Source organism: Thunnus thynnus, chromosome 5 (assembly GCF_963924715.1).
Source record: "Thunnus thynnus chromosome 5, fThuThy2.1, whole genome shotgun sequence".
Lineage (NCBI taxonomy): Eukaryota > Metazoa > Chordata > Actinopteri > Scombriformes > Scombridae > Thunnus > Thunnus thynnus.
The window spans coordinates 26933611-27510326 of NC_089521.1; the positions used below are offsets into that span (position 1 = coordinate 26933611).

At 39.6% G+C, this 576716-nt stretch overlaps 18 protein-coding genes and 2 long non-coding RNA genes across 48 annotated transcripts in view; 9 read left to right on the forward strand and 11 right to left on the reverse strand.

The window, feature by feature from the left end:
* Nucleotides 1-2143, forward strand: part of LOC137183847 (uncharacterized) — a 2802-nt gene extending 659 nt beyond the window's left edge. Inside the window, exons 2-3 of the long non-coding RNA XR_010928553.1 lie at nt 1-85; nt 1296-2143. The exon at nt 1-85 is cut by the window's left edge and continues 43 nt beyond it. This is a non-coding gene — a long non-coding RNA (uncharacterized lncRNA). The remainder of the gene's footprint in view (nt 86-1295) is intronic.
* A 14547-nt stretch (nt 2144-16690) lies between these two features.
* Nucleotides 16691-32408, forward strand: oaz2a (ornithine decarboxylase antizyme 2a). The gene is given in 6 exon segments (XM_067590433.1): nt 16691-16915; nt 26202-26268; nt 26270-26350; nt 28787-28959; nt 29503-29588; nt 29698-32408. Coding segments are annotated over 6 exon segments (651 nt in total). The 5' UTR covers nt 16691-16802; the 3' UTR covers nt 29829-32408.
* Nucleotides 19241-24135, reverse strand: LOC137183404 (uncharacterized). Its single transcript, XR_010928463.1, has 2 exons — nt 23406-24135; nt 19241-22615 (listed from the first exon to the last, which is right to left on the reverse strand). It is a non-coding gene; the product is annotated as an uncharacterized lncRNA (long non-coding RNA).
* Nucleotides 32409-34677: 2269 nt separating the features above from the next.
* psma4 (proteasome 20S subunit alpha 4) lies at nt 34678-41581 on the reverse strand. The gene is made up of 9 exons (XM_067590434.1): nt 41492-41581; nt 40139-40163; nt 39220-39262; nt 38855-39017; nt 38607-38684; nt 38386-38474; nt 38060-38190; nt 36786-36909; nt 34678-34972 (listed from the first exon to the last, which is right to left on the reverse strand). The coding sequence occupies exons 2-9, from the start codon at nt 40139-40141 to the stop codon at nt 34818-34820; spliced, it is 786 nt and encodes a 261-aa protein (XP_067446535.1). The 5' UTR covers nt 40142-40163; nt 41492-41581; the 3' UTR covers nt 34678-34817.
* A 10392-nt stretch (nt 41582-51973) lies between these two features.
* On the forward strand, nt 51974-212164 carry LOC137183406 (unconventional myosin-IXAb-like). Of its 4 annotated transcripts, XM_067590435.1 has the most exons (44): nt 51974-52426; nt 89133-90102; nt 131264-131358; nt 133739-133801; nt 139138-139237; nt 142060-142113; nt 147802-147902; nt 148487-148613; nt 154976-155065; nt 163879-163995; nt 166589-166723; nt 176577-176698; nt 179405-179546; nt 182290-182485; nt 183961-184080; nt 186177-186252; nt 186522-186662; nt 187162-187201; nt 187304-187426; nt 187739-187819; nt 187936-188046; nt 188494-188616; nt 188708-188857; nt 190516-190817; nt 191539-192714; nt 193220-193304; nt 194068-194268; nt 195826-195923; nt 196357-196460; nt 196820-197040; nt 197587-197703; nt 198082-198270; nt 198578-198625; nt 198732-198843; nt 200103-200164; nt 200812-201004; nt 202053-202181; nt 202272-202377; nt 202641-202772; nt 203956-204079; nt 205311-205364; nt 207224-207501; nt 207752-207894; nt 209189-212164. In XM_067590435.1, exons 2-44 carry the CDS (start codon nt 89200-89202, stop codon nt 209578-209580), a joined length of 7476 nt encoding a protein of 2491 aa, XP_067446536.1. In that variant the 5' UTR covers nt 51974-52426; nt 89133-89199; the 3' UTR covers nt 209581-212164. The 4 variants fall into 4 exon arrangements, with proteins under 4 accessions (XP_067446536.1, XP_067446538.1, XP_067446539.1 ...); XM_067590437.1 differs by lacking the exon at nt 142060-142113 and having other exon boundaries at nt 194065-194268; XM_067590438.1 differs by lacking the exon at nt 142060-142113 and having other exon boundaries at nt 147805-147902; nt 194065-194268.
* A 2215-nt stretch (nt 212165-214379) lies between these two features.
* LOC137183408 (DNA polymerase III subunit epsilon-like) lies at nt 214380-219682 on the forward strand. The gene is made up of 3 exons (XM_067590440.1): nt 214380-214748; nt 214993-215044; nt 218801-219682. Exons 2-3 carry the CDS (start codon nt 214993-214995, stop codon nt 219334-219336), a joined length of 588 nt encoding a protein of 195 aa, XP_067446541.1. The 5' UTR covers nt 214380-214748; the 3' UTR covers nt 219337-219682.
* Nucleotides 219683-221959: 2277 nt separating this feature from the next.
* LOC137183407 (protein PML-like) lies at nt 221960-224991 on the forward strand. The gene is made up of 2 exons (XM_067590439.1): nt 221960-222236; nt 223182-224991. The coding sequence occupies exons 1-2, from the start codon at nt 222167-222169 to the stop codon at nt 223841-223843; spliced, it is 732 nt and encodes a 243-aa protein (XP_067446540.1). The 5' UTR covers nt 221960-222166; the 3' UTR covers nt 223844-224991.
* Nucleotides 224992-225436: 445 nt separating this feature from the next.
* On the reverse strand, nt 225437-238666 carry mpi (mannose phosphate isomerase). The gene is made up of 8 exons (XM_067590442.1): nt 238516-238666; nt 236878-237005; nt 233792-233992; nt 232590-232731; nt 232213-232392; nt 230894-231067; nt 229521-229729; nt 225437-228673 (listed from the first exon to the last, which is right to left on the reverse strand). Exons 1-8 carry the CDS (start codon nt 238529-238531, stop codon nt 228455-228457), a joined length of 1269 nt encoding a protein of 422 aa, XP_067446543.1. The 5' UTR covers nt 238532-238666; the 3' UTR covers nt 225437-228454.
* scamp2 (secretory carrier membrane protein 2) lies at nt 235493-260547 on the forward strand. 2 transcript variants are annotated; one of them, XM_067590445.1, is made up of 9 exons: nt 235493-235939; nt 250307-250384; nt 250793-250879; nt 252060-252171; nt 253747-253875; nt 254417-254576; nt 255518-255619; nt 257652-257769; nt 258306-260547. In XM_067590445.1, the coding sequence occupies exons 1-9, from the start codon at nt 235934-235936 to the stop codon at nt 258453-258455; spliced, it is 942 nt and encodes a 313-aa protein (XP_067446546.1). In that variant the 5' UTR covers nt 235493-235933; the 3' UTR covers nt 258456-260547. The 2 variants fall into 2 exon arrangements, with proteins under 2 accessions (XP_067446546.1, XP_067446544.1); XM_067590443.1 differs by lacking the exon at nt 235493-235939 and adding an exon at nt 245014-245178.
* Nucleotides 260548-266093: 5546 nt separating this feature from the next.
* Nucleotides 266094-348729, forward strand: map1ab (microtubule-associated protein 1Ab). Its single transcript, XM_067590441.1, has 8 exons — nt 266094-266304; nt 267724-268101; nt 275311-275412; nt 326335-326417; nt 327021-327158; nt 327543-341550; nt 342597-342829; nt 344110-348729. Exons 2-8 carry the CDS (start codon nt 267834-267836, stop codon nt 344263-344265), a joined length of 14988 nt encoding a protein of 4995 aa, XP_067446542.1. The 5' UTR covers nt 266094-266304; nt 267724-267833; the 3' UTR covers nt 344266-348729.
* Nucleotides 348730-357196: 8467 nt separating this feature from the next.
* LOC137183413 (inositol hexakisphosphate and diphosphoinositol-pentakisphosphate kinase 2-like) lies at nt 357197-415932 on the reverse strand. Of its 20 annotated transcripts, XM_067590446.1 has the most exons (32): nt 415717-415930; nt 404097-404722; nt 402001-402196; nt 399898-399988; nt 399383-399468; nt 398713-398867; nt 397925-398026; nt 397602-397763; nt 396184-396305; nt 394819-394920; nt 394113-394199; nt 393642-393717; nt 393181-393290; nt 392842-392865; nt 391652-391737; nt 390073-390198; nt 386345-386466; nt 385705-385887; nt 385268-385409; nt 383689-383912; nt 382909-383036; nt 382631-382745; nt 382159-382266; nt 381921-382037; nt 381056-381196; nt 380392-380500; nt 379934-380072; nt 377343-377458; nt 374543-374605; nt 366361-366498; nt 364856-364969; nt 357197-360530 (listed from the first exon to the last, which is right to left on the reverse strand). In XM_067590446.1, exons 2-32 carry the CDS (start codon nt 404289-404291, stop codon nt 360439-360441), a joined length of 3771 nt encoding a protein of 1256 aa, XP_067446547.1. In that variant the 5' UTR covers nt 404292-404722; nt 415717-415930; the 3' UTR covers nt 357197-360438. The 20 variants fall into 20 exon arrangements, 18 of the variants coding, with proteins under 18 accessions (XP_067446547.1, XP_067446548.1, XP_067446549.1 ...); XM_067590447.1 differs by lacking the exon at nt 392842-392865; XM_067590448.1 differs by lacking the exon at nt 374543-374605.
* Nucleotides 415933-431335: 15403 nt separating this feature from the next.
* On the forward strand, nt 431336-453271 carry acanb (aggrecan b). The gene is made up of 19 exons (XM_067590465.1): nt 431336-431421; nt 439097-439172; nt 440053-440436; nt 440976-441150; nt 441686-441813; nt 443716-444009; nt 444251-444484; nt 445140-445314; nt 445557-445684; nt 445830-446123; nt 446387-446497; nt 446722-446829; nt 447022-448170; nt 448379-448483; nt 448643-448801; nt 449663-449745; nt 449966-450110; nt 450348-450530; nt 451066-453271. Exons 2-19 carry the CDS (start codon nt 439103-439105, stop codon nt 451155-451157), a joined length of 4017 nt encoding a protein of 1338 aa, XP_067446566.1. The 5' UTR covers nt 431336-431421; nt 439097-439102; the 3' UTR covers nt 451158-453271.
* A 1854-nt stretch (nt 453272-455125) lies between these two features.
* Nucleotides 455126-464635, reverse strand: hapln3 (hyaluronan and proteoglycan link protein 3). Of its 3 annotated transcripts, none has more exons than XM_067590468.1 (5): nt 462628-464635; nt 461721-461852; nt 459925-460323; nt 456841-457143; nt 455126-456753 (listed from the first exon to the last, which is right to left on the reverse strand). In XM_067590468.1, exons 2-5 carry the CDS (start codon nt 461839-461841, stop codon nt 456476-456478), a joined length of 1101 nt encoding a protein of 366 aa, XP_067446569.1. In that variant the 5' UTR covers nt 461842-461852; nt 462628-464635; the 3' UTR covers nt 455126-456475. The 3 variants fall into 3 exon arrangements, with proteins under 3 accessions (XP_067446569.1, XP_067446568.1, XP_067446567.1); XM_067590467.1 differs by having other exon boundaries at nt 461709-461855; nt 462628-464634; XM_067590466.1 differs by having other exon boundaries at nt 461709-461852; nt 462628-464633.
* Nucleotides 464636-471830: 7195 nt separating this feature from the next.
* Nucleotides 471831-496782, reverse strand: LOC137183418 (lactadherin-like). 4 transcript variants are annotated; one of them, XM_067590469.1, is made up of 11 exons: nt 496579-496782; nt 487735-487857; nt 487464-487595; nt 486610-486642; nt 480764-480877; nt 479679-479860; nt 479073-479228; nt 478439-478583; nt 476668-476870; nt 476427-476582; nt 471831-475153 (listed from the first exon to the last, which is right to left on the reverse strand). In XM_067590469.1, exons 1-11 carry the CDS (start codon nt 496646-496648, stop codon nt 475010-475012), a joined length of 1458 nt encoding a protein of 485 aa, XP_067446570.1. In that variant the 5' UTR covers nt 496649-496782; the 3' UTR covers nt 471831-475009. The 4 variants fall into 4 exon arrangements, with proteins under 4 accessions (XP_067446570.1, XP_067446571.1, XP_067446572.1 ...); XM_067590470.1 differs by having other exon boundaries at nt 476668-476852; nt 496579-496780; XM_067590471.1 differs by lacking the exon at nt 486610-486642 and having other exon boundaries at nt 496579-496781.
* A 6770-nt stretch (nt 496783-503552) lies between these two features.
* On the forward strand, nt 503553-518240 carry LOC137183419 (monoacylglycerol lipase ABHD2-like). Its single transcript, XM_067590474.1, has 11 exons — nt 503553-503673; nt 503990-504076; nt 505457-505687; nt 507324-507499; nt 507920-508087; nt 508543-508726; nt 509150-509242; nt 509712-509813; nt 509908-509977; nt 511681-511765; nt 515256-518240. The coding sequence occupies exons 3-11, from the start codon at nt 505476-505478 to the stop codon at nt 515480-515482; spliced, it is 1317 nt and encodes a 438-aa protein (XP_067446575.1). The 5' UTR covers nt 503553-503673; nt 503990-504076; nt 505457-505475; the 3' UTR covers nt 515483-518240.
* Nucleotides 518241-518298: 58 nt separating this feature from the next.
* Nucleotides 518299-526165, reverse strand: rlbp1b (retinaldehyde binding protein 1b). The gene is made up of 8 exons (XM_067590475.1): nt 526103-526165; nt 524728-524771; nt 522923-523051; nt 521856-522060; nt 521183-521361; nt 520904-521062; nt 520624-520734; nt 518299-519751 (listed from the first exon to the last, which is right to left on the reverse strand). The coding sequence occupies exons 2-8, from the start codon at nt 524737-524739 to the stop codon at nt 519623-519625; spliced, it is 924 nt and encodes a 307-aa protein (XP_067446576.1). The 5' UTR covers nt 524740-524771; nt 526103-526165; the 3' UTR covers nt 518299-519622.
* Nucleotides 526166-532992: 6827 nt separating this feature from the next.
* Nucleotides 532993-538047, reverse strand: isg20 (interferon stimulated exonuclease gene). Its single transcript, XM_067590477.1, has 4 exons — nt 537941-538047; nt 535430-536107; nt 535101-535301; nt 532993-534007 (listed from the first exon to the last, which is right to left on the reverse strand). Exons 2-4 carry the CDS (start codon nt 536072-536074, stop codon nt 533807-533809), a joined length of 1047 nt encoding a protein of 348 aa, XP_067446578.1. The 5' UTR covers nt 536075-536107; nt 537941-538047; the 3' UTR covers nt 532993-533806.
* Nucleotides 538048-539074: 1027 nt separating this feature from the next.
* pdia3 (protein disulfide isomerase family A, member 3) lies at nt 539075-547116 on the reverse strand. The gene is made up of 13 exons (XM_067590476.1): nt 546802-547116; nt 545345-545423; nt 545115-545232; nt 544859-544966; nt 544490-544619; nt 544228-544344; nt 542877-543002; nt 542366-542548; nt 541930-542038; nt 541218-541346; nt 540890-540969; nt 539808-539865; nt 539075-539713 (listed from the first exon to the last, which is right to left on the reverse strand). Exons 1-13 carry the CDS (start codon nt 546933-546935, stop codon nt 539594-539596), a joined length of 1491 nt encoding a protein of 496 aa, XP_067446577.1. The 5' UTR covers nt 546936-547116; the 3' UTR covers nt 539075-539593.
* A 7067-nt stretch (nt 547117-554183) lies between these two features.
* ckmt1 (creatine kinase, mitochondrial 1) lies at nt 554184-568745 on the reverse strand. The gene is made up of 9 exons (XM_067590478.1): nt 568493-568745; nt 564110-564308; nt 562828-562923; nt 562512-562733; nt 561003-561088; nt 558241-558364; nt 557248-557382; nt 556830-556955; nt 554184-555074 (listed from the first exon to the last, which is right to left on the reverse strand). The coding sequence occupies exons 1-9, from the start codon at nt 568636-568638 to the stop codon at nt 554961-554963; spliced, it is 1248 nt and encodes a 415-aa protein (XP_067446579.1). The 5' UTR covers nt 568639-568745; the 3' UTR covers nt 554184-554960.
* Nucleotides 568746-572457: 3712 nt separating this feature from the next.
* Nucleotides 572458-576716, reverse strand: part of ticrr (TopBP1-interacting, checkpoint, and replication regulator) — a 16711-nt gene continuing 12452 nt past the window's right edge. Inside the window, exons 19-21 of the mRNA XM_067590479.1 lie at nt 575920-576716; nt 575329-575457; nt 572458-573371 (exon numbers count right to left, since the gene is read on the reverse strand). The exon at nt 575920-576716 is cut by the window's right edge and continues 1469 nt beyond it. Coding sequence (XP_067446580.1) covers nt 573256-573371; nt 575329-575457; nt 575920-576716 — 1042 coding nt within the window. The 3' untranslated portion in view covers nt 572458-573255. The remainder of the gene's footprint in view (nt 573372-575328; nt 575458-575919) is intronic.

Below are 576716 nucleotides of genomic sequence, written 5' to 3' on the forward strand. Positions count from 1 at the left end.
ACTAAATGCCCTGAATGGAAAAACAGACGACGTGAGGAATGAACCGCCTGCTGTATAAATCGTTGCATATCTGATGTCGAACTAGGTGTGTCAAACTCCTCAGTCACATTTCACAACTAGTGTGTAAGCAAACCTCAATTTCCTGTACAAGGGCCCACTCCCATTCAGCCCAGTTCAACAAACGGGGGAAAAAAGTCTGAAGGCATCCGGTGGACTGATGGAAGGACGTAGAGCCAAACTGGAACAGAACCATGACTCAGTCTTTGAGATTTTCTTTTCAAGACACCCGTTGATATGTAATTTTTGGTGACTTCTTGTGCAACATAAATGTAAATCAATGAAATTATCCAAGTCTAGTCAGATGTTTTGATGTCTAATGGAGCTTATCACAAAATTAAGCACCTTAATTTGATGAAGCGTGAATTAATACAGATGGTTGGATGCTCGTCTTTGGTATAAATGAGAAAGAAAAAAATACTTAGGATCTGAAAATGCATCATTCCCTTTCAAATGTTCCAAAAAAACTGCATCAATTTGCCTTTCAGATCGAGAAACTGCACAGGCTGTTACTCATCTCGTCTTGAGGTCATTTAAAGTCAAACCTTCAAAACCCGTTTTGTGTAAATCTAATCAACTTTACCTGTCGTGTTAATGGATATACCATCATTACAGAGTTGGTTTGGACAGAGAAAGCTACCACCCTCCCCTCCAGACACAATGAATATCCAATGCTTGAGTCATTCAGTCAAGTTCTTGTGCTCCAAGTGAACTCAGTGAAACTGGAGTTTTGCCATGGCCAGCTTGAATTTCAGAATATATATCTAATGGTGTAATGAAGTTTGGCCTCTATTTTCTACCTCTCTCTGGAGTTTAAGTAGTACCAGGAGTAGAGTAGAGCTACAATGATTAGTTGATTAATCTACCAGTCAATTAACAGAAAATTAAGGTTTTAGTCATTTCTCAAGCAAAAACACCCCAAATCCTCTGATTCCAGCTTCTAAATTGTTCTAAATCTTCTAAATTTCCAGCTTTTTCTTTGTCATATATGAGTTATCATTCAGTGAACTGAATGTATTTGTGCTTTTGAAACAAGATGTGAATACATCTCATGAGCTGTGGGACAATTCATAGACTAAACAATTCATTAAAAGATTATTGAATAATAGGTCATGTTACATATATTTTATCCCTCTGTGTCTCCAATCTGTGATAAATAAAATGATGGCACATTGTTGCATTTATTTTGTCCACTAACTCACTCAATCTGTTCAAGTATTTCTTCTGGTTCACCACAGGACTGACGGAGACTTGGCTCTCTTTGGGTGCTTTAACTCTTCCCTCACACATACAAACAGCTCTGCTGATGGGCTGAAAAACTTATTCTCAAAGACTGGAAGACACCAAAACCTACGTGCTTCAGAAACTGGCTGCATGAATGATGTTTTGGTTATCCACTTAAAATCTCATCATAAATGGAAAGAATCTTGGACTCCTTTTCTTGAATATTTGGTCTCAATTTGACCGTATTTGTATTCATATATAGATTGAGGCTTTTGTAACAATCACATGTAGATGATATGTACTGTTATCATGTTTTGTGTCCTTGATACATGGTTAAGAAGAACTGCTCTCAGTTACTTCTAATGTGTGTGTGTGTGTGTGTTTCAGTTGTGGACATTGACGTTTGTGTGGTTTATATGAAAAATCTGTCAATGAAAATAATGCTAAAAAAAAAAGACAATTCATGGATAATGAAAATAATGGAGAGTGGAGAGTAACACACAGTATTTACAAGGATCATCCCCTGAAACAACACAACACAGTAACGGTTTTATAACAGGATCCAGCGTGCGACCTACAAAAGTACAAGTAAACATTCTCCAAACATCTCAAGAACAAAAGCGGACAACATCTCCTTCCTGCGGACACCTACATGCTTATTGTTGACGACGACCTCACCCACAACAATCACTATCATCATAACTTCCACTGAAGAGCGGTGAACTGTTTTCTTCCAAACTCACAGTCGTCGCTTTGGTATACGCACATCAGAAGAAACCAGTTTGAGTCAAGACCACAGTTTATGCCAGTAAGCACAAAAATAAAACAAAAATTAAAGCGAAAATGGGAAGTTTTGACATGAGCTGCAGTGTGTCCTTGTGTTTGTTGTGATTACCTGCATGAGTAAATCGACATTCCTACACACAGAATGTGGGACGCTGCCAGAGACGAACAATGGGAACTTTAATTAGATCAAGACTTTGTCCAGGGATTGTGACTGTTGCGTGTCCAAATACACACACACACACACAAACACACACACACACATGTACAGAAGCAGATGCATTAACACTTTTCTTTCTTCTTTTCTTTGTAATAGAGACATTTTAGCTACAAGCCTGAAACCTGACGACAGGAGTATATTCAAACCGCAGCTGTTAGTGTCCCAGTTCTGATGTTTTCCCACCTATGTAACGCATATATGTTTTTCTCCTGTAGTGAGCAGAAAACACACACATAACATACACATGGAAATATGATCTTTGTATTTTTCAGTAGGGTTAAGATGTTTTTCTAAATATGATCTGTTCTGGGATGAACACCTGCAGGCTGCACTGTGAGATCATGTATCTATAAGTAGGTTAAAGGACAGGTTCACGATTTTTCAAGTCTGTCATAAAACGATCATCATGAGCCCGTAGGAACACTGAAACAGGTTTTGCTTGCTATAATAATTCCTTCTGTCCATACTGGTCATTGGACAGGCGTCCTGGCGTCGCCAGAGCTGTGTTGATTTCAGTTCATTTGGGTTAAACGCACAATATGTAATTTCTGCTGCTAGGGGTCTCTCCATCAAAACAATAACAAAAGACAGAGTTTGATGACAATGTGAAGTAGCGTTGGATCATAGGAGTTGTTGTCTTCATTGTTTAACAACCAGCTTCTCAAGGTTAGGATTACTTCAGTGTTCATCAATCAGGAAGGTCTCCTCCTCTCCAAAACAAACAGATCTGGTGATTAAAACAGGTAAAAATGCTGAATAAAGCAGTTTTGCATAAAAAAACCAGTGTTTCTCTGATGCTGTTTGGCAGACAGAGGACATCCGGGTGGGGCTGCTAGCCGAGCTGCTGCTAACGTTTGCTCAGCTTGTTTCTCTGATAACTTAAGATTCAGACGTCCGATGACTAAAACCCGTCATCCGTTTAAAAGATACAGTTAAAAATGACCAAGTTTATTGTAAAAATGTGTCTTAAAACTGAATAAAAGTCCATTTATGACCATTTCTGGAGGACAACCACAACGTCGATGTATTATCTTGTATGTGTATATTCTTTGGTAGACGCCATTGTGACAGACAACCACAACACTGACTTATACATCTTGTGCATGTATACTCCTTTCATTTAGAGGGGTATGACGCCATTGACAGGCAGCCAAATGAAACAGACCATTACCTTGATTAAAGTTACAGATTTCTCTGGGTTTGAAAATTGTTGGAAACATTTGGGATATATACACAAGTACACAACTATATAACATAGGTCTAGTCGTTTTTAGACATTTAAATGCAGTATAGTTACATATTATAGCTTTAAGAAATAGACACAGATAGAAACTAAACCATAATACTTCAGAGATTAAGCTTATCATTCAGTGTGTTCATTCATTCTTTGCCTTCATCTGCAGCACGTTACTCTCATGCGTCCAAACCTCTACACTCTCTCCTGGCTTCTTCCCTCTGAAAGCTCATATTAGATAAGATGATGCCAAGCTCTTGAACATTTGTTTGAAATGTCCCTGAGCTCTGTCTACTTCAAACCAGGGAGAAGAACACAGAGAAAAAAAAACAAAAGAGACATTTGTCATATAAAATAACTGAAACGGTTCTTACTTTGATAGAAAATAGTGTGATCAAATCACAAAACTGATTGAGAAAATAAGTTGTCTGGTTTTAACACTTAAGCCACCTAATTATTGTAGTTTTTACATTTTATATATTTGATATAAAATAGTCAAATATCCACCAACACAAAGTCCAAAAGTATCTTTAAAGGGGAACACCTGTTCTTCAGATTCAGAAAAAAATACTTACCTCATGACCTCAATGTTCTCAGTGGCGGCAACAGCCATGGTCAAGAGCCTCTACGTCAAGTTCAAGGAGTCAAAAGACATCCTTGAACTTGAAAATAAGTGAAGTGGGAGATACAGTTTATTTGGATATTTTCCCTGGCAGGCTACAGTATGTTGATCAGGAGGTTTGAGGATTTCATTTTAGCACAAAAGTCATTCCTGGTGAGAGAAATCTATTTAAACAAATAACTAAATTTATCAAATAATCCAAATAACTTGAAATATTAAGGCCAAATTAATGCAATCTTACAGTGTGAATGTAGCTGGAGTCACTGTTCAGTCTGTATATCGATCTTTACCGAGTTTTAAAGTACATTTCTATACATATCACACAGAATTTACTATAGAGTTTGTTCTTGAGGGGAAGAGAGCAAGACACAAAGCATAATGGAACACAAATCTGATTGTTCTAATAATAAATAAGGAGGACACAGGGATGAATGTCCTCCTGATCAAACCTCTGATTTGTTTCCACTATAAATCTTCAATATCTGTCAGGATGCTCATCTTCGTTCTCGTTCCCCACTGAGCCCCTGCTGAATATTTCATCTTCAAAGCAGAGATAAAGTGTCTCGTGCTGTTCACACGATCTGCCTTTTGTCTTCAGTGTGTGGAGCTCGGCGGACAAAGCGAGATACCAGGTCAGCGGTGTCGGTCTCAAACAGCATCGAGACGACGGTTGAAACACAAGAGATGATTTGTTTTTCAGCCAGCATCTCGTGTGCGACTCTGTGACGCTGCGCCCGAGTTCATGAAGGGCAGCCGAGGGACAGTTTGTCCTGGAAACTAAGATGCTCAGAGGTCACCTGAGATTCAGCTCCGGCTCGGATTCCTTCTCTCTGCTGCTGCTGTGCATCTGCTGCAAATGATCGAATAAAGAATAAGTTCTGTGATTTTGTTTTTTTAAGAATTGATGAATTTATGTAGCCAGATAACATCTGTACTGCTGAATTTGCTTGTGAGATGAGTGTAAAAAATCATGTGTGTGCCATATTTATTTCAGAAAAGCTTCAGTCAGACTTCAGTTGACTCTGATGTCGCCCGAGTTTTCATATATTTTGCAATATGATTCATTTTTAGCAATGAGATATCTATGTCAGTCTGTCTGTCCATCTCTTTGATCCATAAATATCTAAACAACCTCTGGATGGATTATCATTTTTGCAGAGACATTCATGATGCCCAGCAGATGAATCCTAGTGAACTATTGGATGGATTGCTATGACAATTTGTACAAATTACAAAGCATTAATTATTTATCAATTTGGTGATCTGCTGACTTTTTGGTTTATGACCAAATACGTGCAAAACTCATGACATTCCCATCAGCCTCAGTTATACTTTATTTCTAGTGCAAATTGGCAAATAGTAGCATGCTAACACGCTAAACTAAGATGGAGAACAAGGTAAAAACGATACCTATTTAACTGCGTGTCAGTATTGTCGTTAGCCGTGTTTTCATCAATATATTTTTATGCATATTTTGAAGTATCGCATCAGAAAAAGTTGATGGAAACGGCAAAATTAGAAAAAACTTCCTTCATTTCGCAAAAAAATGTTTTTTGTCACTTGAGGTGATTTTTGCCTTTTTCGAAAAAAGTTAATGCGCTTAATGGGAGATGGAAACACCTTTGCTAAATAAGTTTTGACGCAGCAAATATTTAACTCACATGACTGATCAGCGGTCTTCGTCTTCAGAAAGCATGAAACATGGCCGATACTGGCTGACAATTTAACAATTTAAACACATTTCTGAAGACGCCTCTACATTCTTCTTCTTTGTTTACCAGTTTGCAACCTCTACTTCTTCTACTCTGTATATTACATCAATGTGTAACGTAGCCTAATGTTACACCGCCAACTTCTGACGAAACTATGCGTGGCCTTATTTGTTCGTTCCAAACTAGTTGATGGAAGTACGCCTAATTTGCTTTTTTTTTTTTTTTCCGCTTTTTTGTGATTTTACAAAAGTTTGCTTAAAATTTGCTTGACAGTAGATGTAAACATGGCTATTGTGAGCATGTTAGCATGCAGATGTTAGCATTTAGCTCAAAGCACCACTGTTCCTGAGTATTGCCTCGTTGAGCCTCTGGTATGGCTGTAGACTCTTACGAGCGTCGGGTTATTTCTGAAAGGAAGGCTGGGAAAAGTGTTTATAGCTGTTCCGAACCGCCACCCTCAACCGTCAAAGGGAGAAAACGTGATACCTTTTCAATATGGGAATAACAGAGCACATTTTCAGACAGTCTCTCTCCTCAAAGGTATTCATAGTGTTTCATACATAAAAAGTGCCAGAAATAGTTGTGTAACAAATGAAAAAACTGAGTTTGAACCCTGTTTACTTTCTCACCTCTGCACAGCTGGTCAATCACTGCATGAAGTAGGTGTGAATGATGGATTGTCGGTTTTGGAAAGTTACAGAAATTATTGGACACATAATTCACCAATACTGACGTCAGAAAGGTGGAGGAAGACTTTGAAGCTGGGCAAAAGTATAGTCCATCAGAATCTTTTGCCTTTAATCTTGTTATTGTTGTTATTGCCTTGATATTCTGGATGATGACTTGCTCAAATTGAAGGAAAAATACATTTTTACCAGAGGCAAGTCTTTTTTAATGATTGGAGCTGGAAAAAACTATTATAATGTCAATCAAAACATGCAGGTTATGAACTGCTCAACCTTTGTCTGCATTCTGCTGTTGAGCTCTAAAATGCAAATTGTTAATCCAATAATCCCTCTAATCTCTTTTTATGGGTTACTGTATGTTTCATCTTGCTTGTAATGTTTGTTTTTATCTTTTCCACTGGATAAATACAGTTAAGTAACTAATCTAAACTATATTAATACTTCTCTTTTTATGCAACAAGTGTAAATGAAATCTTTTTTCCTACATCTTTACTGTTCTGCCACATTCCCAACAATGTCTCACTGTGCTTAAACTCGTCACGTGGAAACAGCATCATACACTCGTTTGTGACAGAAAACAACACAAATGGGGCAGTAGGGAAACAGCTTCTCAGCACATTTCTTTGCATTACAAATAATGAGGCCAAGAATTTGACCTTGACCTCGTTATTTGTTTGCAGTCTCAGTGTGACTGAAATGAAAACATCTGATAGATTCTCTCCTGAAGCAGAAACAGGCCGACAGTCCGAACTTGTTAATGAGCTTGATTAATACTGTCATCCCTCACATCAGTCTGTATTTATAATAATTTAATAAGAAAAGGATTGACAGATCATGTCAAATATGCTTCGTAATATGTTTTTCTTTGTTTGTGTTCTGTGTTGTCTATGTCTATGGTTCTCAAAGTGGGGTCTGGGGACCAAAAGGGGGCATTGAGGAGGTTCAAGGGGGGTCCCCAGCAAATAGGGGAATCATTTATTTTCATTATAATTCCATCCATTAGTAACACAATAACGATTTTGGTCATGTCTTTCATACACTTTCTGTAATAAAACTTCTAAAAGCAAAAATCTTATCAGATGGGGGTCCGTGGTCTAATTTGTGTCAGTTTACGGGTCCTTGATGTGAAAAAGTTTGAGAACCACTGGTCTATGTTATTGGGTTTATATTTTTTACCATTATACGACGAGGTAAATGTGAATGATATAGATGTACAGTATGCGGTTTATCTGTTGAACAACATTAACATCCAGTAGTGTTAAAAAACTGAATTAGGATCAGAAATGTACTCAAATTTGATATTTTCAACTTTGTCGAACTGTAAACTGTAAACAAAAGGTGAAAAGTTTCTCTGCGTGTTTAGAGGCCTTGGCTTAACATGTAGCTTTTAATTCTTTGCTCCAGATCTTACAGTATAAAAGTTAATTTTTACTTATCAGAGACTGAGAGAGTACAACTAAGACAGACATTGATGAACCAATTAATGTCAATAGCTGACAAATAAGATCTGGTGGAAAATGTACGAGAAGGTAAAACGGCAAGTTTGAAACTAAAACTTGTTTTCAAAATATCTTAAGTTCAACATATCAATTAAATTTCAATTGATCAGTCAATTGTCTGCCAAAAATGTCATGTCGTCATGAACAAGAACAGTCAAGTCATGTTTTGTGGTGATACACACTGATTTGAGTTCAACCAGTCTTCTACCGCTGGTTACTGAGAAACTTGAGTAGTTAGACTTTAAGTGTCGTTCTCAAGGCGTTTGTCGAGGGAGGGAAAGTTTTGCCTTGTTGGGTTTCTGTCTGGTTCTTCACAATGAGTCTGAAGATTTAACCTTAAGTGTCAAGATTCTCATTTTCTCTATAAATACATCACATTATGTGTCTTCTCCCAAATCCAATCCCCTTGCATCAGACTTCTTCATGTGGGACACGGCCTCTAAACAGTAACTGAAAGAACGATTGTGTTGTCCAGCCACATGGGCAAAAGGCAAAAGTGTTTAAAGCCATTCTGAACAGCCACACTCAAAGGCAGTGACAAATCAGCCATCATAGAGAGGGGGAGACGCAATATTGTTTCAATACAGGAATAACAAGAGCACATTCATAGTGCTTGACTTGGTTGCACACATGAGAAGTGCCAGGAATAGTTATATAACGAATGAAAAAGAGAGTTCAAACCCTGCTTACTTTGAATAAAGTGCTCTTCAGTTGATGAATTTTAGAAATAAACATTATCTCTTACTGATTTCTGTTAGTTCATCTATAAACAGAGGAGATGATGATACCTTTTCGAGTGAAAACACGTTTCTAAATATTGAGATGATTGAGATGTTGCTTCTGCAGATGAAATCTATGATATTAAGCTTCAGGGTACTACAAATGAAGCTTGAACTATGATTGAACTTGCTTTCGGTCACTCAGGACACTGCTGCCGTCATTTCCACGACACAGACTCCTTCGCACTCTGTTACATCATGAGGGTGCTGTTCCATGATGGCTGGCAGGTGGCAATGACCCCCCGTGTCCCCTGCTTACCCGGGCAAGCTGGACCGCCAACATTAATGCTGTGATGTGCCAGGATCAAGTAGCTGGCCTGCTATCTTGTTACTAATCTGATAATCTGTTTGGCAAAAGGACTCTTTTCCGTTCCTCTTTACATAACCGGGTCTATGTTCGGATTCAGACTGAGAGTTTGGGCCTCTGAGGGCCAGCGGGAGAACAGGACTTTGTTGTCGCTTCGGAGGGGCAAATTAGACTTGTTTTTTTTAAATGTATAAATGTATGTCCCATATTATATATCAGTCCCTTCACCCCTTGATGAGGGATCATAAGTCAAAGTCATCCATAGTGCAGGGGACTGATAGGTGTCAACGTCTTAAAAACAGACCCTCAAAATAGCTTCGGGGCTTCACTTAAACCCCAAACCCTTTGGTTAGTTTTCAACCACTCTGCCACTTCCTTTTATCTAACAACACTAAATAGCTCTGCTCACTATTTGAAGAATATAGGGGACTATTTGTTGCCACAATCATTGCTTCAGCTTCGACATTACTTTCAGATCACATTTAGGCTGCAAGTGTTTCCTTTACTGTACTTATCTTGCAAAACAAGTTTCTCTTCCTCAGTCTGATTTGTGTTTTCACCAGACGTTTTAAGTAATACCACCATAAAAACACCAGCAACAGTGTTTTCATGGCTTTTTTTTTTACCTTATTCACGCTGAACTGTGAAAAACTACACAGTATTTTGATTATACTATGAATCATTTTGAGATGTTTATGTGGGGAAAAATTAGCATACGAGATTATCCAAAGAGGCATTAGTTCAGTTTTGAAATTAACGACTTGATGAGAGGTAACACATGTCATTTTCAAATAATAATAACATTTTGGAGACTGAGAGAAAATTAGTTCCATCCTAAAAGGTCAAAATGTTCCCTTACAGCTGAAAAAAAGCTTTATTTTGGGGGCTCAGGGAATGAAGACCAAAGATTGTTACATGCAACATTTGGTCTGACAATTGTTAGGCTCTACTTATACTGTATGCAGTCTGGTGGCAAAATCAATGACTTGCTAAACAAAAATAGAGGTTCTGCACACAGAACACCTCAGTGAGGCCAAAGTAAGCTAATCCTGGAGAGCACTGATTTAGAGGGAAAAAGTAGGTCAATCCCTCAGGGAGAAGAACTATAGAAATACTAAATCTACAGCATGTTATGAAAGAATACTTTACAATACGATCACAGCAAGGACTATATGATAAACTACATGAACTACATGTAATGTAAAAAAGCATTTAGGTCATTTACTTGAGTGAAGTAGTTATACAACAACAGTAATAACATCCATTAGGGACTAAAATTCCTGCATTCAAACTTTTAATTGTGTAAATGAAAACAAGTATTAGCAGGAGCAAGTACACACATGTTGAAAGTAAAAGTACTCAAAATGGTTCCTTTCAGTGTTTTCACAAATGTATAATAAGTATTTTAATGTTACAACTGGTCCAGGTGCTGCTAAAGTCACACCACTGTATCTATAGCGGTCTATTTATGAGCTCATATGTTTTCATGAAACACCTTCATCTGCAAGTCATAAAAAGAATCACATGATCAGAAATATGCAAGTAATGTGCCCAAATAAGGAGGGGTTGGTACTCAGATCCTTAACGTGTACTAAAAGTAATAGTACAACAGTGTAAAAATGTTCTTCTACAATAAACTTGACCGTGCATTGACAATGTACAACGACCCCTTTAGGGTTGTATTTGGATTATTCTACACTACAGCTGGAGCTAATCTAACTACTGTACTGTACAGTAATGTGTTGCAACACCTCATGTTTTATTTGTTGATTGTATGAAAATGTTCATCTACAAAGTAACTTTAGCTGTCAAGTAAATGTTTTGCTGTACAATATTTCATTCTGAAATAAAGTGTAGTAAAAGTAAAAAAGTAGCACAAAGTGGAAATACTCAAGTAAAGTACAAGTACCTCAAAAGTGTACTTATAGTATATGCAACACTTATGTTTTTTACTTTCTGCCACTGCAAGTAACTCAAACCATTACTGAAGTTCAGTATTTGTGTAAATGTGCTTTGTTACATTGCACATCTGCATCTATCATTTAATGTAGGTCAGTGGTTCCCAAACATTTTAACTCAATGTGATCCCTTAAACAGAAGTGTGAGCCACGTTATGGCCTTGTTGTAGACGTGAGGTGTGAGCATTTAAACCAAGGTGTGATTTTTCCTTCTCAGATTATTTCGTTTGAAGGATTTTTAGGGGCCCGAGGAGGTGAAAACATCCAGTATTTCTTAAGGAGTAAAGCAAAAGATCAGAGAATATGATGCTCATTACGGAATATTTTCCACATTTTGAGACTAACCTACCACCCGTCCTTTTGATCAACATCTCCTGCTTCCTCCAGACTCCAGTAATTTATGAACTGCTTCACTATCTCTGTTTTTGCAGATTTCATAAAGGAAGCCTCGGCCAGCGACTTGAATTCAAGGGTATCAGAGCTCTGGGAAGAGGCAACGTCTCAGGTTCATTGTTGTTCCGTTAATATGTGTTAAAGATTGATTCAGTGCAAGGTGATGACTGTATTACTCAAAATCAAAATTGAACTGCTTCTTCCCATCAGTGTCCTCTGAGTATAATGAGTGTTGCTCTGCAGAAGGGTCACTGGCACATGTGTTTAGATATTTCCCTTCATTATACAACTTTTGGACTGCAACGTTTAAATTGCTCTCAAAAGCCTTTCAGCCCAACCACAACCTGGCTATCTCCCGATGCTCTGCACAGACTTCTCAACTTTTGTATGACGTGCAGATCGCTCTGCAGGTAGGAATGAATGGTGGCTGCTAAGAAACTTCCTCTTCTGACCTGGAAGTCTAACACTCCACCCTGCTTAGCAATCAGGCTCGAGGAGATGTTATCTACCATACAAATGGAAAGACTGTGTCTGCACAAACCCACCACGCAAAATAGATTTGAGAGAATATGGGGGCTTTTTTTGGCACAGCGTCACATCACCCCACGGAGGCCCTTCTGACCTGATGGCAATATGAGAGGGTGTGGTATTTAACATGACCCATTTATTTGAGTCCCTTCCTCTTGCTTGTAACGTTGCGATAACATCTTGAAAGACGGCTTATTTATGTAATATTTTTAACTGTTGGCAACCTTTTTGTTCTGGTTGTATTATGCTGATTTTTTTATTTTCCCGGTATTGTTTTGTAAGTCCTTTCAATATATTTTGTCCCTCAGTAAACCAAACTTTATTTGTATAGCACCTTCTTTACAGGGTAGTGCCTGACAACCTGATTAAAGGACAGAACAGATGTAAAACATAATAAAAACAATACAATAGATTAAAACAAAATAACACAGAATAAGATCTAGATAAAAAATATAAAAGACAATGACAAATAATACAGATACGAGGGAATAAAACTTTTAAAAACATGAAAACAGTAAATGCTTAGACAGAATAAATAATGACCATAAGATACTCTAATCAAAAGCCAAGCTAAAGAGGAAAATTTTACATTAAGTTTACATTTAAAAATACCAACACTTTCAGCTGCTCTCAGTTTCTCAGGGAGACTGTTGCAGCGGCTCTGAGGATAAAAACTAAAGGTTGCCTCACCAAGTTTTTGTCCTGCACTCAGGAACAACTAAAAGACTCGTGCCAGAGGACCTCAGGGGTTCATACATTGCAAGCATGTCAGACAAGTAGGTGCAAGACTGTGAAATGCTTTAAAAAACAAGTTAAAGAATTTAAAAATCAATATGGAAACTGACAGGCAACCAATGTATGGACTTTAAAACAGGTGTAATGAGTTCTGTGCTTCTGGTGCCAGTCAGCAGATCAGAGTTCTGAATCAATTTCAACTGGTTAATAACTTGGAACAGATAGGAGAGCGTTACAATAGTCCAGTCTGCTGGATATGAATCATTAGTCTCTCTTTGTCACTCTGAAAGAGAAATGGTCACACTTTAGCGATATCAATATTTTTGAGGTGAATAAAATATATATAGAAAAAAACCCCATTATGCTAATGTTAATTTTCCACTGTTGATGTACAGGTTGCGTTAGATCTGACCACATCTTAACTGGATATTGTTGATAATATTAACAAGAGCTGCAACTAAAGATTATTTTCATTATCAATTAATCTGTCGATTATGTTCATGATTAATTCATTAGTTGTTTGGTCCATAAAATGTCAAAAAATGAAAAAATCTCTATGATTGTTTCCCAAAGCCCAAGGGGATGTCCTCGATTTTTAAAAAATGCTTTAGTCCACAACCCAAGGATATTCAGTTTACTGTCATAGAAGACTCAAACCAGAAAATATTCACATTTGAGAGGCTGGAATCAGATCATTTTGACAATCATTTCAGATCAATATTTTATACATACATACAAACATATGATCTGTTTGTTATATATGCTTTGTTCTAGATTAGACTATTCGGGTCAAACTAGCTCCACCTCCAGCAGCTACAACAACAACATGCTGCTTACACACTGATGCTTCAGTATTAATAATCTAATGATGTCATATATAACTACAAAAGGCAATTTCTGAAGGAATTGCGTTGTGAATGCTGGCTGCTGAAAGGCTGGCGCTAACCTGGATTGCTGAATTCAATGAAGAAGCTGAATCCATATGAATAGTTGAAAGGCTTGCGCTAAACTGGATTGCTAGCTTAACTTTGGAAGAAGATGCTGAAGGAGTATGAATGATATGGAAAAGTGGAAAATAGGTTGTCAAATCATGAAATCTTGATTAAATGTGTTGAATAGTTTCAAAAAAGTATGAATGGGATTAAAAACTTGAATAAAACTACTAATGTATGAAAATATGTGGAACATTTTAAGGTTTGAACGGAGTATGAATCAGTAGAGGAGAGCTGAAAATGGCAGCTGTGTTGAATAGCTTCAAAAAGTATGAATGGAGGAGATGAGGAAGAGGAGCAGAAGAAAAGGAGCACAAAGAGGAGGAGGACAGAAGATGTAGAGGAGGAGGAGGACAGAGGAGGTGGAGGGAGGAGGAGGAGGAGAGAAGTTGAAAGACAGTTAAAAAAGGACCAACTGCCAAAAACACCTGAGCATCAATCCACCAATCAGAACAGAGACTGAGTCACAGGTTGCTATGGTGACACTGCAGCCCTGTGGCAAGGGGAGACGATCACCCAAAGAAGCAACAAACAAGTCTTGAACAACTTCCTATAACTCAAAAACAAAGAGTCACATCGAAAAAATTTCTTGAGTATGAGTGCCCCAAGACTTCATTGGCGATACTCATATAGGATGTGTGTTTGTACGATTTAAAATGAAGGAGATATGTCAATTCAAATGTAACCATCATCTCTCTTTTTAACAAGAAGTTTAAAAGTTCAGATTACATTGGAGTCTATGAGACTGTTTGACAGCACTCTCTGCACTTTTGTTCCATTTATTCAAAAACCGTGAGTCGTATTTTAATGGAAGTAACACTGGATGAGAGAGGACAAGTTTGTCTACGTTTTTTTGTATACGTTGTGTTTGTAGAGTGGAAGGTGTGGGAGTAAAGTGATAATGTCTTTTCTGATAAAATCTCCAGGCCTATACTTAGAGTGCGTGATGTCACTCCTGACATCACATACTCTGGGTCTGAACATTCCATGCAATACACACTAATGTAAAAACCTGAGAAGGGCTGAAAATCTCATGAAACTTGAACTGTGATTGTGTGAAAACCGTGAAAGATATCAAAAAGATTAATACTACTTTAGTAGTTGAAAGTCTTGTGACCCGTTTAAAGTTGAAATGAAGCCTCTAGCTGAAAGCATGTGGAAGTAGTTGAAGTTGAAAGTGGACTGGGTTGAAGAGGATTTGAACATTCCATCCATTCATTTGAATGGAGCAAAATCGCAGAAAAACGTTGAATATTTCGGAAAGTATGAAGGGTATGAATGAGAAAAGTGATGGCAATAATGTCCTAATTGAGCTGAACGTAATGATGTTTGAATGAAGTTTTTAAATGTTGAAAAAGTTGAAAAATGTGGAAGGAGATAGGTGCCAAAAAAGTGGGCGGAATAATAATAAAGGTTGTCGAACAACATAGGTTGTGAATGCTTTCCAGCATTCAGAACAATAATATATCAGTCAGAGGGGCCAAACCACTACTTGTACTGCAATACTTTAACTACGTTTTACATTTTCCTCTAATATTAATAGTACTTTTACTTAAGTAGGATCTTTCATGCAGGACTTTTACCTGTAATGGAGTAGTTTTTTTTATTGCTGTATTGGTACTTTTACTTAAGTAAAGGATCTGAGTACTTCTTCCACCACTGTTATAGTTACACCTTGAGAATGTTCCTGAGATGTTAATACAGTAATTTAAATGTTTACCTCAAAGTGTGATAAAGTTAAAGTAGGGTAAGATGGGGGAAGATGCCCCTTTAAGAACATTGTTAATTTCCTGAAAAGACACAATGTGTTTGAATTGGATTTAGTGTGTACAGTATCATGAGCCAAAACAGTTTGTTGGGTAATATTTTGTTAGAGTATTAAATGTCAATAATGTAAAATCATTTTGATTTTTAGTATCTACTTTTTAATTGACATAATGCATACTATTTCATCAAGAGCACTTTTTTTATTGATTTCTCTCTTACATTGAGTAAAATAAGATCTTTTTAAAGGCCAATAGTTTTTCAATTTAGTCAACATTTCTACGTTTTGGAGACAGGTCAATGACTAAATTATTGTAGATTGTAGTTATATTCTTCACTAATCATATTTTTGCTGGTAGCATTATCAGGGGATGAGTTGATTTTATGCCCCTGAGGGCATTTTGCCCCAAACCACTAGGGGGCATCTTGCCCAAGAAGTGAATTTTTTTCCATTTTTATAATTATCATAAAAATCTATTTTATGTCTTTGCTCCAAACTAATGAATGGTTCCTCACATTAATCTCCTAACTGGACTACCAAAATGTTTTTCTGTGTTTGCCTTTGTTAAAACACACAGATCATTAAAAACCAACGAGAACAAATTAGATAAAGTTACCTCAAAATCTGTTAATGTGCAGAATTCATCTTGCATCTTGCCCCATTTTACCCTACTAATGTACTTTTAATTAAGTAGGATTTTTCATGCAGCTCTTTTACTTATAATGGAGTTTCGTTTTGTTTTTTACATTGCTGTATTGGTACTTTTACTTAAGTAAAGGATCTGAGTACTTCTTCCACCACTGTTATAGTTATTGATAATGTGTAACTTTGATAATGTGATCGTGGCTCTAAATGAGTTAATGAGTGACCAAAATGAGTATGATGAGTTAAGGGCTGCAACTAACGATTATTTTCATTGTCGATTAATTTGTTCGTATAGTTACTGAGATGCAGTGATTTAAACGTTTACCACAAAGTGTAATAAAGTTACAGTACACTTCAATGTTTGTAGCATAAGAGATTATAACATTATTATCAAATAAATACCGATTATTTAAATTAACTGTCAGTCCTTAACCGTTTTATGTCAGTTTGTTTACTGTTATTTCTTTGTTTATTTAGCAAAAAAAACTACAACATAAAACGTCCCACTTCCTGAGGCGGATTACCCATGATGCCTCGCTGCTCTTATAAATACGGCGTCCTGCCTCAGTGATCTGCAGACTTGCTGCTGCAGAGAGATGAGTTGTATTCCTGTCTAAACAGTCAAGACTTTTACAGCAACAAAGGTTTCGTCTTAAGTTACGGATGGTGAAGTTTTCTGTGGAGTTTCTTTCGTTGAATAGTAATTGTTTGGGCTTTCATAAAGGACGTAAAGATCCGTGTTTCCTCGAAGCTATCATGCTGAACACCGAGGAAAGGTAAGTTAGGATATTTTTTCTAGAATCATCCAAAACAGACGTTAACGGTTTTTGTTGACGTCAGTTGCCTTAACGTTAACAGTTCAGTCTGTTTGTCTCTTTTTTATGGAGGAAAACTTAAAAAGTGTTTCGGCTCGTTTAAAAATAGTCTTAACTGTTCTTGTTGCTAGCTTGAAAAGCAGCGAAAAACCCGAGAAATTAGCACACTGACAGATACTGAAGCGGTAAACACACATGACATGAACACTTGCTGCGTTTTATGTTTGCAGACTGACATCAAACGGTGCAAAACAGGGGTTTTTTGGTTGTTGTTTTTTTTACTGTCTGCGCAGTGAGGAGGAGTTCAGGCAACCATTGTTTTAACACCAAGTGTAATGCAGGACTCTTGGTGCTTGATAATGTTTGTGCACAAACCTGAATTGAAATTAACCCATTATGGTGGTGGATATAAGGCTGCAAGGCCATTATATACGTTTTTAAGTGTAAATCTTCATTAAAACGCATTTTCTAGTGTAAATCCCAAGTAAGGCACGTTTTTCTGAAGGATCAGAGTTTCCTCCAGGAACCTGCAGGTTGTTTGTTGTTTGTTTGCAAGAAAATAATTGATTTAGTCTTTCAATTATTAAATAAAATAATCGATTACTGTATAAAAAATGTATGAAAAATGGTGAATCACAAGTTCCCAAAGCTTGGGCCTGAAAAAGATTTCTTCATATTGCAACAGTCACTGCACTAACCAACAAAAACCCAAATATATTACATTTTTATGTCATTTATGAAGATATAAAACAGTATAAATCAGTACATTTTTTACATTTGAGAAGCTGGATATGTTATTTGCTTGTCAAATTACTTAAATTAACAAATTATCAAAGTTCTTGATGATTAGTTTATGATTAGACAATCAGTGGACAACTATTTTAATGATTGATAAGTCATATAAGTAATTTAACAAGCTAATATGTCAAATAATCATTGGTTCCAGCTTCTTAAGTGTGCTCCTTTATACTTACTTAAGATTAATTGTCTTTCAGTTTTGGACTGTAGCATGCCAGAAATTGGTCATTAAAGAAATTTAAAGTTGAAAAACAAACTTGTCTAAGTTACCTCAAAGATATCAGCCAACATACATGCTGATATTAATGTATCTAAGATGACCTAACATTGGCCCGGCCGATTTATCGGTCACCCGGGCTCTGTGACCTTCTCACTTATTTGTTGACCAAACAATAGACTGAAGAAATAATCAACAGACTGTTGAAAAATGAAAACAGTGCAGTTGCAGCCCTGCATAAAACATAAAAGACAGGCTTTTCTTACACTGTGCTAGCTTCACTTTCCCTATTTTTAACCTATTTACTGTGTGCCTGTGCTTCCCAGTAGTGAGTTTTATAATGAGTGCAGTACCTTTTTGTCCTCAATCTCTCTCATTGCATCACCACAGTAGTCCTATGAGGATTTGGTGTAATATATTACCTGCCTCTATTATAAAATAGTTATTTTTGTATGTGAGAATTGTCCGGTAAGGTAGTCCTAAGATAAATGTTTTTATGAGTGATTGCATGGATAGTTTGTAGCCTGTGTGTTTTCTCAAGAGACATAAGCCTTGTTTTTGTCCTCTGTGGGTTTATCATCTGACACGCAGGGGAGGATAAAGGGAGGTCCATTGATGCTGCAAGCCAGAGCAGTGACTCTATTAGCTCTGTGACTATTATGGCCCTGTCAGCTGAAGGCATCAACTGGCCTACATCAGCCAGGTTACATAACGCCCTCCCCTCTTCTGGTTCATTTCTCAAGCATCAATGATGTGTGTGTGTGTGTGTGTGTGTGTGTGCGTGCGTGTGCGTGTGTAGTATGAGAACCTGAACTACGTGACTGTAACTAAGTGCTCCTTGTTACTGACTGACAAGGTGACCTCCCTGGGATTGCTGGAAGATTCTCCGTGTCAGAGTGGTGTTAAAGTTTCCATAGCGAAACCGAATTTAAGCTTACGTGCAATACTCAACCTCAACCTATCATTTATAATTAACGGCAGACGAGGCTGAGATACAAACAACAGTAAACACCAACAGGTTATCCCAGTGTGGTGCCAACAGGCTTGAAATGAACACATTGTATTGGAGAAAAGCCATGGTGGCAGTTCTGAGAGGCTGTACTTTGGCAAAGTGGTGTTTTGAGCTAAATGCTAGCATTAGCATGCTAACATGCTCACAACATTAACATTCTGATGTGAAGCAGGTGTTTACCATGTTGTGTTTGCTTCTTCTAAACACAAAGTACATGGAATTTTGTATGTTTTTGGTAATAAACCAAAGTATCCAAGCAATCAATCAGTTACTTTATTTGTCCCCAAGGGGCATCAGTGTAACAGGATAAAAATACAAAGCACATGAACACGACATATAATATGAAAACATCAAATAAGTACAAAACAAAAGCAGAGTACACTAATTATCACAATTTAAAACAAACCGTCTCAATATAAATGTATAAAAACTATATTGGACATAGTGAAATTTTGACCTGATGGTGGCGCTAGATGGAACGTTAACGAGTGACCAAACTGAGTACAGTTTCACAATTAATAAATTAATCATTTAGTCTATAAAATATCAGAAAATGGTGAAAAATGTCCATCGCTGTTTCTCAAAGCCCAAGATGCAAAAAGTCTAGTTTTGTCCAACAGTACACAACCTAAAGATTTTCAGTTTACTATCATAGAAGACTAAAGAAACCAAAAAAATACTCACATTTAAGAGAACCTGGACATTTTCTTTCTTAAAAAATGACTCAAAACGATTAGTCGATTATCAAAATAGTTCTGCTGATCCTTTAACTGTAGCTCATCCTGTGGGGATCATAATAATGTCTGAACCAATTTTCATGGTAATCTGTCTAGTAGGTAGTGAGACGTTTGATTTAAAACCACAAATGTCAACCTTATGGTGGCCCTAGAAGAACAGCCGGTAGATCACCAAAGTCATTAGGATTCATCATCTAAGGAACATGAGTTTCTGTAAATGATCTGTTTTGTAGACATTGAGATATTTTACTTGATGAAAATTCAGGTGGTCACCAAAGTCATTAATATTCATCCTCTGGGAACCATGAATGTCTGTAACAAAATATCAGACAATTCATCTGGTAACTGTTGAGATATTTCAGTCTGGACCAGAGCGGTGGACAGACTGACATCAACATCTCTGGAGCCAACTTGAAGATGCCTACGATGATCCATTGATTACACATACAAAATGATATTCTGTATGTAATAAAAAGTAATGTTCTTGGTCATAAACTGTTGTCAACCCATCTTAAGCTCAAATACAAGGAAGCAAAGTTTATGAAATGAACACATATTAGATCCAAGTATTTTATCGTTTCAATCTGTGACCAAGCAGCCGTGTAGACAACTGCGGACTGGTTTCATCCTCTGAAATATGGCAGACATTTAATGTGGTGCACCACCCAATGTACGAGAGCCACCACAGATAGCTTTGTTCCGGACACACCCTCTGCTGTCTGAGTTTGTTTACTGCCAAAACTAATGTTTTCACAACAGGCGATAGACGTGTACGCTCAGATAGTGCGTCATTAACATCATCAATCATGATGCTGCTCTTCTGTTAGGGCTCATCCCTCAGTTCTGTGTCATGTATTTATTGCCACAGGCTTACTAAACTGAGCTTGTACTGACAAATCCTGAGCTGAATTACATCAATGCCCGACAAACTCCAGTCAACCAGAAGACCTGTATTTTAGGTGGGGCTAACGTCTGTGTAAGCTTTTTAAAATTGCCGTGTACTATTAGAGTATTAGGCTTTTATCTTCTGTTCTGTTTTTTTTTTTTTTACTCTGTTTTATGATAGTTGTTTTTCTCAATGTGGTTATCCTTCCTTCCTGCAGTTTTGGTGCTAATCCATCATTGCTGTGGTGTTTTCACATTGCACTACCCAGTCATACTTGTTTATTTGGATTTTCTGTTCATAACGATTGAGTTTTTTTTGCACTTTTCTATTGTCTGTTTAGCTGCGGTAGCTATCGCTGTTCATGCTAACAACCCAGCTCTTTTGTTCAGTCCAAACAGCTGTTGTTGTTGTTGTTGTTGTTGTTGTTGCTGCTTCTGGAAATGTAAAATGTATCCCATGTTTCCTATTAAATGCGTAGTAGACACTGGGTGTTAAGACCTGCGATAAATCATTTTAGTTTGTAAACCACATTAAACCGTTTAGATTTACAACCATATAAAACAGAGAAAATCAGCAAATCCTCACATCTGATAACCTGTAAACGTAAAATATTTGGCGTTTTTACTTAATAAATGACTTTAAAAATGTTGATGATTTAAATTTCTGTCAACTGGCAAATCAGTTAATCAACTTACCATTTCAGCACTAATTACATCTCTTAAAATTGGTTGAATAAAGAACTGTGACCAAGATGTATATCATCTGGGACATTATACAGTTTAAAAATAAACCTTTCAGTGCTTCTCTGTGGACAAACTGTAAAAATAACAGTTTCTAAATGGCCTCAAACATATCTTTAGCATTTCTCAACTGCAGTTTTTTTGTCTGTGATAAGCTAGTTTTCATGAACTCTGAGTCTTTATTGATTCAGTGCACAGAATTCCCGAGTAACAAAAGACTTTTTATTTGGTTTAACAGTTTAGTCCTATGAATTGTCCTGCAGTTTTTTAATGCTCTAGTTATTTGGACTACTTTTGGGATTTTTTTTTTTGTCTGACCAGCCTCGTGCAGCCATAGTTTGGGTCGGGTCAGGGTGGGGGGTCAGAGCGATGTGTTTTGACAGGGATACGTCCGTCCTAACTCGGGTTTCAGAGCACGTGTGCTTTTCCTGTTTCTGTCTCGACATCTTTTCCGACACACAGCTCTGCCAAACTTCCAGGGGTCGGAGGAGGCCTGAGGATTCTCCTGTTTACATGCCTGCAGACAGGGACTTGTTGTTTATGCTTCCAATATAAATCATTTTTTTTGGAAGGGGGGGGGCTAGTAAGCCCATTTATGTTGACAGTCTGGGCTCAAGTTGAGTCTTCTTCTATTCCTAAGCTGGTAATTACAGTGTTAGTTGGTTTGGTGTGTTTCGGTCTTGGAGGACCTGCCTGCCACTTCCTGTTTTGGTTGAGCTGTGTGTTTCTTGGCTTTCTTCCAAACTCTGCCTCAGCAGTCAGCCAACTCAGGCCGCTCATCCCCCTCAAACAATTCACCTGAATCAGTTCTCAAAACAAACTCACAGCTCAGGAAGACCAAATTGGCAGTGGAAGTGTTCATCCTTTAAAAATAAGAAAATGTTTCTCTTGCATATACACACATGCCCTCACCCCTCCTGGCAGAATCGGACTATGACGCACTTGGCATCTCTGAGTCTCACTCTAGCACACAGATGTTTAAATCGTCACCGGCATATTCACACAACCCAAGCCTGTGAGCGTTTCACCCATCGAGTCGACCTTTTTTTTTTTAAAAACGTAACCTATATTCTGTTTTTAGGTTGACCTCGTGACCTATTGGGGGGGGCTTAAAGCTGTAACTCTCCAGCTGGAGTGGCATCTTGCGATGGGGGGGGTGGGGGTTAGGGAGGTGTTGGTGCTTGGAGTGTGGCTGAAATGTCAGAGGACGAGAGGGTTGCCTTTCAAAACAAGCTGGCATTTCCATCAAGGACAGGCTCTTCTGTCTGTCTCTGAAAGAGAAGATGGAAAAAGAGAAGCAGGTTTTGACATCTCGGTGGGCGTGACTGTCTCTTCCTCCGCCTGCACCGTACCTGTTGTTTAGTTTTGTTTCTGCAGAATTAATGAACAGAAACTCTTGGCTGTCTAGACTGTTTTTAAATAGTGCACTGCCAAGCTTCACCTGTTTACACACTTCACTGCTCTATGTGAATGGTCTGTTAGATTTTTTTCTTTTCAAATTTTCAAGCAACACCTGCTTTCTGTGCTGTGGATGCATCTATTTATTTAGACTTTAACAAGCAGATTTCTCTCCTACAGTGTTTTATAATAAGTGCAGATGTAGAATAATAATAATACAAGCAACCAGGTAGCATCCTACCCTACTGTAGAGCTGAAACAATTTAGTTTTCTAGACTATAAAGCTGCAACTATTTTGATAATCGACTAATTGTTTGAGTCACTTTTCAAGAAATAATGCATGCCAAACATTTGCTTGCAAGATGTCACCTTTACAATTTTCTGACAATTGCTATTTAATGAAGGAGAACGGGTCAGAATATTTTCCAATTTCATGTGACTGAAAATGTAAGTGCATATATTTGCACATGCACAAATACATGCACCTAAACATGAATCAGGGAATAAAATAAAGTAAAAGCATATAATCAAATGTTCATAGCTGCCCAGTCTACAAATGCTTTTTAGAGGTAGTAAAAATGAGCTGTGGCAGGGAAAGGGTGCTGCTGCTGCTGCTGCTGCTGAACAGGCCGGGCATAACAAGCTTTGTTTTCCATTGCTCACTCTCTTGGCGCGTAGCTATGCAGATCAGGTCTTCCGGGTTACCTGTCTGGTCGGCAGGGAAACTGGGACACGGCTCCTCCTTGTCACATAAGAACAAACATAGATGCAACTGATGTCCCTCTGCGGCACATGACTCAGATAAATGAATGTTCGCTAACAAACAGGACGGTCTGCCTGAATCTGTGAACATGTCAGGTTTCGATAAAGATGGAGGAATCTCTCTGGGACAGAACTCAGGCCAGACAGGAGGAGGGAATTTGTTCACCTGATAGGCCTAAGTTTGATAAAATGAGATCCCCCAGCCCTCATGTCCAGGCCCGTCTCATCATCATCAGTCTGTCTGGCAGAGTCGGCCGGCTGCCATCATGTCTGTGACACGACAGTAACTCAAAACTCTTAAAGGGGACGTATCGTGCACATTTCCAAGTCTATTTATATTCTGGGGCTCTACTGGAATATCTCTGCATGATTTACAGTTCAAAAACCTCCTTATTTATCTCACACTGGCCCTTTATGCAGCCCCTCAGTTCAGCCTCCGTCTGAAACAGGTCGTTTCAGCTCCTGTCTCTTTAAGGCCACCCTCGTGATGAGCCCACTCTATTCTGATTGGGTTGCTTGCAGAAAATCTTAGCAACAACCTTCGCAAGCAAAGCTACGGAACAGACGGACGTTTATGGGAACGCGTGATGAGCAAACATCAGCTCGTCTGCAAAGTAGACGCAACCAAAGCATTCAGAGGAAGTAGAAGCCTGGACACAGGGGAGCATTTTTACAGACATTATCCTCAAGTTTTGGAACTTCGACCATGTTTAGCATAGATATCCGACATTATAACAGTATATAAATAACCGAAAATCACACAAATCTTAATATGAGATGTGTGTCTGTTCCCGACCGTAGCTATTTGTAGAAGTGTTTACAGGTCATGTGCTTGTTTATGATACGTGCCTTCCACCACATGCACAACCTGTCAGGACCTCTCTGAATGCAGCTATAAATCAGAGGCTGTCATCTCATCTGTGTGTCGAACCTCCGAAGGCTTCTAAGGAAAGTCAGTGGACCGAAACTTGCGAGGAGTAATTTAATAATTTTCAGAGCTTGTCCGCATCACATGTTTTGTTGTTGGCTTTGTTCTTTGTTTACGCATAATGGTTTGAATTTGTTTGAATTGTGGTCACAGGGTTGGAGAAATCTATATATAGCCAACCAAAGCTGCCTAACTAGACCACAGAGTGTCAGGTTTAAGGCCACTGGGCTACAGTGTGCTACTTCTCCTGATTAGAAACCTCTTCAGTCTGAGGCAAACGTTACAGTAATCTTTGTAGGAATAAATTCAAAGAAGAGTTTGTACATTTTGTCCCAAGCTGTGTCTGACTTGATGTTTGGATAATCTGCTGTAAACAAATGAACAAATCCTTCAGGTTGTTCTGTGTACTGCAGAGGTGTGGCATGTCGCCACAGGTGCTTTATATTTGCTCATTACTGTGACATGCGTAATGAAGTTAAATTGGGAGTGCGTGTGAGGCAACAAGCTCAGAGGTTTACATCAGTAGCAAACTGGGATTAGTCATCATGTGTTTTACTTTCAGTTCAGTATAATTAAAGCAGCTATAATTGATCATTATTATAATAACAAGGTATCAACACATGTGAGGCGCGTCGCTCGTAGTGATAAACCTGCAGAAAATCATCACCTGACTCTGCGGCTCCCTTCAGAGTTATGCAGACTTACAGCATGTTTCAGCTCATTGTTTAGCTGTCCCACTGTTTTGGTTCACTCTCAGCTCTCTCATAGTATCATTTTCTGCAAAGAAATGCTGCTAAAAACCACAGTTTAGCAACTAGCTTGTGAACAGATTAGCGTTAAGCAGCTAAAGATATTTTTCCTCAGGAGTTGGAAGAGACCCAAACCAGAGCTAAAGGAGAGTAAATATTGGACTAAATGGCCAGAAACATGACTCCAAATAATTGCTAATGTTCCTCCATAATTGCTGGATGTGTAAAAAAGAAACTGTTTCCATCGGCATACAAACATAAAAGGTGATGATATGTCGATGTGTTCAGAACCGGTTTCTGCTGCACGCAAGAGGCCAAAAAAACAGTTATTGCACGTTTAAGTGTAACAGAGGTTTAAACGTCCCAGTACAGTTGCAACAGAGGCTTTTAAAGTGTCGGCTGTTTTTTTTATTTATTTTTTTTATTAGCGTTTCTAGTGAAGATGTCGGCTTGGCCAGGTCACCTCACTGACTAATCTCCAACACTGGATGGACTCATAAATGGTTTTAGAAGCAGCCAACACCAACACTGTCTGTGCAGTTTAGTTTGGCAAGAGTACAGCTGTTAGTTGTGCGCCACAATGAGTTCAGCTCTTCATTCAGTCCATTCAAGCCTCTTAGCAAGTGTACAGCCACTGCAGACCACGCCCTCAATTGGCCTATTTTCCTACATAAAGCAGCAGTAACAAAAGTCCAAATATTTTTTTGTTTTAATCAATATTTGCGTATTGATAGCAGTTAACTGGTCTTCATTCACCTCCTATTGTAGTCCAAGAGCAAATCATTTTTTTTTGGGGGGGGGGGGGGGGGTTGGCATGTTATCCATAGCTGAGTCTGATAGATACAAGGACCTTTTGTTTTCATTTCAACACAGTTACATTTATACTTTTTCAGTTCAAATACTACATATGATGACATGAAATAGTTTCCCAGGGCTTTAGTTGATATGAAGTTGATATGAACCACAAACTGACCCACTCATAATGTCTCTCTCTCTCTCTCTCTCTCTCTTTCCCTTCAGTTCTTGGTTAGCGGGGTCCCGGCTTCCCAGCTCAATCCCTCAGGCTCCAGGGCCTCTGTGGTGCTCCTGATGCCCCTCACCCACAGCTGAAGATCCCGGGTGGGCGAGGGACTGTCAGGGATCACTCTCTCGGCGTGCTACTACACAAGGTGAGAGTCAACCTTATATATATACACACACACAGAGTTGTAGTGCAAGATTTTTAAAGCTTTCTGCTGACATCTGCATATATAAAAAACACTTTGTTGTTCCTGTAAATATATCAAACACACAAGGTCACACTTTTCATTCATAACCTGGGATTTAAACCATCCCAACAGAGTTGAATGAGATTTTTTTTTGTCCCAGATATTTTACAGGCTTTTTTATGTGAGATAAAAGACCACATTATAAGAGGTTAATGTTTTTAAATTGTAATGAATGGGGGGAAAAAAGTCAACATGTGTTCTTATTCGCTGTAAGCACTTTAGGTAATAATTGTGTTAAGTGCTTCATCCCTCAGGGACTATTCAGACTAAATACAGGAACACCTTGCTAATGAGTTGCACCCTCATTTTGCAAAGTCGCGTTTTTCGAAAGCATAAAAATCCTTTAATTTGTCTTCCACTTGTCATCTGAACCTGAGGTGGATTTAATTCATAAATTTTTTTTCATGCACCTGTTCTCCTCTTGGCAAGTTGTCTCAAATGTTATAATATGAAGTAATAATTTATATATGTAGCTCTTTAAAAACTGGCAGAACATCAAGAAATTAAATAACAAAGTTGAGCTTTTTTTTCCTCTTTTAAATTAATAGATTTTGCACACAGTGACACACAAACTTCTGTGTCCTCTCTGCTGTGTGTGCGTGTCAAGTTGTACCCCAGACATGTGACGGACTGTCCCTGCGGATTAGAGATTTAGGATCAGACAGATCAGTCACAACTGTCATATTAATGTCCTCATCTATCCTCAACGAGCAAAAAAACCCTTTAGAGCGTCAACGCTTTATCAGATTTGGTCACAGCTCAGAGCACAAAATCTTGTTTACGTTTATACTTGTATAAAAGTTTGACTTTATATTTATTTTGATGTAACATGGTGTAACTTTATTTACAGGTCTGCTCCAGTGTTTACACACATTTACGTGACTGTTCTATCTTTGACATTTGGCAGACACTTGATCCAGAATGACAACGCCATGTGCCGTAATACCTTTTTTATTATTCACCCCGGTGAAACATTGATTATGAAGCATGATCACTGTTTTCAAAGACACCATGAACACAACACAGCTCTCCAAACTGTGTCCACAGTCCATCGCTATTATGTTCAAACACTTATTTAAAGTTCCTGCAGTCCAGAAAGTCTAACAGACAAAAGAACCAAAAAATGAAATTCATGAATTTGATCTGATGAAAGTCTTTTCGGTTCTTTGACAACTAGGGCTGTAACGGTATGTGTATTTGTCCCAAACCGTCACGGTAGAGACGTTACGGTTCGGTGCATGCAACAGTACGAAGAATACGCTCTGTGACCCAAACAATATCTGTCAAAACAGTTTGATAATCCACTCACTCCGACGTGGGGAACAATAAATCTAGAGGACGAGTTCCACCCGGAACGTTTTGGCAGCGCACCACTAGCATGCTCATGGGTATGTTAGCTTAGCCAAGTAGCCTGGGTTACCCTACAGTGTCGCTGCTGTCAGAATGACAAACAAGACGACCCGTAACACTGACCGAGTGCAACACTGTTATTACTCTCCGTCCCCCTCCCCTCTCTGTCACCGTCGGCTGTTCACTCCGCCGTTGAGTGAAGCCGTTCAGAACAACTATTTTGATTTCTGACGTGAACTCAGTGTACCGTAACACCCCTATTGACAACTATTAACACATCAAAACACGCCTGGAAAAAGAGACACTGAACAGCATTTAATGTAATTGTCAGATCAACTGTTTAAACTTTAAACAACCGACCTGCTTTTGTTTGTGGTGTTTTTTGATGTTATTCGGCTCATTTGCAGAGCACAGAAACATACAGTTCACTGTTCAGTTTGATATTGTAGGCCACAATAATCATAGCATGATAATTTAATACCAGCACATCACGAGTACAGACCATTTCTGCTTTTTACACAGATCTTGTGCTTCGCTGTCAAATGCTGTCTGTGCAAAACCATATATATGCCAAAATAACTGAAAACCAAAATGCTCAGTAGGTTAAAAAACAAACAAACAAAAAAAAAAAACAACCACACATCAGTAACGGTACACAAGTTGTCTGCTGCAGACATGACAGTCAGTGCTGCTTCTTGAAGATACCCACCCAACCACAACCACTTCCTCTTTCAGTCCTCTCGCCTGGAAAAACCCTTAAATGCTGCACGCTTTCTTCAGCATGTTATTTTTCATGATCTGGTTTTTAAAGTTTAAAGTGATGTTGTGGGTAAAAAGATGTAAACACATCGTAATATACCAGACAATAACTTAGTTACTGTTTTCTGAGGATGTTAAAGATTAAAACATGTCTGTATTTGCCCCCCAATAGATCTTACATTTATTTAATCAAACCCTCCATGTCCTCTTTTCTCTGTGTGAATCCAGGATGAGAAGTTAACAGTGACGCAGATCGCTCCAGTGAGTGGGAACCCCTCTCTTCTCCGCTTCCACTACCAGCTCAGTGAGCGCCGCTCGGCCTTCTGGGATACGGCTCTATCTGAAGACAGCCTCTTCCTGGAGATTCCTGCCGGTCCGCTGGTGGAGGGGAGTAAAGAGGGGTAAGCACATATGAAAGAACTTTTCCTCGAAGCACGTGAAACTGCCCTCTGCATGGGCGTTAATACATTTCGCTGCTGCTCCGTCCACTGCAGCACATTGTTTAGCTTCTGCTTCCAGACTGGGAGCCTCCGACCCAAATCTACTGCAGGCAGTACACTGATTATGCATAAAAAAATACAAATATACCACAGTATCCGAAATTTGTCAGGTCTCCTCTTACCCCACACATCGTATGGGTCTAAATTGTACATGAGAGGTTGTTTTTTTAAAATGAGGTTTCAAGGCTTCCAGTGTACCACAAATTAAAATTGATGCTAATAAGTTGGTTTGGTGTTTGGCTGTAATCGATGCCAGGACAATGTAACCTTGCCTGCTGCGGGCACAGAGCCAGTCCTGTTAGCAGCCAGCTCTGCAGCTGCCCCTGCATTATTATGTAAAGTTGCAGCGCTTATGTAAAGTGGGGGGGAACGTGTGCGTCATCGCCACCCTCATCTACCTCGTTCACCGTCTGACTCTCCCTCTCTCTCTCTCCCTGTGTTCAGGCTAACTGCTCTGCTCGAGTTTGCGGAAGAGAAACTCAAAGTTAACTACGTGTTCCTGTGGTTCCATAAAAGCAGAGAGGATCGATGTAAGACTTTATTTTTTATATACACGTGGAAAATAATCAAACAGGTTTTTATCACTCATGTGTTCCCAGTCAGAACCTCTGAAAGCTCTTCTTCTTCTTCCCTCACCAGTGTCCATCATCAAGACGTTCCACTACATGGGCTTTGAGATTGTGAAGCCGGGAAACCCCATGGTACCGGCCCGGCCAGACCTGGCCTTCATGGTTTACTCTCTGGAAAACAGCAGCTCAGACGAGGAGTGACTGCCACCGTCTCCTGACACCTCCCTCACCCACCCTCACCTCCCTCCCCTCCCTTCCCTCCGCCACCCCCCATAGAAACACACCTTCTACCCGTTTTCATTCAAAACCACCTCCTCACCCTCAGAAATTATTCAGCGCTGACTGGGAGGTGTCACCCTTTTTTTTTTTTTTCCGACTTGTAATTGAAGGGGGTGTTTGGGAATAGTAGGATTTCCAATGTGACGTAGACACCCCCGCCTCCCCCCCTTTACTTCCCCCCCGAGGACAACTGCAGATTGGAGAAACTGGGAGCGGCATAGCTTGAACTAAATCGTCACATGCATCTTGGGATTTTGGCTTTTTTTTTTTTTTTTTTTTCCTCCTGCTTGGTGGTTCCTCTTTCAGCCACATAATTTGTTTGCGCTGCCATCAACAAGACAAACAACTGTTTGACATTCAGGAGAAAGAGGTGTTTTTACATTAAAATTCAGCATATCTCTCCTCTGACAGCTTCTACCTTTTTTTTTTTTTTATATAAGAAAAGAGACATTGGTTTGTGTGCAGAGCTGTATACCATGCAAGCTGTGTTGGTAGGGGTAAAAAAAAAAAAAAAAAAAGAGGGGATCATGGGTTTGGTATGTTCAATAAAATGTTGTTTTGCTTTATAATATAGATGGGTGAAAGCCTGATCTGTTGCATTTTAACACTGAAGCGCATGTAAACATTTCTTTTCCTATAATATGTCAAGGCACCAGTCCAGCACACATCAGTCACTCAGCTCTCATCTGCCCAAAACAATCAAGCCACAAATGTGGAAAATCCCCCCGTTTTTTAAGTCTCTCCGGATGAGTCAAAGCTAAGAAGAAGTCTGTGTGTTAAATGACGCCTTCTGTCCTCCTCTGCACAATAATCAGCCTGTCAAGCTGACAGTGTGAGGTATCGACGAGCTGGATAGGACGACGGTTGTTTCACTTTGCATGTCACACATTTATTTTTTTTTTTTAAATGCTCATAAGCTAAATAACAGTTAAAACTGCAAGATTGTCAAAGAGGAGCTCCACGTTTTTTCTATTACTTCCCATTTTAAAAATTCACAGATAATGTTTCACTTCGGTCAAACTTCAGCCCTAGTTTGTGCCTCTCATGTATTGCTGATACATTCAAGTTAAGAGTAAAGCATCTGGTTTTGTTCTGTTTTTTTAAGGCACAAAAAAAAAACGCATTGATTATTTGAAAAACCCGTAAGATTGTTTAAGAAATCAAATTAAAAAAGTGCACAAAAGTAGTGGTAGATATCACATCATATATCACAAAAACAACACGTAAAGACATTTAAATACACTATATTAGATGCAACTTTGTAAAAGGAAAAAAAGCAAGGAATAAATTACACTTAGTGCTGCTTTGAGGATATTTCCAGAATCCTAAAAGACGGTTCAAACCACCTGGGTGAACAAATCTTGCGTCTGTTGCACGATTAAAAAAACATTTTTAAATTGTTTCCCAAGTCAGTAGCCAGAAATGTCACATCTCCTCGTTGGGTTTTGTACAACGACACAAGAAAAATATCCAATGTAACATCAACATTGACGAATATAACTGTAGATTTTGTTTCGCGTTGTACAAATTGAGCAGGACGTAATGTTTCAGGCTACTGTCTTTGTTTGATTAGGATAATTTATCATACTGCAGAAAATTAGGAGCAAGTGGTGTTTATTGACCTTTCGGGTTTTTCAAACATTGCAGTGTATTTATTTTTTGGGGGGGAAAAACTGATGTTTAGCCTTTGAATGTAATCGTGTTACACAAGAGGCACAAACCGCAGCTAGTTAAGCTTCATTTAACCCCGTTTAGAGTCAGTCAGGGACTCTGCTATCTATCTGGTTGAAAGCACGGGGCTTCATGTGCCTAAAGAGGAGAGTGCAATGTTAATATTTTTTACTCTTGAGTCTTACTGAGGAATGTGTCCATTTTTTTTCCATACATCACCCCATGCAGACCCCGTACTACGTGAGGAAATGAGCTCATCAGTACAGTCGGGGCACAACAAGAGCACTTCAGGTGATTACTGTATATGCAATTAGATTAAAAAACGCAGGAAGGGTCCTGTACAGGTTGTTCCTTTTTAGGTTTGTGGGTTGTTTTTTTCTTTTTTTTTTAGTACTTTGAACAAAAAAAAACGCCAAAGAATCCATTCTGTGTCTGCTGTCGATTCAAGTCATCCTGAGATTCAGCTAGTATGGTATGTGAAGCAATATTAATCTACATTCCCCATGCCAGCCATACTTCACACCTCGGAGAAACATGATGGTAGTCGTTCCATGTTGGGGTTGGGGAGGCCGCCTTCTTCTGCATGTGTTCAGATCATACTGATTGCTACTGATCAAGCCCTGACTACAAGCTGTTAGGTGTCAATATATGAATTTTTCTCAGAGGTATATTTTTATGTATGTATATTTCTCTATTGTTTATTGTGATAATGTTAGGGGGTTTATTTTTTGTTCTCAGTGATGTAGTCAGCAAACATTCAATGACAATCCACACTTGTATACTTTGGAAATGTTTGTCTTGGGGAAAAAAACAATAAAAGTTGTTATCTAATCTGGTGTTTTATGTTTGGTTTTTCCTCATGAAAGGCTAACAAATTTAGCTTCAGGCTGTGTGTAAGTTATAGCCACAAAAGTCACATGCTTTCTTGCTCCGGGGCTTAAACTGCTAGCTTTGGTGTGTTTTTTTGCCTCTGAAACAAGAAGTGTTGCACTACAGTAAACACATGCAGAGGGAACAACACAGGAAGAACGCCAAGCTTATAAAACTGAGAAAGAAGGTATTAAAATAACACCTCGATAGCAGCCAAAACTTGTAAAATAACTGTTAGAAGAGAAGAAACGAAACTGTTTTTTCCCCTCCGATGAAACAGTAGTTGTGAAAAGCTTTTTTGTTTGAGCTGATCGCTGACTCAGGCGCTAATCTCCACCCAGCTCAGCTCCCAGCACATTACAGCTCACCGCTGGCCTCTCGCCAAAGACCGCAACCTCCCAAGTCAGTTGATCTAGAGATCTATTTTCAGCGTCCGGGCCAGGACGGACTCAGCTGAGCTATATCAGCCTCTCTAATACAGCAACCTGTTTTTAAACCTTTGTTGTGTCCTCCTGCGGGGAAAGAAAACCTTTCAGAGAATTAATCAGAGACGGATGTTGCACAAGTTGCTCAACATAATGGACAACAGTGCACACACCATACACAAGCTTGCGGTCAAACAGGATGCTCCTTCAGCTCTGCTGCAATAAGGACTGTTACAGGAGGTCACTATCTATCTAATCTCCAATTCTGAGAAATGGAAACACTCTGACTTTGGTGTCACATCATTAACAAAATACAGAAGACGACACCCGAAAATAGCAAAATTCCCAACGTTAGTCTTCATATTTGACCATTTGACCTCCAAGGCTGCAGCTAGAAATTCTCACTTGTCTTAAAATTGTCTTTTGGCCCCTGCTTGCATGTCAACTGTCAACAAAGTTGTGTCACTAATCCCTCAGACTAAAACACAAGAGGCAGATAGTCCCCTCCTGGCCTTAATCTCATGTTGACTTTATATAAACTCACCTCAGATTGAGGTTTGTAAGTGGTTTCCGCATCAGCAGCAGCGTACACAGCGAGCATTTCTCAGAAACCGCCTATGTATATGTGCCCTTCCCTCTCGGTTTCCAGCGTCCAGTTAGCAGAGTTAAAACCAGCCGGTCGATAGCTAATCCCCCACTAAAGGGACTTAAAAACCTCATTTATACATCTGCTGCTGCAGATCAAACTGAAGCCAGAAGATCAGATCAACTGTGATGAAAAATCTGCTTTTTTTGTGTGTGTTTTCTACCATACAGACGACTCTGCTGATAATAGTCTCAACACAAGTTCTGTTTTGTGGTGGTTGTTCTGGAGCTTTCAATCATATCAAAGGATCTTTATCAATGTTTAAGTCGACATGGACCAGAAGTAAAAAAAAATTGAACATCTGCAAACTGTGCAAACTCCATCTGCTTAAGAAGATCTTGTGATATGATTGAAAGCTCCAAGAACTCAAAGGTCAAACCGCATGATCTTTATCAGCAGCTCTCACTGAGGTTTTGTTAAATATTGTTTTCAAGGTCATCAAAATGAACTTAAAACTCAGCTAAACCAAGACGGACTGAAACAAGCAAACATCCGACTCACTCTAAGATGAACATACATATCATTGTGTAATCATGGCCTCCTATTTCATAACAATTTCAAGTATATATTACACAACTCACGCAGAATACATCAAGACCATCTGATATATCCTAGAATGGACGCACATTAACCTTTAATCCTTTATTGATTTCAACTATAAAACATTATCAGTCGTAAAAGCCTCTAAAGTGGACCGAGCTGTTCATTTACAGGGAGATAATCAGTGTTATGACCCCGTTTAGTTACATCATCTCACTGAGATATTTCTTAATCCAGAAGAAATAGATGTCATTTTGACAATAAATACATTAGCTTACAATTTTGTTGATATTTTCCTAATATTAATATCCTCTAAACCTTCATATGTTGCTCATTTGTTATTACACAAACACTTTCTTTGTTGCTCCTCTCGGCTTTAAGTTAACATGTTTCATGATTTCTGGCCGCAGTGAGGAAGTGGTTTAGACTGATAATAAGAATGAATTGCAATTTCGTGTTAACGTCATTATTTATTATCAGTTCAGGAAACAGGACAGAGGCAGATGTCTTTCAAAAATGTTGCTGTTTTACATGCTGGAGGTTTGTAGATTTGTCCAAAATACTGACAAACACAACTGCAACATATGAAAAAAAAACTAAATAAGAAACAATTCAACAGTCAGTTCATCATTTGGATTTTATTTTAAGAAACATTAAATGCAAACAACCCTGACGACACAAATTTTTCCATTCGTAAAGCTCACATTCATTCTTCTCTCACGCACACAAAACACAGAACTAAAGCGTGCACAGGCGACACTACTTGTCTTTCTCTTTCTGCTCCTTCTCTTTCTTGTCTTTCTCGGCTTTGGCCTCTTCCGCTTCGTGCTTCTTGATCAGCTCCTCGACTTCTTTCAGCTTCAGCACCTTGATGCAGGTCTTGCCGTTCTCGCGGGTCAGGGTGGCGATCTCGACTGAAACAAACAAAGACACGCGGTGAGTCTTTGTTGACATGTTTCATTTTGCAGAGGAAGATAATGATACTAAGTGTGTTACCATCTAACCTGAGATGTTTACAGTCAATTCCACATCATCAGCTGTCAGTAAACGTTTTGAATGTTGCAAATACAGATAATATCACATGTTTGAGGACAGACTCGTCCCTCACACGGGTGATATTTGTCTTAGACCCATTAAATTGTTTTTTAAGAACATGTTCAAACAACTTTCCTGCGTGCTGATCACCTGAAAGGCCATAAAAACAGGTTGACCAGGTCGTACAAACATCAGCTGATGTCTATCTCGCTCTCTGCTGAGAGTCGTATATTAAAAAGGAAACAAATGAAGGCCTGTATCTAGATCCGCCAGTGGTTTTTTGATGTCTGTGTCACTTTGTCATAAATCCTCAGTCAGACATGGTGACACATGATGTAAAAAAAAACAAAAAAAAAAACAAAACTAAAGCCAACAGATAATGACAGCTTCTATTTGTGGTCCTGTTTGTTTACAGTAGTTATACAAACTTTCTGCAGGGTTCACTGGTTTACAGTTAAGACCCTTTTAATACCACACAGAAAACAATTTAATACTTCATACTCATAATAATAACAACCAAAGTATGACAGTTTGATGGAAAACCAGCAGGGACGATATGCCCTTGACTTATTTATTATTATATCACATTTTTCCTCTGACAGATAATGGATAGATGGAATAACTTTGAAGATTTTGCCAAGTTCGTTGAGTTCGTTGAAGTCAGTTCAGTGAAGTTTTTGCTAAAGACTTCTGTGAAAGACTTTTTAATACCCTCTAAGGCCTTTTTTGAGGAAACTGAGATCAATACTTTTTAAGACTTTCCAAGACTCGTAAGTACTCTTATTCATGTGTTTCAGTTGCCGAAATAGTAAACGAGGCTCCTTAAAAAGGAGCAACGCAACAAACTGTAAAGAAATAATTGATGTACTGGTGAACTCGTTAGCAAACAGGTTTCTATCTACATATCAAGGAGACGTGTTGAATCATGACAATACTTTTGGCTGCATTTTGCTGTCTGTCTGCTGTTTAATGCTAGACTGGTATCATACAGTGGATTTATTATAACTGTTTCATTAAAAAACAGCTGCCTGCGTCTGGAAACAACATTATAAAAGCAGTGAGACTGAACCAAAACAGTAAAATTGTGAGCCAGAAAACCAAAACAATGAACTGATATATACTAAAAAGGTCCAAAGAAATGCAGCGACATCTTTCACATTACAGTAATTTGACCAATTGTTAGTGTAAAATACTGATTAGTGCATCTTTAAAGATGTAAATGAGAGTTAACTTGTAAAATGAAATGAAGTCATTTTGCAGAAAAACTAAATCTTTGCTAGAAGGTTTAATATTCAGTAGCTGTAAAACTAAACTAGAGCTGGTTAATTAGTCAATCAACTATTTTGATAATTGAATAATTGTTTTAGTCATTGTTTTATGTAAAAATGCAAAAAAAAATGCTGGTTGCAGCTTGTGAAATGTGAGGATTTGAAGCCTTTCTGTGTCATACATGATAATAAATTATATATCTTCAGATTTTGGACTGTTGATCGGACAAAACGAGATATTTGAGGATGACACTATGAGCTATTTTATACATTTACAGCATTTTATACACAAAAAATTAACAGCTTAATTGAGAAAATAATCTGCAATCTACAGCCCTAAAGAAAACTATTTCTCATGTCTAATTTTAGAAAAGACCCATACGTGTACATCTCTCTACATCTCACTCACTACTTAAACCCACACCTTTCTCTGCAGACAGCTTGCTGACGTCCATGGTCTTATTAAGAACTTTAACTGCGAGGGCGAGGGCCGAGGACAGCGTCATCTCTCCCTCCTTGTAGTCCTGCTTCAGCATGGACACAGCGGCCTGTCAGTGAGAGACAGAAAATAAACATCACTCTAAAATCCAAAAACAACAATACTTCCATGAATTAACGAAGGGACGAAAAATAAAAACAGGATTAAGATGCATCTACGCCTCAGGTGATCCTCTTCACTGGCCGCCATATCTCATCTCTGCATCTGTAAGGCTCAGTGTGTGGAGCAACAACACCGACATTGTCAGGATCAGATGTGTGTTTGCTCACACTAAACGTACTTGCACTCATGTTACAGTGAGGGCCCCGAGTGTTCACACAATGTTCTGTGTGCAGCCCTGTGGAGACCCCCTGAGATTAGCAAAGCCTCCATGAATTGGGATTTACAGAAGTAGCTGCCCCCAAGGGTCAGCAGTAAGTAGGCCAAAGCATGTCTGTCTGTTGTGAACGTCCAGTCTTTTTCACAACCACCATGATTAGTAACTGTGCAGCTGCGCCCTCCGGTGTCACTGTCTGGAATAGCAGGTTTATGATCCCTTAAAGGTGCAATATGTAAGAATTTTAGTTTAAAACATTCAAAAATTAACTAAAATTATCAAAAGAATGTGAAGAAATAATAAAATGGGACCTTCCCCGACTTTCTCGGTTGGTTCCTGGTTTCTTGGTAACAGCCTGTGAACTGATTTCTATGTAAAGAACTCGGGACGGTTTTGCCGGGAAAATCCAAAGGATGTGATGTTTATGCATGCTCGTCCCCCTACAGCACCAGCAGGGTGCAACACTAGCTAACGTTAGCTTAGAAATGGAGTCCAATAACGTCCGACCCCGAGCTGGCTTTCTTCCTTTTGGACAGGTAAGCTAACATTACTGACAGGTAAGCTAAATTACTGTGAAATATACTGTGATATTGTGGTTTTAGCTGGCTAATGTCAGTGCCGCTGCTCGCTTGTGCTGACGGGGTGCGAGCAACAGGATGCTGACTGCAGCTCACTTAACAGCCAACGGTGTCATTCTTACATATTGTCATAATGTCTTAGCTACTGCACCTTTAAATGATCGTACTTTTGCAGTATTTCTGTATTTGTCTGGTAATTTTCTACAAAGTGAAAATCCAAATAATCAAATGACACACCTACTGTTTTCCCTCTACAATTCAACCTGTTTTAAATAATCTAGTTTTTGGAGTTTCGAAGCACTTACAGCACTGTTGTTTCCGATGCACGTGGCCTTCCAGCCTCCGTAGTTTCCGCTGGGGTCGCTCTGGTACAGCTGGAAGCCGTAGTGTTTATCCCAGCCCATGTAGAGCAGCGAGACTCCAAACGGACGCTTTCCTGTGCGCACAAACACACGTACAGTGACTTTGAAATACAGCTTTAATGCCATTTGATAAATATTTGAAAAAATTATCCAACCGAGAAGAATTGAAAAGCCTTATTTGGCAACTATACATGATCTCACAGCTGGTCACCTCTGGATTTAAACTCTGCATGTAAATGACTGATGTGTCTCGTGCTGCTTCACTGTACCTCCAAACTGTGTGTAGGCCTGTTTGATGTCACACAGGGCTGTGACCACCTGCTCGCAGGGGATCGGCTCCTGGTACTGCAGCAGGTACCTGCAGCGGCGACAACAACACAGAACATCACGACTATATTTGGATTCTGTCCCACTACGAGTCTGTTTGTCTTCCACTAAAAGTTCAGAAGACTGTTGTTGCTGACTGGTAGGCTTCAGTGTGGGATCTCACCTCTGTGCTATGAGCCTCAGCTCATTGGTCAGTACGTTGGCATCTGATGTGATTCCCGCCACGCTGCAGGCCATGTCTCTGTGAGGCGATAGAAGATGTAGGATGAGTGCAAAAACAAGGAGCAGTTTTTATCTTTAAATGTGATAAAAGCCATTCACTGATACTTGCTTAGAAAAATTAGGGTTCATTAGTTACAAATAATAATACAAAAAAGTTTGGAATTAAGTCAAAAAAAGGTAAAAACTCACTCGTTAAGCTTGTAGATTTTCTCTGAGAAAAACACCTCATCCAGCAGCTTGTGGATGTTCCTCCTCTCAGCAGCCAGCAGCACGCCATCGTTGGCTAAAATTCCCAAGCAGGTGCCGGCATGACCAATGGCCTCCATGGCGTACTCAACCTGGTACAGACGACCTGCGGATGACACACAGCGCCGTCAGGATGAAGACTTACTGAAGAACAAACAACAAACCTGCCTGCTGCTGACTTAAAGAAGGAATCACATGCACCTCCCAAAAATATCTTTAAAAACTGAGAGTGAACTCAAATAAAAAACAGATGGAAGAATGTAAGTGCTTTCACACAGTTCACAACCTGCTTATTCAACAACTCTTACCTTCTGGTGAGAAGATGGTTGTTCGTGAATCATATCGGCGAGACTGAAAGGAAACAGACCAGAGAGTTACGAGTAAATAAGACGCTGTTGCTGGATCTACTCTAGAGCATTAAGTAAGTTTTCTCTTATAGATGTCAACATTCAACTGAAAAATGTGTCTTTAACCCTATAGAGCTCTTTTGGGGTTGCACTATTTATCAACTTTTGGACACTTTTCTGAAGTCTTTTTCTTGCTGCTGAAAAAGAAGCAAGTGTATGCTGTGAAGCTGACCAGTATAAAGAAATCTGCTTTGTTTGATTACACGTTTCATTGGAAACAGACGTGTGAAATGTCTGATTACTGGTACATTAGTTGCCATAGAGTTTATTGTACAATGGATCAGATTGTGATCTACAGCTACAATATATCATGATTTAGTTGACGAAGTATGTTTTGCAGACCTCACCCTTTTCCCAAGCAGCAACTGTGTTTCCTTTCCAGGAAGTCACCAGCTACCATTTTTGTTTGGATTAGGAAACAGAGTCACAATTTAGAAAAAAGATTATAAATCTTTTTAATTGTGCAGTAGATGGAATATTTTTCCTCCAGGTGGCTGGAAAAGTCTCGAAGGTTCTGGAAATACTTTTAGAGCAATGAGTGTTGTTATACACCCCTCTGGATTTGTCTTATGTTTATTTATCTTTACAAGAAATTAATGCTTAGTAACAGTAATATATACTGTAAGAGGCACAAACTGGTGCTGGGTGAAGCCTGGGTGACTGTATCACCTGTCATGGAAGGTTTATTTTTATCTCACAACAGCAGAGAGAGTAAACAGGATGCCACTAATAAATTAGCATCAAACCCTTATTTCTGCTCCAAAAAGCCAAGCTGCACATCATTACTACGGATAAACATTAAAAAAATTAGTTAACTCACCATGTTTGGAGACTTCGGTCAAAACCTGGAAAAAAAAATATGAAGCAATAAGTTGTGGTGGAAGAAGCATTCAAATCCTTTATTAGAGTAAAAGTACCAACACAGCAATGTAAATATTCTCCTTTACAAGTAACAATCCTGCATGAAAACTCCTACTTAAGTAAAAGTACATAAGTATTAGCAGCAAAATGTAGTTAAAAGTAAAAGTAGTGGTTTGGTCCCTCTGACTGAAATATTATTATATATGACATAATTAGATTATTAATACTGAAGCATCAGTGTTAGAGCAGCATGTTACTGTTGTAGCTGCTGGAGGTGGAGCTAGTTTCAACTACTTTATATACAGTTAGCTAGTTTAGTCCAGTGGTTCCCAACCTAGGGGTCGGGCTCCTCCAAAGGGTCACCAGATAAATCTGAGGGGTCGTGAGATGATTAACGGGAGAGGAAAGAAGAAAAAACAAAGTTCTGATACACAAATCTGTTTTCAGTCTTTGGACGTTTTCTCTAATCTTTGATTTTTGGTGAAATATTGGATCATTTGAACATTTATTGAAATGAAACCATGTGAGAAGTTTAGAGGGAAAAATCACTATTTGGTGGAGCTGTTAACAACTCATAGACATCTGAAATGTAACCCCGACTACACACTGCTTTTTGTAAGACGTCAAAAAGGTTGGAAACCACTGGTTTCATCTTTAACAATGTGTTGTATTTTAAAAGCTTGTTATATTATCCATTGTGTCAAATCTTCATCTGAAAAGTAACGTTAACTAAAGTTGTCAAATAAATGTAGTGGAGTAGAAAGTACAATACTTTCTGAAATGAAGAATAAATTAGCATCAAATGGAAATACTCGGGTACAAGTACCTCAAAATAAATTGTACTTAAGTACAGTTACTTGAGTAAATGTACTTAGTTACTTTCCACCACTGGAAATAAGAAGTTTATCTGACAAGTATTCACGTACAAAGTGTAAATTATTGCAGCAAACAGCGAGCAAAGCTGCTTTCTGTTAGTGAAAGTGAAAGAGAAACAACTGAACAAGGATAAACTCTGCCGTGTCCAACCAGCTGGTAACCCAACGTGCTTTGAGGTTAGTAATCTTCTGTATTATTGTTAGTTTATGTTGATAGATGTTTAAGTCGTATCGTTTTAGCAGCTAAACTGCTGCCTAACGTTACATGAAGCTAACGTCCGATGAATCAACAAAACTGAAGCCGCCGTTGAGCTTCATGTCTTCACACTGAACCAGAAACTAGTTCTGTGTGTAAATCTTTCACACACAGACACATAAATCAGAGTATAATGTCAAATAAAACAGTACTTGTTTATTTGTAAGAATAAAACGCTTACCACCGATGCTGTGAAGGCTTTCTGTAGGGCGCGTTTGATGACGTCACAGTATGGCTCGTCGTGACGACATTTGGCCGCGCGACTCTTTATTTATTTATTTACTGAAAAAACAAGCATCAGCATCTAAACAATGATGTGTTAGCTGAAGAAAAGGGGAATATGATATTAATTACGTTCAAAATTAATTAAACTAAGCGTTTCCTGTTATTTTATACTCCACACTGCTTTCAACAAACGCTTTTTTCACCACCAAGCACAATTTAATCTCTCTTTATATTTTACTGTATTTATGCTTTTATCTTTTTACATTTATTTTTTACTTGCTCACCTTAATTGTTTTTTTTTTCTTTTTATTGTATATTTCCCTTTTTAAAGAATTGATTGTACCTTCCATTCACACTTTGGTTATGATAAATGGAAAATGGAAAGTTATTTTGTTGAATTGAAGTTTTGGCAAAAATATATTAAGGCTTTAAATACATTTTAAAATTACAATATTTTATATTTAAAAATGTTGTGTAACACAACCAAATCATATCTATATATAATATTTTCTAACATTCATGTAAATTGTACTTTTTGTAAGAATAAAACAAAATTAGGGCTGCAACAGTTATTTTCATTACTGATTAATCTGCCTATTATTTTAATCTTTTAACTAAAATATGTCAGGAAATTGGGAAAAATGCCCAATATTATTTCTTAGAGCTCATGGCAATGTCTTCAAATGTTTTGTTTTATCTGATCAACAGTCCAAAATACAAGATATTCAGTTTTCTATCATGTTTGACACAGAAAAGCTTCAAATCTTCATATGTAAGTTAGTATTTTTACTTAAAAAGTGAATAAAAAGATTATTCGATTATTCAAAAAAAGTTACCAATTTATATTATTTTCTGTCAATCGCCTCATCGATTAATCAACTGATCATTGCAGCTCTTAACAGAATCACTCTAATATGGTTAATAATTGTAATTTTATTGCAGAAATTTCAACATTATAAGCCACTCAAGTCATTGTGGTTCCAGTAAATGTAGGAAGTTCTGTCTCTGTCGATTTTCAAGTGCACTTTGTTGCCCAACAACTTCCTTCAGTTATTTTTTAATATTATGAAACTGTGAAAAAAAAAATTTTTTTTTACTTATTGTCTTCATTCTGTGGTCACTCAGGTCGAAGTTACTTGAAACTCATAATAGTATATAAATCACAAGCTCAAGCAAACAGTCATTAATCAAAATGTTGGACAAACAACATGATAGAAAAATAATGATATTTTAACATCAGCAGCAGCATCAAATAGCAAAGATTACTCAAACATAATTTAAACAGAGTTCTCTTAAAATTTACTTTATTACTTACTATTTTTACTGGTCTCTACTGTCATATAGGTTAAAGGACAGGTTCACCAGTTTAAAACTCTGTCATAAAACAACAGGTGCCCAAATGAATATTGAAATTGCCATAATCATTCCTCCTGTTCATACTGACCATTAGAAGATCCCTTCATAATGATCTTACAGTGTAAGTCATGGGGGACAAAATCCAAAATTCTTCTTCTGTGCAAAAATGTATTTAAATTTAATTTATCTGAAGCTAATATGAAGCTTCAGTCATCCTAATTAGTCAAATCAAGTAGATATCTTTCAATGTTAAAGTCTTTTTAGTGCCTAAGTTCCTCTCTATACCTCCACTGCAGCTAAACACGGAAACACACTTTCTGAGGAAACATAAAGAGGGAATTTGATGCTAAAAAGACTGTAAATGTGGCAGATACCCACTTGATATGACTAACTCAGACTGCTGAAGCCTCATATAAGCTTCACATCAACTTTTAAATATATTTGTGCACAAAATGACTGTGTGGACACACTGTGGATTTTGGCCTCCATCACTTACATTGAAAGCACATTTGAAGGGGACCTTTTAGTGGCCAGGATGAACAGGAGGAATGATTACAGCGAGGAAAACCTCTTTCAGTGTTCAAATGAACACCTGACTGTTGTTTTAAGACAGACTTTAAAAATTGTGAACCTGTCCTGTAAATCAGACCTCAGTCCCTTTGAGAGCAGGCTGTATCTGTGTGTAATTAATTATTTTGTCCACCAGGGGGCCTCCTTGTCTCAACTGTGCTGTAAAGATGAGTCACAGTTACTGTAAAGTCTACTGTGGGAAAAAATGGACTCTATGTGGTAATAATTTTTTTAAAGAGGTGACTCATCACTACAGCTGAGCCTAGAAATGTTTCAAGCTTCTGAACCACAATGATTTGTGGTCAGTGCAGTAAATCAGCTCTCTAATGGTGCTGCATCGTAGCTGACCTCTGACCTCTGTGGTCAGGTGGAGGTTGTGTGTGTGGGGGTTATGTTTCTGTCAGACAGTGTGGTCAGTCTCTATCTTTGTATTTTGTACTAACGGCTTTTGAGTCATTCCTCTATTTATTTACTCTGTTATCATCGCTGTGAGGTTTTAGCAGAGCAATATCATCAGAGTTTTTTAAAACAAAAAATGTAAAAACCTTTTTGAACTGAATATAAATTAAGTGTAAGTTGAGTTGCCACAGAAACTAAAGTGGGATTTTCTGAATTTTACTCACCTACTTACGCACTTTACCCTGTTATTTGAAATCAAAGCAAGCACACATCCTGATTCTAACGAAGAATGACTCATGAATAGTCATTTAAAGAAATGTCTCAGGCCATGTCACACTGTCCATGCCTCATGTCACACACACACTTTTAAAATCTCAAATCAAAATTTTTAATCCTTGAAGTGCTCAGAAAAAAAAAGGAAATTTGAACATCTACTATTTCATGACAACTGGAAACCTCTATCTGCAGATGAAGCTCATGTGACAGGAAATTAGATCCTTAACATTTTAGAGAAATCAGGTTTTGATTAATATGGCAGCAGAACTCTGTTTCTTGTTTGAGGTTTTCCTCTCGGTTAATACGAGTCAGGGTTGCCAAAGCCGTGCAGCTTACCTTGAGATTATCAAAAATAATCACATCCTCACATTGTTCTCCTGGGATTGGCGCAGGAAAGTCGAGAGCTGCAGCTGAAACACCTCAATAAACAACCCAGAACACCGCAGTGTTTGTTCAGAGACGATACACTGTGTTTTGATTTGTTTTGTTGGCCTCAGTGGCCGCTGTGAAGCTGCCTCACAGATCCTCCTGGAGAAAAAAAAAGAGTTTACAGCTCAATCAGCATGTTTATCTTTTTAAGGCCTCTCACATTGTTCTCTGGACACAGTAATGTTTAACATTTACATGATTACGTTTCAGGAGTGATCTCTGTCATCAACAGTGGTGGAAAGTACATTTAATAAAGTACTGTTACCGTTTGAGGTACTTGTACTACACTTGAGTATTTCTGTTTGTTGCTACTTTATACTTCCTCACTTCCCTACTACTTACTTTGTCTGAAGGCTTCAGTTGCTTACAGATGAAGATTTGACACAATGGATAATATAACAAGTGTTTAAAATACAACACATTGTTGAAGATGAAATCAGTGGTTTCCAACCTTTTTGGCTTTTGACATCTTACAAAAAGCAGCGTGTTGTCGGGGTCACATTTCAGATGTCTATGAGTTGTTAACAGCTCCACCAAATAGTGATTTTTCCCTCTAAACTTCTCACATGGTTTCATTTCAATAAATATTCAAATGATCCAATATTTCACCAAAAATCAAAGATTAGAGAAAAAGTCCAAAAGACTGAAAACAGATTTGTGTATCAGAACTTTGTTTTTTCTTCTTTCCTCTCCCATTAACCATCTCACGACCCCTCAGATTTATCTGGTGACCCTTTGGAGGAGCCCAACCCCTAGGTTGGGAACCACTGGACTAAACTAGCTAATTGTATATAAAGTAGTTGAAACTAGCTCCACCTCCAGCAGCTACAACAGTAACATGCTGCTCTAACACTGATGCTTCAGTATTAATAATCTAATGATGTCATATATAATAATATATCAGTCAGAGGCACCAAACCACTACTTTTACTGCAGTACTTTAACTACATTTTACTGCTAATACTTATGTATTTGTACTTAAGTAGGACTCTTCATGCAGGACTTTACTTGTAATGGAGTATTTTTACATTGTTGTGTCGGTACTTTTACTTAAATAAAGCATCTGAGTACCTCTCCCATCACTGGTCAACAAAAAGCCACATTGTTTTGACACACAGGTTTACATCTGTGTGATGAATGTGAACAATCCACCCTCCTCTGGCCTCTGATTGTTTGGTATCACTAAAAGAAAGAGGCTTATGTTGTTGTAATCATTATTTAGCTGCCAGAGCTAGAGGCCAGCTCCGCAGGGATTTTTATTTTATTAGCCCCTATAAAACTCAGTGCAGTGGCAAAGGGTGCCTCACCCAGGTGAAATATATGAGGCCGGGGGGTGGCAGGCTACCCATCACCCTGAGGAGGATGGCATGGTTCCACAAACATGCCAAGCTTTTATATTTTTTTTATATATATACACACACACACACTCAGGCTGTCAGACCCTCCCTGTTTGTAACATCTGTCACATGTATTTATTTCATCACTTATCCAATGTGAAGTAATGAGTGTACAAGAGAAATCAGCCTCAGGAAGGTCAAAGTACCCAAACAGTTATGCAACAAGTACTTTTGTATAATACAGTGGTCTACTAACTGATGAGTGAACCCGCCCGAGGAGGTGCAGAGCTGTTGCAGAGAGCGAGGAATGAGTGAAACTAAAGTTAAAAGCTGTGTGTGAAATCACTCGTCTTCTCGTCTTTATTCACTACTTAAACAATAATAGACACTCCAGTTTAGCTCGGCTGATCAGTAAATTGATATTTAAGACACTTATGAATCAATGTGTGGGTGTAGAGTCGCACAATGAGACCAGATATAGCAGAAAGTAGTCTGTACATGCCACGGATACTACTTTTTTTTAAAGTTGTAGGCCTTTTTCACAGCACATATTTTGTCTTTTCATCGCAGGAAAAGCACAAGTGTTACTAATAACAAACATTAATGATGGCGCCTTCTTTTATTTAAGTGTCCCAGTCAGCCATGACAGTGTGACAGCGAGCCAGCACGCACAATATGAAACCCAAGCAGCCAAATGGAAATCAGCCATCGTTCATTTAATTATTTACACCTGTGCTTTTCCAACTGTGTCATGTCAAGATGTCGTCAGTGGAGAAGCTCTATTGTGGGAATCTTCAAGTTACTGCACAGTGTGTATCTCACCGTTTGGATGCTCAAATAAAATGGCAGACAGTAAATATCGTGCATTATAGTAAATAGGGAGAGACTTTGGACACAGCCAGACAGATTGTTTCATATGTAGGTGTAACTAACAACATTATTCATTTCTGAATTGTGTTGCGGTAATTTCTGGAACATAGAAATTGTTTTTGTTCCACCTGCTGTATGACAAGACAAAATGTCTGAATCTCTTTGAAAATGTGTTTAATCTGTAAAATATAATTTTTTTCATTTGTGAAATAGTAACTGAGATGAAAATAAACAGTGAGTTCATCTTTAAAAAGTATTTTATTTTCACGTTTGTACTGGAGTAAAAGGTTTGTGTTGGAGACTGGTGAACAGCAAGATGAAATGTTCTGAATTATGACTTTAAAGCAGGTTAGGGTGCTGCTGTTGTCATAATATTCATAATAGTTTCAGTTTTATATTTGAGTTTATACAATCAAACCTTAATTGCATTTGTTTCTTTTGCCTTTTTTTGCCTCTTTCTTTATTTGTATTTTGATGTGATTTATGTCGGGTGGCTGCTGTGGCATTTTAATTTCCCTTTAGGATAAATAAAGTCTCTACCTACCTACATGTGTTTTATGGGTCACTATCAGTTTGTCCATGTGTGTTCTTTCCCACATTAACAATAAAATATCAGACAAAGACTGTGCTTTGTTTTTGCTCTTGGTTTCGTTCTTTGTCTCCCTGTTTTAGGAAACCGTGACACAGAGAAAGATTAGCAGGGGATTTTGAAATGGTGGGATATCCAAGGCAGCACGGCCGGGAACTGAGACAACTAAGTATATGAGACATCATGTCATCTCAGGTGGGAACGAGCTTCTGGGATTCTATTTTATAGATGAGTGTAGACAATTAACCCTTAATTGCATTTGTTTCCTTTTTTCCCTTTTTGCCTCTTTGTTTTTGTATTTTGAGGTGATTTATGTCGGGTGGCTTCTGTGGCATTTTAATTTTCCTTTTTTGATAAATAAAGTATCTAACTATTTACATAAGGGTTAGTAATGTGGGCTACAGTTTCATGGGTCACTGATGTCATCCATTTGTTGTTTTGGATCCAGCAAAGTTTCAGTTTGTCTGTATGTGTTATTTCCCACATTACCAATAAAGTATTAGACAAAGGCTGTTGCCAGTCAATCTACCTGTTCAGGTTTGTTCTATATTTGTTCTTGGTTTCATGAGTCACAAAGTCTTTGTGTAACCGTTTTAGGAAATGCTGACACAGAGCAAAATTAGCCGTGGATATTGAAACGGTGGGATGTCCGAGGCAGCATGGCCGGGAACTGAGACAACTAAGTATATGAGACATCATGTCATCTCAGGTGGGCGTGAGATTCTGGGATTCTGGGCAGACTTTGTGAAATAATGCGGTTATTAGCAGAGCCGTAGCCAGAGGAAAAAAACTCTCTTTAAGTTAGCTGTTCAATTATATTTTCTTCACATTTTACATTTCAACAACTACCTATAAACTCAGCTAACTAAACTCTGACCTAGATAACCTCAGAACTTATTCTCTCTTTTAGCACCAGATTACAAACAACTATTTCCAGGAAATGATGTGGAAATTACTGAATAAAAAACTCCTTTATTAATTGATTTTGTTGGTATAAAATAAATTATATTTAAATATAATGACTCTAAACATACAGGAAGTTTTTAACAGTAGAATTTGAACCCCTCCCAATATGGCAAACCCCCCCAGTTTCCCAGGAAAAACACTGAGGATGTGACCTCATCATCCTCAGTGGTAACTACGGCCCTTTCATTGTGAAAATGGTGTTGTAACATGAAAGCAGACTTTGGAAAAGATACATTTTTAAATAAAAACTGCCTGAAAGAGATTTAAAAAAAAAAAGACCTCAAATAAACTCTGTCATATATAATATTTAGCTGTCTTTCAGAAGTGTATTGTTTTATTTTGCAATTTTATGGTTATATAACATATTATGCCTGTATTTATTCATATATGATACCATTAGCAGCCAATTAGCTTAACATAAAGCCACATATAAGATAAGATATAATGTGTTTATCAGTGAGGTTCAGAGTTGCAGGTAGGTGGATTTTGTTCACCAGGCTAGCTGCTTAAACAAAAATAAAGTTCCCTGTTTCCAGTTTTTATGCTAAGCTAAGCTAACATCATATTGGACATACAGTGGTATCAATTTGCTCATTTCTCTCTAATAAGCGTATTTCCCAAAATGTCAGACTATTTCTTTATCTTAATTCTACATCAAATCGCAAACAAATCCAGGGGTTTTTTATGGTTATACTATTCCTATTCATATTCAGTGATGTAACCTGGTTGCTACGCTACCAGTCGTGACCTCACACCCTGCCCACTGTTATCAGCTGGGAGCTACACACCCACTGCCCAAAGGTTGATGCCCATAAACATTCCACAGTAAAATAATAAAAAAAAATACTGGCAGAGTGTCTGTAGATAAATACACCAACACACTTCCAGTGAGTCATAAGTGATGATTGCGAGGGATTACTTTTGTATGACTGTATGTATTGGGGGGTTTTTTGGAAAATCCTGCAAAGTAAACCTTTAATATTGAACGTTTTGGTTCAGTACAATGAGGCCAAAAAGACTCTTCAGAAGAATAGTTTGAAATTTTGGGAAATGCTTTTATTCACTTTCTTGCTGAGAGTTAGATGAGAAGCTTGATACCACTTTCACACATTAGAGCGATATCAATCTTCTCGTCTCTTTCTCAGCAAGAAAGCAAATACTGCTTCCAAAAATGTCAAACTATTTCTTTAATATTATCTTTTTTCTGCATTGGATTGATTCACCAACAAATCAGCAATTTTTGCACACATCCTTTTATTTTACAGTTTTAAAAAAAGTCCAAATGTGACACTCGGTAAAATACCAAGAGGCCTCTTTTGTTGCCTTTGTCTCTGTTTTTGAGAATACTGTCCTTTTTTTTTTTTATCCCATCTCATTTTTCTGGCTGACAGAAGAGTCCTGTTGGCCTCCTGGCTATGCTCCCCCTGTTTCAACCTTTCCAGTCTATTGTTTCCATCAGCCCACCCTCTGCCCTTAGCTACTGTCTCTGTTATTTTATGTGAAGCTCCTGTCATTTTGGACACTGATGCTGGCCCTGAATGTGCACGCCGAGAGGGCCCCTCGTCGCGGAGTTGGATTCCAACTTTTCAGGGCCGAAGGGAGGATTTCCTTTTCAAAATGTCTGGCTGGTAAATATGTCACCGGGTTGGAAATTGATCCTGTGAAAAACAGGTGGGATGTTTTCAAACCCGCCACAGCGGTGTGTGTGTGCGATCTGTTTCTTCCCTCACACACACACTCGAAGGTAAAGAGTGTCAATCCCCTGCCAGTAGAGGTATTGTCTGTCATGGGCTCTGGTGAGAGTAAAGCAGCCCTGGAGCAGTTTTTTTTCGTTTTTTTAAAACCTGCTGTAAAATCTTCTCTAATTAGATTCACCAAAGATTCCCTGTGTGTGTGTGTGTGTGTGTTATATCTATTTAGGTTAAGAAGAGTTGAATTTCACTGAACACCCCCACGGTGTTAACAAAACTGAAACGACACTGACCTTTCAACTGAAAAATCCATTTTGACAAGGAGGTGTGTTGTGTGAGGGGAATATTGACTCACTTGGAGCTTTTTGTCAACATATGCCTCAAAGAGGAAAGAACCTGTTACTCATTCTTATGATGAGGTCATAATAATATGCTATAATTTCCACAACAAAAATAAACAACTCAACCTTAAATACTCACGTCTTGGATCAGGTTTTTAATCATGAGTTAGTTTTAACACACAAATAGAAAATGACCTGTGACTGAATGAGATGAGCATCATTATCTAGTTTTTTTCATGTTTATGTTATGGTTGCACTGAAAAGATGTTGTTTTTTTTTTCTCAGCAGTATTCTGTTCAGAAATGAGCCTTGATCACAAAAAATTCACTCCTTGACTTCAGTATAGAGATAAAGATGGATAAGTGAGAAACTTGACTTGATTTTTAAATTTAAAATCTGGCTTCAAAGCAGAAAAACTTGCAACAAATAAAACAAGTGAGTAGAATAAAGAAGCGACTGCAGCTGCAGTTAGCAATTATTTTCATTGTTGATTAATCTGTCATTGTTTTTAGATTCATCAATTCATCATTTAATCTCTAAAATATTAGAATATAAGGAGAAAAATTTACGTTGACATCTTCAATTTGTTTGCTTTGTTCAACCAACAGTCCAAAACTCAAAGAAATTAAATTCACTATGATATAAAACAGAAAAAAAGCAGCAAATATTCACAATAGAGAAGCTGGAAAATTGCAAATAAAGGTTTTTGTATAGCAGCTTTAAAAAATAAGGCAATTCAAAGTGCTTTACACAAAACATAAAAGGCATTAAGGCAGTAACACAAGATGTTCAATAGGATTTACTGAAAAAGAGTAAAGACAGACTATAGATTTAAGGCATTGATCATAATATTATATGTACAAACTTACAAGTTACAAGTATTTATCTGCAAAATTTCAAATAAATTATGCACCAAATAGCATAAAACATAAAAAGAAAGTTCATCCAGATACGATACACTTTCCTCTCATCTCATAGGTCTTAGTGCATCATCTATGGGTCTTTTCTATATCATTTAGGTGGCACACTGAGCAATAATCAATCAACGAACCAATAACATGCAATATAAGTTAAAATAGAGATAGATTTTTAATTTCTGTGGTATTTCAAGCATCAGCGTTTTAAATGAGATGCTGCTATTATTCCTATAAAAACAAGGATTTTCATGCAGTATTGCAAATATTTCTGACATACACATCTCAGCACGACAAACACAATACTATACAGAGGAGATGAAATGCTATGGTCTGTAATAAGGTCACTAAATTCACCAGTAAACCTCACAAATACACTTAAAATCCTTTAATATCAGCAGAATATTAAAGTGATTTTATTTGCTGGTTCATCCATGCATCTGTGTGTGTGTGTGTGTGTGTGTGTGTGTGTGTGTGTTGGGAGTGGGGTGGCTGGAGGGGGGGTGTCCACAGTTTTGGCCACACCCCGCCCTCATGTCAGTCATGTGCTGAGTGACACTGCCTGTTATTAAAACCTGCATGTTAATCACACTCACAAACCAAATGAAATACAAACCGAGCAACCAGATCACTCTCTTGAAAAACAATTACTTGTTGTTTCTCTCTCTAGTAGAGTCATTCCCAAAATCCCACCCATCCATAAACACATATAGCTCCCACCCAACGGGCTTACGTGGACGCGCAGCGCGAGTGCACGCCCGGCACGGCTTGCAGCGATTGTAAAGGAGAAGAAAAAGGGAGAGAGAGAGAGCCGAGCAGATCAGAGAGGAGCGGAGAGCTGCGGGAGGAGGGCGACGTGACGGGAGGACTGAAAACAGAAGCTCTCAGGACTACGACAAAGAGAAGGGAAACAAACAAACAAACAAAAAAAAAACGGGATCATATTTACAGAAGATTTTTTTGGGGGGGGAAGGTTTGAGCGGCGGGATACGTGGTGTTGGTGCTGTTACGCACGACAGCGTTTCCCTGCGGTGAAATCAGCCTGAGTTTTTGGACAAGGAGACGCACGGCTTGCCTGCTCTTCCTCGTCAGAAACAGGGTTTATAGCGGGGAGGTTTTACGGAGCAGCCGGGCTGAAGGCACACTGGAGGAGGTAAGTACCCCCCCTTTTTTTTTTCCTCCTTCAAGTTCACACACTATATACGTGGTTTGCTGTCAGTAAAACGCACCAGTGCAGCGCGGAGTGGGGAATGTCAAACCTCTCCTGTCTCCACTGTCCAACATCAGCTGCTGGCTGCTGTTACCCATTCATATCCAACATCAGAGCATATAACATGTATAATCCTGAAAGACATGGTCCATATACCCTCCAGCAGCCCTGTACGCACCCAGGGCTCCAGTCTCCCAGGCCGTCCTCCCCTCCTCCTCCTCCTCCTCTCCTCCTCCTCCTCCTCTCCTCTCCTCCTCTCCTCACCCCCTCTATCGCCGCTGCAGCCGCCTCGGATAAATGTCACGCTGTTTTCTTACATAATGCGTATATGTGCAGCTGCAGATGTTAACCTGGTGTATGCTGGACGCCACATCTGGGCTGCAGTTTTGGCACGAACGGTGTCTGTGGTGAGTCTGACACAGTGCAGCAGCGATAAACGTGACGCACTGGTATGAATAAATGGACGGGATACTGTAGAGGCGATCCCTCCAGAGCGGTGATGGGTTCATTGTCGCAGAGGAGGCTGGAGCTCTGAACGGATTTGTGTTTTGTGTCATTTACTCCCTGTTACATTTGAGCTGTGTCGGACAGTTGTGATATTTTTCGTCATGTGTGGGGCGTTTAAGACTGCTTACATCATACTGCTGCCTGATGGGCCATGACTGAGGCTTTATACAGCTGGACACAAGGCTGTTCGGCTGCTGTGCACTCCTAGTTCAGCTCTGGTGTTTTGTGTATTGGTATACAAAAGGTACTTTGACATCCTGTTGATCACAACAAACAGCCACTGACTAACTATCCAGTCATAGAAGAGAATTAACCCACTAAATGCCTTTAAACATGTGATTAAGTGTGCAAATACCAAGTCTTTACATTCAAGATTCAGATTAACTGCAGTCTGTAGACGAGGATGTTGACCATGTCAGCTTTAAGTTTACAAGGTACTGAATGTACAGTCATGTCAGCTTTATGAATGTAGGCTTTTGAACAGAAAACTGTTGTGTCCTGAACCATTTTGATAAACAATTTTAATTAATAATGCCAAAGATCTGCTGGTTTCAGCATCTCAGATGTGAATATTTGGTGGTTTTATTAGTTTTCTATGATACTGATTTGACTCACTTTACTATTAACTGATATTAAACTAAATATATTTGGGTTTTGGACAGTTAGTTGGTCAAAGCAAGCAATTTGAAGATGTCAGCTTGGGCATTTCTACAGTTTTATGACATTTTAAGGTCTAAATCCATGAAAAAAGAAGAGAGGAAATATCTAGATCTAGTCAGGATTTAGACAAAATGCAGTCTGGAGATGGAGACGTAGATAATTTAAGTTGAATCTTGCCAGTTTAAAGCATACAATATGTTCTATATATACAGTCAAGTCAACTGTCAAACTGTTGTAAGCTAAACTGCTTTACAAATTTGAATGTTTTGTGGAGAAAGAGCAGCTACAAAATAAAACGGTAGAAGAAGAGATGGTGAGGTTAAAAGCACAGAATAAGAGCATTAGAGCATACATGACTGAGATTCACTGCTAGAGCTGAAAAGATTAGTCAATTAGTTGATTAGTTGATGGATCAAAAATCAATCGGCAACAACTTTGATAATCCATTTTAAGAGAAAAAGCCAAAGATTTACTAGTGTCAGCTTCTCAAATGTGAATATTTGCTGGTGTTATTAGTCTTCTATATTTTTGGACTGTTGGTCGGACAAAACCAGCAATTTGAAGTTGTTTATTTGGGCATTTCTACTATTTTATGACCTTTTTAAGGACTAAACAATTAATCGAGAAAATCATTAACATGTCAGTTGCAGCCCTAGTCAAGATTTATATCAACTGTGGTCTGCAAATGAAGGGGTGTTAATCTGCATCAACTTTAAAGGTGCAATATACAACATTCAGCCCCACTAGATGTCAGTAAACAACTATTTGCTATGTAAAGATATAATGAAGTAATGGCGACCTGAGCAGAGAATGAAGTCACACTAACTCTGTGTGTCGTTATCCGAGCCTCTCTGTTCTTTGTTTTGATAGCCGGTCCGGCCGCGTGTGCATGTTAGCGCATGTGAGTCCCTCGCTGTCCTTCCTGTGGCCATTTTCAACATGGTGGCCAGGTCACAAAATTTCTCAAATTATAGCTAAACAGTACACTAAAATGTCATCAGCACTGCGTAGTTTGAGCTAAGTTTTGTGAGCAGTGTGTTCAGATGTTACTTTCTTTTTTTTCCATTTTTATTGAGTAAACGAGGCACATTTTGTTTTGGTCTGAGATGCTGGTGCTCTAGTGCGACATCTAGTGGGGCTGAATGTTGTATATTGCACCTTTAAGTATTCAAATGCTAAGTATGTGTTACATTTTGTTTTAGGACACTGAATGTCAAAATAGAGCTGAGAACAGAGAGAAATGGTGCCCTCGTTAAAGACACAGAACAAGTATTTGAGCATAAATGGTCAGTTCAGGTGGATTTACCCAAGTCTTTTATCTGATTTAGACACCATCACTCAGTTAAGTGCTTATATGCAGCAACAAAGTGGGTTTGTTGTCAGTCAGCCTTCAGTTAGAGCTGAAATGAAGTTCTCTCAGGCCAGTTGACATGTTAAAACAGGTCTGCATGGCCCTAGACCAGACCATAGTCCCTAAGGTCTAAGTCCACCAGCCCAAATAGGAGAAGTTACCGGGGGGGGGGGGGGGGGGTGTGACCCGCCCTCCTCCTCCTCCTCCTCCTCCTCCAGCTCTGTGGAAGTGCCTGTGTTGAGCAACAGCTTTGAGGAGCCGCGGCTGCATGTGACGAGCCTCTGACGGCCTTTGGCACTTTTCATGAAATACCACAGTGATGCGACTCTCAGGATAAAATCATTACAGGTACATTATTTTTTTAAAAACAGGAAGCATCAGACGAGTGTTTCTCAGCTTTCTGTAGGTGATCTGCAGCCGGAGCTCAGTTGATTTTTTTTCAGGCAGCGCTGACTCCCCCCCCCCCCCCCCCCCCCATACTGCTGTTTCAGTCGGAGAAGTCCCTCATTGCGTTGTCAACTTTGCTGACATTAACATTTCATTCAGGTTATTATGTAAGTGGCAAAGCCTGTGAGAGCAGGACTGAAAACATTGCTTTGACAGCTCCAGCTGCCCAGCGAATGCACCCGTGAACACAGCGGAGCAGCTCAGAAATGCCTCGTTTTTTAACAAGTGACAGATGAAGACGTCATGGCAGAATAACGGTATCCATAGTGATTTTTCTTTTCTGCCCAGTCACAGCCGATTTAAACATCACAACAATAATCACATACTGGGTTAAGGGTGCTGAAACAGCAATAATGTTCATTTGAATAATTCATGTAGAGCGAAAACCTTTAATCCCCTTTTTTTTTTTTCCAAAGCTGGTCAGAGACACTACAATGCTTACAGAGTCGGCGTTTTCTTTAGCGTTAACACCAACCATCTCTTCTGTTGTTAACCACTGGACCAAACAGTTTGTGACAAGTCTGCCATCAGCTGCTCATTCACAATTTATGAACACAGCTACTCAACGCTACCTCATATCTAAAAATAAGAGAAACCACTCAGTTCATGTCCCGGATGAATGGAGCCTCCATCGAGGTTTAAAGAGAGGCATTTAAAGGCTTAACAGGGTGTGCAAATGATTTGTGTGTGTTCATATTCAAGGAGTGCTATCAATTCAAAAAACAGAAACGTGTGTTATATTACTTTTCAAGAATCTTCACATAAATTTTATGTGGTGCATTGATGACTCAGCAGATCAGAGTTTGATTCTCATGTTGTTTTCACATCTGCAGTTTGGTTTATTTGGACCAAAATGATGCTTTGTAGGCTTTTAGGGCGTTTTGAATCCAGTGTTTTTTAGTGCTGTTGAACTGGGAGTCTGGTTTGTTTTCCCCCTTGGTACGATTCGTAAACACAGTAATCATACTCTGGTGCGAAAACAACCATACAGAGACCTTTTTATAGGAAGGAGTCTTGGTCTGGTCACAAACTAATTCTGGAGCGGTTCGTTTGTGGTGATCTGACCTCCATCTGACCGACTATATCTTTGAGCTAAACAGCTCCTGTAGCCAGGTGTGCTGAGCATGCTGGCATGCAGATGAGTGAAATAAACAGTTGCTAGCGGCTAGTCGGAGAACGAACAACAAGTTTACTAATTCGGACCAGAGTGAATGAATTATAGGTTTGAAAACACCATTTTATGATGAAAAGGTAGAAACAAAATGGAGAAGAGGCGTTTTGTACAGTAGTTTTATTTAGGAATAGTTAAGGATTGCTAAGTTTCAAACATTTTCTGAACAAATTCCCTTTAAGATAGTTTCCATCGCAGTTGATGATCAGTAGGTCAGAAAAGGACATATTTACTATCACAAAATCCTGCTTTGCTTGAACCGCACCAGACATAGACGGTGTCGGTCCAGTTGTTTAGTCCGCACCAGAGTTTGATTGACAGCTTTCACACCTGAACAAATGCTTTAGTTTGAACTGATCGAGACATTTTTGATGTGAAAGCACCTTTAGTTCAAATAGCACGCCTTGGACAGAAAGATTTGGACATAATGACATGATGACTTACACCTAAAGATCACTGATTTATCTCTGTAAAATAAAGATGTTTCTTAAGTCAAACTGTACACTTACAGTTAATATGGCGTAACTCCTCTTTATTTCTTTGAGGGAAAAACATCTGGCCTGTTTGATCTCACAGCTGACCTTTTTTTTTTCATATTAACTGACATCCAATCAGCTCTGATGATGATGATGATGATGATGTCTGTATTGGATCATGGAGATAAGCTCATCAGCAGATTTAAGGAGGGGCTGAAGAGCTCATCTACTGTCAATCCACAAGCCCACTGACCTGCATTTTTCTGTTTTGTCAACCACTTGAACTGACGGTGGTTTTATTGTAGGAAGCCGGGTTGCCACTGGATCCCGGTGTCGTTGTCTGAGCGGTCAAATCAAGCGCTCAAGGCTTCCTGTAAGACAATACCAGGGTGAGGTAAATGTTTCACATACCGTGCTGCTATATGCATCTCTAACCAGGTGTATTTATAGAGCCGTACACAATGGTGGTAGTGGTGTGTGGGGTATCTTAAATAGCATCTGTCATTGTCCCGGCGCAGGCAAGAGGACTTGAGGAGATACTACAGAGAGGTAGTCAGGTTTCTATTGTTGTCGTTGGTGTTTGTCAGAGAAAACCTGCAAAAAATCAAAGTTGCCTGAATCCCTGTAATGTTTTTTTTAATGGATTAATTCAGATTTTTTGAGGCATTATTCTGTTTTGTTAACATTTAAGGAAGATTGGTTGAGCAATGAGGTCTTTTAGAAAAGCAACATTCATCTCCCTCACACTTTTTTTTTAACATGTTTGAGTTTTATTTCATTTTTTTATTAATTTAAAGGAAACTTTAAACACTGTTATATTACTAATCACTGATATTTAATGCAAACTAGGAGTATAACTATTTACTCTTCGTCTGTACCCATTTTACCTCAGCCTGTGTCATTGTTAGTAATTTCCCAGCATGCCTTTCAAACATCTCCCAGAGACCGTGCACAGTATGATCTGGTTGCATCGGGCTGCGGGTTTTATGTGTCGTTGGGGTGAGCCGTAATGATTGTGGAGTGAGAATTTTTTCCAGCTTAGAAAAAAATAAAAAAGACTCAGCCCTCATTCAAAAACAACCAGTCATGTGGCTGCATTGCATTCTGGACTATTGAGGCCCCAGTCGGCGGAGAGAAACTGGCTCCTGTTCTCTGATGTATTTGTCACTGTGCTGTTTAGCGTTTGCTCTTTGATTCTACATTTTTCTTATTGTCAACAAATCCCATGAAAAGAGCCTGAAACCACCAATTATTTGGCATTTTTGCTAAAAAAAAACTTAAGAGATTAATCAATTATCAAATAGTTAATATTCTGTCGATCGATTAATCAACTAATTGTTTCAGCTCCAGTCACTTTACTTTGTCCACAGCTGGTCATATTATCCTAGCTTGTCTGGGATTTGACGTGTCCTTTAGTTTGCTCCCGACAAATACACACACACACACACACACACAAACACAGCTGCACTGAAATAAAATCAGGCATTTTAACATCTGAAAAGGATCCTGCATACCTCTTGAATATACTGCTGATACACTGCTGCTGTTTATGCTGCCAGTTGAGGCCGTGGAGTATAAAGAGAGCTGGATACAGCGTTGGAGTTGCTCAGTGGCGCATGAAGCCAAAAAAGCCACTTCCTGCTGTAAAGAAATTAACTGGATGTTGCTCACGCTTCCTGATTGAGCATGTGCACCAGAGACTTCCGGCTAACTTCCGGTTTAGTCCTCGGCTAACTTGAATGGGGATAAAATAATTCGATCATGCGGCTCTTCTAGACTTTGCAAATGTAATCAGACTGAATGAATCTAATTCTGATAGTGAAACGAGTCATTTCACAGGGGTTGTGACGCTGACAGCTGCTCCTTTTCCTATGATCGCGTGTGGGGGAAAAATGCTTTTTGGGCCTAAGGTGGACCCGGAAGTTGTATTTCCACGGTTTGGCCGCTATGTCAAATTAGTTTCAAAGCTCGGTGCACTTCCTGGGGGCTTTCCTGAGGTGGCCTGGTGACCTCCTGACCTTTGTGACACTCATGTGACATGAAGACTGAAAGTGTTTTGTCACAGTGTTGTTGTTCTGATAGACAGTGAAGTCCGTCTTATCGACCAAAATCTGAATAACACACAACTTCACCCACACACGTTTACTCCTTTTTTAAAGCTTTCATCCACAGTCGAGGTTAATTGATAAACACATTTCCCTTGTAAGGTTTTACATATTCTTTAGAGAATAACACTCAAAAACTGAAAAAGACAGCCTGCTTGCTCTTGTGCGGCTGTCCGATGATATTAAAATCACTTTCACTTTTTCCACAGTCTCCTTCAAAGGCGTCTCTGCAGCACAATATGTGTCACTGGCGCAGATTGTTAGCACGATAGCAGACGTCTTTTTAATTCCAACATGGCTTGATTCTTAACAGGGTGCAGCTGTTTGTTATTCCTTCAGCTGTTCAAAGCAGGGCCTTCGGTGAATTTCTGCATCCATTATCGCTTCTCACATCCTTGTATTATTCATTTAACCTCGTGCTATGGCTGTCACTGCTTTAGGCATAAACACCTTTTAAAAGAATCTTCTCCTCATGCAAATAAACGTGTGTTAGTGTTGTTGCTGAAGTTACTTTGACAGAGTATTGGAGCACTTGGTCAGATTGTGTTTCTTGCAACAGGCAGCAGCTGGTGAGGGCATGGATCAGTCCTCTGGCACCGCCGGGGGGCAAAGAGCAGCCAGCAGAATCGACTCGCTCCCCTCCGTCCTGCTTGGCTGGTTACAGATGGAGAGATAGAGACTGGGATGTTTAAGAGAAGGAGTGAAGGCATTTAAACATGTTGAGGGATTCCTTTTAAATCAACCAGCAAACAGTAGGGCCCTGCCTGAAGATTAGGACTTTGCATCTAGCAGGGCAACGTTGCTAAAAAGAAGTCAGGGCAAGAAAGACAATCAGTTAGATGTTTAGATTGATTATCTAAGATTATCCACTATATTTAGATGTATATAGAGAGTGAGCACACACAACATGTTGAACTAATCCCTCATTGCACAAGAAAACTGTGCACGTGCAACTACGGCAAGTCATTTTGAACCAGGAAGTCAGTCTGTGACAACGAATAGTTTGGGTAATGATTTTAGAATTAAATGTGACTAATTGGTTTGATTAAAACCTGTTTGCTCGGATTTCTTGGCAAGTCTAACTTCTTTTCAGCAATGTTGACGCATTCGCAGATATCAGCAATGAATCTTGTGAGGATAACGGTGCAATGATTGAAAGTAACGTCGGCCAAAATGGCAAAAGTAAGACCCAGGTCATATGAAAATGGAATTTCCCTACGGGTCTTGCTACTTTATCTCCCTCTTCTTGTCCACTTCTGGGGGGTTTAGTGTTCAGAGAGCCCATCCACATGACCCCCAGTCCGAGCGTTAAGCCAGCAGTCATCTGCCCTGCTGACGTGTCTTTGATCAGTTCTCTGAATCCCTGAAAGCCACAGCTGACCCCATGCTCAGAAGTCCGTGGACTGTGGCAAGCAAAGGGAATTTCCCTGCAGTCATCAATAAAAATATAACATTAATCGTTTTGTTTACTAACTCAGGAGACTATTTTTTATTGTTTGGAAGATGAGTTGAGCAGCTGAGCGCAACCAGAAGCCAAACCACAACTGACATGGCTGGACGTTGTCTGAGGAACCCGCAGAAAACAATAGCAGGAGGTTTAGAGGATGTGATGCTAACATGTACTGAGAACACTAAAATTCCTATTTCGTCCATTGGCTCTGATCTTAATTGGCAAAAAAGTGCAAGAAATTTGAGGGAAAACCGTAAGAGACTATCTCGAAAGCTTTCTTGTGCCTCTCTCGGTTGAACGTGCAACTTAAAGTGCTTCAGTGAATTCAGGTGGTCAGTATTAGCTCTCCGTCTGCGGCTAATGCTGACGTTTGCATTGTTTCTCTCACTGTGTTTCCAGCAGATTGATGGAGCTGTTTCTCAGATTGACAGATCTAGCGCAGGCAGCCACTCTCCCCTAAAGCCTGCCAGAGTCTGCCTGTAAAAATGCTTCAGAGGGTAAATCAGTAGTAAGAAAAACTCTCGCCCCTCTGCAATTAGCACCGTGTCATTTTGGGGTTCAGAGGCAGCCCAAATTGTCACATCTCACTTGTGTCTGTGGTTCAGTTCTTAAACATTTCTGACAGGGTGCCTGCAGACTCGGGGAGGCTGCGTTACTCAGTGCTCATGTCACTTCCCTGAAAGCTGAATTACTGTCTTTAATAAGTGCTTGTCTCATATTTGTGCCGTCTGGATGAGGTTGAACCGGCCCGTGCTGTCAGTTAGCCTGCGAGCAGCGTCTGGTTTCAGTCACCGTGGACTGGCTGCGGGTTGGGAGTCGAAGCCAAATGACGCCCTGCCGAAGAGCGCTGGCAGATGACACACACGCGAGAGGAATTTGAATACATGCACAACACGGCAGACAGGCAAGACAAGCGTGTGACCTACTGTCTGCCACTGCTTTGTTGCAATATGCTGTTGGCAGTGTGTGTGTGTGTGTGCGTGTGTGTGTGTGTGTGACAGAGAGAGTGGCCAGAGCTAGAACAAAGCAGTCTGCGACCAGAGGACTTGGGTGTGGCACTCTCAGTTTGATGGAGCACCAATGAAGTCTGCTCTCTCTCTCTTTTTCTCTCTCTTCTTACCCCCATTTGTTCATGTGTTGTGCTCGGTATCAAACCTCAATACTTTTTCACCAAAATGTGTTTGAATTGTTGCACAGAGGATCAAAACTGTCAAGTATCAAAGCGTCTGGTGGTTTATCAGGTTTTGTTTACAGATCAGATATCAGCTATTTCCTGAATCCAGTCATTTTTGCAATTTTCTGTATTGATCTATTTCAGCGAAGTTCATTTGGGCTGTTAGATGAACAAAAAAAGGGTTTATATTCTAATGTTATATTTGAGTAAGTTATTGAAAAAACTATGATTTTAGTATTGGCACTGGTATTGACACAAGTATCAAAACTAGAGCTGCAACAATAAGTCGATCACTAGAAATTGAATCGTCAACTATTTTCATAATCGATTAATTGTTTTGAGTCACTTTTTCAGGAAAAATGCTACAATTCTCTTGTTGCAGCTTCTAAAATGTGAATATTTTCTGGTGTATTTAGTTCTCTATGAGCGTAAACTGAGTACCTTTGGGTTGTGAGATGTATTTTAGGTTGCATCTTGAGCTTTAGGAAACATTTTACACCATTTTCTGGCATTTTAAAGATCAAATGACAAATTGAAATAATCAACGGATTAAGAGATAATGAAAATAATCTTTAGTTGCAGACCTAATCAAAACATGTCAAATGATACCCGGCCTCATTCATTTGTATTTCTTTGTTCGTTTTCCTGCACGTCTCTCTCTCTCTTCTCATCTCTTTCTCTGTGTCTCTCTTTCTCTCTCTCTCTCTGTGTCTCTCTTTCTCTCTCTCTGTGCTAAAAGCTTAGTCATTCTGCCAAGGTTGTCTGAAAGTTGCTCTGTCCTGCCGTCTGTCCTACTTTGACGTGCGACTCTAAAATGGGACGCCACAAAACGAATATAGCAGGTAGAAACTGTTGGTTCAGTGGCTCAAAGTCACACAGCAGTTTCGGACGTTGCAGATATTTTCTCCTCTGTCTCACTTTCTTCTGAATGTTTCTTGTCACTGTCCTGTCCTGCGATGTAAAAGGTTTTTCTACTCAGGATGAGATGAGAGTGGCAGCTAATTTGCCTGAAATGTAAATAAGCCACTCTTATCTTATCTCAGTTAAATGTTGCCTGTTCGGTTTAAACGGGCCTTTTGAGTCATATGGCACATAAAACAGTCAGCGTCCTTCTTAAGTCTTCATCAGGATCCTCATTAAATGATGATTTCTTTATTAAAAACAAAAGCTAGGAAATAAATGATTAATCGATCAGCAGAAAATCAATCGCCAGCCATTTTGATTATGATTGGATTATTTTTTAAAACATTAATCACGCAAAAATGCAGAACCTTTGCTGTTTCCAGCCTCTCAAATGTGAAGATTTTCTGTTTTCAAATGTTTTATATCACTGAAAACCGAATTATTTTGGATTTAGGACAGTTGGTCTGTCAAAATAAGATGTTGAACGCGTCGCCTTTCTGACATTTTTAGACTAAATGAATCATTTAATTTAAAAATAATCAGCAGATTATTTGATAGTTGCAGCCCTGAAGCAGGTTAACAGCAGTCCGCATTGTCTTTTTCAGGATCCTCTAACTGAATTTCTTGTTGACTTGTTGGACTCCATGAACACTCGCCATAAGAATAAAGACGTACAGCAACCGTGCTTTCAACTCCGTCTGTGTTATTCTGGCTACTTCTTCTTGTTTTTAGCATCATTGTGCTAATAAAGCAATCAGTAGGTGATGTATCTGGATGTGCAGGGGTTCAATGATCGTTCTCTCTCCTTTCTCTACTACAGTTCATTCATCCATTCATCCATTCATCCATTCATCCATCCATTCATCCATTCATCCATTCATCCATTCTCGTAGTGCTGTAAATGCCTCTTCATCCTTCCCTGACAGGCAGCAGTTGCTAGGAGCTCAGACTCTCTCTGATAGAAGCAGCAAACAATAAGGGTCACTGCTGAAGAGCTTCTCAAAGGTGTTTTGCTGTATTTATTAGCAGCAGCTTCAGGTAAGAATCGTTCTTGTTCTTATTTAGACCAGACTCTGTTAAACCTGATCAACAGAGACATAGTTTTCTGTTCAGTGTTTGCTGCTTTACAGTTTTCTTTACATTTTACATTTACTTTGAAACATTTATAACATCTCCAGACATGTGAATATGTCAACTTTGGGGAAATGACAAAATGGCAGTTTTTAACTAATTAGTTTATAATTAATTAGAGCTGCAATGATTAATCAATCAATTAATCAGGAATTTTGATAATTGCACAAATCATTTTAGTCATTTTTTTAAAGTGAAAATACCAAATATCAGCTGGTTGCAGCTTCTCAAATGTGAAGATTTGAAGCTTCTCTTTGTCAAACATGAATATCTTTGGATTTTTGGACTGTTGATCGGACAAAACAAAACAAGATACGAGCTCTAAGAAATTATAACAGGCCTTTTCCCCAATTTTCTCACATTTTATAGATCAAACAATTCATCGATGAATCTAGGAATAATCAGTGATGTAATCAGTAATGAAAACAATCTTTAACAAATAGGCACTTGTATGTATTATATTACCTGCCTGCTTCAAGAATCTAATAAAATAACAAAGACACAAAGGCAACAAAGAGGTGCAAGATATGTAAACAAACACAACATGGCTCAAGGTAAACAGATGACTAACAGCTTAAAGGGACAGTGCAGGATGTACGTTGCACGTGTAGATGATGAATGAGAAGCTACAGTTAATAGTTTTTGGGGGAAATGTACAGTCTGTAACCATCAAAGATACAGCAATGTTAATGAATCGCTCTGTTCCCTCGGAGGCAGCACAAGCTCTCTGGAATAATAAGCAGAGCTGAGCAGCAGCAAGACAGTCTCATCTGGAACAATGATGAAAGCTGCTCATGTAAAACGAGCTGCGGTCGGAGAGCCCTAATTGGCTGGTGACAACGAAGGGAGGCGGGTGATTGGCTCGTTGTTTCCGAGTAGCCGCAATGTGGTTGGCTGTTGTCATGGTGCTGAAAAGTCTCAGCAGAGAGAGAGTGTGTGTGTGTGTGTGTGTGTGTGTGTGTGTATGTGTGTGTATAAACAGCACTGAGAGTGCATTTGTGACAGTGAGATGACAGTTTGTGTGTGTGTGTGTGTGTGTGTGTGTGTGTGTGTGTGTGTGTGTTTTAAAAAGTGTAGGTCAAGGTGAGCACAGTGGGATTTAATTTAGTCAGAGCAGGGTGTGAAAGCCAGCCTGCTGTGGCTACATGGGTGTGAATGAAGGGTCTTTGAGTCATGACACACTCTACCAAACACACACACACACACAACTAATAACTTGTGTCCACATTCACGTTTCCTCAGAGATCGAACGTCGTCTCCCTGTCTGTATTAAATTCACTGATATTTTATGATATTTTTCTACTATTTATCAAGTATTTCTGTTCTTTCCCTGCCATGAAAGTAAGACAGCAATGACATGCAACGATAAAGTACTTGGTTTAAAATATCAGAATCACCTGTACAGTTTAGCAGTAAGTGCTGCATCTGTGAAGTTTATAATCTGAAATTTTTGCTCACATTATATCAGAGAAATGTTTATTTTAATTTACCAGATTTTTTAGCCATGCTAGCAGCGTGGATTTCTAGCGATGACACTGTCAGTCGGTCTGTTAATCCACTTCCATCTCTACAACTATTGGATGGATTTCCATGAAATTTTGTACAGACATTCATGGTCCTCAGAGGATGAATCCCACTGACTTTGGTGATCCCCTGACTTTGTCTAGTGCCACGATGAGGTTCACATTTGTGATTCAGAGGGAAATATCTTGACAACTGTTGGACAGATTGCCATGAAATTTGCTGCAGATATTCAGGGTCTTTACAGGAAACATTTGAATGACTTTGGTGTAGGGCCTTCATCAGGTCAAAATTACAGTTTTTTCAATACTTAAGTTTGTGACCAAATACTGACAATGCTAATGACCTTCCCATCAGTTGTTTTATTGCTAATTGGTAAATGTTAGCACACTAACAGGCTAAAGGAACCTGATAAATATTAACTACAAAACATCAACATCACAGCATTTGGATGTTAAGCAACGCCAGACTCTGAGCTAATTGCTACAGTTCAGCCTCACAGAGCCACAACCTTTAGTTTCTTATGTTGTTGTTGTTGTTGTATTGTTTGTTGTACCAGTCCCTTACATTTATATGAGGAGAAAAAAAACTTCATGAACACATAACAGCTTTGAAAAAATGACCATATATATGAATCAACACCTCTCTGTCACAGTCTCAACAGAAGTATTACTTCAAAGGTGAGTATTTATTGTAGGTAGGGTTGCAACAAGCGATTAAGCTCATGACCAGTTAATCGCTCTATTATTTTTTCGATTAATTGATTAATTATTTAGTCCATAAAATGTCCTGATTGTAAAACAAAACAAAACAGGCAGAGAAGCAGAGAAAAGCAGCGAATGATATCATTTAAGAAGCTGAAAACAGAGAATCTTTGGTGTTTTTTCTCAATAAATGTCTTAAATAATTAGTCGATTATAAAAATTGTTGATGTTTAAATTTTTGTTGATTGACTATTGATTGTTTCCGTGCAGGGTTGTTGTGTTTGATAATATACCGTGATGCCCCCACCCACTGACAATCACTGGAGATTGATTTGTGTCATCACAACGTGTGGTTGTGTGTGTGTGTGTGTGTGTGTGTGTGTGTGTGTGTGTGTGTGTGTGTGTGTGTGTGTGTGTGTGTGTGTGTGTGTGTGTGTGTGTGTGTGTCTTTTTTTTAAAACAAAACATGGTGTGAATGGGGACTCTTCTTCTTGTCTTTTATGTATCATAGTGAAACCAACAGGGGATCTTTGCCAAACAAAACTTGTTACTTCCTGTGTGAAGACAAGGGTTCCCACCGTTGCTCTTTAGAAAAAATGTGTTAAGAATCAGTGATGGTTTTTCCAAAACACACTGGTGCTTTGAAAATATGGGAGATCATTTTCACAATTCTGTCTATTTTGTTTTAATTATCCCCTTTAAATTGTTTTATTATTGTCTTCATTGCTTAATGTTAAATGCTGTGGGGGGGTTTTGTACCACATTTGGACAAATAGCAAGAGACATATACTTATATGAAAATCTAAAGCATCATTTCTTCAGATTCTTTATTCATTACACTTGTCTACATACTTAAAATCAAAGCTCCAGGGAGCCGAGTGTTCATTATTGTAGGAAATTTAAATCTCCCACCTCTTCAGTCCATCTCCGCCTGACTGACAGTTGATTAGGTGGTCGAGACAGAGGAGGGAGGCAGAGCAGCTGCCGCCAGAGAGAAAACAATCAGCGAGTCACACACTGGCCTCTTAAGTGGATTTGGTGGCTGGAAGATGGAGGGAGGGAGGGAGGGAGGGAAGGAGGGAGGGGGAGGGGAGACGGCGTCTGCGCTACATGTCTAGATCGCCTTGTGGACTCTGTGTGTATGTGTGTGATTGGATGTGCCTCTTGTTTTTCAAGATGCGCGTGTGTGTTGCCAGTTCTGTGCAGTGATTTTGGTTTTGCCAGCAAAAATGTTGGACGTTTGTGTGTGGACGATGAAATTTTAATGATCCATGTTGGGAAAATGGGTCATTTCACCAGCAAATTTAATAAGATGCAGTCGAGACATCGATGATTTTAACAAAAAAATTAAACCTATTGTACAATTAATCACAGCAAAGGGAGGTTATAGGATGAAGTATGAAAGATCAATCCAAATATATATTAAAAACAAACAAAAAAGTTTATAAAAAATTGAAAATGTATAGGATAAGATGAACCTTATTGATCCCACATGGGGAAATTAAAGCATCAGAGCAGCTAAGAAGGAAATGCAAAACAAATGCACCAAAATTAGGAGTATATGAGTGTCATTTATAAAATATATTACATGATTCAAGAAATTATTACTAATATTTCTACCAAGCGGACATTTCCAGTATTTTGACTATTACAGTGTGTGTGTGATACTTTTTATTTATCTTAATCTGAACCCTTACTGATGAAATAGGAGAATCATTGCAGTGTTTACAGAGAGAAAGTTTAGATTTATTGGTGCATTTCAAACATTTTGTGCGTTTAGTAGCAGTGTGATTGGTGCACAAGATCCATGGTTCAGTACAGTAGGAACATCTTCGATACAGCAGTGAAAACAGATAAAAAAAAGAAAGGAAACGATCACATTTGCAAATTAAGACAGTTGAGACAGACTGGCTGAAGATGAATTCAGGTGCAGCAAATGGTTCAGCGTGTTTTATTGTTTCTGTTTCCAGAGAGATGATGTCGCTGCAGCCTTTTTTTCCCTCCTATTACCTCCTTTTCAGGGCTGTAATATACAGCAGAAAACATTAAAAGTCGGACCTGTTGGCTGTGTCTGTCACTTGCATGTGTGTGTTGTTGATCTGAACTTTCATCACGTTCTCATCAGGAGTTGTTGCCGCAGCACATTATGACGCTGCCTGTGGCTGCTTTGTTTTTACGTGTGTGTGTGTGTGTGTGTGTGTGTGTGTGTGTGTGTGTGTGTGTGTGTGTGTGTGTGTGAAGCTGGTGAGGGTTTGTGGTCATTTTTTAAAGGAAGTGAAGAGTGCTCTGCCTCTATGTCACTCAACTCTCAGCAGCTACAGCAAGTAAATCCACTCAGGTAGTGTTAACAGGCAACTAGAAATTAATAATTATTAAATATGTTTAAGTTCTTTCATCTCTTTTCTTTCTTCACTCTGTCTTTCAGTTAGATGCAGCCAAATATGAATATCATGCTTAAGCAGAAAGGGACTGAGAACTTGAAAAACAACATCATAATATGTTTTTCTCACATTTCTTTTCACATAAACTCCCAGCAGATTTTCTCCTTCACCTTCCTGTCTTCATATTGTCTGTATCTGACTCTTTACGCAGTACGTTCCACACGAGCAAAGTGTGCCAGTTCACCGTGAGGGCCCTCGTGGTGAAGCAGACTTCCTCTCTATTACCATCCATCCGTACATGATTTATTGATGAGGATCTAATCGACTTTTTTGTTCCTAGAGCGGATTCACGCACACGTCTTTTGTATTATTCATCTCTGCGTGGTCATGTGTGTGTGAAAATTTACACTGTAGAGCCGCTTGTGTGTGTGTGCGTGTGTGTATGATTCCATGTTTATGACTTGAGATGACATGGTTATGGTTGCACGCAGCTTGTGCATAATCATGTTTGTGTGTATTTGTGTGTGTGTGTGTGTGTGTGTTGGAGCACCTTTGGTCCCAACCTGCTTTTTGAAACGTGCCCTTAGGCTCATCCTTGATAGAGATGCGTTTGGCCTAACGGCTGCATTCTTGGGACTAAATGGAGTGTACCTAATCCACGTCATTGATACCCGCACACACACAGACACACACACACACACACGCAGAGCTCATATCTTCCCTCAAGGCCTTCGGCGCAGAAAGCAGACTGGTGGCCGATGCTGCGGACCGACCCTCAGTCGTCTCTGCGAAGCTTCGCTCGCTCTTTAAAATGTCATCATGGATGTGATGCGTCCAAATGTTAACGTCCCAATCAGCAATAGCCGTCGGCTGCGTAGCCTCATTACGGCATTAAAAGCATATTTCTCTGACATCATCTGTTGGGATTTGGCACAAGAACAGCTGTGAAATTTGACGCCACTTTTTGTCCTTTTCCCTTCTCTCTTACTTGCCGTTTTTTCTTTTTTTTTTTTCTAGCTGACAGAAAACAGGCATTTGGTCTGCAGGCAGCTCAAGGGTTTTAAAAACATCCTTTCAGTTGTTTGGGGGGTCAGCTTCAGTCTGTAGCTGTGAGTTTGTCTGTTTCTCTGATATATAATCCCAGCGGATTCAGTTCCTCTGTATGATGGTCATATCTAATCTGTACAGGATTGGACTGGGAGGGCAGAGAGCGTGACTGAGCCAGAGCTGTTGCTATGGTAACCTCAGCACCAGGGATAATCATTGGGCAAGGCATCTGGTTTCAGGGAGAGAGGATGGTGAGATGTTTTTGAAGAGTTTCTGCAGCTCAGTACATGAAAATCTCACCTTGTGTCGTGCTGCTTGAACAGCTGATCCCATCTCATAGGCTGGGCATGATTTGACACTTGATGTAATGTTTTTTGATTAGTTTGCAGAATATAAAGATATTTTTCTAAACATTTAATCAGTTAACAAAGGAGCCAAATTTCTCAAATATTGAAGCAATAATAAGACATTTTTTGAAGATATAATCATTCACTTTCTTGCTGAGAGTCAGATGAAAACATCTCATCTCTGCATGGTTAGCTTAGCTTAGCACAAAGACTGGAAACAGGGGGAAACTGCTAGCCTGGCTCTGTCTGAAGAAGGTAACAAAAATCTGCCTGCCAGCACCTCTAAAGCTTTCTGATTAAGATGTTAGTTTGTTTAAATCGTACAAAAACCAATAAATAAAAACGCCATGTTGTGGTTATATGGAGGTTATTTGCCGGACTAGTTCTTGGATGAGAGCAGTCGTTTGTCGTCACTGGGAGGTTGACAGGCAACCAGTTGAGACTTTGTATTTCTCAAAATGTTGAACTATTTCTTTAAATTTTAAACCAAGAACTTGGAAAATTTGGGATTTCAGTCATTGAGCGTGTCATCAAAGATTAAGTACAGAAGAGTATGAATCTGAACAAGCATTCAATAGCAGTATTTGACACTTTGAGCTACATCATTTTTGCGATAACAAAGGAGTATTGAGGTTCGTTACCCAGCTACACTGATCTCACAGCTCAGTAGACGATATGATTTATCTTATTCGAGAATTAAAATGCTTCAAACTAAAGCACCAGAATGCACAATCATAGTGATGCTCAATTCTTCTCATTCATTGACTCCAGCTGAACAGTTCAGAGTTCATCCCTGTGCATGAGGTTGCTTGAGGTTTGAGTGAATAACTGTAACCAGCGCCGCTGATATTGTTGAGGTAAGTCCCTCATTTATGACCCTATTTGGAGTCTTCTTCGCCAAAAAGCCTTTTGTATTCCTCTCTTAGCCTCCAGGGTCTGAAGAGAACACCATCCCTACCGCCGTCTCTTTAACCGCGTCACCCATTTTTCAATGATAGGACTCAGTGGAGCGTTAAGCGCCAGAGGTGTTCACTTCATAATATAATCACGTGGTTTCAAAGGGAAGATGGGAATAGCTATCAGCTCCAGATTCAGCCACCAGGTCCAGTCCTGTAGCCCTGAAACTGTTGTTCTTCAAGACATATTGGTTATAGAATTAACTTAAAGTATTTCTAGTGTTTCTCTCCACTCTCTTTGTGTATTTCGCCTTAGAAAGAGACATCAGCTTGCATACTAGACTAGACATTTTGGAACACAACACCACTGGCCCCAGTTTTAGAAACAAGCAGAAGCCAAATGGAACAAAGGGGAATAATAAGGAAGATTTTAAGAAAATGTGCAGTGTTTGCCAGTCCGGCTCAGCTGTGGTCTGAAGTGAACAAGGAGGGAATTCATGCTCTGTTACGCTTAGTGGTGCTTTGTCACAATAGAAAGTAAAAACACAGAACCAGCGCTGCACATATACAGACCGATATCTTCATTATTTAAGACCTTATTGACTAAATTTAGGCATCTGCAACTAGAGCTGAAACAATTAGATGATTAATCAATTACTCAGTCGACATAAGTTGAATCAGTAACATTTTAGATAACTGGATAATCGTTTTAGTTGATCTTTAAGCGGAAATGCCAAACATTCACTGCTTCCAGCATGTCAAATATAAATATTTCCCTGGTCCTCTATGATAAGAAACTGAGAACATTTGGGTTTTGGACTCAAGCCATTTGAATATGTCATCTTGGGCTCTGGGAACTTGTGATGGACGTTTTTTTTTCACTATTTTCTGACCTTTTATGGACCAAACAGTTAAATTCAATCAATTAATGAATATTACATTTTATTTGGGGGAATTTTTATACCCTTAGCACAGAGCTGGCCATAGAGAGATGTCATGAAACAAGGGGGAGAGAGAGATGGGGAGTGAAGTGCCAGAAAGGTCCTCAGTCCAGATCTGAATCTGGGATGTTGCAGCTCATGTTTGACACCTCAACCCTTAGGTGGCATGAATTGATCTTGGCCATCATGTTGTTTCAAGGACTTCCTCAGTGTTGTGTTGGAGAATTAAGTCCAGATTTGAGCAAACATGTATATTAATGACACAGGATGGGTGGAGTATATTTTGTTTGGTGAGTTTCGGCTTCTCAGTATGATGATTATTTCCTCTTTCTGTCCTTGTTCTCATCAACAGCACCTCGACAGACCATTTTGTGGCCATGTTCTTCTCTGACATCTTAAATAAAACCACAGTTTATCTTTCTCCTCAAAGGTAGTCTCATTTGTAACATGGCTGTGTGCCATAATGAAAGGTTGCACCAGCCCTGGAGCCTACAGAGCCCCGTCATTACCACCGCCTCAGTACTCAGATCTGCACTTGACAGTTGTCTTTCCTGCTTGTTTCTGTCCCTTCCCCTGCCCGTCTGACTTGCTCTGAGCACCGCAGCAGCAGAGACAACAATGCAGCTTGTCTTGGAGGCTTGTAGGTAATTTAGGCCTCCCTGCACAGACTCTCAGGTTTCTTATAATTCAATATGCAGCGCTCAGAAAGCCTTGAGTACACTCCGCAGAGAGAGAGAGAGGCAGGCCAGAAACGAGTGAATTATAAGAAGAGGATGTGCTGATCTTTTTCTTGTCTGTGTATTTAAACTCACCATCACAGGAAATGATTCATGTGGAGAAGGCAAAGGCAACGTAGGGTGGTGAGGTGGAAGTGAAAGTGACCACAGTGCCGTGTTTTCCCCCTTCCCTCTTACCGAGTCATGTTTCAACAGAACGAAAAGAGGACCTTGAAACATCTTCCTCTTTAACTAATTGGAGAGTCATTTCCTTTTGGATATCGGAGTAGGAGTTGAGGCACGCTGATGTGGCTGAATGAAAAGTGAACCGAGATAAACTTCTACTATCAAGAGTGAGTAGGGGAAAAAAACAGGATGATGTGAGCGGCTGCCAATGAATGTACAGCAGCAGCAAAGCCCTTGCATTGTTATTGTGTCCAGCCTGGCTGAATTTGCTCAGGTCTGGTTCACACAATAGGTGTGGTTGAGGGCGAACAATACTGGCTTTTCCTAAGAACACAAATCAAAAAGTCTAATGGTCATTTCTTGTGAATTGCAGTAACACACAAACACGTACAGTAACCTTTTTCCCTTAATGAAACACCTCATTTTCTTACAATGGTAATTGGAAAGTGGCCGCAGGACCAGGTCGTACATGTTGTTTCCTTGTGAACGGAGCTGCTGTCAAGTGTCAAGAGGTCAAGGCTGAGATGTCTTTTCACCTTAGAAGTGTTTACAAGCTTGTAAACATCTGGTCGGGGTACATTCTTCTTATTTTAGGTCAATGATCTCAGATTTTTGGATAACCACCCCTCCACCTCCCTTTTTACAAACATGCCTCAGGTTGGATTAAGGCCCAGACAACAATAATACTAAACATGGGGCTCGCAAATTCCAACAGTCTGTCAGTGAATGTATTAGACGTGGGTGTCTCACCAAGCATATTTCACCTGTAAACGTTAAATAATATGTGGTTCACTTCAGCAAATATTACACTTGACCCTCATTGTGCGACTATTGATTAGGGCAACCGTGTTGTGTAACATTTTATATCCAACTTGCTTAGTAAAATGGTGGGAGACATATCATGCTTTTTGTGATTTATGATGTCTACTCGCATATTTTGGATCGGATTTGTGCGCGAACATGTATGGAAGTATTTGAGAAGTTTATATTTTGAGTGAAGAACGAGTTTGTTTGTTTATGTAGCGTCCGGAAGTTGGCCAATCAGAACAGAGTGGGCTCATTGGAAGGGGGGTGGCCTTAAAGAGACAGGAGCTATAACAGCCTGTTTCAGACAGAGGCTGAACTGAGGGGGCTGCATAAAGGGCCAGTATAAGATAAAGAAAGTTTTTTATAAAGAGTTTTTTGAACTGTAAATCATGCAAAGATATTCCATCAAAGCCCCAGAATATAAATATAGGAATATATGGAAATGTGCATGATGATGATGATGATGATGACAATGTGTCACCTTTAAATGAATTAAACTCAATGAACGCTGTACCGGGTGTTTCACTGATGTCAGTGGTTTGCTAAGTGGGTCGACCTCGAAGATCTCCAGCAGACCTTCGTCTTTTCCTCCATCCGACCTTGCTGACTGTAGAGAACATAATGGTTCCTTTTCCCGTCAGACGAATGACGCCCCCCCCCACAACACCCATACACAGTAAAGATGGTCGGTCTCATGACTCATTATGACAGGAGTAGACCCCGGAGCGTCTTGTCTTCTTCATCTGTTGTTTCCTATCAAGGCCGTCATAAGCTTTCATATCTAAACCCTCCACGTGTTTCATGTACTGTAGGTCTTCTCTTTCCTATATACCACATCCTGCCTTTTGTTTTAATATCAATTTAGCGTACTGTAACCTTAGTTACTGTACACATTACATTTTTGGGTTACTTCAATTAGTTCACCATACTCATTTATGTTGCTAATTAAACTTTACAATAGTGGGTAAGTTATATATCTCTGTAGGAATACTCCCACAATATTATAATGGATTTTTGCAGAATTAAGTTTATTATTTTATACAATTGTTTCATCATTATTGACACACACATACATACAGTATTGACCTTATGAGGGGACCAGTGTAGGGTGTGTGCACATGTTTGTTGTCTGCATATAAAGACATAGATAAGACAAATACAACCATTATTTTATTTATATATTTATATCTGTAACATTTAAGTTGCTTTTCTCATGCTCTTCTTTTTAAGATATGGAGCATGTTTCAAATAAAAATGACAAGAAAAGCTTACATACTGTAACTTTAAGATTAGACAACTAAAACACGTGGTTATGATTATGGTCAACCCTTAGTTGTCGGTTTGTAAACGAGACCCAAACTCTGGTCTTTTGTATGAAGATTGGATGCACTACTTGCCTGACCACCTCCCCAATTTCCACATCCTTACTTTAAATTTCACTTTTTATAAAGGACACACCACTTCCTGCATTGGACGCTGGCCCTGGACATAAACCGTACTCTGCAGAGTCATTTTTAATAATGGCGGTCTATGAGGACAATATGGATTGTTTTGTTGCAGTACTGCAGTTAGCCTCTGGCTGACTCACTGTACTGTCTCCAGCTCTCCTAATACATCAGTGGTTTTATTGTTTATACAACGTTTGAGCTCTATAGCACGGAGACATAACCTGCATCAGGCTGTGGCTATTGAGGAAATACTCGTTAACAGGATAAATACAGTGTTAGTTGTGCCTCTTCAGGGGAATTGTTAATATTAAAAAAGAGTAATGCCAGTTTATATCATTTTATGGCTTAAAAAAAAGGCTGAAGAGAATAAAAGACAGTGAGGAAAAGGAGACTTGTGCTCCAGCAGACGGCATGTCATTTTAGATTCCAGTTATTCTGCAGAAAGTCGAAGAGTCATTGTTAAAGGCAGTGCCCATAATGTGGGCTCAAACATGCAATTTGACATCGTCTATGCTGATTGTCAAATACCATCCCTTGTTTAAAAGACATGCCGCTGGTAATTCTTGTGGCACCCTTGTTTTGCTTGTCTTTGTCTTTTTCTAGCTGTGCGGCGACCAGTGTTGTACTTCAGGCCGCTTTTATTGAAGTGCTGCAGACCTCTTTGTCTCAAAGTCATTTGGCTCCGTCCACAATGACTGCAGCTGCTTTTATGTGTTTTTACACGCATGCACTCAAAATCAAACATACACACAAACGCACGCATTAGCTGCTGACCCGTTTTGTCCGTCCGCAGTCGAGGCGTGCCAGGCTGTTGACGTGAAGCTGCAGCGACAGGCCTGCAGAGAGGAAGTGGCCACGTATTCGGAGCGAACACTTTACCTGTCACACTGCTTTGTATGCAGTCAAGTCAGATTTCACAAAGCTTCTGCAAAACTGTTCAGCACACATCACCAAAGCCTGTTGCATGGGGGGGAGCCAGGTTTTGCATCTGCATCGAACAGCGTAAAACCCCCGTGCTCTTCCATGCAAACACATGCACGCATCCTGCCGGTCGTGACATGTTTGGTTCTTCCTGGTCCAGCGCTGTGAGGGCCATTATTAGGGCCAGACTTGCTTCGCTTTCATCTTCCCAAAACACCACAGCCCCACCATTCATTACAGCACAGAAATTATGCATGAGGAACTGTCAGTCCACAAGCATTACTCAGCCTGAGCCCCTTTTGGTATGATTGGAAAGTAGCGGAAGGAAAAAAAAAGCAGTTTAAATTAAGGGTTAAAAGAGGATTTTGCGGGCATTTAATTGGTTTTGGAGTTGGAAATTTTGCATCTCAAAGCCTTTAAGGTCATCCAGGGCAGTTTAGAGTGAGTAATCCAGTATAGAATAAGCTTTGTTATGCTGTAAACATTGTCTGGACTTGATTTGATGGAAATTCCACATATTGATGTCAACTTATTTAGCCCAACATACCATGTTCTCTTGACATCAGGAGCTCCGCTGCGAAATCAGAGTTTATCTCAGCATTGATTATTTGAAAATGAAAAATGTGGATGTTCAGTGCACTAAACAGAGAGGCTGATATTGATCGTTGTCCTGCAGACACAAATCCCAGCATAGAACTGCACGGCCAATGGGAAACAGAGGTGGAAACTGGAGGATCAATAAGGATGATGGAGCCATTAGTGGCACTGTGACCCTGGCGAGGTTTGATGGGTTTTTTCTTTTTTTTTATAGCATCGTTTGGAAAGTTGATGTTAAGTAAATGTGCAGCGGTTACGTGGAGAGCTCTCTGGTCGGTCTGTTGACATTTCAGACGCAGGTTTCCTTTCTCGTTTTGGAGTGGGTCTGAGCGTCTTTAAGCGTGTCTGTTGTCCCTGCTCGCCCTATTAAGTTCCACTCTTTCATTTTCCACAGTTCTGCGGTGTCCAGTAGTTCCTCAGCAATAGCTCTTCTGGATCGGGTTCAGCTGACCGCACCTTGAGAGCCAAAGCTGCGGGCAGATCATCTCTTGTTCTGGTGTGGAAGTGCGAGGCCGAGCCGCTTTAATTCAAACACACTCAGGGGTGTTTCTGTTGGCCTCGATCAGGTTGTGGGAGAGAAACGCAGGCCGAGCTTGTCCTTGGCTCTGCCTCACATCCACTTTTATTCAGCACAGTAACAGAAACAGAAGAGGTGGTGTAATTCATACGATGGACTTTTAAGTCTTCTGTTACCTCTGTTTCAATTGTATGAATCCCACCGTTGAAACAGAGTTTGTTGTGGAAAAAACAACAAAACTTTTTGCAAAAGTAAGGATGTTACCCACGTTTGTGACCAAATTATTCCTGATTTATGGGGTTGCGACTAACATTTATTTTCATTATCAGTGTATTTGTTGATATATTTATTCATCTATTAGTCTGTAAAATGTTTGACCAAAATTCCAATACAAAAATTTAGCTTACAATGATATTTAACTGAGAAAATAAGCACATTTTCACATCGGAGAAGCTAAAATGTGCTGTTTTTGCTTGATAAATTATTCACTTTAGCTAGAATTGTTAAACATTTCCAATGTGGTTGCATTTTTGTTTACAGCTGACACGACATGATGGATTGTAGCAACATTGCTCCACTTTTGTGTAAACATCTCAGACAGGAAACCGATTCAGAATGAAAATAACCATCCTGCTAGCAAAAACTCGGATTCAAACTGTATTACGGTGATCTATTGCTGATACAGTACGATGCAACTAATCAGCAAGTTCACATTGAGTCCTTGATTGATTGTGTGTCATTTAGTTTAATGCCAAAAACTAAGAAAAAGACTGTGGTGTCTAAAGAATCATGTTGTAGTTTAAAAATTTGACCTTTAATAGTAGCAGTTTTGTGTTGTTAGAACACAAGATGCTTCATCCGTCAACTTTTTGTCAGAAACAGACAAGCGATGTTTGACTGGTCACATGACTTATTGTAGCGCTTGATGGGAACAGACTGTCCGCCTGTCTCAGGTTCAGTTCCTATTGGTCACGTTCAGGCTAAACCTCAGGCAGGGGAGGTCGACATTTTCTCTCAGGCTCGGATCAATAACGACTCGCTGCTCATCACTTATAGAGTCATCTGTATCTCCCAGGGGCCGCTCAGATGCAGCTTGAAAAAAAAAAAAGGGGGGGATAAAGAAGCAGATAAATCCTCTCTTGTGCACGTGCAGTTTACTCACGTTTTAAAGGTAATATGGTAAATAATTTAGATTTTAACCAGACATGTGAAATTTAATGCTATTCTAAAAATGGAAAAGGTAAAAGGCGGAGGGGGGGGGGTGTCTGTGACATTTCAGTGGAATATGACTGTTATATATCATTTAAAAGGTCTTGTTGACGTCTGTCTGCTCAAAATAACATATAAGTCTTCATAAATGATAATATGTTAAAGGGCAAAAAACAAAATAAAGCAATTAATTCAGTAAATACAAATAAAGTGCACCACTTTTGCTCTCTCTGGGTTCGAGTTTTCTGAATCACCGCTGCGTTAGTCTGCCTCCGCTTTTGCACGATATAGAAATTCATTGTGATTATCAGGGTAATTTGGGCTCCAAATTCTTTATAGAAAAGTCTTATTATACAGTAATTAACTATACAGTATATTAAAATGATGGAAAAGCGGTTGCTGGTTTGCTTTTGTGCAGCTGTATCTTCCCACAAACAAAAAAAGCTGTTTTTCCAAAAGTCATTGTGTATATTAAACAATATTAAACAACATAATGGTTATAGGTCATCTGTCTACTAATATGTAGAGGTCAAGTGGTCTCAGTATCACATATCCACAATATCTCTGCTTCAAAGCTGGCTCAGGACCTTTGCTGCATGTGTCCTTCCTGTCTTGTCTATTCTAACAGGTACATTTGCAATTTCTGAGGTGCGAATCGTGCTAATAGTATATATGCATAAGGAACTGTGACCTGCTCAGAGGGTCTTGCAGAGCTGTATTCATTCCCGTGACATGATAATTTCTCCAGGACTTCCTACAGCTGGATCTGAATCTGCAGCTCGTTACGCAGCTTAAAAAGAAGGATTTAAGAGGGAAAGAGAGACGGAAGAAGATTTGAATTGATTTAGGAAACAGAAAAACACCATGACTAACATTAATTAATAACAGCTCCAGCATCCATTTAACCCCAAAACAAGAGAAACAAACACTGATTTCCATCATGATCGAAGCCAAACAGAAAACACAATAATATCACATTTAAAGGATCATAAGATACACATGGCACTAATTGATGCGAATCAGCCTGTAACCATGGCAACAGAGATGCTCAGTTGATGTCTGATTTTATTGAGGAAGGGATCTTTAATCAATACAGGCCCCTGCGCCTTTTTTCTGATGCTGATGCTCCATTAGTGTGTGTGTGTGAGAGTGTGTGTGTGTGTGTGTGTGTGAGTGTGCTGTGCCAGGAGGAGAGCGGTGCGGGTTGAGGTGATGTCATCTCCCAGTGGGGAATGTAATCGTGCAGAGGATGGGGAAGTGGCTCTGCAACATGTCTTTAACACACCAACACAGCAGCAGCCGCGCACACACACACACACACACAAAAACACAGTATTGACCTCAGGAGGGAACCAGTGTAGGGTGTGCCCACATGTGTGTTGTCAGTATATAAATACATATAAGCCACACAGATTGATGTGTGTTAATTTTATGATGATGTAAAGTATATTTTCCAGACAAGTTCTTCTCTGTGCGTCCGATTTGAAAATGTTGATTTTCAATGAATAACGTGTCTGGAAGTTCTAGAGCATGATGGGAAAAAATCTGAAAAACCTGACTGTCCTGAGTGTTTTTTTAGCATCTGTGTCAGGGTAGAAAATGCATCTTGCACATGCGCTTTTTTCCCCCTTTGCGCGCACACACACACACACACACACTGAGTGCTGCACCGAATGACTCGGCACTCTGTCTCTGTGTGCATGTTTGTGTCTGTGTGGGCTCAGTTCCTGTGAGCTCTGCTGGCCGGCTGGAATTCAGGAATTCACACACACACACACACACACACACACAAACACACAAACACATAGCATTTATTATTTTGCTTTTTTTTTCATATTTTAACCGTTAACCATCCATGGAAAGTTGCCTGAACACGTTTTCTGTTTTCCAGCAACGCTCCGATTCACATTTGTACGTACAGTAAAAGTTACAGTAGGAGTACAGTCTTGTTTTATACCTGGCTGTACCTGTGTTCGAGCCTGTTGTAGCTGGTAGAGAGCAGTAAATCATACAAATAGAGATAACTGTATTTTGGCGATGGGAATAACACATTTTATGGACAGCCTCTCCTGTAGTCGTGTCAAAATTTTTTTTAAAAAGTCAGCATGAGAGAAGCTCAAACCTGGCGCACTATCTCACCTCAGCACTGTGCTCGGTGTGCTGCTCCGAAGTGCTTGTATTTGTCGAATTGTCAGTTTTGGAAAGTCTCCAAAAATTGTCACAGCTTCCCTTTTATGGCGTTGGAAAGGTGTTCGGGGTTTCTGATGCTACTAGACGATCTGATAAACACTTAATTTTCAGCACACTGAACCCTTCAGGCAACTCTTCTGTTCCAGTTTCGGAGGGATTGTGTACATTGCTGAAGCGACTTCAATGGGAGATACCGAAAGAGGGAAAACTTTACAGATTGACTTTTATATACAAATCTCTCCTTGGGTTGTTTCCTCCTTACCTGTTTACATACATATGTAGAAATCAAAACCGTAGTTTGCCAAAAAAGCTTTTAAATATGCTGTCCATGGGTTGTTTGCATTGTCCACTTGCATATTTCAGACCAGATTGGGGTTCGAACATGTACAGATGTGTTTGAGAAGTTTCCATTTCGAGTAAACAACCAGAAAAATAAGTGAAAACCTACTACTGTTGTTTGTTTACGTAGCCTCCAAGGCTGACAGAAGTTGGCCGAGAGCTTTCTGAAACCAACCAATCAGAAGAGAGTGGGCTCATTGGACTGTAAATCATGCAAAGTAGAGCCCCAGAATATAAATATAGACCTGGAAATGTGTAAGACCTGTCCCCTTTAAATTTATCTCTCTAACTTTATTTGAGATAGTTTTGGAAAATCATAGCTGTTATACATCTTAACTAGATTTTGTCTTTACTCTTTTATTGCATCTTAACCGACTATCGTGTTTACTCGTTTGCAGCGTGAGGCAGTCGTCTAAATCCAGTAATTTACGAGTGTGTTTTCCGAGTATTCAGAAAAGTCAAAACGGATAAGAGCATAAGACAAAAAAAAATCCAGGTTTAAATTGGATTGTAAATTACCAAACCACAGCTGGATTAATGATACCAGCTGTGCACACACTGCACATGAATTCAGGGGGATGATGGTGAGATGTCTGAACACGAGGTGCGGTGTTTCTCTGAGCTGATGCTTTGGGAGTATGTGGGTACCTACTGAAGATGATCAGCAGCCAGAAGTGAGGAGGAGTTAAAAACATCCTGCAGTGATCTTCTCTGATGAGCGATCGGGCGTGGGAGCAAGCGTGTGTGTGTGTGTGTGTGTGTGTGTGTGTGGAGGTGGAGAAGAATTACTGTGCGTTAGTCACAGTTCAAGCCAAAAAATTTGGCAGTGTGGTCGCTGTTTAACTAATCCTATCATTCTGAGTTTAATAACTATAAGCCTCTGTTTTAGGACAGAGAAGAAAACACACTCCTTTTTTTACTGAAAGATTTAAAGTTAAGTGAACTCGTGTGTGTTTATGTGTGTGTGAGCAGTGTTGAGGAATGCTGAGGTTCGGTGTTTATTGCTGTTATACTGGTGAGAACCGACTGTGGGAGAGGAGGGGGTGTTACTGTTTACCAGCCAGACTCAGAGCGGCTGAAGACCTGCAGGACGGGTTGAGCTTCTCATCTGAATTTAATATCTTGGATTTATGCCTGTTGTTGGCAGCTTTCTTTAGTTTTATATGATTTTAAAGACTCCCTGTCTCCTCCGATGCATTTGTCATAGAGGCTCGGTAATTTACTTCACGTTTGCTGCACTGCTGCTGTGTTTTGATTCCCGCTCTGTGCCAAAGCATGACGGAGGTGTAGTAGTCCAAAGACGAGAATCATACAGTACCAAAAAATGTCTTTGATGTATTGTGGAGCTGGTTATGAAAATGACTTCCCAGTGAGGTTCAGTTGGCGTTGACCTTCAAGAGATAAAATCGTACAGTGAGCGATGTTGAATGATTCTTATCGTTTGGCCTTTAATCCAGTGATTTCCTGTCGATCTCGCTCTGATTGTTTTAAATGTTTGATATCTATGAAGTGAATCAAAACCGTCTTGTGTAGAGCTGCAGCAATTAGTTGATTAATCAATTATTAAATTGCCAGAAAAATTACTGGCAACCAAAACTTTTGTCATTCCAACTTCTCCGATGTGAGGATTTTCTTTTGTTTTATATATTTATGAACTGAAGATCTTTGGGTTTTGGACTGTTGGTTGGACAAAACAAGACATTTGATGACATCTCTTAGGACATGGGGAAAACATGATGGACGTTTTTTCAATATTTCTTGACTTCTTAGACAAAACAATGAACTGATTTATCGAAAAAATAATCTGTGCATGAATCAATAATGAAAGTAAGCGTTATTTGCAGCCCTTCATGTGTGCAAATAAAAATAAAACAACCAAAATAGCAAACTAGGGCAATGTGTAGAAAGTAGCTATTAATTTACAATTCCCTTCATGAGGTTTGAGCACAGAGCTGCAGCAGGAAACAAACTATCGCCCATTGTGTTGTATTTACTCGCTCATTCAGTATGTGCTCCTTTCTGGCTGTTAGTCCTCATAACAGTTGTTATGTGTAACTTGTCGAGTCTTCAGTAATCATAAAGTCTGTTCTGAGCTTTAGCCTTAAAACAACAATAACGGCTATTAGCTCAAGGCTAGAGCTAACAGCTAAAATAACAGACCAGTCACCTGTCTGGATGTTTTTTAAGGAGCATATCAAGTTGAATCTAGACTGCGGTTTTGTTCTTATTCTGTACACAACATGTTGTTCATTTACACCATGTACCCGAATCCAAAGAGACACATGTTTTGGCATGTTAGAGGAGTGTGGAAGATTTTACTGAAGCTAATCTGAACTTTACTTCAGCTTAGAAAAGTTCACATGCCTCACTAATATCTGAAAGACTCATAAGTCAGCATTAATGAGTCTGAAGTCAATAAAGACTGATGAGGTCAGCTGATGATGGTCGTTTCATGCTTTTATCTGGAGACAAAAACAAATAAAATGCAATATTACTATTCTAACGCAGCAACTAATGGACATATGCAACCACAGTGGACACTTGTAGGCTTCATAGCAGAGACGACACTATTGATTTCTGGGAAGTTGTAATGGACAATTACTTTATATACTGTATTTATGAGACACTTTCAAACTGACGCACAATGAAATTCATCAAGCTCGTCATGCCAACCCAGTACATGCCAATACATATGCATGTATTTATGTCTTAAAACATGTATTTGGTTGTACACAGCAGCTTCCTGTCTCCTTCTGTCCTTGCTGAATCTCTTCCCATCACTTTCTCTTTAAATATTAATGTGTATTTGGAAGGAGCTCTGTTTTCTAACATTAGCAGTTCCGCTCCTCCTCCTGAGTAGATGTTAGATGACTGGCACGCTCCCACTAAACGTCCTCTACTCAATCAATCTCTCTCTGTTTTAAAGCCCTCACCAGTCCTCCACCACGTCAGCTCGGCGTCTTATCTCGACACGATGTCAGCACTTCACGTTCAACCGTGTCAAAACAAGACGAAATACGTACGTTTAGCCTCCTCTACTACACTGCCTCTTTGTGTTTCTCTTCTTTCCACAACTTTCTCTCCCTATCATCCCATCTCCTCCTCCCTTCCCTGCTGTACCTGACTTATAATCACTTTCCAGCTTCATCCATCATCATCAAAACTCTGTCAGAAGTAGTTTTTGTGTTGAACATACAGTATGAAGTCATGTCCGTCTGTTGTGTTTGGGGATTCGTATGTAATAGCCGTCCAATTCCTGCGTGAATGACTTCACCGCATGCAGCTGTTCAAGTAAATGCCAGAAAAGTTTCCAAAAATTTGGCACCCAGCTTCACAGCTCTACAACATGTGATTTGTCAGACCCTTAGCTGGTATGTAACCTTGGCTCCTCACTCTGACCCCTCACCCCTATGGACCATCCATCAGTCCCCACCTCTGATTGCCCCAAAGGATTGAACATAGCCTTCCAGCTACTCCTGCCGTCTCCCGCTGTCCAGCTTACTGGTTCATAAAGTCTCAGCAGACAGGCTACTGAAAGCCGGCAAGAGGTTAATTTTCTCTAAACTGCTCTGGAGATTTGCTGTCCAGTAATTTTCTGGGACTCCAGCAGAGGTTGGGGAGGGGTCCCACGGTTATAGCTTTCGAGGCAACAATGCACGCAGGGGAAGAATTAAACTTGCTCTCTATCCGTTTTGTGGAAAAAAACGTCATTACTCGAAGTAGGGATTTAGATTGCCCTCCTGTCCTTTTAAACTGGTAATCTTCAGTATCCTTTTATTTAGGCGACGTCTGTGGTGTTTGTGAAGGGTACTTCCCAGAGATTACTTGTCTATCAGAGTGTCTGGTACTTGAAAAAGTTTGAATCCCTGTATGTAACAATCTTTTCTACTCTGATTTTCTTATGTTTATTCCAAACAAACCACATTTTCTTCTGCTGGAAAAAGATAAATCATATTACTTTCCGTCGACAAGAGGTTTTTCCAAGGGAAACCCTACCAGACGCCAGATGTTAAGAAAAGTTGCTGCTCTGTATCAATCAATGAAAACAGCTAAATAGACATATACAGTATATTTATATCCACCTCAATGTGATGCATGTCATCACTGATTCCTTCATTTGGTTTGTATGAAGTTTTAATAGTTTCCCTTTAGCTACAAAATTCAAAGTACGTCTGCACAACAGGGAAGATTTGCTCAAGACATTTGTGAATTATAATCTTGTTACAGTAAGTTTCTGTTTGTTAAACTCCACCTTTATCTTGAAATTTTATTCTGTTGCTTGTATAGTTTGATTTGAAAAATGTACATGCCGTATATATAATTTTTGTGGCATTTAAGATAGTATCAGTTCTGGTGAAGAGAAATATACTTACTCACTGAAACACATACACTCTCTCTCTCTCATGCTGTCATATCTTTCTGCCATCTACTCTCATTGTGAAGCCAGCCTGTATTTCGCCCCCAGCGGCTAACATTTGAGCAGTGACAAGAGGACATGTAGTTGACAGTCATAAGTCACTCTTTTCCAGCTTAATGACTGGCTGAGTTGGACAGACAGCTGGGCTCAGAAAGCTACAGAGAACTGATGAAGGCAAACCAACTGGAGGGCTGAATGAAGGCTAGAGCAGCTGGTTTCAGTAACCGAATATTTATATCAAACTGAAAAAGCCAGCAGGTGGAATTTGGAGATGACGTGAGATGATGTAAGCCTGCTCAGACACCAGTGGTGGAAAGTAACTAAGTACATTTACTCAGGTACTGTACTTAAGTACAAATTTGAGGTACTTGTACTTTACTGGATTATTTCCATTTTATGCTACTTTATACTTCTACTCCACTAGATTTCAGAGGGAATATTGTACTTTCTGCTCCGCTACATTTATTTGACAGCTTTAGTTACTTTTCTCATGAAGATTTGACACAGTGGATAATATAACATCTTTGGTATGTCTATGAGTTGTTAACAGCTCCACTAAATAGTGATTTGTCCCTCTAAACTTCTCGCATGCTTTCATTTCAATAAATGTTCAAATGATCCAATATTTCACCAAAAATCAAAGATTTGAGAAAAAGTCCCAAAAACTGAAAACAGATTTGTGTATCAGAACTTTGTTTTTTCTGCTTTCCTCTCCTGTTAATCATCTCACGACCCCTCAGATTTATCTGGTGACCCTTTTGAGGGGCCCAACCCCTAGGTTGGGAACCACTGGACTAAAGTAGCTAACTGTATATAAAGTAGTTCAAACTAGCTCCACCTCCAGCAGCTACAACAGTAACATGCTGCTCTAACACTGATGCTTCACTATTAATAATCTAATGATGTCATTTATAATAATATATCAGTCAGAGGGACCAAACCACTACTTTTACTGGTAAACTGACCCACTCAACCTCTCTCTGGTCCTCATAAAATTAGACAAATGACCAGCTGTCAAGTTAACATGCCTGAATCCTTGAGGTCAGTGATTGAAATCTGTAATCCACACCCACCGCCAGACACACACACACACACATACACACACACACACACACACACACACACACACACACACACACACACACACACACACACACACACACACACACACATATTTAACAGGTCTTTGGCCAGAGATAAGAAGCTGTTCAGTGATGAAGGTGCTCGCCCGCTGAATATTGAACCATCGCTGACTAATGTTAGCATAGCTGTAACACAGACGTAATGAGCTGCACGTTGCCAACACTGCAGTCTCTCCAGCATTGCTCCACTCATGCTCAGCTGTTAGTTGCTCGACCACAAAATCATTGTGATTGGCTGCTCCACTGGAACGTGAATGGCAATGATTTGATTTGATGTCGGTGCATGCTTTCAGTTCAAACAGAATCTGTGAAAATTGCTGCATTAACCTTGGTACCTTCTGCACCTCAGCCTGTCTGAACTTGGAAAAGAAAAAACAAAACTGCTGCTCTTTTGCTTAAAAATCACAAATTTCACATCAGAGGAAGCAAAGAGGAAATGATAGTGTGAGAAAACGCACGTGTGATGTGTGAGATTGTGACTGAATCAGTGGTGGTAGACGGAGTGTTTACTGTCGTCTTGTTTGTTTCCTTTTTTCCCGACATAAACTCTGAGTTGTTGAAGCTTGTATTTCTCACTCTCTTCCTTTCTGTCTGTTTTTTAGCCTCTGCTCCGTCTTTCATCCTGCACAGTCCACCTCTTTGTTTCTTACAGACACCCAGCTGTCTATTCCCTCGCTTTCTGTCTACTGTATGTCTCGTGGTGCTGGGGCTGGCCGACTGCCTCGCTCATCCTCTCTTTTCTCACTTTTTCCTGTCTATACAGTAGCACATGTGCTTGAAGCCATTGAAGAAAAAAGCTATTAAAAAAACTGGGGGGAGAGATTATTAAAATGAGAGCAGCACTCAATTTTGAGTCTTCAAGGACTAAAAGTCTGCATGTAAATAATAACCTCAATTTAGTCTGAAATTCTGTAAATTTATATTTGTACGAGGACATTGTTTCCAATAAACTGCCAGGCAAAAAAGACGGATATTACAGTGATTATATGTGTTTATGTTCATAGCGAATATCTAGAGCAGCAGCTTGAGAGACACAGAGGAAGATAGAAAAACAGGAAAAGTGAAAAGAGGAAGAAATTATGAGGTGCACTGACCCAGAAAAGAGAATGTATGTATGAAAGGAGAAGTACAACGTAGAGCGAGAGGGAGACTGGCAGGGATCAGGTAATCCCTCACAGCGGTGGTCTTGGCGTTGGCCTACATTTAAATTTAGTTCTTGTTTTTACATTTTGTGGTACTTAATACATTCTTACACTTTGATATTGATTTATTTGTGTGCTAATGTGGTACTGGCATCTGTATTTCCATGGCGACAGGCAAAACAGCACTTGTACATTTTCTGTATCTATAGCTGTAGATACATTTAGTAGTGTAGAGGAAGCATCTCTAACAAGACAAACATCTGGCAATGTAAAGGTCGGCATCACAGTTCCCTAATTATATTCCTGTCACCAGAGAATACTTATTAAATATAAAACACTGACAGTGATGCCAGAAACAAACATGGCAGTGTGGAACCTTTACTCTCGTCCTTTCATATATTTTATTTGATAATCAGCTTTAGGTAAAGAATTTAACGACGCTTCATCGTACAATGGGCTTAGTATACTTACGTGTTTTTTTTACAGAATTCCCAGAAATAAATGTTTTACGATCTGAAAGACTTAATTAACTTTGATATGTGAAGAATTTCCTCCCAAAATGAGAATATATCTACTTTAAATAAGGAAATCATAAATATACTAAATTAAACAAGCACTTGATTCTGCAAAATTTATGACTCATCTGAATTACTTTGCTTTTAAAATAATTACTTATATTGACTTTCAGTCTGATTTTGGGAGTATTTTAATATTTTCATTTCATGCTTTTCAAGTAAAAGCCTCTGAAAATGAGTTTTTCTCTTAGTTAACATAAAGTTCAGTGAGATAAAAAAAGGTTTTTAGCTTCAATTGCATAAAATTAAACATCAATTTAAACATATGTTACGTTATTATCGTTTAGTTATTATAGTAATTTGGCAAGAGTGTTTCTGCAGCATCTCTGTCCCATAATCATCAGCATATTTAACAATTTTTTTTAAGTCACATTTGATGTGTCTTAGTCTGTGTGTGTGAGAGAGAGAGAGAGAGAGAGAGAGAGAGAGAGAGAGAGAGAGAGAGAGAGAGAGAGAGAGAGAGAGAGAGAGAGAGAGAGAGAGAGAGAGAGAGAGAGAGAGAGAGAGAGAGAGAGAGAGAGAGAGAGAGAGAGAGAGAGAGAGAGAGAGAGAGAGAGAGAGAGAGAGAGAGAGAGAGAGAGAGAGAGAGAGAGAGAGAGAGAATGGAGTGCTCTGTCCACTATCAACAGGGAAGTGGTGAATTACACCATTGTGCTCTCATTACAGCCACTTTTGTGTGGAAGGTGGCAGCTGTTAATCTTGGCACACGGCTAGAGCCCTTGGATTATCACATGAGTCACACACACACACACACGCGCACACATACACACACACACACACACACACACACACACACACACACACACATACATACACAGGGTATGCGGCTCTGATAAGCTGCGGCCAGTAGCCTTTAAATTCATGAAGCGGCTACTGTTCCTCATTGTTTTGAATAGCTATCAGTTCTTGTCTCTGTCTTTGACTCGGTCTCATGCTCCTCTTTTGTGGCGTTTGTGATAGAAGTTCCCTTTACAATCCAAAACAGAAAGCCTATTGAGTCGGCCCTCTCTGTCATGGGACAGATGAAATCGCCGTGACTCTACTGACCCTGTTGTGACTCAATGTACTGGAAATGCCTGAGGCTGCTGTGAGGATATGAAATGATGTCTGAACATCTAATTTCTCCTTTGAACTCTCATTGTTCTGTTGTTTTGCTGCCATTTTTAACCTTCTCCGTCTCTTTCCTCTCTCTCCTCTCCCCATCTCTCTCTTCATCTCTGTCCTCCTCCAGTTGGGATGTCCTGAGTCAGTCCTGTGGGCCCAGAGAGCGGTGTGCTGATGGGACCTGCTGCGCCACCATGAGCTTACAAGATGGCGGCTGCAGCTACGCCAGCAGCGCCAACATGGCCACCGCTAGTGGCAGCATGCGGCGGCGCCTGGAGGACCAGGAGTTCACTCTGCGCGTCTACCCGGGCGCCCTGGCTGAGGGCACGATCTACTGCCCCGTCAGCGCCCGCAAGAACACCACAGCTGCTGAAGCCATCGAGTGCCTCATTGAACGGCTGCGCCTGGAGCGTACCAAATGCTACGTGTTGGCAGAGGTGAAGGAGTTTGGCGGGGAGGAATGGATCCTCAACCCTGGCGACTGCCCTGTTCAGCGGATGATGCTGTGGCCGCGAAGCGCCCTGGAGAACCGCAGCGGCCTGGGCAGCGGTGACGACTACCGCTTCCTCCTACGGGAGAAGAACCTAGACGGATCTATTCATTATGGTGGCAGCCTGCAGATGTGGTTGCGGGTGACTGAGGAGCGCCGGCGCTTGGTGGAACGGGGTTTCCTCCCCCAGCCTGCAGGGAACGAACCTCCGTCCGACCTCTGCGCTCTCCCGGAGCTAACAGAGCGCGCCCTTTTGGAAAGCCTTCGTGCACGTTTCCGCCAAGAGAAGATCCACACTTACATTGGGAGTATTCTTATTGTGATAAACCCGTTCCAGTTCCTGCCAATCTACAATCCTAAATATGTCAAATTGTACGACAACCACACACTGGGGAAGCTGGAGCCTCACATTTATGCTGTGGCTGATGTAGCATATCATGCTATGCTACAGCGACGGAAGAATCAGTGCATAGTAATTTCTGGAGAAAGCGGGTCTGGGAAGACCCAGAGCACCAACTTCCTCATTCATCACCTGACTGCCCTCAGCCAGAAGGGATTTGCCAGTGGGGTGGAGCAGATCATCTTGGGGGCAGGACCTGTGTTGGAGGTAAGACACTAACTTACCTGCAGTATTAAGCAAATGTTACAGAGGATGTATTTCCATTCATGTTTGTCTCTCAGTTTGTCAGCAAGGTATCTCAAAATCTCAAACTAGATATTTGCCAGCAAAGGAGCAAATTTGATTTTGGTGGTGGTCCAGATCTGGATTTCCACCATTAGATACCATTAACCATGTAGATACTTGCCTCCAAATCTTTGGTGAATGTTTGCAGTGTGAAGAAATTGGTTGTGATGGTGTGTTGGACAAACTTTCAGTGTTATTTTTTTGTGTTTGTTCTTTGAGTATCTTGTAGCTCACTGACTGGAAAACCAACACAGCTGAGTTTAATAGCCCTTATCCATTGCAAGACATTTTCCAGGAACCTTTTCAGGAACTCTGGAAATTTACCTGGGTTTAGATCCAGAGGAATCTGGGCCTCAATTTAGTTGCTGGGCCATAGTTCCTGCTGCACAAAAACGCGAGGAGGAATGTGCAAAGGGGACATGAAGTTCCTGATTTGATTCCTGCATTTAGTCAGTGTCTCTTGGAGCTTGCATGTTCAGATAACCTTTAGGTTCTTTGAATATTTTAAATGCAGCGTTTCCCCTACCGTTGCCTTGGAGGGGCGGCCCGCCCCTCCTGAAAGAAACAAAATGTTTATTTATGTTATTTACCTAATTTATATGCGAGCATTAGTGCAATTGCAATAAAAGGTTTGCGAGTAAAAAGCCAAAAAGAGTTATTTATTAATGTAATCTGCATGAGAGATGGAGAGACGACGACCCCGAACATCTGAAATTCAGGCCAAAATAGCGAGTGTGAAGTATTAAGGTGGAAAGTAGCGAGTGAAAGAGAGAGTGTGTTTGTGATGGTGAGGCTGGCGACTGGAGCAGACAGTACCAGTATAGCTGTGAACGTAGCAGTGAAATGTTTGTACAGTTTAGGCTATTTGTCGGTGAATAAATGCTTCAACTCCTCAAGACTCAAGCCAAGTTCCTGTGTCTTGCTTGCCACCTGCTGATAAAAGTGAAGGGGGTTAGCCCCGACGTTAGCGACAATGGGTTGGCCTTACCTGACCAGGCTCACTTAAGGTGGACTGACCTTTTAGGTGGACCAGCTATTCTCATTTTAGAGACAATCTCAGCCGCTCCTAAACAGAGAGAGGAGAAACGTCTGGCTGCTGAGTCTCTCCACCCACCCCCACCCTCCTAAGCAGTCAGCCTAGGGGAAACACTGCAGACCTATAGCTTTAACAATGTAAGACCAAGACAGAGACTAATAAGGCTCAGGAAAACATAAAGAAATGTGTGACCTTGACTAGCCTTACAGACTATCACAGAATACATGGCATACAGAAATGTGATTATAAAGCACATGTTTCTAAAAATATCATCCAGGTTTAGTTATGTTAAGTGAAAAAATCCTACCAATCTAACATGGTATAGTTCCTTTACCATAGCTGTGAGCTCAAGCCAAGCTGAATACAATTCATACGTTGTGAGTTAGATGCCCTAGTTGTAGAAGGAAAGTGACAAAAACCTGATCTGAAGACGAGGCATGAAATGGATTATAGAAATGTCCTTCTGAAACAGGAATGCCTCGACATGCAGGATAACCTATATTTAGCCCAGCTTTACCACATATGACTTTTATATATATTATTTGACCTAGAAACTGGTTTTCTGCTGTGTCCAATCTCTTCATCGATGGGGAAAAAAAACCTAATGGAATGCTGCCTAATCCGCCCCGGATTATAAATCAATAATGAATTATGGATTATGGAATTTCACTGGGAATTTCGTGTTTTGGGAAGGTCCATTCAAGGGCAACATTACACTTAAACTGCTTAAACTGCTTAAACTCAGATTTGTGACATGCTCTCTTTAGCTTGATAAATATGACTTGTTGAGCTCTGTGCCTCCCAACATTGTTGTTTTCTGGCAGCCATTTTGTTCTGCAGCACACAGCTTCCTGTCAGGACGTATGGGGACGTCACGTCAACACGCAGCTGTGCATGTTGACACCATGTGCGTCCCATGTGGAGGTCTGTACGGCAAAACGGGGCTGTTGTATGGTCAGTTGGATATACAGTGTGTCATCTGGAAATCATGAATCACCTTTTAGACTTCCTAGCTGCTTCCGGGAAAGAAACATGTAACTGCAGCTGTTTATGTGTTTTTAAAAGGGTTTCTGGAATCTGTTTTCATTTTATTTTAAAGCTCTTGAATAAAAAGATGCTTTGGAGGCATACATTTTCAAGTGACTGCCTTATACAATGCCGCACATGCTAACAATCTGTTACAAACAAGGGATGTATGTGTTGAAAATGACTGGTATTTTGGCTCAGTAGCTTTACCGCATAGCTGTGGTTGAACCTGTCCTTCACGCGGGCACAGTTGCACTTCTCTACAGGTGATGATTCGACTCTGGTGACTGAATACCTGTCTGAGCTCAGATGCCAGAGGCGACAGCGCTGCGAGGTCTGAAAGGCCTGTTTTGATAATAACACAGATAGAGGAACATTACTCTCTGAGGAAATAGATACTGTTCAGTGGCTTGTGTGGTGCGTTCGGGAGCATGATTGTGTCCCATGTAATCACTTCTCCATCAATCACCTGTCTAACCGAGGTGTTAAAAAACAAGGTGCACAGTTTAAATGTTACAGAGACAAGCAAGCAAAGTGAGTTACAAAGCTAGGAGAATTCCTTATTTCATTTCTGGCTCCAGTTTGTTGTGTGTTATTGTAGATTGTGCTCCTGATACATGAAGAAGAATTGATTTTTGATAACTATATATTACAACATGATTAAAGTCTCAAACATAACATAATCTATCTTTCTTAGCTAGCTTAAATCTTAAAGGAATAGTTTTACATTTTAGGAATCATGCTTATTTGCTTTCTGGCAGACAGTTAGGTGAGAAGATTGATACAACTGACGTATCTTTCCAGTTAAATGTAGCTCCCAAATTGTCAAACTATTGCTTTAATTCTGTCAGTGAAACTAAATCCTAGTGCATTAATGTAATAAGAGAGGATCAAATGACTATGTGTATTTGGAAATGGTTCCCTAAAGAAGCCACAGGCCACATCACCTGATTTTCAGTTCTGCAAAGCTCTATAAAGCATCTTTGAGCTCATTTGGTTTTCCAGACCGCAACTTTACTGTTTTGGTTCCCTCTCACTGCTCTCATAAGCTTAATTTGAAGACGTACCTGCCCAGCACCAAATAGAAAACAGACGAAGTTAGCAACTAGCTGGTGAACACTGTGGAGAATTTAGCTGCTAAAGAGCCAGATAGTATTTCCCTCAAGAGTTGGTGGAGACCAAAAACAGAGCTAAAAAGAGAGTGAATACTTGACTTCCTTTCACCAGGTGGCCTGAAACATGACTCCAAATGAATGCTTGTGTTACTGCAGGGTGAGTAATGTTCAATGCACATTCTAGTGGCATTTATTGAAGGCTTGTGAGTCTAAAGCACCGTAAACGTCAGGTTTACGGTTTCAAACGTCCTCTACTTTTGTTGCAATGTAAATGGCAGTTTGAGAGAAAGTGACAGTAATATTAGTGGTAATTATTGTGAGGTATATGCTGTTTTTTTTTTTCTATGGCATGAACAATAAGATATGCAGTTGTACAGTAAGTAAAGGTAATTAGATTTTCACATATGAAAATCAGAAAATACTTTTTTTTTTTTCGTTTTCTGGGAATGTGTTTTTAAAAAGCTGCTTTTATGAGGGAGATAATCTGATGATAAGAGAACAATTTAGCCACTCATTCCAAGCCAACCACGTCACCCTCTATGAACTTACGACTCCTGTTCTCACCATCTAACTGTTCACACTCTATAAAAAGCATCCAACATTAACCAGCCCTCAGCTTGGACTGTACGGTCCTTCCTGCGTGCTGCAGTTATTCCACCTCTCTCCGACAGCTGAACATGACGTCCACATTAATGCACTGTTTGCATCCTATGAATAACAGCTGGATGCAGGGACATTATAGGCTGACTTGTTCCTTTGAGAAGAAGCCCTCTGGGGTAAAAAGTTTACTGCCAGCCAAGACACAAGGCTGCTGTGTTGAACCAGCCCGAATTCTTCGGTTTCCACAAGTTGTAATGCCAATTACAGAACCTATTCGCCTCAGTCAGATGCTGTTGCTGCTGCAGTGACGCTTTGTGAAAGTTTGAATTTTTGCCAGAGGCAGAGTCAGGCTGAAAATATGAGGTCAGAAAGGCATATTAGATGGATTAAAAATGCATGCCAGCCTAAAAGAAGAATTGAGATTTTGACTAGTTTGTTGTCCCAGTAGCTTCAGTTCCCTTGTTTCTCTGTGTAAAACTGTATTTGAACCCTTCGTCTGCTCCCATCTTCATGTTTATTTATATCTAACTTCATGTACAGTCTTGGGCAAGTTACTTAAAAATGTAATCAATTACTCATTAAATATTACTTATTAATTACTCAACAGCAAAACTAATTAGTGGCATAACTCGTTACTGTACTTGTCTCATTCAGCCCAGCTCAGTGGAACTACTTACATCTGCTCTGCAGATTTTAAAGCCCTTTGAGGCAAATGTGTGATTTTGGGTTTTATATAAATGAAATTCACTAGACTTAACTCCAAAGCCACCTCACCCACAGGTCATATATTCTGTGTTTAACACTTGCAGAAATAGAAAGTGATTTCACAAGCTGTCAGCCTACTTTTTGGAGGTATTTACTGACCATCAACAGCTAGCTTAAAGGACTTGGCTGGCGATTTTCTACATTATTCTTATTGTCAAGAAAGCTCAGAGATTTGGCAGAGACAAACCAACAATGAACTCATCATACTTACAAGTATTATACATGTATCCAAAGACTGATTCATATTCCTCTGTTCTGTAGAGCTCAGCTGTTGTCCCAAAACTATTAAAAACATTTCAATGAGCCACACCTCTACACTGGGTGACACGTTCCTTTGTCCCTGAAGACAGTAGCTACCGTAGCTTGTTTAGAAACTGCTCCAAAGCAGCAGACGTCAAGGCTTTGATATTACAGCTGTGCCAGCATCAATGAAGGAGATCTGGTATAAAAAGGAAAACATTTCTCAGCATGAACTATTTCACACTGGCAAGAGACGTCGTGGTTGGGCCTAGATTTGAGAACATTTGTATAAGTGCCTGTAGACTCAGATAAGTCATTCTCTTGGATTCGTTTAAGAAGCTTACTGCCAACTGCATGAATGGAGAGAGGGAGGGGAACCTGCAAGTGAGTGAAATATTACTTTTTAAACCTTGTTCTTAATAAATATTATAAATCAATTATTATAAATCTTTTGCCTTCCACGTGTGATTGACAAAATTTTAAAATATGATCCTGAACAGCACCGCGGGGTGTACTTCAAGGAAAAATCCAAAGTGGGATTATTTTCCACAGTTTCTGTTTTAACTCCTAAAAAGTGAAAGCTTCTTTCGGCTTTGGAGACATAAAAACAAAAGAAAATAAGCTTTTAAGGTTTGAATTTAATGCTTCTCTTGGATCCTAAAATGTGCTTCAAAGCTCCTTTTTTTTTTTTTTTCCTGCCATCTCTTCACCTCTCTGCCTCTTTTCGATCTCTCCTCTCCTCCGGTCGTCCCTGCATGTAGGATGCAGCTGAGCAGGGTGGCCATCAGCTCTGTGCTTCACATCGTGTTATCGTTAAGTGCAAGGTCAGCAGCATCACAGTCGAAGGCTATTTTAGTCCTTTGTTGAACTAGTGTGGAGGACTCTCTCCTATACGGCAAGAGATATGAGCACATACAATATGTTCATAAACTCCAACAAAACACAGAAAACAAGCTCAAAGCAAAAAAAATATAATTGACAGACACCTTAAGAGGATGTGCCAATGAGCACATACCAGGAAAAGGAGTTCACTTGCTTTAGAGTTCATTTTCATGTCCTCATGATCTGATTTATAGTCTGATATGGCCTTTTTTTGGCAACAGTTTTATTATTAAACTATAAAACAACAGTTTTTAAATCCATATTGCTAAATCCACCCTTAATTAAGGCCACTAATATTGGGTTTCAGATATGTTACACTGAGCTCTGTCCAAAACAAATCATGTAACCGGTGATTGCTGACTGTTTATATTTATTAGATTTGTATGTGGTCCAGTTTTTCTCTTACTCCTGTCTGTTATGGTACCAACATTGTCTGCTGGTCTGAGCTGTATGATCATTTTATACTTGTTTTATTTATTTTATTAACAGATTATTTTGGGGGCATTTTTGCCCTTTACTTAATAGCTGACAGTAGAGATGGACAGGGGACGTCGTGATTGGCCGACCGAGCCTCGAGGTCATCCTACGATCAGTTCATTTCTAATTAAGTTAAATAACCATTTTTCTGCACAAGTACAGATTGGGAAACAAATCCTGGAATTTTTGGAACAAACATTTTGTGAACTCAATGAAAACAATATGTACAAGCTTAAAAAAAAATGTTTTTCTTTCTTTTTTTCTTTTTTTTAGAGGCATTTTATTCAATTTCTCCATGAAACACACACACACACACACATTTTGGCTCCATTTACACCTGGTATTAACATGCGATCTGTATCAGGATACATCATCTGGATAATGACATGCGATCAATGTGTCTTTGAGTTTGCACCTGGTATTAAAATGCATTCTTGTTTTCCCAGTTATGCCCACACTGTGATCTGATCTCAACATGCAAAAGAGCTAGGCGGAGCCGACAGACTCATCAACAGACACCCAGGTCAAAGAAACGGCTGCCGCGAACAGAAGTCATTCATTTATAAATCACTTTTTGCGAGGGAAGACTTCTAGCTAACTGCTACTATTTGCAGCTTTTGTGTGGCTTACTTTAGCTGGCAGGAAGTGACAGAGCTAGATGACCTTTCAACTTACTGGGACAATTTTTTTTGCTTGAATGAATATGTGTTTTTTCTCATCCAGATGCAGATTGCATTTTAATGGCAGGTGTGTTCATTTCCACTCAAGGTAAACTGTAGCAGTGGAGACAGTAAGTGGGCGACTGCAACTGACTTTGTTCAACTTTCAAGGACAGGTGTGTGTGTGTGTGTGTGCCTGTGCCTGTGTGGGTGTGTGTGTGTGTGTGTGCGTGTGTGTGTGTGTGTGTGTGTGTGTGTGTGTGTGTGTGTGTGTGTGTGTGTGTTTTCCACGTTCCATTTAACAATTTTGGCAGTTAGCTGACTCACTGTGACTAAGCACATAAAGCCTTTTTGTCTTGATTGATGATCCTCAGCTCTTGATGGACGTGTCAGTAACTGCAGGGATCAGTCTTGTGCCCTTTTGGCTACAGTGCAGCCTTTGTAGCCACTCGGCCACTGTGTGACACTCCCCAGACGCACAGCGGTGCAGCCACATGGCAAACATTGACCGTCAGCATTACATCACGTCAGCGGTATCATCTAACATTTCACTATATGCTCTGATCACCCTCTGGAATCATGAAAAAGCCTTTAATAATGGACCGCAGATGGTCCGTAACTGCAGTGGTGTGTAATTTGAGCCGCGTTCAGAGCCAGGCGACAGTAGAGATATGACTGTACAGCAGGATAGCGCTGACGGGAAGACAGCTGGCAGCCTGATGGGGAAGGACTTGGATTCTGTGGCCGTTTGTGTCTGTTAGTCTGGTCATTGTGGCCTATTGAGTTTCACACAGCTAAATATATACACAAGATGAAATTTGACTATTATTTGACTAAATTTGATTATTCAGTATCAGGCTTACAATCAGTGTTTGTCTTTGATTGTGTTGCAAGTTTCATATGAACTCAAAACTTAACTGTAGTAAGGCTGCAATTAATGATTATTTTGATTGTGGGTTAATCTGCAGATTATTTTTTCTATTAATTGATTTGTCATTATGTCTATAAAATGTCAAAATAATAAATAGAAGCTGAAACCAGCATTTTTTTTGCACTTTAGCTTAAAATATGAGTGAAATGATTATTTTATTATTGAAATAGTTGCAGATTAATTGTCAATTAACTGATTCATCGTTGCAGCTCTAAACATTAGCATAGCTGACTTTACTCACTGCTTATAGTTTTTTAGCTTCACTTGCTCAAATCTACTATGTATGATTGACACCTCAGTTGCACGGCAACGCTTGCATTTTACTTGTCATGCAGAGTGTTTGCAGATGAGGTGACTGAAGTAGGTTGTTAAACAGGGAAAATTCAGTCTTGGGTGTTGTGAGTACTACATTTAGCTGATAATAATTATGCCTCTGACAGTTAAAGCTAATCCAGACCAGGCTACAGGTTTGTGTCACATCAAGCGATTTGTTTATTTCCTAACAGATAACTTAACTAAGAAAAGCATAGAAATGGGAATAACATGTTCTGATATAAAGTTAACATCAGGTTTTTATGGAGCTAAATTCCCTTAAAAGGTCTCTGTAGCTCAAACAGCTCAGACATCACCAGGCTGTACGTGCTAGTATAAATAAAGATGTTCGAAGTTGTGTTGGATCATCAGCAACGTAGAGCCAGACTCCAAAATTGTTTACCTCATCCTTGTCTGTCATGTAAGCTGGACAGACTTCCACACAGACTCATAAATCTGAACTAAAAACGGGAAGTTTTTCCAGAAACCTCCTGGTCTGCGTGAGAAACAGACATTATTTACCTCCAGATTTTTGCTACGCATACATTCAGAAAATGATTTAAGGTCTTGTCTTATTCAAGGATATTTTTATAGGCTGCGCTCCATGATGTCATGCCAGAATACCAATTGTTAAGTAGCGGCGAGGGCGGAGAAACGTGCTTACAGTGAATGGAGTGAAGCCAACATATTGTATGAGGCGGCAGGTGTGACATGAATACCTGTTGGCTGATAATCAAAACAGCAGTAGGTAGTAGAGATGCTGTAATAGAAATAATTTATCTTTTCACAGCTTCAGAGTTTTGGTAGATCTTACAGTACAGAACATTTTCCGTTTGGAACGAGCCACTACAAGCCATGTTACTGTTTCGTATGCCAAACCGATAGAGGGTGTAAATCAAATTTTGGTGCGTTCCCACAGGTCACGCAGCTGCTGATGGATGGGCTCTGTTCTTTCAAGGACGAGATTGACAAGGATCACTTTTTACTTTCGTGAACTGGCAGTTGGTCCGCAGTGTTTTCCTGGTTCACGTCCAGTTAATGCTGGAATATTCTCAAAACCCAAAATAACCCCAGAAAGAATCAAGCAGGTTGTGACAATGAATAAATGAATCATCGTTTTACACCTTTTGTCATAGAGTTAAGAAGTAGAAGGAGCTATTTCAGGCATCCTAAAAATCCCATTCATTTTTCCCATAGACAATATGATATGACTCACAGTTGGAGCACTTCTACGGCTTGGATCGGCATGAAATGCTCCCGGTTAAATCATCAGTATAAAAGATTAGCAACTGCATTAGAAAATATCTGGTTCTTTGATTAAAAAGTCAAAGGTACAAGCCTGTGTACGTAAAAAGTTGAAGGTATCACTCAACTACAACCCCAAAGGTGCATTTCGGCACGAAACATCCAATCACCAAGCTTAAAATTCGGTGACGTGTGCCGCTATCACCCAGCGGAAGCTAAAGATTACAGTGTTTAGACAACTGAAAACACAATCTGCAGATTAAATCAATTCACTTTTACATTTTGGTTCAATTGTGGATTAATATGGCGCTGTGTTTTGTTGTCAACTGCAATAATGAAGCCTTTTGAATTTGCTATTGCTCTGATTCACACCTCTGACCGGCCTCTTCGCCATAGCAATGGTGGCTGAGGCTCATGGGTATTGTAGTATTTTGAGCCGTCTGCGATGCCAAAATGACGAACAAAACATGATTTCTCAGAAACAAAGTTGAAATAATAAAAACTGATGGCCTTAAATGTATAGAATCGCTTCATTATCCAGGATAGTCCCATGTTTCTGTTCTATAACACCAAGGATATCAATTAAAAAAAAAATTGAAATACACTTCCTGAACCAGTTTTAGTCTCAGTCCTCGTTCTCCTCCCTGCTCTGTTAGAGTTCTGTGTTTGAGTTATTGCCATGTGAGCAGTACAGGCGGCTCATCTTTGTCTCAGACATGACTATAGGTGGACCGGGCTCTTTCATGACTAGCATATATCCGTGCCTCAAATTCTCCTAAAGGCCGACTGAGACTTTGAGACTGACCCCAGCTGTGTGGTGCTGTGTCTGGGGGCAGACAGACTGAGGGCTCCTGCAGGGCCGCGGGGCCCAGATTACAGCCTGCCTTTGTTCTGGTGGTGTGGCCAGCAGACCTGCCTGCTTGCCTGCTGCAGTAGTAGTAGCCGAGTAGACCCCCCGCCCCCTCTTTCACCAGATGGTTCCCATCCAGATGTCCCCCCTGCTCTTAACCAGGCCCTCAGGGACAAGACCTGTCTCCTGTGGCTGATAGATGGCTCCAGGTAGTGCCTCGGCCCTCTGGTTTTGAAAGTGTGTGTGTTCAAAGGCCTGTGTATCGTTAAGTGTGTGAGTGTGGAGGGGCGCGCGAAGCTACCCAGTACCCTTATCCTGCACCACAGACCCCGGGATTGGAGACAGCTACTCACTTCAAATCTTTAAATCCCATGTAGCCTGGGCATATGGACACACTTACTGTACAGTAACAGTACCATGGCATTTGTGGGTGAACCCACTGAACCTGACAGACCAAATGAAAACCTTAATGCCTGTGACGAGGCCCGCAGTTTGGGAGAAGAAGCATGCATTATGGCACCTTTGCTCCAGGCATCTGTGTCTTGTAGGGGAGCTGCATTTATTCCCCTCCTCTTGAATGAGGGCAACACTGCTCTGCACTGTTTCCACTGCTCTGTGTGTGTGTGTGTGTGTGTGTGTGCAGTGCTAACTTCTGTGCAGAAGAGAGGTGCCTGTCAGAACGTGTTAGCAGTCAGCTCTCCCAGCAGCAGGGGAATAGGAGACGTGCCCCCACGACTGAGTGTGTCCTTGGTCTTTAAATCACAATGAGACATCCAAAAGCTCTCTACTATCAAGAAAGGTCTCTACAGAGGACAGGCTGGTTTTATTGCACAGCACTTTACTGTGTAGCACTGTGCCTCCCTTAGTGAATGGTCACATTATCTCTCATTCATCTTTTGCAGATGCTGGAGATTTAACATCGCTGTTGGACTGAAGCTTCTGCTCCCTCTTGATTTAGTAATAACTAAATACGGGTAGCACATTCAGAGAAGCACTATTTCTGGGTGAAATGTCCTACTTTTGTATTCTTATACCACTTCCTCTGCAGACTACTTTTGTGCATTGCATTTCCAGAGCTCGATTAAATCCGAGCTTTTCTCCAGCAGCAGCAGCAGAGTGAGCCTTGCTTTCATTACATGTGGCTTAACAATAGCCTCTGCCTTTACCTCACAGGGTCGTGTGTTGGCTAGCTATGGTCGGTGTGTGCTGGCTAATCACGTAGCCCACCTCAGGCCCTCCATGTTCCTGTTAGCACTTCCATCCCTATAATCCCTATCCTCTGGGCAGCGAGCACTCCTCGATGTGCTCCCAAACATCTGTTCGCTGGATTATCCCCATCTCCTTCTCATTCTGTCTTTCTCTGGAGCATTCCCGCTTTCCTTTCTCAGGAAGCTCACTACACTGTGCATTTATCCCTGCAGACAGCTGTACACAGTGTACTCGAACTCTCTTTGGTCGTACAGTTGACCTGGACAAGGTTCAACGCGATATCAGTGGCCAAGATTTCTCCTCTTGCTGCTCCTCTCTGCTCTGCAGCGGCAGCAGCTCAGGAAATTATTTCCCGCCAATTTTGTCAGTTTTAGCTTCTTCATTTGTCTGTTGGCCATTGTTTTGTCTAATGCACTCACTGCTTCTTTGAGCAAAGTTTTAATGGCTCTCTCATGTATAAAGTTCATGCACAGTATTTCAACATTCACCCAATATTAAGTTATTACCACAATGCACATGTGCCTTTGTGCAAGTAACATGATTTAAAACCAACTGAAGAGTTGATGTGTATTTATTTATGTGAGAAATGTTGGAGGAATCTCAGCATTTTGTGATGAAATGATGCAGCAGCAGTGTCTCATCTCTAGTCTAACAACTCAAGAGCTGTTTTATTTACACAATTTAATCTTGCTTTTTTGAAACATACTCAAACAGAAAATGGCAAATTGTAGTTATAGCAGGAGTTAATGTGCAGGAACAATGTCATCATGGTGTCTTCTCTACACTGCGAGGTGTCCGTCTCGCCTGTACAGACATCAAAACTTGTGCTTACTGACCAGATCTGTTACAGCACTGTAGAGGTGCTGGATGAATGGAATAGATTCATTACATTACTGCCTCTAATATCACTAATTCATGTTTTTGCATTTCTGTTTGTGCTCAGATAAAACAAACAAGATATGACATGTTAATTAGTGAACTTAGGAAGTGTTAGTAGGTGTATTTTTTCACTTTGGAGAGCTAAGGCCCCTGATTCCAGTCTATATGCTAAGCTAGGCTAAACACATCTTGTCTCCATCTTTGAATTTGAAGCGTGACTACGTATGTAACAAGGGCTGTAAGTGGTAATTACAGGACAACGGCAGATTGAATTTGTCTTCATTTCCCGAGATTCTCATGAGTCATTTGCTTTAAAGGCTTCATCGTGTTTATCTGTGTCATGCTAAAACGTAGTGTAACATGAGGAACATGAGTAGAGAGGAGCCATTTAGTCAGATAATTCACTCATTGATGTAATTAAGTTTGCTAACATTAGCCACCGTCAGCTACTGCACATACCAGATCAACTCAGGCTGTAGCAGCAAAACCCCTGAGTGTACTGAACTAAACTATTTATTTCTTCTTAAGTTGAACTATTCCTTTAATTGAGTTAAAAAGTATGTTTCTATGCTCATGTAGGAGTTCATTTGGGTCACAACTGTCCAAATTATTGAAAACTGATACCAATTCTGTGTGTGATCTGTCTGAAATCAAAGCAAAGTATCTTGACATTTTGCTTTATCATAGAAAAAAGATGATATATTAAACACTCCAGGTATTGCATCTGTAATGGAGAGAAATAAAGAACTTTTCTGTTTTGCAGTGAGCCTAATTTAAAGTCATACAATTAAGAAATAATGGATAATGTCAATATTTAGTATCAGGCAATATTGAAAGCGGTGTGTGCTAATTCATCTACTCTGATAGTGGAAGCAGTATCCATGTTTCACCACTTCCCTTGAGTCACTCTTTTTTTTTTCTTGATGACTCAACACGACTCCACCCACCAGATTTAGTGAAAGGCTCGCGACAGGAAATTGATAGTACAAATGGGCCTGATTCAATCTGAGCCTGCTTACGTGGTGTCACAGCAATCAGAGACAGATGAGATTAGAGACATTAGGAGTCACACGAGGCCATCTGGGCCGATGGATGCAATTGAGCAAACTAGATCTGCATTAGTGATCTTGTCTATCCGAACCCGTTAACTACAGTGTCATCAGTCAAATGTCAAATTTAATCTAATTGAGCATCATCTATCAAAAAAAGATGGGGTCTTCTGTGTGGTCTAGTTGTGTAACCAGCTTTTATTTTTGAATGTTTTTTAGAAGATTTTTAGATTTCATTTCAATCCCTAGAAAGTTTTCAGTATTGTCTAAATTCATCTGTTCTGCCCTCCTCGTTTGGTCTGAAATCCACACCAACCAGCATGTTACTCATTACCTTTTCTCTCTGTATTCTGCGGTTGTGATCCACCCTTTGAAGAGTTATTTTAAGTCTCTAAAGTAAACAAATTCAGCTTTAGTTTGTGAGGTTCTGGAGAAGGTTTGCCTCAGACTAATTGGTAGCCTCGGTGCATGACAGTACCAAACATCAGAGGGGAGAGATTCCAGAAATGACATGAAATAACACTTTCCAAAATCGGTGCATCACATGTGGGAGTTTAAATCCATGTCTACAGTTTAGTGTACTTTTTCAAAGCACAAAACACAGTTACCAAGAACTTTTTTTTTTTTAAGCAACAAAAGGAAACTGGACACAAACAGGAAACACTGTTTGACTTTCACTCTTTCTTCTTCAAAATGCTTGTCCATGTATTTTATTAAAAATAAACCATAATAAATTCATTATTTATTACATCAATCTGCTGCATTGAACTGATTCTATTAAATGTTGCGTTAAAACTGTACATGTAATAGCGTCTTTTTGTGCCAGGCCTTGAGTATGAAGCTGTATATCAGAGTTAAATTTGCTAGCGTCACCACAAACACCAGCGACAAATAGATAAAGTGAAACTGTACAGAAATATATTATTATTATCATTTGAACTGGCATTGTAATGCTGTAAATGAAGGATTAACCTGTAAAACGGTGGATAATTGTTTTGAGCATCACACGACCCCCACAAAATGACTCGTTTTACCATCAGAATTTGATCCATTCGGTCCGATAACATTTGGAACGTCTTGAAGAGCAGCACGATTTAATTATTTTATCCTCATTCCAGTTAGCAGAGAGCTAACTAGAAGTTAGCTTGAGCATGCGCAGTATGGATTCATCCGGCCAGCAGGGGAATGTCAAACCCGGTCGGGAAGGGCTTGAATGTAAGAAACCTCCATTTATATGTAAAAGTTCTGCACTGCAGGTTTAACAGTAAGCCATGTGAGACTGAAACTGTTGGTGGCGGATGTTTGTGTAAAGGACTAATGTCTGAATTCTGTGATGTTTGTGTAGAAAGTCCCTTAAAAGTGCTTACATTTCTTGAGTGTTGTGAGACATGTTGCTGCTGTTTGTGGATGACTGACTGTGACTGCTGGACCTTTTCAGATCCATTCGGTCAGTCGGGTACATTATAAAACAAATACAAATACAATTAAAAAAGAAAACATGATTCAAACAAACATATTTTCTCTGTTACATCTAGCTGAATGTTGTTGTGCATACATCATTCTGCACACTGAAGCTCAAACATCCAACTGAAGGAAGAAGAAGAAGAACATATTTTTGAGTGGAATCGGACCTTAAACAGTAGTGCTGTTTGAGCTAAATGCTAATGTCAGAATGCTAACATGGTCACAATTAAACTAAAAATCAGCAGGTATCATGCATGCTAACATTGGCTAACTAGCGCTAAAAACAAAGTAGAGCTGAGACTGATGGGAATGTCTGTAGGTTTGCAGGTATTTGGTCATAAAGCATAAAGTATTGGACAAATCACCAAAACCATTTGGATTCATCTTCTGGGAATCATGAAAATCTGTGCCAAATTCCTCAGAGATCCATCCAATAGCTGTTGAGATATTTCAGTCTGGACCAAAGTGGTGACCCACTGAACCAGTCAACTAGCGAGGCTGATAATAGCAACAGAAACAATGTTCCTGTAACTATTGACAACAAAGGTTTTCAAGGACTATTTCTTCAGTAGAAAGTAGTTTCAATGAAAACTGTTTACAACGAGGTCTGTGGATATCTTCACTCTGCCTTTAGCTATAATACACACTCAGTTCAGTAGGATTTGGTTCAGCTGCCGTGCAAGTTGAGCAATCGTCGTCTTATCAGATTGGCATGAAGTCATCTTCAGCGGTCTGTGCACAAGCCTTGCTGCTTTGCTATTATCTTTGTTTGTGAGCGTCTTTGTGTGTCTCTGTGTATCTGGATCACTGCTAAACAGTCTCAGACAATAGAAGTCCTAATCACTTGTCTTTGTCTGCTTTCACAAAACATAACTTTACACACGAAGCACTTGAGCGTGATGCCTCATCCGTCAGGTTTCAACAAGTCTCTGTTGAATTGCACTTGAAGAAAAGCGGATCCCTGCTCAATGACCAAATGAAGTACAGTCACGTTCAGTCCGACCATTGAAAGCATTGAAAGTAGATAAATAAATGAATGAATGGTGGGATGAATGGTGCAGATGTGCCATAGAGAGAGTGGCCTGCTGAGTGGGTGGGTGAATGAAAAGGCGAGGAGTGGCCGATGGACGTTTGAACATGTTCCCAGTAGAGCTGCTGTTTACAGGTGTCCAACAGGTGAAGCTATGGTTTAGTTTTTCATTTTATTGAGCACACACCTGTATGTATGTGTGTTGGACTGTGTCATCACTGTTTTCTGCATTATTAGAGCTGTTTTTAAATACTTGATTTAGCATCCCCTGCTACTTAATGTACTTTATATAGAGATTTTTTTCAGTCTAGTTTGTCTAGTTTCATCTTATATAACAGTCAACTGAATATCTTAAGAGTCTGGACTGTTAGTTGGGAAAAACAAGCAAATCAAAGGCATCACTGTATGTTCTAAGAAATGGTAAATGGCATTTCTTCACAATGTTTTAACATTTCACAGATCAAACAACTAACTGAGAAAATAACTGGCAAATGTCAGCCCTATTAGTGTTTATATCTGCACTTTCCCTTCACATTCCTGCAGCAGGTTTATTTACATCTCCCTCTCTGCTTTCATGTCTCTACACTTGCACTTACTAAAACCCTTCATTGTTCCTTTTCTTTACATTCATCACTTGCTCAGTGATCCCACATGTCTTTCTTACTCAACCCGAGGAAAGCAAGCCATTATGTCTCCAGCAAAATGAGATATAGTTCAATTTAATCATTTTTTAATCACCTTACCTGGTAACAGATTGAGAGATTCAAAGTATAACAACCATAACTTTCAGTCCCAGTTACACAGCGCTGAACTAAATCATTTCAAATTGCAGTTATATTATTCACACGCAAGATAAATTGTACCCTAACGGTGGAGTCTTGGAATTAATTTGTGCATATTTTGTGCTCCTAACCCTGTGAAAATGGGCAGATCTTTTGGTTTCTTTAATTTTTTTTTGTTTTAATAATTTGTCGCATTGTCTGTGATATATATCTTGTTCTCTTCTGGTGCAATGACCCGATTTCCCCCATGGGGATCATTAAAGTTTCATTTAATCTAATAGACCATAACACCATAGTCGACTGATGCGACCACTGCTGTAAATTCTGGTAATATGGCAGGTTACTTACGGTGCAGCCATCCAGAAGCAGAAGTTGTGTTTCTTTGCATACTTGCTGCAAGAAAAGTCTTGAAAGCTGTAGTTCTGTAAAGAAATCAGAGTTCTGGACCTCTATCTACAATCTTTCAGAGATGAAAAGCTGTAAAATACGGTGCAGTAATCTGGGGAAACCTCCACAGACACAGAGGCTGCTGCAGTGCTACTTAGAGATTTTTTGTTGGCTAGCATTAGCTGTGTTCTTTTTATTCTGCCAGTAATCAGAAGAGCCCAGTCTAAACATGTGCCAAGAAATCAATCAGGATAAACTTCCCGAATCGGAGAGAGTGTTTAAACCCTTTAAAACACAGTCTAAACATTCATTTTTTCCATGTAACACACCTTCGGATCACTTTGTACTGCAAAAATATACTCCCTCTGTGGACACTCATCCACCTGACTTAGAGGAAAATCCTTATTCACAACCTGACTTATTTCATTATCATACCATATTGTTTATGTTAACATTGTTTGTCCATTTTATGGTTGAGATCCAGGAATCATGTGACTCTGCTATATGCGGTTTCACAGAAGAGTCCATTTAGGGCCCTAAAAGTCAAAGATTCTAATAACCAGTCAAGGAGCCTCTGTTTCAAACCTCTTGTCATAGTCTAATAATCTGCCTTTTCTTTCTTTCTTTAGCTGTGTCTTTGTACATCCACAGAAAAATACAGGATGACAGCATTACAGCCTGTACACGTTTACAAACCAACTCTTTAGAGAGGGGTGATGGAAAAGGAGTGAACCTTTTATTTCTTTGTTTATTTCTGTTGTATTCAAATTACAGATGAATATCAAAGTCACTAAAACATCGAATCCCAACCCCTGAAAAGTTGAATATTTGGGCCAAACTGGTGACTCAGAGACGTCGACTAGGAAAAGTGGAAACAAAGATGAACGTGCCCCCAAAAAATCTTTTATATTTGCTTTGCAGAGCTGCATGGATAGACAATGTTATAATAATAATATGGTAGTTCTTAGTTTAAGCACAAAGTAGACTAACAGAATCATAAAAAACTACAATGATGGATGTCTGTAATAATTTTAACATTCATTCTCTGACCGCTTATGTAGCTCAACCTAACTGTTGTAAGGCTGGGTCTGTTGCACCCTACTAAATAAAATGTTTTAATTGATGGAAGTGATGGATAAAACTCTATTAAATACATCTTTGTCGTGTAGCACCAGTGTCCTTGTTCTGCTGTATCACTGCAACCACTCGCTGTGTCTTCTCCTTGATGCTACAACCCTGCAGAGAGAAGATGAAAGCGCTCTGTTGCAGTACCGTGCCTCCCTGCCTTCATCTTCCCTCCACCACCCCGCTACAGCACCAGGGGCACATAGGGGAAGGGGGGGGGGGTGGAGGGGATAAAAAGAAAAGGGGGAGGATAACAGAGAAAGAGGTGAGTGAAGGAAGAGAGGAGGGCAAGGGGGGAGGGAGGGAGATGAGAGAGGGAGGATGAAATCCTCATTTTAAATAATTGGGAGCGAGCAAGTCATTTTCAAGCAAACCGGCTCCCAAGTGCCCCAGTTTCGTGGGTTTAGTGAAATCGAGATGAGGCTGGTAATGCCGTCAGATTTTACTCTTCCTGAAGGCCGTCTCCGCAGTCCTCAGAAGTAAAGCCCCGCTACAGAAACGCTTCCTCCAGGGGCAAAGCAATTCTCCTTCCACATCCACTCGCCCCTCACCCAATTTAGCAGCTTGTTCACCTTGTAAACAGACGACATGAAGAAGTGCGTCTGCGTGGAGCTCTGACTTCCGTAAAGACTCTTTTTAAGGTGTTTAATAAGCCAGGTCTGCTGCTGTCTGCGCTCTTTACTGCTTCCTCCAGTAAACACCAAACAAATCCTGCTTCATCCTAATGACCGTGGCTCTCGCATCACTTGTCGGATTGAAGTGTCCCTTTAGAGTCACTGGACCTGCAAAATCTGTGTAGTGGTCATTCTTAGTAATATAAAACATGACTGACCTTTTCGGTCTTGGAAATGCATTTCAACCGTTTGATGTTGTGTTCCTGCAATTCTGCAAATGCGGAAATATTTAATAGGGTGAGATGGTCCTTTCCTCACGATAAGTTTGTTGAAATGTTTACATGCACCAATAATTTGATCTCAACCACAACTCAAACACACAACTCTTAACACCCTGATATTTAGAGAGTTTCAGTATTGTTTGTTTGTAGGATTTAGTGGCATCTAGCGGTGAGGTTGCAGATTGCAACCAACTGATAACCCCTCCCCTTCCAAGTGTGTAGGGGAACCTACGTGGCCGCAAAACTCGCAAAAAAAAGGCGAAAGTCCCTCTCTAGAGCCAGTGTTTGGTTTGTCCGCTCTGGGCTACTGTAGAAACATGGCGGTGCAACATGGCGGGCTCCATGGAAGAGGACCCGCTCTCTATGTAGATTTAAAGAGCTCATTCTAAGGTTAAAAAAAAGACAATGATTCTCATTTTCAGGTGATTCATTATTACTAATGAAAACATACTTATGAATATTATATTCCATTTCTGCCAATATTTCTGCCAATAGATCCCCCTAAATCTTACACACTGGTCCTTTAATATGCGCTCCTTTCTAACTGTCAAGTAGGAATGGGCAATATCTCAAGTTAATTTGGTTAATTCAAATTTTTGTTTTTGTTTGATGTGTATAATGTCTAAATCGTGAAAATAGAGTTATTACAATATGCACAAAAAGATTATTTTCCATCAAAAACTGACGTAGCTGGCTACATTAGCTGTTTTGAACTCGACAGTCCTGTAAACTATGAAGTGATTAGTTACGCTAGAGGCACACCTTCCACAGTTTATGAGTCTGTCTGACTCCCGGTGGCTATCTGTCTCTGGCTATCTCATCAGGAATTTAACGGTCACATTTATGAGAAGCACAGACTTAAAATGACTCCGCACACTGATCTGTACTTTCGGTTTGTGTTTGTTGATGATCTGTTATCTCTTGTTACGAGAGTTGAAGCGCCTGGAGTTGACTGAACAGTTTCCAGACTCTACAATGTGCAGTTGTCCCTGCCTGTTGGGTAACTGATGCTAGATAGCAGCAGTCCACAGATGTCAGGCTGTAAAGAAACACAAACAGCAGCAGATCAATTAGTGAGCGGACATTTCTGCTCTGTCTGTGCTGAAACTGATTATTAAACCGGAGGCCCATTCTCTACAAAGTTGAGGAACCTTGTACTAACAGTCAATAGCTGTGTTGGATAACCTGTACTTCATGTGTAATGATGATAGGTAGGTGCAGGTGATGCAGGTCTTTTATTATTCTTGCTCAACTGTCTTAATATGATGTTTCAAGCCTACATTTTGCAGGCAAACAAAAAGAGCTTAAGAGTTGTCTAGTCCTCTCATTGTTTCCATTATAAGTTGATAATAAGAACAGCCCCACCATAGGTATCTGCTCAGTCATATGAATTAATGGGATATTGCTGTGGTCGGTTAGCATCATTTGATGCAGACAACAAAGGAAGGAGAGAAGATGCAGGGAAATCTAATTATCACAGTGATGCAGACCTAGAAAATTGATTATTAATGAATTCATGTAAAACTGATTATAAGAGATATTCTGCTACTTTCTTTATTGCTTCAGGCTGTTTACTCACACTAGTCAGAGCATTTGTGAGCATGTGTCTCAGTATGTTTGTTGCTCTGATACACAGATTTTTTAAAAAAGTTTGGGTATAATCACAAACTGTATTACGTGTCTGCATCCATGAAAAGACAACACATGCTCATTGTCTCCGCGTCCGCAAAATGTTGTCTGCGTTTTGTGTCATGGACCGTGCTTTTTGACATCCATCTTATCACGTTCATGCTCGTTTGCCATGCGAAGATAACCATAGATGTGGCGCTGCTATCACTGTGCCATCATGACACGGTTGTTTGTTAACAGCAGCGGGGATGAATCCTGTGGCATAGCGAGGATCATTGTTGTTGTTTTTCATGGCAAACGTGGATTTACTCTAAATGAACACTGTGAGGTTGTTGTTAAGATTCGCTCTGTTAAAAATGTGTGTGCTTGTTTATTTGAGTGTATTGTATATGCGTGTTGGTTTTGGGATTACATGTGGTGACTGCTCCAATGGCCTGTCGTAATGTTCACTTTGGCGCTGTGCATTTTTGCGGCATCAGTGGCTGCCGCCTTATGTAAAAATACTTCGCTGCTTGTATAGTGATGCAAGAGGCATCGGCCTGAAGGCTGAAACACGTTGGCTCTGAAAAGGAGACATGGAGAGATAAGAGAGAGAGGAGAAGTGAATAACGAAGGAGATAAGGCAATTTGGAAGTGAAAGGAGCCAAAAGAAGCAAAGGAGAGAATGATAAAAAAAGAGAGAGAGGCCTAATATTAGAAAAGCTTAAGAGGGAGAGGTAGAAGAAGAAAGTATGAATGGCTACTCAGTGTCCAGAGAAAAGCTCCGGCTCATTTTCAGAGACAAAGAGGAAACAGTGGAGGCTCACAGGAATACAAGAGTGTCTTGCTTTAGGTTGCTTCACCTCCTTCCGATGTTTCCTTCCCCCGACAGACAGCGAGATAAGACAGGAGGAAATGCCATACTCCTTTATTGAATTAGTTTGCCAGTCCCCACTGTTAGTACAGAGCAGTAATTCAGCTTCCCCACTCTTCTTCCCCTGGCACTTTGGTAACACAATACCCCATCCATGAGCACAGAGATCGGACGATAATTCCACAAGACCTGCCATTTTGGCTCTTAACCTGGCTTTCACTGAGTTATGAACAGTAAGGTGAGTCTCAGTTAAAGCCGGAGTTATTTATTTGTATTTTTGGACACTGTGAAATAGGGTTTGGACATGGAGATGGCTAAACTGGAAACTGGACCTTTTTGCCAAAATAGCTATAAATCCAGCATGTTTATCTCATAAATTTTAAAGTTGTATTTTTGAGAAGAGGGATTTTGAGCTCACCTCCAGACAGATTTGACCTGAATATGAGAGCTGCGCTGTTTCAAGTTTCCATCTTGAATGTTGAAAGTCTTGAAAATTATGTTTTTACTCCACACAGCAGCACTGTGATAAGAGATGCACCAGCTTTTTCTCTGCAGATACCTATTCCGATACCTAAACACAGGGTATGTGCTGATACTGAGCACTGACCCGCTATCATTGCTTTCTCTTTTTCCAAATTAAAAATCCATATGACAGATACCTTAATGCATGGGACTCATTTGCATATTTAAAAAAATAATAAGCACCAGGGTTTGCTGTGGTGCTAAATGCTGCTAAGTGCTGTGAATGTCTGACCTGCCTTTTTTGTCTACTACAGCAACATATCTGCTCAGTAAATCACTTGTCCTGTGTTCTCCTTTGAGGAAAAATCAGAAACCGAAAGGGAGACATTCATATTTTAAATTCTTTGATTTTATGATTGTGCCCCTAGTTTTACATAATTTCAAATAAATACCGTTCCATCATCTGCTCATGTAGCTGGAGACTTTATTTCAGTACAGCAAATCTGATCTTGATTAAAGCAATAACGTGGCATTTGATTATACAGTAGGCAGAGCATACGGTCACACTGAGCCTGATAGCATCCTGCTACACAACACAAGAGCCGCAGACTGTGAACAACAACCCACGTTATCTTTCCCGCTAAAGTCCTCTTCTTATCTAATGTACAAACATGAACACACATCTTATCCTGCACCTTAGCTTGTTGAACAGGCTACTAAACAAACATTCACCAGGGGAAAATGCACCGCTGGCATCAGTTAGCAGGCTAGGTAGCTAATTAGCCGCTCAGTTGCAGCATATTAAACAGCATGTAAACATACCTGAAAATGTCACTTCGGTCCAGTTAGATGCTGGTTTGGTTGTTGCTCTTCAAAATCTCCGTTAGTGACACATCATCTGTCCATAACTTGTAGCTACAGCAGTTTGTTTACTTTGTCTCAGTTCTGCACTGTGTAACACCGCCAGCCTGCCAGCTAACGTTAATCAAACAACACATCGACACGCAGGCTGAGACAAAAAAAGCATTTCGGATATTATTTCTTCATTGTAATAACAAAAAAAACTATTAATAATACATTAAAAACATACTGACATTATTTTGGACTGCAAGGAGATAATTACATGTGATTTCAGTTGGGCTTAAATACATGTACATAAGGTCAATGTTGGACTGATACTGATCTGGCGGATTATATTAGTCACTAACTTGCTTGTTGAGGTGAGAAGTGAGAGTTCCTGCTTTTAGCTATCAACAACTTACATTCTTCCCTATTTTTGATCTCAGTCCAGTCAACCAGTAACACGACATTTCAATTTTAACCACGCTGAAGCTTATTTTAACCAAAAGGTCACCGGTTTGAAACTAGAAAGAAATGTTGTATCCACCATCAACTGTTAGTTCTAGCAATAAATTGCAGCCACACCTGCTCAGATGTTACATGTCCGTCCCTGAAGAGAAAATTTACTCCGTTATCTCCTTATCAGTCCTGTCTTACTCTTAAACAGATTCCCATCCAACTGCTTTATTTTAAGGTTGATCTTAAACATCTACTTTGTGTTTTTTCTGGCAAAGACATGAGGTTGGCTTGGCTGACTCCAACATACTTGTTCATGTGCGATGTCAGCAGACCGAAGGGTGAGAAACAATAACCTTAGAACAGTAACATAAAGTATAACTGGAGGCCTCGCCGGCTGCCAGTGAGATGCACCCAACAAGCAGCCGCACTGGAAAATGTGTATCATCTCACTGTCAGCGTGTGAATCCCTGAGTGGAGAACATTTTGTCTCAGTCAGTTCACCGAGACGATGATAATGGTGTTGCTGCTGTTGAAAGGGAAAGGGCATTTCAAGACACACATGAATTATTGTGAGCAGATATGACAGTGATGTGATGCAGTGGTGAGAGTGTAATGTGAGGTGTTTGTCGGACAAATGAGCACAACCGAAGATAGAAAGTGACTCTGCTGTTCTGACTGAAGTGGCAATCTGTCTTTCTGATGATTTTTGACCTTTCAGACACAACAGGCCCGACGTGATTGATGAGGTTCGTTGTACTTCTTCTATCTTTGTCTTTGAGAAATATTTAAATGACCAGAATACCGCAAATATTGACGTTGTGGCTTTTATTCCTTCCTATCTTTACCAAACCGCTTTGTCATTTCTTGCATGATTAGTCAGTATTTTTTTCTTCAATACGACACTATCACTTCTCTCTAATGATTGCTTATTAAAGCGGTATTTTTCGCCAAGGAGAGCAAGTAAGGCAAAATTTAATGCTTTAAGAGCCATAATAAGATGTTGGTGAGTCAAACATTGAAGTCCATTTTATACAGAGAGTGAAAACAATCATATTTTACTAATTTATCTACTATATATCTCCAAATGTGTGTAGTGCATGTTATTGTTTAGATTAGTTGGATGTTTATTCATGACAAAGCTGTTGCATAAGAGCCTAAATTCACTTCTATATATTTTATAAACTGTAGCACTTGGAGACCACACAGCTGATGAGGAAATAAAAAGCAAAAATGAGCTCGCTGAGGCCCGTTGAACTGAACTAATGAAGTGAATTTAAGAGTGGAGTGTAGGAGGAAGAGAAGATGAGGGAGAGGAAACGCCTGAGGTCGTAACCAGTGTTGCCTTCCCTGCAAAACCCCCAGTAAACAAAGCATTTATGTACAACACACACGCACACACACACACACACACACACATACACACATAATACACCACAAGTTCTCCTCACTGAATGCAAACCTTCTAACTTTCAGTTTTTAACTAAAAAAAATAGCTTTGTTTATATTATAAGTTTCAGTGTATTTTTACAATTGTTCATTTACCAGAAGGCCACCGTAGCCTCTCAATCTATAAAGTACTAAACAATCTTTAAATTGAACTTCAAACATAAAAGAAATCATAAAAGTTAAAGAGCAAATGACAATACCTCTGTAATAAAGAGATGTGAACGATATCCTACTCACATTAGTTTATTATTAATTAGAGCTGCAGTGATTAGTAGATCAATTAATCAGCAGCTATTTTGATAATCTCATAACTATATTAGTAATATTTTAAGCAAAAATGCCAAATATGTGTCGGCTGCAGCTTCTCAAATATGAGGATTTGAAGATTTTCTATGTTATACATGATAGTAAACTGAATATCTTTGGATGTTTGGGCTGTTGATCAGACAAAACAAGATATTTGAAGACATCACCATGAGCTCTTTTCACGATTATCTGACATTTTATTGTCAAAATGACTAAATAAATTGTCAGGTAATGAAAATAACAAATAGTTGTAGCCCTATTATTTCTGTCTGGCATAGTAATAAAGTGATAAACACGCACATATATAGTGAAAGTCTATTTGGAGGGGTGAAACTGTTTCCACGCAGCCAACCATTCGTCTCACACTAAACGCACTACATACATCACAACATCCAAGCATAAATGCACTGTATGCACACACTACACACACACACACACCACCCTCCCATCCAGATCTCTAAATTAATCATCACTCCCCGCAGCGGACACACTGCAGCATGTAGAAGTCCAGCTCTTGAGGGATTAGCACTTCAACATACTCAGTCGTGGGATTTTCCCACACCACCTCGCGCTCTGAGTTACATTTTCTGTCAGTCACAGTGCGCGGTGTTGCACACTCACCACCAGCTACGAGCACACTCCCAGAAACACTCAGAATTTGCCAGACACGGCGAAGCTGTGGTGTGTTAGCGTGCTGGATCGAAGCGAAGATGGTTTGGGGTCAATTAGGCGTTTTAATGTTTGTTGAAAGGTTTACATTTTTCTTTGCAGGCTGTTTTTTATTGAAGGGCTTGTAGCCGAGGTTGAAATTAACACACAGACACGCACACTCAGAATCACAGCCTGCTAACAGCTACTCAGGCAGAGGAAGCACGAGGCAGGCGACATGAAATGAGGACATTTATGAGGTTTGGCTGAGCTTGACATAGACAATAGTTACATACACGGAAAAACGCACACACACACACAAACACACGCACTGCTCTGCAGCCGGTTGTTCAGAGCTGGTCGAGTAATAAACATTTCATCAGGTGGAGTTAAATACAGACCTGTCTCTCCCTCTGTCTGTGTCTCTGTGGCTGTCCATCCGGCTGGTTTTATGCACATTTTTAATTTGCAAAAAACACCAGATATTCATGGCATACAGAAAAAACTGCAATAAATAAACAGATTCTTCAACCTTCATAACCTTCATAACAAAACATTAAAGTCATGCTGCTACCCACTAACTAGAATATTGAGCATGTACGTTACTGCGACATCTCATCTCCTTGTTGCATGTCACCCGCTTCTCTTTTACTGCAGCATTTGATAAAAACACCACAGCGTACATGTTAATCATAAGATTTGGGAAAATACGCTTATCTACATTCTTGCAGGAAGTTAAAGGGGGAGGATAGATACCACTCTCATGTGTGGATGGTAAATATGAAGCTGGAGCCAGAAGTCGGTTAGCTTAGCTTAGCATAAAGATTGGAAACAGCTAGCCTGGCTCTGTACATTCACAGTGACTTCCTGAAGTCTCTGCTTACTGCGAAGACTCCAGGAAATTACTTTGCCCGGCTAAGAAAGAGTCTGACACGAAACCCTGTAAAATCACAACTTTCCTTTTTTACACTGTGGGTTTTTTATGGTTTAAACAAACCAGATATAACGTGTTAATTAGTGACCTTTAAAGGTGCTAGTAGGTGGATTTTTTTAACCTTTGGACGAAGCCAAGCTAGCTGTTTCCCCCTGTTTCCAGTCTTTATGTTTAGCTAAGCTTACCAACTGTTAGCTCCAGCTAAGTGGTATCAATCATCTCATTTAACTCTTCAGCATTAAAGCAAAAATGTCAAACCTTTCCTTTTAAAAAAGCGAGGAAAAAAGACAAATGCCATTTTGTGTTGGAAGCAGAAATAAAATACCACCATGTAGGAGGTAGTGGTGCTTGATTAATTATGCAATCTCATCTCCTCCTCCTGAATATATGTATGAAATGTGTATACTGCACACATTAACTTTTTATTGTAATAACATTTTAGAGAATCTCATGAAACTTGCGCACTATTTTAACAGAAACATAACTTGTATCTCTGCCTTTCACTGTTGTTTTCTTCCTCATCCTCCTCCTCTGGCTTGTGTACCTCTCTTTCTCCCTCCTCAATCTTTCCTCTTTCCCTTTCCCTCCACTCCATCTTACACTCCTTTCCCTCTTCTCTACTCTATTTTCTTCCTTCTTCCTCTCTCATTATACCTTTCCCACTTCTTATGCTTCCTCTCTTCCTCCCTTTATTTCTGAAAGCCTGTCCTCCTCCTCTCTTTCTCCTTCTCTCTACCTCTTTACTCTCTCTCTCTTAATCTCCCTCCTTGTCTCCACCCCCTCGCTGACAGTGGTGGAGGGCCTGTTGACAGTCCTGTGCAGTGGAAGGAGGCTTTTATTGGGCCTGTGTGTTCAGCCCTTCCTGACGCCAATGGGATCCAGATGTGGCCCAGCACTCCAGTGACAGAAACCATTTATGGAGAGAGAGAGGATGTGTGTGTATGTGTGTGTGTGTTATTGTGTGTGTGTGCGTGATGGTATGTGAGAGAGTGTGAGAAAGATGTGAGTTGTCTTCTTCTCAACGTGCTCTCTAACTCTTCTCAACACGTGTAGAGATCTGCACGAGCCTAAAACTGAGACCCGAACCTTCCTGACCCAACTGAACTTGCCTGATATTGCAGAATTTGAGAACCCTAAACCCGACCCAAGACCTTAGGCTGGATTTCTTCAAAGACAATATGCTTGCTTTGGAGAGGCTGAAAAATAACTCATCTGACAACGACAGTAGACAAACACAAATGGCTCAGCGGTCCATTAGCACAAAACATACAGACGTCTACCAGCCAATAAACCATCGGCTTAATGGCAACACACACACTACAAAAAACGAAAACAGTAGTAACGCCTGCACACTTACTCACGTCACAGAATTTAATCAGATAAGACAATGTTTTGATCCTACTCAGATCTTTGTCAGGTTTAACAACTATCATCATGTTACACTAAAGCATCTTAAAATAATAAATTATTGTCCTCACCGGTTAGTAGATTAACCTTTTCTGAATATCGGCCAGATGATCATCAATGATCATCTTCCCCAGATGAACTTGACAACAGTCCAAACAGTTATAATCCAGAACAGAAGTATGATCACAATTCTCTTGACAAGTTTTTGTCTATTGTCACAACAAGGTCATAATGTTTCCACAATGCAGTGACCTTCCCTGAATCATTGTGGATTTTAAGAAGCTCCTCTTTGGCAAGTTTTTGTTTTATTTCATCGATTACTGACACATTGGCTACACACTCTCTCTCTCTCTTTTCCCACTTCCCAGTCACCATTGCATATGTACCTGCAACATGACTCGCAGATTGATCGGCAGAGTCAGAGAGAGTGCTAGAAATAATCAAACCCGAGCCCGAAGCATTGCGTAAAAAAAAAAAACAGCCCGAACCCGACCCGACGCACGACTCATCGGGCTGCTGAACTCTCTACAGATGTTTGCGGCTGCGTGGAACTTATATTTAAATGTTTGTCTGAAAGTATCAAATGCATTGAAGCACCACAAGGTCACAGGTTTGAGTCATGATGTGGCCTCGTCCCCGTAGTGCCCTTGAGCATGAAGGTGTTGGCTAACAGTTTAAAAAGAGATTGTTATGTTGCCTTTCCTCAGGTTACACCAGGTACTTTGTGTTTGTGGAAACCAATAAGAGCTTAGACTTTCAGAGCGAGGACATTTCAGACATTCCTCATATCTTCAAAAGGCTATTTTAAGGTTAGGATTAGGTTCAGGGGAGCGTCCTAATAGCTTGAAGACAGATACCACATGACCAGAATGTCCTCAGATTGAATTCAACTGGCTGTTCCACATCTGTGTCTACTGTTTAGTATCAAATAAAGGCAAAAAAAAATCTTTAAAGGTGTCAGGTTTGGGACTAAGCATGCACCTGGTTGTGATGCTTAGGGGATAGTAAATGCATTACGTCAATACTGGTCCTCTCAACTAGAGAAGCACAGGTGTGTGTGTATTAGTCATGGATTATTCTGTGTCTCTGCCTTCCTGGACCATAAAGGAACTCACGTGACTTTCTGTCCTTCCTTTTTCATGCTGTGTATGTGAGATGTATTATAATAAAGGTGCACAGCAGATGTGAGTGTTTTTGTGCATGTGCAGTATGCGTGCACGTGTGTGAATGGAGTAATGGGCCCCTGGTGAAAAGGATGACCCTGACACATCCACAACAGACAAGAATGAAGAGCTGCAAATGACTAAAACTGTTCATTCATGCTGGCACATCCTGGGAATGTACAGAAACACGGCGCTTTAGACACAAAGGGAGCCAACTTTAGCTTCTCTCTGGATGATTGAGAATATATATATATGTGCAGGGGACTATTCTGTCCTTGTACAGTATGATCTGAATCTCTGGAAACTGCCAATATTCCTTCTGCAGCCAAGACAAATGACTACTTCTTTATTTTTTCATGCAGTCATGTGAGCTTCAGGTTATTGAATATTGGCTCACATTTGTTCTTTAACTGATTTTATTTATATCTCTTCCACGATACACTTGCAGTCCTCTTTCAGCGCTGTATTTCTCTCCGCTGTAAAGTATATTAAATACTTTGTTGTACTGGAACACTTTCAAGTACAACCGCATATATTCCTGAAAAAGCCTTTCATTTTTTTACAGCTGTGTCTGTTATACCCTTCTGCAGATCCACAGGCCAACATCAGCTCGTTTCCCAGTTTGAAACCTTTTTGTGGTCAAATTCAGCAATAAATACTGGACATTTATGCAATTGGATGATTGTCTATGAGCAAGGTTTTTCATGTCAAGTGCCAGTTATTAGACTGTGACGTTAACTGCTCGTGCCTACCACATGAAACGAAACTCTGTGTCAGAGTGTGTCACCTAATAGCAGAGTACTAATAGCCCATAACTACACCCACATGGAGAGCTGGTTTTTCAGAGAGGTGAAACCAAAAAACTAGTCGATTCTGAGGGTGTCAAAATGATGTAACTGATACGATACTTAACATTGATGCCTTTATCTTGGATCAAGTTTAATGTCCGTTATGGAGAAACGTTGCAGATAGGCTTATGGCGTGTTCAGATGCGTCACAATATTATGGCGACGTTCGTGTGAGTTTGACCCCCAGACCGTTTGAGTTTATTCACTCCAATCACCTAACGTACCGACTGTACATTAGCTGTAAGCTAGCTAGCAACAGACTGTGTCTGTGGGAGTGTGCCTGTACGTTTGTATTCAGTTCAGCTTCTATCTGAGCTCAGAACTCACCAGAACACCTGATTCTTATTGTTATTTTGGTCTTATTTCTACCCTATGGCCAAAGACGCAACATTGTGCAGGCAACGTGTGGCTTCAGATGTCAATTTTGGGAATTTTTGGCTTTCCATATATCTCCAGTCTGTCCTTTTTCCTCGTCTCTGTACTTTTATGAAGCAGTTTCATAAAAACCCCAAGATACATGCAACTTTTTCACACCAATTCACACCAACCCTGGCAAATTCGCATATATTGCATCTTTGCATTGACTTTGTATGTAATGGCATCACATCTGAGATTCGCTTTGTGTTCTGTCTGAACACACACTAATAACAGAGATGCACAAGAAAAGTACATTAAAATGCACAATAAACACACATAAACTCCCACATCTAACATTTAATCAAGGCACACAGCTACTCAATACTATGAAATAATATTTGCTCATCAGGGGAAAAAAAGTTCCTGTCAAGGCATAAGATATTCCATCATTTCAAGTGAAGGAAATATAACAGTAATGCACTTTTAAAATCTGGAGTTTAGTACTGAGAAAATACTGATGTTTGTTCAGAATGTGAGTAAGATTATTTGTCCAGTTTAGTGAAGTATCAGTGTCGCTAATTAACAGTAGGAGACAATGATTGGAAATTATTTTGTGTCCACTAAACTGACTGTAATGAGTGTTCGTCCAGTAAATGAGGTAAATGGTAACATTTAAACAGGACATGAGGTAATGGTCTTTTATAAGTCTGAAGGAAGTGAGGAGGTGTTTGATGGCCATATTGTACTGTAGATATTAGTGAATGTTTGCTTGAATATGTGCATATTTTCAAGGCTTGTCCAAATACTGTATTGAATTTCTTATTTTCTCCGTCGCCCGAACTATCTCACCTCCGTTCTGCACATGTTGGCTGTTATGAAGAGGCCCTTCGGTGTCAGGATTACGTAACCGTACGCCTCCTCCTTCGTCTACACTTCCTTTTCCCTCCCATCCTTCCTTTTTTCCTAGAAAGGAGGGCTCATCCCGTGTGTCTGAAAAGAGAGAAACAGGAGAAAGAGGAGCTGAAAGATAGAGAGAAGAATGAGAGTCTAGGGAGCGACAGACCCAAAGCAGAAAGAAAGTTTAAAGAAGATCTGACCGACCCGACTTCATGAGCTTTTCTCACATTATTTATGATCTTTGTACACTCACGGTAACTTACACACATGCATTTTGTCAAAGTTGTCGCGCTCAAATGAAGCACTACTCTTGGAGTATTTTGGTGCAGCGACAGGATGACGTGATGTTTTTAAGCGGCTGCTTCTCTTCATGTTATTAAGTAGTTTTATAAATAGTTTTATAAAGAGACAGTGAGGCTTTTACTGATTCAACATGTGTTCACATTACAAAGAAAGAGCAAAAATCACAATAATAGCAGAATTTTGACAGTAAAGACATTAATACTCTGCCACCAGTTTAGCTTTTTAAAAGCTCACGTTAGTTGTATTTGAATGTAGTGCTGAAATGATTTAAATACTTTTAATTCTGAACTGATAATTGTTGGCACTTCATCCTCTGGTAGGCTCTCCTATTTGCAGGTCCATACTCAGTTCTCTGACTAGAGCCATATGATTGCTACTTTGTCATAAATCTGCACATTCTTCTCTGCCCAGTATTACAGGGGAGGTTATAAAGCCAGTGGAAGTGGCAATGGAAGAATTGTCCCTTAATCTTTGCGGCCTTAGTTTAGTGCCTTGTGAGGAGGCATTTTGGCAGTGATACCAGCGTCCTTCCTCTCTCTTCCTGCAGAGGATCGAGCACAGAAACTTCCAGTTATGAGTCAGCCTCCCACCTGCTTGTGACAAACACCAGCCAGTCCAGTTAATGAGGGCTTGTGAACATCCAGACGTACATGATAGTAGTTTAGAAACTCGGTGTTTAGCAAGTCTTAAACAGATTGAGGAGGTAGTGCACCTGAGTGCAAACACACACACACTCACACAATGTTGCTATGTGTCACATCATATGAATGTTACGGCCCGCTGCTACGTAGTGCAGAGCTCCTCGCGGGCACCTGCTCTCCCGTGTGAGTGTGTATTTTAAGGCTGACCGCACACCTAGAGGAACGGCTGGCAACGAAGCTACTTCAAACCGCAAATTCACACACACGCTCTGTTTTCTCAGCCTGTCATGTGAAGCCGAGCTGCACCTGCTAGCGGAGGAATGCGATGTGATGTCATCTCTCTGAGTGCCTCTGTGAATGTGGAGGTAGTAAAGCCAAAAAAAAAAAACCTCCTTTGGGTCTAAAAGCAGACTCAGATGGCCCTCTTGGGGAATCCACACAGCATGAAATCATTCTGAAAGATTGTTTTCAAGGCATTTCTGCCGTTCCAGATGCCGTTTGACAACAAGACACGGGGGAAGGAGGATACAAAACGACAGACGTGATGAGATACAGTAGACCTGAACTTACAGCATGTATAGGACTATATTTGTCTCTTTTTACTCTTTCTCTGCCTTTTTTCAGTTCCCTTAAACTCAGTTTTCCCCCTAGTGATTACAGAAATTAAAATAGAAACCATTTTGTTTACTCCACTCACGACTCACAGACCTTTTTGGCTCGTGACCTTTCATAGCCGAGCGATGCTTACTCACAACCTTGTGTCAAATGTTTCATATGTCAACCAAAGAGTGAAAGATGGTTTCACTGTTTCAGAGGCTTGAATCAGTAAAACTTCAAAGAAGGGAGATTTGAGCAAAGTAAAAAAAAAAAAAAGCATAATTTTGTGTTTCGGAAATATCTATTTTAATGCTTTGTTCATTATCTTCATTATCTCAATGCCACTGTTTTATCTTGTGAGTTCTCCTAACCATCAACTTGGGAGTAACTTCATTAAAGTCACACTGTGCTCTACACTGTGTGATTGTGGGCTGTCTAAGACGGAAGCTGACAATAGTGAGAGAGAGAGATAAGGTAAAATCTTTGGTTGTCAATCCGAAACCGTGCCCTAGATCGCATCGTGAGACACGTGCACCCGACGACACATTTCGATTTTTGGTAACCAAAGACAGCCTGAGGGAAGATTTTGACAGTGTCGGAAATGTAGGACCGATTTCTAACAATGTGACTGCTGCTACGGCCCACATCAAACTACAAATCAATCAGAGTACAACATGAAACGGCACAGAATGCACTGACCGGCATAACGCTTTCTTATATAATATCGTTATACAACAAAGTTTATCAGGAAAACACACTCTTTCTCTTTAATATGTTCTTTCCAAAACCAAAAACAATGACAGATGGATGATGCAAGCTGATGATATGCCACTACTTTCATATACTTCCTTCTATTTACAGTATATCACAATACAGTGCTATGATTCACCGTGCATTCAGTGCAAAGTCTGACATGCCTTAAATTGATATCGTACAGTCTGATGAGATTTTATTGTAGGCGTCTAATACAATGTGCAATAAACTTACACAATCACTGTCGCCCCACAGTCTAAAGGTGCCTTTAGTCATACTTTTTTCCACGCTTGACCTTTCCTAAAACTGTCCTCATATACTGTAACTATGGCTTACTATTGCATCAAACCTCAATACATTTTTGGCTCCAACTACAATGTGCCAGCAACATAAAGTAATGAAAAATGTAAAGAACCCAAAACATCAAAGGCATCAAATCTCTCTTCTTTACTTAGTTTTTGATCAGATAACTGATTTAAATGATAATTGTTGGCTTTGTTATTTAAGAAAAGTTTTTGTGTGGCTGCTTTTGTTTAGCCAACACGTAACATTTGAGAAAAACGTGCTATATTTATTTATTATAGTAAGGTATTGAAAAAAGTATAATTATGGTATAGGTACTGAAACTCATGTATTGTATCTGCAAGAAGGCTGATTCCTTACTACTGTATTATGTGTACTTACTGAAAATATTCATACAGTATCAGCCTATAAGGTAGATTCATTTAGCCAGATGTCCTCTCCTCAACCCTCTGTGTCTGTCACTTCCTGTATTTTCATCACACTGTAACATGCTCGCAGGGCAGAGAAACACTGAGGAGCAGACGTCTGCTTTAATAACAGCCCAGTGGGCTGAAATTAGCTTCTCTGGCGTAAACACTCGCTATAAGTCCAACAACTGAACACGTCTTTGAAAGAGGAAGCCTTTGATTAGAGGGCAGGGCAGTAACACGCTTGCAGTAAATCCCTTGAATGTTTTCATACATTCATGAATATTTTTTTTCTTTCTTTAATTTGAATGAGTAGAAGTGTCCTAGTCTCTCTCTCTCTCTCTCTGTCTGGTTCTCCATTGTTGTAATGAAACTAGCCCTAATTGTCTGACACTACCAGAGAGCTATCGGCTATTTTACCAGTGATGAAGCTGTCAAAAGTGCAATTTAGTGTGTGTGTGTGTGTATATTTGTGCATGTGTGCATTTAACTGTTCATGCGTATCAGCAGTGTAACTTGGCAGTCTACTCTTGTCATGTTATAGATGTTTAATGAAGCAGCAAATGGGGTTAGTGTCTCCCACAAAGCCTGTGATCAGTAGAGTGTGTATGTGTAAGTGATGGCATTTACTGTATCTGCTACTGAAATATTTCAGTGTGTTCCCTAGAAAATGCCAGTGTGCTGTATGTGTGTGTGTGTGTATAAGTCTGGTTGACACTCCGCATACAGACCGTGTAGCTGTTTACCCACAGGCTGAATGCAGAGCGTTGGTTTCTGGTTTGGTTTTTGTGAGCGCGAACTGGCGGAAGAAGACTGAGCCTACAGTACCTGCTGGTTTAAAGACAAAATTTACATGAGACAAAAATAACCTTCTGTGTCCAAACAGGAAACTGTCTCTGCAGCAAGTGAGTTTTGTGTGGGATTGTAAAATGTGCTGCTAAAATTGGCTGTGTGACAGATTCATAGTTTCAGTCATTTTATAAGCAAAAATGCCAAATGTTTGATGGTTCCAGCTTCTCAAATGTGAAGATTTGCTGTTTTTCTTTGTCTTATATGACAGTTAATTGAATACCTAAACATTTTAGACTGTTAGTCAGGCAACAAAAGCAAATTAAAGACATTACTGTGGCCTCTTAAAAATTGTGAATGCCATTTTTTCACTACTTTTTTTAATCTTTCGTAGACTAAATGATAAATCAACTAATTGATAAATTAATCTGCAGTTTAATTGATAATGAAAATAACTGTTAGTTGCAGCCCTACCTCACACGCAGAAGGTATGAATCACAGCTGTCACTCAAGATAGTGTATTGTTCTCCTTGAAAAACATTTGTGGTTGTATAATAGTCATTCTTTTAATAATCAGTTTATGGCTGCATTTAACAATTACTGGGATTTTCATTATTGATTAAACAGTTTCTCAGAGCCACATTGATTCTTCAGTTTGCTTCTTTTGTCTGACTAACAGTCTAAAACCTTAAGATATTCAGTTTACTGTCAAATATGACAAAGAAAAACAGCAAATATTTGCAATTTAAAATAATAAAAGAGTGTTAAAAGAGTAATATTCATAAGTATGTTTTAATTAGTGTATAATCACCTGAAAATAAGAAATGTTGTGTTTTCATTACCTTAGAATGAGCCCTTCATATCTACATTGGGAGCAGGTTCGCTTCCACGGGGCCCGCCATGTTGCACCACCATGTTTCTACAGTAGCCCAGGATGGACAAACCAAACACTGGCTCTAGAGAGCTTTGAGGCCACCATAGTTTCTCCTACACACTTGGAAGGGGAAGGAGAGGGGGAGGGGTATTTAGTTGGTTACAATCTGCAGCCTCACTGCTAGATGCCACTAAATCCTACACACTGGTCCTTTAAACAAAGCCATCGTTAATGTTATTAGTGACACTGGTGCTTTTCATACTATGACAAGTTAAAATATCAGCCGCGAAAAAGGCCTATTTGATTGATTATTGGCCCTGAAGTAGATAAAAACCTAGAACATATCTATGGCTAAAACAAAGAAGAGAGGTCAAAAATTAAATTGCTGGCCATGTTTTCATTCACCATTCACCCCCCCAACTCCCTCGCACCCTCCACCCAAATTATATCAGCTCCTTCTGATATTCAAATAAACCGACAAAAAAAAAAAAAAAAAGCCGAAACAAGCAGCCACCTTCGCCTCAGTTGCTGCCGCCAGCATCAATAATTTTAACCACTCAGCCCTCCATGAAACACAGCTAATGGAAGCGAGCCCAGCAGTGGTTTTAGCACGTCTCCACTTGTTTTTCATAATCTAGGTCACCTAATGGTTTTTGAGAGTGTACAGTATGTGAAAACAGTGCCGCCGTATGAGGAGGAAAAGACAAAGAAAGAAAAAGGAAAGCGAGAGCACCGGGTTGTTAGCGTTAGTATTCGAGCTGATTTTAGCCCCTGCTTTGAGGAAAGTCTTGACATGCTAATTAACAGACTAGCTCCAATTTTGTCCCTCTCCCTTCAACACTTAACAAGATAAATCCTGTTCAGAAATAGCAGCACCCACTGCTTGCTTCCTCCGAGGCTGAGGGAGGACGGAGCTTTTCTGCAGCAGTGGAGGAAACAACTGGCTAACGTAATGTGACAGCGTGGAACAGCCCACGGGGGCTAACGGCGCATAAGCATACATTAGCATACTGTTAATATGAAGCCAATGCTGCCATTTGGATTTAAACACAGACAGACAGACAAACACACACACACACATATACACACACACATATACACACACATATATACACACAGTCACAGCAGGATTAAGCCTTAGGGTCAGCACATTCGCTTCAACATAAAATGTAACATATGGCCGGCAAAGCGCTGGATCTTTGATTTGTGTAAAAGGACGCTGTGGTGAGCTGTTTTTAATACACTGTAGTTGGTTATTTCTGGACTCCATATTGCACCACAGGCTATGCAAACAAGGTTGGGGTTAATTCAGTTTGTATTGAGTCATGTTAAATTTTAAATTCAAATGACAATTCAGTCTTTTAAGTCTAGTATGGGAACAGAAAAATGTACCCAGTCAGTATTTCTTGTTTTTGGATGGCTACATTTTCTTTTTAAAGATAACAAACAACAGCTGTGTTGTAATGAATGCCTGTCATAAATACTGTAGACCATGATACAAACAAATACAATAATTATGATTAAAAAATGTTAGCTTTGGAAGTCGAAAATAAAGGTTTACTTCAAGGACGGGTTCACATTTTTCTCATTTCTGTCTTGAAACAACAGTCAGGTGCTTAAATGCACATTCAAACATGTTTTTCTTGCTGTAATGATTCCTCCTGTTCATACTGACCATTACAAGATCCCTTCATTATGCACTTACAATGTAAATGATGGGAGCCAAAACCCACAAGCCTCCCTCTGTGAAAAAATATATGTAAACGTTTATCTGAAGCTAATATGAAGCTTCCAAAGTAGTCAAATCAAGCAGATATCTTTCAGCATTACAGTCCTTTTAGTGCCAAAGTCCCTCTTTGTTACTATACTTCCACCGCAGCTCAACAAGGAAACACAAGGAGGGAATTTGAGGCTAAGAAGACAGTAAATATGGCAGATATCCACTTGATATGACTAACTCAGACTGCTGACGCCTCATATAAGCTTCAGATAAACTTTTAAATGCATTTGTGCACAACATGACTGTGTGGACACTCTGTGGATTTTGGCCCCACATCACTTACACTGAAAGCATATTTGAAGGGGATCTTTTAATAGCCAGTATGAACAGGAGGAATGATTACAGCGAGGAAAACCTCTTTCAGTGTTTATATGGACACCTGACTGTTTGTTTTAAGACAGACTGAAAAATGATGAACGTATCCTTTAACTTACTGTGTATGTGAAGAAAATACCGTCGTAAATAATTTTTGAGATTATTGTTTTGTGTTAAAAGTTGGACGGTATTATATTCACATGCATGTTACCTTTATGTGTCAAATAAGTACATTTTGATTATTTAGATTTGTACCTATTTGACACATAAAGATAACATGCATGCATATATATATATATATAAGTAAAGTTGAGTAAAAAAAAAAAGAGAAATAGAAGTGAAATCTTGCTATTATTGTTTGTTTATGTTGCCTCCTGAGCTGCTCTAAGCTGCAATTAGAAAACAATGGGCTTGTCAGGAGGGGGGCCTTAAAGAGACAGCAGCTAAAACAGCCTGTGTCAGGCGGAGGCTGAGCTGAGGGGCTGCATAAAGGACCAGTATAGGATAAATAAGCAGTTTTTAACTGTAAATCATGCAAAGATATTCCAGTAGAGCCCCAGAATATAAATATAGACCTTGAAATGAAATGAAATTTATGTTTAGTTTTGTTTCTTAATCTCAGCCACCATCTCTCTTGTGTGCTGTTTTCTCTGTCTCTCACTCACCTCTGGTCTGTCCACACACTCAAACATGCTACACACACACACACACATACACACACACACACAGACAGTAATCACCAATTCACAGTGTGTGTTTTCCTGTGCTGTGGTCACAGCAGGCGTTGACCATGAAGCAGAGTTCACCACTAAATCACACTGACACTGCTGCCCTGCTCATTAATCTCTTTCACACACACTTAACACAAAGCGCACACAAACTGCACGCAGCATGCCATGCATCCGCACATGCAGCACACGCACACCCTTAACTGCACCGCATCTTTTTTTATAAACTTAATCTTATTAAACACACGCAAACATGCAGAAACCCAGTGCACTGCATGTCTTCCCTGTCTCTCTCTCTCTCTCTCTCTCTCTCTCTGTTTGCCGCCCGCGCCGGTTTGATTGTCATTGACAGTTTCCATCCGAGCCGGGCTCATTTGACTCTCCGTTCAATCATCTCAGGAAGTAGATTTTCCTCTAAAACTCAAAACTGGAAATATTTTGCCACAGAAGAGGCTCATATATCCAGAAATTATTGAGGATGAAAGCTCTGTCATTATCGTGTGAATTACAGTTTCGATTTACATTTTGGATTGAGGGAATTGAAGGAGATCTCCCCGCCAGTCCTCCGCTCTCTCTCTCTCTCTCTCTCTCCGTGGTTCACTATGTGTCTCTGTCCATGCAGGACTCATAAAGCTCCAACAGGGATCTGGTGAAGAGAAAAGAAAGATGGATGGTTTGGAAGTGAAGAAGAACAGGAGAATCGAAGGGTGGACGAGCAGCGGAAAATGAGAAAAAAACAAGCGATAAATACTTTTTAAAAAAAAAAAAAGGAGCGAGAGACACAGAATGAAAGTTGGTTTGTCCTGATTTGGCTGTTAAATGTGTGTCAGGTCGGTGGTGTTGGGGGGAGGGTGTTTCTGAATGAATCATCTCAGAGATCAAAGCCCAATTCAAAAGCAGGATTTTACTTTTATTAACCGTGTTATTCCGGAGCTGTAGTATTCACCCAGCAGCCACAATCAATTATCTAACGCCCACTTCTCTCTCTCCCTCTCTCTCTCTCTCCCCTCCCTCCTCCTCTCCCTCCTCTCTCTCTCTCTGCTGGTTCTTATTTAGTCATTTGTCATAACTCCAAAATACTGATTGCATCAGCCTGAAATTTCGCCGCTGCTTCTGTGAACTGTGGTGCTGAAAAATAAAAATATGTTTTTCTCCCTCGCTAATGTCTCCTTTTACCAACTTCCGTGTTCTCTCTTCCTCCTTTTTCCTTCTTATTTTGTCCTTGTTTACTTCCTTTTTCTTCTTGCTCTCCTTTACTATCATCTCCACCTCTTAATCTCATCTCTTGATTGTTTCCATGTTTGTTTTTTTATCTTCTTTCGTCTCATCTGTTGTATTTTCTTCTTGTCTTTTGTTCATTTCTCTTTCTTTCCTGCTTTTCCTCTCGTCATCTCGGCCTCCACTTCTCCTCCTCCCTCTTTTTCTTTCTTCTTCAGCATCTTTGCTGTCTCCTCAAAAGTCTCTCTTTCTCCATCCTTGTCTCTCTACTTCTCCTCTCCTCTCCTCTCCTCTCCTCTCCTCCTCCTCTAACCAGCTCCATTGGGGCCCATCAGACCCCTAATGAGAACCTGAATGAGTCCTCCAGGGGCTTCTAATGATGGACTCCTGTGTGTGTGTGTGTGTGTGTGTGTGTGTGTGTGTGTGTTGGCAGAAACACAGACTCCCATGAGTCGTGACTGTCTGTTTTCAGCTCTGCAGCATGTTTGCCTTTATAGGAATTTGGCAGTTTAGTGCATGGTTGACGTGTCTGAGTGTGTGTGTGTGTCTGAATGTGTGTGTGTGTGTGTGTGTGTGTGTGTGTTTGTGCCTCTTGCGGGCCCCTTCCTGAGCCTCATGACCTATGTTGCAGCGTTATGATTGGTAGCTGTTGCCTCTGCTCCTAACACATTTTTTCACTTTGGTTCAGAGTTCAGTTCCCATCATAACAATCATGTGCAGATGTATTTTTAAGAGCCTGTAGATGTGACATCAAAAGGATGAAATATGGGTGAAAAACAGACACATCTAGGTATTAAAGACTTATTCTTTCATGCAATAGTGCTGCAGACATTTTCATCTTGAGTGTTATCAAGTGTCAGCACTGCTGCAGTCTGGCAAATCTCCCCGCCTACTGATCGTCTGGGGAAACGATGCTGTCCCCTGTTCTCCTCCGTAGTGAAATGCACGTCACTGCCCTAATGAGTTTGTATTGGTTGTGCAATGGAGGGTTGTTTTTTTTTAAACTCTCTAATTGTTTCCACCCAGTTTTAACAACGAAAGCTGGGAAATTGTCCTCAGTCTCTATTCAAGCGAAGACGTGTGAGTCTAGCGCTGCTGTACCTGCCAATCATCTCCTGTCTATGCTGATATGTTGACCTGAAGGTGACTCTTTCCATTTTCTCCTCAGGCCTTTGGGAACGCCAAGACGGCCCACAACAACAACTCCAGCCGTTTCGGCAAGTTCATCCAGGTCAACTACCAGGAGAGTGGCACTGTCAGGGGGTGAGACACACACACACACACACACACATACACACATACACACACGCAATATAAAATATAGTGTAGTATATGAAACACATAATTAGAAATTGCAAGTATGCAACTCACAAATCCACAGTCGTAGACCAACCAGCATCTGTTGATGGAGGGGAAACATTTAATCTCTCATAAATGCTGATTGAATCATTACTTAATAATTATTAATCATCAGGGTATGGTTTGTTAAAAATAAGTTTTATTTATTATCCTTCATTGATCAGATAAAATCATTACAATATAACTTTTATGTTGAGTTGTGACTTAAATCATTTCAAATCTTATTATTATTACTTATTATTGGTACATTAAGAGGTTGGTTTACAAGGTTTATTTTTCAATATGTAGTAACTGTTTTTTATTAACAAATGTAATAAATGAATATTAAAGCTGCAAGCAGCGATGATCGGGCCCTCGCACCCCAGCGCATGTCGAAGTGACGCTCAGTCGAAGGGCTTTTGTCAGTGACTTGTTGTGTAAAGTTTGAGGCAGATCCAACCATGTACACTCAAGTTATATCAATTTCCTCTGTCATGGCGAAACATCAAAACTCAACGCCACGCCACGGCCAAACCATCATGATCATACACTACTCTAGATGACACACACTGATTTTGAAGTCCTTACGATGACATCTGTAGGAGGAGTGCGTTAAAATACAAGGTATGCGAAATGGCCAAAAATTTGAAATTTTAAAGGGGGCGCTGTTGAGCCATTTTGCCACGCCCATTCAAAGCGACCACATAGGATTTTAGCTGACATCACTCTAGACATGTGTGTCAAGTTTCATGACTGTAGAGCAATCCCTTCTCCCTGAAAAACAGTATCATATTTCATGGCGAAGGATGTGTTGCCATGGTAACAGCATTCAGTTTTGGGTCATGAGCTGCCAAATGTAGCATCACCAAGGTCTTGTTTATTAGCTGACTTAATTTCAGGTGCATCAGCCAAATTTCCTAGGAGTAATTAGACAAAGTACGACGCATGATACTTCCTGTTGCCAGTAGGTGGCGCTATGACTTTCGCTAAATATGAGACTGAACATGTGTTCAGATTGGGACTCTTAACAAGCATATGAAATTTGGAAAAGATCAGACCACGTGGAGTCAAGTTATAAGGCATTGAAATTTCATGGCGTCACATCGAAATTCGCCGCGTCGCCATGGCAACACCTTTCAACGAAGGGTCACCAACTTCATAATATAAGATCTCCAAGGTCTTGAGGCTATTCTCAGTAAATTTCAGCTGGATTCCATCACCGTGCTGCCCACAGGGCGTCAGAGCGTAAAACATGTAACTTCCTGTTGCCAGGAGGTGGCGCTATGACTCATATCCTGTATTGTCACATGGACCCGTTCAGGGCGGGACTCTTATGAAGCACAAAAGGTTTGGCTCTCTTAGGATCATGTATGCCGGAGTTATAGCCGTTTCATTTTTCATGGCGAAGGATCGAAATTCGCCGCCCAGCCACGCCCCCTAGGAAAGACTAATGAGAATTGTTTTAATAACTTTTAATCTCCTATGCCTGTAGATAATACGGACCGAATTTGAAAGTCCTGGGGTCAAATCTCTAGGAGGAGTTCGTTAAAGTATGCGGGCTGGAAATGACAAAATCGGTGCAAAATTTCAACTTTGATACAAAATGGCCGACTTCCTGTTGGAGTTAGGCTATGTGTCCTTGGGACTTTTTGGTGCGTCTGGTCATGATACATATGCATACCGAATTTCGTTCTCCTACGACAATCTGTATCGAGGGGATCAATTCTAGGTGGCGCTGTCGAGCCATTTTGTCCCGCTTTATTTCGAGACCCATAAAATATCGAAATTTTCGCCAGTCCTGACATCTGTGCAAATTTTCATGAGTTTTCGTGCATGTTTAGGCCCTCAAAAATGCGTTTGTTTCGGAGGAATAATAATAATAACTCCTTCAGTTTCAATAGGGCTTCGCACCGGTCGGTGCTCGGGCCCTAATAAAACATTTGGTATTGATTGAATCCACATTGTAAATGTATAACTGTGGTTTACAATACTTTGATTCCTTGTTGAGAAACATTATTAATCAGCCATGAAGTTTTCTTGAGTTTCATTTCATGACTTGTTAAAATCACATTAAATTTAACTGTCTCTCTTGTTTGTTTGTATGTTTTCATATTTGCAGCTTTCTTCAGTTTCTTTATGTCTTAACAATCACTTGAGTCTGCAGCTCTGCTCTCTTCTCTGTTGTTGTCTTAACATCAACAGACTTGTTATGAGAGATGCAGCAGTGGAGTTTTCTCTTCAATGTCTCTTTTAACTTTGTCTGTCTGTATGTGTGTGTTTGTTTGTTTGTTTGTGGTGTTGTCAGAGCCTATGTGGAGAAATACCTGCTGGAGAAATCACGTCTTGTCTACCAGGAGCACAACGAGAGGTGAGAGGAGACGACAGAGATCCACACTCACCAACTCAGTGATGAATATCTGGATGAAAGCTGGATTTGTAGATGATATATGTGCTTTTTTTTTATCAGGCTGATGAAGAGTTTCTGAGAAAAGTTTTACCGGGTACTGATAATTTCATCAGTGGTACATTTGACAGATTGTGTGTTGACATATTTTCCCCTAGTTGGCCCGCTAACGTGGTGTTTGGTTTCTTGTGTTTTGGTTTTTAACATGCTCACTTGGTAAGATTTTGTCCCAGGCTCCACATATCTTAGATTTTAGTTTGACGATACAGAATGGCACATCATTTCTTTTGAATATGGAAACATGTGAAAAGCAAAACAGAAATTAATCAATACATTCATTTTAAGGATCCTATTTGCAATGCTAGCACAGTAGTTATTTTTTTTTTTTTTACTTTCTTAGGAGTAATCAGTAGTGCATTTGCAACTTCTACACATTTTCTGACCCAAATGTTGGATGTGTATGGAGATAAAATCTGGGTGAAAAAGAATTTAATCTGCTTTTTCAAAGAATTTTCAGGTATGTTTCAGTAAAAAAAAAACTAAATGATTAAACAGAAGTAACAGTGGGTGATGTGGTGCAGCCATAAATAATCTAAGAAATCAAAAATGAGAATCAGTAGGAACCGTATTTCCACTTGTCTGAGAGATAAGATGTCAAATCCATATCTTTCGTGTGCTCTCGTGTTCTTCGTCGAAGAAAATCAATACTGAAATAGCCTCCATTTCCTCTGCAACTGAGTATATATCTGGTGTCCATCTGAAATAGGCCTCTGCCCTTTGCTCATTTGACTCTGCAAACTATCAGGTTTCCTTCTGAGTTTGATCATTTTTGCCAGTTAATAATTTGACTAATTACACATCTGGACAGTTCCTAGAGAACGTGAAAATATGCAGTTCTTTGATATATATTTATACAATAGAGATTAGTTATGTTTCAAGTTTAATGTAATAACAACACTGTCTGTTCTCACTTCTTGTTTCTATTCATGCACTAGACAGCATGCACACCCACACACACACACACTCATACCTGCAATTACATGCAGGAGTCTCCACCTATACCCACATCCCTCAAAATCGTTTTTCTTCTCTAAGTCAACACACGCTTTCTGTATTTGACCGTTTCTGTCCCCATATCACTCATCTCTCCCTGGCGACAGCCAAAAGCTGAATCTACCAGCATAACCGCTTTGCCAGGGGAGGAAAATAAAACAATGTAAAACCCTCCAACGGTCATTTAATCCCTCTAACCCTGATTGGCCTGGAGTTTGTATTTCACCTGATGACAGGCGCTGGCGGCTATACAGATAGGGTAGAAATTAAAGACAGGACCTCCCAGAGAGACCAGACCTGAAGCAGAGAGGTGGGGGAGCAGGCAGGCTGATGATAAACAGCAAACTATCTTAAATTTTAAAGCCTGTTCCTTGACAGGTTGCCTCTGTACGACCTCAGTGTAGTAAAAAAAAAAAAAACACTGAGGTGGAACTGGCTGAGCTTACCAGCGATGCTGTCGAGCTTTATGACTCTGCAGTTTGACAGAATGGGAGTGAAGTCAGAAAATGGTCCGAGTGAGGATATGTCATTCAGCCAGTCAGGTCTGTCTGAAATTATGGGTACAAGTAGAGACTGTGCTAGCTAACAGTTAGTTAGTTATTCATATCATGTGTTAATAGTTTTAACTAAATGAAGATCATTATTAGTTGTAGCTGTAATAACTATAAAAGGACTGAGTAGCGTATACTGACAATGTACTGATAACATCAAGAGTCACCAGGCCTAACTTTTTCAACTGGCTTTCAGAATTGTTCAGATGTCCAGTAATGACGAATGAAAACTGAAAACTATTATAGAATAGTTTGACATTTTGGGAAATACACATATTTACTTTCTTGCTGGGAGTTGGATGAGAAGATTGATACCACTCAAGCTACCACCAGCAGCTGGTTAGCTTAGCTTAGCACAAAGCCTAGAAATAGCGGGAAACACCTAGCCTGGTTCTGTCCAATGGTAGGGAGTCCTGGCATCACTTAGGTTACCAGGCAACCAGTGGAGACTCTAGGAAAATACTTGTTTAAACTTTAGGTTAGCTTTAGAGGTGCTGGTAGGTGTATTTTGTTACCTTTCAGCAAAGGCTAGTTGTTTCCCCCTTTCTCCAGCTAAGCTAACCGGCTGCTCAGGTGACATGTTAAGGTTTACTGTTTAATGTAGGTTACAGATATCACTGTTGTCAGAGATATTACTTAAGATAAAAGGACTGCTTAATTGAAGTTACTGAGATTTTCAGGGTGTGACTGAACATGTCAGTTTAGAAGCTGTGAAGCCTGTAAATCACTCCAACTAGCTTTGACAGTGATTTGTGTGACTGTCAAAGAGTCAGAGGGAATGTTTGTTTTTCTTCCTGCTAGTACAGAGAGTGAGATATTCAGGAGGCTAAGCAAGACGCTTGTTCAGAGAATTTAAGGCACAGCTTGTTTTGGCTTCAGTTACAGCTCACAGTAGCTTGTGTGTTATTGTTCACTAATAATTTGCCAGCAAAATTGGGTAACATCTCATTGTTGTCCTCTTACTGAGGGACGATACAATACTAAGCTAACAGACATGAGAATGTTATCAATCTTCTTATCTAAATCACAGCAAGAATGGCAATAAAAATGTCAAATGATTATCTTATATATAAAGTGTAAAAAAACAAGCACTCTTGCAATAGTATTTTGTCACTTGATGTCACAAACTAACACATTCTACTTTTTGCAAAGTCTGAGTTTCTGGCTCAGTGCAGCAAAACAATTTTAAGCCATATGTCAGACATGTGCAGTTACATTATTGTACCTATTTGAACTTTTTCAAGACTGACTCATAAAAAGCAAAAACAGAGAACGACTGAGAGCAGTTGACGGTGAACTCAGCTTGTGGTCATTTCCAGTCAGGAGACCAGATAAATGTTCATCACCACAAACTCAGAGTTCACGCTGAAGTGATACTGTATTTTTAGTGAAGGCCACATGAACACAGTTGTGTGATAGTAACATTTTAGTAACGGGATAGAGGTTTGAACATGTAAATCATTGCAGACAAATGGGTGCCTTAAGCCTTGTAGCAGGTCAGCAAAGGGTGATTTGGGGTCAAGGGGACTGGTTTTTGTTTCGTTTTCATGACTGTGTGACAATTGCCGCACTGAAAAAAAACAGGAGAGATATGAGGCAAATATACTGCCTAGGGTGAAAGAGACAGATGTCCTAAAAACACCAGGAAGTTAGTCATTGTGGTTCAGATTTTATCAACACCTCATCAGTTGGAGCAGCAGCAGTAGCGGAAGGTGACACACGGCTCATGGCGGCAGATGAGGTACTTAACAACCCGTAATTTAGCGCCTGATTGCCGCAATTTCCGTCAAAATTCATACTCCTTCTCAGAGTCATAACTCAGTCAAATGTGAACACACAGAAATGATACACATATTTTTAGATCATGTGTGACTTACTCTTTCCGAGAATATATTATCTCTGATGTCCATCGTGAATAAACATCCATAAATCCACTTAGAAATCGTACAAAAAAGACGCTCAGGGAATAATCACATCTTTCCGTTTTCTTCGGTATCAAAGTAATTCAGTGATAGTTGTCTGTATATCCATGGGTACGTTGCCAACAGGAACTGCTAATAGCTAGTTCAGCATACTTTTTATCGGGCTAATTTGCCAAAAATGTAAACAAATGTAGGCTGAATTAAAGGAGGCTCAAATTGTAGCCCACATGTGGGTGGCTCATTCACTGTCTGTTACTAGTAAATGTTTATTTAAGGTTTTTTTTTTTTTAATGTGGAGTCCATTAATTATTCACCTGAATGTTTGTAATACATGGAAATACAGTAAGAAAACAGTAACGATATTTTAGCATCTTCACAGTTTTTTTTTGGTGGGGTAGAGAGTTGTGAATGTATTGTCCAACCCAAAGTGGGACTATTACAAGCAGGAGCCATGACAGTTATGAAAATATTAAACGTTGTAGTAGAGGTATTATTAATAAGTTAAAGCAGCACTAATACCATATCTCCTGTGTTTGACTGCTTACTTTCAGGTCCCAGAACCACTTCTGTAACTGTACACAAGTTTTAGTTGAAAACATCCTTCCACCCATCCACCAATTACAGTTTGGGTTTCCTCTATATTCTCCCTGGGCTTTATAACTTTCCACCACTCCATCAGGCACTAAGTGTCCCTGTGCAGAGAACAAGCTCATTTCCAGCTGTAATAGAATTACATCTCAGCACGTTGGCCAGAGCTCCAGCCTTTGTCACGGCTAATCACAACTCCTTACCTCCAGCCCACACACCACCACACTGCTGCTTTGTTTGACTTGAAACTTGAGCCCCACCGGGTCGAGGTCGAAGGTGTGACTTATTTGTTACATGTTGCAGGTTTGGGTTGAGAAATAAGCTCCAGATAGAAGGTTTTTCACTGTACTCTACTCCGAAGCTTTGAATGGAGTCTCAGTGGAGCGATTGGTCCCCAAATAAAAATGAGTGTCAGGGTCCTTTCACACCTAACTCGTTTGGTCCGGACTTTTGGGCTTTTCAGTTTGATCCAAACCAAAATTACAGATGTGAAACCTCCCCCGGACCACAGTACGGACCAAACAGCCGAACCTGGTCCAATAAAAAAAGATGGTCTCGGTCTGGATCAAACTGAACCATGGTTCGGTTCAGTTCTAGTGTGAAAACATTTTTTGGATGGTTCGGACTTTGGGACCAATTACAGGATGTTCCAGCGGGCTATCGTCAGAACTGGAAAAAGGAAAAATGAGCCGCGGTAGCACATGAGGAGAGGAGGAGAACGAGTTATTAATTGAAATAAGGTCCGACGACATTATAAAAAGTAAACTGGGAAAAATGTCGACACTTTCTAGGTATCTTCGGAGAGGATGAGAGAGAGGATATGCCACCAGAGGATAAAGTAATACCATAAGAATATTATTATAGTGGCAACAAAATGAATCTGTTCATTCGTTTTTCACAAGTAATTTAAATGGCGATAGAAGGCTACCCACCGAATTGTGTAGGAAGACGCAGCCCACGTAGGTGATGACGACAGGATGTAGGAATGTCATGTTAAGTTCTTTAGTGTGCTTGCATTATTGCAACGTGAAACCAAAACTAACCAGATCAAATGTATACGATGCAACAAAAACATGAACCTTGGTTCGGACTTTCAAGTGTGAAAAGGTCCTTAGAAGTGAATACAGGAAATGTGTTTTTTTTGTGCTGTAAAATCATACCCTGTTGTGTTTGTGTGCGTCTGTAGGAACTACCATGTGTTCTACTACCTGTTGGCCGGAGCCAGTGAAGAGGAGAGGAAGTCCTTCCACCTGCTCAAACCTGAGGAATACCACTACCTCAACCAGGTCCGCACATACAAACACACACTCGCACATACATGAACGCAGGCAACTCAGTATTCAGTGCAAAATAAATGCATGTATATACACAAATTCCACGTAAAAGATATTTATGTCGTCCTGTTGTGTAATCTGTCAGATTATTAAGCTCCTGTTTCTGCCGACATGAAAGAAAGAAAATAGAGAAAACAGGATTAGTATAATAATGATTGATTTTAAGAGTTACAGGGATACAAACCCTCTTAGAGGCTCCTAACAATAACTCAACATCCATGATTATGTACAAATAAAACTTATGAAAGTGACACTTTGGGCTTTGTGCATCTTCTGGTGCCGTCACTGCTAATAAGTACTGGCCTCGGTATCGAACTTTGCGTCATTTTGAAGAATTTTCTTCCTAAATGAAGTATCACTCATTAATTAAAGTTATTAGTAAAGAATTATTATCTAATTTACTGAAGGTTTCTTGTTTTAAAATGATGACAGAGACAAAGATTTCTGTCTTTTCTTAAATAAATAATAAAGTTTAGGTGGCTTTTTTAATAAACCCCTTTTTAAATAGAGCTTGTATATTTCTGAATTCTTCTGAAACCAATAGAAACGACCGATTAACCGAATAAAATTCAAACACAAAAGAATCCCTTTAACCTAGTGTACCTCAAAGAAAGGTATCGTAAAAAATGTTGATTTGGTATCTGCACTGAGACTTTCAATGATACCCGGCCCTACTCATGAGTCTCATCATGTAAATGTGAAACAGCAGAGACAAGATCTTATTCCTGTTCAGATGTACAGTTGTGTAGAAACAGTCGGTGCCGCAGGATTGAAGGGATAGAAAGGTCAAACCGACTGAAAGATATTAACGTTATAATTGCTCGTCTTGTCAGTAATTATCCAGCGTGGCGGTGTTTCGTTTGTATCAGGAGCTTTTTATGTTAGGAAATTGTCGGGTAACATAATACTGTGTCTGTACAGTGATTTATAATGATAAAGAGACTGTGTGAGTACATTTTACGATGCTGCAAAGAATTCAGAGCAGATTTGAAGTGGGAATAACAGTTTTTCTCAGAACTGGATGAGTTATTATTGAATAATAAAGCAAAGCTGCCGTGGATGGAAACCTAAATATGATGATAAACAATTCTGCCGACTCCGTTCCTTCCTTCCCTTCCCTTTCTGTTGGATCTTATTTACTCATTTATCATAACTGGAGCACTTCTCAGTACTCTGGAGTGTTGATTGCATCAGCCTAAAAATTTCAACCCAAAGCATCTGTGTGTGTCTCACATATGTGCGTGCATGTGTGTGTGTGTGTGTGTCTGGGTGTGTTTACGTGCTTGTGCACATGCCAAAAGCCCCCATATGTGTGCATCTTCTGCAGTGCATCTGTGTGCGTTGGCAGCAGATATGTGAGGATTCACATTCCCTCTTCTTACGGCAGCTTACTGGAGAAGCAACAAAAAAAAAAAAAAAAATGTCTTTGTTCATCTCATTTGGCTTCCCCAAAAAAGTAACAGTTTTTTTTCTGCTCCCTTAATCCCCACGACAACAACCCCCCCCCCCCCCCCCCCCCCCCACCCCACCCTCCGCTGCCGGCTGCCTGTTACTATGCAGCTCTGTTTCCATGGCAACAGCAAGACTCAGGAGTTAATCTGGCGCTGACTCTCGTGCAGAGGGCGCCGGCGGTCGCGTGTTTTTGTGTGCACATGCGTTCGTTAGAGCCGGGTGTGTTTGTGTGTGTGTGTGTGTGTGTGTGTGTGTCCCTGACAAACAGCAGGCGTGCAGCCAACACACACACACACACACACACACACACACACACACACACACACACACACACACAGGCAATCCATACACACATGGTGTCACAAAGGAGCAAAATCATTATCCATATTTAGCTCTCTTCCCTCTCAGAGATGGATTTTGTTCTCTGTTTTCGTTTGTCTCAGTGTCTGTTTTAGTGGTAAATCATAAGTACGTTTACTCAAGTGCTCCCATTTTCTGCTACTTTATACATCTACTCCACTGCATTTCAGAAGGAGATTTTGTTCTTTTTACCTAAGAATGGATGAATTTTGCAGTTAATCGCAATTGGAATCGTCCAACATTGATTCTTAAAATCTCAAGATCAAAAACAATTGTTCATCTGCACTAGATGTGCAGTGGTTATTTGTTGTAAATGGTTCAGTTAGTGCTGCATAATGTGTAAAATGTCTATTTTGTGTATATATAAATATAATGTGCACTTAACACAATTTTATATTCAAGGAAACAACAGTGTTGCTCACTTGTTGAAAGTAGAAGAATCGAATCAAATCAAATACATTTATTTGGCAGCCATAGTTACTGAGTAATTAGCTGATCATGATTTTCATATAAAACATATGATCAACTGGAAAATATAAGTCATTGTTACGGTATTACGGTATGTAATGGAGTTAAAATTGTCTCCAGCTCAACCAGCTCCATTAGTAAACTTCAACTTTAATGCAACAGTAATAATTAATGTGATGTTTTTATTAACATCTGAGTTCTTCCAGCGCTGCTGTCTCTCTTTTCATAGAGTAAGAAAGGAGGTTATGTCACTCAGAGTATAAAGTTTTCACACACTGATGCGGTCTCTTAAATCTAAACCATTTATATCCACCACCATCTCCGATCAGGCCACATCATGGATTTAATTATTGCGACTCTGGAGATGCGTGTGTGTGTGTGTCCGTTCCTGTGTGTGTGTGTGAGGATTAGTAATTTTTTCCTCACATATTAACAGCATGTGTAATTTTGTGTGTGATTCATGCCTTCTTTAACCCGCTCTGCCTTGCTTCCAGATGACAAAGAAATCACACAAACTCCACTGGGACAATTACTATGAGAGCGAGCTGGTCAGTATTATGTGGATGACAAGTTGTTTGTGTGCGTCTGTGCTCATGGGTGTGTCGTGGTACTCTGGGGTTTTTTTGGTGCCGGTCTTGGTCTTGTTCTCTCGCCGCTGTCCACACATGCCTGCTTTCACTGAAACGGACTAAAGATGGAGGCGACCTGGAGTGACCTCAGCTGGTCGAGCTCTATGAAGAACCGCCTCTAAAATGTTTAAAGGGATACCTTGATGTGATGATTTTACTCTATTTGGTTATTTTTTTCTCTCAAGAAATGTGTCATTTTGAAAAATGTTCTTCCAAAATGAAGTCTCTTTCTAATTATGATTCTTGGTAAAGAATTATAAGCTAATTTAATGTATGTTTCTTGTTTTTCAAATCATTACAGACAAGGATTTGTGCTTCTTTAAAAGAAAGATAATGAATAATTAAGTTAAGTTGGCTTTTTTAATAAAGCTCTCTTTAAACAGAGCACTTACATTACATTGTGTGAACCAAGAGAAATGGCTACACTGACTAACCGAATGAAATTAAAACACAACAGAATCCCTTTAAACTCGACATCTTTGGCTTTGGATGCTCTGCTGTCAGGAGATGGGGGATGATGTCAAACCGCCATCTTTAAAGGGAAGGTTCAGGATTTTATCCTCACCGCTACATTTTAATATTTAATAGTTGACATACACTTAAACACTGTACTGTAAATATAGTGGTAGGTCTAAAGTATGAGAGAGTAAAAAATAACATTTCTGCATTTGCAGTAGAGCCGCAACAATTAGTCGATTAATCGATCAGTAGAAAATTAAGTGGAAACTATTTTGATAATCAAACTAATCGTGTCATGTCATTGCAGCTTCTCAAATGTGAAGATTTGAAGCTTACATGATAGTGAACTGAATATCCATAAATGTTGTTTTTGAGGCTGAGACACTTGTCACTAAATGACTGCAATGGAAATGGTCAGTGACATAATGACAAAATAGATACTGAAGACACTGACAGTTGTACAGAAATTGTCATAAATGAGCCCTTTTGGTTGGTTGAACATCCTCCCAAGTGTTCAACCATTCAAGCAATGATAGTGTAAGTCATTGGGGATGTTTAAGTCAATATTGTGGGTTGTTTTTGGTCATTAGCAATATCGATATTTTGGAATAATAAGCAAGTAGCATCTTTTCTTTAAGATTATTGTTTGGCATTTATTTCATAGTTGAAAGCGCTGAGAAAGAGGAATTATGGGTAAAGACATGCAAAAAAGGTCCACAGCTGGAGTTGAACCGTGGATGCTGATCTGTCTTAACCAACAGGCTACCAGGACGCCCCATAACCAAGTTTATCTTCAGTGTAAAATCACATTAGTTGTCTTAATACACTTTACAAAAAAAGGACAACAACCAGATGTCTCTGGAATATAAACTTGTATCAGCTTAAGTTGTTACTTCTTCACTCTGCACTGACATTAGCGAGACAGAAGGCAATAACCAAAATGGTCAGTGAGAAACTATCGTTCCCTACACGCTGCTTGTTCTTCTTCTTTAATGATCATTAGGGAACACTAGGTTCACATCCTGAAACTTCCCTCTAAGTGTGTGGTCCATTTTGTGTGTGTGTGTGTGTGTGTGTTTGCTGTTTCACTGGCCTCTGAGCCTACCACTGTCTTGCCGGCCTCCACCTGAAGTGAGTAATGTTTGGTCAGTGGGATTTGTTGTGTGTGGTTAAGGGATTCACTATTTCCTAATGGAAGATTATGTTACTTTGACTTTGCCGCCGAGCAAACACTTGACATGAGAGTCGGTCAGTATAAATACCGCTTGTATGTTAGTCTTGCTGTATTTCCCTCTTGACTTTGGCTCTTTGTCTCCTACTTTTTTTAAACTGTTCTTTAATCCAGCAAAGGCTTTTTGAGGACACTCACAGTTTTTGAGCTCTTAAGTTGCTTTGCGTTCATGCAGTTAAAGAAGGAATCCACCAAAAATCTTTTTCAGTATCAAAAAACTCACCTCCTGTGTGCTTGGAAAAGTGGCTCCGAAACACTGTTGTCAGTTAGGATTCCCTGAAGTTAGGCGACCCAGAGTCAAAAATGTATCCTGTATCAAACTGTCAACGGAAATTTCTCAAATCACTTGTGAAGAATATTTACTCCACCCATAGGTCCACTGGAAGCAGCATTTTTAACAATTTATGGATAAAGTGAGGATTGTTTGGAACATGCTGAACATGTGGATCAACAGTAGAGAACTGGATTATGTTGCAGCAGCGGTTTTAGAAATTTCCATGGAAGCTTTGATACTTCTGATGATGTTTTGATTGATGTGTTTGGTACTGTGACTCTGGGTTGCCATTTGAAAACACTAACTTTTGTGAATTCAAGCTGACTGGAGCAATCCTCAAAATATGAGTAAGCTATAGAGATTTCAGAGCCAGCCTACGGGGGGTGAATATTTGATAGTCAAAAGACAGATGTTCAGTTGAGTTTTCCCACTACAGCAATAGTTCATGGTTTTTACTAAATATGCTTATTCGCTTTCTGTCTGAGAGTGAGATGAGAAGATTGAGATCTATCATACGTGTTAAGTACGCAGCTGGAGTCAGGATGTGTTTAGCCTAGCTTAGCAGTGAAAAATTACACCCACCTACACCGCTAAAGCTCCCTTATTCACACACAGTATCTTGTTTGATTGCCCGTTTTTAAAAAATAAATAAATAAATAAATGCAACAGTGTTTGGTTTTGGTCAGAGTTACGTGCCAGAACAATTTCTTGCTTCTTGCTTTTCAACAGCTGGAGGCACTGACTGTACACAGCATCCCGAAGTCTTGTTGTCACACTGAGCTTGCCTGGTTTGGTACCATTGTGCCAAAACTGCTCCTCGAACGTATCTTGTAACCCACGCTAAAGCTGAAGCACAGTAGCACTGGGTGAATGGATAAACTGCTACAGCACATAACTCCTCTTAAAAACTGCAATTTCACATTCATGTTTATGTATTGGTGAGGCAAACAAGATACATATGTAGAGTAAAAAGTCAGCTTTAAAGGTGTTAGTAGCCACATTTTTTACAGTTACTATGCTAAGCTAGGCTAACCATACTCTGACTGCAGCTTCGTACTTAACACACAGACGAGATCTGTATCAATCTTCTCATCTTACTCTTAGAAATGAGCAAAAAAAAAACCCCAAACATATATCCAAAAATGTTGAACTATCCCTTTAACTTCACAGACCACTTGAAACTCTGTCTCGTTCCGTCTCTCGTCTCATTTTTCTTTCCTTACACAACCGTCCTCTCTTACTGTTTGCTGACCCGCTGTCTCTAGCAGGGGTCAGTCAATGACCTCATCAGTCTGTGACCCCCCACTGTCTAAGAACATGATGTCACCGTCTTCGCAAACACACGCACCCGCACACACACAGACACACAGAAAGTCCAACAGCCCTTGACAGCTGTCAGAGCATCTGACCAACCCTTTGGGCCTATTTAACCTTTAACCTCCACCATTGGTCAACGTGCGGGGGGCAGGCAGCTGTAAGTAGAGACACCCGGTGACAAGTGCATACAGATGCCTAATGCAATGTCTGGAGCAGAAATTACAAAATAAACCAATGTGACTAAAAAAAAATCAAGTATTTGACTAAAGATCCCAAAGACCAAACATTTTTTTGGATGTTTGCATTTGATGTGTGCAGTCGAGTGTTTGATTCGGGGCCTCGGTGGCTGTGGGTTTGCATTTTGTGCCTGTTTGGGGTGTCTATGGTTTATGGTCATGTGGAATGTCTGGGGACGGGGTGGCATGCTGTTTTTGGCGCAAAATCGACCGGGTGCTTTGACAGCATAAATCATGATTAAGTCATGGTAAGTAACAGAAAAGCCTCGACTGGAGAGACACAACTTTTAACAGGATCCGTGAGTGATCTGTTAGAAAGCTCCATGTGCTGTGTCAGCTGGGCTGTAAACCTGCACCAGAAGTGTTGCAACTGGTGTATTATTACAATTTCAGCGTTACAATCAATTTTGAAGTGAGAAAAGATTCTTTGTTTAAAATGAGGGAAAAAGAACAGATTGTTTCTTAATCATCCCTTTACCGCACTCAAGAATCTCTTGTCCTTTTTTTTTTTTTTTTTTTCTAAGCACCAATAGTTCAGGCTTTGGTTTTTGACCAAAGCATTCCCCCACAACTGGCCAAAATTGATCTCTTTATTTTCTCAACTTCCTTGAACGTATCACATTGTGCTGCTTGGCACAGAGGTCGAGCATACCCGGCAATTTGAAAACTGGCTTTTCCCGGGTCTCGCTGTAGCTCGAGAAGCCTCAAAACCCCTTTGTTGCAATTGGAGAAACTCACTGGAGAAATACGCAGATCGCTGGCTCTGCAGCTCCTGACAAGTTATAAGTCAAAGGAAAACAATGGAGAGGCAGAGGAGTGTTGAAGGTTCAAGTGTAGAAGAGGTAAATCCAGATCCAGCATGGATTATGGGCTCCTGTGTCTTCCCTCGCTGGCCGGTCGCTGTGGTATGTGCTAATTACAGCCTGAGAGAGGCTCGCTGCCTGAGCAGAGACATGCTGACCGACCGGAGGGCCTGTGGAGACACACACACACACACACACACACTCTCAGTCACAGTATATGTACACATCCTCATGGCAGCACCCATTCATTCATAAACTCACATACACTGTATATTAGTGTCTCCTAACTCCACAGGAATGCACCGTGTGCATTTTGCAGGGTTTCCCCAGGAAAGTGGTTTACAAAGGCGGCTTGCAGCTACTTCCCTCAGCTAAATTAAACTCATAAGACAATCTGTTTTTTTCTGACATTGTAACATCCTGCTGCAGTTAATAGATGTAAAACTTGCATCAGTTGAAGTTTTTTGCACCTTAGGGCTGTGTAAAAACACAATACTGACATACTGTTATCCTATTAAGCTGACATGAGTAGCATTTATTTGGAGTCGTGTCTCCTGCCATCTGACAAGTTTTAGCCCAATATTCAGGCTGCTTATAGCTCTGGTCTGTTCTTCACCACATCCTGAGGGAAATATATGGCTTTTTAACTGCTAAATGTTCCCATACTGTGCTGGGCAGCTAGTGCACAATGGGTTTACCAGTTTTTCTCTGAAAACAGCTGTAAACAACACTGTCGAGAGCAGTGAGACAGAATCAAAACAGTAAAGTTGCGGGCTGAAAAAAAACAAACCGACTGGCTGAAAGACACTTCAATAGAGTTTAGGAAGGTTGCAGAGTTTGATGGTAATTCTCTGTGGGTTCATCAGTGCAAGCGACCCCTTTCTGATTACATACAGCAATTCGATCCATTTTTAACATAAAAATATTGATTAAAGCAGTTTTAATCATTTAGATACAATGTGGTGGACTTAAATATGTGCCATTTCCTGTCTGCTCTAGTCTCTGTGACTGTGTAATAACGTCTACTGATGTCACTGCAGGTGAGAACACGCTGTCTCCTATAAATCGCTGTGGGAAACCTTGTTGAGTCACACACGCTCACCCTCATTCAGGCCTCCGCACGACATCGATGCAGTGTTTAGATCCATTACTTACACAAAGTACTGTTTGTAGGCCCTTTTGTTTTGTTAGATTGGTGTGTTGTATATTTATTAGAAACACTTTGTGATGCTAATGTCTCTCTCTCCGTCCTCCTCTCTCCTCTCCTCTGCTTCCACCTGACACCAGCAGGACTGCTTCACAGTGGAAGGAGAAGACCTGAAACACGACTTTGAGCGGCTGCAGCTGGCTATGGAGATGGTCGGCTTCCTACCCAGCACACGCAAACAGTAAGATGATATTTGTGATGTGTACAACTGTTCCGATCGTATATGATTATAGAACCACAGCCTCAGGATCAAAAACGTTAAGCAGAACGAAACTGCGGACATTTATCTCATGACATTTTTGTGGAAACATATAACCAGATGTGGTTACGGGGGAAGCAAACGTAAGGGGGCTGAAACAAACTTATCATTCTGTAATGGGGTTTTTTTTTTTAATTTCTTGCGTCGATGAGGTCATTTGCTGTCATTGCACTTCTGTTTTTTTTCTCAGGTATCAGTCAGGATGTGAAACTGGTTTTAGCATGTTGTGTAAAGTAAAACAAACATCCTGTTCATTTATATCTCCACCGCAAAAAAGCGTTTAATAAAAAAATTTCCATTAGATGAACTTGTCAGTAACAGCTCTGTGCAATAAAGAGAAAAACAGCAGAAATGTTAAACAGTGTAACCCTGCAAGGTGTCCTTGGAAGAATCTCTGAGCACAGAAACTCCTTTTATTCATTGTACATCATGCTTGATAGGACAGTGAGTTAGTTGCCCTGAACAATGTAAATGTATTAACAATAAGAGTCTTTCTTCTATGTCAGGATTTTCTCACTACTGTCAGCTATTCTCCACCTGGGGAACATCCGCTACAAGAAGAAGACCTACAGGGACGATTCCATTGACATCTGCAACCCAGAGGTCCTGCCCATCGTCTCAGAGCTGCTAGAGGTAAAGAATAAAAACACTCAAACAGCCTTTTTACCAACAAGTAACAGGCATTAGTACAAAGATCAAATCTACACATTTTATGGATCTGTGTGCAATGAAAAATATATTTATACAATCTAATCCTTTTATAATTATAATCCAGTTTTCAACACCATATATAACACGTCTGAGTCAAAAAAACGCAGAACTTTTTGTCTTGCTGACTTTATGCAGAAATGCAATACTCGAAATACTTTGAAGGATAATAAAAATGAAGAATTGGAGCAGGGCTTTACCACAAGGCTTGTTTATTCTCCCTAAATACTTTCTTTGCTATTTTGTCTCCCAAAGTTATTCCATCACATGCCCACTGGAGATACTTAAAACTCTATGGACTTAGTGAACTTTAAAAAAACAAGTGGCATCCATTTGAGCGAAGGAGTTTTCCCTCCCCTCTTTAAATACTGCGAGAAATCGCGATTCCCACTCCCACATTTTAACTCCCATATGTGGATTTTACAAAAAGCCTTTCAGTGAGCTGAGGGCTCTCTGTGTACAAGCACAGCTTGTGGTGACAGTGCAAGTTAAGAGGTGCTTCAGGTCCCAAAGAGCTGTCCAACCATCCAGCGCTTCCACAAAGTACTGTTTGTGTAGAGGCTATTTTCAGACCTCTTGTGCTGGTGTGCTGTTGCGTAGGCGTGCTTTCCCACCAGCAACAACGAGAACAAAGTCCTAAAGTCACCTGTGTGGTTAAATCATATTTAATTAATCACAGAAACATTTCAGACACTGATATCAACTATGTGTTTAAAGTTCCAACACAAGTTGCTTGTCAAATTTTTGTTCCTTTATTCTGAGCTAGAGAGTTTTTCCAAACTTCTTATTTTTTTTGCAAAGTGCATATTCCTATCTTGGCCTGTCAGCTGTAAATTTTCACTCATGCTTGGTGGATGGTCAGGGCTGCTTTCACATTACAATCTACTTGTTTAATTGCATATTTGGAAGCTGATTTGCTTGATTTGCAAGCGCTTTGTCTCTGTAAATAAAAGTTTAAATAAAGTTCAGCCAACCTGTGGTGTAGAAACATTTTTATAGTCAAACTGTAGAAGTAAAGCAGCCAAAAAAAGAATATTTATAGGTTATGGTGTCAGTGCATCGTGGACGTTGTTCCTCTTTTGCTTATTTAAATACAGTCTTGCCTTGTATTTTTATATATTCACTTCTGTTTTATCATCGCACAAACAAAAACAGGCTTGATCTATGCAAATATTTTCCTCACCACACTCTTGCCAACATTTTAAGTATCCAACATACACTAGTCGGTCTGGTCTGTAGGTTTAAACCGTCTTACACTCTTTATTGTCTACATGATGAGGAGAGACATGAAAAAACATTGTCCGACACGGGTTAACATGCCACACGGCGTTTACATGTTTATGATATTGTCCTGCTTTTAGGTTCATTCCTGATACAGTGTGCAGACCACACACACACACATACACACACACATACACACACTCATCAAATTGCACTGTGAGGACAGTTTAATCATCCACATGCTGTTCTGATTTACCGAGGGATTGAGGGATGGTGTCACTTCCCAGTCCCTGTTACAAACTGTAACGATTAGCCGGATGTGCTTGTTGAGTCACTGACAAAACAATGTCCGAAGTGTGCCGGAGACTCCTGTCAACAGCACCGCAGGGATGTTATGACTGTAGAGAGCCTGCCAGGGTTCCCCTTTGACATCCAGATCGGTGTCTTTGACTCTCCAGAGGTCCAGGGGAGTGGCAGTGACGTGAGCTGAGCCACATGTTGCCCACATGCTCTAAGTTAGTGTTTTAAGTTCAAGTTTATTTGGATGTCTGTTAGTTGGTGCAGAGGCAACGGCTGTTTGTCCCGAGGGACTTATAAAACATTCGAAAAGCGAAGAAGAAGAAAGAAAGAAAACCACAACACAGCTTAATAAAATCAAAGGAAGAAAGACTCACAATGAGGCCGCATTTTAGGGCGTCTTAAGTCTTAAATTTGACAACATCCCTGCTGAAACAGAATGTCGGGGAGGGGACGACACAAAGGTCAATTAACGGGAAATCAGTGTTATTTGAAAAATATGCAGTTTTATTAGTTTCATGAGGTTACTAGACTGACTGTTTCCAGGAAATAAATTTAAGGGTATTTTTGATATACAAAGATTAAGAATTTTCTTGTTTTTTAATTATCTTTTGACATTAAAATGAATTGAATTGAGTTTAACTGTAACTTGACAGCAAAGAATGCATTTACTGCGATTTACACTTGAAGTGGCTTTTGTATTACTTTAAATTTTAATTTAACTTTGAATTAATTTACTAGGATTACGGATGATTTACTGACAGATTTACAGACCACACAAGCACCATCAAAAGTACTGAGCACTAATGTTTTATTGATGATGCATATTCCTAGACCCTTTACATAAGAGACTCTGCTAAATGACTAAAATAGGTTGTTGAGGTTTGCTAAATTCAGTTGTGTGTGAGTCATTCGAGGCTGGAAACATTTGGAGGAAAAGCTCAGCCAAAGTGCACATACAGTACTGGTTCTGAGTGAGGACTTCATATGCATGGCTGATTTGAAATCAGTCTATACTTCACTTAGATAATGTCAAATGGGAAACATATTGGACAGGATGGGATGTGAACCACAGCTCTCAGTATTACTGTGGCACACTAATGTGAAGCACTTTTCAAGGAGAATGAGTGTGGATTGATGCATGAATGGGTAATGAGGTTGGCTCGGGCTTCCTGTTTCCTGCAGAGGTGGAACTGGAAGAGGAAACAGAGCCCGTAGAGGCTGATGGATGACTGATAGACTGGATCCTCTGAGCTGTGGAGTTGAGTGACTTGACTTAACCAGAAACATTCCTGTACAAACTCCAGAGGGAACAGATTTCTGTGAGAACCAATCTCACCTAAGCCTGAATTTGTTGATAGTATTTAAATGCTAAAAATCTCTACAGAAATTAAAATGAAAAATTCACTTTCTGGCAGACATTTGGATGAGGACATCGAATCCACTCTCATATCTGTCTGGTAAAAATGAAGCTGCTGGCAGCTGGTTAGGTTAGCTTAGCACAAAGACTGGAAATGGAGGAAACTGTTAGCATGGCTCTGTCATAAGGTAACCGGCCACCAGCACCTCAAAGGCTCACTAATTAACACATTTTAACACATATTTGATCAGTTTACTTGCTTTATTGTGGGGTAATATGCCAGACTATTTATTTGACTATTTATTTTATTGGCTTTGAGCAGTTGCCAGGCAACCAGCGCATACTTCAAGACATTACTGATCCCTGCAAACAAATGTTCTGGCACATAACCTTGTTTTTACAGGTTAGGTTAGGTTTGTCCTACATTAACAAGATATACTATATTAATTAGTGAGCTGTAAAGGGGCTGCTAGGTGGATTTTGTTACCCTCCAACAGAGCCACTCTTTATGGTAAGCTAAGCTAACTGGTTGCTGGCTAACTCTCAACCAGAAAGCGATTAACAGTATTTCCTAAATGCTGAATTATTCCTTGTAAACAATATTTTTGCACCTGAGGCCAGTACAGTCCCAAAGTTTTGTTCATCCATCACAACCTGATGGAAACAAATAAATTTTCATGAGGTCCTGTCAGGGTTTTTCAAGGTTCTTTTCTTATCAGTAACCATATTGTTTTTCTTCAAGCGTCACTTCAGCCTTTTTTTTTTTTACTGACAGGGTCAATTTCCTCATTTTGATAACACTGGCTTAAACAGAAAGCATGTGTTTTAATGTCACCGTTAAAGGTGTTCCTGAGTTAAAATGTCAATGTTGACTAATGTGCTGATAGTGGGGTCTTCCACCCAATTTAATCCCAATTTGACATTTAACTATTTGGGAAAACGGCATGAAAACAACACTGTGTGTGTACACTATCAGGATACCAAATGCAGTTGTTGCATACAGTATACCTAAGACACAAAGAGTCTGTGTTTTTATAGTATATTGTGTAAATGTAGGAACAAGGCAGCTGAAGCATTGCACCGGAAAGCACCTTTGATTGTCATATTTGGTGCGATGTTTGCTTTTACAATCAAAGAAACAGGATGAACTTTGCTAGAGCTGGAATCAGACATGAACACTTCATGTCTGAAAAAAATCTGGTTAATTTGAGAACAGGAAAAATTACCCCAAACCAGTGATTACAAACTTCTGCGTATTATCGTATTAGAGCTGTGATCATCGATGCAGCAGCGAGCCTCTGAGTTACCAAGCAACTAATACATGGAAATGTACCAGTTAAAGACCAATCACTGGGTTGCAGAATAGGCTTTGCTCTTAGTAGAGGGATTACCAGGCAGTGTGAAATGAAGTCTGATTATGCCAACCCCCCCCCCTTACACCAACTCTCTCACACACACACACACACACACACGTCTGTCCTCCCTCCTCTGTTTATGTCAAAGCCTTTACAAAGGAAGCAACTGACAAAAATACATCCATAATGGTATTAACTGCAATATTAACACTCATGCCTTTTATACATGAAGACATCATGCAATCACACAAAGACATGCTCTCACATGTATTCACACACACACACACACACACACACACACACAAACACGTGGTCTCTGCAGCAGCTGTTCGGCCCACTCCCATAATCCCTGTAGATGGAGGAGATGTGTGCGGTGACATCTGCTTCTCTCAGTGTGGCCCTGTCATCAATGGGTTTGTTTGGGGCCAAGTTTAGAGTCTGTGTTACTCGCATGCAAGGCCGCATAGTATTGTGCTGTATGTGTGCGCACAGAGAGCAGTGGTTATGTGAGAGCTGTTAATCTTGGCCGGCTACAGTATGTTAGTTAGAGGCAGCAGCAGGTTATTGTGAGCTCCAGTTCAGCAGAATGAAGGGTCAGATCAGGATGGGTGACAGGATTAAAATATCCTATCACGGCTGTATATGCAGTTTTAGTTTGTAATTGTGATATATGTCATGATACAGGTAATTTTTCAGGAAATTCAAATGGCAAACTGATTATAGATTTTAAAAAAAACAGATGGGAATGTCTGTTTTTGTCTCATTTAGTGAGTTAAATACTGGTATTATCAAAAATATTGTCAAAGTATTATCAAAAAGGCACGATTTACGATATGTAAAATTACCAACAATGGACTTAATTTGACCACAAATATTAAAGCTCCTGTCCAGACATGTTTTAAGACATTTAAAATGACCTTTATCTCAAATGTTTTTTGTTAAAATTCTTAAAATTACATCTCCTCTTCCTATGTTGTTGAAAAATCCATAATCTATGAATATTTAAATGTTTAGTTTCAAATGTTAACCTATTTTTACATATTTCCATATTGTTTATGTGCATCATTCTGCACAGTGAAGCTCAAACATCCAAGTAAAGTAACAATAAGCAAAACTATTTTTTAAACGGAGGGGGACTTTAAAGGGATAGCTACCTCTGTATAAACACTTTAGCAAAATCTCTACTGGTATCGCCTCATGGTGGAAATTGTCATATCGCCAAACCCAGGCTTGAGTCATCACCAAATGTTCGGAAGAAAGTATTTAACATGACCTTAATAGAGTTCAGAGTTTCAAATCTGATGCATACTTCTAGTAAAAATGTTATTTTCTTCTGATACAAGATCAAAATGTTATTTTTTTGGTTGGAAGTCAGCTGGCTGTGGAAAAACTTCCCTGGTAGTTTCAGCATCTTGCTCAAAGACACTTCAGCAGGGCAGATGTTTTTTGTTTTTCTTTCACAAGAGTTTGTACTCTTTTACTCATGATGGGGAGTACAACTGAGGCTGTGAAAACAGATGTGTAATGTCTTGTGTGGGTCTGGAGGAGCTTTGTCAAGTCTAAGAAAATAACCCCTGATGATCTCACTTGTTACCTCGACTTGAGCTTGGAAACGACAGATTTTTTTAAGGCCTGAAGTACAAACTGGGTTGCATGGAGCTTGAAAGACATGGTGGAGCATTTGACAGGAAAGGCCTAACGAAAAGATACCTTTGGTTGCATTATGGGTAATGTAGGGTCAAGCATTGAACTATATGAGGGACTAAGGTCAGGATATCTCTGCCTGTGCTGCTTGCAAGTCTTCCAACTTAATGGAAGTGCAGAACTAAAGTTGAAGTACTCCTTTAGTAAAATAATAATGACAGCCGAGGACTGGACCATCGCTGTGTGTTATCCCACTGTATCTCCTCATGGTAAAAATAAAAATGACACAAAAACTCACAATATAATCCCAACAGTATGTAAGCACTGTAAGGAAGTATTCTCTTTGTCCAGTGACCCTGGTCCTGATCTTGTCCTTGTCCGTGACTTTGTATGTTTTATTTCTCTTCAAGGTGAAAGAGGAGATGCTGCTTGAAGCGTTGACGACCAGGAAGACGGTGACTGTCGGAGAGAAGCTCATCGTGCCCTACAAACTTGCAGAGGTGACCTTTTTTCAGCTACCGCAACATCCACACACAACACGTACATCAAAATGTGACACTTACCCACCTGAGTCCCAAACACACAGACTTGATTTGACCTTCTAAATCTGATGACCCCCCTGTGAGCCTGTCTGGTCCCTTATTCAAAACCCAGAAAATGCCAAACAAAGGAACATTTTTTAGGGAATTTGACCTCTTTTTCATATCAATTTTAGTTTTTGTCTGTGCTACAAAAGGTCAAAAGGGCCTGTGTGACGTGGAGAGGCCAGGGACGTGACTTGAACACATTACAGTCTGTCTGAAGAAAGCGTATGGGAGCCAAATGTTTTGTTGCGAAGTACGTCAGCTGTAGGGGAGATTCTGTGTTTGTGTGTGCATTCTTTGGAGCTTGTCTGGGGAGTTTGTTGTGGCACTCCCCCAGCCCACATTGCTTCTTTCTAAGGCTCTTTTGATAGGGTTCTCTTCCTCTGCGACTTCCGGTTTCCTGTCGAGTCAAACAAAAGTGCAACTTAACCCCGTCTGTTCAAGTTTAGGCCTCCCGGACTTACAGTCTGCGAAATTTACCTCCTGGATGCTTTGGATGACCTCCTCTGATGTTTATCATCGTGCTTGTGAATATTAATATTCAGTGGTTTCTCGTTTATCTCTCCATCCCTAAAGCCTTTGATGGCTCTGTGTAGAATTGAATTCGCTCCAGCTCCCTGCTTGTGGCCGCAGGGCCTTTTGTCTGAGGAAGGAAATGCTACACATAGATAGTCTACTACCCTGCTCGACTCTAACCCCCCATCTGATCTACGGGTTAGTTTAGCCCAACAATAGTTACTCCCGCCACCACCACACCCCCCATCCCGCCAGTCATGTGGTCTTTTCTCAGGAATGTGCAACCTCCACTGGAATATACAGTACAGAGGCCAGAAACCAGATCCTGAGACTGTCTGTTTGTCTCGCTCTTTCTCTCAGTCTCCTTCAGTCACACATGTTTCAGACACATAAATTCCTCTTTTTCTAGACTAGCTTTGTAACAGAGGCTCAGACAATGTGATCAGACACCTAATCCTGGAAGAGGACTGCAGCTATGATGAACCCTGTCCTGCGGCTTCTAGTGTTACGACATGGATGCTCCCTCCTGTCCTCCACAAGAAAGCCTTATCTTAAAAGGAGCAAGAGGCATATGGAGATTTAAGGACCTGGAGAGAGTGAGGCAGAGACCTTTAGATCCTTGAAAGTCCTCAGATAAAACAAAAAAAAAAAAGTTTATAAGCCATCTCTGGAATCCATAACATCCTCACGTGTGTGCTGTAAGAGAGGAAACGACTCTCAAGTACTACATACAATAGTAGTATATACAGTTAATACTGTATAAAGTGTTGTATAATATATGTATCCCAACATTAAAGCGAGCTAGCAGGCGGGAAGTTAAATATTAGCGGGATTCAGACCAAAAACAGCCCTTCGTTAAAACAACATAGGCGGACTGAATTGGTGGGGATGTTTGTTTAAGGTGAGAGAAATACGATGCAGGAAGTCCAGTTGGAGTAACAGATTATGTATCTTATCAAACACCAAAACATCTGCACAACAGTTTAACAGTAATACTCACAGACAGGATTTTACAACTCTGGAACGTTATCATGGAGACGACTGTGTCTTTTGTCACAACAGTAGAAATACTGCGTCCACGTAAAAAAAAAAAAGTAATCTACCAGGAATGTGCGATAAGCCGACACAATGGCTTGCTGGATGACATCACATTGCGTTGCAGCAAAAGCTGACCTGGATTTAACTTTTTTTAACGGACAACCTTGTGTTGTTTTGTCAAAGCTCTCTGTGCTGGCACCCTCGACTGCATCAATGAACTGCCCCCATTTAAAATGAATGAAAGGGCTGTTTTTCAGTCTGAACGCAGCCTTATCTCCCACGCGAACACACGTTTGTATTGTTGTACTTGGCAGTACCTTCGTGTTTGTAATGGATTTCCTAACCTCAGCCTTATCCTTAACCATCACAATGAACCCTAACCAGCATCCCTAACCTCAACCTACACGTAAAACATAACCCTAAAACCAAGTCTCAACCCTCAAACAGCCCTTTGCAGAAGTTAGAACCTAAATGTCCTCACCTTTAAGGTCTAACACGCAAAGTGGTCCTTACAAAGATAAATATGTGAGAGAACAGACACTCACACAACACAAGAGAAACGAAAGTGAAGCCTTACCCTCGTCTGACCGAGGGTCGTGGGAGCGAGTTGAGGCCACCTGTGGAATCCATAACACGCCTGTTTTTATACAAAGGAAATGTGGAAAAAGAACCTGGCAAATGTTGCTGGTTCTTCTCAGAAATGATTTCTTCCTTCTTGGATGAGAGAGGTTGAGAAAGTGTGCTAGGCAGCTGTCCCATCCAGCCTCAGATTGAGATGGGGAGATCTGGGCGAGGCATTTGACCTGCTTCACCTCACCGTACTGCGGCGTAAAGGGTTGGTGTTTTTTGAACTTGAAGCCAAAAAGATTCAGTCAGTTGGAATATGTTATGAATTGTTTGGGTTTGGTTCCAGTGCAACAATGAGAGTAAAAATAATTCCCTGTTCAGACAGAGAAATTGTGCTTGGCAGCTTACAGAGAGTTCAGAATTTGGTTCTGAGTTTGTTACTGTCTTTTCTCAGACAGTAAAAGAGCTTTTCAGCAGCTTAGTTGAATGTATTATTAAAGTGCAAAGTTTTGGTTTTGAATCTGGTCTCTAATCCCTTCCACACTTCCCCAAATTTCATCTTTTTTCTTTCAAAGTCAACAGGCTTCATGCAGCCATATTTCTAATCAGTAAGTCACCCTGTTGCTTAATTTTGAAGACTTTTTTAAGGTAATGTTTAACACAGAAAAGGAAGAAAAACATCAAAAGTTATGTCATGTTCTTTGGGAAATTGCGGATAGTTTTCTTTCTTTCTCCATTCACTGATAAAATGACAAAAAAGACCTCAAATAACACTTTTAACACAGAAATATCTCTATGAAGCAGCACCTTTTATATGAATGCAAATCATATTAATGAGTGCCTGACTGCTCCCCCATCACTTCCCCCGTTACTTCCCTTTCCCCCTTGTCTGTCTTTCAAAACTGTCTATATTGTAGTCTTAGTACATATATTTGGGAAGGGGAACCTGCTCTTTCCATGTTAAAAGTCCATGTCCCAATGCCTGAGATGATGTTACTGACTTAGTGTGCTTGGGGAAAGAAGAAAATGGTAAATTTATTACAATAAAAGGTTTGTTTTTTAGCTAAGTAAACCTTATCTGTACTTTGTATTTAGTGCTACTTAGCTAATGCTGGCATGCTAACACGCTAAACCAAGATGAAGAATCTGGTGAACATTAAACCTGCTAAACATCAGCATGTTAACATTGCAATTGCAAGCTTGTTGGCAAGCTGACCTTAAAAAATGTGGAAAAGCTGCACACTCATAACTCTGATCCATTTATGTAATCTAATGAAGATTTGCCAAAACACCGATCTTCATTTGTTGAAATAAAAACATTGGAGTGAGCAACTTTCCACATTTTTTTATGCTTGAAAGCCAGCAGCTCACTAGAATATATGTGTGATTTCCCTCCGTTTTTTAGCATGATGACCTTAGCGAAGACGTTAACCCAAAGCATCACTGAGCAGCTAGCATGGCTGTAGACTCTTTGTCTTGTTGTAAAGTATTGTGTAAATCTGCTTTGTTTCAGTTTGTTTATGTGCCAAAAGTTTGATTTTCAGACCTTTTTCACTGTGCATTCAGAGTGAACGGAGAGAGAAATAAACAGTAGTCCTTGTTTCACACTGAAACTGAAAGAAGGGATTCAGATGATAACAATACATGGACTTGTATCAAGTCCAGGAATCTATACAATCCAAAGTTCTACCAGAGTTCAACCTCACCCACACTCAAACAACTATTACTATTGATAACATTTATTGTTAAATTATGGGGAATTCCATTATTCAGCAGGCCATGCTGTCATTTAATATCACCCTCTGTGGTGTAGCTTGGGTGTAGACACAGATTATTTCATGGTTTCGACTGGAGAAGCGAGAAAACATCAGAGTGTCTGCAAGACCCTGATTGCTTGCATGTGTGACATGCGTGTGTGCCCATGTCAAGATAAGGCGCGCTTCCTGTTTGAAAGACAGACAAGAGGGAAAAGGGAAGTAATGGGGGAAGTGATGGGGGAGCAGTCAGGCACTCATTTATATGATTTGCATTCATATAAAAGGTGCTGCTTCATATAGATACTGTTTTAAAGTGGTTGAAGCTTCATAGTGAGAGTATAGAAGGAGTTTCCCATTACTGGAGGATTGTAAAACGAATCACAAACACTTAACACATATAGACACGCAGTATGTACACTGATGCACAAAAACAACAACTACATAAACTGTAATTTAAAACATATGGAGATTGACAAGTTGTGGTGAGAAGCACACACACACACACAACATCCTGTAGTGAGGAAGCTAGCAAGCCACGTGCAACGTGAGCTCATGCTGGTGTTTCACACCTCCTGTAGTTTTCAGAAGAAAGACAGAGATGGAAAGTGAGAGAACAGCAGCTTCCCCTCGGTAGACCCATATAATTACAAACACCAGCTAAGACCTGGTTTAACAGGCTGCACTGTTACTGTTTACAAAAGTCTCTGATAAAGTCCTGCTAATTATTTTGTCAGTTTCTTGGGTGGGCCTCCAGTAAAATCTTTTTCAACCCAATTTGCTTCCACCCATGTTCCCTCCTAGTTCCCATTGTGGTGAATAATTCAATTACATAGCAACAACACCGAGACAATGCATGCTTAGTGAGCATGTCAAATGTTCACACATGATCACATCTGCCGATCCCCTGAGTTCCTCTTGAAACATTTCGGTCGAGATTCTTCTTTAAACGTTGTTTTATTCATAATAATCTTACATAACTTTGTGGGGGCGGGAGCGTCACAGGCCCGGTAGCTAAAAATATCATAAACAATCAATAATGCAAAAGTGAAGAGGCAGCTCTTAAAATGTACAATTTTGCTTCATCACAGCTGTTGGCTGCATGTGGCCTCAGCTGGCAGAGTCCTTCATTATAACTGCATCCAAATTAGGGCTTGATATGAATGACTGTCCTGCAAAAACCTCTTATAATAATAATAGTTTGTTGTTATATAACAGAATTTCTGACAATTAGGTTTATTCAGCTTTAATGTGCTGTGCAGTGTGAGTCTGTGTTCAGGAAGCTTCAGACCAACTTCTTTTGGCAGATATCTGAACTTGGGGGAATTTTCTTCTTTATTTTGCTTCTCTCTGAGCCAGCGTTGTAACATGTTAAGTTTAATAAAGCTTTGTTATTGAAGATTAGTTCAGGCAGACCAGTGATGTCAGCAGATCAGAATCTGTTGTCACATTCATGCCCGGTTTCGTTGGTTTATTGATGCATCATCTGTTGAGCTACCAGCTGGCAAGAAGCATCCAATCACAATCATACAAACGTACCAGGTGGACTTTATAAACTCCTCACTACGTATTCCTCTGCTGATTCCTAATGCCAATTAACACATTTTGCAGCCACAACTCCGTGTGCGATTTGAGCTCTGGTGTCGCTTTCTTGCTAATCTCTGATATTCATATGTTTATCATTGTGTGTGTGTGTGTGTGTGTGTGTGTGTTAGGAGATTAGTAGCCTCCTTCCAGACTTCTGAATCTTGTTCAACAATTCAGCTGACAGTTGTTTCCTTAGTTGGAGAAACAATCCACCAATTAGAGCTTTGCAGACAGGATCTGGTACTAGCTAGTTCCCTACTTACGTCAATGGAAAATAACATAGAAGTAGCAACAGGAATGTTGACAAGCATGACTGAAGAAATAATAATAATAATAATAATAATAATAATAATAATAATAATAATAACTCTTACTTTGCCATATTATGCGTGGCATTGTTTGTTGCTGTGATAAACATTTTCGTAGATGACAACAGTAGAAAAATCAGCATCGGTGGGGCGGATACGTCACTTTACACTGATTGATCAGGCCAAAATAAACAAAATGTTGATTATTTACCTTCCAGTGTAGCCCATAGCGTTCTAGTTAGCATTTCCTGTGAAATCAGGGTGAACTTTATTTTCTGACAACCAGCTTGACACGAGAGAAACCAACTAAGAAACCTTATAACTCTCACTACTGTCAAATACTGGTGTCTTGTCTGCTGTGTTTTATAAGAGGAAACACTTATACCAAATTTGCAACACTGTCTGTCTGTGTTTGACAATGTGGAGTAGTAAAATACAGGGACCCTTGTCAGAGTTTCATAGGTTTTTCAGCATTTACAGTATAATGAGCTCTATGATGTTTTTTTTCATTCTCAAGAGATTGACAAAATTACAGAAGTTTCACTGTCATCCGACTCACTTCCCATTCTCTGCTAAATTAAATCTTCTCTGATTAGATTGAGCAAAGTATTTTCAGACGGGGGTATATGTTGTAATGTGTTACCATTTTGGGGTTGCTAGCATGAAAATGCAGTTTGAAGCACATTTCTTTTGTCATGTTCCACTCCCCGTTCAATCATAACACTTCAAGCTGCCAAAGAACGTGCTCTGCTGTCCAAGTCTCCATTTAAGTCTGCTTATGTTAGCTTAGCATGCCTTTCATCATGTCTAAGGAGAGAGCATAGTTGCTCTTTGGCTTATCGAGGCGTAATAATGGCTCCTCTTGGCAGCGTTGTTTTTTATGGATCAAAAAGTGATCCATAAAAAAGTTGTCCAAATAGTGATCTGCAGGTCTGGAGGCACTTAAGGCTCTGGCTCCTGACTGAAAACACCTAAAGTATTACGGCTCTATGCACAGCGAGAGGACCAAACATAAGAACAGAAACTCAGAGTTGCAAACATTCTGGGAGCTTCAACATGCTCTGTGTTTGCCCTTTAAATACAAAGTGGCTGTTGTTATAATCCTTTAACAATTTAACAGCCTGTGGTATTACTGCAGCTCTCTGGCATTTACCATCTGTAAGCTACAGTAGCGCAGTTGCAAGCAGACTGATAGCATTGATGGTAGCTTAAGAGAACTAATAGGTGCTGTTGTCCTCACGAATCTTACTTGAGAGAGATGAATGTCAGGGGCGGATCTACCAGGGTGGCGTGAGGTGACAACTGCCACCCCTAAAGAATGCCTTGCCATCCCAGCTGGTCGGACATTTACAAGAGCGAAACTCTGATGTCTGAATGCAAGTGAATGCAGCAAGAGTTGACGCCAGCTGCCGTTAGCCGTCCCTGCAGCGGGCAGCAGCTCCGTTTTCTTCCGGCCTCAGCAGCTTTCTGTGCAGCCTCACCCGGTTCTGGCCGCACACAACAACTGCTGATGGCTTTTTTTTCTTGCTAAATGTGTGTGTAGGGTTGCCAACTTCCACTAGTAGAAATACAGAGTGGCCGCAGATGGACAGTGGATGTTTTTTTGAAGGGTGTTTTGTTCAGTAATAGTAACTTGTGTTTGATTGTGTGATGGACTGATTAAACCTGACTAAACCCAAATACTGACCCTTGTTTACGAGTGTCTCCAGACTGCCTTCTGCTACCAGCATCTCTGAAATTGCTCAGTCTGCAGACAAACGTCCAAATTTCAGATCAGTCATGCAAGTGCAACATACAAAGGCGCCCATTGTAAAAAGCACTAAAATCACTCACTTCTCCAAACAAAAAGCCACACTAGTTAGTAATGCAAGTTTGTAAAGCTTGTACCTCAGAGCTGAGAGTTTGCACTTTTATCATACAAATTAAACAACAGAATATGCTTATTAGTCATATTTGGAGACTTTAGAGTGTTGTTGATCTTCTCATCTGATTCTCTGTAAGAAAGCAAATAAGCTCATTTCCCCAAATGTCAAACTGTTTCAGTATTGCAGCAGAGTGGTTCAAAAGGAACTGTGAAATTAATTAATGATTTTTTCCTACTCAAGGAGATGCCCGCAAATGCTAAAAAATGACTTAAATGATTGTTGACAATTAATTTTCCATCACTTGACTAATTGATTAATCAACCAAATTGTTCAGTACAACTGTGAAATGAGATTTCCTTAGTGGCCAGATCCAAATTAGTCATGTTCCTAGTGTGTGAGGATGATTTATAACACAATCTCTTAATTAATGAATTGTTCCCAATGCTCCTCTGAGCGGCCCATCTCTATTTCCAGACCTTTTCTTTCTCTCAGTCGGTCCCATCAGATGACTCAGCAGCCGCAGCAGTTCATTAGACCTCTTCCCTGCCCACTTCACACATTTATTATAACACTGATCCAGTTCCAGAGGAGGAAGAACTAGCATTCATGTTGTGTTTGTCTTGTTGCCCTTTCCTAAGCTACTGCTGAGCAATTGGCAGTTTGGGCGTTTTATACACTGAAGTCTGCAGGTTTCTGTGCTACCTTACAGTAATTGTCAAAGGCGGTGATGAGCAGCAACAGTGGTTTTGCTGCAGAGCTGTTTTGTACCGCTGAAGAAGACAAGCAGTATGCAACGAAAAGACAAAAAAGAAAAATCTAATTCTAATAACAGCTGGGCCAGAATACACAGACAGAAAAAAGCACAAGTGTTCCCCACTGTGTTCGTTCATCACTCGAGGCCATAGTAGTAACACTTTCTCCCCTGTGACATAAAAATGGTTAACTTCATGGTTGTGTGTGCATGAGGAGAGAGAAACAGAGCGAGAGCGATAAACCACACACAGAGTAGGCTTAAACACTATTAACTCCCGTTCCAGATAAAGGAATCCATATGTTTTCAATCATGCAGAGACTGACATGTTCTGTGTTTGTAGGCGGGCACCGTGAGGGACTCAATGGCCAAATCACTGTACAGCGCGCTGTTTGACTGGATTGTGTTCAGGACCAACCATGCTCTGCTCAACAACAGGGACCTGGAGGACAATTCAAAGGTAAGAACACACGCACACGGAAAGATCTCATTACATACTGAAATGCACCTACAACGCTCCAATATTAGACCTGGGTCTTGTGCCCAGTACAAATACAAACTAACACTACCTATAAAAAAAACAGAAATATTTATGTACGTGTTTGAGGGTTTCTATTCCAGTATTATCTTCTCAATCTAAGATAACACCTTTAACCAAAGGTTGAATTCAGCGTAAGTGACACCATCCAGTGACATGAAGCAGCTGAACTGCGCCACTATCAGGTGGAAATATTCTGCAGGCTGAGCTCACAGAGAAGATGTTGTGCTTTCATACTGCACAATGTACCTGAATCTTCTTTTTCTGAGTAGTCTGACTTTGACTAATCAGATATCGACCTGTTTTCCAACTCCGTGTTAACTAGACAGAGCTACTGCGCTGTAATTAGAAGGCATACAAGATGTTGTCAAACTGTGTTGCCTAGCAACCAGAATAATGTAATGCTACTTACTACTTTTGAGCTCTTGCTCTCTCAGTTAGCAGCAACACTCACAGCTTCACTGTGAGTGAGGAAGAGAACAAGAAAAGTAGATCCTATTCGAGTACTGCTCATCACTGTCACTCACATGTTGCACGGCTTTATGGGTGACCTCGTTTTACACAGGTAGGGATGCAACTAATGATTATTTTCATTACCAGCCCGAAGATATTCTGTTTAATGTCATAGAGGACTAAAGAAACCAGAAAATATTCACATTTGAGAAGTCTGAATCAGAGGATTTGAACATTTATTGACTCAAAATGAGTAATCGATTATCATAGTTGTAGTAGTAGTAGTTGGTGATTAATTCAACAGTTGGCGACTAATCGAAGACATAACAGGAAAACCACAGGTCCGTTTGGCTCCATTTAGCATAACTAGTTTCTGGGCACTGCTACTTTGTCTGTTGGCTCCCTGATGAGGTTTACTGAGGCTACGTTCACATTATAGGCCTTAATGCTCAATTCTGATGTTTTAGTCAAATCTTTTTGTGTTGATAGTTCACATTCATGATTTTAAGTGACGTGTATCTGGCTCTGATGTGAACACTGTCGAGGTCCTAAACTGCCACACATACATATATTTAACTGAAATGTGAGCCACATGCACATGTACAAGAATAACAACAATAATGTCATTTTCGCGACAGTCAAATCATAAACACCGATGACATGGCTGTCGACGTGTGAGGGTGACGTGTTTATTTTTACCGGGCTGTGAGGTGCCGACATTGAACAACGACGACAGGCATCACGCGCAGAGAAGTGAGACATTTTTTTAAAAAAAAAACATGTGAATACCGATTTGACCGTTCTGACAGCGGTCGCATAGCCAGAGATCAGATATAAATCGCATCTACAGTAGGATGACAAGTGGTCCGGACAAAATCTGATCTGGTTTGTTAACACTTCCATGAAAAAATCTGATCTGAGCCACTTGGGGGCAAAAAAAAAAAGCATGTAATGTGAACGTAGCCTTATATACTTAAATGAAGCAGAGCCACGGTTAGCGATGTTAATTACTACTTTTCCTCCTATAACAAGTCAATATGTCTGCTGTAGAAAAAGGCTAATCACACCGATGGAGGAGAAGTACTGTATGTAGTCAGTCTGCCTTTATTCTCCCTTTGCCCTGCTTCATGTCTTCCCTTTGTTCTGTCTGTCTTCCCTCATCTTCATTTGTCTGTCTGTCTGTCAACCACATCTGTCCATCTGTCCGTCAGTTAAGACTGGATCCCCTTGCTCTCTGGCTCGTTCTACTCCCACAGGCGGGGAGTGGCGTGATATGACAATTCCACTATGTGCGGTTTTATGTATGTGTGTGTATATGTGTGTGTGTGTGTGTGTGTGTGTGTGTGTTGGAGTGGCAGCTGGCAAGTCATACCCAGTGGGGGCATCTAAAGGATTAGAAAACAGATCATTCGATGTGTGTGTGTGCCAGGAACATTTGGGCAGATGGCATCAAGTTCCCTTCAGCTCAGTTTACCCCCTCTGGTCCTCTGCTTTCCCAGTGCTCTCTGTGTGTGTGTGTGTGTGTGTGTGTGTGTGTGTGTGTTTCCCTTGGCACTGACATCATCTGTGTGTGTGCGTTTGTCCTCCCTCGGCTCAGCGCTGTCAGGAGGTCGATGAGGTTGCCCTTTGTGTCAAGGTTATTGTGTACAGATAACAGATTATATATGCAGTCTGCGTTCATGTATGTTTTTACGCCAGAGTAAAAAAAAAAAAAAAAAATCACCCTTAAGAGAGAAATAAAACACTCCAGAATGAAATAAAATTAAATTGGAAACAGCTTTTACAGTCCATCTCTTAATTAGAGGCCCTCTCTGAGTGCACGCCTCCTTCAGATGGTGCATATTAATGATATATGATGAGATGAATCTTACTGACATCCAAAGGGCAACCGGGTCACTGAAGCTGTAAAGAATAGGATGTAAAAAGAAACAAAACATCTGTAAATAAAGAGGAGAAAGCATCATAATTTTTTTTACTGATGTTCACAGTGTTTTTCTGATAACCGATTCCACAAATGTGTTAAATATAGAAAAGAACATGAGCTGTTTGTCTTTTCTACCAGATCCTGTCCATAGGAGTCCTGGACATCTTTGGTTTTGAGGATTATGAAAACAACAGCTTTGAACAGTTCTGCATCAACTTCGCCAACGAAAGACTCCAGCACTACTTCAACCAGCACATCTTCAAACTAGAGCAGGTACAGTAGAGTGTTATTATATCCTCCTTTTCTTTCATTTTCTTTCTTCTCTCCTTTTTACCATCCAGACAATGATTATTGTGCGGCTGCTGATAACATGCCTCTGCATCCTGTGTTTCTACTGCCGCTGTGACGATGGCAACAAACATTTATTCTCCGTCTGGGAGGGTTTGTGTTGGTACTGTGTGTCGTGACATCAGAGGTTCTGCATTAGCGTCATATTATTGTGGCTGATTTGATGGACGCAGTAAAGAACGGACCCTCCTGACCTCCACTTGTAAGGGAGGACATTGTAGTTTCACTTCAGACGTCATACTGCTGAAAACGTCCTCTGTGCCGTAGACCTCCTTTTGTTGTTCAAAAACTATTAAAAACACGTCGATTTTGAAACACACGCAATACTGAAAACACAGTACAACACAGTAATGTTTTTATTTCAGGAACATGTTCATCTCTGACAGCTAGTGTGGTTAGCTTGGTTAGCAGTTATCTGATCACACAGAAACTACAATAACAAATCACAGACGAACTTTCTCAATAAAACAGATAACGATCCAACAACAAGCGTAAGTTAGATAAAAAGGTGTCTCTGACAACAGGCCGGATGAACAACCAGTTAAACTGCTGTGTAACTGTAACTGTGGGGTTGCCGTAGCAACAGAGTATTTAACTGAAACCAGCTGCCGGTGGCAAAATACGTTTAATTAATCATAATATAATTTGACGTGTCAGTGCAGGGTGGAAGCTGACTAAGTTTGGCTCTGATTTCAGTATATTAGAACTTTGTATAAACTACATCAAATTACAAATGTTCCACATAAAAGATTAGAAAGTCCTGCTCTAGGTCATTATATCTTGAATTACTGTATGATGTCTTGATCTAAGTGCAATACAAAACTACTCAAGTTACCCTAGATTACCAGCGGTAATGAGAACAATGATACAAGAGAAATGCTGGGAAAGAAAATAGAATAAAAGGAGAATAGAGAAGAGCTCAAGGGGCTGGTTTGTTGCTTGTTTCTGTTGTATTCTCTTGTATTTAAACAAACCGAGATGGCTTAAACTGGCAAGAAGCTCTTCCTGCAAGTGTGTTTAACTCTGCTTTGCTAGGGTTTTATGTTTTATCATCAGTGTCTTTAGCTCAGTAGCAGCAGACTAACATTTGTCAGACCTTTCACTGCTACAAGCAACCGGTCATTTCAAGTTGAACTTCTGCAAGAGCTTTTGTGCCGGACAGCCACGTCCCCCCTGACATTACAGCACAGGCAGCTATAATTATGCAGCTAGGTTAAGTTAGCATGCACATCCATTAAAGTGAAGGGTCAGAGGAAAAGTGCTGAATGTCCAGAACAGGCTGACAGGCCGAGTTAGAGAGCAGGAGTCAAACAGGGCTGAATGTTTTCAGACAGCGCCGCTAACATTAACACTGTTTTTTAAGCTTTGCAACGAGCTTTTTTGCTTTTCCCCCCAGCTGGGTTTGTTTATGTTTTTGTTTACTATTTATGCCTCGAATAGTCCCCCTCTCTCTCTCTCTTTTTTTTCTTTTCTCATGTAATTTCATCACTGTCGCCACTGTGCTGATCACAGAGACGCCAGCATCATAACTACCCGCTCTCTCTCTCTCTCTATCTGCCTCTCTTTCACTCAAAAGGGCTATTACTGAACCGCTAATCCCTGACCAGCTACAGTATATTATGTATTCATTATGCTCATTTATTCAGATGCCAACTGCCAAACCACTTAATATTCTGTACATGTTTTTTTTTTTCCAATCATATCCATAGAGAAAGCCAGACGAGCTCTGAGAGGGATAGAAAATAGAGGGAGACATTTTGGGGGAGATAATGAGTCTAAATCAGTCGGACTGTGTCACAGTAGCTGCCAGTTCTCGTCTCCCTCTTGCTGAACCCTGATAGGTTGTGGCAACTTAGCGGGCGGGCCTATCGCTGAAGGCTAAACGAGAAGAGGAACAGAAATGGAAAAAAAAGAGCAGTGCGTTTCAGTAAACGAGTGCAATAACGTTCCTTCACCCTCAATGAAGATCACAGACTGCCGATCGACCTGCGCTAATGGTTCTGTTATCTGTTTTTGACAGTTAGCCCTCAGGCCCTACACACACACACACACATACAAACACACACACACACACACACACACACACACACACACACACGCGCACACACACTACAGGATGTAACATGTACTAACAAACTGGTTGTTATCTGTAAATGTAAAATTGACGGTTAATCACTCTGCTGCTTGAATTTTACTTTCTGCTGACGCTCATGCCAGGACAAAATGAATTCCTGAAAATAAGCAAACAGATTACAGCAGAAAATAAACAGATTTATTCCTGCTTTAGACCACAGGCATTGCCATCATAACAGACATGGTAAGAAGCTACAAATACTAGACAATAGAGCGTTCATGCTGAAAAACACTTTTAAATTAAGGCAGAAAAGTTGTTTTTTTGCCATGTATGTACTAATTTATTTTATTTGATTATTTGTCAGGGATAATGTTCATTAGAGGATATGTTCATATGTTTTTTTTCATAAAGCATCACTCATATGCCCATACATTATGCACACTGAAACAGTTTGCTCTCCATATGGGTCATTAAAAGATCTCTAACATGCTTCCAAGGTGAGCGATGGAGCAGAAAATCCTCATTCTATGCAAAAAAGCCAGATGTTATAAAGGTACCCTAACAGTAGAATTATTTATTTATACATATATGTAATGTATATACTGGATATAAAGCACCAGTCAAAAGTTTGGACACAAGGTTTTTCTGATGTAAGATTTGTTCAGTTCTCCGTCGTCGTCTGTAAAGATTCTCATCCGTCCAGGTCACTATTAAGTACTAATTCAAAGCATTTGTACGTTGTTAGATCTTGATCTTAATCGACAGAAGTCACCTCACATACACATGTTAATTAATTTTCAGACATAGTGGCGCTTATGGAAGTTTTCTGTGTTACTTTGTTGGCAGGAGGAAGACCACACACATTAAACTTCTTCTTTTATTCAGAAAGTAAAAAGCTGAATCAAAGCTTTCAGCTTATGCCTTCATCAGGGGCCAAACTCAAATTAGAAACTGCTTTATCTCTTTGACTAGAAATAAGTAGGTTGACTAGATTTTTTGGCCACTTTGGGGCTTCGAAAAACAAGCTGTAAACACAACGCTGACATATAAAACCAAAAAAATGAGCTGAAAGATGCTAAAAAAGCTCCGACACTGAGGGGGAACCGCAAAGATGGATGATAAATCTCTGTGGATTTGTCACAAAGAGCGACTCCTTTCACACAAGTAGTCATGAGATCTGTTGTTAATATAAAACATGTTGATAATAGCAGCTTTTAGTTTTAAAAAGTCATATATCTGTAAAAGGAAAAAGAAAACATCACCCCTATTAAATAAATATTTCATTATCTTTAGAGTATGCTGCCTATAAAAGTGTTTTTCTCAACAATAGCTGCCTCTTTAAAAGTAAAATAATATGTTTAAATTTGATGTCGTCCATCATTCTGTGACATCAGATGATGGATATCTCTGTTTGGAGTCAACCTTTCACTTGAACGCCTGTTCCTGTGTTATGTTCAATTAATAAGTGTCAAAGTGCTGCTGAGACGCTCGCCCTCACAGGACGGTGCCCAATATTGTTTCAGCAGAGTTCATGTTTATTATCCTTTAATCACTGGGGTCCTCCAAACCTTTGGCTCTCTGCCGTCCATGAGTTTATTTGACAGGACAACAGTTGAGGTGGAGTTGATCTCTGGGCCCCCCTGAGGCAGGTTAGTATAGCTTCTTAATCGAGGGTTGCCAGATCTCAACTCTGATTTGTGTTTGTTTGAATAAAGTTGTGCAGTTCACACCGCGGGCCCCTTACACCCTCAGTTTGACGTCAGAAAGAGAGGAAAGCACTCCGCACCTTTTTAACTGTTGACCTCTGATCAGCAGGCACTCTGTTACCTTTAGAGGATAATGAATGAAACTTACCCAGCTTACATAAATTAAACCAAATTAAATGATAATCATAACACTGTAGGAAACAGCAGTTTACAACAACTCAAGGTCTGCTTACTTGCTTGTTCTGGAGCTTTCAACCATATCGGCTTAATGTTGAACATTTAGCCAACATGGATGAAAAAATCCTAGAGGTGTTCAGATTCATGGGAATTTTGAACATCTACAAGTTCAATGACAACCCATGAAGACTGTGTCTTATGGTTGAAAGCTCCAGAACAAGTGAGTGAGTGGACCTTGAGTTGAGATGGTTTTGTTTATTAGGTTTTTTTGTTTGTTTTTGTAGAAATTATCAGTGCTTTTTAAAAAAAAACACATGGCCTTTTAATATCTGCATGTGAGAATTAAGTGTCTGGATTTCTTCCTCTGCTTGCCTAAAAATTTTAATTTGACTTAACTCTTCAGTTCCCCTCAGCTTTTTGTAGCTTTATAGTATCTTTTATCTCACTTTTTCAGTTTTCTTGCCCACAACATCACTGTTTTGGTTCACTCTCAGGGCTCTCATCAGTAGCAGAGTATCCAGACTCAGCAGGCAGCTGTTTTCAGAGTAAAAACTTTGACAAACCCTCCGTAAACTACCTGTCCAGAACCAAACGACAAGACAAAATTAGCAGCCAGCTGGTGAACATGTTGAGCATTTGGCAGCTAAAGACTATTTCCCTTAAGAGTTAGTGTAAACCAAACTCTAAAAGGAGAATAAATATTGGACTTACCTTCATGAGGCGGCCAGAAACACAACTCCATGAGTGCTTATGTTTCTCCATATCTGCTAGGTGTGTCAGTTGGCAACTGTTTGCTAAGTTATGTTTAGCTGCTATGTTTGCCATATCAAACTTAACAGGGATCATTTGTAAATGTTTTTACAGCTTGTATATCAGTTACTGCAGGTTTAAAGGAGATTAGGTGAGTTTCTAGGATGACAAGATCCAACGTATTCAGTTGACAAGTCGATTTAAATGCGGAACAACCATTTCAATCAACCAGTGAGTCATTGGCTGTAGAAAGAAGCTTTCTGAACCGCTGCTCTCTCTTTGTCCATCATCCTGACTGTGAAAGGTGGTTTTGACTTTCCACCGGGGGGACTTTCTCCTTCTCCTTCCTCCGGGCTTCCAACCAATCAGTTGGTCTTATCAGCAGTGTGTGTTTACCTTAGGAACAGCAGCCAAAGCTAATAGGAACACACCAACTGCAGGCCTCAGCTGGATGGAGGAGGGGTGTGTTTGTATATGTGTGTGTGTGTGTGTGTGTGTGTGTGTGTGAGAGAGGACTTAAGAGTGCAGTGTTTACACTCAACATGCCAATTGGCGCTCGATTTCTTCTCTGTGTGTGTTGACACCGGTATATCAAAGTTAGAAAAGACATGACAGCCACCGCCTTATAGGCAAACACAGCATTACGTTTAACTCCTGAGATGTCATACTGAGTATAGAAACCATAAACATGTGGCCAGGTTTATCTTCATCTGATAGACGGGAGAACCCTGCAGCCTACTGCTCTGCAGTTTACTGTAAAGTCCAGCAGTAGAGCAGTAGAAGTGCCAGGGGAATCTCTAAATCATGTTCCTCCCTTTGAGTGAGTTGCCAGATTCTGTCTAATTGCGCTCTTTATTATATAAGCCGTCATACCGATAAAAGCAGCTGTTAATTATTTATAGATTAGGAAGACGGAGTTGACATTTTGATGCACATTTTCCGCTCTACACACCCTTATTTTGATCATACGGCCCAGCTCACTCTCTGACATCATTTTTGTGAGTCATACTGGTTGACAGAGTCCCATTTGCTTCTCCTCTGGCTGGACCACAAAAAGCAAAAACCCACCTCCGGAGCATGTTGAACGACAACACAGCGAACATGTCTTCTTTTTTTTTTTTTTTAATCTCTGTCTTCATCAGTTTGTACATCTCTTTCTGTCTGTGCTTTTAAAACCACCAGAAACCTTCTCCAGCTCCCACGATTGCGTCGCGGTTCCTCCTGTCTGTTCAATAAAAACACTCCGCTGTCATAACAAGAGAGACGGGCGCTGAGGGAGAGAGAAATACAAAGAAAGGAGAGGAGAGAGATGGCAGGGGTAGATGTAGAATTGCACACAAACACAACCTCCCTCACCTCTGCACCGGGGCGTCGGGCCAAGCACAATTCAGGTCACTTGAATGCTGCGCTGCGTTACGCAGCAGAGAACAGACAGATTTGACTAATAGATGGAGGGATGACCACAGATCCTGACCGACCTCATCAACCACAACAGAACCTCTTGCTTTCTTCAGCACAGCAGGACATTATAGGGCTTTTAGTGCTTGCAGACTGGTTTTATGTCTCGGTATCTATTACTGTAAGTCTCTCTTTTCACTCAAATTACAAAGAGACAGATTTTGTCGCTTAATTCTAGTGGTATCTAACCATGCAGATAGTTTTCCTTTATCCTTAAGTTTTGAAATATTAATCTCTGTGATTACTTCCTTCACCCCAATTTCATATAGACTCCTTGTTTGGTAGAAAGTAGATTCACTGATATTCGCTCACAGGGTGTTCTGCAGATTATCCAGAGTATCAGGCTCCCTTATTCCAGAAAGAATGTTATTTTGCAACGTTTTGAGCACCACAAATTCATTTTGATTGACCTCCATTACGCTGGTGTGGAAGCATAAAATCTCAACATGCATATCTCAAAACTAAAATATGTGTGTTTTTGTGATTGGGGTGAACTAACCCTTGAAGTAAACAGCAAGTACCGGAGTCGTGGTCTCATTCTGACTGCCGACATCCACTTCCACCTCATTCCAGAGGTGGAATGAGGTGGAAGTGGAAAATGTTGGTTGTTTTTAACTGTATCTTTTAATCGAGTGAAGGGTTTTACTCATCGGGCGTCTGGATCTTAAGTTATCAGAGAAACAAGTTGAGCAAACGTTAGCGGCAGCTCGAACAGCGTCAGAGAAACACTGATTTTGAATGTGAAACTGCTTTATTCATTGTTTTTATTGGTTTTAATCACCGTGTCTGTTTGTTTTGGAGAGGGAACGACCTCTACAGATAATTCAGCTGCTAGTAAAAACTTCCTGAATGATGAACACTGAAAGAATCCTAACCGGGAATAGCTGGTTGTTTAACAATGAAGGCAACAACTCTCATGATCCCACGGTACTTCACGACGTCATCAAACTCCGTCTTTTGTTATCGTTTTGATTAAGAGACCCTTAGGAGCAGAAATTACATATTGTACGTTTAAGTAGCTGTTAAGTAGCTGTTGAAATCGATCTAGCAGGAGGCTAAACAAGTGATGCTCCTGCACTTGACAACCAGTAGCACTGCACTGACAGAGGTTAAAGTGATTGAAAAAGACAGTAGAGCAGCGTCCGGTGGCGTAATGATTAACATAACCGTAAGGTATGTTGCATGTCATACACTTCTCTCTCTCTCTCTCCATATATGTCCTGTCTATATCTACACTGTAAGTTGTCCACAATAAAGGCAAAATGCCAGGAAAACAAAGACAGGCGTTGAGAAACAACATGTAAAGACGTGTTGTTCACTGCACAGAAAGTCTCCTAAAGCAACTGTTTCTCAGATGCTGGAACTGGCATGCCTGGCACTCAGTGATGAAACCTCGTTCAAAATCACTCTCAGTTTTTTTAGTCAAACTGTAATTGAACCATCTTTTCTGCGTGCTTCACATACTGAGTCAGAGCTTTGTAGTCCTCTGCCGGGCTGAGCTGTTTACCTAAATGTGTGTATGCAATAAAACGGCTGATGAGAGCGAGTGTGTTTTATCTCTTTATCTCTGTGTGTCTACATCTAATTTTCTCTCTTAGTCAACACATGTTCACAAAACTCTTTCACAGACATAACAAAGTTAGTCAGATGAACTGAGTCACTCGTCGGTCAGTACTTGGCTCGATGAGATTAAAACAAAAGCAGCCGCATGCAACTATTTTACGGTTCTGTTTTCGTTTTGCTTGATCTGGTGCAACCTCTGAATGAAACCAAACATGCCACATGTTCAGAATGCCTCGTCTGTGATTCAGCAGCCTAAAAAAGGAGGCATGGGCAGACGTGTCGCGTTTATAAAAGTATGCTCCAGTGCTGTTTTGAATACTTTACTGCTGTCTCAGTTTAGTGAGTGTTTAACATGTGAGCCAATGTTGTTTTAACTATATTTGATTTTTTTTTCTTTCATTACCATAATGTTAAGTACACTCTGCTAGAAGTAGTTACACCTACACATTACACAAATAACCTTGTACATCATACACACATAAAACATACACTCACTGTGATATTTAGAGCTGGGTTCACTTTTTCAGTACCAAACATTATGCACATTCCTGTGCACGCTGGTTGTTTTGTGACGAGTTAAGGATGGTGATGTGGGTCCATCTGTTCGCCCAACACACTGGTCCACAGCTAAAATTCCAGCCACATTCCCATGACATTTGGTACAAATATTTGTGATTCCCAGAGGATTATAAAAACATTTGTTGTTGTTTTTTGTCCTTTTCTTTAACTTTATATTTTGTGGTTTACACTTCTCCACACTTACACTTTCTTGTTTTTATATTTTCTCTTCTCAGTCTCCACTATTGCATCTCTCTCTTTTCTTTTTCCTTTAAAGCACTTTGTGATTCCTTTTTTGCAAAGTGTTGTATGAAGTAATCTCATCAAAATTTCCATCGTACCCATTACCGTATTGGGAATCTGAATTTCTGGCTGGATTTCTGTGAAAATTTCTGTGGATGTTGATGATTCCCAGAGGGGTTAGTCTTTTATTATATTTATTGTTTTTTATGACCTCATTGACCTTTGTTCCAGTACCACCGACAGCACGAGCTTTTCCATGTGTACTGAAGAAATATCTGTGTAAAAGGCCATGAAATGTACTAAGCACATTTGTGCCCGTCAGAGGAGGATTTGTCAGAGTTACACACAAGATATGACACAAAATATAACATAGTCTTATAGACAGATTCAGACTTCTGAACCCACTCATGTTTCCACAGAGGATACCGTTTATGTAATGACCTGATTGCTTTTCATATAGCACCACCCTAAGGACAAACTTTATGTATTTATCCTCACCACTGGTAAGGCTCTAAGAATAAATTAGAAAAATTAACTCTGTCCAGTGCTTTTGTGTTGGGGGACGTAAAGATTATCACTTTAATCATTTTTTAAATTAATTTCTGATGGAAACCCCTTTATTTACTACCTTATATTTCTGCCTTTCTGGTGCTGACTCTTCGGTTTTAATGTCTAGAGACCCCCCACCCCCTCCAAGTTGTGTGTATTCAAGGGAGATTGCTGAGTATGCATGCTCTTTTCCAGCAGTTCAGCATTAAAACACACTTTTGACCTGTAAGCTACTGGACCAGGAACTGTTGACATGCCTTACTCAAGTGCACCTCAACAGTAGCTGTGAGGGGAGGAGAGAAATGAACCCATGTACACACTTCCTCTCTTCTTCCTCCTAGCTGGCAGAGGGATTCTAACTGGTGTCTCCCACTGGACTCCCTAAGGGGTATTAAAAGGACATGGGGCATATAGCTCAGCTATCATTGGCCCCTGGGGGCAAATAGACCTCACCAGCTGACTGTTGGTAATGACTGACCTACCAACAAGCAGCCAGGTGTTTCCATAGTGGGGGATGCAGAGATTTAGTCATGTGAAAGGAGAATGCCATTTAGAGTATTCACAAGTATCTGATAAAAGCAGCAGCTGTCTTTTTCTTTTTTTCATCGCTTTCTTCATGTAACATCTCCGACAAGAGTTAAAGCTCTTCAAGTATTTACTGACCTGAAGTTCTCCTTCCTGTGTGTTTCCCCCCTTGCAGGAGGAGTACAGGGCCGAGGGCATCACCTGGCACAACATCGAGTACATCGACAACAGCAGCTGCCTCAACCTCATCAGCAAGAAACCCACCGCTCTGTTCCACCTGCTGGACGAGGAGTGCAAGTACGCCACCTGCTGAAATACAGCTGATCTCTTAAAGTCAGCAGTTAGCCTCTGTTGGTGATATTTTGTAAATTAGACTTGACATTTAGGAGTTTGAGGTATTTTGTTGCCAAACCATCTATTTCTCCCTTTTTTGTAAATTACATTTTTCCAGCAGTGGCCTGTCGAACTCTGTGATGGATGATTTTGATATTATGTTGTGCTGTTATACTGGGCGTACTGGAGAGTAATGAAGAATAACTCAAAATGCACTTCCTGTACACCTGTGTACAGATGACGCAGGCTTTTTGCACGGCATGGTTATGGTTTCATTCCCTGTGTACGTGTCTGATAGTGAAGCATATTTTATCCTAGCATGCTTCATTGAAATGACCTTTTGATCACCCTGAATAAGCATGTTTTGCACCACAATGGTGAATCAAAGAGACAAACTGCTCCCTGTGCAAGCCTTTTCTTCATTAGCTTGATTGATACCAACACTGGGACTTCTACAGGGTTTAACTAAAGCATAAACATGCTAATTCCGCCAACATCTCTGGATCACATTTTAGTTTCTCTCTGCCTTCTCTCTTGTGAAACACTCTCATCCTGCAGGTCAGCACGCTGCCTCGGCATCTTTCTCCATCATAAATCAAATCCAGCGCTTTCCCGCCCCCCTCGCATAAAAACACATCAGGCGGTACACACACAGCCATATTTATCTATGTTAGCTGTCATCTTACTTGCCACTTAGCATAGCTGGTTCATCTGGATTTAATAATGCCTGGAATGGACCAAATGGCATGTGTACATTTGTGGATATATATATGTTTGTGTGTGTGTGTGTGTGTGTGGAGGGGGGACCACTTTTGGAGAATTAGGGTCAAAGGGGGGATCTCTAAAGAAAAAATGAGGGGGGACAGGGTCTCTATGGGGGTTTTTTATGCTAAATGATTACATAGAGAGAAAGAAAGACACTTAGAGATCTCATCATTCACAGTTAGTGGAGCTCGCAGGGCTTCGGGGCCTCTGGAGAAGTGGATTAGGTTACTGCAGGAGCGAGTGTGGGGGTTCAGTTCTACAGTAACAGCATCAAGCTGTAAGACCCCTGTGGATATTCTTCAGCCAGCAGTGTGTTTCAGAGGTGTAGGGAGGAGAGGTTTCGATGATATAAAACATCTCATAAGGAATGTCGATCCAGCCAGCTGAGGTTAGCGGTACATTTAACGGGTAAAATGAAAAAACTAACCTGAGGTGCAACGACTACAGAAGAACGTGCAGGTAGAGGTGACGTACCTGGTTACATCTGAGCCAGAGCTTTAAGTTTCTGACAGTTTTAACCCCTCAGGGTTATGGGAATGCCATCAAAGAGACTTTACTTCTCTTAAACTTTATCAAGTACCACTAAGCAGAGAATAATGCTGAACTCTGTGGCTGACAGGAAATGGAAATAGAAAATTAACTGATTTATATTTTAGGCTCTCTGGCAGCATCGGGGGCAATGATGGTAATGTCAGTTTATAGGTTGTTCCACCTCTTTGGACTGTTTAATGGATTGCCATGAAATCTGGTACAAGCATTCATGGACCCCAGAAGATTAATCTGAATGACTTTGTGTTCGTTTACTAGTGACTAGTGATCCTCTGACTTTCTCTCTTTAGATCATATGTCCATTTGTTGTTTTAAGGGAAGTGTCTCAACAGCTATTGGATGGATTGACATGAAATTTCTTAGAGACATTTGGATGAATCAGAATCACTATTCAGCTAGCGCCATCCTCGGGTTGAAATTTTAATTTGTCCAGTAATTTCTTTTATGACCAATTAACTTCAAAACTAATGACAATCCCATTAGCCTCAGCTGTACTTTGTGTTTAATGCCATTCAGGAAATGTTATCATGCTAACACGCTAAACTAAGATGATTAACATAGTAAACATCAGCATGTTAGCATTTGAGTGTAGACTCTTTTCTTTTTTCAACAATGTATTTGAGTTTTCTAATTTTGTAAATGAAAAAAAGAAAAACATTATGTATGCATAATTACAAGTACTGAATATATAGTATGTAAAATGATATACACATATATATGATATATACACATGATACATACATAAACAAGTAAACAAACTATGGTTTAGAATAATACATACTATTAATGGATCAAATTACATTACATAAATAATAATATAATAACAGGGGTACAGTAGAATAGAGGCATGCCTGCATTACCTAAATATTTATATTGCACTACATTCATCCAACACAGTTACTTAAATGCAAAGGCTATAATTATCCTTCCCCAGACTCATCCAACATATGAGATACTTTTCCCTAATATACTTCATAAATGGGCCCCAGATACTTTGAAACCTTTCTTCTTTGTCTTTGAGTGTATGTGTATATTTTCCCAAAGGTCAGCACAAAGACATTTCCTTAGATCAATTCCCAATACTATTACTCTTAGACTCTTAGTCTAGTTTGAATGGAATCAGTACAGAAGTCATATTAAAAATAAAATAATGCTGTTGTATGAGCTATGTGGCCTCTCTCACTTACCTTCTTCATAAGACAGAAAAAGAGTCAGACATAGTTTAATATATGAGTAGTAATTTGCATGAAGTGACCTGGTTGTTGACAAAGATGTGTTCAGTTGTAGATTTCAGTTTGTGATGTGCCATCGCTCAGTGTTTTGAACCTCAGACTGATGAAATCTCTGTATCTCCAGTTTCCCCCAGGCGTCCAATCAGACCTTGCTGGACAAGTTCAAGCGTCAGCATGAAGGAAACAGCTACATCGAGTTCCCTGCTGTTATGGAGCCCGCCTTCATCATCAGACACTACGCCGGTAAAGTCAAGTACGGAGTCAAGGTGAGACATGTGCTTGTGTGTGTGTGTGTGTGTGTGTGTGTATACATACAGTTTGGGCTTCGTATAAGCGAGAATGTGTATCAGTTAAGTGCGTTTGTTGTATTTGCGCATGAGCTGACTGATGCTGTAATCAGCCATTCAGTCAACACCTGTAAACACTTATAGAGTATTAGGAGACACATTTATTAAAGTGTGAACATAATGAAAACCTTCACTCTTTAGTTTAGTGCTGGTGAGATGCTATAAAAGTCAAAGCGCAAGTTTACGCCAAGCAGGTTTTAGCACAGTTTTCATCTGTGGAGCATTTACTCTCAACTTCTTTTTGGACACATGAGAACAATGCCAATCAAATAAAAGCTCTGACACACCTATGAAATGTAAGTCTCTATCATCTTCTAAGAGAGAAGATGTGAAAAAACAGGTTATTCACAAAGGATAAAATGGTCGGTGAAGGTTGGACCTGTCCCATCCATCAGTGGCAAACTAGCTGAAAATCTGGCTTCATACTGGGCCCAGTTAACAGTCATCTTAAAGACACAAAGAACAGAGATAAATGTCATATTTCTTTGGGAGATTCGAAAATACAAATATCAACAGTTGTCTGAGTTTCTCTTCCTTCAGGAGATTAAATAAAGGAACATTTCCTCACAACTAAAAACAGTTTTTCTTCGCATATTTGTATTTTCTTGACAAACTATCTTGTACCTTGTGGAGTATCATGTAGGTTTGTTAATTCGGTACATGATGATGTTGATGTCGAGGACTAATCACAAACAGAGCTTCAGTAGTTTGGGATTCAGGTCTTTGCCTTTTAGACTGTGCGACAACAATAATCATGTGCATTTACTGCATGTCACGTTGTGCGAGACGCCTATAATAAAATCTTGGTCACAGTCTGTGTCAGACTGTATGATATCAGTTTGAGGCTGTCAGATTGTGCGCTGAATGTCTGATGAATCGTAGCACTGAGATGTAAATAGAAAAAAGTTTATGAAAGCAGAGGCACGTCATCCATCTGCACCACTCTGATGTCTTGAAAATGCAGCAAAGTCACACAAATTTCTTTTTCATTTCATCTCCATCGTTTTCATTTTTTGGGAGAATGAGTGTGTTTTCCAACTAAACTTTATTCGTAAACTGCACTTACAAAGTGTCACATTGTTCATTTTGTGCTGTATTCTGATTGGTTTGTTTGTAGATGTAGGTCGCAGCAGCAGTCACATCTTAAGAATTCGCTCCTAAATTTCTAACACTGTCAAATTTTGCCTCAGGCTGTCTTTGGTTGCAAAACTCCAAATTGGTCGTCAGTGGACGTGTCAGATCGAGGGCCACCATTTTGGATTGACGACCAAAGATTTTACCACGTTTCTCCCACGATTGTCAACCCAAAAAAAACCCCCCCCAGAATCTCACAGTATAAAGGAGGCATTTGGACATTTTCTAACAATGTGTAACATGTACACTCAACTCCATTACAGTCTAGTAATGAGGGAAAAACCACAAAAATCCTCATATGGCAGCTTAAACTGTTATGAAGCTGGTGTGACTCATCTGAACTGCAATTTTGGGCAAAATCCCTAAAATGTAAAATAAACAAAACTCCTCTGTCTGTTAAAGAGTAAAACTGAAGCTCTAAACAGATGAAGGACGGTTCTTCTCACTTCACTTCAGCCTTTATGAAACTCTGCAGCAGACCTTCTTGTTGTTCTGTCGACCTATTTTTCCAACTAAATCTAATTCTCAGTTCGCTACCCAGCTGCGTTTTGATAAGAAGCACATGTGCTGGAATGGGGTCGAGCATATTGTAGTTTGACTGTATAATATAAATCCATAACAGTTGGTTATCGTGGATGTGGAAAGGTATCTCGTATCTGTTGAGAGCCAAGTGTGAACTGCGCGGCGAGAGCCAGAGTCGTGAAATGTGTCTGACGTTGGCTCGGTAGTGAACACCCAGCTGACTCGTATCATATGGAGAGAGAATATGTTGAAGGGTTTATAGTTCATGGCTCCGTTATCATAGCGTGGCTTCAATCGAGATATTTAATCGCTTACAGACAGATGAAGAGACGGCGGTCAACTTTGTGTGCTTAAGCGGGTGTTTCTGCGTGTATGAGGGGGATTTTCATCACCTCAGTGGTTTTGTTTTATAGAATATTTAATGTAAAAGAAAGAAATGTAGACCCGAAATGATATAAACCTTCACTGAGCTGATGATTCAGACTCTATTTTCCTCTGCTCTGAACTAGAGATTAACTCAGTGTGGAGTAACAGCACATTTGCCCATAAATAGCTGTAAACTGTGCTGCCAACTGGCTTTAAACAAACAACAATAAAAAAAACACCATTTAACTCAAGGCCATAATGTCTGCCTTTGTTTGTTATGATACTTGAGCTGTAGGTTTTTATTTGTTTAAATAACTAATAAGTGTTACACATTTTCCCTTGTGTTTGCCGATGATTTTTTTCCGTATTTGATTTCCCGAGACACGTAGAAACTGCTTGATTTGCACTTTTAATACAATATCAACAAGAGGTTAAAGAAACAGACCGACAGACTCAGACTGTCAGACTCTTACTGTGTAATTATGACGGTACAAACTTTCTCTCGGAGTGACCGACGCTTGATTGGATGCACATGTTGTGTGTTCTGTGTTATTAATACCGTAGCACTTTTGAGTTTCACCATGAATGAAAAGTGCGGTGCAAATCGATTAATTTATTTATGTGTCTTTCCTTCATTCAGGACTTCAGGGAGAAGAACACTGACCACATGCGTCCCGACATTGTGGCCTTGCTGAAAAGCAGCAAGAACGCCTTCATATGCGGCCTGATGGGAATTGACCCCGTGGCGACCTTCCGCTGGGCCGTGCTGCGCGCCTACTTCAGGGCCCTGGTGGCTTTCAGGGAAGCCGGCCGCAGACACACCCACAAAAAAACTGGTGAGGAAAGGCCGACAGTATAAGCCCTGTCTATAAATGTCTGTATGGTGGCCGCTGAGAGCTCAGTGCACTGCAACATAAGAAAAGACAAAAGCAAATGAAGAAAACAACAAGTTGATTGATTGTGAGAAAACACAACCAAGTACAGAAACACTGCAAGTTGCACGGAACATAACATGTTCTGAGATGTTTCCTTCATTTGTGTTTTCTTAAGCTGCAGTATATCGAGCTGTCGGGGCTACTGTATGTATCTTTAACATCTCACATCTTTAACTATACAATTGTTGTCTTTTATGATGTGATTTCTTTTTTTGGGGTATCTATAACAACTATGTCTTCTTCCGGAAAAAAAACATTGTTTGTTCATATGATTCAAATGTTTGTTTGGTTTTTTTAGTCCCTATTTTATAATATTTCATAATATCAGACATTTAATGCTGATCTCAATCTTGGTAAATGATGAATCTATCCCTGAAATTTAAAGAAAGTCTGATATATGTGATATTTTATAAATATATTAGAATTGTCATTAAACCAAACTATACCAAAAAAACAGGCAACTCATATTAGCAGGGGCTCTGGGAGCTTGTTTCTGGCATTTTTCTCTATTTCTGCCGTTTTTATAGACTAAACAATGAATCAGTTAATCAAAAAGTTTAACCCCGCAGATTAATCCACCGTAATTATAAAATGATAATCATTTTTACAGCCCTGATTAAATAAGGTTACATTAGACAAGCTTAATACAAGCTCAGAATAGTTTTTTTCACTCCAAAGGTTTCAACAAGCAAAAAATAATTGTGTTTCTCCTCCTGAATGTGCTTCAAATGAGCTCGACTTCACGGTTCAACACACGCACACACACGTATATTTATTAATGGAATTAATTAGCGTAGAGAACGCTGCACTGCAATACTGTGATGTTCAAGTTCATGTTTCACTGTAATTGGGCCAGGAAGAGGAGTTTTGCTGCTGCTGTTGATGATGAGGAGGAGAAGGAGGAGGAGGAGGAGGAAGAAGAGGGATTTTGATCTTCTTCTCCAGAGTTTATTTTCACTAACTGGGTGGAATGTTTTGGTGCAGAGTGTTTGAAAATGTCACCACTGATTATATCAGAGGCTTTTGTGTTGATTTATTTCTTCTTTTCACATGAAGAATTCCCTCTCTTCTTCTTCTTCTTCTTCTTCTTCTTCTTCTTCTTCTTCTTCTTCTTCTTCTTCTTATCTGACTCATCCTCCTTTTGTTTTGTTTCTGCTGCTTCTGTTGTTTCTTAATTCACCTTCTTCCCCGACTCTCTGCCATTTTATCTCCTCTTCATTTGATTCTGTTCTTTCTCTTTCTTGTCTGTTTTGTGCTTAAGGTATTGAAAACATGTTGGTCCTCATGATCTTGCATAGAGATGCTTCAGTGAGGAAAAAATAAAGTCTTTCCCCTCTTTCCCCCCCTCCCCACCCTCACCTCCCCTCTCTCTGCAGGTAATGATGCTGCAGTTCCCTGCGCTGTTGTCAAAACTGTTGACAGCTTCAGTTTCCTTCATCATCCGGTTCACCAAAGGAGCCTTGAGATCCTTCAAAGATGCAAAGATGAGAAATACAGTAAGAAACTACAAAAAAAACTCAAGCCTCTCTACCATATTGTACACGAAAGTATTGGTGTTTGTTGTTTATGAACTAAAAAATATCCTGATTTATCATAAAAGAGGTAGAGGCGTTGTTATTGGCTGGGGGCTACACACTTGTGCCCAAAGGTTGATGCCCAAAAACGTCTCGAAAACAGCAAAATAATAAGAAAATAAAGGCAGAGGGGATAGTCTCTGCAGATAAATACAACACCACAGACTTCTAGTCAGTCGTAAGTGATGATTTAGAGGGATTATTTTTGTATATATTGTTTTTTTTTTAGGATCCTGCAGTATGTAGTGTGCCTTTAAAAGTAATAGTGAAACTGGATACATTTCTTTCAGGATTAAAAGTCTTCATATCTGTCGTTTTTGGAAAGGTGCTCCATGTTAATGGGCTTTATAATGGGATGAATTTCCGTTGATAAAAGTCTGTTGAACTGAGGTGAACTGACGTGTTGCCATTATTAAAATCCCACTCGCTTACCTCAACCCAATCAAAGGAATCAATTCCAGGCTGCACTGAAAAAGTCATTTATGGTCAAGTTGAGAGTAATTGCTCTCTTATGATTTTCAGCCTCAGTGAGCCGGTTTTATTACAGCTGTTTATAAGACACTGGAAATCAGACATGTGGGTCATTCAGAGCGCCGGTCAGCTTATAACCAGACGATTTCTCCACGCATGAGTGATCAGACAAATGAACAGTCCCATGTGGACCTGGAGGGTTTAATGATTCTTGATCACATGTTTTTTCTCTAATGTCCATGTATTTGTGTGTATATAAGTGTGACTCAGTCTGTCCTCATGCACCTATGTTTCTATGTGTGAGTGTGCGTGTCACATGTCTTCATGTTGTTAAACAGCACTTTGCTTTCATTTCAGCAGCCAGCACTGAAATTAACGTCCAAGAACATTTCCAAGTGAAATCCCCAAAGAGTTTCCTCTATTAAAGGGAAACTCCACTGATTTTACGCATTAAGATGAGTTTACTAGTCAGAGGAAGTATTATTCAGCCTGTTAAAAGAGTTGAATAACATCTTCTGGTGGAACGGGTTCAAGTCTGAGAAAACAACCCTGATGATGTCACATGGGTTACAAACTGACGGCGTGAGGTTTGAAAGACGTGGGCATTAAGGATCTAATGGAAATACTGTTGGAGATTTGGGAGTTTGAACCATATTAGGGATTAAAAGTCAGGATATTTCATGGACACATGTACGTGGATGCTGGTCTACAAAACAAAATCGAAAATGACAGTTGTACACAGTTGTAATAATATAAAATATCTTCACAGAAGTTATAACTGACAATGATACTATACATTAATTAACACCTACAATGCCCTTATCTGCTGACAACAGTGTTATAGTGTGTTAAAAACAACTATACTGCTTATAAATGCTTAAATAGGGGGACTTAAAGTAAAGTGCAAATGCAATGTGGAAATGCAATACTTGAATGCTGTACTTCATTCTATTAAAATTTACAGTGGACAACACAGAAATGAAGTGAATCTAAGTCCAATATTCACTCTTCTTTTAGCTCTATTTTTGGTCTCCACCAGCCCCCAGAGAGATATATCGAAATACAGAGTTAACTTCTTTTTTTTTCGTTTTGTGAAATTGTGTCATCGCATAGTAAAAGCAGTGAGTTTAAACTAAAGAGAGAAAACCACAAACGTAAAGTGGAAACTCCCGGCTCATTAACTGTTTGTTTCACATATAATGTCACCATACTCATTAATGTTCCTCCGACAAAACCAGTGTAGAAAATATCTCTTTTACGCACAGTCAATCACACACAGATACAAAAGTAAAACCAGTCTAAGACAAGGATGAAAGTAGGAAAGAAAGCAGCAAGTAACGAGACATAAAGGAGGGATACTGTAGAGATACCCTGGTGAATACTTGATCTAAAATACAGTATGTCCGTGGAAAAAGCAAGGTGCTTCAGAGAAAGTAGTGGAAAGAGGCCCTAAAAAGCTGGATTCTTCACGCTGCGGTTGGAAGCAACTTATAGATAAATCCAGCAAGATGTGAATCTGATATGTCTCCTCTTGTCCTGCCATCCAGGTATCACTAGGAAGAATCCCCGAACACCTCTATCAGATCTTCAAGGCACCAACGCTCTGAATGAGAAGGCCAGCTGGTGAGTTCTCCAAGTCTCAGTCCGGGACATTTTAATATATTCTTCTATATCCGACTTCTTCCAGTTGAACTAAGCAAGATGGCTGTTTGTAATTACTGTAATAAAGTCAGAAGACTGTTAATTATTTGAAATTGGTGTCATCTTGAAATCCCTCACCACAGGAAATCTAAATTAAAATCTGTAATAATGATTAATAATACTATTTAAACTAAATAAAATAGTGTGTAATAGTGTGTAATGTATCCTTGTCTCTCCCTTCCCCTCCGTAGGGATGGCTATGGTGTTGGTTGTAACGGTCGTAGCTCAAGGTCGGGTCGTCTGTCCTCGGGCAGCCCCGCTCTGGAAGAAGACGGCATCTTCATCAACTCCTCCAACAGCAAGCTCCTGGAGAGAGCTCAGGGCATCCTACTGTGAGTGAGACAGAACTGTTCTGACTCATTTCTTTTACTTAAAAAACTATTAAATGTTTGGTTTAAACTCACAGACTTTAAAATCACAGTCTGTTTTTCCATTTTTCCTCCTTCCTCCTTGCCTTTTTTTTGTTCGTTTTAGCTCTTTGTGTAACTTGAGCTACATCTGTTAGGTGGCAGAAGAGCTGGAAATGAGCTTGAGTGACAGTTTTTGTAGCCAAAACAGGAAGGCCAAGGGATATAATGCTATCCATTTGCATTATCGGTAGTGTAGCTGCTGTGTAAGGCTTTCAGAGAAAGAAAATTATAGGGACTGAAAGGGAAGAAATCTCTGGTTTTTTGTGCTTCAGTTTTGAAAATACTCCTTTAAATTGTCCTTCAGAAGTCTCCACATTTAGGAATGTATAAAATTAAATCATGAAAGTATGCTTTTCATTCACTGTTCCTCGAAATCTGCATCTAATATCTGCTAATGAAAACACTCTTTCTCACCTTTTAGGAGAAACAAAAACTGCAAAACTAAGCTGACTCTTCCCAAGGTAAGACACACACACACACGTCAACATATTAAGAAACAGCATTTTAAAAACAGCATCTTCAGGAGATTCATGTATTCTCTGGTTTTGTGTGTGTGTGTGTAGCACTTGTTAGACGTGAAGTCTCTACGATACCTGGGCAGCGTGACGCTCCACGACCGCATCACCAAGTCTCTGCTTCACCTGCACAAGAAGAAGAAACCGCCCAGCATCAGTGCCCAGTTCCAGGTCAGTGCTGTCGTCACCCTCTGCTGGACGGGTCTGTGAATTACAAAAACATGGGTGACACATCAGCAGCAGCAGCAGCAGCAACAGCCTGTAATGATTATTAGCAAGCATGAAAGAGTACAAGACTCGAGAAAAGATACTGTTTTTTTTCTGAAGAGGACACACATTTAGCAATATATGAGCTGTTATCTGCATCGCTTTCTGTGTTTAAATATGCTAATTGATTTACGAGATAAGCGAAAAAAAGTGTTGTTTCCCTTTATTGCCACTGGATGTGGTCCAGGATGTGATGTCATTGATTTCTGTGTGCAGGCGTCCCTCAACAAGCTGATGGAGACTCTCGATCAATCGGAGCCGTACTTTGTGAAGTGTATTCGATCCAACGCTGAGAAGGTAATTTTTCCGCTGCAGACTCATCACTTAAATGCAGCTTCCTTTACGGCTGATTGATTGACTTTCTACTTTCGTTTTTTATTTACCTTTTTAATCTCTTGTCCTGTCTCGCTCAGCTGCCGTTGCGTTTCAATGACAGCCTGGTTCTCAGACAGCTGAGGTACACAGGTATGCTGGAAACCGTCCGGATCCGCCAATCAGGATACAGTATCAAGTACACGTTTCAGGTAATCCTCTCCCGCTACCATCTAACAGCAGATCCACAGTCAATGCCATGTTAGTGCTACAGTGTTTTTTTTATTTTTAGCATTGTGTTAGTTCATAGTGAGGTGATAGAGATGAGTAACAAAAATGTAGTTTGTTATTTCATCTTATTTTATTTACATGCTTATTTCAGCTTTTTCTATCTCATGCATCTTCCTTTTTATTGCTTTACAGGTAAAGCTAAATTTAAAGTTCATCTAAGTTGTCTGGCAGGATGTTGAGATTTACAAATATCATTAATCATCATTAATTTTCTATCCACTGACTAACTGTTGCAGCTCTATTCTAAATATAATGATATGTTTAGTAATATATTATTTTCTATGGAAGCTTAAATCAAACATTGCTTGTCAACTTACATTAGTATCTAATAAAATATATTAACCACACACACACACATCTTCTTCCAGGACTTTGTGCGTCACTTTCATGTGCTGCTTCCTCGAGGCACGAGTCCAACCAAATCAGGCATCAGGGAGTTTTTCCGGCGGATCCACCTGCCACCTGCTGGGTATCAAGTGGGCAACACGATGGTACGGATTCACATCTCTGTTTCACCATCTTATCTGTTGGGCTTCAACTAGTGTGTGACTTCATGTATGTAAATGTTCTTGTGTTGTTTAGGTGTTCCTGCGGGAGGCGGAGCGTCAGCGTCTTCAGACACTCCTCCACCAGGAAGTGCTGCGGCGAATCGTCACGCTGCAGCGCCGCTTCAGGGCCGTCCTGGAGAGGAAGCACTTTGTCGACATGAGACGAGCTGCTTCTGCAATCCAGGTGAGATGCTGTGAAGGGAAGGTGAAGGCTTCAGCCTGAGACGTGGTCATGTTCAGCACTGACACATCCGTGATCCTGTTGTCGTCTTCATGCAGTTAAACAATATTTAAAAATTTGATTTTCTATTAAATTACTGCTGTAAGTGCATCATGAATCAATTCAAGAATCCCACAAGTCAAAGTTTCTTCCATCCAACATCTCAGGAGGAGTTTCTTTAGTCCATTAAGGCTACTTAACCTTAGACTGTTAAGCATTAAGTGATTAACAGTTGTGCATTTACTCCAGACAGAAACTTTAAACCTTCATAAAGAACAATCTTCTCTAAATATAGAGAAGAGATTAGGGATGATGAAAGTTTATTCCTTCTATATAGTAGCTACAACAGTTTCCACTTACTCCTCCAGCTATTGCAGCTCTGTAATATAAAGCACTGTGTATATTTTGGCTTTCATTCCAAAAGGAGAAATATATCATTTAAAACGTGTTACAGAATAACAAGATTACATTTGAAAGGTGTTTGTACTTTTAAATAAAGCAGGAAGAAACTGGCTTTGCTGGTTGACTAAATGACTGATAGCACACCTTAAATAAATGTAAGTATTAATTTATTCTCGTAAGTAGATATATAGCTCTGTATATAACTTGTTCTGGTATAAACCTAAGAAAGGACCTTTATGTTGAAATCGGTGAGCTGAACAGGTATGTTGTCAGACTATAGAGCTGTACTCTTACCTCTCTCAGGAGAGAAAGAAAGAGACTCAAGAGCGAGAGACAGAATGAAAGAAAGCAAACGGTGAAACGGATTGACAGAGGAAGAAAACATTAAATTCGGGCCTCTGTTGGTATGTTTTCTCTGGAAGAACCCTCGGAGGGGAGCTGTCCAAATCTTTGTCAGGCTGAAAGAAAACAAACACAGTCAGTCCAGACACAGTGAAACCCTGAGCAGGAGCCAATGAAGCTGAAGAATAATTTAGTGAAAGTATTAATACATAAACCGTCACTTAATATATAAATGTCAAGGTTGACTGTGGAGCCTCCATCTCTTTGAGGTCTAATAATTCTTTATATAAACACTGTAATGACTTTCTAAAATTTCACAGGGACAGTGTACTTTTCATTTGTGAAGTTGGGCAGAAAAAGAGGTTAAGGTCGTTATTTTCAGTAGCTTGTTAATAAAGTTTCTGTCAGCACATGGCTAGAATACAATTCGACCATGACTACATGTTTGAATTGGAAGTAAATGAAGTTATTCCAAGTTCAAATCAAAATGATGCAAGGTTTTCTTAGCCTGCTTGAAGTTGTCAAAAATTCCAGTGATGTCTGCCAGATAAGTCGTATCACATTGTCCTGAGATACTGTAGGATGCCATGAATAACAAAAATATCAAATTCCATAAATTTACTCATTTGAGTCTTAGCCAGAGTTCACTCAGCAGGAAGGTGTTTTTAGATGGTTGATAGGGAGATTAACACCTTTTACCTTTTCAGAAATATCAATATTTGCTAGCCAAGTCTTGAAGTACATCAAACCTAAAAGGTAAAATCAGTAAAGAGGCGTGTTCTGGTCAAAATCTATCACTAAAGGATTTGTCTTACAACTGGAAATCTCTTCATTACTCAAATGAATGAACGAATCTTTCTCTGTTTCTGTTTCTGCAGCGATGGTGGCGATGCTGCCTCCTCAGACAGTCCACCATCGATGCGAGCGATGAGGAAGAGGCAGCGGTGTGTCTGCAGGCGGCCTGGAGGAGCTACAGGGAGCGTCGGAGGTTCCTGCAGTGGCGGGACTCTGCCATAGTCATACAGAGGAGCTGGAGAAACTGCTGCCATCGCAGGACTCTGGCAGCCGTCACGGTTCAAGCGGCCTGGAGAGGATTCAGGGAGAGGAGCCGCTACTGTGCGACGTGCAAGGCTGTGACGCAGCTACAGGCGATGGGCAGGGGGCACTTGGCTCGACTCAGGTACGTCAAGGAGTTAGTGTATGTATGGTCAAGCACTTAGTTCCAGTTGTTTGCTTTGCCAATGTACAACTCATTATTTTTGTTCCAGTAATCTGAGAATAAATCTGTTTCAAATTGGTGTAAAAAACTGACGATTTTATTTTCAGAAACAGCATTTGCAGTGCAAACAATCTATAATTAAAGTGTTTATTTTTGAAATGTATGAAGAGGCGCTTGTGCTGTCTCCTCTTCTGTAAATCTAAACTGACAACAATTGTTTTCTTGTAGCAGGAAACAACAAATCTTGGTTGCATTGGACTATAAAATCTGAAACCACTCCATACTTTTTTTTAAAAACATGTGACCTTCTCTGTTTTAAAAAAAAAAAAGAAAAAACGGGCACATTTCTGCACTTTGAGCCATGACTTTTTATGTGATTATAACATCTGTCAAATTGTTCCAACATCATTGTTCTCATCAATCTTGTTGAAATAAATTTAAAAAGCTGGTGCCATCTACATGTTGCTTTCAGCCCTTCTTTCTGTGTCCCCTGGTTCAATAGCTGGGGGAGGAAGCAGCTTGTATTGTTGCCACAGTATCTTTCTTGATACCATTGGGGGTCAGTAATGTTGGAAATTTTCAAATTCTACAGATAATGCCTTTAATGTAAAGTGACGTTGTTAGGTGTCAGTTTTCTTTCCTGCGTTTGACCAAATGTTAATAACTTTTATAATGTCTTTAGGTTCATAGAAGTGAAGGAGCAGCATGAAAGACAGCTACTCTGTAGTCCACCTGCAGAGATGGATGCAGGAACCGAGGAGGATCTCACCGCATCAGGACAGGAAAGTTGCGTCCAGGATACCTCCGCCAAACCTGCTGAAGACTCGAAGCCTGTTTCGTTTGATGAAGGAGAGACAGAAAAAGAAGAGGACTCTGAGCGAAATAGGAGCGTAGATGAGACAAGTCATAAGAATCGATCAAAAAGAGAGAGCAGACGAATGAGGGAGCTGGAGCAGGCTCAGTTCAGCTTGGAGCTACTCAAGGTTCGGACAACCAGTGTGGGAGGAACTGTGCAGGAAGACCTGGTCCCCGACGGCGGCACCTGTCAGCCAGAGGACCATCACAGACACTCACCCCGGGGATCTCCAGCTAGTCATGGAAGTTTTGAGCTGCTCAGTGTGGAAGACATGGAGACTGAAGGTTCTACACAACAAGAACATCCCCCGGCGCTGGATAGTCAACTTCATGAGGGACTGACAGACTCAAACCATAATGAAAAGCCCGGGATTGGGGCACCAAACAAGGCAGAGAGTCCACGGGCAACGTTTTATATCGCTTCTGACCAAAGTCCAGTTCATGAACCAAAATTTGAAAGCCCCAACAAATCTCACAAAGAGAGAAGGGAGTCCACCTCTCGAAGACCTGTAGTGGTGTTGATCAGTATGCAGAAAGAGAGCCCTGTGGAGGAGGGGGAGCTGCTGGCAGCCCAAACCCAAGAAGGAGCTTCTGAACCAGAAGCAACATCATCCGGTTCCCAAATTACCCACATTGCGGGCCTGGAGGTAGGATCGGCAGTCGAAGAGCCTAACGGGATTGCTCCCCAGTCCAGTAGAGATGTCTCTGAGGTGGACAAGTCTTCAAGCACTCAAGCAGCAAGTCCAGAAGTAGCGGGGATTAGCTCCTCAGAGGTGGACATCCAGATCGTCCTGGAGCCGAAGCCCGATGTTCCCGCTGTTCTCCCGAGTCAGCAGGAGAAGAATGTGGTCCGGCCTGTTCAGGAGGCTCCCAGCCCGGTCCTGGACACCAAACCACCAAAAGCCCAGAAGAAGAGCTCAGCCCAGACTGTGATTGTAAATATGATGGAGAAACCGTCCAACACTGTGTTCTCCCCACCCAGACGCAAGCTGCCCTTCTCCAAGTAAGTCAACCATTAAAAGATAAAATACGATAAAACTTACTGGATCCCAGGAGGGAAATTTAGCATACAAGCACAGAGAGGTAGACGATAACAAGAGCAGGATGTGACTATTGTTGGGCGGTGTCACTGTTTACATCAATCTGTGAAATTGTCTCTTATAAAGTCTCAAAACACGTTGTGGTCGACCAAAAATATGACTTTCTATGACGTTAAAACCCTTTCTCTAAATTCTGTAAAAAGTCAAGCCTTTACTTTTAATTTGAAGGAAGTTTTATGTAAATATTTATTCATGCAATTAAGGAAAAGAACCATATTTGATTATTTTAAAGCTGCGTTTTGAAAAAGTTATACATTTTCAATAGTTGTAATTTCAACAAACATCCTACAAAGCGCCTTGTGAGGTTTCAGTTAAAGTAAAAACACAAAGTTCTGCCACTATTAGAGTTTTTTTCTTCCAAAGCATCAGTTCAGTGTAAAAATAGATTTTCTTGGTTGTGTGTTGCAGGTCAGACAAGGATTTGGTAAACCAGGAAAGATCTTTGGCCATGTACAGAGAGGACTCCAAATCTGCAGGATCCAGAAACAGAGAGGTAGGACACACACACACACACTGATGCAAACGCACACACCTCACACATCAGAGGCACAAGTGTCTGATTCTTATGCAGTGGCCTGTTCATACTATATATGTACAGATTGATCTTGTTGTAGTTAATCTTCAGGAATGATAAGTAGAAAGTACATTTCTGATTGTAAAGCTGGAGACAGTTTTGCTTTTCTGTTTTTTTTACCATCTCTGTATCTACAGAAATATTCACTCTGTGTTCAAACCTCTTTATCGGTGAAGTCTGCTGATACCTCAAATAATTCGGATGAATTTGATTTCCAGTAGCTCAAATGTACAACAAATAACAAATATACAGAGAGGAAACCAACATAAACAAACAGCTAAACAAAGATAACAACTCTAGACAAGGACAAACAAGCTTTTATGTACAACAGATATGAAAATAAACATGCAGAAATACACACTAACATGAAAATACAAAAAAATGGTACATTTCTACCAACTCACTACTTATTGCAGACTTTAGACAGCCTCCCTGTTCACCCAGTTTTATTTTGAAGTGTTGCTTAGTTGAGTATCTGTAGCTACTTACTGTAATTTTTGTCATGAATTTACCTCATAAAAGATATTTCAAGGTTAACTAAGGCTTGTTGGATTTACCTTTTGCTACATCAAAAGTCATCAAGTCAATTCCAGGATCTCATGTAAAGACACACACACACACACACACACACACACACACATAAGGCAGCTGACCTGATGTTCCTGTGGTTGCCTGGAAGCAGGTGGGCCGCCCAGGCCCCAAAAAGAAAGCGCGCATGTCCCGGACGCGCTCCGACTTCCTCACCCGCTGTAACTCTGAGGGGGCGACCCAGTCGGACGACGACGACGAATACTACATCCTTGCCCACTCCCGCACGCTGCCCCCTTCCCTGTCTCCCTCACGCGCCCACCCCGAGGCTGACTGTCACAGTGACTCCGAGATGGTAAATTCCCAGATCTCCAGAGGTCCCTTGACCTCCGAGCAAGTTTCCTTCCCCTCTTCCACCTTCTTCTCAGGTGGACCCGGCCAAGCGGCTGGGGGAGGAGCATTTTAACACTGCTAACCCCTCTACTGTTGGACTCTGACTACTGAGCTACAGTATCACCAAACAAATGTTTCTCTGCTGATATGAAAATATCTGAAATCTTTCCACTCAAGCAAACCGTCACCGTGGCTGATCGGGGATGAATGGCACCTCGCTTTGGTGGCCCAAGCTAAGCTTTCACATCTGAGCGTCGCTCCCTTCTTCCTCCCATCTCAACAGTATTTCTCTTTATCAAGGGATACGTCAACATTTTGGAGTTTAATCGCCTATTTTCCTTCAATAAACACATGCCACATTGTGAATAAGGCTGCAACTAATCCCTTCAATCAATTAAATGTTCAAAAAATGATTGTAAACACCCATTGCAAGTTCTCAGAACCAAAGGAGACATCTTCTGTTGGTCTTTTTTTTTCCAAGCAACAGTCCAAAAGCCAAAGAAATTCATTTTCATTGATATAAAACTGAGAATAGCAGCAAATCTTCACATTCAAGAAGCTGCAACTAGAAAATGTTTGGTATTTTTGTTTGATATACAACCAAAATGATGAATCAATTATCGAAACTGTTGGTGATTACTTTCTGCATTGGTTGTGAAGGAAGCTGAAAACATTTTTGGTATTGTTTATATCCACCTCAAGTTATTACTCTGCTGCTTTTGATACCCTTATCAGATTCAATTGGGAATGATTTTAGTCATTTTTACAATGGGTGAAGAAGAAAACTCCTCACTATGTGCTGTTTACAGTGTCTTGATGGAAAAATAAGAGATTAAAACTCAAAATGCTCAAAAGTATTAAAGTATCCCTGTATCTACTTCTTCTTTAACAACAACGAACAGAGATATTCACAGTATTGACTGACTAGCGGACAAAGATGTTGCCCGCTCACATGTTTACCTTCAACAACTTGGCCTGTCCTGAAAACACATCATCACGCCTCGTATCGCTCTGCACGCCAACTGCTGGCTCCTGCATGCTGGAATCGTCAAAACCTCGAGCAGAGTTACTTCTCACTAACGACAGCATGACTTCTGTTTCTCTCTCTCTCTCTCTCACACACACTCTTAATATCAGCATTATTCCCGTTAATATTGCTGGTTTCTTCAATCTCTTCCGATGCAGTAGATGTTTGTGTAACTCATCACATCAGTAGATTTAGTAGAATCAGTAGAGCTTGAAGAGAAATACTTAAATATGTGGACACTCAGGCAATTTACAAATGTTTACTGCAGTAATGTGGAATAATATTACAGGATAAATTATATAAACATATTGTATTACTCCATCACATAGTATTACTGTCCATTATTGTCCACATAGAGGAATCAGCTTGTGTTAAACAGGAAATCGAGGGCCTGGAGATGGTTGCTAAACTCGTCAGCATCCCCTGATGAGTCTGATGAAGGTAAAGTTCATATATTTTATGACTGACCCGTCGTTGCTCTTTGCTCTCCAGCCTTCTCACAAAGATCAGAAAAAGATCCATAAGACCATGTCATCAGGAGACCTGGGCAAGGTGGAGGTCCTCCGGAAAACATCCAGTCAGGATGGAAGGTAGATTCCTCCAGTGTCTCTTTTTACGTACACGCACAGAAAATCCTCTTGCTTCTTATTTCTTTGGTCTTTATCAAGACAAATACATCAGCTTCTTTCAAAAGAAAATAAAAAACCCCAATGTTACTGTAGTTTCTTTTTTCTTTTTTTTCTCATATTGACTCCCATTTTTGCTAATTATTTTGGATATGCTCTTCTAAAAAACTTCAATACATCTATAAAAACAATGACTGACTGTGTGTGGTACCTCAGGTGGTTTATTTGGTTTATTTCACAGCTGCAATGTGTCATAGAGATGCATTTCTTGGGAAGCCTTTACAATTGAGAGAACACGCTTGTCATGAAGTTTTTTGTTACTTTTCCTCACTCTTTTTGATGTATTTTTTTTTAATTAATTGATTTTTAAATTAATCAGTTGTGTTGTGTGATTTAGCAGGATGAGAGGAAAGATGCGATTCTGGAGTAAGACGAAACACGGCGAGAAAAAACTGTCAAGAGAGAAGCAGGCGAGCAGGAGCGAAGCTGCAGAGACACATGGTAAAAAAACAAACAAACAAAAAAAAGACTTAGACACAAAATGTTCTGTCTTTAGCCTCTGAGTATAGATTTTACAAACTTCACAAACACAAAAACATACACATTTTTACAGAACTACAAGCACACTTTTCCCCTGCAGGCAGATTTTAGTTTTGGCTGCCCTCCTCCACAATTTTGATGAGAAACAGAACAGCAGCGGAGTTCAGTCCACCACTGCACAGAACATTATTTAATAGAATAATAAAGTTTTTATGAAGAACCACATTTTTCCTACAGGGACTTTCACTCTTGGATTAACAAAATCACAAATCATTTTTAGTAATCCCTTTTTCTCTCCTGTCTCTTTCTTGTCTTCCCAGAAGGCCCGTCTCCTCCTCACAGTCCAGACCTGGAGGCGGCTCCTTCGCGGGGGGTCAGGGACAGTAAGGAGAACAAGGAGTTGTCTCCGAAGATGAGGAGGCGTCGCAGCGTGAAGATCAGCAGCATCGCTCTGGAACCAGCGCAGTGGCAGAACGATGCTCTGCACATCCTCACCTCGGCCCACGACTACCGCACCATGAACGACTTCCTCATGAAGAAGGTCAGAGGTCAACCCTGGAAAATAACACACTTAAATAACTGTTAGGTTTCTGTATGTAGGTTTCCCCAAAGACACTGATATTCATATATGTTATATATTGTTTTTATAGCTTTTTTCACTCCCCTCAAGTGGCCAAAAATCACTTACTGCAGGTTTAAATGTGTATTAAATTCAACTTGGTGAATCTTGCAGACGCTGATTGAGTCTGTCTTGTAAACAGTGTCTTGACTGGGCTTTTTGTCTTTATTATTGTCAGATTTATGGCTCAGATTTGTTTATGTTGCCACAACTACTATTATTACTTACAGTACTTACAGATCAGGTTGTAATCAGTTTCAAAATAGCGTATCACCAACATATTTTGTATGTTTATGCTAAAATTGCATAAGAATGTGGCATTTACAGTCACTTCAACATAGTTTTTCCAATTTTTAAGGATGGTCTTGCGTTCTATATTACATTTTAACATGTCTCAGGAAACATTCAGCTATTTTATTCATGTTTTATCACTTTTGAGGACGTTTATTTGATAATTTGTCCCTCCAGATTGCTGACCTGGAGTCTGAAGATGGTAAGAAGGACACTATGGTGGATCTCGTCTTCAAGAAAGCGCTCAAGGAGTTCAGGATCAACATCTTCAACTCCTACTCCACCGCCCTGGCTGTAAGTCCTCACTGCTCTTTTCTGTTTTGTTTGCCTTCAGCTGCTTGAAGCACTACGGGACCAGTGAGATAGGGAAGTCGGGGAAGTTGTCAATCACATTAAAGTACGCTAAATTGACTCTCAAATACTTTCCTGTGATTGTTGAGACTTTCTGGCATGTAATGTTTTGCCCAGTGAGGTACCGCACCCATCTGGCACCTAAGAGGACACAATTAAACCTGAATAATCTAAATTCAACAGAATGACCCTGAATAGTAAATGTTAACCGATGTTGAATATCATGCGAACTATAAGAAGATAAATATGTCATCTGAGACACAAAGAGCTCCGATCATTCTGTCAAATATTTCCATTTCTTTCCTCCGTGCTCACTGCTAGATGGACGATGGGAAGAGTATCCGTTACAAGGATCTTTACGCCCTGTTTGAACACATCCTGGAGAAGACCATGCGTCTGGAGCAGAGGGACTGGAGCGAGTCGCCTGTGAAGGTTTGGGTCAACACCTTCAAGGTATTCCTGGACGAGTTCATGACTGAATACAAGCCCATGGAGGGAACCATCGGCAGGGTAAGAGTTTAAAAAGTGATTACAGATTTGGCTTTATTGATGGACAAACATTTAGGTTTAGAGTGATTGTGACGGGTTCTTTTCTAGACAACACAACACGGAAATGTAAGCGAGCAAAATATTACACAATAAATAAAAAAAACTGATGCAGATAATGTAAATAATTGTAGTTATATCATTTACATTTTTACTTAATAGGCGCACTGTAAACTTTTCAGACTATGGGAGAGAATTTAGTAACTTTTGCTCTTGCAATATAAGCACATGTGCAGCCCTTTTCAACACATTTCTCTCTTTCTCTTTCCAGGCACCTAAACGTGAGCGCAAGAAGTCGAGGAAAAAGGAAACTGACATTGTGAGTTGGAAATCTAATTGACAGATCATAAGAAAATATTTGGATTAAAAACAATAACTTTAATAGTTGAACGGAGCTGACCCGTGGCATCTGCTGCCTCCTGCAGGTGGAGGAACACAATGGCCACATCTTCAAGTCCACCCAGTACAGCATCCCGACCTACTGCGAGTACTGCTCCTCCCTCATCTGGATGATGGACCGAGCCTGCGTCTGCAAACGTGAGGATTAGACATGCAGATACACAAGAAACTTAATCAATAGTTAAAGGGGACGTATCATGCACATGTTCAGGTCTATATTTATACTCTCAGGCTCTACTGGAATGTCTTGATGATTCACAGTTCAGAAAACTCCTTATTTATCTTATACTGGTCCTTTATGCAGCCCCTCGGTTCAGCCTCTGTCTGAAACAGGCTGTTTTAGCTCCTGTGTCTTTAAGGAGTTAAAACAACTTATCAAATACATCAACAACAAACTGTATTCTGGGCTTTTGACTTCAAAGCAGCATTTTTACATACGTTCATCTCAGGTTTTGGACCTTTGACCATGTTTAACATAAAAAATCTGACATTATAACAGTTTAAAAATAACAGAAAATCACAAAAAGTATGATATGTCCCCATTAAGATTTAGAATCAAGGTGCTACAGAGATTTACATGGTTTGTGGTGGTCTTACAATACAGAATATCTTGAGGTTTTTCTGACATTAAACGTCAAAGTTAAATGGTTGGTAACAGAATTAAGCAAAAGCCAAATTGTTCAACACTTAATGGCAAAAACATTAAAAAAAAACTGAATGTCTTCTTATTGGAAAATGATGGAAAAATCAAGTCAAGTCATGGAAATTATACAAAGACCTTTACCTTGGTGTTAAGACATTTAAAGCTGCTTTCTCTTATTTTTACCTCATGCATTTTTAAAAATCTTTTGTGCTTTTGCATTTGGCCTAAAAACAGGCTGTAAAGATGAGCAAGTCCTCCCAGTATTACACACACGTACAGATATACACACCAGTAGCAGTTCCTAATGTTCTCCTAACTCACTTACCCTCAGGCACTCACATCCATGTGTGTAGTTTTTACTTCCACCCACACAGCACATTACACCCACTCCTATCTCTTCTCACACAGACACACACACATACACACACACACACACTACACGTCCATACACAAGAAAACTCACACACTTGTTCTGCCTTTCTGAGTGTCAGAAAAATTCGATTAAACCTCCCGCTCCTTTCATAAATCTATCTTCTATCTAGTTATAAGCTCCATCTGCACTTTCTGACGGCGGCTCAGAGAGAGAGAGAGAGAGAGAGAGAGCAGGTATCACGTCCAAAAAACTCTCCGCCACCGTCTGACGTTTACTCGAGTCTCCGGAGTCGTGACTGACTGCGGCCGTTGTTTCAGCTGTGCGGAGGTTGTAGCGATGTCATCGGTCTGACTGTGTGTTGTTCTGTTCTGTTCTGTTCAGTGTGTCGCTACGCCTGCCACAGGAAGTGCTGCTCCAAGATGACCACCAAGTGCAGTAAAAAGGTAGGTGGAGATTTGTCTTTGATTATCTTTAGGTTTCTTGTTTCAGGTCTTCTTATCAAACAGATGAGTTTGAGTACTTTGTGACTCGGTATCATCTTACAGAGTAGAAAATTACAAAATTGTTTGCAATAGATTTCTCTATTTTTATAGTGATTCTGCTTTGATTATACTGTATAGATGTAGTCTGTAAGGTGTAAGATGTGAAACTAACACATTGGCTTTTATGTAATTGCTGTCTTTTTGACAAAAGCTCTGTGACGTAACAACAGTTTATTTTTCTTGGCTTAATTTCCTGAAACAATATTTTTAGTTGCAGCAAGTTAAAGGCATTTATGTTGATTATAACTAGAACTAGTAACATTAGAGTTTGATTGTTTGTCTCTGTGTGTTTGCTGATATTAAGTCCGTTTTTATTTATAAACCCCCGATATCACAAATTTGAACAATAAACAAATTTGTCTCAGGAAGAGCAACAGAGGAAGGATCTCTGTTCCAGGAAGGACAGACATGCAATACAAGCAGCGTGTGTGTACAGAACAGATCAGAAAAACAGGATGACGAGATTATAGATTTCAACTCTGTGTTTTTAATGTGACATTTTTGTGTGTGTGTGTGTGTGTGTGTGTGTGTGTGTGTGTGTATAAAAGTACGATCCGGAGCTGTCGTCTCGGCAGTTTGGCGTGGAGCTTTCCCGTCTGACCAGCGAGGAGCGCACGGTGCCCCAGCTGGTGGAGAAACTCATCAACTACATCGAGATGCACGGCCTCTACACGGAGGGGATCTACAGGAAGTCCGGCTCCACCAATAAGATCAAAGAACTTCGTCAGGGGCTGGACACAGGTGAGACTGACACGGGGCCCTAAAGCAAGGAAAAATAAATCATTAATGTTTTATTTCATGTCTTTGAAAACATCTTTACATTCCACATGTTCGTTGTTAATTAATTCATTTATAAGGATTTGATATCTAAGTTGCAGAGATATTTAATATCTTCAGAGATAATGACAAAAAGTTCCTCATACCAACTCTGACTTACTACTGGGATGAAGTTAGAGAGACTTCATAGTCATAAGTACTGATTTTATTTAAAGATAGTTGTAAATATGTTTTGATTCGTGTGTGTGATGACTGGTCTTGTTGTAGCGTTGTATTATGTAATTTGCAGTGGTGCAAAATGACATTACATTTGAGGTACTTTTACTTTACTTGAGTTATGTATTTTCTGCTCCTTGATACTTCTGCTACACTTCAAAAGGAAATATTGTATTTTTTACCGCACTACATTTATCTGACAGCTTTAGTTACTTTTTAGATTGAAATTTCACAAACAGTCAAAGATTGGAGAAAAGAAGAAGAAAAATAAATCAAAATCTATGTGTAAGAACTGTGTTTTTTTGCTCCTCCCTCTCCCATAAATCATCTCACGACCCCTCAGATTTATCTTGTGACCCTTTGGAGGGGCCCGACCCCTAGGTTGGGAACCACTAAACAGGATCCTACTACTTCTTTTGTGCAAAAAGAATACTTTTACTTTTAATACTTTGAGTACCCCTATCTGATAAAACTGTCATTTTTTACATTGCGGTATTGCTTCTTTTACTCTGGTAAAGGATTTGAGTTCTTCCTCCACCGCTGGTCATTTATGACTTCCTGAATATATAAAGCTTAACTAATAAAACTAACTATTTCCTTAGTGAAGTTTTAAGTGTGCACTAATGTAAGTGTAAGTTTGTGTAAGTTTTAAGTGTAATTAGAGAAAACAAATTCAAACAATTAGAAAGAGGAAGCAGACAACTTTTTAAACAACAGTTTTAAAACCTCTTTCAGTCAAAAAAGAGAGAGAAGGAGGGAAAGTTTGCTTTGCATGAACATCATCTTTCCCTTCCAGATGTGAGCATCGTGAACCTGGACGACTACAACATCCACGTCATAGCCAGCGTGCTCAAACAGTGGCTCCGAGACCTCCCCAGCCCTCTCATGACCTTTGAACTGTACGAGGAGTTTCTTAGAGCCATGGGTAAGGTTCAGCATGTTCATCAGTCCTCCAGCTGAGAGTCAGTTTCAGACTCTGTGGTTGGATGATAATGTGCGTGTGTTTTCTTTTCAGGTCAACCGGACAAGCGGGAGGTGATCCGAGGGGTGTACTCAGTGATCGACCAGCTCAGCAGGACACACCTCAGCACACTGGAGCGCCTCATCTTCCATCTGGTCAGGTGAGCGATGAGATAAACATTAACACCAGCAGCGCAGCTCACAGCAAGACCGTTTGCGTCTGAAAATAAGGTTTTGAAACAAGATCTGGGAGCCAGCGTCACCTTTTTTAAATCTTAGAAGAAGTGGTTTCAGATTCTATTTGTTTTTTTTCCTCACTGGTTATCAAACACGCCGGATTAGCCGTCACATGCCGGTGTTAAGTCTTCATACTCTGTGAAGATCAACACAAGGATTAACAGGATTATATTGCGATGTGTTGCAGGATCGCCTTGCAAGAGGAGACGAACAGGATGTCAGCCAACGCTCTCGCCATCGTGTTCGCTCCCTGCATACTTCGCTGCCCCGACACCATCGACCCGCTGCAGAGCGTCCAAGACATCAGCAAGACTACAGCGTACGTCCACCCTCCTTAAACATCTGTGTAGTTTCCCAAATTAACTCTTTGAAGGTTAATAAACAAGATAACAGTCTGCAGCAGAAGTTTTATGACATTAGTGTATATACCTTTGAATAGAAAAGTCTCATTTTACATGTTACTTGCTATTTTTTGTAAAGATTCAGGTATTTAGTTTTTGTTTTTATCCACGTTATTTCCTCTTGATGGCCTCACACCCATGTGTGTTGCAACATGAGAATAAGTCTAAACCAGGGAGTGAAGAAACAGATGTTTTCATCCTGTGACTTTGTGTTAAGTGATGTAACAGAAGTTTTTTTTACTTAGATTTTGATGGGCTGATGGGTAAAAAGCATGTACAGTGGCCAGTAAGGACAAAAATTGAGAAGTATAAAAGTTTTAAATCTTTTAAATATGAACATATTACCGACTTGTTCAGGAGCAAACACTTATTGATTTCTCTTCTAATGATGAGCCTCCATTTATCACAAACTGGCCCAGAGTCAGTGACAACAAATGAATACATGAATCAAACATGAATAAAATGTCTGAAAAAACATCTATTGTTAACTTAAGCTAAATAAAATAATAATAATGTTATTAGTCAGCTACATCTAGTTAGTCAGCTTGATGAGTAATGAATACAAGCAAACAAAAACCTGACTGAACTGGCTGGTTGCGGTCTAGCAGGAAAAGAGGAACTAGAGGTTATAAATGAAGCTATTTAAAGGTGCCCTGTGGAGTTTTCCTGTAAACAAACACAAGTTTTGTTTACATTCACTATTACTCACCAGAACTCATCGTGTGTATCCTGGTGATCTAACAAATGTGTTGAATCCATGTCCTTCCTCATAAAACATTTGCAAAACTATTTTTGAAGTTCTTAAAATCCTGCAGTCTTCTTCTTCTCTGCCTTTGTTGGTGCATTGCTGTGTTTCTCAGATCATTACAGCCACCATCACCCTCGTCTGCATGCATGACGCTAGAAACAGGAACCCACTCATAAAAAACTGCTCCATATCGGTGCTACAGATCAAAAAACTCCACAGGAAACCTTTAAATAGGCTGAGACCTCACCTTTTTTCCATCATTTTTCACTCTAGTGGTGTTAAATCCAGGCTGTGATCGTCTGCAGTATGCTTCCCTACTTCTGTTCTAAATGGATTTCTCCTTCATACTGTAGGTGTGTGGAGCTGATCATCAACGAGCAGATGAGCAAGTACAAAGCTCGTCTGAAGGACATCAACAGTCTGGAGTTTGCAGAGAGCAAAGCAAAGAGCAGACTGACCCACATCAGGAGGTCCATGGTAAGAACAGACTACAGCTGCTGTTAATAAACAGACTCTGGAGGCCTCTCGGGGCCGGTTCTTGGATGATAAGTTACATAATCATTACACACATTATGTATTATCATTACAAAGATGTTAATATGAATAATTCTTACTGCCTGTCATTGAGGTGGATGTTTTCCAGCTTGTTCCTCTCACTCATCATTTAATGGCGACAGTTTTCAGCTCGATGAGCAGCTGGCATGGTTCTCACACGGCCATGACAGGAGGTCATTCCTGTGTGTTTCTTCACATTTTTCATCAACAGATTTTGCTGCAAGCAAAATGCTGACTAAACAGCACACTCTCAAGGGGTTATAGCTTAAAAACTGACACAACTTTGCCCAGAAAAAGACATTACTGTTGGATGTTTGGCTTCAGTAGAAAAAATTACAGGCTGAAAATCTTCACAAGCTGCCGATGTGCAGCGTTTCTTCTCTTTTAGGAACATTTCTAACTTTGCTGACTAATACCTATTTATTATTAATGCATGTTCCTCTTATCTTCTGCCTGATTAACATCAGATGTTAAAAAGGACTCTCAGGGGCTCCCAACATGAATTTACTTTTATTAAACAAAAAACATTTATACAGAACAGGATAACAGAAACAGTTGACCAAGAAACTGAATTAGCTTAGTGCTACTGATTTATTGGCAAAATGTGAGTTAAAGAGGCTTTTGGAAAATGAAAATGTCATTAAAATGATTATTTTTTAAATTAATAAATAAAATTACTAGTAATAAGGAAGATGTAGCAAAGAAGGCCACTCAGAATGAAGATATCCACCCTAAACAACAAGAAAAATTAAAAACATAACTGAAACACCATCAAATCAAGAGACCTTGAACATGATTCTTCTACTACTTTAGCTCTCTGCCACAAGAAATCTACAAAAAAATACTTTTAAATGCAACTTCAGTGTAAAATAGAAAGAGCAGGAGTGACTTACAAGCCATTCACATAATAGTTTTTGTTTACACAGCCTGCAAACAGCTAATATTTGGACAAGGATTTAATGTCAATACTGTGATCCCTAAGGAGCATAAATATCACAAACAGTAATCAGAAAGCTGCTGCTAATTTATTAGTGACTCCAAAGTCCACCTGAATTTCTCAACAAGGATCCAACTGTATCTAGACTTTTACCTTCACCACTCCCTAACCCTAATTTGTCCTTCCTTCCTTCCTCCCCCCCACCTCTCCTTCCAGAAACCCATACTAATTGCTGTTAGGTTTATGAGCATAACCCGCACTGCCACCCCGGTATGTATGCCCCTTCTCACTCCATGTGTGCCGCCCACCACCAGTCCTGTCCTGTCCGTCAGCCGACTCGCTCCGTCCGCTCATAATATTTGTTACATCCAGTCACAGTACTTGTCACGTCTGTCCGTCTGTAAGCTAGCTCTCTTTCAGGTGTCTGTTTGTGTTTTTCTCACTGTTTTGTTAAAAGTTATTTAGCTGAATGTGTTGATTAGCGGCGCAGTCACAGAATAACGTTGTCATGGGAACCGCTACCAAAGAAAAGAGTGTTAAGTTTAACATATACTCTAGTTAAAACAGTTTTTAGTTTATTCAGGTGATGTAATGTGGCCTTCAGCAGCCATGTTGGATGTTTCAAAGTATGAAAAACACATGAATAGACTTACTGGCAATCTTTTTGTCGCTGTGCTTTTTATGTTTCTAGATAATATCTGATCAGAGTTAAAGTCTCCCTCCGCTCAAAAATGTGTTTTGCTTATTGTCACTTCACATGGATGTTTGAGCTTCACTGTGCAGAACGATGTATGAGCAGGGGGAAAGTTTCTCTGTGCTCACCTTAAATCTGAGTTTAAAGCATGTACATGATTTGTGACATCACAACTAGTTTGGAGCCAATCGTGGTCCGGTATTCGACTTACACAAGTGTGATGTGGAAGCTTGAAGCCTTCAGTGCGCAAACACTGAGAATAGACTTTACAGTGAAGAAGGAGACATCTTGTGTCCAACAGTTAAACTTTTGAAATGAAAGGATGGAGAAAGACAAGTAGTAGCAGTTTGATTTAGTGTTTTTTATGGGGAAAAAAACATATTAGACACAAGTTATTCAAATCAGAGTATTTCACATGATGTTCAAATCTGACGTAAATCACAATTTTATTGCCCAGACATAAATAAAGAGGATTGTGATCTGACTTCTAATGTCTTCAGACTTGACTTTTGAAATTTGCAAAATTTGACCTTGAACTTTTGAACTTAAAATGCCTTGGGAATTCATTGGTGATTATTTAGTGAAATACATTTACTAGCATTTACTAGTTAATTAAAAACTCCTAGAAAGTAAAAAAATATGAAGACACAATTGTATTCTAAAACTGAAGCAGTTCAATGTCAACATTTTGAAGATAATTAGCCTAATTACTTCCAACATTATTTAACTGACCTACAGTATACCTGTACTTTCACATATGTGTCATAATGTAGATCTGTTGTTGTTTATATAAGCTAATTGTCCAAAGAAGTTCCATAGCATCTAGCTAACGACCTAGCTTGTTGGTAGAAGCATCCCAACTTTAAAACGTTAACAGTAGAATAAAGCCAGTGGAACCGTTCCTGTGGGACTAATAGAGGTACTTTTTCCTTTTATTGGGCTGAAATCAGGCAGCTCAGTGTATTTTATAATTGTTTCAGGGTTGCGATGGGTCCAGCGTAGCTACTTCAGTTTGTGTTTGATTAATGTTTGTTAATGGTGAACGCTCAGAGTGACTTTAGCTCCACTGACCGCTCTTTGCTTTTTGTTTCTGCTTCACAACTTATAAACATGCAGCCTAACACAGCTAAACTTAAGGTAATGCCTACCTGTGTGTTTGTGTGTGTGTGTGTGTGTGTGTGTGTGTGTGTGTTAGACAGTGTGTGTGTGTGTGTGCTTACACTAGCAGACCTCATAGTCTCTTAGCAGTGTTGTCGTGAACTGTGGTCAGTACATCTCTGTATGATCAGTATCTTGTCAAAACATCCAGCAGTGTCTATAGAAAGTCTGTGCTTCATCACTGTCTGTCAACAACAAACTAGCTGCTTACTGGTCAGCCTCTTCCTCGCTAACACACTGTGGGATTTTGTGTGTGTGTGTGTGTGTGAACTTGTAGAGCAAAGGCCGCGTTCGACAAAGCAGCACCCATACACCTTCGCCTCCTCACAGTCCCAAGGTGGCCCCTGTGGTGGATGGAGAGAGTGCCGGAGGGGGCGGAGTAGGGGGAGGAGGAGGAGGAGGAGGAGGAGGAGGAGGTGGAAGTGGAGGAGGAGGAGGAGGAGGAGGAGGAGGAGAGGATACACCAGAGGCCGGACTGAGCGAGCAGCAGCAGCTGGCAATGCAGCAGGAGGAGCGAATCCTCACCGAGCAGATCGAGAGTCTGCAGAAAGAGAAGTATGATGATGTCTTTGTAGATGGAGACTATGAGATGATGCTTTTATTGTGTTTTTTATTGTGTGACAAAGCACAAGCTACCAAATCACACACAAGGTATAATAAGCATAGCGTACAACTGTGCCAATGTGTATCCTTTAAAGATGAACTATCTTCAAGGACTTTCAAATATTTAAATGTCATCAAGATAAAAGTTGTTATTATGATCATTATTCCTTGTCGGTAATCCTCGGTGTTTGTGTGTCGGCAGAGAGGAGCTGACGTATGAGATGCTGATCTTGGAGCCGCGGGCGTCGGACGATGAGACTCCTGAATCTGAAGCCTCCATCGGCACAGCAGACAGCTCTGAGAATATCACCATGGAGACGGAGGGAGCCACCTCCGACCCCTCTGGTGAGGGATCTGATAAGTTTTTGCTGTGATTATTCAGGTGGTAGAGTGATAAGTGTTTGCATCATTTATAATCACAGTCGTCAAGGACATGATAGCTTTTATTGTACGTTATAACTTGATTAATTTGTTTATTAATAATTAATTAATAGCTTAATTAAAGCAGGTAAAGTCTGTTAATCTCTCTGTGAGAAAGTCTGGTTAAGGTGACATGACAGTATGCAGTAAGAGTATTGCCATAACCTGGTTATAATTAAATAGTTAATGTAAATGCAAAGATTGATGGTATGTCAACTGACTGTACAGTATATTTACCACATATAAAATTATTTAAGAATTTGTGCAATAGAGACAGTTTCCCTGTTGCCAAAGCTGTTACAGATGAGTCACAGACAGCACAGTAACTAATGTAATGATTAACCTTCTTTATATTTAGAGCAGTTTTCAAAAATTATTACAAAGTACAAGCACAGTGATTGATTTTCAGCCTTTACTAGTGCAAACAGACAAACTTTTTGATGTTCATCAATGTCAAAATGGACAAAGAGATAAAGCAAATGAATATATTGCTATTTTAGTCTCTTCTGTACACACAACATCTATCTCATGTTCCTCTGTCGCTCTTCCTGAGGTTTCTTTCATTTTTTTTCTCCTGTTAAAAAGTTTTTCCTTATTTGAATCGAGGGTCTAATAAACGACGCTGTACAGATTAATGATATTGAGCTTTATAAATCAAATTTACTTGACTTGACTTTCAAATCTATTGGATGAATAGAATCCGAGTGCCACACGCCATGCACTTCAATCACAGGAGAACACAACATATACGTAGATGTTACATAAATCAAATACAAAAGATGCAATTACTGCAGCATACTGGTGCAGAACAGGCAAAGTCAGTTCTGCATTGAAGCCAAAGGGCTCAAATACGTCTCCTTTCATAGCAGTGAGCTGTATGTATTCATACAATTGTCAACAGAATCAGTAGAAGAAGAAATATACTGTAGGTGAAGAATGATTCTATAAAAACAAGTTAATACATGAAAGCTGATCTCCATCTCTGTTACTATACAATGTCAACATATTGAGAATGTGTCTTTTGTTTAATAGCATGAATTAGAAATAAAAGTAAATATTCATTGCCCATTTTTACAGATTTACATCACAGAAGGAATGAATGGGCGGACTGAGAAGTGCTGGCAAGTCAGAAAGTATTGAGCGATGGACAAACACGTTGTTGTTGTTGAATATTCTCACCTTTAACCACCTCTCTGTCGCTGCTGCTCTCTCTCCACAGATCGCAGCGGCGCTTATCGCTCCAGAAAGTCGGAGGCTAAGGGCAGACGAGCTCTTCGCCGCCAGCCCGACTCCCAGGACTCGGCAGACTCCACCTCCACCGTCTCCTCCTCCTACCACCCCTCCTCCTCTCTCTCCTCCAACGCCTCCGGCTCTCCGTCCCCTCACTACCGCTTCCGCTCCTCCTCCTCCGGTCCCCTGCTCACCTCCTGCGGCTTGGGGACCCCGCTGACGGAGGCGGAGGGGGGGCAAAGATCCGGTAAGACCCGCCACAGGCTCAGGCTGAGCCGCAGCTCACCGCGAGAGACCTCGGGAAGCCACCGGAGGGAGCCGGACTTCAGCTCGGCGCCACAGCAGCTGGTTCTGTACGGCAGCAACGAGTTCATGGTGTGATGCAGAGGAGGGAAGGAACGCCGGCCGCCGCCCCCCGTCCGAGCGCAGGGGTGGGCGTGCGAGACGGGGAGGAGGGAGAGTCCGGGGGTTGAACGAGGCTGGTCACGGGGCGAAGGTTCGTGCCCAGTGTCGCCTGCTGCCCCTCCTCAGTACCCACCCCCCTCCTCCCCCTGGTCCAGTCAAAGCAGAGAGCTAAAAGAAGAGATGACTGGAAGTGTTACACAGAGGGACGAAACGACAGACGGTCAAAACGCAGAGAGCTGGAGCAGAGCGACAAAGTGAAAAGATATGGTTGGGCCATGTTTGTTGACCTTTGCCCTCTGAACTGAGTGCTGTTTGACCCCTGCTGGAGCACCAGGGGTCTGTTAGAGGAAAGAGAGAAGAAGGGAAGGACAGGTGATGAGACACAGAAAAACACCTGCAAAGCCAAATCTATAGTGCCCCATCTTTACTTTTTAGCATGTGGGCAGGTGGTCGAAGCCACTCAGAAGAAATGTAGCCATACTGACTGAACTGGCGGACATTTTGTCTGTAACCAGCGCCAAGCTAAGTCTGCTTTTCACGTTTACACGGGACACACCAGCCAAGAGGCTGCATGCTTCTCCATTACACTTTTTCCTACGCCAGTTTAAAGAGACTGTACAAATATACGTTACAGCTGTATGTTACATATTATTATTATTATTATTATTATTATTATTAATTATTATTAATTATTATTATTATTATGTTACAGAGGAAAAAAGTGTACATAGAAAGAAACTCCAGTGCTGCTCCGGGGTCGTTCCTTGTTATTTCCTGTTGTCTATTTTTGAAAAGTGAAGTGTGTGGAATTCAGGTTCCACTTTCGTTTCTGTGCTGGTTTTGCTCGGTTTCCTGTCATTTGTTTTTTTTTTTTTTTGTTTTGTTTTGTCTTTTTTTCTCTCTTTTTCTATTTCACAATGAACAGAGCCAGTTTTGGGTGAGAAATAACAGAAGGAAAAGCTGTCACGCGTTCTTGACCCGAGGTGTCAAATGTCAATCAGCCATAAGTGTATTTGTGTCGGCCTCTCCCAGCTTGCGTCCCTCTTCCCCTTGCAAGCTTTCTTTTCTCCTTCTGTTTTTATTCAGAAACATCAGTGTTACGATGTCAGGACTTGAATTTTTTTTTTTTTTTTTTTTTTTTTTTAATATTATTGCTGTATTATAGGTGTTGTTATTGATATCAAAGATGTCATGTTTTTGTTGTCAATATTGTTATAATTTCACGGTTTATTTTTGTTCAAATGAAAGCCATTTTTCTTTCCAGTCTGTGTGTGTGTGTGCATGAATGAATGAATGAATGAATGAATGAATGAATGAATGAATGGATTCCTGCCACTGTATCAGCTCTCACTTTGTGCATGTGTATTCTCTGCACACACACACATACACACACACTAGTGTTTCCCCCCAAAATGCTCCTCTTTTTAAAGGATGTCAAAAGTCTCTGCAGAGGCCGTCAAGTGACACTAAAACTACTCGCAGACTAAAGCAAATCTTTCGTGGGGAAACTCTTGCACTCACCTACACACTCAAACCGTCCATGTTGTCCTCTGAGCCATCCAAAATACTTTCTTCTTCTCCTTCTTTACCATAATAACAGCTCTTCCATCCTCTTCTCTCCCGGCTCTGGCTGTGAAAAAGTAGCATCTAATCAAAAACAAGTAGCAACTACTAACTCAGACCGTCCACGTGTTTCTGCATATTTTTACTCTCTGTCTGTCTGTCCATACAGTATCGAAACAGTCGGTGTAATATTCAAATTTATGGGCCTACGTAGTAGCTAAACAGCGACGATGTCTCCGCTCTATACCTGCGATATCTCTCCTCGCTTCCTGCGTCTGTGAACAGATAACTTTTTTGCTCCGATTTCACCAACACAATCAGTGTTAATCAATTTTTTCCTTGAAGCTCAGTGAGGACTTAATGCAGGTGCGGAGACTTGCAGCACACACTGTAGACCTGTTTAAGAAAAAAAAAAAAAAACAGTTATGGAGGTGAGCTGAAAAGGACAAAAGCTGATATTTGATAGGATGATATTTGTACATGTCTCAGCTGTCCATATGGTATTCTGCAAAAAAAAAAAGAAAAAAAAAAGATTTAAAAAAAGTGAATGTACCTGTCACTGGAAGGCATGCTCTGCTTTCTCTGGTTGTTTTTGTTCCTCTTTTATACACAGTGTATGTACTATTTATGATCATGCTTTTTGGGGTGTACATTGGTTGAAAAGAATCTGTCATAAAAGGTGTTATAAAAGGATATATTATCCTGTGTACGGTTCATTATCTACTATTAATCATGGCGACATTTTAACAGGCCATAATCGGTCTGTCATGTTTGTGCTACGAAGAGAAATCAAAAAAAAGAAAAAAAAGAAAAAAAAGAAAAGCGTTGTGTCTTTTTGTCTGCGCCACTCTGGACACTCTGGTTCTGTATAAGGTGCAATTTGTGTTATATTTCTTTTTTTTTAATGATACAAACATGTCTATGGTTGTAAGAAAAAATAAAGACTTTATGGGGGAAGAATTCATCTGCTTATTAAAAAAGCAAAACTGCAGCCAAATTGAAATGAGTTGTGTCATCTTTTGCCTGACAGAAGTTCATTTTCAACACATAAGAGTCGTTTTTTTAAATCATTTTTAAAATATAAGTGTGCAACATCATACGTTTGTGTTCCTCTTTAATATAATGTCCAATCATATTCATGCAGGTACACCATGATAACCAACACTCTGCTGATATTTAATGCCAACACTCCTCCTTATGTACTTAGTTTTTAGCTTTATTAATTTCAGTAAGATTTAATGTTCATGTCTGTTTGCTAGGGATTTTATCTAAAGTAACTTACAAGCAAGACAATCCAGCATTTGAGGAAAGATCCACGGTACAAATTCTCAGGTAGCTGACCAGGTACAAATGAGAAAGAGAGCTAGACAGACGTTTTTGTTTTTAATAATCAAATCTGACTGTAACTATTTGCCCGAATGGATCAAATCTCCAGCAACACTTGTAGTATAAAAAACAACTTTATTATGAGACCAACGTGTTTCGGCTTGTGGCGCTCATCATGGTCAGTTTACAACACACTACAAAGAACCGAATGAAAGCCACAAGCCGAAACACGTTGGTCTCATTATAAAGTTGTTGCTGCAGTTTTTAAACCGTCAGGCTGCTTTTTTTTCTCTCCATGCACCTTGGAAGAAGGTGCCAGAAACTGTGTGTCAGACTCAGTGTGACTATTTGCTGCAGTGTGAATGGTCAATTCCTTGATTGTCGGTGTCTCTGGCTTTCACATATGATGACATATCTTATGTTGGTATAGATAGATTCTGTTGCCTCTCATTTGAAACCACATCATTGTCTAAAATATCTTCCTTTATTGAAACCAATTAACTTCTAACACTGAAAATCAACCTCAGATTAAAAGTAGGATAGATTGACACAGACACTCACCAATCACTTTATTAGGAACACCTGTGCAATCTAATGCAATCCAATACAACAGCTACTCTTACAAAGCTTCTACATGTTCAGGTTTTGTTGTCAGACAGTTGATCATTCTACTTTATGGTTATTATTGAGGTCATAGTGGGTGGTGCAGGTTTACTGGAGTGCATTATATTGGAAAGTGTTCCTAATATTTTAGAAGTGTAACAATGGTTGTACTCAAGAGACCCAGTGAGTCATGACAGTGTGACAGTGAGGAAGCACAATACCAGGATCCTGAAACTTAAGCAGCTAAAAGGAACTCAGCCATAATTAATTTTATCATTGACACCTGTGTTTTTCTTTTTCCAATGTCACTTGTGAAAATGTCTGTGAAAAAAGGCAGAGTTACATTCAGTATAGTGAATTTCAAATCCCTGCATACTGTATAATATTACTTGTGGCCTTTATTGTGACTCTAAGTGTGTTTTTATCTTATGTGGTATCACTACTCTATTTCTCAAAGGACTGTGTGTCATTATGTTGCTAATTTTCAAGCTATATCTTTAATTTTAAGATACCAGGTGAGGGGGCCCACCTGGTGACCCCTGTGAAGCGTTTACCTAGACTCAGACCCTGGGAGGAGTTTGAGGGTTCTTTGCAGTATCTTAGCTGTTCCCAGGACTGCGCTCTTCTGGACAGAGACCTCAGATGTTGTACCTGGAATCTGCTGGAGCCACTCTCCCAGTTTGTGGGTAACAGCCCCCAGTGCTCCGATTATCACTGGCACCACTGTTGCCTTTACTCCCCACATCTTTTCTAGTGTTGCTGTCATGATGGAGTAGATGGAGTATATATATATATATATATATATATATATATATATATATATGTGTGTGTGTGTGTGTGTGTATGTAATACATATATACACACACACACAAAACACAAAACACATGTTTAATGTTTTCTGCCATTTTCTTGTTGTTTTTACTTATTTATTTATTTTATTTCACTTAATATTAATATATTAAATGAAATAATTAACAATAATTTAATATTAATATTGTTCATCTGACATTCATGCCAATAAAGGATACTGATTTGAACTGAATATACCAGTCATTGATACCAATACGTTTTTTCCCCCAAAACTTTATTTTATTTGTAATTTAAAAAAAAAAATTATATATATATATAAATTTATTTTTATTTATTTATTTATTTATTTATTAACATATTTTAATTGAATTTTAGTTGTTTTTTTTCATTTAAATTTTATTTTTTTTCTTCATTTATTTAGTTATGAATTTTTAACTTTATTAAAGTTTTTAAACTAAACATATTTCCCAGGCAACCGCTGGTTACCACAACAAAGCCTCCGCTTCCCGTCATCCACCGGGTCAGAAATGAAACTAAACGAACAGCGGCGAAGTTTCCACCTTTGCAACTGCGACATGTTGACTGACAGCGACCAGTTCAACCGACGGGGACGTGATTCATTAGAATAATTAGATGAAGAAGAAAAGACAAATGATGCAGCGAGTTTCTCTTCCACCGAAATGAAAGTAGAGTTGAGTTTCTGTAGGTTTAGTAATGATGAGGGAGTGATTCACCTGCTGTTTGGTTGATGAACCGATAACAAGAGATAAGTGAGGTTTCTCGTCTGACTTCACGTGAAATTTGTCACACGACTCAGCTGACTCCACATCACACAGCCCACGGTGAGTTCTCACTTCTGCTGTCACTGTTTCACTTTAAATTCAGGGTTTTGTTTTGTTTTGTTTTTTGTTTACTTCATCAGCCGTGTTCAAATAACTTTTTAATACTTATCTCAAACTATTAAAGTTGTTTATTTTTAATGTTAATTTTAATACGTTGTCATGACTGTAGGGCGGATCAGTTCATCAAAGGGTTAACAGAAACTAAACTTTGACACTAAAATGTCTAACTTTTAAATTCCTGTAGATGTCTGATGACAAAACCATCGTTTTCTTCGACCTGGAGACAACTGGATTAGGTAAGTTTGTCTGCTTATCAGCCACAAATCATCAACATCAAAACTAAATATCACCTTTAATTTAACTTTTCGATGATTACTGAGCATCTCTCTAAACAATAATTGTTTAAAAGAATATTTTGGTGTATTTTTTTTTACAATTTGACAGCTCATTATTAACCTTTGTAATAGCAGTCTTAGAATAAAGTCCACATACCGGACATTTTCCAGAGCTTTCAGCCTCATCCTGTGGCCTTCATCAGCAGATAAACAGTAACAGTAGATTCTTATGTCTGTTTACAGTTTGTTGACTAAGAGACAACTGAATATATGTACATCATTTGACGTGACATCTCAATTAACACACTTAATTTATACTTCCTAGATAAAACTGTGGTGTTGTTCTAATGTTTCCTTCAGATCTACATAAAAAAACATCAGACAGCGTCATAGATCTTTATCAATCCGGTCTGAAGGCTTCACCTGTAGACACCCATCAGGTGGACTCTTATGTGATAAGAAAGATAAGGGTGCATTTCAGTCTCTATTTTTATACATGTCTAATCTCACATAACCAGACCGCTTGACTCCTCAGGGTCATGACGTTATTGAGAAATTAAACCTCATGATTTAGCTGGAAAAGGGCGTAGTGACACTGAGCTGTCGTTGAACTTTGAACCAATGAGATCAAACCACTTGTCTGAGCTCAACCTCAAATCAGTCAGAAGTAGCCTTCCTGTGGCTTCGACAGGATGCCTGCGCTACGTGTCAGACTGATTTATCATAACTAGTACATGTGATACAAACAGACAGTACACACTTAAGAGGTTACATGTTATACAAACAGACAGTAAACACTTCAGAGGTTTAGATTAATTTACAACACTCACATATCACACTTTGTCAGGATCATTTAAAGGTGATGTATGATGCACATTTCCAGGTCTATGTTTATATTCTGAGGCTCTAGTGGAATATCTTTGCACAATTTACAGTTCAAAAACTCCTTATTTATCTCATACTGGCCCTCTATGCCCCTCGGTTCAGCCTCTGTCTGAAACAGGCCGTTTTGGTGCCTGTCTCTTTAAGGCTCCTTTCCCGATGAGCCCTCTCCGTTCTGATTGGCCAGCTTCCAGAAGCTACATAAACAAAACAGTAGCAGTCGGATTTCACTTCTTTTTCTCGTTCTTTACTCGAAATATAAACTTGTAAAGCGAATACATCCATATACGTATGTTCGAGTCCCAGTAAGTCATGACAGTGTGAAAGGAGCTCAGCTATAATGTAACAGCCGAAATATGCGAGTGAACAGCCCTCAGTAAAAACAACCTTTTTGCTTACAAACCAGCCGTTTGTGAGCATGTGTGAACAATCTCACATCATCACGATGAGGAAGTAGAGGTTACATTGAAGCATTCAGAGCAGGCTGACTTTTAGGAAGCATTTTGGGGAACTTTGACCATGTTTAACACAGACATCCGACATAATAACAGCATAAAAATGACAGAAAATCATTTTAAAAAAGCATGTTATGTCCCCTTTAACAATATGGAGACTCTGCAACTGCAGGGTCACAGACCCCCAGGGGTCTCTTTAAAATATCAGTCTCACTGTGTGTCGGTTAGTTTGTGATATCTTGATTAAAGCAGCAATAATAAATGTTTTATATGAACAATGTCGCAAATTACTATGATAGAAATTAAGCACTTCAGCTCAGTCTTTGATGAGCATTTTTCTAACATTTCAAGGACCAAATGATTGTTCAGTTAATTGAGAACAGGAGCCAGACTGGTTCGTTGATCTGGTTGTTTGGTATGTCAGTTCAATCCTGTCAAACCAGGTGAGTATTAAGTAGCAGTGTGGCAGAAACTGTTGTATATATTTGTTTCATTAAGATTTCAAAACTAAGTGCCCGAGTCTGTGGTTTTGGGTTTGTGTGGGCGTGTTGCATAATGACTCAGAGAACACATCGTGATATTGCATGACACATTTGCCAGGACTTCACAACAGAAACATCCTTAGAGGTTTTTATCTGGTTAGTCAGCATGAGTGTGTCATGACAAACAAGAGGGCCACACATCCAGAGAAAGATATGATATGTCAACAGATCTCTTAGAGGTGTGGCGCCACAGGTAATAATAATAATAATAAAACCTTATTTACATACCACACTTCATAAAAATAGAGACACGCAATAGAATGTGCCTCACGAAACATGAATACAAATCATTAACTGACAGATGCAAGAAATAGGAACATTAAAAACATAACAGTGTATTAAAAAAGAGACAAATCAAAGAGATTTTAAAACGAATCAAATTATTGTTAAATAAAATGATAATTAATACAGTAGGTGAAGTCAAAATATGGTAAAAGTTTCTGGGTAAAAGCGAATTTTAAAAATATGAATTTGAAGTGTTGTTTTAAAAGTTGTCTCAACTCTACAAGGAGACTGATCCAGAATCTGTAGCCTGTATGAAATAAAACCTGGAATAGTTCATGTGAGAGTCCGCAGAGAGCAGTGACCTGGTTCGAACATAAACTGTGATGTCACTGATGTGGTCTGGAGCGAGGCCATGAAGTGGTTTGAAAACATTGAGGAGCACTTAAAGGATTTGGCAATATTCAATATTTTTCTTATTTTCAACAAAATCTCATGTGTAGATTTGTTGAAAAGACCTCTGTTGTTGCCCAAAAACTATTAAAAAGCACATCAATGAACCACACTACTGCACCAGGTGACATGTTGCTTCGCCATGAAGATCACCGTTACGGTAGTTTGTTTAGAAATGGCTCCAAAGTCTAATATCAATCAATCAATCAATTTTTATTTATATAGCGCCAAATCAGCGGAACCCTGCAGAACCCGGCTCTTGGTGGGCGGCCATCTGCCTTGACCGGTTGGGTTGAGAGAGAGAAAGAAAAAGGGGGAGGGGACGGGGGAGGATGGGGTGGGACAGAATAACAACAATCATAACAATAACAATAACAATAACAGCAGCAATAGTAATAGCCAGGGAAGGACGCCAACGGGACTGCAAAGGACCGCGAAGGCTTGGCCTGCAACCCGGGGTTTCCTGCGAGATGAGAAAGCACAAAAAACTCTGAGGAAGAAGTTAGTGACATGCATTAATGGAACATGAATGCATAATGATTGAGAGGAGGAGGAGGAGAGAGGAGCTCAGTGCATCATGGGAAGTCCCCCAGCAGTCTAGGCCTATAGCAGCATAACTAAGGGCTGGTCCAAGGCGAGCCTGGCCGGCAGCATCAGCAATCACATTTTCAGTTTTAGGAGAGTAGTTCTGTGTAAGGCAGACGTAGTTGTCACAGGGTCCTAGTCCTGTTTACAGCATTTTGATAGCTTATCACAGCCTCTTGACTTTGTACTACATTGTTAACTGTAAACAACTTCAGTATGAAGTCAAGAGGTTGTGATACGTAGCACAACAAGCTAATGAAGCCCTGTATACAGAACCGCGCAGTGGTGTCTGCCTTACACTGAACCACTCTCCTGAGACTGAAAACATGATTGCTGTTACTGCTCTTTGGAGCCGTTTCCAAACAAACTAACGTGCCCAAACTCTTCATGGTGAAGGAACATGTGTCAACCAGTGCAGCAGTGTGGAAAATCACCACTTATCCTTTAAAACCAGTTCAACTTACGGGCAGCCAGTGAAGATATTTTAGTACAAGGGTGGTATGTTCTCTTAGTGTCTCAGATGTTGACAAAATGAATATTGTGACCTATATTTATTTACCTTTGTTTCTTTGTCTCAGACACTACAATATGTGACATCATCCAGGTGTCGGCCGTCTGTGGAGAGAGGATGTTTAACGTCTACACGCTCCCCCGCACCGCCCTCACCGAGAGCGCCAAGGAGGTCACAGGCTTCACCGTCAACGACGCCGGCCTGTTTCTCCGAGGGACACCCGTGGACACCACCCCTCTCGTCGACGCTCTCACCTCCTTCATCGCCTTCCTTCGCTCCTTCCGCCGGCCCGTGCTTCTGGCAGCACACAGCGTGCGGCGGTTCGACGCGCCTGTGATCACCAGAGTGATGCGACAGTGCTCCCTGCAGCGGGAGTTCCAGCAGGTGGTGTCTGGTTTCCTGGATACCTTCCTGCTAAGCAAGAGTCTCTTCCCCGGACTGGTCAGCTATTCTCAGGAGAAAATGGTTCGTCAGTTCCTGAGAAAGACCTACAACGCCCATAATGCTATGGAGGACGCCAGGATGCTGCAGGAGCTGTACAACCATTGGAATCCTGACAGGCGGAATATCAGGAGCGTCACCTTCAAGACGACATTTTTCTAAAAAAAAAAAAAAAAGAAAACCAATCTGGCTGCGCAAAAAAAATATGCCTTTTATAAATGATTTTTAAATTATTTTAATTGAAGTTTTGTTCTCATTGTGTACCTTCAGGCCTTTGGACAAACTGACATTTGGAACATTTACAGAATAATGAAATGAAGCAAAGTAGATTTTATTCTTTTTATGACTGGACACAATAATGAATGTTACACCCTCAAATTCACAGATATGTCATGTTCATACTGTATGAATATCTTCTGTTTTGTGACTTTGTTCTGAAAATGTAACATGTCTCATGCTCAGAGGTCTTTCTAATAAATACAGTTCAGTCACAGTTTTCCCACAATAATCAATTTATTTCTTTTTAATCATTCTATACAGCTTGTTTTTTTTTAATATAATTTTTTGTTAAATCAATCAATCAATCAGTTACTTTATTTGTTTGTAGTGCAGCAGTGTAACACAGGATACAACACAAAGCACATGATCACAACATATAAATATAAAAACATGAAATAAATACAAAAGAAAGCTGAGTGCACAAATTAAAACAATTTAAAATAAACTGTTTCAGTATAAATATATAAATAATGTAAAAATTCGAGGTGTCCAGAATTTGGACCCTGAGCAGGTTTGTTGTTTTTTTTGTCACAGTGAAGTTGAGAGATGGCCGAGAGGATGAAAAGGTTTTTGTTTGTGGTAGTTTTTGCTGATGTGACTCTAAAAAGAGAACCAGGAAGTAAGATCTGGAGCTGTGGATGTAGAGGAGCTGTCACCCTGAATGGACTCTGCTTTCGTCAACAACTGTTTGTTAAACAGAACAGACTTTTCTGTTGACTATCAGTGATTTTTTGCTGCAGGTGTTCACCAACAAATTGCAGCCTCAATGGACCAGAATGCAATGCAGCTGCGAGTTGTGTTGTGTTACAACAACTTAATACTAAATTTATTCATGTTGATGTTTGATTGCTGTATTGTAATCACACTCTGGAGGTCTTATTTTTTATTCATCACAGCTTAAACCAATAAGTGTAAGAATTGATACGAGATAAATATTCTGTTATATCTAAAACCAAAACACCACTCATGGCAAAGGAACAAAAACAAACAACAGACAAAACATGGATTACGTTACGGTATCAAGATGTGTAGGTCTTTTATGTTGATGATTGTCCTTTAAAGTCATAGAGGTCCTGATGATCCATGACTTTGACTCATGCGAGGGTAAAATACCTTTGAGGAAGACAGGATCTTTTAACCTAGTCCATTCTGTCAACTCTACCACAGAAAGAAATACGCAATGTTCCCCAAACTACTCCTACTGTCTCATTCTCTCTCCTCTGGAGGGCAGCAGGATACCTATAAGACGTATGAGTCTCATTTGACAGAAGAAGAATGGGTCAATTTCTGCCATTGGCACTTCAGCAATATATTTTGATATAAAGCCAATACATTATATCAGCACCCAATGCCATTCTGAAATCCACAAGATGTTTTCTAATCATATCAGAAAACAGAATGCAAATATTCAATATATCACTCAGAGAAGACATGGCAAATATAAAAGTGCCAAATTGTCCCAGATTATGTGCATTTCCTAATGTGGGACAGTTCAGACTGAAATATAGGACACTCACTATAGTCTATGGTCTAAATCACCTTAAGTCATACAATAAAAACTTCTCTGGTCAGTAACACTCAAGGCCAAAGTGCAGGCACATTTGGTCATTTCAGTAATTACAATGTTTTTGCTGTTACAGATAGTTTAGTAATATATTATGTATTAATATTAGAAATAATATAATTTGTAACATGCCTAAAAATAAGTTAAAATTAAGCATTACAAGACTAGGACCTCTAAATAACTATTGATATTGCACATTTAATGTACTTAAATACACCAATTTAACAACATATATGACTGCCCCACATTTCAAACCACATTTTCTGAAGTGGGCCAATGAAAGATTGACTGATATAAAAATATATATATATATATATATATATATATATATATATATATATATATATATATGAAACATGAATATTTTGAGGCATGAATATATCATAAACACAATCTGATAACAATTGACAATATTGCGACATTTATGACACATTGATCTTTAATATTAAATAAATTAAAAATCCTTTATCAGTGAACTTTGACTGGACTTCACAGCAAGTACTTGATGTTGGAAGATTGCCTCTCCCCAATCTATGACGTGTGGAGTCGTGATTTCAATTGCATGACATCTCAGGTTTAATTAACAGCAGTCCTAATCATTAACATTTAGTAGAAAAAGAGATAGATGCATGTGAGCTTAGGTGTCCCACATTACACTAATTCACTCTATGTTTACTTTTATCTTATATGGGAGAAATGTGAAGTACTACTTTAATTTGCTTCTTATTCTTTGATCTGTGTATCTTTATCGTACTAGTACTTGACTTTGTTTTTATCATGCTATGCTACTGTTGTGGGAAGTCATGACCCGCCCTGCTCTTTCTCTGATTGGCTTACCCTGATATTCTTACCCTAACTCTAACCAATAATACTCTTCGTGCCTAAATCTAACCAATCCAACCAACGAAAGCAATGAGTATTAGCCAATCAGAGGCAGAGTAGGGCGGGTCGTGACTTCGACATCCGGGTTACACTGGTATTTAAAAAGACGGAGGGAAACTTCTAGCTTGAGCTTTCACTCTGGTTTTCTTTACATACTGTGTTTATCGACGCTATGCAGCATAATGTAGCTAAATACAAACTACAGGTCAGTCTTAGTTTGGTTTATAAAACCCGCTTTTAAAAACGTTGCTGAAGTTTGTGTCCGTGATGCAAAACCCAGACGTTGACAGCTCTCACCGGTCTGTGGTTTTCTTCGACTTAGAGACAACTGGACTGGGTAAGAAGATGCTAATATGTGGTGTTGGAAAGTAACTAAGTACATTTACTCAAGTGCTTTTTTGAGGAACTTGTACTTTACTTCAGTATTTCCATGTGATGCTACTTTATACTTCCAGTCCACTACATTTCAGAGGGAAATATTGTACTTTCTACTCCACTACATTTATCTGACAGCTTTAGTTACATTTCAGGTGAAGATTTGACACAATGGATAATATAACAAGCTTTTAAAATACAACACATTATGAAAGATGAAACCAGTGGTTTCAGATGTCTATGAGTTGTTAACAGCTCCACCAAGTAGTGTTTTTCCCCTCTAAACTTGTCACATGGTTTAATTTCAATAAATGTTCAAATGATCCAATATTTCACCAAAAATCAAAGATTGGATTAGTCATGTCACGACCCCTCAGATTTATCTGTTGACCCCCGACCCCCGACTGTTGCTCAGCCCTGTAATCAGTTCATCGAGGGCTGCAACTAACAATTATTTCCCTTATCAATTAATCTGTTGAATATTTTCTCGATTAATGGATTAGTGTTTGGTCTATAAAATGTAAGAAAATTGTGAAAAATGTCAATCACCGTTTCCAAAAGCCCAAGATTCTACCTTAAATGTCTTGTTTTGTCCCGACCAATAGTCCACAACCCAAAGATACTCACTTAACTGTCATAAAAGACTAAAGAAACAAGTAGATATTCACATTTAAGAAGGTGGAACCAGAGAATTTTACTATTTCTTCTTAAAGAATGACTCAAATCGATTAGTTGAATATCAAAATAGTTGGTGGTCTGTCAACTAAATGTTGCAGCTCTAAAGTTTTTACATTTGCTCCTTTACCAACCAGTGTCTGTGAGGTCTGCATGGAGGAAAAAAAGAGAGAAAAAAAAAGCTCTGAATCACAAGAAGTTATGTTTTTACTGGCACATTTCATCTCACCAGGTCAGAGTTGTGAGATCGTCCAGCTGGCTGCAGTAAGCGGAGGCCACTACCTCAACCTCTACATCATCCCTCGGTGTCGAATAGAGCGAGGAGCAGCCAAAGTGACCGGCTTCAGGGTCCGCAGACAGAGGCTGTACCTCCATCGACAGGTTGTCCTCACCAACTCCCTCCGAGAGGTCCTGGTGTCCTTCATAGCTTTCCTTCAAATGCTCGGACGTCCACTTGTCATCGGCCACAACATCCGTCGCTTCGACTGTCCGCTGTTGGCTCGAGCTCTCGATGAACTGGACCTCAGAGCAAAGTTTGAGTCATCAGTCTCAGGCTACGTTGACACCCTGCCGCTGGCCCGGGAGATGCTGAAGGACCGCTGCCTCCAGAGCTTCAGACAGGAGAACCTGGTCAGGGAGCTGCTGGGTGTGAACTACAAGGCTCATGATGCTTTGGAAGATGTGCGAGCGTTACAGACACTGTACAGTGTACTTCAGCCCACGCCAGAGTTGATCAATAGGCATATGTTTACTCTGAACACCATGGAAAAGAAGCCAGCTGTGACAGATGCCAAAGTGGCCTGTCGGCTACCGGGACAGCGCCCCCTGTGGCAGCACTTCAGACAGGCAGTGGAGGTCACAGGAGGCAAAGCAGAGGAGCATGAGAGAAGTTGATGGGTTAAAAAAAAATGTTTAACAGCAACAAATTATTACCAGATTTTGATCGGCGGTCTCCATCAGCCTGCACGCTGCACCGGACGTTGTGCACACATTTGTAAATGTGTGAAATCTGCAGAATTGCTTCATAACAGTAAGTTGGTTGTTCCTCCAAGCAGAGAAGAGAGTTTCCTGAAGTGGTTGATGGTGAACGACTTCAAACATTTTTAACCACTTTAGTGAAGCAAAAAGTATAAAAAAAACCCCAAACCACACACACACGGAGCGTTGTAGCAACAGTCTGTGTGAAGCAGTTAAAAGGTGAAGGAGGCACAAAAGCACAGTCTGACTGTTCGTTGTAGCCGTTTTAACACTTTCGTCATACATGTGTGGGAAATGTTAAGATGAATGTTGAAATCCGCCTGCTGTGTGCTGCCTCTTCACAATTTATTTCAGGCACATTGACTTTATACATGCTGAGGATTTCTTAGCAAAAAGCCAAGATTCAGATGTCTGTTTGTGGGATTATAAATGGTGAAAATGTAGACTATTAAAAAAGTGATATGTTTACTTCTACTCTGAATGAAGCTCATGTTTCAATGAGCCCTAAACAAAAATAAGTTTTAATGGTGTTAAATAAACCTGCTAATAAATGTATTATATTTCTACCATGTTTCCCTTAATAACTTTGTTGCTGCACAGTGCTGAATAAACAGTTAAGATATTTCAAGTAGGACGGCTGAAATCAATTAATATTAATAAGAATGTTGTTGTTTTTCTCCTGATATCCATCCAATTACACCTACAGTAATAAAACTCATCAATACAACAAACGTTTTTTTACTGTAATGTCATACTTTGGATAAATCCAATTAATTTAATTGCACTTTGCAGTGAATTTTGAAAATAACACAATAAGGGTTGCAACAATTAGTTGATTAATTTAATAATTAATTGATAGAAAATTAATTGGCAACTCTTCTGATAATCAATTAATCGTTTAGGTCCTTTTTTTTGTTTTCTGAGCAAAAATGCACAAAATGTTCTGGTTTGAGGTTCTCAAATTTGAGTATTTGCTCCCTATTCTCATCTTACATTACAGTAAATTCAATATTTTTGGGTTTTGGACTGTTGTTCAGACAAAATAAAGACATTTTATGACGTCACCGTGGAAATTGTTTTTTTTTGTTTTGATGGTTTATAGACCAAAATGATTACGAATAATCAGAAGATTAATTGATCATGAAAATAATCGTTAGTTGCAACCCTAAACACACTTTAGCAATACAAAATGATAATATCACAATACGATTACACATGTCTATATAAGCTCATATTAAATTATTGCTGAGCTCTAATTATAGGCAAGTTTACTGAGTTATCCAGATAACTTGGAAACACTGAAACCCCTAAAATCTGGAATGTGGACTGATGTAAAAAACCTGTTCCATGTTTTATTTTTATTATTCAGATAATTCAATAAACCTGCTTCTTGGAAGAGATCCTTGATGTCTTTCAACTGTTATTAATGGTAAAGTACTTGAGTAAATGTGTAGGTTTATCCAACGAGAGCTAAAGACACAGCACATACAATCAGGAGTTGAGACCGTGTAGTAACGGCACGAGGCTTTATTAAACCACTACATACACATGTTCTCTGCAGTCCCATGCTACAGCATCACCATATTCAAAAATGCTAAACCATGCCCTCACTAGAGAAATATTCCAAGAAATGTTCTAACAATAGTTTAATAAAATAGTCAAAGTAAAACATTGTGGCCTTCAGATCTGTGTGCACTTGAAGGACATGAGTTAAAAGTGAAAAAACCGTAAAACTCAAACAGTCTGTGCAAAATCCATATGAAGGAAAAAAAAAGATCTACAGTATTTAAACTAAAAGGTGACTTAAAACAAGATCGATAACAAGAGTGTGTGATAAATTAAAAGTTAAAATTCAAAATGAAACAACTAAATTGAAACACTACATTCAAACATTTTGAAAATATGGCAGATAACATAACGGGAGGCGGCTTGACATTTTACAGATATGGAAGGATGAACTTGAGGTAATGTTCTTTAGTCAAAAAGACGCAATGATTTTAAATTAACGTCACATCCTTCCTTCGTTCCTTCCTTTACAATCTCTTGATATCGTTCAACATTTTTAGCAACAACAAACAAGTAAAGGTTTAGTGCATCTATATATTCGGGACAAGCTTAGAGATTCACCCTGCGTTACAACTGTGGTCATGAAGGAGGTAAAAGCATCATCAGGGTTGGCTCAATTCACTGTGGTCATTCATTCAGGTCGGACTATAAAGAGTAATAGTTATTCACAAGTAGGCTGATAGAGCATTCACACTCAAATATTTGATTAAAGATTGCCTATAAAAACCATGACAACAAGAAAATCCACTTCATGATTGATTGAAATCACATCGACCCTGCTATCAACTGGAATATTTTGCAGAAGTTTGCACCATATTGAAATAATCTAGTTGAAATATTGTATCAACATATTGGACCGGAGTGTTCTACTTGGCTAAAGTGGTCACCGAAAAAACCAAACCACCCGTGATTATCATGATGCACAGGTAAAACTCTCTAATACTTGTAGTTCAGGGATCATTTCTCTTAGTATGTGATGTCACGTATTGATGAATCAGTACAAACAACAAAACATACAAAGTCTGAAAATATTTGGCTTCAAATACTCAGAAATACAGACAAGTTCTTACTTTGTTCCCTAAAATACTGAAAATCTGAATGCAGCATTTTGTTTGTATAAATGTACGAGACGTGGACGTGTTTGATGACTTGATTCGAACTGTGTAAGAATGCAACAAGCAGCGTTAATGAATTTTCAATTATGCAGAACTCGTCGTGCTTCATGGGATGGATCTACATTAGTTAGCGGCCCTTCTTGTTTTCTCATGTTTTTTTTTTTTTTTTATCTTAATGACTCACTACTTTGAAGAAAAGTTTCCAGACCGTAGACATGCGCTGGTAACTGTTAAAAACAGTAATACTCCCAGTAAAAGGCCCTTTCCTCCCAGTATTACTGCTCTAAATCAAACATGCACAGGCATCTCAGGATTACACTATAAGCTCTCAACTGCTGATATACTAACAATGTTTTTTTTCAAAGTTGAGTTTAAAAAGGTGGATATTCACTTGTTCAAGCTAAACTTAAAACGATAGAACATGTATTGACACCGTTGACCCCGAGGGGGGAGAGGGGAGGGGGGACGACGACGACCGCGGGCTCATAAAACAGACATGCTCACCAACATGGTCGATGTACAGAGCAGTGAGTGGTGATGTTCTGCACCAGTGTAAACATACGTATTTCCTCCGCCACCTTGCTTCAATGCTGTTTGAAGAAATCACAGCTGATGTTTGTTTTATTAACTTCAGAACTGGAACATAAGAACGTACCGCTGAAGAATAAAAAGTTAAAATGTCCAGAACGCTGAAGGGCAACCAATAAAAAACTCTGATTACAAACTGCACATGAACGATATTTTGATGTTTTCTGTTTTTCTTAATTTCATAAAATGTAGCTTTTCTCAAGCTTTCACTCATATCACATGATCTTCATCAGCAGATAGAGAGAAATGTAAATGTTCTAATTTCATTTTTCCTTTGAGCACTTTTTCCAACCATTTTAGCTCTTATTATTAATATTGACCTTGGAAACAGCAGTTGAGAAAACATTCTCACCACAAGGTCCATTTAGTAGCTTTTGATTCATATCACATGATCTTCATCAGCAGATGGGAGTTCGCCCAACTGCTGTGAAGTTGTAGAAGTTTATATTTCCATATTTTTCTGGGCACTTTAAAGGCTTCACTTTGAACTCCAGAACCACTAAATTTACCTTTTGGTGAGATTGTTTTCTAAATGCTGTTTCCAAGGTCAAGAATGAAAAACACTTGATCTTAAACTATCAGGTTCTTCATCAGGAATCTCATCAGGATCAAGTGATTGAAACAGTGTCATGTGCACTTAATCACTAATATTATTTATATTGGGTGCCGTTCAGCGTTGCAGACATTCTTTACTTTTTTGCTGGACCACAACAGCAGGACCAGCCCTATAAACGCACAAGTCTGTCCCTGACTGAGTGACTGACTGAGTGATGAAGTTACACCATTGGTCGGCCGTCTAGCGTTTCATACACAGTCAACCCATATACTAGATTTTGACCTAGTCTTCTTATTCTTAGCACCTGACAAGAATTTGGGGTGTGCACCCTTTTCCTATGTTTTTTTCCTATAAGTTGTACTTGCACCACTACAGGTAAAAAAAGACGGTTTTTTAATAGGTTTAAACCTATTAAAATCCAGCAGCGATGGATTCCTGCTGGATTTTAAACTTAGAGAAAACTGCTGCTGGCGTGGAGGGGTGACGGCAGTCCGCAGGTCGAGTTTCAGTTGTTGGGGGGGGAGCAGCGGGCACAGACGGGCATCGACTCTCTGTGTCTGAAAGCTCATTTTAAATACTACCAACTAAAGTGCGCAGCGATCATCAGGCTCAATCCATAAAGCAGGGCAGACCTTGCCGAGTCAAACCGGATAAGAAACAAAGGGGTAGTATGAGCGTTCACACACAGCCACAGACTCACAACTACAGGAGACAGCAGGCTCGAAACATGCTCATCCCTGACTGGGAGGTGATGTGCAGGGAGACGCTCTCATTGGCCGAGACAAACAGGACGGTGCCCCGCCTCAGGGTGATGTCGGAGAGCGCGGCGGCCGAGGTTGCGGAGGCGTCGCCTTCGATGACCAGGAGGATGCTGGCGCTGTCGACTGGCGCCACAGTGTACTGCTTCACTGAGGCTGGGACCTGGAGGAAATACGGGACAGGACAAAGGTGATTTACAGTTTGCAAATTTGTAGGACATAACTGATAAATGACAGGACACGCCTAAATCCCTGATACTGCCTAGATTGTATAATTGTGGGTGGGTCTTTGATTTTTTTTTTATAGTTTAAAATGTTTAAATCAATGAGTTGCACTCAATCTATCAAAGGCACCTGTTGCCGTCTACTCAGAAGTATCACAAATACTCTTATCACTATTGATACCTGATCAATATGCTATGTTACACCTCCATGTTTGTACAGTAGCCCAGAACAGACTAACCAAACACTGGCTCTAGAGAGGCCCTTTAGCATTTTTTGCAAGTTTTGCAGCCATAGTAGCTTTAAAGGGGAGGGGTATTCCCTTGGTTGCGATCTGCAACTTCACCACTAGATGCCACTAAACCCTACATGCTGGTCCTTTAATAACAAAGGTTGATTTTATAGTCAACTTAAGATGGAGACATTTCTTTTATAATTTAGAGGAATTTCTCTTTTCAAACATGAAACAATAGCAGAAGAGCCTCACTTTCTATTAGAATGTGACGATGCTAGAAGATTCCTTATACTTCAAACAGACATTTTAGTTTCTTTTTTTGCCTATTTCTGACACACTGGCCATTTTCTGAATGTAAATTTGTAATGAAATATGAATAAATAATACAAATTAAAGGTTTCAATATGGAAAAACTACATTGGTCATTATTAAATACAAAAACTGAACTGTTGCTGTTCTGTTTTGAGAGGAATAACTTTTACCACACCGTTTTCATTTTGGTATGAACCCCCTGAAGTGTAAATTTGTCATCCATTCAGCTGAGGTTTACTACCTGTATCCTCATGACACTGAAGTCTGGCACCGGGGGGTCGTACAGGGACACGCAGGGGTCCGAAGCGTCCTGAACACACGGGAAAATTTTGGAGCTGGCGGGGGCGGGGCTGTAGTTCAGCATCTCGCACAGCGTGTTTACGTCGATGTATTTCGGTGTCAGGCCGGCTCTCACCGTGTTGTCTGAGCAGGCCATACACTCGATACAGTCTACAAGGATGGACGAACGGACAAAAGGAAAGGTTTTAAATAAGCAAAGTGAGCAGTCAACTCTCCTTCAAATGGAAAAATCAATTCTTAAATTACAATATTAGATACCATCAGCCTGTGATGTTAAATGAATTCCAAGAACTATTTCTTTCCCTTCACTTGTCTCATACATTTATATCACTTAGTAATTTCCCAGAATAACTTTAAACAACTTCCAGAGGACGGATGTGAACTTACACTCAGCTGTTAGTTGCATTTGTGGCTGAATAAAGGAACAGTTACAGCAAAAGACAAGCAAGACTGCCTTTCTTTTTAGATAGTTCTGGATCAAGTGGCAGCTTTTTGTGAAACCATCACTACATCTGTGTGTTAAGTCCTTCCTAAAATCTTTGAATTGAACAGCTATTTTCAATCTAATTATTCACTCAATCAGGTTGCCCCATTTAAACTGAAGAGATGTCTTAGCTAGTAAGTAAAGACTTTAGTAATGTGTAAATCAATTGCTAGGAAACATTTTTAGCACTGTCCAGTCAAAAAGCAATCAACTATGTAAACAGGAAGTCATTGTAGCACCTCAAGATGAACAGAACTTCTAAATGGAGGCCAAACGATATATTAAACTTAACTGCATTTATGAGCAACTAATCTGTATGTAAGAACTAGTCTGTGTGGTGCAACCTATTTTAATTTAGTAGTGTGTAAATCTCCAGTTAATAAGCACTTACTAGCCTAGTTTAAACTTAGCTATTTAAACTACACAGTACAGCTGATGCAACCAGCTCCATCGACAATGCAGTGTCCTGAAATAAGCACTTATTTGTTTCTATGGCGCTGTCGGTTGATTTTAAATCCCTGAAAAAGATGCACAACATTTTATACTGTGCTGGAAACATGTTGTGGCTGTGAAAAAAAATTAACATTTAATTTTCTAATAATAGATACAAAATTCAAACTAAAACAAAATGTTTCTTTTCTATCTGGTTTGTTAATATTTCACCTGCTTCTTCTCTGTCATACAGGAACGCTGCAGAGACGCAATAATGTAGGAATTCAGGCACATTGTACTCATATGCACTCTATCATCACATTTCATTCATTCAAGTCAGTGTGGAAAGAGCCAGTGTGCTACCATCTCATGAATGTAAACAAAAAGCACCTACTGACCTCCATAGAGGTAAGCATGAGGCTCATTGGCTCCCAGGAACATGGCCTGGCCTGGTTCCAGGACCATGTAGTTGAGGAAGTAGATGGAGAAGCAGCCGATGTCTCCGGGGTACTGAGAGTGGAGGCGCAGCAACAAATCACCATTGCTACTTGATGTGTCCTTCCCTGCTGCACCTACATGAGTAATACACATCCACAGGTATGAATATGTCAGTAAAGCAGAATAACTAACTTGTCCTTTTTTTAGATGTGTTTTAAAGCAGTCTATTTGTAACTTTGGCGCCTCCTGGTGGTAGTATGACAGTGCAGAGTTTATTTGACTGAAAGCATAGACTTTATATAAAGACTCACATATAAATGGTATCAATAGGGACTATAATTCAATATGTTTCAGTGAGTATGCTTATTTTATTGATTTTACTGTTTTTTAAAATGTTAAAGTCATTCAGTTTTATCACCAGCAGTTGTCTCTTGTAAATCTGTGAGGATGCTGCAAATAAAAAACCCATTTCAAGAGTTCGTTATTTTACTTTTTGATATATAGAGGCCCCTCTCTGTAAAATATCTGCCAAGTTATCAACTGGAAATTATTTATGTCTCAGTAAGTGTCCCAAATCGCATTTCTTTAGTGCAACATAATCATTTTGGTGGATGACTTCTTGAAATGGTGGAAAGTTCACTTTCTAACACACTGACATCAGATACCAGGTTGTTGACTATGATCAAATAAAAGATTAGTTCCACATATTGAGCAATCATCTCATGGTAAAATGTCAGTAAGTAACAAAGTTTAAGCAAATGATGAATTCCTTTTTACAAATTACAAAAATGTTTCAATTAAAAAAAAGTTTTCTTAAGTTTTACTCTAATAAATAGTGTCTAAACACAAGCAGCCCTATATGAATTTTGGGAAAAAAACATGATATACTGTAAATCAGAGACTGATTTTCTGGTGCGATCGAAGAATAACTAAAGCAGACTATAAATCTGACACACTTTCAGAGCCAGCTTTTAGTATTTGACAGTTTTTGACACGACTGTACAGACACATTTTGCTTGGTACCAAAAAAGTACTTGAGTTTGATAACCAGCACTATTTGCAGTAAGACCACAGTAGATCATGCAACAAAGAAAAGCTGAAGCTTAAATGTTACACAATAAGACTGTGAATCTAGAGGGAGACACTTTTATACTGAATATGTATTACAGGTATCACGCAGTGTTTTAACTATAAATGCTAATTCTTAAAAAGCAAGAATTTCACATTTGTTTTCTGCTTTTAGAAGCTTTAAGGATTAGCCTCCTCTATGTGTCCTCACCCTCTTCAGTGACTCTCTTCACCAGCATGTTGAGCTGGTCCACAAACACCTTCTTCTCGCAGTTCATCATCCTGGTGAAGCACTTCTTCAACGCCTGGCTGGTGCGGACCGCATCTCCAACGCTGCTTCTCAGTTCCTCTGCTGCCTCATTGCCCACCAGAGCATGAAACTCTGGGACAGCTGATAGATGCAGACACATGCACATGGTATGACTTTATCTTTCACAAAACATTTAGCATTCAAAGTATTTTATCTCAAATCCTACCCATTATATAATATACAGTACTGTCTGGGTTTAATCAGCTTATTTTCCTTGTTCCTCCAGTCGCTGCCCAATCCAAAATCCTTTAATGCCCCTGTGGGACTTTGCGACTCACATTTAAGGAATCCCAGGATCTCCTCCACTGTTCTGAAGCCACAGAGGCCCTGGAAGCGGGTGAGAGCGATGGCCATCTCTGGTTTGTGGTTGTTGTCTGGATAGTGCTCCGGAAACTGAGCATGGAGTCGAGCAGCTAATTCCTGACCAAACCATAATGAGACAAGAGGAAGAGGTTTACTAAAGAGGGCAGGCAGAGAGCATGAAGACTAAACTCTTTATACACAAGGTTAATGGTTATACTTTCCAAAATCAGCTATGTTTATATGATTGATAATTGATAAAAGCTGCTGAAACACACCATCACCCATCATTTCATTGGCCTCGGTGCTAAAGGAAAAATTTTGATTTATTTTTTCCATACACATAGAAAATAATGACATGTTGTAGAAGGACAGGATTAAACTTTAAACTGAATCATTCAACAACTGGTTGAATTGTGGATTTTCAACAATAGATTTCAAAAACGGGAAAAAAAAGGTAGAGGTGACATTTCAACACAATGTAATAAGAGGGAATGAACTTCTCATTTTTATTAATCATGCTTAACATTACATAAAATGATGGTGATTAATGTTGTGTAAAGTAAAGGGGAACTCCAATGATTTACTATTGCACTTCCATAAAGTTGGGGGACTTGCGAGAGACTTGCAGAGCCTGAAATATCTTGGCTCAAACGTTCTGTTACAAATTTGTAGTCTCCAAGTCCAAAGTGAGATTACTCAAGTGACGCCACTTCAGTCCATTTCTTGGCTTGACAAAACAAGAATAACAGAAGACTTCGTCATCTAAAAACAATGGAGTGGCTCTTAATTTCCTCAGCACACAACCATCAAAGACATCATATCTTCTCTCTAGTCTGGAAAACAACCACACATAACTTTGAAGTTAACATTTACTTTGTAAGAATGATGTCAACAATTTGTGGGAACTCACTAAAGCTTGTGAGTAGTGAAGTGTATCACAATGAATACTCAGTAACTGACACCTATATTCTGAATATACTAACAGCAAGCAAATGTAAGGTGGTGCTTTGTTTTTTTATATTAACTGTCTCTACTCTAACAAACACTAGCATAACACGATGACACTACTGTCATCTGCTAAACAATGTCCTAATTCAGAATACTGAGTCAGCCTACTGATAAACAGGTGGTATCCAGAATTTGAACAGTGCGTAGGCGTGTATGTTTGTGTACTCACCCTGGTGGGGTGGGCCTGTATGGACAAGGCTGTATTGACAGAGAGGACTTTGAAGAGGAAAGGCAGCTGACCCTGGAAGGTGTCTTTGACCTTGGAGCCCAGACAGGCAGGGAAGTGGGCGATCCACTGGCCCAGCGTGGTCTGTGCGATCCTGTTGTCTTTAATCTGGGAGTCACCTTTTGGATGGGCGCCCATCCACAGCTGGAGGAGACAGCAGAGACAACATCATGTTCAGATAGACACTCACTCTTTTTGCATTTGTGATGGCGAGGTTATTGGGTCAAAATCTTCAAAACAATGGAAAAATAGGAGTGTGAAACCATTTCCCATTCCTTAACATATGTACCAGTGATGAGTGCTGGATCCCAATTCAAAGTATTTTACATTTTAAAAGATATACAACCCAGAAATGCCAACATGTTCTCACTCCCAACTCGTCACTTACTGAAACTTGGTCAGGATCCCGTGGTGCACTGGGCACCCCTTCAGCATCATTTTTCAATGTGCAGTATCACAGCATTCACTGTTAAAAGTAATTATATTTTATGGTGTGACAACGTGGTGGTTAAGGTCTAGTTAGATTTAGGCACAAAAACCATTTGGTTAGGGTTAAGGAAAGATCATGGTTTGGGTTAAAATAAAAAATAAGATAAAAACGGCAAGGTGGTCTCGAACCGTGCTCTCTGCTGATTTCCAACTTTCTGCAGACAATGTTGCAAGCCATCCACCAAACCCTCCACCTCCTAATAAGAAAGTCAGCTTATATAGATGTCATGTGAAGTACATCACCTCAGAAATGTTAATATACTACATATTACAGGTGTTGAAATGTAGATATTCAACGCATCTGTGGTTTACAGAAACGTACAATGCCAATGTTTCATTCTGACGACCAGGCTGAAATTTGTCACCTTATATAGACATCATCGGTCTCATGGCATCTATTTCAGACGTTGTGGGAGTTCAACAAGTCTTTTGGATTACTCTGCACCATGAAAAATGATTGGAAAATGTTGGATTGAGTCACAGTTCTTTCTGAGAGAAAGGCAGTTTATCTTATCTCTGGATAAGAGGATTAAATGAAGGATACTGTCTCTACTGCTACCAAGGGACTCAAACCTGAAACCTTTTTGTTAAAGGATGGTCCGTCTCTACTGCGTGTCCAGGCTTTCACCCACAAACTCATATTATCACTGATTTGTTTTTTTATTATCACATAACATAATTATATTTGTGCATTCACACTGACTTCACCCAACATTTACATTAACATGTTTGTGACGGCCCCAGAGCCTGTTGCCTTTGGTCCTGTGGTTTGTGTCTGTGTGTTGCAGGTCCTTGGATGGGTGGAGCTGAGGTGCCATTTGAGTACTAACTGGGAACACCTGGCCGGTGCCCCAGAGCTTACTTAAGTCTGCCTGCCCTGATTCCAGTTCTCTGATCCCTTCCCCGCTTACAAAGCCTTGGTTGTTTTTGCATTTCCCTTTTTGGTTTTGTTTTACACTGACAACATGCACCTCACATAAGACAACACATTCATACACTTTCAAACATAATTGATACTGACTTTCACACCTCATTACAGTTATTATTGATATCTACTTTAATGAATTTCAGTTCTTTGCTGCTGAGTTTGGCGTGCGTCTCTGTAACATCATAACAATGTTACAGACATACTAAACGATACATGTCACATGTTAGCTTAAAGGAGCCATGAAAACCTCACTTTTTCAGTGCTTGTATGTATTTGGGTCTCTGATGCGCCTACTAACACGCAAGCTGTGAAGTAAGACCACCCAGTCAGTTTGGTGTGAGCTGGCTTTCTCTGTACTCATGTGATTCAACAAGCTATTCAGATTTGATGCCCCTTCTTACGTCACATGGGACGAACTTAAACTAAACGAAGCTAAGCTAAGGGAAAAAAATTTGCACGTATCGCAAGGCTGGACTCGCTGCTGCTGTCTTCTGGAGGAATAAACACCTGATTCTGCTCTCATTTGGATCAGTTTACCGGCAGGAGTTTGTTTTTTAAACTTTTGGGATTAAGTGGATTTACCTTCCATCTCACTTCTCAACCTAGCTGGAGCCAACACCGGAGTCACCCACCACCTCGGCCGCTGTCATCAATAATAAACATCTTAAATGCCGGTGAGTTTATATAATTTTAAAGTTACATAGTATGTTAATATCTATGTGTATAAACAATAACCTCGCTGCTGTATTTCTGCCTTTAGATGATGTTATTTTGAGTGTGGATGGAGCTACTACAATCTTAGCATAGCCCTAATCAATCCGAACAGAAAACAAGCATTTTAAAAGTTATTTGCTTGTTGTCATGCGGACAGACCTAACAAAGGGTGAATTCAGGCTTTTTACAAATTGGCATCATGATGTAGTTATTTCAGCATCCTTTTAATCCGTTTATTGCAATTAAATCAAAGCAAAATCTAAATTTATTTACACTCAAACGGGCTGTTCTGACCAGAGCTGTATAGACAGGATGAGAAGGCAGCTGTGGTGCTTGATCATTGTGGTATTTTGAAGCTTGTAAAAGACATTTTTATCAAGACCTCAGAGAACTGAGTTAACTTGTAGAAAAGAGGTATAATATGGCCCCTTTAAGCATCCACACCACCCTCTGACACATATAACTATGAAAGTAAATATGACCAACCCTGGCATGTGACATTATCTGGCTGGTGGTACGTGAAAATGTCACCACCGCCACAACTTGAACTAATGACCTTCATTACAATCCCTGCAGAGCTGCTGTAGCTAAATAAAGAAAGACTTGTGAATGACATGACATACAAAGGACTTGCTTACTTTTTTTTCTTTTAATTAAATGAAAAATCATCCAATTACAGTGACCAAATTGTAGCCAAAAACCTTTTTCACATGTTTTATATGTAATATATCCAGGGATGATGATTTTCTCTGCACAACCCAACCATGTATCCTATGTTGGGACCCAAGTGTTAAACCACCATCTCTGTAAAACAGGGGTGTCACGCAAGGATATGTCTATTTATTTTTAATGAGTACCTTCCCTGTAATAATCTTCTGCTGACAGTAGACTGTCTTACCTCAGCATAAGGTTTGCCAACCTCTATGACAGCTAGTGGATCTCCACCAATCACCAGTTTCGCCACCTCGCTGTCCAGACCAACCTTCCCCCACGCATAATTCTGCACGGCACAGGTCAGGGGAAACACTAAAGAAGCAGAAACATTAGTGTGTTATTTTACTTTTTAAACAAAATGCTAACACAGCCCTGAATAAAGTATATTCCTAGGTAGGGCTGCAACTGACGATTATTTTCTGTATGGATTAATCTTTGGATTATTTTCTCAATAAATCGATTAGTTCCTTAGATTATAAAATGTCAGAATATGGTGAATAATGTCGATCACTGTTTCCAAAAGCCTAAGGTGACGTCCCAACCAACACAAAGATATTCAGTTTATAATTACAGAGCAGTGGTTCTCAAACTTTTTCATGTTAAGAACCCCTAAACTGACACAAATTAGCCTAGTCCACGGACCCCCATTTGATAATATTTTGTCCCAGGGTCCCCCATCTGATAAGATTTTTGCTTTTAGATGTTTTATAACAGAAAGTGTATGAAACCCATGACCAAATTAGTCATACATTCTGTCATTCTGATAAATATGGATGGAATTATAGTGGAAATAAATGATTCTCCTTATCGCTGGGGTCCCCCTGAAACCCCCTCAAGGACCCCACTTTGAGAACCACTGTCGTAGAGGACTAAAGAAACTAGAAAATATTAACATTTGAGATGTTTCAATCTGAGAATTATGATATTTCTTAATTAAATTACGATTAATCAACTATCAAAATCATTGGCAATTAATTTAATAGATGACAACTAATCAATTTGTCGTTGCAGCTCTATTCCTAGGACATCTAATCCCTACACAAATGTAAAAAACATCACATGATTAGTGACTCTTCCTGCCCCTTGGTGCATTTTGTATCCCTGACAAAGTCTGTGCATCTATTACTGATTGCCTACTGTATCAAATGGTTACACCACATATGAAAAAAGGGCAGGAAAACCAAACATGCACAATAATCCATACAGTTTGGACAATAATAACCTGGTTTGTAAGCTATATGGCCATGTTTGTAGTCCAATAAGGTGTTACATATGCTAGTAGGGATAAAAAACAAACAAACCCAAAAACAAATCCAGGCTGCCTAAATATGCCCTCATTATAAATCATTGAAGCAGGGGAGACAGATTTGCTGGGGATACATTATCTGGCAGAACACCGGCCAGCTGACTTTGCAACGTCCCTTATAAGAAACACATACAGTAAGCAGGTTTACAGTTGCGAGACACTGACTCTGTTGGCCAGTTTGAATAACATATATACTCTTCGCGGACATGGTAGTAGATTATATTATACATTCTATCTGTAACCAAAAGGCCGAGCTACCTACTTGTTATTTCACTGTTATGCTAACAGCGCTGCCAACAGTATCTGCTTCCCATACAACGAACACAACGCCGGGGCTGTAACGTTAGTTAATGAAGATGTGGATGCTCGTTATAACAACTAGCCGTCTTGTTCAGTGTCGTGATATTTGCTCTTGTGTCATATTATGTAACTAAACGTCTGCAACGTTGGCTAGCTAAACATTCATCGGTAAAACAAATGATTTGAAACAGTTATGAAGGAGAAAATCTCACTCACCTCTCACTTCCTCCATGGCTGCAACGTCTACTGTCAGACCGCTGGTGACGTCACGAGTCGCCTACAGGCGCCTGGTTGCTTGTTGACGCTTTCGCGCGACGATTTTCAATGCGTGCTTCGGCGAAAGGTTTCAGTCGTCTCCATGGTAACCAGACGTTATCCTCCATATCGTCCTGACTGGTTTATAACCATATAGTATCCTTCTGACAGCATGTTTTCTGGACTACAGTCTCCATGGGGAAGTAAGTAACACTACCCCATCACATTTCGCGACAAAATATGACGGTGTCCGCGACATAAAATTCTCCAGGTGAGCGACATAAAAGGAAATTGTCGAGCGACACTTTTTTTTCTGTCGAAAATACTTCATTTTTGTCGAGCGACACTTATCAAATATGTCGAGCGACCTACCACAAATTAGCCTTAACTGACTTCATGTCTGTTGGACGTAACTGAACTTAAATTTGCACACATAAAGGGCCTGACTCTGCAAAATGTTTACTGAATATTTATTTGCTGACTTGCCTGAAACTGGATTTGTAAAAATATTTTTTTCTCAGCTTTTTACGTTTCATTTTATTGATATAAATCTAACACTAAAATTAACATTTAAAATTGACATTTCATACACTTTTACAATAAAGAACCTGTAGGTAATGTTCTACTCTGTTTAAACCAACTATCTGCTGTAAGGTTTTCAAACGTTTGTTGATTAATATCTTTAATTCATCTCAAAAGGTTTTACTTGTATTATTTTTCATTCAACTCCTAAACTCATGGCTGTCTGCAGTGACGGGGAGTAATTTCACTAAATGAAAATAAACTAGTAGTTTAACTAGCCTACATTTTGCAGTAGCTTGCTAGTAGTTCAACTAAATTCAAATTGGCATAGTGATTCAGTCACTTTTTGACATTTTGAGGTGGAGTTAACTACTGGAAGTACAATTCTGGCTAGAGGCTACTAGAAAAGAAGGGAGTTACTCATTTCGCTAATTTAAAAGAAGAACAGTTTTAGCCTATTAGTCAAGCTCAGCAGCCAGTGACACTTTGGTTTTCTTTTAAAAACCTGAATTCGCTTTGGTATGTCTGAGCAACGACCACAAATTAGCCAACCAACCTCAAATGCATTTTTTCCTTTTTTTGTTCACTAGAAGGGCACTCATACAAAACCTCCAGGTCACCTCATTACAACAGCTTCATAGGACACTGCATTACATCCTCTTCGTTTTAAGGGCACATCATATTTTCTTGTTTTTGGGGGTTCTTTACAGGGCACAATCACATTTTCTTCCACTGAAAGGGCATCATGAGAGCACCTCATTCCAGATTGTCACATATGGAGGCTTTCTATAGGTCATTTTATCCTGATGTACCCATAAGTAGACAGTCATTACAGAACTTTGGTATGTTTTCTCTTTTGTGGGGTCACCTTAGACGGCACTTTCGCAGTATTTTTTTGTCCTGCAGTTGCCCCCCTGCCCCTCTCCTGAGTCCACCAGTGTTGAAAGCACATTTGAAGGGGATCTTTTAATAGCCAGTATGAACAGGAGGAATGATTACTGTGAAGAAAACCTCTTTCAGTGTTCATATGGACACCTGACTGTTGTTTTATGACGCACTTGAAAAATTGTGAACACACATTATAGTGATATTATGCTGGATAAATGCAGTAAAGGTTCATTTGAAGTTGGTTTTATTGCTTTTAATACAGAAAAAAGGGGTCATTAAACCTGCAGTGCGGGACTTTTACACATAAATGAATATCTGTTACAATACACCCTTTCCAAAGGATTTCACATAATGCTGATTAAGTCTATCACCACCAGGTAAATCTCTCTGTATTTCACAGTATATGGAGTTTTTAAATCTCATGCCGGGTGTGACATTCCCATGCTGGCTGTTTGGCTGTTAATTGTGCAGCTCCTCTAGACTTTCCAAGTGTTTGCCTCTGTGTACCTGTCATTCGGGGTGCACATGAGAGCGTTCTGCATGCTTGTGTCAAGTAATTGCAGCCGAGCGCCGAACTTTACTCTCACTGCCAGAAGGGGTAGACAGAAGTCCAAGTGCCCATGCACAGACCTGAGAGACTAAAGTGGGGCGTGTCGGATGATGGAAGTGACTTGGTGAGGAGCATTTTTATCCTATGTTTTGAAGAAAAATATGTGTAGCCTAATATCTGGAGTGTATATTAAAAATGCCACACAATGAACTCAAATTAGCAAAAAGCCTCAGTTCCACCTCTTTGCCCGTTTTGGATTAGCCAGGGAGCTAGGCGGAGTCAAGCTTCCAAGATGGTGACGGCTAGAGCCGCCCTCTTTGAGCTTCAAAACCGCTCTTCCCCCCTCAAGTCGGTGTCCCAAGGAGATCACAGACATACTATCGACCCACCCGTAATAGCACTAATCACAATTACTCAAAAAAAGAAAGAGAAAATACACAACCCTTGTCCTGGATCCATTGCTTGTCCCACTTATCCTCAGCAACCCCGGCACTTGAGAAGCAAATTAAGAAGACAGGCACAGCAACAACAGATGAATAAGACAGTACAACAGGGCAGTATATTAAGCTCAGGTCAACACAGAGGACCACACAACAACGTGTCAGCAATAATGTTGTCTGTTCCTTTAATATGCCTACTAATATAGCCCCCCCCCTTAAATGTCACTCCAAGCTGAAGTCAAAACTTGGCAGTCCAGCCCACTTGGCCTCAGGTGACCTCAGCAATTAATGAACCAAGTGATATCAATGACCTTAATAACGACCCCACAGTGGTTAATACCTGCGACTCCCAGCTAGTCAGTTAGAACTAATGATGCCCATTGGATGAGAGGAAAAACATCTTCAACCACGTCCAGTTTCCCTCAATTCAACCCTCCTCAGATAATGATGACCTGCATGACTGAGAATCTTCACAGACTTCATACATTGACAGTTTTTAACAGTTACTGTGGCTATTAAGATTAAAGCATAATACAAACTAATCATGTACAATACATCTGTCTAGTTTGCAAATGTGGCATAAAGACCACTGTGTCTTGCAGCAACATGTAGATGTTTGTATCTGACTACCAGTTTGTTAGAAGAAAAAAGCATCTTCATAGAGGCTGATCAAATGCATGGGTATAAAATACCAATTACTATAATTCAGTGCATTTGGTGGCATATCAATTAATATATGAAATAACTGTGAATTAATATTCATTAAATGTTCACTAATCACATAAAATAACAGTGACTTGATCATTTGTTAATGGTGAGCAAAAGGAATTCATGATACATTCTGCATTAATTCATGCATTAAATGATCATGACAGGCTTTAGTTAAGCATTACTTTGTTCCCACTTTGTTAATAAAGTGTTATCATTATTTTATTTTATTTTATTTTATTTTATTATCCTGCCCTGTGTTCATTTGCACAAATTGTACACACAAGTTATGGTTAGTTACAGTATTACAGTGATTTAGCCTTTTATATGCGGTAAAAATGCAACACCATTCAAATTCATGATTTTTTTGGGTCCATTCATATGTGAGCAGCTTTCTGCCTAAATTTAACTGAAAACAGTCATTCATTTGCTTTTCTTTTTTTCAAGTACTATTGTACCAATCGAGAGGTTTAAGTGAAAACCTTCAAAAGTCACCTGTCGCCTAGCAACCATTGTTGTGCTCCACTTTTATTATTTTTATTATAATACGTTATTCATCATATGAGTGCTTTAAGATATGACCTGACTCAGATGGCCACAACACAATAGAGATACACCATAGTAAACATTTAACAAAAGATATTTATTAAAACTAAATTAAACCAAATTAAGCCAAATTAAAGTTGCAACTAAATGTTTAGAGTATGAGTTGTGGCAATCAGTGTTATCAGTGTGAGGTGTGATGCATGAGTGGAGAGAGAGAGAGCGTGTGTGTTGTCTGTCATGGGCTACTTTTGGAGACAAATTTCAGACTGATGACCAGTTGGGGTCAAAAGCTGTGTCCCCAGTTGGGAAGAAGTTGATTTTTGGGTCAGTGGTTATGGTTAAGTCCTCAGGGAATAAATGTAAGTCTATGTAATGTCCCCAAAAGTGACCATGTTCTGATGTGTGTGTGTGTGTGTTCCAGGTATTCCTCACATTGTGGGGACTTGCCTCCCTTATGGGGACAAAAAGCAAGTCCCCTTAATGTAAAATCATTAATTTTTAGGGTGAAGACTTGGTTTAAAGTTGAGGTTAGTTTAGGGTTATGTTGAGGTTAGAGTTAGGCATGTGGTGGTTATGGTTACGGTTAGGATAAGACTCCAGGAAATGAATGTAAGTCAATGTAATGTCCTGTGAAGTGATGGAAACACTACTGTGTGTGTGTGTGTGTGTGTGTGTGTGTGTGTGTGTGTATGGTGTCAGGTGCATGAAAGTAGAGCAAATAACTACAGTAATCTAACTCAAGGGGGGAGCAAAGAGCTGCAAGCAACAGCAGCAGCAGTGAGGTAATCAGAGGAGAGAGAGAATTTCAATTCAGTTCAATTCAATTTTATTTATATAGTGGCAAATCACAACAAAAGTCATCTCAGGGCACTTTTCACATGGAGCAGGTCTAGACCGAGCACTTGGCGACAGTAGTAAGGAAAAACTCCCCTTTAACGGGAAGAAACTTCAAGCAGAACCTGGCTCTGGGCAGGCGGCCATCTGCTTTGACTGGTTGGGTTGAGAGAGAGAGAAGTGGGTGGGGTGGGGGGACACACAGAAGCAGAACAGCAGCAGCAACAACAACAACAACAATGGATACATGACTAGCAGCAACAAACAGAGAAGCTGCTAGGTGGCCAGACTTTATCGCCTGGGAACACCTGCACCAGGTGTTCCAGGTTTTTACACCAACTAGTCAGCTTCAGGACCAAGAGAGACTCCAGAACACCAGATCAAACCCCAGATGACACCAGGGGTCACCACAAAGAAGAACCTTTCACACTCAGGATTGAAATATTTTCATTTAAGTTACATTACTGAACTGAAATCCAACAGGTTGTGCTTATTGCGTCTATTTTGTTTTTCAATACAAAACTTTATTTAACAAAATAATTGTACCTGTTACATCAGGCACGAAAGAAGTACACAATACAGGACAACAACATGATAACCACAGAAAATAGTATATTAATATTAAAAAAGGGATGAAAATAAAATAAATCAATGCAATGAGACAAATAAATATTCAAATTAAGTTGAAAATTAAAAATTATAAGAATATATTTTCTTAAATCTTTAAAAAATGAAATAAGGGAAGACATTACAAAAAGGGCAATTAATTTGACCCCAGGGGGCTTAATCAAATATAATTCTGTAATATTCTAAGAACCTGTTAAGCATTGAGTTAAATTCAATCAAAAAAAGAGGGAAAGAGGGTCGGGAACCTAAAAACTTCTGTTTCTAAGTAAAGAATTGTATTAATAAAAAAGTTACCAATATAGTTTATAGGTTTGTTACTCTTATTGTCATAGTAACACATTATATTTTCAGGATTAAAACAGCGAGTAACATTAGTAGTATTGAAAGCATGAGAATTTAAATCAGACCCAAATTTCATTGTTATTTTACATTGATTGATTGATTGATTGATTGATTGATTGATGTTATTTTTTGGATTAACAGACACAAAAAACAAACATTCAAGGGATAACATGTTAAAGTGAAAACAGTTGTTTCCAACATGGTCCCAAGATGTTAAAAGACAAAGAAAAATAAAGAAACATAAAGAAGAAGAAGAACATGAAAATGAACAACATGAAAAAACAAGCATCATTTAATCCAAAAACACATCACCACAATTTAAAAAATAAAAAATAATAACTCCCACATTACAGCTAATTAAACATTGTCATTGTTATCTGTGACCCTGTTCTATAAATAAGTCCTAACCTGACTTCTATAAACCCTTCTCATTTTTAAAAACTGGATGTGTAGTGGAAGGCTGTTGCACAACATGCACCAGTGTAAAAAAAAAGAAAAAAAGGAACTTCTGTCTACATTATTCACTCAAGCATGAACATTACATGAACACACACTGTCCCTGGTATCATAGTTATGCTGAGCGTGGACCGTTGTTATCTGAGGACACAAGTATGAAAGAATAAATAGATAGATGTTTTATCAGTATGTCCACACAAAGAACAAGAGTTACCTACATCCACATATTTGGAGATTATAGAATTCACTGAACAGATTTTATGTAAAATTTTTAAATTAACTTTTTTTTAGGAATACAAAATTTATCAGTCAAAAGCCATGATTTTTCCTGTTCATTGCCTAAAAAAATGAGTTCCAATATGTTCCAAATGTTTTTACTATGAAAAATGTGATGAATATGTTTATTATTACATTTCTTGTCATTTATTAACGTCACATGACTGAGCTGAAACCCAGCCGGGTGTTGCGCGCTTTGCTTCGTGCACGTTGTGACGTGTCATCTGACGTGCACGTCATTGCCCAGCCGCCTCAGTGCGCCTGCGCTTCAAACTTCATTCGAGGAAGTGGGTAGGAGAGACAAGTCAAGCGACAGAGAGGAGTTTGTTGTTTATTCCCCGTTCGGAGAGGATAAAACAGCCCGCAATCTTTTAAAAAATGTCGGGATTTGATAACAACCCGTTCGCAGACCCAGCCGGCGACAACCCTTTCAATGTAAGTTTGTAGTTTTGTGTTGAATAGCTGGTAAACCAAAAGTCGAGCCCTGGTTGGCATATCATTCGTGAAAAGTTAGCTAGCACGCCAGGAAACTGTCGGGGCGGGACCTACCGATGCTGTTTTGCCAGCCATTGGCAAAGATGGCATGATTGACAGGACTTGGACCAATCAGCGGGCTTCGTTAGAGAACGAGGGCGGGGTAGCCTATGAACTAAGTTGCAGGAAGTTAAACTGTAGCCAACTAGGAATGTGTGTCAAACCTTTTTTAGCCACGTTACAACGATTACTGCTGCATTTAAAAGGGATTTTCTAACATGTAGGGTGTGGTTTGATATCATATTAGACCAGGGGTGAAAAGTAACTAAGTACATGTACTCAAGTACTGCACTTAAGTACAAATTTGAGGTACTTATACTTTGAGTATTTCCATTGTATGCTACTTATACCTCTACTCCACTACATTTCAGGGGGAAATATTGTACTTTCTACTCCACTATTTTCATTTGACTGCTTTGGTTACTTTTCAGATTAAGATTTTACTTAAAATAATATATTCTAATGTTCTGTTGTTTAAGTTATCTGCTCTTTTTTCTTAAAAAAAGGTATGCACTTTGTGTGAAAGATGCTATATAAATAAAGTGTCATTATTATTATTAATAATATTATAAAACATGATACATTTATATAATATGATGTAGTACTATTAATTATAATCTACCCAAAGTATCTAAAATTGGCTCCACATTGATAAACTACATTAAAATGCTCTTACATGTATTTGCTAGTGATAAAAAAACCATTTAATATACTACAACAATATAACACTCTAGAAAAAGACAGTCTGCATAATAATTACTTTTACATTTGATACCTATGTACATTTTGCTGATAATACTTCTGAATTTTTACTTAACAGTTTGAAATCAGGACTTTTACGTGTAATACAGTATTTTTAGACAACAGTATTTCTACTTTTAGCGAAGTAAAGGATCAGAATAATTCCTTCACCACTGTTTTAGACTCTTGTAATGTCACCTCCACTGGGCTCCCACAGCCGCTGTCAGTTCCCACCGACCTACCTCAATTAATGGTTTGCTCTTTGATGAAAATACATTTTGTTACCTACAGGATGTAGCCTAGAAGTCTATTCAGTCTATAAAAAGCTCTGTAACCTCATTGTCTTTGTGTCCAAAAATTAATTGAATCCGGATGACTTAACAAAAAAATGCAGCTGGCCTGCTGTGTTCACAGTTAATATTGGTCAGTGTTTAGAAGAAGTCAAGTTAATTATATTTGTATAGCCCAATATCACAAATCATAAATATGCCTCAGGAGGCCAGCTGACTCGTGTTACTTCCATGTTAAAGTGGCTGACCTTCAGATGAGAATTGTTTCTTTATGTGTATGATGTAAAAGTTTATTCATCGATAATTTAATATATATAATACTACTATACTAGATGTACCTCCTATATGATACATTGCCTTGTTTTCAATTGCACTCTCAAGAAGGGCCTTGGGATATCTGTTGTCCTCATTTTCTGAAGATGCATCCTCCAAATCTGGGACAAATAACATGCAATTTTACTATTTCTTACATGGTGTTAACAGGGGTTTTTTGACTGTAAAGTAGTATTTTCTTTTTAAGCTATCTTTTATTCATATTCACTTACAGACACACAGAAGTTAAGCTTTTTCTTATCTAAAGCATTTCTCCAACATCTTTGGACTTGAGTTTATCTGGAATCCCGACACATTGCACGTGTATTTTTCTTAAGGATATGATCCGTGTTGGTTCCTTGTAACTGTAAAGCCATAAACCCATTAGTCTTTATTTTGTATGTCGTATGAAGTTGCTGAAACTGGAAATTTGCAAGAAGAAAACAATAAGGATAACAGGCACAACTAAATCTCTATTGCAGTCCTTTGACAGGAGCATGACATTTTGGTCACAGGAACCTTCCTCAGAAATAGAGGAAGATGAAGAGTGAATTGAATTTTAATGCAGTGTATCTAGAACACACAGATTACAGTTCTTTTCAAGACTGTACAAGATAAGATCTTCTGTAGGTTACAGCACCACATTGGGCCTGTATGTTCAGTTTATTTCTATTAATCACACTTAATGTCAAAGACGTTTTATATCCACCATTTTCTCAGTTTTCAAGTACAAACTGTATGGAGGAATTCAGCTTGGTGCAGAGATGCTGACAGATGAAAAGTAAAACAATAAATTCATGACTCACTGGCAACCAAACCTCACCTACTGTACGGTGACACATATTTAATGGCAACTCATATGACATTACATACATACAAAAATTCAGAGTCAGTAAAAATTCTTCTATGATTTCAGTGACATTACATAACGCAGTCGTTTTAACAGTAGTGCAGAGTCACACTTTATGATATTGGGTGCACAATGGCCGTGACGTCAGTAGAGATCACTGTTTGTTTGCTGGGTGTGGAAGTGGCTGAATAAATAACCTGCTAGTCGCTGCAATATGTTGCCTATGTTATAGTGCAGCTTGCTTCACCTTTAAGCTGTTATATTTATGCAGCCCTGCAGTCTGTGGTGACATATATGAAAATAATTAATATGCTGAAAGAAATTTAGGAGGATAACGTAATAGAATAATTTAAAATATTCACTCTTTGTGACCTAAAATTTGGTGTTTTTTCACCAGTCGTGTGCTATACTTGTAAACATAGTACTGTAAGCCTGTGGATTGTAAAATAAAGAGGAGCTTAAGTCTATTTAGCAATAATATATAATTGTAGTTATGAAATAGGTACAACAGCCACACCTCGGCATTCAACAGCTGTCACAGCAACTCCCTTTTCCCAGTACAGAGATTTTTAGGTCATTAAATCATTTGATCAGGATTTGACTCTGAATCTATTTTTACTCTCTTTTTGGTTATAATTAGTAGAACTGCCAGACCTGACCATTAATATCTGTGAAGAGGTGCTTCTGTGTGCGTCTCCGCACCGCTTTACTGTTGCTTTGAACATGATGATGTCTCGTTTTGGCTTGTTCCAGCTCTGTCTTTATTTCAGAGAGGATTAGTGGGGGTTTCTCATGTCATCAATTTGCTCAGTATTTCTCTTTCATTTCTGTCTGAGCCCTGTCATCAAAAGACGCAAGCAGACCTTTATCAGCTGATACTCAGCAGGATGCTTTCCTGCTTTTACACTGTGGTATATGGTAAACACATTTTGCATAATAAGTGGTTTTGAATATCTCCAAAGGCAGCGGTGAACAGCAAAGAGTTCCTTTCAAAAACGAGGTCAATAGGCCTAACCTGCCAGTGTGATTGCTCTTTTAAGAGGTTACCATCAAATATAAGTTAATCAGATGTAGCTTTTCAGCTGCGGATTTAACTACATTTTTTTTTTCCTCCAAAGTATTTTGCAGTGAAACTGTCCAGACATCCCAGTTTCCTGCTGGGAATGTTGACAGGTGTGTCAAGAACAGATAAGCAACAGATGAGGTCACAGTTTTAATCACATGGTCAGTGAGTGATGACTTCTGCCGTCATGTGAGGTTCATGTTCTGACCTCATAAAAGGAGAAATTGACCCGGTTTGTAAAAATGGTTCTTATAGTTGTTTAGCTTAGACAAATATTTTATCATCCATCAAGCACACAAAAATCCTACAATACCCAGGATCCCTTCTGCTGCCTTCCATGTAGAAAGGACTGCATAGATAACTGTTGCCGTGTTATCTGGGGACTGTAGTGTAATATTATGTATACATAGTTACATCTTTCAACCATTAAAAATGCTCCACTGTAAATATGCAAAATCTACTTCTAGACAACAGCTGTCCCAGTAAAGTGCCAGACTGCCAGTCAGTCAGTGTTTTCCTTTCCTATTTGTACAGATGTAGAATTTCTGGAATATAATGGGATGTTTATTTGTATACAGACAGTGATTATTAGGGCATTTGAAATATTATTAGAAGAACTGATACTCGCTGATACTCAGAGAATATCAGAAGTTATTGGATCATTGCAAACACCATATAAAAGGAGGTGTTTTATGGAGTTTTCTGACAGATTAGATTATGTTTTCAGCTGTTCTCCTCCACATAAAGCTTAACGGCAGGTGAACAATGTTTACTAATTGAGATGTGGGTTTTTTAAAAAAAAAAAAAAACCCCTCTAAAACAACATTAACAATCCAGCAAAGAAGCTCATCATAGAAGTGCCTTGACAAATTCATGGAATGTCTTGGAAAATTCATGGAACGTCTTGGAAAATTCATGGAACGTCTTGGAAAATTCATGGGATTTATCGGCGCCAATGGAAAAGCGGCTTTTGTCCGACTTTCACTTTGAGGCTCAGCAGTCCTATCAGTTAGACACAGATAACTAGACCACTAGACCAAATTAATATTTACCTATACTACTCTGCTAAGGAACGACTTCTTCCCGGGTAATGATTGATCGCGACCTTTTTAGAGGTTATTGCAACAATAGCCGTTTGTTATTGTATTTCACTTTATGACTTTGTCAAAGCACATTGTAGTCTGGGCTGTTTTTGTTTCAGGAAATGAAATATCCTAAGGGAAAGAGTAAGATGAATGTACAGTTAGATAAACAGCAATAAATGTTTTTAGTGTTTTCCAGTGGTCAAATATCAAGAGTCAAGGTTACCGGTACAGTTGAACTAAATACCTTGTTAGTAGCAAAGAGTATTTTTGTTGTAACAGAGTGTAAAAGAAGTACAGAGTGTCTTGGTCTTCTGTAGTTCTTCTGTAGGTTTGCAGTCTGCTTCCTTGCTGTCTTCTGCTTCTTGAAATAAGGCGACATGTGAAGGTATTTCCTATAAAATTAGAAAATCCAGCCCTCATGTACATCACCCAGCACTGTATTGGGAGTATTTAGGACCCTCATCTTCTCCAAGTGTCTTCATGCACCTCTACTCTGACCTCACGCTGGTCAAGACACAAGAAGCTCTTTCAAGAGATCAGATGTCAAGTGATTAAATTGAAGAAATAGATTTCACATTTTACACAGTTGAGTCCTCAGTGGGATCTGTCTATTTACAGATATTGTTGACTTTCTTTTGTGGTGATGAGCTGAATAAACTGATGTGATGTTTTTCTTGGTGTTTTCCAGGATCCTTCTGTTACACAAGTGACCAACTCCTCTGTAGAACCAGTTGACCAGTTCAACCCTTTCCCTGCTCATCCCACAGTAAGACACTCAAAGCTCATTCAAAGCTCTGTCATTATCTTGTTTTTTTCCCCTTTTTCTTCTCCATTTTTATCTTTGGTTTGTCTTTTAGTTCTTCTCTTGCTCTTCATCCTCCTTCAACCTTTTCTTTGTTTTAGTCTCCTCTTTCTCCGTCTTCACCGTCTCATCTTTGCCTTTTCTTGTCTTGTCTTTTATTTCCTTTATCGCTTCTTGTCTTCTTATCTGGTCTTTGTTGTTCTTCTCTAATTTTTCATCTCTTATTTTTCTTTTTTCATCCTCCTGCTTTCATTTACTCTTTCCCGTCCTCGTCTTCCTTCGTCTTTTTGTTCATTTTTTCTTTCTCCTGTTGTCTCATCCTTGTACTTCTCACAATCACTGTCATTTTGTTCACTTATTATTATTTTTCAGGACAGCCTAGCTGCTCATACTACTCCGGCTGCTCCCTCTCCCTACCAGCCTGCTGTGTTGCAGCCGTCTACAGAGCCAAGTCCACAGGTGAGTCACGTCAACACTCTGTCCTCCAAACCCTCCACCTATCTGCTGAAAAATACTATTTTAAAGTAGAAAGAAGGACAGTACTTCCCTTGGTCCGCTTCCTAACTGATTGACTAATTTATATGTTTAGCTACTTATATTTTAACTTTCACTTGCGTTTTTGGTCTTATGAATTTCCCATCAAAAGAATCGTCCAAGCACAATTTGCCACAAATTGAAAAAAAGTCTTTGAATGAGTGTTCAAGCATTTAAATGTTGGTTAATCTAATTTGAGCACTGCCATCAAAGATAAAATAGTTTAACTCAAATGTGATCTCTCAGACACTGCAAGGTTAACTTAAATCAAATGTGCTGTTAAAAAAAATTACACTGATGATGGATGATTTAAGGTCAAATGTTAACCTTTTAAAAGCCACAGCAGATTCACCACGTATCATCTCAAGAAACCCACAGAGATACTGTATGGCTTTTGCTGTTTTGGCTCAAGGCACAGCTGCTTTATTTGCATTGTCTTATCTACTTAGGAGTTGTTTTCTTTTCTAGGCATAAGAATAGTGAAACCAACAACATCTGACATAAATAGTCACGCTGGAATTTACCTTCAGTAAACAGTTTGTGTATTTCAGACCTGTGGGTATGTCTAATAGCTGGATGTGGCTAAAGAGCTACTAAGAGTAGCCTCCTTAGATAGCAAGTGTTACCTGAGGACGTTGCATCTACATCTACTCAGTTTACACAATATTATAATGAGTCTCCTTGCTCCTCTGGTAATCTCATAAATATTCACAAACAGGACTATAGCTCCTCAGTTTTTCTGCCAGGTAATAGATTTTCATTTTATAATGATCATAAATATGTATTTTTGGCCTTATGGGCATGATTGTGTCCTTCTAAAAATGCAACTATGCTTGCAGAAAGGCCTGATGTCATGTAGTCTCTGTAATAACTCATGGTAGCTAACTGCAGATGTTACATATGTAAAATATTGAATACATAAAGCAGGCTAATGTGTTTACTATGTATTGCAATTTGTAAGGTTCTGATGTTTGTGCCATGTGTCTGTATGTAATGTGAAACTACTGCAAGCTGCTGACATGTCTCTCCACTTATGTCATCAAGATGCCTTCGCTTATATTCAGTGAGTTTGTTGAGGAAAGTGTTTCTGCGTCTTCTTTCTCAGGCGACTGCTGCTGCAGCTCAGGCCAACCTGCTGAGGCAGCAAGAGGAGCTGGAGAGAAAAGCTGCCGAGCTGGACCGCAGAGAGCAAGAGCTACAGAGCAGAGGCTCGACAGGTCATTAAATACAAAACCTCCCCTCTCCTCTCTCTGCGGTAGTATCAAAAAGCAGCGCTCTTTTCTGACAGACTGCGACAGGAAAACAACGTGCAATGTGTGCGTTATGTATCAGAAAGGAATATAAAACTCCTTGTTTACATCCTTGCACACAGGCTGTGAAAAAATATAATCACATCCTTATAAACAGGTCTACAGAAGATCATGCACCCACCCAGAAAACATGTTTCCCTTATCTGATATTGTGGCAGAGTATGACATTTATATTAAACTAATTTTTACATTAAAACTGCAGTATGTTGGTAGCAACTACAGATGCTGTTCAATCAGTTTGGTTTTGTATTTATAAGAGTTTTCAATTTGAGGTTGTTTGCTGAGTTAGTGTTGATGTAGACCCGCATTGAACCTCCATGTATGTTGATCCCACTGCGGTGCTGAATCAGTCAATCAATTAAACAGACATGTAGGGCTGCAACTAACGATTATTTTCCTTATCGATTAATCTGTCGATAATTTTCTCCGTCTGTAAAATGTCAGAAAATGGTGAAAATCGCTTGTTATAATCTCATAAAGTCAAAGGTGATGTCTTGTGCTGGCGTGTTTTGTCCAAACTCCAAATGTCATCAGTTTGACAAAGAAAAGCATAAAATCGTCACATTTGAGAAGCTGAAACCAACTGTTTGGCTTCTTTTGCCTAAAAAATTACTAAAATGATTAATTAATCATCAAAATAGTTGCCAGTTAATCTTCTGCCGATCGATTGTCTAATCATTGCAGCTCTACAAACATGTTTATCAAGTAAAAACTGCAAACATGCTATTTATGGCATCTGAAATGAAACTATTTGCTTGCTTTTCCCTTTTTATATCTATGTTAATTTGACTGTTGGATTGTCATTTAAGTAGACTGATGTCTTAATAGGTCATCAGAAAATGTTAGTACAGATGTGCATGTTGATAAATGTCATGCTAGATTTAGGTGACAGTTTAGAAGGCAGATGTTCTCATAATCAGACCATGTTATAGAGTGAATACAAAATCTGTGCTATAACAGACAATATACTGTATAATATACATTAACACATAGCTTATCTACCTGCTGCAGTGGTTTCAATGTAAACAATATTTAACCTGCAGCACAGGAAATCAACCAGAAGTGTTTATCTGCAAGCTTCCTTATGTTGTTTCTGTGCTGCCTGGTATAAACTGTATTTCCCTTTATTGCTGTCAGTATCATATTCCTTATCTTCAGTGTGACATATTATCTCACCAGAGTGCCATATTGACTCCCACGCATGTGGGTATATTTGATTTTTAGAAAGTTCAAGTCTAGACTGTGAAAATGTCACCTTACATAGATGTGTCACTATGTTAAAAATAACTGCAGGTTCCCTGTTCCTAAGAAATATTTTAAACATTAGTTTCTGTAACAGAACTTCAGGAGTTTTACTTGTGTTTTCACTATGATTTTAATAGAGCTGACCTCTCTTCTCTTTTCCTGCAGTGGTAAATGTTTTGTGTTTGGCAGACAGGCTCTACTTTTCTAACAGGTTTGATGTTGTGTCCGTCTCAACAGGTAAAGAGAACAACTGGCCTCCACTTCCCAAATTCTTCCCCATTAAACCATGTTTCTATCAGGACTTCTCAGAGGAAATCCCCCCGGAGTACCAGAGAGTCTGCAAGATGATGTACTATCTCTGGATGTGTGAGTACACTAAGTTGAAGGGACATGGATGTACGGTGTTTGTCAAGGCTGAAATGTGAGCTCAGGTTCAAATGTGATACAGTTAATGCTGTATTATATGATTAGTTTTATCTGTGTAGGCAGATAAAACCAGATTTTAAAATGTTTTAATGTCATTTGATCTTGTGAACCTTATATCGGTACCAAAAGTTATTTCTAAATACTAACATGTACTGTATATGTCTCTCAATAAGTAGCACTGGTATAAACATGGAATATAACGCACCAGTTTGATCTGACATCACTGTTACTGTGTGCTGTTGTACAAAAAATGCCACCTGGTGGCAGCACAAACATGCTTCATGCAAGTTATACTGGCACCGGCTGATGATGTGGAGCATGCAGCATTTAGTAATGTTTTTTCTGTTTAGTCTCTGTAGCCAACTCTGACTGACAGTTTCTGTAAATAAACCTAATGCTGATAATTGCTGGTAATATTATTATTAGTAGTATTATTAGTTTTGGTGTCACTGACTGCTGTGTCTCTCCACTGTTTCCTCAGTCAACTGTGTGACTCTGTTCCTCAACCTGCTGGCTTGTCTGGCTTACTTCACCACTGATGCAAGCTACGGTGTGGATTTTGGCCTCTCCATTCTCTGGCTCATCCTCTTCGCTCCCTGCTCCTTCCTCTGCTGGTACCGGCCCGTCTACAAGGCCTTCAAGTGAGTCTTCCTTCTGTGTTGCTGAAAATATGTACGTGCTGTCTCAGTCGCCCAGTTGATTATTTTAACCATCTTAAATACACTAATAAGTATAATAATACTTAAAGTACGTGATCCTTCAAGAGAAAATCAATGCTAGAGTGCAGAGAAATCTTTATAAATATAATTATAACCACTATGTTTCCATGCCAACCACTCATATGCAATTATGAGCAACACAAATGTCCTTATTTCAGGACATTTTCATCCCGTGATGAACACTAAGCCAAAGAAAATGTATCTTAAAGAGAAAAAAAGTGTTTTAACATTTGACTAATATTCATAAGTAGCTTATTTGTAAGTGTAAGTTTTACATGGAACTTAGTATAATAATGTAGTGTTATTATAGTACATAGGGCTGTTTTCTTGACACCATAGAAAAAAGATGTTTTCTCACTGGTTTGCAGGTGTGTTAAAATCATTTAACACCTTATTTCACACCTCAGGCAGCAGTTTCATTCTGTAGTTCAACCACTATTCTACAAAGTATATGAAGCTGTAAGGTAATTGAAGCAACAAAATGTATTATTTACTAACATGAAAATGGGTTAAAGTGACTACAAACAAATGTTAAAAATTGCTTACAAGCCAACATAGACTCATTAAACACAGCTTTGTGGTATAAGAGCAGTAATGCACTCTGCCATGTCCCAATATAGACAATAATGAACAGAGAAAATGTCACAACATGTCATTCTTTGCTTCAACCTTGTCCGTTATTTTCTTGTATCTGAACACCTTGTCATGAATTTATAAGACTTGCAGATGCACAACACCTGTTCAGTACTTGTAAATACATTAAATGATGTTATTACTTGTGTTCTGAAACTGACAGTAATGTTTTGATAATGTTTTCCAGAGTGTTATATTTTTAGTGACATGCTTTGTTTTCTCATTTTTAGGACTGACAGCTCCTTCAGCTTCTTCTTCTTCTTCTTTGTGTTTTTCTGCCAAGTGGTGATCTTCATCATCCAGTCTGTGGGCATCCCCAAGTGGGGGAACAGGTGAGTATTTTTAATTTTAACATTAGGAGGGGTTATAAAATTAAGGTTAAATGGTTTGGATAGTGTCCCCACTGATCACTGATGAGGGTGATACATAACTTTTAGTATATAGTTCACCCAGATGTAGCCTGGACCCCAGGTTCAGGCAGCAAATTGAAAATTGGCAATTTAGTTTGATAAAAATTAATTCAATTAGTTAAAAAATGTCCAATTCCAAATCATATTCATTAAATTTGTGGATTTGGCTGCCATATTTGACATATCTGAATCATAAGCAAATTAAGCTTGTAATTAACAGTAGTTTGAAAAAAAAAAAAAAACATGTATATATATTTTGTTTGTGACATAATGATCATACACTTTTCCTAAAACACACTAATCCTACCATGAATAAATAACACTTGAGTTGGAAAAAAACATGAAAATGAATTGTGACTTTATTCACATCTATATTTTGAATGAAGTAACAGCCGATCTGAACATGTTGATAACAAATTACTAATCACACAAACTAACGATCAACATTACATCCAGTCAGCCTTCAGACTGACTGAAAGAAGTGTTTTGTTGACTTCTGGTTCCTTGTCTTAAATATCTGAAGTGCCACCAAACAGCTGAGCTGCTGTCCTCTTCTCTCTTTTCTCTTTTTTCCTGATTTTCTGCATTCTTCCATTTCTTCTGACAGAGACTTTCCATCCTTCAGCCTCTAGCCTGCTGCCTCTCTGTCTGCTGGTAACTCTGTAAGTTTCTGCTGCTCACTGTCGCTGCTTCGTTCTGCCGACACTTGCACTCTCTCTCTCTCTCTGCTTGCTTTATCCTTATAAAGTAAATATTTAGGTTATTTTAGACATATGAGATAAACTGATGGACTTTACACTTAATGAAAGAAGCAGAGAATAAAACAGGCCAGTATGTGATTCAGATGATCAGTTCAGGGGTTTAACCTTCAGGCTGCTGGACGTTGGAGGATCTAACTGTCAAGTTCAGGCTCACTTTTTAAAACTCACTTCTACTGACAAATATTTCAATACTTTTTTTTTTTTTTAATTTTCACTATAAGTTACATTGAGTATGTTTGTTTTTTATTTTCTATTTTTCTCTTTTTTATTTAATTTACTCTTCCAACAAATACTTGTGAGATTTTTTAAATGTTTTATTTTTTATTATTGTTATGAATATTAATGATAAAAGTAAATAAAGCCATATTTGACTCTTACAGAAGAATAAAATAGAAATAAATAAAGAAATATTAGATAATATTAACAAATAGCAAGTTAGAGCAATAATGGAGTTGTAAGAAAGACTCTACTTCAGAGTAGTAGTCTGAAAATGACAAAATAGATAAATTTGCCTCCATTAAATAATGTATGGGCAGATGAATGCTGAGGAAATACTCCACATGGTATTACATTATAACTCATTTTAGTTTCCTTTAGAAAAAAAATAACAACTTTAGAACTGATTTCAGAATAACAGGTGTCCAAGTGGCTCCTCGTTTCAGACGATGACACTTCTCATTTCATCGCAGCACTTTGCATAATGACAAAACAGACACAGTCAAGGGGACCCTCTCTTGTTTTGTTACATTAGTTACATCTAGTAGCACTTCCATCGTAGATAAGATGCAAATCACAAAGTAGCATCATTTTAAAAAAAACAACAAAAGTAGTTTTAGGATATTAATATGAAAACATACTCCCACTTTGAAAACACTTTAATAGTATCTTTTAAAACATGCATTCATATTGAAATAATACCACTTTTATCATGCTCACCTCTGAGTGATATCAGTTATTTTTAAAAATTACAATTGTCAACTCTCTTTCTGTCTCTTCTTTGTGCATCTTTTCAGCTTTTTCATGCTGCTTTAACACATTCTTCTTCTCTTCCTAAATCTAATCCAACTCCTGACTAGAATACACACACACACACTGTATTCTAGACTAGTGTGTCACACTGTGGAAAATGACCTTCAGTTTAACTAAAGTTGTTCTTTCACCACCTAAAATGTAATGATCTCTGTCGACTCCAGCGGTTGGATCGCTGCCTTCACCATCATCGGTACAAACAAGGCGGTGGGAGCCATCATGATCATAGTGGCCATCCTCTTCACCATGTGCGCCGTGCTGTCAGTCATCCTGCTCAAGATGGTGAGAGTTTTTTTACCAGTACATTAATTTTTAAACACGTTATATGTTTATGTAAATTAACATTGTAGCAGCTGTGTTATTAGATTAACTGGCGCTGACACACACACACACTCAGGACACATTGTGATTGGATGTCAGCCAGGCGTAAATACAATCAGTACGATGTGACTACAAGGAGTAGCAGAAGTTAAAAGTCTTCCCTTGTTAAAAGTGATTTAGAAATGAAGGACATCAGTTCATGGCAGCAGTTTCCTTGACCTGGGTGTGATGTATCTTTGTCGACAAGTCCGTCAGCTCAGCTTTGCTAATTTTCACATTGAGATCCAATCACAATGCAGGCACAGCTGAGAAAACGAGGACTCATGTTAATACCAGGTGTAAAGACACATGGATCGCATTAACCAGATAATGTATCCAGATACAGATTACATGTTAATACCAGGTGTAAATGGGGCTCAGGTGTTATATCCTTCTCTCCAGTGTGACTTTCTAAAATATTGAAAGCCATTTGCTCACAATCTCCTCCTCCTCCTCAGGTCCACAGCATGTATCGCCGGACTGGAGCCAGTTTCCAGAAGGCCCAGCAGGAATTCTCCCAGGGCGTCTTAAGCAATAAAACCTTCCAAACAGCCGCTGCTGGTGCGGCATCCAACGCTGCCCAGGGAGCCTTCCAGGGAAACAACTAATGGTAGTCTGAGCTAAGCTAAGCTCCATTTAACAGGTCAAGGTGTATATGTTATCAGGTCTAGATGATCAACTAATACAAAGCTGAATCAATCAGGAAGTTTGGCAGCGGCTACAAATTAAAATCTAACCTTATAACGAATAGACCTTGAACCAGGTGAGGCTATGTTAGTAGCCCACCCCACCCCCTCCCTCTCCTTTCACCCCCACTATCAATGCACATATAAATCCCCATGTTAACTTTGCTTTTCACATCCAGCATGTCTCCTGCCTGCAGAGTGACATCATGTGGCTCTGTTGGGCTTAAAAAAAAGCAGTCGAGGGGGAAAAGTCTCACATCAAGTGCATTCTGGGGTGGAAAGCATGAATGAAGTTGACTGATTGCTATTTCAGTGTGTCTTGGCTTTGTATATTTTGTGTGCACTTTTCAGCAATGCTCTTTAGTGTAATGTGTGATTGTGTACGTACATATGTACGTGCGTGTGCACCGGCATGTTCATCACATGTATTCATGTGGCTGCAGTACGGTTTTGTTTTCCCACAGACGGAGTGGACTCTGATTCTGTAATATAAATAAGATGAAGTGTTTCTGTGTGTCATTGATTGGCAAATCTTTCTGTCTCGGAAAAGCATTTCTCTCCCAGTTTGTTTCTCTTTTGTGTACCACAAATTTAATCTAATGAGGAAGAAAAATAACAAAAGTTCATGTAATTAATAATAATCTGCCTGTTTGAGTGGTTTGGACATTATTGTTACTGGAATTATCCATTTAAGTCCGGAGTCATTTATTCAATAAGAAAAATACATCAAAGTCCTCTGATTTATGGTCTTTGACGACATGAGGGAGCCCCCATCTCTTTCAGAATGTGGTACACATCGTTGATTTTTTTAAAACATTGGCCTTAAAGTTTTGTCTGGAACCAAAATTTTCTTTAGACATTTTGGGAAAACCACTGTGGTGTCAGAAAATTAGTGGAGATCCTTCATAGTGAATCTGCTCCTTCTTGTATTCAGATAATGGTTTCTACATACAGATCACATCTGCAAAGAGCATCAACATGCTTTTGCTTCAGTTAACGTCGTGCTTGTTGACAGTGAAAACCATTATTTGGTTTCACTTTAGGGAAAATTTTCTTGCTAAAGCATCAAACTAATTCATTTTTTTTCTGTATCGTATTAATGGTTGATGAAGCAGCTTGAGGTAAATCTTGTTTATCCTGTTTGCTACCATTGTTATTGGTTCCTAAGGATACCAACGAAATACTAACTATGAAAAATTAACAATAACACCAGTGAAATAAATTAATTTCCTCCGAGTAGATTGACAGCTGCGGTTAATAAAGTTGGCTTTAAGTGGTCGAGTCATTCTCAATCTCTCATTTATTTCAGTACTAACAGTATATGCAGGAGGAGGAGGGACAGTTTATTTTTCATGTAGAAGTGCAACAGTGTATTCGGCCAGTGTGAATCATATGGAATAATCAGAAAATAATGAAGTCTGACTGTCACGGGTATGACAGTAGACGCAGGCTATTATGTTTTCCTGATTCGTAATTTCTGCTAGAGCAGTGTGAATTCGCCACATAACTTAACTTCCTTTACAAAGTCAGTGTCTCAACATCACCAGTATGCAGCTAAGGTATTGCATCTTCACTTTTTCATAGATTGTTTGATTATTCAAAGGAATTTCATTGCTCGAAAGTCGTCTTCTTCTTCGTACCTCTGTAAAACTATCACCAAGCCCTAAATTATTTGTGTACTGATGTATATTTTCTATGTGATTTTCTTATTTGGAAAAAAAAAACAAAACATGCATATGTATGTTTTATCTGATGTACTGTTTTAAAACATTGGCTCGGATGTGACATACGTCAGCAATCCTCAAGAACAAATGCAAATTCAGAGTTTGTGTGACGTTCTTGCAACAGATAACGGTCTAATTTAAAGTTTGATCCTACATCCTTTTATGTGATAGAAGATTTGTATTAATTCACACATCTCTGTATGCGTTGTATTGGGAGAGCAGAATACAGTGCCTTTTGTATTTCAATATTGAATATAGCATCTAATAAAATGCTTTGCTTTCATTTAAAACTGTGTCTTTTTACTTTATTAGTTTCTTAGAAGGGAAATAACTACATGTTTGGGTAAAGTAGAGGTTCTGGTCCTATTTCTTTAAAGAAAACACTGACACATGATTCAATTTGAGTACCTTTTGAGGTCATAGATAGTCATGATTGTATTGGACTTGCCCATACTGGAGTACTGATACTCCAATAATAGTTTTCTATGTACTTAACTGCAGGGCAGACTGAGGAGACTGCTTAATCTGTTTTTAGCTAATGAGTGAATCGATCCTTTCCTTCTGTCCTCTGTCTGATCAAATTTCTTGAGTTTGTTTTGCTACTGTACTCAGTAAGCTTAAATGTGACTGTATAGCCTGAGCAACGGCTGCTTTTAGATGCAAAGCACCTCACTGATTTGGCTTTAAGCTCACAGCAGTTCCCATTTCACAGGCTGTAGATTCTCCATAAGAGGGAGCTAAAATGGCCTCTCTGACAGAGAGAAGAAGGTATATTTCTGAACTGTAAATCATGCAGTTATTCCAGTAGAGCACCAGAATATAAATATAGGCCTGCAAATATGTATGATACATCCCCTTTAATTATCCCAGTAAGCATGCACAATACCGAATACCTGGAACTGGCTCAACTGGCTGAAAGAAATGTAATGCAGCCAATTCCACCTGTGCTTTTCCTGCTTTGACATGTCAAACTGTTTGCTGTGAGAAAGGTCTATTAAACTTATATTGCTGATAGATGAAGCAGGTTAAGGCCTCAGTACACTTCAAACTAAGTGCTTGTTCGATTGAACAGCATCTGAAACCACCTTTGGGATTGTGTCTTAGTGAAAAAAAAAGACAATCCAGCAATCACTCCCTCTTCATGCATTGATCAGCCAAGAGTGAAGAGGTGTAAAAGTAGGCAGGGTCTGAACTCATCTCTCAAGTTCTCTTTTTTTTTTTTTTTTCACACGATTGCTTCCATTTCTTTTCCAGTCTCACCCCGATAATATCCGGCTTTTCAGGCTGCCAGACGTGGCAGGCGATGCGTTACACAACCTAGTTCGTCTGAAGGATACTTGGACCAATCGACTGTAACAGCAGGTGTGAAATTAATGCCACGACAGCTCTAGTTCGATGATATAGTCTGGGGCTTGCCCTTGTTACTGTTAGAATCTCTGATGTGTATTCCCTGTAATATTCACTGTTAGTTTCTTACTTGTATAAGTATTGCTAAGCTGATATTTCTGCCCATAGCAAAAACACCTGAAATAGACAGAACACAGAAAAAAACAAAAAACATCCTCACCTCATACTCATCAATAGCTCAAGGCCATTTTCTAATCTTTGAAAGAGAGGCTTGCCCTTTTGCGTCAGTTTCCTCATCTCTATTTTAGGAAGGACAGAGGAGACCGGACACAAAGCGAAGAGAGGCAGACCTTTTGTGTCTGCAGTGACCCAGACAGTCTGTGGGGAATCTGCACCGAAACCTAAACTGCTGCTTCGACCATCTGCCTGTCGGTCTGCGTTTCTTTCTCCAGGCTCTCACTGTCTGCCTGGAGCTCCGAATAACTCGGCCACTTCCCATCAAACACAGCCATAAACAACTGGGTTAGACAGCAGGAGGGATACCTGAGCAGACAGGTACTTAGAGCTGTGCTGTGCCACTTTTCCCTGCAACCCTGAAGTTACAGACAGTCTCTTATTGAAACACACTGTGGCCTCTCACGGATCAGATTTTCAGTTAGGAGGCATAAACATGCTAAAATTGATTGCTTGTTATTATTGCCTGTGGCACAAAGATGCAACAGAACAGAAAAAAAAACATATTACCTAATGATCTCATTACCGACACTTGGGTTTCCTTAACAAACCAGCTGCAGTTAAGCTTTGTTCAACCAAGTTAGCAGGAGGTGATTCGTTTTGCACTTTCAAGCCTTCCTGATCTCAATTTGCGGATCAGTCATAACCGTAAGTATTGTTCGTCTCTTGCTTTGGAATGAATATGATCATTAGACTTCAAATACCATTTAATTTTGCAGTGTTCAACCCTCCCAGTGGGCTTATAAAGTCCATATATCAGTCCACATCCCGCAGGCTGCTATGGTTTTACAGTTTTATGGGTCTGTGGAAGACGACGCCATTAGTGATAGCTAACAGCTCATTTCCAGACTCTTCTGCTACAGCAGATGTAGATTACCTAAAGCAAAGCAGGAAAAGCATAGGTGCAATAAAGAACCTGGAACCACCTGGAAAAGAAGCACCGAACAGGAGATTAAGGCTGATGGGTTGTCATGGCAGCGACTTGATCGAAAGGCACGAGACCGGAGAGGATGGAGGGCTTTCGTCGACGGCCTATGTTCCTCAGGGAATACAAAGGCCAAACAGCACAACACACAACGAATGTTAACGACGACTGAATCCTATTTATTTATTTATGTATTTTTAGCTTTCGTTTGGCAGCAGAGAGCACAGAGACAGACATCAAACAAAGTAGAGAAGTAGAGAGAAATGCCACAACATGTAACAAAGGCCCCCAGACCAAACCAAACCAGAGACGCTGCCCCCCCAAGAACTGGAGCAAACAGGACCTCCATTTAGTTTCTCCAAAGTCATCATGACCCTGGTACAGTGCATGATGGTTCACCACACACTTAAACACACTATTAAGATTTTTTTATTAGATAAAAAGTCTTATTTTATTTTCATATTTAATATTTTGTTTATAAGTTATTCTTATTGTTTTTATTATATTATTTTATTTTTATTGAATATAAATATAAATATATATAAAGTAACTTTTTAAAAGAGTATTTTATGATTTAAGTTTGACCAAACAAATGTCATTTATCATTAATTGTCCAGCAGATGGCGACATAGAGTCTATTTATAATTGCCAAATCTGGATACTGTAATCTTGACAGTTGTGTTGTGACCAAAAAGGACAAAAAAGATCATCTGCCACTAACAGAAAATGTGTTTGATGCTTCTGACTTCAGTATTGAAGTCAGAAATGTCTTTAAATGAATATCAAGATTTAGTTTTTCTTAAATAGGCACATGCTTTATTTTTAAAGTGCCAGGATGTATGATCTTGATTTTAGACCTGAGCTGAACATCAACTCCAAAACTGGAAGACTTGTAGCTGCTCCCTCTTTAACTCAGGGGTTTAGACTTTGATTAAACATTTGCTTTGCCTGTCTTCCTTTTCTCTGACGGACAAACAGAAACGCTATAGAAAGAGGACAATGTTCTCAGCCATGACCTACAGATTTATTGTTGCTAATTGTACATTGTGTACGAACTTGTGATGAGCTGAAGGTCTCAGATATTACCACTAGAGGGAAGCCTGGCTGTGGTGAAGGTGCTCTGTGGTGTGAAATGCTGACTCACTGTCAGAGAAACCTGCAGCACACAAACCTATATGATGTACTGGGTCTATACACATACCATAGACTGTATAGCTGTTACACACAATTTGTCACTGTTTTTGTCTCTTACAAAGCTGATTGGAGCTTTAAATACACTTATTCATCAAGTCATATACTAACCAATAGAGCTTTGTTTTTTTACAAGACATTTTAACATTTTGTTCTGTGGCTTCATTCACAAAGAGTGATGTTTTTATAAGATGAGAAACCATAATTAGTCTGGTGATGGTATTTGAATTTTGCAACAGATATACAGATAAATAAAGACTAAGAATACAGCAGCATGAATGTAAAGGAATTGCCAAGTATTTACCATTTTTACCATCTGCTTCAATGTGTACATCGTGCTCCTGTATGCAGAGAAAGACAGGTTTCAGCTCGACTTGTGAGGTTAAACAGAAGTTGGTGTGGACCTCCTTATTATCCCCACAGTGTGGTGCTGACAGTTTATGCTGAGACGCCCTCTGCTACACAGTGAAATGTGCCAAGCTCAAGGTTAAACAGGAGAAAATTTGAATGAGGAACATTTCTCTGAGAAGAAAGAGGCTATTTTAAGGCCGGTCCACGTTCTGTTTCTGTCTTTATCAGTGTGTCTTGATGTGTGTGTGTGTGTTTGCATGAAAAGACGTTTGAACTCTGCAGGAATTATCCTTTAGTTTACTACAGATTGTTTTAAAAAGTCCTCAACATTCACAGCATAAAAGACTGACTACATTGACACATGATCTGAATCCTAAATGAAGATTGAGAGGGGGCAGCAGTGTCTGATTGATGTGTAGAGGAGTCTTATCCTGGTTTATTTATAAAACCTGCTAATCTCGACTGTTTCAAGTTGTGCCGGAGAACAGTGGATATTGTTTCAGTGTCACAGATCATTGTTATCCTCTGACTGTCAAAAGTTTTGTAATTTTTTAAATCTCTTTTACTTATATGCTTCAAGATGCAGTAAAGGCAAGATAAAGGTCATTGTGCAAGCATAGCCTAGAACCATTTTTACAGCATAATAGAGCGAGAATTCAGTGTTTGGTCATCGTCAACTACTTGCTCTATATGCATTTTCCACTGCATGAACGATGTCCACTGTACAAATATAACTGTAGAAAGAAATACTATGTAAAAATATGGTTTGGGTGATATTCATGTTCTTGCACAAGCATAACAGGATGGTAGCTACTTGCTAGATGCTAGAAAGGATACAAATGCACTGTCATTTCTGCACTACACTATAACAAAACAGGACATAAAAACACTATCTTCCCATGAAACTGCACTTAAACAGAAGTATTGGTTTGAATATTAAACTTTGGGTCCCTGAAAATGAAGAACAAAGACTAAAGTCTTCTTTGAATTAAGCAAGCCACGGTGTGTGTTACTTTAAAAGTGTCTATTGTGGGTTGTTTATAGTCTTAAAGGACAGGTTCACAATTTTTCAAGTCTGTCTTAAAACAACAGTCAGGTGCTTATATAAACACTGAAAGAGGTTTTCCTCGCTGTAATCATTCCTCCTGTTCATACTGGCTATTAAAAGATCCCCTTCAAATGTGCTCTCAACGTAAGTGATGGGGTCAAACAGATACTTTTATGCAAAAATATATTTAAAGTTTATCTGAAGCTTATATGAGACTTCAGCAGTCTGAGTTAGTCATATCAAGTGGATATCTGCCACATTTCATCTTTTTAACATCAGATTCCCTTATTGTGTTTCCTCAGTGTTTCCCTGTTGAGCTGCACTAGTAGTAACAAAAAGAGGGACTTTGGCACTAAAGACTTTAATGCTGAAATATATCTACTTGATTTGACTAATTTGGACAACTTAAGCTTCAGATAAACTTTTAAATACCTTTTTACATAGAAAGAGGACTGTGGATTTTGTCCTCCATCACTTACATTTGGGTTACTGACTGTTGTTTTAAGACATTTTAAGACCAAAACAGTGAACCTGTCCTTTAATGCTGCTAGGCTAGCTAGTAGCCTAATTAATTGTCTATTGTATAATTTCCCAAGTCCAAAACTGTTCAGTAAAACAGTTTAACCTTCAGTACAGGAATTACGACATTTAACGCCTGTTGTTGGCCTCTGTCAACAACTGGGTTAATTTAACGCTTCGTGTTACCTAGGTTACAGATTAAAGGTTCGTGTTACCTTGGTCACCTGTTTTGGCGGTTGAAATACTGACGTCTTCCCTACAGAAATGGCGAGAGTCACCTGTCAAGCGGCCAAGAAATATGGTGTCACAGAATATCATGTCAGAAGAAGATGACGAGACTAGAAAGACTCAAACAGTCTACTTGTCTCGAGACCGCTGCCAAAAAGCTGGGAGAGACTAATTTACTAAAACAAAATGTATTACCTCACTAAGGTAAGATTAATGCTTCATTGGGTGTATTTTAAAGCAATATGTCACATTTTATTAGAGAGGGGGGGGCTCGAGAATGATGAATATGGCTGATCTTACTCGATAAACTTCCCCAACTGAAATAAATAGTATAACTTCATCGGCCAGCTTGTTACTAGCCTCAGCTCACCTCCGCACTTCAGTTGAGCTTACGGCCTCATAGCGTTCCGTAAGCAAACCAAGGGGCGTAAGTCAAAACTTTTTTCTTACAAACTTTACCTTCAAAGGTATTGTCTTGATCTAATTGTTGTCTATAAAGTGGCCAGTGTGATACTTTTTTTTGTACGGGGCAACATCGACGTTTAAACCCTGTTTTTTTTTTTCCAAAGAAATGAGCCTCTCAGCTCTGCTCTTCCTCTACGCTGCGCTAGCTAACGTTAGCTCATAGACAAATAGCTTAGCGTTACCGATATGGCTAGCCAGGGCAGTTACCTGCCGCAGTTTGTATAAATATTGGTTTTATACATTGGTTTCACCCCGGGCAAACACGTTATCTCTCCGGGTAGACATCTACAGGACCACGAAATCATGGGTTTTCCTCCTAAATGTTGCCCAAAGAGCACTATGTGACCGACTCTTGACGTAACGTGCTGAGGACTCTACGGCAGGTGTTGCACCGTATTTGGTGACCCATCAGATTCTGTGACCTGCAGTGTAGTACTCAGATAATTTACTTAAGTAAAAGTATCAATACCACTGTTAAAATACTTAATTACAAGTCCTGCATTTAAACTCCCACTTAAGTAAAAGTTTAAAAGTATTACCAGCTAAATTTACTTAAAGCACTAAAGTAAAAGGACTAATTTTGCAGCAAATCACCCCGATTTGCTACTTTAAGTACGATTTTTTTAATGCAGGATTTTTACTTTTTATTAAGTATTTTTACATTGTGGTATTGATACTTTTACTTAAGTAAAGGTTCTAAGTACTTCTTCCACCACAGCAGATCACAAAATCTGATGGATCACCAAATACGATGTAACACCGGCGTGTTACCAGAGTCTATTCTGCTGAAAAGCTTTTTTTAAAAACATCTTATAACAACTGAACCCAACCATTAATTGATTTTAAATGTTTTTGTTAGAGTTATAGATCTGATTCTTCTTGACAATGCAGTTAAACGTTTTAAACAGTTCTGTATATCAGCCTGCCTTGTTTTGTTTAGAATGGCTCTTATTAAATAACTTATCAAAAAACATTCACTGCTCTGCAGCTAATATAAACCAACTCCTCCAACGCCTCATGATAAGTCTCTTAACACCTGAAGCTGCCATTTGTTAAAATACCTCTTAGATTCTGTTTTTGTCATTTAGGAGACGTTGACTCACCAAAACTCTTATTTTGAAAGCCCCGCCGGAAATAAAATTTTGCGATGTTTAACAGGTTACGTCCTGCACCCCCGCCCCCCAGCACCCCCCTCCCTCACCTCTCAGCATCATCCTCACCCTCCAGCCCCCACCAGACTCTTCCCCTCGCTCACACCGGTAGTTGTCATGGCGATGGAGTCAGCACCGGCGTCGGCTCCAGGGGTTGTTGCCATGGAGATCTCGGTGCGAGGTGCGCTCCCGGTAGTGGAGGAAGACGAGGGCTTCAGCGCGCCGCTGCCGGGGTCCGAGGAGCGACTACTACGGTACCGCCGAGGTGGTGGAGGACGGCGACGCGGGCTCCCGTTCAACCGCGGCTGCTACTACATGCTGATAGTGATCGGGGAGATCGGCACAGAGCACCAGCTGGACAGCGCCAGAGCGCAGATAGAGCGGGGTAAGTGACGGGACGACCCGCCGGTCTGAATCCATGTTTGTTCTCTGTGTGACAGCTGTGATTCAGTGAGCTGCTTTAGGCTGGAAAGTCACGGTAAAAGGTTTAAACCGGGAAACGTCAACAGGAGAGAAATGCTTTGACGCAACGATGGAATAGTATCCATAGGTAGTCATTTGCTGCAGCATTGCACCATGGGACGGCACGCATTTTTCCTATCACCCACAGTGTACTCTGTGTGACTCTGAAATTGCACAGTCAAGTTGTAGATGCAGCATAGGTCTTTTTACCTTATTAAAGCAGTATTTGGGCATGCAGCCAACCTCTGGATTTCAACCAAAAATACTCTACAAGACCGTCAAATCAATAGATGAATCAATAATTAATATTTAAAGATATGAATACATTTGTCAGATCAGCATGTCTGGATGAGTGAAGTCAATCATTTTATTTCCATCCTGCACAACAATGTTTCTGTCTGCTTTGTATCTATTATGCAGGTTTGTATTTTAGAGCAGGTGTGTGTGTACGTGTGTGTGCATGTGCATGTGTGGGTGTGTGTGTGTGTGCGTGTGCAAGTGTGTGCTCGTGTGTAGTGTGGCTGTATTCCTTGATGGGGTGTCATGCACCCTCAAACCAACTAAATAAACAAGCAAATATATGCAGTGCAATATATGCAGGCTGTGCTCAGCAGCTAGAGCACAACAACCTCACACATATTATAAGGAAAGACATATTTTCTGTTTCCTGCTTGAGTCTTATTTTGTCACACTCTGGCATCATTACTCAGCTGAATATCTCAGAGCTGTCTGACTTAAAACCTCGCTCCTCCTCTTGAGGAATTGCAGCAGGCTGCAGTCCTTTCAGTCAGTGTGGGCTGTCTTAAGTTTTGAGATGTAAACAGATTGTTTGGCAGTTTTGAAAGATGTTGCTGTGTGCAGACTCAGAACTATGCTGGTCAGCAATTTTCTGCTGTGCCGTTGCCCCTCTAAGCTGTCCTCAGTCCAGATGATCAATCGCACTTTTAGATGCCAGTCCGGCTCCATAGCAACCCTATCCATCCCCTCTGACCTCCTCTTAGCTCTGCTAGAGACTTTGACAGCTCTGCTCCTCTGTGGTGAGCTTTGTATCACACCCACTCGGCTCATTACAGCATCAATTCTTTGGCCCAGGTCAGTGTTTTAAGTGTGACTCAGTGTGAACGACCTACCATCGACTCTCATTACATGTTAGCTGCAGGGTCCTTTCATAAGTCACCCTCACTGCAGCGTTGTAGTCAAGACCAAAACAAGACCAAGGCTAAAGATCTTTGGATTGTGACTTGTGCAGCTGTTCTCATTATATTCTCATTATAAAATTAACTTGACAATTATTTTTGTTTTAATTGTTTAGTCTCTAAAATGAAATGGTAAAATGTGCACCACAATTTCCCGGAGCCCAAGGTGATGTCATGAAATTGCTTATTTTGTGTGACCAAAAGTTCAAAACCAGAGAGAAAAAACAAAGCCTCACATCTAAGAACCTGAAATCTGTAAATATTTCCATGATAAATGACAATTAACTGATTACTAAATTGTTATCAGTTAATTTTCTGTTGAGCACAAAATCTGACCATTGACCATGTGAGAAGTGCTGCCCTGTCTAGATTAAAACGTACATATCTGGTGTTTTTCTACCAATCTGGCTCTGTATGAAGGTCTAAGGATAGAGGATGTCATACTGCATACCCACTGAGGAAAATGTGGGATTTGTGATATTGGGTTTTACAAATAAAATTGACTTGACTGTTACTGTTGGCTCATGTACAATGAGGATTACCAGGAAACATGAATGTGCTAACACTGCCAGAATGAAGGTTTAATAGGGTCCACTGGGGTCTCTTATGTTATTCTGAACACTTGTGATGCAGAAACTGATACTGACTGATGTACATGACGGCATGAAACACACAGGCTCTTCACTTTTTAAGCCTCGGGCTAACCTGAGCCCCAGGCCACAGAAAGCACCGAGCTTAGTCTTTCACATTTATAACCCAAAGCTTCCTGTTCTTCCCAGGTGAAGGATTCCAACTCAAAATCAGAGCCCAGGGTTAATATAGTCATCCTCACTTATTTGAATCTGATTGGACAAAAGATGTTCTCTCACAAAAGTCCTTTATTCATACTTTTTCTTCTTAATCTTGTTTTTTGGGATCATCCTGAAATTTTGAAGAGCAAATACTGTAAACAACTGTAACAGCTAGTTGATTAATCAATTAGTCAGTTGACAGAGAATTAATTGACATTTCTGCAAAAAAAAAGCTAAAATGTTCTGATTCTGGCTTCTAAAATGTGAATATTTATCTGGTTTCTTTAGTCTCCTATGACAGTAAACTGAATATATATTTGGGTTGTGGATTGTTTCAGACATTCTAAGTTTCATCTTGGGTTTTGTGAAACATTGATCGACATTTTTTTTGCCATTTTCTGACATTTTATAGACACAACAACTAATCAATTAATCAAGAAAACAAAATAATGAAAATAATTGTTAGTTGCATCCCTTGAATAATCCCTACAGCTTGAAAGATATGTTACTTATACAATTTAAAATGTATTATGTTGCTCCGTTGCCCTACTGAATACTCACCTTGCTGCAAATTGGTTATATTGCATGAATGCATTGAGTGATGGGATGTTGTTTGTGTATGTGTAAAGTGATACATATGCACCATCTGTCGTCTTTATCTGCACTGAATCTGAAGTCCAGTTCCTGCATCATGTATATGTGTAGTGCTGTTTGTTTTCTCATAGTGTCCTTGCAACAAAACCACATTATTGTTCCTGTAAAAGAAAATCACTGTTCCTGAGAAAAACGGCTAATCAAACATCACAAACACGTCCTGAGCTGGTGATGCAGTTTTTCCCCCAGGAGGAGCTAGGGGAACATCCAGGCCTAACACCTTTAGACTTAACAGATCTGAAACCAGGAGGCAGCGAAACACAAAATGAGTACGACCGTGATTCTGACACTGAGCTTAATGCTTCTCCCTTCTCACCTCAGACAGTGTGAAGACACGTTGTCCCGACCCGACAATCTCAAAGCTCTGAATCTTTATTAGATGTAACTTTGAAGCAGTGTCTTAACACTTTCTGCTCTATACAGTCTACTGTGGGCGTTCTGCAGCATTAAGCCGCCATAATCTTTTGGCTTCGTCTCAAAAGTTGGAAACGATGAAATATTTTACACACCGAGCTATAAATGACTCATTCAGTAACTGATGAGCTATTAGGTGATAACATATTAGTAACATTTCACAACTCTTTTGTCAGGTGTTTATTTTGGGTTATAAGTGATACTACATATAAAATCTTTTGAATAACAAACTGTCATCCTTTGTAGGCTTCAAAGGTGATAGTAAAGTCCTTCATAGAGAATGATGGCTGTGGTCAGCTTGATTAATATTGATGACAATGGAGTCCAAGGCAAAAAGAATAATCCTCTGCTCTGCCATTCATCTATACTTTACGCTCAGTAGGTATGAAACAGTCATATCTTTGTCATATCTCGGTAAAATTATGACAGTATTTATTGGAATCCTTTTGTAACCGACATAAATCAAAGTCACCCTCGCCACTCTTCTGTGTGAAGGGAACGTTTTAAAGGGAACATTATAAAGTCACCTTACAAGACTACAGAGGATGACTGTAGGATACTAAAACCATTTTGACTGGAGCATCAGGTGGATCACTTTAATGCTCAGGATGTTGAGTCCCCCAGCTTTACTGGCAGTACTCTGGTGAAGGACTTAGTTGCAGGTGTATTAAAGATTCATGTTAACCTGAATGAGTCTATATTACCACAAGCAAACCAAATAATAGAATATTTTAGTCCACCTGCAGTGTGCAAGCTTGTTTAATTCATAAAGTTTGCCCCCCTTTGGGACTGTCTCACCCACCTTTGTGTTGCTTGTCCAATTAGGTGTTTGAGCAGTAATGGGCTTAAATTACTGCCTCCCTGAGGCCAAAAGGCAGAAAACACCGGCTGCAATTAAAGTTATTAAGGGCCACAGTCGTCTTGGATGTTTATTCGCTACTGGCCACAAGAGGCAGCAATAAACCTCTTCCACACTCAAAAACAAACATGGACACACTGCACAAAGGTGAGATTTGACCTTTATCACAAGAAAACAGTATGTTCTGCTTTCACAAAAAAAAGGAGGCTTCAAGAATGAGGACAAAGTGGTTGATTTGGCAGAAATGAATATCTGATCAGTTTCCTCTTCTAATGAGCAGCGCATGCAGCTGCTTCCTAAGTTTTCAGTGGGAAGCATCTGGAAGTGTTTCCCATGCAGCGGATAAGAGGGTCATCATAACATATGCATATAATAATGTGCAAGTCTGGGTGACTCTGTGAATTTGAGCAGATACTGACAACTAAAAGTGAAAAGACAAAAGAGTTTTTCTTGCCACATTAACTTGTATAAAATCAGTCTAATCAGGCTTTTTATCATAAGAGTATGAGCTGAATTGGTTCAATCAAAGTTATAGTCCTGCAACTAACAGTCATTTTCATAATTGCATAATCTGTTGATAGTTAATTAATTTATTAATTGTTTAGTCTATTAAATGTCTATTCAACTTATTTTTCGTGTGTGACCAACAGTCCAAAAACACACAGATATTCTTTTACAATGATGTCAAACAGATGAAGAAAAGCAGCACATTCTCACATTTGAGAAACTAGAACCAGTAAATTATTTCCCTTCCTGCTTGAAAAATTACTTAAATGATTAATTGATTATCAAAATGGCTACTGATTCATTTTCTGTTGATCAACTAACCAAATAATTGACTTATTATTTCAGTACTAAACCGTTATTATGTTTACAAGCCGGGTATAATATAATAATCAATTCTTCATGCATGTAAACATACTGTAGTCTTTGATGGCTGCTCTCTTGTCTCTAAACAGTAAGTCAGTTTTGATGTTTCCCACATTTGCTGTATTAATTTGTTGACTGCTGCCGTCTTGCTGCCGCATAACGAGCAGGTTCAGCTGCACAAATGCGATGGCCTCCTGGTACGAGGTAATTTGCTCCTCCAGGAAAATGCCCTGTCTCCTATAGATGATAACAATGTTTTTAAGTGAGGACTGGGATGACATGAGACTAAAAGGTTGTAATTTCTATTCATCAGGTCGTGCCAAGAAAGACATTTGCCCATGAACGCTAACAAAACACTTATAACAATGACACAGCCTTTCTGTGAAGAGGCTGCAGTCTGCAGTGAGAGAACATTTTCTCCTCAGTTAAGGTCAAAACAAGAGCTACACAGTCTTTTTGTGATAGAGGAGATTTTAGCACAGGGGTATGGATTTGAAAAATTAGAATAATCTAATTTCTTGCTCTTGCTGAAGGAATCCATGAGAGGATGAGATGAGAGAGGTGCGTGTGCATTGGTTTCTATCCTGCTGGACGAGATCTGACACAAGTTCACTCTGAAGTCGGACTCACTGCGGCTCAGTAGGATCTGATAAAGCCGCTGAGTGTGTGTGTGTGTGTGTGTGTGTGTGTGAGAGAGAGAGTGGGTGTGTGAGATGCTGATCAGTTCATTACTGAGTCATTTCTACTGATCCAGTGAACTCCAGTGTATATTTGCCTCTAGTGTTTAGGTTTATGTGGGATCTTTTACTTATTAAAAGATATGGCCAGAGATGTTCTGTACTTTTCTTATTGTCAACAAATCTCATGTTTGGAGCCGAACCAACTATTAATTGATCTACTTGCAAGTATTGTGTGTGTATCCAAAGCCTGATATATTGTATTCCTCTGTGTCGTAGACCTCCGTTGTTGTCCAAAAGCTATTAAAAAGACATCAATGAGCCACACTGCTGCACTGGGTGACATGTTCCTTCACCATGAAGATTACGGGCACGGTCCTCTTGACTTTATACTATATTGTAAATTTCTCAATGAATTTCAGTACAAAGTCAAGAGGTTGTGATATATAAGACAACAAGCTAGCGAAGCTCTGTGCACAGTGGCGTCTGTCTTACATGGAACTACAGAAACACTGAAAACGTGATCGCTGTTAGTCGTCTTTGCAGGCGTTTCTAAACAAACTACCGTGACCGTACTCTTCAGGGCGAAGGAACATGTCACCCAGTGCTACAGTGAGTGATTAAAGTGTTTTAATAGTTTTTGGACAACAACAGAGGTCTACTGCACAGAGGAATATGATATATCAGACTTTTGATGCACACAATACTTGTAAGTAGATAAATTTATTATTGGTTTGGCTCTGCACTTGAGATTTGTTGACAAAAGGAAAAATATGGAAAATAGCCTGCTTCATAAGGTGAGGATGTAATAATAATTCAGTAACTTATAATAAATATTAGTGAGTCATTATTATGTGTTTATTGGCCAGATGCATCTTAAGTGTTCTACCAAAAGGGGTAAAACACTAAAATGCTAAATTTTGTATAGAAATTTTCATCAGTTAAGAAAAAAACAAAGCATGCAGTCAGATTTTTTTATTATGTAAAAATATGGTACGCTGTGAAAAAAATGTAATTACTATATATGTCTAAGGCAATACAATTATATTCGACTATTAACTACTATAGTTGGTACTTTGACAGACAGAAGTTCTTATATATTACAGATCTAAAGTGTGACGACAGTGTTAATTGAGGTTAATGGTACTGAGGTGAAGAATACATGTAGTGCTTTCAGTTTCATGACATTTTAAAAATGGAAAGCTCTGTGCTCAGTGACCTTCCCTGCAGCCCAAACAGAGTTAGAAAGGAGAGTTGAGAGGAGAAGGTGGGAGGCAGGGTGGGAAATTAACTTTAAAATATTAAAATGTGAACATCTACCTGCCAGTGACAGATAAATGTTCAAATTCACCAGCCACTCAGTAGTAAATCATTATTTTATGTCTGAAATCTACCAGCCACTTTCATATTTTAACAGCATTTGGTTGGTGGCTGGTGCTAATTTCCCACCCTGGTGGGAGGAAGGAGATGCTGCAGCAACATCTGCTAAAAGGTCACCTGGAGTTCATTAAAACGGAGAGAAAAACATCACTAACTTGCATGCTAAATGTGTGTTTGTGTCCCAGATTCATCAGATATTAGTCCAACAGTTTTTGCTCAAGTTTCCTAATTACTGTCCTTCACTGCTTCATGTTATTGTCCTCAAGCAATCTTTCTCTTCCTCTCTGGCAGGAATTCGATCCTGGGACGTCGACCTCAACTGCTGCGACCTTGATCAGCAGCTGCAGCTGTTTATAACTCGTCACTCCGCCAACTTCTCCTCCGAGGTCAGAGGTCAGTACAATGTGGTGCTCTTTTCCTTAACTAACATCTTGTGGATGAGAGAATTATAATCAGGTGAAGGTTCTGGTGGGTACGTCTCCTGCTACAAGAAGTGATGAGTCACAAATGAAATATGTAAACATCAGCGACTGCATGTACAGTATTACCTCCATTACTTTCAACATGAATATATAGTAGATATACTGATATTATATCAATACTGGAGTATCAATACAATACCAATATTGTGACATGAGACTAGATATTATATATTTATTGTCCTGAAAGCTGATTTACAGTCAACTGATCTGAGTTTCTGAACTTATTTGCATAAATGAACAATGAATGTCTCTGCTCGTCTGGCTTGTCTGTGTTTGTTTTCCACGCTGGCTATGCATTAATAATAACTGCTCTTTCTAAAAATACACTTGCTGATTAAATGGAGGCTCACTGCTCGTTAGGTTACTTGAAAAAAGCCTCAGAATGCTGACTTGAGATTAGAGCACTAATGGAACAAACAGCCTTACTAACTCTTACTTTCTTACTATGGAAATAACCCAAAATGTCACTTTATCTATATATATATAAAATATTATTTGATTTGATCAAAACTGTCTACTTTATGGTGAACAAATTTACAGCTAAATCAGAAATGCTGCCATAGATTAAAAAGAATTTATCATGCCAACATCATACCAACCCATTTTCTGTTTTAGGATGATTGACGGTAGTGACTTGTACTTAGTGAACATTTAATCCATCTGCATTGCATCAACGCTGAACTATATGTATAATCACCATGGTGACTGCTCATTGAGCTGTGGACCCTCAGTGTTAGGCTTCTTTGTGTGTGTGTGTGTGTGTGTGTGTGTGTGTGTGTGTGTAATGAGGTTAGGTTAAGGTTACGGTTAGGCATGAATTGGTTATGGTAAAGATATTAGGGTTTGGGTTTTGGTTGGGCTGTCCACAATGAATGGAAGTCAATGTAATGTCCTAACAAGGATAGCTGTGCAAACTTGTGTGTTTGTGTCTATGTGTCTGTATGTGTCTATGTGATGTGAGGATTTAGGGCTCAGAGCCCAGGTTGAAAGTACAATAGATGCTGAATTAAGGAATTATTTCAATCATCTGCCAGGTAAGGGCCTGATGGGATCAAACACACACACATACCGGTACACAAAGTCAGGGGAAACAGACAACCACGGGATAGATTATTACTGCACTGGTGGCAAGTGCTAAGCAGCAGCAGCAGTCAGCAGAAAATGACACAGCATTTTTCAGTTGTTAAACAGAGCAAATACTTTCAGATGAAACAGAGAAATTTCTGTGAAACAATAAACATTATTAGTAACCGACTTCTATCTGTCAACCAGTCTTTCCTTCTGGGTTACTTCTAGAAAGAAACACGTCGCTACTCCTGTGAACCAAAGTGAGTCAACTGTTGTTTATTGATACAACCTACAGTGTATATATATATTAGTGATTAATTCCCTCAGGTCTCCTCCATCTGCAACACATTTCATCATTAACATTTGAACACAGGAAAATGGAAATATACAAATCTTTCTTTTTTATTTTATTTTCACCTCAGGCAACAATAACATGTTTACATAATCCTGTATTCGTTTCAGCAAACAGACAGAAAGTATATTATTTTCACAAGATCACTGCATTTAATGGATCTTTGTTGACTGTCTTCAGAGAATCTTTATTGATTTCTGAATGATATATTAGATTTGTAAAGGCAATGTCATGTAAAACAGCACGGTGGTCAGTGGTTCAAGTTCCAACATCCCTGAAGGTCTGACTGATGCTGGGGTTTCTGTGGAAGTCAATGAATGAGTGTTTTTACTTTGTTTGTCACATCTTTCTTCACTAGATGTTTCCTGCTGAATAGTGTCATTAAGATTTTCTGTTGACGACGCGTTACAGTCTGTAGGTGATAAAGTGTTTGTTGTCTTTTCAGTTGTAACAGTGTTCATTATATACTGTGAACCACGCAGGGCTTTTGACCTACCACACACTGAGAAAACTAATTAAATGCTTTGTTAATTCAGGTTAAGGCTCCAGGTTGAATCAAAGTGTTTTGTTAATAGGCAATAGAATGCAGTATTAATACAACATTTAGAAACTATTAATCAGTTACTCGATGGAAGAAATTGGAAACTTTTTTGTTAACTGATTAATCGTTTCAGTCATTTTTTTAAATCATGAACTCAGTTTTTCATTTGTAAGAAGAAAAATATATTATTTCTTTTTTCAAAAGTAACGTATTGTCACTTTAATACAAGGTGTACCACAGAGTGTCATATAAAGAAAAGTCACATGAACTTTACTGTTATCTTGTTTCTCAAATATCTGTAAAACATTTTCATCATTTATGGTCACAGATCATACTGGAGCCCTGTATATTATATATACTGTGTATTATTATTATTCAACATGCAGACTGTACATCGTGTTGAAACGTAACTGTGCGATCAAACAGATAAGGGAGATAATTGAAAATGCCTCATCCCTTTTTAACATTGTGAGGTAGCTGAGGCTGGACGACCGAGGATGGAGGCTGGGAGTATTGATTACACTCATCTTTCAGCGCGGCACACGGGGCAAATCAATACAACTTCAATGGAGAGCAATCCAATGGCTGCAGTGCAGAAATAGATCAAGGGATCACATTGCTTTGGGTTGACAGAAAAATTTCCATAGTGGGAAAATAGCAACAGTCCTTGCTCTTTACTCGGCTGATTTTGGAAACGAGGTGATAAGGTGAAGGAGGGGTGATCAGTTTACTGGGAAAGTCTGGGGGGATAGAGTGTATTGATTATACACTCTCTCAACTAGCTGAGGTGTTCTCAGGCAGCTCATTTACATTTCAGCATTGAGATGGTATCAGGCTGTTTGTGTATGACACTGAGTCAGGGTGTCAGAAGAAACAGCATATAATGCTCAGCAAACCTTTCTGAATTAATAATCTCAGTATTATTATATGGAAACTACTGCAAAGTTAAGTTGATGGTGGCACTTCAAATTCAGTTTACAGACTCGCAATCATTCAATCAACCCTTGAAAGAACATTCAAAAGTGAATTTCCAATGTATATCCCCTTTGCAAGAGAAAATAACAATTAACTATGTATATAGTCTCTCAATAAAAGAGAATTTTAGTTTTGTTATCTAGTTATTTTTCATTGCCAACCCAGGCCTTCAGCTGCCTACTACCATTCCCTATTGCCTGTCTCTTATTTTGAGTCAAGTCTCTATGGTGTTAAACCAGTATGAAAGTTTGTCCTTGATTTCTCTTGATGCACATAACTACCTTCTGTTCATGATTGTCTTCTTTTCTCCAAGGGGCAGTTGTCAGTTAACTGAAGGGCGTTACAGTTAATGGAGGTGTTCAGGGGTGTATGGTTTTTATATTTGTAGATTTAGTCCAATGTTAACTGCCATCAAAACCACTTTTGAGCTGCATCATGATGATGAGAAAACTGAGAAACAGCTTATGGTTTAGTCTTCAACTTAAAAAGCTGCAGGATTCTCGAATTGCTGCCAGCTGACAAGATCATTTGATAAGCTTGGTTTATTGTTCAAAATGAGATTTGCAGTCTCCGTGTGATAATGCTATTGTAATTAAATGGGCAGAATACAACATGTCTAAACATAATTAGTATTCAAAATTACACAATATGCTGTTGAAACCTAACTAGAAATGTGTACATCTTCAAATTAAACAGCACACTGGTCTTAATAAACATTTCTAAGGCCCTCTATACTTGTTTAGAATGAGAAGTATGTTTTCTATTGTACTAGGAAATCACAAGGTCATCGAAACAACACTGATACAGTGTGATTTCACAGTAGGATTTACTGGTTTTGACTGATACCACAAATAAGATTACTGCTGTTTGTCCACAGCTTTGTTCTAATCTCTGCTTCTCTCTCCTCATTAATGTAATTTTAAACCTTGAAAATTCAAATCTAATTCCAGTTTCTTAAGCCCTTTAGCGTCTTCATGGACCATGTTGGTGATTTTGACTGTTTTGCCCTATTGACTATAGATAAGCTACTTTACATTAATGCTGACAAGTAACTAACATACCAGCTTTGTAGCTTCATGTGAATGTTGTTTAAATAAATAGTAATAATAAAGCACCTTTCAAAAATGAGTTGCAAAGAAAACAGATCAAAAGTAAAAACATTTTAAAGTCTTTTAGTAATGTCTACATTTTAATTCCAACGGAAATATTGCATTATTATATCACAACTTATATTAAGTATAGGACATTTTAAAAATTTAAATACATTATAATTAGTTTTTATTGATAAAACATCCAAAATTGTCCTTCAGTGTTTCAATGGTGATCATATTTCATTTAATGGGTACATTCAGTAGCAGAGTGATGACACAGCTGTTCAGTACCTCTTTACAGTAAGAAACATAGTCACTCTTTCCCTTCAAAGCTCTGATCATGTTCACCTGCTGACAAGTTCAAATAACCAAAAAAGGACATGATCAGAGACTGAATGTGACATATCGTATCATACACAGGACTCTTCATACTATGTTTGTCTTTTACTACAGTAAAATCTTCACTTTTACATGAACAGCCCCCCATAACAAATATAGTACAGCAGCCCCTAGTGGTGAAATGTTGTAATGCAGCGATGACTTCATGTTTTTGTACAGGGAGTCTGTCTGTCTGTCTCTACGTCACTCTCTCTCTTCAAAGTCACTCACACACACAATGAAACACAGACATCTGACAAATACAACAACACTTAAATTGCCATATTCCTCGTTAAGCTCAAACAGCCGACTTAAAGCCCCCCTCCACTCAAAAATGGTGTTTTTCTTCTTGTTCCTGCAGTTGGAGTTGAGCTTCACTGTGCAGAATGATGAGTTTGACACTAGAAGTCATATTCATCTGCTGAAAGTGTAAAAGTTCTTTGTGATCACCAAATATCTGAGCTTAAGGTTCATACCTACGAGCATGATTTGTGACTTGTTTGGAAGCCTGTCCTGGTCTTATAGCTAAAATCTTTTCCAAGTGTGATGCAGAAACTTGAAGCCTCCAGTGCACACACACACTGATAATTGACTTTTCAGTGAAGTAGGAAACATCTTGTGTCCAACACTTAAACTTTTGAAATGAAAACATATCTTCATATACATACATACATTCTGGCTTCACAGTGAAGAAGAAGGGGTAGATGCTATTTTAAGGATTTTAACGTGGTAACTGCACTTTTTTTTTGTTGAAAAAACATATCAGCCACATATTACTATTCTGAGCAGAGTATTTTTATGTCTTAAAACATACCCGGAGGGGATCTTTAAATATGAATGCATGCACAGTCACACACACACACTGACTGCCTACACAAATACACAGGCTAGGCCCGGGTGAGATAGGCTATGGATTAGTGTCAGCGATTTTCTCTGATTAACCCTCCCACAAATGTGTGTGTGTGTGCGTGCGCGCTTGTGTCCATGTGCAGTGTGTATCTGTGTGTGTTTGCACTTATCTGACTGAAAATTGCCTTTGTTCATGTTGGTGTTTGATTGAGTTTGAATGAGTGCTAAATCCTGAGTATCAGAGTTCTCACTCACTACTTTCTAGATTTCATAAATGGCTCAAATTTATGGAAAATTCTGTCTACTTGCTGTTTTTATACATCTACCTGTCTACCTGCTGTTTCTAGTCTATATATTCCAGGAACACCACAGAAGCTCTGTCGAGGGAAATCTATCTTTTGTGTGGTTTGAATTTGAATCAGCTGGGACTGCTTTTTGATGCAAAAGGAGCTCTAGTGAGTTATGGAAGGTAAAGGAAGCGCACAACATGAAAAATGACTCACAATATGTTTATCCATTTTTAAGAAAAGGAAAGGGAGAGGATATCTCACACTAGAGGAGACATGTCAGCATCACATAAGCATTAAATGTCCCGCTGTCCAGTCCTGCTCGAGGTACTTTCACTGTATTCATTTTGACTCTGCATATTGTTTGTTTACTGGCTTGTTCCTGAGCTTCTTAATGATTATCACTTTGTCTTATTCATTGTTTATTTTATCTCCCAAACCAGAGCTTAATATGCTCGTAGTGAAACTGAGCATCTTTAACCATCAGTGTATATATAGTTCACAAGTTCACAACATATTGAAAGTAGAAGGTTTGTGTTATTTAAATGGCAGGCTACAGGAATTATACTTATCACCCATTTAGAGCCTTAAAAAGAAAAACGTAGAGGGTCATCTAATGATGCACGCCACACATATGTTTCCCAAAGTCAAAGTGGATTTCCAAATTTATAGAAATAGAAACATAACATAATGAAACACCTCAGAAACGCCTTTAGAAAACAGTGTTGGTAAGGACTGTCCGTTTAAACTAGCACTAACAATGCCACTGGCAAAGAAGCTACTACTGGCCTGTCAGTGCAGATATTTCTTTAAGATGTTTGTTAAACGTATTGAACAAAGCACTGAGAATGCTAATTAGGACTAAAGCAGCAGTTGGTTTATGGGAATCAGACTTCAAAGGTCCAGAGATCCTTTTGAAGGGAGACGTCAAACATCATGTCTTTCTCTCTTGTGTCTCTCTCTCTCTCTCTTAGAGGACGATGTGGGCGGAGAGAAAAGAAAAAGTAAAAGAATCAGTGGGAATAAACTCGATGTAATCATTACGTGTGGATCCTCCCACCTACACACACACACACACACACACACACTCAGACTCACCCACACAGGTTGAGCTCAGTAACATGGCTCTGTCAGGCAGGGAGCTCATGAAAGACAATAGACATCCAATCCCTAATAAGAGGCTTCCAGAACGATCTGCAGTATGGACGTTGTTATGTAATACTGCTGCTCATTCATGAAGTCAGTCATGCTGTTAAGATTCTTTCTGTAACTTTGCTGTGTCAGTCAGTGACCACTGGAGACAAAAAAAAACACACACATGCACACAATTAATTAATAAATAAAAGGGATATACTTTTCAAAAAAAAAAGTAATTCAAGGCTGTAGCTCTATCTTTGATAAAGGGGAACTTTGTCGATTTTCAACCAGCATTGTATTATTACAACGTGGGTAGTATATGACAAATGAACAGTGTTTAACTTCCCTCGATGTTGCCTGAACCCAGAGCTTCTCTCTCATTTGCCAGCAAGTTTTACGTCACCCGGTGGACTTTGGAGATCTGTCTCCGGCTACAAACTACGTCTCCTCATTTTCTGTAGGAGGCCTTCAAGGAGGGTAAAATGTGTGTCTCCCAAAACACTCCCATCTACCATGTTATGCTAGCGATAGGGGAAAGCAATAGTAAAATATCTAAATACTATAATGAATACTAAAATATCATACTACTAAATACTTTAAAATATTAGCATATTTGGAAGAAAACTAGTTTCATGATAGGAAGCCGAATATTGCGCTGTTGAATCAGACACAACAGAGTTAATGCTAATGAGCTTCTCTGTGATCCTAACACTAACACAAACAAACAACTAGCTTTACAATATGATGTGGCGCTACTATTACAACTTACGAGGCCGCATATCGTGCTGCGGAGTCAGACACAACAGAGTGTGGAGGGGGAAGCGACCACTGCAGCTATGTTACAGTGGCAGCCGATATATGCACAGCAGCCGGGGAGGCTGCTGCAGCATCGATCGGGTGCCAGGTGCAGAGAGAATGGAGACTGAACAGAAAACTCTGCACTGCAACAAACTTTGCGGTGCTTTGGTAAACCTGACTTTGTTTTCTGACAGAATATCATATCAGCCTTTCCAACTCTGAATACATAACAGCACATCAGTGACTGTGTTACTTGTAACTTATGCGATCTCATCCAGCTTGAGCACTTAGGTCCTGGTTCCTTGTCGCCCAGAATAAGAAAAAGAAACAGGTTTTGCTCGCAGTTTTTCACTTCTTCGTCCACGATTGTTTCCCAAAACAAGCTGAAATGAAAATGACGGACTCAGAGTTTTTTTGACTGTTCACCGGTCCAGCAGTGGCAGCTCTGGCTAGTGTGCAGCTCTCTGTAATGTAAGTTTGCATTGATCAACATAACTAACTCCAGCGCGCCATTTGTTTTATAATCCTTGCACACCAGCACGATATATCCAGACTCAATGACTCAGACTCACTGGTAGCTCATTGGATGAGATGTGCAATGCGTTCTGGTTGTTGTAGGATTCCCCCTTAAGAGCGGGATGAGGGATCTACAGCCTTTTTCTCAGTTTTCTCTAGTCATAGGGCAGCAATTTTAAAAAATAATTGCACATTTCTACTACATAGGTGACCTAGTTTTAAGAAATCATCATATTCACAGCAGTGAGTTACTTCTTTAACTAGAAGAATCTTTCATAAATTATACCGTGTTATTGGTTGTGTATAGTGCCCTCCTGCTGTACTCTAGCAATAATAAAAACATGAAAACAATCATTTAAGGAAAGGATATTTTTTTTGTCCATTAGAAAACTAATTCCATATTTTTTTTCAATGAATTACCAGTTTCTCAGCCTGACCTGTGTGTTATGCATTTATGGAAACACACACATGCTCCCACACACACACACACACACACACACACACACACACACACACACACACACACGGACATGTTATCTCCATGGCATTGTCTGACGTGGATGTGGTAGAGGTAAGTATTGGCCTGGGGGCGGCACAGAGTGATTAAAAATTCAAAGTCAATGGTGGAACCAATTTGCTCTGGTGCCTCTTCCTGACTGTTGCCGAGGCAACCTTACCATTCCTGCCTGAGCGGGATGACGCTTGCAGGACCCCAAAGGAGTCAAATATGAAAGGTTAAAGAGTTTGTATGGCCTTTATTGATATATGATGACTGAGGTCAAAGAAGGCTGTGGCTGGTGGAGGATGGACAGAACACGAGCTTAAAATCACAAGGAGAAGGTGTTGCGGTTTTGTCTTGTTCATAGACCGTATATAAAGATGGACGTAGCGAGGTGTGATGTCACCCATTGGTTTGCATTGGAGCCAAACTGTCAATCACAACTGTCAATCAGTGCCCACATGCTAGACATCAAAGCTACTATTCATTGTCAAATCTTATTAATAGAACAATAATTTCCAAAATGACCACCAGTGCACAAATTTAGCGATTGAGACCATAATGACTTGCTGAAAAAAACGATTGACTTTCTATTTCTAGAGAGAAGTTGACACTTTTTGGATGGGAGTCAGTTGGATCCAGGGATGTTTTTGGAGCCAACATCTAGCAGACGTCGGTGGCATTGCACTTTATGGTACTTCCACATTGGCTTCAGCCTCAAGCCTCAAGTGGTAGTTGCCGCTTGGTCTTGTTCCATAATTGGATGTAGTTTGGTTGGAACAGGATGTTTGGTTTGGAAATGACAATGGGACATGAGGACGTACTGTTTAAATGCTTAATTATAATTTGAAATTACACTGTGAAGCAACTGCAAAGAGTATGTTGTTTTTAAAGCCCCATTGAGTAAGATAGGAACATTTCTGACTTTGGCAACTCCCCGCGGAAGTATCAAAAAAGACACTGCGGCAGACAGCAACGTGCACTGATACAATTATTTTCAAGATTTCCAGCTCTTTCTCTACAATTTTTTTTTTCAAAAAACAAACATTGCAATATGTGTGACAAACAGAGTCAGGAAGGCAGCAGAAGCAAAAGAATTTGTACACATTTTATGAAAGTTATTGGTAAGAAACCCCTGTTGTAACCTATGCATTGTAAGCTAATGTTGATTTATGCCACAGCCACAGTAGTATCTTTGTTGAGGGTCCGTATCAAATATTAATGCAACTGCAGCTACTAAATGCATAGCTGTAGGTCAAAATGTGTAAATCTTTATATTAGCATTGGAAAAATTGTGAACACTTGGGGCTTCCTGCCTGTTGGGGGCCTTTAGTCATTTCAACACTTTTAAAGTGCTACCAGTGCTATATGTCAACATTAGACCATACACTATACTGTATGACATGATGAGAATTTCTTTACATTGTGAATGTGTGCACACATTCATGTACGGAGGCCCTAAGGGGACATGGGCAAAAAAATGTATATATATATGTATATCGAAGCCATGTTTTACTACATTGAGCACTTTTTAATAAAATAAAATTCACTGATTTAACCATGCAATAGCTTCAGAGAGGCATAACAGCAACATAAGGCTACTGTTTCAAAATCATTTACATTTCTTAATCAGAGCAGAGTGCTAAATATTTTTTGAATTTATGAATGATTCTATGTCAAAAACAGCAGGAGGAGGTGCATGGAAACAGCTGTTTGCAGCGCATGCACCCCCACAAACAGCACTGTCCATGGTTCTGAAACAACAGCCAAGTGATAGTCGCATGCATCTCGGCCAATAATTTTGTTGATTTTTCTATTTTTCTAAAGATACACAAAGCTTAAACAGAGGGGGCAAAAAATACAACTGAGGGGGCTATAAGCAACCTTAAGACCCCTCGTGGCACTGGGCCAGAGTACAAGCTCTCGGTACTTCTTCCAAAGGGTTCACCCGATGTGTAGTCACAATCCTTTTGTCTCAGCTGTGACTTGATGTTCCAACTCCGTGTTCATATTTACCGACCTGACGGGGAGTGTGTACAGTCAGTTTAGTGCTTGTTGACACTTGACAGAAATCCATTCATCATCCTGTTAGAATCAGAATATCTTTATTTTCCAAGTATATTTTATGTACCAGGAATTTATACTCTGCATCCTATCCTTACCCATCCAATTGTATTGTTATACTTTATACCCATTCTAACTATTTAGGCGCAGTGGGCAGCCACAGTCTGACACCCGATAGTGCTTCAGGGAGAAAGGCTGGTCTATTGTGCTGGCTCTCTGTATATACACTTATCTCGTGCGCACAAATTAATCAAAACGTGGGAACGAATTGTATCTTGTGTGCACACAATTGCATTTCGAGTGCTCAATGTAGTAAAATGTGGCCTCTATATATTTTTTTTTTTTTCTCTCTATGGCCCCTCCAGGGTTTCTGTATTCATGGGCTTGAGAGTTCTGAACATTAGGAAGTAATTCCTCATTTGTTCGTTTTCTCATTGTATCATATCACTTTTCCCAAATATCCTACTTGCTGTAATATATGCTTATCTGGAAGTAAAGAAAGAAAAACTTCTATCTCTCCTGTTTTCTCACTTCATCATTTTAGGCTTAAAGGAATATTTTTAAACCTAAAATCTGAGAAATAGTTGGTATTAAATGCTTTAAAAATCCTTTCTATCTCTTTCCTCAGCTTTCATATTACGTCTTTTCCTGACTCCTCTCTAAAATGATCATCCCCAGGTCACTGCAGTATTGGCACTTTGGCTCTGAACTTTGAAACGCATAGTAGTTACTTGTAAGGTTGGAGATCTAGGATCCTATTTCATCCATACTAAAGGGTATTCAGCTGTTTTGAATGTGTAAGTGAGAGTGAAAGTCTCATTTTAAGGTGCTAACAAGGAGTTATCCACATAGATTAAGCAGCTGTTATCACACCAAACACCCACTCAAGTTGAGACCTTAATAAAAGCTTTTAATCACCACTTTACAGAGGCGGCAGGCGTGAACTGAAGGAGTGGCAGTGACCAGAAGACCAGGTCATGACCTTTAGCTACATGCTCTCGCTCCCATCTTTCTCTTCACTTTCTGGTGTACCAATAAATCATTTAGGCATCATAATTATTTATTTAATCAGTTTAGGTTTGCTGACCATTTCTGTTGTTTTTCAGTTTTTTTAAAAGAAGAATGATTATGTACTTATTTGTACAAACAGCAGAAAAGCTGTGAGGGAAACGCGTGGGGGGGGAGACAGAAAAATATTTATCTGTCAGGAGTTGAGTAAATGGGGCCCAACTGTGGTTCCACTCACTGCTGTTAGTGGATAAGGTGGGTAAGCTATTAACTTTAGGTCAAAAAGTATTAATTTCATCATGATATTTATAATGAAAACTCACTCACGTTACTCAAAAACATACTTTGTGAATGACACAGTAGGTAAACATGTGGTAGTGATTAGAAATCATCAGCCAAATCAACAATGCTTTTAATTTGACAAGCTTACATTATTAATTTCTAGTTGACGTTGTGAGTGTATGTGATGTGCTATTGTGTGTACCTTTTGTATTTTGTATTATGTGTCCTGTGTGTTTTTTGCTTTGTACTGTTTGTTATCGTGCTGTTATATGGTTTAATTGTGATCTGCCGAAGGGACTGCAGATGAAACTTGGCTATAAGCTAACTCTGGCGCAGTACATCAAATGGTAACATTTACGTTTATAACACTGTGCATGGTCCCTATAAATACAATACAACAAAATGAGTATTGCTCAGAACATGTAATACAAAAATCCCAAACAAAAAACATTTGTATAAATCAAAACAAACTTTATTTGTATAGCACCTTTTGCACAGGTTAGTGCAATTCAAAGTGCTTTACAGATGACTGACAAGCTGATAATAATACGGTTAATGAGACAGAACAAATGTTAACAGTTAAAACAATTTGAGAATAATGCACATGATTCCACTAAAATAGATTGAAGTGGAATAAAAAAAACCCAATAAGAACCGATAAAACCAAATAAATAACAATGACAAATAAAATAGATAAGAGGGAATAAAACATTTTAAAACATGAATACAATACAATAGATTATTAAATGGAATAAATAATATCCATCCTACTACCCTACATGCCCTGTATCTGCTGAGTCTTACTTGTGGATCATGAGATGACTCCATGAGAGGATGATTTTTGTAATTGCTCTCATCCGGATTATGTTTACCTCATAAATATGAGGTAATGTCTATAGTAGGGTGGCATGATGAATTATGTTAAAATCGAGATTTTGACTCATTCTTATACGGAAATGACTCTGCCTTTGTATATACATCAAACCCTTATTTCTCCCTAATCTGCATCAACAAATATGAACTGAGTACAAAGTGTCCGAAAGAATCAAGAAAATCTTGCTTGCAGTGAAGAGGAAGAGGAAATTAATTCAGTCAAACTCTCGTTCTGATGAAAAGGTTGCTGGAAGGCAACAAGACTTCCTGTATATTCCAGCTGAGAACGTGTAAATGTTTGGTTTCATTCTCATTTTTCTTCTCCTGTCATTTTAATAGATTTGGATAGTGATGGAGAGATGATAGATTGAAAGAGTAATTGGCAGAAAATAGCTGCTGGAACACATGGATCTTCTACCGTACATGTACTGTACAAACAGGCGCACATACTGCATCCGAACTCCTCCACTAACCTGTAATGTTTGTCATGTTGTACGCGTTTCTGAAGTCACGCGGTGAAAGGGCAGAACAAACACCCGTCTAATAATTTCACAGTTTCTCATGTTTATGGTGCAAGCGGTCCTTCCTTTTCCCTTCGCCAATCACCTCTTGCCTCTAAAATTTGTCTTCCTGTGTCAATCTCTGTGCCTGTCGTCTATATTGGATGGCGAGATGAAGGCATTTCCATCACTGTTAAGCTCTGCTAGATTGCCTTGAAGGAATCGATTGAGCACAGTGGCGGCAGAAGTTATGGATGGGAAGCTTGAAGCTCTTTTCCCTAGTGCCAGGATACTGTGTCAGCTCTTCATTTCCTGTCTGATGTTTCAAAGCTCCTGAACTAAGCCCTTTTTTAAACCTCCTCTGTGTGTTCCCTTCATATAGGGTTGCACAATAATTAGCTGTATAAAAATCAAAACAACAATTAGCCATATAAAAATCAAAATTAAACTTCTGACTCTCGCACTCTCCAGATTGCATGAGGTTGCTGTTTTTACTTTGTCCCAGATGGCCTCTTAAACAAGTGCTCTGCTGCTGCAAACAAAGTTTCATGACAAAAAAGGTCCTTGTTATTCAGCTCATAATCAATATTCAGCTTGCAAATGCTACAAATTAAGTCCACCTAACATTTTTGCAAAACCATTTTTAAGAGACGCACTGCATACATAAGCAATAAGCAATTCAACATTATTTCATTGTTCCCATCCCAAATGTATGTTTGCATTTGTCAACATTGTGCAAGCTGAGTATCAAATAATGATCAATTTCTGGGTCGGGCTCCGTTAAATCTTTTTTTTTTTACGCAATTAACTTTTTAATCTTCAGTGTCTTCAATACAGCCCTCAGATTTCTCTGCAGGTAGCTTTGAATATATGAAACACTTGTATGCATGATAAAGTCACATACATATTTATCTGCTTGTTCAGAGTATTCAGTGTTCAGTAACAGTGTGTTGAAGGGCGTCGAGGATTTTCTTTATGTTCAGTTTTTTTATTGTTAAAAGGAAAGATATCAACTGATTAGGGGTCGGCAGTATGGCAAAAATATCATATCATGATTTTCTTCAGGCAGGATCACGATCCACGATCTTATCATGACTCTTTTTCCATGTTGATTTTTAAGACTGTTTTGCAAGTTACTGAACAGTCCTCAAGATTCAAAAACCTTTATTGTCTATTACTTAATATTAGAATTTTTTCTTAGGTTAGGGGCTCACAAACAAAAACATACACCCATGAAAGACATAAAGACATAAAATTACATTAAAACAGACACAATTCCATAAATAAATAAGGGCAGGTGTGCAAAGCTGCATTAAAAAGTAATTACAGTCTACTTGGACTTGTTTAAAATGGATATTGCAGTGGGAAACCACACTAACAGTACAACAAGGGATACACGATATTGGATTTTTTTGCCGATATCTGATATGCCGATATTTCTAACTCATTGTGGCCAATTTCCGATGCCGATACCGATATATGCACATATTTTTTTTCAGCTGGCTGAGGAGATTATTATGCATGCAAGCATAGATTGTACTAAGTATGATCAAGAAAGACAATATATGAAGGAAGAACTTAGGAAGACTGGAGTTCAGGAGCTCAGCATTAAAACTTAAATGAACCTGCCAAGTGGGCAGAGCAGTAGAGTTTTCTTTGAGTTTATTAGACAGACAGGATTAATGTGCAGGATTTAATGTCTGGTCCACACTCCGGAGCAGAAGGTGGCAGTAATGCACCTAATACGCTGGTTGCCAACCGCCGTTATAAATCAAAAAGAAAAAGGTTTTTTTTCCAAACGACGGAAAAAACGACGGACTGTTTCTCCCTGATGGCCCCGGTGCTTCCTCTGCAGGCTTCACTTTACTCAGCTGCCTGTCAGACCCGCTGCTTCTTCCCACTTAAACCTGAATAACAAACTGGGGCTCGGTGTTCTGGTAGGATCCACATGGAGAGCTGGGGCTAACGCTAGCTGACAGGCTAGCAGAGCGTTAGCCGCAGCATGACTACAGGGAAGTGCAGCCAGCTAGCTTCTCAGCTAGCGTTAGCCCCAGTTCTCTGCTGTGTTGCGTCATCTAGAGATTCGAGGTCTCGCTTATTTTCTCCGCATGACGTATGCGGTTCTCAGCAGAAATAGACAGGGAACGCGATAGAAAGATAGGGCTGCCAGTGGCAGGAGTGCCGCAGCAGACACGCTTCCTGTGTGGAAGACGCAGCAGTTCAGCGACACACATGCACGCTGAGGTTCAGGCATCCAGTGTGTCCTAGGCGTTAGCCTTCTGCTAGCAGAGTGCGCTCTGTTACAGAGCTGAACTGATACAATGTGCACTGTAGCACAATACTAACAATCTCTCTGTAAAGGCAGATGATGGAGACATTTTAATCGTTCACAATCTAATATTCCGTTCAAATGAATTAACGGAATGTTCAAAATTGACACGTTTTCACACTTTTTCGTGCATTTTCAACTCATTCAAACTTCATACAACTTTGAAATGTTCCACATCATTCATCATTCAAGGTATTATTCAACTTTCAAATCCTATTAAAACTTCTTAGAATATTCAATTTTGTTTGAGCCTTAGTTATAATGAAAGTCAATTAGAAAAACACTCCAACCCACTCATCTTCAACCTCTTCCAAATCGTTCATACATTCACATAGAAACTTCATCCAAACTTTAAATGGGTCATAACACTTGGGAATTTCTCACATTAATTCAATGTTTTCATACCATTCATACTTTTTATACAATCAGAGTTCAAATTTCATTAAAGAAAAAAAAAAAAGTTCTATGAGAGAGAGTGGCTGCACCAGAGACGAGCTCCTGAATACATCTCAAACTTGAACCTAAAAAATGGGACATTTTGCAAAATAACCTTCAAATATTTTCAGAAAGGACTCTAAAGAAGAGGTAACAGCATTATTGAGCATGAACAGAAGAGGAAATATCATCTTTGGATATATTTTTTAAATCAAAACAACTAGCTGGCTGTCAACTGCTACCTGCCACTGTTACCAACATTACAAAGGAGAAACTGCACTGGGGAAGCAGGGTGAGGGCAAGGACCAGGACCTTCAACTGGAAGAAAAACAAACAAACCACAAAACACTTAACACTCTGTCCTGACAGAGCTGGCTCACACCAGAAGTTTTGGAGCCAGTTCTGAAAGGGAACATATGATCTGCAAACAGACCAACACCCTGCCAGGGGTCAGGGTTCGGCCCTAAGCAGACTAGCTAAGTGTGCAGTATGTGACCAAAGGGCCCAACCTACCTGACCTCTACCTGAGCCCTAGTAGCCCCTCCGATTCTAACGATGGTGCTCGAGACTGCTACAATCCTGATTTGTGTTTAGTTTTTTATTACTTATTTTACTTTACTATACTAGTAAAACTCATCACACAAAGGTGAAGTGCATTTTGTAGCACGTTGTTAAACTCTGTCATAGGGCAAGACCATCACCTATGTGAGCTGTACTCATTTAACTCATTTTTATGATCTTCATCCTCCTCTCAACTGTGTGTCACTGGCTGTTACAGCACTCAAGGTAACCGCCATTTTATTTTTGCTGTGTAACGGTGTCCTGACCTACAGCACAGTGTGACACAGCAGTTCTGTTCTCTCACCTTGTCGCAGCAGGATAAAATAAAGGGTGTGGGTGTGTGTGTGTGTGTATGTGTGTGTGTGATTACCCCCTGTGGTGCTATTGGGAGGAGTGGGGAGGGGTCACCATTGCCCATGGGATTTGGTGAAGCATTCAATTAAGCCAAGGACTCACTTCTGGAGCAGTTTAACATTCTGAACAGACCTGCTGAGAGCAATGAAACTATAAAAGAAGGACGGTCTTTACATCGTAATACCAACGCTCTAAGATCTGCTTGGTGCCAGACTTTGATGCCAGTTCCATTGAAGCCTGTGGGAGATGTATGGAGAGGCACACTTAAACCCAACATATCTACGTCGTATTGATAAAGAAATGCCTCTACCGAATGAAAGAAAACCCTTCAGAGAATACTGACTGTTTTTTCCAAATGTGTGCATTCATTTCTTTGCTGTTTGTCTCCAGATAGTATCCACAGATTATTATAGGCATACTTTACAGGGCTCATGGCGATTGCAAGGTTGCAAGTGAAGTGTCCCCCGAAAATACTGATGTTTAGGATAAATAAATATTGTTAACATTGGTATTTTTCATTCCCTCTCTCTCTGTTTTGTTGCGATAGGGCTACCAATAGCAAAGTTTATCGGAATATCACATATTCAAATGAAACGTTTACAAACCTCCTGTCATTATTAGCTGTGCATTTGTAGGCTATAAACTAATCCTTAGCTATAAAACAACAAAGGCATACATTTCATGGCTATCAGAAACTTTAAACAATGAACTTGATCATCAGAAAATAATGCATCGTAATTATGAAAGAAGCAGTTTCAACACCCGGGCTGTAATCACATTTGTCTGGTGCCCTGCTGTCCACCTGATCACCATATCGAAAACTGTAGACGTCACATAACATTAATAGGCTCAGAATTAATTTATTTTGGGTATTATCACAGGTAATTTACTAACTTTAGTCTGTTACTAACGTCAATCACATATGCATGAGAAGCCCCAGTCCATTATAAATCTAGCATAACATTAATGCAACTTGCATGCAAATAAATTATTGCAGTAACATACAAATCAAACTAAATGTATCTTGAAAACCCATGAAACATTAGCTAAATAACAACACACCAAAACAGCGGTGCCTCCATCACCCAGATTGATAACCTGTAAAGAGAGAGGAGAGATGAAGGAGCGGTCCGCCCATTCACCACTACGCTAACTGCACCGAAAGCTTTCAAGTGTGGCACCGATGTGCGTTCATGTAATGACCTATCCCTCTTTTATAGTCTCCTTGGCTGAGAGCAAACACTCACACACACATATCCATTTTTCTCATACAAATACAGTAACACATATATGAGTAGTGAATGTTCATGCAGACACACACTCGCGGCACAATCTGCTCTGCAAATACACACAGCGTCAGCTATCGTTCTAATACCATCTGAGGAGCTGTCGGTTTCCATTTCAATGGCCCCGAGCTGAACCAACGTGGAAAGGCCCTTTGCGCTTAGTCGACTCCTTTCTTTCCACCTCTCTGCACATCGTCTTGTCTTGTGCTTTCTAGTAAAACACTCCCCGGTGCCCGGAGGCAGTGAGTAGGGTGAAGAGTTTAAATTCCCTCACTCAGTTCACGAGTACCACTTGCCTCGGTTAGTGGTGCATAAAAATTTCATGTTTGTTTCCAGTATTCATGTTGCTGTCATGTTCAACAAAACATAACTTTCAGAATCGATCTCATACTACAAATGCTACTGCTGAAGCTAAATGCTAACTGTGACCTTGCATGAGTTCTTAACAGTTCAGGTACATTTGTAATAATATCAGCTGACTGTGATCATGAGGAGTTGTGAAATGGGACAAGTCATCCAGGATTCCACAGAGTAAAGGTCTAGTTTATTTTCTGCAAAGACATCGTAGGTGACTTACAGGTGGAGCATTACAAGGCTTGAATAGATATGAAACTCTCATGGTTGAGTCATCAGTACAAAAGCTGAGCAACTCCAGCAGAAAATACCAGGTTCTGTTAAAAATTCAAAGGTACAAGCCTGTGTACATAAAGATGTTGTCAACTCAAACTCCATATACGTTTTTGAAAGCAACATTCAATCACCAAGCTTAGTTCGATGCACGCACCACTAATGGTGAGCTGAAGCTTCAGTCTTTGCTTTGAAGTCAATTTTGTATGAATTTTTGCAATTACAATGACATCATTCTACAGCGCTGATTTGTGCCTCTGAATCTCCTTTGCAACCGCAGCTGAGATTCATGGTTATTATAATGTTTGTCTGCCGTTTAAACCTGGTGTGAAAAAAAACTACAACTAATTTCTCAACAACAAAGTTGAAATAATTAAAACTGATGACCATAACATGAAGTTATACTATTGTTGAATCATCTATCAGACTCCTCTGTTTGTATATTTTTGATTATAATAATTTACAGTGCAAAAGAAACCGACATCTTGAACCAGCAAGCGGCTCCTTTCACTTCATGAGTCTAATAAGAAAATAATCCACTCTGAGTTAATACAAGTTAAATACCGACTGCTGATAAAATGCTAATGCAGGAACCTCAAATTAATTCTTTCCATTACAATTATTAAACACATTAAAGTTCTCCTCCTGTAGCGTCATAAACATACCAGTGTAGCAAATGTTTGTCTAGAGAGACAGAGCAACATCTGATTACAGTGAGTCAGACTCAGATTCACATTCTGGAGCTCCTGAAACTCATTTTGCCTGTCACCTTGAGCAGTGGAGATGATATTTCACTGAGCTTGACTTTATCTGAGAAGCTATTGATGATGGGGTTTCTGGAGATGGTTTTTAAACTGCTCCACTAGGTGCTGAATGGACCAGAGTGAATACACGACTGTGTGTACACTAATGCTAATCCAATGCTGCTTAAAGTGCAGCGTCATCATGGACTACTCCCCTGTAATCTCTCTGAGATGGTTCAGTCACCAGCCTTACCCCTCACATGTGGGCAAAAGGCAGGATATGCATTTGTAATGGGGTAATATTGCAACGTTATCTTCCAATTAAATGTTCTTCCTAAAGAAAAATGGATATATATATATGTATATATTTTGCCAGAAATCATTTTTTACAACGAATCCAGGACAGCAAATCTGAAACAGCAAACTGGAGTGTGAGAGACCACATCTAAAACAACTTGTCCAGGTAAAACACATTTGCTCTACTTGTTAAGTTGAGAAATTTATGAACTGCTTTAATAATGAATGAGTGCTTACTTTGCTCTCCTTGATCTGTGGTGTCTGTAATGCTGGTATTAGTCCTCTGCAGGCTAGCCTTTTGATCCCTGTCATACAGTATGTTGTATTGTCCCTGCTACAGTAGGTGCAAAGAATCTTCAGTAGTCTTAGATTTGAATGAATCCCTCTATGATAACTGTGTTCGCATCAATGCTAATTGCAGAGGTGAGGTGCAATGATTCAACAAGCTGATGCACAGCTTTATGAATCATCCTGTTTTTCATTTTGTTATCATAGCAACAGGAGAACCAGATTTCAACCAAAAGTGTTTAAGAGCTGAACTGCCTTATTAATATAGAACTGAGACATGCAGGAAACAAATCGTAGCATGGCCACCATTCATAAAGTAATTTCACCTCATTTTTGTTTTGTTTGTTTGTAAAGCTACACGTTTATCATTAATGCAAATAGTTGCACAGGTTGACTTTACCTGACTGAGGAAGACAGAGGGAGACGAAGAGCCTGAGAGAGAGACTGAGACAGAGACTTAAGAGAGATAGAGAGGGAGGCATCCTTCCAAAGTGGCTCATTGCGTCATACATTATTGAGGCAGCTGTTGAATTATGCAAGGCTTTGATATTGATCCCAGGGCTTTGCCATCACTGCAGTCTGGGGGATGGAGAGAAAGTGTGAGAGAGCGAGGAAGTGGGTGAATGAGGAAAATATTGGAAAAAAGCGTAAAATTGGAGAAGAGAGTTATGTTAGGAAATGACCTATTAGATATATGGGTGGTGAGATGGCAAAAAGAGGGAATAACCAGAAGGAAACAAAGACAGATATGAAGATACACTGATATGTACATATGGTGTGTGACAACATGTCATCCTGCATTCATGAGTTAGTTTCCCACCTTTTGTGTAAAAAATGTTTTTCATGAATAGAAATAATAGCTATAGGTAAGAAGTTACTCCAGAAGTAAGCAAGTAAGTAAACTTTATTCATAAAGCGCCTTCCAGAACCAGCATTACAAGATCCTGTACGATGCAAACAGCTGAGAAAGAATAAAAAAAGACTGTGAAGTTATCAGAAGGAGAAAATGGTTTATGAAAAATATCATTCCCCTGGGACCAGTGCTGTTGTGCTGCACACATCATGAACAGTATCCCTGGAGGGCCAAACAATATGCGGTCTTGCTGGGCCAAAGCATCAGACCATGGCAGATACCAGCATCCATCCATAATGCATTGTTGTCAATTAGTCTTTCTATTACTGAGGCCAATTTTACGCACAGCAACATCTGTCGTCTATCACAAGCATGATGTTGATGTCAATGTTTTTTTAGTTAATGGGTGCAATGAGGTAAAACCCAGACTTGTATGTGCTTTACTGCAACCAGAAGTAATATTGAAGGTAGAAACTGATGCAGTTTTGCACACCATCTGTCCTAATACATACTCTGCTTGGTGACTGATCAAATGAACGCTTCCAGGTGGTATAGTCACGCAATAAAAGTACAGCCTCAGTCTGAAAGTGAAATATTATTATGCTCTGTCTGAAAATAAATCTCTTTTTTAAATACTAGAAACTCACTAAAGTTGTTATTTAAGAGCAGAAACCTTCACCAGTGTACACTTGACTCACCGTATTAAGCAGGTTTAAAGTGGCATGCAAGCAAAGTTTATTTATACATCACCTTTCACAGACACCAGTCACAAAGTGCTTTGCAGTCAAAGAAATAAAATCAAATACAGTCAAATCAAAATAAATAAAAACAAAGACACCAGATATACAAGGAGAACAGACATAAGAGACAAATTAAAACATAAACTACCACATGCTACCCAAATGCCTGTCTGAACAGATGGGTTTTAGCTGATGCATGGCATTAAGTATTGAAAATGCTGTTTATGCAAAGATAGTTTGCTGGTTAAATAGGCCATAGCCTATGATAAGGTGTCCTAAAATATGAAAATAAACCAGGCAGAGTCACAGATTTCCACAACAGCTCTCTCTACACCATGGTGTCTGTTTTTAATCAAAACAAATAAATAATTGAGGGAATCAAGATTTATTGAAGACTATATCTGCTTAAAATAGTGTGTTATCTCTCAAAACTCGTGTTGGGATTGTTTTTGTCAAACTTGTGTGCATGTTAGACAGAGATTGCAAGCTGGCTCTGCTTGCTAGCTAATGTTTGCCAGCTAGCTTGCCACTGTCTGTTAGCAAATCAGTGAGCTAATGTTTTTGCTGTTTGCTGAGCTAATGTTTGATTTGCTGACCCACCATGACTCAGCTATTTTCTAATATTTAGTCTTTTCTCACAAGTCACAGTGATTATGATATTGTGAGTTCAAAAGTGTTTGGACAGCAGCAGGAATGTAATGGTAGCTAACCTGTTAGCTAACATAGTTACTAGTAACTGTTACCCAATCAGCATAACCAGGCTATCTTCATTAGTTTGTATTATTATTCTCAGATATATTAGCATATATGTCAGCTGATAAGTAACAAAAATGCTGAACAAAAAATACTAAAATTATGTTTAGAAACAGTTGTCATTACATAGTTTGTTCACCTCTCAAGTTTATTTTATGACTAAAATGTCCCACTCAGTACATTTCTGGATCACAAATCTTTAAAAAAAATAGTCAGGTGTTCAAATTAACACTAACATGTTTTTCTTGCTGTAATCGTTCCTCCTGTTCATATCCCTTCATAATGCACTTTCATTGTAAGTGATGGGGGACAAAATCCTCCTTCTGTTAAAAAATGTATTTAAAAGTTTGTTTGAAGATAATATGAGGAGCCGTTCAGATTAAGTCAATATCTTTAAAAGTTAGTCTTCTTAGTGCCAAATTCCCTCCTTTTGTTACGATCCTTCGACTGCAGCTGAACAGACAAACACTCTCCGTCTAGACACACAGGGATTTTTTTACTAAAAAGACTGTGACTGTGGAGGATATCAACTTTAAAATATACTTTTGCTCAAGAAAGGACTGCGGATTTTGTTCCTAAAAACTTACATCGTAAGAGCATTTGGATGGGATCTTCTAACGGTCATTATGAACAGGAGGAATGATTACAGCAAGCAAAACCTGTTTCAATGTTAATTTGGAAACCTGACTTTATTTTAAGACAGAGTTTAAACATTGTAAACCTATCCCTTATGTATCTGATTTTTAAGCTTTCAATATTTGCCCCAAAAATGAAACCAGGCTAACAGTAGACTGCTATCCATCTTTAGATAGATGACTAAGATGTTTTGTTGCAAAGACAAACAAGGAAGATCTTAACTTACAGTATGGCTGAAACTGCAGCTTTGTCTATTCAGAGACCTGGCAACCTCTCTCTCTTAGCTCCTCTCATTGGCAGTTTATATTTGAAGGTGGGGCATAGTGAGTGGAGAGGTGTGGTCTTAACATCTACTGAATGGGCTCTGGTGATGTGATCAGCTGATAGTTTTTTCTTTTCTTTTTTTTCCAATGACAGTGAAAAAATAGGCAGATGAGGTTTGTGTGTGTTCAGGGGGCTGTTGGGATCAAACAGAACGGCGTTGCAGTCTTACACATACGCATAATAGCAAACATAACATATTAACTACTAAAATACACAACAGACCAGCATGATAATACTTAATAACCCACAGAGCAAACACAATCACACAGATACACTCAAATCCCACAATCCCCTATACTGAAGTGCAAACATTGTCATTATTTACTTTTATTATTAATTTTAAGCTATTTTTATTAGACAGCATGTTGGAGAGAGGTATTAAACACTGGAAAGAGATGGAGAGAGAGGAGGGCTGCTCATGGTTGTCACGTAACATGATACTAAATCAACAACTAAATACAAACTCATCAGAGTTGTGGGCGGACATTATGCACACAGTGAGTGTCAGTTTAATGATAATAACTGTTTAGCTCAGATTACAGCACTGTCATTCGTGCATTTCTCTCTTCAGGATGATGCTCTACTCATCAAAATGTTAACCAGTATGGACAAACAAATATTACACTCTTGTGTGATTGTTGTACATCTTATTACAAAACCACAGGCATTAATAGAAAGGCTTTCCACTAGACTTTGGAACCTGGCTGCATTTGCCCCCATTCAGCCACAGGAGCATTAGTGCCTGGTAGCACAAAGTTGGCGTTCCAGTTTATCTCAAAGGTGTTTGGATGCGGATGGGGTTGAGGTCAGAGCTCTGAGAAGGCCAGTCAACTTCTTCCAGCCATTTTTTCATTAGCCTGGCTTTGTGCACAGGTGCACTGTCATGGTGAAACAAGAAAAAAGCCTTCCCCAAACTGCTGGAAGCACACATTGTCTGAAATAGTGTTGAATCCTGCAGCATTATGATTTCCCATCATTGGAGCCATAGGGGCCAGCCCCCAAACCATGAGTAACAACCCCAGACCAAAAATACAAGGACATTTGGTGTCCAATTACCTCATAATTGTCAAACAATGTGTATACTTTGCATAAAATGCCTTCCAGAGCTGCCCTTTGTGCTGTGGTAGAGTCTCATCAGGATGACATGGAATATCGTTTTGGATATTGACGGTCCCAAAACAGTGATTCATCATTTTAGAGACTCCCTTAACTTACAGCGCCACCATCAGGACAAAACAAGTCCTGCTTTAATTTCACCAAGACAAATTATTTGTCTGAGTTTGAAGTAATTGAGATTTTGATAAGCATTACTCCTGGTAAACTTCAGTATGCTGTCAAGAATATAAACACGCATATTAACTCCCATAGTTCCTCTTTCACAATAACAACATACAATCCAGCGCATCGATCACTTATAATCACTTTATTTACCACGTTTCGTACTTACCTTTAACAGGTAAAGTTCATGTCGACAAACGGCACCGACGCCATAGATATGTAAACATAAACCAGTAAAAACACTCACGACATAATAAAAACACAATTTTTATAGTCATAATATTCATGAAAAGAACTTATAATGTGTCCAGTGAATGTCATAGCGAGTTAACTCATTCCTGTAGGCTCCTGTAGGCAGTGACACACTTTTAATTCTGTTTATTTATATTTCTCTATGCCTAAATCTTGTGGAATTACTTTAATGGTGATTATATTTGACGTATAGCTGCTACCTCACGTATAAACTGCTGAGATTTCTAGTATGGTGTTCGATTGATTGACAATAGATGTTTTATTAAGGGCTGTGAGATATGGCGCATAACACCACACACACAGACACACACACACACACACACAGAGAGAGAGACACACACACACAGACGGAGAGAGAGAGAGAGACACACACACACACACACACACAGAGAGCTGCTGCTCCCCTCTCTCTCTCTCTCTCCCTGCTTACAAAAGCAGTCCACCCACCCACACCGTCCTGGCAGTGAATGAGTTACTGCTGGTGCAGTATGTGAGCCTTGTGCGCCCCTCCCTGGTTGGATCGCACTCCGATGGTCTGCTGTCTGCAGACGGATGGTGCCGCATCCCGGCGCACTGAGCTCCGCCACCAGGCTGCGTTCCTCTCCATATGTGCCAAATCTCCTCCTCTGTGCTCCTGTCTCCGCCTGACGCACACACACAAGCACCGCCGACGCTCCTCTCCGGTTTCTAGACACACAACTCTCCGTTAAAGTGGCTCATCATCCACAACGGTACGTAAACTGTTTTTGAAATATCCCAACTGATATGTGATGTATGTTTTTCTGCTTCTTTATTTTGCGCGGAGTTGATTGCGACGGCAGGTTTCAGGAGTGGGATGCTGTGGAGCGACTGCTGCGTATTTTGCCTTTTTTTTTTTTTTTCATCACCAGCTCTGATTTTTCTCTCTTCTCCGCACAGACGTGACGTTTACCTTTTAAACGGCTGCGTGTCAATCGGTTTTCTTTTTAAGCCTGATTTTTATTGCGTAATATCATCCAAGCATCCAACATCCAGTAACTTATGCGCAGTGTTTTCGATGGCGCGCAAGGGAGGAAATGTCTGGAAGAAATTAGGGCATGGAACCGCATAAACTCCTTAAACAATCAGTCTTCTTAAATCTACCTTGACATAAGAGGAAGCATGTTACGTTCAGTCAGGGGATTTCACCAAGTCTAGTCTTTATCCAAAGTAACGGGATTAATGCAGGTGATAGAACAGTAGGTGACTATTTAACCTATTTTCTCTGTGAAAATATACGTGAGCTAACAAACAAATAACAAATGTGTATATATTTGACAGAAATCAGTTCGGTTTTCAGTGGGGTTTTTTTCACTGAAATACTTATTATTTAAAAAAAAAAAAAAAAGCCAAAAGATAAGAGTTTTAAGGTGGATGTAGAGGTTAGGGAGACTGTCCTGTATCTGCAAGGACACAGGTTTGATCCCCTGAGATGAGCCTCTTTCTGCCCAGTCACTGTGAGTCAATGTGGATTAATATGAGAAATACCTCACGAGCAGGTGCTGCAGATGAACCCAGTGCCTCCCCACAGGCACACACCAAAAAAAAAAAGGGAAAAACTAAACAGAGTTCTGTGTTAGTTGTGTCATTGCTATGGTTTCCAGTTGGCATGCTGGTAACGTAATGGGATGAAGTCAGACTCCCCGACTGTGTTTTGGTCCAGAGGAGGACAAATGACCATGCAGGTTTAGACTTGAGCCCACAAAGAGGAGCTGGAGAAGTGTGTGTGTGTGTGTGTGTGTGTGTGTGTGTGTGTGTTTCTGATGATTCATTCATGCCGAGGACGTTGCCGTTGCTGTTGCCATTGCAGTGAAACCATCCTTGTGTGTGTGTGTGCGTGTGTGTGTGTGTGTGTGTGTGTGTGTGTGTGTGTGTTTATGGTAGGCTGTCTGTGAGATGACGATTGATGCCAAGAAAAGCTGTTATTTCTCAAGTGTTAGTCAGTATTCATCCTGTGTTATCGAGTTATCACCATCTAATAGGCTGCTCCAGTTTCCTGTACTGGGCTTCTTGGGACTGGATGTTTCCAGTGACTCAGCAAAGGTGATTCGACCCAGGAACTGTGTGTGTGTGTGTGTGAGTGACTGATCTAATTGAGTGTGTCTGCGTGCAGGATTATTTTTGCTCTGAGATATAAACTGTGATTGTCTGCATGCATGGCTGTGTCTCCATAATTACTTTGCAGCATTCTAATCTAAACTTTAATTTTGGAGCAAAATGATCCATCAGCTCCTATAATCATGTGTCATGAAAGATTTCTTCAATTTTTTTCGGTCAGAGGAATATTAATACCTATAGTAGAAGAAAGCACAAATCATTTAAAAAGAAAAATCTATATTAGTGATAGAGTCCTACTGTCAACTTAGACTGGAAGATGTTTTTGAGCCAAGGTACTTTAACATTCTGCTTGAGTTAAAATGAGCTAATTTGGCCTGGTTGAACGTGTTCTTCCTCTGTAATAAGCTGTGCCCCTGTGTGTGTGTGTGTGTGTGTGTGTGTGTGTATGAGTGAGCATGGATTTGTCAGTTTTACAATTTATACTAAAGTAGTTCATGTTTATGCTTATACATTAATATCTTTTGTCTCAGTGGAGACATTTTGAGAGTTCTTAGAGCAGAATCAGGTCCGTGACACATGCTGGGAATCTTTACCACCATTTTATTTTCCAGGCTGCTCAGCAGTATCACACGTTTATATTTACATTTATTCATTTGGCAAGAAGCTTTTGTGCAAAGGGACATAAACCGAGCGACTGTAGCCCTACTGTCTGCTCTGCCAGTGAATCAGTTGCTGGTAGTTTGACCAACATTGCTGAGTCACATTTTGATATTTATTGCTTTCCAATCAAGCAGCCATTGTATACATACAAAGAAACAGACTGTAACCTCCATGGTTTAAATCCGCAGAGCAGTGACAGGTACAGTGCTGTTCCACTCTGCATTACAAGTCATGAATAACATACATTTAGCCGAGCTGCTTGGCCTGCCAGTGAATCAACAGTTTAACTGAGAGTGCTGAGTCACTTTTTGACAATTGCTACCCACATCCCACAGTGACTCTACATAAACGCACGGTTTCTGCAGTGCACGGGCTAATGAAAATGCAGCAGACTATAAAGAAATAAACTGCTGTAAATGGCTTTTTCTTTTGAAGTAGATATTTTCTGATTTTAGATGCCAGTCAGTAGCTGCATGAGCCATTTATGATCTAACAGAACGTTTACAGTATATTCATCAATCCTCTTGGGTCTTTTTGACAGTATACAAAATTTTAATGGAGTTTTTGAAACAGATACACTTTTGATAACCCTGTAGGCATTTCTGATGCTGGCATAGTTTAAGACCATCTAAAGCTTTACACTGTGATTAGTGTTTCAGACTTTAATCCACAATATTTAAATCTTAGTGGAGGAAGATAATAAATAATAAATAAATGAAAGAATAGCTCCAGTTTTTCATAAACATCTACTGATAAAATGCCACTGAGCAGAGCACGTAACCCTCAAATGTTCCATTTGAGCTGCTAAGAGCATAGTTAGGGGTTATTAAACTAAACTGAACGCTGCTGTTTCTGGGAAGAGAGGTAAAAATCAAAACACGACAAAAGCTCTGTGCCATCATCAAGTCCAGTGATTCATCTGTTTTCATAATGAGGCATCACAGCAATAAAGTAACAACCATTGCTGGATAAAATGCAAGATTGAATAGTTTAACTTTTTTTGACAAGAATTGTCACTCTAAAAACCACAACTTTGTGTTTTTCACGATGAGGAAATATTGCAACCTGAACTGCACAGAACCAATGTTACGAGGTATTAATGCGATACTTTAAATTGATATTATAGGGGGAATAATCTTTTCTCTTGCCCCCCCTCTCTACTAGGAGGTCAAATGTCAGGGTCAGCTGCAAAACAGTCACCCTGGAGCTGGTGAGAATTTGTCTTTCTGCCCTTTGGCAGTGGAGGTCTTTGATGACATTGATGTCATCCAGTTGAAACATGGATTCTGCTCAAGGACAAGGGCTACGATTTTTCTGTTGATTATTATCTCAATTAATCAATCAATCTTTTTGTCTATAATATGTGAACAACACAGTTTCCTAAATTGCTTATTTCTTCCAACCAACACTCCAAAACCCTGAGATATTACATTTACTGTCACGAAAGACAAAGAAAATGACCAAATCCTCACAATTTAGCAACTGGAATAAGTGAATGTTTGCTTTAAAAATGACGATTCAACGATTAACCGACGATAAAAATAACTGCAGAATCTTTTTCTGTGTCTGATTATTTGTCTCAGGTCTAGTTCAGACCGTACCTGGAAACAAAACAGGGACATTTTTTTAGAAGAACTGGCAGGTCAGACCATCAGGTGATCTGAGTTGATCCTGTTCTACCATTAATCAAAAGACATTTGAGCCTACCAGAGTTATTATACATGTATAATTTGCTTCAACAGATTTAATGGCATGTTTTCAAATCACTAACTCTTAGCTACTCAAGAAGCTGCTTATTTGTTAAACTGCAAGGATTTGGGATTGTGATGGACACAATGAACCGCGCTCACTCACAGATTAGCCGCTGGCCAGCTTAAGCGTCTAGGGAAATGGATCACATGATAGGGCAGACACCTCATTTAGATGGAAGTTCATTGATTTAAATCATACATAGACTCACACAAACGAGCTGCTCTTACACACATGCAGCACACACACATACCTCAGTGCCATATAATATCTTAATGGCTTAACCACTGACCATTACAACACACCGCAAAGCCCCCATGACTCTCCCAGGACCTCTTGGCAGATCCCAGGACGCAGACCACTGTGATCGTTGACATACTTCATTAGGCTGTCTTATTAAAGTATTAGCTGTCTTATGTCACCGGGTTAGTGCTCATATGGGGACATTAGATGGCTTTCCAATTTGTGACCAACTTGATTATATAGACTCAGTCACAGAGCAACGTGAAATCGGCTTGAACCAGCTTCTCTTGCATACAAGCTGGACTTTGAACGATCTCCTTGGAATAGCGTCAAAGAGACTTGTTGTTATTTAAAGAACATAACACCCATTTCAGCAGGTAAAGTTCAGTGAGGTCACTGCTTTACCAACATTACTACTACTACTACTACTACTACTACTACTACTACTACTACTACCACTACTGACTACACATTTTTTCCTCACATCTGTCTCTCGAAGAAAAATGTCCAGGTGCCATTATCTGTTCTCCACAGATGCGGCAGGGTAGCTGGGTTGTCAGAAAGGAAGACTTCTAGCATAAAAGTCGTATCTTTGATGCCAGCATCCTTCAACAGCAACGTTTTTTTTTTGGGGGGGGGGGGGACAGACACTGAGCCACTACCTGCTCAGTTCAGATAAGAGCATCAGCTAAAAGCTGAAATGTAGTTCAGAAACACTGGGAGAGTGTCACATTGTTAGATGGGCTGGGAGAATGTTACGAAACCAGTCCAGGAAACTGGCATCATTATCCTGCTGGCTCATTGCCTTCAGAAAACCTGTTTTTCAGTTGATGTGTCCAAAATTATCTTTTTGGCAGATCCAAAAATAGAATAGCTGGAACCTAAAATACCAGCTATTAAAACATTATGTTGAGTTATTATCATGTACCAGAAAAATATTCCATGTGCTATGTTTTTTTTATCAACAGATGTGTCATTCTACCCAGTTTCAGGGCTGTAGAATCAACTGCTATGTGAGTGATGAAGAGTTAAGACCAGATTAGAGATTTAATTTAAAACTGATCCAGGATACTTCAGGATATCAGTTTTTCTTGAAAAAAAATTTTTCATATCGTTGGCCTCAAGTTTTGCGTTGCCAATTTCGCTCCATTTAAATGATGATAAGTTAACATTGAGATTTTTAATTTTCAAATAGTGGAGAACAAGAAGCTTGAAGTTGTTACCATTCTGTATTAATCTGTGTGCCAGCTAATCAATCAATCAATCAATCTTTGAAGATTGGCTCATAGTCAGAGAGAGTGTACTGGTCAGGAAAGAGTCAAAGAACAAGAAAATATTAAACTCTGTATGCTTTGCTAATTTATTGCTATAGGTACACCTAGCTAAAACTAAAGCAGCTTAATACTACAAACCCTGCTTATTGGAGTGGGCAAAATATTAGAAACACCTCTCAGTATAAATACAATACAATTCAACAGCAGCACAAACTACAGCCTCCAAAATGACCATAAAGTTGAATCAACATCTCTCTAAAACAAACAAACAACAAAAATCATAATCTTCATAAATGTAGGATTAGTTGCAGGGCTGTTGTATTACACTGCATGAGTTTTAGCTCACTGTACCCTAAAACCAGTGTGGGTGTATTAGCCATTCAAAATGTACTGACATATTAACTAAGGAGTAGTTTCAATTATGTTCATTTGAAATCTTGTTTGTGACGGAGGCTATCTGCATTTCCATCACATCTTTTTTTTTGCTTTTTAATGCATCTAGCTCTCTCATTCACAGTGACTTAGACTTACACAAAGTAACCAGGATTAAGCCAGTGGAGTTAGACTTGTGGAACATTTGGTGAATATATCAGACTAATGAGGATCCTTTATGAATATATAGTATACTGTTGTTATATATACAGCATGTCTGTAGGTGTACATTATGTCAGAGATCAAGTTTTATTTGCACTGTAATATTTATTCTGATACTTTATACGTTTTTTTCTGTCGTTAGTCCTTCATTTAAATGGGTAAAGCATTCCAGACCTTTCTGTACTATTGGGTCATTACACCTTAAGGAGCAGCTGACCTCCCTAAAATAATTTTCCAGGTTTCGATGGAGAGTTTCAGTGTCCCATTTTTTCACCTGCTGTGTCAGAGGAAACACTGAGTACTGCACTTGTACTTTGGGGACATGAAAATTTCCATCGGCATGTGGACCATCATCACAAAACACTGGCTTACAGTCAAAAAGTCTTCGGCTGAACGCTCACAAGACACGCTGCTGTCCGAGCCACAGCATCTTGATAATTGCCATGTAATTTGTCATGATATAGTTAATCCTGTCTCCTGGTGTATTTATGTCCCAAGTGCAAGTGCTTGGTACATAAATAAGAACCAGGCACAAATCACCATCACCACTGCGTAAAACATAAAGGTCTCTATATTATGTCTGTTTTTAAAAACCTTGGGCAGAGTAACGACAGGGGAGGGGTGCAGAGAAAGATCGGGTACTGAGCCGAGAATCTCTGGACTCGTCGACAACAATGGAGAGAAAAGAGGGGAGGTTCTGGCTCGGAGAATGCAGCAGTGAGCAGTCTTTGCAGTGTTTTGCACCTCCCTGTTCGCTCTGCTGCTTTAGCCAGCTCTCCCTGCTGCTGGAGTGTGTGTGTGTGTGTGTTTGTGTGTTAGAGAAACAATGTATAGATGCGCAGAAAAAAAAGCCACGCTGTGTTTGTGTTATTATATCGGTGCAAAAAGAGACTGTACTGACTCTTTCAGATCTATGCGACAAACCCCACCTCCCTCCAGTCCCCAAATACCCCTCGCTGAGATTAGAGTCCCTGATTTTATGCGGAAAATAGTCTCAAGGTGCCGATGCTGTTCAGCCACAGCGTCTGTCTCTCTATTCAGTGTCTACCTCTGCTTCGTTCTGCTTGACGAGCTCGCTGTCTTTCTTTACAGGAGCTCTCGACAACAAAAAAATCTACTTCTTATTTTTCGTTTTTTTTTAACTGGTGCAACCATGCAACCCGAAAACCAAATGTTTTCATTAAATTTCTCTCTTTCTACACCCTGGGGCTTATGGAGCAGAAATAGAGAGTGATAGACGTATGAACTGAAAGAGAGTAAGAAACATCATTATGCAGCTTTTTTTTTTTTAGATGGAGAGCAAATAGAAGAAAGATTTAGTGGAAGCGGCGGAGATGGAAGAGTGTGGATGACAAAGCAAGAAAAAGAGAGAGAAAGAGGGAAATAAAATGGTCTTACATAGAGTGGGAGACAAGTGGATAGGAGCGAATAACACTGAATAAGAGAGAAATGGACAGATTGACACTGCCTGACAAACAAATTGAACAAAGGCAGATCGACAGTGAATGACAGAGACATACAGAGGGACAGACAGGGCAGGGAAAAGAGAGAGAGAGAGAGAGAGAGAGAGAGAGTAGTCACACCGCAGTCAGGCAATTCATGCTGATGGCAGCCATATTGGCCTGGAGTGCGAAGGTGATGCCTCGCTGTCTACCATCGTTCCCCTCTGATGGTGCAGAGCAGCAGTAAACATTGATCCCTCCATGAGGAGAAGCTCCCAGAGGCCCCAACCTCCATCTCTCTGTCCACTCTGATCTGCTGACAGGGACACTCACTGTGTGGCCGACGTGCCCGACACATCCACAGCCAAAGCAACGTGTGGGTGCTGTGAATATGAATGTATTGTTAAACCCATTTCATGTCACCTCACTTTACCTCGACTCAAACCCTCCTCCTTTTGTTAACAGCTATTGGAGACATTTGCCGCATTACTGCCTCCATTTTGTTGTGGCTTGGCTGTGTATTTTTCTCTGTTTCTGGCAAAATTAAACAATATGTCACTTTAAACTTACAACTTGGGTCTTAGTTTCGTAGTTTTGGACATCAGTCAGTAAAAATAACATCGTATTCAACAAGCTGATAGCTGAAAACGTGGCAAAGTCTCTGAAAAAAAGTTTGACAGGGCAACAAACACAAGCAGTCACATCAGGATTTTTGTAAAAATGTTGGTTTTCCAAATTTATTTGGAAGAGAAAATAACAGCAAACTGTTGCAAACACAGATGAAAGTTTATTTACCTACCTGCGGGTTTAACTGTACCAACCGTACTTGCTGTTTCCTGTGCAATTAGAGATTATTACCTCCAAAATAAAGTGATTTAAATAATCTGGCTAAACTCTTGTTTTGTTCTCAATCTATCTGATTATCTGACACTAATACTTATGTTTTTTTGTCCAGTGGGACTTTGTTGTAGCGATGTCACTCAGTTCTCAGATTTTAGCAATTTGAGCACAACCTTTTCATAACTACTAACTACTAATATGACAACAGCTACAAAAATAAGACCCCAGTTGTAACAAAGTGAAATCATCCTTTTAACATTAGCATATTTTTTTTCCTTTTTGTCTCAAATATTCTTGGCGTCTATGCTTCAGATCAAAGAGCAAGGGCTTCTCTCAACACTTTGCACCGAGGTTCAACAATCCTCAGGGAGAAATCCGTCGTAGCCTCGATAGAAAGGCCTTTTCCACCTCTTGGATATCCCCTGATATCTGTTCTACAGATTGTTGTCTCATGTATTGTGATTTGTAGCTTTCAACAGCTACATGTCTGATAGATATTTAATGGGTGCAGTCACAGTCACATGGGATGAGTAGTTGTTAAAAGCTGGAACATTAATGTTGTACCTTTTAAAAAATACAGTAAGACAGTGCTCATGAAAATAGACCATAATGCATTGCTGCCATGAGAAATGTTATTATCACTGTTTCTGCCTGTAGTTATAACTCAAACCTCAAATTTGTTTTTCTTTCTAGAGATTGATGAAAAGTATTCTGGGAAATGTAGGAAAATGCTAACTTAAGCAGACATACACAATGCAGGCTGAGGGGAGGTGAGGTCACTAAAAAATAATTTACAGTATCGAATATTAAAATATCTCATGTGATTAACTGAGAATTTGAAAGAGGAATTTCTTTTGAAGTTGAGTTTGTGTCCTAAGATCTGGACTGAATTTGTGCTAATTTAAGATGCTACAGTGAAATGTTTGACTGGTTCCCTTTTTATCAAGCTGCTGTCTTGAAGTAAACAGGCAGTGAGAAGTCATTAAATAAAACATGGAAAAGAAACACTTTCTCTTTTAAAAAAAAAAAAGAATTATGCAGTTTAACCTGAGGACCTGCATGTTGCTGAACATAGCAGGTTTGAATGTGCTCTGCAACCAGGAGATGCAAATGAGGAGGGAGACAATAACTAATGAGGAGCCAGTGTCCATGGTAACCTGTCCTTCACTTCACCCTGTTGTTATGTGAAATAACTTTTCTGGTTTCTTACATGCTGTGACAAAGCTGAGACAGATTGCTTTGCTTTAATGTCAGTATGTATGTTGAGATTTAAAGACGACGTATGTTTTTTGTGATTTTCAGTTATTTTTATACAGTTATGATGTTGGAGGTCTATGTTAAACATGGTCAAAGGTCTAAAACTTGAGGTGAGTGTATGTAAAAATGCTCCCTGAAGCTCAAAACCAAGACTTCAACCTGCTCTGAATGCTTTGTTTGCAATGTTACTCAACTTCCTCATCGTGATGACATCACATTGTTTGCACATGCCCACTAATGGCCATTCGCTCCGTAGTCTTTGTCGCTAAGGTTGCCATATTTTGGATCGGATTCAGGTTCGAACATGTCCAGATGCATTTGAGAAGTTTCGAGTAAAGAACAAGAAAAAAAAGTGAAATCCTACCTGAGATGCTGGAAGTCGGCCGAGAAGCAGCTTCCAGAAGCTAACCAATCAGAGCAGATTCGGCTCATCGGGAGGGCTACATTAAAGAGACAGGAGCTAAAACAGCCTGTTTCAGACAGAGGATGAAGCTTTTTTGAACTGTAGCTCATGCAAAAATACTCCAGTAGGGCCTCAAGATATAACTATAGACCTGCATGATACGTCCCCTTTAAAAGTCAAAATGAAGACTTTAGTGCATCTGTTCCTACAACTAAAACAACAACTAGAGTGTGAAATGTTTTGTTTTTACACTGCCGTATTTTGTACAAACAAATCTTAAAGTAGTTTCATGAGTCTTTATTAATGGGGTTTCATTTTTTAAATATTGGATACCTCATTTTGCAATTTAAATCTGCAAATCCTCCTGCAGACTTCTAAACCTGCAAGCTGAACAGCAGATTGAAAAACGTCCTAGTATGCCAAGCTGCAATAGTGCTGAAATAAGCCCGTGTGTGTGTATGTAGATCCAAATCTATGAGTCGCTGAGTCCAGAAGGAAACTGGAGCACACTTTTTTTTTTTCCTTTCATTATTACTTTGAATTGAATGCACACAATAAATAATAGTGAAAGGAGAAGCTGTGTGCTTCAGTTTCCTTTTTGAGATCAGCCACTCATAGATTTGGATAAACCAAATACACACATACATTAGCATTAGTTGGGTTTTTTTTTTTGAGAGCCACAACTGCAAGATACAGTGCTGCATAATTACAGCACACTCAGTCAGTTAGATATGCTTCTGTGTATGTTAGACTGGATCAGCATCCAAGTAATCTTCAATCCAAAGCCGTGTATCTATGAGGCTGTTGTTTTCGATAAGCTGTTATTACCAAGTGACCGGCCAGTAACTTGAGCCCGCACGCTGGCAGTTTTAAAACCACCTTAAGCTCAGAGTAAATCCCCGAGGGCCAATGCCTCTCACCCAGTAGCTGCTGCACAAAAAGCTCCAAACAAATAGCAGTCTATCTACAGCCAATTTAACAGCCTGTGACTTCTGAATAGCATTTTTTTTCACCTCTCCATTCCTATTTTCTCTTTCTCAAGCTTGTGATATCTCCAGAGTTTTCAAAGTCCTCCCCCCATCACAGAGGAAAGCTTCTTCTCTGCCTTTTTCCATAGCACTGGGTTTTCCCACCTTGAGGGATTGAATATCTTGTCATTGTGGGAGGGGAAGGTCACGTTGACAGTTATTTTTCATAACTGTCGTCTCCCTCGTCTGTACATGTCTGACCCACAGACCCCGTCTTGTGTCCGTCACCATGATGAATGAGACGTCCCTACTTGTCAACATATTGCTGACAACCACTTTATAATCATTGTGCCTCACTCCTGACACCGCAGGACCTCAGCGCTGAGAAATGAGAAATGTCCTTTTTTAAAAAGATGTGGGCATGTTTGTGTGTGTGTGATGCTGCATTTAAGTATGTCAATATGCTTCAAAGTGATAAACAAGCTATAAGAAAATCTCCAAATTGTTTAATGCTCAACTTAATTCTGTTTAAGGCATAGTGGGTCAATGTCAATCTGTGTTTTATAGTAGACAGGCACCACACGTCGCAGGAATGTCTTTCAGGCCTTCAACTGTCGAGAAACTAAGTATTCACAGGGCATAAATTCACTTCACGCTTGTGTAATAGCATGAACAGAGTCACAAATTCTCCACACGTCGACTTCACTTTTACATAATAGATTTATGCATTAGAATAAATAAAACATTACCCCCAATAAGTAAAAATATCAATACATTCACTTAGAGAGTAAACGGAGTGAACAACCATTATGCATATACAGTATATACATGTAGTGGCTGCCTCAATTATCCAATCAGAAGACCACAGTAATCAGTTTAACTAATGGAGGAAAACACCTTGAGCAAACTTATAGCATACACATTACCATCCAGGTTAGTAAGTCAAGAAAACACAGTATAGATTAGAAAAGGTTTTGAAAAGTTGAAAACAAAAATGCCAATTAATCATAAATGGACAATATTATCATATTTATACATAACATATAAATCATAAAATTCTTAAAATATAAATATCCATATTACCCCAAACTATCAAAAGGACAAAAATAGAAAAAGTATATTAAGGGCAAAAGTGCCAATTTATCAAAGATAAAATTATAACTACATCCACATCAAATATCAAAAAGTCAAGAATGTAAACTAAAAGTCTAAATAAGGGCAAGAGTGCTGATTCATTACAAATCTTTACATCAACATCAACTGGATATGATTTAGAAAGTAAAGAAAACATATTTACTCCCACAAGAATATATTAACGACTTTTAAGGAAACTTAGAGAAGCAGGAAATATAAAACCAGAACTGTCAATATGTACTGTTCAAAAAATTTTTATAACGCCCATAATGTAGCACAACAACACACACGCACGCATGCACAGAAGTACACAAGCTCATTTAGGACAAATAAGGCAGAGATGTGTGAATGTGACTTCTTGTTCTAGATACAGCTTGAACACAAAAGGCAGATTACTGTGGGTATTTATACTGTTAGACAGCGTGGGGAGATGTTTGTGGTGGCCTGAAAAAGATTGTCTGACACATTTTAGTGTGATGTTTTGGCAGCCTGCACTGTGTGTGTGTGTGTGTGTGTGTGTGTGTGTGTGTGTGTGTGTGTGTGTGTGTGTGTGTGTGTATTGTTTGAAGTTAGACTGCTTTCAGCTCCTCTTTAGGACTTTGGAGGGCGGGGGGGTGGGGGGGGAGTACAGGGACGGGAGGTGGGGGGGTAGCAGTGATGTCATAGTTGGCACACTGCGGACCGGACTCTAAGAGACGATGACACTTTGCCAATAACCTCCTGCTTCCCTTTTCTAGCAGCGGTTCTAACTGCATTTTCATGCCTCTCCTCACTGTCGGGGTGGTCAGTCTGCTGATCGGCCTCTTATTCTCTCTTTTACTCTTATGAATTTAATTATAAAGATCTTTCAACAAAGTTATATTATTAATGCTTCAAATAAAATGCAAACATTACTGCAAGTCAAACAATAAACATAGATAGATAGATAGATAGATACTTCATTAATCCCAAAGGGAAATTACAACATATATGCAGATATTACTCTAAAGCTGGTTGTACAGTATATAGGTATACCTGTTTACACTAGACTACTTTATATATCAGACTACCATTGATCCTTTATTAGATATGCAATATATGTCAATGTATCATTAACTAATGTTGGTCTTCATAAAAAATAAAACCCTGTTAGTTTTAGTATTTTATTTGGTCATGTAATTGTTCAGACATGTTTTTTTAAAATTAATTCCTTGTTTGTAGTCCTATTGTAATCTATATTTTGAGAGTTTTTTAAGCTCGGTGCAAATGCCATTTTAAAGGCTTTTCATCAGTAAAAAGTTCTTTTAGTAAATGGAAATGTGGCCATGAAAATAGTACAGCCTGAGGATTTAAAAAAAAATCTGATAACAACATTTTGTCCTTTTTAAAATTTTGTCCATGAACACAAAATATTTTTTTTGATTCCTTAAATTTGAACCGTGACCAAGGTATGCACTACTGAGCATTTTACAGTTGAAAAATAAAGTTGTCAGTGCTCTCTGGTGGACGAACTATATACTGGCATCTCTGTTTATAAAGTACCTCAAACATATTCATGTCTTGTTATTTAATGACCAACATACTCTGATACAATAAGATACATGTAAAATATTTACAAAATCAGAATCAGAATTAGGTTTATTGCAAAGTAGGTTTGCACGTACAAGGAATTTGCCTTGATGTTGTGGTGCATAACAATCAAAATATATGAGATAAGAAAAAATATCCCAAAGTACCACAAGTCAAGTAATCATAAATAGTATAAAATAGATATTTACAATAAAAATATGTAAAATACATTCTAAATAAAAAGAGGTGTTTAAAAATAAAGAGAATGGAGTGACCAGTAATGTGCAGATGGGAAACGTACAGTATGTAAAACATATATTTCATGATATAATAATCCAATATCAGCCGCTATATCAGCTCTAGAAAATGTCACATTTATAGATTCTTAATATTTGCAACTTCAGTCGAAAAATATTAGTATAAAACATTAGTGTTCACTTGAATGCAAGTGTGTGCAGGTGCAAATGTGTGTGTGTGTGTGAGAGCTGTAGGGCATCACCATGGCAGTCTGCAGCAACAAAGACTGAATGATAGACTTGCAAAAGGAGCTCAGAGGCCCTTCAAGGAGCAGACAAAAAGGAGGCGATCGGGACGCCTGGTGTTATGGAGGTTGAAGCAGCTCTGTATAAGACAGTCTTGAGTCTGGCCTTAAAAGCTGCGATACTTCATGAACCAACCGAAATACCAAAAAGATCAGACTCTTTCATTGACGCTTCTTTGCCCTCTATCCTCTGCTCTTCGATTTCTTCCCTTTTTAATGTGTGAAACAGAATGATAGTGATGCTAAGTCCTGTGTTAAGTCAGGTGAAAAGTTCTTCTGAAAAGACGAGAGAAGTCAGTAAAGCACTTGGAAGTCATTTGGTTAATATTCTTCTCTCTCATCTCCTTTATTCATGTGCTAATGACTCATATGCTGATAATGAGTTGGAGCTATTTTAGGACCCAATTTGAAGAAGCGAGTGAATGTTTGACCTAAATGTTTTTTGCTTTGTTGTAAATTAAAATATTACTTAAATACTATATGTGGCCCGTTAATGTAATGACCATGTAAAGTGACCTCAGTGTAACATCGCTATAAGTGAGTATTTCTTTGTTTTTGGTTGTTTCTCTTTTTACAAGTACAGATAAACGTGGGTAAAAACTAAATTAACTAAACTAAAACTGGACACATTTTTTAGGGTCAATTGGTGGAAAATGCACCTGTTGCTTTAGATGAAGGCTTCAATCCTTGGATATATCTTTTACAGTGCCTTTCCAAACATATTTAGAAAATTAAAACAAATTTAAATTTAATTTGCAAGTTTATATTTTTTTATTGAATGTTGATTGATTTTCAGATGCATCCTGCTTTTTGAAGTGCTTGTTTAAGGTGCAATTACAGTATATTCATGGCGCACTGTTTAACTTAAGGCCCCAAGCAAGCCAACTATACTAAAATTATCACCTTACACATAATTTATAGCAATAATTTGCTGATAAATGTTAATGGTAAGAACTGAATAGCAAAATTAGCTTTGAGAAAACCCACCACTGATGGTTCTGTGAACAAAATTTAAGCTGAGACAAGAGGAACTGAAGTGTTTTTTTTTTTTTAAGATAAGATACACTTCCACAGATCCCTGTGGGGAAATACAAAGAATTTGAAGAGAATGAATATCTAGTCACTCATTAAACCAACAATGTATCCCCAACTCTCCGGGTTGCTACTGTAAAGGATTTACTGCTTCTTACATCAAAGTTAAGCAGAACCTGTTGTGTTCACTAACTCCGTCTCCGCCTCACATCACAGACAGAATATGAACTCATGCAAATCATTATATACTGTGTGTATATCACCCTGATTAATATTTAAAACCCATTTCCCCCATAATATGCCCTTTTTGAGTACCTTGAGGAATCACTGAAAGTTTTCCTGGATCCATATGTTATATATATATGTTTTTTTCTTTTCCTAGAGAGAGACTATCCCATAGCTGTTACTGGCATAGAAGCTTTAAATGGCTTAACAGCCCAGTCATTCAACGCTGCCAAATCACAGGACCGGGATTAGCATCAGGAACTAAGACTTTAGCTTCCTGTTGCAGTTGTGATCCAATGACAGTGATTGTGGTTCACGGAGCAGGTTTGAGATCTGGAAGACATCCAGGGACAAATTGGATAAATTTCATCACTTTGGCGAGGTGTTAAGTACTCTGGTATGAGTTAATTATAGTGGCTAAGGTGGTCAAAATGACACAGTTATGTAGTTAATTATAGTAAATAACAGGTAGCAAACATGGCGTGTATTTGAGTGTTCAATGAGATCATATTTAGACAATAGAGCTGTAAGGATTAGTCGATAAATCAATTAGTTGCCAACCATTTTGATAATCAGTTAATCATTTTGAGTCAGTTTTTGAGAAAAAAAAGTCCAAATTCTCTGATTCCAGCTTCTCAAATGTGAATATGTTCTGTTTTTTAGTCCTCTGTGATTGTAAACTGAATATCTTTGGGTTGTGAACAAAACAAGACATTTGAAGGTGTCACCCTGTGCAGTGATAGACATTTTTCACCATTTTCTGGTATTTTATAGGCCAAACAACTAATTGATAAATTGAGAAAATAATCGAGAATAATTGTTATTTGCTGCCCTATAACACAAACAATAAAATATCACTACTACACTATCAGTAGTAGCCCCTATTTTCTTCTACTCAAAATTATAACTGTTCAGACCTGTGAAAACATGGGAATAATTCAGCGTATTTTAGGATCAAAATTTCAGTGACTCAGCAGTCGCTTCATGTTTCTCAACACAAACAAATGCTTTACTGGTGGGTGAAGATGCAGTGCTGAAATTGGCATAGAGGACAGCCAGGTCTGCACTGGCTTTTTTTAATTTTCCAACCCACTTCGCACCAGTTTATCTCCAAGTTCAGACAATAGTAGCGAGTCCTGGGGAAGGAATGAGCTCACATTAGGCAAATGAGATTAAAAACAAAGTAATAACTTTTGGACGTCGACTCCAATCAACCTCTGTTGATCTGGTGAGTATATGAAGATGAAGCCTGACGCATCAGTTTAGTTTCATTAACTCGCTCTTTACCTAATTTAACTTGATTTACTTACTATCAGAGTTAAAGCAATAGGATATTTGATGGGCATCAACTAACAATTGGTTTTTAGTCCATACAGTATGTAGATATTCAACAAATAATCTAATCTCAAGTTTTTAGTTTTAAACTGCATTATCCGGAGGTTATAACGCCTTTGTAATGCCATTTTGATCTTTCTCCAGCCATCCACTGACTCCTGGTCCATAAATGACCTTTGACTCCTTTCTAGTCCATGCCGTGACCACGTTTGGTCTTTTGTCCAGACTTTATATGATGTCATACAGCACTCCTGTCTTTCTGTCTTGGCCCCTTATGACTAGTCGTTAAAGCTCAACCACATAAGGGAGTCCCACCAGGATCCTTCTGGTGGTCCCCAATGAGTGACTGGTGTCTGTCCTGGTTTTAAATCAGGGACTCTTATCTTCATTTTAAAGGAGTTGACATATAAATACGTATATGTACGACCCAAGGGTCAAGAATGAAATTAAACGCTCAAAGTATGGACACATTTTTTGTCGATTCTTTGATTTTATAAAACGTAAATGAAAACAATGTCAAATGCTAAACTGAAATACCAAAATCCAAAGGTATTACTTAACAATAACTTTAAAAAAACAAACTCAGGTGTCATTTTAGAGAACAGCAAAAGAATCACTTAATGTGTTGATCTTTTGGGTAAATTTATTGCAATCAATAGGCTTACGTATTTATTTTTTTACAATTATATGAATCTAAGAAAAAAGTAAGTACTTGCATTAAATTATTTGATAATCAGAATTGTTTTTGATTAATTTAAATGGTCAACTAATCAAATAATGGTTCCAGCTTTAATATTCAGCTCTTCATAATGGTCCAAGCTAAAAACTTCCATCCTAACAACACTGATGGCTTTGTCCTTTGTGCCTGTGTGCAAAGGTGGGTTGTGCTATAGTTAACTACCATGCTAACCAATCACATTTGTGTTATTTTTAGAACAGGATGTTGCCTCCTTCCTTCTCCGTCTGTCTTGTATCACATTAGAGTTACAGTATGGTTTGTACATTTGAGAGCGGAGCTGTCCGTGGTGCTTAAGTCATTTTCAGCTTTGTGTCATATTTTATGATACACTGACACTTACTGAAGCTAAGCTCCAAAACACCAATCGTACGCTGTCGTAACATCAGCAGTGAGTTAAAGTTTGTTCTGCACTTTAAATATATCAACCTGCTAACAGGAATCAGTCCCACAGGCTCACATTTTTCTAAAAATGAGCTCAACTTCATAATGAAATGCACAAGAGTCTGGCTCTCTAGAACGAGCTACTGTTACCTGTTGTCTTCAAATTCCTTGAACCCTCCTCTCACCATCCCTCTCGCCACTGTGAATGTGGAACATGCTATCTGGAGCAGTGCAGTGGCTGGGCCTCGGTCGATCAGTGCTCCGTTTTAGTCGCCTTTAAACAGAGCGTTCTCGTTTTGGGAGTTCAGACGTGGATATTTATATCAAGCGGGTCAGCTGAAGAGGAACCAGAATGAGCAGAAACACTGAGTTCTGTCTGACAAATGACCTTCCTTCCTCTGGGCCTCGCAGTTATGAACACAGTCAAGGCGAGGACTGAGAGGGAGCGAAGAGTTCACCTCCCGAGATCTTTAAGTTAACCGATAGAAGCGGGGCAAATGACACCCTGTGTCTGCACGGCCACCAGAGTTATTTTTGTCAAGAAAATGGATCATTGCAGATGTGTGATCTCGGTGAACACAGAGGCTCCTGCTTGGCATTACTTTTTTAAATGTCACCATTTCTTTGATCACGCCACCATGCATCATGCTTTGGACAAAAGTTAAGTTCAGGTTTAAGGCTCATATGTTCTTAAAAGGGAGAATTAGCCTGTTGCAAAGCATTGCATTCATCATAAATAAAATACTAGATATATATAAATATAAATATAGTACACGACACTTTAAGAGGTATGACTGGTAATATTTCTTACTGTCAACAAATCATCAACAAATCAATCAAAAACACATCGATTAGCCACACTGTCACATTGATTGACATGTTTCTTCATAACAATGAACAGTGGCACTGTAGTTCATCCCACATTGTTGTAAATACTTATTGCCACTGAAAATAGTTCCTAAAAAATGCATTAGTTACTCTTGTTTGAGTATTTTCTAAAAAAGCACAACGCACAGCTGTTTTGGTTTTGGACGTCTCATGTGATTTTTTTTTTTTTTTTTTTTTTTGATGATGATGAAATATAGAATAACAGTTGTCCTAATCTTTAAATTAATATATGAGAACTGCACATCAAAGATAACAAACATTACTTTTCACCACACAGAACGTCAGTATGTTTTGCTCTATATGTCGGCTGATTAATAACAAGAATTTGCCAAAGAGAGATGTGTGTTTAGGTAATTTAGAAACTGTGTTACCATTAAAAAGCAAACATTTTACAGTCAACTGTAAAATGTTCTGATCAATACATATTATTGACACATTTGTTTCGTTTCTTATTTTTTATGTTTATTTAATAACCAACATTAAGAGGCCCTAATCAAAAATATATGTTTTGTGAAAATGTAAAAAAAGAAAGAAAGAAAACAAAACAAAACAAAAAAACATTGATGATAATTTACTTTTTTTACTCTTAAAAATCCAGCATTATGTTTTAAAATCCCAGTTACTACCAAAATTGACTAAATCTTGATGAATAGATGAATTAATTGTTTTAATAGCAAAGAAGTACTATATTTACAGCTTCAACACTCACTGGCTGACTGTTGACAAACACTAAATCTCAGCAAATTTAGCTTCTAGTTGCAGATGGATTTTTTTTTTTATTCTCAAAGTCAGTTTCTATGTTTTATTTTGCAGTTAGTGAGGTGCATAAATCTGTGGCAATGCTGCACTAATGATATGAACCACTTTGATGTTCAAAATCACAGGCATATTACTAAGCTAGAGAGCCAAGTGATATGATAAGAAGCCGAGACGACTACTTAAGATTGATTCAGCTGACGAAGAAAGCAGATGAGCCAGCGAGAGCAGTAAAGCCTTTAAGAAATGCGAGATGTTTTAAAATAATGTAAGTAGAAATTATCAACCAGTGTGAACATTTTCATGAGTCTCTTCTTTTTGTGATGCATGAAATTCCCAAAATGCCTTCAGCTGAATGTCACTTTTCATGATGGGATGATGCTTCCTCTCTGTCGGGGATGCCAGTGAAGGAAAGCCATGGGGATGAATAGATGAGGGCAACTTGGCTGAACATCACACTCTTCAAAAGGACTGTTTAAACAAACATATTTAAGCTGAAGAACAGACGTTAGCCTGCCTGAGGAGGCTTCAGCTTCATACTGTTTGTATCTCAGTGGATGCAATGAGACCTCCAGGCTGACTCACATCACTGGGTTGTAATTTCCTGTAACAGCCTCATTAATTTATTACAATCTTACCTAACTCAGGGTTAAAAGGAGGATGTGGATCACAGTATGTCGCACAATGTCATTATTACACACTGTGATATATTTATCACCACTGGTGGGTAAAAACCTTTGCGTTTTTACCCACCAGTGGTGATACTTTACCACTGGTAGGTACTTTACTTTAAAGTCATCATTAGGAGTTTTTATGCTTCTGTCTTTTTTTAGAATAACTTTCCACTTATACGTTGTAAATATCGGTGGATTTTGGAGTTAATGACTTAATTTAATGAATTGGAAAAAGTTTTATAAGTCAAAGAGATCCTTCTAAACCCAAGAACCACATAGTTCTTTGTTTTAAATGAAATTAAGAAAATATGTAGTGATTTGTTACATTATTTATAAAGTTGACTTCCCTTCCGTTTGCCGTGTGAATATGTGATATTTAAGCTTTAAAGAAAATGTCAGATTAAAGAGTTTATTGTTTCCTTCACATACTCTGATACAAGATGATGTTTAAAGCCACTTTGTGTAATTTTTTTTTAACTTTAAAATTATTCTAATTACATTTTGTTTGTTGTTTGTTTGCAGAAAACAAACCAAAACTACAATAAGGAGGCACCAAAGTTGGAAATTTTCATATCCTACATATTTGAAACTTTGTTTTTGATGATTGACTTCACTAAAACCTTCCCATTCAGGAAAGTTATCAGCATTGGAGACCAAACCTAAAAGGCCTCAACTCAGCAGGTCGAACAATGTTGTGACTCTAAAGACGTTCATTAAAAAATAAAACCTTTATTTACAAAACAGAATAAAGGACATTATAGCACAATGATATCTGAGAAGTAAAAAAATCCAATGACGATACATTTTGGCTGATTTAGGTTTCATTTTTTAAAACAAAAATATACATATTTTTGATAAATATCCCTTAAATATGTTTTTTAAAGAGTTTTGAAGATAATATGTACTGATTGACGACATATGTTAGGGTGACACTGTTTCTGAATGGCCTCAAACATACCTTTGGCATTTCTGTACTACTGTATTTTGTTATTTATTAGCCAAAACTTACAGATTTATTGGTCTTACTCTAATCTTGAGTCATGGTATGTTACAGTCACAAAAGCTGAATATTACAGGGCCTTTTAAACTGTTTGTGCCTCAAGGTCACGACACACATTTCTGTCCATTTGGGAGTGAAAGTGAACCTGATCTGAGAGACCTCCAGCCCGCAGTGGCAGTGACAGTTCTCTCAGACGCTCTGCATTGTTGATGTTCTCTGAGCTTCGGGGAGGGAGGACAGCAGCGTTTCAGACTCACTTAGAGTGTCTTTGTTGTTGTAGTATCACATTGTGCCAGTCTGCAGTATCAGCGAACAGTCACCCTGCAGGCAACCGTGAACAGCAGCTAGTGCAGTCTCTTCTGTTTTCACCTGAGAAAAGCACATCAGGAGGTCAAAGGGACACACTGTCTCTCTGGGCTTCATCCTCCTGCAAGTGGATTTTTTAAATTTATACCACAGTTGGATGATGCCGGCGTCTCCGGTGTCTGTATGGATGATGTTGCCTCAGTGTTGTGTGTTGCTCTTGTCAGCGGTGGAAGTATCAAAGCAAACTTGCAAATCATCGCTCGCCCTCTCGGCTTAGTCATCGTGCTGTGAAACCGGACGCGTCTGTGGGCAGATCTGCTGAAGTGTTAGAACTCCTCCTCACTGCTGTCCCAGCGTTGTTCATATGAGCAGGGAAGGTGTCGTTCTCTGACCGGCAACAAAATCCCTCAGTCACCTCCCCTCTCTCGCTCCATCCAGGGGTCAGTTTAATAAAAAATCGTTTTGTCTATCTGACTTTAATGTTGGTAACTGCAGTGTGTCTGCAGGAGGAGGAAAAAAAAAACATATGGTCGTCATTGTGTTGCCATGGTAACATCAACAGAGGGAGCCACATCCTCAATTTGGCTTCAGTGATGCTTTTCTGTGTTTTAAAAGAACAGTATGTATGATTTACTGGCATCTAGCAGAATGGACTTGGCAGAAATGGAATATAATATTCATAAGTATGTTTTAATTATTGTATAATCACCTGAAAATAAGAATCATTGTGTTTTTGTTACCTTAGAATGAGCCCTTTATATTTTATATCTAATTATAGGGAGCAGGTCCGCTGAGAAGGGTCTAGCTGTCCCCCCCCCCTCCCCAATGTTGTCACTCAAACGGCATGTTACACAAAGTCTTTACAGTGGCAATATTGCTGTCTGTTCAAACATGGGTTGCTGCTGCTGCTGAAACCTAATAGGCAAGACAATTTCATTTATATACTGTAGCACATTTCATACAGAGTGGCAATTCTGAGTGCTTTACAAGTTACATAAAAGAATTTTGCATAAAAGAATCAGGATAAGACAAAAGAAGAGCAATTTAGAACATCTATAATTAAAAGTACCAGTATAAAAAAATCATATGACAAGATAAAACAGAATAAAACGGAATTAACAGGATAATAAAAGTCACAGTGCGGTGAGAGATATGAATGAACAGTACCACCAAATTATAAATTATAAACAGAAATATTTGCCTTGATTTGCGTTGGAGACAAAATATATGGATCTACTTTTTGATTCTTCTTCTATTTATTCTGCATAAACCGCTGTTGCTGCTGCTGGAAATGTGAAATGCAACTTTTGCTGTAAGCCAGACAAGCTTTCCAAAATGAGACGACACAAGTCCTTTTCTTAAATTCTTCTTTTTTTAGGTTGACTGACTTTGTAATATCTGTCCAGACTACAGATGAAAAATAGCCTCTTGGCTAAGTCTAGTGCATTTACAGCAATGTTTATTAATGTGCAATGTCCCTGTTAAATATAATAATGAGATTTAAAACAAGTAAAATGGAATAGAAAAGAAAAATAAGCTAAAATTAAATTAAATTAAATTAACAGAGTAATAAAAGTCACAGTGCAGTGAGAGAGACAAATGAACAGTATCACATTATAAGCCTCAATTTAAAAGAAGCGAGAGTTGGAGCAAAACCAAAGTGCAGACAAAAGTTGAGTTACAGGCAACAGTGAACGAGTCGGTTTTAAGTTTAGTTTAAAGGTCAGACTAGGACAGTGTCTAACATAATCCTCGTAGGAGGTTATTCCAAGTAGCGCAGTAGGAAAACGAAGCCTCCCCGTGATTTGTGTCGACACCACGATAATTAGCAGACTTGTCAGGTTTTCTTTCAGGTTTATATGGAGAAAGCTTGTCAGAAATATCAGTGAAGCAATATTTAAAATCAATAACTCTGGCAGCTGCATTTTGAACCATTTGTATTTGCCTAAAAGCTTTTTTTGGTAGACCTGAAAAAAGACTGTAGTACAATAACAACCTTCTCATGATGAATAACTGGATCAGCTTTTTGGTTTTTCTTCTATTTATTCTACATAAACACACTGTGGTACTGCTGGAAATATGAAATGCAACTTTTATGCTAGGAGACAGATGAGTTTTCCAAAATGAACCACCAGAGCAGTCAATGTTTTTATGATCCGAATATATTTGGAAACACTCTGACATTTCTTTATAGGAAAATGTCACACATGACTGCTCGCAAGATAAGAGGGGAAATGTGGTTGAATATAAAAAGTGATTCAGTTCAGCTCCTGCTCTTTCGTCAAAGTTATAATGTTAACGCCATTTAGTTCAGTGAAGAATAAGAAAGCCTATAATACATTAGGCAGATAAAGGCAGATAATATGGTTGTGATTATCATCTGTAATATAACAGCTTATTATTGAGTACTCCTTCCTTTCAGTCACAGATGGTCTAGACTTATAAGAACTGCTCTGATTACCTTATTGATATCACTGAAATCCTTCAGCTTTTATGACTTTTTTTTCCTTATGAAATGACTTTTCTCAGCAATTTCATTAAAACTCTTCCGACAGCGTATCAGTTCCTCATCCGTCACAGTATCTTAAAGCATCAGAGGTCTTTCATGGAAAACATGTTGACAGCCCAGATCCTAAAAAGATGGCGAGTACTGCAAACTCAGGGGACGCGCTGACGATCCCAGTGGAGCGGTGGAGTCACTGAGATCCCCCTATTATTAGACCTCTCTAATATTAGAGCGTGCATCTGTGCTGAAACAAAGGGGAATTAAAAGCTTAACATCACCTCTGAATGGAGAGAAGTGCTGATGCATAATTATGTTGAATATGCATAAGGATGTGTGTGTGTGCGTGTGCTCAACAGTAAAGTGCGATTTGAATACGACATGAAATGACACAGAATACACTAACCGGCTCGACATTTCATAAGTGCAGTTTTTTAAGTAAAGTTTAGGGGTGAAAACACACTTGTTCTCTTTTAATATGTCCATGGCACACACAAAGAAGGAAAACAAAATGATGGAGGTGAAACAAAACAGGCATTTTGTAAGACTTTGCTGGATTTTTAAAAATTTGAGCAGTGCAGATGGATGATGTGAGCTGATATTTACTATGATTTACCATAAATTTAGCGCACAATCTGGCATGCCTCATAATGATATTGTACAATCTAAAGGTGCCTTTAGTTTGTGTGTGTATACTCTAGAGCTCGCTGATAAATTGGCCTGACAGTTATATCAGTATCGGTTGTATATTTCAGCTGAAAAATTACAATAAATTGGAGTACATTACATATTCTTTGGACACCAGTCACAGAGTAAAACTTTATTTTCCATCTGTAAAACGTCCTGCCCAGTAAATTTCTTATGGGTTGTGTAAAGAAAATTAGTATTGACCAGTATATCTTTATCGGATTTTATAAACTCTCTAATAGCAATATCTGTATTAGCCTATAGAATGCTCATTGCTTTGATTTTAAACCTCAATCAACAGACATCAGTGACCTATTTCCTATTCCAACTTTTTTTTTCTGATGTACAATTAGGTTGCTTCTCTCTATATGGTGATTGCCCCACATACAATGCAGAATGCAGTAGTAAATCTCCTTGACTCAAAGAGGTTTTCCAGATCAGGTCTGGATGACGTCCAGCAGGATTTCTTTACGACAGACTGTTGAGCGTCCTGTTGGCAGCAGCGTTGGTCAACTTGTTTACCTCGTCCAACCTTCAGGCCTCGATCAAGTTGGATGTCTCACTTCTCATGAAAGATGTTAATGTTTTGAATCTTCTCCTACAGGACAGAGGACTCTCCACCACAGAAGTGATGTCCTAGACACTGTGGTGCTTGTCAACCCTTCACAAGACACTGTTGTATCAGAGGTAAGGTCAATATATTCAGAGATATCCTGTTGGTTGTAGGTACACTTACATATCAATGGGGTAATATGTGAAAAAAGTTATACTGAGTTTATGAGTGTTATGCTACTGTATATCTCTGCTGACTGACACATTCACCTGTCAATTAGGATTAGAAGGAATATGAACTAGAATATGAACTGCAAAACTCTTTTTGTAGAACTGAATAAAATACAGTATAAAATTTTTAAAAAATCATGATTTGAATTAATATTTTCTGATCAGGAAAACTAAATTATGAATCTAGGCAGACTGTACGTGACCGTTTACAATACTCTGTGATATGAACACATCAGTCAGCTTCCAGTTTGTTGAGGATATACAGTAATAAAAAGACCGGTGATGACCTTCGTGTCTGTTAGATTTTTCTGTACTCGATGCAGGACATTATCTGCTAAATTTTGTTAACCTTGATACAATTTTACTGCATCTCTCATTGTCAGGGAAACAGGTATGTATCTTTTTACCTCGGCAATGTTGTCTCTCCTTTAACTGTCCTACATCACCCCCCCCCCCCCCCCTCCCCCTCTCTCTCTCTCTCTTTCTGTGTGTGTGTGTGTGTCCCAGATCCAGTCTCTTGTCACAGACTCAGCAGGACACAAGCTTCTGGTCTTGAGTGGCCAGAGCTCAGATCACGGTGGCCTTCTTCTTCAAACTGGGGTTTTCACCTACCAGACCTTTTCAAGTATCTTTGCTGATCCTGGGGTAAGTCAAATCTACTGTCCTCTTATACTCAACAACAATCTGATGAAAATTTTATACTCTACAGTGAAAAAATGCATGTCAGTGGTTTGGTACAGTTTGATATGAAAGGATAAGTACTGTACACGGTTTTGGATACTTTTTAGGGATTTATTTGTTAGTGCTACAGATAAAAAGAACCTACTTTTGCTAGAAATACAAACTCACTATTGTACATTTGGGACATTGGAAAAGAAATTGCACAAAAGAGAAGAAGAGAGTAAAGCATGTCTCTTTGACTTTCACAACATTTTATTTTATTTTTGTAATCTATGTCTTTATAACACAAGTCCGTCCCATCGATGCGTATATCACTGACTGATGCGTCTGGGTTTGTCCATCCTGCAGGTCAGTGAATTACTGGGAACAACAGCCCCCAAGCAGCAGGCAACACTTACTGTGTCCTGCCGCGGGGAGGTGGGCTGGAGCTCCCTGGGACAGCAGCAGACCCTGCGGGAGTTCCTGGAATACAAACTAAACCCTGAGCCTGTTCTCACCAAGATGGAGGGCGTCACCGAGTTCACAGAGTACATCTCTGAGACGGTGGACGTCCCTTCACCGTTTGACCTGCTGGAGCCACCTACCTCCGGAGGTTTCCTGAAACTGTCCAAACCATGTTGCTACATCTTTCCTGGCGGACGAGGAGACTCCGCTCTCTTTGCTGTCAATGGCTTCAACATCCTCGTGGATGGAGGCTCTGAACGAAAATCCTGCTTCTGGAAGCTGGTCCGTCACCTGGACCGCATTGACTCGATTCTACTCACACACATCGGCGCTGACAATCTCCCAGGTATCAATGGGCTTCTTCAGAGGAAGATAGCAGAACAAGAGGAGGAGCAGTCTCAAGGCTCCACCAACTACAGCGACTGGATGAAGAACCTGATCTCTCCAGAACTAGGTGTGGTGTTCTTCAACGTACCAGAGAAGTTACGTATGCCAGAATCTAATCTCAAAGTGAAACGCAGCATCGAAGAGGCCTCACTTACTTTGCAGTACCTTAACAAACTGGGAATCAAACCAGAACCACTGTTTCGAGTGGTCAGCAACACTATTGAGCCCATTACTCTGTTCCACAAGATGGGAGTGGGCAGGTTAGACATGTATATTCTCAACCCTGTCAAAGACAGTAAAGAGATGCAGTTTTTAATGCAAAAGTGGGCTGGCAACAGCAAGGCCAAAACCGGTATTGTGCTCCCCAACGGGAAAGAAGGAGAAATATCTGTGCCCTACCTGACATCGGTTACAGCCTTAGTCGTCTGGCTTCCCGCCAACCCTGCAGAAAAGATCGTCAGAGTGCTGTTCCCTGGGAATGCACCACAAAACAAGATCCTGGAGGGACTAGAGAAATTAAAGCACCTTGACTTCTTGCGCTATCCTGTAGCCACACAAAAGGACATTGCTTCAGGAGCTCCTCCTTCTGTTATAAAACAGACAAAGTTAAAACAAAGAACAGACAGCAAAGAGAGTCTTAAATCCTCCCCGAAGACTACTGCAAAGATCTCAAAGAAAGAAACTGAAGGACAAGATGATACATCAGTCACCACAGAGGCAAAGAGTGACTCTGTGAAGGAAAATATATCAGAGAAAAAAGAGGAGAAAAAGCCTACCAAAACCATAAAATCTAAAACTGATGTGCCAGAGAAAAAGAAACTCCTGAAAGAAAAATCCATAAAAAAGCACTCCAAGGAAAGGGTGTCAAAAATGGATGAGAAAAAAGACAAAGAAAAGAAAGAGATCAAAAAAGTAAAGAAAGACGACTCTAAAAAAGATGATAAGAAAGATGTTAAATCCAAAGAGGACAAAAAGAAGGACACATCCAAACCTGAGCTGAGAAAAATGACAAAGCCTGACCTGAAACCACTTACACCAGAGGTCAGAAAGACATTACATAAAGCTAAAGTGTCAAGCAAAGCCAAGACTGGAAAAATCAAAGCAGCAAAGGCTGAACCTGCTGAACCGAAGCCAGAGGAGCCAAAACCAGAAATTATTCAACCTGAACCATTACAAAACGGAACTGTTGAGGGCATATCTGCTCCCTCCACACCTGAAGACCTCACCAAGGATTTTGAAGAAATGAAAAAAGCTGAAGTTGTAGCTGTATCAGCAGAGCCACCAGACACTAGTGAGGTTTCATTGGAGCCAATAGCACAAATTGAAGAGAAGCAGGAAGCACAAGAACCTGGCACAAAGTCTCCTGAAAAAGAAGTATCAGAAGTGAAAGCTGAAGATGAGGCCGAATATGAAGACAAAGACAAGAAGTTGACACAAGAGAGAGAAATGGAAGAGGCTCAAAAGTTTGAGGATGAGGGAGCCGCATCTCAGGATGAGGAAGAATTGGAAGAAGAAGAAGAGGCGGCTCCAACTGCTGAAAGGAAAACAGAAGAGGAAGAGGAAGAAGATATGGGGATCGGAGAGGAGGAAGATGAATCGAAGGAGGCAAAGGACGATGGGCTTGACAGGAAACATGAGATAGAAGAAATGGAGAAATCAGAAATTCTTGCTGCTAAGATTGAGACAAAACAAGAGCAACAAATTACTCCATCCAAGGAGCAGGAAGAGGAAGAAGAGGAGGAAGCTGTGGAGAAAGCTGAACTGGAGGAGGTGGAAGATTTAGACGTGATAGCAGATGAAGAGATTAAAGTCAAACCTGAAGATGCAGCTGAAGAACAAATGGTCACTGAGATCAAAACCACTGACATTCTGACTACAGCCAAAGATGAGGAGGAAGAGGAGGAGGAAGGCTACCTGTCACATGTGGGAGGCGCCACAGCCCCCATAACCTCAGTAGCACAAGGTGCTGCTGCAGCAGAACCCATTTCCTACATCCAAGATGAGACTATTCCCGGCTACTCTGAGACAGAGCAGACCATCTCTGACGAGGAGATTCACGAGGAGGCAGAGGAGCGGATACCACACCTTCAATACGACGTCGGTACCTACGACATCTCCGTTCCAGATCAGACAGAATCATTTGTAAACATTCACGGCATGAGGGAGATGCAAGCTGCAGCCGATAAAGGTTTTATTCCTGGTGTGCAGGAGCAAGTATCTGTATTTACCAACATCATCACAGCTCCTCTGGCAGAGGAAGAGCATGTGTCTTCTGCAACATCCATCACAGAGTATGACAAAATTTCCTCTTTCCCTACTTCTATCGCTGAAGATCAATCTGTGGCATCTGTCGCAGCTCCTCCAGCTGAGGAACCAGCCAAAACTACTCTTCCCGTGTCAACAACACCTGATGCTACCCTCAGCAAAGAGCAACCTCTCTCTGCAGGAACACTTTCACCACCTTCTTTAGAAGATGACAAACAACCCAAGTCTCCAGCTGATGACTTACAGCTTCCCATTGCAGAAGTGAAGACAGCTGCTAAGGGTCCTGAGGCTCATGATGAGGAGGAGGAAGAAGAAGAGGAGGAGGAAGAAGACCAAACCCCTAATGTTGACATCTCACTTGAAAAACTCCAGGAGGGCTACGCTTCATTCCAAATATTACAGAGCAAAGAGACAGACATCGAAAAGCTTGCTGTCTCTGCAACTCCTGTTTCAAAGGCTGTAGAAGACACCAAACCAGTCCACCTACCAGTTGAAGAGGAGAATATAGATGCAGTTGCACCTAAAGACATTTCATCAGTTGTGCCTACTAGACCTTTTGGATCAGACTCAGTAACTTCAGAGAGTGAGGAGCGTTGCTTTAGTCCGGATGATATCACTGTGAAAATGGCTTCCCCTACACACTCTGGACCACCGAGTGCACCTCATTCCCCACTCCGTCAGTCACCAGTGGAAGAAAAGATGAAAGCTTTTCCTGACTTGGAGCTGCAAAAGAAAGAGGAGCTCCCTGATGTTGTCACTAAAACTGAAGATAAAACCCTAAAGAAAGATGAAGCGGAGACAGAGGAACAAAAAGATGTCGACAAACAGAAAGCAGATCAGCATGAAATAAAAGTTTCAACATCTTTGGAGAAAACATTTGACAAGGACATAAAAGAAGTTCCACTGATGAAAGAGGCAGACAAAGACACTTCCCCAGCACCAGAAGATGTGGTCAAACAGACAGAAACAACATCTGTTGTTGCTGCATCTTTAACAGAAGTTCAACCACCTGAGTTAGAGAGGGATTCTCTCATCTCATCTGGAAAAACTGATGAAGACATAGATAAAGAGAAAGAACCTAAAGTGCCTGCTCAGGGTAAATTTCCAGAGAAGGACAGTCGTTTCCTGGATGATGGTGATGACAAGAAAGATGATGACGATGATCATGATGATAAATCTGCAGTTAAAACCATCAAGGCGGAACAGGAAAAAGAGACAGAAAAGGACGATACCTCTGATGTCAAACAAATCAAGGATGAGCAGAAACAGAAATCTGTCATCCCGGAAGATGTTTCTGCCGTTAAGTCCATCGTGGATGAGAAAGCAGAGAAAGAGGCAGTAATAGATGATACCTCTGATATTAAACCTGTCAAAGAAGAGCAAATTGCAAGAGACACTGTCGGCATTGATAAAGCCATTAAAGATGAACAGAAAGAGTTTGAAAAGGACCTTACTCCTGAAGTTATAACTTCTAAAGAGGAAATTGTTGCTTCTGAGGACAAACAGATCAAAGATGAGCAGAAGCAGAAAGATACAAAACAAGACGAGGATTTTGACCTCAAAACCAAAGGTGACATTAAGGAGATGGAGGATAAAAAGGATGTTGTGTCTGATAGTAAGATTATGAAAGAGGAGGAGAAGAAAGTGGCAGAAAAGGATTTTACTCCTGATATTACCTCTATAAAACCTGAAGAGAAGGAAATCGAAAAGGTCCACACCACAGATGTCAAGCCTGTTAAAGACGAGATGGAGAAAGAGGCTATCTCAGTTACAAAGCCTATTGAAGAGGAGAAGAAAAAGGAGCCAGAGAAGGATGAAACATCTGATATCACACTGATCAAAGATAAGGAGGAGAAAGAGATAGAAAAGATAGATACTGCTGGTACCAAGCCTGTCACAGATGAGCAGAAGGAAAAGGAGAAAGAGGTGGGTGATACCACTGTAGCTAAACTCACCGAAGAAGAAATGATGATTAAGGATGATACATCTGCTGTTGCGCATACCATGGCAGAAGAAAAGGAACAGGAGATTAGTAAAGATGCTATCTCAACAATTAGCCTCACTGATGTGGAAGAAAAGGATGTAACAATAAGTAAAGATGAGATTCTTGCTGTCAAGCCAACAACAGAGCAAGAAAAGGAGAAAGAGAAAGATGATAGCATTGACGCCAAACATGCCAAGGAACAGGACAAAGATGTGATGACAAGTAAAGAGGAGGCATATGCTTTCAAAACTAGTATAGAAGAAGACAAGAAGGACGACACGAGTAAAGATGTTGCTGCTGCTATTAAACCTACCAAGACAGAGGAAATAGATGTTCTACCAAGTAAGGAAGATACTTCTGCTGTTAAACCAACAGTCAGCGAAGATAAGGAACAAGAGGAAGGTAAAGATGATACTTCTGACATCAAACTTACCAAGACAGAAGAAAAAGATGTTCTGCCAAGTAAGGAAGATACTTCTGCTGTTAAACCAACAGTAGACAAAGAAAAGGAACAAGAGGAAAGTAAAGATGATACTTCTGACATCAAACCTACTAAGACAGAGGAAAAAGATCTTCTACCAAGTAAAGAAGATATTTCTGCTGTTAAACCAACAGTCGAAAAAGAAAAGGAACAAGAGGAAAGTAAAGACGATGCCATCAAACCTACCAAGATAGAGGAAAAAGATGTTCTACCAAGTAAAGAAGATATTTCTGCTGTTAAACCAACAGTCGAAAAAGAAAAGGAACAAGAGGAAAGTAAAGACGATGCCATCAAACCTACCAAGACAGAGGAAAAAGATGTCCTACCAAGTAAGGAAGATACTCCTGCTGTTAAACCAACAGTTGACAAAGATAAGGAACAAGAGGAAAGTAAAGACGATACTTCTGCCATCAAACCTACCAAGATAGAGGAAAAAGATGTTCTGCCAAGTAAGGAAGATACTTCTGCTGTTCAACCAACAGTCGAAAAAGATAAGGAACAAGAGGAAAGTAAAGACGATGCCATCAAACCTACCAAGATAGAGGAAAAAGATCTTCTACCAAGTAAGGAAGATACTTCTGCTGTTAAACCAACAGTTGACAAAGATAAGGAACAAGAGGAAAGTAAAGACGATGCCATCAAACCTACCAAGACAGAGGAAAAAGATGTTCTACCAAGTAAGGAAGATACCTCTGCTGTTAAACCAACAGTCGAAAAAGATAAGGAACAAGAGGAAAGTAAAGATGATACTTCTGACATCAAACCTACCAAGATAGAGGAAAAAGATGTTCTGCCAAGTAAGGAAGATACTTCTGCTGTTCAACCAACAGTCGAAAAAGATAAGGAACAAGAGGAAAGTAAAGACGATGCCATCAAACCTACCAAGACAGAGGAAAAAGATGTTCTACCAAGTAAGGAAGATACTCCTGCTGTTAAACCTACAGTCGAAAAAGATAGGGAACAAGAGGAAAGTAAAGACGATGCCATCAAACCTACCAAGATAGAGGAAAAAGATCTTCTACCAAGTAAGGAAGATACTTCTGCTGTTAAACCAACAGTCGAAAAAGATAAGGAACAAGAGGAAAGTAAAGACGATACTTCTGCCATCAAACCTACCAAGATAGAGGACAAAGATGTTCTGCCAAGTAAAGAAGATACTTCTGCTGTTAAACCAACAGTAGACAAAGATAAGGAACAAGAGGAAAGTAAAGATGATGCCATCAAACCTACCAAGATAGAGGACAAAGATGTTCTGCCAAGTAAAGAAGATACTTCTGCTGTTAAACCAACAGTAGACAAAGATAAGGAACAAGAGGAAAGTAAAGATGATGCCATCAAACCTACCAAGATAGAGGACAAAGATGTTCTGCCAAGTAAAGAAGATACTTCTGCTGTTAAACCAACAGTAGACAAAGATAAGGAACAAGAGGAAAGTAAAGATGATGCCATCAAACCTACCAAGATAGAGGAAAAAGATGTTCTACCAAGTAAGGAAGATACTTCTGCTGTTAAACCAACAGTTGACAAAGGTAAGGAACAAGAGGAAAGTAAAGACGATACTTCTGCCATCAAACCTACCAAGATAGAGGAAAAAGATGTTCTGCCAAGTAAGGAAGATACTTCTGCTGTTAAACCAACAGTTGACAAAGATAAGGAACAAGAGGAAAGTAAAGACGATGCCATCAAACCTACCAAGATAGAGGAAAAAGATGTTCTACCAAGTAAGGAAGATACTTCTGCTGTTAAACCAACAGTCGACAAAGATAAGGAACAAGAGGAAAGTAAAGACGATGCCATCAAACCTACCAAGATAGAGGAAAAAGATCTTCTACCAAGTAAGGAAGATACTTCTGCTGTTAAACCAACAGCTGACAAAGATAAGGAACAAGAGGAAAGTAAAGATACTTCTGCCATCAAACCTACCAAGATGGTTGAAGAGCATATGATAATATCTAAAGCTGATGATTTCTCTGCTACACCAACCAAAGTAGAAGAAAAAGAGACACTTAAGGATGCTGCCAAACCAGTCATGGAATCAGAAAAGGAACAAGAGGCTAGTAAAGATGTCATTGGTGCTGTCAAACCCATCAAGATGGAGGAAGAGGACATAATGATGAGCAAAGATATATCCGCTGTCAAAATATCTGAGGATAAACTGAGCATAAAGGATGATATTTTTGTTGCTAAACCCATCACACAAGACGAGATGGAGAAAGAAATCTATAAAGATGTTTCTGCTGTCAAATCAACAATAGAAGAAAAAGACAAAGCAGTGGATAAGGAGGAAACCTTCGCTGTCAAACCATCCAAGGAGGAAGAAGTGACAATTCAGGATCACAGTGCTCCTATCAAATCCATTGTGGAGGAAAAAGACACAGTAACAATTAAGGATGAAATTTCTGATATCAAACCTGCCAAGAAAGAGGAAAGCAAAGACACCACTTGTATAAAACCAATTACAGACGAGGAGAGGGTCGAATTGAAAGATGTTACATCTGATGTAAAACTCATCAAGGAGGAGGCAAAGGAAACACAGAAAGATGAAACTTATGATGAACAACAACAACTTGAGGTTAAAGATGAGAAAATGGAAAAAGAGAAAGAAAAGAGTGATATCTCTGATTCTGTATCCATTAAGGAGCAGAAAGAAAAAGATGTAGATGATACTTCTGTCAAAACCACAAAGGATGACAAAGAGGTGGAAAAAAGTGACATTTGTGACAAGGAGATTGTAATGCAGCAGGCTAAAGAGCCAGAAAAAAGTGACACCTCTGACTACAAACCCATTTTGGAAGAAGTTAAAGTGAAAGAGATTGAAAAAGATGACACAAAAACCGTTGAACATCCCAAGGATGTGAAAGAGAAAGAGCATAAAGTTGAAACTGTCGCAGAGGAAATGAAAGATGCGGTCAAGCAGAGCAGTCATGAAGCCGAATCCATCAAAGAAGAAGAGAAGGGAGAGCCTAAAGTTGGTGTATGTGGCACAGACTCCATTTTAGGACAGGAGACAGAAAAGGAAATGCACTCTCCCACATACAGCACTAAAGATGAGATTAAAGGGAAAGATGATTACTCTTTTGAGTCTGAAGTTAAGGCAAGTGATAAAAAAGAGGTAGATCTTCCCGTAACACAGACCTTGGAGGACAAAAAGACCAAAAAGGATGATATTTGTGAGGTTAGTGATAAGCATATACATGAAGAAACCTCTGATAAGCTTGCTGGAGCTCAGAAAGAGCAGGAAACTTCTGGTGCTGCAGCACTAGAAATGCAGAAAGACTCTTATTTAACATCATTTGAAGACCTGAAACCAGCAAAAGAAGGCATATGTGTCGCTCTCTGCCACACCCAGGAGGAGAAAAAAGAGGATAAAGAAGCAAAGGTCATTGTTAGTCAAGATGAGAAGACGGAGAAGGAAAAAGATGACGCACATGTTGCTGAACTGAGCAAAGAACAGAAAATGGAAAAAGAACAAGAAAAAGAGTATGAGACTGAAGATATCAAAGACGAAAAGACAAAATCAGAACCAGATGAAAAAGTAATCAAAGAAATTGGTATTTCTGACGTGAAGACAGAGGAGATCAGTGAGAAAGAAAAGTACGACTCCTCAGATGCCAAAGAGGAAAAATGGGAGAGAGAGGAGCTACAAGAGAAAGACCTGGACAAAACCGCCAAACAACCGGCACCGACAATAACAGCAGAAGCAGCGATGGCATCCAAGCCAGATTACAAGCCTGCATTTGTGGTTCACTCCTCCGATGAAGACAGGGAAGAAGAGGAGGAGGAGTACATTTGTATGGGAGGGGCAGGCTCCAGACCTTTGTCAGTAGAGCCAAGAAAATCAGACCATGACATCTCCTCTGCAGGCCTGCCACCACCCCAAACTCCACAGACAAGTGAGCCAACACCTGGACAGACAACAGTGATCATACCTACACTAACAATGCAGGAGCCCTCTATTGACGAAGACTTCAAAGAGCTTGGAAAAGAAGAATCCAGACTTTCACCTGGAGCTGACAAAGATGTTGTGAAAACTGAAACTACGCCTACACCTCTTGCCAAGCTGGAACCGTCCTTTGATATTGTCACATCAAAAGAGGAGACGGCCCCTATTCCAAAACAAGAACCAGCGTCTGATGTCCCAGCTGCTAAGGCAGAACCAGTGTCAGACTCAACAGACAAAAAGCCAGTGTTGTCAGCAGTACCGAGTATTGACAGTCAACCCAGAAGCTGTACACTTTCAAGCACTGAGAGCCAGTCCAGTGTAGAGGAAACACCACAACAGATACCGTCTCACATCAGCGCAGGAGTCATTCCTAAAGAAATGACAAAGATGGATGAGAAACCAGGCAAGGAGGCAGAGAGGGAGATGGAAGGAGAACGAGAGGTGGCTTCTCCAGGATTATCACAGCCATGTTCATATTTTATGTTGGACAAAGACTCTGAGGATGCCAGCCATGCTGACGTTGAAAAATCAGACTCTGCGAAAAAGGAAAGTGGTGATAAAATGACCCCAGAGAAGGAGACAAGCAGTGGAAGCCCACAAGATGAAAAGCAAACCTTTGGTGCATCTAAGTATGATCCATATGAAAAACCCATCCTGAGAGATCATGATCTGGACTCAAGAGAAGAAAGTGAGGTTTCTCTTGGTTTTGATCATACTTCAGACATCGGCATTGATGATAACAGGAGGACAAGCCAGACAGAAGCTGGAGGAGCCATGTTCCTCCTGGACGATCATTACAAAGAAGAGCCACTGTCCTTCAGCAGAGTCGACTACAGCCCAGTGTCCCTCACAGAGAGTGAAAGAAGCAGCCATCACAGTCGAAGTGCCTCCCCAAAATATGAAGACAGAGAGAAAGGCCAAGAAGAAGAGAGTGAGAGAGAAGAAAGACCAGATACACCTTACGTTGACAAGAGCTTTTCGTCCATAGACATGCAAGACAACAAAATGTCCCAAGCAGCAGAGTCTTTCTCTTGTGGTCCAAAAGAGGACAAACCAGAGAAATCAGAGAAAGAGAAAGAGGATGTGATTGGCGCTTCAGCAGGAGCAACAGGAGAAAGTGATCAAGTTTCTACCAGCGCTACTGTTCATTCAACAGGCCTATCATTAAGACAAGAAACACACCCTCCCTCATGGAGCCAATCTCCAGATCTCACCACTCAAGCTTCAGCTTCTCCTGTAGCGTTTGGAGAATTCACAGAAAAGAAAGCAGCAGAAAAAGAGAAGGACAAATGTGCTGAGTCAATGAAGGACAAGATGGAGTCCTCTGATAAAGAGGGCTCTCCTTCTGGTCGGTACTCACCAGCAGAAAAAGACATTTTACCCCAACAAGCACCACCTTGTGAACGTGAAGAAACAGCGACTGAATCAAGAACAGCCCCTGTCCCCACATTTTTAGGACGTGATGTAGATAATAATGTTCTTGCCTCTGACAATAGTCAGATAAGCAGCTCTGCCACTTGTAAATCCATGTTAGACTTTCCTGAAGGAAAAGAAAGCCTCATAGATAAAAGGTTACTTGTAGAGGGGGAAGATTTCAATGTTGATGATGATGATGATGACGAAGATGAGGATGAGGACGAGGAGGAAGAAGAGGAATTAAGTGATGTAGATATGGAGAAAGGTGCCAGAGAGCAGTCTGAAAAAGAAATGTGCAGACGTAGCTCAGATGATGGTGCTACGATAGCAGAGTTAGAGGACTCAAATAAAAAATCTCCCGAATCAAGTTTCCTTAAAGAGGAAACCATCTGTAGAGCTACACCTGATGACACCTCAGCTTCTAAAGTTGCAGACAAGCAGGACGTGAGTAAAAAATCACCATCTTCTGAAACAAAGCCTCTTGAAAAGGAAGATAAAGATGAGGGTACTCCTGTTGGTGCAACAACATCCAAACTTCCTGAGGCAAAGATTGAGGATGCAAGCAAAACAGCTCCAAGTGCTCTCAAAATGGACGACAGCTGTTTTGCTCCATCAGATGCAACAAAATTTCCTGAAACAAAGAAAGCAGATGACAAAGACACAATGCATTTGTCTCCTGAACCAACAACAACAACAACGAGAAGGTTATCGTTTGTTGAGGATGTCACCTCCTCTGAAGTAGAAAAGTCAAAGAAAGGAGATGAAGACAAAATGTCTCTATCACCAGAACCAAGCGTTTTGACAAAGGAACCTTCTCAAGCAATGGCCACAAGTAGCTTGACTGGCAGCTTTGTGCCATCTGACCGTGCAGAGTCCATGCCCAAGCCGACATCTAGTCCTTCCCCTCCGATAACAGGAGGCTATGCTGATATCGGACAGAGCAGATCTGGTGGATATTCTGATCATTTTTACAGCGAGGACAGTCAAGTAGGATCGAAGGATGATAAGAAAGAAACCTTTGTGCTTTCAGGCACCTCCCAAGAATCCAAGTTAAGCGATGATAAATATTACCAAAGAGACATCCGAGAAGAACATCTGGATGAGAGGCAGACCCCAGATATCACTGCAAAACATGAGGAAACTACCTCATCAGCGTGCACATACACAACCTTGACATACTCTTCTTCAACTTATTCCACCACATCTTACAGTTACTCGTCGTCTGCCTCAACTTCTGTACCTTTGAGCCAACAGTTTGGAGACAAAGTTGAAACATTCACGCCAATATCAAGCTCCTTTGCTAAAGAGGAGCCATCGTTCACGACTGAGTCTACAAGCTCAGGCTCTGGAGGCCTTCAGAGAGACGAGTACATGGAGGTGACGACGAAACCTGCCACAAAAGTGTCTTTACCAAGTCAGTTTGACGAGACCAAACCGTCATCTCCAGTCTTGTCTACCACTGCCAAACAGATTGCGGATCAAAGCGGTTGTGCTAAGCCAGAAACGGACACAAAATCAAGCACTGATAGTTTTTATATGCTAGAAACTAAGATTTCAACATCCGCCGCTGCACCATCTCCACAAAGTACCGACCTGGTAAAACTGGCAGAGAGTTTATCCACGTCAGAGGCTCACTTTGATGTCTCTCCCCTCCAAAGGGCTGACTCCTCTGACAGGGGGTCCCAAGGCTCAGCAGAAGACGAGGAGCCTGATGATCTTGAAATGGAGGACAGCACCCTACCATGTCGTATTGAATGTCAAAAAGTGGCTGAGCAAAAGGAAACTTTTTCGTCAATAACTGAGTCATGTGTTGTAGAAAGTACCACACACACCACAGAGACAAAGTCAGTCACCATGACCTCTACTACTGTTGAGTGTAAACCTGAGGTGGTGATGCAAACAACTCAACAGACAGCCTCAGTCACTCCACCAAGTGATAGTGGAGCTAGGGAAACCTTATGTGCCATAACAGACCTGCCCAAAACAGCAGAGGACAAAGAGAAAAAAGAGAAAACACCTGAGTTAAAAGAGGAAAAGACGGATGGAGCTATTGCACCTCTTAAGGAAGACACAAAGGTGTCAGAAAAAGAAACAAGTGAAAAACATGAAAAGACGGAGACTACGAAAGACACTGAAGTCAAGCAGAAAATAGAAACTAAACTGGAGGAGAAGATGTGTAAAGAAAGTGCAGAAGAGAAGAAAGTGACAACTGATCTTAAGATGAGTGAAGAAATAGAAGTTGGAAAGGAAGCAGAGGCAGACAAAGTAGAGGAGAAAAGCTTGTTGGACAAGCCATCAGAGAGATTAGAGGTAAGGAGAAGGAGCAGTATATCTGACTGGGAGCTACTACAGAGGCCTGACGATTGTCCAAGTGCCCCGCCGCCAGGTTATGGTGATGATGATGAGGAGGAGGAAGCAATGGAAGCGATGGAATGGATGGCCAGTGTCCACAGTACCTCCTCAAAGGAGACATATCACACAGACGTATCACGCAAAGGAGATGTAAAGGCTGATCGTCCCTCTGACTTGCCCGCTGGAGCCACCTCCTTCTCTTCCTCCCCTCCAGGTTACTCCTCCTGCGAATATAAACATCGCAAAGGCGAACTGTCTCCATCCTTCATCAACCCCAGTCCCCATCGGCTCTCCAGTGATGAGGGTGAGGAGGAAGGCCGTAGCGACCACTCCCAAGAAGGGGACGAGGACGAGCATGAGCAACACTCTGTGAAAAGGAGGTCGCACAAGCAGAGGCGCCACCACACTCAGAGTTACCATGGAGACGCTGGACAGGGGCCACACCAGTTGTCCGGTGCCACTTCGTCTGGGATGGGTGTGACGTTAGCTGGAGAGGAAACACCTCCGACATCAGTGAGTGAGTCACTGCCTTCACAGTCAGATTCTGACGTCCCTCCAGAAACCGAGGAGTGTCCGTCCATAACAGCTGAAGGAAATCTGGACTCAGACGAAGACGCTGAACATCTGCCGGTGGACAAATTGTCTGCTTCTGGAGCTGGAGGGGGCCACCATCCCCCATCACCGAGGTCAGCTCAGAAGACTCACGATCCCCTCCCAACCCCAATGAAGGACCCTCATCCCCACCCTCCCCACCCAGATGTCTGCATGGTAGATCCAGAGGCTCTCCTCAATGACCACGGCAGCACGGAGAAACTTGCCAAGAAGGAGCACAAGACCACCAAGGGACTTAGAAAGGGCAAACCCAAATCGGCCTCTCCTGCTCGAAAGGGAGAAGTCAGGAAGAGGTCTTCCACTCCAGTGAAGCAGGCTTCCAAGGACTCCGCCTCACCTCGATCAGCCTCGCTCAGGAGGAAGGACACAGATAAAAGCTCCAGGCTTATCAAGATGTCTGAGACTCAAGGTTCAAGAAGTGAGATCCTCAACCCTGGCAAAGGCTTGGTCAATGGAGTGAAGAGCAGTCCAGGTGTGTTAATATCATCATATCTTTCATCATGATACATGATACAACATAATTCAAAATAATTCCTGGGTGCAGTCAAAACAGAGGGTCTGAATTTGTAAGCATATGCACAAAACTATTCATCAAACATTTACATTGAGTTATTTCATGAGCAATTCACAAAACACTCTGTAGAAAAAACTACAAACAAAAACCTCTAAAAGAGCTATCTAGATATGACATCTGCTTGACACATATCATTGCTAGAAGATCAAGCAAAATTGGTCATTTTTTTGTCTGAGAACAATTTTGTTATTTGTTTCCCCCAAAACCCTGCTGAATCCTGTTTGAAATGTTTTCATGAATAAAAATAAGTTAAAAGAAGAAGTGAAAACACATATCACATTTGTGTCCAGGTATTAACCACATTCACATGAACTTCACAAAATCAAAATGCAATCAGGGAAACAGTTTGTGCATTTATCCCAATTATATAAATGTTATTAAGCTCTTGATTAAAATACATCTAAATATAGTAACATGAATTATTACATATGTAATAGAAGGTACTATTTTGGAAAGTTGTACATGTTACATTTAGTTGACAAAACTATTTGGCTGGTTTGCACAATTAACAGATTATAAAAACTACTTTTTCCGTGCAATTGTGGTTCTTTTTGCGACTTAATCATCAAATTAAAGACAATCATGTTAACAGCTTATTTCAAGAATTTCCTGTCTATTTACACTTGTTAATGTTAACTTCAGCTATAATGCAAACGACTCTGGTTATTAGAGATGGTGCAATAATATATTGCACATTAGAAAGCGTAACAAGTATAACTTGAAAAGGAAGAGGGAGCACATGACGTAGGATGTTGGATATGGAGTACAGACATGATTCTGTAAAGGTGCAATGATACATTGCAGTCATAATTTGTAGAATAATTTATGAATTGTTGTAAATAAATTAGCAAACAGAGAGTAATTTGCTCAGTTGAGCAGGGAGCTGCTCAAGGGGAAATTTCAGTACTTTTATTACACTAATGCTGGTTTACGATCTCCTCTAGGTAACAACTCACAGAAAACTAGTTCAGCCGTCCCTCCCGGACCACCCGTCTATGTCGACCTGGCCTACGTGCCCAATCACTGCAGTGCCAAGAACGTGGACCAGGAATTCTTCAAGAGAGTGCGAGCTGCGTACTACGTGGTGAGCGGGAACGACCCAAGCAGCGGAGAACCCAGCCGTGGAGTCCTAGACGCCCTGCTGGAGGGCAAAGCTCAGTGGGGCTCCAACTTACAGGTATTCACGTCTGTCTTCATCAGTCTGCCTTCATCTCTCATATTCTCCACAGTATAGGTACTCTATACAGATTCATATACTGTATACAGACAATATGAAGTTTACTAAGACTGTCAGGGTAAATTTTTGTATTTTAGGGTGCTTGTACTTAGAACACTTTATTATTGTGATACCTGTTAGCTTTGTAAGCCGAACAAATCCTCTCCTGCATCTGATTAACAAGGCAATTTTGCCTTCAGTTGACTGCTGCTGACCTGAACCTTGTGGATGGTCTACAGCGGCTTAAGATTTTCATTCCTGTCTGTGAAAAGAGATCAAATAAAGCTCAAGTGAGCAAATTAACCAAACTGAAATGTGGAAATAAAGTAGTGAATGTATGATTTACAGCCCAATTCCGCAAATCCTGATTTCTGTTGTGACGTTTTAAATGCAGGATATGGATTAGACCGGGAACATTGGCTGATGGCCACCATCTATCATGCAGCTGTCTGCACAATCCTAAAATCTCCAATCCAATGGGACGCCTCTGTGCTGAGATAAAACTGTTGTGCAGAATAACAAGTTCAATGACGAAAAAAAATGGAGAATATCTGCAAACTGGAATAAAGTTTCCAACAAATTATTTGACTGAAAAAAAATCCAAATGTTTCAGCTGAACCTTGACTAAACTAGACTTTTAAAAATACATGCTGGTTTCTAAATGAGTTTCTAGTTCTTACTTTTCCTCATGGTGGCCACTAATGAATCAATATTATTCTCTAACGCTGTAGATTCATGGAAGATAAATTCTTCAAGGATCTGTTTGACATTTCTTGGAAATGCATTTATTTGCCATCACTGCCCCCTGGCCAAAAATAATCTTGCACTTAACCACAACTTGTTGTTTTTACACAAGTTATGTGTGCAAAATACACAAATGAGATATAAAGTTAAATGTTGAGCTTTAGAGTGCTAGTAGGTGGATTTTGTTACCTTTGGACAGAACCAGGCTAGCTGTTGTTCACAGTGTTAGCAGCCGGTTAGCTAAGCTAAGCTAACCAGCCGGTTAGCTAAGCTATGCTAAACCGGCTGCTGGCTGTAGCTACGTATTTACCTTACAGGTATGATATGATATCAATCCTCTCATCTGTGTCTCCCAAAATGTCAAACTATTCCTTTAAGGCCCATTTCTGAATTTTGTGTGACCTGCTATCTTCAACATGCATGGCCAATCTCTTCTCTCCCTCACTTCCTCCTCTATGAATCTCCCCTCTCATTTTGTCTCTTCCTGTCCCCGTCAGGTGACACTGATCCCGACCCACGACACGGAGGTGACCAGAGACTGGTACCAGCAGACCCACGAGAGGCAGCAGGACCTGAACATCATGGTCCTGGCCTCCAGCAGCACCGTAGTCATGCAGGACGAGTCCTTCCCTGCCTGCAAGATCGAGTTCTGAGCTTCATGAGCTCCGCTGTGCCCCCTCCCCCCCTCACCCGCCCATCCTCCCCCTCCCCGTCATCTGTTCACACTGGAGGTAGAGCGAGAGCCACTCTCTGCTTCTTCAAAGCTTCTCGCTCTCCCATGGTACCAGTCTCAAACATATTTGCTGCAGCTCTCGATACACTAGATTCTGTTAGTTGAAATCAAAGTCAAAACTCTGGGTTTCTTATGCTTTCTGTGACTGTGGGGTTATCATGCAAATAATAACATACTTTTTATGTTTGTTTTCTTATGTGAACTTAATGTCTGCCCTAAAAGCATATCGTATACTAGCACTAATAATGGTGGCAAAAAAATATCTAATCATTGTCAGTATATAAATGACTCTTGACAGATGTCTTTGCCTCATATCTAACAGAGAAATGAACACCGTTATCCCACAAATACATAACGCCACAGTTTATCTGTAGATTAGTAAAATGTACTTCATAAACTGTTGGCTTGAATCACAATTAACTCTGAAATTAAATATACCCAAGTGACACGTTTCTCATTCAGAGGGCCAAAAAAAGTGCCAAAACACTTTAACTTCTCCAAAACTATCTCCTGAATTAATTAGTGCTCAGTTTTAGATTTTATGCCTAAACAAGAGTAGAAATATTTTCTTTTTCCATCGTCGCACACGACAAAACTCATCATTCGCAATTCTGCTGACGCTACAGTAGTGTTTGGATTAACTCAATAATGACATAAATTGATGTTATGTGAACAAAAAAAAAACAGAAAAAAAACAAAAAAGAAAAAAAGGATCCTTTCTTGTCATTTGTGGTGATGTTTTAGGAGGTGCCTGAAGTCGCCACTCTTTGAAATCTTTCTTCTCGGCTTTCACAGCTTAACTGGTGCATGATGCTTGCGTTTAGCTCGGACTCTTTCGGAGAGAAATTGCATAGGGTTAAATCCTTTCTTTAGCCAGCCTTCAAGTGTAGAATGCAGTATAGTGTAGATAGTTTACTACACTGTTTGGCTGTCTATGCTCAAGTGAATTCAGTAGGCGCCAGGCAAAGGGACGATGTTTCTACACTGATCATCTCTCTGCTGGTTGTAATGGTTCTTCTTTAAGTCTTTCTCATGGTCTTTGTTGGTTGTATGTTACTCCAGTATACATATAGGGTAAATGTTTCTATATCAATACAGAGGTTATGTTATAAAAATGATATATTTTGTGATGATGCAGCAAATTATGAGGTCTTTGATCATGCATTTTGAGGAGAAGGTTAAAATTTTTACATTTACCGTCATTTCCTCCTGTTCAGCTACATCGTGTCGTCTCCGTCAATTTCACAAAGCGATGGATTGAAAAAAAAAACAAACAAAAAAAAAACAACAACAGCAGTGACTTGTGACAAATGTAGCAATGGAAGTTTGTCCGCTCGTCCCTCCAGAGGAAACGTCGTACCGGTGGGAACTGCAATATTTATATTTATTACTAGGGTTTATTGTTCAGGAGGAAAAAAGATATAATATGTGAAGTGTGTTACAGGAGGCTTCTTTCATGTGCCTTTAGCTTGTGGTTTCAGACAGAGTGGGATAATTTTAAGGACATGTCAGCCATTTTGAAGCCGAGCCAGAAAAACCAGGGTAAAATCAAAGAAAACCAAGTATGCCACTTTGAAAACAGAGTCAGTTCATACAGTACAAGTTACAAAAAACTGTATCCAGTCACAGGATACTCGTGAAAAAACATTACTCAAACTTTTGGAAATAACTGTGTAATCCAGTTAAAGGATTAATCCCACATTAGGCAAAGTTTCAAGCCAATATGAATGTCTTCGAGCAAAGTATTGCACCAAATAAGGAATGCACTTTTCAGAGGAGGGAGAGGAGAGTTTAGGAGTCGGGTTTTTGTTTGTAGGTGAAGCACAGAGCGTTAGTGATGTATCGAAAGCTCGGTAGCAGAAAATAACTTAAACACTGTAATATAAATTAATGTATGAGACGTTCCTCCAAACTAAACTTGCTGCTAGCGAGATGACCTAATATTAATCCCTGAATAGTATTTATAGAATGAGCATGAATGTGATGGTCTCGGTTGTACTGGACGCAGTCATAGGAATGTGTTAGAGGTAGTTTTATGTGTGCGTGTGTGTGTGTGTGTGTGTGTGAGTATACGATGCACACTGAGTAGCTGTTTTTTTTTTTTTGGTTCTTTAAACGCAGCATGGTTTGTTTCTGCAGGTTATGAGGCGAGTGAGTTCACAGTATGAAAGGTCCGTCTGCTTGTTGGAGCTCAGAGAAGCCATTTACAGCCCGACTCGAGAGAGTAGCTCGTACGCCCGTGTCAAACTTATATCAGGCCATGTTTTATTTCTTCACTTAATCGTCGGGGAAAACCGATTTACATTTGCATTTTATTCTGTTTTAATTTCTCTAAATCTGTGCTGAGAAACCACAGAATTATTTCTACGTTTTTTTTTTTTGTCTGAATAATCATCTCATGCTTCATTTTTTTAAAAGTTTTATTGTTGAGTTGAAGCTAGAGGTCGGGCAGGCTGGGGCAGCAGAGTCAGGCTTGGATTTACAGTTCGAGTCACTGATGATGACGGATTGATTGGCGGGATGTCGCCGACCCTCTGCTCGCGCGGTTTAACTTCACTCGATTCTTTACCTCAATCTGATTCAAAATACGGGACAAACTCCACAGAAGGACTCGAGGGCGTCGTTCTAGCCTGGGATCAGTGCCATTTTCTTTTCCCTGTAAAAACACTTGTGCTACTTTATACCTCATCTTCCACAGCCTCTGCGCTCAGCCTGGCCGCCCCTTTTTACTTTTAAATTAAAAGGAGTTCGTTCACAAGGTTGCCACTGAATGTTTTTTTTTCTTGTCCATTATACACTGTGTAAGCCTTGATATGCATCTCAATGCTTGTGAAGTTTCAAAGGCAGACATAGCTTTGTTTTATCCCACTGGGGAGAATATTTTGGGTTCGATGCAGTTTTTATATATTAAAACAGCTGGGTACGCACAAGTATACACACACCCTAGTCTGGAGGGAGTTGATTGACTTGAAGGGAACACTGAGGACAGTGAAGGATCAAAATGACTCCCTTTGTTTTGTGAAACGATCAAGCAAAAAGTCCCTTTCACCCCTCCCCTCCCCCCCACCCGTCTTCTTCCATGCTGTCTGGGATGTGTCCAAAAAAGTCCGGAAGAAGCTTTTTAATGTACGGATCAGATTTTTTTGTGGAAGGTCTGATATGTTGTGCTGTCTTTGAATAAAAGTTTTTAAGTTGGCAGATTCCAAATACCCGGCCTCGAGATTTTTCCCGAGGCATAAATAGAAACGCTGTGAATCTCACAATACTGAACTGTATGAACTATACAGAAGCTGAATGCACTATACAGGAGATCTATTTTTCTGAATGTAGAGTTGGTACTACCATATGAATGCTGCTGGATCAAAAACAATAGACAAAAAAAACAAAACGAACAAAAACAAAAAAAAAAATACTCACACCAAACCGAAACATGAATCAGTTTAAGGGAGCACAGACGCTGTGCGGATACTGTTTTACATTCGTCATTTCAATTCTGTTCCAAAGGAGGAGAAGAGTTTTGATTTTTAACATGACTGAAAGCAACAGAGATCCCGTACCAAACACAGTAACAACAACAACAACAACAACAACAACAGTAACACAGAAATACAACTAACTGCAGCTACAACTTTTTTCCTTTTCCTGACAATGACTTCAAAACACACGTAGACTCAAAGATTTGTACATATATCGCTCCGGAGAGAACAAATCTGACGGATACTATACGATATCCTTCTTGTTATACTTCATCTTTAGCTGATTTTAGTGACAGTAGGATCAAAACTTCTTAAATACTCCTTAAACCGATAAAACTACACAAAACGCTGACAAGATACAGAATGAAATAAGTGCATCTTTCAGTTCAATTTCATCGCCATACCTGCATTAAAACGACGATATCATTTGATCACAACATGGTGTCATTAGTCCATCTAATCTTTCTGCATGTGATTTATTTAGTTATAATCCTGAATGTAATTGTTTAACATGGAAATAATAATAATAAAAAAAAATACAATGCTATTTTAAAGAGGTATATTTGAAAAAAAAAAAAAAAAAAAAGCTAATTGTCTTAACTGGTACTGAAATGACCTAATATAATACTGGGCTGTGCTTTTATTGTTTGCCCTATTAACATGTTGTTAAGAAGACACTGTATTGGTAGTTCTGTTTGATTCTCTCTCTCTGTTTTTTTTTTTTGTTTTTGTTTTGTTTTTTTGCATTGTATTAATCTTAGTTATGTTTTTTCTTTCTCAGCGCAATATTCAATATCTCTCTCTCTGTCTCTCTTTAAATCTAACTGGTAAAACTAGAACTACTGCAGATTCATTGTAAAAGGGAAACAGCCTGGTGATCATCAATTAAAGTACATTGAAATCTACAAGTGTGTGTGTGTGTGTCGTCTCTTTATTTATTTTATAAATCAAGAGAATAATTACATCCAAAGAAGTCATTATGAAAGATAGTCATCAGATGTCCTGTAATCTGTTATTTATGACTGTAGAAAAAACTACAGTCAATTATTTATACAATATAAATACAATTATTTATATTGTTTATATTGTCAGACAATGACATTTAAAAGTTAAATATATATATATATAAATATATGTGGATTGAGTCAATAAAGTAATTAGAGCTGAAATGATTAGTTGATTAGTCAACCTGCAGAAAATAAATCTGCAACCATGTTTATAATTGAATTTTTAAATAAGTTTTCATTCAACATTCACTGAGTCAGTTTTCTTGTTTATTTTGGTTTTTACATTACTGTAAATTTAATAATTTGGTGTTTTTATGCTACTTGGTTGGACAGAATAAGACATTTGAGGACGTCCGCTTGGACTCCAGGATGTTGTAACAGGCATTTTTCATTTTCTGATGTTTTATTGACCATCAATTAATCGCAAAAATAATCGTCAGATTAATTGCTAATAAAAAATAATCGTTAGTCGCAGCCATAAAAGTGATAATAACTCTCAAACTGTCATAATTTACCATTTTATGTAGCTGAGTTTGGTTACAAGCAAGTATTGTAGAATAGATTTTAAAGGTGACCCTCTTACAGCTCCGTGTATCTGACAGATTTTGAGATAATTTAATTGGCCTCTCTATATAAATCTGGCACCTCATCAAACTAATTAAACATTCTGGGGAGCAGCGAGTGAATCTGGATAATCAGAGGTGACGCCTGCAACACCAGATGTAACCTGTCACGACTCATTTACACAGATATTTGTTAGTGAAATGTAAATAAATGGTTAACCATCAATAAAACATTAAAACATGACAGCGTATATGACAGTTCCGGATGACATTAGGCTATATTTGTTTCACACACACATACATTGGAAGCCATTAAGGATTCAGTGTCTATTCTGAAGCTACATAAAGCCGTGGAGCCACTGTGAACTGCTGCCAGATTCTTGCATTTGTCGATAAATACAAACAAACAAAGCAGTAAACGGACTGTGTCTCTGAACCAATATTACAGCTCGATAGAGGAGTCACGATTCATTTGTCGCCTTTATCCAAAGATACTTTTGACAGCTGCGTTGTTGAGAGAGCATCACGGACAGCAACAATAAACAGCATGACAGGACAGATATATGACTGTGTGTTTCCTCCATAATGTTATCACCACTTTAAAAAATGAAAATATATCAGATTGTAAAAGATGAAACATTCACTGAATCTGTAACGTCAGCCTCTAATTCACTGTCAGCAAAGCAGCTCCCGGCGTCGGCCTCGGCTCTTTGGATAGAAGTTTTCCTGAAGTTTTTTATTAGTATTGTTTATGTGCAATAAATAATGAACAAGTTACTGGGAGGAAGTTAAGATCAGTGGTTCAGACGGGCAGTTTACTGTTGGGAGAAAAGCAGCGTTTGGCCTGTTTTGTTAATCTGACTTGCTGAGCTTGTAAATTAGTGAGTATTAATGTTAAAATTTGGAATTTGTGAATAGAAACTAACAACAATGTGTGTTTATACACAATTAATTTAAAAAAGTTAACAGGATTATTTTGCAGAGCATGTTTGTTCTTTTTTATCATACAGTCATGCAGGGCTGCAACTAACTATCATTTTCATTATTGATTAATCTGTTGATTATTTTCTTAATTACTCGATTAATCATTTGGTCTTTAAAATGTTTCGAGCCAAAGATGCAACCTATAATATCCTGTTTTATCTTGATGCACAAAGACATTTAGTTTGTATCTTAGAAGACTAAAGAAACCAGAAAATATTCACATTTAACGAGCTCGAACTAGAGAATTTTTGTATTTTTTCTTAAAAAAAGGCCTCAAAATGATCAATTGATTATCAAAATTATTTGGAGATTAATTTGCTTTTGATCAACTAATCGATTAATTGACTAATCGTTGCAGCTCTACAGTCCGACTGGCTTCCAAATACGGTGATTTGAATCAGTTGTTTTTAAATGTAGATTAAAATCTGGATAAACGACACGTGAATCTGCAGAGTTTCTCTTACTGTGACATATAAAAGCCATTTAAAGCAAAGTTCAGCACTTTATGGAAAACCGATTATTGTCCATCACTTAAAGCATGAGCTCCATCAGGATGAGTAATTATTATACATTATATAATATTTTGGCGTTCTCATTAACTGTGATTAGTTCCAGCTGGTGGACAAGCAGCTTCTGATCCAGTAGAAACAGAAACTCAATGATTCGGCTTCGACATGTGTAACTTCTGCAGCAGAGAATTAGTTTTTGACCCTTTTATGGTGCAAATGTGACAAAAACACACTGATTAGAAGCAAATACGTCTTCAAATTTAGTTTTATCTGCAGAGATAGTTTAGGAATCACATATGGATCTACGGACGGCTGGACGATCAATCCACCACTTTAGTCCAGACTGAAATATCTCAACAACTGTTGACGTTCATGGTCCCAACATGATGAATCCTGCTGAGTTTGATGATCTTCTGACTCAAGCTGCAGGTTGACACTGTGGTTCAGAGTGAAATATGACGAGTATATGATGGATTACCACTCGATTTGGAAACAAACATTAATGATGTTCATGAATATTAGTGATCCACTAACTTTTCCTCTAAACATCATCATTAGGTCATGATTTCAGTTGGTCTAATAGTTTGGTTTATTAAATAAAGCATTGAGGAAGTGTTTATTACACTTGTTTCTGAAGCAGTGTGGAATTTGGGCCCTTAAAAACATTTTAATATATTATATTGTTTAAGTTTGGCAAACAAATTCCTTAAAAAACCCTGCAGGATCGTTTCTGGGAGAAATTCTAAAAGTTAACGTGAAAAATATATTTGACTTTTGAGATGAGAAAGTAATTCAACAAGGATGCAGCGAACTCGGCCGTATGTAAAATGACTGAATGTAAAGTTTTCTGTGAATAAAGGTTATTTAAAACAGGCACAAATTTGGTTTGATGTGAACTTTTCATCAGTTTTATCTGTCAGACACAGAAGACATTTCAATATAAAGCAGGTTTTACCTTTCTGCTTCGTTTGCAGCGTCTCCAAAGTTGTGCTGCTGAAACAAAAACTGTTAAGAAGTTAAACATGATTGAACTTTTATTGTTATAATACTCACCTGTAATGGTCCTAACACTGCAGTCCTATAAGACATCAGTAAGGAAATATTAGAGAAAACTATTTTGGCCACAAGTTAAAAGTAGAGCTGCAACAATTAGTCAATTAATCATTTTGGGACTGTCGAACAAAAAAAGACATGAAGACGTCATGTTTGGGAAATTATAACGTGCATTTTTCACTATTTCCTAATATTTTACAGACAAGAAAAAAAATCAGTGATGATAAATAAACAGCAGTTGCAGCCAGTTAAATGTTAAATGTTAAATGTTCTTTCATTGGTTTGTGTGAATAAAAGCTTAGTTTTCTTGTAGAAAACACCTGTAAACTGAACAAGAGCTGCTGGCCTCACTATTGGAAACAGACTTGGTCCGCTTGTTGATCGGCTTTGATTTGTCAGATGGAAAGATGAAAGTGAAAGTTACGCTTCCCTGCTCAGATTTCACTTTCCCCCTTGTCAAGATAACTTAACCGTTTCCCCCTTTGATATTCACGAAACTAACAAAGCAACGAGAGAGAGAGAGAGAGAGAGAGAGAATGAGTCAGTAATCTTTAAAAAAAAAAACATCTACATAGTCCCTGAGGGATGGAGGAGGGCAGATCAATTTAGGCTCCGAAATCAAGCGTGATGGATTAACACCTACATCTAAAGCTGCAGCATTCATTCCAGCCGCTGATGAATGGCTCCTAATTTATCCTTGTCTCTCATTTCATTGCTCTTCTGCAGTTAGAGTGTGTGTGTGAGCCTCTCGGTGCTTCTCTGTCTGTACTTTCAGGAAGAGAAAGAGTAAAAAGAAGAAGAAGAAGAAGAAGAAGAGGAGCAGATTCGGCCTGTCATTCACTCATGTCTGCAGTCCTTCTAACCTTTGTTGCTGTACATTTATATGCAGTTTGTGTCTCTCGTGGGGCGACTGAGCCCACACATTGCTGCTCCGCTGCCACATCGCCAAGCAAAACAACCCCCCCTCCTCCCTTCCTCCCTCCCCTCCCTCCTTCCTTCCTTCCTCCGGTTACCATGACAACGTATTTTGACTTTTGAGGAGGAGGGTTATGGGGGGTGCGGAGGTGGCGCTGAGCGTCTAACTGGACACCTTCCTGCCTCCCTGTCGCGTCTGGATGGAGACTAGATGAGGGTAATTCTCTCATCAGCAACAACTAATAGTTACTCTCCTCTTTTCTCTCTCTCTCGTCTTTTCCTCCCACTTCTCTTTTGCATTTGCATTTATATTTTAGGCAATTAGCAGAGTGTAACACCAGAATAAGCTGAGTCACTGATCGGTGAGGCGTGTTCGGGGCACGGTGACTTCCTGTGGTTTAAAATACACGTGTAAAAGAGGAAAAACCTGAAGGGGGGGGGGGGGGGCAGGTTAGAAAAGATTTGTAAACATCAGTCTATAATTTATTTTTTTTCCATTTCTTAACATGTATCTCTCACAAGCTGAGTGTTTTATCCACTGGAAATATACAAGACATAAACAGATTATAATGCCAAGATGATTTTTGTGATCTTCAGTTATTTCTGTACTGTTATGATGTCGGATGTTTGTGTTAAACAGCTCAGACTTCAGCCTCCTCTGACTGATTAATCTCACTGGAGCCTTTCAACGCTGCATGAATTGGTTTTTAAAATGGTCAAAGCATGAGTCATCAGTGTCACAGTTCAAGTGGCAATGGACCAAAAAAAAAAAAGAGAGAAAGTACTCCACAGATTTGCACCAAATTCTGCACTGATATAATTACCTCTGAGTTGTCTGACGATGTCACTGCTGAAGCTTACTTTTTCAGCATCACTTAAAAACTTTTACTACTTGCTTTTTTTTTCTTTTTTTTTTTTTTACTTAGTGTACCCATTCCCTCTCAGACCACTTCATCTAGACATACCTGCGTCTGCATCGCCCTCTGGTTTATTGAGGCTCCTCTCTGCAGAGATTTAATGTCTCCGTCTCGTCTATATAATGACTTTGTCTCGTACCGTCCACCGCTGGTGCAAAACGGCAGCTCTGGCAACAAATCTTTTTAATTCTATATGACTGACACCCAAAGTGTGACATTTTCTGGTGTTTAAGACATTAGTAGAGGCATAAATATTGTATCTCGACATGGCAACATGTTATTTATGTTCGACCACTTCTCCCCTCAGAATAAGAAAAGCACCAACATTGATTTGTTATCGTGTTTAAGACCAAATTCTTCTTTTTTTTTTAAATTGTGGCACAGATTGTCAGTTCTCTACTGATAGTATTGCATTGTTATAACTTATAATATGTCCGGTGGACAGTTTTAAAAAGGATCAAACTCCAAAATCTGGCACCTACATCCCCCACAATGCAACTTGACTGTCGACAGTTCAGTAACAGATTCAGACGTCTACTAACTACTAATGTAGCCTCAGTAGAGATGAGGAGCGGGCTACAGAGATCTGGCGAACTCCCCCAGATTGTTTTCATTTTCAAACTTATCGTCTTCGGTCCCGACTGTCTGACATCACTTGAGGCGATATCAGATTTCATGCAGCTCTTCTGGAGCCACAAAAAAAAACTGCACACACACACACATTTCTTCACTGATGCCGTTGAACCCCTCAAGACCTTAAATATTGAATTTGATGTGACAAATCGGTGGAGTTAAACTGTAAAGATTTCCAGTACGGACGACAAACAGCTAAATGCTGATGAAGTTCACATGTAAAGTCAACATCTTCCCACAGTTTCCCGTATTTCTCTGCAGGGGAGGACAGGCTGGAGGTAAACAAATCGAGAAACGTCCCCTTCTGACACTTCTCGCTCGTTGCTGGGAGGCGAGTCAATGCTCATCAGCAAACACTGCAAATACACAACCTACGACTTTCTCTGGTAATTTACATGACTTGGTGCAAAGTAGCACTTTTTTTGTTTCTGTAAACTTGGAGGCAAGTGTCATAAGGAACTATAATCATCCCCTGCTGGAGAAGACAAAACTTTCTGACCCACCAGTAAATCGATTTTTCTCCGTCAGTTTTTTGACAAATCAACATGAAACTCATTTGCTCAAAGTTAAGAACTGTAAAGCTGCAACTATTAGTTCATTAATCGATCGACAGAGAATGAATCAACAACTAATTTGATGTTCAAATGATTGTTTTAGCCATTTTTTAAGCAAAAATGCTAAAAAATTAGTTGTTTTCAACTTCTCAGATGTGATGATTTGGTGTTTTTCTTTGTCATACATGATATTAAACTGAATATCTTTGGGTTTTGGACCGTTGGTCAGACTAAACAAGACATCTAAACGCGTCATGTTTGACTCTGGAAAATTGTAATCGTCCATTTTATAACCAAACAATAAATCAGTCAGTTTTTAAAACACTCGAAACTGTTGACAGTCCTGCGTTCACGCTGCTTGCTTGACCGAGCTTTAACATTTCGGTAGCGAACCGCATCAGTGAAATATTTCTCTTTGTGAACTGAAGAACAGTTTGTCTAAAGGTCACAGAAGAGGGTCGTCCTCTGAATACTGTAAGTGAAAGTAGCTCCTGTTGTATTAAAAAGAAGAAGAAAGAAGGCTGAGTGTTTATAGCTGAAAGTTGTGTGTGTGTGTGTGTAAGAGCTGATAGAGACAGAGTGAATGGACATGAGTGTGTGTGATTGTGTGTGTGAGTGTGTATTAAGTGTGTGTGAGTGCAGGAAATAAAGCCTGAGAAAAAGACTTGTCATCCAGACAGAGTGAATGACATCAGCTTTTGGCTTCCGGTGAGTCGGCGGTCTCTCTCTGTCTCTCTCTCTCTCTCTCTCTCTCTCTCTCTGTTCACCCAGCATCGCTCAGGAGTCAATTACATCTGGGGGCGTCGCCATGACAACGCACGGGAGCAATAGGAGGAGGCATGAGTCATCACTTCTCTTAAAAGCCATTTGGGAGGAGAGGAGTGGAGTGGATCAGAGAGGCGAGGGAGGGGGGGAGATGAAAAGAGACAAAGATGAGGAGAGAGGACAGGGAAGCAGAGAGGAGAAGAAAAGATGACAGAGAGGATGAGGAGAGGAGAGAGAGAGAGAGAGAGGGGGGGGGTGAGAAGAGGAAAATCTGGCGATGAAGGAAGAAGAGAGGAGGAAAGAAAAATGGGGTGAGAAAAAGAGAGCAGGAGAAGGAGAAAGACGGTCACATTTGGTCTTTAGAGGAGAGTAGACAAGAGGATGAGAGGTGCAAAATGATGGGAGAGCAACAACAACAAAAAAAGTAGAAGTGGAATAGAGAGAAAGAGGAGAAGAGACGAGAGAGGAGAGGAGAACAGAGCACTGAAACACGAGGGAGTAAAAGATGAAGAGGAAAAGAGGAGAAGAAAAAAGACACGATGAGGAGCAAAGAGGAGAAGAGGGGAGACGGTCAGAGGGTAGAGAAGAAGGTAGTGGAAAGAGAAAGGCCATACAGAGAGGAGAGGAAACAAGGAGTGAAGAAGAAACAAGGAGAGGAAAGGAAAGGAGGGGAGAGGAAACAAGGAGTGAAGAAGAAACAAGGAGAGGAAAGGAAAGGAGGAGAGGAAAGTAAACAAGAAGAAACGAGGAGAGGATAGGAACAAGGAGAGGAAACAAAAAGAAGAGAAGAGACAAGGAGAGGAAAGGAAACGAGAAGAGGAAACAAAATAAGGAGAGGAGAGGGAAGGAGGAGATCACAGAAAACGAGGAGAGGAAACGAGAAGAGAAGAATCGAGGAGAGGAGAAGAAATGAGGAAAGGAAACAAAAAGAAGAGACAAGGAGAGGAAACAAGAAAACAGGATAGAAGGATAGGAGAGCGAGAGAAAAAGAGGAGAATAAGAGGGGAAGAAGAGAGAAAAAGATTGATGGCAAAAGGAAGAAGAGAAAAGTACCGAAACAGACGGTGGAGAGAGAGAGAGAGAGAGAGAGAGAGAGAGAGAGAGAGAGAGAGAGAGAGAGAGAGAGAGAGAGAGAGAGAGAGAGAGAGAGAGAGGTGTGTGTTGGCAGAGCGATGACAAGGAGCTTTGTTTATGGAGCAATAACAGGTTTATGTGTCTGGACTGTGAGCCATTAATAAAGACACACACACACACACACACACACACACACACACACACACACACACACACACACACACACACACACACACACACACACACACACACACACACACACACACACACACACACACAGACACACACACACAGGCCTGCGGCAGGTGTGAACACGTGTGATTTGTTGTGCTTGGTAACATATTGAACAATGTTTTCACTGTTTAATTTTTTTTTTTTTATTACTCCTCCTCCTCCTCCTCCTCCTCCTCCTCCTCCTCCTCTTCCTCTTTCCAGCATCAGAACCTTCAAAGATCCACCAAGATTTTTTTTTTTTTTTTTTTTTTCCACATTCAACGTTTGTTCTCCAGCAGCCGAACTCGTCACAGAAACACACTCGTCGTCTTTGGCTGACATTAAATAGCACATTAAATAATCACATAAATACAAAGACTAGAATGATCTACATCAACCCACCTTTAGGTACAAATTAATTAGTCTTATTCAAATCTAAAACTAAAATCTTTCCATGATGCCTAAATATATATTTATATAAATCTATATAAAGGTTTGTTCTACAGCAGGTGTTTCCAGGTTTCGGGGGTCAGTTCATTTTCTATTAAACCAGTTTGAAATGAGCAGGAAACTGGTTCACCAACTTTTTAAAAATTTGTCCCATTTGTACTTTGGTGCCGCCTGTAATCGCAGCGCTGTACTATAATAAAACTGCAAGTCACTGTTTTATGATAAAGCTTCAAATTTATCTTAAAAGTTTTGGTTGAAAGTAATAAAAGTTTTTCTTTGGAGTTTAAAGTAAATTCACCTCTAACTTTAAAAAACCCCTTTAAGCTGGTTGAAAGTGAATTGACCCCCCGACAGTTCAGTCACATGTTGATAAAAAAGCCATTTTTCATCTCTAGATTCATGATAATGTCTACCTGAGTATCACCAATTACACATTTTAGAAACAGTCATTTGATTAAAAAAATACACGTGATTTGGTGTGACAGCAGACTGCAGACAGAGAGGCTGACGACTCGGCATCAGTATGCAGTATTCAGGTAGTCGTCATTATCTATCAGTACGTTTATACTATTTACTCAATCGAGTGGTTTTTCCCTTTAACTCTAAAATAAAATCTTTACCACAGATTTTCTTAAAATCAAATTTGATTTGTAAACCCCACCAAAAATGATAAAAAATAAAAGTACAGCAGTGTCCCCACAGTGTCTACAATACTTAAATATTCCTGTCAACAGTCATTGAAGGCACATTAACAAAGAAACTGTTTCCATTCAACAGACTAATACAACAACCGACTGATACATTTACAGAAACCTGTATATAGAAAACAATTAGAAATGTAGTCTTGTTTTGGTTGTGTGAAGTAAACTAACAATCCTGTGAACACAAAGTACCACATGACGGCCCAAATCCATGAATGTATCCTAACTGAGTTTAAAACGATAACCCGTATCCCTCTAGATTCTTGAGATTAATTCATTTGTAATGAGGATTTTAAAGGATGAGACCGGCGACTGTCAACAAATCTCATGTGCAGAGACAAACCAACAATGAACTGATCTACTTACAAGTGTTGTGTGTGTGTGTATCCAAAGCCTGATATATTGTATTCCTCTGTGCTTGTAGACTTCCATTGTTGTCCAAAAAACTATTAAAAACATATCAGTGAGTCACACCGCTGCACTGGGTGATACGTTCCTTCATTACAAAGAGTTTGGGTACGACAGTTTGTTTAGAAACGTCTCCGAAGACTAACGACAGCGATCCTGTCTCCAGTCTCAGAGGAGACCGATGGTTCAGTTTACAGAGCTTCACTAGCTTGTTGTGCTACATAACACAACCTCTTGACTTTGTACTATATTATAAATTTCTCAAAGAACTTCAGTACAATATTATACAACAATGGAAGTCTACGGCACAGAGGAATTATATCAGGCTTCAGATACAAACACAACACTTGTAAGTAGATCAGTTCATTGCTGGTTTGACTCTGCACATGAGATTTGTTGACAGTAAGAAAAATATAGAAAATTGCCAGACTTATCCTTTAACAGACAATCTGTGAAGTCATTAAAGTGTCAGATTCCTAACTTTTGCATGATGTCCGTCTTTGTATATCACAGTACTTGGTAACAGTCTGAAGCTCAAACTGGCTTCAGAATAAGGTCAATGCCAGACAGTCATTGAGAAATAATGTTAACATGAGCTGCGTCTCAAATCACATACTTCTGTTAGTACACTTTCATGTAGTACATTGTGTACACTGTGTACTTACTGGCGTAGTGCACAAATTTCTACAGAGTAGTGTCGTCTCAAATCAAACACAGCCGTTGTGCACTTACCGGAAATGACGATCGCAAATTAGCGTTAGCTAGCGTTAGCATTCGTGTTATCGTTTACGCTACCAAAGCATTACAGACTGCTAAATTAACCTTAAAAACATACTGATGGCTTTTATCCGACAACAGTATAGTGGTGCTTAATGCTAAAAACACACATGTATAACTTGTATTTGTATAATGTGGCGATGTTCACCGTAGTTACAACATACCTGGCCGCCATTTCCAGTTAAAAAAAGCGGTCCCTCCCTTTCCGCTACGTAGCCAAGATGGCGACTGTTGAGGACGAGAAGTGTCCACAGTTTCATACTCAACTTATTGACTGTTTTGAGTGCATCATCTGGGTACTCACAGTGCATTTTTCCACATTTCTAAATGTAAGTACAGAAGTATGCAATTTGAGACACAGCAATGGTTTTGCACTTTGTCATTTCGATCATTTAGAGAGAAACTTTCAGCCGACCTGCAGATATTTGTGTCTGAAACTTGGTGCAAACTGCGAGTCCGTGTGGTCAACTGTCACTGAATTAAAAAACAACAAGCAGGCTGTGAACAGGTCGCCACATCACTGCAGTGCAACAGTGAACAAAAATAAAGGGCACTTGTATTTTTTTTAAATTTTAAATCAAATCGATGACGGTTGACACTTTGACTCACCGTTTTGGTTTAAATGTCTCCACGTTAAGGTCAGAAATGAGCCAGCTGTTGTTTGTGTGTGAGATTCTGTGAACCAGGATAAAACAGCAGGCTCTGTTCTTGTTTTAGTGTCGGCTGCATCCAAATTAAAACTAAAAAAAAAAAAAGGCACAACTGGTCTGAATATCGGCTTGATGCACGGTTACTCAGGTTTCTGTCGTCTGACTGTGTCGAGGTGATGATGAAGAGGTTTTTAACTGTTGAAGGTCCAGTGTTTCAGTCACTGTCCGGTGCAGGAAACGTGGTTGTACATCAGAAGGGGGTCCATGTTGAGTCTGAGTGGTTAAACTTACAGTCTGAATGTTTGTTCTACTTGAAACGGAGCGGCTTCTCTCCAGCATCAGCGTCTCCTCCAGTGTCTTTATGCGAATGTGTGTGCAGAAGGACAAACCGAGGTCTTCAGATCTTGTCCTCAGATACCCAGAAGTCCTTGTGTTTTTTTTTCTCTACTCACTGAAGCTGAAGTTCAGGCCGGAGCTCTCTGTGATCGGGGAGGAGGGGCCCGCGCTGGATACGGCGCTGGAGGGGATGCTGCCGTCTTCACACAAAAACACAGAAAATACAGTTAATTATCTTTTAAACCTCAGCGACACATCAGTTCCAGTATCCTCACAAAACATCTCTGACCTTTCCCTTAATCTGAAATCCTCTAGTACGAATACTACACTTCCCTTATGGAAGAGTTAATCTCATTACTTGCCGCCCCTGAGCCACTCAAGAGTCGCGGCGTGTGTGATGTGTTACTGTATGTGCGTCATGTGGAGGGACACAAAGCCGTCCCCCTCTGTGTTCAGTGATTCAGTACAAAAAACAGGAAAAAAAACCTGCATCATCCCCTCAACACTTCATCTTTGGTTGTCAGGGTTATTGATGGTTTCGTAAACATTTACGTCAATATGTGTATATATCAATAATCTGTTCAGCCGGATCAGCTGATCCTCTTTAGCCTCCCGTAGACTAAAGCGCTGGCTCATATTTATCTATAAAGCCGCTCTCGAGTTACTTATTTAAGCAAGTTCAACTGACAGAAATGTGTGAAGAGGCTTCCTGTTTATTAACAGTTCCCAAAATCTGCTCTGACTGAGGTAAAACAGCTTTTATATAAGCTGCAAACTCTGCCGGGAACCTTCTGCAATTTGATCTAAAACTGCAAAATTTGGTTTCTCTTTGTGAATTTAAATCATCGTTGCACAATCTGACTGCTCTCTCATCTGTCTGCTGATGTTTTAAAGAGTCTACATGTGTTAGTCTGATGGATTAATAGTTTTAGATCAGTCTTATTCGTTTTATTTCACTTATTTTGGGGATTTAGACAGATATTGGGTTGTTTTAAAGAGTCTTCATTTGTCTTTAGGATGTAATACTTTATATGATTGTGAAGACTTTTAATCTCAATGGAGGTATTTTTTGGTTAAATAAAGGTTTTTTTTATTTAACTGACTAAAATATATTTTTACATTTTTTTTTTTACATTTTAGGGTATTTCCAGGTATTTTAAACCCTTATGTTGCAAAGAACTGCTGCTGTTCCTCCACTAGAATGAGAACAAATGTGTCTCAAATCCAAACTACACATTAATTCTATGCAGGTTTTGAGTCCGCTGAGTGTTCACACTAGAAAACTAGGTGTGCATATTAAATGTGCGTGTGCTGTGGGTGGACATTTTTTGTCCCACAATGCAATGTGCAGCATAAACGAACAGGGGTAAAACTACGTGTGTAGAGGGCAGCATCACAGGCCTCATAGCATTGTAGCCTGCAGGAATATCATGAAAAGAAGAAGAAAAGGAGACGAGGGGATAGCTGCAAACCAATCAGCATGCAGCCTTTTCTCTCTGACGTTACTGATCAATATAGTGGTTCATTACATACTGTACAATACAAACAGCTATATACTACAGCTGAAATGATAAGTCGATTAATTGATCAACAGAAATTTAATCTGCAACTATTTTCATTATCGATTAAGTAATTTTTCAAGTAAAAATGCCAAATTTTTACTAGTTTCATCTTTTCAGTTTTGAGGATTTGCTGCATTTTTTGTCTTCTATGATAATAAACTGAAGATTTTGGTGTTTTGGACTAATCAGACAAAACAAGCAACATGATCAACTTAGGTTTCACGAAACAATGGTTGGAATTTTCACTATTTTCTGATATTTCTGAGATTTTATTGTTATGACAAAGCAATTAATCGTGGAAATAGTTGACAGATTAATCAATAATGACAATAATAGTTGGTTGCATCTGTAGATCAGATTAGTCCACTGTTCAAAAAGAGAAAAGAAAGTAATCCTTCTTATATAATCAATCAACTGATGAAATTTGCTGGTTGTCTGAGGTTGGAAATGATATGACGTCTGTTGCAGGAGGTTTTGCATCATTTCTGTTTAGTATGAGACATTTGTTGTACACTAACTGCACAATATGTAGTATAATATGTAGTATATAGTACAATATGTACAGTATGTAGTATAATATGTAGTATATAGTACAATATGTACAGTATGTAGTATAATATGTAGTATATAGTACAGTATGTACAGTGTGTAGTATATACTGGATATAATTAGTATATAGTTTGGATTTAGGACACATTAATAGTCTTTCTGACACATAAAATGTTCAGTGAGGCTCTGAGTGACATAGTCCTGTTCTTGAAAGCAGCTGTACTGTTAACAACTGTGTCACAGTATCACATCACCAGCAGAACAAGTGTCCTATTCATCCGGCTCTATAACCTCCAGCATCCCTGCCTGAACAACCACGTGATAAACAAGGCTAAATTAGTTCTCGGCAGTTACAGCGACTCCCGATCTGGAGCAGGTACCGACGGGACTGGGAGGCGACGGAGAGACGGTCAGAGAGATAAAAAGCCACCTGGGGTCAGCACGATGTAAATAAAATACATGACAAAAAGGGGGGAAACACGAGAAAAGATAAGTGAAGAAGAATTCGGGGGCAGATGTTTCATCAATCAGCAACACTGGCAACAGGCTAAATTAATCATCTCACCACCCAGGGGGATAAGAGGAAAAAACCAGACTGAAGGAAAGAGGTGAAGTAGGGAAAGAAGAGGAGAGCGAGTTGTTAAAGGGGGCTGTGATGTTCTCTCTGAGTCCTATTTAACTCAAGTTTTATAACTGATGCTGATCCCACAGGGTGGCCTGCCAGACATTTACACTCCTATTTAATTTATCTGACAGTTTTGGAGCTTAGAAGAAGCAGAGGTTGTGTTTTTTTTTTAGTGTATTTACTAACATACAGCTGATTTTGTAAGAATGCAGGATGTTCATGAAAAATCCAGCTTTCATTTAAACGTTCACATTTTAGACATTTTTTTTAGACTTTTTAAACTTTGACTCTTAGCAAAAGTTACTTAAAGTGGTTGTTCAGGTCAAATTTGAGCTGAAATGATTAGTTTGATAGACAGAAAATTAACTCTAAACTGTCAGTTTTGATCATTCATCATGTTCAAAGGATAGGCTCACAATTTTTCAACTCCTGTTGTCCTAAAACAACATTCAGGTGCCCATATGAACAATGATCAATCATTCCTCCTGTTCATACTGACCATTAGAAGATCCCGTCATGTTGCACTTTCGATGTAAGTGATGGGGGACAAAATCAACAGTTCTCCTTTCATGCAAACATGCATTATTTAAAAGTTTAAGCTAATACGAAGCTTCAGCTGTCTAAATCAGTCAAATCAAGTCAACATCTTTCAATGTTACAGTCTTTTTAGTGCCTTTTTGTCACCATACTTCCACTGCAGCTCAACAGGAAAACACTGTTGAGACACTAAACTAACTGTAGCTGTGTAAGATATCCACAATTCGACTAACTCAGACTGCTGAAGCCTTTAATTATCTTCAGAAAATACTCTTAAATACAGTTTTTTGCTCAAAACAAGGAGTGTGGACTGAGCGTCCCCCCCATCGCTTAAATTGTAAGCACATCTGTAGGGGATCTTCCTAATGATCAGTATGAACAAAAGGAATAATCACAGCAGGAAAACCCTGTTCAAGTGTTCTAGATGTGAGGATTTGCTGCTTTTCTCTGTTTTTCTCTGATTTTTGCGTTTTAGATTGTTTGCTGGACAAAACAAGCAATTTTAAGAAGTCACTTTAGACGTCAGGGAATTATGACGCATACTTCTCACTATTTTCTCACTAGACAAGACAATCATTATTAGCTGCGGTCTTAGTTCTGTGTTTTGTTCAAGGACACGTGTCTGCTGGCTGATCCGAGCATGTGACGTCGTTGTTATGATACAGTTATTATCTGTAACCTCTGTGTCATCCTTGATAAATGAACGTCTATCAGGTCACATCTGCTACCGTCTATGTACGTGAAGGTCATTGCTGAATGTCGGGGGGGGGGGCGCGATGCGGAAGGGCTTTTTCTTTTATCTTCATCCAGATTTAGCTGAGCGTGCACGGTCTTTCCTGGGTATTGCTCTGCTTGTCATTCGTACACTTACTCATTTTTACTCGGGGGAGCTGCTCAGTGCAGCGTCAGTCTGTCCGCAGAGCAGCTGAGGATTAAAAGCCTCGTTCACGGCAGAATCTGAAATTGATAGCTTGCTAAGTGGCCGCAGTAAATGAATCATTTTGACCACATAGCTTATTCCTGACAGCTTAATTTATATGTTAAAATAAATGTATCTAAATAAGATGTTTGTGCATGTAGAACAAGATTTTTACCTCATGCACACACAGCAGTATTTCCCTTCTTTGAACAGTTTGAGGATATTTCAGGTCACAAAACTCACCGTATTCACATCTACTGTATCAGAGGGGGAGATACATGCAGCCCCTTCAATATTACATAACGCCATAAAATCATTAAAAAAAACACTCACGCCATAGAGGCTGGCTCGGCGGGCGAAGAGACGTCTCAGATCCAGAGGAGGACAGAGGCTGCTGTGGGCTGTAGAGAGACGTCTGGCTCTGAGAGTCGAACAGGCCGGACAGTGCTGGAACCGAGACAGAGGAAACATTCACATCAGCTTCCAAATGTCATAAACAGAAGCTCATTTCACGTCAGACTCATAGTGCAGTCCTCAAGTATTCGGAGAGTCTCTTTTTTTTCTCGTTAAGTGTTAATATGTGGATATTAGATTTCAAATGAAACTGCTTTAACAGCTTTAATTTGAATGTTTACATCCGCGTCTCAACAGCTCTTTTATAGATCATCACTCAACTTAAGCGGACAGAAAGTAACCGCACAAGTTAACATTAAATGAAAGTCACTCTATTTAATACATGGTTGTAAATTCCTTTGCTGTCAGTAACTGCTGTTAAGTTGCTCTTTAAAGCGACGGTAAACGGTTCAAGTGAAAAGCACTTGAACTTTATAGTCACTCTTTCAATTAAAATCCAATGTGTGCTGAGTAAAGAGCCAACAGAAGAATTCAGAAAATGTCCAAATACTTCAAGACTGCACTCTCTTTCACATCTGCACTTGATGCATAAATATATCACTTTAAAACACAAATTCCTTGCAAAGAAGTTGTTTCTGAGTGTTACAATAACTAGCATTTCTCTAACATGACCAGAATCAAAGAAGTATTGACATGATGGTCAGTTTTGACAAGTGATCATTCATGTTTAATGGCATATTTGATGCGCTCAAGTAGCGGATTAACCCGAATATAAGACAACCCGGGGAAAAAAAAAAGACTTCTTGAAGATACAACACTCGTCCTCTGCCTGAGATATTATTAATCCAAGAAGAAGAGAGTCCTCATTCTTGAAGCCTTTTCTCTCACAAACATGAAATACTTCCATTAAAGCAGAATGTAAATCCCGCATTTGTGTAGCTTGACTATCAGTCACACACTCGGGCTGTTGGAAGCGGCACAAACGATTTTCTCCTGCGGTTTGCGTTTTTTTAGACTGACTGTCTCTTTTGAGCTCCTCATCATCTGTGACAGTGGTCCGTTTCTACAGTAAAGATGTCGGGAGACGCTTTGGAGTCATCATGAATTCATTTCCTGTATGTTGTGTTCCTCTTCACAAGCCTTCAGAAACTAAACAAATACTTTTAGGGCTGATAACTCTGACATAAAACTATAAATAGAAATGAAGAAACTCACTAGACTAGTAACATTAAGGCTACAAACAACCCATAATGCAACACCCTCTGTACTGTAGGAGCGGTACACTCATTCAAAAAGAGTATCTGATCTTCTGAACATCTGGAATATAAGATGTTCTTGGTCTTATATTCAGGCCAACAGGACACGCAATTCAACAATTGCACCTCCTATGAAATACATGATCTGCATTTCATAATTAGAACTAAACAATGAAGCGAGACGTACGAGCGTATGACCCTAATGCTGCTTCACGGTGGCGGACTTACCTTTCATGGTCTTGGCGTGGACCTCGCTGCTGCTCTCGCACATCGCGTTGAGGAACTCGTCCACCTGCTTCAGCGAGAGCGAGTTGTGCAGCGTCTCCAGCGGGTAGATGGAAGGCACCATGGAGCATCCTTCAAAACCTGCAGTAGGGACGAGAGATGCAAACGCAGCCGTTCGTATACCACTCCTCCGTCGTACTCGAGAGGAAGAGTGGTAAAACGTTACAGCTCTCTGTGCATGTTGGCTCTTCTACAGCTTGTTCTTTCAATGCCATACTGACAAAGCGGGTACCAGACGTTGTCATTTGTTAAGTAGCCAGACAGACTTTTATGCTACTGTAAGATCTACAATTAGTGGCTTGTTACCGTCTACAGTGTACCTTCTGTCTGACCTCCGACAGCAGGTACACCACACAAATCTATCAGCCAAATAAGATGTCAGCAAACATATAATCAGCAATATATGGCTGGCGTTAATTTCCTTTGTTAGTAAGACCACATGGACAAAACAAAAGTGGTGTTTTGATAAGTCTGTGATCATACAGTAGAGGGTGTGGATCAATTCACTTATTCACTATTTCTTCTCTTCAGCATGTTGATGTTGAGACTGAGCAGCTCTAAAAACAAGGACGCTGGATTCATCTGCACTTTGGATGTTCTTACTAAGTCAGACGTCAGGATTGATGGTAGCTTTGGTGTCGGACTAACGTGTTTACTGGAGATGATAAACACTCTCATTTTGTTCATTTTCTGCGAAACTCTATAAAGCTGCTGTCTGCACATAATGAGCAGAAGATGCATAAAATGATTTATTGAGTCATCGCCTACAGTAGATAAGATATTTAACAGTTCATAGTATTTCAACTTCATTTGCAGACTGTTATTCAAATTATATTTATTCGAGGGAAAGTTAGATATAAGATCCAAAAAGCCTGAGTTTAAACAGCTGGAGACCACTGGGAGAAAAACAAGGAAGGTGCAACATTACTTTGGAAAATAAGATGAGTAGAAATTCTGGGAGTTCAGTTGACAGACCATTTATAGATATATTAACCAACTATTTTAAAGTATTTTATCAGATTGATGCAATAAAATCCATAAAACAATCAACAGCTCTTTGATTTGCTTCAACTTAATACATCCAGAGATTTTAAATGGGAGAAATACTTAAACTATAGTCTAAATTGTAGAGTAAATTGTCTGATGGTTGACAAATGTCTCACCATGTCGCCCAACATTAGTTCTTCCTATTAAATAATCCCAACAAGCAAAACGCCCAGTAACATCAATGAACTGGTCTGCTGAAGTGTCCTTGAGCAAGACTGACACTTGTATTGTAGTTTTAAGTATAATTCATTGGTAAATTGACCAGTTTGGAGGTGAATTGACCACAACCCTGATATCTTAAATAAGGTAGATGTAATAGTAGAGATTAGGTGTAGTGTGTGATGTGCTGAATCTTGAGTCGGCAGATTCTGTGTGGACATATTCAGTTATTTGTGTTTTTCTTTTATAAAATGCCAAAAAATAAAAAAACCAACATGTGCTGAGAAACACGAAACACAACTGCACCATGACAAGCTGACTTTTACACACAAACTTACAGCAAATACAGTCCAGTTGCATTCAGAGCAGACTGACAAAGAACACTATGATGAAGCAACATGATGGAAAAAAACAAAAAAACGGGGGGGGGATGAATGGAGGGTAAAGCAGTGCTTCCATTTCATCCATCTCCCCGGAGAGCATGCTGGTCAGCGTTGTATTTCTCTATGAATAATGTGCTATGACTACAGATTTTTTCCACGGCTACTCCCTGAAATAGCTCGTCTAAGATAATGACACAAGCGGAACGAACTGCAGTCGGCACTTAATGGACAGGAACAATTCAAGGCCTCCAGGGACCGAGATATGAATTTCCCCTGTTGATAATTTTCACATCCAAGTTTTAGTGGAAAGGCTCAGCGTTAATGATCGTCATGGGAACCTTCATGTATGGTAGTGATGACATAACAGAACATTATATGGACATGTTTAACTTTTATCTGACAACCACCAAACAAAAACAGGATCAGAGAGGAAAAATACATCACAGATAGCTGCTTTAACAGTTTTTTGGTGTATTTCTTCATTTATCATGAAATCTTTCTCTTTACTGGATGTTTGCTAAAGCTGCTTTACTCAGTGTGGACTAAATGACAGGGTCTTCCTGCCAAAGCCTTGATGAGAGAAGAGAAATACTACCTGCTTTAATTGGTATGACAAAGCCTCAGGAGGACGTGTGGTGGCTCAGCAGACTTAATTGTGCATCACACCTCAATCTTTAGCCTCACTAAATGGCTTTCAATTGCGTCTTCACGCCTCTTTAGTTTTTATTACTTTGCATTCTTTAATAAAGCAGAAGTTATATAAAAATTAACACAAGCTGGCATTTATTGCCTTTCCCTCCTCCCTGTCTTTGCTGCAGCCTCTCTTATGTCGATATCAAATTCAGCTCACGCACCAGATTCAGTGAGAGCAGTAAATCCTGACGCTACACTGCACCACTCACACAACCCGCTTTCCAACACAGGAATACACAAGGAGGACAGGAAAGACAGCACGGTGATATTAAAATGCGTATATGTGAGAAAGCATCGCGCATTGCCATAAAAAAAAAAATCTCCATCTAGTCGATGCCTTTAGAAAAAGAAAACATCTGCACGTTATTACAGACAGTCATCCGTGACTGCAAAGAATAATTGCGAGGCTCTATTAAGGTGACACAACGTGCCAAGACGTGCTCCAGAAACTCTTTAAAAAAATAATAAAATCAGCGTTTTATGAACAGGCTACTACTTAATTAGGCGATTAAAATGAGGGATGAGATGATGACCCAGATCTTTCAACAGACGCTGAAATATCTGCCACCTGGCCAGGAAAAATGCTTTGCGAGCGCCGGGGGAGACACAGTGGAGCAGAAGAGTCTGACCTCCCAGTACGAGGGCCAAATCGGTGCCATCAACACCTGACTGTCTATTCTACAGACAGAGCTCATTACTGAGTAAATGTCCAGTTTCAGGGGCACTTTCAATGCGGCACCCACTACTCAGGATAGAGCATGCACACGATGCAGTAAGGCAAGGCTCAAACTCTTTGATAGCAAGAGTTCATTTGTCCTGATGTTCAACTGTCCACCTAGCATGCATGTAGAGCATCAGTCCTCCTTGTGCAAATTATTTTAACATTATTTATTATTATTTTAATTTTTTAAAATTTTAACATAAAACTTTGCTTTAGTTATAGCCTTTTCTAGTTTCAGAAATGGTAGAGTAGGTGTCCAGTTTTGTGACTTGGAGCAAAACAGACTTAAAGGTACCTTGTAGAGCCGATACATTGGTCAGGCCAACATATCGTATCAGTCTGCAGGGTGACCGAGTAAGGCCAGTATCAGACTAAATCAGGCGGTGCGGCCCACCTCCACAGGGTCAAGCGGAGGTGTGTGGGGGGGGGGTGTGGGTGTGTTTATTTGTGCTCTAGAACGTAACTGCTGTCAAACAATCAGAAAATAACGTTTTATTGATCTGATTCAGTGGCTTTCTCACTATCAGCGCTCCCTCTCTTCATTCACTCTCTATCTCACTCGACCATTGCTGCCCTCTCTCTCTTTTTCTGTCGTCTTTTTTTAAAATGAGTCGGGAAGTCAACAGCAAAGTCTAACTTCACTTTTAATGATATCAAACGAAGAGAAATGTCCTCCCCTCGTCCTAGTAACGTCTTTGTCCTTCCTCATGACAGTTTACAGCTGTGATCAGTCTGATCTCTGGCTGTGATCGGCCACCGCAGCCTTCAGCCGCAGTGACGTCGGGTTCCATTTCTCCAAAAAGTTGACTCTGGCTCAACTTTCCAGCTGCAGTCCAGTGTGGTGCTGCAGCAGTCAAAACGCACCACCCCCATTCAAATGAACGGGAGGACTGGCGTTTTCACCACACGGCCTGATTTGGTCTGAATACGGCCTAACAAAAAACTGCTGAACTTGGTTTGCAGTAATTTAGAAACAGTGCCACCATTACATAGTTTGTCCACCAGAGAGCACTGACAACATGATTTTTACACTGTAAAAATGTCCTGCTCAGTACATATCTTGGTCACAATAATAAATAATAAAAGTAAAAATCAAAAGAAAAAAGTCAAAGAGATCCCGATCAAGTTTGTCTACTTATGTTATGCATTTACATTGAAAATAAATACTATTGGCAGATATATGATGGGGATTTTTTAAACTTCCAAATATTGATATCAGTATCAGCCTCAAAAGTCCAGTAATAGTCGGGTTTTATTACCCTTTCTCGTGTAGACACACAGGGGTGACGCATCTCCAAAGAAAGTGGTTGAGGTGTCATTTTTTTCCTCGATCTCCGCCTCCCGATCTAACAATGCAGGTGATGTAGTTGACGCCCAGCAGCGATATACAGCTCTTTGTTGCTCCACTAAGCCACAGCTACTTTTGAAAAATCAAATCTCGATGATCTGATAAAAATCCCTAAACTAACTACACCCACAAACAGTTTCACTTGGAAATGAGTCACATTACGGAAGACGGAGACACATTTCCACTGAGACTTTAAGTCTGCAGAGGAAAATGGACATTTCCTGCTTTGAATATTACATCATCTGGCAGCCATGCAAATGACAGAAAAATATGTTTGCAGTTGGACTGATGGAGCAGGGTTGCAGATGTGATTAACAGACAAAAAAGACGAGAAAGGATAAATGCACAGGTGGAAAAGGAAAACTAAAAAAGGACAACATGAAAGGCCAGACTGTAAAAAAAAATGAATGCAGTGAACTACAGCAGATGCAAAGCTCAACTGGCACTGGCAGCGTCCCTCTTGCCCCAGCGCTGGCTTAACGGGGCTAGAGGGAGTCGGAGTCGGTGTCGGAGGCAACAGGAAGTGAGCGAGGTCTACAGAGGCTGACCGTGGAGAGATTCTGTGAGCTCCTGACCAGACATCAGCCAGGTCTTGAGGAGGCGAAGGTGGTAGGGGCAGTGGTGCAGGTGGTGGGCCATGGCCCTGTCCACAGCCAGAGGAGCAAACCCCAGCAGGGCCGGCTCAGCGGGCAGCCCCCCCAGCAGCTGGACTACATGGAGCTCGTCTGAGGGCTCTGAGGGATAAGAGGCAGAGCAGGGAGAGACAGTGGAGCAGGAGGAGGACAGGAGGAGGTGATAGGAGCTGTGCAAAAGAAAGGCACAGAGCTAAAAGAGAAGTGTGTTTGTACAGTAGAGAGTGTCTGAATGGGGGAAATACATAATAAAAGAACACATTCACTTTCAGTCTCTACCTTCGCTTGATCAAAGCAGGTCTGAAGCAGATCAACTATGACTGAGCACAACTATGCTTCAGCTAATACACAAACAACTGATACAATCCAACCATTTCATGTCTAAGCAAACAAAATTCAAACACAAGTTAACTCTAGGTCAAATAAAGACATCAGCAGTCAATAACAAGCGATAATCTACGATAACACATGTTGAAAGGAATCAATGAAAACCCAACAGAGACCAGACGAAACCAGACGGTCTTATAGTCATCAATAGCCTCAAACACATCATTGTCAAAATTATAGTCCTTTGAGCGCCTTCAAGTAAAGAATGTATATTAGAGATTTGTGGCATCCGAGCTTGATTTACTGATCTCAAACAACCAAAAAAACAACCAACTTTGCATCAACAGTGCAAGTCTGAGAAGTCCTCCACCTCAAATATTCAATAAAACCAAAAATCACATATAATATGGCTATTGATCAAACACTGCAACACAAGACTAAGAGCGCCAACGTGGTCATAATGACAACGCTAACATGTTTACCGTGTTCACCATCGTAGTTTGGGGTGCTAGCATGCATTTACTAATTAGCACTTAATAAAAAGTACAGCCGAGGCTGATGGGAGTGTCATTAGTTGTGTAGGTATTAGCCATAAACCAAAGCATTGGACGAATTAAAAGTATGACCTAATGGCATGAATGTGTGTACTACATTTCTCAGCAATCCATCTGACACTCAATATTACAAATGTCAACTTCGTGGTGGTGCATTAGGATTCATCCTCTGGGTATCATGAATGTCATATGTGTGTTTCATGACAATCCATCCAGTAGTTGTTGAAATATTTCACTGCGGATCAAAGTGGAGGACAGACCGGCTGACGTCAGGATGGCTAAAAACACATGACAAGCAGTACATTCATAGAGACTGTAGACATTTTACTGTCACTCAAGTTCACTGTGCGATATAAAATTTGACTAACCAGAAGCTTATGAGTGAGAAAGAAGATGATTGTATTTGCTCTTTTCTCCACACATCATAAATAATCAACACTAATTTGCTAATGTTGCCTTGGAGAGCTGGTTAACGGATTCAGAAACACATTCATACAGTACATTACAACTTTCTCTCTCTTTCAGGTTCTACTTTAAATCAATAAATAAGAAGCCTTTGGCTCCAAAACTTAATATTGATTTTGTGAAAATGTGACCCGACTGATTTATGACTAAATCAAAATGAAAACATGCAACTGAAAATGTTCTGAAAAATGTTTTCTATTAACAAAAGGCCCCTAACAGCTAAATACCTGATTAGATTTCCACAATAGGTTTTACTTCCACAGCCAAAATCCTCTTTACACATATATGCAAGTCTTTTTAAAACTGGTGGACATTTTGATGATAATTGACTAACCTGAACTTGCAGTTTACACAATTTGGAATCAATTTAAAGCCGTTCAAAACTTAAACTAAAGGCACAAAGCTGGAAAAACAACAGACCTTTACATTTGGTTTAATGCTGTTTGTTTTATATAGTGGATTAACTGCTCTCTACATTACAAAACTATCTCTTCAAATGATTATTTAAGACCTTAAGATGTACTTATGGTCTTAAATTTAACATATTGAGCCAAAGCCAACAACATACAGCGTGTACTCGACACCGTGGTGACCTGTAGTTTGTCCAAACAACTGTCAACATTATATCAGATTTCTGAATTACACAGTAAGCTACTTACCAGCTATAAATACAGATGAATTAAAGACAAACACAACTTCTCACAAACAGACTGGACCATGTTAGAGACCAGGTGTGAAAGCAGAAAACTGTATTTCACCTGCTAATGCTGCTGAACCTTTCTTATTTTGCACAGGAGACTGTTGGCATCAACAGTTTGGCTTTACTAGTGAATTACTGTGTGTCAACCGATAGGTAAAGCAGACACTCGTTACCCAGTGGGGTTTTGATAAAAAAGAACAAAAAGCCACTTTTAATTATCTCAGAAAGAGCTGCTTGTATACTGGCACTAATTTGATGAATTTCAAAAAATGCAAATCTTACTAAATCCGTGTGACCCCAACAAAGAACTTGATAAAACTAAACTGAATAAATTACATTTTTACCATCTAAAATAATGAATTAAGCTACTGAAACTCACCCATACCTTCATTTTATCCTGTTGGGTGTGTAGGTACAAAAGTGCAAAAAAGTGCATGGGAGCCGAAAACCAGCAAACTAAAATTCTCCTAAAATCACAAACACTACTTCTGGCTCCTCACTGTTATTTGTTAGAAGCAACATACCGGCTGGTTTTGTGAGGATGTTTGAATAATTTGCTGGAATGCAACTCACATACAGTTCATTTTATTGCCCAAAATAAGAAATCAAAAGAAATATGATTTAAAAATTAACAAAAAGTGCAGGTGAGAATATGTTATGATGTGTGCACATATAATCTACAAGTGGAAATATATCTATATATAAAGAGAGTAGATATATTCCACAAATATATCTATATATATATATGGAAAGAGATATATTCCACAAACTGTAAATACAACCATCCTGTGGAGAAACAGCAGGATCAGAGAGGCGAATTAAACAGGTGCAGGCAGAGCAGGTGGTGTTAGAGGTGAGGGCCGAAAACAACACAAGGTACAACAAACACCGAGGGTGTGGGGTGGTGAAACAGAAACTCTTGGAGAAAAATTTTTAATCTTGGAGACGTTTAATGTAATTAACGCAGCCAAACGTCAAACCCCCAAAAATAGAAAACACAGGAAATGTTTTCCCACAAAAAAAAAAAAAAAGATCATGCAAGATATCAGGAAAACTGGAGGAGTGTCGGAATAAACTTGAATAAAAGCAGACATACCATTAGTCGGATGCCTGGCAAACGACACAGAAAATCTCTTTACTGCCGGCATAGAGAACAGCTCTGAGGAGATAAGAAAGGTAACTGGTATTACTGGGACTGCTGGTACCTGCGTCTGCCTGGTTGCCTGTTTTATGTGCTTTACATGAGGGGAAAAAAAGAGGAGAGAAAGACAGAATGAGAGAGAGAGTTGGCACATCGATTCATCAATGTCTGTCTGCCAACCAACATGCGTGAAAATGAGGTCATCTCTGAATAAACAAAGAGGAGATAGGCTATCAGAGAAAGTGAATGGAAAAGGTTGTGGAGTGGATGGAATATATAATGGATGTCTTGGCTGAATAATATTAAACACAGAGGAGAAACGACGCAGGATTTTGATCTAACTAGTGTTTTTCTGTGACGGGAAACTGAGACTCCAGCCTTTGTTTTCTTTCATTCCTTGGACTGCTATTGACTTTTAGCTCTTAAAGGAACAGTTAAACACTTTGGAAAATGCGCTTATTCACTTTTTTGCCAAAAGTTAATGAGGAGGTCGATAACACTCTCCCATCTGTACAGTAAAGCTCTGCCAGCAGCCGTTTAGCTTAGCTTAGCTTAGCTTAGCTTAGCTTAGTATAGCTTAGCTTAGCTTAGTATAGCATAGCACAGACTGTAAGTACAGGTGACAGCTTGCAGAGGTCTGTCCAAAGCACCTCTAAAAGTTAGCATGTTGTGGTTTTACAGGGTATTATGTGCCGAACTGTTTCTTGGTAGTAACTTCTTGGACTCACCTTGAGTTGCCAGGCAACCAGCAGAGACTCCAGAAAGTCACTGCACCCAGCCAAGAAATAGTACGGCACATAACACCCCATTAAAACTGTAAATGGTTGTTTTTACATGGTATACACTCACTGAGCACTTTATTAGGAACACCTGTGCAATCTAATGCAATCCAATACAACAGCTCTACCATAAATTCTACTTTTACAAAGCTTATTCATTTAGTTTTTGTTGACATTGTCAGGAAGGTGATAATTCTACTTTATGTTTATAATTTAGGTCGTAGTTGTGCACTGGAGTGCATTCAATTGAAAAGTTTCTAATAGTTTGCCCCCCTAATGTATGTTAATGGGGTGGACAAAATATTAGATTGTACAGGTGCTCCTCATAAAGTGCTTAGTGAGTGTGTAACATATTAATGAGAGCGCTTTAGAGGAGGTGCAGGTAGGTGGATTTTGTTACATTTGGACAGAGCACCATTTCCCTTTTTCTCCCTTTGTTTCCAGTCTTTGTGTTAAGCTAACGAGCTCCTGGCTATAGCTTCATATTTACTGTACAGACGTGAGAGTCTGTGCAAAGTCCTTCTCAGCAACAAAGCAAATCAGCATATTTCCCAAAATGTTGAACTATTCCGTTAACAAATGCCCTCACTGTCAACGTAGGAGGAAGTGTTGTTGTTGTGGTGGTGGTGGGATGGGGAGGGGGATCAAGAAATGTGAATGCAACCGCAATTAAACTGTGGACGAAGGCACATAAGGATCATAAGGCTCTCTATAGCACCCTTTTCACCAACACTGAAGAACGTTCTCACCTCTGAATTAATTGAACCTCCTTTCACGTTTATGGTAAAACAAATGAGCATGTTGTCCTGATGCACTGATGCTCTCTTCCCTTAAATGAACGGCGCTGACGTCAGTCCAAACCCTCACCTGTCTACCACAGAGCATGATGTAACTGAATTGAGAAAGGAATGCGTGTGTTTGCTCCTGGCAGTGTGTGTAGCCTTGCAGTCAGAGTGACACCCAGTGGACAAACTGAACAGCTCAGTTTCCTGTATTTAAAAACCAACAGTGGAGAAAAAAAAAATCCCTGCAGTTTTGCCCATTTGCTTATCCATATGCATTCATGTGATTTGCAGGTAAAATTATCTGCTGCTAACTTAACCTGAGGATGTATAACAGAATCTTTGGAAACTCCTTAACAAACTTGTGTGACTGAACAGCTGTGACCATGAGAATGGTATTAAACCCAGATGTTTGGGGTAATTAAACCTGCTTTAAGGACACCTGGTGGCGGTGAAAACAGCTTGCTTGTACTCACCATTACCAGAAACGGGTGGGGAGGAGGAATCCGACTGGGGATTATTTAAAGGTGGATTATTGGCTTTTTGAAAATATATCTGTTCCAAATAACAAGCTGAGTTTCTTAATGTAAGGATTAATGTAAATTGTGATTAATGAAAAAGCCAAGACTCCTGGCTTCCAGACACAAAAACTACTTTACTGAGGATTATGAAATTAAATTCCCTGAGAGGGGATCTACGAACTGCAAAAACAACATGCACAGAGAGAACATTTCAACATATCTGAACCCAAGCAGACAGCGGTGTGATCGGTAAGTGGCCATGCTGATCTGGAAGAACATCGATCTCCGATAACTACGGCACATCACACGGTCCCCGTGCAAGTTTGCATGCTCAGCATTTGCTGCACAGCTAATCACTCTGCTGTCAAATCAGTGCCATTACCATGCACACTGTGAGGTAAATCACTCAAGAAATGTGATGCAACAGATTGAAATTGTTAGTTTGCTTTGTAGAAGGGAGCTGGAGAAGGAAGGGAGTTTTCACACCCCCCAAAAAAGTGGCAATACTGAATGTCCCCAAAATCAAAGTATCTGAAGAAAGAAAAAAAAAGAGAGAGAAAGGAAAAAAAAAGAAGATATATTAAAGCCAGAAACTTTGAAGAATTTCTCTAAAAAAGGATAGAAATGAAAGAACCCGCCTCGTGAAGGAAGGCAGAAAGCGGTGTGAACATACCAAACATGCCAATCGGCACACTGCCGGGGGACAGGGGTGGTTTTCGGTGGTGGTGGTGCGTGCGGACGTAGTCCCGCAGGTTGGGGGCGCTACAGGACACCCCGAGGGCGGAGGCGCTGAAGAGGCCAGAGCAGAGCGAGCCTGTGTGAGGAAAAGCCGGGGTGGGAAAGGGAAGGTGTGCGGGATGAAGGGGTGGATGGAACGGGTGGGTGGGAGTGGAGGTGTGATCGGAGGGTATTAGTTTTTAGCACACACCATGCCGTTATTACTCATAACAAACTGTTAATTATGGGGAGTTTTTGTCATGAGTCTGTGTACATCTCAAAGAATGTACACGTGTGAAAACCCTGTAACTACAATCTGGCTGATATTCATCTTCTAACTTCAATTGAGAACAGTTTTAAAAGGCTTCACATTAACTGAAAAAAATGCTTCATTGGCTGCTACTTCTTCCTGGAAATGATGACATGTGAGCTACAAGGTTTTCACAACAGTGACCGCGTCTATATGACCCGTGTGTGTGTGTGTGTGTGTCTATGTGGGTGCGTGTGTAAGTGTGCGTACGTGTAAACAAGAGTGCATACAGAACAAGTGTGTGTTTGTATGCAGAATGCAGAAGGAGAGGTGTGACAAACAGGCAAAGTGTGGAAATGGGATTTTTTTTTCAGACACTTGCTGTGCATAAACACTCTGAAGTCGCCGTTATTGGTATGAATATCAAACAGCAGTGTCTCATATTTGTAATCTACTTTTTACATCAATATTGACTTTGTAGACCACATGGAATAGAAGATATTGTCTTTGGAGCTGGAGAGAAATAAAAACAACCTAAAAAGGCATCAATGTTGAGTCTGCGCCTCATTCTTTTGTTCTATAAACAGCATGAAGGTATGAAAACCAGCTCGCTAACAGAGGTCGTCCCTGACACCTGCTGCTCTTGTCTGTGACCTTAGCTGTGTAGCTTGCTGGTGTCTGTGATGAACTGGGAGGGATCTCTCGACAGCCTCACACTTACTGCACATAACAGACTGACAGGCTCCACTCAGATAATTCCCAGAGGCTTTAGATGGAGCTCCTTTGATGACAAGTGAACGCAGGACTGACCGCTGCTTTCTGACTTGTGATAATTAAGCACTGAGTGACATTATGATTAACGCATTTAGGAAAGAAGCAGCGCTGCATCCATACTGCACTTTGACACTTCTTGTTAGTTGTGCCTTTGTCTGTCTGCCGTCCAGACATATTTTCATCTCAAAAAAATCAGGTCTTTTCTCTCTTGACCTGATGGTCATTCATGCTTTTATATCGTCTCGGTTATATTAATTCCCTGTATTCAGGGTTAAAAAACTCCAAAACAATTAGTCTTTACTCTCCAAAACCTAAAGATATTCAGTTTACTATTAAATAAGACAAAGAAACGCTGCAAATCATAGTAATCCAGATGTTGGAACTAAGAAATATTGAAAAATGTCTTAAACGATTGATCGGTTATCAAAATAGTTGCAGATTATGTTTCTGTCAACTGACTAATCTATTCACACACTAATCATTGCAGCCCTTTACTACATGTAATAATCCACTGCCCCTATGGACCCTCAAGACAAAGGCTACCTGACATTTACAATAATTTGAACATTTAAAATGCATCATATGTTCTTTGGTAACATCACGCTGTAAGTGTGAAGCGGTGTGAATTAGGTGAGTGAGTAAACTCCCAGTGAAGCACAAGTGTCAAAATTCTTCCGCTCCCCATTCTCACACTCATGGTTTCATGGTTTTTTTTCTCCACACGTCTCGATTTAGATAACAGCCTTTCATGCTTGTGTGAGAGTCACCGTGTTAGCAGGTTGTTGGAGGTTAAACGCCTTCGGGAACTGTCCACACTGCAAAACAAAAGTCCTTCAAGGGTTCTTTCTTTGGGGTCGAGGTTAAATCTGTTTAAGGAACCGAGTGTGGTTCGTAAACAGTTCTCTGATACAGCTGATTTGGAACATTTTAGGCATTTTAACATTTTCTGTGCACCATGGTAGGGGTCAAGGAAACTATCCAGACATCTGACTTAAAAGGGTTCATTATAGCGCCAAAAAAAGGTTGTGCAAGTCCAGACACTGTCGCTGTGTATCAATTCCATACAACAAACTGAATCCAAGCAGGTTTTAATTGTCCAACAATGCTGTATACACAAAGCTGCAAAAAACTAAATAAACTGATCTTAGAAAACGTAAAATTATTATTGCATTAAATCTTTTCCTTTTCAAGTTTACTTTTGAGTGACGTCCATTGGAGCATGTTTAGCAACATTTCCAGCAAATACAAAATGGTAAATTATGATTTTTTTGTATACTAACTGCAAACTATGATAATTAGGGTACAGTACATACTCTGCAATATATAAATCGGTTTGTAGTATGGAATTGGGACATGTTATATTTCAAAGTCTGTCCTACAATATCATTAATTTTGAAATTAATCCATTAAATACAGGTGAACAGTGCCCTGTGATTAAAGTTGATCTTCAAAAGTTTGCTTCATTTCCTGAAATAAGAGAAAGGAACACCTACAGTATGTTCCCTTTGTTGTCACTTTATCACCTAGAGGGGATATCGGTACACCGCTGAACGCTATGTGACACCAGAGATCCTGCAGTTGGCTGCAAATGCAAACTCTCCCCGCTGACCTCTTGCCTACATAGTTTGGAGTCTGATCCTGTTTGGCTGCTGCTAAGCCAAGCTGGGATGGAAGTTATGTGACCGTCAGAGAGACCGAGAGAGAGGGGGGGGGTGGATGGGGTGATGGAAAAAAAGGAGGGAAAGAAAAACAGATAGAGAGATATGGAAAGGTGCAAGGGTGAGGGAGAAGTCACAGCCACGGCTTGTGATAAGAGGAGGATCAATGACGACAGCTGGAAATAAATGTGTTGTGAGGTCAGTGTGTCTGTTGGCATAAACTCTCTCTCTTACCCTCTCTCCCGCCCCCACACACACATACTCACACACACACACATACAGATGACACACACACTCACACACACCAGAGAAGAGGTGCCCACCTAGACCACTGGTTGGTTTGATCTCGGGAGACTGGCGTGAACACGAGGGGAAGAGTCGGTGGGATGTGGAGCCTTTGGATGACTGGGTGGGAGAGGTCTCAGAGAGGACCTGAGTGGGGCCATGGAGACCAGGGGTTAAGACTGAGATGGTTTTCCCTAGTAAACCAGGGACCTGATGTCTCCCAATCACTTCAACAAAACCATAACTTTGATATAAAAGAAAAGAGAGCAAAGTAGGATGCACAACTGCTCAACTAAAGAGAGACTAGGAAGTGTGATGCAGATGAAAATACCCAGTCACATTCTTAAAGGGGACATATTATACACATTAGCAGGCCCATATTTTTATTCTGGGGCTCCACTGGAATATATTTACATGACTTACAGTTCAAAAAACTACTTATTTATCTTTTACTGGCTCTTTATGCAGCCCCTCAGTTTAGCCTGTCTGAAACAGCTCCAGTCTCTTTAAGGCAGGGAGCATTTTTACATTAGTTCACCTAAAGTTTTGGAGCTTTGTCTACATTTAACATGGACATCAGACATCATAACAGTATATAAATGACAGAAAAAAAACACAAAAAGCATAATGTGTCCCCTTTAAATGATAAAATAACATTATATCTGTCTGTTGCAGACTAACACTAAGTCCACAGTCTGGTACCTCCATGGAGCCTGTCTTGCGGTTGCGGATCATGGGTGACCTCCGTTGGATGTTGATGGGCTCAGAGACAGGAAGTGCCTGGTCTGGTTGGTCCTGGGAGAGGTCCTCCAGACTGCCCTGATTGGGCTTTTTGTCTTGATTCTGATTGGACAAAGAACATGTGAAGGGAATCATTGACCGCTTTGTATAGACTTTTCCTTAGACATCAGAATCAACTGCCCAATGTCCCACTTTAATACACTGATTTGATCTAAACATAACATATCAATGACATTAAGAAATATTATCAAGTAAATTTTATTTTAAATCCGCACAAAATCATACATTTTCCTCAAAGCGTTTTCCGATATGCACAGCATTCAACACCCTCTGTGCCAAATATTTCTTTGTCACTTTAGTTGTTTTCACACAAGACTAGCAAAGTTTTATGAACTCCATATTTTAATGCAAAATATGTTATTATATTACCTTTTTCTGCAACAATCTATTTACAAGAAAAATCACCCTTTTCTTTATATTTATATGCAAAAGTACACAGGAAGGAGCACTTCTGCATATAAATGGTGAAATGTGATACTAACACCTCGTCTGCAACAGAAGTGTGGTTCAAGTGTCAAGTTTCTGCAGTGTATTGTTCCAGAAATACTCAAAAGACTGACAGACAGACACATGTCGACACAACATAACAACTTGCATACCAGTGTGTCGGGACACAAAAGTTTATTGCAGTATGTAAAACACGAACAGCAACAATGAAACTGCAAGAGAACTGAAGTCTGTGATGGTGCATGAATGACAGAGTTGGAAGTTATGATGTTATGTCTGAACACACGTACAAGCAACCCACAAACACACGTTTACACACCTCTGAGGAGGCTGGGCGGAAGCCGAAGCCGAGAGGTACGTTTTCCTCATCTTCACATCCTTTGACTCCTGGACTGAAGTGGAGCTCCACATGAAAACGCTCCTCTGAAGAAGGGTCCTGCTCACCGCAAACACACACAGAATAGGAAAAACAAGTGTTGAAAGTAACAGTCTCTGAGGATCATTAAGTATTTTCTCTCTGTTTTTCTGCGCAGCGACGCAGCGGTCAGCAGGCCGACCTTATTGTTGTCTTCGTACAGCATGATGACTATCTGCGTCATATAGTTGAGTTCAGACACGGCACTCAGGTAGTCCATCGCCTGTTTCCACTGCTGGTCTTTCTCCTCCTGATACACACACACACACACACACACACACACACACACACACACACACACACACACACACACACACAAAAACATGAACACACGCCTGCATAAAACAAGACAAACACTCATATAGAATAAAACATCTGATAATATGAAAACATGACAAAGCACAAAATGAACATCAGATTATTGTAAGAATGTCCATAAACTTTGAAAGGAGGTACGTATATAACTCAAATCAATTAATTAGTTGATTAAATTTTGCTTGGAAACATTTATTTGGTTTTAAAAAGAAGAGAAGATGGCCGACAACCTGACTTCAACTTCAGAAAGTAAAAAGGAGGAAAAGCAGAACTGTCAGATGATAAAAACTTGAGCGTACATTCAGCAGCCCTCCGTAGCGAAAGACACTCAGCAGGGAGTGAACGTGGCTCTCGCTGGTGAAGTAGAGACGAGTACGGACGTGACGACCAGGTGACATCACGCCTCGAGAATACCTGAATGCCAGAGGGCAGGAAATGACACAAAGCTTCAGTCAGCAGGGCGCTGGTAACTCTTACGATGTACACAAACACACATTGTGTATACAGTATATGTGTGTTTAGGCTATATACATGTAAACATGTTTGTGTGCGCTTCGGTGGCAGTTTGTATTCTCACAGGGGATGCAGCTTGTTAACGGCCTCGTCCTCATGAGTCCTCTGCAGGTCCAGCTGGATTTTCTTCATCAGAGGAACGCAGTACGCCTGAGCGATGTCCAGTTTTTCTGCTTTGCTGATGCCATACTCCTACATAGCATTGAAGAACAAAAGAATATATTAATTAATTTGCCTTTTTTTTCCCACCTTATTCATTATATGCTGGAGAGACGGAGCCTTATGCCAGCATGATTTGGGGCAGAAGGCGGATTATTACTGATAAATTCATGCAATGACGTCTTAATATTAAAGTCTTTCCAAAAATATGTTGTATCACTTCCATGACCTGAAAACTCTACTGTGCTGTTTTTCAGGTCAAATTCACTTACTTTTATTCCTTTTATCCGATTTAGTGTTTTACTGTCTATGTTGCTTTGTACATTAAATAATAAAGCTTTATTTTGTTCTTAAAGGGAAAATAACTGGTTTTATAACCACTATTTAACAGAATAATGTCTGAAATGACTTGCAAAATGCCTTCTGGTACTTTTCTCTAATGTAACCCATTTGTTAAGATCCATGACGTTCCCTGATTCTTCCAGATGATTTAAGTGCATAATTTAAACACCCCAACTTCGGCTGTCTGGAATACAACTCTTACAATAAATTCAATATTCCATTACTACAAAATTATTAAAAACTAAGAATTTCATGTACAGTGAAAACATTCTACTGTATCTTCTACGTCAGTGACTAGACTAGACATGGCTTGAGAAAACCTGAAATGGGCTACAAAGCTAACCTGCGGTATGATGATGTCAGCGAGGGCACGGGACAGTCTGAACAGCTCCAGCGTTTCCTCCAGACCAAGTGAAGCATTGTGCTGTGTGTCGTATTTGATACAGTCATAGATATCCGGGATTTTGCTGATGTCGTAGCGCCCGTTCTTCATACGGAAATCTCTTTCCAGTTTGGACCAGCGCTGCAACATCAGCTCCAGCGTCTCACTGTGGTAAAGCTGCAGGTCTGGGACACAAGCACAAGATAACTAACGGTTATAATCTTTAACATTAACTAGTTTAATTAACAGTTAAATATACTTGATGCTTCACTACATGGACGCATTTTAACCTTTTCTTCAACTGTCTGGTACATACAGACAAAATCCTACAGACCAAGCAAAATATATTGGCTTTAACATTTTGATCATTTGTTCTCCAAATGCATGTTTGCATGCTAGCAGCATGGCTCTAGGGACGGCTGTCAGTCAGTTGGTTGGTCTACCACTTTGGTCCAGACTGAAATATCTTAAAGGGGACCAATTATGCCCATTTCCAGCTCCATATTTTGATTCTGGGACCTCAAAAAAAGAAAAATCATTTATCTTATACCGGCTCTTTATGCAGCCCCTCAGTTCAGCCTCTGTCTGAAACAGGCCGTTTTAGCTACTGTCTCTTTAAGGCCCCACCCTCCCGATGAGCCCACTGTTTTCTGATTGGTTAGTTTCCGGAAGCTGCGTCACAGCCGACGTCCGGCTGCTCAGGAGGTAAACAAACCATGAAACAAACTATAGTAGTAGGATTTAACTTATTCGTCTCGTTCTTTACTCAAAATGTCAACTTATAAAATACATCTGTACATGTTTAAGCTGGAATCTGATCCGAAATATGCGAGTGAGCAACGCAAACAACACATGGAAAAACCTTAGCAACAACCTTAGCAACCAAGGCTACGGAATGGACGGCCGTTTATGGGGATGCGCGACAATCTGACGTCAACTCGTTGGCAAGGTAGAATAAAACGAAGAGTTCAGAGCAGGTTGAAGTCCTGACTTTTGACTTGCAGGGAGCATTTCTACATACATTAACTTCAAGTTTTGGAACTCTGACCATGTTTAACATAGATATCTGACAACATAACAGTATAAAAATAACATAAAACCACAAAAAGCATGATAGGTCCCAGTTAACAATTATCTTAACAACTATTAAATGGATTGCCATGACATATTGTACAGATGAATGAGGATGAATCCTAATGATTTTGGTGATCCCCCGACTTCTCCTCTAGTGCCGCCATAAGGTTGGAATTTTTTGTCTTTAGAGTGAAATGGCTGAATAACTGTCAAAATTTCAAATTGTTCAATACTTTGGTTTATTCAAGATTCAATATTTATTGCTATATCAAAACATGATGCTGGAGATTTGCTTTTGGTGAGCTCATAAACAACTAACCTCCTACAAAACCAATGACATTCCCATCATTAGCCTCAACTGTACTTTGTGTTTTGTGCAAAAGCTAGCATGCTAACACTCTAAACTTCAATGGTGAACATGATAAACATTACACCTGCTCAGCATCAGCATGTTAGCACTGCGTACCTGAAGACTTGGGGTCCTCCAGTCTCTTTCGGATTTGTGAGTTGAGGTTCTGGATGAGGGCGTACACCTTGTCACAGGTTTTGACCGGGTTCTGTAGGACATCCATGGAGTTCACCAGCGATGGGCTGCCTGTTGGGGCCAACTGTGACACAGTGGACACAGAAGGAAATAGATAAACATGTTCTACATACAATCATATGACAGACTGTAGACTTGTTTACACTTATACCACCAGTAAATGCAAGGGCAGTGTTTGCATTATAATATTTTCACAATTCTTTAGATAAGTTTAAATATTTCAGCAGTGGAGACTTGAAGAAACACGTCCAACTATTCAAACAGAACATACCGGCAAACAAGACATTGCACAAAGCACCAGATCCAATCAAGTAACTTTTATATTTTCATTCCAGCATCTCACGTTCACTAAAAAATACCTTCTGATAGTCCTCCTGTGTAAACTCCTGGTCCTTCTGCATGATTTCATGCAGTCTGGCCTTCACCTTCTGTTGGCAGTCGGTCAGAGAGTCGCTGTCGCTGTCCAGCAGTCCGTTCATGTTGGCACTCTTCACCATCTGGACCAGGATTGGAGTCAGCTCCCCTTCTAGAGCCAGCAGACCCTGCAGAGAAACCAGAGTACTTAAACTGAAGTCATCAACTGACATTTCTACGCAGTGTTTTGAGAGAAATACACTTAATACAGTTTAAACTAGATAACAGAAAGAAGTTCAGCTCAAAAAGAGTTCTTACTTATTTTCCCCTCAGACAACACGAGACCTACACCTTATCCAGCACCTTAATTTTTAGGTCTTTTGTTGGTCTGGATCTGCAGCTTCATAAAATGCTAAGTTTTAGAAGTATTTACATAGAAAAACCTGTTTGTGTTCCTAGAAAAGAAAGCCCTACTGTCACAAAAGATGCATATTATTGGAGATCACAGCATTTATTTTCTGACTAATCAATAGAAACAAGTGGATCTCAGGTCTTCTAAGGGATACACTACTCATAAACATTGAGTGGGTTAGGAACACCATTTATACATAAAGTCCAGTCTTTCAGGTAGAGGGACATAGTTACCTTGGCAAAAGCAGCGGCTGTCATCTGCACTCTGCCTTCGTCTGAGGCGTAGATCTTAAGGTCGTGGCGGTACGTGCTGTGCAGGCGCAGGAGGCCACAACCAGGAAACCCAGCATAGTCACCTTGAACATTGTATACAGAGTGGAACATCACAGTTAAAACGGATTGGTTAAAAAAAAACAACAACATTCAAATATACAACAATATTCTCTTTATAGAAACGGCTGAGTCAGGGAGGTAGTTGAAAGAAAAGTTGATTGTACCCAAAAGTACCACAGATTTCCATTAAAAATAGGCCACACATCACCTGTGCAGGTACAACATCACTTTCAGTTCAAATGCATCATCCTCATAATCAAACAGTGCTTAAAATGCTTGGTAAAGCTTTTGACATGGCTCATTTCACTTAATAATTGAATTGTGTAGTTTATGCTAAAAAAATAAAATGAAGTGAAAGTGAAGTGAACAGTTATTGAGTGAACCCCGAAAATTACTGGAGACAGCTCCCGCGGAGATGAGATCAAACACTTCAGATTACCTACTTGGAGAGAGACAATAAAAAAATGGCTTTTAACATGCTAAATATATGTGAATTAATGTAGTTTTACAAGGTGGATGCTACAGCGTCCCTCTGGGATCAGCTGAGGAGAAAAAAAAAGATCCATGTATAAATCTGTACTCTCAGTTTAGAAGCCGTGTCCGCGGATTTGCAATCCATGCGCTCAAACGACTTTTTGGACATTTCACAGCTTTCATTGTGTGAAGTTGTATTTATTGCGCTTTTCATTCCAAAACCAACCTTTTAGTTTGAGGCTAGCGGGGAAGCAGCTAACGTTAAGGTCAAATTTTAGGGCACAGTTTATAAATCAGTGGGTATGGATTTCTAAACCGAGAGAGCAGATTTACGCGTTGATCTTTTTATCTCAGCCGACCCCAGGTGGGCTCAATCAGTGGGATGCATACCAACGCTACAGATCAAATCACACTGCTGGTTCATGCATTTTTCTTTAGTTTACAGCCAGATAGTCTGAACTGTCTTGGGTTATATGAGGGACCTGTTGGGGACTTACCCCTGTTCTAGTCTCTAGTTCAGACTTTATCAAACAAACAATCTCACAATCTCAAGAACTCATGGGGGAAAAGAAATGCAGTAGGATTAGTGTGAGATGATCCGCATTAGCTTACAGCACCATTACTGCAGTCACTTTAGCTGCCTGGTTGCGTAAGGGGCAAATGACCGAACAACCTTTGCTACGATGGATCACCTCAGGAACACATCAACAACGACACAAACAATCCACAGCAATCTCAATGTAGGACGAGTACCACTAGTCGCCGGGGTGAAATGAAACAAAAATCACGATGAGATCAGAGTACGTTAGTGGATGGAGCGAGAAGTGCGCAGAATGAAAGAGAGAGAAGTGGAAGAGTGGTCATATCCAGGAAACCCTTCTCTTACCAAAGTCAATAGGGGACTCACAGCCAAGGGACCGGCGGTTACCGGCTAGTAGTTTACACAGTGCAACAGGTAAGAAAAGAAGAGCAGAGTTAATAGACAAAACTTGTGGTGGAGAAAAAAGGAATGAAAACAATAAGCTGGGATGAGAAAATAGCCTTCTTTTCAGAAAAAAAGAAACAAAAAAGAAGCAACAAAGCGGACAGATTGCATCTACTTTCAGTACAGCTTCAGGTTTTCATGCACTATAAAAGCATTAAGCAGGAAAGCCTGTAAAAAGGTCATTTATGAACACAGAAGTATTGCTTGGTTAAAAGCTCTGCAAGGTAAGTGGAGAGACTGAGAATCTGACTGGGAAACTGGGAGACTGAGAAACAGGTGTGACAGGTGTGTCCACTTAAAGACTATACATCAAACTGGTTAAGGGTGTGAGGGTTAAAGGGAGATTTCACCATGTTTCATGTGGATGTCCAATCAGTGTTGATGGTAAATGTAGTCAACTGAAGCAATAAATTCCTGTGCGTGCTATATTGACCGAGAAAGTCTGAGTCTTCCTGCTCACAGAGCCACGCTGGCAGTGCCTACATGTACCAGGATGCATTGCACGTGAGGTTCTTCCTCTTGCACGGCTAATGCAGCCACAGCCTCTCTCCGATGCATTTCATCGGCTGTATACTCTGGCTCGAATAAATACAGCTGAATATCTGAGTCAGCCAAAACACTGTTAAATGTCTCCTCCTCCATAACATCCTCTGCACTCATAGTGTTGAGATTCTACTCTCGCTGTTGGAAATGTAGATAGTTTGTGATACAAGCAAAGAGAACAAGGAAGTTTTGTTTTTGAGCAGCATCTAGAGCACGCCCCCTGGCTATCCAGAGGCGAAGACTAGAAATCCAAGCAGAAAGAGCCTGTAGTTCCTCCTAGCCCCAAACTACGTCACTGCACACGTCAAGTGACGGCGCTGATGCCGGAAGAACAGATTTTGCAGCCCCAGAGACACAAAGAACATCGGCAACAACTGCAGGCATTTTTCACACTATATCCCTAATTTGGATAGCTAGAGATATTATTAGCTATAGCGATTGCTTATTCACAAACGGATTGCTCAGGTTTAGCAGCAGCAAAAGCTGCACAATGAGACAAAAAGAATCTTATTCACAAAGGGTGAAATGCACCCCAAACTGTGCTGCCAAGTAAATAGCATCTTGGTGCCCCTTTGCTATTTGCACGTATGTAAATTAGATAATACTCATACATTTAGTGCAAATTTGGCCTTTTTCTATGCAAATGAGCTCCATTGCAAAAACAGTCCAATTCACAAAGACCAGTGCTAATAGCAACAAGCAGTTAGAGAGAAATGATAAGCTTCTTCAGAGAGTTGGTGGTAACTGAAGCCTCTCTCTCTCTCTCTCTCTCTCTCTCTCTCTCTCTCTCTCATATATCAGCTGTGTGTTTGCTTGATAGATAGGACTTTCAGACAGTAACACTCAGTTGCGGTGGCTACAATATGCTCACCCCACCACATTTACTTCCAGACTCTATAATTGTTGCCCATTTTGGATGTTTTTTTTAGTTCAAGTAAGGCTTCAATGCCTCTTCTGTAACCTCTGTATTACCTTACAGATCACATTGCAGAATTTCAAAAATTCCATCATCGAGGCACAAAATATGAACTTAATTTGACTTTTTTTTTTTCAGTGTGTCAGCTTTAATGACTAAAATGAAGGCAACACATTTTCTCAAACATCACATCCACTGAAAGGTACCAAAAATGTAACAATGGCAGTATGGAGCCTTAAAATCTGTCTTGTCGACCCTAAAACAACCTCCTCGTCTTCTTTGACGCTCTACGCCAGATATGCAATGTCGATGTTGAATACGGTCCTGCTTTCAGTTACTGAAAGAGAAAGACTGGAAATAAACTTTTATAAGCAATAAAAGGCGCCTGTGGGAGGACAGACTTGGTAACAGTTTCTTTCTTTGACTTTTAAGTGTGTTTGTGCCTTTGTGGATGTCTATGTGAGTTTTTGGTAAAAAGAAGTGTATGTGTGTGTGTGTGTGTTTGCTCCTTCGAGGGTACATCTGTAAACAAAATTCACAAGCAATTACTGTCTCATTGAGTTTTGAGGGGTGAATTCAATTGATTAATTTGACAGAACCGGGTCATGTACTTGTGTCCCGCAATAGTACATTAGAGCCAAAGTAGAAGGAACCCCTCGTAAGTACCTCTATTTGCTAATGTGAGTGTGAGTGTGTGTGTCCGATGAGTACCTTGACCTCCAGGGTACATGCAGCGAAAGGCCCTGCCCAGCTCCTCGGCCTGAACCCGGCCCGCAGGCGTTAGCTCCCCGCCCCACTTCAGGACCAGCAGCAGAGATGGACCGTCCTTCTTAGAATCTGAACAAACAGCAGCAGAAAGTTACATTAAAATTGTTATCCGATGTTTTATTTGCACCTGTGATCGATAAACCGTATAGTTTGTATATTTACTTCAATTAATCTGGGAAGGTGCGTAAAACAAACATACATGTTGTCCATCAATCCATCTGCAGGATTTGAACACTGCAAATACCAGAATTTCTTTAATCTGACATCAATAAACTAAATTATTTATTTTTAGTGGCTGCTGAGGCTCAGAGTGTGCAATCAATGGTGTTGCCAGGTTTTTAAAGTGTCTCTTAAGTCTCATTTTGCCAACAACAACTATAATATATATATATATATAGCCGCAAGTGGTAATGAACAGGGTCCAAGCACAAATGGCGGTCTTCGATTTAACATGACCTTCACAAGAATTTGAAAACATGCCACATGCATAAATTGCTAAATGGTTGGCAAGATTGAATTAGACACCCTGAGACTTGAACCAGGGACCTTTGTATCCCCGGAGAAGCTGCTGACTCACTGACTGCGTCACCGGGGAGACACGTCACCGGGGAGACACGGTTTCCACACACCTTCTCACAGCTTGAAGCAGTGACATCATCATGTGAAAAAATGGCGTATTTTTGTCTTTTTGAACTTAAAACGCTTACAACAGTCAAAATGTTGGTGAGTAAATTCTGAAAAAATAAATCACGCATCATTCTGCTGGTTTTTGGTGTAGGTGATCAAACATTTAGCGAAATAAAAAATGTTGTACATACAGTACAAATTACAGCAAGATGTTGATTATCACTGCGGACTCACTGTTTGCAAAGTTCATTGTTATATATCCGGCCAATCAGTATTCTTTTTTTTGTCTGAGTAGTCAGTGAGATTTCCAACCTATCTGCCAAGTTTGGGAACTGTTGCTGTTATTGTTTCTAAGATCCAGATACTTTTAGGGCAGAAGAAGAAGAAGACAAAGAGTCCTAACAGATACAACATGAATGAGAAAGTGTGTCCAAACTTTTGACGGGTAAATCAATAACAGGGATGAGAGAGCTGCCCCTCTCTCTGATTTAAAGTAATAAACTGGGGTATTTTCACATAAGATTCTTGGATAATTTAGCTTCCCCAGTTTAGCACCCACCGTTAGCTAAAATCTTTTATCTTTTATCTCTTGTTAATGTTATTCCGTTAACAAACATCCCCAGTTGCATCAATACTTTAACAATTACAGTTTATGTTCCAAAATGTAAAAAGTATGAGCTACATGTAGTTATCTATACTGTATTGTTACTCCAAAACATTAACTTGTCAAGAAGTGATTAACTGTTCTATTTCTTATAACAATATTATTTTACAGTTTTCCGCTATGTTGTAACAGATTAGTGTCATCTCTTTCCATGTGACACTCCACACACTCGCAGTTTAAAAAAAGAAAATACTATAGATATAAACACCAACTCTGTGTGTGTGTTCCTACCTTCTTCTTCACTGGAGGCTTTAGGTTGGCCGTTACGCAGGTAGGTCAGCTGGACTTTCCTGTTGATACCTGAGAAATGACCGTACCTGGTGGGAATTAACACACACACACACACACACACACACACATACACACACACACACACACAAAGCAGACACAACAAATTTTGATATGCACATAGACAGACACACAGTGAGCACACATACATACACAAAGATTTTATCCCATCCTTCAAGAATTTTTGTTTAAATATTTAACTCATTTTACCAAACACATGTCCACATTCATTCCAAAAACGAAGCTCAAGAAGAAGAACAGAACAAGGTAATAACTTTTTCTTATCTGACAAACTGATCGTACACACAGGATTAGCAGATGGTTTAATGACAACTGAGTCACTCGGTAGGTACGTTGAGCGGCTAACGATCAGTATAGACCACGATTTCAATGTGTGTTTGTGTACATGTGTGTGTGTGTGTGTGTGTGGGCATGCAAACACAAATAACGGAGAGAAAGTGTAACATCGTGTGCGTGACTGCTTTTAAAACGACGTGAGGTGAAAATCAAAACCAACTCTAATCCTGTTCTGGTTCTTAAAAGTCAAACACACACACACACACGGCTGATATCTGATCTAGGACTTCCAGACAATTTTTGCTGCTGCACTCATTCCAAGTTTCTCTGGATAAGATCCCCAGCAAATAACTATAATGAGTGTAAATCCTGACAGCAGGCAGGAGGAAGGAAGACATTAGGAGATTTAGAGTCCAGTTTATATGCGGTCAGGACGGCATGCACACAAAAGTAGCACAGCACACTCTTGATTTACACATACAGAGACACAGTAAAACCATCAAAAGACATTTGACTGTGTATGTGTCCGGTGTTAATGGATAAAAATGAATGGATGTTAAAGAAATTTATACACTCAAGTGTACAAAACATTAGGAATACCTTTCAAATATCTAATCTTGCACAAACACACATCTAAACTGCATTCTTTACCTTATTTATACTTGCTCAGCTACCATTATTATCGATGTAAATGATTAAAAATCACATCCTTCGCCTATATTCACCTTAGTCTGTGTCAGAAAGAGACTATGTGTTCCTAATATTTTGTACACAGTCTAGGTAGACTACAGAAAGGACCTCATCCTTTAAAGTGAGAAGGGAGAGAGAGTGCGTACTGAGTATCAATCAAGCTGGATTCCCTTTTGGAGAGAAAAAAGGAGAGATGGGTGGGCGGGAGAAAAAGAGGGACAGAGGAGGGAAGAAAATATAAAAAGGAAAGAGTTAGAGACAAAAGAGGGAGGGAGCGATTCAACGTAATTCATGTATGTGGATGTGAGTAAGATGGCTGAACCCTTGTGGGGGTGTTGAAAGATGAAGCTAGAGTCGCAGATGAGGGTGGGTGACTGCAGATGAGTGATGATGATGATGGCATGAAACTGGAGGATGATGGCTGATGGCGTGTGTTTGTGAGACAGTGTGTGTGTGCGTGTTTTAGGTGTTAAGATATCACTCACATCTCCAGGACAGTCTTGAGCTGCTCCAGTTTAGATTTCTTCTCCTCGATCTCGCAGTCGTTGTGCTGGCCAAGTTCGACCAGCAGCAGGCGGGCGATATCCAACACTTCCTGGAAACACAGAGGCAGTTATCTTTAATTTGACTGTTATCTTTAATTTCACAAAGCAGACTAAACACACACACACAGAGCGCTTTGAATACCATGAAGTGAATGTGAAAGACAAGGCGGTGAAGATGATGCAGTGACAGGATGAATGCGGTGTGTGTGAGTGTATTTAGACAGCGACATGATGATGGTTTGTGATCCATAATAATTAAGAAGCTCGATAGGCGGGAATGAAACTATCCTCTCTGAAAACCCTTCATTATTCTTAAGATTTAGTCATCATCTGCTACAAAACATAAATTAAGGTGCAGAGGAGAGGATGTGTGGGGAGAAAGAGATTAACGTCAACCTCACCTGTAACTGTTTTGGCTTCTTCAGCTTTAGCTTTCCGGATTTATAGCCTCCGTACTTCTCAAACAACTCGAAGAATCTACAAACAGATTAAAACGGCAGAATAAAGGGATACAATTAGATTGGTTGAAGGAAAAAATCTTTTGACATGTTGATTTATTGCTTAAGAAAAAAATAGGTAAAGAGTGACAGGCTGAAGTTTATACTAACATTTTTGTGAACTAGACTTAAAAACATTTATACATATATGGAGGGAAGAGAGGGAGGAGGGATATTGTGCATGCTTAGTCTTGTAGTTTTTGGCATTTCAACAAGTGGTAATACAAATTTGTCCTCACATATCACATCACATCTTGCTCCTTATCCAGTATTTTGGAGGATGAGGTACTATACACTGATATCCTTTGTTTAGTTTTAGCTAAAAACTACACATATAATAACTGAAAGCTACGCTGAGAGAGAGAGAACCCTTACAGAGGATGTCGGACTTCCATTTTCATTTTTTGCTTGGGTGTGCGGTCTCCATGGCGGATGATGGCGATAACGCAGCGCAACTCCATCCTGAATCAGAGAGAAGAGGGGATATAAGTCAGACGCTCAGTTATTTCTCCAACCTACCTCGATAAACCCCCCCACACCCCCCCCACTAAGACCTTAACCGACGCTGAAAAAATACCGCTCAGCATTAAGAGTGTCACTGACACCGCCGGGGGACAGATGAGACTCCAGACTTCATGATGACTGAGTGTCTCTGAGTGTGTGAGGGGGTCAGCGGGTAAATGATCCTCAGTTACTGGGTGTTAATGTGTGAAGGGGTTTTTCCCAGATTTTTTTCTGGAGCATGAAACTTACGTAACCATGTATTTTTTTATTCATTCATAATGTTAAGCAAATAAATACTGGTGAAATGACTAATACATAATTATTTAAAACTGAATGAAGAGTTTTTGGTAGCACTGAATTCAGGAAAAGTACCGTCAGACCATCTGTTCATTTTCAAAAACATTGAAGACATTTTAAATATTTTAACCATTGCAAACTATAATATATATATGACTATAATATAATATACAGTATTGTATTTGAGCTTATCATATGCTCAGTAGCTAAGCAACAAAACTTTCTTTTCCAGGCTGCTCAGGAGCTGGAACATCATACAGCAAATAGTTTCAGTACGTACATGGTTCCTGAGGTTGTCGGGACAATGGGGATGTCTTCAGCTTCCATCGGGATGGACCAGGGGATATGAAACTGGGGGGCTAACTCTCTCATCACCATGTTCCTGTTGAGGCACGGACATATAAAATACAAGGGTAAAAATAAACATGTCATTCATGCTGCAGGAGCCTCTGTGATCCTCATTTTTACCGACGTTTACAGAGTGCTCCTTCCTGTTTTGTGCCGTGAATAAATTCATCCTGCAAGGTCTTTGCACATGATATATGCCATCAGAGCATCACATCATGAGGAATTATGTTCGTTCTACCGTCTGTTACTGCAGGGAAGCTACATTTCCTGTGTCAAACGCTTTCTATTTGTAAAACTTATGACTCTTTAGTCGTAAAGTTCAAGTTACTTTGCCTGGAAGGAGAGGTAATGAATCAGAAACAAACTAAGATGTAAAGCTGACAACAGGATCCTCCGAGCTGTCGACACTTATGAATATATTACAACACGACTGCTTCAAAGCAATGTTTACTTTAAAGGTGCAGTGTGTAAGATTTAGTGGCGTCTAGCGGAACGGACTTGGCAGAAATATAAGATAATATTTATGAGTATGTTTTAATTAGTGTATAATCACCTGAAAATAAGTATAGTTGTGTTTTCGTTACCTTAGAATGAGCCCTTTATATCTACATAGGGAGCGGGTCCCCTTCCATGGAGTCCGCCATGTTGCACCACCTGTTTCTACAGTAGCCCAGGGCGGACAAACCAAACACTGGCTCTAGAGAGGGACTTTCGGGCTTTTCACGAGTTTCACGGCTACCGTAGGTTCTCCTACACGCTTGGAAGGGGAGGAGTATTCAGTTGGTTGCTATCTGCAACCTCACCACTAGATGCCACTAAATCTTACACACTCGTCTTTTAAAGCCACAACAAGGAAAATGCTTTTAAACATCAGGAACATCAGATAGAAACCAAAAAGAATAGACTGCTTCCTCATTACAACACAGAAAAATCTTTCTAAACAGGAAAACTTGAAGGTACTTTTAAATTGGACGAAACCCAGAACAGGTCTTAAAAGATTTGAGCATTTATTTATTATCCAAATTATTGCTTTAGTTTGAGATTTTTTCTGAGGGGTTTGGTTTGTCTTGATTCTGGTGTTCATTATTTTCATTAATGCATGATATTGTTAAACTGTTTATCTGCAAATGTATGTTTTATTTTCTGTCCGTACGCTTGTGCTCAAATATAAAACTCCTATGTTTGTAATAGACTGTAGTAATATATTATATTTTAATATTCTGCTTGAGATGATCTGTTTCATGCAGTAGGAAAGTATCAGGTCAGGGTTAATAACATGTAAGCTGAGGTCACTTACCCCAGGACTTTGGCACAGTCGTCGTAATATTTCATGGAGTTTTTGACAAAACTGAAGCCGTTGACGTCACAGACGAAGGAATGGCCGTTGGCTCTGAGCAGGTCGAACCCACAAACTGTTTGCTAAAGTCACACACAAGAATTTAGAGATTCAGCAGAGATGTTGTTAGCCATACTGTGGAGCAAGAAGCGCCTAAAGACACGACTACAGTCTGCTTTTATTAGACAGAGTTAACACGACGGTTATAAACAAAGAACTGAGAAAAAACAGATCCAGGATCAGCACACGGTTACTGTACTGTATAGATTGAGCTTTTTAATAAAGTACCACAACTAATGTTTTGACATGAAGCTTATCTTCATCGAAGTAAAAACACAGCTGTACTCAAATCATTTTAAAAAGACTCAGAAGCTGCATAAAATCAATGAACAGTTTTTGATTCTCTGTCTCCTACAGAAATCAAGAAGATATGTCTGTTTGTGCGTTATCTTGTTTGAGATACAAGAAGAAAATGTTCCAAAAACTAAATTATTTTATCAGCAACAATGAAATTCTGCATTTTTTCCCAATAATATAGTCTTCACAGCACCTAAATAAATATTTATCAGGCTTTCAAGGCAACTACATATATTTGTTTGAGGAAAATTGTCCATTTGGGGTCGTTATGTTTCCTTTGAGGATACTGTTTAGTTCACTGAGTCCTGATGTTAAGACTTGTACTACAAGGAACTTATGAATAGTGTTTTTGTGCTCTGCGCTGTAGTCGTCTTAACATGTTTGTTGTGAGTCCAATGTGGTTTCTGTAATTCACTGAGTCATCCATAATCAGCTCTGAGTGATGATAGAGTCAGCATCACAGATCCTCCCTATCTACTTTATGTTTGCTGATTACAGGATTGTATTATGTTGGTCAGACCAGTGTGATATGAAGTATTCTCAGGGTGGTAGGCTTTAAAATGCTTCCGGTAACTCCCATTCATCAAGTATACAGAGATACTACATTTAGTTTGTAAGGAAAAGATTAAAATATCTAAAGTTTATCCACGTTTGGAGTTTAGTTACTGTGGGCTGACAACTGTCTTTATTTACAGCAACTGGTTTAAAGATATTTTACTCTCAAATGGGTTTAATGAGCTGATAACAGTCTTACTGTCTTACTGCAGTTTAACACAAGTTGATGCAGTTTTTGTGTTAGCTTGAAATAGATTAGACATAAAAATGTACCCAGAGTAGTTTTTGACCACTAATGGCAAAGGCAGCAATAAAAGAGCAAAAGAAAAAGACCACGAGCAGATAAAAAGTGCAGTTTTCAAAAGAATGCATGACAAACTCAAACTGGAGTCTTTTGCTCGCCGTCCTCTGAGCCTGCTACGTGGCAGCTAAAGTGGTTCCAGTTTAGTTCGGTGACTAAAGTTTACCTTGAAGGCCATGCAGACTTTGCGGGCAACCAGTTTCTCCATGGCGGTCAGCATGACGGGGTAACGGATCTCCTTCCCCTCGCTGTCCCTCTCTACCTTCCCGTCCAGCGCAGGAGACTTCCGGGCCTCCGCATGGGCGTAGTCTGGACCCACTGTGTAAACCTGGGACGTCCACACACACACAGAAAATGCCTCAGAGACATCGGTGATTTCTTCATCTCACTAACTGGCTAAAGCATGATTCATCAGTATGAGTCGTTGGTGCCAAAAATCAAAATAAAGCAGATAAACACCCCCAATAACTGACTGAATATCCACCGTACCTTCACATCAGTACCATCTGTGGGCATAAACTCCTCATAGATGTAGGACCCAGTCTTTCGTACGCTGCTTTCTGGGGAGTACACACTGCTACGACTCCCAATCTACAGCAAAGACAAAGACAAAGATATTTCAAAGGAATTTAGAATAAAACCTGTAAATTAATATTTAATTGTGCCTCATTTTCCAACCTTTATGCCAGCTGAACAGTACTTTGTAAGTAGGTAACAGGTTTAATCACTGCAGGAGCCAAATGTCCTCTCAGTGTGACCTTTTTTAAAATTCAAATGTTATTACGTTTTCTGTTCTGTAAGTCAGTTCAATAAATATGTTTGTTTACTTTATTTCACCAGGAAAATACACTCAGTATCAATGTTCTTTTCCAGGGAGTCCTGGTACATATATATTAAAAAAAACAACCAATAATCAAAACATCAATATCAAACATTCAGTATAGTCTATTAATCACATGCGCTGCCCTGATTCAGTTCACATTTGAAAGCCTATAGACTAGTTTTTCCTTTGTAGACCTTTCTAACTATTCTCAGAAGTGACAATAAAAGTCAGTGTCAAATAAATATCATATCAACACATTTATTGACAAGGAAATCTTTATGTAGCTTAAAATATTGAGCTGATAATTGTCCATGAATGGCAAAGTTTAGAAGTCAGTGTGACCTTAAGCAACCTCCTGAACTCCCTTGTTGTACGTAACTCTGGATCAAAGTATCTGCTGATGACTGCACTTTTTTTTTTTTTTTTTGCAGAGTTGCTTTGGAGACCTTGTTACCTTTCTGAACAGTCTCTGGCTGCCCCCTCCAGCAGATGTCGGGTAATAGATGTAGACATTGTGGTCTTCGGCACACACAGGTTTCTCAACAAAGGGTTTAGGGAACACCTCCCCGTTCACCTCGACATGGTCCTCCGCCTCCACCAGGTTACACTCTGAGAAGAAAACGACCTTATTTTTAAAATTTACAACACGAACTTAAACAAAGTAACACAGTTGTTAGAGACAAGGGAGAAGCATAAATAAGTTTGCATTTAGTACGAATGTACAATCAACCATCTCTTCCTGAGAAGTCGTCATTGGAAACTGTTTGGAAAAGGGCAGGCACTTTCAAAAAATACTGTTTATAGGTGTTAAAAAATGTCTGGAGGGCATCTTAAATAATTAATAAATTGCTTGGTAACACTCTCAACATTAATAAAAGGCCCACATTATCAAATTGATTCCCTCGGTGTCTGAATATGAGACCAAGCAGCAAACATTCTCAGCTACGTGCAGTTCTGACTTTTCCCTCATGCTTTGTTTTTACAGAACTTAAACTTGAGTTTCTGGTTCTTGCACTAAACACTGATTCATCTTTTTAGGTGACTGACGTCCGATAAGCTGCTAAACATCACAGAAGTATCATCTTTTTTTTTTTTTTGACGCAAAACAAACAATTCTTACTCACCTTCAGGGTTGTCGGGATCTCGGTTTAAAACAGCATAACGAGGTAAGTCAATGCCCTCTTCCTGTAGGATACGGTACACTTCCCTCCTGACAGGGAATCAAACAACCGTTAAACAACCATCATGAGTGAGTGAGTGTGTGTGTGTGTGTGTGTGTGTGTGTGTGTGTATACTGTATAAGGTATGTGACAATAACCATTATGTCATTCCCATCATGTCAACACTCCTCTAATTAAAAAAAAAAAAGATGGCAAGTTTGAACAAGTTGGTTGCTAAAAAGAATGCAAATGCTGCCGATTTGCAGATTTTTTTGTGCCAAATGAAAACAGCGGGCCAGTAAATCTCAAGATGTGTTATTTGCATTAAACGAGTAGAAGCCACTTCAAAATTACTTGAAAAATTATTCCCATCTCATCCACTAACTGCTGCAGGCCACAACAAGTCTACACACACACACACACGGTGCCCTTTACAGAATATAAATGTTAATGTGAGTGTATTACTGATTAAATCGTACCTGTCCTGTATGAAATACTGCATGTTGAGGTCATTGATGAGCAGTGGATTCCTGAGTTTGGCGTACTCCACAGCTTTGTCCAGAGGGAAACCTGAAAAATGTTGAATTGTAAATAAAATGTTGGTCATTACTATTTACAAACAGTCATCATATCATTCAGTTTAAGTCTGAACTGAGCATCCACCTTGGTTTATGGGACAAGGGAGAGTAATATATGTTATTTGTATTGGTAAAAGCATGAAAGTGTTAAAATTTGACCAATGTTTTAAACATCCAATTTTGGCCTGAAAAATTCTGGCCAACAGGAAGTGATGCGTTTCCATTTTTGGTGACAACAACAGCTGCTTATTTGAAATATGTAGACGGAAAAGTTGGTATTTATGAGGAGTGATCTCAACTGTGACAGAAGAGATGAGAAAAGAAAAACTTCATTAATAGAAAATCAAAATAAAAAATGTTTCGTTTCACATTTGAGAGCAGAAACACTGCCACAATGAGGTTTTAGCCAAAATACAGAAGAATAAGGAACTTGTCAATTAACAATTTATATTTATACAGGTTTGGACACATGTGCACAATACACTGATTAAGTTTACTTCACTACACTTAGCTAATTAGCAGATATTGACACATAAGTGTATTTCATACATAAAAAAAGCACTAAAACACTCCATTGTTCCCAGTTCTGAGCATGTCGTTCTGCACGTGAGCACGATAAACATCCACATCTGAAGGAAATATTTTAGGAAAAAGGTTTGTTTTCCTGCTTTTGCATAAACAAAAACACAGGACTCACATGTTCCCATGGTCGAGCTACACTACAAACATCTCCTATTAAAAATAGAACGGAAAAACCCCATGTGTGTCCCATGTGATAAAATCTGACTCAAACACACACACAGAGACAGACCAGTGTAAGAAGTACAGTGAATCATTGAATGTACAGTATAATATAAATACAAGATACTGTGTTTTCATCCTTTGCCTTTTTTTTTTACAAGGCTGCTTTAGTGATAAAACAAACTGATCCTACTATTTGATAAGTGCACTAAACGCCTAAATCTAAGTGTGTGTGTGAAGCAAGATGTGTTCTCATGTATAATTTAAGATAGAAGACATGTACTTGGAGAGGTGTGTTGATCTCATTCATCTAGATCTGCCTCTGTAAACCAGACAGAGTCAGCTGAGGGTTTAACTTCAAGCTTTTAATAGATATTTCCAATCCCAAAGTTCTCTGTTTTTCCCATTTAGAGACTCCCAGAGACTGTTGCTGCCAGACATCCTGACACAAACCTGGAAATCAATATAATATGGTATAAACTTTTTGGGCACTGATACTTTCTCTCAAGATAAGATAGAATATCTGATTTATATAACAGATGTAGCAGAAAAAAAATGTAATTTCAGTGGGACTTATAAGAGAAATCCATCATCAGATGTCTAACTGAACCAGATACTGTAGCTGGGAAACATCTTACTTGACTTAATTGACAGAGAATTAATCGCCAACTATTTCCATAATAGATTAATAGATCGTTTTCAGGCATTTTTTTAAGAAAAAATGCTAAATTTCTCTGGTTTCAGCTTCTTTAACGTGACTATTTTCTGGTTTCTTTAGTCTTCTACGATAGTAAACTGAATATCTTTGGGTTGAGGACTATTGGTTGAGATAAAACAAGACATTTTAGGCTTTGGGAAACAGTGATCTACATTTTTCACCCCCAAAACAACTGATAAGTCAAGAAAATTAATCGACCCTTTGTTGCAGCCCTACTTTTGTTAAAGGTAATTTACTATTCCTAAGTTAAGTGCTGAAGGAAGATCCAGCAGGTTTAACTTTTCCTGTGGTCAGAAATATTCAGGTATCTAGTGAATTCATGGGGAAATAAGTTGCAGTTGTAGTTCATCAAAGCCTCATGTGAACGGTTTAAAATTTCTATGAAGGATGGGCAAAAAACTATTCCATATATGGAAGAGACGCATCAAAACCTCTTAGATCTTTCTTTAGTAGTACATTTCTTGGCCACATTTTCCCCCTCCACCTCCCAGTTACTGTTTCCCCCTTGTTTGACAGAGATGCTTTTAACGATTGTAAAGTTTTACCTTTGGAGTGGAAGGAGATGAGGCAGTCGCAGAGGGGCCATTTTTCCACAGGCTCCTCCAGGATCACCTCCTCCGGGAAGATAACCACATCGATGTAGTCGAACTTACAAAGGCGGTCCAGGATCTGAGTCATGGGCTTGGAATTCGACTTCTTCATCATGGCGCATATGCCGACCATAATCTGTCGCTCTGAAGGCTTGACGAGAAGACAGGAAGGATTAGGACGGTGAAGAGAGGGATGGAGGGAGATGACAAGTGAGATGAGGGTATTGACATGCCAGAAATGTGCAAGTTGCTGCACGGTGTAGTGTTGTTGTGCTGACAGAGACTGATGGTAATGGTTATTAACTTAAATGCTTCAGCTATAATTTGGGATTAATGCTAACATAGCATACTAACAAGCTAAATATGTGTCATTAACATACTGAATGTTAGCATTATGACATACAGCTCTGCTTTAAACATGCAATAACTGATTTTTTGCCACTTAGGGGCAGAAAAACAGCAGTCAACATGGACTAAACTGTGTATAACTGTTTATTCCATGACCATCTTTCAAATTTCATGAACTGTTTTTCCACTTAAACTCGACCACCACCAAAACTCCACGTTTACATACTATTTTAAAAACTATTTAATGTATGTTCAGGACCTAACGTGACAGAAAATTACTGTAAATTAAGCTACATTCTGCTAAAAATAGAAGAGACAGAGCACAGTTAATACCTCTTTTAGCTGAGCACTCAAGTGATAATGCTCTTCAATTTACTGCATATAAAAGGCCAAATCTTTTTCTCAGTAAACATGGACGGAGCCAGAGAGCCCACAGAGGAATCCTTTTTCCCTGTTGAGGTGGAGCGTTTATGACCGCCGTCCGCTTTGTTTACTGGCTAACTTTATATGTCTGCCGTTTGATAGCTTGCCCCAGGTAGCATCCACTAGGTTTTTAAAGCTTTTTTTTGGAGGTTTTGTGCAGTAAACAGCTGCCTGTAGCTGATAAGAGCAGAGTGAAGAGTGAACCAAAACAGTAGCAGACAGGCCGTAAAACCAAAAACAATTAGCTAAAAGACACTAAAATGCTCCAGAGAGCAGAAGGGAAATGCTAGGTTGGGTGATAATTCTCTATGATTAAGCTGAAAACTATCAGAGCTGCATCTATCTATTGCTGAGTCTGCTTAACGCTGAGGAAAGTCTGATAGCCTGACAAGCTAAGACTCACTTGTCCCGAAATGACCACCGTAAGGCAGATAAACCTTTTTTATTACTATAAAAAATGAATAACAGCGCGGCCTTTCCTCGGGACAAACTTTGAATAATTTTTCTACAACTGGTAAGAAGCTAAAAATAGGAGTTTTGCTCATCATCTTTCATCCCTTTGAAAATTGAGTTTCTTGTGTGTAATGAGCTCTGCAGCCTCACAGGGCCACTAGCATGTCTACAGACTATTCTTAGATCATTGATTCAGTTCCTTTTTTTGAAACATGAAAATATCACCATTCCTGCAAAAAACTCAAATTCATCATCTATGTATTTGATTTGAATTGATGAATGAATGTACTAGATTTACATGATTATTACACTTATAAAAAATGAAAATACTGTACATGTAAAACAAAGACAGATATAGAAACAAAAGCCAGAGAAGAAACCATAGCTTGTAAGCAAGCAGCTAAAACAGCACTACCATAAAGTCCTTTTATAGTTACAGGACTATACAACAGACCAGCAGCCTTACAGCTGTTTATCTGCTGCATTGTTCTCACACCAGTCTTTGTATATTTCTGTCTCCATTTCTTTTTCCACAGTCCAATTCCAAATAAAACTTTCCTCTTTAAAAATTTCCAGGCCTGTTAATTTCCTCCTGCCCAAATATGGGACATGCTCTAACCTCCTGTTCCAAAATTAAATAATCTTTTTCCACTGTGGAAATTTATAGTTAATACTGCTGATATTAATAATACTGTTCATAGACTCTAGTTTCAGCTCATGTTTGGGATATTTTATCATTTGAACTGCTCATAAAAGACACCAGAAGCAACAAGGCACACCTCGTTGCACTCTAGGAAACCTTTTACACTTGAACACCTGTAACTTACCGACCCATCATCTTCATCCTCCATTTCCTCTTCTCGAAACATCTCATTCTTCATGCCTGCCTCCATCTGGCCCCTGTCTTGCTCGTCATCTTCAGAGCCAACCAAAAATCGAGGAGCGTCTTGGTGAACCCGCCCCTGTCCTTCTCCTTCTCCTTCTCCTGCACCTGGTCTCAGTCCGTCGCAGGGCTGGGACATCACAAACCTCTGTGCAACATGGCGGCTTCAGGTGGCTCCTCCCAGCAGAGGGGTTGTGCGAGGTCAGAGAGCGATTATGGCGGATAAAGCAGGAAGAAACCCAGTGTGTGTTACACTGTCGCTGGATGACTGATACCTGAGAGCCTGCTGACAAACTGAAGGATCTGTCGTGCCTTTCCGAGCCGGCTGATAACAGCTACGTGCAACTGAACCTGTGTGCTGAGGTAGAAAAAAGTAGCAGAGGTCCAAAGAGGTAGAAGAGAGGGAGCGGACTCCACGTGTGCTGAGGTAGACAATCGGGATCCTGGTTGTAAAACTCCCTGTGTCAGGACAGAGGAGGTCTGGCTCTGAGAGATAGCATGTCCCAGTCTGGAGACGCTTCTTCACAGAGGAAACTTCACAGTCAACATTTGCACATCATTGTCCTTTCCCTAGAAATAAACAAAAAAGGTTAAAAAAACATTGAGAAACTGGTCCTGTGAGTGAAAACTGTTCAGATACACAGAAGAATAAAACCTGACAGGTTAAGCCACCAGCTGACAGTTGGCTGTGCGAGCTAACTTGAATAAATATATCTGACTAACCACAGTACTGGTTGACGCAGTGTCACCACATCCACCGTTTGAGAAATAAACCTCAGGGCTGTAACATCAGCTACACAATAGAAGAGAAACTTATCGATTCCTGAGGAAACTGGGTCATTGCGACAGTAAAGACTCAAGATAAAAAAAGGTACTGAAGATAAAATAGATAAACTCTTGCTATGTTGACAACAGAAATATTTACAGATAATGGCAGTTTAAACATTTACTAATACATAGTGAAAGTGTGTTTACAGGAACAGAAGGTATGTGCATCAATACATATTCACAAAAAGACATCGTGACACATACATCATTAGTTTTAAAATGCGAGTAGAGGACTGTAAGAAAAGCATGAATCAAACCTCATTATGCAAATTATTTCCTGTTCCTGTCATGTTAGCTTCATGGCTCTGAGGATGCAAATATATCAGCTGTTCAGTGACTCCACCAGTTTCTCTAAGGCTAAAACATAAACTATTTATAGTTTATATTATGTCAGTAACAGGCTGACTTTACATAGACAGAGCTTAAAGTCATGACAGAGACTGCTTCTTTTGAAAATGTGATTACCAGGGTAGATAATATTCAAACTAGTTAAATGTATCATGATTTCCTGACATACATTAAGGGTGCTACATCTCAGAGAGGGTTTGGGTTACTAGTTAACAGACTACAAAGGAATATTGTGGTGCTGGGGTTGTTCTGTTTTACTGCCCTTTTGTTTTTATAGCTGTGTACAGACCAGGGTGTTTGTTTGCTTTTGTTTGCCTTTTTTTCCCTGTGTTTTTCTCCTTTTATTTTAATGTGTTACATTCATATTATCTTTATTTTTGTAGTGATGAAATGTAAAAACAAATTCAAACTTAGATGACAAAAAAAAAGGGTTGCAAATAAATTTAGTATAGATATTCAAGGTGCTCAGATGGTAAATCTTAATGAACACTGAATTAGCTTTTTCTTGTTGTAATCATTCCTCCAGTTCATAGATGATCCCTTCATAATGCACTTACAATGTAAGTGATGGGGGACAAAATCCACAGTCCTCATTCTATGCAAAAATGTATTTAAAAGTTTATCTGAAGTTAATATGAAGTTTCATCCATCCAAACTAGTCAAATCAAGTAAATATCTTTCAACGCTACAGTCTTTTTAGTGCCAAAGTCCCTCTTTTTGTTACTATACTTCCACCGCAGCTCAACAGGGAAACACAAAGAGGGAATTTGATGCTAAGAAGACTGTAAATGTGGCAGATAACCACTTGATGTGACTAACTCAGACTGCTGACGCCTCATATAAGCTTCAGATAAACTCTTAAATGACTGTGTGGACACACTGTGGATTTTGACCCCCATCACTTACATTAAAGCACATTTGAAGGGGATCTTTTAAAAGCCAGTATGAACAGGAGGAATGATTACAGCTTGAAAAATTGTGAACCTGTCCTTTAATTACTTTGTTGACTCCCTGACTATTTCTCTTCCGCTACTGTGAGGTCAGCAGATTTGGTATTGGGTGAAATGTCTTTGCAACAATTGGATGAACGGCCATGAAACTTCATTCAGACATTTCATGTCCCCCCTCCGGATGAACTGCAATAACTCTGGTGGTCCTTTAAGTTTTACTGTCATGAATTAGCAAATGTTAGCATGCTAACACATTCAATTAAGATGGCGATGGTGGACATGGTCAACATTATTTTCTAAACAACATGTAAACATTGTCCTTGTGAGCATGTTAGCAGGCTGATATTAGTATTCAGATCCACTAGTGTGGTTGTAGAGTCTTAGTCTTATCATTTTGTGAAGGTAGAAAGGCCTCAAAACAGAATTTACATCATGTGACGCTCAGACTTTAATGTAGCTCTGTTAACTCTTCCAGATGAAGAGTCATTGGACAATCATTAATAACTATTACACACATACAGCCCACACACCCACCAAACACTTACTAAACACAACAACAACGTCGTCGTCTACTCCACGTGAGCCTGCTGCTGACTCAGAGCATTTCATTTTGTAAAGAGCTCACGCTGCTGTTTGTTGTCGCCATGGCTACGGAGCCTGAAGAGGAGCCAGACTGTCTCCTTGTGTGTCCTGTACGTACGTTGAAGTGGATCACATTACTCTGCTTTGCATTTCACTTTTCAAAACAGAGCCACTCAAGTAACGTCTGCGTTGGACCAACTGTCATTTTTATAATTATTAAATGATCGTTACACTTGAATGTGTTACCCTCAGTCTATAGTTGTCTAACCTAAAACATATTTAATTATTTATGCACTCATTAACTCTCCCTGCACAGTTTCTCTCAGCTAGTTAGGATTCAAACCACAAGACCTATTCTGTAACCATCCCTTCTCTTCTTTTCATGAATAATTTCAACACTATTTAATGTACTTTTTCAGATTTTTGTTTTCAAGTGCTGATTTTGTGATGAATTGCCCAAATTTTCTTTTACATTTCTTCTTTTTTTTGGATGAAAAATGTGTTTTTATAAATGAAAAAAGGTATCAAACGTTAGTATGGCTGAATGCCTCGGTGATATAAAATAACATTTTTACTTGTAGTGCCAAGTTCTGAATTTCAAAATGTCATTAAACGTCTCGTCCTATGCAGCACACAGCCTCTAAACCACACCTTACAACTTTGACCAGCATGTAAAGTGATGGAAACTTTGTACATAAACTTTGGATCAATGTGAAAAACTCACTGACTCTTCATATCAAGTCCTTTTTGTTTCTCATCAGCCTGCTTCACAACGTACTGATGCAACAATGAAGCCGTTTCTGCAATTGCTTTTGAATTTCCACTTCCCAGATGTTTTAAACTGGGATATTCTGGGAAGTGGACCAAAGAAAGCTGCTATTTGTTGTCATTGTATTTACTGTAATGCCAGTCTGAAATGAAGACAATGGGAGTTTCAGCCCATCCTCTTAATGTGGCTTTCCAGTTCCCACCCAGTAGAGGAACATTGTTGTTATGTGTGCGTGTGAGCAGTATTCTGATTGGCCCACATTCAGGGTTGTTGGACCGTGAGCAACAACAAATATACCTCCTCTCATCTGGTGAGTCTATCAAAACATAAGGCACTTAATGCATGTGAAGAACAAGCTCTAGAGGTACAAATAAGACCAATATATACACTGAAAGAAGGGAGAAATGTCAAACTATGGAACAACAAACCTCAGTTCCTCGACACAAATTTGGTAACAGAGAAAAGATGACATGACTGAATGTTTAACACTAAAGTAAAGTAATGTTGGTGCAGTTTTCAAAATCACATTGTCATGGTTCTTGTACCAAAAATCCATTGTGAAACCATTGTGAAACTGCTAACAATGGCCACATTTTACCAAACATTTGCAACCCTAGTGCTTCAACATAATGTGTGTGTGCATGTGTGTGGTCACTGCTTATCTGTTAAGTCTGAGTGATATCTGATCCAATACCAAACAATAAAGAAACAAAGCTGTTATGTCATTCCGCGGTAACTGAGCCAAAGCCGAAGAGCGACATGTGAAATGTAGCCAAGGCAGCTATAAGAAGATACTTGCCAATGAAGCATGTACACAAACACTACACACAGCCAAAGCCAGTTTATGCGTCTCTCTCATCGGTGTAGCCTGACCACCCCCCCAACCTCCTCCCTCCTCCCCCCCTTCAACAACCACCACCACCACCACAAACAGCCAAACAGCTGACTCGAGAGGAAAAGCCTCTAGAAACAGATGGGCAGATCATATCACCTCTCACTGATGGCACACAAGCCAACTATGCACGCCACACGGTCTTTGAATAACTGCAAGAACTTATTTAAAGTCGCTTCCACTCTCATATGGTGCAGGTTTTTTTTGTTGTTTTTTTTAAATTGGCAACGTTAGCGCTGGTGAAACATTTTGGCTGCCGAACAGCAGACACGGTCTTCCTGTGTCCTAACATTTCCGCCAGGACATATCTCAACTAAATCTCACACGTGACCCAGCCTAACCTTGGCACCCAGAAATAACCGTGTCCTCTTCTGAAGCCGGGAGGGCGAGACAGAAACCGAAGGGTGGAGCCAAGGCACGAGGGTCGGGTGCCATGGGCCAGCTACGCTACCCAAAGATAACTCATCATTACTAACCTCTGAGGTGATGACAGGCCGCACTAAGGGAAGTGGAAGCACTTCTTGCTGGCCCGGGGTCGAAGAACACTAACAGAGATAAACTTGTAAATACATACCCATAACTGCTGTAAGAAGGCACCACTGGGCTTGACTTTACTCAGTGTTTACTAGGCCAAGGACACGACCTTTACTGGGCTGGCAGGATAAGCTGGCAGCACATTACAAGGAAAATGTTGCATGATGGGTAGAAACACCTGTATCTAATCATGCAAGTTTAAATTCCAGCCACAGATTACTGTAAATTACTTCAAGCAGCAAAGTATTTGCTTCTTGGTAAACTGAGTTGGTGTAGTGACCAATAGGTTGGAAGAAAACAACACACTGTTAAAGTGGCGTATGACTCAACACCACTGGTGGTTCAGCTTTGCATATGATTATACTTTTTTTCCTAGGTATACTGTGGTCTGAAGCAACATTTACTTAGAAAATCAATTCCCCTAACACCGGATTTACATTTCGTAGGTATCCGTGATGTGTGCACAAGTCTTTCCACTGTTTGCCACCATTTGAAGTCTCTGACAAAATAAAACTGAACATGTTCCCTACATCAAAAATAAAGAAAGTAAATCTGAGCCATGCCTTAAATAGACAATGTTAGGTACTTGAGCATTCAAACACATACAAAAATAAATTGTTGTCTTTGGATAATGTTGACTTTTGATTCGGTTTTGGACTATCCCAGTTATAGGCTATATGTTGCATGTAAAGACCATGTCTTGGTTTCAGAAACCTGATTCAAGCCCTTATCTTGGTTTTGAGAGACCTGAACGCTATCCGAGGTACTCCAATAGAAACCAGGACACTGTGGCATCCAGGTTTCTGAATATTCTTTGTTTGTGAGATGTTGAGGAATCTGGACACAGATGATCAGAAACCAGGTTACTTATCATGTTAACAGGGATATGAATCAACCAGGTTTCTCATGTTCCATATAAACACCAAATCCAGAATATGTTCCAAGACCAGGATAAAACTCAAAACCAGGATACAAGCATTCATGTAAAAGCACACATTGATGTCATGCTTTCATTGGGTTCTGTAGTTTGTAGTTTGACAACATGTGGTACCCCGCTCGTGTTAAAAAGGCTCTGATCCGTTCATAAGTTGTGAGGAACACTACACAGCACGTAAAAAAAAAAAGTCCAAAGTTGTGTAAAGTCCAAATGTCTGGAGGGAGTTAGGGTTGGTAGGATATAAGATTTTATCTTATAATTGGGATAAAAACACTCAAGATAATTTAAATCGTGAATATCCTCATGAGTGACTTGAAGAAGCTGTTTAGCTTACTAACGACAGTCCTATTTATTCTGAATTACCATTTGCCACAGGGGGGAGCCGGCATCTTTCCAGTCATTCATCATCATGGTACCGTTAATTGCAATTATTTTGGCGAGGATAATCGTAACATTAAATTTTCATATCGTCCACACCTAGAGAGAGTTTTCTAACGTCTTAGAAAATAACAATGATGATGTGTTCAGGGTTATCCAAAATTTCTAACAGAAAGCATGTGTTAAAAACTGAAGGTGTTGAGTTTGAAAGACATTAATGTTTACTGGTCAGAGATGGTCTAACAAAAGAGACTGGGGGGTTGCGCTGTGGGAAACGTAGGATCCAGCGATTTTTGGAGCTTGACCCATGAAAAAGAGTAAAATTCAGGATATCTCATCCTCTGCTGCTTTTGACAATTCATTTTCATTCAGGAGGACATCACATTTTCCACATTTCCAGGTCTATATTTTGATTCTAGGGCTCTACTGGAATGTCTTTGCATGACTTACAGTTAAAAAAAAACCTTTTTATCATTACCTGGCCCTTTATGCAGCCCCTCGGTTCAGCCTCTGTCTGATAGAGGCCATTTCCTTTATAATTATAAATAAATAACATGTCCACTTTAATCTGTAAATTCCTCAACTTTATGCAAGTGCATTACTACAACATTTTACACTGATTTATTGAGAAAAAATGTATTGTATTGAAAGTATGACTCTCCAATACAGGCCACTATGAGTTTTGTCCAAGGTTTTGGTGGTGATGATGTGAAGTTTTGGACGCCTATAGAGGTCGATTAAAGCGATACATTACCTAACGTCCTTTTAACTGAGGATGAAACAAAGGCGACAGACAGAGGAACCAGACAAAATTCACTCTGTGATACCAAATATAGCACTGTCCCCTGTCTGCTAGTTCGAGTGTTGCCATAAAAAAATAAAAAAATAAAAACCTGGCCTGCATCACCTATGAATAAATTAGGAGGCTGATTAAAAACATCCCCTGCTGTCATCTTCAGGTCTTCGTCCACAGATGAGTCACCTACTTCATCGCGGCGCGGCCAGAGATCAACACGGCTCCAATAAAAAGGCTTTTAACCTTTGAGACTGTTTACCGCAGGAAGCCTGGGTCGTGTTTATGAGCAGAGAGTCGGTCATTAGCTCCTATTCACTATCACCATTACTCTGATAAGATGGCAAATGAAAACGATCATGGCACACTGTGCAAATGGCAACGGTTTACATGTCTATTACAGATTTGTATTTTGTGGGTGGAGAGAATAACTGCCGGTCACTTCTAAGCGAGGAAAATAAATAAGTAATGAGTGTTTGTGATTGAGACGGGGGGCTTTTACTGTCAAATAAATGTAAGTGATATTAAAAGTTAAAAGCATGATGCTGAACGAGTGAGCAGCTTGTTATCGAAAGAGTTTAAGGCTGAATCATTAAGGAAACTGTCAATTATTAGATCCAATAAAACTTACTGCTGAACTGCACAAAGTTATCAAGGCAGGAAACATCAGCCACAAAATATCAGCCCTTTATGGTCAGATAACATGCTGGTTATGTTATCAGGACTCAACTACCAGTGGAGCAGCAGTTACAGCTGCATCTACAAGCTTAGAAATTCATTATGAACTGAGCTCTTGAGAAATTAGCTTTGTTTGCAAATGCAATCTGCCGTCATTACTCTGAAAACAGACGCCGGCGTACCGCAGGCCCTGCAGAACGGGCCCATTATTTCTAACTCATCAACACAAACATTTCTCACTCTGGAAGATGTTATGTTGGGTTTACATCATGCATGAGATGTGGAAAAGATACAAAACTTCATTTTTCTGCTCCAAAGCCTCGGATGTATGACTTTTGTGAAGTACACAGCTCTCAGGGTTACGATGAAATTAAATTTTAATGGATCCCTTAAGAGAATCTGCGATGCTGCAGCAGTAGATTATATACAAAAAGAGCAGGAAGAGATACATAGAGGACACAGGATGACTTGGAATATATACAAGCACACAGCAGATGGAGTTTATATTAAAGTATGGTACAAAGGTGACAGTTTCTGAATGGACAGTTTTAACACCAGAGGATGCTGAGTAAAATTTATGAATGAGAAGTAAGGAGAAGTGTATAGATCTCATATTAATAACGATAATTTCCAAAACAACAGCAGGACCTCATGAGTAACAGAATAAATGTTTTCTGACTGACTTATGACATAAAATGTGCAAAATGTGCATATTTACATTATCATTATCTACTTAATGCACTTAATGTTTTGTTTTTTTAAGTTTACAAAATCTAGATAAGTATATAAAAAGAAAAAGTTTAGACATTTCCATAGTACAGCGGCAACATGTGCACTGAAAGATGCTAATGTGAATTGTTCAAATGTCCATGTAAATTACACAATTTTCATAACAATAGCTGCCATTTCCATGACAACTGAGCCATCTGGTTATGAAAAGTACGAGATGTTGTTTAAAGCTCTGGGAAAAGATAGTAAGTGGATCTTGAGTTAAGATTATTGTCTCAAACATAGAAACAGTGTCGACAGTTTCACATTTGTAAAACAGTGTTTAGACGGTATGTTAAGATCTGTGAGATGAAGGACAGTTTCCTGGACAGAAAAGCCCAGTTTTTTGAACAAAAGGATGATTTTAAGTTAATATCTTCACTGAATGTTGGTTTAGTTTAAGATCAGCTTTAACTGCTGTCCACAAAATCAGCAGAGAGATCAAAGAGCCTAACCTGAAACATGTTGTTTCCTGTTATAGTGGTTTGATTTTTTTTGGTATCTAGTTGTGCTACGAGCTATGCAACTTAACTAACCATTCATCGATAAACCGTTTTGTCTGTGAAATGTTAAGAAGCCCACAGTGACGCTTTCAATTTACTTGTTTTGTCTGAAACCTAAATATATTCAACTGACTGTTACATAGATGAAAACAGCAAATTCTCACGTTTAAGAAGCTAATCGATTAACTGTTCAATCGCTCATACTGTGAGCATAAAAAGCGACAATAAAAACTGAGTTATCAGGGTTTTTTTGTTGCTGTGACGTCCAGTCTCCTGCAGACACTGTGGCTCTTTGGCCTGCAGCCAGCTCTCAGGGCTCTCCGCCACAACACCAAAGGACCAGCTGTCGTCTACCAGCTGACCAGTCAAACAGCGTGTAGTTAGTGCTGGCACAAAATGAACGAACAAATCTAAAGTGCCAATTCATATATACTCGACCGCCGATACTAATCGCAGCTCTCGTACAGACTCGCTGTCCTCTAAACATCCCGTACATGCTGATCTGCTGCCTGTATGCCAAAGAATACTGAACACCACCTGAGTCTCGCCTGGGGATGGCCAGAGTCGCTCATGTAGACTCTGACTCGGTGCTTGTAGCCTCTGGATACTGGAAATACTCTCTGCTGCAGTTTGGTTGATACAATAGTTAGACTACTTTAGTGCCTGTTGATAATTGTCTTTGATTGATAAGTGTTGGATTGATTTTGTCATGATACAAATACTAGTCTGTATTTACTGTAGCACCAACACAATTATCACAATAAGTAAATTAAAAACAATGAATGATTTAACCAAATATCAGCTGTATTTAGCATCCAGCCTAATGTTTTGGGGAGGATATTGAAGCATAAATGTATTTACTAAACACTTGTTACACATCTGGTTAGAGTGGTGCACAACATCCAGTACTAGAAAACTCAAAATACTCAAACTTGAACTTCCCAGCACTACATCCAGTACTGGTGATTTCCAAAATACTTCCAACTTTCCAACTTGACGCCATTAATCTAATGATGCAACGGTCACATCAACCTGCACTGACTGTATTGGCTGTTCATTTCATCTGTGGTTTCTTGATTCATTTATAAAGCAGTGAAAATATTGTTATTATAATGAGTGTTTCTCTTCTAATCCAAGTCATCATGGAACTATTTCTCATCTACATGACTTTAGTGTCTTTACTACCACGTCTGTGATACATTTCCTGCCATTTAGAAATCTTTTACTTGCGTTCTTCTCGTTGTTGCATTAGTCTTTATTATTGTTGGCTCTTGTCTTCTCCAAAGCAAGAGGAAGTTTTGAAACTGTCTCCATGTGCCAACTATGTCTTCTGTTATAACACTACTGCAAACTCTAAACTAATATTACTACAACTGTATATCCTTTTAAGAGGGACTGTAGCTCTTGCCAGACCGTCGCTGGTTGAACTGAACACTATGTATTAGAGCTGCAACAATTAGTTGATTAATAATTGATGGACAGAAAATGAAACTATTTTGATAAACAATGAATCATTCTGAGTCATATTTTTAGTAAAAAAAAGTGTCCAAATTCTCTGTCTCTGGCTTCTCTGTTTTTTAAATTCAGTCTTCTGTGACAAGAAGACATTTGAAGACATCAACTTTATCGCCATTTTTCACCATTTTCTGACATTTTATAGACCAAGCGACTAATCAATTAATCAACAATGAAAGCAATAGTTAGTTGCATCCCTACTATATATATATACAGATATATATTAACTCCCAGATGATGATTCTCAGAGCCAAATCAATTAGTCAATTTATTGATTAGTTCATCAACAACAGCAATCAACAGCAAAAATGCCAAACGTGTTTCTGTTCAGGTTTCTCAATAGTGATGATTTCCTGTTTTTCTTTGTCTTCTGTGATGTAAAATTGAATATTTGGTGTTTTGGGCTGTTAGTTGAACAAAAGAAGCTACAGTAAGATGTCACCTTGGGATTTAGGGGAAAATGTGATGGACATTTCTAACAAGACCAAACGAGGAATAGTCAATAGGTTAATCAAAATGAGTGAAAATAATCAGCTATAAAAACTTTACTGTCAATACTCAGAGAGTATAACAGTTCATGGAGGAAGGACTCACATGTTCCCACCCACAGCAGCCACACACACTTCTGTCAGCACTCCCAGTTCCACTCTCTTTGTAAGTTAGTTTAAAATTCACATTTCAAAAGTGGCCAAATCAGCTTTGATACTTTGTAACAACAAACTGGTGATAATCTGACCTCTCTATTTGGTGGTTTATACAAGCTGTTTGAGAATAACCATCACAGGTGTCCAGCTGCCTGTTTCAAGCCTTCAAATGACAATAAAAACCTCAATGAATGAAGTCAGATGAACGCGTGGTTCCGGTGGGGATGAATAAACCGCTGAAAACACACATTAAATAAATCAGTGCGTCGGCCTGCTCACTACACAGCACTCCTGACAGACACAGCTTACAATACAAGGCGATAAACGTGTGTCTGCTTTTAGATATTTCCACCGACACAACGGCGGAGTCCAACTTTCCTCTCTGGCAGGACTCACAGCCAGACATTGAGAGCGTTATAAAAATGTTAAAATCAACGGGACTTACCGGCGGAAATCTACTGAAGTCAGTCAGCTGTTCACTTCCTCGTTTCCCCCTGACTGAACTGTGACTGAAGGGGAAACTGCTGCCAGAGTTTACTTCAGTTTTTTCTTTTTTTAACTGACTGTAAAGTTGTGAGCTACAAGCTGAAAGTTGATGTCCGGTCAGTGCTGCCGGTTAGCTGCTGCCGCCTGCTGCTGCTGCTGCTGCTAGCTTCCTTCCCTTTCTTTCTCTTCACCTTTTTGTTGTTCTTTTTTTTTTACATAAAGTTGAGGTTTTTTAAAGCCGCGACGTCACTGCCATCCAGCGGCCGAATGGATGTACTGCAGCTCTGCAGCACTGCACACTTAAGGAGATAAGATAAAAAGGATGTTTTGTGCCAAAGATGCTCAATATATATGGTGAAATAAATATATAGGTAGTGGTGGAAGAAGTACTCAGATCCTTTACTTAAGTAAAAGTACCAATACAGCAATGTAAAAATACTCCTGCATGAAGTATTAGTATTAGCAGTATTAGCAAAATGTAGTTAAAAGTATTGCAGTAAAAGTAGTGGTTTGGTCCCTCTGACTGATATATTATTATATATGACATCATTAGATTATTAATACTGAAGCATCAGTGTTAGAGCAGCATGTTATTGTTGTAGCTGCTGGAGGTGGAGCTAGTTTCAACTACTTTATATACAGTTAGCTAGTTTAGTCCAGTGGTTCCCAACCTAGGGGTCAGGCCCCTTAAAGGGTCACCAGATAAATCTGAGGGGTCGTGAGATGATTAATGGGAGAGGAAAGCTTTTGGACTTTTTCTCTAATCTTTGATTTTATTTGAAATATTGGATCATTTGAACATTTATTGAAATGAAACCATGTGAGAAGTTTAGAGGGATAAATCACTATTTGGTGGATCTGTTAACAACTCATAGACATCTGAAATGAGACCCTGACTACACACTGCTTTTTGTAAGACGTCAAAAGCCAAAAAAGGTTGGAAACCACTGGTTTCATCTTTAACAATGTGTTGTATTTTAAAAGCTTGTTGTATTATCCATTGTGTCAAATCTTCATCTGAAAAGCTGTCAGATAAATGTAGTGGAGTGGACGTATAAAGTAGCATCAAATGGAAATACTCAAGTAAATACTACTCAAGTACAATATTTCCCTCTAATATGCAGTGGAGTAAAATGAATAATGTTGTACAAAATGGAAATACTGAAATAGTTAGTACAAAGTAATATTTTATTATTCCTAAAGAAAAGCATCTGTGGATGTTTGCTGAATTTATGAATTAGCACTATTACTCTCTCTTTTTATCTATGTAATTGGTTTCTCAGTTGCTTGTGTCTGTTTGAATAAAAAGGATCATTTATAAACTTCAGTCAAAGCTCAACTGTGGTTTAATCACTTCCCATTTTCCTCCAAGTCATACCGAGCAGTCAGAGGTTTCCGTGGTTGCAGAAAATTTGGAGATTATTCATTTGCAGGATGCAGACTGAACCACAGACTGTATGTGGGCCATTTACAATTCTCAGTTTCTAAATAAATTTATACAGATTAATGTTGGTTTATTATTGAATACAGATACACTGAAAATATTAGACAATTCAAATAAACATTAAATCAAGTTGTGTCACATAATAAACTGACTGATGCTGAACATTCATTATCTTTCCCTTGGGCAAAATTTAGACTCGCTCTCAATAATGTAGCAATGGTCCTTAAGGCTGACTAGAGGTATGTGTGAAAATATTAATGTGTTGTTACAGTATCTCTCCTTGGTGGACTAGTGGAAGCAGAAACAGCAACATGACAAATGAAATTGAAGTAGAGGAATGGAAAAACGCACAATTTATTTTAACTATTGACAATATTTAGAATTACATGAAAATTCTCAACATGTGGGGGACAACAGGACAAAATGGTTGTTCCAAAGGAAAATAAATTAATTAAAACAAAACTTGGCTTAATTAATAACTACTCTGAAAACAAAGACCCAAACAAAAGACCTAACTTGCTCATCTACATAGTGACTTAAACAAAAAACATTACTTACGTGAGTGTACAGGTTACCCCAACACCTAACGCCCCTAACCTCCCACCACATAGCTCTTACATTGTTTAACAAGTTTAATGTAATAGAATACCAACAGGTAAAACACACATATAAGTCAAGGGCAGAATGAGAGCCCTTACACTTGAGTTCTGCTCTTTTTTAGAGGACTCTGGATGACAATTGGTTCCTTCAGATTTAAATCAGCCAATGAGTTGTTGAACAGACACACGCAGGTGGAAACCGATTTGCCGGAAGGTACCTGGAGAGAGAACATAGGTGAGAGAAAGACAAACAGAAAGGGAAGAAAATACAACACACAAAAACACTGTATCACTGAATGAACTCCACATAAATACATTTTAAATTATGTTATTGTATCATTTGAACAAAAGATATCTTTGAAATGAGGCAGTACTATATGTTTAGTAAACCCTCTACAATCAAAATCCTCTCAGTCATTGTTAATTTTGTGAGACACAGTAGGATGTTTGAGCAAAGACAAGCTACACTGAAAGGCTGAAAAACAGGTTTTCAGCTAACGATCCTGCGTCAGTGTAGAGAGGCCTGCAGGACATCAGCAGCTACAGGAAACCCTCCCCCACACTGCAGACAACCTTCAACTAGACGACGACCTGAATGTGTTTTACTGCAGGTTTGATCAGCCCACTTTCACACCCCTCACTGCTCCAACTCAGACATCACACAACCAACTGCACCCCCTGCTACACCTCCCCCCTATCTCCTCGTTCCCCATCGGCACTGATGGTCTGTGAAGAGGATGTGCGTCAGTTCTATCAGAGACAGAAGATCAGGAAGGCATCAGGCCCAGACAGCGTGTCACCCTGTCTGAAAGTCTGCCCTGTCCATCTGGCCCCCATCTTCACACAGATCTTCAACAGATCTTTGAAGCTGTGTGAAGTCCCCTCCTGCTCCACTATCATCCCGGTCCCCAAGAAACCCTCCATGACTGGATTGAATGTCTACAGGTCCATCGCCCTGACGTCTGTGGTCATGAAGTCCTTCGAAGACTGGTGTTGACCCACCTGAAGGACATCCTGTGGACCTGTTGCAGTTTGCCTACCAGGCAAACAGGTCAGTGGATGATGCAGTAAACATGGGACTCCCAGGGACGTATGCAACGATCCTGTTCATGGACTTTAGCTCGGTGTTCATCCCAGAAGTCCTCCTGACCAAACTCACCCACACTGTGCCCCCCTCCACCTGTTAGTGGATCACAAACTTCCTGACAGACAGGAAGCAGCAGGTGAGGCTGGGAAAAATCACATCCAGCACTTGAACAGTAAGCACTGGCGCCCCTCAGGGATGTTTGCTCTCCCTGCTGCTCTTCTCCCTCTACACCAACAACTGCAACTCAGGAGACCCGTCTGTTCAACTCCATGTTGTTCAACAAACATGGAGTTGAACACGCTCACTGTGGAGATGACAGTGGACTTCAGGAGGAGCCCCCCATCACTGCCCCCCCTACTATACTCAACAGCACTGTGCAAGCTGTAGAATCCTTCAGGTTTCTGAGATCTACAATCTCCCAGGACCTAAAGTGGGAATCCAACATCGACACTGTCATAAAAAAGGCCCAGCAGAGGATGTACTTCCTGCACCAGTTCAGGAAATGTAACATGTCTCAGGAGCTGCTGATCCAGTTTTACACTGCAGTCATTGAGTCTGTTTTCTGCACTTCCATCACTGTCTGGTTTGCATCTGCCACCAAACAGGACAGGAACAGACTACAATGGACAGTCAAGTCTGCAGAAAGATCAGTGCTGACCTGCCCACCATCCAGGATCTGTACTCCTCCAGAGTCAGGAAACAGGCAGGGACTCACTGCAGACCCCTCACACTCTGGATATAACCTGTTCCAACTTTGCCCCTCTGGTAGGCGCTACAGAACACTGTACACCAAAACCACCAGACACAGGAACAGTTTCTCCCCCCTCGCCGTCACAAACGCTTAACTCACTGTGACACTGTGTAATAACCCTGTAACACTATAATACCCGCTGTACCAACAGATTATATATATTTATTTATCTAGAATACAAAATGTGCAATACATGTCACTCACTGCTGTATATCTGAACAGATTGCATACACTATACATAACCACCTACTTTACAGTATGTACATAAAGTAATTTTTTTTACCATTTAATATTTATCTCATCACTCCTTGCACTCATTACTTATTTGCACTATTTGTATCCTGTTTACAGCCCACAGAAACAGTTTCACATCTATATAGTCATTCCTTGTGTATATTTCTGAAGATTGTTGTGTTGTTATTCTGTGTAAACCAGAGTCAAATTCCTTGTATGTGTAAACATACTTGGCCAATAAAGATGATTCTGATTCTGAATACATTATGCAAAGCAGTTTTATGCTGTGCATCTAGTTTTTATATTTTGAATAACCAGCTGGAGAAAAAAAACAGTCCAACAGTCTTCATCACATTATTCGTTTATTCTGGATTGGTTTAAGTGTTTCTAGAAATATAATCACTGCGTAGGAGCATCAGAAAAATACCTGACATGCACATTTAGCATTAAATGTGGATCCATTTTTTTTCTCATTTGAGAGATATAATACATACAGACCTTTTATTTAATTAGGTGAACTTATTCATCAGCTGCCTCACACAAAAAACCACACACAGTCAGCTGAGGTATGAAGGTAATAACAGGCCTTTACATAGATTTCCATAATCCCACAGTTCCCTTTGCTTCCCATTGAGTCGTTTCTCAGCAGACCGGCCCTGGTCGCTGCCAGACAGCCTGGTGTGGTTGATGTGAGCCTGGCAACATGTCAAGAAAATGTGGAGCGGCTCTCTATCCCATCATGCAGCAGGACATGAGAAGCCAGTCTGTGCTGCAGCATAAGGAAGTAGTGTTCACTAAAAACCAGTAACCGCCTCTCCCTCCTTCTCCTCATCTTCTCTCTCTCTCACCGCATATGCAGCATCCAAAAACCTTTTTTTAAACACTTGATATTATGTAATGCATTTAAAAAAAAACAGCTAAATGCTCTCTATAGCGCTCTGTCTTCACTGATTCAATGGGCACCCTATCATTGATGGTCATCTTGGATTTTGAAAGCCTGCTGACAAACAAGTCCTTGTTTTCTTTGGTTACATTCAGCTTACCGGGAGACAGGAATGGAGAGGAAACAGGGGTGAAAAGGTCTGTTTAAAATGTGCAGCACTGAAACATTAACCGTCTAAGATTATCAGCAGTCAAATTAATGTAGACACCTATAGAGAAAAGGTAGTTAAAATGTTAAAATGTGTGTGGTGTGACCAGTTTAGTTCTGTACCCAAATGGACGGTTAAAGAAACAGGAAACTTTTCTCTATGTAGTTTCCATGGATAAAGAGTGTGCACAGTCACTAATGATGGATAATGAGGTGAATGGGTTCACTGAGTGTCTCACTGTGTTAGGTTTTTTCTCTACCTCTCTTGCTCACTTTCTCCCAGAGATTTCCTGAAAAGGGGGAAGATATTCGCTGTTACTATGACTCATAAACTCTGCCATGTTTACTGAAACTGAGACTGATCTTTACATCAAACTGCACTATCATTTCTCAGTTCATGCCACAGTGGCTTTGGATTACATTTCATTAATGGTTGAGGCTTAAAATAGATGCAGTAATGACGGAGCCATTTATCACAGTTGTCAAGAAGAAAAAAACGAATGTAATTTCACTAATAAAAAAACTAAAGTAGCTCGAGCTCGACCAGCCACAATATTAAAATACTGCATGACAACCTCTTCCTGAAGAAAGATGACGTTCAGAGAGAGTTAAGATAACAGATTTACTCCTTGATATCACTTCAATGTCACTTTTATGGACACCTGTTTGGCAGAAATAATGGATTTTAGAGATATTAAAAAGATATTCATCTTTAAATCCACCAGAAAACACTTTTGTATTATGGAGGTTTCTTTCTCTTAGGCAAAAGTCAGACAAAAGATCTGCACTCTGCACTGACAGCTCCCAGCAAATTTAATTAAACAGAGCAACGTTTCGATCTTCATCAGGAATTGTCAGTTTTGTTTTTTCAACAATGTGTGCGGATCTTTTGTCTTGTTCTGTGCCTTCAGTTTATTCTATGATCCTGATTTTTGGATGTCTGTGTCTTTGGTTTCTTTCTCTAATGCTAAGTATGACTGTCAACACTCACGTTAACTGATGGTTAAATCCTTCTTTGGTTAAAACAAGAATGAAACTCGACTTTTCCAGACAGTTCCTCTTAGAGTTGAGGAATGCAGCTGTACTTGCATGATGAGTCTTTGATAGACACCCTGCAAATTATGAACAGCAAACTCTGTAGCTCAGTACACCTTTGCATCAAGTGTCACAGAGAGAAATTCCTGCACAATTATTGTTCTTGGCAGTTGAGAGTGTGAGACTACAGCATCCTAATGTGCCCATAAGCCTGCATAAAACATCAACAGCCTATTAGAGACAGTCAGAGAATGATGCAGAGAAGATCTCCTGTATGTCTTCTGATCCTTGTTGTCCCGACATGCTCACTGCAGCTATCAGTGTGGCTCACACATCCACATATACACATTTATATTTAGTGAGTGAGCCCTGACAGTCATAAAGCAGCTATTCACTTCCATGGAGAGGCTGTAAAAAACGCAACCCTCCCGCTTGATAGACTGCAAGAGGCTGTGTCAACACACACACACACATACACACACACACACGCATACACTACTGCCTTTCCCTAACGGATAGAGGAGATGCCTGGCCAGGACTGGGTGAAAGAAGGCCTTATGACAGGCCACAAACACACACACACACACAGTACGTGACATGCAGCCCTCATTTTCATATTAACGCCTTGTGTAACAACCATCCATCATAGGAAGAAAAGAAAATGTTGCACCACGAGGTGTTTTTCAATATGCATTTAGTGATTGCAAGATATTAAAATTATAATGTGATCCCATATGATCTCATATTAATCTAATACATGTACATCATTAAGAAACTACTGTCTGATCAGAGTGGGCGCCCTCTACTGGTCAAACATAGAAGTTGCACAATTAATAACAAGCATATGTCAGACACACCTTTTGGCAAATTGTGAGGATTCCTTTCCGTCAGATAATAGTTATTTTTCTTTCGTAAACGTATGACTCATTATTAACATGATATTACACACATCTCTTTGGAAAATTAGAGGTTTTGCCTGGAATTTAACTTTTTTTTTTTCTCTGACTGGGTTTGAACACCCACAGTTTTTCAGTGCTTAACTGAAAAAAATTCCCGTTTAATGTTGAGCTCATTAAAAAAAAATGGTGGGACTGATTAGGTGAGCAAATGCCAGTAGATTAGCTGAGGAGTGCTACTTCACAAACGCAGGTATCAAAAAACAGGTGCTCTTTGGATCCAAGGACATATCATAAGACCAAAAAGAGAGAGAGATTAGATTTGTACTTCTTTTTGTGATCAATAAGTCATAGAGAAAAAATACTAAGGCACACTGCTTTGCAAGAATTAAAAAGCCTTTAATAAATGTGTTTAGCACCTACGCGTTTCAACTCACAGTCTTAATAAATGGGCTTAGCAACTGAGTTGAAACGCGTAGGTGCTATAAACCCATTTATTAAAGGCTTTTTAATTTTTGCAAAGCAGTGTGCCTTGTTTTTGTTTTGGTTATGTTATTGGTCACAAAGCAGAGTACAAGTCTAACCTGTCTCTCTATTTTTGGATTGATTGGGCAGCTCATGCCTTCTGGTTAATGTTTAGTCACAAAGGTAAACTTATCTTCATGTTTTGAAAAAGCAGCAGCTTTTTGTGTATTTTGAGATAAATACTAAATAAAGTAAATACATACTAAATGCAGTATATGTCCTTATAAACAACATATGTGACTCAGTTTCTGACTACTATATACTACTACAACTATATACTACTACACAGTCATATAAAGCTGAACTGAGTGTGTCTATTTCAGGCAAATTTCAAACACAGGAAGGGATTCTGGGAAGTGTATAAATTTCTGGCATCTACAGTATGTTGATGTTTCTTCAAACTGTTACTGGAAGCTGGGACGCTGCTGAGATGTGAACTGTTGCTAAATACAGTACATATGCTGTCTTGATATGTGTTAATTTCCTGAAGACACATCATTAGACCAACATGCTGGTCCACTAGACCGAACAGAGTGGAAAAAGCCTCAACCATGTGTTTGTGTCTGTCCTCTTCACACTCAGCCCACTGCACCTCTTGTCCTACCTGTTGATCAGCCTCTCTTCTTGTCTGATATTTCACACGTTAGTATTTGTCTGTTAACTTGCCTGCCTCCCTGTCTGACAGCGTGTCTCTCTCTCTCTCAGTGCATTAAAGGATAAGGCTGGCAATTTTCTATATTTTTGTTATTGTCAACAACTTTCATGTGCAGAGCCAAACCCACAATAAACTCATCCTACTTACAAGTATTGTGTGTGTATCCAAAGCCTGATATATCGTATTCCTCTGTGCCATAGACCTCTGTTGTTGTCCAAAAACTATTAAAAACACATCAGTGAGCCACATGGCTGCACTGGGTGATGCGTTCCTTCAATGCAAAGAGTTTGGTCATGTTAGTTTATTTAGAAATGGCTCCAAAGACTAATACAATGTTTTCAGTCTCCAGAGATTAGTGTTGTGTGAGGCCACTGTCTCTTGACTTTGTACTAAAGTTCTTTGACAAATTTACAATGTACGAAGTCAAGATATTGTGATACGTAGCACAACAAGCTCATGAAGCTCTGTGAGCGGAATCACGTTCCTGCACATGTTCTGTACACAGACCTACTCTATGGAGACTGAAAATATGAACGCTGTTATTAGTCTTTGGAGCCATTTATAAACATACTAACTTACCCAACCTCTTCGTTATGAAGGAACATGTCACCCAGTATGACGGTGTGGCTCATTGACATGTTTTTAATAGTTTTTGGACAAGAACGGAGGTCTATGGCACAGTGGAATAAGATATATCAGGCTTTGGATACATGCACAATACTTATAAGTAGATTAATTCATTGTTGATTTGGCTCTGCGCATGAGATTTGTTGAGAGTAAGAAAAATATAGAAAATCGCCAGCCTTATCCTTTAAGTAGAGCTGGTTTACAGTCTACAGCATGTGCAAAATCAGGTACAAGTTTGACTCTGTAACCTGCAACTCACTATAGACCACTGACATCTATAAAGTAGTGTATTTTAATGTAGAGTATTTGCTGTTGCATTTTAGGTGGGTTGTGTACATTATAGGCATGTATATATGTACTGTATGTGTATGTGGGAGGGAGGGCATGCTCAACTGGGTACTGGCTGTATAGAGCACAGTGGTATATTTATGCCTATTCATACCTATAGTATCTAAATCTGTACGTGTAAATCCGTGTCTTTAGGTATGTCTCTCACATATTTATGGGGGCCGTCAGGTTGTCTCTGAGATAGTCTATGTGCATATTTATATAAAAAAGAATCAAATTACTGGATCTAAATAAAATAAATTTTAAATATACTATAATTTGTGCTGTGGTATATAAAGGTAACGTGAAACAGATGCCCACCAACTCAAATTCTTTGTGTGTGCAAACCATCTAGATCATTAAAACTGGTTTGGTCACCTCTATATGGTTATGTATTGCATATATTCAAGTGTGTGTCATTTTTTGTCTGTTTTTGTATGTGTGTGAGTGGGTGCATACGTGTGTGTTTGCAAGTGTGAACAGAAAGCGCATCAACTGAACCGAAACAGACGCCTCAGCACTTTTCCCGAGCTTGAAATTTGTCACCCTCAAGAAAAACCCTCAGTCTGGTTTCACTTGATCCCATCCTGTGTCAGCAATATTTCAGCTTGTTTCCAGCATGTGGCTGCTCATATTTGGATAATTTGAACTGGAGAAGAGTGAAAACACAAGCGTCTATGTGTGGACCTCCCTCATCCACTCTGAGAGGCCTTTCAGGAGGACTCTGTGCTGTGTGATGCTTCCAGTAGCGAGTCAAGTCTGCACTCATGGAGACTGTAAATGAACTGAAACCGTCACTAGAGATGACGGTTTGAACAGACACACACATGAATACAGAGGGAACAATTTTGAGTGAACATGACTCATAAGTAAACACATGAAACAAATCAACCAAATTGTTCATTTATGTGAGAACAAAGGAGACATTCATGGCCAGGCCAGCTTGCTGTATTGCATAAACTTGTGAGAAATATGATATTTCAGTCGTTTACAATGTAACACTATTGATTTTGTGAGTCAGCTCAACACCGTGCACGTACACACAATCTCTTTACAACCCAGACTGTGGCAACACACAAGCTGTCTATTTCTAGACTCCCTGTGTGCCTTAATATAGAGGTAGCCCAACACATAAAGCCTATACACTCAATACTTTTAACAACCTCAGTGCAATTTCAGTCCGATGACACTATAACATACTGAGGGGGTTTTTCCTGCTGCCAAAGAAAGAGCACAAGAGTGGCTCAGTTCTTCAAGCTCCATAGGACGGGACTACATTTAGCCTGCTGGTCAGACTTTATTGCTGGAGTCACAGTAGTATCAATATTAATATTGGAGGCAAAGCCTTTCCTCTTAATCATATGTTTTGAAATAAATATGTAGTTGAGAATTAAGAGAGATGAAAATTTATGTCATAACATTTACTCACAATGTGTCCAGTGTGTTTCAGAGAATAACCAAACTAGTTGCTATGCCTGAGGACTAGTGAGACTTAAGATGTTAAGTTTGTCCTGTGTGTTGCCGTAGATTAAAGCTACCTGATGTATTGATTTCTCCTCCGGGTACTGGAAGTAAAGGAGCTCTTCGATTTGGCTAATGCAGGTATCGGGAGCCTGTGAGTAAGCGTCGTCTTCCAGCAGCTAAAGCTAGCTTGGAGCATTGGTACGAGAGGAGCAGTAGGCAAGAGGTGTATTCACTTATTGATTGACAGACATGCCGCCCCCTGACTTTGGCCTTCTCTGATTGGTTAAAAGGGTGAGGCCCTTCTAAAAACTTGGGAAGGGAACATCTCTACTGTTCAATAAGCCTGGGTCACACAAATCTTTGACAGCACCTCTCCACATAAGATATACTCTGGAGCATATTGATTGCACTGTTGCAGAAAAATTTCCAATGTTGGAATAAAATCATGAGAGTTTTGCTAGAGTTGTGGCACTCTCTCCTCTCTATCGTTTGGTGTAAGGTGGTCATAAAACTCAGTCCGAGCTGCCTTAAATCAGTCTTTTCATGTCTTGACGTTCAGATAAAATTAAACATGTTTAATACTATCGGAGGTTTTTAGTCTTGGCTCTCACGCAAATAGTGAAGTTCAATGAACATTGTCAACAACCAATAGGTGTCCTCTCTCCAGCACCAAACAGGAAGCAGCAAACCGAGTAGATAGTAAACATGGTGGGGACTCCGGGGAGGTGCATCCTTGTCATCACCGTTCTCTCAACTGGGGTCGTATCCACATTCTGTCTTCTCTTTTTCTTTTTGGCTGGTTTTTCAGAACAAACCACAGCACACACAAGAGCAGCTGTGGCCAAAAGCTGCTTCTGTTTCTGCTCCATTGATCAACAGTTTTCCTTCTTCTAAATTTCCACCAGGAGCAGGATGGGAAATAATCTCAAAAGGAATCTAGTTGTGGTCTTGCAAATAGTGACCCTGCAAGATCCCCTGTCTTTGCAAAATTATGACACATTGTCTTAAGATGTGAGAGGGTGTCAGATAAAATGTGTATGGAAAGCATAAACTGTCAAGAAGATGAAAGGTCAGAGGATTCCCTAGAAGAAATGTTTGGGACTGTGACAAATCAAACCAAATTTTGATGAAAATCTGATCAGCCTGTCCAAATACACCCATTATAAATTCATCTAATGTTCTTCTTCGATGTGGCTTGTGAATGTTTCATTTGACAGCACGTTGATCTACTGCAAGTGATTCAAGCTTTGTTTTTTTGTAGGTAATTAATTGCATGTTTTTTTGTTTTTGTGACTTGTTGTGCAGTGATGTGACGCTATGACAATAAAAATGTGTGCAAATCTACAGCCCCACTTATTTTTATTGGTGTTTTTTTAGTCAAAAGGAAAGAGTAGGTATGGTCAACTTAATACTAGTACAGAACAGGATCTTTCAATTACATAAGCAATGGGTTACATTGTATAGGCACGTATAGACTATGTAGTCAATTTTTTCCAGTGTATTACATGTTTATCATATCATCTTCAGGAAAAGTTCAATTTCTCCACACAATGTGGACAGTAGCAGTCCAATCATGCTTTGTTGGACGGTTTACCTACAGCCAATTCTGTGTTAAGGCTTTATTGCTCACTGCAAAAGGTATTTGTAGAGATATTCATCCTGAGCCATGAGTTTGTCCAAGATTTTGCCCAGGTAAAATGTGACAAAATAGCTATCAACATCTATTCCGAAAATGTTCGTTATTTCTTTTGTAATCTCTTGCCAATCTGAAAGAATTAAAGGGCAAACCCAAAATATATGAAGATGTTCAGCCCTTTTTTTTAACCACACTCCTTCCAACATTCATCCTGTCCATTATGTTCTTCAGTAGAAGTCTCAGCCTGACTTTTTGATTGACAGCGATTACGGCAGTAGATAAAAAACTGAGTAGTTTAGTTCTATACATCAAAACTCAGTTTTAATAAAGTCAAGAGATAAACACATATATGTACAGTAGTAGAGCATATGGTCTTGTTGTGATCTTGACTTATGAATCAGTGTTTTTGAAGATGAATAACTCCCTGTTTCAGAGAACTGCAACGAAGTACTTCTGCAGAAAAAGTGGAAAATATGACTATGGTCTTGTAGAAACAGTCTACATACTGTTACATTTTATTTATGAGCAATGGGATTTGGATCAACAAATGTTTTGGCTGTCTTTACTTTGAGAGAATGTACAAACTCAAAAATGGTTATTAGAGGGATTTTCCAGGTAACAAAACTACAGCATGAATGCCACTGTATTGAATGAATTGAACACACATTTCAATTTAAATATGCAAGGAGAGTGGTTATTGATTATTAACTGATGATACAATTTTGAAAGTCAGTGACAGCTCATCTTGTAAATAACTACCACTATGTAACAAAATGATTTAGGCTTCCACCCTAAAGATTAGAGTGGCTTTCTTGTTACTCAATGAGCACCATTTGGAATCCCCAGACCTGCTTGAACAACACTGGCTTGAATGATGGATAACACTTCCTCCTCCTCCGCCTCAGCAACTCCTGTTGAAATACCTTTTCTCAGCAGGTTACCAGCTGCCAAAATTAGAACACTGCGGTTGTGCCGACCATATAACTATGAATGCGCAGAAGAATGTCAATAGAAAAGAGCATGTGTTACCAGGCAAACTCAAACTGTATAAATAAAGGCTACAAAATAAGTGGGATGTTTGGAGGTGGCATGGTGTAAAAATGTCCCAGTGTCTTACTTTCTGTGCTGCCCTTTGAGACATGTTACCATGCAACAGCTGATTGACATGAATGATGGTGAGTAAACCCGATGTTTCTATTTCATCTGTGTGCAGCTGCTAAATAAACATTTCAAGTCTGCAAATAAGCACAAAATTAGAGCAAATCGGCTGTTAATATATTTTCCTTTGAAGATGTGGACGTTAAGTGTGCGTCAGTGAGTGCACGGAGCACACTGCCAGTATTTACACCTCTGAATAGTGTTTGGCAGGAGACAAACGGGGAGACACGCCCTTCCTTAACCTCAGGCCAACATTAGCATATGTGACTTTAAACTGAACGAATACAGACACAAATTTCCTACAGTAGGCATGTATATTGACACACACATGCAGGCAAGCACGTGCTCACACAAGTACTCACAGAAACATGGTTTTTGCCGCTTTATCAGCTACTTTGCAATCGTAGTCACACAAATACATACATGTCTTGATGTTTGAGTTTAATAATCTCAAGGGGTCAACACATATTTCATATTTCTCTTTTTCCTTTCATTATTCAACATAATAGAGAAACAACATTAAAGGTACCCTGTGGAGTTTTTGACCACTAGTAGCGCTATAGAGCAACGTTTGTGCATGTGGGACCCTATTTTGTATCCATGGTATAAGGATAAGTTCACAGTTTTTCAAGTCAGTTGCCCATATGAACCAAGTCCCCAGGAACAGCGCCCGGGCTTTGAAGCCAATTTGACATAGTGGCCAAACTGTGTAATTACAACTTCCAAGTCCGTCACATGATGCACACTGGCCCATAAAGTTTTTTTCCCATTGACTTACATTGTGAAAGAGATTGTAAATCAGCGGACGCATGATCAATTCGGTCCAATAACAGTCTGGAAGGGCCACTCGATTGAATTATTTTAATCCCATTTAAGTCAGTGGAGGGCTAAACCAGGAGTTAGCCAGCTCAGCCGACTGAAGTATCTGGCGCCTGGTCTGCTCTATGGGCCACATGATCCCAGAAGATCCAGATCATTTTATATAAGGAAATCAAACTTTTTTGGCTTCATGCGCCACTGAGCAACTTTCACAGGAAAGAACGGAGTCCCGCCACCAATATATCTGCCACCGCTATATCCAGTTCTCTTTATACATCCATGATATGAACGTTGAAACAGGTTGTGCTAGTAGTAATCATTCCTCCTGCTCATACTGGCCAATTAAAGATCAATGTTTAATGTGCTTTCAATGTAAGCGATGAGGTTCAAAATCTGAAATCCTTATTTTGTGTAAAAATGTACTTAAAAGTTTATCTGAAGCTTATATGAGGTTTCAGTCATCCAAACTAGTCAAATCGAGGGGATAACTTCCAAAGTTTCTGCTTTTATAGCACAAATTTCCCTCTTTTTGTTACTATCCTTTCACAGGAGAAATACTGTTGAGGGAAACACAAAGAGGAAATTTTTAACTTTGGGAGTTTGGAAGAACTTTTAACTTGACTCAGTCAGCGCCAGTTAGGGCTGAAGACTACAAGTTTGTAAATGTAAAAAATCTGTATAGTCGTGTGAATCTAGTTCAGTTGCATTGTGGGTAATGTAAAAGATATTTACATGGGCCAGAGGTCAAGTTTTAATGGTTGTTTAATGGATGTGTTTTTTCTTATTTACTTTTAGCTAATAAAATTTATTTTGTTTTGTTTTTTTCTGTTACTTCTTCATTGATTTACTGTAATATGAGGTCTTGTGTTTTGAATATATTGTAAAAGTGAACAAAAAATGTAATTGTAAAAGAAAACATGCATATCTCCTCATGAAAGTTTAACTACATTTATCTATTGCTATTATAGTTTAACACATTTTGTGTGTAAAACATCAACCTTCATTTAAGCCAAACTCTGAGATATTCTGACATTGGTCTTCATCTTCTCTGAACTAATTTTATCTGATTGTGTTTCAGAGTTGATATTCAAATCTGGCTGTATGACCTCACCAACTGGCAGGAGAGGACCACATCCCTCTCTCTCTCTCTCTCTCACTCTCTCTCTGTCTCTCTCCCTCGCTTTCCCTCCCTCTCCCTCTCTCTTCCCAACATCTAAATGTGTGGTAGTTTGAATAAAGCTTCTTTCTGCTCTCATACACAGTCAGGAGCAAGAGGCCCCCTGAGTCACTGGAACTGGGAGCTTTGGAGCATCAACGGTACGTTTACAACTTACCAGTCCCTAACAAGGAATACTGTGAAAGGGGTTTTAGGGGATACTTTGACGCTTCATCCTCTGCTTGGAGGACAGGTATTGGTTGATGTACTCAGATGTCACACCAAAGGTAACTTTTTGAAGTTTCTTTTTTTTTAAAATTTCTTCTCTCTGGGAAATTTATCGCAGATGCAAAAGATAAAACTGCTCACAGAAGTGATCAGATCTTTGGTGTTAACTTTCAGTGTGTTTTTGTGCTCATTATGCTGTGGAGGTTTTTGTGATTTATTTGCTGGAAGCCCACTATGGTGTCACTGAGTTTATTTTAATGAGGTGTTAATGGAGTCAGCTTCTCTTTGATATTTAACTGTTGATGTGTGATTTGTTGTGAAAAGTGTTTTCCAATATTATTCTAAACATATAATGTGACTGAAATAAGAGTTTTAAGAGCATGAATCAGTTAAAAGTCTATGTGGAAATGAAAACTAATCATATTTATACAATCAGCTTGATTTTCTGGATGATTTCTCTCAATGGAAATCAAATTATTGAATTATCAAATTTATGCAGTGTCTGAATTTATTATGTTGTACTTGATTACTGACCAGATAATTTCAATACTCATTGTGGCTCTGTGTCATAAATTTGTCATTTACACCAGCGGTTTCCAACCTTTTTGGCTTGTGACCCCTTAAAATGAAACATCTACAAATGATCTACTCTATAACTTCAACAATACATGTAAAAATATTCTAATAATAACCAGGAAATTCAAACCAACTCGCAGCACACTTTGGCTAAATAGCACCAGAGAAATAAAAAGAAAATGCAGATAAGGGAATGGAATAAGGTCAGACTGCTGCTGACATATGAAATTCTGAGAACTAAGGAAAACTTATCACAAAGCAGTAAAAGAAGTCACGTCCTCATATTTTTCCAACATCATTTTAGCAAACTGTCATAACCCCAGAGTCCTTTTCCAAAACACAGGTTAAGCAATTAATCCTCCTCCTAGTCCACAAACTGAAGCCTCCCCCATAATCTGTGAACAATAGCTGTCCTACTTACAAACAAAATAAATGAAATCAGACTCCAGATCGGTCATATCACCCGTGATGCCTTTGTACTCTGTGACTCCTCTGCCTCTCAAGGACACTGTTGCCAAGCTAAAGCCTTCATCAAGTCCTTTAGACCTACTAAATTTCTGATGGAGGTTTTTAACAGCTTTGGTCCCACTATTCTATTTTGTCCACTGTAAATAGCTCTTTGACCACTGGCTGTTCTGGTTGTTCCCTCCTGTCTTAAGCACACAATAGTCTCAAGAAACCTTGCCTTGACCCTGTGGATCTTAAACATTTTTAGACCCCTTTCCAAACTACAATTTCTTCTCAAAGGTTTATGAGAAGTTGAAGTTAAAGTTGATTTCTTTCATGAATAATAATAATATCTTTGTTAAATTTCAATCTGGTTTCCATTCATGTTATAGTATGGAAACTGTCCTCTTAAAAGTTACAAGTGATCTTTTACTTTCAGCTGATGCGGGTTACTGTCATTCTACTCTATTGGATCATCTTGAAAAGTGGGTTGGCATCAGGGATACTGCCCTAGACTGGTTCAAATCTTACTTAGCAAACAGAACTTTCTCAGTTGTGATCTGTGATGCCTCCTCTTTGGTGGCCTCTCTGACATGTGGTGTTCCCCAAAGGCTCTATCCTTGGCCCCTTCCTGTTCTGTGTATATATGCTGCCCCTGGGACATATAATTCATACACAAAATATTGAATACCATTATTATGCAGATGACACTGAAATGTATGTCCCATTAAAGACCAGTGATGAAAGGCAGCTTATAATACGTCTGTCAGATATAAAGTGCTGGATGCCCCAAAACTTTTTCCAGCTAAATGAAATAAGAAATAATTATTTTTGGTCCTCCAAAGTCCACACACAAATTTCACAAAAAGATCTTGGCTCCTTGTCTACAAATATTAAACCTGCAGCCAGAAACCGAGGTGTAATATTTGACAGCGACCACAGGTTTGAAAAACAAATTACAAAAGTTGTTCAGTCATGTTTTTATCAGCTGAGGAGCATCTCAAAAATCAAGTCTTCTCTCTGTCTGATCTTATACATGCATCTCAGTTGGATTATTGTAATTCATCGTATTCAGGGTTAAGCCCAAAAAACTCTACTGGCTGCACATGTCCACCATTTGTTTTCCCTGTTTGTTTTTTTATAATTATTGAAGCCTGAAAAAGTCGAATCATCCAGCAATTTACAAGGATAAAAAGCAATATTGTGCAGCAGAAATAAGTTTATTCAGCGTTGCTTTCTTGCATTCATCTCACGACCCCCAGTGGAGCTGAGATATACTCCAGGCACCACGTGGAATAAGATACTATGCGCAACAGACAATGCAAAGTCACTGCTAATCGGTAAAAATGAAACTGTGTACTGTCACATATAATTCCATATAATCTGTTTCCACACTGGTGCCAGGAGAGCTTAAAGTAGCTGGAAACAGAGAAAAAAGTATTTTCCTTTTGAATTAAACTTCTGAGTGGAACATCTCAGCAGTACAAGGCACCTTTTGATTACTAGGAAAACAAAGTTATTGGAATATACTAGAGTATAGGAAACTTCTGTCAAGCAAGCGACATCCTGTTACTATAGTAACATCAGGCTGAGTGGGCGCATGTTGTGAATTGTAAATCTCAGATGTTGGAAATGAAAAAAACAATTAACAAAGGATTTGGTAAATATTTTTACACTTTTGGTTTAGGATATCCTGGACGTTTCTAAACTAGGTCTTATTCCAGACATGATAATTCAGCTGCACAGTATAGTTGTGTGTATGTTTTACACATATAACTGACCAATGTGCACATGCTGCTGAAGTATGTCTTTGATCACAGATTGCTGAGTATGTAGGCATGTACTAATGCACTCATAACCACCTGTGGATATGAATTTATCCCCTCCACCCATTTCACTGTACAAGAGTCTGTGTGTGTTCTCCAACACAAGCCTTACAGTATGAGTCAATAATGATATATGTACACACACTCCCATGCGTTTTCTTTACCAGAGGCATTGGACGTGCACTCCCACACATCCCCTTGGTGATCTATGAGTGTGAGTCTGTGTTTCTGTGTGTGTATCAATGTCGACTCTGTTCTGCTGCTAAGGGACTCTAGAGGTTTGGAGGAGAGTGGGTGGATGGGGGGGAAGGGGGTGAAGGAGGAGGGTGGGGGGTGTGTGGGGTGGGGGGGGGGGCCTCCCCTGGATGCCCGCCTTGTGTTTACCTTGGCAGGGTCGCACCTCCCAAGGCCCTGCCCCTGTCCGTTGCTGGAACAGACCAAGGCCTTATTGCTCCTCACCTCAGCTGGGAGCGGAACATACCACAGAGCGCTAACAGGGGTGCAGCAGCCACCCCACTGACTGAATGGACACACTGTGGAGAGAGTGCTGATTGGCTTGACCTGGCCTGGCGTGGCTTGCTCCCGAATGCTGGAGCACATTATGAAGTGACCACAGTTTAAATGATGCATTTAAAGAGAGCCGAGGATCTTCTCAATGATGGGATAGTAAGCAATGAGGAGCAGACGTTGTGGTTGGCTTGGTTTAAGAAATGGGGAAGGTTTTTGCTGGCGTCCTCTGTGTTAATGCATTATGAGATTATGAGACAGTTTGAGTGCTGGCTGGCTATTGCTGTCTTTATCCATTGGAGGCCCAGCTTAAGTGTTATATATGGCACTTTAATGTCATGTAAAAGAATATATGACTTAGTGCTTTTACTCTAAGTCATATAAATTACCTTTAATTTATACAGATATCCTCTATCTACCAATTATCACCAGAATTCTCAAGAAAAAATGCACACCAAAATACTCTAACATTTTAAGAAGTCTGCTCTGTTGCACCTGTAATCACACCCACCATCCTGCAGTGCACCTCTACATCACTGCAGCAAGGTGAGCTGCTGTTAAATTGCTCTTTAATGAAGATATACTTCATACCTTGTTTTTTGAAGGTTGCACATCTCATTGATTGATTGTTACTCCAATGGATGACCCATTATAGACAGTGTAACCTTATGGAAAGATAGTTGCCATGCAGGTGGAATAGAAATTCATCTTCAGAGAATGGTCAATCATAGAGTAGAAGCTTAATTCTTGACTCTACATTTTGAACCAACTTTCAGCAATCACACAAAGAGAAATCCATCATTGAAGAAACAAAGATATGACTTCTTTCATATCTCTGTTTCATATTTCTTTCATAGCAATAACTGCAAAAGACAACCAAGGCTGTGTCTTAAAGGATTCATTACTTTTCAAGTGTCTTAAAACAAAAGTGAACACTGAAAAAGGTTTTGCTTGCTGTAATTATTCCTCCTGTTCATACTGGCAAATGATCCCTTCCTAATGTACTTTCAGTGTAATTAATGGAGTGCAAAATCCACATTCATTTGTGCAAAATGAAGCTAATATGAGGCTTAAGCCATCCAAATTAGTCAAATCAAATAGATATCTTCCAAAGCTACAGTCCTTTTAATACAAAATTCCCTTTTTTGTCATTATCCTTTCACTGAAGCTCAACAGGGAAACACAAAAAGGGAATTTTAAACTAAAAAGACTCAACTAACTTTAGAGGATATCCACTTGATTTGACTAACTGACTGATGAAGCCTCATGTTTTGAATACATTTTTGCTCAAAATAAGGACAGTGAATTTTGTCCCATATCACTTACAATGAAAGCGCATTAAGAAGGGATCAGTATGAGCAGGAGGTATGACTACAGTGTGCAAAATCTTTATATGGGCACCTGACTACTGTTTAAAAACAGACTTGAAAATGTGTGTGTTAGTGCGGTAATCACCCAGCAATGTTCAGAAAAGTCAACAATATTCAAAAATCCTTATATAGGTATAGTCAGGCATAAGTTTGTGAATAAACCTCAAAAAGTCAGAAACCACAGGAAGGGAATCACTCCCAAAAATTGAGAATAACAAAAATAATAACATAACATACCAAAGGTCTGGGTGTGGACTGAAGATCAGAGACTGATAATGAAAGTATAACAGTGTGTGATTGTTCCTGGTTGGATTTCTCCATCTGTCTACAAATTTTATGTGGTATTTTTTGTTTCCGCCCAATCTGAGCCAACATTCACTCCCAGACAGATCTTAGACAGCAGGGCAAATATTAGTCCTACTGTACCGTATGTCCGGGGTATGTGGAACTCTGAGAATGCTAGCAGCCCACACACACACACACACACACACACACACACACACACACACACGCTCATTCATGCAGTATGTAGTACACACAGACGTACAGTATACACAACACGTGAATATGCCTGCAGTTGTCATGCATTTCTACCAGTGTGTTAAATATACATTACGGTGGTTTTTATGCCTTTTGAGTCAATTGAACTTGAAAGGTCAGTAAATTTCTCCCTCAGCCTTTCACTTGGCTGCCATGTTAGCCACTGCAAACTTTTTGTTTAGGTTTCAGGTTTATTGGTTGTAAATGTCTCTCTGTAGCTGTTTGGAATGAACTGGGAGCTTTCAGCAGCCTGTCCGGAGGCTTGTGAATGCAGCACAATGAGGGTTCAGTTGGGACTTGTTTCACATGTTTGACTGTGCTTCATGTCACAGCAGTGGAAAATTGAGATAAAATAAGCAGTGTGGTAATCAGGGTTTGACAGATGTGGCTTTGTGGTACTGATGCTGATGTTTTTGGATTGAAGCAGCCAGTAGCTGATATTTGTTGATTATATTCATGCTCAAATTTGACCTCAGTGACAAGAACCTAATTGTTGGTCACAGAATGGTATTCTTGCCTGGGTGAAAAAGCCCCTCAGAGGCAGTAGTTTAGTCTGCTCTTAAAGATATCTACACAAAACCTACACAAATAAGTAAAATGTATACAGAAATTTAAATTTCATAGCAGGTTTTACTATTTTTATGTACCTTTTGTTAACAAGGAACATCTAGTCATACATTTGAATATTTATTGCATAAATGTTTTTAATTTTTTCTTTATGTTTCTTATTATAATTACTCTAATGCTTCTTTTAGGACAACCTTAGGATTATGCCACCCTGCCTTTCACTACACATATTGTTTGTAATAAATAAAACCTTTGCATACTTGAATCCTATAGATTGGACAGATTGGCCTATGTTTAAATTTTAATATATATTTACATTAGCTTCTCATTTTGGCAAACACATGTGTCTAGTTTGTGGCAAAAAAGACCTCACATACTGAAAACAATTACAGATTGTACTCCCATGCATACACAGACACTATAGAGTATATTGGGACAGACAAAGACACATACAGTATACATACAAGCAGACACTTACGACTTTCAACAGTTGTCTTAATAGGGTGGGAAAAAAGCTTCATTTTAACGTCCTTTTCTTCATTAGTTTGTAGCAAATGGAAAAGCATTTGAGATGAATGAATCATACTTCTTCCTCTCAGCCTGAACTTATTTTAGCACTAAAGACATTTCCTGTTCCCAGAAACAGAGGGGCTTTCATTCCTCTGCGAGCATGTACGGTATTTCCAAATGATACTAGAGATTCTTGACATCCTATTTCCATTTTAGCAAATGAGGCTGACGTAACAACCAAATGTGTTGTATATCCTGAATTAAACGGAATATGAATGTAAGCGTGCAAGCTAAGAAATACACAGTGGCATACCGAGGTAGAGGAAATTATTATAATAGAACCACTTATTTTTTTTAACACCTACTTCATTGTTCATTCACACAAAAAGAGACATAAGAAAGTTTGCATAGTTTTACAATCAATTCAATCAATCAGTTTTTTATTAATATAGTGTCAAATCCCAACAATTCCCCCATGAGCAAGCACTTGGTGACAGCGGTAAGGAAAAACTCCCCTTTAACGGGTAGAAACCTCAAGCAGAACCGGGCTCTTGGTGGGCGGCCATCTGCCTTGACCGGTTGGGTTGAGAGAGAGAAAGAAAGAGGGGGGAGGGGGAGGAGGGGGTGGGACAGAATAACAACAATCATAACAATAACAATTACACACCAACAATTTTATACACTCACTCTGCTTATTGTTGATTTTAGTAGACTTGTATGGAAGTCCATTTCCGCCAAGGAAAAAAAACATAAAATGTGAGACATTGTTGTGGAAAATTCATAGTATAATGCAATTGTTTTTGATTATGTGTTGAAGATTTATGATGTAATACATTAATACTCTCTAAGCATACATATATTCTTTAAGCATATGTAAATGTACTAAATATATGTTCTTTATTTGATTGCTCTATACATATCTTTTAAAGCTCATATTCTCTTGTTTTTGAAAAGACACAGAAGTGGAGTTGGTGAGGGGCAGGGTGCAGATATATGAAGCATGAGAGGATGTGTTCATATCCTGCCATTCTGAAGTATGAATCAAACTGTATTGCCTGACAATGTTAGTTGCTCTGCGCAGAATAACTTTTTTGAGAACTTCGCCTCTGAATGATTTTTGTTTTCCTTAAGTTCACTACAACAGGATAAAAATAAAAATAGCATACCATGGATATTTTTATGTAAGTTTTGTCTTTCTTTCCCTTCATTACTTGTTTTGTCAACACAAACTTGATTCCAGTGTCAACAATTTGGATATTTTTCAGGTAACAATGACCCCCCTGCTTCTGCTGTGTGTGTTCTTGCCCCTCATCTCGGCAACAATATTTGAAGAACATGACGGTAAGTGTGCACTGACTGTGGAAAATGTATTTCAGCTTCCTGAAATGTTGACATTTTGGGAAGTACGCTTTACTTTCTTGCTTAGAGACAGTTAGCTTAGCTTAGCATAAAGACTGGAAACAGCCTGCCTGGCTCTGTCCATGGCAAGAAATCTGGCAAACAGAACCTCTTAAACTCTCCAATTTACACATTATATCTTGGTTGGTTAATCTGCACAAAAAACAAATTGTAAAAATTATAAACTGTGGTTTTAAGGCAAGTTATGTGAGTAGAGTATTTGTTGGCCCAGTGCAGTGACTTGTGACCACAGCGATAAGTGACATTAGAGGTCACGTTCAGAACCAGGCTGACTTTTTACCCCTATTTCCAATCTTTATACTAAGCTAAGCTAACCGGCTGCTGTCTATAGCTTTATATTTAACAAACAGACTTGAGAAAGGTATCAATCTTTTCATCTTACTGTCAAGAATAAGCATATTTCCCAAAATGTCAAACTGTCCCGTTAAATGGCATCTTCTGAGAAATAAAGTGCTGATCAGCCCTGTCATTCTTTCTTGTGTAATATAACTTCTCATTTTGAGGCCAACTCTGTCTTTTTTGTTGTTTTTGTCTCATCTCTACAGTTCTCCTTCTCTTCCTATCTGACTTTTGTTAGTTCTTTGTTTAAGTCGTCCTAACTATTGAAGTTTTTGGAAGTCCTTGAAGTCTGTTTCAAAGATGTACATTTTTTTAAAGGACTGTGCCACAGTCTTAGTTTTATAAAAGCTAGTAAGACAAATTTATTTTTCCAAACTACACTGTACGTCTGCACTACATACAGTATAAAGTTGTCCTCTCATTAATAAATAGATACCCTAACCTTGACCTCTCTTCATCCCAGACTTGGATGGCACATTGCGTGTTAGCATCCCAATGGAGGTTCCTCTCCGTCCTCTGTTGGGTGGGAAGGTAGTGGTGCCATGCTACTTCCAGGACAACACCGTTGACGACCCCGGTGCCGTAACTGTCGCCCCGCTCTCCCACCGCATTAAATGGACCTACGTCACCAAGGAGAAAGTCACCACAATCCTGGTGGCATCAGAGGGAAAAGTTAATGTGGAAACAGAGTATTTAGACAGAGTGACAATGGTCAACTACCCACTTGTGCCCACTGATGCCAGTCTGGAGATTACAGAGCTGAGGTCCAAAGATTCTGGCACCTACCGCTGCGAGGTGATGCATGGCATTGAGGACAACTACGACTCCGTGGATGTCCAGGTTCAGGGTACGCCACAGAAACATGAAAAATCTCATTCACTTTGGAGCATTACAAAATGAGAGTCAAGTTCTATCATAGTTCATCTAAACATCAAACAGACAGTGATGGTTCTATCCAAAAGGTTTTCTCAAACTAAAGGATAACAAGATGAGTTCAAAGGTGAAACTCCTACAAAATCCAATGTGTTGTAGCCAAAAGACTGCCTACCATTTTTACTTTATTGTATATTTTCCTCAAAGATAATGCTTTAAATGCACACTTAGAACCCAGCAGGTAATACTGCATAGTAAGACTTTCCTCTAGAGAAGTTATAGGAGGTCTGAAGGAAATCTGTTAAAAAATATATGCATAACGAGACCTTTGAAAACTCTCCAGCAGTAATTCAGTTGGCTGACCTTTCTGTCATTAAGACATTTCTGTCTAATCAAGTACACTGTCTTGTGATTTTTGGTGAAATTCAAGCAATACTGCTGTTAGAAAAATTGGCATTAAGAGTTGAAAGATATTCCATCATAGGTATTCTGTTAACTTTCTATGATTCATAGGTATTGTGTTCCACTACCGAGCCATCTCCACCCGCTACACCTTGACATTTGAGAAGGCCAAGGCAGCTTGTATCCAGAACGGTGCCACCATCGCAACTCCAGCCCAACTTCAGGCTGCCTACGATGATGGATACCACCAGTGTGATGCTGGATGGCTGTCGGATCAGACTGTCAGGTAGTATTCATCCATTCATTCATGCTTATTTTATTCAGGATTGCAGGTCAGGCTAGTCTGTCACAAGGATACACAGATCAAACAAATTCACACTCACTCCTACAAGCAGTCTAGAGCTTCCAGTTCACCTAACCTTTATGTTTTTGGACTGTGGAAAGCATGCAGAGGAGACCCAAAAGGACGAACTGAAAACTCCAAACAGATAGGCCAGCAGAGCTGAACATATGACCTTCTTTGCTGTGAATAGTGCATATCACTGAGCAATAGTGCTGTTGTAGCAAAGGTGCCAATTTACACCAACAGAAATGCTTTTTCAGATGATCAAACAGTGTCTGACCCCCAACAATTTCTGTAACTTTCCAAAACCAACAATTCAACAAAATAATGTCCAGTACCATGTTACTTTTACCTGTTTTAAGTTTGATGACAAATGTTAAAACAGATTAATGTACAATTACCATGGAAATAAAACAAAATTTAACGGTAAGAGAACTGATATCCAGCTATTGACAGCCATCTCTCTCATCATCTCCAGGTACCCCATCCATGAGCCACGTGATCGTTGCTTTGGAGACAAGGAGAACTTCCCTGGCGTGAGAACCTATGGAGTGAGAGATGTCAACGAGACCTACGACGTGTACTGTTTTGCTGAGAAGATGTCAGGTACTCTTACTCTAACAACATGTTCTTGTTTATTATGGTCAATGACGATGTAGTTGTATGAACGAGGATGACCAAGACCTCTCGTGCCCCCAAAGAAGGGCTTTGATGATGACGTGGTATGGTTTGTGAAGAGCAGGGGAGGGAGGGTGGGGACAGTTGAGGTGGCCAATTGGAGGTGAACCACCTACGACTGCCGTAACCCTGAAAACAGAAGGAGGTGCTGCGTCAGAGTGCAGCTGTACGTCTCGAGATCGGGCAATGTGGTTGTCTCGGAAGTTCTTGGGAGTGTCCAAGGGCAAAAGGGGGTAGGTCAAAAGCTGGTAGGTCCATGAAAAGCTGGATGAAGGTTGGGTATGGAGGGATGAAGGAGGGTCGAGAGATGGCATAAAGGAGGGTTGAGGACAGGGTGGCAAGTGGAGCCAAGAATGAGAAAGTGGACAAACTGGTGATCGGGATGGTCCATTGGAGCATAGTTTAATTGTTTAACGTATTGGTGTGATTGTAAACAGTGCAAGGTGGCAGGATGAAGGAAATACACCGTGCTAACCGAGCCAGCAGCTAGCACTATGGTCAGCTCCACCCTCTCGTCCAAATATGGTTGCTTCTGGCTCCAAAAATCAAACATAGCGACAGCCAAATCCAAGATGGCGATGGTCAAATCGCTACACTCGAGGCTTCGAAACGGCAGTTCGCAAACCAATGGGTGACGTCACGGTGACTACGTCCATATTTTTTACAGTCTATGGATGCAAGTCTGTCACAGGTCGCTTGCAAACTGAGACAAGAGGGGAGAGAAATGGATAAGATGTGCCTAAATACTCTGTTGTGTGGAAATGGGATGTGTACGAGGCGTGGTCTTTGTTCCCGAACTTTGTTTATAAATCTATAAACACCATAAAATTGAATCATCAGTGTTTCGGTTGGTTTGGTTGTGGAGTTTATCAATTACTTAGCTACCTATTTCACCTGTTCATCCATTCATTTCATGTAATTTTTTCACCTGTTCATCTATTAATTTTATGTATTTATTTTAACTTACATTTAGCTAACTATTTCACCTTTTTATCCGCTACTTTTGGACAATTATTATAAATGTATGTATATCCTCTATTAGCTAATTATTTAAAGGTGCAGTGTGTAGAATTTAGTGGCATCTAGTGCAACTTACTTGGCAGAAATGGAATATAATTTTCATAAGTATGTTTTCAATAGTGTATAATCCCAAGAAAATAAGAATTGTTGTTTTTTCATTAGCTTAGAATGAGCCCTTTATAGCTAAACAGGGGGCTGGAGCCCGCCATATCGCAACACCATGTTTCTACAGTAGCCCAGAACAGACAAACTAAACATTGGCTCCAGAGAGGTTCTCTACCGTAGGTTCTTCTACATGCTTGAAAGTGGATGGGGGTATTCAGTTGGTTGCAATCTGCAACCTCACCACTAAATGTTACTAAATTTTACAAACGGCACCTTTAAAGCATTTATCCACTACTTTTAGCACTACTTTCTCTTCTAGCTTGCTAACTAGATTTAACGTACTCTCAATGGCTTGAAGGTGTTATAACTGACTCAGGTTGGTTCAAAGTGTGTACCATACATTCAGCCTATTGTAGCTGTTAGCTTACTGGTTATTGTGACAATAAATCGATTAATAATCTGCATCACATCAATTTGTAATGCTATTGTTATGGTTGTTTTTATTTATTTTTTAAGTCAAATTATCATTTCTTTTCCACAATGTACCCCCTGGCAACTGCAGAAGTACCTCTGAGGGAACAAACACCCCTGTTTGGGAGTCACTGCTGTAGTTACATCAAACCTTTGTGCTGATACTCAAACACAGTAGACAGAAGCATTGCACTGACTGTGTTTGTCTCCTTCTTCTCCCATCTCTCCTCCCAGGCAGAGTTTTCTACTCTACGTCTGTAGAGAAGTTTACCTTCTACGAAGCAGGAGATCAGTGTACAAAACTCGGTGCCCGGCTCGCCAGCACCGGAGAGCTTTACTTGGCCTGGAAGGCTGGCATGGATGTGTGTAATGCTGGCTGGCTGGCAGACAGGAGTGTACGTTATCCCATCAACATCGCCAGGCCTCAGTGTGGAGGAGGGCTTCTGGGAGTGAGAACCGTCTACCTGTTCCCCAACCAGACAGGATACCCTTACCCAGACTCTCGCTACGATGCTATCTGCTTCAGCGGTAAATCCTTCTGATACAGTTTATTATTTTCATTGCATTGTGGGAGCTTATTTTGTGATAAAATAGCTGTTTGATAATGGTTATTTTCTTCTTTAAGATATAATTTAATAATGTCAGGCATCTAATTAGAAGTATCAGTATAAACTAATCAACTTTCTGATTAATAATACTTTAAGAATGTCAGTCTTATCAAGCCATCCAGGGAATTTTAAAGCCTGATGCAATCTTGTGTCACAAACAGCTGGTGAGGATGAGGGTGCTGTGCCTGGGAGGACCACCCCTTTCCCAGACATCATCCGCATAACACCTGCCCCTGGGCTTTATCCAAGCCTCACCCCCTCACCTGGAGGTGAGGAGATCAAGCGTGGAGAAGTGGACACCCTCTCCCCAATGCCCATCCCACCCAGCGTGGTGGACACATTCGTTAAAGTGACACCTGGACTGGATCTCACAGATACTGCCATGGCTCCCACAGGTAAGTTGGTAACGTGAGTGATCAATAATAAAAACCTGTTGGACCGTATTTGATTATCTACGTTCTCTGCATGCTTCAACCTGTTTTACAGAAGCCTTTGGGCAGCCATGTTGAACTTTTGTGATTTACTCTATTTGGTCTCTATATATATATTTAGACTTTGTAAGATAGGAAGCAACTCTGTCATTATCCTGACTTTAGTGGAATATCACTGCTGACGCAAAAGTTTGTTTCCCTAACCCAAAAATATATCAAAATGTCTGTAAAAATGCTGTAAAAACATATTCAAGTATTCATGCAGCATAATTTCAAACTCTCTAAGGTATCCACTCTCATGCTCTGTACTGTTTTTATTGAAATATGCTGCTAAACAAACCACTTCCACAGACTCATCTCATGCATACCTGCGGGTCAGGAGCCCAACTCACTCAGTCATTGCTGTCATTGGCAAACCAAAATGTAACCACAGGGTAGCCAATAAAAGAATAATGATTTATAAATGTTCAAGCTATGAGTAAATTACCACAATGAGGGAATACAACTAAGTCTAGACAAAGTAAAAATGTAAAGAAAAGATATAAAATTACACACTTTCTTCCTTGTTTCCTGGTCTTTTCCCTCCTCCTCCTTCCTCCTTCCTCCCTCTCCACCACAGGTGTGGTGTTCCACTATCGACCTATTACAGGCCGGTACACACTGACCTTCCTGGAGGCTCACAAAGCCTGTCAGAGTATCGGGGCAGTTATCGCCAGCCCCCAGCAGCTGCAGGCGGCCTTTGAGAAAGGCCTGCACCAATGTGACGCCGGCTGGCTCCGTGACCAGACTGTCAGGTGAGCTGGAGGCACATAGACCAATATATCTGAGTCTTACACATACTGTATACTAGACAAGGTATAAACCAGACAAGATTTTAATGCTTTTTATTTAGAACTTATCTTAACTCCTTTTTCTGCACAGAAATGTCTAAATTTGTTCTTGGATTATGCTATTGGTAAAGAAGCCAATCCCAGGAGGGATATTTTAGCAAAGCAGAGCTTTAATATACTGCACCAACATCCTCTTTCATGCTCAGGTATCCCATCGTGTCACCCAGAGATAACTGTGCTGGTAATCTGCCACACATTCCAGGAGTCAGATCCTACGGCCTGAGACCTGCCAATGAACTCTATGATGTATTTTGTTATGTAGAACGTCTGGAAGGTGAGGAGCATGAACCAACTCACACCCTGAAGCAATTAAATTACTAAAATTTACATCTACTATCAACATTAAATGTTTTTTCTTAATATCTATCTGTCTATCTTACATATTTGAACCTTTCTGAATGCTTCTGTCTCTCTCTAAGGTGAGGTCTTCTTCACCAGCGACTATGACAGCTTCTCCTATGAGGAGGCCGTGCAGCACTGCCAGAAACTCAACACCACCCTGGCCACCACCGGCCAGCTGTACGCAGCTTGGAACCAAGGATTTGACAAATGCCGCCCAGGCTGGCTGCTGGATCGCAGTGTCCGCTATCCCATCACAACTGCCAGAGCCCACTGTGGAGGCGGCCAGGTGGGGGTCAACATCATCTATGCCTACCCCAACCAAACAGGCTTCCCCGATGAGCACTCACGCTACGATGCCTACTGTTTCAAAGGTAGGAAAGGGTTGAGCATGTTTATGTTTGTATTTTAGATTTTAATGAATTCAGTTTTCATGATGATGATGATGATGATGATATGCATTGTTATTATATTGATATAACTATTTATAAGTAGCAGTATTGACAGTATTGACATATTACAATATGTACAGTATACTGTATGTTAGTTACCCAATGCCATTTATATCCAAATTATACTACATCTGAAACTGACTCTGGCTTATCATATTTGCCTTCTCTATCTCTATCTCTATCAGCTGAAGTCCCCGTCATCCACACTGAAAATGAAACCAGAATCAACTTGACGGTGGTGGCGGTGGATGTTATCAACAAGACAACAGTCACAGTTGATCTCTTTGCTCCCACTGGTAAGACAGTTGTATGAAATTGTTTTATTTTAGTCCTCATTGTTACCCTGGCTCTGTCTTGCAGCTATAATTATAATAATTTGTTGAAATACATGGCCAAAATAGTTTGGTAATTAATACTGTCATTTATCTTTCTATACATCATTGTAAACAGGGCAGCTGCCTTATCCTTGTTGGAAGTTTTACAATGCTCTGATTTGTTATTCTGTTTTGTTTGTTTTTAGTTGAAACCACTGTAGATTACAATGAAACTGAAACCAGCATGAATATTACTGAAATAGAGGAGTTTATCAACCAGACAACCATCACTACTCAGCAAGTTGCTCCTCCTGGTAAGAACTGGAGACAACTGCATAAATGAAAACTGTCTTAATCTTTTAGTCTTCCAGTTAATGCTTTGTAATTTTCAAAATGGATGTTTTTTTCTGTAAATGTGGCCACAATAATTAAAATAAATCACACAATTTTCTTAAACAAGATTAAACAAAGGATAGTAGCAAATTAATTCTTAATGTTTCCCCCAGTGAGACCCGTTTTACCTCCAGTCCATGTTGATGTGTCAGGCTCTGGTTCAGCTGATCATTCAGCCAGCGGGGAAATCTCAGGGGAGTCTAGCACCTCCGGCACCAGTGGTGACGCCTCTGGCTCAGGACAGGATGTCATCTTCAGCGGTCGCACTGACATCTTCTCCGGAGACCAGTCTGCCTCTGGAGATCCACAAGAGGCAGAAGGGGGAAGTGTTTTAACCTTCACATCTGGAGAATCGGGTAGTGCATCTGGCTCTGGATCTGGGTTTGACAGACAACACTCCGGCTTCGGTCAATCAGGATCAGGTTTTACCAGTGGTAGTGGTGGCATTAGCGGTAGTGGTGGAGAGTCATTGATCACCATATTGGATGGGAAGATGGAAGAGGTGTTGACCGACCAAAAACTCACTGAGCAAGAGTTAGGCAGTGGAGACTTCTTGGTATCGGGTATGTCCGGATCAGGAAGTATGTCCGGATCAGGAGGTATGTCTGGATCAGGAAGTATGTCTGGATCAGGAAGTATGTCCGGGTCAGGCACCAGTGGATTCTCTGGCATCTCATTTGTCGATCACAGTGGCATTGACCTTACAGTCCAGCCGTCTGGTGAGCAGGAGGTGTCCGGGTATCGTCCCTCTGGATCAGGGTACGCCAGTGGCTTTCCGAGTGTTTTTCCATCCGGTGCTTCAGGCAGCGGCTCTGCCTCTGGAGACTCTTTCCAGCGTCGTGGTGATGTCATCTACTTAACAGATGATGCCGTGATGGAGGTAACCATGAAGCCACTGGAACACGGTCCTGAGCAGGGCCGGGGGGTAGTAGAGGTAAGCGGGGATCATAGTGGGTCAGGGTTCCACTATGAAATCAGTGGCTCTTTGGACCGAAGCTTGCATCTCTCAGGCAGTGGAGCCCATCATGAACAACCGCCCACTGAGGAGCTTTCTATAGCCCTGCCACCTGGATCCACGATGACTTATCCAGAGTACGTTGCCAATCTTCACCAATCAGGACATGAAGAGGAGGAACAGGAAAGCCGTGCAGGACCTACAGTTTATGTTGTGACTCCGGATGCAACCTACAGCAGCCCAACCACAGCACCATCAGTGTCATTATCAACCCCTGCTGTTTTGGAGGAGCCTGAAGCAGTAGAAGGTATGTGGTTTTGGCGTTTGCTGTAATTCTGCTGATATTATCCTGTATCATAAAACAAAAAAGCTGCCATGTTCACACCTTCAACATTTTGGGAAATACACTTATTTGTCCACCAAAATATTCTAGGAATTCTCCTTGTGATGCAGTACCACAACATAAACAAACAGACAAAATAAAATCTCCCTCTTTCTGCTGTCAACCCATGCAGACCCCTGTAATCCAAATCCCTGTGGTTCAGGATCCTGCTCTGTGCAGGGAGAACTCGCTGTGTGTCAGTGTCCTAATGGCTTCACTGGTGAAGACTGCTCAACACGTGAGTCACTAACACAGCACATGGCACCATGCCTGAAGAACTAGAAAAAGCTTGATACCAATATATGAATTCCATCTTTTATCTGATTTTAAAATATCATGTATATTGTGCATAGAACAGTCTAATCTGTGTTTTTGATGTGTGTGTTTGTGTGTGCAGCTGTGCAGGGCTGTGCTGAGGGCTGGTTGGAGTTCAAGGGCAGCTGTTACCTCCACTTTTCAGAAAGACACACCTGGTCTGAGGCCGAGCAGCGCTGCCAGGAGCTCAACGCTCACCTGGTCAGCATCAGCTCCCAGGAGGAGCAGCAGTTTGTCAACTGTGAGTAGCTTTGTGTGTGCAAGCATGATTTTTTAAGGGCCTGTATACAGTATATGTCCATCTATGTGTTTTGCATGTATAAACCATTGACTGTATATAAAGATGGACATAGCCAGGCGTGAATGGAGCTGGTTTGAAACCCTGAGTTGCTGCTTATGGTCGACGCCATCTTTTCTGTTTGGAGCCAGGACGTTCCAGACAAGGAGTGTTGCCTTACACACTCTGGAAACATGCCCTGCTACCGCTGACCGAAGCACATGCTAGTTTACTGAGAATGCTAGCAATGCACACTTTACTTAATGTTAGCTACTTTAGCTAAATTGTGCATACTTAGAGGGCCAAAATTTAACGATTGAGACCATAATGACATGTTGAAAAGAATTATTGACTTGGTATTTCCAGAGAGAAGTACGCTTTTTGAATGGGAGTCAGTTGGAGCCAGGGATTTTTCTCAAGCGGTGGTAGTTGCCGCTTGGTATAAACACATACTAGTGGTCATTTTAAAGCGTATACTGTATGTAAAAATACCTGACATAACATGTACGTAAAGGGGAGAATTTCTAACTTTTAAAGGCTATGAATGCTACATCACTTTTCAAGGATGGGAAGCCGGTGAGGGATCATGTCCTTATTACTGTAGTAGTGACTTCTACTGATTGCTTAGGGGGCCTGCAAACAGTGGGCTGGAATATGGAGGGGGTCGTGTGAACCTTACATCGTTTGGCACTACATTGTAGCGTTCATAACATTGCATTGATTTACTTTGTAGGATCGTTATGAGTAAATATCAGTTTGGCCAGCATAATTAATGGGAACAACATGTTCAATTTGTCACAAAGATCAAATCTTTTTGCATTGCAGCCAATGGTCAGGACTACCAGTGGATTGGACTCAATGACAAAGAGGTTCAGAATCAGTTCCGCTGGACAGACGGCACTCCTCTGGTGAGCATAGTCTATTCATTTGTGTGCTCAGGAACTCATCATAGCTCATTGTTAATTCTAGTGATTTGGTTGTATTACATTTCTCTGTCTCTACAGATGAACCTTTTGTAGAATTTTCACTTTTTACGTCATGCAGTTGATGCTCAACGATATCTACTTTTGCTCCATTACTCAAATATTGTCTTTTATATCATGCCGATCATCTTTTTAACCTCCTAAGACATTTGAGAACTGGAGGCCCAACCAACCAGATAACTACTTCGACTCTGGGGAGGATTGTGTGGTGATGATCTGGCACGAAGGTGGTCAATGGAACGACGTGCCCTGCAACTACCACCTTCCTTTCATCTGCAAGACTGGACCTGGTAGGCTTTTGCAGCTGAAATATTATATGTATCTCTTGTCATGGGTCCAGGGATCATTGCTTTGCTCTATAGACAACATGGGAAAATTTGCTTGGGTTGCCAAACACGATAGAACGTACAGTTGGATTACTAAAAGGTTGGATTTACTGTGTAGATTGCCTCTAAGCCACTGAATGTAGCTTGTATTTATAAGTGGTTTATTTTTGTATTAACTGTCTGTGTGTCTGTCTCTGTCAGTCATGTGTGGAGCGCCCCCTGAGGTGGAGCACAGCCGGCCAATGGGCGGCAGCAGAGAGCGCTACCCTGTCAACTCTATAGTCCGCTACCAGTGTGATGCAGGCTACACACAGCGCCACCTGCCGGTCATACGCTGTATGGCAAATGGACAGTGGGAGGAGCCACAAGTGGAATGTACAGAAGGTGAGTTTGCTGAGAAACGCTGAAACATGTATTTTCTTCCATACTGTAAAAATGTTTGTATATTAAAACTTTATGCAAGTGTAGCTCAGACAACAATGTAATATTATAAAGCATATTTCTTACACTAAATCCCTTCTATTATATAACAGACCTTTTTAAACAACACCTCATACAATACTGATTATTCATGCCAATAGAATTCAAAAGAAACTTTTCATGCATTAGAGGTGGTGGATCCAAGTTAAATTTGGACGGTAATAAAGAAAAACACAGATACAAGTACAAGATTTAAACCTTGAAACAAATGGGGCATAAACTGTAAAGCGTGTGAAACTCTTTATTAGTGAGACGTGTAATGTTTTGTACACTAGAAGTACACCTCCTGCAGAGCTTTCAACCTTACGCTGGTGAGGAGCCCATGGCAGCTTTTGAAATGAATCCTTTCGCCACACCACTCACCTCAGGGTAATTTATAAGACTTTTGGCAACTCATGTTTACATGATGTCATCAGTATGCGTCCCTTTTCTCCCCCAGCCGCTGCCAACAGCAACAGGCTACACAAAAGATCCCTCAGGAGCAGAAGTAAAGGGGTGAGCAGCCAACAGGAACAGAAGAAGCCGCTCTGAGCAGGACTGAAAGGACATACAACAGAGAGTCACTAAGGACCCCTCTTATAAAGAAGCATGAACACCAATGCCAATGCCCGACAAAAAGATAACATTCCCGCCCGTGTATATACAAACACTAAAGCACATTTAGACAGTGATGGTCTCTAATTGACTAATGTTTTGGACCTTTCAGTGTCACTTTGCAACTTTTGAAGACAGTTTTTCAGAATATGTATTTATAGCATCTAATTTATAGCTGTGATCCAGTATTTGGAAAATTATTATCTTAATGCACAAGTTTAAATTTAAATCAGTTGCCAGCACTGCACGTAAAGTAAGAAAACAGAAGATCACCCAGTGATTTAAGAGGCTTTAGAGTGACAAAGTGCAAAACAGCCCAATAAAAGTGTTTTTCGATTGCAGCTGGATTCTCTGAAGTCAAACACATTGTTACATAGATTGTTGCTAGGCTTTTTTTTCTAGATCTGTGTTTCTTAGTGTTTTTTATTTGGTCTTAGACTCTAAGGACTAAGTGTGTGTGCTTCAGACTGGTGAAACCAACTGTTTCTTACATGGTATGCCAAGACAGTGATTCTCAAGCTTTTTGGTTGTGACCCCCCCCCCCTCTTTTTAAAAAAAAATCCCAAATCTGAGTAAAACAAAAACATACATTTGACCAGTAGAAATGTCTTTTTAATGTCACAAACCGCCTTTCAGGTGCCACCAAATTGATCTCGTCACAACCTCAAACTGGAGAACCACTGTACTGCGACACCACCACAGTATCAGATATACTGAAATGATTGTGCTCTTCCATTTGATGATGAATAGAAATCCAAGTTTAAGATGTGATTAAAGTCACTGCAACAGACCTGGATTGAAATAGTCAGCACTCATGCACTTTTGGGAGTCTTCAGTCACTTCTGTTCCAATCATTTTAATCCAGCGCACCTTAAACAGTAAAAAAAACAAAAAACACAATCCTCATCTGCAGCTTGACATGTGACAAGGAAAAGTTACATCCGCAGCCTGATACTGAACTGGTTGGCTTTTCTGTCAGGAGGAGCCTCCAGGACAGTGAAAATCTCCACCTCATTGGGTCATCTGTTGCAAAAGATGTACACCCTGCTTTGCAGGTTGTGGTTTACATTTGTGACTTCTCAGGAGAAATCCATGACCTCCGTCAGCACTGCCTCATGTGAGGATCATGATTAAGATTCAGTGTTTGCTTGGTGACTTTCTCACTGTAAATATTCTCACTACAATTGTCCGAACAGCAGGATCTGTCAATAACTTACACAAAGCAAACAATTTAATTATTTGATTAATTCATCATCAACCTATTTGTTGCCTACAGTATTTGTTTGTTAGTTCAGTTAACTGGTTAATTGCAGTTATGAATTACCTATCTAATGGGTATGACTGGTTAGACAGCCAGCTGAACAGAAGAAGACACAAATGGATTTTTCAATCCAAGCCTCAGACATCTTTGTGGAGGTTTCTGTCTGCGTCTCATGTGACAGGGTCTTATCATCAGAAAAGTACTTCTTAAAGCTTGAGAAATAACAAAAAATATAAGTAAAAAGAAGCTGTGAAAGCAGTAAAAATGAGTTTTTGAGATACAATGAGATAAGAAATGGATGTTGGGGAGGAAGAGGAGGTTATATAATGTTGACCATGACCTTTTTAGGTCAAGATTTACTTCAACACTGAGAGCGGATACTTGTGTCCATATCTGACTTCTCACAAACACTGAAACAGCAAACACCCACACACAGTCAAACTGGCACTTACATGGACACACAGAATTCAGTAAACACACCACAGAATATGAAAGTGAACCTGACGAAGCCACAAAGCAAAACGACTTGCTCGCTCAAAGATTTGTACGTTTTGTACAAGTGAATGAACTTAAGTACGTCGATTTGGATGCTCCGGTGAGCTAAAAAAACAGATGTGGTTCTGTGTCAGTGTTGGTGATTTACTGATTCTTCTACAAACTGAAATATCTATAAACCAAAATATGTTGCACACAGACTTTACCTCTGTTGTGACTTTGTTCAAATCCTGAATCCTGATGTGAACATGCAGTATACTGTACTGTGCTGTACCAAATAAAACTTGGAATCATCCGTCTCTGTGAAATTATTGTGTGCTAAACTGATGGGATTAACATTTATTGATATTTATCGGTAAGTTACGTAAATTATGAAAATCACATACTGAGATTTTCTGTTCTTTCCCTAAAGCTGCTAAATTTGAGGTAAACTCTGCAAGCCAGAGGAACAAACCTGCCATTTAGTTTGTTTTTACCTTCCTGTGGAACCCGACCGGGAAAAAAAAACACACAGTAAATAGCTCCTTGATCAGCCTCCACAGCGACTACCTTCATCACTACAGTCTCAGCAAACAGATCTGCTCTGTATATGTGTGTGTGTGTGTGTGTGTGTGTGTGGTTAACTGGGAGAGTAGCCCTGTGTGTATACAAGGAACACGTGTGGTTGCATGTGTATATGCATCTATGTGACGTATTTGTGTCACACAGTACATGCATGTGCACTAAACTGATGTGCATGTAACATGTAAGTGTGTGTGTGTTTCACTCATGTTTGGCCAGCAGGTGTTAATAGGATGTGTTTATAAAACCTGCTGGCTATATAATCACTGGGACTTCTGTTTGCACCCGGATGCAGGAGGGCGTAGCAACGTGTTCAATTCCACTCATCTAAAAGTGCATCGTGCCCAGACAGAGTGGCGCGTGTTCACTTTACATACAGTGGCTGTTCTGTATGGGTCAGTAACCCATCTCACCTCTCTACCCTGGCATTCCTGTTTGGACAGTGAGTGAAACTGTATCACCAACTTGAGAGCACAAAACCAGTGGCGCTTTATGGTCTGCAGCAACTAATGGAAAGTATTTGTTATATATTTCTCAATTAAACGGCATCAAAGAGGTTTCTGAACATGTTATTCACTTGACTAAGGATCATGGATAATTTTTTTTATTCCACACTCTGTCTGTTTTGTTGCCCTGTGACGTGAACGCTCGCAGTGCAGTACTTAAGATATGGTGACTCTTTTCTTGTTTCAAGTTTAATGAAGGCTGCAACAAAAAATAAAATACGTAACCAAGAGCTTTTGAAAAAATGTGCATCCTAAAATAAGGTGGATTGATCATATTGGGCTCTTAGATCGTTTATTTTCTGTAGCTTCAGTTCGGATCATTTGAGTGGGTATATTTGCTCAAAAGATTTGTGCTGATATGAGACATACTGGTTTTGAACAGCCTGTGGGGAGAAGCCTGAGAGTCTGCCCATTCTTGATTAAAAGCTGTGTTTAAGCTGACTTCTTTTCTCTTTTTAGAGCACGCCATGTGAAAAAACCTTTCTCAAGCTGAGCTGATACTAAAAGGTGACGTGAAAACACTGCAGACTACTGACTAGTCAGTCATTTATCTGATTCTGTTTCAAAGAAAGCTTTCCATGGCTAACAACCGACAACAAAGCCTAACACTTAACATTATCAAAGAAAGAGAGATGCCCCCCCCCACCTTGTCTCTCTCATGGCAGGGTTGTACAGTTTTGATCATGACATGCAGTCGCAGAGTCCAAAAGCCCCGTCCCGCTGCTGCAGAGCGGAGCACCTCGCTGATCACTTGTTTATTCAAAGTTTATTAGTATTGAAAGTGTTGCATATCCAAATTGGACAAAATTCGACACTGCACCTCCTTAGTTCCTCAGCAATACACTTGCAAAGCGTGAAGTCGATTGGATGAACGTATGCAAAGGACACACATTCATACAGACAGACAGACAGAGATTCCTTCCTTTATAGTTAGATTAGATGTCGTGAACGCAGCATTAACATACCAGTTGTTCATATGACATTCTCAGCTCCATATTGCATTGCTAAACTGCACTTTTTTCTATTGTCTATGTTCCAAAATCATCCAATATCTTCTAACAAACGTACCTCATATAAAAACATATCAACAGTAGTGTTTTTATTCATTTGTAGAAAATAATACAAAAACGCATAGACATACGTACAACAAAGAAAAGGTACATGTATGTAATGAAACACTGTCTCTTCTTCCACTATGAGTGTAAACAAGGTAGTTTAAATATTACAACGATACAGATACCAACTCATAACTTCTGATTTCTCCAACACAGAGCACTGCTCTTAATCACCTTTTTAAAAAAAATGAAAAAGAGATGCACTATACTTTATAATGTGGGATACACAGACATTTTAGGCGACAAACAAAGACATTTGTATATTTCACAGTGGTAGTAACACAAATAATCTGTGATGGAAGTAACCTAAGTGAGCTGTGGACCAACTGTAAAGACCTGGAAGACAAAACACTTAACCCAGAAGTATGTGGTTGTAATGATATATAAATGCAGGGTATGTGACATATTAAGGTATGGTGGGAGAGCAGTGACTTGATTTGAATATGAAGATCTTTCTGAGTGTGAACACCTTCCCTAAGTCTGAAATGAATGATTTGGTAGAAAACTCAGTCCTGGTGGATCAAATTTCCAAATCCAGAAACAGTTACTATGAGCAAAATGTGTTTGATTATTTCTGTAAATTGTGTAGAAATTTGCCACCAACATATAACTGAAGCCAAGAACAAACTATGGGAGGATGTTCCCCTTTTCTGTAAGATGTCGCTGTGGCTGGGACGTTACAGTGTACACCATATGGCTAATAGTATGCGGACACTCCTGTCCACACTACTTTTGTGTTATTTTGTTCTGAGGCTGTTTTTCATGGTTTGCATTAGACTCCTTGAAAATCTGGATACTACAACATACAACGATATTATAAACAATCGTGCGCTTACAACTTTATGGGAGTTTGACGAAGGCCCTTTCCTGTTTCGCCCTGACAGTACATCCATGCTCAGTGATGAGTTGGAACACCAGCAGCCCAACTTTATTACTGCTCTTGTGGCTGAACGGGAGCAAATCGCTGCAGCCAGGTTCCAAAACCTTGAAGAAAGTCTGTTTTATTAGCATATGATATGTTCATCAAGTACATATGAGTGTAATAATGTTCAGTGTCCACATACTTCTGGCCATATAGTGTAGACAGTGGCATCATTTGACGGATGTACATAGATTAACAGTTGTTGACTTGTAGTAAAGTTCAGTACTGAGACATATGTTACATGTTGTGGAGGTGGAGAGCAATTAACCCAAATTACCTCAAAATAGCTCAGAAATGAACAAACTGGCTACAGCTAATGCTAACCTCATGAGCAGAGCTTTGAACCAGCGCGCTGTTAGAATGGTTTGTTTGCGTCTTGTGTCGAGTCAGAGCATCTACCGATAACAGTAGACGCCAAATTTCTGGTACGGAGGGGGAAACCCGAAACTACGCACCCCTGGTTCAAGTGGGCCACAGTTAGCCCGCGCCTTTGTGATGGGATAACGGACACTCCTATCAGCCAACCAGCCGGCGTCACATCGGTCTAACCCCATCAGCATCCAGGCGGCATACAGCTGGCCCACTTTGGCAATCTGACTGCCGTTACTGGCACAAGCCTCGACCGCTTCTGTGAAGTTGAGCCTGGTTGGGTGCTTTAAGAAGTACACATCTCCTATACGCAGGAGAGAATCATATGTCATGAGACTGTCAAGAGTATTTCGGTTAAAAAATGTTCATCCACTCACACGTCAATACTGACCCTTGACAGAGGCGGCGAAGCAGAAAGCATCGTAGCGATGAAGGAGGCGGTGCCGTTGTCCGTAGCTGCGCAAACCAGGAGCTAAGTCCACGCCCCCACATCCATCACGTGGGACTGTGATTGGATACTGCACTGTGCCATCAGCCAACCAGCCAGCGTTACACCAGTCCAGCCCCTCCTCCCATGCTGTGTAGAGCTGGTCAAATGTAGCCAGAGCGGCGTCCTGATCCTGGCATGCTTGTTGGGCCCCCAGGAAGTTGTAATGGTAGCGTCCTTTCTGAGAGTAGTAAGGAAACACCACACCTGTGAAGGGAAGATAAGTGTATTATGAGTTTGTTATATGTTTGTGGGGTCATAAACAAAAATAATCTGGGCGCCGTACATATGCAGCATCAGTGGGCCTCCTTCTCTTTTTAATACACCTCTACATATACAAGTAAACCCATGATTATATTTCAAAAGTTAATAATTAAGAAACATTGTACATTATAAGAATCTTAAAATTGTATATAATAAATAAAACAGACTACTTGATGTTCATGTTGCAAATCTCCTTTCAGTGTAAATGGCTGAAAAATAACTTTAAAGGATATGGCTGGTGAATTCTATATTTTTCTTATTGTCAACAAATCTCATGTGCAGACCAAACCAACAATGAATTGATCTATTTACAAGTATTGTGTGTGTATCCAAAGCCTGATATATCTTATTCCTCTGCTTAAATTGATAAGGACGTTTGATATGCATATATAAGCATTATACTTCTGCTTGTGCCTTTTCAGTCACTACTTAATACAAGGACTGTTGACTTTGTCTATACTGTCTAGATTGTTCACACTAATTGTACATTAGATTCTATACTGTATAAACTGTTTACACTTATTGTATTGTGTGTGATGACTGAATAAAAATACTACTACTACTCTGTGCTGTAGACCCGCTGTGTTGTCCAAAAACTATGAAAAACATGTCAGTGAGCCACACCGCTGCACTGGGTGATGTTGTTCCTTCACCACAAAAAGTTTGGGAATGGTAGTTTGTTTCGAAATGGCTCCAAAGAGTAATGTTTCTTTGTGCTAAAGTTTTTTGAGAAATTTGCAATGTACAGTTTAAAGTCAAGAGGTTCTGATACAAGCCAAACAAGCTAGAGAAGCTCTGTAAACAGAACCATGTTCCTGCACATGCGCAGTGGTCTGTCTTACACTGAACTACTCTCCTGAGACTGAAAACATGTTCTCCGTTAGTCTTTGGAGGCGTTTCTAAACAAACTACGGAAGCCAAAGTCTTTGTGGCAAAGCAACATGTCACCCAGTGCAGTGGTGTGGCTCACTGATGTGTTTTTAATAGTTTTTGGACAACAACGGCGGCCTACAGCACGGAGGAAAACAATATATGAGGCTTTGGATATACATACAATACTTGTAAGTAGATTAATTCATTGTTGGTTTGGCTCTGCACATGAAATTTGTTGACAAAAAAATAGAAAATCGTCAGCCATTAAGAAGCTATTTTATGAACTTGTCTGACATCCTCAGTAACATGGAGAAGATGTTAATGATGAACCTGCAACTGATTTATTCTCAGTGGCTGTTTCTAAAACTTAAAGAATGGGCTCATAATGTTTCAAGTCTGTCTTAAAACAACAGTCAGGAGCCCAAATGAACACTGAAATAGGTTTTTCTTGCTGTAATCATTCATCCTGATCATACTGACCATTAGAAGATCCCTTCATAATGCACTTACCAAGTGATGGGGGGCGAAATCCACAGTCCTCCTTCTGTGCAAAAATGTATTTAAAAGTTTATCTGAAGCTTAAGTTGTCCAAATTAGTCAAATCAAGAAAATATCTTTCAGCATTAAAGTCTTTTTAGTGCCAAAGTCCCTCTTTTTGTTACTATACTTCCACCACAGCTCAACAGGAAAACACAAAGAGGGAATCTGATGCTAAACAGACTGTAAGTGTGGCAGATAACCACTTGATATGACTAACTCAGACTGCTGAAGCCTCATATAAGCTTCAGATAGACTTTTAAATGCATTTTTGCACAAAATGATTTTGGCCCCCCAGGAGGAAGAAGAAAACCTCTTTCAGGGTTCATGTGGGCACCTGACTGTTGTTTTAAGACAGACCTGAAAAATTGTGAACTTGCCCTTTAACATCAAAAGGCAGTTGAGTTGACATCTTTGGCTTCTGCAGCATTCTGGCTCACACCCTGTAGGATATTAAATGACACAACAGTCATTTCACTGCACTGAAACTGACTCATGAGTTGAGTGTCCAAGATTCACACACTCTTTAAAGTCCTTATTTCTCACACTCAGTGGTGGAAAAGGTACTCAGATCCTTTACTTCAGTAAAAGTACCAATACAGCAATGTAAAAAGACTCATTACAAGTAAACATCCTGCATGACAAATCATACTTAAGTGGCGGCTGTGGCTCAGGAGGTAGAGCGGGTTGTCCACTGATCAGAAAGTCGTGGTTCGATCCCCGACTCTTCCTGTCTGCATGTCTTGGGCAAAATACTGAACCCCAAATTGCTCCACATGGTTTCACAAGCACCCTGCATGGCATGTGTGTGTGTGTGTGTGTGTGTGTGTGTGTGTGTGTGTGTGTGTGGCAGAAATATTGTAAAGTGCTATATTAAGGCAGCCATTTATCATTTAAAATACATAAGTATCATCACCTTGATGTAGTTAAAGTATTGTATTAAAAGTAGTGGTTTGGTCCCTCTGACTGATATATTATTATATATGACATCATTAGATTATTAATACTGAAGCATCAGTGTTAGAGCAGCATGTTACTGTTGTAGCTGCTGGAGGTGGAGCTAGTTTCAACTACTTTATATACAGTTAGCTAGTTTAGTCTAGTGGTTCCCAACCTAGGGGTCAGACCCCTCCAAAGGGTCACTAGATAAATCTGAGAGGTCGTGAGATGATTAATGGGAGAAGAAAGAACAAATGTAGTGGAGTGAAAGTATAAAGTGGCATCAAATACTCAAGTAAAGTACAAGTACCTCAAAAATGTACTTAAGTACAGTACTTGAGTAAATGTACTTGGTTACTTTCCACCACTGCTCACCCCGCAGCTCCAGGTCCACCGTCACACTCTCGTCTTCCAGGCCGTCGATCACCTCACAGCGGTATCTGCCCGTGTCGTTGACATGCAGCTCATTGATCACCAGAGACATGTCGCCCTGTGCTGTGCGGCGCAGGCGCACACGGCCTTGGAAGCTGCCAAAGCTGCGGTAGCGGTTGCCCATGGCAACCATCACATCAGTTTCCTTGGCGAAGGCTGCAGGGGAAGCAGGTGCACTGACGATGTTGGCAGGCAGCCAGGACCATTTGACCCGGGTCTTGCGAGGTGCTTGCAGCTCAGGCTCATAGTGGTAGTGACAGGGGAGGGTGACGCTGCCTCCCCTGGTGGCTGAGACTGAAGTCTTCGGGGATTCAACGTGGAGACGCACCCCGTTGAAGTAGACTGGAAAAGATACAAAGAGCCAGAAATACATTTGTTAACTTGCAGAAAAGAAGGTGAGTTCATTTAACTGGGAATTGAAGCTTAAACCTACAATAACAGATTTTTAGTAGGTCTTAACCAGTGGTGGAAGACATACAGCAATATAAAAATACTTCATTGCAAGTAAAAGTCCTGCATGAGAAATTATACTTAAGTAAAAGTTCATAAGTATTAGCAGCAAAATGTACTTTGAGTATTGCAGTAAAAGTAGCTTTTTGTTCCTTCTGACTGACATATTATAATATATGACATAATTAGATTATTAATACTGAAGCATCAGTGTGTCAGCAGCATGTTATTGTTGTAGCTGCTGGAGGTGGAGCTAGTTTGAACTACTATATATACAGTCAACTAGTTTAGTGGTTCCAAACGTAGGGGTTGGACCCCTCCAAAGGGTCACCAGATAAATCTGAGGGGTCGTGAGATGATTAATGGGAGAGGAAAGAAGAAAAAACAAAGTTCTGATACACAAATCTGTTTTCAGTTTTTGGACTTTTTCTCTAATCTTTGATTTTTGGTGAAATATTGGATCATTTGAACATTTACTAAAATGAAACCATGTGAGAAGTTTAGAGGGAAAAATTGCTGTTTGGTGGAGCTGTTAACAACTCATAGACATCTGAAATGTGACCCCGACTACACACTGCTTTTTGTAAGACGTCAAAAAGGTTGGAAACCACTGGTTTCATCTTTAACAATGTGTTGTATTTTAAAAGCTTGTTATATTATCCATTGTGTCAAATCTTTATCTGGAAAGTAACTAAAGCTGTTAAATAAATGTAGTGGAGTAGAAAGTACAATATTTCCCTCTGAAATGTAGTGAAGTGGAAGTATCTCAAATGTGTACTTAGGTACAGTACTTGAGTAAATGTACTTAGCTACTTTCCACCTCTGACCACTAAGATAATGTAATTCTAGTGATTTTATCCTGCTGCTTCAATCTTTTTCATAATATTGAGATTGTTCAATATGCTGTTTATAGTTTCATTTTGTTGTTTTTCCTGCATGTCCATGTTTTATGTTGCATTGAATCTGTGTGTTTTTGTTTGTTTTGTAAGTGAATATGCAGTGTGTGATATGTAGGTTGTTTTAGGACAAAATAAAACCAAACACACACATGAATGACCCACTGGAACAGAAAACCACATCAGTCACTATCACAGTTTGTTTTGATGACCCCACTGACTGCCTGGGCTCCGTGAATTATAACTGACTTCTCTTCACATCAACATCCTTCCAGCCAGCTGTGTTATGATGTACACAGATGATGCATGTAGCTCATCTGTGACTCACACATGCAGACACACACACACACACACACTTAAAAAGACCCCCCCTGGACCTACTCTCTCCGTTACCGTTCCCGTTGCTGATGTCCTGGTAGTGAAAGCCGTTGCTGTATCCGGGGATCCAGGCCTGGCCATCGGGCAGCTGCAGGTACAGGCAGACAGCCAGTAGGGGGCACAATAGACTGGGCATGATGCTGTAATCTGCTAAAACAAGAATACAAAAGTCTTTACTCAGCTCTGCCCTCTAAAAACTATCATAAATACCAGGACGGAGACACTGTGAAAACACAGCCTATTTGCACAAATGCCACGACTAAATTCAAGCCCAAATAGATCAATAAAAATTTAAAAATTGGCTCCCCAACTCTTGTTTTCGGTTTGATCATTACACTCACCCCGGATTAAAAGGTAAATCAAGTAAAACACACACTTAATGGCTCAGGAGAGACATAATTGTGCTTATGAAGTTAAGATAATCAAATTTCACTAGTCTGGATAGTTTCATTCACAAAAAAATGGGAATCAGTTCATTTTTATAGACTAGATTAAAATGATATCTTCACAACCAGAAGTTACGGAAATATTTTACAATTAAATGCACTGTGATGCGTTAAATGTCACAGAATTGAGAACTGCATTTGTGAGTCTTTTTCAGAGCTAAATCATTGGGAAAACGTCAAGAATTTACCTCACTTATCTTTAATAAAATGCAGTTTTCCCTTTTTTTCAATCTCTAAATTAAACGTTTTTAAATTACGCTTAAATCATACTATCCTTTTAATGTCTTTTTAACACTCTTATGCTGCCTTATGTATGTATTTCAAGTAAAGTGCTCTCTGTTTAATAACTGAATATCACATCGCATTTAAATTCAAGCGCGCAGTCTGACTGAAAGATGAAATAATCACCAAAAAGTTTCCGCCTCCTGACTTTCTGTCTATGAGAAAGAGTCTGAACCATAAATAAAACCACTCACAGATAAGCAGCTGTCCGTCCAGCGTGTCCTCACTTCATCCTCTCCTCATCCTCTGCTGTCTCTCTCCGCTGACCAGACCCTCGAGCGCGCGGTGACGTCACGGACGAGGCATCCCCTTTGAAGTGAACGAGGCTCCGTGGATGACCTCATCAGACGGTGTGAGAGACACGAGCCAGTCTGCTAGTGCCAATGATTAATACACCAGTAATATGGCTCAATCAATATCACTAGTGCCGATATTATCTTTACTACTGCTAATACGGATACCAATATTGATTCTCACAGAAAAACCATAATAAATATCACTAGTACCAATAATTAATACAACACCAGTAAAATGGCTGATACTGGCAGGAAAAACCATAATCAATATCACTAGTGCCAATATTATCTTTTATACTGCAAATACTAATACCAATATTGATTCTGACAGAAAAAACATAATACATATCACTAGTGCTGATATTACCTTTAATACTGCAATTATTAATACTGACAATAAAACCATAATCAATATCACTATCTATGACCTTTACTAGTCTTAATACTGATGCCAATATTAATTCTGACAGAAAAACCATCATCAATATCACTAGTGCCAATATCATGTTATTAATATTGCAAATATTAATACTAATATTAATACTGTCAATAAAACTGTAATCAATACTAAGACCAATAAATACAAATACAGATACAATTGGTATTTACTCTGTCCAGAAATGTTAACTATATACAGTATTTCTAGCAGTAAAACACTATTGGAAGTATTAGTATTAGTATTAGTACTACTATGAAGTACAACATGTAAAAGTGACCTAATCTATTTTTAACACTAAATAGACTCACCCATATTTTATTTAAGTTTACTTTAAATAAGTAGCATGATCTGCAACGTTAAAAGGTTAATGTGTAGGTTATTTAAAACATGTTGGTGCTTATAGTTTGGCTATTAATGACATTATTACTGACAATAAAACCATAATCAATATCACTAGAGTCAATATCATCAACAGTACTCAGAATGAATCAATTAACCAAATTAAGGACAATGAGGTCTCTGCTTGGTTTTTTTTGTGAGGTAATTTTGGGGCTTTTGCATTTACATTCTTCAATTTGGATATTCTAGAGGCTTATTCACCATTTTTAGACTCACTATATTTAAATTGGACGACTTTTAAGCCAATAGATTCATAAAGGATTCAGTATTACCCCACTAAGAGACCTGTCACTATAATAATGACACTAATACAACAAATAAACACCGAAATTAATGCTAAACATGAAAAAAGTGAAGAACAATTTGAAGAGACTGACAACTTTTTAAAGTGACTTCATCCTTCTCCAATATAAGAACAAACAAAATGTATAAAGACAACAGTGAAACTAATAGAAATACCAGCACAGGTGGACCATGTCGACCCATCTTGCGCACAGATGCAACCTGACTTCTGTTTAAGGGGTCAGGTCAACCCGGCCGACCTCTTCCTTGACCCCGTCTCATCCCTGTAAAAATGTGGTCAAACCCAACTGAAAACTTTCTCTAGGCCTTTTTTCAACAGAAACAGACCATTTTGGCTGTGTAATAACAGATAAAAGTTAGGTCAGCGCATTTTTTATTGAGGTTATAAAGTACAAATATACTAGTTAAACATGCTGCGGCTTTATGTGGGCATGTTTTATGCAAACAGTGATCGTGTGGGAATTTTAAAAGGCTTAAATCCATTAAAACAGCGGAGGAAAATCGTCATTAACAGTTTACAATGCAGGTGTATTTTGCAGCTTTTTCTCTGGATGATGCAACTCAGTGTGACCTGACTCTGAACCATTTGCATGTGCATTATATTTAAAAGTGTTCCTAATATTTTATGTATGTTAATGGGATGGACAAAATATTAGGAACACTTTTCAATATAATATGAAAACATATAAGCTTCATAAAAGTAGAACTTATAGCAGAGCTGTTGTATTGGACTGCATTAGATTGCACAGGTGTTCCTAATAAAGTGCTCGGTGAGTGTATATAAATAATATATATATATAATAATAATGTGAAATACTGTGTGATTCAGAAACCAAGGAAGCCTTTGTGCACATTGTATTAACTACTCTAAACAAATAACTGAGTTATATAACAGGTTAATTCAAAACATAGTCATGTGTTAAGTATAAAAGTCATTCAGTCTTTTTTTCTTTTTAAGCAGCAGGATAGTTAAAGGCTGCCAGCTTCTGTATTCCCGGTATGTTGGGGCTGACAGAGCATATTTCATGCCCCCTGTTTTGCCACGACCTCGAGTAACACAGCAAATATTGCCACACAAACTCATATTTCAGTTATTAGCGGAAATAATAGCAGCCATCGCGGAAAACAAGAGCAGTTCCAGTTCTCCACTGGGGCCTTGGAGAATGTGCTGCTGCTGTGCCACCGCCCAAATATCCGATTGAAGGCTGGTTATGACGGTGCAGATGGAAGCTGCCCTCCTGACACTGGCACACAGGGAAACCTAGAGCTGCTCTACATATTGTTGTCAGACATGACATTGCCAGAGCACTGCAGGGTCCCCCCAAACAAAGAGTCTTGAACCTCTCTCAGACCTGCACGCAATGCTTTCCTCTGTGGTCAGCGTTCTGCAGCCACTGATGTTTTTCCAGTGGTTTGACTGACACCCTGCCGAGATAACAGAAACCCAAGACGACCACTGTTTCAGAAGCAGGCGGTGTGGTGGTGGAGTTGGGGTTATTGAGGAAAAAGCTGCCCTAAGCCCTCTGAAGACAACCAGGATATAAGAGTAAATCGCTTTAAATCGCCTTAATGGTCAAAAATCACGGCTGGTTGGTGCACATACTTATCATATAATTTGTTTAGGTGTTTTTATTTGTTTATTTACCACATTCCCAATTTTCTGGCATCACATTCTTCATTTTTGAAACATGGAGTTGTATTAAACCAAGTGATTCCAGTGTAAGAAGACTGTACAGCCACATACTCACAATGACAATGCTAACATGCTAGTTTAGTGTTTACCATGTTCACACTCTTTGTTTAGTGTGTTAGCATCCTAACGTTTAGTGCTAATTAGCACTTAACACAAAGTACAGCTGAGGCTGATGGGCTTTGAGGGTATTTGGTCATAAGACAAGGACAGACAAAACTAAATTTTGACCTGATGGTAGCGCTAGATGAAAAGTCAGAGGATCACCAAAGTGATCACAATTCACCCTAAGGTGGACACAAATGCCTGTACCAAATTTAATGGCAATCCATGTAACAGTTGTTGAGGCATTTGCTGACCTCATTGTGGTGCAAGAGGAAAGTCAGATGATCGCCAAAGTCATTACCAAATTTTATGGCAATCAATACAACAGCTATCAAGACAAAAAATCATAAGATCAGATAACCAAAGTAACTATAGGTTTCATCTTCTGGGAACCATGAATGTCTGAATTCATTTTTAGGCCAATCCATCAAGCAAATGTTGAGATATTTGACTGGTTAAGTAAAAGACTTCGACCTGCTGTTGATGCTATAGGAAAAGTAATCACTAGAGTTCATCCTCTGAGGATAATGAACATCTGTACCTTAACATATGGCAATCCCTCTGATTGTTGTTGAGATATTTCAGTTTGGACCAGAGTGGGGGATAGACATTTTCCCTTAAGACGCGCCGCTAATGTGGCTAAAAACTCCAAAGTAGTAAAAGAGCACAAACCAAAGCTGAACAATTCTCTGACTTTCTGTTTTACTCAAAGGCATTTGAACTTCAGTTTGAGTTTATATGACCTTGCAAAAAGTCTATCTACAATAATGTCACAGTCACGGCTAAAAAACGATAATCATCTAATTGCGGAAATCCCTGATCCAGATCACCACCAACATCTCATCAATTGTGGTTTGCTCAAGGCTCTCTGAACTCCTTGTGTAAGTTAACCCTCAGTATCCATCCTGTTGTGTTGTTCCTCCTGCCTCTGTTCTTCCTTTCTTTCCACCAACAAACCCACCACTGATATCTGTCTATCCAGATGAAGATTACGGTACCTCCTCAAATAGCAACAAATATTTCTATTGTGTTCTTCCCAACAAATGCACGGGGTGTTGACATTCAGATGATGATGTCATATCATGTTAGGTTCACTTTACTGGGCTGTTTCATGAAACAGAAACATTATTTTCACAAATGCCACAAAGAAGAGGTTGAATGACACCACCTCTAGTTTAAGTTTGGGTAAAGGTTTTGCATATTTGCACGTTCACTCATCGTCATCTACATGGAATGTCAGGAATTGTAGCTTATTATTTTTGTTAAACCCTTCATGTTCACTCCCTCTTCTACCACTTCCCTTCAATTCCTCATTACCATCTAAAATATGTGCTGATGAAAGTAAATATTTATGATGGGTTTAAAAAAAGGGCTTCCTTCCTTGCCTGGGATTTCCTTTTTAACCCATAAACCAAGTCTACAGCCATGCTGACAGCTCTGCGAGGCTTTCGGCACAGAGGTGCTTTGAGCTAAATGCTAACATCAGCATGCTAACATACTCACAATGACAACTCTAAAGCTGAAATTATACCTTCCGCAAATATGTGAGGTTCTGGATCCGCGTGATGAAAATTTTGTCATCAGAGGGTGTACGCGTAGGCTCTGTGGGGACAAACCTGCAATTTGTTGTGTCCATGTGGACCTGTCCGCACCAGTCTGCTGTCACAACGCTGTGTTCCTGTAGATGGCGATCTACCGCACATGTGTGGAATGTGTCCTCCAAGTGGACTCCAGAAGGTAGTATAAACACAACAACTACCCATCCGTGGTATCCGTGGCGTAAATGACACGTAAAGCCTCATTTATACTCCCGAGCAGACACATATATGGACAGCTGCGGATACCACGGATGCATTATAGCTCTGTTTGGAGGACGCGTTCCACAAAGGTGCAGTATGTGTGGAAGTATGTATGGATTGGCGTAGACTGTCTGCGTGGTCACCACACTGTGTTCCTGTAGATGCAGATCTACTGGGCATGTGTGGAACGTGTCCTCTAAGCAGACTCCCTCTGATAATGATATTTACATCATATGGACCCTCGCAAACTCGCGGACGCCAAAGGTATAATTTCAGCTTAACAGGCTAGTGTTTAGCAGGTAGCCTATAATATTCACCATCTGAATTTAGCATGTAAGCATGCTAACGTTTGCTCATTAGCTGATGGTGATGTTATTTGTTTTATGTGTTTGGTCATAAAATTGGACAAATTAAAATTCTGACCTGATGGTGGCACTAGATGAAAAGTCAGGGGAACATCAATTTGTGCAACAAATTTCATGGTGATCCATCCGACAATTAAAGACATTTCACATAAAACCTCATGTGTGTCTCAATGGTGCTGCTTAAAGTATTGAAAATGCAATTATTTTAAATCAGTGGCAATATCACTTTTTGGAATCAGTGGAATGAAAACTTATCTCTGAGTTATACCGCAATGAATTGGTACAAAGTGACACACAACAATGTAGTGCTGACTTTCTCACCCGTTGGAAGGCTAATTGCCTTTCTTTAATCATAAAACTACTCATCCTTACTAACTGGCTAGCTCTTCGTGTCGATGTCAAAACTCTTGTTAGCAGCAGTGCGAAAATGCTCAAACCGGAAGTACACACCCTCACATCCCGGAAGTTGATAGACACCATCTTGTGCACAGAGCCTATAGGATGGAAGTGAATGGGTAATCCACAGATCACACTCACTTTCATGGGGAAACTTTTCTACTGAAGAAATAATCATTATTCTACAATAACACGCTATCCACAGTGAGGTCTGTTCAACTCCATTGCAGTGGATTGCAATGGAGGCAGAAATCTCAGAAAGGGCATGAAAATTTAGACATGCTGGTACAGGAAAAGTCAGAGGATCACCAAAATCATTAGGATTCATCCTTCAGGCACCAGAGGTATCTGCACCACATCTTATGGCAAAGCATCCAATAGTTGTCAAGACATGTCACTAAAAACCAAAAATGTCAACCTGATGTTGGAGGAAACATCAAGGGATCACAAATGTCATTAGGGTTCATCCTCTGGGGACCATAAATGTCTGATAATTGTTGAGATATTTTAGTCTGGACCAAAGTAGGGCTGCAACTAACAATTATTTTCATTATTGATTATTTTCTCGATTAATAATTGTTTTCATTTTATTTGTCTATGAAATGATCAACAGTCCAAAATACAAAAATATTCAGTTTACTATCATGTATGACACATAAAAGTCTCAAATCTTCACATTTGTGAATCTGAAACCAGCAAATATTAATAATTATAACAATTATTCAATAGTTGCAATTAATTTTCTGTTGAACAACTATTGCTTTACTAACTGTTGCAGCTTTAGACCAAAGTGGTGAACCAACCAACCAACCGACAGACCGCCATTGAGGTCATTGAGAGCCGCAAGGCTATTATGACAAAAATACAGCTTCAAATATGTTTCAAGATTATGATCCAAGTTTTTAAGAGGCTCATTATTTTTTCAAGTGTTAGACTGTAAACTGGTAACAGGACAGAATGCAGTGTACCTTCCAGATCACAAGCATGACCCAAATTAAATTAAACTTCATAAAATTTTAAGAGGAGGCACAATTCATCTCATTAATAAAACAAGCTCCTAAAACGCTCTAACCTCCCCTTAACGTCTGTGTGACTGCAGCCCCCGCTCTCAGTCGTTTCACCTCCCTTTGTGTCTCCAAGCCATTATCTCCCAGTGCGTTTGAAGACACCAAACCGGTGCTCTTCCCAAAGCTCGTAGATGAAAGGTTTTGGCCTAGGGCCTCAAATACCAGCAGCCCCTGTGAACTGCTGGGTGACTGCGATGTTGGAGGGGTGTAATTTCTGCAAGGCAGCAACATTCAGGCCCAGAGAGGCGCGCAGAGCTTGGACACTGGAGCCCAGAGAGGCGACATGAAAGAAGACGTGACTGTGTGTGTTTACATTTGTGCGGTTTGACTGAAGAGCCAAGCAGCTGATTGTGTCAGTATGTGCAGTCACACACTGTCATTAGAGACTCCTCATGACAGAAAGGATGGTTAGTCACTAAATGTGTGTGTGTGTGTGTTTGTTTGTTTTCTCTCAGGGCATGAATTGGTTATGGTTAAGGTTAGGATTAAGGTTTGGTTAGGCTGTCAAGAATGAATGGAAGTCAATGCAATGTCCTAATAAGGATAGCTGCATAAACTTGTGTGTGTGTGTGTGTGTGTGTGTGTGGTTTAAGTGTGACTGAAATGATTAGAGAGGAAAGCTTCAATAATAGACCAACAGGAGAGTGAACTGCAGGGCTCCGGGTGACAGTTTCCAACTTGATTAAAAGATAGAGGGTAAAATGAGCTGTAATAAAAAATAAACACTACAATTTTCCATGTTTTTGTTACCTAGTGATGTAAGTTTAGCACTAACTAAACGTACAAAATGCCAAATAAGGGGTGTAGTCATGGACATCATGATGTAAAAGCCCGTCATCACGGGTCAAATCAGCAGTTTCAAACATTCATTTAAGAAGAAATCACATGTTTTCCCCTCGTTTACATGACGTCTCTGGAGATGTCTGTGGTCTGTGTTGGTATAGAACCTACCTGATCTAAAATAGCTTATAGTTGTTTTCAAGGACTGGATCCTTCCTGTTTAAATCCACTGTGGTGCCTCCAGTTTCCTGCCTGCTTTGGCCCCGTGCCTCCATCCATCCCTGTCCAGCTGTCATACCAGGAAACCAAAGAGGGAGAAGCCCTGCACAGAGCTGATGGAGATGCAACGAGTCAGATCAAATTCACAGCATTTACAAAGACAACTCTGGGAAATATGCAATTTACAAAAAAAAACATTGGTTAATATCCTGTTTCAAGTGTAGCAGCTTTGTTTTAATGCTTCTGTCGATGGCTTGGTTTGGATGAAATCAACTCAACACCTCAAACTTCTGAACTAGAAATACAAGTGACCTAAAGTTGTCATTTCACATGATTGTCTTCATAGTTTTTAAGATCTTGTAGTTCTTTAGGCCTGTGATACAGGAACAAAGCGCTTTTTAATTCTATTTAGGGATGTGGAATTTCTTACAGGGTGTAAGACATCAATATTTTAAAGTATTTTATTTCAAAAGCCTACATACATAAAAGTTTAGGACAAAGAATGATGATTTATTGATCAGTACTTACAAAATTTGGTTTCTAATAACAAAAATGACATTTAAATTTTAGTGATTTAAATGAATCTCAATTCATTCTATTATTTAGTATTTAGTAATAATTATGTAATTCAATAATACCCATGAAATTGTCTTATATAAATGTTTGTCGTAACAGTGTGAGTCGTTTTTCAAATGATTTTTAGGAAGCAACAAAATGAAATTATTCAAGATTATTAAAACTTGATTCAAGGGTCACCTAATTAAAGCATGATCTGGCAGTGTAAGGACGCATGCAGGAAATAAAAAGGCAATAATGCCGCATCAGAGAAGCACACAAAGTGGGAACCCAACCATGAGAAATTAGTGTAATTTAAAGGAGCAATATATAGAAACAAGCTGAGAAAAGACAATAAGGGGAAGACATGATGGAGATTTGGAGAGTTTTATTAGAAGGGGACACAGAGGAGAAAGCCGTCATTAGGTCCTTCAGAGGGAAAACAGCTGGTCTGTTAGTGAGTAGATGGAGTTCACCTGACAAACCTCGTCTTACATGATAATTACCTGGTGTTTACTAATTCAGCACTCAAAGTGAAGTAATCTGATGGTGCATTTTCCCTTCATACTTAGTGCTAAAACACTACACACAAACATTAATCCACCAAAACAACCGAGTGTCCTGAAAGGCAGAATTTAACCTTGACATAGTGTCACAGTATGAATGTATTTCCATATGATTGTGTGCTACAGAGAGATTTTACCACTTTAGTGTGACCTTCACAGCCGGTAATGAGACGGTAGAAGGGGGACTGAAGGGTGAAGATACCTTTAGGAAGACTGTATAGTGGTATAAAGAGAGATTAGGCCTCTGGGGTGTTTAAATGCTAAACAGGCAAAACGACCCTCAGTGCTTTTGGTCTTTTGATCTTCCACCTTTTTAAATGGAAAACAGCTCCAATGAATTCAACATTATAATACGATATATTCTAAATATTCCACCCGGTATCACATGCAATTCAAACCATTTGGAGTCAATTACAAATGCAGTTTTTAATTCTTTATTTATTCTTCATTTTAAGATACAAAGGCCAAACAAAGGAATCCTCTTAGAAACACATTACTGGAATAATAATAAAAAAAAAGCTTCAAATCCAGTCAAAAGTCTATGAGGTCAACAGTCAGTATAGCAAGAACCCATATAATACCATAAAAACACATCAATATCATCAATTTTTTTAATCAATCATAGAAAACCTGAACAGCTGGGAAACAATATATATCTACAATAACTTGAATGTTGATGAACAACTTAAAAAAAAAAAAGTAATGTCACCAATGAATTCAAATGAGTGTCAACTTTAAACTGAGCATCACTAATCAATAAAATGCATGCAGACTCAGATAACAAGGGTGACTTCTTATGGACTCGTCTGCAACAATAATAAATATTGTACAGTGTTTGACACCAACATCTGTCATCGACCTCTTAGTGGCACTGCTATCCCCCTCATGCATTTTTTAAGGATCTTGCCCGAACGCTGAATTAATATTCATTGTTATCAAAACTAACACAGTATAATATTGCACAAGCCCATAATTCATAATTCATGGGGTGGAAAGGTTTAGAATACTGTGACGGGGGGCGCGACAGAAGCGGATGATGTGGCGGCTCGTGTCACATGTCCAGTGGAACCGTAAAAAATCAGTTTTAATTTGGTTTCTCTCTTACAGTCTTATCAGCAGGGCCGCAGCTTTGAACTGGAGGCATATTGTTGGACCCAAAATAGACGGTCTGCAGCAAACATTAACGTCTACTCATGTGAACAGATCCCAGTACAAAACTATTGTATATTTACGTGTCACATATTAAACACTAAACAACCAAAGCAGAACTCAGTTTAATCTAACAAAAGAAACTGAACTGTAAGTCTCTTTTCTTTTTTTTTTCTTACCTCTACATGTAATGATGTTGACTATGTTTAATGTTTGTTCTTCAATGCACAATACTGTTCCTTTTTTTCTTTTTGGTTTCTGGATATTTCAAATGTCAAAAAAAACAAACATCAAAGTGCCATAAAAAAAATGAAACTGGGTGAAACACAACTAGAAGCACAGCCGAGTGAATTAATTACATTTTGTTGTGTGTATTAAGCATTTCAGTAGCATTTAATGTACACGAGGAGCAGATCTGCTGTGACCTGAGACGATAACATCCATCATTAATTTTGAACACGCAGCCTAGACACTACTGTTAATCTCTCAGTTTACTAGCCAATTAGTAATATATGCATTCGAACCATACATTGCCTCTTAGAGGACATTAACGTTTTCTAAATCTAAGTCTTGGATTATTATTACATTGATTTAATACTGTCATTCTGGCAAAACACTTTTTTTTTTGATGTATAATACACTGATAACCGTCTGTCATTCCAAGAATCAAATCAGCAATAAAGAGAAAATGGATTTACAGATCTGAAGTGCTTCTGAGAATCACAGACGCGGAGAAAAATTTCAACACGTGCTTCCGTCCATAATCGTTCTACTTCAAACAGCCTGTACAAGATTAGACTAATTATCTATACACTCACCATAAATGTGACTTTTTTTGATATGATGATACACATCTGCTGTAGCAGCCAATAACATGAAAAACTGTATTAACTGTCACATGTAAAATATATATATATATATATATATATATATATATATATATATGTATGATCATGTTGATAATGTAATATGTCAGAAACTAAAAAAATGTATTGCCAAAGGTGAAATAATTTTTATAGCGCAAGACTTTAAAACATTACTTGTTGAGTAGAGTGTCCATGTTTTTCAGCTAAACATGTCGTGTCAGCTAATGACAACAGTATGTGTAACAGCTTTTGTTCATTTCCTCAACAGCAATAAAGAGGCTCTTTTATCTCTCACTGAACAATGATCTCAAGCTCTATTTGTCCTTTGTTTTTAACATCCTGTCTGTCAATGAGGGCGTCTCCTATGGCTCTGAGATCACATCTGTTTGGCCGCTAAACTGACTGTGATGGTTCATTGACAGATTGTGTCCCACAATGACAGAGATGTAATTTGTCTGAATCCTCTCTGTGTCTGTGTGAGTCCACCATGACTCTGATTTGGCCAAAACCAGCTCGGAGAGGATGTCGCCTGACACAGAATTAGATACAAAAGCTGAACTGAAAACTTGAAAAGTTGAAGTTTTGTATAGTGTTTCAGTAAAGGTAAGAATTTATGGAAATAGGGGGATTTCCGCTCTCTGTTATTGGCTGCTACATGTATAATGTAAGTTTTACTGAAGTGAACGCGATGTTTACACCTTTTTACAGTCCATACCACTGCAAGGAAATACTAGGAATACTGCACCTCACACAGTTGGACACCATGAGCTTTTTTAGTTTACTTATTTTTCCTCAACAAACAGAAAACCGCCTCAAAATTGGCTATAAAGTGGTTTTAAGCAATCTTCTAAATAAATGACAAATGAGCAACAAGCAACTTATACAGATTAACTTTTTGATGAAGAAAAATAATCAGCCAGAAGTATCAATGTTATCTTTAAAGATAAAATATATTCTGTGTATCTTGAGGGGAGATGAAGTGTTTGGTTACAGGACGTGTGCAAGCTGTTTAGAGGAGCTTATGTACATCACCAGCCGTGGGTCTTGGAGGTTCAACGTTCCAGGTAGAGCTGATCTAGGATCAGAGTTCAGGCAGCACCAACTGATACAGCAGCAGTCCTGTTACCCCTGACCTCTGACACAGGGATGAGGGAGTCACCAACTTTGATTTAGCCAGCAGGTGGGATAAGATCTGACCCCAGCTCTGCTTAGTGAAAAAAGAAGATATGCTACCTGTTTGTTTTTTGTTTTTTATTTGAAGTGATCACACATCTGGTTCAGGTGGAAAAGATGATTAGTGATCAGTTCAGTAAATTAATAAAGAGGGGACACACATGAGTTTAACTCAGTTATTGCCCTGGTAACAGTGGTTAGGGGTAACATGTCCCACCTTCAACCAGTAAGGATTCAGGTGGTGGTGTGCTACTCTGGTGTCTGCTGCCCCCTAGGGCTGAGAGCAAGGCAGTGCAGGTGTGGCTCAGGAGGAGGAAGGGAGGGAGGGAAAAGGAGGAGGGAAGGGGGGAGGAGGTAGAGAAAGGAGGAGGAGGAGGAGGAAGAGGAGGGAAATGCGTCAAGGGTGGAGCTACTCGTCACAGCCCAGAAGCTCAATTCGCAGGGTGATGCGCTCGTGCCACTCCCACGGCAGGATGCGGACATATCGGCCGTAGAACGGCGGCTCAAAGATGTTCTTTTTGTGAACGTTGTTGTCGCTGTTGCCTGGGAAGATCTGAACAGAGGACGACAGCCAATTAAATAACAGATCATAGATGCTGTTAAACTGACAATCACATAATCTAAATGACAAGATTTTTTTATATTGCTCAGTTTCCCTGATGACTAAATACTAAAGAAAAATGTTGGTGCTGAAGGCATAATTCAGCACTAATAACACAATAATAAATAATACATAAGGATGTTTTTTTCAAATTTTAACTTTGATTGTTGCTTATTTAAAAGGTGAATATTTAGACATAAATTTAAGATTTGAAACAAAGTTTTCAGAGGCTTTACAGCCAGCTGTTTTCTGTCGACACCTTGTTCACATTTCCCGTAAATTTGTCAGGTATGTAATTCATTTTTTTAAACATATTAATTTTCAAAGCACATTTAAAAACAACAAGGCTTAGAATTCACTGTTGTCCCAGCTAATAAAAAATACTCTATGTGTGACAATATATCTTGGATGTCAGATGATGGACAAGTGAAGTGTAACACTGTGCATAACTTTATGAAAATACTTCACACATCTTGAAATATACAGAAACCATCAAAGGCCTCATATTTGCTGTGATGCATTATTGTACTTCAGTGGAGGAAAATCTTAATAGCTGGCCGCAGACACCAGCAGTTATAATGTACAAGAAAGAGGAACCTTGGCAATCATTACCCGATAAAAGCAAGACTCAAGTCATAAACTAAAGTTAAAAGATACACGGTTTATGGTGTGAGTCAGAGCCAATTGTCAGTGCTCCATATTCTTGATTTAATGACTTAATTTGGCTTTATACTTGTTCAAATCTGGCAAGTTTAGAGATTGAGAGGAGCCATTATGAATGAATGCATACTGTGAGCTAATCAATCCCAGTGTCAACATAATTGGTTTCAGGTGTATAGACGAGTACGTCAGATACAAGCTTAACAATCACTTCATTTTTTTTCTTTTTTCCATTTTCCATTAAGGCTACACAAAGTAGCAACCCTCTACTCAAGCCTGTATTCTTTACAGAAGTTCTTCATCAAGACGTTCTTTACACTAAACCAAAGATGATTCTTATTATAATACATATCTTTTATTTGATGGTGTATTTTCCTATCAGGTGTATTGTTGCTCATTTAATTGTCTCAGTGGGATGCATGGCATGTATTTTATTTGGCCTCATAATGCTGTGTAAACAATTATTTTCCATGCGCTGCCTTCATGCATTTGTTCAGTTTAGTTTTGTTGTATCTTTATGTTATTCAACATGTGTGAGCATGTTTCTGAGCACAGCTGGACTGACCTTGTCTGTTTTTGTGGTCTCATCCTTCACTATGGTCCAGGACTGTCCGTCATCGCTATGAGCCACTTTGAAGGCTGTGACAAAATGGATGGATCCAAAGTCTTTGGCCCCCTGCGTGATGATTCCTGTGATCTTCTTGGGAGACTGCAGGTCCACCTGAGCAGATGGAAAAAGCTTTATGTCAAAAGCGCAGCAGTGGGGAAACTGAAAAACAATGTGCAGTCATGTCCTCTTCACCCACCTGCAGCCACTCAGATCTGTTGTTGGTGGCGGCGGTCCAGGCGTTGGTCTTGCCCTGTTTGTCCAGACGGGCGTAGTGAGGGTGCCAGGTGAAGGCTTCGATGCCCCAGGTGCGGAAGGTGCTGGAGGCCGTGATCTGGCGGTCGGACACCAAGCGGGACTTCATGCCCATCGGCTCTGAACAACCTGAAGTGTTTGAATACACTGTGAAGGTGAGACCAGGCAGAGAGCCAGAGGAAGAGACAGAAGAAAAGGAGGAATGGAAAGAGAGAGAAAGTATGATAGACGAGGGATGGACAGGAAGCGGCGCAGGCCAGTGAGTGATGTGAAGCAGCAAACATACAACCAGATCGATGAATGATGTGGAGGATGAGAGAAGCAGATGCATGCTGGCAGAGATACGGCATACGGGTGAATCTGGATGTGCAGATTTGAGATTAGCTGAGATGACATGAGAGCCATAAACTCCTAGCTTCTACCAGCTGCGGTCAAATTTGATCAAACCCACATTATGAAGTTACACAGTAATGCTCTACAAGTTTGCAGTTCATCCTCCGCATCATTTCACATCTTAAGTATGTGCAGAATGCAAGCCAGGGTCTAACAAACTTGGTTAATGAGTGTGGATGAGTGCAGCAGCTGAGCATGCGGGTCAGAAGAACAGTGAAGAAAAAATGCATGGAGAGCTTTTAAAACTTCAAATTAGCTGTAGCTGTCCAGCAGCTTTTCATGCAACATTAATCCTCATTATCATAACATCATTTTACAATAAAGTTCCTTTACTAAATTGAATTGAGGTAATCAGAGCAAATTAAAGCAAAACAGAGGTTTCTCATTGTGACAATTACATCTGCTGCCTTCTTCATTAAATTACATTTAACACACATTGAGATATCCCCATTTAATAAAATGCTGCATTATGCTAAATTGCTATCGTGCTACATCATAATACATCATTGATCTTTATTTTGGAGATACTGACCAAAACTATCCAGAAACAAACCATCTTTTCAAAATTTCTTAAGAAGATTTTTGCATTAAAGTATGTTTCTTTTAGTGGAAATAAATATGTTTCTCTGTGACTGACAAAGAACCGAAACTCATACAAGTTGTGATCTGAAGCCAGACTGACGAGTGACTCCAAAAACAAAACAGGCGACAAATATAGCAGTTTTACAGTCATGCAGAAACTGGGAAGAATAACTGAGAAGAGACACTGACATGATAAATGAGAAAACCATCTGCAATGAGGGCAGTGAGTTCCAAAGAACTACGCTGGCTTGTGTTAAAAGCAACAGTGAGATGATGAACAGACAGAAGACTTGAAAGAACCAAGTATTACGTTAGCCTGCTAGAATAACAATTTGAATATGAATGATGAATATGAACACTGAAAAAATTTCTGAAACATCATAATCTGATGTGTGCAAATTATGACCATATGGTTTTGATAAATGTTGTCCTGGGGTCATCTTGGAATTGACTCATCAGACAGTGTGGATCTGCATTCAAAGTTTCTGACTAATGCAATCTTCTGGTTAACATCCTTTGAAATATGATCAACCACTGAGTGTAGAACTGAAAATAATTAGGAAACATATGAGCTAAATTCTGGTTAAACAAAATCTGGTGGATGAAACTTTCCTTTCTGGTAACAGTTTCTCCCACCTGGAGTTCAAATGAACTCAAATGTGAAACACTTGTTTCAGTCGCTAACAAACATCAGTTAACTGAAAACTAATGTTTGTTGTATGTTTGCTGTGTGACTTTACCGTTGAGCTCACAGCCGACCAGCTCCATGCGCAGAGTGCAGGCCTTGCGACACACCACAGGAATAATGCGGATGTACTGAGCGATGATTGGGGGGTCAAACAGGTTGGTCTTGGTACCATCGTTGTCTACATTTCCCACAAATACCTACAAAAAAAAGAGGAGGAAACAAATTGGAGATTGAAAACTGCATCAAGTGTATTATTAATTTGTTATTTTTAGAAGTGATGAGTAAAACTAATAATTGATATTCAGTGGTGGTTTTAATACAGACTGCATTAAAACACCTCCAGAAGAAGTAATGCTACTTATATTTCTTTTTCAAGCAAAGTTTAATAACACAAACATGAACTTTCCTTGTATAATAAACATCAAACATAAAACTTTTTGTTTCTTTAAAGTATAAAAAACATAACAGGTGTAGTTCCAGTAAAATGTGACCAGATACTTGATTCATTTGTATAGAAAGGTTGCTCTGCCCTCTAGTGGTTAAACTCTACCTTTTGGAAACAGATGGTGACGTGTTGTGTGTGTGTGTGTCTGTGTGCGTGTCAAGGTTGATGTGTCATAAGTGCCACATCTTTCAGTAAGGGAACGATAAAATCATCATTTTATGCTGCATTGTGTTGTTCTTACGCGGTCCTTCCTCTCTCCATCAATTCTGTACATTGTGTATGTTTTGCCGTCCATGCTGGATGCCACCTTAAAGGCCTTGATGAATTCAGCTGTCCCAATGCGACTGGCACCTTGTGTCACGATACCTGTAAAGCGCATCTTCCTCTGCATGTTGATCTGGAATTGTGGGAAAAGATTCAACATGAGTTCATTAATTCAAGTTTCTTTTTAAAGAGAATTTCTATCCAAAAGTTCAACTGAAATGTCAAGTGTCGTAAAATCAAATCAGGTAATGTCAAGATGGTAAAAAGTTGTCAAAATATATATATATTAAAAAAACTGTGTGAAACTAATCAGTAAAGATGACAAATTAATCAATAACATAACTTGTATTACTTTGAAATATATATCCTTCCTTTAACTGCACAACAAGTATTTCTAGCCTGCTGTTACTGGCTACATAAACATTTCTGGGTCCAGGATCTACAAAAACAGTGACTGAAAACTTGGAATACCTGCAGGCAGCTAAACATCTCCATATGTCAATGTAATGTATCAGTCTTGATCTCTGTTATGTATCCACCTGATTAACTTTGCACTGTTAATGTAATGTATCAGTGGTCTCACCTCTATCCATGGGTTCCTGTCATGTGCAGCGGCGCTCCAGGCATTGACCAGTCCCTTGTGGTGGAGGCGAGCCAGCTCAGGGCCCCAGCGCTGCAGCCCCAGCATGCTGTAGCGGACTGAGGAGGCTGAGATCTGGGACTCAGCGATTCCTCCTCCCTCCATGCCGAGTAGGGAAATACAGCCTGAGGAGGAGATGTAAGGAGTAGATTTAAACATCGGTGTAAGATTACCTACTGTGGCCCTGATACAAATTTAACATATCAAAATCTTTTACATGGCCAAGCAACATTTCTCCAGAAGAAATTTAGCTTTCTTATCAGCCTTATTTTTTTTTTAAATCAACCTGAAATTCACCTACTCTACATGAATTCAGACGACTTTATAACACTACGGCTGTGGAGAAGAAGTATAATGATATTACAGCTGAACCTGATAAGAAATAGAAGCGTGTGATATATATATATATATATATATATATATATATATATATATATATATATATATATATATATATATATATATATATATATATATATATATATATATATATATATATATATATATATATATATATATATATATATATATATATATATATATATATATATATATATATATATATATGTGGTCACATACACATTCAGTCAAAGCACCTACCTCTACCTTCACTGAGCTGTGTAAACCATAAAATCATTACGGATGCAGAGCTTTGAATCAGCTTAATAGAAGAAAATATTGATTCTTCATTTGAGCGCAGTCTCTATCTGCTGCCTATTGATCATCCTAAAACCCAGCAGTTTGGCTGCCTTCCCAACACCCGTCAACTTCAATGTGTCCCCTCAGTGGCACTTCCTCCCTTTGCTGTGTTTCTCTTACACCAGCAATAGTACAACGTTTCATTCACTCATTTTGCTCTCCTGAGGGAATGTAAAAGTGTAGAGATACAGGAAAACACAAACACAGACAGAATATAAGTACATTACCAAAGTATAAGTTGCCCTCCCCCTCTAATCTCAGACAGGACATGAATCTGGCCCTCATGTTAGAGCATGTTTTAATGTGGAGTGCTGACCGGTCACACTTACGCAGTTGGCAATGTTTGCCCACATAAGGGGATGGGCAGTGGCATTTAAAGTCTCCTTCCAGGTCCCTGCAGACGCCGCCATTCTCACATGGCTGGCCAGCGCAGTCGTTCACATCTGCAGAGAGAGAATCACATCATTACTTACTGCAAACAGCTTGCTGCTCAACTGTTATCAGCTGATCAGAGAGTAGATTACAGATAGAAGTGTGAGTGAATTACATATCATGCTTGAGAGTCAAGTTTTGATTTTTCTTCAACTGTTTCACAGTGGAGGTTAGTTGAAGCATGCCAACAGTACTAAAGCTGTGGTAGACAGAAGGTAAACAAGAGGAGCTTGTGTTTTATTATTAGTTTGACTTCCTCAGAGCAACATTATATGATTCTTTTTAAGTGGAGAGTGTGAATAATAACTACTGTCAGTGTGGCTTTGATCAAAATATATGGAGTCGAACAACCAGCTGCACCAGGGGATCTGATGGTTAGGATGTTGAGTATAAACCTTGGAGGATATTTACAAAAATATCATGCAGAAAATTCTCAAACTTCATCACGCAAGCAGATTTGCACCACAGTGACATTCATTTTAAAAGAGGAGCCAAGCGTCATAAGAGACATTTTAGTGCAATCTGTTTAATTTCTCTGTAATTCTCTGTATAACCTCTTGATGGCGCCCTCACCAACCCTATCTGTCTGACTCAAAGTGAGTAGCAGATGATTCAGGGATAAAGAAGAAAACGAATCAACAGAATGTTTCATCTTTCACCCACAAGAACTGCCGGTGTGACTAAACCAGCTCTGAACATACTCTATATTGACCACATATACATGGAACAAGGCACAATTTTAGCTGGTTGTGCAGATGACTGTACACAAACAGGGGAGTTTCAGTCAGTCTCATAGTGTTTCATCCCTGGTGGCTGTTGTTATGGAAAAAAATGCACAGAAAAACCCCAGACACACCGATGTTATGTTTCTACCACACACGTTAGTATCTCCCTACCCACATGTTCCCTCTCTAAATAGCTCCATGTCCAAACATTCATTTTCACACAGTCACAGTAGGAATACAGTCATTTTGAAATGTGCATCCACAAACTAACAAGGTCCACAGTCATGTCACTTCTGGCTCTGTGAGCTCATACTTAATCATCCAAAACAGACTATTTCTAGCAGCAGCAGAAGTGGAATATTTTAAACATCAAACTCTACACCTTGTAAATGAGCTCTTTGATCAATTTACTGTCATGGAACAAGTCAGTAGGTAGCAGCTACCTAGATATGCTGATATATTCCCACTATCAGGGTATTTTCAGGTTTTAAGAATTTCTAAACTTATTTTGATGCTACATGCAATTAAATTTAATTTAAAATATTTTCAATTAGGATACTGAATCAGAGTAACAGTAAAATAAAAAGCTATTGAAACTATAGCAAAGAAGGAATGTGTAGTATCTAATTGGTTAGGTCAGTTGTTATTTGTGGTTTGTGACCAAATTTAGTCAAAGCAGATAACGGTTGGCATCCTCAACCAGAGAAGGTCAAAGTTTAAAAGGTTTCTCTTCTTCACAAACTTTCTTTGGATTTAATTCAAATCAGACAGCTGTTGGATTAAAGATGGATGAAAAAAATCATAATTTATTCATTATATGGAAGACAAAAACAAAAAGTCAAGTATGTCGTAACTGACTCAGTTTCTAAAGCATTTGTTAGTTTAGACTTTAAGATCTCCCCCATATCAGAAAATACATCTCCTACAACCCAGAGACCTATAACAGTAATTGATGACAGACTGATTGACACTATGGTCAAGTCCTGACATGCGTCAGCTGGTGACCCTCTCTACAGTAAGAGGATTGGGCACCAGGAGGACCACACAGCCTGGTCAACTCTAGACTCTAATCCAGTTATCTGACAACCAGAGGAGGGGTCAGGAGCCTGAGGAGCACACAACATCCCTTAGACAGGCAACACTGTCTGGCTTATAGGTTTGTTTATCACTGGGGCCATGCACGCCTGAAATGTATACACTCATGTTGCTCTGAGTCACTGTAACTATGACAGGCTTGTGGAGATGCTTCAGGGTGAAGACCTTGTAACTCTGAAATGTCAACCAGAAAAACAATACTGACACCTTATCAGCTGTTACATATTTAGCAGCACCCGCTATCAGCACACTGTTTGCACATACATATGGATTACAGGGGCTAGTGCATGTGCATGGCCTGTATCCAACATACCCTACAGCTACATGCTACATACTATCACAATATTTAGACCATCAATATCTGTCTAAGCATGAAGCGAAAACCAATACAAATACCACGCAGCTTGTTTGAAACCTGACCCAGATCGAGGAAAAGCCAAGGTCAGCTGGCATCGCACGTGGTAATCAACAAAGCTATCCACGTCCAGGGTGTGTGCTGCAGCCAGTAGGATTTGGACCTAAATAAAGGTGCAAGCCTGCATCTGACAGCCCAAACCTGTTGATTGTGTCAAGTTATGTTCTCCATACCGAACAGTGTGAGGCCTCAGCCCATGAGGTTTGGAGGTAAATCATCTGTGATTTTCATGGTTCAACAACAATACCTTTTTGACTTTTGTCCACAATAATGTATTGTCCTAAATATATAATATAGTACTACATAATTTCTTAAATTCTATGGTATAATCATTATGAATATACACTTTCCACCTCTTAAACACAAAATTTACAATGTTACTGTTGTATAGAAGCAAAGTTAGTTTTGTTTCTTCCCACAAATGACCATATAAAATAAGAAAATTACATATTTTTAATTACCACGCCCACCGTTGCCATGGTAAAACAACCAAGGGGGTGCATTAAAGGCATTATGGTCACCAGATCAAACCACAATGGCATTATTAAATAAAAAGGGATCAAAATGTTTCCAGATGTGTAATTTGCTGTGGACTCTGTGGACTGGACTGGCTGCAGTACAACAGGGAGTACAAGTGGGACCCAGAATAGCTCTGATTCAGATCTCTGCCAGGGTGTCACTCTCTGCTGGAGAGATGCAGAGCTCTAAGATGAAACTGTTGATGTCATAAAATATATTTACAGAACACATTATTTAAAGCAGTGTTCCTAAGCGCTCAGCCTAAATGGATCAAGGCATGGTGACATAAGATCCTGTGTACTGGTAAACGATAGCTGTTTCTTAAAGCTGCAACATGTTAATATGAATATTATTCAATGTTTAAAGTTTGAACTGCAGATTCCTAATGTCACATCAGCTTACCTTAACTCAGAATATATTTTTTATTTTAAAAAAGTATTAATTGTATAATGTATACTCAATTGTGTATTTATTAACGGCTCTTTTTCCTTACAACAAAAATACAGAGGGGATTTTAAGAACATCTTAGTTGGAGGAAGTAAGAGTGATGACTTCATGCCATTGTGGCTGAAAAAGTCTTGGAAGTTCTAACTGTATGGATTTGCCCCTGCTGAGCGTCTAGTTATTCAACACCACATCATGGTTACAACAAATGTGCTTACTGTAGTTCTGGGAGGATCTCAAGCAAGACACTCAACCCCCAACTGCTTAGTGGTCAGAGGAGATGTAAGCATACAATACTTAATGTACTGACTCCGCATGTCTGTGGTCAATTGTGATTAGTCTGTTTCTGTTTTTGTTTTGATGTTTGCCTGTGAAGGTCCGGCTTCTCCAGTCAAAACACTTTACAGCTGCTTCTCTTACTTGAGATAATGTTATGATTCCATGTAAGCAGCTTTGAAGATCTAATAGGCCAATCAAGCTTGTTTAATGCAGACAATAGTAAACCAGTAAATGCACGCCAGGCTTAGTCAGATCCATGACAGCACTAACACACACAAGCACAAGCACATATACATTATATACAGACACGCACACCCAGTTCTCCATAGGGGGCATGAAGCCCAGTCTGCCCACACTACCACATCCTGGGAGGAGCTGAAAACACAAACAACTGAAACAGGAACACACTCATACACACACACACCCCTTAGCAACTTCAAAAAAGCAAATAACTGCCTTAATCTGTTATGAAAAACGGAGATTTAGAAGCTGTAGGCAAGAAAAAAAGCCTCCTCCTTCCCTCACTGTTTCCATCCATCTGCTTTGGCCCGTAGTGAATTGAACAGCTATTGACATCTCTCTCTCTTTCTTTGCATTTCCATACTTGAGTCCCCCCCACATACACACATTCCTTCCTTACAACCTCTAAAGGCTTTTAGGCCAATTCGACAGGACAGTCAGAAGTGCTGCAGTCAGACCTGAGTAGTGAGTGTGACATTGTCAGGAGGGCAGACTTAATTCACCGTTCCGCCTCCGCGTTCACTTTTTCGCCCGGCAACAGTAGCAGCACTGACGTTGCGAGCGCTCAGCGTGGACCGCCACTTTCTGTTGGCTAGACTGGCACGAGGGATGAGCCATGTGTGTATGTGTATGCTAAACAGTCTGTATATGAGATCACGAGCTGTGTGTGGCTGTTCATGTGGGATGTGCAGCGCACATGTGATTAAGATTTTTCCAGTAGATTTTTTTTGGTGTGTTTCTCAGAGGAATTTTAGTCCTTTAAGGAGAAATTATTCAGAAATGAAATGATACATGTGCACTAGGTATTGATTTTTAAAAAACTCAGTTGTCCTTTGTTTTTAACTTATTTCTCGTAACTGACAGGAGGCCCTGAAGGAGGGCATGGGGCTATTTTCAAATCTTTATTTCATTCCCAACTAGTCCGTCTTCCACATCTTTACTGTTGCGTTTTTCTATTTCTATTTTTTTTAAATGCAGTGGTTAGTGTGAGGATAACATATTCTTCTACATCTGGCTCCAGTTCACCAACACTTGCATGTCAAGCTTTGTATTTGGTTTTCTGATAAAAGGAAAAAAAAAAAAAAAAATCAGAGGAGCATAGTGACATTTCAGCCCCAAAATATCCATCTCAGTATGGGGATGCTGGTTGAATGTTTAACTACAGTACAGTACGCCTCCTTAGGTTCACCACAGCCATTGGTTTTAACAGCCTGTCTCCTTATCTGTTTCACACAAGCCATAGGAGCTAGCTGCCATGAGCCTCAGTCCTCGCCCACACACAAACACAAATTAGAGAACATTTAAACTGTCACAACACAATCATCAATAGTTGTGAAGGGAGAGGGACCTCAATGACCCAGAAGTGCTTAGAGGGGTTCTAATAAACCAACACGGTCAAATGAAATTCCCTTCATCGTTATCCTTGAGGCATTATCTAATTAGTGTAAATGCCTGCTCTGCAGAGGGCTCTTATTCAGGCAGCAACTGCCAAAGGATTTGTGAATGTATGGATGAGCTGTGATTTGCAGTTCTCAGGGGTTGAGGCAAAACACAAACAGATAACTTGGCTGTTATTAGCTTCTTTTTTTAAGTCAAATGAGAGTGTTTGAAGCATAAATATGGGCTGGGGAATTCTAGATTAAAGTAGACGTAGCTTGGAAACAACTTCACTGGCTCAGAAGTTTAAATGGGGTTTGAGGCATGAGGGAGTTGAATAACAAATCTTTTAATATGATAGGACGTCTCCTTCCTGTCAGGGCGGCTAAACTGATAAAAAAGGCAGCAGCGTATCTGAAATGATCTCGCTGTCACTTTTGCTGCTGGCCTTGACTCAGAAACAAGGAGGGATAGTGCTGACCTCAGCAGCTCCCTGTCAGTGAAAATGTGTGTGTTTGTTGAATTCCTCGGCCTCTGCATGCAGCCAAGAGAACAGAGAGCACCTGGATTCAAGAAGGAAAAGAGACCACAGCTCATAACAGAAACACACACACACCATTCTCTCTTCAAATACCATTTCTACTGTTACCTTTTTTAGAGCTTAAATCTGCCCCTTGGACACCTAGGATAAAAAGGCACACATGATCAAACAAAAAATACACTTAGGCTTTTCCTAAAAGTCTCGCTCGATCCTCGCTAAATTAGTTCTTTGTGCACACTTGGCCACTGTTATTCTGCTGCCTTCTCATGCAAACAGTAGCCATCTGTCTCTGTGTGCAGGGTTGGAGGCATTTGGAGGAACACAACACATGTTCCCACCGTTGCTTCCTTCTCTCAGGCTGACCCTGATTGAACCAACCTGGTCTGAGTGACGTGTGAATGAAGCTCACATGCGGACGACAGCTGCCTGGTGGCCGGCACTCACATCAGCTGTCTCCATGTTAGTGTGTAAGGTTAGATAAATAAACAAGGACCGCACAGGACTTACCAGATAATTGTGTAGGAATGTATAACTACAGTTAGTAGATTAAGTTTATTGGCATATCAGCAACAATTAAACTTTTAATTCAGTGTGTTGCTGTAGCTTTATTGCTCTTTAAATAAAAATTAAGTAGCTTTGAGAGATTTTTGTTGCCATAAGAGGGAACCTGAGAGTTGCACAGTGATTTTGGCATTTTGCAATGCTGAGGATTCATAGTCAACTGCTCCGTTTAATTATTATACTATGGTGCCACTCAAGACCTGGAAAGGGGTCAGCCAAAATTTAAATACACTGACATTTTTTCATCTAGCCGCAACAAATAAATGTACAGATTTTTTTTTTTTTTTAAATGTGCACATACAGTATATTTGTTGTGACCAGATAAAGAGCAACTGTCCATGTTTTTGAATTGTTATTTATTTACTCCTGATACAACAAGTGAAGAGGGAATACAGACTCACTGTTCTGGCAGTGGACTCCCTCGAAACCCGGCTGGCACTTGCAGACATACTCGTTGAAGACGTCGCCTCTGCGGGTCTGGCCTGTCACCTCGCAGATGGCATCATTCTTGCACGGGTTGGGGTTGCAGGGCCCTTTAGAATATATAATCATTTATCAATGTTTTCTTTTTTTTAATTTTTTACAAATGGGGTTAAGGTTGATCTTTATGTTTTTTAGAAAATGTAATAAATCTTTTAGGTTTGTGTACATTTAACCAAAGTGACGGCTTACCAGTCTCAGTCTCATTGCAGGTTTCTCCAGAGAAGCCATCAGGGCAGATACAGATGAACGGAGCTCCTGCCCCGGCCACACAGGTTCCGCCATTACTGCACACATTCACCTTACAGTAATCACCTGCAGAGAGAGGGGGGGGGGGGAGTGACAAGGTGATTCACAAGTTGATGTTTTCTCACTATAAAAAATTTGCTTCAGTTTCAGTTAGTTTCTAGCTCTTACATGAGCAGATGAGTGAGGATTATTTCAAAAACACATGTAAGACAGTGTTAGCTCTCAATAAAGGTAGGGTTCACAAGACTGAGTTTCTAAATTGTCTAATCTTTCTTACTGCTACAAGAAAAAAACCCACAAAAAAACCCCCATAAAAAGTGGTTGTGAATGTCATTTGACCCAGCTGTGGTTTGCACTCCTAATTTCACATTCATAAATGCCTGACAGCTCAGCGTTTCCTGTCAACAATATCCTCTGGTACAGGAACCAACATCTGACTTTTCCAGGCTACATCAGGACAGGAAGAGGACTATGAGACACTGTACCAGTTGTAAATTGTAAATTGTGACTGGAGGAGTTGTGCCTTTGTCTCTGTGCACGTTTACATTTGGTCCATTTTTGGCCCTTGTGCAGTTTTAAGCAATAATCAGATGTTTTCTCTATTATTACATTTTCCACTCCATTCCCTTGTTGTGCTGCTGAATACCAGAGCCTGCTGCAGGTCGGATGTGACGGCCTGAATAGCTGAGTAAGCCATCACTACACTGTAAACACAACACAAACACTAGATGCTTCTACCAACGTCACTGCTGCCTGGCCTGAACCTGACAATCAGGCAGCTCTCTGGGCATGAGGGAGAACCCGTCAACTAGAAGTAGATGGGGGAAAAAAAAAAAAAAAAGAATCAAGAGGCATGCAGTGGTTTTCAAAAGCATGAAGACTGCATGAGCTATGATTTATTGTCAAAGAGATCTGGTCCAAAATTAGATTTTTGCCCTTTGGAATGAAAACATTGCTTACAAAATAATGAATGGAAAAAATGAGAAATTAAGTATGTCAGTAGTTGAGCTCTTGACAAAATAAAAGAATTTTAGCATTTAGGTCTACAAGATACTGAAAAATGAACCATGAATTTTTCTCAATACAGTACATAGCGTTTTGGAAATGAACTTTTCAATTATACACTATTATGACACAAAAGGAAGTAAATAAGTGGGAGCTTTTAAACACCCATGAAGACAGGGGAGGTTTTTTTTGAGTTAACACTTATCATTTGCATACTTGTTGGGGAAATGGAGGTTGGACCCCAAGTGTGAAATTGTTGGTTTGAGCACCACAGTGTCTGCCATACATTCTAAAAAGGATCTCTGAACCCTACTTTTTCAGCATTTCAGTGGGGTACCTCTTTCCACCTCAAACAAAGCAGACTCGTGGGAGTAGATAAAAATCTTTTTTTAGAGCTCGACACTAAAGAAAAGTGACCTTTTAATTCTGCTGAAGGTATAATTCTCAGAGGCCACAAGACCATGCCTGAAAATGGCATCTCCAAGCGGTTTTCAACTTCCAGAGCATCGCTGTGTCCTCCGCATCTTTTTAACCCCACACCACACATCTTTTCTCGTTCTTCACAAACACTCAGGATGAGAGCACTCCGAGTAGTTAATTCAGTGGGAACAATCACCAACAGTGCAGCATTGTGAAAGCTACCTCGCTGGTTTTCATAGAGACAAAATGATTAAAAAAGAAAATTAAATTACAAATGGATATAGTGTAGTTTGTAAACTGGACAATTAGCAGCTCTGTTTTTAACCTCTAGTGCACCAAATCTGGATCCCATTATTTATCCATTAGCAATCAAAGAAATGTAGAGTAGATTTGTGCCAAATCCACTGAGATACAGAGAGAGAGAGAGAGAGAGAAAGAAAGAAATCTACTTTGCAAACATCCTGTGGTTGTTTATACACTGAACTGCATTTCCCATGGACGTCCAGTGTTATCAGTGCTGTATCCAGTGTCATGGCCTTCAAGTGCATTCACATCTCGTGGGACAGTTAGACAACAGGCTTGCCTGGCACCACCAACACATCCTTATCCAAGAGTTGCTGCCTGTTTATCTTTGGGAAGGAACTACAACCTCCCTTCCGACACTAGACAGCTCCCTTCTGCAAATGTATTAACGCTGAGAAATAACAACGCTGAACGATGACGCTGCAAAAATTGAGTAAATTTGATATCTTATTGGAACAATTATACTGATGATGAACTTGCGATGAAATCAGAACATTCAAGATACAAATAAAAGTCGAAATGAGAGAGACATCCCACTTCATTTCACTGTCTCTGTGAATGTTGCTTGTGGTCGACCGTGATTAAAGGGTAAGTTAGTCAGCAGTCTGTGTGGATTTATTGAGGAAATGAAATGAGTGATATATTAGTCAAGGTGGTCAGTCATGAGACGGTGGTCAAACCATCAGAGCAACTTAAAAAAAAAATCAGAGACGTCTATATAAAAGTAGACTGGAATGAAAATATACAAACTGTATATTTTAAATACAGTGGGATTTAGACAGGTTTTGCTTTGCACAAGGGTCATGAGATTCAAAGAAAGCAACAAATGCAAGAATAAAAGAAAACAGTTACGTTGTTTTGACTCCACTATAACTATAATATCAACTATAGGCTTCTCTGTCAATTCAGAGGAAACAAGAGACTTGTTCTTCCTCATTATCTACATGAACAGCTGCCAGACACGTACAGTTTCAGTTAAGCATATTACTTATTGGCTGTAAGTTTCGGTTTCGTTTATTGAGAAATCTCTACAAGATTACAACATTTGATTTAAACAATACCAGATTGTTTCTGAAGTACCAACTCTTAAATCACTTTATTACAAGAACCACAATGAAAACAAACCTTAGTGCGTTAATGTTCTCTTGACATTTTTTTAAAATGTGCATGGACCTGCAAACATGGCTTCAATTCCAAAAACAATACATCAGTTGTTTTCATCCTACAAGCACAAAATCTGACTAAATACTATTTTGTGGCTGTAATCCAAGGATACAGCCACAAACAAATCTATTTGGCAGCATTTAATAGTGAAGTAAATAAAGTCTGTCAACCATTTAAAATGCATTTAATACATTTATCAAACTTGCACCAGGGTTAAAAGCACCTTACATGGTGCCCCACTTTATTCAAACCACAGTGACAGATTAGGAAGGTATGTGGAGTTATGTTTGGCAGGGCAAGCCATTTCCACAGGGCATTGTGTTTTTCTCACTCCTTATGAGTCATGGTCTGTGCCTTTCCCATGCAGCTTCAGCCCAAGAATGAGGTCCAAATACCAGACCAAAAACACCGAGCAGTTAGAGACATCATCACATAATTACTCAAATCCACAATGAGACCCACCAACAAGAGGGTGTATACGATTCTGTAAAAGCCTCAGATATGAGGACAGAGCTGGAGTTTGGTTGTTCATATCACGTCATGTCAGAACATATCAAATATCATAAAAGAAGTGTGGTGTGGTGGATATTCTGTCCTTTCAAAAAACACTTTGCTCATATCTTTAATAAATGTAGCCATTGAGGCTGGTTTTGGCACAAGTGACCAGAATGGTAAGTATGGCACTATGGACCAGCATGGCAAAACCTGCTCTAGAAAGTCAGTTAAGGACTCTGCGCCATGATTGAGGATGCGGTTGAGAATGAAGATGTGGGGAGGACTCTTTCAGGCCACTTACTGCAGCCGTATTAGAGAAACAGCGACTGGTTACGGAGATAAAATAGCAATTTGGATAAAAATCATCTTGACATAAGTGAGCAGACAATCTTTAATCAATTTCACGGGAAACAAAATTATTTCTGGTGGCTGCTGTGTTTCAGAGAGGGTTCACTAACAAAGCTGGCTACTTGCTGCGTTAGGAAAATATACACAATGTGCAGCCATTGGTGAAAATGGTACACAAATTATAATACTCAGACAGTTTAAAAGGGATTTGAGGGAATTTACTTTTTAAAAAGGGAAGTATGGAAAGTGGCAAGCTTGCTTGAAATGAGCTTGCAAAGTTACAAAGTCAAACAAACTAAGACCTCTACGTACCCGCTAGTTGCGTAGGGGTTGATAAATACACAGGAGAGGGTACATGTGAATGGCCATGTGAATATACTGTACGTGTGTATGTGTGCGTGTGTGTGTGTGTGTTTGTGGTTACGTCAGTGCTTATATCTGACGTGTCCCGAGGCCTAAAAACAGTAAACGCTCTGCCCTCTCACGCACAAACTGGCATGCTGGAGCATATAGGCTGGCGGGCGAGTGTGGGAACTCAGTGTTCCAGAAAGCCAAGAAGAAGCCTGTGTCTCACACACACATACACACACACACCTCCAGTCCTTGTTATAACTGGATGTGCTGAAGCATAATAAGAAGGCTTGACACCTGTAGAGTGCTCATCCACTCTGATGACCAGCTTACCTACCTGAGTCCTGAAACGTAAGGAGGAGGTAACCTGAATATGTGTAACAGGAAGGGGATTTATCAAGACCAGGTCTACCCGGGTCCTGACACCTGCAGCGCGGAACTTTTGTCTCCCCCTTCTAGCAGTGAGAGTAATTACACAAACACTGTCGACGCGTGCTTATGACGTATGCCTCATAGCTGCTCTAGCCTACTCTGTCGCTTTTTGAGCATCACAAGCCGCACGATTGAATCATTTTATCACCATTCAAATTAGCGGAGGGCTAAACTGGAAGTTAGCCGGCTTGGCTGGTGGAAGTTTCTGGGCCCCAGTGCCCATGGAGCATGAACAATATGCAGTCATCCGGGTAATTTCTTTACAGCGGGAAGTGGCTTTTTTGGCTTCATGCGTCACTGAGCAACTTTCAGAAGAATGAACGGAGCCCCGTCTCCAAAGCTGTATCCAGTTCTTATTATACATCTGTGGTTGCTCCCCCCTTCAGCTCTGGCAAATCAATAATTGCTGGTTGACGTAAAATGCATCACTACTGGTGAACCAGCACAGGAATGTCGCCACAGACGCCAGATTTAAAAACTCTGATATACAGCGAAATACAGAGAGATTTACCTGTTGTTGATAGGCTTAATCATCATTGTGTCAACTCATTTGTTAAAGGCTTGAATGTAACGCACACTCATTTATATGTAAAAGTCCAGCACTCCAGCTTTAAATAACCTCAGCCTTTTCAATACTAAGATGAGCAGGACTCCAGCTGCAGGTGAGCTTTCTGTAATCTGCGAGTGCTACTCCACAGCAGCACAGCCATCTGCTGCTGCTGCTCCGTCAAAAAAAAAAGGAAAAAAATGAGGGCCAGCTGCTAAAAATACACACAAGCGTCACGCACCATCAACAAGACAACAAGCTTTTCTCTGAACGTACTGTAACTAAAATGAAGCCTGGAATTAGTGCCGCAACAACAGTCTAAACTGAATGGAGATGTACCTATACTGTATAGCAATACTGTCGATAAGTTGTCAATATTTCTCTGATAATATGAATATGAAATACCTGCTGTAAGCGTTTCTTGGATTTGAGTGCCGCCAATTTTCTCCTTGGCTCAGTGTTTAAGCTCACATGACAGCGTGTAAAATATTCAGCACGGCAGATTGGAAAGTGGGACGACAGACACTAATAAAAGCGGCCCAAATTAGAAGATACTCCATATTGCGATGAAACATTGATTAAGGAAGCTATTCAAAATTCAAATGGAAGGAAAAGAGCCTCCTATCCTGAGGGATTCGGTGGGAGTAGTTATAATAAAGTCATCAGAGCTCAAGAAGACAGCCGCCTGAAGGGAAGATCCAGTACAGGCAGATGGGGAAAAAAAAAAAACCTCTTCTACTCTTTCTCACACATTAACAAACTTACTGACACAAGGACTCAGGGTGTCAGTACTCAACCTAAACATCCACTCTAGGCCTGCAACTAAGGATTTACTTACATTACTGAATAGTCTGCCTGATATTTTCTTGATTAGTTGATTAATCGCTTTGTCCATAAACATTGGACAATAGTGAAAGAATATAGCCCAACGACATATTCAAATGTCTTGACATTCAGTTTACTGTCATTTACAACATAAACATGAAGAAAAGCCGCAAATCCTCACATTAGAGTACCTAGAATGTTTGGCCTTTTTGCATGAAAAATTGTTGATGATTCATTTTCTGATAATTGACTAATTAATTAATAGTCTAATCATTTCAGCTCTAATCCACTCCTTGGTTTTGTTACAATGAGGTCTAACCTAATTTTATCTCTACTTCCAGCATTTGTGAAGGTTCTGTAAAACAAGGTATTTTCAGCATTTTTGAGAATCATGTTCTTCCCAGTATAAAAAGTCCTTTAAAACAATGTCCCATTTAGACCGTAGGAAACTAAAACTAACATTTTGATCCCCAACAGCTATTCAGTAATAAGGGAAACTGTGGGATACATCAGTGAGAAGGAATAAGCGGATGAAAAGGGCCAACCATCAAACGACCCCATGAAGCCTTAGATAACACATGCAAAAAAAGTCACTGCATGATTTGACTCTTGCGGTGTAACTGTGGTCGAGGAAGAACATCCATTGCCTTGGCAACAAATTAAATTCCTGGTTGATATCTGATATTTGACATATTGTAAGACAGATAACTGCATGATATATTGGCAATTAAGCCCCGTCTGACACCCACAAGACAAATTTGCACCAATTACAAGTAAAAGGTGCTCACATTCACCTGTCTACATTCACAAATTATACACATACAAGCACTCCATGCCATGCCATTGGCCCAGCGTCTGGCTATATTTAGCCGCCGTTCACTCAGCTGCCCTAAGTGGTCTTGTTGTGAGAAAAGACTGCCTCAGCCCTGACACAGAACACCATTTTCCACTTCTCTCCCCTCAGCAGCTAACAGAGTCCGACAAATGAGCTACAACCTGCTGAATCGAGCCTAATCAGGTAAAACATATGGAAAAAAAAACAACCTTCTCTCAGCTCTTATTCTGCCCTGTAAACATTTTGCATGACACAGCAGCAACAAGTCCTGCCCCCCTCCCTCCCTCTCTCCCTCCCTCCCTCCCTCCACCCATTCCCGGACAGCATGGAGTGCTCCCAGTGAGCGCTGTTGTGGGTGGAAGTTCACTGGCATGTCTATGTTGGCGAGTGCATCCGGAAAAGTGACTCAACGTTATGGTCAGCGCAGCCACACCTATTCTCCACGGCCGTACCATCCCTGTGCCTTGGGGGAACAAACATGTTGGGATGTGTGCTTCTCTTTAGGCTTTTTTCAATTTCAATTCAAACAAAAGGGTAAAAAAGGTGTATCAAATATTAATGTAAGTGATGCATCAGGGAGGATTTAGCAGACTGTGTGACACGCAGGTCTATATAAGGATGTTACTGCACAAGGAATGGAAATACAGACTAAATCTGAGTTGAGCAGAATACTTTTTGTGTGGTAGTCGTCAATTTTGGCAGTCACTGACATCTGTAAAACAATTATTTTGTCCAAAGTAATCGCCTGCATTAGTCCTCTGTCGTCCCCTAATGACGTCACATGCTTGCATCTGCAGCCTGTAGTGTGTTTTTCAACTTATTGGATAAACAAAAGCATCAGAAAGTATGTGCACACTACTCAAAAATAAACTTGGATTTTTATGAGGGCTACATTTCTTGAAACAAATAATATAAATACAGACTTAATGCTGCATTCAGATTTGATTAAATCATTTTGAGACCATGTCAACTGAATGATGATGAATGTATGATCTTGTGCTTTAAGTAACTATTTACAAGACACTTTCCTGCACATTTTATAACAAATCTATAAAGTATTGAAAATATGCCTGCCCTCTGGTACTGAGCATTGATCCCTGAAGCCTGGAGGAAATGTCAAAAGGTCGACTGTCTGCTCAAAAAAAAAAAAAAAAAAAAAAATCAAAAGTCCAAATGTTTCATCTGCTGATACAAACACATCTGTTTTTCACCACAGCACCAACCCAAGTTATGAATTCTGCTCTTTGTTAAATGTTTGAAGAGTGGAACAGGAACATTTTTTACATTTGGAAAATACACCATCATACCAACGAAAACACTTGTGTGACATGTGATGCCTTTCCTTGGTATGTGAGCAGAGAATAAAGGGAAAGGAGAATCAGGCCATTTTACCTTTTGTCCGTCGGCCTAAATGTGTTTGATGCATACAAATGCAAACAATACCAAACGCCAATGGCATAAGGTTAACATCGGAGAAGTATAATAGCCACCCTGTATGCCTCATAAAAAGGGGGGCATTGTGCACAAAATTGCCCTGAGGTATTGATTCAGTAACCATACATTCTGGCCTACAAAACCTGAAAAACACCCAGATAATATCGCTTTCAAATGCTTATGTTTCTGATATAATTATTAGATAAGGATGTGGCCTTAAAACATACAACAATCTAATCTTGCAGTTTCAGAGCCAGGCAATGTCTCATATCTTACATTCCCACACGTCCTGTCCGCTTATTCAAGGGTCGCTTGAACTTGTGAACCTACTTGTGCCCACCGCCCCGTTACTTTGGTGATGAATTGACGGTGCCACTTGTGCCAGGCTGAGATTATATCATCACATACCGAACATACTTTCCGAATTAAAAAAAAACACACCAAAGTGTTCAGCAAATGAACAACATTTCCAAAGAGAGAAAAGATTTGAGAAAATATGGGGGGGAAGACAACTTTTACAGCTCAACTAGCTACCAACTTAACTGAAACAGCAGCGTTAATGAGCAACGGTCCGAGGACGTTAACGGCGGCGGTTTAAACTGTAAACAAAAACAAAGAGTCAACTTACCGTTCACTCCAAACACCAAACAAGCTGTGAAAAGTTGCAGCCATAGGAAAACACGCGCCTGCTCCTTCATTGCTGCTATTTTTGCCAGATTTTTTGACTAATAAAGAGCTGTTTTTCGTCAGTTAAAAGGACGACGGGACGTTGGAGGACGGCAGCCGCGCACTGGACGTTGTGTAGCTTGTGTGGGCTCGAGCTTGTTGTGAGGCTGTAAACTCCTAGGCAGCAGGAGCACGTGCGCTTCAGCTCTCAACCAATCGCGACTTGGCTTTTGATTGTAACCACGCCCCCACGCCCTCTCTACCGTTGATGACAAAAAACCCCACTAAATCCAAGAAAGCAGTAAATCACCATGGAAACAAAAGATAATGTGGATAATGTGCTGCATTAAATGAAATGTCTTGATTAAGATCTTTAATGTAAAACCCCTGAGAGGATTTTCCCCCCACAATTCATTTGCAGTCATATTTGACCTATGACCTAACTGAATGTTTCCTTGGGGAAATATGTTTTCCTGTTGCTACAGTTGGATGTTTTAGCTTCATCCTGCAGATTGATATATATGGTTTTTTTTTTACATTTATCTGCTGCTGAAAGTGGAAAGTTTCTCTGTGCTCATTGAAAATCTGATTTTAAAGAGCGAGTCTACTAGCATGATTTGTGACATCTTTACTAGTTTGGAAGCCAGTTGTGCTCCCATATGAAACATACACAAGAGTGGAAACTTGAAGCCTCCAGTGCACACACACTATGAATAGACTTTTCATTGGAGGAGGAGGCATCTTGTGTTCAGCACTTAAAGTTACTACAAGGAACTTTCATTTCGTGTTGATTTTAGCAGTCCCTGTGGACAAAAGCGGTAGTGTTTTTCTTAAATTAAGACTGCATTTCCCATGAGCACCACCGCCTTATGTTGTAAAGATCTTGGCTAGCGCGTGCATTTGTTTTGGAAGCGAGTGAAAGAAAGATCTTACTTGTTTGTTTTGCAATGCAGCACCTTCCTGCAGGGTTGTGCAGATGTGTGGGCGTGTTTATTTGTGCTTTGTGCTGAAACAATCAGAAAATAATGTTTTTTTTCTCACATTCACTCCTCTGTTGTGGCTACACCGCTGCTCACTCTCCTCATTCACTCTCTAGCTCGCTCAACCACCGCTGCTCTTCTCTCCTGTGCTATCAGCTCAATCTCTGTTTTTCTCTCGTCTCTTATAAAAATGAGTCAGGAAGCTGACAGCAAGTCTAACTTTACTTTTGACGTTATCAAACTAAGAGAAATGTCGTTCCCTCGTCCTAGTAAGGTCTTTGTACTCCCTCATGCTACAATGCTACATGTAATGTAAACATTGGCTCTTCTGGTCTGTGTGCCATCAATTATTTCGTCTGATTTTGCGGGGAATCCAACCGAGTGGCATTTAGAGTAACTATATAGAAATAGCCAATGTTCTCACTGATGGTCTTGTTTGTTTAAGTGGGTCATACAGAGGCAACAGAGGCATCATGAGACTGTTTCATAACCAGTTAAAATGTCCTTGTAGTAACTTTAAATTCCTGAAATGAAATATATTTACATATTCATACATTCTGGAATTTTTAATAATGGAGGAGTAGATGCCATTTTAAGGATTTTAACGTCGTAATTTTACTTTTTTGTGGAAAAACCATATCAGGTGCACATCCAAGCAGAGTATATTTATATGTCTTAATACATGTCCGGAGAGGATCTTTGATGTAAAACACCTGAGAGGATTTTTTTCCCCCATAATTGTATCCTTTGTAGTCATATTTGACCTATGACCTAGTGTTTCCACAGGGATCCAGTGAATTGTGAGATCCCATATGTTAATTTATCAGATGTTAATTATAAATATACACTCACTGAGCACTTTATTAGGAACACCTAAGCAATCTAATGCAATTCAATACAACAGCTCTGCCGTTAATTCTACTTTTATGAAGCTTATACATTTTCAGTTTTTGTTACTTTATGTTTGTTATTGAGTCGTAGTGGGTGGTGGTGGTGGTGTACTGGAGTGCATTATATTGAAAAGTGTTCCCAATATTTTGTCCACCTCATTAACATACATAATGAGGATTTTTTTTCCACATGTGAAATATCTACATCTACAGGCATTTGTTGTGTGTATTTTAATTAATTGCACATGTGTTTAGGATTTTGCACCATTTAAATAATTACCTTAGGTTGGTGCTGCATTGTTACCTTATTGTGTGGCCTTGTCTTTTAGATGGGCCCTGTGTCAAGATTTTGTTTTTAGACTATTTCAGTTTATACTGTTCTCTCATCGAAGTGCCTTAAACTAATTGAAAGCTTCAGCACAAAGAAAACCTCCAGTAGTAATGATTGGTTTCTTGGTCTCTGTGTGCACTTTACGGGTGACGGGTGAGAGGCTCCATCGATCTGCCACAGGGCACTCTTAAAAAGTAGAGCCGGTCATGGAGATAAATGCGGCCAAATAGTGGAATTATTGCTCAAGGTGATACATGTAGCACTTGTTAGGTTTGTTATTATCAAATGAAAAAGAAGAGTCCACACACTGAATATTCCCATGTAAGAACACTTGAAACAAACCCTATTTTTTTTCCTCTGGTTAAGTAGCTGATTAAGATTGAATTTGCTTGCCTGCTTAACTTAATCAAACAGGCCAGAAGTGGTTAAATGAATGCATCTTTAAGCCTTTATGGTAAACGTGTTGTTAGTCTTTTCTTTAGCACTTCTGGGGAAATTCCCATGATGGCCCCATGCATAAAATCCTCCTCTGAAATGCAGATTAAGGCCAATTTTTTTTTTATTGTGGTAAGCAGAAAGGTTCATCTGTGGGCGTTTCTTGAGCCGAGATCCAACAGTGGGTCAGAGTTGATTTTTGTGCACTCAGAGGGAGTGGGTGTGAGGCACAGCATTGTTTTTAATGGATGTAAGTCTGAGAGGAACGTCCAAGAGAGTCAAGCCCTTTTCATGTTTCAGTCTTTCACCTCTTCCTTCCTTTCCTCTTGCACGGATGACTATTATAGCAGTACATTTTACATCCTGCTCCAAATTTAGGAGACAAAAAGCAGGCGAAATATAACCGCTTAAATGTCAACTTTAAAGGATGGGTTGCCTGCATATTGGCCTGAGAAGTATCTATCTGGCTCTGGTCTTTGTATTTCGTTCCCTGTGGCTTACACTGGGAAAGAAATCCTACAGCAGCAGCAACATTATTCTCTGATGAACTCTACACACTTTGATTGGCAGGGTAAAATTTACCCTTCCGTAGCCTAGTAACAAGTGATCTCATGCTTGGCGGCTAGCAAAAAAAAAGAAAAAAAATCCTTCCCCCAGATGACCTTGTCACATCAAAGTCGAATCTCAAGCTATGGAGCAATACCAAGTCCCTCTTATATTCCCACTCATTAATTTGACGAGCAGCAGAGGGTCAAAGAGAGTGAATATACTGTACTATGGGAAGGAGCGCCTGACTTCCGCCTACAGTATTTGATGAAAAGAGGAACATAGAAATGAAAAGAAACTAAAGTGTGTGTTTCTCATGAAGAGGTAAAATATGTCAGTGAAAAGTTAGTTTTTCTTCCTGTTCTTTTAAAATTCCACGCAAATTTGAATGCAGAAGATGATTTCAGGTATTTGCTAACCACTGATTTGCTAGGAAACTAAAAGAGGCAGCATCGCATCAGTGCAAGCTTCTTCTGTTCATGCACATATCGAAAATTAGTTATAACGAGGGTGGTTTAAATTAGATCTTTGTATGAACGGATGAAGGTTGTTACGTCTCATATGGTCTTGATTTGCTGCCTCTATTGAACTATTACTAAAACTCTTCAGATTAGTTTGAACCAGGAAGTCTCTTTATAACATTTATAACACAAACCGCTAAAAACTGCTGTTTGTAGCCAATCAACTTACAGTATTTTGGCTGTTCTGCAGGGAGAAATTTGTCTTCATATCCCTCCACTGCAAACTTTTACCAACTCATATCTATTGTAAAACATCATGAACATATTTTTAATCATGTACCACATTTATATTTAAAAATCATTAAATTTAAGGCTATGACCACAAACTGCAATGTTCTCAGCTGGAGTTTGACTGGGGACATTTGTTACACATTATTCCCCCATCTCTCTCTTCCTATCCCTCATTTCCTGTCGGTAAGCTATCTAATAAAGACGTACGATGCCCCCTCGACCTACCAAACAAACACACATACAAAAAATAAATGAACGAAACATACTGCAGCATTTGAGGCAGTGTGCAGCTGCAGCATCTTCCTTTAATCATCTTTATGTCGGTATTTATACACTTCCCAGCAACCCAGGCAGACATGCATGCTGTTCCTGAGACATTTAACATTATAATCAGTCTTGAAGGCATCGTTAAAATTTGCACACCACCTAACAGTCGGTAGCAACCATCATAAGCCAGAAAAATGCAAGACTAAGTTGATGTGGACAGCAAGTAGGGTTTAGAGAGATTTTCCCATCCTGTAGTTGAAGTGTGACAGTTTTGATCCCTAAAATGCCAATGCTTCAATCATGATGAGTCGCTTCAGCAAAGATATTTAATCTGCTTTTGGTTTCTTTTCTCTTTTTTTCTGCTCAGAAAAAGTACGTCAGCAAAATCCCTAAACTGCTTGATCCGTACAGTCATGACACCATAAGAGGAGATCAGAAAGTCATGTGCACTGTGGGCTGGTTGACGTGAAACAGCTGTCAAGTGTGGTGAGACTCCACAATGGCAGCGTCCTCTGATGTTCCTCTTCTATCAGACAAAGCTTCTTCTCATGACTGACTTTCACTGAGTGCGAACCAGGGGATGGGGTTAATTATTACAAAATGATCGTTAAATGGGATATTCAACGAGACAGAAGCCTGTTTGATCCTAATCCTCGATGTGGAGTGTTGCTTAATCCCGTAAACTCAGACCTTGTGAAACTGTGGTACAGTTAAAAGGTTTTAGCTTGATGTAACTGCTGTATACCAGTGAATTTTCACTTCTGTTTCCCACACAAAGATGAATGAAATTAATTTGAAGATATGCGTGGGTTGGCCCAGCCTTCTTTCACTTCTGTCTCCAATCTGGAAATAGGAGTGAGGAGTCACACTTACAAACTCACTTTCCTCATAGACAAAGAAGTGAAACTTTATTTGGATTGTTCCCACCCAAATTAGTGCAGCACCATAAATGAAAGTGCAGAGTCTCTGGTATATTTGAAACTGAGAAAGATATACAGTGTATATACAGAAATGACTCGATCACTGGATTGATTGGAGGACAAAAAATCAAATCAAATCAAATAATTGTGTGTGTGACATTCCTATTTACTTGGGCATCTTTACCTCTGTTCACCTCTTTCTTTCAATTTACTGTGTTGTTTTAAAATAAGTAAACACTGTGGCTTCATATCCTTATTTGGAGGAAATTAAGCCACAGCAGTTTAAACCACTGTCACACTCCCGTTCTCCACACTTTTCACTTCATTATCTACACTGTTGTGGCAATGTGTGATTCCTCACTGTGTGATTTTTAATATATTTCAGTGGTTTGGCAATTGAGAGGGTAATGTGTATGAAACAAAGTGATGGACCTGTATGTTCCTGGTGTTTAATAATAAGTAATCAATTCAATTCAACACAGCGGGACAGTTTAAAATGATATCCGGCAGTCAGTCATGTTTCCATCACTTACATTGACTTACATTCATTTCCTGGAGACTTATCATAACTTTAACATAACCCTAAACTAACTTTAACTTTAAACTGAGTCTTCACCCTAAAATTAATGATTTTGTCTCCATTAGGGAGGCAAGTCCCCACAACATGACTGCGTAAACAGATTTACATCCCCACAACATGAGGAACACGTCCTAGACCACACACACACACACACACACACACACACACACACACACACACGCATCAACAACTATACGTGCTTCAGCTTAAGTGCATATTTTAAAGTGCATATTGGTTATCAATAATAATAGAGTACTGGACACCCAGCAGTGGAAAGTGGGGATGTGACGATGAGTATCGTACATAATGTCATATAATCTTATAAATACAGTGTAACTGTGTCATACATACACACATATAATAAACCTATAATTAATTTTAGAGTGATACCACACAAATATCAGTTAATAAATACCATAAAGGCAAAGGTGAATTAATATCGAGTGCCACTCATCTTCAGTCCCATTGGTGGATGGCGCCACCAAGTGGTTAAAATACTCAATGACAGATGGTCAGATTGCACCAGAAACTCAAATGACATGTCATGAAGCACTTCTGTAATTTCAGTTCATAAGAATGACAACCACTTTGAAACAACCAAGCAACCAAACAGAAATCTGTTGTCACTGCTGTTTTATTGTCACTTACCATAAAAAGAGTTTACTACCTATATTTTAAATGGCTTATGGTTATACTCCTACAATATAACTATGGTATTTATATGTAAAATAGGCTATTTGTGTGAGAAGTGAGTGTCTGGTAGCCTATAGCAAGTTTCTGTGAATTTAATCAGATATGTAATAGCTAAGGTGTTGGTTATTGTAGGAGATTATTTTTAATCTGGAAGTCTACATGATGTCTGTGTGACATTTGAGTGCTGTGATAAAATGTTAATCTACAATAGTCTCAAAAAGGCGGATGTAGATCTGACTAATAAAACCGCAGCCGGTAGTGACAGAAAATTAGGCTACTGTTTCTCTGCAGTAGGAAGTAAGCTACACCGCTATTTGTCATGCTGCCTTTCAGTACTATCGGACATTCTGCAATTACTATCATATCAACGAGAATGTCAATGACTCAGACAATGGGATTTTAATTTATAGATTATATAACTGATTGAATGTGTAGATGACGATAAGTAAAGGGATAGATTCATGTTAAAAATAAGCTGCTAAAAGATGTTTATTTAATCGTTTAGCTGTATTTACCACTGCTGTACCCAAATGTCGGAGCTTTGTGAGGACACGTGAATGCATCCTGAGCTCCCTGCTGGTCGGGCAGCTCCGCCGTAAACAGACGGTGTTCAAACACGGGTGGATCCGACCAAACCCCGGACAGGCTCTAGAAAACACGATGGTAAGACCGGAAATATTCTCTGTAAACTTTCTTTAAAACTTGTACGTAGTTTATGTGAAGTCCATGTGGTGTTTGTGTTTGTTGAAGCCTTCAGCTTCACTTCGGCCTCCAACAGGAACAGTTTTACCTGAGTCACAAAACAAAAGAGAGCAAGAAGTCGAGACCAGGAACCAAAAGGAGTCGTTGTGACACTAATTTAAGTTTACAGAAATACAGCAGTGACTCTGTTATATGCCAGTTACATGATGTTTTTGATTTCGCATTTTTTCCTTTAACATTAAGTTATTAAAAGTCAACCAAACTGTGTGTTTTCCAGCACTGAGTGAGCATCATCACACTCTGAGTTCAACAGTCTTAAGGAGGGACTAAAACTTCTCCACTTTCTTCAAAGTGAGACAGCAAGGTGGGTAAAAAAAACTTCAAATCACTAAAATAAATATCTGCTGGGTAAAACTCATCCTCAGTCTCTAGGGCGGTTTACATGACATGTTCACAATTTTTCAAGTGTGTCCTAAAACAACAGTCAGGTGTTCATATAAACACTGAAAGAGGTTTTCCTCGCTGTAATCATTCCTCCTGGCTATTAAAAGATCCCCTTCAAATGTGCTCTCAATGTAAGTGATGGGGGCTAAAATCCACAATGTGTCCACACAGTCATTTAAAAGTTCATCTGAAGCTTATATGAGGCCTCAGCAGTCTGAGTTAGTCATATCAAGTGGATATCTGCCACATTTACAGTCTTTTTAGCATCAGATTCCCTCTTTGTGTTTCCCCAGACAGTGTTTCCCTGTTGAGCTCTGGTGGAAGTATAGTAACAAAAAGAGGGACTTTGGCACCAAAAAGTTGAAAGATATCTACTTCATTTGACTCATTTGTACAGCTGAAGCTTCATATTAGCTTCAGATAAACTTATAAATACATTTTTGCACAGAAAGAGGCCCCAGTCACTTATTTTGTATTCTGAAGGGATCTTCTAATGGTCAGTATGAACAGGATGAATGATTTTATGGCGAGAAAAACCTATTTCAGTGTTCATTTGGGCACATGACTGTGAACCCGCCCTTTAATCGATTATGCATTTCTAGTGACCACTGCGTCATTATCTGCACTGAAGCAGCCAATAGCTGACATTTTGTGCCGAGAGACAGTATTTATCAAATATGAGCCAGACATTGCGAGTGTGCTGCAGAAGGTCAGTCTTAAAACTAAAACTCACCACTGACATCAGAATACAGATTTTCTGTGCGCTGTCCAAAGAGAGTAGATTGCAGCACACATAATGAGGAGAGCCTAAAGTACACTGTTGCAATTGATTTAATAAAGAGAAAAATTCAAGAAGGGGAATTTGTACGTGCTTACCCCACTTATTTCTTAATTCAGTGGACTTTTACTCCTGGCTAGAGATTTAATATAAAGGCAAAGTACAAACCTTTTTTTTGTGTTGCCCATGTAGTAACTTACCTCACCAGTTCAGAGATAGATTAACAGCCAGAGATCAATAAAAAGTGAAGAGAGCACAGTTTTACAGCTTTTATTTTATGTAGTCGTTGTTATGGAGAAACCTCTGCATTAGCAGCTATGGCTAGCTAGTCTGTTAGGTTTAAAGAAACTCCAAAACGGACAATCTGACAAACATATTGGTCTAATTCCATTTCTATGAGTCATTTTTTCAGTCTCACCGATGACTCAGAGTCATATAACTCTCTAAGTGAGACTCCACCCTGTGTAAGCACACAAGTCATGTACTGCAAGCTAAATGCTCTCCCTAATGCTCTGCACACAGGTCCTCTCCCGTTTCTACAATGGCCACCCTCGATGTCAGCGACATCCACACCTTCAGCTCGGAGCTGCCAGCCATGTTTGATGGCGTGAAGCTGGCGGCAGTGGCTACCGTGCTCTACATCATCGTCCGCTGTCTGAACCTGAAGAGTCCCACAGCATCGCCAGAGATCAGCTACCAGGACACACCACTCAGCCGCTACCTGCTCAAAGCCTGCCCGTTGCTGACCAAAGAGTGAGTGTCTGTCAGTGTTTATTCACACTTTAAAGACACGTGATGAAACTTGGACTGGCATGGGAGTGACTTGCATTTGAAACCTGTTAGATAGGTGTGTCACATCTTGTGTGTGTTATCTTAATTTTTCCCTGATCATCTGGTGAGTTAACAGTAAAGGCCTAATTATACACTTCTGTCCTACAACAATGTAACAGGAGGGTGTAACAGAGCTTTGGACCCATAGTGAGATTGTCATGACTGAAGAGACAAATGAAGAATACAGTGGATTTTCATTAGCAGAACGATCAGAAAAATATTGTTGTTATTATTATTATTATTATTATTATTATTATTATTATTATTATTATTATTATTATTATTATAGTAAGATTAACTTGAACTGGTTTCTCAGATTTAGACTTGTGGACTTGACTTGATTTAATAAGTCAGACTTAATCTTGGAGACTTATCCAGGAGCCTGATGGTTCAGACATGAACTTAGAGTTGAACTGGGACTCTCATTGATTTAACTGGTTCCATGAACAGGACTGTTTTCGCTGAATGTCAGAAGGATCCACTTAGTGACTGTAAACTACACAAACAGCTTACAGGTTGAGTAAACCTAATTTTCATGCTTTAAGTGTTGTGTGGAGAAATTAAGATCGTATATAAGATCTTCATTAGACCATTAGTGAGACTATTGTAAGGTAGTTTGTTATTCACATACAGTGAGTACTTTTCAAACATCTGGTCATTGCTCTGTTCTGCACTTACAAAAGATCTCCATTTTCTTAGAGATCCTGTTGATGAATTTGAGTTTCTGTAGTTGTCAGTCTTTTATTTATCTTTTCACTTGTGCCGGAGGCCCTGTTGCTAATTCCCAGTTGTTGCTGTTACTTGGATTTGAACATGAATGAGTCAGACATGAACTTGGACTTGTGGGCTCTAGACTGAGACTTCATCTCTTCAGATCTGGGTTTTAGGCATTTTCAAAGCTACACTAAATCCTGTAACTTACTATCTAATTGGCTTATGATCCTCTCACTACATATACATGGAAATAAGGTGCCTCGAGTTACAAGATGATATTAAATGTTACAGATCATAACTTATCAACACTAAGAATCTACAGACATGCTAGTAATAACATCAGTAGTTTACCATGCTAACATTTGCACTAAACAGGAAGTACAGGACAAATTCAGATTTTGACCTGATACAGGCACTAAAAGGAAAAGCCAGAGGATCACCAAAGTTATTACAATTCATCCTTTGGGCATCATGGATATTTGTACAAAATTTCATGGAAATCCATCCAATAGTTGTTACATTTCAGTCTGGATCAAAGTGGTGGATGGACCAACCCAACAGACAGACTTCTGACATTGCTATCTCTAGTGCCATTCTGCTAGTGCCGCTAAAAACTAAGTGACAAATAAGGAATCTACTCAAGCTCAGTGTGTTGAAATCCATCTCAGCTGCCTGAGCCGCTCAGTTAAATTGTGCCCTATGGATTTGTCTGTCACCTCTTAGAGCTGGAGTTGTATTTATGCCTGTCTATGTGTTAATGATCTTAACTAAGACTGTGCTGAAGCATCTTCAGGGTAGATGTTACAGCGCTGTTATGTAATTCGGAGCTTGTCCTTCTCTTCAGATACATTCCTCCCTTGCTGTGGGGGAAGAGCGGTCATCTCCAGACGGCCCTGTATGGCAAGATGGGACGTGTCAACACTCCAACGCCCTGCGGAGTCCGAAAGTTCCTCCCGATGCAGGACGGGGCCACAGCGTCCTTTGACCTCTTTGAAGCACTAGGAGAACACAGCACAGGAGGTCAGAGGCAAACAGCAACCTGTCTCCATGTAAACATTGAAGCAGCTGTTTTTTCCTGCATGTTTAGGATTTAATCATCTTTAAAAAGCTAATTTTCCATGAAAACTTATCTGATTATTGTTTTGTTTTCTGCCATTGTTTTGGTGTCTTTCCCCCTGAGTTTAATGTGCTTGTTTGGATCTCGAGTACATCAGCCTCGAGTAACAAGCAGCTCATACTATGCAAGAGCAGGAACGCCTCTAATCAACTCCCTTGAGGGAGAATGGCATGCATTTCAGCAGCCAATTAAATCAACACAACCTCACATGACATCCATTTTCACTCCCACAAATGAGCCCACTTTGTATGTTTGTGCATGTATTCCCTCTTGCGTGACTGTGTGTGTGTATGTGTGTGTGTGTATGTGTGTGCGTATGTCAGATGACATTACCATGGTAATCTGCCCTGGGATCGGTAACCATAGCGAGAAGAACTACATTCGGACCTTTGTGGATCACTCCCAGCGGCAGGGCTACCGCTGTGCTGTCCTCAACCACCTGGGGGCCCTGCCCGACATGGAGCTCACCTCCCCTCGCATGTTCACCTATGGTAAATAAACAGGGTGACTCAAAAAAAAAAACAACAAATGATTGCATGCTGTAGCCTAAAACATAATGGTAAAGTTTACATCACTCCATTTTTGATTTTGGTTTGGTTTATGCTGCTTGATTACACAAATTTAATTTATTTTCTAGCATATTTGGCAAAGCATTAAAAAAACTATTCCAGAGAAGTGAAATAAAGTAAAAAAGAAGGTTTGAATCTGATTGAGAACACAGTCAAAGTTGCAGCACAGAAACATGTTAATTAATTTTCATGCTTTAAGTGTTGTGTGGAGAAATTAGGAGCGTGTAAAGTATATAAGATTTTCATTAGACAAGGTGGCAGCATCAAAAAAACCCCATCATCACAGCATATTTCGTCCAAATAGGCTTTTTTCAGAGGTCTTATTTCAGACTGAGGTATTTATCAGCACTACTACAAAGTGTCTCTCTTTCGTTCAGGTTGTACCTGGGAGTTTTCAGCCATGGTGAGCTACATCAAGCGAGCTTTCCCAGACACTATGCTGGTGGTTGTGGGCTTCAGTCTGGGAGGAAACATTGTATGCAAGTTCCTGGGTGAGAACCGATCCAACCAGGACAGGGTGCTGTGCTGTGTCAGCGTCTGCCAGGGATACAGCGCCCTCAGGTTAGTTAAACAAAAGACAAACCGGCGGACTGAACCAGGACTGGGCATGTTTGTAAATGCATTAATAAGGATAGATGACTGGTTCTTCAGTTTGAGCCACTGTTTTAAAAAGGCACGGTTGTGAAAACCTGTTTGTTTAATGAATATAAACGTTCAAATTAAATGATTTATTATATTTTTATGCGTGTCATCAGCTTTTCCTAATAGTATGATCTCCCACATCTCCTTTTTGTCAACTATTGAATAAAATATGTAAGCTAAAAGGCCAAAAGAGAACTGTAAAACTATTATTTTTTAAATCCAGAGGAACCTTTTTTAGATTTGAACATTAAAGTTGGTGACCTTGAAGCTTTTTTTGAAACTATCTTATAAGTCAGGAGTGTACTTCCACATTAGTAAGTGTGTGTGTGTGTGTGTGTCTAGGGCCCAGGAAACTTTCCTTCAGTGGGACCAGTGCCGGAGACTCTACAACTTTGTGTTGGCGGACAACATGAAGAAGCTCATTGTGTCACACAGGTGGAGAAACATAACAACACAACAGTTTCTACTGTTACAGATTAACAGTTCATGACATTATCATTCATCAAACAGCTGCTATACAAAGTTCCCCTCCTCTTTTTCAATCCCGTCATCTATGAATCATTTATGAACTCTAAACAGCAGCCTTGCTTTGGATTCTGGCGTGTGGTTATAAAACAACAACATTTAGCTTGGGTCTCGCTTTATTTGAGATATATTGAGGTTTTACTCTACATTAATTTTTGCAATTGTTGGATTTCTGCAGCTAGAAAATTGTTGACACCACACCAAGATAAATGTTCATTGGCGTATCTGTCCAGTAGAGACAAGAAATCATTTACAGATGTCAGACAAATGCTGAATAATGGAGCTGATTACAGTATAGCAGCCATAATAAAGAGGTTATGGCCCATTACAAAAAGAATGCCCTGTTTCGTCTAAATATCTTTATTATTCTCTTCAACAGGAGCAGTCTGCTCAGCTTGAACTCCAGCAACATTGGTGATGCAGACTTCAGCAAACTGTACGCAGCCACGTCTCTGATGCAGATCGATGACAGCATCATGAGGTGAAACCGTGTTAAATTTGGATTTTATGGGGCTGTTAATGGGTCTTCAGTGGTTATCTCTGTTACTAACGTTTTTACACGATTTGCCCTGCAGGAAATTCCACGGCTACGGCTCTTTGAAGGAGTACTACGAGAAGGAGAGCTGTGTGCACCACATCCACAAAGTGAGTAACAAATGTGTAGATGTTTACTACAGAAACTTTGAGGGCATCACTACATCTGCTGCTGCTCATACTACTACAGTACTACTTCTACTAGTATTGCTATCACTTTTGCAGTATGATTTAAACTACTACTGATTCTAACACTAATACCTCTATTACTACTGCTACATTTTTTGCACTACTGCTTCTACTGCTACTGCAAATACTACTCACTGAATATCTGCTTACTATCACTACTATAACTGCTACTCTGAGGCTAGTATTTGAGTACCACTACTGCTACTTTTGTTATTGTTTTGTGTTTTTAACGTCTTCAGTGTATGTAGTGGTTTTGACTTAATGCTTCACGGTCAGTTCGAGGTGTTCTTAGATCATTTACCTTAAAGTTTAATTAATTAATTTCAAATATTACTGCTGCTAAAGTCAATCCAACTGCTTCTGATGCTATTACTTTTACAATGTCTACTATTTGTTTTGTCCCTGCTAGTATAATACTATTGCCTCTACAGCTCTACACCACTTACTAACCTACTTCTAGATCAACCCCTACTAATACTACTGCTGCTGATACTACTGCAGTGCTACATGTTTTACTGGTATTTGTACCACCCATCAACTTTTTACTTTTATAACTATCAGGACTACTACTATTGCTAATAGTGCTGCTGCTTACTACTGCTACAGTTACCACTACTGCCTCTACTACTACTGTAATGTCTGCGTACTATTACTTCTGTAAATACTACTGTGAGGCTACTAATTCTACTACTGGTTCTGTAAATGTCTTTAGTTAGTGTTTCAGCTCTTAACCAGGCCCATGTGTTCTCAGATAACTCATCTAGTTAAAGTTAAGGTAGTTTACTTTGGGAAAAATGCTTATTCGCACTTTTATTTTTTTAAGAGTTAGAAGTAAGTATGGAGTTAAAAGCAGGAGGCTATTAACTTTGTTTAGCTTAAAAACTGGAAGCAGGAAGAGCAGCTAGCCTCGGTCTATATCAACACCTTTTATGGTCACTAATTCACATGTTGTTCTTCTTTTTTTTTAACACATACTTACACAACAAGCAAATAAAAAGGAAAACGTGGGTTTAGAGGAACTTGTGAGGTGTGATTTCTTGACAGACAACAGTTTATCTATCGGCCCAGTACTTCTGCACAGTGACTCCACTGGTTGCCTGGCAACCTCACTGCCCTTGTTTCTCTCCCTGAACCACAAATAGTTTTATTACTGTTTGTGTACACATGAAACAAATGAGACACAAAGTGTTATTCAGTGAGCTGTAGACATGCTGGGACATGTATTTTTATGTTTGCACAGAGCCAGGGTAGTTGTTTCATTTCTTTATGCTAAACTAAAGCTAATCACCTTCTGGTTCTAGCTTTGAAACACATGAGAGTGGTATCAACAGGCTTATCTAACTCTTGGAAAGAAGGTGAATAAGCAAAGATCCTAATATGTCAAACTATTCCCCTAATAAATGACTGAATTAATGAAACATAAATACTGCTTTTACCACTGCCACTGCTGAAGTTACCTGGCCTGCTACTGCTAATACTACTACTTCTACTATCACTGCTGCTAGAGCACTACTAGAACATCTCCTACTAATACTACTACTACTGATGCTGGTCCTAACAATGTAACGGTGTATAACCAGACCTTCTTAAGTCACTCATAAACAAACTTCTCTTTTGTCTTCCAGGTCGCTGTGCCTCTCCTCCTGGTAAACTCCGCCGATGACCCGCTAATACATCATTCACTACTGTCTATTCCACGCACACTCTCAGGTTTGTGTTAATAGACAAGATTTACTTATCATTGGTAGTTAATTAGAAGTATATGAGGTTTTACGTGGTGCTCATTACTACAGCTGTTATATATTGCTGTTGTCTTGATGTTGTGGCTCTTTGAATACAGTAATATCAGATATGTCATACAGTTTTATCCCACAGGATTTAAAGTAAGCCTGTTATGAGTGTACACTTCACATTTTCAGTTTCAGTGACTGTACAGGAAAAGAAATTGAAACCCTTGACACGATTCAAAATTGAAAAAAGAAAAATTCAGCTAATCTTTACAGCTGAAGTATGTTTGTAACAGTAAAGAAAAGCCTTCATCAGGGTGATGGAGACAATCAGAAAATAGGTCAAATGTTAAAGCAACATATAAAAAAACAAAACTATGTGCATCCATTGATGATAAATCATATGAACTTATAATCATTGGACCTTATAAAACATGAATATAACAGTATTTGCTCCTCGTCTGCACATCTGTTCATGCAGCACCATGTGGACAGTTAATGAAACTGTTACTAAGAGGTTTTAATGGCACATATTTTGTTTGTTGTGCATATTTTGAGCATTTCCTAGAGCCCGATACCCAGGACAGTAAAACTTTGTCCACATAGTGATACGACTCGAATGAACCTGTTGTCCTGCCGTCCTCCGGAGCCGGACACTGGAGCCTCGGAGTCTTAAGTGTTGATAAAGTCTTGTCGCAGCTATCTGCTCAACACCACCCAGCCCAGACAGTCTTGTTGAATTTTTCAGGGCCATGTGATCCGCCTGAGCTGTTGGATTATATATATAGAGCTGTGTGTGTGTGTGTGTGTGTGTGTGTGTGTGTGTGTGTGTGTGTGCACGTGCGTGTGTGTGGGGTGGGGGTGAGGAGGGGGGGGGTCCAGGCCACAGCTTGCTGCCTTGTCTTGCCTCAGCAGGTCACATGCACTGGCCCCTGAGTGTGTAAATTACTGTGTGTTATGACTTAGACCTTGACAAGTGAAATCCAAAACTTGCCCTCTACTTGAAGATAACTTGGATACACAAGCTTTTTTTTTTTCTTTTACTTTTCACCTCAAACAGATTCAACTATAATTATTTGTTCAAGGTCCAAACTTTCCAAATAACAATTTCTTGATGAAATTGTTTTTGTTAATAGATTATTTTTGATCATCTCCAGTTTTAATGATTTTTAAAAGCTGAAATAAATGATAATACTTCCCTGTATAGACGTCTGGCAGAGAGGTGGACTCAAATAAAATTCACTGAATAAAAACCGTATTGACTCAGGCTTCAGTTCCTGAAAATTTGGCCTTTCTGAGAAGAGATTCGGGAGATTTTGAGATTGGGTGAAATGATGTTGCATCATACAACACTTGAATTAAAAGTAAAAGTCACAATGCTGGTTTTAGTGTCTAGTAGAAAACCCAAATATTGTTCTAGTTGATTGGGAGCAACTTTAGTGTGTATATGTGTGTGTGTATCTACAAAAAAGTGATTTGTAAGAGTGTGTAGATGGTTTAGAATAACAGACAGCGAAAGCAGGATTTGGTATTTTGGTAGAAACTGAACATCTTGACCACTGACTTCACGGTTATTCATTTTAACAATACGTCCACTTTTAAAGCTGGCAGGCTTAATTATTTACTTTTGCAACAAAATCAGGGCGCCTTTAATTACTGATTGGCTGGAGATTGAACAAAAAAACAAAGGACTGAGTGCTCCGCTGCATCAGCATCTGCCAGGTGTACAGTGAGCTTACGTTTTGCAGGAACCTGATAGTCCAGAGGTATGTTAGAAATGGTGCTTCAGTTTAAGCACTGAAACAGGTCCAACTTTTCCCAAAATCTTTCAAAGAGTGCAGAATCTGTAAACATGGTAATTATGGTTGTTTATGCCATTATAGAGTAGCTACACTTAACATGTGTCTGCTGCACCCTCACACCAAAATATCCTCTGAGCTCACTGTTGATTTTTTGAAATTCATAGTTTAGTTCTCAAATGAGTTTAAATCATCACCAGTGAGATGGGAAGAGTTTGTCTTCTTGCCAGAATGTATTAATCACCATTAGTCATTAATTTAAAGGGAGCATATCATGGTTTTTGTGATTGATGCTGTTATGATGCCAGATGTCTATAAAGTTCTAAAACTTAAGGTGAACGCATGTAAAGACGCCACCTTCAAGTCAAAAGCCAGGGCTTCAACCTGCTCTTAACACTTTGTTTGCAGAGTCAAACTCACGTCAGATTGTTCACTCATGCCCACAAATGGACATCAGTTTCCGTAGCCTTTGTTGCTAAGGTTGTTCAACGGGTTGTTCACATTGTCCACTCGCATATTTCAGATCAGAGTCGGGCTCAAACATGTATGGATGCGTTAGGAAGTTAACATTTTAAGTAAAGAACAAGTGAAATCCTACTACTGTTGTTTGTTTACGTAGCCTCCGGAGCTGCCGGGGGGCAACTTCTGGAAACTGACCAATCAGAACAGAGTGGGCTCATTGGGAAGGTGGATTTAAAGAGACAGGAGCGACAGATGGAAAAGGAAATTTGCATATGTGCCCTTTAACCAAACTCCATAAAGCAAAAAAGTTTGATAATAACATTTAGACCAGTGACTGTGTAATACAACACAGCCATTGTGCTTAACCTTAAATAATTAACTAACTTGGAGGCTCTATGCAGTTTTTATCTCTTTATTCTGTGGCTGCACATAGATGATATCATTGACCCTAATTGCTCTTATCAACCCCTGTATATAAATAACTTAGGCAACGGTTTCCAACAAACAAACTCAGATAAGCAGCGTTTTACGTCAGCTGCACAGCACTAGATGACAAAGCAGTAATTAGTAGGAAGTTGGGTAGTAGATGTTTTCGTCAGTTGGTGGAGTAAATATTTGGCCTCTCAGGTAACATGAAATACGTCTCCAAGAGAATATTCTTGTTGCTCTGTGTTTGCTGTATGTGTAAGTAGGCAAATGTTTGCTAACAAATTAGTCATGTTAGGCAACTAGATAAGATGATGTGTTGTGCTGTGTGTCTTTTTTTTTTTTTTTACTGATGGAGAATTTCTGCACCCTAGTGGTTAACAATCACTTACTGCACCTTTAAATAAGCCCATTTTAGAAACAAAATACACTAAATTTTATTTATGTAGGAGAGGCATTTCCATATTTTTAGATGACATTAGAGGCAGTGTTTCTGTCAGGAATTGTGTGCTTAGGTGAGGATGATGTGTTGTTTTACATCTTGTTATTTATTGGCCAAAATATGCACCAATACTGATACATTTACACTTGGTCAGCAACCCAACCAGCCCCATTTTTTTTATCTGTTAGCACTGGTTAATCAATACCTCCAATCTGTGTCAGAAGCCATTTAGATGGTTAACCGAATCAGCAGTGAAGTAGATGTGAGTCATGCTTTTACTGAACACATTGCTGTGGAAAAAAAATAAATGATCTTACCCTCTGTCTTTCTGTCTTCCTCTCCAGAGAAGATGCCCAACATGATATTTGCCCTGACCCAACATGGAGGCCACCTGGGCTTCTTCGAGGGAGACGTGCTGTTCCCTCAGCCCCTCACCTGGATAGACAAGTTTATAGTCCAGTACACGGACGCCATCTGCCACTGGGAGAGGAACAGGCTGGACTGCCAGAGGAGCAGCCACCAGGGCACGAACTCTTGCCTGCAGAGCACAGGGGTAACGCTCAGCGGGTAACACCTCTCCACACACGTCTGGAGACAAAACAACATATCAAAAGCAGAAATACACACAGGCTCATACTTCTGTATCTGCTTCTCTTCAGTACTTACGGCCTTACAGTTCATTCTGATAAATATAGGAAATGTAAAAACCTAAATTTAGAGTGGAAGTGGGGGCACAAAATCGCAAATTACATATTACAGATATAATAAGACCTGAGCGCGTCATATCACACCATAGTGAATTGTCCCTTCCTCTTTTGTAACGAGTTCAAACTTCGCCCTCTGCTGGTTTTTTTGGCAGCTGTTGCTTCTCTAGTCTGGACAGCAGAGTGATGCTGTTGTTAGGAAGACTTAATGCTTAAAATAGAGGATAATTATGACCTTTTCCTGTAGAAAGAAGAGAAAAGTGAAATGTCCCAACATAAATTACCACTGAAAGGTTTCCCAGATACTCAGGTATTCATAAATCAAACATCTAGTCTTAAAGTGTGTCATCAAGGCACCGATAAAGGTTAATATATTAAAGTATATAGTTTTTTTAAAAATTCTTGCTCCCTAAAACACCATATTTACTCCGAGCATATGTAAGTGCCTTAATATAAACGTGAGTCTGCGAAAGATTTGAGTTCCAGTTTCACTTGGATCATCGAGCTGCCTGACATGATTTCTGGTTTATAGTCGGTATTTTCAGCTTTTGTTCGGGGGTCAACGTAAAGTTTTAATGGTACTTTCTGGTACTTGTAAGGGTACTCTTATTTTGCATATTCTTTGACACGATGTCGTCTGTTTCTACTAAGAAACAGAAAGAGAATCGTGCTTTCTTATTGCAGGAAAAAAAACCAACAAATTTTAAATAACCAGTTCGGTTCGTGGATGTACGGTTGAGCGTCTTTAGATTTTTCTTTGCATTTCCATTGCGTTAAGTGGACCATCAGCCTGCGTTGTTGCTGCTGACCTTTTTGAAATAAAGGAATCAGGTTGTCAGGCTTTTAAAGAGGTTTAAGAATAATAAAAGAAAAAGCGATAGTTTTTTATTTAATGTTTTTGTTTTTCTGGCAGTTCTTTTCTGTGTTGTTGAATGGAAATATGCGGGCTTTATACATACTAGCTTTAACATTGTGCTGCTTTTGGTCAACTTGTCCCATTCCATGAATTTCTCCACAGACCCTTAAATCCAGCAGGTAACAGCAGTTATTACTGTGATGCCTCCTGCTATAGGATGAGGATGGTCAGGTGGTTTAATTCCCTAAACGCTGTTGTGGACTCTGATTATTAGCTCAGTTTAGAAGTCTACAATCCAGGGCAGGAGATACTGGAAAACTTTACTGAACTTAAAAGGGTTGTTCAGGACACATTAGGGTCAAAAATGTTTGCAAACAGGAGAGAGGAAAGTGCAACTAGGACACAAACAGGAAATGTTTAAAATGAGAAATCCAATTTTGGACTTTTGTTTTATGCACTGACTGGTCTTTGTGGTGTATTATTTTACGAAGTTACTCAAAAAGTGGAAAGTGGACTTTAATCATCGATCTGCTGCATTCTGGCCGACGCTTCATTCCTTAAAAAAGGCTCGCGGCTTTGGCTCAAATACGTTAGAGGTCTCATATTAGTTAACACTTTGAACAAGGACTTACTGACGAGTTTCATAAGTGTCTGAGGTTTTTTGGGGGGTTTATTTTAAGCTGCTTACAGTTACTTGCCTAATAGGTGGGGTTGCCTATTTAAGACAATAAATACAGTGAGGAGAATTCAGACAGTGAAACATTTCCTGCATAGAAAAATACAAAAAGTAAATGAAGACTACCACATGAAGCTTACCCCTGTTGTGTCTCATGGTATATTTCAGTTATAAAAGTACTCATAAAGGTTGAAACATCAACGAAAAATAAAAGAACACAACTGAGGTGAATCTTGTGTGCAGAAAGGTTTTGTTTTCTGTAAGTGATTGTTTAGCAGTTTGGACCTTTCTCACTGCAATATTGAATATTACCTGTGGTGTTCATGTAAATGCAGTGGACTCTCCACCCAACTTCACCAAGCTTAAAATGAACTCTATAAGGTTATTTACAACTATTTGATTCACCTCTGTTCAGTATCTTTTACATGCATGTCTTATTTCATCAAAACAAAAGATGTAATAGTACTTAAAGGACCAGTTTGTAGGATTTAGTGGCATCTAGTGGTGAGGTTGCAGTTTGCAACCAACTGAATACCCTTCACCTTCTCTTTCAAGCATGTAGGAGAACGTATGGCGGCCATGAAGGCTGCAAAAAACATGAAAGTCCTTCTCTAGAGCCAGTGTTTGTCTGTTCTGGGCAACTGTAGAAACATGGCGGTGCAACATGGAAGAGAACCTGCTCCCTATGTAGATGTAAAGGGCTTGTTCTAAGGTACCAAAAACACAACCATTCTTAGTTTCAGGTGATTATGCACTAATTAAAAAACACTTATGAATATTATATTCCGTTACTGCAAATAGATCCCCCTAAACTTTACACACTGGTCCTTTTAAATTGTCAATCTTCCTGTTAAAAGCCCAGTGCAGCCTGCCGCTGCTTGTGCAATATGTCCTAACGGTTACGAAATGGACCGTTTTGCCTGCACTTTACTGTCTTTACAGTTGCAATTGTACTGTACGGCACTATAAAATGTATTTGCATATGAGTGTGAGATTTATAATCTAATCCTAGTGTGTTTTGCTTTGATGTGTTACACAGTCATCTTATTTTAACTCACACAATAATAAATATTTTTCACATACATGCAACTTATTCCAGGATTCCCTTTTGTTCTTTTCTTTACGTGTAAATTAATGCAAAGACTACAATGTACATTTATATACAGTTTATTGTACATTTATTGACATTCTTATTGGTGCACCAGGTAGCACAGTGGGTAAAACTTCATAATATTCATATTGAAGAACAACCTAAAAAAACACATGAAAGACAGGCACTTGTTGGAATATCAGCCTTGTACTTCAAGGAGAGATGAGGGGCAAGTGAGTGGAAACTGAGAGTCGAGGCTTGACGGTGTTAAAACAAGCTGTGTGGGTGAACTACAGTACGACCCAAACAAAGCATAATTTAACAGAGGAGACAGAGAATCTGAAACAGTCTCAACATGGGTTTTTAATGAATATTTTACTGTTTTTTTTTTCCTTCATGAAATACCATTTAAAAGAATAAAATGTCATGCTATTTTACATTAAATACTACCTTCCAGACAGCCACAGGTTCTCATTCCTTTGAGTTTGGTATGAAAATCAATCAGACTTGAAAGTGTCTGAAAGATAGCTAATTGATCGCTGTGAACATTTCAACACTTTTATAAATCATAGTTATTTCGTTGTTTCTTGCAGTTGTGAGCATGTTGATCCCTTCCAGAAAAACTCAGAGATCCAAGATTTTGTGAATCAGCTGCTAAAAAGCAGAACTGACAAAAAAAAACAATAAGCAAACGTGGGTGTTGAGAAACAAATTTGCTCTTTTTGTGTTAATGTGGGTTGCTGTTTGGCAACAAACTCTCAAATCTTGAATGTCAGAGCTTCTTTGAATGCAACGACGAGGGAGCATCAAAGCAGGTCCTGCCCAAAACTGCTTCACTGAGCTAAAATAACACAGTTGACCAAAAAAGAAATATAAAGGCACTTAAATGTTCACTGTGAACAAAATGAATGAATTGCTTATTCCAAGCCAGTATGAAGACTAGGAAGGTTGATTTTCATATTATACTGGTGTGAAGTAAGATATAAGTATATGTAGTCTGTAATTAATGGTTTAAACTTGAAAATGTGCCAGTGCCTCCAGTATTTAATGGGCTTTGGGCATCAAAGCTAAAACTGAGGAGCTGTAATGTGTTAAAGTAGTAAATGGCTCATACTGAAGACTGTATAGTGGTGTACTGATTGAGGGTGCATGGTTTCAACAACTGGAAGTGAGACTGCCTTGTTCCTGTTTAACTGTGCTATGTCAGGTCCCTGGAAAACAACATAAATTGACCTTCTCACACACTCACGACTCTCATTCTTAAACTTTTTTTTTTTGTTCCTACAACCACACAGCTAGATTGGGGGGTTTGAGTCTCCACAGTCTATGGGGTTTGTAATGTTTAACGGCTCTCAGCCTCGTAGGCAAAGGGGGGCGGAGGCTGTTTAGTCGAACAGCTTGGCTGCTATGGCCTTGCCGTCGTACTTGGAACCTTTTCCATCAAACTCGGAGGGAAGGATTTCAGCGTCAAACTCCTTGTAGTAGTTTTCCAGCTCGTCTCCGTGGACAAACACCTAGGGCAGAGACAGCAGCTGTTAGAGGCGTCACAGACTGGGAGGTATTTCCAGCACCTATTTATTTCATTGGTAAATAAGTGGTCATTTAATTTAAGCGGTTGTTTATAATACCCTGAGGCAGGAAGTCTTAATAAACCCACTGTTATACAGAGAAAACAGATTAAACATTCATTGCGTAAACACACCATGAAGCTAATTTTAAAGTGGCATTTTGAGTATTATGGGTATTAGAGTCAGCGGCCTACAGTCAGCTCTACTAATCATAGAAAAAAATGCAACACAACAAGTTCTGGTACATGAAGGATTTTGAAGCAACACACTATTTGAAAGATGCCTCAGGATCTTTTAAATCACTTCATCTTTTTAAAAAAAAGCCTTTTACTAATATCAGCGTTCGTTTTACTTTAGATTCAATATGTTTTATCTGTTCTATTTGATTATGTTTCCCATTTCATTTTATTCACAGTACCAGTCAAACATTTGGACACACCTTCCCATTCACTTCAATGAGAAAATGTGTCCAAATGTTTGACTGGTACAATAAATTATTTTATCATTGGGTAGTTTAATCTATTTCATTCTCTGTACTTTTAGTGGCCTGATTTTATTTAATTCCATACAAAGTACTTTGTAAGATTGTTTTAACAAAGTGCTTTATAAATAAAGGTTATTAGTGTAGTTACAATGCTGGCAGGGAGTCTGGAAGTGTCAGTTTATATCATGTTTATATGCATTTTCTCAATTTAATTATGAAAGTCCTGCACTGAAACCAAAGTATAGAGAGTTTTCTTTTTGTTTTAACTGTTTTTTTCATAACATTATTGTATTTCATAGACTGAAAGAGCAGCAGTAGTCACAATGTAACTCACTCTCTCTAGCAGCTTGCTCTTCATGAGTGGTTTGACCACGTTGTAGGTGGTGGTGAAGTACCAGGGCTGGTGGATGAAGTGCACAGCTTTGAAACGAGCAGGGAACGAATCCTGATGGGACAGAAAAAAAAATCAGTGAAGAAGAGTCCTGCAGAAAGTAAGAGGAGGCTTTACAGCTACAGGACATTTTCCAACACCAGTTTCTAGAATATCCATCTCTCCCACCCTCTAATCTGTCTGCAGTAACCAACTAGTCCAAAACAAGAATTTGTTTCCCCACCTGCAACATGTCCACCATCTTCTTGAGCTCGGTGGGTTTGATTCCTGATGCCTGCTGCATGGTGAAGCCCTTGAAGTTCTCTATGATGCAGAACCCGTTGATCTGAGTCTCCTCGTTCTCCAGCAGCTTCTCCAGGATCACACAGTAGGCGCGCAGGATCTGAACACACACACGACACACATAACCATTTATAACCATTTAAATGAAAAGTAAGTTTGGGAATATGTTTTCCCCGTGTGTATTGTGAGATATGTGGTTACCCAGAACCACTCACTGCACCTCATCGAAGGTGATCTCCTCATAGTCCCAGTTCTCGATGTTGAAGAGCAGAACTATGCGGCCGTATTTGTCTCTGCTCTGCAGGATCCCGGGGTAACCGGCCTCGATGGTGCTGCGTACGGCCTCTGGGGTCAGATTCTCAAACAGCTCGGGGTAATCCTTCCTGAAACGCACGTAGCCTGGATAGAGACACAGGAGCAGATTCAAGGGTCACAGCCGACTGTAAAGGTGGCATTTATTGGTATCAAGTACTGACTGGTCCTGTCATCCACCGCCAACATGATAAAGGTCCTTCTAGTAGCCATGAAATCATTGTTTTCATTTTAATTTCTTAACACTTTTTTATATTAATTAATCATTTAAAAGCCAAATTTCAGTGTTAATCATATTGCTGAAAAGGTAAGTCAGATCTCACTGTCTTCAGGAGAAGCTAATGCACCTAAAACTATTAAATCAGGTTGTTTCAGTGTCTCATGATGATCTAAACAGTTTCAAAAGCTTTTACACACTGGCAGTGAAATGTCTGGTGCAAAACATAAAAATCACTGTGCATTATTATTATTATTTTTGACACATTAGTGTATCTTTGTGTCATTTGAAGCCTGTTTTTTTAAAAAATTATTTTCACTTTGTAAATTAGCTTAAGTCTGCTGTCAGAAATTTGAGGGCCTACCCTTCATAAGCTCGAAGGCTCGGGGCACGTCGTACTTCCTGGCGCGGATGAAGCGGACCAGTACACTGTCTGGTTTCTCCCCGAAGGTGTCCTGCACCCCCTTGGCCAGTTCATCCCCTGCATCTGCCTTCTCCTTAATGATTCCTCGCAGCTCCTTCACAGCAGACACCCGCTTCTCATCTGTCTCGTTCAGCTCGTCCTTGGCCTGGAGGAGCCAGAGCAGACCGTTAATAGCTCACAAACTTAGATACTGAATCTTTGGTTTTATACATTTTAGGTACATACTGTAAAAAAAATAAATAAATGAAAAGTTATTTATTAATGTTGCTTTATAAGTAAAAGTCCTGCATTTAAAATCCTACTCAAGTAAATGTTCAGAAGTATCACTGGCTAAATTTACTTATTAGACACTTATTTAAAAGGAAAAGTACTTGTTTTGCATAAAGTCAAGCTGTGACTATATTAATTAGTCTCCATTTAATAAAGTACATCATTAATATTGATGAATCAGTGCACAAGCAGCATTTTATTGTTATTATTTGGTCTTCAGGACTTTATAAGAGTCACAAGATAAATCTAAAGGGACTGTGAGATGATACTTAGTGTAGGAAAGAAGAGACACTGATTTTATGTGAATTTAGGAACCGTTGGTTTAATCTTAAATAATAATCTTAAATAATAGCTAAAGCTGTCAGATAAATATAGAAGAGTATAAAGTACACTATTTCCCTCTGAATTGTAGTGGAGTAGAACTACAAACTAGCAGAAAAGTACAAGTAAAATTGTACTTGTACAATACTTGAGTGAATGTAGACAGTAAATACAGTTTACTAGCTACAGTTAACCAGTTAGCATAGCCAGCCTGTCTTCATTTGCATGTGCTTGCTGATTTTGCACGATTAACTCTTAGAAAAGAACAAGACCATGAACTTGTTTGATTTCTGTTTTTATACTATGTTTACGTTTATTTTAATAGATCATTAGTGACATAGTACAGTGATTAAACTCTATGTTTTTGTGTCCTGATTTTTCTGATATGGTGAAAAAGTGAGAACAGGTCTCGCTACCTTCTGCTTGGTGTGGTCTGGCAGGCTAGCACAAGGTCCAAACACTGGCCCGTGGTCCTTGACGGTGAGACGCTCCAGCTTGGCCCTGAGAGCCTGCTCCTCCTCTGACACCATACGGTAAGTTCCACTCTGCAGAGAGAGAGAGGTCAGTATTAATGAAACAAATCACTTCCCTGCATCAGGAGGCACAAACATACAGTACAGCTTGTGAGTCAAAGATGTCTGTCATGAGTCAATTTACAGGCAAAACATTACCTCGTGTGATTTTTTGCAAAAAGCGGTGTGCTACATTACAGTACATTTTCCTTTCGTTGTAGGATTTTCAAAGGACCACATGGTGCAGACGTTTTACGCTTAAGTTAACTTAATAAAGTACAAATTCCTCTCAAAACTGCCATGTCATTCATTACCTCTCATCCAACACTAGCTTGCTTTAGTCCTGTGTAAATACAGTACAGTACAATATCAACAATTAATAATTGTTAACTGTACCCTGTTAACTGAGCTTTCAAGCCACAAGACGTTGGTATCATCTAAAACGTCTTTGATACTTGTGTCTATTTGATACCTGAGATTCAATAAAGAACTTTCTGATACCTTACTTAACATTTTTTTTAAAAACAAAAGCCTTTTTTCATTTAACAAAAGAAGCAAATGTTCATAGATGTTGAATGATGTCTCAACACAAGCAGCCGTATTATAACAACACAATAAAGCCTTGATAAAGTCTAAAATTGGCAGAATTGTGGTTTAAATATCTAATTAATGAATAGAAAAGACCACAAATCAGATCAGACATTCAATGCAAACATAATAAGATAAGTAACTCATATTAGGGAGTAGAACAGCTTTGGGTGTAAGGGCCGAGACTATTTCTGCTTTGTTATACTAACAGGTAACTGAAGTCAGAGTCATGCAACAGTGAATCACATATTGCAGCTAATTCTCGTTGGCTCAGTGACTTGAAACCTTTCAGCAGGCTGCTGCGCTATTGGCCACACCTCAATAGACTATTTCCACAGCGGAGAGTTTATCATAGCGGGAAAGGCACCGGTGTAATTAATATCATTAATAATGGATTAAGTCCGTGCAGCTTTGCCAGTTCCAGGGCTTTGATATTACGGATGTTGGCTCACTGGTCATGATGGCTCAGTGAACCTCATAAATGGGACGGCTCTTCTATTAATCTTAGAAGTCATACCTGTGCTTTTCCTGGAATTGCATGTCAACATTTCTACTGTAAAACTTGACTTGATTATGTCACAGCAGGTGTTTTTTACAGTTGCACACCTGCATAGAAACAACTTTTTTTTTTATTACTCTTGCACTTTGCTTTGGTTAAAAGCTAAAAGCCTTTCTGTGTCAATATAATTCTCTCACAAGACTTGGTTATACTGTGTGAAGTTTAAAACTAATCCACATGAGACAAAATGCCTGTCCACCAGTAGTGCAAGACCATAATCAATAGTCCTCAGTGTTTTGGTTAATCTCCCTCACATGAGTCCAGTAAAGCCTGTAAATACACAATAAGGACTACTAGTAGACCTGACGCAGGGATTAGCAACTGTTGACGGCATCCATAACAATGGGCTTTGGTCTTGAGAAATGTTGAGCTGCGGCTGAGTCCACGTTACAGGAAGATGAATGGGTGTTTGTCTTGGAGAAAGTTGTGAGTGGAGTACTGCTTAATCACAGACGCCCCCTCCTACAGCTCGGATTGAAGAAACGTCGGCACTGATCAGTTTTCTCTTGGCACAATCTATCCAAAACAGTTTTGAAAATAAGTAGAAAATGCGTGTACTTACGACAACAGCCATGTCTTCTGCTCTTTAAATCAGCTTTGTACAGTCTGGAGGAAAACGGAAGGGAATTTCGTGATTCACATGAATCCTGCCAAAACAATTGACACACTGTACTCCACATTAATCCCTCTTCATCCCACCCTCTGTGCTATCACAGGGTACTTTGATTGTGCTATATTTAGCGCTTGCCCATTCCTAGATGGTTCAGCAGGAGATATAAGGTCAGCAGTCTATCGGTTTCATAATCAACAGGCTCACACTCAAGGTTTCTCAAAGTTTAACTCTTAAGTATCATGCTGATAAATTCTGTAAATGTCTATAAATTGAGTATTTAAACAGAAGCAGTAAATTATACAACCACTTAAAACTTAATGTTCCCTTAAATCTTCTTTTATATTTAAACTAGATCTTTTTAGAGATTTTCCACACTGTCTGTTTGCAGTATATGCAGCAACTATTTTGATAATTGATTAATCAATTCTCAAGCAAAAATATGAAATATTACACATTCCAGCTTCTCAGTTGTTGAGATATTTAATAGTAAATTAAATATCTTCGGGTTTGGACATTGGTTGGACAAAACAAGCAATCTGAAGATGTCATATTGGCCTTTAAGAAATTGTGATGTGCATATTTGACTATTCTAAATATTTTATAGACCAAATCATTAATCGAGTAAATAATGAGCAGATTAATTAATAATGAAGAGAATCACTGGTTGCAGCCTTGACTGAAATTAAAATATATCACAATTATACTGAGTGAAATAATCAAATTCAAGGTGACATTTGTAAGCTGCAACATAAATGTAAATTCTCAAATGTTTCGTGCATTTGGCATGTCATATCGGGCATCTTTGGAAACATAAACTGTTCATCCGTCTCCCACACATTTTGCAGCTAGCCTCTCTCGAATCAATTAGTAGAGACTAAAACATGTTCCACCTGCTGTACTTCATCTCTACAGCAGATTTCTAAGCATCACTGCATCATACAGGTATCCGACTACTATAACATTGTATATGCCACTCAGTAGACTCAAAATCCAGAGCAGCAGTACTATGAGTGCTTGTATTTTTAGGATTGTTGGACACAAGATTTGACCAACAAGTCTTTTAATTAGATTTAGCATTCAAATACATTAAGATACAAGAAAGAAATTAAGTTATGGGAGTCAAAAGCAGCTACAAATCCACTTTTTTTTTTGGTTTCATGCCACTGCACAAGACAATATCATTGTCTCTGGTCAAAATCATCTCCATCAACAACATGAAGGGCAACATTAGGACCCAGAGGAGCTGTAGAGTTTAAGAGTTGTACAACATCCGAGGCAGAAAAGAGGCTGAGGAAGCCCCTCAGCAGAGGAGGCCGAGCCTTACCTGGGGCAGATGTGAAGTCGCTGATGGGGAGTCGCAGGGGTCTGTGTGGAGCACGGTGGAGGGCACCTATGATTTGTAGTGTTGGGATTAGTGGCGTCACACCAGATTACACCCAACAGATTTCTGTTTCTTTTCAATCAGCATAAAAGTGGCAGAGGGTGGGAAGAAGGGGGGGGGGGGGGGGGGGGGGGGAACGGTGACGGTGTTTGGCCAATGGTGAAGGTGCTCATATGACCGAAGCAGGGTCAGGACACATTTTGAATGATGTAATGTTGTAATGTATACACTTTTAGGTAAGAAGTGGTTTAAGGGAAGGAACAGGCAGGATTGGAGGGATGGGGAGGGGATTGGATTGCATTCCACGGAGACTTGGATGGAGTGAAAAGTGACCATTGTGACCGTTGATTCCTGGTTTCATTACTGCAACGTGAACACGCTCGGGTGAGAGGAGAGGTGGAGCTTGTGATCAGGCTGTTTCACATGTTTAGAGGCATAATGATGGAAAAGTGTTCAGTGTGGTTCTGATATTGTCATATTAATAACTGAACCAGCAGCAATATTATCTTAAAGGCAATGCTGTAGTATAGAATTAATATTTCTGGCAGCAGGACTAATTTGCTTTAACTAGTCTTTAAAGGACAGATTCACAAATTTTCAAATATGTCTTAAAACAACAGTCAGGTGCTCAAATGAACAATGACACAGGTTTTTCTTGCTGTAATCATTCCTCCTGTTCATACTGGCCATTAGAAGATCCCTTCATAATGCACTTTCAATGTAAGTGATGGGAAACAAAATCCACAGTCTTCCTTCTGTGCAAAAATGTATTAAAAAGTTTATTTGAAGCCAATATGAGGCTTCAGCCGTCCAAATAAATCAAATCAATTCAATTTCTTACTTTAGTTCCTGTCTTTTAATGTCAAATTCCCTCTTTTCGTCGTAGCTGAACAAGAAAACACTGTAGGTCGAGACACAAAGAGGGATTTTTTTTAACTAAAAAGACTGTAACTGTGGCAAACATCCACTTTATTTGACTAACTCAGACGGCTGAAGCCTCATATTATCTTCAGATAAACTTTTAGATATATTTTTGCTCAAAACGAGGACTGTATGAACAGGAGGAATGATTACAGCGAGCAAAACATGTTTCAGTGTTCATATGGGCTCCTGACTGTTGTTTTAAGACAGACTAACCTGTCCTTTAACTTGCTCTTACACTCAAAGATATCACTAATATCACATATACATCTTTTAAAGTGTGTAATCAAGTGTTTGTCTCTATATGTGACTATAAATTATATTCTACTGGCTGCTGATATCTCATCAAACAGGGACTAACAAAGCATTTTGGGCAATGTATTAAACTTTGCATGAACTCTAGTTCTAGTTAAATTCTGCTGCATATTTTGGTTTGGAGGAGGAAGATGTGGCATCAAAGTTTTCTTATTTTTGGAACATAAACAAGCATAAACAAGCTCAAATTCCTCTGCAGTTTCTTAGTAGTGGTGTAAGCGCAAAAGGTTATACCACGACTAAGAAAAGAGACTTAAAAACAAGGAATAAAACAAAGAGAAAAGAAAACAAAGCAAAACAAGAACAGAACAGGTTCAATCGGTCGTCTGCTCTGGACATGCAAGAAATACTATAAGATCTTTAAAAGTAGAAATCTGTTTAACTGAGGAGGAAAGCTTCAACATATATCTCCTCTGTTTTCATAAACCTGTATTAACTAAGCACGGACACACACACAAGCACCACCTCCACCACAAGTATTTGGATTTAGACTTAAGTGCATTTATATCAGTAAACACGGACCTTAAACTATCCGCAATTCCCTGTGATCAGATTAGTTCTTACACACATTACATCTCAGCGAGCATAATGACACCGTGCATGTGCCAGTCACCTTGATAGTCGCACAGTGGACTGTGTGCATGTATTGTATATGTGTGTGTGTGTGTGTGTGTGTGTGTGTGTGTGTGTGTGTGTGTGTGCATTAGGAGCTGAGAGTAAAGGTTTATATAATGTGATCAGCCATTCATTACATCGGACACATGTGGTCTGTGTGTCTAATCACATCTGAGTGAGGTTGAGTAAAAAATCTCTAGATTAATCTCAGTTGAGCAACAGAGACGTGTGCATGAAAACAAATCAACAAAGAGCCACTGGACAGTAAATACAGCAGGTTACTGTTATTGTAGTAATTGCTGCTTCGGGGGAAAATCTAATTCTGATGATTTTCCTATTCTAACACTTTATCATCACATACAACTCATTAATTGTATTTTTTTAAAAATACTTAATTTGATCGTTTAGTTAATTTCACGCATGTAGCATTACTGTTTCTAATTTCAACAACTCATGATGTAAAAAAAACCCCCAAATCTTTAGTGTAAACACATTGAGGGGCTTTAGGTGTCATCCTGAAAGTGTTGATTGTAAAGACTTATTTTCATAATTTGTTCCCTTTTCTTTAGATCTTTTTTTTTGTTGGTATTTTTGCCTTTATTGTATAATGAAGTGGCAGACAGGAAACAAGGGGAGAAAGACTGGTATGACATACAACAAGCAAGCAAGCAAGCAAAGTTTATTTATATTTATATATAAAGCACCTTTCACAAACACCAGTAACAAAGTTCTTCATAGTCAAAGAAATAAAATAAAATAAAATCAGAATAAATAAAAAACACCAGATAAAATATACAAGGAGAGCAGATAAAATGGACAAATTAAGATAAAATAGCACAAACTACCCAAATGCCTGTCTGAACAAATGTGCTTTTAGCTGCTTTTTAAAAGAGTCTACATTATCCAAGGACCTTAAGCTTGTTGGAAAACTATGCCAAAGCATTGGGGCTGTTGACTGAAAAGCGAGGTACACTTAGAAAGCCCTGGGTGGAGGATCTAAGAGCTCGACTAGTGGTGAAGGGGTGCAGAAGGTCTGTAATGTACTGTGGAGCCATGTAGGGCTCTATAAGTGAGCACCAACATTTTAAAATGAATTCTAAAAATTTACTGGAAGCCAATGCAGAGAGATTAAAATATTTTGTTAAAAGCCTAGCAGCAGCATTTTGGACAGTTTGTAGGCGGTGTATGGAAGATTTATTAAGACAGGTAAAAAGAGAGTTACAGTAGTCCAAGCGTGATGAGATAAAAGCATCTATAACAAGCATCCCTGACTGGAATCAAACCAAATTTTAGAACTTAACGTCTTCCAGTTTCTTTGAAATGATACTACACTTTATTTGCAAAATTTTTAGAAAGTATTTGTTTGTACTTTTGTATATTTCAACCAAACACTTTTTTTTAAAGGTGCAGTATGTAGAATTTAGTGGCATCTGGCAGGATAGAATTGGCAGAAATGGAATATAATATTTATAAGTATGTTTTAATTAGTGTATAATCACTTGAAAATAAGAATCGTTGTGTTTTCGTTACCTTAGAATGAGACCTTTATATCTACATAGGGAGCAGATCCTCTTCCTCGGAGCCCACCGTGTTGCGCTGCCATGTTTATACAGTAGCCCAGAACGGACAAACCAAACACTGGTTCTAGGGGTTTTTCATGAGTTTCGTGGCCACTGTAAGTTCTCCTACACACATGGAAGGAGAGGGGGAGGGGTATTCAGTTGGTTGTGATCTGCAACCTCACTGCTAGATGCCACTAAATCCTGCACACTGGTCCTTTAATACAAAACATTTTTAAACAAAAGTTTTTAGAAATAGAAAAAGTACAATTCTTTCACTGTGAACATGAGAAATTCTTAGTTCAAAAACATAATTCACTGAGATCATCAGGTTAATATAAACACTGTTATAATATCAATAGTTGTTGAAATAATAAAAAGTTTTCACCCAATGACAGTCATGGCTCGATTAGCCTCCTGTGTGTCCCCGGGGCAAAAGTTTGTTGTTTGGCCCCTACGGACCCCCCAGTATACACGGTGGTACTATAGAGCTGAAATGATTAGTTGATTAGTTGACTGACAACAGATATTTGATAATTGATTATTTTTTAAGGAATACACTAAAAGTGTACTGGTAGCTTCTCAAATGTGAATATTTGTTAGTTTTTTCTAGTTTTCCATGATAGTGAACTCAACATCTTTGGGTTTCTGACTGTTGATCAGACCAAACAAGTCAATTGAATATGTTAACTTGGGCTTCAGGGAATAATGATCCGCATCTTTCACTATTTTCTGACATTTCATAAACTGAACAATCAATCGATGATCAAAGAAAATAATTGTCAGACCTATTGATAATGAAAATAATTGTTGGTTGCAGCCTTACAACACTCCTGTGATGGACTAATACCACTTTGCCCTCTTTTTTTCTGTGTGCAGTTTGATAAAAGTACAACTTTATAACAAATCAGTTCAATATAAACTAAAACAATTAAAGTTTTTGACCGAGTCCTTTTTCAAGACCAAGACGAGGACAAGTTGGAGGATCTATCATAGTTCATATTGTACATAAGTGCTGCAAATGTGTGATTAATCAGACTTCGTAGACCCAGATCATATGGAGTAAATCTGGATTTTTGGGGCTGCAGGGGGTCTGGTGATCCAGCCGTCCTCTTTACATTTCTCACCAGGGACGTTTCTGCTCATTCATCAGTTTATTGACTCATCCAATCAGCCGGTTGTTTGGAAGTTAGCCATTTTCCTCTCTCTGACCCGGGTAGCGCTAACGTCATCAACACACGTTTTCCTCCTGATGCAACGATGAAGCCGCAGGCAGCCCGACCAGTAATCTGCTAAATCAGGCCTGATCTGCGCAATAAAGCGATTTGGGGGGAGAAAAATTAGATGGATTGGCCAAACAATGCTGCTCTCTGTTCTCTCTATAGCCTGAGCTGTAGGGCCAAGTTCAGGCTTTACAGAGCGAGAAAGAAAGAGGCTGAAGCACAAGGACAAAGACATTAAAGAGCCTCGGAGCGCAGCAGAATGTACAGCTCCACCTGCAGCTCCCCGTAGTGAAAGGAAGTCCTACACAAACCTCACATAGCCTAACAATGGGCAGCATGTGTTTCAGTCACCGGGATTTTGTCGGGAATGCTGGGAATCACCATTAAGAAGTTTTAATGGTGCTAAATGTCCTCTCGCTGTAGCGTCACGTTAAACTGAGAATACTGGGTCAGCCCACCTTCACTGCAGTGGATTTTGTAACCTTTTTGGACATGGTGCCATTAGATGATTTCAAATCCTGATCCAGTGTTTGTGACCGATGATCCAGAAATGTTTCCCAACACTAACAGAGCCTTTACTTCATCCATTAATGCTGCTGCTGATCTAGCAGTGGATCAAGTAGTGACGCCATAGTTGGGAGTTATTCGACTGCAACTAGCATGACCCTTAATGTGATCAGATATACAAAAATGAACATGATATATGATGAAATAGTATTTTTTTACTACATTACATCAACAGCTTCCCATTGAAAAAAAGAAAAACATGATATAATTTCAGTTCCCTGATAAAAACTGGACCTTAGGTTTCTTTGTGCATCGTTTAGGCAAAATGCAAATGTAAGTAATGAATTTAATTAATTATAAATCAACACTAAAATTATTCGAGTATCACACTCTAGCCTCCATAAATTGTGATCAAACAAACATATTTTTTGGTGTTTGTCATCTGTAATATTAAAAGTATCCGGTGGAGTTTCTCAGTACACATTCCTGCCAAAGCTTTCACACTATTCTGCTGATCTACAGGTGTCAACGTTTAAGAAACTTCAACTTTTGTAAATGTTTTTTAAGGAAGGAAATGGATGTTTATTTGATTTCAAGGATATATTGTATACGATGCCTTTTGGTGAGTAACATTGAATCAGAACAGAAACTCCACAAAGCCCTTTAAAGTTCCTGAAGTATTTCTATCATTTTAAATACCTTTTACTTAACATGCAACATTCAAAGTTCAGAAAGACATATTTAGTTATTTAACACTCAAAAACCCAGCTGATCTATTTCATCAGGACTGTGAGTGCGGTTTGATCAGATTTCATTGACGATGCTGGCAGCATAAAGAAAAAAAAACTCCACCAGTATTAAATATTTCCATCTAAGTTTTTTCATTTCCAGTTTTGAGTTTCGTATTTGATATTTCCTTTATCTTATTCCCATCGCCATTTTCAATTTCATCTTTACCATTTAAGCTTTTGCATTTTAAATTTCAATTATTTAATTATCATTTTACATTTTCAATTTCCTTTTTCTCGAGAAGTTTAATTATGGCCTAATCATTCCTAGTAGTGTAGTAAAATAATCTTTTTAATCGTATCTCTTTTAATTTTCTATTTGGACTTTTAATTTTAATTATGACCACAAATATCCTCCATACACCAGTCATCATCATTTTGATTCAAATATTGCTTAATCCTGATTGGTGCAATGCGATGCGTGACATCACCTTTTGCAAAAAGAGTCTCACCCACTTCAAACCAGTAAGAAACAATCAGATAAAACAGAAAATACAGAAACTCTCTCATGCAAAATAATCAAAACTTTGCAAACTTTGTAAGGATATTGTGTTCATAAAGAATCCCTTCGCTAATATTAGGAAGCCAGTAAAAAAAAAATAGGCTTTAAGGGCCTTTTTTAGTAAGTTTGTGTCCAAAAACCTCATTATTGTTTTATCTCAGCAGCTAAAATCCACTTTCTTTACCTTGAGTTGCTCACAGTAGTGAACTGAAATTAAACCAGAACACAAGTAACATAAAAGACACACAAAAATAAAGAAAAACACAGTGTTCATACTATTGTCACATTCATTCATTAAAAAAAAAAAATCACACTGCCAGTGGTTTTATTTTAACATGATGCCATTTTATTAGGACATTTAAGAGCAGCTTACAATGAGAAGTCATAGAATACCACTGATACATTTGCTGAATACACCGACATAGTTTATTGTTGCAATATAAAACACGTAAGGCCACATGGACGTAACTGTCCCATGTTTATATTTTTAAAACCCTTTTTCCATGTTGACACTGGAAACATTTTGAAAGCGTCAAAACTGCAACTTGAGCTATTTTAAGTGTACTCATTGCAGTCAATTGAGCATTTTTATTGTGTGTGTGTGAACGCAGAAATTTAAAAAAAAACTTAACTGAAAAATAAAGTTGTCTTTCCCAAAACAGCTGCATCTGTCTGTCATGAGATCAGTCTCACGTCCTAACCTGGTATCAGTTAAATTTCACTTTTCAAAATAAGAGCAGATACTTTTAAGAGAACTCCAAACGCTGCACATTATAAATTAATAACCCCTCCAATTTAAGTGCACCAATGCTTTTCATGCTTTAATATAATCAAGTCTGTAACAACTAAACTGATGACCGACAACTCTGCGGTCAAATATCTGATATCACAGCAAAAAATATGCTGCTAGAACTCCAACCATGTTTAACATGTTTAAAACTCAATAAGTTAATAAGTGTTTTAATTCAAGCAATTCAAGTTATTTTCCCTTAAAGTGATACAGTACATCTTATCACACGCTCGCAAAAAAATACATATTTAGCATTTATTTCTTACAACACTTTATATTCCGTCTTGATTTACTGTCAAAATGTGTTTTACTCACATTATTTGTTATCAAAACCTCTCTGATGACTGATGACATCACCATGTAATAGTAGAGACCTTATTTTCCGTCATGTTGAGGTATTTCACATTATGTCATTAATCCCCTCCTCTCATTGGCCGTCGGCTATGAGGTCGTGCGGCCAGTACTCGTCCTGCATGTAGTGGTTGGAGGCGGCGAAGCTGGGCTCGCGTGGCGCGTCGTCGTCTCTCAGCTTGTTCTGCAGCTCCTGCTCCCACTCGCCCTCCACCAGCTTGTAGAGGTCGAGGGCGGCCCGAGCGTCCTCCACCGAGCAGTGACCTCTCCTCCCGACCTGGGCAGAGAGAGACACAGAGACGGGGTTAGCACGTTCAACCACGACTCAAACTGCTTTCAGATACTGAACACGGGCTACAAACACTGATGACACTGCAGTGGACATGTTATCAAAGGGAGGGGGAAAAAAGAAAACCTTAGATACTGTTGTAGTTATGAATTTTTAGTAATCAAGTCCTACAATTGTCTTCAATTTTTTACCCACTACAGCCCAACCAATACTGGATTTTTGAGGCTGATATCAATATTGGATATGAGAGTAAAACTTAATAATAAAATCAGCATGCTCAGCCCAATATGTGAAGAAGGATGATAAATTATTAAAGCACACAGCACTCCAACTTTTAATATAAGTGTTAAAACAAACAATATATTAGCTGGTGTTTGTTTAATGAAAAAGTTTTTTTTTTTGATATTTAGTTATTTAATAACTGTGACTAACATGTGTACTGAGCAGGACAGTTAAAAACTGTTAATCACTGCTCTCTGGTGGACAAACACAATGGTGAACCCATTTCTAAATTACATCACACATATCTTTAAAATGATGTAATGCAATTTCATGGTACTTTTCAGCCAACATAAGTGTGGATACATCTGTTATTGTTTGATGTCAATCGATAAAACTGGCCGTGGCTTTGTATCACTTAGCCTATTAGCAATATTAGCAATTTGTGTTCTCAAACCCTCACAGGCGCTGCAAACACTTAATGCTGCTTTCAACAATAGCAGACATCAGGGCTTATAGTTTATGACTTGTCACTAGTTACAAAAGCTTTGTTTGATCTAATGAGGCTTTTTTGTTGCAGGAAAATATGTAAATTGGTTAAAGACACCCTGCTGTTTGATTCTGAGACACTAAATCCTCACATGTGTTTGTGTGTTACAGATCTCTGTACATATTCTGTTTTTATCCATTACTGGTAAGAAGATAAATATACCATCAAAATGTGACCAGCAAATTTTGGGATGTACAAATTTAAATGGCTAGTTGTCTACAAAAAACAAGCATTTTTAAAATTTCTAGTATATAAAAGCCCACATTTAGAGTGTATATAAGGCTGAAGACGCTCCCGACACTCAGATCTTACCTGTATCCTCCTGTTCAGCAGCTTATTGGCGAGGATCTTGAGGGAGGGGCAGCGTTCACGTGGAAAGCCGGCCAACCGGCTGAGGAAACGCGTCGTACAGGTGTCTCTGACCATGTGACTTGGATGGAACATGTCCAACGCCTCAAAGTCGTTGTAGATCGAGTGTCCCACGACCACTTTGCCCTCAAGTATACTGAGGATCTACATGAGAGAAACAATGCGATGCAGATAAGAACAACCAATGAAAATTGACCTGGAAATTAGAGGGTCTTGATTATTTGTAAATGGTGCAAAGAAAATGTTTAAAAGGTGAAGTGAAGAAGCCTCACCTCCTCTCTGGCCTGAGCGAAGGGTGTGGCGTTGTGCAGGTGATGCCTCCGGATGCCGCTCCAGCGAGTCCTGAAGTCAGTGACGAGCTGACATGGCCGAATGTATTTATCATACAGGACGTTGCCGTGGTAATCCAGGATGCTGCAGCGGGCTAGCTCGCTGCAGCGCCCGCCGGGCCCCGTCCCCACCATCTCACAGTCCAACGCCACCACTGTGGTCGGACATGAGCTGAGGCACGGTGAACTTCTCCCGCTGGCCGGAGGACTGGCCTCAGAGCAGAAACCGCTGTCCACCTCCCAGCTGTCTCTGAGAGCTGTGACCAAGCTCTGCTGGTCAGCTTTAGACACAGAAAGTCCAGCTTTAGATACATCAGCGCTCTTGTTTTCAGAGTTCAGAGTGTTTTGACTTTCCTGCTCTGTGTCGCTTGATTTCATTTTTTTGATCAGTTTATTTGTATCCAGCGGTTCATTGTTGCTGTCCGTTCTTTTCCTCTTCATGTCAGCGATCATTATCTTCTGCTGGCGTTTCTTCTTGGCTCGTGCGCTCTCCATGGCGCGGATCATCATGGGTTTTTTGCACAAATATCGGTAGTTGCTGAGAAGCCCCCACGAGGAAGCTTTAGTCCTTTTTGACGCCTCTGCCATTAGACACCAATGAAAGTTGCCTTGCTGTCATTTCTGAGGAAATAAAACAACACATGAGCACCTCCATGATTAATATTAGGAAAGGAATTCAGTAGATGATCCCTACTTCTCAAGATTTAATTTTAATTTTTTAAAAATCTTATACATTCATTCTGAAAAAAGGCAGCATTGTACCTTTAGTCACTCAGGCTGTTGCATAACTGCAGTTCTTATCTCACTGTAGGTGTGTGTGCAGATATGCTGGTGTAACATTTTACTATATACACACAGCGGTGAATCAGTCTCAATCCTGCCAATGATTTCCATTACCATGATTATTGTTTTAAGAGGACAACATGAACCTGCCTTCATTAGTAGTTTTATTATGTTTAGCCACCAGGAATTAGTTTTCTACTGGTCAAACAGACGCAGCAGGTAACACTTACTACAAAGTAATTCCTATCCAGAAATCAATCGATCTATTTCATCAAGACAAATCCATGAATATTATGAAAATATGAATGGGTGCATAGAATCTAAGAGACACTGAGCTGCATTTCTACAGATTTCCTGTCTAAAACTTTGAACAACCTGCTTTTGTTCACAGAGTTTTAACTGTTTTTGATATTATTTCTTATGCAGAGTCCAACACATCTGCAACATACAGACCGACTGCTCTGTGAATTAAATCTTAAGTGATCATGGTGCAAAGTCATTTAACTATATTTTAGCACTAAAAGTAGGAATTCAAGAATTTATATTGTGACAATATTGTAGGGATGACTATTGGTGCTTTCACAAAATATTTACACAATAAGATTTTTGATAAATGATCATCAGTAATACGAATATAAGGACTAAGCGGGTAAAGACAATTAATAGAACAGTCTGGTAAGTTAAGAAAATTACATCACTTTACTGTATTGCAGCCTTTAAAACCAGGAAAAAACAACATTTATGCTATATCAGGATATTACGATCCAAAATCTAAGACAATATCTAGAAGAAATACTATATTATATTCCCTGTATGTAACAACCCATAAGATTACACTGTAGAGGTCCTGCAGAAACACCACTGAGTTTCAGGGGATCAGATGATTGACAGCAACACATTACAACACACCAACTCTTAAGTAACTGTGTTCAGCCTCTTCTTGACCTCATGAATATAACAGTCAACTTATACAACTCATATATATATTTAAAAGTCAATTATGAAATTCTAGGAAACATCAAATGGGCATTATTCCGAGTTTTTTTCGTGTTAAGACAAAGGAACAGAAAAGCCACCAAACTCCATTCAAAATACTGTCAGTTTAATGTTTTTTTAATAGTCGCCAGATATGTTTAACTTCTCGTAAAGCCTTGCTAATGTTTTTTTCATTTATCATTGATAGACTCTAGTGGTAAATCTAACATACATTTAACTGTCTGTACGACAAATCAAAAGCTTGTCAACAGTTGATTAAACTACATACCTGCCTTTTGTTGAAAAGGCCGTGATGAACATTAGCGACAACACCAGATATCGTTATAAAAGCTTAAGATTATTACAAAACACGTGTTTAACGGGCTGTAAATATATGCCGTATTTAATAATAGTAAATAAGGATTCAGAAAAGGAGGGTGACCACGTTGAATGTTGCGTTTAACTCTGTCAATAACCACGATCAGTTGTAAATGCGCGACATTTAAATGAAGTTTTGTTGTATCGATCTAGAAAATGATGCTAACGGAAGAAAACCACGTTATAGACTCTAAACATCATCCCTCAAATAAAATATCACGTCAGATAAAAGCTAAGAGGTTAACTTGTTTATGAATAGTCACAAAAACCAGAAGAAAACTACAGAACATACAAAATATTGATTAGTTTTTACGTTACCTGCTTAACTGAAGTAGCACGTGGACACTAAGGACTTGCCCGGACACGTATTTTCTTCTCTTCATCTGATTGGCTGATTCTAATCTTCGTCTGTTATTTGACAGGAAGTGAACAAATACCAGCGGAGTCGCCCCCTACTGGTCTGGAGCACAACTGCCTGCAGGAAATATGTGACACAACAGAAAAATAGATAGATAGATAGATAGATAGATAGATAGATAGATAGATAGATAGATAGATAGATAGATAGATAGATAGATAGATAGAGAAGGCTGCAGTCTCTCAGTCCTGACATACAATTCAATTATCGAGGACAAAAACACAATAAAGCTAAAAGCTTATTTCGGTTGTGCTCCTCTAAGTTCACAGTAACAATATTTTCGAATTATACTCAGCTGCATAATAGGCTAAAATAAAAGAAATGCACCTTGTTACTAATTGGGTTTCACTCAGTGCCAATTAAAATATATTTCTTTTAAAATTAGAATAAATGTATTCAAAGTCAGACAAATGACTTGTGTGTTGGTTTGTATGATTTTTAATTTATGATTAATCAGTATTTTACGCTGTTGAAAAGGGCTTTACTGAATTTAATAGTGACAGTAAGTGTCATACATCCACATGACTCAATTTATATGACACGTGTTAGACAATTAAATTGATAAGTCAATTGACACAAAATTAATTGTCACCAATTTTGGATTACCTGCAACCAATTCCAAATGGTTACATTTTCTGCTTAATCTGTTTTACATGATTATTTTAAATCTCTTTGGTTTCAGACTGTCAGTTGGACAAAACAATAAATCTGGAGGCTCTGGGAATGTAGGTGTTGATCATTATTTTCTGACATTTTATAGACTAAAATAATTATGAGTGAGTCAAAAAAAGATACAGACTAATCAATAAAGAAAATATATTTAGTTGCAGCCCTATACACGTCTATCAATCACTAAACTCAGTGTTGAAATGTCATGTAAATAAGTTTTCTCATTGAGAAGAAAATGTTAACTACCAGAACTGGGAATTACAAAAGTTTTAAACTGAGGCTAGAAAGAAAAGAAAAGAAAATCTGCAACAGTTTGACGTTGGCAGTGTGATAAAGAATTTACTTTGATGAATGAGATCATACAGTTTTGGTTTTGTGGGCCTTTTTATTTCACAATCCTTCCAAATGTACAAAAACAAAGACGTGTTACAAAAACAACAACAAAAAGAAAAAAAAAAAAAAAAAAAAAATAGAGGAATTCACCATAACCATAACCCCGTGTGACGCGACGACAACAACAAAACCAAAAGCGACAGATGACTGGAGACTGGTGTCAAACCAAAGTGCATCAGCCTGAGGTGTAGTAGACAGACCAGGGGAAATAAAAATCTCAATTTTCAAAAGCCGTCCCCCCTCTTCCCTAAAAATTTGTTTTTGTTTTTAAACATCGGGCAGGCCCTGGCCACCACTTCTCCTCCATCCACAGTATTCCCAGAGCAGCGGAGGACCTAAAGGGAGGGCCGCGTCTTTTTCGACTTGGCTTCAGAGCATTCGGTAGTTCACTAAGAGAGTGGAATATAATTTAGTTCTTTCTCTGCATGGATTTCCCCCCAATCCTCCTCCTGTTGCAGGTGGGGGGGAAGTTGAGTTCCAGTCTGGAGCTTTTATAGCTCTATTTTGCCGTCCTTCTTCTTCTTCTTCTTCTTGGACTCTTCCTGCACCACCAAGGGGTTGGAAGCCTCCCTCTTCAGGTAGGAGATGAAGTCGCTCACCTCGCGACCTCCCTGGAAACGAGAGAGGGTGAGACGGGACGATGAGCCCAGAGGGTACAAAACATAAATTCACTTTGTTTTACAGATCGCTCGAGCTGACACTCACCTCGTATTTCTTTGGGCTCATCTTACGTCCGGCTGGGGCAAAGAAGATTGTGGGGAAACTGGAAAAAAAAAATAATAAAAAAAAAATCAATTAATTAGTATATCATAAGATCAGACACAAGCTCCTCCTTTTAAAAAAAACCCCATAATCAGTGTCTAAGATGCACACAAAAAAACAAAACAGAAAACACATCATTTTACATCACAAATTTCAAGACCCACTTAGGGCATAAATCTCAAGACCTGACTGACATGACAAGTTTATTAGGTAACAATTGTCTGTCATTAATGAGGAGCATAAAGATCCACTTTTATTTAAATATCTTGTGATGCATTTACATTTATTCATCTGGAAAACGCTTTTGTCCAAAGTAACATACAAACAAGGAACAATCCAGGAGACATCATTCAGAGTAAAAGCTTAGTTAATTGTCCCAAGTCTTGCAGGTGCTTGAAGTAAAATTTAAATGCCAAGGAGAAAACCTTTTTGTAAATGAGAGTGAGAGAGTCTGGGAAGGATGGAGAGATGGAGAAAGAGCACATTAGGCGAGTAAGTACTCTCAGAAGAGGTTGGTCTTCAAGCGATATTTGAAATCAGAGATATCAAGTTCGGCAGCTCGTTCCACCACTGAGGGACCAGAAAGGAGAAGAGTTTGGGCTGAGATTTCCTGCCTCACAGTGACAGCAGGACTAGTTGTTCATTTACAGATCGTAGGGAACTGAGAAGGTGCACAACCTGAATGAGTGAGTTCAGGTAGGTGGGAAATGTTTGTGACTTGAACTTTATGTGAGCAGCAGCAGGGAACCAGTGCAGAGAAATGAGAAGTGGAGCGACATGAGCTGTTTTTTGGCTTATTGAAGACCAGATGTGCTGCTGCAGTTAAGTGAATAAATCCAGTGGAAAATGTTTAAAATCTGTTCTGTATCAAAGCAAATCTCCACCCAGGCACACTGTCAAATTTTGGTGCTATATTTTAATAAAAAATATTTATCTTTTGAAGTATTCAATTTCTCAAAACATAACCTTTAAAGGCTTCTCGAGGCCCGGAGGAACCTAAGTTATTACATTTATTCATGACTCACCCGCTGACTTCATAGGGAGATGGCACATCGTTGGCTGTGGCATCCATCTTGGCAATGACAATGTTGGGATCGCTGGCCAGCTTTAGGAGCAAAGAAGAAGAAAGTGTTAACCGTTTGCCAACTTGTTTACAAAATGTATACTTCCACCTGCACGAGGAAGTGCATACAAGCTATACAACAGTCAATCGAACTAATGACTTTACGCTAGAATGAACTAGTTATAGAACTATTCCATTTATATTCCACTACTCAACCTCAAACTATTTGTCACTTTAATGTTGTTTAACCTCGTCTCTTTTAGTAAGTGGTAAATATCGAAATATGTCACCTTCTCTCCCAGCTCGTTGTATTTGGGCTCCAGGTTCTTGCAGTGTCCGCACCACGGAGCGTAGAACTCGATCAGCGCGTCTTTGCTGTCGTCGTTGACGATGGAGTCGAAGTTCTCAGCGACCACAACCTGACGACAGAGACGGACGTTACAACTCAAGTCACTGTGGATTAATGAGCAGCTTTTTCTGAACTAAATGCTTCAATTTATCCGTGATATTTTAGCTAATATCACCCAAAAAAATCCAATTTCTAGATACATTACTTTAACTGCCCGTGTTATTTTCACAACTATTCAAACCTGCATTATTACACCTAATTGTGGTGATTGTACTTTGTTTTTTGTGAGTACTTGTTTACTCTGAATGCTAAGAGCTAGTTTTTGCTTAAGTAATTCAGCATTTCAGCATGATTTATACCAGTGACAAGTCCTAACAACTCCAAATGTAACAGTCTAACTCCTGAGTATTTTACTCTGGGTAAGTGAAGGCAGTACAAGATCCAACTGAAGGGTCATGTAGGATTTGTATATATACACACACACACACACGCTTCATTTAATAAAACTAGTGTCATCAGTTTTTACATCAAGATTACGCATAAGTGGAAACAAAGCAGGAGCAACATCCAAAAACATTTTCTCTGGATGTCGAAAGATCACAATTAGAATAAACATACAACACACAACCCGACCACACAGCGTTTCATCTCACCTTGACGGGTCCGTCGTTGTTCTCTGGGATGGGCTCTGATTTGAGGTAACGCTTCAACTTGCCGTCAAAGTAGCTCTGCAGGAAACGCTCGAGAGCTTTTCCGTCACGACTGTTGCAAGAACAAAAGACGTTTAAGGCATCAGCGGGGAAATTAAACAATCAGCAAGTTTACACTCGCTCTTCACATGTAATGAGTTCTGTTGCTGTTTTTATATTAGCTGTCATCTCGTCTCTTCTACAGATCTGTCTGATAGCATCTCAGACAACATCTACTTCCTGTCTCATCAGCACGACATTAAAAAGTCACAGCTGTGTCTCACATTATGCAACATTTTAAAGTCAGCTAGCCAGTTAGAGGGAGGGTGTGCGTGTATGATTAAACTGTTCATCATGTGTATGCCGTACGGTACGAGTAAAGCGACATGTGTTCACTTACGAGAACTCCTCAGACATGACGAATTTGTCTCCCTTGGCGGAGCGGATGGCCACCACAGGCAGTTCTCCGGAGCTTGCGTCCAGGCCGAACTCAGACAGATCGTGGCCGAACATGTTCTTGTTGGCCACGGCGAAGTTCAGCTTCTTGCCCTGATCCAGGAAGCTCTTAGCCACCTTCATCACCCTGGAAAAATGTTACGTTTGGTTTATTTATCTTGCATCCTTTTGAAAATAACATAAAAAGGTGTGAAAATGTGGCATTTATGTAACATAAAAAGAGACTATGAGGAAGAGAAGAGAAACAAGTTTGCTCAAGTATTTGCGGCGGTGCAAAAAGTGAAAAACAAGTGTTGCTTTCATTCCAATAATTCTTCTTAGAGCCTGACACAGCTAGTCCTGTGTGTAGAAAAACCACAACTACGATCTGACAGTTGAGCTGAAGCTGAGAGAGAGAGAGAGAGAGAGTGGTGCTGAGGAAAGAACAGTCCGAGGGCGAGTTGAGAGACTCTTACCTGTTCCTCCAGTAGTTGGAGCCTTTCGGGTTTTTGTCATAATCAACATCGTAATAAGCCACCAGCAGGTCTTTTCCCTTCAGCTGGTCTTTGTTGTCGTCCGTCATGTGAGGGCAGATTCCAAAGCTGAGTTGAAGAAAGGAAGCAAAAAAAAAAATGGATCAATTTACAGAGAAATTTAAACCAACAGGCTTTTAGTTGTGAACGTACAGCCGCATAACCCACTAAAACTGTGGTTTACAGAGTGAAACGATCCACAGAACAACAACTGAAAACCTTGAGTATGTTTTATCTGATCACAACAACAATCAAACTGGTTGAACCATGTAGACAAACTGAAACACACATGCAGAGAGGTGAAGTGGGAGGAAGAAAGTGAAAGTAAAACATGATGCAGCCAAACATAAAATAACTGGGGAATGTTCTAGTAAATAATGTTATCTTGAGACATGGAAACCCGCCAGCAAACTCTGTCACATGACTGTTCGTGAGAACACTGGTAAACCACATGATGATTAGACGCGGGTATAAATAGTGTAATCTTTTCAGTTTCCGTTGATTAGTACTTGAAGGTGTAAATCAAAACTAGATAGTCATGAAATGTTCTCTTAAATGAAGAAAATGTAAAAGTAACTGCACTCATCACTTTCTGGGGAAAATATACACAAAATACTGTGAATATAACGTTTGCCATTAATTTTATACTAATAAATTATACGTAGAATGAGACGAATCTAAGTCTGGTGGGGTACCTGGGCGAAAAAAGTTACACAGGAAACAAGATGCTAACGAGCTTCACATGAACAAAGTCGCGCTCTGCTGAGAACTTTATCCACTAAAACGATCAGGTGTAAATGAGGAAGGCTAACAGGCTTGCTAGTCTGCACAGTATCAGTCTGTCTCTTCATGATGCTCTGAAAAGATTGCAAACCACACAAGTGTTATCTTTCTGTTTCCAAAAAATGGAGACCGTTATCACCTTAGCCTCCAAAACATAATGAAAACAGATTATCAAGCCCAGTATTTGTTAACCACAAGCACCAAATACCACCAGTAACAGCCAAAACGTATGTATGATTAATATCCACACTTTTAAAACTGAGTGAGAGCTTCCCGTGTTTGCAGAGCGGACTCATCACCTCCTACACGAGGTCCTGTTGGCACTGAGCCACACATGTAAATATGTACTTTTACTAGGACAGAAGATGTTACCTCTACCAACAAGAGGAACTCTTGCAAAATGTTTTGTGCTTTGCAAATATCATGAGCCATCATCTCTGCTGCCTCACTGGGGAGAAACGTATCGGAACGTGAGGCGACAGAGCGCGGAGGGAGGAAAATCAACGCTTACATGTTGTCCTGGATGAACCTCTTGATTTTACTGCTGGTGAATTTGTCCTCGCTGAATTTGACGGAGCTGTCCTCGAACTTATTGTTGAGTCTAGGTGGGCGGAACAGGACGACTCCCCTGTGAACCAACAAAAAGGAAAGATCACTTTAGCACCTGGAAGGAACCGCTGAATGTACTGTAGCTATGTTACTGATATAACTCGTTCAGCACTTATGTGAGGAAGGAGGTGATTTTTAGGCCAAATGTAGAAAGAGCTACTCACTCTCCCTCAATGCCGTGTGCCTGGAGGAGAGCTTCAGAGTTGGTGTGGGCGAAGCGGTAGTTGTCCCTCAAGGCGCTGGCTGCCTTCAGGAACTCTGCCTGTGCTGTGCTCTTGTCATCAGCAAAGAATCCTGAGAAGAAAAGATGAATCATATTCAGATGAGGATGCAATAACCACAGTGTCACTGTTTCCTAACTTCAATTACTTTACCTGCCAAAAACTAGATCACAAGGATTGATCTGCAACTGATATTCTCCCAAAGTGGCTAGAAGTTCATTTTCTGCGTTTATCAGTGTTTCAGCTGACATACCAGGTTTAACAGCCGCTTTGACTGTTGGAGGAGAAGACAGTGACTGAAAAACCACTCACCAACAACACTTGCGTCTTGATCTCCGATGTACTTTGCCAACTCTGCCTCAGACTTGACCTCCACAGAAGCGGGGCCAGCTTGTTTCTTAAGGAAGCTGACGATCCCATCTACGGAGAGCAAGAGGAAAGCAGAATAAGAGAGAGAGAGGGAGAAAGAAGCACAAAACACAGAGATGACCACATGTTAATCTAAATAGGAAGATGTAAGAAGTATTTTTACAGGTGTAACAAACTAAATCACATCAGAGCCACAAACCTGCAGTTCTGGGACCATCGTAGGGACCAGTTTCCTCTCCGTCCCTGAAGATCTTCAGGGTTGGGTAGCCACTGACACCATATTTGCTGCAAGTGTTGCTGTTGGATGTGCAGTCAACCTGTGGGGAAAGTAAAACATTCACTGTCTGACAAGGTGCAGAGTACAACAGTACACAGTTCAGAAAACTACACTCACGTGGACAAAGTTAAGTGAACTGTATTATGCAATACCTTGGCCAGAGAGACGATGCCTTTCAGACGTGTAGCTGCTGCCTCGTACTCAGGTGCTAGCCGTTTACAATGGCCACACCTACAGAGAAGAGGATATGAATCAGTCAGACAGAAGTACAAGTCACACTTCAGCTTTGTGTTCAGGTGTCAGATCGGCACAAATCCTCAGAGAGATCTAATGACTTCCTACCGCGGAATATGATACCTCTGAAGTAAATCATTGCTTTTTAATTGCACAATGAGTTTAACTGTTAAGGGGGAAAGGATTTACTTTTCTCAACTAACATACATCTTTTAATTATAATATAATATAGTTAATATTGATTATAATCATAGTATGTATATAATTTTGCCCTTAAATTGTAATTGTTTCTTTTATGTACCTCATTGTTTTTGTATTTTGATTCATGTCAAGTGGCTGCCTTAACACTTAAATTTCCCTCTGGGATTAATAAAGTGCTCTATTTATCTATCCATCTAAGCTAACTGACATACATTTTCTTGACATTTTGATAAAAATGCTATAAATTAAATTTTCAATGGAGTTGGATTAAGGGAAAATCGATGCACTGTTTGACCTAGTTTTTGAAAACCAAGAAGTGTAAATTTGCTTTTATGAATATGAAATTTAGCCAGTAAAATTAAAAGATTTGTAACGTCTAGATGATAATTATCTTCTAGTTCTTTAAACAGCAGGTTTCCAAAAAAAAAAAAAAAAAAAAAGATAAAACATTTTCATTAACATGGCTGTTGATAAAGATACACGTCATTCCAAATAACGTTAAACTATAGGAGGAGCAGAAAGGAAAACACACCATTATAAAAAAACTTTATAACAGGATGACATCTCCTGAAAGATATAAGTAGCATCCTGCTTCACTTCTGTTACATTCAAGTTTGGCACATTGGAATCTACGTAACTGTTCATCCCGACCAATCAGAGGTGGACACCAAAACTTGCCTGGCCAATAAGAACGTTACAACGGCGAAAGGACACGCCCCTAACTTCCTCATATTAACCTCATTCGTACTTAGGTAGTTTCCATTGGAAATGATTCAACAGTGCGTTTAAAAACACACATTATGACTAATTGTTTTAAGTTTTTACAATTCAATGTTCAATGTCAAACTGCAGCCGCTCTTTAAGTAAGAAATCCACCGCTGCAGCTAGCTCTACCCTTCCGCTTCTTGCTAACATGCTAACTTAACGTTTGGTCACCAGCCAATAAACCTATTGATCCAGTTAATGTTAAGGATTTAATGGAGACGCAGTTTGCAGTTTATGCAACAAATACATAGTTATGAATGCGTTCACAGCGTTAAAAGTTCTGCTAGTCAACGCAAGTTAGCTGATCGTTAAACCACAAAGCAAGCAGCTAAGCTAGCGTCATCTTTGCAGACAGGTTAACAGCTCAAATATTCAAATACCATTTTTTTTAAAAAGAAAAAAGACTCACCAAGGGGCAAAAAACTCCACAAGAATGATCTCATGATCTCCAATTTTGCTTTCGAAATCATCATCCGTGTAGTCGAGCACATCACTGGCCCGGGAGAAGCCGGCGAGCGCGGCCAGAAAGATCAGCCTCAGCATGGCTCACCGCGCTGGATAAAAGTCTCCCTCCGCTGTTTGTTCAACTACTGAAAGAGTTTAAATTGCAGGTCGTGTCCGTGGAAGCCCCCTCTCTCTCTCTCTCTGAGTGTGTGCCTCTTCCACGCTCCTCGGACAACAGGGCCAAATGCAAGCGAGTCGATAGAGAAAGAGAAAGGGACGCAGGCAGCGGGACCTCTCCTAACCACAGTGTGGCAGCCTCCCATTGGACCGGCATACGCGTCACTCCGCTTCAGTCAGCCAATGAAAAGCGAGCACACTAGACCTCATCTCTTAAGGACCAATCAGGATTTGACAAAAATCAAAACTCCTCTCTCACACGTTCATTGCTCGAATTCACTGCTTTTAAAGGATAGGTTCACAGTTTTTCAAGTTTGCCGAAAACAACAGTAAAGTGGCCAAATGAACATTTAAATTTATTGCGGTAATCATTCTTCCTGTTCATACTGACCATTATGCATTATCATAATGCACTTTCAGTGTAATCGGAATTAGCTTTATTGGCCAAGTACACGTACAAGGAATTTGGCTTTCCATGTACTTAGACACAACAATCTTCGGAGAGATACACATACAAAGATGATTAAACAAAAACATATCACTATTATGTATAAGCAAATGGCTGAAAAAATACATACATATAGAAACAACAAGTGGACAACAACATACATTGTCTATATACAGGAGAAACTGTTTCTGTAAACTGGACAAATAGTGCAATAATGTGATGAGTGCAAACAGTGCTTAAATAAATACTGAATGGTTAAAAAAGTGATACGTTACTTTATATACATACAGTACAGTAGGTGGTTATGTACAGTATATAAAACCTGCTCAAATATACAGTAATGAATGAAATGTATACATGTTATTGCACATTTTGTATTTTAAACTAAAATAAATATATATAATTTGTAGGTACAGTGGGTATTACAGTGTTGCAGGGTTACTGCACAGTGACAGTGAGTTAACTGTTCATAAGTGTGACAGTGAGGGGAAGAAACTCTTCCTGTGTCTGATAGTTTTGGCGTACAGTGTTCTGTGGCGCCTACCAGAGGGGAGAAGTTGGAACAGCTTATGTCAGTGATGAGGGCCCTAAATCCAAAAGCCTCCTTCTGTGCAAAAATGTATTTAAAAGTTTATCTGAAGTTAATATGAAGCTTCAGCCGTCAAAATTAATCAAATCAAGTAGATATCTTTCAACGTTACAGTCTTTTTAGTGCCAAAGTTCCTCTTTTTGTTACTATACTTCCACCGCAGCAAATACAAAGAGGGAATTTGATGCTAAAAAGACTGTAAATGTGGCAGATATCCATTTGATATGACTAACTCAGACTGCTGAAGCCTCATATAAGCTTCAGATACACTTTTAAATGTGTTTCCGCACAAAATGACTGCGTGGACACACTGTGGATTTTGTCCCCCATCACTTACATTGAAAGCACATTTGAAGGGGATTAGATTATTATTAAGCATCAGTGTGTGAGCAACATGTTACTGTTGTAGCTGCTGGAGGTGGAGCTAGTTTGAACTACTTTATATACAGTTAGCTAGTTCAGTCCAGTGGTTCCCAACCTAGGGGTCAGGCCCCTCCAAAGGGTCACCAGATAAATCTGAGGGGTCGTGAGATGATTAATGAGAGAGGAAAGAAGAAACAACAAAGTTCTGATACACAAATCTGCTTTCAGTTTTTGGACTTTTTCTCAGATCTTTGATTTTTGGTGAAATATTGGATCATTTGAACATTTATTGAAATGAAACCATGTGAGAAGTTTAGAGGGAAAAATCACTATTTGGTGGAGCTGTTAACAACTCATAGACATCTGAAATGTGACCCCGACAACACACTGCTTTTTGTAAGACGTCAAAAGCCAAAAAGGTTGGAAACCACTGATTTTATCTTTAACAATGTGTTGTATTTTACAAGCTTGTTATATTATCCATTGTGTCAAATCTTCATCTGAAAAGCAACCAAAGCTGTTAAATAAATGTAGTGGAGTAGAAAGTACAATATTTCCCCCTGAAATGTAGTGGAGTGGAAGTATAAAGGGGCATCAAATGGAAATACTCAAGTAAAGTACAAATACCTCAAAATCGTATTTAAGTACAGTACTTGAGTAAATGTACTTTGTTACTTTCCATCACTGGAGTAGAGTAAGGTAAAGCTTTATGTACCCAAGGAGCAAATTGTCTTTCTTTCCAGTCACAGGTGAGACTATAAATATAAATCATCACCTGTAAAACAAAATTAAAACATATGTTGGTGAAACTGAGCATCGACTAAAGACAAAAAACAGAATCACTGAACACAGGAGCTCCATCAAAATGGGAGGCAGAAAACACCCGGTTGCCAGACATTTCTGAAAAGCCAAACATCTTTGATGGACTTTTCCTTTATTAGTATTAATAAGATCAATTTGGGACCCAGAGGGGGGGGCATTAACTTTCTTAGGAAACTAAAAGAGGCTTTCAGTCTCAGATTTTTACACCCTAGTGGGAATGAATGAAGCATTAGAGTTTTTCATAGTATTTTTTACAATTAAAGTTTTTGTTGTTTTTAATTTTATTAGAAGTTTTAAACGCTCACCTAAGTTTTAAATCATATCCTTATTTTTGTGATGATATTTTGTGACTGTGAGATGTGAGTTTCAGCTTTCTTAATGAAGGCCCTGCACCAAAACTCTTTGGTGAAATAAAGACAATGTTTTTTTTTTTAATTACAGTTTTACTCTCAGGCATCAGTCAACAATGATGAATCCTGACCCTAAGTACAGGGATGAATAAAAACAAAAATAAACAGAACAAAAAGTACACAAAGCTTAATTCCAAAATCTCCATCGTCATCTTCACTAAAACCATCGAGTCCATGTCAACCACGTCAAGGATGACGTGTGGTCTTGGATGTGAAAAGAGTCCAGGTGACCACCAGCGACGTCATATTGCCAACCAACCAACTCAATAAAGATCTATATCAACATCAATAACATCACTCCAAGTCTAACATCCAGAAAAACAAATTATAAAAAGTTACATGCAAATTTTAACTCGGATGATAATAACTTCCAAGTTTCTCAAAAGCCATAATTTTCAGAGAGTCATAAACCTTCTTATTTTTAAGTGCAAAGGTAAGTTATTGTGATTCCTAAAGCCTGAAACAACAAATATCCATGTTGGTATTAAACCTCAGTAACACCAGCCCCAGTCTGGTGGTTATAAGTTCCCCAACCCTGATCTTCAAAGCCTTGTATTGGCAAAATGGTAACAATTCTTATAACTCATAATTCTGATGTAACAATCCCAAGAGCTCTTAAAATAATTACAACCTTGGCTCAGACATCAGAGGAAAGGTTAAACATGTGGATCTGCAGGTTTCTGTGTGATACCTACCTGCTGTGGAAAAACTAAGCCCCCCAGGATTTAGTGTGCTGGAGCCATCAGTGATATAACAAACGTCGAGTTTGTTTTTTATTCTGTTCATTTTCCTTGATCCACCAACAATCGCCTTGTTTCCACCAAAAGTTCCAGGTACTTTGGACCCAGAGGAACTAATCTCAGGGGCTAAACTTGGGACTTTAAAGTCCCTGTAGTGCAGTCCTGTTTGCTTTTCCGCTGCATCTGAGGAGCCAGGTAGATCATGCAAATTAGACCCATGAGAAATTTAAAAATGATGGCAGCATTTAGAGACGCAGTATTAACACATGAGGAAACACAACACAGATTTGTCCTCTTCTGTTTCTTTACTGCTGCATAAGTACGAGCGTCTGTCTCCACAGTATAACATCTGTTGACTGTTTGATGGTTATTTATCTCTGCTCTATAATGTAACGACCGTGAAACAATAACATTTTATTTCTCTCATTCATGGGCTTTGTTCTCTCTACCGCCGCTCCCTCTCTCTTCTCTGAATTGCTCTCTGGACATTGTGTCCATCAGGGGAACATTTCTTGGCGGGATGACATGATTTAAAACATATGAGAGCAATGAAATAAAAGTTAAATTGAAATTATTCTGCACAGGTGGATGGACTTTTATCCCAAAGTACCTCACGCAGGTTATTTTTCTTGTTTTTACTTCATATTATTTATCACATACAAACAGAATAAATAACAAAGAAACTCCCTTGAGGCTCAGTGACAGTCACAGTCAGTATGTGATAAACATTTTCCTCCCTTTACAAAGTTGCAGGTGTCTTATCGAGCCAGCAGAGGGGGCTCTCTGACAGCCCGCATCACTCCAGTATCACTATACTCTCTCCATAATCAGATGTTAGTTTCAACAAGTATTCATAGTATTTTATTAATTCAAATGACTCGTTTTATTGAGTATGTTTCACTTTAAAGGTATTCCAACATAAATCCTCATTTATTTCAGAGTATCTGCATTCAGAAAATATGCTGTCATACAGTATTTTCTGTATTTATGATTCATAGGAAAATATGTACTTCTGTGTTTATGATTCACATAGGAAAATATGTACTTCTAGGTGGTGCACATCAAGAATATATAGCAATGTCATATTTAAACATGTAGTGTAAGAAACTTATAATAAGTTATATTGGGCATTATCTGCACTGTTAACCCTCTCAGAAACAGTGCAGAGCAGGAAAATCACATTCTGCATCCAGTTTTTCTTAAGTTAAAGGTTTACATGATCATTTATGTAATGGTGAACTTTCTCGACTCTCTAATACCACTGAAGCCCCACTGTTTAATGTAAAAACATGTCTTCATCACATGTATTCATTTGGCAGGCACTTTTGTTCAAAGAGACATACTGTACAGACCTTGATTCCTAAACAGACCTGCTTCTTTCAGTAACTCTCCTCATCTCTGTGGCTCAGACTCAAAGATCCACGGCTGACTGGCGGGTTGTGCTAATCCTTTAAAGCAGAGCTGCCTTTCTTCCAGACCAGCCACCGTTTACTGTAAACCTACCGCTGAGTTATAGATGGCAGAATTAGACAGAAATAATTTAGGGATCAAATGAGGTTACAGTATCCGCTTGAGTAGAAGACTAGGGCTGACGGTCGGTGTCAGTGGAGCTGTGATGAAAGTGTGTTTGTGTGTGCGGGGAGGGAGGGGTGTCCAGAAACACAGACTAATAACTGCACCACACAGCAAATTTGTAAAACATCTGCGCTGTTTCAAGGTCAGTGATCGGAGACTCACTGACATCTCAGCATAACTCATACGCACATTACACTAAATACTGTGTGATCCAAAGTATTTTCATCACCATTTAGTCACTATTTTATCCAAGCAACCTGTATTTTTTTTGTATTTGGCAGTGAGCTCTGCAGCACTCTGCTACACTGTAGGGATTTGTTTTCTGTTACCCACAAAGCCCCTTCCCTCCCCCATCAGAGCCCCAATTGCCTCTGAGAAGTGGTTGCCACAGCAACCAACTTGCTCCTCAGCCATATCTGGAACAAGGAGGAGGAGAGAAGAGGAGAGGTCTGCAGCATTATGCCTGCGACATGTTCTGAGGGAGGGAGAGGATGTGTGTGTGTGTGTGTGTGTGTGTATTCAGGACGTCAGAACCTTTCTCCAAATCCTCGAGAAGAGAGAAACAGCATGCCTTGCAAACGCCAACACTTGACATCTCAGCTGCGTCTTCACAGAACACTGAGCGCCTTGTTGTCCTGTCGATGTCCAGACCACAACACTGGAAAAATTGTTGCCCATTTCATCACTGGAGACAATAAACGCCCATTCATTCACAATGGGACAAAGCACTTGTTACACACTTCCTGGACTGCACAGAAAACACTGACATCTTTGCACTTGCTTTCAACTAAAAAACAGACACATTTTAAAGTTTGTAAAACTGCAGATGATGTGGCATAAAATTAATTTAGCATATTTTTTGCTGTTCTTGTGATCAAACTAACTTGTGCCTGTACAGACTGCCTTATAAAGGGACCCTAAAAAAAATTGTAGTTTAAGAAATTGAGTCATTTTCCGGATTTGAAGGCTAAGTGTGAAAACAAGAACACTGTGTTTTAGGCATAATACATTTTCGTTATGCCTCTGACTTAACATTGTCACATGACACTATGCAGACACACTGATTGCAATCATGCTCCTCCAGCTCGGTCACCGTGGTTACTTCAAGCTTGGTGCTTCAGGCTCGAGCAAAATCCACTTGAATACTAAAGAATTAAAGGTTCACAGTTTTTCCAAGTCTGCCTTAAAACAAAAGTCAGGTGTCCATATTACTCTATTAAAAGAGTATTTTCTGCTAAAATACAAGTTTATCTGAAGCTTATATGAGGCTTCAGCAGTCTGAGTCATATCAAGTGTGGATATCTGCCACAGTTACAGTCTGTTTAGCATCAAATTCCCTTTTTTTGTTTCCCTGTTGAGCTGCAGTGGAAGTATAGTAATAATAAGACTAGGACAGAACATTCATCCATTTCACTCTGCAGTTGTCTCTCATTTTTCACTTTTTTGAGTGTTTTGTCAGCGTGATGGTTATTTGCTTTAACCGTGCATTCTCCCTCATACCTCTATGCACCTTTTTTCTGCCTCTTTCCTGGTTGATGATGATGGAGGCTGCGGTGGAAATTGTGAATGAAAGTTTTGACAGCATTTTGGATGCAAATCCAGGAGGCATATCTCCGCCCAGTTACTGCAGGTACAGTCAAATCAAGCACAACAGAGCAGCTGCCCCACACTAAACCGATATAACAGCCTACGAGAGTCGCACGTTTTACCCGCAAGACTCGTGTTTTAATGCTGTTGTTCATCGTTTGTGATGTGAAAATGTCAGAGAAATAAAAAGCTTGCGTCCTGGTATTTGTTCAGTTATAAAATGCAAACACACTGTAGAGCGTCTCTCCTGCCAGCTGCTGACAGCGCTGTCAGCCGGAGAGTTGATTACACTGGATGGTGGAGGAGGAGACACAGAGACGCTGGTACGCGTCTGTTTAAACAGGAGTTTAACTGAATTCTCGCTCCGCGTCACGCTGTTGTCCTCCACTTCCATCATCTTGCGCTGATTCATTTTGAAAGAGCAACTGCCAATAGGGAAACTCCAATACTCCGCCGCTGGCCGACCAATGGTGTAACTTCATCACTCACTCACGGACAACAGTAGTCATAGAGCTGGCCGGCCCAGACAAAAGTATGGACTTCGGCACTAAAAGGACTAATCCTTTAAGATCTTTAAGTCCAGCTCATGTGGAAACACTCCATCGACAAATGAGAGGCAGAGAGAGGAGGAAGAGGTACTGTTAAATAGATGATTTCTTTAATAAAAGACATTACAGTATGACATTCAGATGAGCTGGAATGATATTGCTTCAGGAGCTTACAGTACAGAACCCAGCCCGGCCAGTGTCAAACATCAAACATACAAATCCTCTGGAGTCTCTTCAGTCTTCTGCAGTTAGTTCACATTCAAATCCACTCAAAATGATGAAAAGAAACTATGTACACACAATCCACGATGGTGAGTAAAGCACAAATGGATGGACTATACAAGCACCAGATAATATGACCAATCAACACACCGGAATGAGGGGAAGAGACAGGCTGAGTATAGGACATGCGGCAGGGTTTGGGCTGAATAGTGCCTTGGGAGCAGAGCCGTAGATACTGTTTGGCCATGCAGCAAAGGGCAAAATGGCGGCCATCTTTGCTCCACTATGAAAGCCTACAGTTTGTGCATCTTTCAATAATGTTTGCTGTCGTTTTGGAGCTGAGTTTAAAATTTCCATTTTAAGATAAAAACCCTTGAAATGCATCTGAAAAACACTGAAGCCCAAAGCAGTATTCTGGGACTCTGACTGGGTTTAGCCAGATAGCTGCGTATAATATATGTAGATTATATTATAGAGAGGCTTATTGTGGGACGGGAAGGGATGAGTAGATAAGTGGTAGTAATAAAATGAGGCAATGACAGAGATATTTGTCATATTTATGGGCACAGAGTGGGGATGTTTGTGCATGTGTGCGTGTGCCCAGGGGGGGGGGGGGTTGTGTGATGAGGTCAGGGATCAGTGTCTACTTGAACTGCTTTAAGGGTGCAGGCACCTTGATGTCCTGGCCTTTCTCCAGCCTCTTCTCACACTCGATTAGGTAGTTGACGCCATCAATCACTGTCTGCACCAAGTGGACCTGAGGGAGGGATGGAACAGATTTTAACTTGCAAGTCATCAGCAGAACATAAACAGTACTTGAATATTTCATTCATCATATTATTCTTAATACAATCAGCCCTCTTGAACAGTTTAGGTAGCGGCACATTCTCCAAATACTGCAACTGTTGGGAACTGCAGACAAAGAGCTGTCTGCCTCCTTGACATTTACAAACCCTGAGCTACCAAACTATGGATGCTGCAGAGACGGCCAAATATAAACACAAGCATTCTGCCAAAGCTGTGAGCCAGCATCAAGTAGAGGCTGTTTTAAAAAGCTTCTTTAAACTTTAGTCAAAAATAACATCTCCAAAACACATCCGTTGTTACAACATCTGTGTGAGTTAACTGTAAGCTTTATGAACTATAGTTGCACAGTTTCTACATATAAGGCTCAAGCAGAGCACATTTTCACAGAAGAAGAAGCATATAATCTCAGGTCTTTCACTAACAATTCTGTCACATCCTGATATATAAAGACATTTATATCCATAGAAGCTGTTCAGATTCTGCAACAGGGATTCAGTTTCAGGCTAATGTGTGTGATGCAAAAGGAGATCAGAAAACAAACACTCAGAAGCACAAACACATCGATAACCAGCTCAGATCAGTTAACAATATGCAATATCTTAGAAACACATGACCTAAGATAGGACACGTTTTGCTTTTGATATCAAAATGTATTTAAAGTAAGGTGAATGCTGAGTTAAACCATCATGAAAGACTTATAAACTCCTTCCTTTAGTTGCATTTTGTGTTTTGCACATACAGGATAGTGTATCTGCTGTTGTTGTCCAAAAGAGGAGCAACATTTATTATTGTCCTCCTGAACTTTGCTCCAGCAGCTCCTACTCCCAACATCCCTCCATCTCTTAACTACTCCACTCCACCCTCAGAGTGCTTCTCTCCTGAGTGCTCATCAGTCTGGATGATGGACGACCAAACACCACAGAGCGGCCCACACACTTAAAAAAGCAAAAAAACAAACTTAAAACAAGAAGGGATGTAGGAGTCAGACTACCGCAATGTTCCGCTTGCCTTCTTCCAACACCTAAACTCAATCTCAATGTCAAAGTTCAGGATTTATTTTGGCTGCACAGAAACAATGAGCATTCTGTGTTACGTAACGGTGAAAAAAAACTAGATGAGTTATTCTCGGTCCGCTCCGTATCGACAGGAAAGAGTGAAGAGCTGCTCTCCATGTAATCAGAGTAAAATATATGATCACACACACACACTCACAACAATAGAGAACAGCTGCGTTGTGTTACACAGGCATGACAGCATGACCAAGAACACGACAAGGACAGATTACAAGGACGCTCCTCTCTCCTCTCTTCTCCTCGTGCAACTGTGAGCTTTACCTCTGTTTGGTTGGGAAAATACAACCATCTTACAGTTTTGTTCTCAAAAAAAAAAAAAAAAAAAAGAAAGGACTTAATGACATAAAACATACAAGTTGGCACTTGTTAATTTAGTTCCTGATGCCTTACTAATGCCTCCAAAGTAGCCTGATTCAATTAATCATCTATTGAAGCTTTATTTACTCAGGGAGGATTTGCTGGGCAAGTTTGCAATGTTCCCACAACGCCCTGCTTTTCACTGATAATTCCACACATTGTCCTTGTACTATTGGCTAAAAAACAACTCCAGGGGAGCATTTTGGCAGGTCACTTACACCCTTTTATCTTCATTCAGTCTAAATTTCTATGCTTCTCTACTCAGGTTTTCCTACCTCAGACTGTCCCAGGCGGTCCAGGTTGGAGATGTCGAACACACCGCCCACGGCGGCGGTGTCCACGCCTCCTGTACCTCTCTTCTGCAGGCGCAGGTTGTCCAGGATCTTACTGAAACGTGAATCCTGGGAGGGCGTGGGAGACGTACTTCAATCGCTATATTATTCGACGTGCGCTTTTTAATATTCACAACCAATTTTACCACTGACATTTAAGAAACATTTTTTTCTTCCGGTGAACATGATCATTAAACATTCAGAAAATATCATCATTTGGAGAAAATGGGCCAGTTTGATGCTTTTTCAGGACATGCAGTCACTCTGTAGCAACACAAATAACCCCCACCACCACTTATAAATACTTATAATAAAGAATGAATATTGAATTATCCTCATTTTATTACAACTATTCTGTTACCTTGCTCAGCAGGGGCAGTTTGACGTGGACCCCGGCCCTGAGCCCTGTGCCCAGGTTGGAGGGGCAGGTGAGGATGTAACCGAGCCTCTCGTTCCACATGAACTCCCATCCTCTCTCCTGGATCAGACGCTCCACCTTAAGAGAGAAGGAATCACGATGAGTGTGTGTTTTATTTGTACAAACTTGGCACTTTCGCTGGATGTGTACATACCGCTCAGACATAGCAAATTGTTGCCAGCTGTTGTTTTTCCAGAGCTAACAAGTAAAGAGTAGAGAGTTTGTTGGCTTATAGAATTGTTGGTGTGAGTGGACTGGCTTAAAGTTAACTGTAATGTAGCAGAGGCACTAAGGTGTGTTGTTCAGAGTTGTCACGTCCTCAGTGTGCAACAGTGGAGCATTATATGTTGCTCTGCTTGTCCTTTGCACTTCCTCAAATGGGGAACTTGGACGGCTTGGATAAATAATTTATATTTGCATGGATATATTTGGACAGTGTGTTTTTGTCCATCTGTCTGGCGAGGCAAAGACCATTGCAAGCAGTTTTTTTTTGCTTTTGCAAGCATGCATTACATGCTTTTAGACTCTGTTTGAGCCATCCCATTAGGATGATTAAATCTATAAAGCTATCTGAAGGCAGCAAGACAGACCTGTCTGCTACAGCTGCAGGCTAAAAAAGTTCTGGGCCAAAGTCTACAACAGCCCATTATTATCCACTATTTACCTTTACTAAATCATACACAGCCGACACCAGGCTGCACATCAAACCGGTCGGTTGTAACTCCTCGTGCTCCGGGTTTGTGTGTCACATCCTGAGATGCATTGGATAAACAGTGCACACACACAGAGCAGAGTGAAACATCCTGAACCAAATAAAAGTTCACTCTTCTCTTTCTGGATCCCACCCCACCTCCTCGTCAATTCTGTTTCCTCAGCCTCTCGAAAAATCTTAAACAATCCATGTATGTGCACACGAGTCTACAAACACAGCCTTACCTCCTTGAGGCCTCTGCAGAACCTCTCAAAGACTCTCTTCATGTTGCCTCCCTTCTCCATGGAGATGACCCTGGTGTGATCCTCCTCGTTGATCCAGATCAAGAATGTCTTCTCGTTGTTATGCCTGCACAAGGGAAAGAAAGGTATGTTGAGTTATACTGTATTGATCCTTGTGGGTTAGGGTTATACGTCCTAAACATTTGACCCATCAAAGCTATCAAGGAGCACTGGGCAGCTACACAGTACAAGTTTTTTCAATGTTTAAGCTTCACAATCATTTGTTCATACTTCCAAATATGGTCATACAGTAGTCTTACTGTATACACATCAATGTTTTTTTTTCAGTCTGAATCAATATTGAAGTGGCATTTATGGAAGCATACAGGGGTAAAATGTGTAGGCTAAGTTAATAAGGGGATTGGTGATGGGTTTTTTCTATTAAGAGAGCCATATGATATTGGTGAGTAGAGAAGAAGCCATTAGCCATCAGTCACTGAGGATAATGCTTGTGTCTGCTGCAGGTCATTGACTGTTGTGTTTGTCTACAGTAGCAGTTAGTGTACAAGGCTGCACTGTGCTTACGTGGCCCTGTAGCATAGTATTGATTTACGATGTACTTTAAACAAAGTAAGTGCCTCATAAAATATAAAACACAAAGTCACGGAGATCAGTTTGTCAGCAACGGAGAAAACAAGCTTGCAGTTCTTAGAATTTTTGGAAATGTGCAGGAAAGAAGCACCTTTCTATTCTTAAAATAAAATACTTGAAATGAGTCAGTATGTGAGTGACAGGCTCTAGAGATAGTGATGGCGGTCTGTCCCTTTATCTGTCTGTCAGTCCTCCGTTGATTGACATTCATCTGCCTTTTTATCTACTTTATCACATCAAAATTTCCACTTGTCCAACACTTTGTGACAAGATACTGCAAAGGAAATGCACAGATTCATGGAACGTTGAATATGAATCAAAAAGATTTGGACCTTTCCTAAAGCGCTACACTTGGGCCAAAATCTTGAGTTGTAAATAACATACAGTACTCCAAAATCTGACATTTGCTGAATTAATTTGTGCTCCCCAGAGGATGCATCCATTGGATTTTGACGACCTCTCCTAGTGCCAAACTCAGGGCAAAATGTTTATAGAGGATGTGAAGTTTGAAGTGCATATAGCCACAGTCAGCCACTACAGAAGCCTTTTTGTCCTTACTGACCCCCTTAAAATTGTTATATTTAATGAGGTAATGGATAGGCTTTGGAGACAGCGGGTTGGAAAAAGATATTGGACTGAGCTGACAGAGATGAGAAGAGCGGGGAGGGGTAGAGAGAGGTGAGTAAGAAGGAAAATACAGGATACTTTAACCACAGAAGAAGAAAAAGAAAGTGAGAGAGGAGTGAAACAAGAGAGGAGTATTAGAAGGGTGGAGGAGGGAGTGATTACCAAGAGGGAGACAAAGTAGAGCCAAAAAATATGGGCGGTGATAAAAATTAAAGGAAAGAGGATGGGGTTGGCAAAACCAGAGAGAGAGAGAGAAAGCTGCCAGTGGACCTGAAAGACGAGATGATGGAGGGATCAAATGAAGGTGAATTATTAAGGGGAGGAGAGGTTGGCTGATACGGCTGGCAGAAGGAGAGAGGAGGGAGGGCTGGTGATTGATTTTGGCTGGCTGGCATGGGGTTATTCCTGGGTACATGCTGAAACTCAATGCTGAAGGGGCATTGTCTGCATTGCTAATACACCTCCACAGCAGCTCAGCAAAGGGGAAATTACATTACTGCTGCAACCGTGCCAAGGTAGAAGTGAATGGGGAAGTTCATAAAGCACCCATAAAATTAATGATGAGGGGGCAGAAAAACTTATCAATACAACATTTCACATGTTATTTGCTGAATTATTAAATATGTGTAATCATGTAGCGTCAAAATTAAACAATTGAGGGAAGATTACAGATATATGCTTTTTGTATGACATGCTGTCAACATGGAGATGGTTCGTAAAAGTCGTCGTGGCACCAACTGAATGTTTGTTTGTCAAAATGCCAGAAAAACTCCAAACGACAAGTAACGACTGCCCAAGAATCCAGATAAAAATGGGCAAAAAATAACCTGTTTCACATTATTAACCATGTCACACTGTCAAAACTCAACCATCATGTCAATCATCAAAAGCACCTTAGAGAAAAGGTGAAACTTGACTTTGAAATATATAAAAACACATTGTCATTATATTCCAAACTATTCTACATTTTCTTACAAGAATATATCTGGTCGGTCCTCTCCTTCATCAGTGAACTGTCAAGACTACAGTCTAACTTCTCACCTATTAAATCCCTTCAACAGTCCTTAAGCATATATGCAAAGTGTAACATATTGTTCCTGTACTTAATAACTATAAATGTGTTGGCTCCCAGTGTAATACGGAATAAACTCGCTCAGTATATTTTTGATCTGCTTACTGGCTTCAATCCAATCAGATCTCTCAGGTCATGATCCATATCCACCTGATTCATATCTAGTCAGGGTTGCTTTCAGGTTCTGTGTTCCTGCTGTCTGGAGTAAACTGCCTGATGACTTGTCATCCATCACAGTCTTCTTGTATTTTATTTCTTATTTGTTTCCATGCAGATGGCTTGTTGCTGTATGCCTTAAGCTTGTAATGAAATGTAATACTGTATTCAAACAGTGTTTCAGTGCCTTGTCTTGCCTTGAATTCAAAAGTTTGACCAACCAGCCAGAAACATGTATCAACAGGGTTTTTCCACTTACCAAATACCACGGGCATCTGGCCAGTCACGAGCCATACCTGCACATGTCAGGAGGGGTGACACCGGCTTGTCAAACAGGAAGTGGTCCTGTTGTAAACACAGAGAACAAACGCTCAAAGTGTCAACAGTAGCTATAACTGGAATAGTCAAAACTTAGATTGTACAGTATTGTCACAGGAAGATTGAAAATGGGGGTGTGAGACTTTGGAATTCAATAATCTCTCAATAATCTTTCATTGTGGGTTGGAGAAAAATGCCACTGCAGGCACGGCCCACACCCATATCTGATTTCATGTCAGAAGTCTGCTCTGTATTTTTTTCCTCTTCTAAGACTTTTTTTTCTTCAAATTGTAACCACATCCACAGATGAATTATGATTTGTATGTACAGTAAGTAAATCATAATCAAATCCATACACTGGACATTGTTATCACTCAGCAGATTGTTGCTGTGTGTATTTTAATTTGGGTAAAATACCTCATCATAAGATTGGTATGTGCAAATTAGACGACTGTTATGAAACATAATACGGTGGCATGCAATAATAAGCTGTTCTGGTGCTTTGTTTCCACAACTGAAGTTCTGAATGTGATTTAACTCATGTGAAGAGATTCAGGTTTCTATAAAAACAAGACTTGGTCAAAACCTCGTATATGGCTGGACCGCGTATGGTCAATGTGTGAAATTGTGGCCGATGTGTTACAGGGATAGTCAGTTGTAGTGTTTGTAATGTGAAGTCCTGGATATTAAATGTTCATCTGCAGTTTTCTGTAGTGGTCCCAGTAATATTTGCTGGTAAAGTGTACTGAAGCAGCGTATCACATGACAGGGTTAAGCAACGTTTGAGTCAAAAAAAGAGTATAAATGTATTGTAAGAACAATTCATTCCACTCATATTTTGGGATGTTTGATTTGAACTCAATCACGGACGACTGTGGTTAAAGAGCTGGTCTGTGGCCGGTCCAGCCAACAAAAGGCAAACTCTAGATCATCCTAGATAAAAATACCATTACCATCTTAGATATTATAGATACAATGATTTACAGCTGCAACTAACGATTGTTTTCATTGTTGATTAATCACTATGTCTATAAAATGTCAGAAAAATCATTAAAAAAATGTTTTAATTTGTTATATTATAATTTCATGGTGACATCTTCAAATATCTAATAAAAGTTTTGTCTAATAAAGTCCAGGATATTAATTTTACATCATCATCGTCATCATCATCAATCATCATCGTCATCATGTATGACAAAGAAAAGCTTCAAATCCTCACATTTGAGAAGCTGAAACCAACAAATCTTTGACAGTTTTGCTTAAAGAAAAGGACTAAAACTATTATTCAATTATCAAAATTATTGCAGATTAATTTTCTGTCAATCAACTAATTGACTTCTCAATTAATCAACTAATCGTTGCAGCTCTATAATGATTTAGATTGAGGTTGTCTGTATATGAATTGTATTTGATGTGTATATGAATACAGCAGCGTTCCTGTATGACTCACATCAATGAGCTGTTGCTGCTCCTTGTCTGTCATCTGGGTAAGACTGTAGTACTTCCCGGTCAGATCACCCTTCAGGCCGGCGAGGGCGTCAACCACCACCTTCTCTACCTCTCTGCGCTCCGCCCGGGTGCAGGCGGGGGGCAGGCTCAGCCCCCGGATGCTGCGGCCCGTCCTCACCCTGGACGACAGCACGTAACGCTCATCGAAGTTGCCTGAATGGACCTGAAATAAAGGCAGGCGGGGAAATATTTCAGCAATACATTTGCAGAGTTGATCAAGAGGAAGATCTGTGTTGTGGTCAAAGTGTGAGTCGCACCTTGCTGGAGTCGAGGTCGGTGGGGTGCTTCATGGCGCGGGGGTCGTAGCCGTTGTGCCTCTCTCTGATGATAGGGTCAAGCAGGTCTGCAAATACCTGAGACAGACACAGAATTTATGAATTTTAAATATTGAACAAGTCTTTTTAGGCATTGATTTGTGTGCTGCAACCTGGACGAAATATTTGACATCTGACATTATCCACAACAGGCAGAGGGTGTGTCCCGACTGCCAGACTCTACCAGACTACTGTTAAAAGCCCCAAACTGCAGACAGTATTGACTCTATCTCTGACAGAGTCATTCTCTTTTCATCAGGCATCAGGGGTCAGGGTGAGCTAAAAAGGTACTGGCACTATGACTAAATTAAAATCTAATTACACTGCTCTTTAATGGCTTATTAAGAAGCTATTAATAGCTAATAATATATACCTTGGTAAGAGTAAATTATATTTTGTAGATTCCATATACATGCCTGAATACTACTGAAATTCAGCAAGAAAGCAAAAAATAATAATAACCCTTGTGAAATGATTTAACACCTAAAACCTACAAGTAATGGGAAAAATTCGAGTCTCTGCATAATATTCTTTAGGGCGGACGGGGAGTGTGTTATTATAAATCCGTAGATTTACTGGTTGGATTATCACATATCTTTTTTACGGTCAGCAGTCCTCAGCAGTAGAGCCACACCCATATGACGAAAATCAAAAGAAACATGTGCACGAGAACAGCAGGGAGTAGCAATGACTCCTACATTACATTACATGTTAGAGATACTGTATGATAAACTGGTCACCCAGAGTTTTTCATGTCAAATTATGAAATATATCAGCTACTGTAGAAGCCCCAGGTATATTTGTGGCCTCTAAACGAAGCAGGCAATTAAACTAGAAATATAGATAGATACTGAGACATCCCATAAGAGGTGTCCTAGCTGAAAACTGGCCCTCTTTGGTGATGTAACACTCCTTCCTCTGAAACAGGGCAGGGAGGATGAGGGACTGTATTCTTTTCAGTTGTAGTCAGATAAAAAATCTGCAATTTCACAATAATTTATGATGATTCAGTCTTAGAAGGAGAAATGTGTTGAAATGACACCCTGGCTGTTTTGACAGTAAGAGGAAGTTGACTTGTGAACTCCACTTGCAATTTCTTGTACCAATATTAATTTCAACTTTGCAGTAATTCATCATCATCGTCGTTTCATCATGCTATCTTGTCATGGACAGCCATGACTTCTGTACACAGACTTCTGCTACTTTTTGTGCAATGATGTCTGACCTCGTAAGACTCCTCGTCTCCTGCCACCATGCCGACAGTCTTGATGAATGGGTGCCCGGGGTTGTCCACGCCCGTCTGGATGGCCTGGTCCAGCGTGTATCCGTTGGGAGTGGACTTATCACACAGCTTGGCGTAGATGGCGGGCGTCAGGTTGCTGGCCATGCAGTTGTTGTGTTTGCGCAGGTCAGGGTACTCCGCACTGCACAAATACGGATGCAAGATAACATATAGCTGCATTGATCTTTGAGAGGGAAAAAAATAAAAATCTTTTGAGCAGTGTGAGCTCAGGTTCACCGTGGAGTTGTGCCCTTGCAGCAGGTCCACGGTGACTCACTCAAGGACATTTCTACCAGGAAGTTAGAGAGGTAACTACGGATTAAACCTGTCGCCTTTCCTGCTGCAAAATATGGCTACTAGTTTAGATGGCAGTGTAGGACACAAAGATGCTATCTATCACATTGGCACTGTGAATAATAGAATTCGAAGTCACGTACGCTGAAGATGATTGAATGCTTTGCCTTGAAAAGCGCTGCAGTGAGTTAACAGACAGAACAGCTGCTGCTTGTTGTTCACTCCCAACAGGCTGACAATGTTAAAAACTTCATCAGACGTTGAAAATGCCATTAATTTAATGCTGATGGAGAAGACAGGCTCTAAAACGTATGGCGTTTTAGTAAAATAATGCTGCTGAATTAACAAAAAAAAAAAAACTAATACACCTCTATTTTCAAATGAATTATTAAGGCTGATAAAGAAACAGAAAGGAACTTCTGTGGAAGACTGGCTTTAATCCAAACATAATACTCTTAAGGACAAGGATGAAATGAAATTGGGTTTGGCTTGACAAAGACTGAAGCTCCAGTAGCAGCTTGGACTAAGTAGCTTTGGGTCCCTGTTTCCTGTGGTCTGTCAAGAGATAAAGAAAGCTAATAAATCTACATTTAGAATAATACAGTAACTGGCAGCTGTGTTGTATTTTACGATGGTTCCCTGAAGCGCTAAACGGAGCGTTGAGGGTGAATATTGGATATAAAGATGTTTATCAAAGATGGACTCTGCCAAGACTCCATTTTGCTTGTTCTGTAGGCTTTGACTGCCTCAGTTCAGTGTTTCCACTAGTTACATTCATTCAGACACTGTGGCTGCCGACTGGTACCTTACATAAACATTATTCCAATAAGTCCCACGCAGTGAGGGATACACACTTTAAATTTGGGAAAAAGAGAGCGCCGAAGGTGTCGGGAGATTCCCTGAGTTGACCGGTATCAGGAGAGCAAATGTCAGATCGCTGCATCCTTAATCATCAGACAGACATACTTGGTTACTTGCTCTTCTGCATTTACTGATTTGCATTTGGATTTAACCACTTCTCTTTTCTTCCATCAGTTGTTGGTGGACGAGCTCGGTCATCAGCGCTAGTGACACCGTCCACTGATACGGTGTAATACAGAGCCAGGAAAACAGGTGGTCGCTCACCCACACAGTGTCCAGCTCTGCATGATGTCTGACTCAGCAGAATCATCACACTGGATGCACTCCAGAAATCCGCAGGGCTGCATCTAATGATCCTTCTTTTTTTTATTATTATCGATTAATCTAGTGATTCATTTCTCAGGTTAGGTGTAAGTCGTTAATCGATTTGTCGTCCCAGAGTTAAAGGTGACGTCTTAAAATGTCCAACAGACCAAATAATTCAGTAAGCTGTCATGTATGACGAAGAAAAGCATTCAATTCTCAAATTTGAGAAGCTGAAACCATCTTTTTTTTTTGCATTTTAGCATTAAAATTTTTTACTAAAACGATTAATTAATTTTCTATCGTCTAATTGTTTAATCAAAGGGTTGCAGCTCTAAAGATTTGTGTTTATTGAGCAAAAGCAACTCATCCAGAGTCGATACATCCTCTTATTGCTGCAACTAACCATTATTTTAATCACCAATTAATTTGTTGATTTTTTTTTGATTAATCGATTCTTTTGGTCAATAAAACGTCAGAAAATTGTGAAAAATGTCGATCACCATTTCCCAAAGACCAATATGCAACCTAAAATGTCTTGATTTAGTTTATCATCATAGAGGACTAAAGAAACCAAAAAATATTCAAATTTAAGAAGCTGGAACAAGGGAATGTGGGCATTTTTTCTTGAAAAATGACTCAAAACGATTATTTGATTATCAAAATAGCTGGCAATTCATTTTCTGTCAATTGACTAATCGATTAATCAACTAATCGTTGCAGCTCTAATCAACTCTGTGACCACTCATCAACTGTCATGCAGGCTGATGCAGCCAAGACAATATTATTATAGAAAAGTCCCAACAAATAGTCGATTAATCAATTGGTTGATCAACAGAAAATTGTTATTTTATTAACAAAATAATTGTCACTTTTAAGCAAAAATGCCAAACATTTGCTGGCTGCAGCTTCTCAAATGTGAGGATTTGAAGCTTTGCTGATGATGATGATGATGATGATGGAGGGGCTGCAACTAATGATTCTCATTATTGATAATCTGTCAATTATTGTCTTGATTAATCGATTAGTTGTTTGGTCCATAAAATGTCTGAAAATTTGAAAAAATGTCGATCACTGTTTCCCAAAGCGACGTCCTCAAATGTCTTCTTTAGTACCGAACAACAGTCCATAATCCAAAGATCTTCAGTTTACTATCATAGAAGACTAAATAAACCAGAAAATATTCACATTTGAGAAGCTGTAGTCAGAGAATTTAGACAGTTTTTCTTAAAAAATTACTCAAAACGAGTAATCGACTATCAAAATAGTTGGCGATCAATTTTCGGTTGATCAACTAGTTGATTAATCGACTAATATTTGCAGCTCTAGTAAACGGATTATCTTTGGATTTTGGACTGTTGATTAGACAAAATAAGACATCTGTAAATGTCACCGTGAAATTATAACAAGATTTTTTCACAAAAGACAAAATGATAAATCGAGAAAACACTAATGTTAGTTGCATTTGATTATATGAACCCAGCTGCAGGCTTTTCTCTCTCCACCAACACAAGCATAAAGTTAATAATCTCATTCTTTGTAACCTTATATTCTCTCTTACACTATGGTAGCTGTAATAATTCATAACAAAGTTGGGTGTGTCTGACCGGCAGGATTCAGAGCATAATGTTTCACTTTCAGATGTTGCCAGTTAATTGTGTCAATAAGACCTGATAAGAAGCCATCAACGTTGTTTGGTTGCCATGGGGCACTAAATCACAACCGAGGTGACCTTAGCACAACTTCTGAAATAAGACAAGCCTTAAACAAACCGTGGGCAAACAGAGGAAAGGCTGAGCCCAATGTCAGTCAGTAAAAAACGGGTAATGAATAATTATTGAATACTTTTGTGTAAAGACTGTAACTGTACTTGCTCCTTTGATGTGACCGGTGCTGTAACACACTGAGCAGGGTTTTATATCTGATGGAAGATAAGGTTTTAGTAATCCGTGTGTATACACTGCTTTGTAATGCAAGCAGCGTGCGCTGGGACACGTACGCCTCCCTCCTCCTCAGTCTTCTGATCACAGCCGTTCCCATCTATCAATACACACAGCATACATGCCTTCATCCCTGTCACACTCTGCGGCGCAGAACCACGTCTCTCTGCGCTCAGGTGCAGGAGACACTACTCTGTTTTAATTTAGAGGAATATTACACATCAAACATAGCTCCATGTCATATGAGCCAGGTTAAACCCAACCATTTCCATACAAGGTGCATTAAGTTAACATGTATGTTTAGTGCAGTATTCTAGCTATATGATTATATGATTTATTTTTTTAAATAATAAAAACACATATTTCACAGTTACTCCCTCTATACAATTACACTATTAATGAACAAGTCACGTTGAGTTATAACGGATGTGTAACGGGCTGTTAACCGTATGGTTGGTTAATCTCAGGCTCAACGTCTATTTAACGTTTTTCTGTCGGAGAAAAAATGTAATATAGACACAAGCCCTCAAAATATGACAACTATATGTTCATATACACATTGCTGCTGTGTAAAATTCTGTGATAATGATATTTTGCTTTTAAAATGATTAATAGGTTGAACATTACTTTTAACATCAAGGTTATATGAGGCTGCTGGAGAGGTTGAACGCCCTTTTTTTAAACATCTTTTTTTGGGTGACTTTACATCAGCACCCTGCCTTTTTTTTAAAAATTAATATTAAATTGCACATAAAGCCAAACGTTACACCAATTTTTGATCACGACGAAGTGAATTTTTATCAACTTCGTGACAATTACATGACAATATCAAATTTTAATCCTTTTAAATGGGTGAAAATACTGATGTAAGGTGTGTCTCTATTAGCCATTTAGCTAACGGTCGAACGGGCCGGGGGGGTGAGGTTACCTGGCGGGGTACATCCTGCGCACAGGCGCTCCGGCGTTGACATGTTCCCGGTGGAGCAGAAACCCAGCCGTTACCGAGCCTCCGACCAACGACAGGATCCTGATGTTCCGTTTGGAGGACAGAATTCTTGAGAAACTGCTCGCCATTTTTGTGAATCTTTAGAGGCGTTAAAGGACGGTGAAGCAGGGAGGGAGGGACAGGACAGGTGGACAGGAGCGCTGCTGATGAGGCGCCTCTGCTGGAATGGAAACGGGCGGGAGGAGTATTTAAGGGGCGCGTCGTCAAGACAACCGGAGAAACCCAGCACGAGACCGGACGTTTGAGTGTAGCTACAAAATAAAGGTACGTGCATGTAAAACAATATAATAAAATCTGCCGTTATCTAAATCAGTACTGGAAGAAGTATTCAGATCCTTAACGTAAGTAAAAGTACCAGAACAGCGATATAAAAATACCCCATTACAAGTAAAGGTCCTGCATGAAAAATCCTACTTTAAAGATCCCCTCCAGACATTTATTACGACATATAAAATACTCTGTTTGGATCAAATAATGTGTGTCTGATATGGTTTTTCCACAGAAAAGTGTAATTATTACATTAAAATCTTTAAAATCTACTCCTTCTCCCTCATTAAAAATTCAAGAATCTATAAATATCCAAATATATTTCTTTTCAGAAGTTTACATGCTGGACACAAGATGTCTGCTACTTCACTGTCTGACTGATATATTATTATATATGACATCACTAGGTTATTAATACTGAAGCATCAGTTTGAAAGCAGCATGTTACTGTTGTAGCTGCTGGAGGTGGAGCTAGTTTGACCTACTTTATATACAGTTAGATAGTTTAGTCCAGTGGTTCCCAACCAAGGAGTCAGGCCCCTCCAAAGGGGAATATTGGCTCATTTGAATATTTATTGAAATAAAACCATGTGAGAAGTTTAGAGGGAAAAATCACTATCTGGTGGAGCTGTTAACAACTCAAGGACATCTGAAATGTGACCCCGACTACACACTTCTTTTTGTAAGACGTCAAAAGCCAGACAGGTTGAAAAGCTTCTCACTTTTATTACAATTTACTGATTAGACACTGCTTGGTTAAGAGTGGGCACAAGTTTTGTTTTGTTTTTTTTTCCAAATTTATTTGGCCTTTTTCTGTTTACTTCAATTTGTATGAAGTTAATTGATTAATAAAAAACATTCATGGCATTATTATTGAAAGCATCCTCACTTTACTTTTAACTCTTCCACAGTACTGTATATCTAAATGTTATTACTCTGAAATAATTTTCTCTGTCACTAAAAATCATCAGAGTGGGTTTTACTGTGAAAGCTGCTTGGTACAGGAAGTCACTTTGCTTATTGTAGGCAGCTTGACAGTGGTGGAGAGGTGCGTGGAGTGAATGCTGAAGGACACCAGTGTGACAGGCTGCAGTAGCGGAAAGCCTCACATCACACCGACTAACAGTATTGTATTACCCCACAGCCCGAAAACTCACCATGAAGTCCCTCATCCTTTCCTCTCAGCAAAGACAAGTAAACCTTCTCTGCGTCGAGACTCATCACAAGGTTAACCAGTCATTCAAACCATAAAAGCTGCTGCAACTTCCTCATTGCGATGCGTCACGACTCATTTGACTTTACTTATGGACGATTAGGGGCCGCTATAGGTCCTTTAGTCCTAGTGACTCGGTTGGATATCACACATGTTAACACAAAGTAGGTCAACTGTGACCTCCGAGCAACCTTCAGCATTCACAACACCAGTATCTTCAGAAAATAAAAAAGTATTTGAGAATCTTTCAAAATCTGAGCTTTATCACTCTGGTATAGTTTTTTTTATTAAAGGCCTACTCTGAGTTTAGATTGACAGCACATCTGTTTAGACAGCTGGATCAGTGCCCTGCAAATGTAGCAGTTCACTGATCTCACACACATTTTTCTGCTATGATTATTTATACTAAAATAAATATTAAACATTGGGCCTCATGCAAGAAGCACTCGAATGAACACAGTAAATAGACTTCCCTCCTGAAGTCTATTAGCATTTCTTTAGTCTTTTCTACATTGGGCCAAACACCAAGCTGCCAGTAGTCTGGCTTCCTCCCAGTATACAGACTCTTCATCATCAACACCATTGTCCTGTCATCAGCAGATATAATGTGGTTTGAGCTGAATTTCCTCTTTCTTCACAACAGGAGAAACACTTTGGAGGCATTTGTTCCTATTTATTTATTAAGCCTTTAATGGCAACTTCACATCATACTGTATATCTCTTCCTTATTGAATGGGTCTTATTAAATTAAATTATTTTATTTTATTAAATTATTAAAAATCACTAATTGGTGGAGCTGTTAACAACTCATAAACATCTGAAATGTGACCACGACTACACACTGCTTTTGCTGTTGTCTAGTTGCAAAATACATATAGTGGAGTAGAAAGTACAATATTTCCCTCTGAAATGTAGTGCAGTGGAATTATCATCATGGAAATACTCAAGTACAAGTACAGTAAATGAGCCTCATTATTTTCCACCACTGCTCAGTTTTAGGATAAAAATACTAAACTGCTCTCTCATGAGGCCTGTTGTGTCTTATTTTTATCATTTGCTTCCAGCAAACACACCCTTTTAATTTGTATTAATTCGGTAGTGGTCAGTAATCAGATCTGTCCAGTCTGCTGTTGCAGACAGTCACCAGTGATCAGACAGAGGCCATACTGTTTTATGTTCAGGGCCTGAGCTCCTTATGGAGGATAATTCAGTAATCTGTGGATTAAAGATGAAATAGTGGTCATACAGTACTCTGGTCAAAGTTCACTTTGTATTTCTGCAGGAAATGGAATTAGTTTACGACACATGGGGTATAATTGAAACAAAGACTGAAACAAACCTGTTGGTTAAAGGAAAATACTGAACTACTCTGCTGGACTTTAACTGGCTGCAAGAAACAAAGTGAATGACGGTTACTGAGAAAAACACCCACTCAGTTGTAAATTTATTGTGCCTATAAAATATATTCACCTCATTTACACTTGAAGTTGCTTTATTGTTTTACAACACTGAAACAGCTGATGTAATAGTTATTTTACTTTGATAAACAAATTAAACAAAACTCTACCTATTTATGCAGATTAAGTACAAAAACTCTTATATTATCAGAAGTATGTATCCCCTTTACTACTTATCTTAATCATCAGCAAATTGTTTATTGAAGTCACTTATCCTGGACGGATATAAACGATGAGTAATCAGGGTGTGACGAGTGATTAGATTCCCTAGAATGATTTGAATCGGCCCTGCATGACCCCAAACCAGGAACACTTCCTGGCTTCAAGAGCAACTCAGTGCACCCATCAGAGCTCTGTCACCTTATCTTATTATATAGCAAACAACTGGTGCCTGACTGCCAAGCCGATCTCATGACTAACAGTAAATAATGGTATCCGCACAACTTAACTCCTAAACAACTAGGAGCTCTGATGAAACAATCAAGTTCACGATAATGAACTGGGTTATAAAATGTTATTGACAGTTATTAAAATATGATTTTCTATGTGCAACAGTAATTAAAGTCCAACCTGCTGACAGCTCATGAGGAGCTGTGTGTGTTTGGAGTGCCGACCTTTGAACAGGTGGTTGGATACAAGGAGAAAGTATCAGGTTTCCTTTTATTTGCTGGCAGCTGATAAATGGAAATAATAAAAGTCACACTCAAAGACAAAGAGAATCTTATTAAAATGTTCACTGGAAAACAAAAATTGTGGACAAACTTTATATGATTTTTGGTCACCTTTTACCACATATTTGGAAAATACAAAACGCCAGAAAGAGTAGATGTTCTGTTATTTAAAAAAAAGTTTAATAGACTGTTGATAAAGACATAATCTTCAATCATTGTGTATAATTGAAAATGCTCCTTCTGCTTTTTGTTGGTGTTTTTTTTGTTTGTGGCCTGGTGGTGGGGGGGAAATGATGACATGTGTGGACTGTATTGCTTATAGTGTCAACAGTTTGATGAAATGGAAAATAACAAAAATATATATATACACCGCACAAGAAAATGTTCACTTGTGAATTGTGGCAAAGTGGAGTAACACACAAAAAACCAAAACATTTTCAGTTAAGTAATTGAGAAAACTGATATTTACAAAAGACTTTGGCAACATTAACATATTTACATTCTGAATAAATCCTCCCCTCTTTCAATGCTTCCCTTTTATTTAAAAGCAAATTTTATGACAGGAAAAACCAAACAAACTAATAAATAAACATGAATAGTATTTATATCAATACATTTAGTCTCTGACTTGATTGTAAAATGGCTGATTACATAATATGACCATTTTCCAAATTTTTAGCTTCAGAAAGACCCGAGCAGGAAATATGGCACACTTTTAATGATAAAATCATCAATAGGAACAATTAAAGGACATTTTAATAAACTGAAACTCTTCAAGAGCTTAAAACCTCAGTGTGAAACTTACCTAAAATCATAAGTCTTAAAATGTCCGGAGTAAAACAAAAGCCACTGGTAAGAAGAGAGAATATCAAGGCCAAGAAGTGTTGACGGAGGAGCCTGAAAGGGACGATTCATAGAGCAAACCTTTGAAGCGGTACTTGAAAGACGTCTTTTCAGATCCGCCATCAAAAGCGCAGCTGACAAAATATGTCTAAGAAAGGCTGGAGGCTTCACAGTTAAACACAGAATGGGCTGATTTGCTTTTGCTTTGCTTGCCAAAAGGATGGATGGTGTGATTCAGGAAAGCAGTCTCTTCCTGCTGTAGGTCTTCCCCGTGGTGGAGCGTCTCATCGGCTGACTGAAGGGAGACACCTCCGCATCAACCTCCATCCTCCTCTCTGATGCAGCTTCATCTATGACATTTAGGAAATTAAGATGTAGGTTAGTAAACTTACAGTTAGGGCGATGTCAGTTTTTAAAAGTGTTCTAGTTCGTCACAAAAGGCAGCGTTTCCCCAATAATTGTACAGGCCTGGTGGACCACTGGAACCCCCCACCAGGCCAAAAAATATTTTTTTGAATGCCAAAAATAACACCAAATATCCTTTCATTCAGGAAATCAATAATAAAATAGCGTTTGGAAGCCTCTGTGAGACACTGTTCCAAAATGTGAGTTAACCTTTGTGTGGTTGCCTACGAAACTCCTGATTAGATGCGACCACCGCTATCAGAGTCCCTTTAACTTACTGCAAAGCGAGCGTGAGTGTGTATGGGATTCAGGTTAGCTAACGTGAGCACGGCACCACCTAAAATGAGATAAAGCTCTAACGTGGGTGACGGACAAACAAATATATCAATGATTTTCTCCAAAAAGGGAGAGGGGCAGCTTATTTTAATGCAATAAATGCAGCTTATTAAGTCATTCTCTTCTTGTGACCACCTTGTTTTAAGTCTTGAATATACAAATATAAATTGCAGACCGCCTGCTGCGCCACCAGACCGAAGCAGACTGTGCAAATATGCCATCCCACGTGCCTCGTCCCTTTAGGGTTTTTTTTTGGTACGTATCACCAGGCCTGAAACAAATTCCAGGAGAAACACTGAAAGGTGTTGGAAGGAGGTGAGGTCAGAGCTCTGTGCAGGACAGTCGAACTCTTCCAAACCAAACTGGGAAACATTTCCTCATGGGCTGGTTTTGTGTGCAGCGACGCTCATAATGAAGCAGGAAAGGATGTTCTCCAAACTGTACTGTGTCCATATACTTTTGTCCATCTAGTGTCTTCTGAATTTTTCAGAATACTTTTGTGTGAAGTGTATTCTCAGAATATACACTTCATTTTCCTTTATTGGGTTTTGTTTTGGCAGGTTGGCAAAGAGCCAGTCAGGTTCTGGCATTCACCAGCCAGTTTCCTGCTTTGGTAATATAAATGCTGAATTTTGACCTTATAAATCGTTGCCAACTATTTTCAGTAGGAAGTAGCTAAAGCCGGCTCGAAAAGTTGTTGGATGACGTCACATGTTAATCTGTATATTGGTGACATCATAACGCAATTATATTTACAAAATTTAAAAGAAAGTAGTACATACATAGTAGTACATAGAGTACATAAAAGTACATAAAATGAAATAAAACTGACTGACTAGCTATATCATTAGCATTTTTTGTATTTTTTGAAGCATCCTCAATATCTAAATCTACCTCTAATATTAAAACTATTTTATGCAGGCTGTTGCATCGACTGAAAAACTGAAGTATCATGAATAGAGAGACAATCCAGACACTGGAATAAACTCATTATTGTTAACTTTATCTTTTTTGACAAAACAAAATAATCAAAATTGAATAGTCAAGTTAAAAAATTTAGAATAAAAACAAAGGAGAAGGAATTAACCGGTCAAACAGTGGAGATCAGTCTGAACACAGTCAGTCCAGAGAGCCACGGCTACATTAGTGATCATTCAATGAAAAATATGGGCAAGACTCTCTCAGGAAAGTAGTTCACGTCTGACCAAAAAGTTGCTAGATTTGTCGCTAGCTGCTTAAAAAAAAAAAGTCGCTAAGTTGGCAACACCGTGTATAGAGTTTGACTTGTATATAGTACGTTTCCCAGCTAACAGTAATTGAAAAAAAGTAGTAATACACCTGTTTTACCACAACATTTATAATATTACTGATATTTCACTGATATATATATACACATAATGAATATACATAAACCTGAATAACTTTTTAGTTGGGTGTCTAGTGATATCCCACAAGTCCCATTTTAATATTGTGGATGTGAAGATTTGTTTATTGACATTTGGGAGACAGACTGTGCTTTTAATGAACTGCCAAATATGAAAACACCACAAACACTGAACTTCTTACCTTTAAAGTGTGGAGTTCTCTTGCCAGCAGAGCCTGTTCTGCCCTTGAACAACATTGGAGAGTGAGTAAGGGCCAAAATCCCGCTCGCTGTCACCGGCTTCCTCACTTTAGAGCTGGGAGGAGTTGCAACTGTCAAAATGTAGAAGACAGCTGTGATTAAATGACTGCAACTTGCAGCACACTGTTAAAAAAGGTGCATTATAAACTTAATGCATCTATTTCAGAAAAATGCTACTTTGTATTTATCATTTAATCTCTTAAAAACTTTGTTCATTTTGATAATGCAGTAATATTTTTTTAATGCAAGGATGCCACATTCAGTTTAAATGGTGGACCTTGCACAAAAATTAGTCAATTGTTAGAAAGATAATTGATCAGAATTTAAATTACTCAACATTTACAATGAAGCTGTGAATATTTGCTGGCTTTATTTTGTTTTATACACTCACTGTTTATAATCTAAAACAGTTTTAGGTCAACAATGAAACAATTCTTCGTTGTAATCCTAAATCTCTCATTTTAAAGCTCGTTAAGACTCTAGTTGTGTTACAGAATTGTGTTGTGAACTTGTGTTGTCAATCATCAGCTTACTTGACTTGACGTCTCCATTTCCAGCTGTCCACATCATTTCTTCTTCAGCTGTCTGAGGATGAGTGCAGTCAGCCTGCTGAGCTAGCTTCTCTATCCAGTACAAGTCTTCCCGTGGAGAGAGAGGAGATGCATCTGCTCCGACTGGAGGCGACTGTTTGGAAGTCAAAGCTAAAACTGCAGCTCTGTTGCTTGAGGGCTCATCAGTGTCCTCTGTGTCTTGCAACCTGCTAACACCAAGCTCAGCTTCCTCCAGGAGCTCCTCCAGCAGCGGCTCCCCCTTCAGGCCGCGATCCTTTCCTCCAACCACACCGATCTGGGCTCTCTTCCTCCGAGGCCAGCTGTTGAGGTTGTCTGGGGTCACTTTTCCTACACTCTGAGGTGAAGGGGTCAGGGGGATGATCTCTGCAGTCACAGGAGACATGGTTCCCGCTGGATGGTGTGTAGGGGTGTAAGACTGGCAAATGTAAGTTTGGACGCTTCCACCTTTTCCAGGCGTGCTCTTGGCTGGGGTGACATGAGTACAGACGGATGGTGAGACACAACCAGGATCTCTATGTTTAGAGAACAAAGCCAAAGGGCTTTCCAGCTGAGAAGGTTTCACACCAACTAAAGGGCTCTGAGTTCCCGATCGAGGACCATCAGTGACCAAATCACCTGCGTTCATGGAGTCTGTGCGTTTGATTTTGAGTTTGGGCAGTCCCGATGTTTGCATTTCCATTTCTACTTGATAAGACAGAGGGTTCGGTGTACCCATACACTTTTGTCGACTTAGTTTGGAGGGGCCTCTAGGGGTTGAA

Excerpts from the sequence above, each read along its gene's own strand:
- psma4 (XM_067590434.1), bottom strand. Across the intron at positions 38,685-38,854 it reads AAAATCTACAAGCTTAACGA|AGACATGGCCTGCAGCGTGG; the intron begins GTGAGTTTTTAC and ends ATCGCCTCACAG. Across the intron at positions 38,191-38,385 it reads GGCCTACACACAGTTTGGAG|GAAAGCGTCCGTTTGGAGTC; the intron begins GTACAGTGAAGC and ends TTGTGCGCACAG.
- LOC137183406 (XM_067590435.1), top strand. The coding sequence starts at position 89,200 with ATGAGCTTACAAGATGGCGGCTGCAGCTACGCCAGCAGCGCCAACATG. Across the intron at positions 192,715-193,219 it reads CGCAAGCTGCCCTTCTCCAA|GTCAGACAAGGATTTGGTAA; the intron begins GTAAGTCAACCA and ends TGTGTGTTGCAG. Across the intron at positions 196,461-196,819 it reads CGAAGCTGCAGAGACACATG|AAGGCCCGTCTCCTCCTCAC; the intron begins GTAAAAAAACAA and ends TTGTCTTCCCAG.
- LOC137183408 (XM_067590440.1), top strand. The coding sequence starts at position 214,993 with ATGTCTGATGACAAAACCATCGTTTTCTTCGACCTGGAGACAACTGGA. Across the intron at positions 215,045-218,800 it reads CCTGGAGACAACTGGATTAG|ACACTACAATATGTGACATC; the intron begins GTAAGTTTGTCT and ends TCTTTGTCTCAG.
- LOC137183407 (XM_067590439.1), top strand. The coding sequence starts at position 222,167 with ATGCAAAACCCAGACGTTGACAGCTCTCACCGGTCTGTGGTTTTCTTC. Across the intron at positions 222,237-223,181 it reads CTTAGAGACAACTGGACTGG|GTCAGAGTTGTGAGATCGTC; the intron begins GTAAGAAGATGC and ends TCATCTCACCAG.
- mpi (XM_067590442.1), bottom strand. Across the intron at positions 231,068-232,212 it reads GAAGAGAGTCACTGAAGAGG|GTGCAGCAGGGAAGGACACA; the intron begins GTGAGGACACAT and ends TTACTCATGTAG. Across the intron at positions 229,730-230,893 it reads TCATGCTTACCTCTATGGAG|ACTGTATCGAGTGTATGGCC; the intron begins GTCAGTAGGTGC and ends CCATCCTTGTAG.
- scamp2 (XM_067590443.1), top strand. The coding sequence starts at position 245,122 with ATGTCGGGATTTGATAACAACCCGTTCGCAGACCCAGCCGGCGACAAC. Across the intron at positions 245,179-250,306 it reads CCGGCGACAACCCTTTCAAT|GATCCTTCTGTTACACAAGT; the intron begins GTAAGTTTGTAG and ends GGTGTTTTCCAG. Across the intron at positions 250,385-250,792 it reads CTTTCCCTGCTCATCCCACA|GACAGCCTAGCTGCTCATAC; the intron begins GTAAGACACTCA and ends ATTATTTTTCAG.
- map1ab (XM_067590441.1), top strand. The coding sequence starts at position 267,834 with ATGGCGATGGAGTCAGCACCGGCGTCGGCTCCAGGGGTTGTTGCCATG. Across the intron at positions 275,413-326,334 it reads CTTCTCCTCCGAGGTCAGAG|GACAGAGGACTCTCCACCAC; the intron begins GTCAGTACAATG and ends CTTCTCCTACAG. Across the intron at positions 327,159-327,542 it reads GTATCTTTGCTGATCCTGGG|GTCAGTGAATTACTGGGAAC; the intron begins GTAAGTCAAATC and ends TCCATCCTGCAG.
- LOC137183413 (XM_067590446.1), bottom strand. The coding sequence starts at position 404,291 with ATGTCCCAGCCCTGCGACGGACTGAGACCAGGTGCAGGAGAAGGAGAA. Across the intron at positions 392,866-393,180 it reads CTCAAGACTGTCCTGGAGAT|GGAATCCAGCTTGATTGATA; the intron begins GTGAGTGATATC and ends TCTCTCCAAAAG. Across the intron at positions 383,037-383,688 it reads CTGACATCATCATACCGCAG|GAGTATGGCATCAGCAAAGC; the intron begins GTTAGCTTTGTA and ends AATGCTATGTAG.
- acanb (XM_067590465.1), top strand. The coding sequence starts at position 439,103 with ATGACCCCCCTGCTTCTGCTGTGTGTGTTCTTGCCCCTCATCTCGGCA. Across the intron at positions 444,010-444,250 it reads CGATGCTATCTGCTTCAGCG|CTGGTGAGGATGAGGGTGCT; the intron begins GTAAATCCTTCT and ends TGTCACAAACAG. Across the intron at positions 446,498-446,721 it reads TGATCTCTTTGCTCCCACTG|TTGAAACCACTGTAGATTAC; the intron begins GTAAGACAGTTG and ends GTTTGTTTTTAG.
- hapln3 (XM_067590467.1), bottom strand. The coding sequence starts at position 461,841 with ATGCCCAGTCTATTGTGCCCCCTACTGGCTGTCTGCCTGTACCTGCAG. Across the intron at positions 460,324-461,708 it reads CGGGAACGGTAACGGAGAGA|TCTACTTCAACGGGGTGCGT; the intron begins GTAGGTCCAGGG and ends TATCTTTTCCAG. Across the intron at positions 456,754-456,840 it reads CTTCGCCGCCTCTGTCAAGG|GAGATGTGTACTTCTTAAAG; the intron begins GTCAGTATTGAC and ends TCCTGCGTATAG.
- LOC137183418 (XM_067590469.1), bottom strand. The coding sequence starts at position 496,648 with ATGAAGGAGCAGGCGCGTGTTTTCCTATGGCTGCAACTTTTCACAGCT. Across the intron at positions 479,861-480,763 it reads GGGCAAACATTGCCAACTGC|GCTGTATTTCCCTACTCGGC; the intron begins GTAAGTGTGACC and ends TCTCCTCCTCAG. Across the intron at positions 478,584-479,072 it reads ATGGAGAGAGGAAGGACCGC|GTATTTGTGGGAAATGTAGA; the intron begins GTAAGAACAACA and ends TTTTTTTTGTAG.
- LOC137183419 (XM_067590474.1), top strand. The coding sequence starts at position 505,476 with ATGGCCACCCTCGATGTCAGCGACATCCACACCTTCAGCTCGGAGCTG. Across the intron at positions 508,088-508,542 it reads CCCTCGCATGTTCACCTATG|GTTGTACCTGGGAGTTTTCA; the intron begins GTAAATAAACAG and ends TCTTTCGTTCAG. Across the intron at positions 508,727-509,149 it reads CAGGGATACAGCGCCCTCAG|GGCCCAGGAAACTTTCCTTC; the intron begins GTTAGTTAAACA and ends GTGTGTGTCTAG.
- rlbp1b (XM_067590475.1), bottom strand. Across the intron at positions 522,061-522,922 it reads CAGACCACACCAAGCAGAAG|GCCAAGGACGAGCTGAACGA; the intron begins GTAGCGAGACCT and ends TGGCTCCTCCAG. Across the intron at positions 521,362-521,855 it reads AGCCTTCGAGCTTATGAAGG|GCTACGTGCGTTTCAGGAAG; the intron begins GTAGGCCCTCAA and ends GTCTCTATCCAG.
- isg20 (XM_067590477.1), bottom strand. The coding sequence starts at position 536,074 with ATGGCAGAGGCGTCAAAAAGGACTAAAGCTTCCTCGTGGGGGCTTCTC. Across the intron at positions 535,302-535,429 it reads TCGCTCAGGCCAGAGAGGAG|ATCCTCAGTATACTTGAGGG; the intron begins GTGAGGCTTCTT and ends TCTCTCATGTAG. Across the intron at positions 534,008-535,100 it reads TGCTGAACAGGAGGATACAG|GTCGGGAGGAGAGGTCACTG; the intron begins GTAAGATCTGAG and ends CTCTCTGCCCAG.
- pdia3 (XM_067590476.1), bottom strand. The coding sequence starts at position 546,935 with ATGCTGAGGCTGATCTTTCTGGCCGCGCTCGCCGGCTTCTCCCGGGCC. Across the intron at positions 544,967-545,114 it reads CGATGGTCCCAGAACTGCAG|ATGGGATCGTCAGCTTCCTT; the intron begins GTTTGTGGCTCT and ends TGCTCTCCGTAG. Across the intron at positions 542,039-542,365 it reads GTCATGTCTGAGGAGTTCTC|TCGTGACGGAAAAGCTCTCG; the intron begins GTAAGTGAACAC and ends TTCTTGCAACAG.
- ckmt1 (XM_067590478.1), bottom strand. The coding sequence starts at position 568,638 with ATGGCGAGCAGTTTCTCAAGAATTCTGTCCTCCAAACGGAACATCAGG. Across the intron at positions 561,089-562,511 it reads AGCAGCAACAGCTCATTGAT|GACCACTTCCTGTTTGACAA; the intron begins GTGAGTCATACA and ends TGTTTACAACAG. Across the intron at positions 556,956-557,247 it reads AACTGCCCCTGCTGAGCAAG|GATTCACGTTTCAGTAAGAT; the intron begins GTAACAGAATAG and ends ACGCCCTCCCAG.